At 51.9% G+C, this 525693-nt stretch overlaps 23 protein-coding genes across 31 annotated transcripts; 5 read left to right on the plus strand and 18 right to left on the minus strand.

Annotated features, from left to right (window-relative positions):
* The first annotated feature begins 6556 nt into the window (after nucleotides 1-6556).
* Nucleotides 6557-57682, plus strand: RNF123 (ring finger protein 123). The gene is made up of 39 exons (XM_054166834.1): nucleotides 6557-6580; nucleotides 8872-9065; nucleotides 10084-10168; nucleotides 12652-12731; nucleotides 13569-13666; nucleotides 15169-15223; nucleotides 15549-15634; nucleotides 16354-16440; nucleotides 16930-16997; nucleotides 17876-18001; nucleotides 18737-18851; nucleotides 20557-20661; nucleotides 20799-20924; nucleotides 22081-22173; nucleotides 22365-22438; nucleotides 22885-23002; nucleotides 23475-23574; nucleotides 24028-24089; nucleotides 24178-24249; nucleotides 24901-25021; nucleotides 25830-25931; nucleotides 27090-27196; nucleotides 28610-28808; nucleotides 29398-29543; nucleotides 29723-29806; nucleotides 30383-30490; nucleotides 32024-32201; nucleotides 33185-33259; nucleotides 33649-33736; nucleotides 33995-34082; nucleotides 34213-34297; nucleotides 41325-41464; nucleotides 42061-42249; nucleotides 43092-43167; nucleotides 44748-44832; nucleotides 56355-56497; nucleotides 56865-56959; nucleotides 57075-57160; nucleotides 57251-57682. The coding sequence occupies exons 2-39, from the start codon at nucleotides 8984-8986 to the stop codon at nucleotides 57348-57350; spliced, it is 3927 nt and encodes a 1308-aa protein (XP_054022809.1). The 5' UTR covers nucleotides 6557-6580; nucleotides 8872-8983; the 3' UTR covers nucleotides 57351-57682.
* Nucleotides 52482-57309, minus strand: AMIGO3 (adhesion molecule with Ig like domain 3). Its single transcript, XM_009907651.2, has 2 exons — nucleotides 57229-57309; nucleotides 52482-55317 (listed from the first exon to the last, which is right to left on the minus strand). The coding sequence occupies exon 2, from the start codon at nucleotides 54645-54647 to the stop codon at nucleotides 52986-52988; it is 1662 nt and encodes a 553-aa protein (XP_009905953.2). The 5' UTR covers nucleotides 54648-55317; nucleotides 57229-57309; the 3' UTR covers nucleotides 52482-52985.
* Nucleotides 57683-57764: 82 nt separating the features above from the next.
* GMPPB (GDP-mannose pyrophosphorylase B) lies at nucleotides 57765-60155 on the minus strand. Its single transcript, XM_054166787.1, has 8 exons — nucleotides 59999-60155; nucleotides 59842-59922; nucleotides 59719-59767; nucleotides 58865-59166; nucleotides 58713-58791; nucleotides 58490-58617; nucleotides 58128-58310; nucleotides 57765-57964 (listed from the first exon to the last, which is right to left on the minus strand). Exons 1-8 carry the CDS (start codon nucleotides 60125-60127, stop codon nucleotides 57833-57835), a joined length of 1083 nt encoding a protein of 360 aa, XP_054022762.1. The 5' UTR covers nucleotides 60128-60155; the 3' UTR covers nucleotides 57765-57832.
* Nucleotides 60156-60688: 533 nt separating this feature from the next.
* Nucleotides 60689-103552, minus strand: IP6K1 (inositol hexakisphosphate kinase 1). 3 transcript variants are annotated; one of them, XM_054166763.1, is made up of 7 exons: nucleotides 103443-103552; nucleotides 102796-102851; nucleotides 70700-71035; nucleotides 67731-67941; nucleotides 66963-67147; nucleotides 64484-64659; nucleotides 60689-63642 (listed from the first exon to the last, which is right to left on the minus strand). In XM_054166763.1, the coding sequence occupies exons 3-7, from the start codon at nucleotides 70920-70922 to the stop codon at nucleotides 63133-63135; spliced, it is 1305 nt and encodes a 434-aa protein (XP_054022738.1). In that variant the 5' UTR covers nucleotides 70923-71035; nucleotides 102796-102851; nucleotides 103443-103552; the 3' UTR covers nucleotides 60689-63132. The 3 variants fall into 3 exon arrangements, with proteins under 3 accessions (XP_054022738.1, XP_054022744.1, XP_054022733.1); XM_054166769.1 differs by having other exon boundaries at nucleotides 66963-67144; nucleotides 102712-102851; XM_054166758.1 differs by having other exon boundaries at nucleotides 102712-102851.
* Nucleotides 103553-105152: 1600 nt separating this feature from the next.
* Nucleotides 105153-111194, minus strand: CDHR4 (cadherin related family member 4). Its single transcript, XM_054177191.1, has 20 exons — nucleotides 111137-111194; nucleotides 110736-110756; nucleotides 110386-110582; nucleotides 110150-110312; nucleotides 109984-110069; nucleotides 109749-109844; nucleotides 109169-109272; nucleotides 108960-109096; nucleotides 108713-108878; nucleotides 108471-108621; nucleotides 108086-108188; nucleotides 107621-107836; nucleotides 107401-107540; nucleotides 107179-107314; nucleotides 106902-107104; nucleotides 106672-106811; nucleotides 106557-106592; nucleotides 105460-105526; nucleotides 105333-105363; nucleotides 105153-105208 (listed from the first exon to the last, which is right to left on the minus strand). The coding sequence occupies exons 1-20, from the start codon at nucleotides 111192-111194 to the stop codon at nucleotides 105153-105155; spliced, it is 2307 nt and encodes a 768-aa protein (XP_054033166.1).
* A 753-nt stretch (nucleotides 111195-111947) lies between these two features.
* On the plus strand, nucleotides 111948-114362 carry INKA1 (inka box actin regulator 1). The gene is made up of 2 exons (XM_054169443.1): nucleotides 111948-112082; nucleotides 113442-114362. Exons 1-2 carry the CDS (start codon nucleotides 112032-112034, stop codon nucleotides 114318-114320), a joined length of 930 nt encoding a protein of 309 aa, XP_054025418.1. The 5' UTR covers nucleotides 111948-112031; the 3' UTR covers nucleotides 114321-114362.
* Nucleotides 114363-114481: 119 nt separating this feature from the next.
* Nucleotides 114482-122736, minus strand: UBA7 (ubiquitin like modifier activating enzyme 7). Its single transcript, XM_054166866.1, has 24 exons — nucleotides 122647-122736; nucleotides 122402-122567; nucleotides 121569-121703; nucleotides 121394-121500; nucleotides 121110-121200; nucleotides 120860-121001; nucleotides 120670-120767; nucleotides 120412-120558; nucleotides 120171-120329; nucleotides 119884-119991; nucleotides 119722-119802; nucleotides 119479-119634; nucleotides 119204-119369; nucleotides 118832-119028; nucleotides 118531-118595; nucleotides 118222-118405; nucleotides 118034-118108; nucleotides 117549-117735; nucleotides 117251-117360; nucleotides 117076-117162; nucleotides 116808-116999; nucleotides 115107-115208; nucleotides 114927-115027; nucleotides 114482-114637 (listed from the first exon to the last, which is right to left on the minus strand). Exons 1-24 carry the CDS (start codon nucleotides 122685-122687, stop codon nucleotides 114517-114519), a joined length of 3018 nt encoding a protein of 1005 aa, XP_054022841.1. The 5' UTR covers nucleotides 122688-122736; the 3' UTR covers nucleotides 114482-114516.
* A 454-nt stretch (nucleotides 122737-123190) lies between these two features.
* On the plus strand, nucleotides 123191-124381 carry TCTA (T cell leukemia translocation altered). 2 transcript variants are annotated; one of them, XR_008462697.1, is made up of 2 exons: nucleotides 123191-123683; nucleotides 124270-124373. XR_008462697.1 is itself a non-coding variant. In XM_054169552.1 (2 exons), exons 1-2 carry the CDS (start codon nucleotides 123231-123233, stop codon nucleotides 124310-124312), a joined length of 369 nt encoding a protein of 122 aa, XP_054025527.1. In that variant the 5' UTR covers nucleotides 123191-123230; the 3' UTR covers nucleotides 124313-124381. The 2 variants fall into 2 exon arrangements, 1 of the variants encoding a protein (XP_054025527.1); XM_054169552.1 differs by having other exon boundaries at nucleotides 123191-123556; nucleotides 124270-124381.
* A 51-nt stretch (nucleotides 124382-124432) lies between these two features.
* On the minus strand, nucleotides 124433-126560 carry AMT (aminomethyltransferase). The gene is made up of 8 exons (XM_054169669.1): nucleotides 126291-126560; nucleotides 126118-126198; nucleotides 125868-125999; nucleotides 125644-125722; nucleotides 125331-125476; nucleotides 125057-125237; nucleotides 124772-124927; nucleotides 124433-124661 (listed from the first exon to the last, which is right to left on the minus strand). The coding sequence occupies exons 1-8, from the start codon at nucleotides 126558-126560 to the stop codon at nucleotides 124483-124485; spliced, it is 1224 nt and encodes a 407-aa protein (XP_054025644.1). The 3' UTR covers nucleotides 124433-124482.
* A 205-nt stretch (nucleotides 126561-126765) lies between these two features.
* On the minus strand, nucleotides 126766-130892 carry NICN1 (nicolin 1, tubulin polyglutamylase complex subunit). Of its 2 annotated transcripts, none has more exons than XM_054169781.1 (6): nucleotides 130739-130892; nucleotides 129915-130088; nucleotides 129488-129601; nucleotides 128903-128974; nucleotides 127387-127491; nucleotides 126766-127261 (listed from the first exon to the last, which is right to left on the minus strand). In XM_054169781.1, the coding sequence occupies exons 1-6, from the start codon at nucleotides 130883-130885 to the stop codon at nucleotides 127220-127222; spliced, it is 654 nt and encodes a 217-aa protein (XP_054025756.1). In that variant the 5' UTR covers nucleotides 130886-130892; the 3' UTR covers nucleotides 126766-127219. The 2 variants fall into 2 exon arrangements, with proteins under 2 accessions (XP_054025756.1, XP_054025824.1); XM_054169849.1 differs by lacking the exon at nucleotides 130739-130892 and adding an exon at nucleotides 130552-130704.
* Nucleotides 130893-132431: 1539 nt separating this feature from the next.
* DAG1 (dystroglycan 1) lies at nucleotides 132432-188028 on the minus strand. Of its 2 annotated transcripts, XM_054166883.1 has the most exons (4): nucleotides 187910-187982; nucleotides 163874-164006; nucleotides 148910-149318; nucleotides 132432-135129 (listed from the first exon to the last, which is right to left on the minus strand). In XM_054166883.1, exons 3-4 carry the CDS (start codon nucleotides 149189-149191, stop codon nucleotides 132721-132723), a joined length of 2691 nt encoding a protein of 896 aa, XP_054022858.1. In that variant the 5' UTR covers nucleotides 149192-149318; nucleotides 163874-164006; nucleotides 187910-187982; the 3' UTR covers nucleotides 132432-132720. The 2 variants fall into 2 exon arrangements, with proteins under 2 accessions (XP_054022858.1, XP_009905938.2); XM_009907636.2 differs by lacking the exon at nucleotides 163874-164006 and having other exon boundaries at nucleotides 187910-188028.
* A 315-nt stretch (nucleotides 188029-188343) lies between these two features.
* On the plus strand, nucleotides 188344-193169 carry MST1 (macrophage stimulating 1). Its single transcript, XM_009907637.2, has 18 exons — nucleotides 188344-188395; nucleotides 188710-188851; nucleotides 189016-189128; nucleotides 189259-189373; nucleotides 189581-189717; nucleotides 189789-189909; nucleotides 190011-190129; nucleotides 190222-190387; nucleotides 190485-190615; nucleotides 190687-190789; nucleotides 190927-191063; nucleotides 191189-191224; nucleotides 191306-191417; nucleotides 191487-191564; nucleotides 191633-191779; nucleotides 191860-191966; nucleotides 192659-192798; nucleotides 192879-193169. The coding sequence occupies exons 1-18, from the start codon at nucleotides 188344-188346 to the stop codon at nucleotides 193038-193040; spliced, it is 2118 nt and encodes a 705-aa protein (XP_009905939.1). The 3' UTR covers nucleotides 193041-193169.
* A 99-nt stretch (nucleotides 193170-193268) lies between these two features.
* On the minus strand, nucleotides 193269-199140 carry LOC104306674 (acylamino-acid-releasing enzyme). The gene is made up of 22 exons (XM_054177294.1): nucleotides 199132-199140; nucleotides 197724-197832; nucleotides 197518-197644; nucleotides 197296-197377; nucleotides 197099-197174; nucleotides 196837-196979; nucleotides 196531-196668; nucleotides 196364-196455; nucleotides 196239-196279; nucleotides 196049-196165; nucleotides 195860-195946; nucleotides 195659-195753; nucleotides 195524-195575; nucleotides 195364-195452; nucleotides 194731-194872; nucleotides 194522-194599; nucleotides 194368-194448; nucleotides 194200-194288; nucleotides 193857-194047; nucleotides 193681-193783; nucleotides 193500-193606; nucleotides 193269-193407 (listed from the first exon to the last, which is right to left on the minus strand). Exons 1-22 carry the CDS (start codon nucleotides 199138-199140, stop codon nucleotides 193269-193271), a joined length of 2187 nt encoding a protein of 728 aa, XP_054033269.1.
* An 86-nt stretch (nucleotides 199141-199226) lies between these two features.
* LOC128899120 (acylamino-acid-releasing enzyme-like) lies at nucleotides 199227-200568 on the minus strand. The gene is made up of 5 exons (XM_054177409.1): nucleotides 200407-200568; nucleotides 199853-199938; nucleotides 199682-199784; nucleotides 199502-199608; nucleotides 199227-199434 (listed from the first exon to the last, which is right to left on the minus strand). The coding sequence occupies exons 1-5, from the start codon at nucleotides 200566-200568 to the stop codon at nucleotides 199299-199301; spliced, it is 594 nt and encodes a 197-aa protein (XP_054033384.1). The 3' UTR covers nucleotides 199227-199298.
* A 5756-nt stretch (nucleotides 200569-206324) lies between these two features.
* LOC104306650 (acylamino-acid-releasing enzyme) lies at nucleotides 206325-211389 on the minus strand. The gene is made up of 22 exons (XM_054166904.1): nucleotides 211346-211389; nucleotides 210512-210641; nucleotides 210285-210411; nucleotides 210108-210204; nucleotides 209914-209989; nucleotides 209675-209838; nucleotides 209466-209603; nucleotides 209284-209375; nucleotides 208942-208982; nucleotides 208743-208864; nucleotides 208545-208605; nucleotides 208371-208468; nucleotides 208229-208280; nucleotides 208066-208154; nucleotides 207856-207994; nucleotides 207698-207781; nucleotides 207480-207560; nucleotides 207296-207384; nucleotides 207003-207193; nucleotides 206832-206934; nucleotides 206652-206758; nucleotides 206325-206584 (listed from the first exon to the last, which is right to left on the minus strand). The coding sequence occupies exons 1-22, from the start codon at nucleotides 211355-211357 to the stop codon at nucleotides 206449-206451; spliced, it is 2229 nt and encodes a 742-aa protein (XP_054022879.1). The 5' UTR covers nucleotides 211358-211389; the 3' UTR covers nucleotides 206325-206448.
* A 779-nt stretch (nucleotides 211390-212168) lies between these two features.
* BSN (bassoon presynaptic cytomatrix protein) lies at nucleotides 212169-335996 on the minus strand. 3 transcript variants are annotated; one of them, XR_008462534.1, is made up of 12 exons: nucleotides 335709-335996; nucleotides 301550-301949; nucleotides 267164-267946; nucleotides 228469-228999; nucleotides 220435-227097; nucleotides 217579-219697; nucleotides 216531-217276; nucleotides 215507-215600; nucleotides 215241-215381; nucleotides 214973-215027; nucleotides 214792-214889; nucleotides 212169-214353 (listed from the first exon to the last, which is right to left on the minus strand). XR_008462534.1 is itself a non-coding variant. In XM_054166916.1 (11 exons), exons 1-10 carry the CDS (start codon nucleotides 335888-335890, stop codon nucleotides 214987-214989), a joined length of 11703 nt encoding a protein of 3900 aa, XP_054022891.1. In that variant the 5' UTR covers nucleotides 335891-335996; the 3' UTR covers nucleotides 214360-214889; nucleotides 214973-214986. The 3 variants fall into 3 exon arrangements, 1 of the variants encoding a protein (XP_054022891.1); XR_008462533.1 differs by having other exon boundaries at nucleotides 215241-215384; XM_054166916.1 differs by lacking the exon at nucleotides 212169-214353 and having other exon boundaries at nucleotides 214360-214889; nucleotides 215241-215384.
* Nucleotides 335997-339967: 3971 nt separating this feature from the next.
* TRAIP (TRAF interacting protein) lies at nucleotides 339968-361526 on the minus strand. The gene is made up of 15 exons (XM_054166939.1): nucleotides 361429-361526; nucleotides 360088-360145; nucleotides 358728-358811; nucleotides 354168-354207; nucleotides 351451-351578; nucleotides 348674-348768; nucleotides 348128-348241; nucleotides 347106-347193; nucleotides 345462-345551; nucleotides 345141-345229; nucleotides 343794-343949; nucleotides 343551-343599; nucleotides 342888-343013; nucleotides 342336-342386; nucleotides 339968-340865 (listed from the first exon to the last, which is right to left on the minus strand). The coding sequence occupies exons 1-15, from the start codon at nucleotides 361524-361526 to the stop codon at nucleotides 340737-340739; spliced, it is 1395 nt and encodes a 464-aa protein (XP_054022914.1). The 3' UTR covers nucleotides 339968-340736.
* Nucleotides 361527-361982: 456 nt separating this feature from the next.
* On the minus strand, nucleotides 361983-369563 carry CAMKV (CaM kinase like vesicle associated). Its single transcript, XM_054166929.1, has 11 exons — nucleotides 369430-369563; nucleotides 366173-366281; nucleotides 364884-365015; nucleotides 364731-364805; nucleotides 364513-364651; nucleotides 364314-364434; nucleotides 363849-363924; nucleotides 363631-363767; nucleotides 363472-363550; nucleotides 363299-363386; nucleotides 361983-363116 (listed from the first exon to the last, which is right to left on the minus strand). Exons 2-11 carry the CDS (start codon nucleotides 366265-366267, stop codon nucleotides 362688-362690), a joined length of 1371 nt encoding a protein of 456 aa, XP_054022904.1. The 5' UTR covers nucleotides 366268-366281; nucleotides 369430-369563; the 3' UTR covers nucleotides 361983-362687.
* A 6709-nt stretch (nucleotides 369564-376272) lies between these two features.
* MST1R (macrophage stimulating 1 receptor) lies at nucleotides 376273-384357 on the minus strand. Its single transcript, XM_054166949.1, has 19 exons — nucleotides 383000-384357; nucleotides 381647-381835; nucleotides 381441-381566; nucleotides 381193-381363; nucleotides 380844-381013; nucleotides 380575-380752; nucleotides 380340-380485; nucleotides 380065-380226; nucleotides 379648-379741; nucleotides 379317-379544; nucleotides 379089-379235; nucleotides 378856-379015; nucleotides 378370-378774; nucleotides 378209-378289; nucleotides 377927-378108; nucleotides 377741-377850; nucleotides 377458-377623; nucleotides 376979-377115; nucleotides 376273-376900 (listed from the first exon to the last, which is right to left on the minus strand). The coding sequence occupies exons 1-19, from the start codon at nucleotides 384218-384220 to the stop codon at nucleotides 376627-376629; spliced, it is 4347 nt and encodes a 1448-aa protein (XP_054022924.1). The 5' UTR covers nucleotides 384221-384357; the 3' UTR covers nucleotides 376273-376626.
* A 1753-nt stretch (nucleotides 384358-386110) lies between these two features.
* Nucleotides 386111-390983, minus strand: MON1A (MON1 homolog A, secretory trafficking associated). Its single transcript, XM_054166955.1, has 6 exons — nucleotides 390812-390983; nucleotides 389684-389825; nucleotides 388938-389405; nucleotides 387959-388724; nucleotides 387700-387847; nucleotides 386111-387272 (listed from the first exon to the last, which is right to left on the minus strand). Exons 2-6 carry the CDS (start codon nucleotides 389808-389810, stop codon nucleotides 387132-387134), a joined length of 1650 nt encoding a protein of 549 aa, XP_054022930.1. The 5' UTR covers nucleotides 389811-389825; nucleotides 390812-390983; the 3' UTR covers nucleotides 386111-387131.
* A 6194-nt stretch (nucleotides 390984-397177) lies between these two features.
* On the plus strand, nucleotides 397178-454969 carry RBM6 (RNA binding motif protein 6). Of its 2 annotated transcripts, none has more exons than XM_009907642.2 (22): nucleotides 397178-397274; nucleotides 399800-401132; nucleotides 401883-401972; nucleotides 404036-404105; nucleotides 419305-419378; nucleotides 439496-439570; nucleotides 441053-441113; nucleotides 442175-442243; nucleotides 443089-443352; nucleotides 443859-444019; nucleotides 444711-444808; nucleotides 445299-445341; nucleotides 445921-445981; nucleotides 446941-447032; nucleotides 447722-447874; nucleotides 448903-448992; nucleotides 449673-449762; nucleotides 450357-450629; nucleotides 451201-451275; nucleotides 451660-451757; nucleotides 452950-453061; nucleotides 454706-454969. In XM_009907642.2, the coding sequence occupies exons 1-22, from the start codon at nucleotides 397231-397233 to the stop codon at nucleotides 454829-454831; spliced, it is 3552 nt and encodes a 1183-aa protein (XP_009905944.2). In that variant the 5' UTR covers nucleotides 397178-397230; the 3' UTR covers nucleotides 454832-454969. The 2 variants fall into 2 exon arrangements, with proteins under 2 accessions (XP_009905944.2, XP_054022938.1); XM_054166963.1 differs by having other exon boundaries at nucleotides 443092-443352.
* A 16800-nt stretch (nucleotides 454970-471769) lies between these two features.
* BRK1 (BRICK1 subunit of SCAR/WAVE actin nucleating complex) lies at nucleotides 471770-472324 on the minus strand. The gene is made up of 3 exons (XM_054169962.1): nucleotides 472166-472324; nucleotides 472000-472082; nucleotides 471770-471917 (listed from the first exon to the last, which is right to left on the minus strand). Exons 1-3 carry the CDS (start codon nucleotides 472281-472283, stop codon nucleotides 471891-471893), a joined length of 228 nt encoding a protein of 75 aa, XP_054025937.1. The 5' UTR covers nucleotides 472284-472324; the 3' UTR covers nucleotides 471770-471890.
* A 70-nt stretch (nucleotides 472325-472394) lies between these two features.
* Nucleotides 472395-524589, minus strand: FANCD2 (FA complementation group D2). Its single transcript, XM_054177513.1, has 43 exons — nucleotides 524516-524589; nucleotides 523662-523801; nucleotides 522478-522545; nucleotides 521524-521627; nucleotides 520935-520998; nucleotides 517934-517986; nucleotides 513977-514055; nucleotides 512163-512287; nucleotides 511714-511801; nucleotides 509467-509571; nucleotides 508149-508249; nucleotides 507576-507684; nucleotides 506802-506837; nucleotides 506297-506440; nucleotides 504776-504910; nucleotides 503430-503561; nucleotides 501743-501850; nucleotides 500524-500633; nucleotides 497864-497924; nucleotides 497098-497223; nucleotides 495773-495846; nucleotides 495544-495684; nucleotides 493588-493688; nucleotides 493124-493239; nucleotides 492061-492169; nucleotides 490802-490900; nucleotides 488533-488642; nucleotides 486217-486363; nucleotides 485240-485356; nucleotides 484670-484798; nucleotides 484351-484469; nucleotides 482702-482815; nucleotides 482045-482172; nucleotides 481498-481597; nucleotides 480201-480323; nucleotides 479337-479430; nucleotides 478761-478832; nucleotides 478209-478247; nucleotides 477203-477277; nucleotides 476310-476384; nucleotides 473204-473350; nucleotides 472599-472673; nucleotides 472395-472472 (listed from the first exon to the last, which is right to left on the minus strand). Exons 1-43 carry the CDS (start codon nucleotides 524587-524589, stop codon nucleotides 472395-472397), a joined length of 4344 nt encoding a protein of 1447 aa, XP_054033488.1.
* Nucleotides 524590-525693: the final 1104 nt, after the last annotated feature.

Raw genomic sequence — 525693 nt, forward strand, 5'->3', positions numbered from 1 at the left:
TTCCCTCACTTTTGCAATCCGTTTGCCTGAGTTGTTATTTCTGCCTGTGGTGGGGAGGGGGTCTGCCCCAACCCATTACAATGTGATAGATGGAGAAGAAGATGACCTTCAGGCGTGTTCTTCTCACAAAGAGCTGAGAAACGTGCATAAGGATTACATCAGAGCAGATAAGGAGCCGGTTCTAGCTTGGCTTGGTAGATGTTATGATACAGGTGCTCCAGCTCTAATGGTTGGAGACAAGTCAGCAGCTCAGCTAGGAACTCTCTCGAAGGATAATGGAATAGATAGACATCTAGGCAAGGCTCTCGGTAAGGTTAACCTGTGGATACGCCTTTTAATGGCAATTCTCCTGAGATACCCTTCCCAAGATGACCTTCCCTGGAATTCTAAGCCCTGGACTACCATAGATGAGGGAATTAAGCATCTGAGAGAATTTGCTGTTAGAGAGATACTCTATGGTGAACATGAAACTCTGAATCCTGATGATATTCCTGTGGGAACTGGTCTTGCTAAAAAGCTCATCAAACTTGCTCCTTCCAATTATGCAAGTATTTTGGCAAGCAGAATTGTAGCAAGAAATTATGGTGGAGATCCTCCTACAGTTGGCCAATTCACTGATCAACTGAGACAATTGGAGGATAGCATGGTTTCAGCCATTGAAGCACTGTCTGGTGAGATAAAGGATTGCATGAAAGAGCTGAAGGATGAAATCAAAGATTCCATATACCAATTGGCACAAAGAGATAATTCCAATTCTTCCTCCAGTGGGTGCAGGTTTCAGCTGTGAGGAATAGACGTCCTCCAAGGAGGTCATTCCAAAGCAGACCAAACCAAAACAGACCACCAAGGCAATCACGTAGGACCATTTGGATAGTTCTGCATGATCAGTTTGGTGAGAACATGAACAGATGGGATGGTCAACCGACTTCTAATCTTTTCAGGAGGCTGAGGGAACTACAAAGTGGCAGAACCCAGGGTAGCAACATCAGAAGGGTAGCTGTTGCTTCCACAGCTCCCCAGGGCAACTCTAGTAGCTCCAACAGTGGCTCCAGTTCTAACACTGCACAGTGTGCTCATTGCACATGTGGGCATGTTCCCCATAACTAGGGGTGCCCTGCCTCCCGCTGGGGGAGGAAAGGGATAATAGAGATAACAGAATCTACTGGGATGTGTACGTGGCCTGGCACTTCACACTTTCGGAAGTACAGGGCTTTGGTTGACACAGGAGCTCAGTGCACCATAATGCCATCAAATTATCAGGGATCAGAGTCTATAACTATCCTGGGAGTCACTGGTGGATCTCAAGAATTAAGTAAGGTGGAGGTTAATATAAGTCTAACTGGTGAACAGTGGAGGAAACATACAGTTGTGACCGCACCTGATGCACCTTGTATTTTGGGAATTGACTTTCTGAGAGAAGGGCATTTCAAAGACCCTAGAGGTTACAAATGGGCTTTTGTAGTAGCTTCTGTAGAAATTGAAGGACAAAAACTGAAGCTGTCTGCTAGACCTGAGCTTTCTGATGAATCTGCAGTTGTGGGACAACACAAGATTCAGGACATTAAATTGCCGGTTGCTTCTCAGACTGTGCATCACAGACAATACAGAACCAACCGTGACTCTTTGTTGCCCATTCAGAATCTGATTCGTCAGCTGGAGAGTCAGAAAGTCATCAGCAAAACTCATTCACCTTTCAACAGTCCAGTGTGGCCTGTGTGAAAGTTTGCTTTCACCTGGAGAGGAATCCAGTACACTTTCAACAGATTGCCGATGGGCTGGATCCACAGCTCAAGCATCTGTCATGCATTAATCCATGATGCTCTGGAGGAAGGTGGTGCTCCAGAACACATCCAGTTCATCGATGATATCATCGTCTGGGGTAAAACTGCCAAGGAAGTCTTTGAGAAAGGTAACAAAATCATTGACATCTTTCTGAACACAGGTTTCGCCATCAAGCGAGACAAGGTGAAAGGTCCTACCACAGAGATTCATTTTCTGGGAGTGTGGTGGCAGGATGGACACCGACACATTCCAGTGGATGTGGTAAATAGAATCTCCACCATGGCAAATCCCACGAACAAGCAAGAAACCCTACGTTTCTTGGGGATAGTGGGATTTTGGAGACTACACATTCCTGGATACAGTCAGATTGTGAAACCTCTGTATGATGTGACTCGAAAGAGAAACAAGAGGTAGTTCAAGCAGTGGGTCTGGGACCTGTCCGAGATGGTCCAGACATTAAGAACATTTTGTACACGGCTGCAGGTGACAATGGTCCAACCTGGTGCTTGTGGCAGAAAGCTCCAGGTGAGACACGTGGACGAACTCTTGGCTTCTGGAGTCGAGGTTACAGAGGTTCAGAGGCAAATTTTACTCCAACAGAGAAAGAAATTCTAGCTGCCTATGAAGGAGTAAAAGCAGCTTCTGAAGTAATTGGAACTGAATCACAACTTCTCTTAGCTCCCAGATTACCAGTTTTGAATTGGATGTTCAAAGGCAAAGGTTCCACACCACATCATGCTACAGATTCCACCTGGTCTAAGTGGATGGCTCTGATAACACAGAGAGCTCAAATGGGAAATCTTGAAAGACCTGGTCTAGTGGAGGTGATCTCAAGTTGGCCTGAAGATACCAACTGTACTAAACCTCCAGAGGAGAGAGTAACTCGTGCTGAGGAGACTCCTCCTTACAATGACCTTTCTGATGATGAAAAGAAATATGCTTTGTTCACAGATGGTTCCTGTCGTCTCGTTGGGAACAAGCGAAGGTGGAAGTCTGCAGTGTGGAGTCCAACATGCCGAGTTGCAGAGGCGAAGGATGGAGAAGGAGAATCCAGTCAGTTTGCAGAGGTAAAAGCTGTCCAGCTAGCTCTCGACGTAGCTGAACGTGAGAGATGGCCAAAGCTTTATCTCTACACCGATTCATGGATGGTAGCCAATGCTCTCTGGGGTTGGCTAAAGAACTGGAAAAAGAATGGTTGGCAGAGGAAAGGAAAACCCATCTGGGCAGCCGACCTGTGGCAAGACATTGCTGATCGAGTCAAGAGGATTCCAGTGAGAGTGAGACACATTGATGCTCACATTCCTAAGAGCAAAGCTACTGAGGAACAGCAACACAACCATCAGGCAGATTTAGCTGCAAGAGTTTCTCAAGTAGACAAGGACTCTGATCTTGATCTCGACTGGAAACACCGAGGCGAGATATTCTTAGCTCGGTGGGCTCACGATTCGTCAGGACATCAAGGCAGAGATGCAACATACCAGTGGGCTCGTGACAGATCCATAGACATTTCCATGGATGCCATCACACAAGTCATCCATGACTGTGACATTTGTGCTGCTATTAAGCAGGCAAAGCAAATTAAGCCCTTGTGGTATGGTGACAGGTGGTCCAAGTACAGGTATGGTGAAGCTTGGCAGATTGATTACATCACTCTACCACGTTCTCATTCTGGTAAGCAATACGTGCTTACTATGGTAGAGGCGAACACCGGATGGCTGGAAACTTATCCAGTTCCACATGCAACTGCATGCAACACCATTCTCGGTCTGGAAAGACAGATCCTGTGGAGACACGGAACTCCAGAGGGGATTGAGTCAGACAACGGAACCCACTTCAAGAACAACCTTGTAAAGAGCTGGGCAAAAGAGCACGGTATTGAGTGGATTTTCCATATTCCTTACTATGCACCAGCTGCAGGGAAGATTGAACGCGACAACGGTTTGTTGAAGACCACTCTCAAAGCCATGGGAGGTGGATCTTTGAAAAACTGGGAGAAACATTTAGCACAAGCAACCTGGCTGGTGAATAGTAGAGGTTCAGTGAATCGAGCTGGGCTGGCACATTCAGATCTGCTACAGAAAGTAGAAGGTGATAGAGTTCCTGTTGTTAGAGAAAAGAATCTGTTAGGTAAAACTGTTTGGGTATTTTCGCCCTCAGGAGAGGCTAAACCTGTCCGAGGGGTGGTTTCAGCTGAAGGTCCTGGTCATACTTATTGGGTAATGCGGGAGAATGGTGAAATTCAGTGTATTCCACAAAGGAATTTAACTTTAGCTGAAAGAGTTTAATTTCAGATTGTTGTACAGCTACATCGCGCCCAAAGGAAGAATCCATGAGGAATCTATGGTGCACGAACCCTGAGAACCCCGAGAGCCCTGAATCAACTGAGAGTCCCTGTATCCCTGTTTCCCTTTTCTTCACTTCATCTGTGGAGAGACAAACTGTTTTCCATTTCCTTATTTCCTGATTTTCTTGGACTTCTGAATCATCTACATCTGAGTATAGCCAGAATGGACTATGAACTTTACTCACAAACTGTAAATATTGTTTTGGATTGGATGGACAGTATGAACAGCCAATGAAATTGTTTAGAAAGGGGTGGACTGTGACCATTTGAGGCTGTGCCTTTAAGAAAGGGACAGTGCTAGGACACTATGGCTGAATGGTTTTGTAAACATTGATACTCTAAACTAATTTCATTGGTAGATTGGTAGAATGCAGCTTTAAGTTTTAGTGCAGCTGGAACTTTCCTCAGTTCGGTTCCTCTTCGCTCTCCCTTTCCAGCCTGTCTGCTTCTGGTTGTTTTGCCAGAAGGGCCGCAGATAACAGATAAGCATTAATCCAGCACTAATATTTCTTGCTACTAAAATTCTTCTTTTCTAATAACTGCCTTTTTCTCTCTCTCTAACCCTCTTTGGGAAAAAAGGGAGGTTGGGGGGGAGAGAGAGGAGGGTACAGGGGGTAACCCCCTCTGTCCAGGGGTTTTGTTCCTGTTATCCTTCTTGCCTGTATATTTCTGTATATATGTTGTAAATCTGTATATTTGTGTACATAAATTTCCTGCATCTCACATTGCTTTGTAAATACAGCATTCCCTTTTGTTTCACCGGCTGAGTTAGCTGTGGTTAATTCTTCTTAGTGGGGGAGGGAAAGCTGGGCCTTCTCTCTCAACCCACCACATTTCTTGAGTCTTGATACCATCCAATTGTTGCTTGATCACTATTTCATTGCCAATGGACTTTCATTCAATTTTGATTACCATTTGACCATCTCTTAATCATGAATAAACCCACTGAGTTAACCACATAAGGATGACTTGTCATAGAATCACCCAGGTTGGAAGGGACCTCTGAAGCTCATCTAGTCCAGCCTCCCTGCAGTGAGCAGGGACATCCTCAACTAGAGCAGGTTGCCCAGAGCCCTGTCAAGCCTTACCTTGAATATTTCCAGGGATGGGGCCTCAACCACCTCTCTGGAAAACTTGTTCCAGTGCTCAACCACCCTAATTGTAAAGAACTTTTTCCTAACATCCAATCTAAATCTACTCTAAAGCCACTGTCCCTCATCCTATCCCCACAGGCCTTTGTAAACAGTCCCTCTGCATCCTTCTTGCAGGCCCCCTTCAGGTATAGAATAGAATAGAATAGAATAGAATAGAATAGAATAGAATAGAATAGAATAGAATAGAATAGACCAGGTTGGAAGAGACCTTTGAGATCATCAAGTCCAACCTATCATCCAACACTATCTAATCAACTAAACCATGTCACTGAGTGCCCCATCCAGCCTTTTTCTAAACACCTCCAGTGATGGGGACTCCACCACCTCTCTAGGCAGCCCATTCCAATAGCCAATCTCTCTTTCTATGAAGAACTTTTTCCAAACATCCAACCTAAACCTCCCCTGGTGCAGCTTGAGACTGTGTCCTCTTGTTCTGGTGCTGCTTGCCTGGGAGAAGAGACCAGCCCACACCTGGCTACAACCTCCCTTCAGGTAGCTGTAGAGAGCAATAATGTCTCCTCTGAGCCTACTCTTCTCCAGGCTAAGCAACCACAGCTCCCTCAGCCTCTCCTCATAGGGCTTGTGCTCCAAACCCCTCCCCAACTTTGTTGCCCTTCTCTGGATACGTTCCAGCAAGTTCCTGAGGTTAGGGAAGAAGTTCTATACAGAGAGAGTGATTGTCCATTGGAATGGGCTGCCTGGGCAGGTGGTGGAGTCACCATCACTGGAGGTGTTCAGGAGGAGACTTGATGGGGTGCTTGGTGCCCAAACTCCCTATGGCCAGACGAGAAAACGCTGCAGGACCAGCCATACAGCATCCCTGAGTGATGGCCTTGATACCTCTCCACGAGTACAATAAAGTTGGTTGTTTATCTCTGCACTGGAAGATTAATTTTTCAGCTCCTAGCCCTTTGTCGGGGTGGGGTGTGGGGTGGATAGCGTTAGGGGTTGTGGTCAGAGTGTCTTCTACTCCACAGGGACTGGAGCACCGTCTCCACAATTCTCTCCTTGACAGCTGCCCTTGGCCGGCTGCCCAGCACCATGGCCGGCTGCTTCAGGCCTCGCTGGCCCCGCAGCCTGGGAAGTTCACACTCAGACTCGGACCGAGACTCCCTGTCTCTGTCCCGGGACCGCGGTGCGTCCCAGCCCGGCCTGAGCTCGGAGTCGGTCCTTCCGCGTGGTCTGCCCCGCGTCTCCGCCCGTCTCCCGGCAACGCAGGCCGCGCCCTCCAGCCTGGCATGGCCCTCGCGGCTCGCCGTAGCGCGGAGGCGGTGGCGGCGGCGGCGCAGCCGGCCCGGTGGTGAGTTCTGTGGCTGTCGGGCCTCGGCCGTCCCGGCTCCTCCGTACCCGGCCCCGGCAGTGTGGGGTCCCTGCTGGACCCAGCCCGGGGGTCGTTCCTGCTTCCGCGGTGTTGATGATCGGGTAGGGGGGCTCGGGGTTGCCGCCTGTATAGGAGAGTGTGGTACGGTTTTGGGAGGGTGTGCTTCCGCGGCTGAGGGGGCCATTTGAGTTTGGTTTTGTGGGCAGGTGTTGGGATGTCCCCGGGTTTGGGGGGGTTCTGTGAGCATGGAGGATACTGCCGGGTTGGGGAGGCTGGAGGGAGTGCTGCCCAGTCTGAAGGGTGTCGCTGGGTTTGGGGGTGTCGCTGGGGGTGGGACTTCGGACATGCCTTCGGCTTCCGAGGTGCTGCTGGTGAGGAAGTGTGCCAGGATTTGGGCAGTGCTGCCCGGTGTTTGTGGTTTGGGGGTGCTGCCAAGCTGGGGATGGCACAGAGAGACACTCTTGTGATGAAGGCAGAGCAGTTGTCCGAGCGGCATGGGGGCCTGTGCCACCTGGCTTCATCCCCGCTGCTCCGGCAAGAGCGGGAGGGCTTGGTCGGCAGCTGCCGGAGAAAGCTGTGTTTGCTGGCCCAGCTTCTCGGCCTCATTGCCTGCCTCCGGTCGGCTCGATTTAAGATCTGGCTTCCTCAGTGACGTTTATTCTGCCCTTCTGTTGGAATCTGCTTGCCAGTCCCCAGGGAAGGGAGTTTAACCCGTGGCTAGGCCCAGGGATGGGTGTTTCTGCCGGAGCTGCTGGGGACAATTTTGTGAGTGGCACATGGGAGCCGCAGCAAAGGGCAGATGCATGTCCCCTTTCTCTGACCTGTTGGAAGCAGCATCTGCTCTAGCTGAACACCCCTGCCCCCGGCACAGCAGCAGTACTAGCAGTGCATCTCCTACGGTGCCAGTGTGGCCGTGCTGCACCCTCTGCCTGGGCATTTGGGCTGTTCAGCAGCTCTGGTACCAGGCTGCCTGCCCTTGGAAAGAGATAAGGGCACTCTCTGCCACCCTCATGTGTTTTTAACTTGTCCTGACAGAGGTATTAGAGTACTTTTAGGATCGTGTTGTCTGCCCAGCTTTGGCAGTAAACAATGTGTTTCTGTAGTTTTGTTCTATTCCTTGTTTTGAGTCTCTGATGCAGATCATTCAGGGCTGTTGATCCAGGCTGGTTTTTGCTTTGTTCCTGTGGTTTTGCTCAGCAGTGCTACAGGAGGGATGCTGGGCAGTGCTGCTCCACTGCTGGATGCTGAGTTGGCCCTGACGAAAGGGGCTTTGGGAAATCCTTTCCTGAGTCCAGCTGAACCGCAAGTGATATTCTGCCAGCGGAGTTGCTATAGCAGTCGTGTCACTTGGCGGCTTCACTGACTTCTCTTGGGCTCACCTGAGTTTCTGCTTTGTATGAGGTTTTCAGAAAGCTTTTAAGTCCTGCAGCCTTTGCTCCTGTTGCACTTTCCTGTTGCTCTTTGTGTTGCAAAGTGGTTTGTCAGATGGCTGTCTAGTGAACAAGAGAGACATCCATGACAGTTGGCTGTTGGGCAATCTGAAACAGGAGAGGGGTGGAAGCTAACATTTTGAAGCTGGATGGAACTAGCAGCTTGGCTTTATTGTTTTTGTCCTGGCACGTGTCAGATCAGCTCTGATAGTATTTGCATTCTAGTGATACCAGAAAGGGTCATGAATATTTAGTCTCATTGTAGCTTTTCACCTGCAAACAATTCTGTGTACTCCTGTCTGTGTCTGCTTTTGTCCCTGTCAAACAGAGAGTAGGGTCTTTTGCTTTGTTGTCAGTGATACATTTTTGTAGTGCAGATCATTTGCATTTGTCTCATAACTTTTCCTTCTGTTTAGGATAGTGGAATAATTTAATTCCCTGACAGAAGATGAACCAGGTGCCTATTCCTCTCCTAAAGAATATAGTGAGGGAGAGAAAGGCAGGTGTCTCATCAGGACATGAGTAGAAGTGTGATATGGTTGCCAGTTGCAGTGGTGTTAGGAAGTGATGGTAACTGTGGCCCTGTGCTGCCTCAGTGCTTCTGGCTCAAACTTGGTGCAAAGGTTGTCTGTATTCCTGGCTTGGTTCTGCCTGTGCTTTTGGTTGGAGTGGGGTCTGTGTGGCTGTCTGGAGTGTGGTTTAATGCCTTGTCTGCTTCATGAAGGTTTTAAGCTGTTGGAGAAGCAGGCCTGAGAACAGAGTTGGCACTAGGTTCTTACATGATGTCATTAGTGCAAAGACTCTGGCTATTTTTCAGCTTATCCCTGTTGTTCAATCCAGGTACATCAACCTGCAAGAAAGGGAGAAGTTTAAAGGCAGCATCCTCCCCAGCAAGTTTTGTTCTAGGTGTCTGTCCATCTTATGTGCCCTCTGGAAGTGGCAGCTGTGAAGAATGACGTCGAGAGGTGCTGGGACTGCTTTCTCGAGGAAGAACTACAGGCTGAGCACTGAGCCAGAGAAGTCCAAGGTCACAGGTATGGGCCCATCATGTACCATGTAAAAGCAGGACCACTGTGGATTGGGTGTGTGCCCCTCTTGCCTCACTTGAGATCAGCTGCCTTCCAGTTGCACTTACCTTGCTGATGTGAGGTGTGGTGGGGCTGAAACTGAGTAAATCCCTGAACTGAGATGAGATTTTGGGAAGGACGTTCCTTTAGTACTAAAGACTCCAGAAGCTTATGGCTCAGTGCCCTTTCTTTGGCATGCAGCCCTGTGCCGAGCCTGGAGAATGTTCTGTTGCCTGCCTTTGTCCCACCCGATTCAGGGAGCTCTTCTTCCAGGGTGAGCAGCTTGTCAAGTTCTCAGATTAATCATTTTCTGGGAAATGGTGGTACCTGCTAGTCTGTTTTCTGTTGGACTTCTTGGTCCAGCTTATGGTGGTGCTTATGGCACCACTAATCTGGCATTTGAGGGCACTGTTGCACCCAGAAGTAAGGGATGCTGCATCAGTGTGACACTGTGGATTGTTTTGCAGAGGGAAAGCTGAAGTGAGGAGTACCTCACTGAAGAGGGCTGTGGGTTAGACAAGATGAGCTGCATCTACAAGCCTTTCTATCTTGGCATCTTGTAGTGCAGTTTAAAGATGTAGATACTTAAAATCTCCCAGTTATGAATAGGACATCACAAATTGCAGTAGCGGTAAGGTTTTGATTTTGATTTGTTGGGAATGAAATTGAATTCCTATGTCCAGCTTTTGGAGTTACTTTATCTGTAGGTAGAAGGGAGGGTTGCTGAGACCATAGTTCCACCTGTGGGGACTGAGTTTTCAGCCTCCTATTTTGCTCTTGTAGAGCGACTCAAATTGGAAAGGAGAGCCCTTCTTGTGGAGATGCACAGTAGAGCAATGAGCAACTTGATGCTGTTTCCCACCATGTTGATCTGCAAACTTCAGCATCATTTCCCCAGAGTGACCAGTTTGTTGCTTGCACGTGGCATTAATGTTTGAGTTTGCCTCCTGACTCCCCAAGCTTATTGCCTTCTGTTTTTCACAAGGGATTGTGAACAGCAGACTGCTGAATGATTACCTGCATCGTGTCTTTACCAGCGCTGATGGGAACCAGCCTGCAGCTGCTTACAGGTATTCAACTTCTCATTCACAAGTGATGCTGTGTCAGTCCCCACGTAGCGCTGTGGTGAGAGGAAGGATCTTTTAGTGCCACTCAGTGATCTTTGTTGAAAGCACAGCAGCACTGTGTTACAGAAATGGCTCTTGGGTCTTGTCCTTTGATGGCTTTTTCAAATTGCAAGGCCTGCTAGGAAGGATTCTTCAGAAGTTTTTGCATGAAAAAGCCCATGTAGAAAATCACTAGGTAATACTTCTGAAAGAAACAGGCAAGTAGGCATTCATCTTATTGTTTCTGTTCCCTCTCTACCTGTAAGGAAGTGCAAAACATGCAGGTTTTGGGTACAAGAATGAAAACAGGTAGTCGGTGTCCTGTAAACTAAAGGCGAGGCTCTTACTGGTACATGGAATAGCATGCAGTTCTCAGGCTGTGGAGCTCCTCTTTCATAATTAGGGGTCACCAGAGGAGAAGACAGACAAAATTCCTGTTCAGTGTGTTTTCTTCTATTTGTTTTCAGTACTCCTTCACCTCATAGCTTTGGATGAGAGGAATTTCCCCTGTGTTTAGCTCCTTTGCCAGAGGCAAGTCAGGCAGGTTGAGGGCAGGTGGGAGTGTGGTAGAGCAAGGCAGGCGTGTAGCTGCTGCTGGTTGGTGCTGCTGCAGTGGCTGGGGTCACGTTCCACAGGCTATACTTAGCAGTGCCAGCTCAAATGTGAGCTCAGAGCTCACTGAGCTAAAAATAGCTCTTGGCCCTCTACACTCCTGGTGAGCTAGGGTTGTGGCAGGGGGGAGACAAAGTGGGTCATGTTACTTTGCCATGAGCTCTCCTGCCCAGCATGCCTTGGAATATTCCATCTGCCTGAGCTTTTTTGTTTCCAGTATTTCTAATTTCCTTGGTGATGAATGACTTGAAATGACAGAACTGATAGTTTGTTGGACTGGCCTCTGTCTTTTTCTTCCTGCCTTCCATCCTTTTCCCTGGTCCTCGCTATTTGGTAGAATGCCCAGTAGTTGTCAAACAGGTCTTGAAAATAACATTTGCCACATGAGAGCAACTTTTATGGTATGACATCTTGTATGGTATGACATCTTGTCTTCAGAGGCCTGAATTCCTCATAGAGGAGCTCACTGCAGATGTCTCTCTGTCTCGTGCTCTTCTAACCTTCTTCCAGAACTCCTCCTCTGTGCTAGTTACTGATTAGGCTGCTTTGCTGAAGCCATCCTCTCTCATGCCAACCAAAACTGATGCTTTGATTCCACTTCTATGTATCTTTACATCCATCAGGCTTTCAAAAGGTCTGAGGGAAACCCCTAGTTCTGGAGAAGTGGGAGGCTGTTCCACAGATAGCTTTGGAAATGATAGGCAGGGATAGGAAGAAATTAGTGACTCCCACAGTAAAAGGAGATCCTGCTGGGGTGCCTCAAAGACCTGCAACACAACTTGTGTTGTTCTGTGTATCCATGGTAGACTTGGAAAGAGAGAGAGCATGAGGTGGGAAGGTTTGGTGCTGTTACAAAGCTCTTTGGAGCAATGTAAAGGTAAGGTGGCTGTGATGGTGACTGGATAGTGAAATGGTCTGTGAAACTCAGTGCAGGGAAATGCAAAGGGATGTATTGAAAGGGGAATTCTCTCAGCATCATGCATAAGATGATGGGCCCTGGGCTGATTTCTGCTGTGTAGGAATAAGATTGGAGTGGGAATACTAAGTCAGAAAAAGAAGTTAGGAACTGCTAGGGAAGTTAGGAACTGCTAGGAAAGGGATGTAGGATAAGGGAAGTCATGATGCCACTGAGTAAATTTGTGGTTTACCCTCATCTGGAGTATCATGTGGTTCTGGTCTCATCAACTTGAAAAGGGTATTTTAGAGCTGCAGAAGTTTTGAGGATGGGTAAGAGCAAGTCAGACTGGGATGACTCTTGTATAGGAAAAGAGAGAACTAGGGGAGGGCAGTATGAGATCTTGCTCTAAAATAGTGGGCCATCAGGGGGCCATGAGAAGCCTCTCTTCTCTGGTTGTTGTCAGAAAGAGGGTAATGGGCTAGCCTGACCTTTGTCTGAACTGCTACAGCTCTCTCTTCTTTTGCATTATGAAATACTTGGGGAAAAACCCAAATCCTGACTTGTGCCACGTTTGTGTGACGCTGGCTGCAGCAAAGTCGTGGTCCACAGTTACTGGTGATACAGCTGGTTTATTACTGCCACTCTACCACAGATCAGTTTTCATACTGCTACAAAATACTCCTCAGCATACTAAAGACTAAGATCCTTTATGGTCTACTTTGCTCATTGATGCTATATTTGGTCCTTGGTTCATTCATTGCACCAAACATGCTGGGCAGCAAATTCCTCAGGTTCATGACAAGAAACACAGATCAACGACTTCCTGGTTCATGCCCTACAGCACAGGACTGTACGGACACATGTGTCTGGGCTGCAACTCTTTTAAAGCTCAGAGACAGAGTTCTCTGAAGTGCTGCTGTGGATGTTTATTCCCTAGGAAGCATCTGACGTTCCAGAACCTGCAAGAGCACCTCGACCGGTTGCTGGCAGAGGAGAATGGCTCTGAAGATGGTCCAGGTAGGAGACAGTGAGCAGCTGCCCAATTTGTGCTTCTACTTGTGCTGCCCAATTGGGAGGGCATCATGAAAGGCGGTTCCCTGAGTGAGTGTTCTGCCCTGCTGTGCTCTAATTTCTTATACCTTTAAATTCTGCCTTTGAGAGGCTCATCAGCCAGCCCTGGAGCAGGTCTGCTCACTGACAGAGGAGGAATATTTCCAGGTGCAGATGCCTAGAAAAGCAGTTTTGGGGCCAATGTTGGAGGTGTTTCACTGATAATGATGTGCAGAGCCATTACTGTGACCCAGCAGTGTGCAGTGTTTTCCTTGCGGGGGGAAATGCAGAGGCTTGTTCACAATTTTTACATGCTGGTATTCACTTTGGACTCAGACTGCTGCCTGGATTCTTTCTAGCATCTGTTTCCCTGAGTGAGTCAGGATGTAGCAGGATACAACCTGGTCCTCTCCTAAAAGGAGAAATTTCTCTTGCTGTCTGCAATCAAAGGATGATATGCTGGCCAAACATTTGGCTCAGAGTTTACTTTGGTCTTTGAATTTTGCCAAAGTAAAATTTTTAGGCCTATAACCTGGAAAATTTGACCTATAACCTGGAAAATCTGACCTATAACCTGAATGCTGCATAGCTAGGGCCTTGTGTGCTGCTGTGAAAACATCATTTTCGGTCTCAGTGGTGCCTCCTTTCGTGAGGTTCTCTTGGTCTAACATGAGTAACACCGTTTTAGTCTTCCTCCACTGTGGTGGAATTCAGATGCTGTTGTCTAGCTGGAGGCATTCATCAGGTACCCTGTTAAATCCTGCACAACTTTCCCTAAGAGATTTTCTGTAACTCTTGTTTCAGATCAGGTAGCAGAGGGTCGCCTTGGCCCCTCTACTGTGGTGCTGGACCATACAAGTGGTTTTGAGGGGCTCCTGCTGGTTGATGATGACTTACTTGGGGTGAGTGTGATGCTGGGTGTAGCATAAAATGGTCTTATGGAACTAAAAGCACTTTGGGCTTCCTGATTTGTTCTTCATGACAGATCCCTGTCTCTAGCTTTGTAACATGTTGTGAAGGGAGTCTACCCAGAAAGCTGCAGGATCCTGAAGGAAATGAGCTCTCCTAAGAAAAGGTCTAGCAGTACCCCTAGGTCTCAGCAGGCTTTGAGTGGAGCTGCAAGGAAGTGAGAGAATTACCCTAGCCCAGGGGCTTACTTGAAGAGCTTGGCTAAGCAAAGACCAGGAGCCAGTCTTCCTGTCCCTCCCTCCAGCAGCCTGCCTCTTCCTTCCTTCCTTCTGCTCGTCTCTAATGGTGACAAGAGGCTGAGGCTTTCCTTTCTCCTTTGTTTTCACTAGGTCCCTGCTTGCCCCTTAGTTGATGTTCCTTACACAGAAAATCATCTGAAAGAACCCACTGGAATTTAATCCTCTCACCTCTTCACTGAGCATGCGCATCCCATCCCTCTGTACTCATTGCCTCCTTAATCCAAGTATCCTTCTTTACCTCTAGCGGAGGAGACTGCCCTGGTCTCCCCTTTCCTGTTAACCAACCCACTGCAGATAACCTCAGCTGTACTTAGAACTTACCCTGTATCAGATCAGACTGACTTGCTTGTGAATTCCTTGTGGCTGCCTTCATCTCTTCTTCATGGGATCGAGAAAGTCAGGAGTCAACAGGGTTCAGTTTCTGGGCAGCAGGTTACCTGCCAGTTACCTGGACACCTTGAATTTAAAGTTTTGTCAGTGTATCAGGCCTAACCAGGTCTTCTTTGTTAAGAAGAAGAGTGAAATGTTAAAATCTGAACCAGTAAGTTGTTTATGTTATACAGCAAAGTCGTATGGTCTTATCAGAAGGCACAGGTGTCACATCTCCGTTGGTCATTTTCTACTGGCATGCATGTAATTAAGGCCTGCAATAGGTTAAAATAACAAAACAATGTTTTAACACATCCAACCAGATTCTGCCCAGTTTCTCTCCTTCGGTGACAAGGTGTTTACAGCACCCTCGGAGTCAAAGACAAAACATAGCCCTCTCTAATTAGAGCAAAGGCAAATCTTCCCGAGAGCCTTCCAAAGCCATCTGAAAGCAACCTCTTGCCACACTATCTTGTCCAGGGTTCAGGCATCTTTCCCACTTTATACTCACTTTTGCACACTTGTCACCATTCACTGAGAGCCTGTTTGCCACCATGTTAGCCCTGTACTGTTGCCACGCTGCATGCTTCTCTGGGGTTTAGCAAGTACAGATGAGCTTTGGGAAGGACCTGGATGGTTCCCCAGGACCTGCTGGCTCCAAGTACAGCTGCTGGGATGGGGTGGATGTCCTGCCCCTTCCCTGTGCTGTGCTTGTGAATAGCTCTCTGTCTTGCTTTGCTTTGAGGGCTAGGGTGGAGGGAATGGTTAGGGCTGAGCAAACCTACCTTTCTGCCTAACTTTAAAATGTCTTCTGTTTGTTGTTCCAGGTGATTGGCCACAGTAACTTTGGGTCCATCAGGGCCACAACATGTGTGTACAAAGGTAAGGAGATATCCAGTGATGCTTTGAGAAAAGCCTGTGGGAAGGGTGTATGGAGAGCTCTACAACTAGAGAGCTCAGGAAATCTCAAGAGTGTTCCAGATCTTGAGTTCTCTCTTCCCCAGTTTGTTCACTGGCTTTTCCAGGAAGTCAGAAGGATGGAGGATTGTGTGATGTCAGAGGGAAGAGGTGGGAAGGGGACGCTGGGGCTGTCCTGAAGTTCTTTCATGTGCCACACTCCTTCCTGTGGGAGCAGTGTCAGGTTCTGCCTCTCCAGCAATGAGCCAGGCAGCAGGCACTGACTACATGGTGTCTCTTTTTCTTCTAGGGAAATGGATTTATGAGGTGCTCATCTCCTCCCAGGGACTCATGCAGATTGGCTGGTGTACTCTCAACTGCAGGTTTAATCAGGAGGTACTGTCAGTGCTGCACGTGCCACAGGGCTGCTCGTGTTCCTCCACTGCTGTTTAGGTCAGTGTGGAGCATCACATCGGTGCTGTGCTCCTGCCCTGCCAGCTTCTAGTGCCCAGCGCTAGAAATGCCAGGTCTGCTGTTTTGAAAGCCCTCCCTAGGCTGTGGTCTGTGTTCCCAGGATGGTGCACTGTGTGAAAGCCTTGCACACTGGGTGCATGGCTGTGATCTTGCTGCCACTGCTCTCTGTTGTCTTCCAGCTGATGTCTTTTGGGTGTGTGGGTCTGCAGCACTGGCAGCCTGTCTCTCTCAGCAGCTGGCACTATGGGGGCTTTTTAGCCCCGTTGAGGCAGGCCCAGACCAGCTTTTCTCAGGCACTGTGTGAGATGTTGGATGCTGGGATGTCAGCTGCAGAGCTTTGCTAACTTGACATTCTGCAACATGTGAGAGTGGAAGTGCTGAGCATCCTGGGGGGCTGCTGAGACAGAATTTGGAAGTGCAAGATGCCAGTACTCTTCTTCTGACCCAGAGATGAGTAGGGGGTGGTGAATTTCCCTTGAATCAAAGATCACAGGCTATTGAATTTGCTGCTGGAGTGAGGGCTTTTCCCAGACACAGTATGTGTGCTCTCTGCTGATCCCCCCCTTAAAACTGCTCTTGCAATGAGAAGGATCTTCTCTGCTTGGTCTGCTCTGAGTCTCCTCTTCCATACTTTGTTGCAGGAAGGAGTTGGAGACACACCGGATTCATATGCGTATGATGGCAACAGGGTGCGCAAGTGGAACGTGACTACTACCAACTATGGCAAAGTGAGTAGCTGTCCTCCCAGGAATGGGATGGAGAGTAGGGAGAAGAAAGCAGGAGGCTCCTTCTGCTTGGTGGGCCTTGTGAAATGTCCTGAAGCTGCCCTCCCTGCCTCAGCCTGCTCTTGGGGAGGCTGTGTGCCAGCAATTGTTTGTTCCTTAAGGGTGCTGGGTGTGCGATGTGTGTGCTTTGTTCAGCAGCCACAGCAGACTGATTCCCAGCATAGTGCTGCTGGTGGCCTCTTGAAGGCTCTGGTTTGCTATAGCATGAAGTAGTGTTGGGGTACTTGATCCTCTGCACCTTCTTAGTGCTGGGGAGGGGAAAAATCCCAGTCCATGGTTTATGTGCAGCATCTAGAAGAGTCTAAAAATGCTATATAAGCTGCTGTGAGGAGAAATTCTCTCTGTCTCTGAATCACAAAGAATTGTTTAGGTTGCAGACTGTTTTCTGACAGTCTGAATAGATGTTTAACCTTTTCTCTCTCTTTTCTGCAGTCCTGGGCAGCAGGAGACATTGTCAGCTGTCTGATAGACCTTGATGAGGGCACCATTGCTTTCTGCTTGTAAGTACCTTTGCTTGGTTCTCTGCTTTGTTGATGTCTGTGCGTAACACAAAGGTTTCCTCACTGCTTAGCAGGATGCTGAGCCCTATTTCTTTCCCCTCGCCTTTTAAGTTCCATGGTAGTGCCATCCTTTGCTTTTCTGCTTTGTGTTCAGAAAACATCTCTAAATGGGCTGTTTGGTCTCCTGAAGTGAGTAAAGTAAACTTGGCAGGAAGACATTCAAGCTACAAAGTCTGGGTAAAGCTTGCTGCATTTTGGAGGGGAAGGCATCTCCCATGATGCTTAATGCTACAGTTGTCTGAGCCACACTGATTGCTCAGTGGTCAGTGTGGACCTTGCCTATCCTAGATTGACAGGGAGCTTTAGAAAGGCTGATCATCCCCAGCTTCCAGCTCCCACACACAATGAACAGAGGCCAGCCTGAGTAATTGTTCCAGGCCCTAAACTACAGCCTGCAGCCAGTCAGCTGGAATTGAAAACTGTTAGATGCTTCTTGTCATCTTCTAGAGAAGAGTGGATTGAGAGCATTGTTCTTCTGTTTCCATCAACATCAAATGAATGTGGCCAGAAATGTCACCTACCTTTAAAATGCCCTGCTGGTTAGTTAACTGCTCAGGGTTAGGGTTGTCCTTAAAGTTGAATGGGCTCTGCATGTTGTGCAGACTTCTTTTGTGCCATCATATGAAAACTGGGCTGCTGCTGTGCCTTCCCTGGCTGTGACATTTGCATGTGTGCCACGTTAAGAGGACAGGAGGCATGGTTGTCTGACGTGTCTGTGTTGCAGGTTGCTGGGAGGGGAGGGCAGATACCTGGATTGCCCAGGTGACTTCAAACTGCTCGTATTGTGACTAAAATCCTCTGGCTTTTCCTTCTTTCAGGAATGGCATATCTCTGGGAACAGCTTTTGATAACATCACCAGGGGTGCTGGAATGGCTTATTTTCCTGCCATCAGCCTCTCCTTCAAAGAGTCTGTTGCTTTCAACTTTGGAAGCCGACCGCTCCGATATCCTTTAGGTGTGGTGAGAGGAGGTCTGAAGGGAGAACAGCCTGTTCTGGGACCATCTTTGGAGGCTGTAGAATATACATTCCTGACTGCCCTTCACTCTTCTCTGTTGGCACTTGTGTGCAGAGCAGGATCAAAGAGAGAAGAACCAGATACCCCCTCGACTGGAGCAGAACAGGGCACACCAACATCAGTGCTGGTCCTGGATGATTTCTGAAATGAAATTTGCTTTCAGATCTGAATCAGTAGCTACTGCTGCAGCTGAGTGCTGCCTGTTCCCAGACCCTCAGATCCTGCAGAGTTTGTCCTCTCCAAATTTTGAAACCCTAGTGCTGCTGAGCTGCTGAGCCTCTTGGCCACTGATCTCTGCTACCTCCCAGCTGTAGGGGTTCTCCAACATGGTATTGGCATTGCCTGCTGCCTTCCTGTTCAAATGCTGAAAGCTGCATCTCCTGTCAGAGCAGTCCTGGATGTGCCTGCTGATAGCTGTAGTGGGGGTTCCTGTTGGTCTTTCTGATGAGAGCAGAAATGTGGTGTGAAACACTTGCTGCCTGCAAGATTGAGGAAGTGGGAGTAAGAGCTTGTGGCTTATCATCCACTGAGAAGGCTCTGTGGTTTGAACTGTGACTGAGACCTGGGTGGGTAGAAAGTAAAGTAGAAACAGAGCCTTTTCCTTGCACAAACAAAAGAAGTCCTGGAAGGATCAGATTGCATTTCACCTTAACCCTTGCCTACTTATCCAGTGGAAGGTTACCGCCCCCTGCAAGATCCTCCAGTTGCAGACCTCGTGAAGGCTCGCAAGCTGCTGGGCTACTTGAAGAATGTGATCCACATCGGGATAGATGTGACGGTAGGGGGATGCCTCTGTGTGGGGCTGTGGGGCACCATGCTGGGAAATGTGGCTCTGTACTTCTCAGCACATGCTGGCAGCTTGGCTATGTCCGTGTACCTGAGGGGCTACATGCTCCTGTGCTTTTGTAGGGGGGTGCACGTCCCTGGAGCTCTTGGGCTTGCAAAGCGGGATTCTGGGCTTTGGTGTTCTCAGTCCTGTGAAGTTTCGTTCCCAGCACGCAGGAGGTGATGCTTGTCAGAGTTGGAACTGCTGGATTTAATTTTGCAGCTGCAAAAGTACATATCCTGAGCTTTTTACTGCTGTCCTGGTGCAGGGATGTGGTGAAATTCTGTCAGGTCTGCCTTGAGAACTGCTCTGACTGTGGCACTGTTCACTGGAAACCATTTTTTTCTGCTAGGGTAGGAGATTTGCTCATCCCCAAAGCACAGGGAATGCCATCTGCTCTGGTCTTGGCTTGAATAGAGGCCTGCTTTTCTAATTGACCTCCTCAATAGGGCTTCCCATTGACAGATTATCATGTAGACGTGAACCCTTGTGCAGAAACATTATCAGCATGTGGCTGGTAGTAACTGACATCTGGACTGCATTGCAGCTCTCCAAAGGCATGGGCCTGGCTGCTTTGCTGTCCTCTCTTCCCATAGTCAAGAGTTTTACAGCTATGAGGTGTGGGACAGCAAACAGTGGCTGCTCTAGTCCTCTGGTTCATAGAATACATAGAATACATAGAATAAACCAGGTTGGAAGAGACCTTCAAGATCATCGCGTCCAACCCATCAACCAATCCAACACCACCCAAACAACTAACCCACGGCACCAAGCACCCCATCAAGTCTCCTCCTGAAAACCTCCAGTGATGGCGACTCCACCACCTCCCCAGGCAGCCCATTCCAATGTGCAATCACTCTTTCTGTATAGAACTTTTTCCTAACATCCAGCCTGAACCTCCCCTGGCGCAGCCTGAGACTGTGTCCTCTTGTTCTGGTACTGGCCGCCTGGGAGAAGAGACTTAACATCCATCTGTCTACAACCTCCCTTCAGCTGGTTGTAGAGAGTAATAAGGTCACCCCTGAGTCTCCTCTTCTCCAGGCTAAGCAGCCCCAGCTCCCTCAGCCTCTCCTCGTAGGGCTTATGTTCCAAACCCCTCACCAACTTTGTTGCTCTTCTCTGGACACGCTCCAGCAAGTCAACCTCCTTCCTAAACTGAGGGGCCCAGAACTGGACACAGGACTCGAGGTGCGGCCTAACCAGTGCAGTGTACAGGGGCAGAATGACCTCCCTGCTCCTGCTGGCCACACGGTTCCTGATGCAGGCCAGGATGCCATTGGCCTTCTTAGCTGCCTGGGCACACTGCAGGCTCATGTTCAGTCTACCATCAACCAGCACCCCCAGGTCCCTCTCAGCCTGGCCGCTCTCCAGCCACTCTGACCCCAGCCTGTAGCTCTGCATGGGGTTGCTGTGGCCAATGTGCAGAACCCGGCACTTGGATGTGTTCAACCTCCTGCCCTTGGACTCTGCCCATCTGTCCAGCCTGTTGAGGTCCCTCTGCAGAGCCTCTCTACCCTACAGCAGATCAACTCCTGCCCCCAGCTTGGTGTCATCAGCAAATTTACTGATGATGGACTCAATGTCCTCGTCCAGATCATCAATAAAGATGGATTGGGCTGGATCCAGGATGTCTGTTTTTCTGGGTTTGTCGTTGCAGGAGGGGAAGCTGGTGGAGAAGGACACATCCATGTGGCAGCTGCAAGGAGAACCCACGGTGCTGATTACATTAGCTCACATCTTCAACTATTTCTCCCCTCTTATGGTGAGTTTTGCCTGCCCAGTGTAAGCCTCTGTTGGTGCTCATTATTGTGCTTGCACCTGTGAGGGGAGGTAAAACTCAGTTTCTGCTGGGGAGAAACTTTGCCTTGGAGGACTGTTGACTTGGCTCTCTGTCTGCAGTGCAAGGTGTACCTGGTGGAAGATGTGCTCATGACCTTCCTGTTGAGCATCCTTGAGCGTGGAGGGGCTGTGGAGGCCCACCCCCTTATTCAGCAGCTATTGGATCTCATGTGGCTTCTTATGGAGGTGAGTTGCTGGGATGCTGGTTCCTCCCCAGAGATGACATGGAAAGCCTGGGAGGTGTTAAGGACAGAAGGCTTCCCTAAAAAATGCTGGTAGTGATCAGCTTCTTTCCCTTCTTGGTGACAAGATCCCTTGTTTGTGGTAGACCACCAGTTCATCTCCCTCATGCGAGTGCTGCTTCAGAGCCAGGGAGTGAGGGCTGAATGAGAGTAAAGGGCAATGGTGATGCTGGCAATGATCTAACAAGACAAGCAGCTTCTCCTGCTGCTAAAGGAACTGGTGATGTTGAATAACTTCCTGCTTCTGGAAACATCAAATGTATCAATAAGAAATTAGTGGTCTCTTGGATCTTATTAATACTTACATGGCTCTGAAGGTCTTAAATGCCTCCCTGTGCCCCCAGAGACCAATGAGAGCATGAAGGGCTGGGGTGGAAATGGACACCTCCAGCTTCCTATGCCACTTCCTGTCCAAGCTGGATGAGGTTACTCCTTCCTGGGACACTTGCTTGAGGCAGACTTTCCTAGCCACTGGGAAGCTGGTGGTGCTGGAGAGCTAAGGTGGTTACACAGATCTAGATCTGCTTGGAGACAACATGTCTGTCCTTTGGGGTAACAATTAAGAGAGAAGGGAACTGGCCCAGTCAGCTGTCATGCAAAGTTTCATTGAAACATGTCATGACCCACTCTGAGCCATCATCTTAGAAGTGAAGCTGAACATCCTGGTTGGGCTGCTGTCCTAGTGAGAGAGTTGGCTCTTGTCCTCATGCTTGGCTGTGAGTTGCACTCAAAAAGACAAATCTTCCATTGTCACATTTACACAAGGGTAGCTTCATTCCTTTCCAGTTTGGTTCTGCTGGCTCTCTGGATTGGGTAGCTTCAGGTGGTACAAAGATGGGTGACTGAGTCCTGCTAAATACAACCAGAGACTTGGGGTTTCGTAGATGATTTTTGGGTTGGTTTTACTAGTGAAGAAACTGTGTCCCCCTGGCATAGTGATGGATGGCAACATCTTCTGCTTAGCCTTTCCTGTGGAATCAGATGAACAAATACTGTGGGTTCAGAGCAGATGCTTTTTCAGTTCAGTTCCAAGGTCACAACTCTGGGGACTATTCCTGACTCCATGCTGCTGCTGTTCACTGTGTTGCTTGTTTTCTCAGGAGTATGAAGTACATGAGTGCCTCAAGCAGCTACTGATGTCCCTGCTGCGGGCTTACAGGTTCTCTCCCATCATCCCAGACCTGGGATTGCAGGTGAGTTGCACTTCTCAATCCCCAGGAATCTGTGACTAACCAGCTTCTGATCTGTCCCCTTGTCTAGAGGTACATGATGTTTTGGATTTTACAGTTTGATCCAGAGAGGGCAGTTCTGTCACACCATACCTACTGGACAGTTGTGTCCTCTTCTGTAGATGGAGTCACTTTTGCTTCTCCTGTTTCCCTAGATTCACTACCTCCGGCTCACCATTGCAGTCCTGAAGCATGAGAAATCCAGGAAGTACCTACTCAGCAATGTTCTGTATCCTTTGTGTCTCCTCTGGGCTCAGTTCTCCCTGCCCTCAGTAACGCAGCCAGGGAGATTATTTCAAGGATCTGCATGTCCTGGGAGGCAGAAGCCACCCTGTCTTTGAGAGGTCATTTCTAATTTCTGGGGTTTGCTCTGCCTGCCTGACACCATTGTGCTCAAAGACCTACTTTGAAGAGAGAGTAGGATCATATAGTTCACATCCTACTAACAGGACTCCATTTTTACCCAGCTGACCTCTCCAGTGTCCTTAGGGCAAAGCCACATTCCGAGCAGCGCACCTTTGGGCAGCTGCTGTGGGGCTTCTCCTGGGAGAAGGGGCTCTGGATCTTGCAGAATTCGGAGCAGCTGTTTGGAAAGGGGCCTGTCAGCACAGCTCTGGAAAGCTGGCCTGTGCTTTCTCCCCACTAGCATCTGTGCTTGCTTTAACTTGGCCACAGCTTCGATGTGCTTCGTTCAGTTGTGTTCTTCTACATCAAGAGCCCTCTGCGTGTGGAGGAGGCTGGTTTGCAGGAGCTCATTCCCACCACGTGGTGGCCGAACCGCTTCACCAAAGAGGTGAGTAAGGACACATCCACTTACAGACTGAAGAAATGTTGTGGCCTGCTGTGCCCATCGTTTTCTGGAGGAGGAGATTGGATGGCCCATGTTTCCAGCTGTGTTAGCTCTGGAAACACAGCCTGCTGAGCTGTGTGAGAGCTTCAGCCTCTGCTTTGCCCTGTCATCTTTATTGTCCCCTTGGAGGGGTTGTTTGGGATGTGTTGCTCAGGACAGGATGGAGGGACAGTTTTCTGTGGCAACAGATTTGGAAGGGAACCTGACAGTGTCTAAGGAGTTACAGGTTGGCTTAGGTATCCTCAAAAAATCTCCTGCCCCTACTTGTTTGAAAGCCAGGGAAGGCCTTTTCTGGTGAGCTGCCAGCTGCAGTCACACACTGGCACGTTGCTTCAGGGAGTTCCTGCTTTCTTTTTGGGACAACATTTTGGCCTTGCAATGATATCCTGCTCACCAGTGTCTGTCCCCCAAGCAGGGCAAGGAGAGTAAGGAGGTGAAGGAGGAGAGTGCTGAGGAGAGACTGAGGCGACGAGCGTATGAAAGAGGCTGCCAGCGGCTCAAGAAACGCATCGAAGGTCTGTGAGGAAGAAGTCAGCAAGATGCTGTCCCTTTTGTGCAGCTGGCAGAGACCAGTCCCTGAGCTGTTTCCAAATCCCCTTCACCATCTGAAACCCAGCTGTGTTCCTGCCAGCACAGGCTGTGCTGCAGAGGCAGGGGCCAGACACATCATAATCTGGTGGAGGGTTATGAGTGCAGGCACCTCACTGCATAGACCCTGCAGCACCCCACCATGGGGCACAAGCAAACCAAATCTCCCCTTTAAGTGCATTGTGTGTAAATTTATTGCTAGGTGTTGGAGAAAATTCTCAGTGATGGGACTGTCTCTTTGGTGGCACCAGTTGTTCCTGGGCCCCCTCTCCTGAGGAGGCAGCCTTTCTCCATGGGATGGGGTACTTCAGCTGGGACTAATATGGGGAGCTGCTCCCCAGTGTACGACTGCTGATGCCAGCCATGTGTTTCTGTTTTAGTGGTGGAAGGTCTCCAGGTTCAGATTCTGAAGCTGTTGCTGAACAACAAAGACAGAGGAGGGGTAAGTGCTCTGTGATCTTTTGCTACAGTATCTCCACGTTCTGGGACCTGTAGTACCTAGATTTACCATCTGCCTTTCCTCTTGCCAGGGAGAGGCCTCCAGATACATCTTCCTAAACAAATTCCGCAAGTTTCTTCAGGAAAACGCTAGCAATAGAGGGGTAAGTCAGAGGGACAGCCTTCCTGCAAGCCTCCTCCTGAGAGCTCTCTGGCACCTTCAAGCTGGGAGCTCTGCTTCCAGCAGTTGATCACCTGAGGTCTAGATACAGCAGGGAGCGGGAAGGGAGTAAAGAAACCAGGCAGCATAGCCAAGTCCTCTGCAGTGATTAATAGGAAAGTGGTCCTCGGGAACAGCCTTAGGGGAGAGCTGAATGTCCTTCTACAACCTTTTGTGGAGCATGGCTGTGGAGTGCTCTGTCACAGCTGGCCTGCTGGCTTTGCCATCCTCTTCAATGCCTGGGTGAAGACTCTTCTGGCTGTAGATCAGGCTGCTGGCCTACAGATTTGTGAGGTAGGTGTCTGCTATTGCAGGGAACCTTTTCTTACCTGCGTCTCCATGTTCACAATGAACCTCATCTTTGATAGTGGAGCACATGGTATTAATCTTCCTCTGTCAGAACAACTGCTTGTTTCAGTGCCCATGATTTTAGAGGTGGAAACTGATAGTAGGCAGCAAGGCTGGGCTCTGGGCTGGAAGCTAAAGATGCTTGCAAGGCTGAGAACACAAAGTTTATGCCTGCCTGATGTGGCCCCTGGGACTAAGATACACTTGCACACCTGCTCTGATGGCTGAACTCTCATTTTTGCCCTAGAACTTGACTGTGTTGTGCCCACCAGAGTACATGGTGTGCTTCCTGCACCGGCTTATCGCTGCCCTGCGTTTCTTCTGGGATGGCCACAAGGCAAAGACCCCTGCCACACTGAGCAGTGAAGGTAAGGCTTAAAGCAGCAGCTTTGAAGTAACTTCTATGGTTAAAGCAAGGTTTACCTCTTGGCAGTGCTGTCCAGGATGCTGCAAGCTGGGTGCTTGAGCATTCTGTCACTCTGTGTCTGTAGTTCCCAGTCACCCTGGGAAATTCCTGTGTGTAGAACTAGTCCAGTGAACATCCAGACCTGAGACTTGCAGAAGGCAACCTGTACTGTTTGCTGGTTCAGTTTGCATGCTCTGGAGCAGGGTCCAGTATTGATTATGGGTCTGTAGAAAGGCAGCTCAGTGATCCCATAGTCAAAGTTTAAGGGAAGATCTTTGTCTGTTTTGTAGTTCCCAGACTCTGGGATTAAGGGGAGACCAAGTCAGTGCCAGTTGCTTTCTCACTTTCAAAGCCCTCCTTACCAGTCCTGCCATGATCTGCTTGGCATTGTCTTTTCTTACTTTAGACTGACTCTTTCTCTAGATTCAGGAAGTGCCCCTGTGGGACTGAGAGCTGGAGTAGCCAGCTGGAGAGCTGCCAAGTTTTCCCATGATCCAGTTTCCCCCAGTGGTTGTGGCTGGGAGGGAGAAAGAGCTGGGAGGCTTGTTGTCGATGGCCCTGGGCTGCTCCTGTTTCTGCCTGGATCTAACAATGCCTGCTTCATTGTGGGGGACCACCTCTGCCTTCACGGCTTGCGCATTTATGACAACAGAAGTTGCCACTGAACGCTGGCCAAGGCTGGGGCCTGGAGTTTGTCTTGGGAGGCCTTACATGACTTCATGGATCCTGTTCATGGGACTCATGGAAAAAGCGAATCTTCTCAATTTCAGAGGCATATGTCCCTCCTCAACTCTTCTATAATGGGAAGGTGGATTATTTTGACCTTCAGCGACTTGGAGGTCTCCTGTCTCATCTTAAGAAGACTTTGAAAGGTAAGTGCTCTTATTTCCAATGCCTTTCTCCAGGTCCTGCCAGGATTTCACCCATGAGACATGCTGGGGGAGTGCTGTGGGTAATGAATTGTGGTTAAATTTAAGGACAGGAGACTTGAGTTTTGATGAGATGCAAGTTATGCTGAAGAAGACACCATCCCTCTTGAGTGGGGTGTGCTTTAAGTTAACAGTTTACTGTTTATGTCCCTGGATGGGGCTTGTGGCTGGTGGAGGGGTGGGGGTAGTCTGGGAATACCTTCTGGTCTGGTGCTCTTGCTGAGCCACAGTCAAGGGCTGGGAGCTGTCACAGCACTGACCATCAGCCTGGCTCTGCTGGGTGTGAAGGATGTCCAGGATCTACTTGATGTACTGCTCCAGGCAAGCCATAGCAGCCCTCTGTGTGTACTGCAGCTGTATGTTTTATATGCAGCACTCTACCCTAGCAATAGACTTTGAAAGCCTCCCTTTTGGAAGGGTTAGAAACCCCTCACCATTGTTCTCTGATGTCTGGCTGATGTGGCACTTGTCTTTGGCTCAGATCTCTCTTCTTCCCCAGTGTGTTTGCAAGATGTGCACCATTTTTCCTGTCTGAAATTGATCCCTGGCTGTTTCAGATAACTTGAGAACCATGTAATCTCCTCTAGTCTCTTACCAAGGTCTTCCTGGATCCTTTAGAGACAGAGCTATGGACTGGAGGTTGCATTGTTCAGGCTTTGTACAGCAGAGCCATCAGCACAGCCCTCTTCTGGGCTGAAAATGGTTTCTGGTTTGAGTCTCAGTCCTAGTGACTTGGGAACATATGGGACAGTATTGAAGAGCTAGATGGTCTCAGGCCCTGAGTTTCCTTCCCTGTGCTAGTCCAGCTTGGTCCTGGTGGTTGTGTCCTGGTTCCTCAATTATTGTATTTGTAGCTGGTAGGACGAGGAACAGAAACAGGTCCTAGGAGAGCAGAAGCTATCACTGTGTAGTCTCTCTTGTGTTAGTAAGAGCAGACCTGTTCCATGTAAGTAGGCTGAGAGGAAGGTGAGCTTGTTCTGATGCAGCATCCAACTTCACTGGCTACTTCCAGAAGCAGGAAAAAGAATGAGCCTAGGGCTGCCTCATGGGAAGCAGAGGGTGACTCCCATATTCACAGCTGCTTTGGTGTACTCTGTGCAGATGACCTGGCTGCAAAAGCCAATGTCCTGATCGACCCTGCGGAGCTGCAGGCAGTGACTATGGATGATCTCGATGAAGATGAGGAATCGGCAACATCAGCAGCACAGGTGAGCCCTGTGGGGGGGGCAGCAAGCTCAACCTCTGCAACCTCTGGCTAGAAAAGCTTTGCTTTAGAAGAAGACAGTGTTTGGGCCATGACTGTAACACCAGGGGCAACCAGATAAACAGCTGCACTTGCCCGAGGGTGGAAATCAGCAAGGTCCTGGGTGCACCAGCTCTGAGCAGCAACCGCTGATCCGAGTATACTCTCTCTCCTCCTTGGCAGCTCTTGGTGCTTGAATTTGAAAGAGTGCCGGGCAACTGCAGACAGAGCAGCTTCTTGCTCTGCAGATCTGCTGATTTTATCTGGTCTGTGCTTTTAGAGGAAAGACTATCCATGTGCTAACCTGGCACCGGTGGGCCAGTGCTGTTTTGTCTATCCCAATACGGGCACCATTGAGTGACAAATGAAGGCACGAACCCTGCCGCTGTGCAGCATCAAGACTCCAGAAATGCAGAGAGCAGAGGATCTCAGAAGTCCTCCCAGAAGTCCTTTATTGCTGCATTGTAGAATCAGAGTGGCTGGTTTTTATACTCTTTGTTATAAATCCCTTGACCGGTAAAACCCGACCACATGCATAAACTGAAATCTTTTCACCGATAAGAGGTGCCAGCGTGTCCAGGAGGTGGCTTCTGCAGTGTGTTCCAATCAAAGGGTGCCAACGTGAGGATGTTGTTCTTGGCTCACATGGAATGTGGTTGTTTTGCTCAAGAAAATTGATTTGCTCAATTGGTCAGCTAGGGAATCATGCACTCTGCGTGCGTCCAGCAGCTGCCCTCAGAACAGTGGCTGCAGCAGGCCAGCCACGACAGGCAGGGTGTCTGCTCCCCTCCTTGAACAGATCTTGAACAGAAAGTAGTAAAATGTAAATAAATCACTCTTGGGTGTAAAAAGGAAAAGAAAGATAATGCTAAGCAATCCCATTGGAAGAGATAAGGGACTAAAAGTAGTTGTACCAAAACAATTTCTCTTCTCCCTTCTTCACTCTGGGAGAGATACTAACTCCTTTCTGCTTGACTTTGGCTGCATTGTTTTGGTTAAGCCTAACATCTCTCTGCTCCTTTCTCTTGTCCCTTTTGTCCAAGGGGGAGGCAAGGAGGGAGAAGCTAGTAGCTTCCCCTGGTCCTTGACCAGGGGGGGGTCCTTGTGCTTTTTACTAATTGTAAATATTGTAAATCCTGTATTTTTGGTACATGTTCATTGCATTGTAGTTTTGATTGTAGATTGTAGTTTTACTTGAAATACAGCTTTCATTTGCTTCCAGCTGTGCTGGTCTGGCAAATTTAATGTTGGGGGGTGGAAATTTCAACCCAGCACACCTTCCAGCAGCCACTGGGTGTCTATGCTAACATTCCTGCAGTGACAAGGGAGGACTAGGAGGCAGCCAAACAGCTAGAACTCTCCCTTAATTCCTTTTCAGTCTCAGCGTCCCTCTGCTGCCCTGGCCATTGGTGGAGCTCTTGCCAGGCCTGGCTGGCTCAGCTCCCCCACCCTGGGCCGTGCCAACCGCTTCCTCAGCACGGCGGCGGTCAGCCTGATGAACCCCCGGCGGCCGCTGGGCGGCCTGGAGAAGATCAAAGTGCGCACGCTGAGCGTGGAGCAGCGGACAGAGGAGGACAGTGAGTACTGCTGCTGCCTGCTAGCCTGGCCCAGGTGGGCCCTGGGAAAGTGGACTCTCCCAGTACTCTCAAGAGGAATGCAAATCTATTTATTGCCTTCACGTTCCCAGGGTCCACAGTTAACCGCTTTGCCAACCTGAACATGGCACTGATAATGCAGCCACTCTGTGTATGTAAGGTGATGCTGCCTTGGTTCCTGCAAGGGCAGCAAGACCTTGCAAGGAGGTGGTTCAGAAGTAGCTGTAGCCACGCTTGCTCTGAACACAGACCAGTCAGAGAAATGATGTTGTGCTGTAGCAGCATTGTTGCTGCTGGGTTTTGCCAGGCAGGCCTCCGAAATGTGCACAGGGCTCAAGGCTGTGGGACTTGGCATGGCCTGTGTCTGTCTGAACAGATCTGGCAGGTCAGCCTGATGCAGGCAGAGAGGTGGGAATAGAATGTTAGTATATCTGGGCAATCACATGGGCTGGGAAGGAGCACTGTATTACAGAGGCACACTAGGGTTTGGGTGCAGAGAGGTGCAGGCAGAAGCTGAGGTGCCAAAATGTCTTACTGAAAACTTCTCTCCTGTCTTGGGGGTGTGTTGCAGTTGAAGGCAGCCATGGAAATGAGGGTCTCTTACTGGGCAGACCCCCAGAGGAGCCAGACCAGCCCATCACAGAGAATTCCCTTCTGGAAATCCTGGATGGGATAGTGATGATGTACAACCTCAGTGTCCACCAGCAACTTGGGAAGGTGAGTGGCACATGCTGTGCAGGAATCCATGCCCTAAATATTCACACTTCTCCACAGACTCTTCTGTTTTCTGCTTATTTAGTGACTCTGTGTGCCCCTGGGGGCGGATCTGCTTGCATGCTTATATGTCTAGGGAAAAAATACACCCTTCTCTATTGCTGAAACTTGCTGCTTTTCAGATGGTTGGCGTGTCAGATGATGTGAATGAATATGCCATGGCACTGAAAGACACAGAGGAAAAAATCAGCCGCTGCCCAAAGAGGGTAAGAGTCTCTGGACTCACAGCTTCCTTCTCTGGTAGAGCTTCAGTATCTGACAAAGAGGGTGAAGCACAGTGGGTGATTTCTAGCCTTGGATAATAACCCATGCCTGGAGCTGCCAGCTGCATTTCATACTGTGCCAACCCATTGTACCAGTGCCTCAAGGAACAGAGGGAATGAAGCAACTGCTTCATGGCAGTTTGCAAACCTCTATGCACTGCAGACCCCTCGGAGCCAGTCTCCTGGGGTGGGGACTTTCCAGTGCTGGTCTGGGGTACACAGCTGTGCTACTACATCTGCCAGAGACTGAGTGTATCTGATGATGTATTAAAAAATACCTGACAGTAGCTGACTCTCAAGTTGGTGCCCACACTGGATCAGTGTCTGCATCAGGCCTTGTGGGCTGCAGCTGAGACTGATAAGTGCTCTTTTATAGCACTAATTCCCACTCCCCCTGCAGAGAGGCTGCTGTCTCCTGTCCCTTCTGCCAGTACTCCCTACATGGTTTTTGCTTTTGCGTTGTTTGTCCAGCTATAAATGGCAGCAACATCTACCCTCACATCTCTGCATTCTTTTCAGAGGAGAGATATCCATGAGGAACTGCTGAAGAGCCAAAAGGTCTTCTCTGAGAAGCTGAACCACCTAAGCCGCCGCCTCGCTTGGATAAACGTCACCATTTATTCAAAGGTGGGCAGGAGCATAACTTGAGCAGCTCAGAGGAGACTGAGCAAATGTGCCCCTCTGTGCTGCCTGGCTCACATGTCACAGGTGTCATTTTCCCTGGTGTGGGAGCAATGCCAATGATCTTTGGGGCTTGTTTTTCCTTCCTTGTGCATCAATGACTGCTTCCTAGGCCTGGACCCCCTCCTGTCCCAGACTTCACAGTATCACCAAGGTTGGAAGAGACCTCAAAGATCATCAAGTCCAACCTGTCACCACAGACCTCATGACTAGACCATGGCACCAAGTGCCACATCCAATCCCCTCTTGAACACCTCCAGGGATGACTTGATCCCATAGTGTTTGCCCAGGCTGTTCTGAGCTTTCTCTTGAAATATCAGGCTTCTGTACCACAGACAGAAGGTGCAGGTCAGAGGATGATTCAGTTATCAGGGCATGTCTAGAGGGTAGAGGCTACTGAGAACCATTTCCCTGATCTGTGCTATGCTACACAGGAAGGTCTCACTAGTGCTGCTCTTCCTGAAACCTGCAGGATCCAAGCCTAGAGGCTTTTTTCAGGTGTTGTCTAGCTCTTCACTTGGTTCCCATGTAGACAGAGTGCATTCTGAGTTTAGTAATGCAGTGAATTGTTATTGCACAAGTTGTTCCTTTTTCTCTGCATCATAGCAACATACTTTAGAAAAGCCACTAAGCAGCTGACTTGTCTGCACATCTGACTTTAATTTTTTTCTTAATTAGAAGTGCTACTCTTCCCCATCTATTTTAATATAAATTGCTGTTGCTTAAGATAGCTCTTGGCATTATTGCAGGATATGAAATAGTATTTCACAGAGTTGTTCAGGTTGGAAGGGACCTTTAAAGGTCATCTAGCCCAATTTCCTCTTTCTGTGGCTTTGTTGGTGCTGATTTTTATAGCTTAAAGTTCTGTAGATGCCCTTAAACGTCCTGGTTTTAATTTGGGACACCCTGAGTTTTGCTTTGAGAAGCGAGAGGCCAATGTTCCTCTAGTTGAATGGCTGGCAGAATCCAAAAGGCTGTGGCCACCTATTGCAGAGATCCAAGCTGGTATGAGCTTTCAGCCTGTTCCCATTCAGTTCTTACAGAGGAGCAGCTTTCTTTGCAGCAGATTTATACTGGGTTTGCCAGTGTCTGTTTTCCTTCAGCCCAGATAACTGGAATAAAAGCTGGCTCTCTGTTTTTGTGATCAGGCCTGTGTGGTCAGATATGCTCTGCTAAGGAGGAGTTCTTGGAGGGCTTCAAGACTCAGTGGGACAAAGCCATAGCTGATCTGATGTCACATTGGTGGTGGTTATGCTCTGAGCCTGAAGCTGGTGTAGAAATCTCTGACTGTTCTTTCCACCTGATGCTTCTCTGGCTCTATGATAAGACCAAATGGCACTGATCTGGTTAACAAACTTAGAGCAGCGTTCTGAGGACCGTCTCAGAGGTGGAGATGTTTCTAATTGTCATGATGGTTATTGTGTTTCTCCAAATTGAAGCTGGGTGAAATTGAATGGGACTTGTGTGCTCTCTGGCCAGGAGAAGATGCAGGACATATATTGGCTGCTGCGAGTGTGCATCCGCACCATCGAGCATGGCGACAGGACAGGCTCCCTCTTCGCTTTCATGCCAGAGTTCTACCTCAGTGTGGCTATGAACAGCTACAGTGCACTCAAGAACTACTTCAGCCCTGTAAACAGCATGGAGGAACTTCCAGGTAAGGGACTGGGGAAGCCTTGCTGATTCTAAAGCAAGCTACATCCTTATGATGAAGTAGCAGTAGCCTGGGCATCATCTCTCCTGTGTCCTTTGCTGGTTGTGATGTGTTACACCAGTATGTTGTCTGTGTGGCGTGGGGCAGGTGCTGAGTGCTGTCCCTTGAGCAGGTACCACTGGTGAGCCCTGGCTGTTGCTGAGCTTGGGCAGGGAGCCCAGGCCTTGCCCGAAGCTGTCACGGTGTTGGCTATAGTGAAAAGTGCTGGCAGCTATGGACTTTGTTTCCAAGAAGGTACCAGGAGTGCTGGAAGGTGTGACTGCCCCAGCAGTGTGTGCTACTTGCCTGCTGATTTCTGGGTGGAGTGAGGTGTGTCATGAATGCAGGAATTGGGACTGCTTTCGAATTCCCCTGGGATTTAGAGAGATGACTACCTGCTTGATTCCAAGAGCCTTTGTATAGATTCTCTCTGTGCACGTTCTGTGCTTCTCCTGGCTAGCTCTTAGCTAACTGAGCTCTTAGTTACGTGCTTTCCAGGGCCTGCAAAGGTAAGAAGAGCTTCTGTTCTCACCAACAAGGCACAACTAAAGTGTTCACATTTTATTAAGTGAGAGCTGTGCCTGCTGTTCAGGTAGCAGCAGAACTGAATGGGAGCAGATTTCTTCAGGAGCTGTAGGCTAGACATGGCTTTTCTGCATAGATCTAAGGTGTTATGTATGTTGCTCAGGATCTTCTGCACTAGGCATCTCTGGTTTCCTCTTTCTCTGAGTAACCCTTTCAGGCTCTGCAGACTGAGGTGGGAGGCTCTGCTGGAGGTGAATGTGCTTTCCAGCAGTCTGTTGTGACAACTAGACACACCACAAAGCTGTTGCTAGCTGTAGCAGGAAGGAATTCTATGGCCTATGCCATGTCCACAGGAATGCTGGGACCACAGGGCTGCCCATCAGGCTGTTGGCATGACCCCTGCTCCCTCCTTGTCTTTGCAGGCTATGAAGAGACTCTGATGCGCCTCGCTGCCATCCTGGCCAAACATTTTGCTGACTCAAGGATCGTGGGCACAGGTAAAGCTGCTTTGAGGTGATACTGGTGCAGGTCTGGCCAATCCCACTGCCAGTGGCTCACCACACTGCTGAATCTGTTGAGTGCTCTGTGCCTCTGCATACAGAGGAAGGCTGGGCACTGCCCTTGCCTGGTGTGTTCTGCTTATGCCAGGGCCAGATGCATGACCTAGGATACCCTTCTGAGAGCAAGACTCGCGTCCCAGCTGCTTGCACGTCCAGTCCGGGGTTATACCTTAGCTGCCTGAGCATAGGCACATTCCCCACACTGGCTGGGATAGTGTGCCTCTCTAATTGACAGTCAGACCCTGGCAGCCTCTGGTGTGCAGGTGCCCCCAGCTGTGCTGTGTGTCCTTGAGTGCCTGGCCTCGACCTTTCTCGTTCCTCCCCAGACATCCGGGACTCCCTGATGCAGGCGCTGGCCAGCTACGTCTGCTACCCGCACTCGCTGCGTGCTGTAGAGAGGATCCCAGAAGAGCAGTAAGTGCTGCCCTGCCTGTTCCCAGGGAGCTGGGGCAGGGCTGGAGTGGTGGCAAGGCTCGGTGGGCAAGCAGGTGCGGTGCCAGGCACCACTGAGGGTCCAGAAGCTGCAGCAGGGTTCTGGACTTGATTTGGGAGCTTTCTATCATCCTTATACCAGTGGCTTTGTTCTGCCTCAGCTCCATCAGTCCTGCTGTGTGTCCTATTTGATCCCCTATCCCTAAACCCTTCGGGCTGAGCCACATCCTTGTCTGGCAGGCGGATCTCCATGATGAAGAACCTCCTGGCTCCCTATGAGCAGCGACCCTGGGCACAGACCAACTGGATCCTCGTCAGGCTCTGGCGGGTGAGCATCCTGCATCCCTGCCTCTCTCAGCATCTGAGGCTGGTTGGACACTGAGCACTCCACTTTCCCATAGTAGCAAAACCCAATTGTTTTCCAGCCTCTAAGATCTTTCCTTATCTCTTTTTTCCAGGGCTGTGGCTTTGGGTACAGATACACACGGCTTCCACACCTGCTGAAAACCAAACCTGAGGATGCCAGCCTCCCCAGCCTGCAGAGTGAGTGGAGCAGGGAATGGGCACTTGGGATGATGAGGAACTACTGGCCTCTTCCCTACTAGGGGCCAGACCATCTAGTGAGATGGCTGCTGAAGTAGGGGGATCCTGGCCAAGTATCTAGACCTTATCTTTGCAGCAAACATCTCCTTTTCTGGACATCCCCAGCATCTCTGCACTGGCTGGTGACTCTCTTGGGTGCTGGGTTAGGTCCATTGAGGGGAGGGGTTCTGCCCTTCAAGGGAAAGAGGCCTGAGGCTGCATCCTTAGTCAGAGTTTCACCCCAAAATGTGAGCCTGGGAGAGGGCTCTCTGATGATGTCTGTGGTGAGCCGCTGCTGTGGGGTAGAGTTGGCAGGGGTGCCAAGCAGTAACTGCCCAGTGAGAGGGAGTGGGCACCCAAGGAGGCAGGGCACTGGAGAAGCTTGCAAGCAGAGGGTGTTTTAACCAGGCATCGCTCTTGGAGCCTGGTAGAGCCTGTCCTGCCTTTCGTTCTCGGCACTGCAATAGAACCAAGGGATTCCTCAGCTGTGTTGTGTGTGAGAAGGACATGTGGAGGACAGGTTACTTGTCTTGAGCTGAAGAATGTGTCCCCAGCTTCACCCTTGCAGAGTTTAGGTCTGTCTGAATGCAGTCCTGACCACTCTGTCCTGTGGATAAGGCTTTGTGCCAGACCTTGCTCCTGAAGAGCTGCACAGGGATGGGGACAGAGGGTGTTGCAGCCTGACATGAGCAGGCAGCATGTGGAGGTGTGCTCTGAGCCCTGACTGGTGTTGGTGTCTGTGTTAACAGCACTTTTGTTCTCTTTCTCTCTCCTGCCTGTGGGTGCCCAGGAGATCTCTCTGTTGCTAGTTTCCAGAGTAAGTTTGTTGTGTGACCCCCTCTTGTCTGGTGAAGTAGATTTAGAGAGCTCCCTCCTTCCCCTCTTCTGTCTAGAGAGACCCTTCTTTAGAGGGCAGAGGGCTTCACACAGTGATGGTTTTTTCTCAGTTACATCCCTGGGATGTAACTGTCCAGGTGAGTGCCCACATGGCAGTCGTTGAGGCTGTGCCATGGACCCACTCTTGCACCAGGTTTATCAGAGTTCCCTCTGGGTTCAGAGCTCTGCTGCAGGCTGTGCCAGCCTTGTGTTCCTCTCATCCTTGGAGGGAAATGGGGAAGCCCTGGTACACATGAAGGAGGAACCTCTCGTCCTCCTAATGCACAAACAGGCCACAGAGTGGCTACCACCAAGCACCCTGCATTCCAGGGAGCTCTGGGGCAGGAGCAGAGCTCCTCAGCTTTTGAGGCCTTTCTGTCTGCTGGTGGCTCCGCACAGTCTGAGCCTGGAGTGGGCTGGGCTGGGCTGACTGCTGGGGATTTGCTCCTGGGGTTACTATTTTAAGTTACAGCCAAATCAATAATGAATGTTGATTTAATTGAAGAGGGACAGGGGACTCAGAGGTATCCTTGAGATGCTGCCCAGGGAAGGAGGAGTAGGTGACCCTCCTGCCACCTTCCCACCCATCACTTGTCACCTTGTTGCAGTTTAAGTACTGAGAGGGACAAAGAACAAACTGCTGAGCTGAAGGAAATCCCTGTTTGTCTGGGTCTGCTTCTGCAGGCCAGTCTGAAGGGAGTGTGGTCAAAAGCCTCCTCTCTGGTGCTGCAGGCTTGTCCCTTTTTGGGAATGCACCTTGCAATAACCCATGGTAGAGCACAGACCACCTGGTCTTCTACTCTGCCTCTTTCTTGTGCTCACTGGTGGTGAGCAACAAGCTGGCTGCCTGGGTTAGCCCAGGGAGGGGAAAAGGCTCAGAAAGGCCACGTATGTTCCTGCTTGCTCCCTGAGTTGTTTCTTAGCCCTCCTGGCACCAAACAGCTCTCCAGCTTGGCTTCTGCATGCAGATGAGGGCTGTGTTCAGAGGTGGGGGCAGTTCTGGTTGGTGGCTGCTGTAGGAACTTGTTTTACTTTCATCATGGTTTGTAGGCAAGGCTGGGTGCTGTTATGGCATGCACATGGTGAGCAGCAGAAGTGGCCCTGTGCCAGGCCCAGCCTTGTCTTGCTTTTATTGAGCTGCAGGGTGGCTTCAGGTTGCAGTACAGAGCTCCACTGCCCTAGGCCTTCTGCCCACACATCCATCAAGCAGTGGTGGTTAGGTGGATGGCACCATGAGATCATCTAGCTGAGCTGTTGTGCAATGTGGGCCAGAGAATTCACCCATGGCCCCTTTCCAAATCCAGCAAATTATCTAAGCTCAAGAGGTCTTTCAGGGAGAAATCCTGTCTTGATCTGACAACACTAAAAGCATCAGCTGGTTGCAGTTGAACTGTCCAAGCCCTTCTGATGGTGGTTGCTCACCCTCAGAATTAAATCCCTCACTTTTTCTGATGGGAATGTACCTAACCTCATCTTGTGTCCTCTACTGCTGCTCTGCCTTTCTCTGCTAGGTTAAACTCTGTGCATTACAGTATTTTATTCTTCAAAAGTGCTTGTGTGCTAAAGTAAACTCACTTCTTGGTCCCTTTTAGTGGTGAAAAGAAAGAGCAGCCTCTGTATCATCCTCAAGGAGGGGGTTGCTTTTCTGTGAGTCCTGGTGTTCACCCTTCCTATGTTTTTAGCAGCTCTAGAGATGCTAGTGTCATGCTGACTGGAATGCCTCCTTCATCTGCTGACCATGGAGCCAAAACTTGCATCAGCCTCTTGGCCAGCACTTTGCTTTGGAGGGATGTGCAAGTCCCAGGCCCATACTGGGGTGTCCTGGTGCCTTGCACTCAACCTTGTTGATGTCTCATCCCCTGGATGCCTCTTCCCCCTGCCTCACCTTGCCATGTTCCCATTGGTCAAACATCTCTGAGCAGACACAGTTTGCTGGTGACATTGATCACTGCATCCCCATCTTACCTCTTTCAATGCTGTTTGATCACCACTGGGCAGCAGCTGTTGCACATCTACATGTGGATCCTCTAATGAGGTGAGTGTTGGGTGGAACCGCTTTGCTTCTCAGCCTGGTCCATTCCAGACTATCCTTCTCTGTGCTCAAGCTCTGCTGTAAAAGCTGCAGCCTCCAAAGCCCCTCTTGGGCTGCTGAACAAGAAATCTCAGAAATCACCCAGTTATAAATCTTCCTGGCTCATTAGCAGACTAGAAACTACATCATTATCTTCCAGTGAGGAAAGTACATGACCCTACTTCTGCACAATTATCTAGAGGAAACACTTACTGAAGGTGCTTCTGCTTTACAGTTATCTGGTAGGAGCACTTATTGAAGGCTTCCACGGTGTCTGCTTTATGAATTTTTAACTCCCTGTGAGTGTGCCTCTGCTGCTGTTAGACTTTGCCCCATTACTGTTTGTTTTTAATCATTACTAGAATTTTTGCTGTTGTTGAGGAAACTTGGCATGTAGCATACTCTGCCATGGGTGTTGCTTTTATGTCTCTTCCTTCTGTCACCCCTCTTCTCCTTGTTTCCACCAACCACTGCCTGTGTTTGGTTATATTCACTTTACCTTTTACATTTTAACTGAGCGTCTTCACTTCATCCTGCTCTGAGTGAACCTTTCAACCCAAGTGCTTGCTGTAGCACTGGGGCTTTCTGGCTGCCTAATAATCTTCTTAAAGGCCTCTGTGTTTTGATTCATTACTTCCCACCCACCTGGACCCACCCCTCTGACTGTTTTGCTTATGGCACGGCGGTTTCTGTTGTGGAAACATCGGATGTAGCTGTAGTTGCTTGGGGCCTTGCTCCGTTGCCCACATTAAATGTTATTGAGGTCATCATTTCTGGCCTTGGAAAACCACTGATCTCTGTTCCAATGACTGAGCTTTATCTGTCATGATGAAGGCTAAGCCAAGATTGAGTGGCTTTTGTATTAGGGAGTTACAAGTTGTAGAAGCTCTAACGACACGCTGTGCCAGGATCAAGGAAATGACCACCTCAGTGACTATTCACAGCCTCCCTGTGAAGTGAGGTCCCTGTTGGAGGTGGCAGGTATCAGGGCTGTGTTGTTAACCAGGAGGCAGGTCCCAGGGGTAACTGGGACACGAAGGAGGTGGATGGAATTGCCTCAGCAAAGGTGAATGTCTTGCAAATGAAGGTGAGCACAGCATCAGGGCTAGGTTTCTGAATACCATTAACGATTGCCCTGAGAAGAACCTCTTCTGGGAGCTCATGTAAGGGACAGAGCTGCTTTTGTTGTGTTTTAGGGCTGGTTCCTTAGGCTGTTTTCAAAATCCTCTTGGGAGCAGCAAAAGCCTATGGGGTCCTCTCTTCCCCAGGTTTAGCTTGAAAACCTCAAAAGAATGTACATAACTATGGAGAAGTTTGACCAGAGGCACCACTTTTTAATGCTTTTGTAAAGTGACACAGTCTTTGCCAGCAGCAGGGATAGCATTTAGGAACCTAGAATTGGAGGTTTGGAGCAAATTCATAGCACTTATTGGAAAAAGACCATGAGGAAGTAGTCATTGGCTACAAGTCAGGATAGAACAAGTTATTACAAGCATAAGACTATCCTTCAAACAGCCAAAGCTGCCTTCAAATGAGGGAGGCTTTGGCTGGGCAGTTCATGTTGAGATCCATCCTGACTTGAAGTGTTGGTAAAAGAGGCTTTGGCAGCAGCCCAGCAGGACAGCCCTCAGAGCTCATCCTTGCCTAGAGCTGCTTCAGAGCAAACAGGTCAGCAGTTTTAATAAAAAGCACGTTTTACACGTTGAGAGGAGGTAGTGGGGGGAGATAAGACAGAAGCTGAACCCTGTGAACAGCCCTGCCAGTTCTGAATGACTGGCAGAGAAAAGCTGGGGGGGTTGGCATTGCCAGGTGTAGAGCAGGGAATGCAAAGGGAAAATGAGATTTCAAATCAGTAGGCTGTGAGGTAAGCACGGCCTTTAGAGAGAGGATTGCAGGGTGGGCTCAGGACCTGTCTGTGCACCCTTCTGAGGAAAGAGCCCTGGTATTTCAAGTCTGACCTCCCCAGGGCCAAACAAAGGGGTGGCACCTTTCCTTGAGCTGCTGAAGACACCCTCCTACCACCACCCACCTCTCAGTTGTAGCAAGAGCTCTCACCTGTCTCCTTTTCAAGCTGGCATCCTACAAAATGCCTTTTTAGACCATTGTTTCCTATGCAGGAGTGGCATGTGGGGTTGTTCTATCCCAGATGCAGGTTTGTATCCTTCTTGTTGAGGACTGGGGAAAAAAAAATCTGATCATACTGAAGTTTCTGAGGCTGGCTCTAGCACACCAGACAAAGCCTGTTTGTTGTCATCCCCAAACTGGTAAGGGTGTGCTGTGCCCCAATGACCATTGCTGACAGAGAAGGCAGTGAGTGTGGACTCCTGGGCTTCTCCACTTGTGCCTTGCAACCAGCAAATGCACGAAGATGTTGAGCTAGAATTCCTGTAAAAGGGTTCTGCTTGAACTGTCACCCTGTTGTAATCTTCTGGCAAACACCAGCTTGGTGCCCAGTCAAAGGAACAAATTACACAGCAGCAATTATGAAGAAAGGATAACGGAACCAAACCAAACCACTTTGTGCCTCGGCGCGAATCTGCTGCACGCTTATGGTCTGGGTGCTGAGTGCGCTTCTGATTCCGCCTCTCCAAACCAAATCTGGGAGAGCTGGCAAGGCTCAGGGAGGGATGGCCAACAGGACAGAGACATGACAGTTTCTGTGTGAGAAACTGCAGAGGCTGGAGCAGTCCTCGAGCCACGTGCAGCCAAGGGCTGGGAAAGCACTTGTGGGTAGGAGTACATCATCAAAGATGTTTGCTGTGGCGAAATCCTTCCCGAAGATGTGCTTTTAGGCAGGATCAAAGCTAGCGTGCTGGCCTGCCTGGAGTGGTTATGCACTGAGACATCAGCACTCGTCCTCCAGCAGCAGATGCTCATTGTACTTGCTAGTGGGTATTTACAGAATGACTTGTCCTGTTCCCATTGGAGCTGATGGTGTCCTGCCACCCCTCTCTGGCTTTGCTCGTCCCAGCTTGCAATATGCCCGTAGTTGTGCCTCGCTCCTCAGTCCCTAGGGATGTGATGTTTCCTTTGCCCATGCTAGGCTTTCAAGCAGGCTGCCACCCCTTCTGCAAGACCTTCTGCAGTCACAGCACAGCTTGTTCCTCTGGGCACCATAGAGCTGGTGCTGACAGTTTTTGCTGGCTCCTAACAATAGCTTTCAGTAGAAGGAAATGTTCTTAGATTGTCTTTTTCCCCTGTATTGGGTAAATCTGCTCAAGTCTCTTCCTCCAAGCCCTGAATTATAGCCTGTGGTTTGAACTCTGATAGCCCTTCCATCATAGTGTGGAATGCTTTTGCAAGCCTCTCACCTAACAGTAGGTCCTTCTGCTGGTGAGAAGCATCCATGCCACTTGTGCCCCTTTCCTTTCCCTGCCTGTCCATGGGGGCTGGTGCCCCATGCAGCCTTGACTGTGTTTCCCCGCTGCTGGGTCTGCCCCCATCTGTGCTCTTGATAGTGAAAAAGATGCCACAAACCACAGGGATGTGTCTGTGCTGGGGCTGAACCTGGCCAGGGGGCACGGATGTCTCTGCCTGAGCCCGTGGGGACAAAGCCAGTCATGTCTCCATGCAGAAGCCTCTCAGGAGTGGAATTTATTAAGTACCTTCCTCCCTAGATGCAGGCAGATGGGCACAGGCAGAGGAGGCCAGGGGTGGCCGTGCTGGCTGCGGGCAGCTGCTGCCACACTGGTATCAGGAGCAGTGACTGCTGAGCTGACCCTGGGCTTCTGCAGAGCTGAGTGGGAGGGATGCAGAGCTGCAGGGCAGCGCTTCTGTGCACAGGGACAGCAGTGGGCATGCAGGGCACTTCCCTGGCTAATTCAGGCTGGCATTGCAAAGAACTGCTCGGAGGCCCAACAGGCGAGAGCGCTGCTCAGAACAGTCCTCGCACCCCGCCTCCCAGTGCCCTGCCACCACTGTTTACTGTAAGACACAAGCTAACATTTACCAAGGCCAAGATGGGGCTCCCAGCCTGCCTTTGACCCCCACCCATGGGCACTCTGAGACCAGGCCACTGAAGCTGTCACTGTCTGGTTTCAGAGCCATGTCCCTCCACCTTGCTGCAGCGGCACATGGCAGACCTGCTCCGCAGTGACCGTGACCTGGCCCCCAGCTTCCTCAACAGTGTCCTCAACCAGCTGAACTGGGCTTTCTCTGAGTTCATTGGTATGATCCAGGAGGTGAGTGTACCACCCAGGGCTGTGCCACTGGATGGATGCCCATGTCCTGCACACAGGGCTGGGTGTGCAGTGGTTCCCTGGCACGTGTTGGGGCTGAGCTGGGCTGGGAGTTGCAGCCTGCCTTTTGGGAAGGGGCAGCTTGTTTCCACTGGTGCTGCTACAGGGCCCAACAAAGACCTGGAAGGAAGGTCAGAAAAGTTGTGGGAATAGCATAGCATGGAATAGCATAGCATGGAATAGAATAGAATAGCATAGACTAGAATAGAATTAACCAGGTTGGCAAAGACCTTTGAGATCATCGAGTCCAACCTATCGAAGAGAAGAGAGGCAGTTTTAATCTTCCCTTCAAGCCTCTCAGCTGAATTACAGCCTTGGCTCAAACCCCAGAATATCTATTATTTGTTGTATATTAATCTACAGATCAAAAATCACCCACACAAATGACTGTTTAAGATTTCCCTGCAAGTTCCTCTGTATTTCTTGGTGCACGGAGTTCTTGTGCACCTCCCAACGAAGCAGAAGCACCATTTTGGTGCGTGCCTAGACTACTGTAAGGCTTAAACTCGTCCCCTCTCTCCATCTCCCTTGCCTGGCAGATCCAGCAGGCAGCAGAGCGCCTGGAGAGGAACTTCGTGGACAGCCGGCAGCTGAAGGTGTGCGCCACCTGCTTCGACCTGTCGGTGAGCTTGCTGAGGGTGCTGGAGATGACAGTCACGCTGGCACCAGAGATCTTCCTCGACTGGAGTCGCCCCTCCTCGGAGCTGCTGCTTCGGAGGCTTGCCCAGGTACCACCCCTCAGCAGGCTATGAAGCAGCATCCTCTGAAGGGCCTCTGGGGGACCCTCGGCCTGTTCCTCAGGTGTGCTCTGAAGTGGGGGATCCTGCTGCAAATCCGTAGTACTTAGGGCTCCTAGGGAGTCCTAAGGAGGGAGCTGGGGTTGCTTAGCCTGGAGAAGAGGAGGCTCAGGGCAGACCTTACTGCTGTCTACAACTACCTGAAGGGAGGTTTTAGCCAGGTGGGGGCTGGTCTCTTCTCCCAGGCAAGCAGCACCAGAACAAGAGGACACAGTCTCAAGCTGTGCCAGGGGAGGTTTAGGCTGGATGTTAGGAAAAAGTTCTTCACAGAAAGAGTGATTGACCATTGGAATGGGCTGCCCAGGGAGGTGGTGGAGTCACCATCACTGAAGGTGTTTAGGGAGAGACTGGATGGGGTGCTTGGTGCCATGGTTTAGTTGATTAGATAGTGTTGGATGATAGGTTGGACTAAGTCTCAAAGGCCTTTTCCAGTCTGTTCTGTTCTGTTCTGTTCTGTTCTGTTCTGTTCTGTTCTATTCTATTCTATTCTATTCTATTCTATTCTATTCTATTCTATTCTATTCTATTCTATTCTACTTAAAGCTTCAAAGAAGAGCAACTAATCTGGTGGAGGGCTGTGAACACAAGTCTTGTGAGGAACAGCTCAGGGAACTGGGGTTGGTTAGTCTTCAGAAGAGGAGGCTGAGGGGAGACCTCATCATCTTCTATGACTACTTGAAAGGAGGTTGGGGCAAGGTGGGGGTCAGCCTCAAGTTGTGCCAGGGGAGATTCAGGTTTGCTATTAGGAAAACCTCTCTGCATTCCCTGCACAGCTCTTGAACCAGGTGCTGAACCGGGTGACAGCTGAAAGGAACTTGTTTGACAGAGTGGTCAACCTCCGTCTGCCAGGTGAGTCCTTGCGTCAGCTCTCTGCCCCTCTCCATAGACAATGTGCTGGAGGGGAACTGTGGGGTGGCTTGTACTGAAAGTCAGCACAGAGGTGTGTGAGGTGGCACTCTGGGATATAGTTTAATGGCCATGGTGGTCTTAGGTTGAGGGTTTGGGACTCAATGACCATAGAGGTCTTTTCCAACCAAAACGCTTGTATGATCCTCTGCTCAGACCTCAGGCCTGCCAGATCCCTGCCAGGCTGCCACAACAGTGCAGTTTTCAGAAGCCATGTAAATCCTCCAGGTAGACATGAGCATTAGACATGAACCTGTAAAGAAGCTCTGTGAAAAAAAATACTTGGGGGTCCTGGTGGACAACAGGAGCCAGCAACGTGTCCTTGTGGCCAAGAAGGCCAGCGGCATCCTGGGGTGCGTCAAGAGGAGTCAAGGGAGGTTATCCTCCCCTTCTGCGTTGGCCTTATCTGGAGTATTGTGTTCATTTCTGGGCTTTCTGGTTCAAGAAGGACAAGCAATTGCTACAACAAAGGGCTACAAAGTTGATTAGGGGACTAGAACATATGGTTTTTGAAGAAAGGCTGAGGGACTTGACACTTTTAAACCTAGAGAAGAGAAAACTGAAGGGGGACATTATTACTGCTTATAAATACTTAAAGGGCCTGTGTCAGGAGGATGGGCCCAGCCCAGTGACAGAGCAAAAGGTAATGGACACAAACTTCAACACAGGAAGTTTCATCTAAGCATAAGGAGGAACTTTCAGGGTGAACTGAAAGTGCACTGAAATGTGCTTCCCAGAGAGGTGGTGGAGTCTCCGTCTCTGGAGTCATTCAAAACCAGCCTGGACACTGGCCAGGCAGCTGAAGGTGAGCCTGCTCTGTCAGGGGGGTTGGACAAGATCTCCAGAGGTCCCCTTCAAGCCCTATAAATTCTGGGATTAATGTTCTTCCTCGGCCTCTGTCTAGCCATCACCTCTTGTTCCCTCCAGGATCTCTGTCCTCATGAGGCAGCGAATGCACAGGTCTGGCTGTGTGTGGTGGAAGTGGCAGCTATGCTGTGCTTGGGTGGGGAGATGTATTTTGCTAGTTGCTTATCTGGCACAGGTAAGGTGAGAGCTGTTTGAAAGGCTCAGAGCCCTAGGCAGATTGCATTTTAGGTAGCAGGCTTTGTTGCCATACTCTGCATTGAGTGAAGGAGCACTGAACTGCTGGGGGAGCCCATTCTCAGCAACATCAGTGCCCCTCCTGGTGGAGATGACCATGGGCAGCCTGGTAGCAGAGACTGGCTCCACATGCTGTGTTAGGGACATCCTGTATTTCCCATATAGAAGCTGGATTTCCCTGCCTGCTTAGGAGGGCACAGACCACCTTCTCCTGAGGTTTAGAAGAGGCAGGGGCTGAGTCTGGGGTTCCCATTAGTGGACAAGAGTCCTCTGTCCTTAACAAAACCCAGAGACCCACTGGAGGGCCCAAGTCATGATTCCTACCTCCTGGGCTGTGCTGTCACCATGTCTGGAAGCAATGGTGCCACCCTGCTCTGCCTGTGTGGTGGCAGTGGCTCTATCTTTCTCTCTTGCCTCCACAGGGCTGGAGAGTGTGGACCATTACCCAATCCTTGTGGCTGTGACAGGCATCCTGGTCCGGCTGCTCGTGGACACTGATGTTCAGGGGTGAGTGGCTTTTGACTGTCAAAGTACAGAGCTGTTACACATGGCATTGCTTTGGCCACTGACATTGTTTAGCCAGTGCTGTGGAAGGTGTTGCAGGAGTGGTGTGAGTGTGTGGGGACCAAAGGAGGTGAGGCAGATGTGCATGGAGTAGGTTAAGAGCTAAGGAGACACATGCCTCCGCAGCAGCTTCATCCCAGTGCTACTGCAGGGTGCAGAATTCCTTCCTGTGATGCAGAAAAGTCCTGGTGAGAGGCAGCTCTAAGGTGCTGTGCTGTCAGCACATGTGAATCTTCCTCCCCAGGATGGGGTCTGGCACTCTATCTGGCAGGACAGCTGCTCTCCAAGGCGGTGAACCCCACATGTGCTGACACAGGCAAAGTGCTGTAACACACAACAGTGGATGCAAGGGAGTTTGTTAAAGCTCCTTCACTCTGGACACGTCTTGGGGAGGCATCAAAATATGTGCAGGCTGTCCAGACCTGTGGCACAGGGTTGAGACACATCCAGCCACTTAGGTGATGTTGATTTTTGGATGAAGAGCATCTCCCTGTGTTTATGGTAACCAGTTGTTGAAAGAGGCAGCACTGGGGGAATGATGTGGCTGGACAAAGCCACAGCTGATCTACTAGTTTGTCTCTCTGCTCAGACCTGCAAACAGGCTTATTCTGACATCCTCTGCAGCTCTGCCTTTGCTCTCTCCTGGTGTCATGCATAGGTGTCGCATCTGGCCACTATGCCCTGTAGGGTGCTGAGGGAGATGGAGCTCTTCTGTCTGCACTGCACATCCTGCTTGCTTTCATGTTTGGAGAACATGATAGTCTCTGGTTTTGCAGAGAGCAGAGCCCCATCTGGCCAAGCAGCTCAGCCCTGCAGCCAGTCTTTCAGCTTCTTCTTTCAAGGACTCGAGATACACACAAATACATCTAATTATATCCTGCCTCCCGTGGCTGCTGCACCAGTCTCACAGCCCTAGGTGCAACAGTGCCAGGAGCTTAGCACAAGGTCATTCATCAGTGGCCTTTCTGGACTGTGAGCAGGAGTGGATTTTACTCACCCCCAGAATTCTGCTCTGTGGAAAGGGCAAATACCATGAATTTCATGTCACAGCTAGACACTTCTTCCTGGATGGGAAATGATAAAGCAGTTCCCTGCATGCCAGGATGACGAGTCCCTCTCTGGCTCCCTGTTCCTTGAACATCTGTCCCAGGCCAGGTGACTTGTAGAGTTAAATGGGGATAAAGCTCTTTCTCTGGCCCTCAATTTAGCAAACTCTGAAGAATGTTGGGAAGATGCTGTGATAACACTCACATCCTTCCTGGCCTGCAGGGAGTCCTGGGGAGACAGAAAGCTTCCAGACTATGTCTCCTTTACCTGAAAAGCCATTTGAGCTGTGGGCTGGTGAAACCAGTGTCACAGGGGCTGTGACATTGGGGCTGTACATTACCAAGTGGCAGTGTCCCCTCTCTGCCAACACATCCTTCATGCCTTGGGCGGCAGCAGGCTGTGCAGCCTCCAACCAGAGGTGCCATATCCTGTGGTGTGTGGTTGGGAAGTGGCAAGACTCCAACTGATCTTCAAGGGCTTTGTAGTCACCTCCTTGGGCACTGGAAAGCAGAAATAAGTACAAACCAGGGGAATGATGTGAGAAAAGCCTTGTGTCCTTAGGGTGAACCTAGCTGAGCAGGAGAAGCACAAGGTGGAAGAGGAGGAAGCCCAGAGAAAAATGCCTATAAACCAAAATGCTCCAATGTGATTTTGCAAAGCCCTGCACTAAGTCTGTGGTTTGATACATCACTGATCTATAAAAGGCAAGGAAATGTTGCAAGGGAGACATTGAGGTCAATCAAGACAAAAGAGCTGAGGCTGATGACTTGGCGACCCTCTACCACCACCCAGACAGAAGGGATGGGCAGCCTGATGGTAGAGATCAGCATGGCCACAGGCAACATACTTCATGGGAAGGGAAAACCAGCCAGCCACCCTCTGAATTGAAGACCATGGTGCAGGTGTTGTACTGGCTTACAGAGTGGTTCTGCTCCCTGCAGGCTCGCTTCTAAGTAGAAAACAGGGATGGGATGGAGAGAAAGAGCGGAGCTGAGAGGGAACACAGTGGCTTTTCTGCTCCTTTCTGTTCCTCAGGGGTTCAGTTGTGGCTTGGTCCTGAGTGCAAGTTTCTTGGTGCCAAAGCTGCAGGGTGCTGAGGGTGGTAAGGCGTGGCTGAGGCAAGCAGAGCCCCATAGGGGTGTCCTCCCCACAGTCTCCCAAAACCCAGGAAGGTCAGCAACAACTGGCCCAGTGAAATCTCTCCCAGGCCCTATTTGGTAACTCCTAGATTGCCAGCAAGTGCTAACAGAGAGAGATTATCCAACCCACATTTGCACATAGGAGCTTCTCTGTGGGAATTACCTGGGACACCAACTGTTACCCAGTGAGGAGGTTCTGCCCAAGAGGATGAAGACAGGGGACAGGACCTTGGCTGAGGTTTTTCTGGTTGCCTCTAACCCAGAGAGCTGATGGTGTGCCAGGCACTTGGTTGGAAGGTGCTGCAAAGGATGGGTTCATCTGGATGTGAAGGAATGAGGTCATGAGGAATAGGGTCAAAAGGTTCTAGCTGGGAAGGGTGGGAGTAAGGAGAGTCAGGGCCCCACCGACTCATCCAGCTGTGTTATCAGGATGCAGCTGGATGCCTTGGCTGCTCCTGGCCCAGCACAGGACATTCAGCAAGTCCTCTTGCTATGGACTCCTGGCATCAGAGCCCTTAAGCACAAGAAAAGGGAACAGTGCCCAGGCTGGGATATGATGAGGCAGCTGATACGTCCTACACCTTGGTCCCTGGCTGTGCTTCTGAGAGGGAAGAAAAGCATTTCCTCATCGGGTCTGGCAGGACTGCTGGTGCTGCTGTGGTGAACCAAAGCTTCAGTGCCCACCTTGTCTGGCCTTACTGATCTCTGTAGCAGGGCCTGGGGATTTCATGGCTCAGCTCCCTCACTGCATGTAACAAACTCTGCAAATGGGTAGAGCAGAATTAGTGCAGAATGCAGATGGGGAGATGCTAGCTCAAGCTGGAGTCCTTCAGCAGAGTTCCCAGTCAGGAGTGTGGCAGTTGCCCTATTTCCCAGTACAGCAGCTGCCTGTCGCTTGAGGGCTTGCAAAGGGGGAGCTAAACTTTGTCTGCAGGCAAGGGTGGGGTGGCCTGGCTCTGGCTGTCTCACTTGGTTTAAAACTATTTTGGCCTCTGTGGTGTTTTGGGACTGCTCAGACCTCCTGACGTGATTTCCCCTCCCAGACCTCAGGTCTGACAGCAGTTGGGCAGCACCTTTGTTCAGGGAGTCTTCCCTGCAGAAAGGATGAGGAGCAGGGATGCCCATGCACTGCTTGTTTGAAGGCCCTAAGGACTGAGCCCTGGCTTTGGGAGGAGGAGAGGGAAGGCAGGATCTGACAGGCTGAGCCAGGAGTTGGGCTGAATTGCTGGGTCTGCGCCAGAGACCCTGGCTGCCTTCATCTGGTATCTTCCCCTCTTTGTCTGCTAAATAATTGAGCAGATATTCTGTTCTTTGGAGTGAGCTAATGGAGCAACGTTGGCCAGAGCTTCTGTAAGGATCCTGGCAAGAGCAAGCAGCAGGGGAAGGGGTGAGGCCCAAAGGTGAGGCTGTTGGTCCCTGGTGAGGGCATGTTGCCATTAGTACTGGACACACAGGCTGGAACAGGCTGTGGGCACAGTCAGTGGCCATCCTAGAGCTGAGATGAGCCATGTAGTGTCTCCCCTGTGCCTCATGGATGTCATGCCCTTGGAGGCAGGGGGAATGAGGTCAGGCAGTGCAATCCCCAGACCTGCCTGTGACTGATGCCTGCAGTGTGAGTCTGGAGGGTTAGGGCATGTGCAAGGAGCCAGGAAATTTGTCTGCATTGCAACTGTAGAAGAAAAGACCTAAGCAGCTTTCAAGGTTTGTCTCCCAGGGACTTCTGCCTGAAAGATGGAGAGAATGGAGGTAAGAGCACTGTGGTCAGCAGGACCGTGGTCGTAGCAGCCAGCAGAGCCAGGGTTCCTGAGCTGGAAACAACCACATTGTGCCATGGAATGCTGAGCACAACCCAGCAGGACCTGCCAGGAGGAGAAGCACTGAGCTGACATGATGTTGGGGGTAATTCTGGCTGGCTCTCCTCTGCACAGTGCAGATGGGGGCAGAGGGGTGGCCTGGCAGGAGGGAGGAAGTTCCCTGGGAGAAGTAGCACGCTGGTGAGTAGGAAGGTGAGGAAGCACGAGGCTGGGGAGCTGGGGCAGGCTAAGCAAACTCTATTCCAATTGCAAGATGGTTTGGGGCACACCTCCACTGGAGAAATCACAGAAGATCTCAGTCTGCAGATTGCTCATCAGGACCATCCATCTGCATATTTGAGTCACTGCTGGGACCCTGGGGACTTGGCTGGTCCCTGCTGGACACAGCATCTCTGCAGTCCCCTGGAACACTAATGACTGATCACTTAAACACTCAATGCTTCCTTAACACATATTGATGAATGAGCTGTCATGGACAAAGGTGCAGGAGTAGAGATTTCATGGACCACTGAGTCTCATGGAATCCTTCCTGCCTTGCTCTGAAAGCTCAGAAAATGAGTGGTGCTCAAGCCTTGCAGGCATAACGCTTTGGGATGAGCGTGAGCCAGAGCATGGGGAAATGAGTAGCTCAGACCTAGGTTTTGTAACTGCAAGCAGAGTCTGACCTTACTGATCTTTCTACAAGCTGCCAGCTCTGAGCACTGCATCCTGGGCAGGGGCACTGCCAAGGCTGGGATCTCCCAGTCCCTTGGGGCTGTCAGGCACACAGTGGGAAGCAGGAGTAGGCTTGATGCTAGGCAGCACCAGGCTTTCCTACTTCAAACTCTTTGGAAAACTGTGATCATAAGGGAAGGATCCAGGGCCAGACATGGACATTGTGTGACCAGCCCTGGTGGTAGGAGGACAGGAAGGGACTGGCATTCGGTGTGCCCATGTTATCCTGCCTAATATATGAAGTGCTGGGGAGACAGGAGTCAACACTGGAGACTGGTCCTCAAAGCTGGTCCTTATCCTGCCACGTGCAGACACAGGTCCCTATGTACCAGGGACGCCATGCTTTGTGCTGACACATTGCTTCACCCTACAGAGTCAAAGCAGGGGCTGTAATGGTGCAGATGGCAGCTGAGAGAGGACAGTGGATTCCTCAAGGACCATCCATTGTATTTCCCAACTCCTGCCTGTCAGGGAGGCTGTGCTCCTGGGTAGGTTGTTCCTTCCTGAGGAAGTTTGCTTTTCAGGCTACTTAATGAACTGCTTCAACAGTTCAGATGGCCTTGCCTTGCTTGCTGGAGCAGCACTGTCATGTGGGGTCTGTTCTGAACAGCAGAGAGGTGTGAAATACAGCAGCAGGATTTTCCTGGGTAAAGGCAGTGGGGAACCTCAGATGTGCTGTCCCTGGCATAGTGTGGCTCAGCCTTCCTGCAGGGATAGGAGAATTGCAGCCAGCCTAAAAGAGCTCTCCTGGGTTTCTCCAGGCTGGTGTGTTCCTGGAGAGGCCCTTGGGAACTTTTCTCACACTCCCAAGTTCTGAGTTTTCCCTGAGCTTCAGTCATCAGCCTCAGCTGAGGATGCTGGTTTGCAGGAGCATTAATGCATGGGAAGCCAGTGTTTGCACTGGAGAGGGTTTGTGAGGAGACCTATGAGGACAACAGCAGCAAAGCAGTGGGTGAGTAGCACCCACTCCAGGTGCTGGAGCCTGGAGCCACACTTCATCTTTCTTTCTGGGGGAAGATGTGGCACTTAGATGTGGCATGTGCTCCAGCATGGGCTCAGCACCATCTCAGCAGACTTGGGGCAATGACCTTGCCAAATCTGGGCCCTGTCAGCTGGGTCTCTTTTCTAGACAATACCAAGGCAAATTCAAACTCGGGATCCTCAGCTGCATCGCAAGGGGTAGGGTGCCACGCACCTGTCCATCCCACGCTGAAGCGCCTTGGCACTCGCCGGCAGCAGCCCGGCGCGGCCGGCTCGGCGTCCAGGGCTCGTCAGCAGCGCTGCGCTAAGGCGAGACGACAGGGCCGGCAGCGGCGGGCGCGGGCGGCCGGGGCGCATCCCGGCGGGGCCCTGTCGCTCCGCGTCCCGCCGGGGCCGGTCCCTCCTCACCCCGCCGGGGCCTGTCGCTCCTCATCCCATCTTCTGCACCCAGCGGCGGCCGCGGGCTGCGCGGCAGCAGGGCACGTACCTCATGAAGCTGTGCTCAAGGTCGGCGTCGGGAAGGGCGCTAGGAGGCTCTGCTTGTCTCAAGAGAGCTGCTCTCCCAAATGCTCTCTCCTCCTTGATTGGAGGAGGAGTTCTGACAAATATTTTGGGTAAGGTTGACACCTTGCTGGGAAAACAGCTGCTTGTTTCCTGGCTGGAAAAGTTGAAGGCTGGGTGCTAGCACTGTTCCAATGCTGCGGGGAATTTCATCTCCCTCTAGCAGGTCTTGGGGCTGGAGCACATGGCCATTGGAGGCTGCAGGTTGTGGGGAAGGTCTGTGAGGGGTCCTGGTCCCCATTGGTTCTGCTTCCGCCGTGTCTGAGCAATGTTCCTGCAAGCCCCATGGCTCTGGCATCCCCTATGCTGCAGGTGACAGCAGCATGCTGGTATCCCCTATGCTGCAGGTGACAGCAGCATGCTGGTATCCCCTATGCTGCAGGTGATGATGGCCAGCAGATGTGGGGGACACCCTGATCTCTTGGAAGCATCAGGCACAGAGGGCAGACCTACTCTCTGTGCCAGGGCAATGCAAAGCTGGGTGCTGGGGAAAGCAATGCAGATGTCCAGTGAAAAGGGGACTCTGACCACAGAGGGTGCTGGAATTCAGCCAAAGATACGGCCAGTGCCATCCTGAGTGGGTCTCCTCAGGATTCCTGTCCCACGCATCTCAATCCTGCTTGTTCCTTTTGAGCCCTGGATATGCCCTTCTGTCTGTTGGTGCTGCTCCTTCCCCGCTCCCAGGAATCACTTTGGAGACCTGCCCTCCCAGTAACAAGCCACTGGATGCTCCTCTTGCAGCAGCCCCAGGCTACCAGCTCTGTCTCAGCACATTTAACCCCCTCGCTGAGTCCACCCTCACAGTGATGAGAACAGACCCCGCGAGCCTGGTGCGAATCACCTGGCCCTGTGTGCTAGGCCAGCAGGAATTCAGGGCTCCCTCAGACCCCACCCCTGCACCCATGGGCTGCAGGGTGGCTGCACACTGCTGCCCTGCAAGGGCAAGGAGACACTCAGCCCAGCATGAGCTTAAAAAAATAGGCATTTTTTATTCCAGTGTAACTAGAGAATTACGACCCAAGAGAGGATTACTCACATTTATCGATAGGCTGTGATTAGATTACTGCCTAAATAGCTGTGCTTTAGCAACGCGTTTGTCCGCCTCAAGGAGAAGCAGCGAAGGAGGGGTGGTGCAGCCAAGCCCTCTGTGTCCTTGGTGGCACAGAGAGCTCTGAGCAATGCGGGCCAGGCGCTGTGCCATGGCACCTAGTCCTGCCTTGACTATTTACAGCTTCTTGGGGAGCAAAAGCTTGTCATGTTTATTTGGCTGCATGGCTGGTCAGGTGCTGAGCTCCATCCCTCCTGTGTGGCCTTGTTCAAGGATGGGGTATGTTCATCCCTTGCAATGGGGTCATGTTGCCCCTGCTCCCAGCCACAGCAGCACAGGTGGGAGATGGTGGCGTTGCCATCTCCGGGGGTCCTGGCAAGGGTGAAGACAGTACCCCACTTGTCACGGCTATTCTTGGCTGGGGGATCTGTTAAAGTGGCACCAGGTTGCGTCTCACAGGCCTGGTCCATGGCAGACCATTGGTCCCAGAGTCACTGTTAGGTAGTTTGGCTGCCTGAAGGAAGTGCCGGTTCCTCAGGTGTGCTGGGTTTGTCAGTGTCAGCCCTGTGCCAACGAGGCTGTTGCCAGCGGCTTATGCAAACAGCTCTTGCCAGGCACCAACTTCCCCCCTGCCAGTGGAGCTCATGGCTGAAGCAGCTGTGGGTGATGCTGATCACCCTTGTGGGTCGTGGCCAAAGCTGGGAATTCAGGGTGCCCAACAATCCTGCCTCTAGCAGCAGTGGGGGAGAGCAGCTCTCAGGAGGCTCTGGCTCTGCTCCCAGCTCTGCTCCACTATGACACAATGGGGGTGTCTGAAAAGACAGAGCTGATGGACTCCGAGTCTGACTTGAGCTGCAAGATCTTGGGGTGCTTGGGGTCAGGGAGGTCCTCTCCGAGGGCCAGGCGGACCTTGCCGTTCTGCGTCTCCCTGACAGGCTCGAGGAAGACCACGTGCTTGGCGGCGCTGGCCTTGCGGTTCGGGCCATCGGTGGCAGGGGGAGTGGTGCTGAGGATGGAGGACTGGGCGCTGCACTCCTGCGGGGGGCTGAGAGGAGCTGGCTTCTTGCAGCAGCTCAGGCAGCGGCAGGGGGTGAGGTACAAGTAGATGATCACAAGCACCAGGCTCACAATGCACCCCAGCAGCGTTGTGAGGCCGGTGCTGAAGGTCTCCCCATCCGGCTTGGGGTAGTGCACCGTCACATTGACTTCACACAGCCTGCTGAAATTGCGGGGGCTGTGGATGGCCAAGCCTACATAGACCCCTGAGTGCCAGGGCTTGGCTGCGGCGATCTTCAGGCTGCCGTTGCGGTAAACCTCCAGGGAGCGGTTGCTGTTCCCTGGGTGTTTGATCGGCTCATGGTGAGGAGAGATCCACATGTAGGTGGTGGCCAAGGCTGGCAGGCTGGTGTTGCAGGTGAGCAGGAGGGTCTGGCCCACCATCACGGGGGAGGGCACAGGGTGGGTGTCTTCAGGGCCCGCTGAGCAGTTCTCAAACATGTGGTTGTATTTGAGGAACTTGATCAAGGAGCGGGGCACGTCGTCAGACACCTTGCAGGTGTGTTCCTCAAAGAAATCCTTCACGGAGCTGAAACCTCGCTGCTTCCAGTGCTGGAGCATCAGGTAGAGCGGGCAGCTGCACCTCACAGGGTTGTTGTGCAGGTACAAGCCGTTCCTGATGTTTTCAGGCAGAGCTGCCAGCTCCTCCACGGGGATGCTGCTCAGGCTGTTGGAGGAGAGGTCCAGTGTGCGGAGGCTGTAGTTGCCCAGCCCCTGAACCGAGTGGAAGGGAAAGGTGGTCAGGTTGTTCCAGCTGAGGTAGACTTTCCGCAGGCCGCTCAGCTTGGTGAAGGCATTTTCATCCACTCGTGTGATGCGGTTGTTGTAGAGCAGCAGCTCCTCCAGGCTCACCAGCGCGTCGAAGTAGTGCGTCTCAATGGCGTGCAGGCGGTTGGAGGACATGTCGAGGTGCCGCAGGTAGGAAGCATTGTGGAAAGCCTGCGGAGAAAGGTCCTTGATCTGGTTGTGGCTGATGTGGAGGGCCTCGAGGTGTGGGAGCGCGGCCAGCCAGCGGTCGTGGAGCTGGGTGAGGGCATTGTGGCTGAGGTCCAGCGTGGTGGCAGTGGGTGGCAGCGCCCGGGGCACGCGCTGCAGCGTCTGCCGGCTGCAGCTGAGCAGGTCAGAGGTGCAGATGCAGGCGGTGGGGCAGCTGCGGGGCAGTGAGGAGGTGTGGGGAGCGTGGCCGTGGGCGCACAGCTGGAACAGCAGCAGCACCACCAGCTTCACCACCTGAGGCCAGAGCAGATCCGTGGGTGCCTGTCGGGACATTGTGCCGGGCAGGTGCCTCTTGTGCGGCTCAGCAGCACAGCCCAGCTCGACAGGATGCGAGAGGAAGCGTGCCGCGGTCCTGCCCTCTCTCCCTCTGTGCTGCCTTGGTAGGGAGGTCCTACCAAGCATGCACAGATGCCCCTTTGCACCCCGCAAAACAGGATCCCGATTCCAGCCGTGGGGCTTGAAAAGAGTTCAAGGGCAGCATCACCCTGCCCAGCTCTGCCGTGCCCCAGCGTGGCTGCTCGTACCTGTGGTCTGCTCTGGCTGCCGTGAGCTCCCCAGCACCCGAGTGCCGTGGGGTGGGAGCTGGCGTCTGCCGTCAGGGCTCTGAGGCGCTCCGGAGATGCAGGGCTGTGCTGCGGGCTCGGCGAGCGCCTTGCAGTCTTCCACTGCCGCGCGTCCCTGGAGCACGAAGTTTCTCACGGCTCAGCATCCCCATGCTCCGATCTCTGGTGAGCACCACCCGCCTCCCTCCTGGACAGCAGCATCTCCCCGGGAGCGGGGCTCGCTGCGGGAGCGCGGTCCCTCTCCTGCCCCTATTTATGACCGTGCTGGCAATGCCCAGCCTGTGGGCCGGGCAGGATCCCATTGGTCCTGGCGTGGGGAGTGGTGGCCGCGGTGGTGGCTGTGGCCGTGGTTGTCCTGTTAGTGGGCAGGGCGATGCACAGCCGGCACCAGCCTTGCGTGGTGGCTTTTCCCCAGGGATGCTCAGAACCACTTCACCAACCCTCCGACCTTACCGGTGTGCAGCTGCTGTCCCTCCCGCTGGAGAGGCACAGCCTGGAGCGGCTGGAAGCTGTAAGGCGACGGAGCAGGGCTGTGCTGGCTGCTCCACCACTGCCCAGCCTCCGGCAGGATGCTGTAATAAACCCGCCCCCTCGTCGCTTCTGGGAGCCCATCGTGGCCCATCCTGCACCCAGTCTGAGAGCAGGGATGCTCGTCATCCCCTTCCTGCCCCGGTGCTCAGCACCCAGTCACGATCCTTCACACTGCTCTCATCGTCACCAACCCCTGCATGAGATGGCAACGATCCTCTGGTTCCTCTGGCTCACCCCACGGCAGAGGGGGTGCTGCGGGGAGGGGTTGCCTCAGGATGAAGGACAGGATGCCCAGGAATGTCATTATCCAGTTAGTGGAAGTGGAAAGGCGGGCTGGGGAATTGGTTTCCATTAGGGCAGCGAAATAGCTCATTTGGCTGCTGCAGCTGCTTCGAGTCAAGGGGCTGTTAACCCCCTGCACCCCGGCCCAGGCTCAGCCTGTGCAGCCAGGTTGCTTCTCTGTTCTGCTTGCCTGAGGGCCAGCTGTGGAGCCAGCACTGTGTCTTGCTGAGTGCCACAGCGCTGGTGCCTGATGAAGATGCCTGTTAAGATGCCCTTCATCTGTCCCTGCTGCTGTTTGAAGCTAGGGACAGCCATGACTACTCCTTCCTGCCTTGTCGAGCAGACACTTGCCCTGGGGACACCCTGGGCTGTCCCTTGGTGTAGGGAGCACAGCCCCAGGCATGAGGCAACTGCTGCAGCAGCTCTCCCTTCACCTTTGTGGTGCTTTGAAGCGAGAATGGTGCTGCCTGCTTCAGCTGCCTTGCAGCTCGCTGGGCTCACCAGGCAAGGGCTGCAGCCTCAGCAAGTGCTAATGCACCGTATCGATCCCTGGAGCCGCTGAGCTGGGGGCGGCAGAGGATGGCTGCTGCCCTTCGACTGCATTTGAGCAGGTTTCCCTGGCTCCATGCTGCAAGGAGTCAGGGGACCCACCAGCTGGGGTTGCAGTGGGGTGGCCTTGTGACTGTAGGGTGGGTTTTACCCAGGGCAGAGGCCAGACTGTGTCTCTCCACAGGGCTGAGCGTGCGACAGCAGTGCTGCTGGCAGACCCCTGCTTCCAGCTGCGCTCCATCCAGTACCTGCTGGGCCATGCCGAGCCCTCAGCCCTGGCAGCTGCTGCCCCAGCTGCAGACAAGCGCCACTTCTCCCTGCACACCTGTAAGTGTTCTTGCTGCGTGGGCTGTGTCCACCATGGGGCTATGGCTGGGATTGGGGGGCTGGAGCTCCTGCCATCTGTGACCCCTACAACATATCCCAGCCCCTTAGCCTTGGGACAGGGATCCATGGCTCTCCTGCTGTCTCCCAGTGGTGGCATTTGGGATGGAGCTCTGTCTACTGCCTGCTTTTGGCAGCAGTTTTGTCCCTTTGTGGTGCCCAGTGTCCAAATTGCTGACCCCCGTTCAGGGACTCCTGTCTCCAACACCAAGCTCCCTGCCCTGGCTGGTTCCCAAGGACAGCTGCAGTTCCCCAGCACCTTGGGGGAGCCCGAGTGACATTCCCCCCACATCCACCATTTGTTTCACAGACACAGAGTACATCAGTGTTGAGGAGCTGGCAAAGGTGGAAAAGATGCTGAGCCACCTGAGTGAGGAGTCCAAGCAGGCAGCTGCCACCACATTGGTGAGTTTCCCCCCACCCACTCCCTGTGTGTGGCAGTAGCCCCAGCACCTAGCACAGCTGCTCTGGGACATGGGCTTTTTGCTGGTACTGGTAATAGCCTGATGTCTCCCAACAGCCCACCAGTGAGGAAGACCTGTGCCCAATCTGCTATGCACATCCAATCTCAGCCATCTTCAGACCCTGCTCCCACAAGTCGTGCAAGTGAGTAGCTCACATACATGACCCCCCCACCAGGATGGCCTCCCCATGCTGTGCTGGGGAGCACTCACATTCTTTCCTCCTCTGTCCCAGAGCCTGCATCAATCAGCACCTGATGAACAACAAGGACTGCTTCTTCTGCAAGGCCACCATCACAGGGGTGGATGACTTCACCAAGCCAGCCAGCTCTTAGCGCCCAGCCACACACCACAGGCTCCCCAAGCTGAGCAACTGACTTCTCTCATTGCCTGCAGGGCCAAGACCCAGCACCGGCTACAGTGCGGGGCAGGGGGCTGCCGGGAGGGACAGGATGGTAGGGGTGAGATCCAATGCCAGGCTCCGGGCCCCAGCATCCCCCTCACCCAGCACCTCTCTGTCCCACAGGCCGTTCTCAGGGAGGGGAGGCCAAGCTCTGCGGCAGCCCCAGTGCTGGGGCAGGGGGGCCAGGCTGGGCAGTTGGGCTGTTGACTTGCCCCTGGCTGGGGGCTGACTTCACGAAATGCAGCATTAAATTATTCTTCCTTATGTGGTGCCCTGAGATGTGGGGACAGGAATCCAGGCCAGCTCTGGCAAGCGCCCCAGCGGTCAGGCTGTGCTCAGACTACGCTCAGTGGTATCTGGAAATATAAATATTTAATGGAAGCAGCGCTGGGAGCGCAGGGGCACCGCAGCCTGCTACATGATGATGCGCGGCTCCGGGACGGACTCGGCGATGGACTTGTGTGGCAGCACGTTGGCCCCGTTGAGGTAGAGCTCGTCGTTGACGATGACGTCCTCGCCCAGCACAGTCACGTTCTCCATGCGCACCTGCCCCACACAGACCCCGTCACACCTGCCCCGCTTCAGGGCCCCCTGCCAAGCTCTTGCTCTTGCCCTTGCCCACCAGCGCATCCCTCCATCCCTTTGGCAGCAGCCAGGGGCGGTGGGAGGGCAAGAGCCCCAAACCCTGCAGAGGCAACCCTGTCCTCACCCACTGCCCCACGGAGCAGCTCCAGCCCACGATGCAGGACTCCAGCCAGGAGTGGGAGCGGATGCGTGCCCCCTCCAGCACGGTGCAGCGTTTGATGCGCACCCCGTCCTCCACCACCACACCGGCCCCGATCGTCACGTTGGGGCCGATAACACAGTTTGCCCCAATCTTGGCAGTGGGGTCCTGGAAGGAAGAGGGGCTGCAGCGGGGCCAGCAGGGCAGCTCTTGGCATGGCCTGTGCCGCTCAGCCAGCATGGGGACAGGAGGGCACAGCTCAAAGATGGCAGCAAGGGCAGTGGTAGGGAGACACAGAGAACCTGTGACAAGTGCCCAGGGCCAGTGTGCTGGGGGCTGGCACTTACCACCAGCACGTTCCCTACAACACCAGGCCCTGAGTGCAGCTTCTCGGGGTGCTGAGCCCGCAGCCACTGCAGGTACATGCACATGCCCGTGAGGAAGTCCTTTGGCTGCCCAATGTCCATCCAGAAGCCTGTGGGGACAAAGCCAAGGTGACAGCCCTCAGCATGGGGGTGACAGTGCAGGCAAGACCCTGCCATGCTGCATACACCACGTGCAGAGCCTTACTCTGCAGCTCCATGGCATAGAGCTGTCCCTCCTGTGCCATGGCTGGGAAGATCTCCTTCTCGATGGAGGTGGGACGCAGCTGTGGGGACAGGACACATGGCTGAGCAGTGAGCCCAGGGCCCCCAGCCCAGCCCCAGCAGCCCACCCCCTACCTGGATGCGTTGCAGGATGCCGGGGCTGAAGATGTAGAGGCCAGCATTGATCTTGTTGGACACGAAGACGCGCGGCTTCTCCACGAAGCGGCAGATGCGGCCGGTGTCAGCCTCACTCACCACCACGCCGTACTTGGCTGGTTCCTCCACGCGGGTCACCACCAGGGAGCCCTCGCCACCGTGCTGCCGGTGGAAACGTGCCAGCGCCGCGAAGGGGAACTCGCAGATCACGTCGCTGTTAAGGACAAAGAAGGGCTCCCCGCCCTCGGCCAGCAGGTCCCGCGCCAATGCCAGCGGCCCCGCTGCCCAGCCGTGAGTGACACCACAGGGCTGGGGGGAGCTGAGTGCCCAGATCCTCCTGGCCCCACCTGTGACTGTCTCAGCATCCCTGCTCCCCACTGCCCCTCTCAAGGCCCCAGTCCCTCCAGATCCTCAGCTAGGGCCCTTACCTGGTACTGCTGCCCCTGATTTTCCTCATCCTGCCTATACCCATCCTGGCACACCCAAACCTCCTGGAGTCCTCAGACGTGTCCATCCATATCCACTCTCCTGTCCATGGTGTCCTCTTTCCAGTGTGCTCTAGCCCTACCCATTCCCACCTTTGCTGAACATGGCTTTCCTTTCCCAGTTCCCCCCTGCCCATTCCCCCCATCCTCCTGCCCATGGTGTCCCCCTCCCAGTGTCCCCCAGTCCTGCCCACCCATACCCACCCTGCTCCCCATGCCCCTCAACCTGACCACGTCCACCCTGCTGCTCCTGGTGTCCCCAACGTTCCTAGCCCCACTTGTACCCATCCCAGTGTAACCCCAGCCCACCCTGCTGCTGCCGCCCCCCCGGCCCTGCCCGCTTCCTACCCGTGCCCAGCGGCTCCTTCTCGTGGGACAGAGCGATGTGGATGCCAAGCTGCGGGCACAGGGTGAGCTGCAGCTGCGGGGCGGGATTGCGGGGGAAGGCAGGGGGATGTGGGAGCCCCTTACCCGCTGCTCCTGCTCCCGCATGGCCGCCTCCAGCGCCTCCGACATGTAGCTCACGGCCAGCACCACATGGCTGACACCCGCCTGCGGGAGCAGGTACGGCTCAGCTTGTGGCGGGGCGACCCCCACGCCACCCCCCGCGCCCCGCGCCGGGCCGGACCTGTCGCAGCGCCTCCAGCTGGTGCAGCAGCAGCGCCTTGTTGCAGAACTCCACCAGCGGCTTCGGCCGGCTCAGGGTCAGCGGCCGCAGCCGCGTCCCGAAGCCGCCCACCAGGATCAGCGCCCGCATCGCCCCGCGCCCGCGACACGTCAGCGCCGCGCGCGCTGCGCGCGTCACCGCGACACGCCACGCCCCCGCGCCCGCCCCGGGTCCTAGCGCCGGCCTCGGGTCTTGCCGCCCGCCCCGGGTCTTACAGCCAACCTCGCGTTCCAGCGCTCACCCCGGGTCCTGCCCCCCGCCGCAGCTCCTAGAGCCGGTCTCGGGCCCAGCGCCCGCCCCAGATCCTGCTGCCGGCGTCCCGCATCCAGGTCCTAGCACCGGCCTCCGATCCTGCCTCTCGCCGCGGATGGGCCCCAGGTCCTAGCGCCGGCCCCCAGGCGCTGTCGGCCGCCCGGAGTCCCATCGCCCACAGAGGGATCCCGCTCGCCTCCTGCCCCACCCCGGGAGCTGCCAGGTCCAGTCACTGCTCTGCGCGGGGCTGGTGCTCCATTCCCCGGGCCGAGAATTGTTGGGAAGAAAGAAGGGGCACAGCTGCACCCTGCAGCGGGCAGCAAGGTGGGTGACATGGGTCCTGCCTGAGCCTTGCCCCCACCCCACTCCCCGGGGAAAGGCAGGCATAGCACACCACGGACAAAAACAGATCCTTTAATGGTTTTTGGTTCTCTGTGAAGCACAAACAGGGTGATTATTCATGTAAAAAGAAACTGGGGGGGAAGCAAGGCTATGTACAAGCTATGGAGTCCCACTGTGGTGGTCTAGGGGGAAGCACAGGCAATGCCCCCCCGCCTCCAGAGAAAGAGCACGAGGCAACACTGGAAAGGTGGAGGGGAGCTCCCTAGGACTCAAGGTGCTGCACCAGCCCGAGCACAGCCCGCTGGGGGCAAGGACATGCACAAGGTAGGATGCAAGGAGCCCAGAAGGGCAACAGGGCTGTTGTAGGTCTCTGAGTCACCTGCTCCACGAGCCTCGCTCCTTCCTCCTGCCCGTTCCCGGACCACCCCCGGCAGGGCAGCACCTCGCAGCTGCGATGGAGCAGGAAGCCAGTGCAAAGGGGCACCGATGGCTCTAGAACTACCCAAAGGGAGGGTGTCAGCATTTGGGTGTTGGTCTCTTCTCCCAGGTAACTACTGCTAGAACAAAAAGGAATAGCCTCAAGCTGCACCAGAGGAAGTTCTGAATACTGGGGGCAGGGGGGAGGGGGAAGGACGGAAATCACTGAAAGGGTTATCAGGCATTGGAAGAGGCTGCCCAGGGAAGCAGTGAAGTCTTCCTCCCTGGAGGTGTTTAAAAGCGGTGCTTTAGGGATATGGCTTAGTGGTGGACAGGGTAGAGGAGGGTTAATAGTTGGACTTGATGACTGTGAAGGACTTTTCCAACCTAAACATATCTATGAATGAAGTCCTTATCCAGGGAGCTGGAGGGGAGTGGTGGCTTGGGCAAGCCTTTGAAGAGCTGGGAGAGAGGCAGAGAGGTATGATGTAGGTAGAAAGCTGGCAACTGCCCCTGCACCCTTCCAGAGCCCCTGCCATAGACCTACACCTGCTGTGGCAGCTCTGGCTGGCCCCCAGCACAGCATCAACGCTTTCGAAGCAGACCGTGCACAAACCGCATCGGCACACATGCTACATGCGAGTATTCTCCAAACGAGCTTTCCTGAAGTAACAAACCAAACCAGCAACAAAAAAACCAACAAAGAAACCCCAACCCTGGCCTTGCAGGTACCCAGGCAGTTCATCAGGCAGCCAGGGAAACGGTAACGCCATGGAACAAGTCACTGACACCAGGGAGGGAGCAAGTGGAGGTGCCAGTACAGAAACACAGCGGGTGATGCAGAGCGGGGTACGGTTCAGTACCACCAGGCCACAGTATCAAACGTTAATGCCCTCATCAAGGGGAGCTGTGGGTAAAGCACCAGCTCCAGGAAGGAGCCTGGCAGCAGAGCAGGTCACAGCTGGCTGTTCATCCCCATACTGGTTATTAATTTTGGGAAAGACCAACTCTCTGCAGCAAAACTAAAGGAAACAGTCTGGTGGCGGCACTCCTCACTCAGCCAGGAGCCCCCTCCCTCAACTGGAGGCCCTCTGGGAGGAGACAAGGAGCGGGGTCAGCCCTAACCCTCAGCCTCCCCTTCCACCATCTCCACACATGGACCTGCCAGAAGAGCAGAGGGAAGAGGACAGCCTGGTGCTGGAGGGACATAGTCTCCTACAACCTGTAGGACCAACACTACAGGACAGAAGGGTTGAAATGGTCCAAAAGGCCCCGCTGCACAGCTGGGGTCACGTTAACTGCTACAGATACTATTGCTAGCCCATGAGCTGAGTTCTTGCTTGGTCAGTGGTCCAGGGCAGTGACTCTCACAGAGCCCCGTGTCTGCCTGCACACAGGTCTGCCCATGCCACACCAGTGGGGAGGGAGCAGGACCCAAGCCTGAGCACAGCTCTGGGCAGTGGCATTCCCTCCCGGCTGCAGCTCTGCCAGGGGTTGCATTTGGTCATTTTATTTCTGAGTTTGGGTTGGTTACTCACAGTGCCCAAACAACAGAAAAAGGCAGCATCAAAAGCAAAGCCCCGTTGGAAAACCCAGGGCAGAGCTCACAACACCAAGCACATAGGCCAGCACCTGTGCTGCTCACCATCAGCCCCACAGACACTGCCAACCGTCAAGTGCCCTTTCCAAATAGCTCAGGAGAATTTCAAAGGGAAGGTTCTCCTGGGGGCTCCAGAGGCAGGAGGTTCCTCACACCACAGCCCCTCAAAGAGCCCCAGAGCTCTCCTGCTTTCTCTTCCCTGTGTCCAGGTCCTGCCTTCAGAACACACATGTGACAAAGGGAGAACCAGAACACCCGGGTATCTACATAGCCTCCTCCAGAAGGCAGATCTAGTGCTGTCAGAACCATGTGGTTGGCACAAGGAGCTCTTCCATCCTGCCTCCCCTCAGCTCTCCTATCAAGTACATTTAAAAAACATGGAGCAATACAACTGTTTAAAACCAAAGTCATCTGCTTTTTCCCCATAGCAGTAGGTGGTCTTGTCTGCTCCTGCCACCAGGACAGTGAGAGCCGCAGCACAGGGCTACTGGTTCTCCTCACGCATCTGTTCCATGATGTTGATGAGGCTTTCCAGCCCGAACACGTAGCCCATGTCGGGTCCGTCGTGCACAGTGGGGTCATCGCGGAAGCCCTTGAAGGTGCTGTGTGCAAAGTCAATCATGCGCACATCCACCTTGGGCTGTGCCGAGGAGCCAGGCTCCGTGCTGCTGCCATCCTGCAGGCCCTCCGGGACAGAGCTGTCCACCCGCTTCGGGCGCGTCTCCGGCCGGCGCTCCACAAACATCCCTGCCCTGCTGTCCTTCCCGTCGTAAATGATGAGAAGGGAGCTGGAGTAGAAGCGGTAGGAGGCCTGTCTCTCCAAAACCGCCTTCAGGCTTCGCAGTTTGGCCAGGACAGGCTCAAAGAGGTCCTTGCGCAGCTCGATGCCGTTGTGGAGATACTGGTAGAGGGCGTTGCGGAAGCCCTCGATGGAAAGACCTCGTCCATAGTATTTGTTCCTGCACAAGTAATGTCCTGTGTCCAGCTGGTAGACCTAGAACACCAAAGGAAACAGGTACCAAGTGGGAGCGACAGGTTACGGCCCTGCACGGAGAGCCCTGAGCTGTCCCGCACTGACAGGGTGGAAGGAACTCGTTCCATTCCTCCCCAGAGGGAGCAGGAAAGAGTTCTGCGTGCTCCCTGAATCCTGCAGCAGCTCATGGGTGCAAACCATGGGCACAGACAGGGTACCTAAGCACTAGTTCTCTCCTAGGACACCCAAAAAGTGGCTCCTCACCTCAAGCATCCCCAGGAGGCACAGCAACCTGAGGCTTAAAAAGCAGCACCTTTTGGCAACCTGGACAATCCTCTGGTGGCAGGAGCTGCTGCCACAGGTACTGCCATTATTAGGTGATATGATTGGTGAGGGGCCCTTGTTGCTTCAGAGTCTGTGGGCAGACATCTGGATTACAAGATCCTTCCATGGGTGGGGAAAGGAGCAACTGTTGCACAACAGCAGCAAACCCTTATGTGCAGGGTGCAGCCACCAGAGGAGTGTACAATGCAGGAAGGTCAGCTGCTGCTGGGACAGAGGCACAGGTCGTGCCCTGGGCACTACGATTCCGCCCGAACACTAAGCCACAAAAATAATTGCATTAGAAAACCCTCTAATTGTCTGTGGACAAGAGAGCTCTGGATAAAGCAGGCCTTCTCAGGAGAAGCAGCTTCCTTTGTTCTGGGCTTAGAAATGAAGACAAAAAGCATGTACCATGAACACTGCTGCACCTACCTAACTGGGAGGCTTCGTGACAGTGCTCAGCACAAGACACTAACCGGGAGGTCTACTGAGGCTGTGGAACAGGCTGTGCAGCAGCTGCAGCCTGGGGGATCCCTACCTGCATCCCACAGACGCGCACGCCCAAGGTGGCAGAAGTGCTCTGTTCACACTTCTTCATCTGCCGAGCAGCCTTCTCCTCAGACGCATCATCTCCGTGCTGCCTGGTTCCCATCTTCAGATCAAGCACACAGGGAAGCTTGAAGTGATGCACCACGTTCTCCAGCAAAAGGAACTCTGGGAGACGTGTCAAGGAGAGCTCACCGGTGAGAGACACTGCTCCCTAGGGCCACCACAGACAGGGGCGTAGGCCGGCGTGAGATAGGGTTGGACAACCAGCAAACAGGAATCAGAGAACCCAGACAGGTAGAACAACCCAGGTGGAACAATTCATGTGGGGAAATGAAGAGGACAAAACCCCAACAGCAGTGCCCAGGCTTTGCTGGTTATCAGAAATCAGCCTGGAAAGTGGAATAGGCAACAGTAAGCAAGATGACTGCAGGCATACTGGAAACTCAGCAGGGGGAACAGGAGAGCAGAGTGCCAGTGTCAGGAAGGACACAGCACACCAGTGAGAACTGCTGATATGCCCAAAGAGAGCTTAGGGTCTAATCATATTAGCAATTTAACCACATGGATAAACAATGCAATCCCCATGGACTGAAAACTCAGGGGTCAATCAACAGCACAGTGCTGCTGCTACTGCCAATGCTGCCCAACACACATTGGGGAGCCAGGGAGGCTACAAAGGCAGGAAACAGAAGGGTAACAGCAGCCCTCAGGCACAGTGGGCAAACCCTCCACTAGGGCACAACTTTGAGGACAAACCCCAGACAATTGGGGCAAGAGCTTGACCCAAAGGGGAGAAAACAACACTGAAGTTTGCCCTGCAGGGCACAGCTTAACATGGAGACCGGAGCACAGCCACAGTAACCTTGCAAGGAAGTTTAATGTTTAGACAAAAAAAACCCCAAACCATCACTAGCTGTGCTTCACTTTGAAAGAGCAACTTCATAAAAATAAGGAAGTGTCATTTAAGAGGACAGGCAAAGAGAACTACTCCTCTGCAAGTCACACAGGCTAACTTACAACTAAAATCCTGGAGGCTCAGAGCACAGATTTGAGGACATGGAAAGGAAATCTGCAGAAGTAAAAGGTGCAACATACAGATACTAAAAGTAAGGTGGTTCCCATGTGAGGAAAACACTACCAAACTCCAGCAGGTGAAACAGGAAAAACAAACAGCCCCCAAGCTGGCAAGTTCAAGACAAAAACATGAGAAATCACGTGGAAGGCACATGAAGTAACAAATCCAGTTAGTCTGGAGCCAAGCCAAGTCGGTCAGACTGCCCAGAGAGTTGAAAGATGAAGTACAAGAGCAGCTAAAGGGAGCAGCAGTGGCACAGGAGTGTGCAAAGAGAGCCCCTGGAAACAGGATAGCTATTTTGCTGCTTAGTTCACTGGGAAGACCTTAAGGGATTCCCAAGCCAGAATTCCGAGTTTGGAGAATGCTCAACTGAAATGGCCAGAGAAGGGCTCGTATGTCAAACACAACCTGAGTCCTGCAACTCACATAACACCATCTGAACACCAGGAGACTGAACAGGGGCTACTGCAAACCAGCCTGACTGGTCTTGCAGCCTGGGTGGCCAGCAGGGGCTGTGTGTGGAGATCCACACCATTTAGCAAGCGATCTGGAAGAGTGAGCCAACAGGGGGGTGGCGAAGATTCCCAAAGTACTAAGCCACTCAAAGCTGCAAAAATAAGAAAGGGTTGTGAAGGACTCCAGGGATCTTATGAGACTCACTCTGCCATTAAGGACCAGGTGAGATTCACTACACACTATGCACAAAATGATAAACATAAGGAGAAAGAGACTCTTAGTGCATAAAGTAAGGGCTTTGGAGACAATTTAGCAGTCAGGAATGGGATCTGTGGGCAATGAAACAGCAGTTATAACAAGAGATTGTGCTAGGAATTATGAGGGAGAGGAAGGACAGCATTAAATACCAGAAGACACCTCCAGTTCACCTGGCATAGAATCACAGAATGGTCTGGGTTGGAAGAGACCTTAAACATCACGCATCTCCAACCCCTCTGCCACGGGCAGGGACACCTTCCACTAGATCAGGTTGCTCAAGGCTCATTCGACCTGGCCTTGAACACCTCTAGGGAGAGGGCATCCACAACCTCCCTGAGCTACCTGTTCCAGAGTCTCACCACCCTCACTGTAAATAATTTTTACCTAATATCCACTGTAAATCTGTCCTCTTCCAGCTAAAACCCCCTACAGTTCAAACCACAAGCCAGCAATGAAAGAAAACAGAGGGTGATCTAGTCAGAAACGTGGCTGCTCCAAGCATCAGCGTCACTGCACGGGAAGCAGGAAGGAACAGCAACAAGAAACACCTGACACTGCTTTGGTTGTGTGAAGGACAGGAAAGCCAAAGGAAATGGAGGGCTGCCTGCCCAAGCAGCAGGCGTGAGGCCGGGGCGGCAGCAGCAAGCTGCCACACTCGGTTCTGCTTCCCAAAGGATACTGTAGAGCTTTCGGTCCTTGGACTCGGAGCGCATGCGGCTCAGCTGCTGCTTGTGGCAGCGCAGGCTCCAGGGGTTATAGCTGATCTTCTCAGAGCTCAGACCACTGTTCCCATCCAACATCTGAAATGGAACATCTGAATGGATGTGCAGGTCCATCCTGGGACTCTTTGTTTCCTGCATGCTGCTGGTATAAAGACAGAACAAACTTGCTTGTTAGGATCCATGCATCCTCCAGACACAACTGTCCCCCTCTTCGGGACACAACCATCTCCTGCTGCACACTTCACACAATACAAAAGCTCTTAACAGCAAATCCCCACAAATACCCTGGGCTATGAAGCCATGCTCAAGGATCTGGTCTAACATCTCTGCTAGGTTGTACTGTAGGAATATTTGTTTCTCAGGCAGCTCTGGCTGGTTCAAATAGGCAGAGACTTGTATTCAAAGTAGCCTTGGAAGAAACTTCTGGGTTAATAACCAGGTGGATTGAAGTGTTTGAATCTACTGCACATGCTGTGGTTCCACATCCAATAAACTACCAAGAGTTATATCCTCTGTCAGAAGCATTTCATGTGGATGAGTTCACCCTAAACCCAGCACAACTCCTGACATCATTTGCAGCACCACAGTAGGCTGGGTCAGTAAGTATGAGACAGCCTGGCCACTGTATGGAGTGCAAAATACCCTCGATAAAAGGAGCCCCAGAGCTGAAAGGGGAAGAGACATTTGCTGCTCATCATGCTGTCACTGGGCTCCCAAAGCTTTACCTTTCAGTGCTGTCACTGGCCAGGCCAGGCTTTTCCTCCTTGTGCTCAGTGCCACTGCTTGATCTGTGAAGGCTGCGACGCGAGTGCTTGCGCCGTGGCTGGTCCCTCTCTGGCATATCATCCTGCTCCAGAGCCTCGTTCTCCACGTAGGGATAGGCCACCAGGTTAATGTAGCCATCACTGTCTCCCTCAAAACAGACAGACACCACACCTGCCAGAGAGAAGGGAAGTGTCAGTTCCGTTTCCCAAGAGAGGGAACACAACCACTAGCACCCAAACGTTCAACAGGAGAGAGGAAAATGTAGCTCCCAGAGCAGCGCATCCGGAGCCTGAAAGGTTTAAGACTACAAGAACCCAATCCTTGTCAGCACAGCAGAGGAGAAATCCCCCAAGCAGTGCTCTGTGTCTACCTGAGAGAGCAGGGGGCAGCAGCAGAGGAAGCTCAGCCACTCACAGGAAATGAAGGACAAAAGCACAGCTGCTAGGCTGAGGGGATTATTTCCTTCCCTTCAGTCTTGCAGCCAGTATCATCCAATGGGAAGCAGAGTCTCCCAAGGTGTTGAGGTGGGCAAAACACACGCAATACCTATCTAGTTCGTTTGGGTAAGCATCTATGCCCTGCAGAAGTGTTCCTGCTGTTGACAAGGACATTGCTGGCCAAGGAGGAGTGTGCTTTCTCTGCTGAAGGACATCTCCAGCACCTGAACTGTGAAGCACGAAGTGGAGGCCAAGGTGACACCTGCCACCCTTACTACAAGCCAATCAGTCTTGCAGAACAGGGATCTGCAAGGTCCTAGGGCTTCCTAGCTCTGGAAGTTGAACTACCCCAGCCAGGTGCAGGCAAGCAGGACCATTTGTATCCTCTCCAGTTTTACCTTCTGAAGGCTCCCAGAAAGCACTACAGTCCAAAGGAAGGTATAGATCTTTCACAGCACAGATTCTGAGTACCTCTAGCTGGCTAGCCACAGAACAGGACAGCTGACATCTTCATCCCTGAGACTCCTCAAGCCCTTAAAACGAAGCTGTCAGCCCATCTCCCAACTTGCAACAACAAAAATCTTTCACTAGCATTGAATAGCTGCCAGGAGCATCAGATGCTAGATGGACCAAATCAGATGATTCATCACTAACATGAAGAAGCCTCACACTGCTCAGCTGATGCAGGGTATCACATTGGTGCCCTTCCTTTTCCCTTATCTGCACATGACAGTGCTAACAAGGTTCAGACACAGCTCAACAACCTCAGGGCAGTTCAGGACTCCAGTGTGTCACTACATAAATGCCACTGCAAGTGCTGTGGCTGCCTGGACATGCTCCTTAAGACAGCCCTGTGAAAGGCCAATCCTAACAGTAACCTCAAAGTGCTGAGATAGGAAATATCATCTCAAATAATCCTCACCCTCAGATCAGCAAGCACAATTTCTATCAGGAGCCTGTATCAGGCTCAGATGAAATCTCACACTGGGGTAAAGATGCATGTCTTATGCCTTGAGGCCTCCAGGAAGCATATACCTTCAAGAAGACAGGTCTCCATCTGGACTATCATCTTCATCAGCTTTAAGTGTAACTCCCAAGGCAAGCCTGACACCATATCGATTCCAGTAAGTACCTAGGCTCCGGATGGGATTTCTGATGGGGCACCAGAACACCGTATGGCCCCAGAGTGAGCAGAGGGTACAAGAGGACCCGTCTGTTGCAGGCTGCATCTTTCATTCACAACCTGCACACAGACACAGGTAAGGTGACACTGCTCTGAGACCTTCAGGCTGTGGCCAGATCAAATGGCAAGACCCTGGACAGATGGTGGTCCCAGCTGTCTCTGAGAAGCTCTGTACCCCCCAGTGCTGCATGGAGACAAAGCAGCAGAGGCAATAGGAACACCACGTCCCCCAGAACGCTACCTACCAGCATTACTATCCTGAATACAAACACTCATGGGTTTAAAGATACTGAGCCTCTGAAAGATGCAGATGGGCTGCCAACCTCCCCCAGCGATGCAGACACTGGAAAATTCCATTCCTTTCAAGCAGCTGAGCACAAGGCTTCACCTCAGCACAGGGAAAGAAACACTTCCTGCTTCAGCGGCTTTCTGATAGGGCTCCATAAAAGAGATGGGATGAGGAAGCAATAAATTATGGGACTGGAATGTGCAAGTGCTGAGTATATGATCAAACTTCATTTGCTCAAGGTCAGGCCTGTAATTGATAATAACTTGGTAGCAAAACTATTACAGTAGTTATGGAGTTCTGTACTCCATAACTTTAAGCTTCAGACTACAAAGTGCCAGACTGCACATTCTCTGTCTAGAAAGGGGAACATGTTAAACTCTGCATGCCTACAACAAAGACTTCCTCCTTTCCAAGTGCTCCTATCCAACTGCTAGCCTGCAAAAGAGGAAGAATAAATAACAAACAGAAAAAACAAGAATCAGAAAGGGCAGAAAGTCCCCAGCAGCTGTAGGCAAATGAGGAGGGCAGGCTGTTAGAATCACAGAAATGTTAGGGTTGGAAGGGACCTCAAGGATCATCTACTTCCAACCCCCCCTGCCATGGGCAGGAACACCTCACACTAGAACAGGTTGCTCAGAGCCACATCCAGCCTGGCCTCACAAACCTCCAGCTCCCTGGGCATTCCAGTGTCTCACCATCCTCACTGGGAGGAACCTCTTCCTAACATCCAATCTGAATCTACCCATTTCTAAGTTTTTTCCAACCCCCCCCTAGCCCTTTCATTGCCTGACCTCCTAAAAAGTCCTTCACCAGCTTTCTTGTAGCCCCCTTCAGATACTGGAAGGCCACAATAAGGTCTCCTTGGAGCCTTCTCTCCAGACTGAACAGCTCCAACTCCCTCAGTCTGTCCTCACAGGAGAGGTGCTCCAGCCCTCTAACCATCCTCATGTCCCTCCTCTGGACACGCTCCAGCACGCTGTTGAAGCAGTAAGCGCATTCTGGACTGCTGGCAGGCCTCACCTTTGTACTCGGGCGTGAACTCCTTCATCTCCGGGGGCAGAGACTCGTAGAAGCGCTGCTCTCTGGTGATGAGGGGCTTGCAGACAGTGTGGTCGTCGTAGCGCATCATGCTGCTGTGGCCACCCACCTGGTGAATGAAAGGCTCCAGCAGCACTCCCCGGTCTCCAGATCGAGTGGCATTCTTGCCATACTTGCCCACTTCCATGGTTTGACAAACACACATTGCGTTGGGCACCAGTTGCACTCCTGGAGCATGGGGAGAGCCACGTGGGCTGGAGGGGTAGCTCAGCAGCAGTCAGGCAGGGGAGTCCTGGCAGTCTGCTTCCTTACAGCGATCTGGAAAAGCAAAGGAGAGCCTTGTGAATGGAGGGCCACTGGTGTTCACTCCCTGTTGGCTCAGAGAAGTTTTCAGTATTCATTTGCATCTGTAACAGTTCCTCTCCTGTTCTCTGTTCGCATCCCACATGTTCCAGCATGCTCCTCACCACCTCTTTGATCCTACAGGTAAACACACTAATTTGGGAGCAGTCTCACCTACGGTTTCTCCAACAGGGTTGACAGGGGACAGGGAAAGGAGGCAACAGGAGCATTCTGAGCCTCCCATCCTCCAGCTCCTTTTATCAGCGAGGCAGTGTGATAATGGACCACAAACCACGAGCTACAGCACAGTATAGCCAAGACCACACCTGCCTATCAGCAACAGTGACTGACACAGGCAGAACAAACCTTTCCAGAACCTGAACTCCGCTCCCAGTGCTTCTGCATTTCTAACATCTAAAGCAGTACACAATTCCCATTCAGCTCCTACTCTAGCACTGCTCCCTCCTTTACCCACTCGCTTGTCTTCAAGCAACATGAAAAGACTCTGGGGATGAGACAGTCATCATGTCACTGTGTGTATGCTTCTGCTGGATGGGTTCCACTCAGCCTCTCTCTTATTACTCTGTATCCCTCAGGAAAACAGCTATTTCCTGATGCTTTCACAGAACAGGGTCCCTGGTCTGTAGAGGTAGGCAAGAGAGATGACTAAATCCAAATGAGATTAGAAGTGCTTTGGAGAAGACAGATGCTCTTTTAATGTGTGCAGAGTGCCTGGCACAGCCACAGGATGATGGAGAAGTAAAAGCCATACAAATTCTCTCCAGATGAATTGCCCTTTCCAGCTCAGATCATAGATGCTTCTACAGCTGCAGGGGAAAACACCTGAGGATTTCCTCCTAACAAGGAGTTATGCAAAGCACCTGGTGCCAGAACCAGATAGTGACTACACTTTCTGAGTTCATCAAAATTTCCAGTTTCTTAGAACAGCTGCAGCCAAGAGCAGGAATTTAATATCTGAGGGATACTGGAACCCTGAACAAGGGACACGATTCAGGCTGTTCCTCATCTGGCCACAGGATGTCTCCATAGCTGCACAACACTGCCAGACTGGGGGAAGCTCTAGATGAAGATAGGCTCTGCTCCCTCCCCTACGATTCAGCCATCAAAGAGATTTAAAAGCAGGGTCAATACTTCAGGACGTGTTTAACTCAATCTAACACAGAAGATCCCTGCAACAGGACAAGGCTTCTCCCTCCCTGCCCACACATTCCTGCTCGCAGTGGATCTGGGGACAGTAAGAGTGCACATGCATTTGAGTTGAATCATCTCACTGATCCCAGGAAAAACATTTCCTTTTGTGGTTGCATGACCACACAGCCACGTTCAGTAAGGGGAACAAGGGGAATGTTCAGTTGGCTTTTAAGGTGGGGGGCAGAAAATAAGAGAGGAAAAAACCCAACACCACAGGTGATTTCTCTGGAGCAATTCCTATCAAAAGTCTCTTCAAAGCATCCTTCAAAGCCTCTTGTCTCTTAAACTCACTCAGAGCCTAGGTTGTATCAGAGACAAAAACATTCTGTGGATTTCTCTCCTCCCTCTTAGTTGCTTTATCAACAAGAAGAAACAGCAGCAGAGGTTTGCTTAAGTCACACGTGGTTTAGTTTGGTTTATTGATAGTTAACATCTGAGAACAAGCAAGATGCCAGCACCTGCAACAAATCAGCACCTCAGAGAGTCCAGGTGAGTGCTTTAAAGTCTTACATCTTCCCTTTGCTGATGCAGCTTGGTCTTGGAATTGGTTTATTTTGCCAGTGACTAAAGCTGAGTGTTCAGTTATTCCAAACAATACAGGGCACAAAGTTTAACTTCACATTTTCCTACAGTTCAAACTTCACCAGACAAGAGAAATAAGAGATTCATCTGTATGCCAACAGTAGCTGGCACACTCAGAAGGCATGCACATGGAGCTTGGGGCCTGCTGTTAGTCTCACTTTTCACAAAATGTCTTGGGGTCCCAGCTTTGGCACTGATGGAAGAAGTGTTACCTACGCTTTAGAGAAGTGAGGTTATCCAAGCAGACTCAATAGCCTCAGTCACCATCACTAACGTAGATGGCAATCACCAGCACCCCCCCAGACTGCTCTTGCAGTTAGGAGTGCTTCACCTATGGGCTACAGGCAGCTTATGGCCATTAGAACAAGATTTGAACCCTTTGCCTACATTCAGCAGTCGTCTTTGCCAAGGGTGTGCAACAAAGCACGTGCCACTTGAATTATCTTGAGGACAGCATCCACCAGCTAAGCAGAGTCCTTCAGGCCTTCCCCACTGCATGGCCTAGAGGTACCTGTGAGACGACAGCAGTTGTCTAAGGGCTCCTGGGCAGGTGGCAACGAAAACAGGCTGCAGCCACCAAGAAGTGCCCCTGGCTCCCTGCCAAGCACCCTGCTGCCCCCAGGAAAACCCGACGTGACAAGTTCTGGATGTGCAGGCGCACTGGGAGGGAGTGACGGCCACAAAGAAAACCTTCTGTGGTCGCGACGCAAGAGAGGGAGCCAGGCAGCAGGTGGGGAGAGTCCATACCTGGTTACAACTGCTCCACATTCATCCACGTGGCTCTAAAGAAAACTCAGAGCCTTGTTATGTTTTCCCACACACAAGTCAACCTGAGGGGAAAAAACATCTTGTGGCAAGTAGCACTTCAGAGACAACGTTTGAAAAGAGAAAGCTATCTACAGGGCTGGAAAAACAGCTGCCTTGTAGTGGTGGTTTTCATCAGACTAACTCCAAGTGTTGTTACTAAACATGGACACCATCCACAAATAAAGACAGAAGAATCCTGGCTGCTTCAAACAAGTATAAAGCAGAAAACTATTTGAAGGCCCTGAATATTACTCATCTCTCCGCCGTTAAACAACGGCGTGGATTCAACTGTTTCAGCTGGCTTACAAAATACAGACTCCTTCCAGTTATACTGTGAAATGCAGTGTACAGTCCACACAACAGCTTGAGGGTGACCAGTTCATCCAAGCAGATCCTTTGATACCTTCCAACGCCACCACTATAGCTCTAACAGCACTGAAACACTCAAGTCAGGTCAGCATTCCTCTTCCAGCAGACTCATCTACAGTTCACAAGTTAGATCACCCAGCAAGCTGGACTCATGAGTGGTGGAGGGGCAGAGGTTCAGGAGCTGACTTATGGGTGGCTACAGAAGGGCAGAGCATATCCCATAATCCATTACCCTCCAGAGCAAAAAAAAGTTGTACTGGAAAATAATTTGCTCTGCAGTATTTAAGGCTGGATGCCTGTCACTGTACCTACTCCAAATTTTAACTGCACACCCCGCTGTTCAAACACCTTTTAGCAAGATGGCTGCAAAGGAGAGTAAAAACCAGTATTTTCTTGTAGCAAGGAACAAAGTATTTCCAAACTGAAGCCAGAAAGGCTCTGCTCTTCCCACTATTTAATGTGGTAAAACCTTCCCCCAACACCAACATCACCCTCTGGCAGAGAACATGCTGCTCCACAGAAACAAACAGTGCTGTGCTCTTAAAGGCCCAGAAAGATACTCTTAAACATTACTGAACCCTGGCTGGAGGCTACTGAGGTCTACCAGACCACCACCACCATCAAGGACTTGAAGATTTTAAAGGTCTATCCCAACCAAAACAATTCTATCATTCTAAGGAGATAGAATAGAATAAACCAGGTTGGAAGAGGCCTTCAAGATCATCGAGTCCAACCTATCATCCAACACCATCTAATTAACTAAACCATGCATCCAAGCACCCCATCAAGTCTCCCCCTAAACACCTCCTCCCGCCAGTTCACAGCACCAGAGCACCACCAGCAGAGGAGGCAAGCACAGGAGCAAGGACTGGGAAGAGCAGGGGGTGTCCTCTTTGATGGTGTGACCAGAACAAGGGGACACAGTCTCAAGCTGTGCCAGGGGAGGTTTAGACTCGAGGTGAGGAAAAAGTTCTTCACCGAGCGAGTCGTTCGTCATTGGAATGTGCTGCCCAGGGAGGTGGTGGAGTCACCGTCCCTGGAGGTGTTCAAGGGGAGATTGGACGTGGCACTTGGTGCCATGGTCTAGTTGTGAGGTCTGTTGGGACAGGTTGGACTTGATGATCCTTGGGGTCTCTTCCAACCTTGGTTATACTGTGATACTGTGAAGGTGACAAACACACTAGCCTCAGAGGTCACCACACACTCGAGCAGTGGGGGTGGAGAGCTGCACTGCAATGAACGCAGGACTTCCAGCAGACTGCACCTGGGTGCTGGTGTTCCCACTCTTTACAGGCCATCTCGTACAGGAGCATGGGCTGTGCTTCATGACTCACCAGCAGAGCCATTTTCCAAAATCAAAAGGAGAACAAACATCCAAAATTGTGATGAGTTACAGCCAGGAAGCTGCCTGCACTAAGCACTGCTGATTCACACCCTCGCTGTAAGCAGCCTGCACATCTGTCTTTCCAGCAGCACTTTGCTGCAAGGGCCACAGCCAGCCCTCAGCACCCATGGTGATGAAGACTAAGGCAGATGGTCACCACTGACAATTCTGGAGCCAGGCTGCAGGCAAGGCATAAACACCTGACCTTGACAGGCTGGAGAGGTGGGCACAAGCCAACCTCATGAGGTTCAACAAGACCAAGTGCAGGGTCCTGCAGCTGGGTCGAGGCAATCCCAGGCACAAATCCAGGCTGGGCAGGGACTGGCTGGAAAGCAGCCCTGAGGAGAGAGACTTGGGGGTGCTGGGGGAGGAGAAGCTCAACAGGAGCTCTCAGTGCGCACTTGCAGCCCAGAAAGCCAACCAGATCCTGGGCTGCAGCAAGAGAAGTGTGGCCAGCAGGGCAAGGGAGGTGATTCTCCCCCTCTCCTCAGCTCTGGGGAGACCCCACCTGCAGTACTGCCTCCAGTTCTGGAGCCCCTATTACAAGAGGGATCTGGAGGTGCTGGAACATGTCCAGAGAAGGGCCACGAGGATGATCAGAGGGCTGGAGCTGCTCTGCTATGAGGACAGACTGAAGGAGTTGGGGCTGTTCAGTCTGGAGAAGAGAAGGCTCCCAGGTGACCTAATTGTGGCCTTCCAGTATCTGAAGGGGGCTACAAGAAGGCTGGGGAGGGACTTCTCAGGATATCAGGTAGTGATAGGACTAGGGGGAATGGAATGAAGCTGGAGGTGGGGAGATTCAGGCTGGAGGTGAGGAGGAAGTTCTTCCCCATGAGAGTGGTAAAGCCCTGGAATGGGTTGTCCAGGGAGGTGGTTGGGGCCCCGTCCCTAGAGGTGTTTAAGCCCAGGCTGGCTGAGGCTCTGGCCAGCCTGATCTAGTGTGGGGTGTCCCTGCCCATGGCAGGGGGGTTGGAACTAGAAGATCCTTGTGGTCCCTTCCAACCCTGACTGATTCTATGACCTCCAGGTCATGCTAACAGAAGTTGGATATTCCCTCAACAACCCCAAAGCAGTCAGGAGCAAAGCACAAGAACACAAAATAGCAGGAGAGCAGGCATCTGGATGATGGGTGTGTGGTGACTGCTGCTTGTGAGCTAGTCCTGCTAGCAGGGAAGAGAAGCAGCTAGCAGCCAGGCTGAAAAGCACCATGGTTTCTAGTCATGCTGGATTGGATGACCCAACTTCTACAGAAGAAAATCCAGTCTAAGAGAAAAAAAAAGTGTATGGCACTGTGCTATGAGATCAGCTTCCCAGCACCAAAGCTCAGCCACAGGCCTGAGAGAAGTCTGCCAGGTCAGCAGAAAATGCAGATGGCCTCTGGGACCTGACCAGAGAACAAAACTCTCTAAGAACCTTGGATATTCAGTATTCAGTATCACTAAGGTTGGAAGAGACCTCAAAGATCATCGAGTCCAACCTGTCACCACAGACCTCATGACTAGAGTAGGGAGGACACTAGTGCCCACTGCAGGCTTGAACTCACGACCTTCCCCATTAAAGGTCTTATGTGCTACCAACTGAGCCACACCAGGGGGCTAAGTCTGGTGCAAGAAATTCAAACCAGGCAGGGTTTATCCAAGGTATAACAGAGATAGCCCACACCTTTTGTTTCTCCTTGTACAAAGGACTTCATTGAGCCATGTCTAACCTGTAGCAACATACAGGATGTAACCAGAAACATTTGGCCCATGTGGCATTCAGGAAGCTACAAACCTTCCTAGGCTGCTTGAGCACACAGCTTTGAATCCTAACCCCCCCTCTCATCTTGTCCAAAGCTGGGACTGTAACCAAATGCAGCCCTTTTTGGAGACACTGCCCTCACCAAGGCTCTTCAGGCCAAGGCCAGACAGTAGAATACATCAAAAACTTATGCCAGCATCAAAAGTGAAACAGAAATCTTAGGACAGGCTGCAAGAATGCCAGCTGAGGAAGAGAATGCCAGCAGTACGGTTGGAAGAGGAAGTGCAATAAGCAAGGCCATGGAGAGGACAGTATCTCAAGTGTGCTTCACCCTATGCTCTGAGGTGAACAAAGGCACACTTCCTTCACCAAGGTTGTGCCCTCAACAACAGGGCACAAATGCACCAACCTCTGAAGCAAGCACAAGAAAAGAAAGAGCCTCATCTACTTTAACTTAAGGCTTGGCTGAACTTGGAGAAAGGGCCATGTGGAAAATTGAAGTTAAGCTTGCAATACAATTCCTTAGGCATCCCCTATGCTTCTGTCTCCTGGAGGTCTGCAGGAAGACCATTTGTGCCATGCTTCTATCACATTCATCACAAAGCCTCAGCACTTCTGCCAGCAGCCTGTAAGACCAAGAATTTTCTCCCTCTTCTCTTCCTAAGAAAGGAGCGGAAGCTGAGCCTTTTCAGCTCCTTTGAAGAAAGAGAGGCTGCACTATGCACCACTAACCATGGCTGGAAAGCTGAAACCACTGCCTAGGCCTGGGCTTAAAGGAAGCTTTTTTCTTAAGAGGCCAGATTAGCAGGAATTGCAATGGCCCTTCTGCTGGCACTTACAAAGCATGGCATGCTTACAAGGAGGGATGAGCTACCTGAAGCCCTTGCTAGGGATCAGCCCTTGCTGGGCACAGACAATACCTGTTCTCTCACCCTGGCACACTGCAGTGGAAGCTTCTCTCTGGCTTTGGGTGTTTGTGGGGGTTTTTTGTTTGGGTGGCTTTTTTGTGGTTTTCTTTTTTTAAGCCAAGCCTTAGCACACAACAGCGCACAGGGAATGTCTGTCACGTTTAGCACCATATGGAGCAGGTGTTCTGCAATGCTTTGTGAACATCTGCCATGCAGCTGTCTGCAAGTAAGGGTAACCAAAGCTGGGGCTCAAATGGCCCCTTCCAGTTTGTATCCCTGTTTGGCCTGACGCTGGAGAAGCTGGCATTACTGTGATAACATCAGGCCGGCAAGCGGCAGAGCGTTGCACATAAGCTGATTTAATTTCCTTGCTGCTTTTTACTTCAGGCCTCCCCTTCTTCTCTGGAGAAATGTAGCACACTGGCAGGAAGGCACAGGCTGCCTGGGGACCTGTCAGTCCTTGTCACTGCTCTCAGTGTCACTGCAAAGGGGAGGCTGGAGGAAGGTCCACCCCTGATCGTCATCACCACTTCTCTCTCTACTAGGCAGGGAGGATGAGTACAAGGGAGGTGAGCTGCTGAATCCTGCTGCACCTTGCCACCAGGAAAGGGCACCTTCCTCCTCTGTTCAAAAGCACTGGCTTCAGTCCAAGTCTGAGAGTTTCCATAGCAGCAGGACCTGATTGAATAGGTGCATTAACAAAAGGCTGCTTTATCAGCACCAGCCCAGAAGATTTTCTCCCGGGCCTGTGCCTAGGAGAGCAGGGTTGGCCAGTATCAGCTTTGCATTTCAGAGGAGAGATGAGAATATGGCACAAGGTTTCTAGAGATGAGCTTAGGGAAGATCAATTCTTGTGAGGCCTCATTGCTCAGCTTTCTGTGAGCTAATTTCTGGCTTCTCTTCATCTCATTTAGGAAGAGGAAAAGTCTCTGCTGGATACAGGTTATTTTTAAACCATTCCAACGCAAATGCTGCCATTCAGCACAGCTCTCAGATCCAACAGAGACAGAAGGGAATTCACTTTCAACAGCCACAAAATGTAAGGAGAATCAACCTAACCCACTAAGACATTTCTTCAATTCACACTAGTGAATGGGCTCAGGAAACTCATCAACAGGCTCTTTGGTAGCAAACTGTAGTCCTTGCATATATAGCAGGGGGGGGCGGGGAAAAGAAGGGGGAGAAGAGAAAAAAAAAGGCAAATAATCATCACATCAGGCCCATTGAAGAGGTCTGCCCCAAAGACTAACTTGGAAAGAATCTGCAGCTCATCTTACAGACTGAAGAAGTAGAGAGAAAAGGTTCACCTCCTGCCTCCAAAATCCTATGTTTCAAGTTTTAATGAAAGCTGGTAATAAAGCATAACCTGCTCTTCAGTCACAGACCTTGGCCTCTTCCCCAGCCATGAGGCTTAAATAAACCAGCCACATCCTTGAGGAAGTCCTGAAGGACTGCATAATCATCTAGGTAACTCCACCCATGCCTCTCCAGTAGAAAGATGATGGCACAACTATGCTGAGCATTCAGAAACTCTGCACTTTCATGTCAGCTGTGGGTACCAAATTCTACAACCTCAACAGCATCAGAAGGTGGGACAGACGAGCAGGTAAATGCACCAGGCTGATCTGCTGACACAGAGAGAATGAGTCAGAGCTTATGATGCTTGTGCTGAACCAGAGAACACAGCAAGCCACTGCTGGCAAAGAGGAAAGTGTGATTTTGTGCTGACATGCAGAGCTTAGCTGGATGGATAGCACTGGGGGACTGACTGCTCAGTGCCAGCAGGGCAGCCCCATAAGACAGATGAGAATCCAAGGCAATCAGCTGAGCAGCAGCCTCAGGTTTGTGTCACAACAGGGGTGAAGAGAACAACTGGCACCTCCTAAGTTCTTATTTCATCTCCTGATTAAAAATGCCCCAAAAGTCCTTGGAAGTGTCAGGGCTAGAGTCAAAGAAGTCAGTTTGGCCTGATCACCTACAGAGAAAGTGCTGGCTCCCCCAAGAAGAAAAGGCACTGTCATCCACCTGTGCAAGCACCTCAGGATCTTCAGCTCTGCTCACACCTCCACATACATTCAACAAGTAGAAATGATTATGCACCTCAGCATTGTGCCCTTCAGGCTTCTAGCCAGTACAGACACCTGGCAGGTAGGACAGGACAAGATCCTTCCATCTTGTGTAAGAGCAAGAGGAAGCCTCCAGCAAAAGCACCAAAATCCCAGAAAAAGGAAGTACAGCAATAGAATCAGTTTGCAGGCTTGAGAGGGCAGTTGAGAGGAGCTGGAAAGAACAATCAATGTGCTGCATCATACACCTGCCACACACAGAAGCACAGCACAGAGGCCACGGTGACAACTCCTCAACAAGAAGAGCTGTCAGCTCCCTTGACTCAAGAGCAAGGGCACACATATAATCCACTTTCAAGACCATATGTGGGCTGCCAAAGAGGAGAAAGGAGAGGTGTTCCCTGGCTCTCTGCCCTCCATTGTCTCACAAGGAATACTCACAAGAGAAGGGAAATACAAAAGAAAAAAAACCCACAACCAAAACCTATCTAGAAAAACAAAATACAACATTTATTTGAAATTCAAAGTGAAGCAAAAAAGTTTCATCTACCTGCACTTTGTATATTCCCCTGCTTTCAGGATGTGTAAAATCCTTGAATTGAAGAAGAAAGCCTAAGTGAACAGCTAGGTCTCCAGCTCTGTCACAGGGAAATGACAAAAAGCAAACATGAGAAGCTTGGTCTGCACAAGGGAAAAGGGCATGTTGATACTTTCTTCATCCACCATATTTTCTCTCTGCTTTAGTAGAACAGGGTGGATTTTGGGGTGGAGACAACTGCTGGTCTTGGTGGCTCTTTCAAGTAATCCTCCACAATGAAACCACTTCCAACCAAATGTCTGGCTTAAAAAATGAACAAACAAAACCACAGCCAAAATACCCACACCAGTATTATATTCAAATTTCTTCTGGCCCTGATTGAGCCAAATCAGTTTGTAATTCCCCCAATTATTTCTTCAGACCACGGTTACATGGGCAGTCCCTTGACAGCTGCACCAGCAGGAGCTGCACCCTCCCACTCAACTCTGCTGAACTGGTACAACTGTGTGCAGCCTCACCATGACTCAAATGAGAGAAGTGATCACAGTTAAAAATAAGCCAGCACTTTGTTTTGTTGTTTTTAAGGATTACTTTTCAAGCCAGGTCAGATTCCCCCTCTATTGTGCAGCTGTGCAAACAGTTGTATCAGTACGAGGTCCCTGAATTGCTGATGGTTATCCTTGTGCCTAAAGACAACGTTTGCATTCCCAGCTCACCTCCTGTTTCGTGGCTGCTGCAGAAGAGCATGACTTGCCAAACGGAACACGTTGAGTACTTCACTGCCGCAGCTTGCAACTGCGCTGAGGGTCTCTCTAATGAGACGAAATGAGGTCATGCTGATGCGTATCTTACGAGTAAGGCACGGCTGCTGAGCTCCCTTGAGCTGTTGCTTGTCCTAAATTATATGCCATTTTTGCAGCCTGCACGCTGAAGTAAATATAAACCCATGACTAACGAAGTCAGTACCGCGAAGGAACAGCTTTGGGCCAAGCTCTGAAGCAAAACGCTCCGAGAGGTTGCGTAACCGTTAACTATCTTGGTGATCTTCCATTCACAAAACCAAAGCCTACATGAGGTGCAGATTCCCACTGATCAGAGCGAGGAGGCTATCTGCAGTTTTGGCAGCTCTTCAACTGCAGCTGAATTCTGATTCTAGCAAATTCATCTAGCAAAAAAAAAAAGAGATGGAAAACCAACACAGGCACTAAGCAACGACGGCAGGCTAGCAGGCTTTAGAAACGAGTACGGGAGGTAGAGACTGGAGGCTCTTTGCCCCAGTTGCCAGCTCAAATGCTGTTTGACACAAACCCAACTGAAAACACTTCCTATTCGATGGCTGCCTGGCAACCTACTGGAAAGGACTGGGTTCTTTGTTCTCTGCTTTCAGCTGGTGACAGGTATCCACAGCAGACACACACTATTATGGAAGGCATTCTCATTGAGCACAAGGCACAAAAGATGGAATAACCATTAAGGTCTGACTTCTGGAACAGGGTAGGAAGGCTTGTTAATGACTTCAGGAAACAAGACTTCTATAGTTTCTGTTGTGCCTGCTCTAGAAAGCAAGAATCAGGCTCTAAGCTGTTCAGCAGCTTTGTTCTGTAGCTGTTGTGAAATCGATCTAAAAGGAGACACTAAACTAACAAAATCAGTATTTGGCAAATTTTACCCTTCCTTTCTTAATATGCATCTCAGGGTACAGCTCCATGACAGCTTAAACAAATCTAAGTCAGCACTCTTCAAACCCATCCTCTCTCCTGAGTCAGCACTGGCATTCACCTCATCCTGCACAGAAACTAGCCTGGCAAAAAAGTTAACCTGGAAAAAAAAAAGTTGTTTTTGCCAATGTGGCTTCCTGGACTGGTTTAGTGCCAGTGCCCAACCAAAGTAAAAGGGGAGACTCATCCAACAGGACAAGGGCAGGCAGAAAAGTAGCAGTGCCAGTTTCATTCAGCTTCAACTGTCCTGCAACGTGTGCTCGAAGAAGTCTTATGCCAGCCTTAAAGAGACACGAGGTGCTGCTCCCAGCAGAAAGATCATTCAGCTCTTTCACTCTCTTGATATCTCTCAACACCAGCACTCCTGCAGACAGGTAGATTAAGTAGCTGATCTGGTAGGAAATTAAACCAGCAATATATAAACCAAGAAGCCTTTAGCTTTCAGCTGGATCAGGCCCGTAACTTGGGCTTATAGCGACAGGACGGCAGGGAATGGATTAAAGCTGGAAGAGGGTCAATTTAAACTGGATATTACAAAGAAATTGTTGACAGTGAGGGTGGTGAGACACTGGAACAGGTAGCCCAGGGAGGCTGTGGATGCCTCCTCCCTGGAGCTGTGCAAGGCCAGGTTAGACAGGGCCACGAGCAACCTGATCTAGTGGAAGGTGTCCCTACCCATGGCAGGGGAGGTTGGAACTAGATAATCTTTAAAGGTCCTTTCCAACCCACAACATTCTATGATTCTATAACAGATCTGAGGGCCAGCAATCTGCCTAGCATCAAAAGAAGGGATAAGGTGGGAAGCTGTGACTGAAGACAAGAATCTCAAATGATTATGAATCTGCACTCTTACTTAACACAGTCCTGTTGTGATACTATGTCTGTGCAACATTTACACAAAACCACTTCTCTACAAAAGATTTAAACTGTACATTAAAATATCAGCAGATCTAAGGCTTCAAGTTTCAGTTCCCCCCAGCACATCATTAATACCAAAAATCTCCTACTTCCTCAAAAATAAACCTGTAACTTATTTATCTGCAGCAGTATTTTCAGAGGGAAAGAGCTACTGAAAATATATAGAAGCAGCCCTGTTGTGATTAACTAGGGCATGACAAACAGCAGCAGAGTGTGCAAGCAGTACCAGGGAGCAAAACCAGGAGGAACAGCAACTACAACAACATTTTACCAACAACATTGATTCACAAACAACAAAGAATTCTTAGAAACTGCTGCCTGGGTTATGTCCAAGGCTCTCTTTACCTATTAAGAAAGTCACTTCAGAAAGCTGACCACCTCTGCATTAACTAAGCTTTGCTGGAAGCAAAAGCTGATCCATCTAAAGGGCTTCATGGAGGAAAGCACCACAACAGTGACTGTGAAGTGATCCATAATCAAACTGGTATCAGCAGTCATGCACAGAACTTCAGTGCAGCTGTCAATCAATACACCAGAGCTCCCTGGGTGTTGTCACAGCCTCACCAAATATGCTGCAGTGACACTAAAGGTGACCTGAAGCTGGAACTCGCAGTTTCTCCCCTGCCTCACCAGCAAAGGGGGTTTGTGCCATCACGAGCTCCAGAAGTTGCATGTGTATAGCTCTCATGCTGGAGACCAAACGCTTCGCTATTTGTGGTGCACAGCAATACCTTAATGCTAGGGATGTTATAGGGTCTTCTCAGAAGTATTTCACTTGATCATAAGGTACAGTTCATGCTGACATCCATTTCCTCATGATCTGTTTTAGCCAGCTCTCATCACTGCTTGTAACACTAACTCTGGACACAGCACTGATCAAACATGGGATCCCTGGAAGACGTAAGTTTTGCCTCAGAGATGCAGCAAATTTGACTCCCGCTTGTTGTGTTGCTGCCACTTGGGAGACCAGCACACTCAAAACACTCTGGGGTACTTCCATAAACAATTCCCTCCTCACAAATTCAGAGTTAAAGCTGGGGCTACCTCTCAAAAAAAATCCCAAACAAAACACACCAAACCAGCAAGTTTCCAGCACTACTGTAATTGGAGAAAAATGTAAAAAGTAGATCTTTTCAAAGAAAACATCTGCTCAGGCACATGCTGTTACAACAGATCTGTTGCAACAAATCACTAGAATATCATAAATCAGAGACACAAGAAGTTTAGCTTAGTAAATTCTTGACTGCTGACACTTACTAACCAGCATTTCATTTTCAATATCACATCCGTGTATGAGAGGGTTTTGAAACATGAATAGAGTTAAAGCCATCCCTTAGGACTGCATTTAGACACTTGAATTTCACACAGCTCTCCAGGTACAACACAAAAGGCAAAGGTAAAAATGCGATGAAGCTGCAGAAGCACAAGGTCCCACTTAGATCAAAGCATGCTCTAAGTGTCTCATGAGTAACAGAGCAGGATCTGTACAGAGGAAGACTTCATAAGACTCTCACATAAAATTATCAACCCATACGCACACAGCTGTCTCCTGGCAGTTAGTCTCTTGCTCATGCAAACGTGAGGCAGTAAGAGTTTTACAGAGGTCAAGACTCTCACGGGATTCATCTAGATCTATTTTCTGCTGCTGTGAGATGAAATATGAAAAAGGGAGAGAAACTGACCACGAGCAGGGAGAGCTTCGCACAAGGATTGTTTCTCACCCCACAAAAGGTGACCTCCCAAAGCCTCTTTGACTCTCCTCTCCTTTAAGAGGATTATGAATCCTACCCTTGGGGGACCTCTGCTCAGCTACTGGCACACTGATATTGTACATTAACACTATGTCTTGTCTCCTCATTATTATCAGTGGAGAGATATTAGAAGAATTTGTAAGGTCACTGCTCCAAGATCAGGACTTTAAATGGAACCTCTAAAGCAAGCAAGGAAAGCCCCAGCCACTGGCATTAGGTGGCTTTGTGGCTGCCACATGCCCAGCTGCAGATCTGCTTAGGGCAGACCAATCCAGCTTATTTGCACATGCAGGCTACCGACTATCCTTGGAAGCAGAAATTTCACCAAGGAACAACTGAAAATGGAAGATCAGCATATGCTAAACAATCAGGACAAATCTAGGGAATCCAGTTCACAGCTCCTGCACCAAAGCAGAGCCTCAATGAACACTAAGCCCAGGTGCATTCTGAAGCGAGGAGTTGCAATGCACATGGTCACCTCAAAGGGAAAGCCAAGGAGAAGACTGCAGCAAATCCAGTGACACCAGGAGCCAAGAATCTGAGGATTCTTTTGGGTTTTTTGCACCTTCCCACGAGACACCATTTGGGCATTTCCAAAGGGAGTCTATGAAGCAAGTCCTGAGTGATCCCTAGACAATAGCAATCAGGAATCATTTCCCTTGCCGCTTAGTAGCACACAGGTTTAAAGCAATCTGTGCTGCCATGGAGGTGAACACATGCAGTTTTTCCTTCATAAAGTAATCAAAGCTACAATGTATTATGAATTCTGCAGTCATGAAAACTGTTAAGACTAGGCATGAAGAGAAGCCTCAGCAGGCAGGAACACGTTGCCAGTAAGGACATGGATGGAGGTTAATGAAGAGATTAGACAGATTCAAACTAATCCCAATGGATGTGAGTAGTCCTAATTTGGGCAGTCCCAAAATGGGACAAATGGTAAAGTGTTCTCAGAAGAAAAAAAACCAAACTAGTATGTGGCTAACACAACAGAAGTTGTTCTCAGATGCAGCTGTTTGATCGCTCCATGTTTGGGGCTGGTTTGAGGTCCTCCTGAAAATCCCTTCGTGGAGAAGCTTCTTTCCCAGCTTTAATTAAGAAAAAAAATCTAGGTGATAGAATAAGGACCCAAGATTCTTTTTTTTACCCAGTAGGATGCCAAGTTGAACAGCTCAGTGAAGCCAAGAGTGAAGAGGTTTAACCACTAACTGTACAGAGAAGCTAGGGGGTTAACCACGGAAGCACAAAAGCCGTAAGGAGCTAAAGCCATGAAGAGTTATTACAAAAGCTGCAAACACAGAGAAGCTCAAATTACAGTCCCTAAGTAGTTTTGATAAAATAAGGATGATCTACAGCTTTCCAAGAGACCACTAACCAAAAGAAAAACATCAGCAGCTTGTGGTGAACTTTTAGTATCTATTCTTAACTTTTGAATTATGATGCTTTTAAACCCGGGGGGGGGGGGGAGGGGGAAATCAGCTTTGAGTAGAATAATGTCAGTTGCTGCAGATAATTGATTTCCACTGAAAAATCCACAACTAGGACAAAGCAGAACTTCTAATTGCTATTTTTAATTCTGCAGTGACAGAAAACCTCAAGACAAACGTTATGTAAGACCATTAACCTCTTTGCTCATAACTGGCACCTTAATTTAGCACACTACCACACTAGACAGCTTAAACTGAATTCTTAATGTCAAAGCACAGCACTGGCTGCAGCAAGGCAGGAATAGCAGTAACTGAAAGGAAAGGAAAAAAATCCCAAAGCAAGCATCACATGCTGAATTTTGCAATTACAGGTCCTTGGGCACAAGTACTCCTGAGCCTGTCCAGTTCTAATAGTCTTAATTCCATATTGGTAATCCCCAAAAGATGATCAGATGTTCCCTAGTATCTTGGGAGCACTGAAAGAAATCAAAGCATACAGAGGCAGACCAACAGAAAACCTTCAGCTCACCTTCTCTACTAGAAAGTAGGTCAAACCCAAAGAGGCTGTAAACTGCTGAAAAGGAAATTACTTTGTTTTGAGGGACTGTTTTTCTTCTTCACAAACTAACCTCTCAGCATTCCACACACATCCTCCAAGGCAGATTAAGTCAGGCAGGTCTGACTAAAATCTCCCAAATTGCCTAGTACTGTACTTTGGTGTAGCCCAGTGGCTATCCCATATACACATAAGGCTAAGGGAGAAACAAAACAAGGTAATGTTGAAGAACATTCATGTCAACCTCCCTCAAGAGAAGACTAATTAATCTTTTACACTGATAATAAGCAAGCCTGATGAATTTCAACCAGACAGCCTCCCAAATACTGTCTTCCATCCATTCTTATCACATTGTGGCAAAGAATTACTTTCAGGAGGAAAAGAAAGACTGATTAAGAGCCTACTTTCAGAAGCTATCATCCAGCTGTGTGGAAAGAGCTCTCTCTATGAATCACCAGCTCATCCTCTGACTTCATTTACTCTTCAGAATTCCCTGAAGTGCTTGAATTCGTACTCCACCCATCTAGACTGTAATGTCCCAACTTGCATACAATACTGTGGGAGACAGTATCAAAACACGCAGTGAACTTAAGACAAATGGCCTCAGGTGCTCTTCCTCATCCCCAAATCCGATTACTGTATCGGAGAAGATGATGAGGTGCGTCAGGCGCAACTTACCTGCAGTAAATCCACACTGACTGCTTCCAGTCACATTCTTCTACATGCCCAGAAAGACCTGACCCATGACTATCCCCAGGACTGCAGCTGACCAGCCTGTAGGTCCCTATGTAATCATTTGGGCCTACTCTGAGACAAGTGCAACTTTTGCCTTTGTCAAGTGACCAGAGACATCCCAGCGCCTCCACGGCTGGCACCCCCATGGCACAGCCAGCTCAGCACCTTTGGGTGCGGCATATCAAGTCCTGGGGACTCACATGGCTCAGATTCTCTCAAGTAGTCCTTCCCTCTGTTTTCATTTGCTTCTGACTGCTGTTTCCTTTTTGAACTCTGCCTATAAACACAGGGCCCCAGGAGACCTTACCACTGAAGACTTAGGCATAAAAGCATTGAATCTCTGAAGCAGGACTGTGCCAACCATCGCTCATTCAGCCACCTCACTCAACAGAGCCTTTGTTCAGCTTTTTACTGCTGATGCAGAGGTGGAAGCTACCTCGCAATTACCAGGGATGTTGTAACAAGCTCTGTCCTGAGAGAAAGTAGCTGTTTCCACAATTTGAAGACAGAAATGCAGAGTAACAGAGCTGAGTTTGTCCTGTCTGTACTCCAGGTTGTCAGAGAAATCACAGGCCTCTTTGCAGGATGTAAAAACAAGTTGCTGGAGAGTTGCATGACCCCATTTCTAAAATGTTTGGCAAAAAAGCCTCCCCCTCACTGTCAGCCAGGCTGAGTGAATTTAGCAGAAAGGAAGTTGGATCTCTAAAGAACAAACCTAGGTCCTCCTGAAAATCCCCAACACAGCTTCATGGAGAAGCTTCTTTTGCAGCTTTAATAAAGAAGGAAAAATCTAGATAATAGAAAAGGGAAGCAAGATTTTTCACCTAGTTAGATGCCAACTAGCCAGACTACTTTAGGTATAGAAAAGGAGATGCTTAATGATGACTCCATGTTCTCGGGGGTTTTTATAGGCATAATATCTGAGTGTATCAGATGGGGGTGGGGGGATGGCAGGAGAAAACTCAAAGTTGATCTAATGCCTAAGTCATTGCTGCAGGCTTCTGGCATTGAGCAGGAGACTCATTGTGCCACGCTCGCGCTGCCAAAGCGGCAGCAGTGCCTGCTGCGTCTGAAAGCTAGCACAGAAGTCTAACACAAGCAAACAAAAGTATGTTTTATCAGGCTCCAGAACTTGCAAGTCTTCCCTGCCCCCTTCTGGGAACAAGGTGGATTTGAGAACTTCAGCAACTATATTCAATGATAAAATTGTTTACTTGGGCAAACAATCCAAAAAAAAAAACCAACCAAACAAACAAACAAAAAAGAGCCCAGCAACAAGAGAACACAGAGAGCTTTCGCCTCAAGCAGGAGCCCCTTAAGCAACGATATGGATGTTATTAAGATCATCTCTTTCAGCAGCAGAGAGAGTCTCAGACTGGATTTTCTTTCTCCATAGACTGAAGCCTCTGACATACTCTCACGCCTGTCAGAATATGGCCCAGAAAATTCACGACAGCTCAACTGCTATGACTAAGCCGATTCATTTCTCAGGTCACGATGCAGATGCGCAATGCAGGCTCCCTCTCCTCTACCCCAGTATCTCCACTACTTCCAAAATAAAACAAAAATAAATTTAAAAGACAGCAACTGCAGCAAAACTTGCACAGTACCTTCTCCACAAGTTGCAGAAACCACATTCTATTAAGCTGCTGACCGAGACCTGACTGAAGCAAAAATTCCTTTGCAGTGAGTTGCCACCCCATGTATTTGCGTTGAGATCTTAAACGCAAGACACAAATAGACCTCATTAGGGTCAGGGGAGGAAATGTTGCCCATCTGCCTCTTCCTACCGCCAGCAAGAAAAACACTGAGCTACTCTGTTCATTTTTTTATGCTGTGAAATGCAGAAGTGTTACACTTTCCTCTTCACCTCCACGGCACAGTCCTGCAACACTCTGCTACTCAGAAAAATTAAGCAGACATTCAAACCCTTTTCCTTTGTCTGTTTTGAACGTGGGCTACTGAGGATGAAAGTCTAAGCAAAGATCCCACATCCCACTCCCAGCTGTGCCAAGAAGGCATTTTCCAAAGGAATGGAGCATGGCTGCTGTTAAGCAGCCATTTAGGATCTGTGAAGAGAAGAGCTTCTCATTTGAAGAGACTGATCCTGCAGTAAAGATCCAAGAACTCTATCCAAAGAGCACATTGTGAGCAATGACACGTTCCATGCTCTCCCCTCCCTTTGCAAAGTCAGCTGGTAAGGAGCAGAAGCTGGCTCCAGTACTCAGGAAGCAGCACAAATGTTTTGTTTCCTAGGAATAAGGACAACATCTAGATTTAAACCTATCGTGTCTGAGAGTTATGCATCAAAGCCAAACACAAACTTGCCACAAAGAACCATCACAAGCAAGCGCTGTGTCACCCTTTAAGATCTTTCAAAACCAGCATTTAATTTGGTTCACTTTAAGCTCACTGTAAAGCAGCTTTACAATTCTTATGCCGTGGGCTGTGACACCACTCTGATCCATCTCCTCCTCAGATCTATACATTGCCCTTTCTCTGAGCAGTCTGAGAATTAATTATATGGTAACGAAGAGTGCCAGATAAAGGGATTCCAAGCAACTGGCTCTCCCAAAGGAACTGAGGGCTACAGGAGCTCTGTGTTCAAGAAATCTACAGCAATGTCCATTCAGCACAACTCATGCTGGTAGAAAGAGAATGAGCTCAAGGTCTAAACAAGCAGGTTATCAGTATTATGTCCATCTCCCCTCCTATGGCCAGAAACAAAACACACTAGCCACAGCCGGGGGTTTACCTCTGTCTCTTTCACCACTAGATCACATCAGAGAAAGCATCCTGACCAGAACTTCTGCAGGTGATACACAAACAGCAGCTCTGAACAAACAGATTAACATTTTAACATCATCTGCATAAGCTCTACCTACCCCTCCACATAAAGCAAGGCAGTAACAGTAAAAGCTTCATAGCCTCACACTATCTGGAATTTCACTACCCAAGGGGACTTCACCTCACATGTGCAGGCAGAGATATACCAGGGCATTTCAGCAATGACAAATTAATTTGAGAGTGAATGAAGGGGCACAGGAGTTCAAGTTTTCTTTTTCCTCTGTCTTACTGACTAGATAAAGCTGAACATTCTCTTTCAGTTACACTTGCCTTTTTCTGCATGGGGAAGCTGACAACACTTCCACTTGGCAGGCCCCAAATGGCATCATGCTATTTTACCAGACAGCCCAGCTTTTGTTTGAAGAGTTAAACCATTTAAAGCCAGAAGAAACACAACAATTCTTCCATTTCCGTGAAGTTTAACAGGTCAGTAAAGTGCTCCGTTGATTTGCTTAAGAGATTCTATAGAAAACCATCATCTATCTGAGGTCATCCAAGCAGAAAAGAACGAGGAACAGGCTACCAGTTCTGGTGCTTTGACTGAATGTTTCAATCATCCTGGTCAAAGAATTCAGTCCTGCTGCTCTGCAGCATTTCAGAAGGGAACAGCAGGACAGTCAAATAAACCCTCTGCATACTGCTTTGAAAAGACAGCGGTTTGAGGATTATTTTATTTACCATGATCTCTCTACACTCCATTTCTTACATGATAATGGAATTCTCAAGATTTTAAGAATGTGTCCTAGTCCATCCACAACTGAACTGAGTTGGTTAGTACAGACTCAAATTAGGACACCTCTTTCAAGTGAATGCGGTGCTGTTTGGCTGAAGAATCAAACCCTTTAGCAACTGTTCTGCTCAAATGGCAGTAACAGAAAAGGGCAACCTAGGAGCACATCGGTTCCACAGAAAGGCTTAAGAGCATAAAAAGCAAGATTATCCAAACATTCACTTCGCCCTGGTAAACAAATTCTTGTGCCAAAAGCACAAGGAGCAGCTGTTATCAAGTGGTTTCTTCTGCTAACATAGTTCCAAGATGCTGATACTAAGAAAATTTTGGGGCTTTCTAAAGCATCTGAAGAAGGTCAAGGAAGTAAAGAAATCCAAGGCAGATGTACAGTACTCCAGACTGTGTCAATGCTCAGCACACATCTTAAGTTACTGGCATGAGAAAAGGGAACTGTAGGTTGCCCTGCAATGCCAAGTGGACTCCAGTTCTGGAATCAATATAGTAAGGTTGCAGGGATAGAGAAAAATCTTTTATTAGACCATCTGATAGATGATGCTCTTCTCTCCTGTTGCAACCTCTTCTGATTTTAAACTGCTCATGAAAACATTGGTTCAGCTGGGAAAGATGTATTTTGGGGCCCTACCTCTCTACCTAATCCTTCTTTCCTTGGAAAAAGCACCGACAGTTCACGTGCTAGTTGGGATGACAAAAAAAAGCACTTGCATCATTGTCTACCTCTTCAATACCCCCAGAAAAACAAGTTGTATTTTTAAAAGTGGGTTTACCACTGTAAGATTAAGGGATTCCACTGGCAGAGCTGCACTAGTCAAGGATGAATGTGCTGATTAATGCAGCTGTCCCAAGCATTTGTAGCAGAAACGATCTTATAAGCACGTCCACCGGGAGTTAAAGTCACTTAATCACGTTGCAAATCCACGCCCCCTACTTGATATCAGTTTAATTTTCCTATGCAGATGACCCTTGAGGGTCACAGGCAAGAAAATAAGAGCCATGACTTCCCAACTTGACAACTTCATTGTGATTTTTTTTCCAAGAGAAAGCACCAAACAAAGGTATGTTCTCATACTGTACGTTCTCTTCTATGGTCAATGCACTAAAAAAAGAAACAAATGCAGAGGGAAAAAAAAGAAAGGAGAAGGAAAGAGCAAAATCTGAGCTCCATGTTAGGGAAAAAAAACACAACTCAGTGCAGGTGCTGCAAGGAAGAAAACAATGCCATGGAAATACAGGGATGAAGTGCAACATTTGGGGCTTGAGGTTTTGGATAGGCAGTAAGAGTTTCTGTCCTAACAAAGACAGTGCACTGAAGTTAACAAGACTTAAGTAAAACATGATAAAGTATCTGATAGCCCTTAAAGCTAAGGTAGCAGATTTCATTTGAAACTGGCTACAACTCAAAAGAGAATTTCATACAGGAATACTCTTGTTTCTCTCATTACATTAAAAAATCCAATATGGCAAAACACACAGGACACAGCTCAGGGTCACGGAAAGGATTTTGATCTGGGCTTTTTGCTATCTGAAAGACTCTCAGTTGCTCATACGGAGACTCTTAAAGCTGTTAAAACGCCTCAGGGGTTGTTTTGCAGCTTGCAGTGTAATTTGGAAGGTAAAGAATTAACTGAGACACCCCCAACCACTTGAGCAAAAATGAAAGGCAATCTGAACCTCAGGCGATCTTCTCAAGAACTGACATGAATTGGATGGCTACTCACAGCCTTGAGCTTGGCAAGGTGCTACGCATTCTGAAGGGCAAAATCCAAAACTTGGCACTTCAAGGTGTCTGCAAGATCATTTTACCAGCCCAGGAGCCAGCACTGCTATCCTTTGGAGATGCCTTCTAGCAGACCTCACGCTTCCAAGGGATCTAATGTAACTTTGGTTTTGCAAAAAGATATATCCAAGGAGAAGGGAGCTCGAAGATGCCAAAATAGCAGTCCCTGAAAACAGTTCACCATACTGTATTTCTTAAGCTCCTTATAAAGGAAAGGGACCTTTAATACTCAAAATCTTATTATTACTGTCCTCATATAGTGATACTGGGCAGCAGGCCTCTTGGAATATTCTACCATACCAGCCAGTTCTGTTCTGAAGGTTTTGAACACAAAACTCGTCCTTTTCAAACGAAGCAAGGAATGAGATAAACAAATCCTATATTTAACTTCCTATTCACTGCAGCCATCACAAACAAGTTCTTGTAAACACCCTACAGGTCACAAATCTCCACTATCTTATCTCAATGTTAAGCTGCTGAAGTACAGCTCAAAGCTCCTACCAACAGGCTTCCTAGAGTGCCACTTTCAACAGCTGAGGCCACTGGCTAGGTAACAAAGCTGGAAAGCAAAAGCAAAAAGAAAATGTGTTGATCTATTGTCAAATTAGCATTCATTATTAACTGCAGCATCTGCATACTTACATAAAAATAAACTCCTTTTCCCCATATGCTAAAAAAATGCAGCACACATTCATTTGGAAGACACACTGACTGTGGCAAGTTTGCTTTTAATAGCAGGTCTGTCTCAAGTGTATAAACGCTGCCTTGATTTTTCACACCTTGAAGTCCCTCTGAAGACACTGGACAACTGTGTTGCAGCTTCTACAAAACATAAGTCTGCTGTATCAGATGCATCCTCCCAGCCACCTGATTATGATGCATCATGGACCATACAGAGCTGAGGAAAGAAAATTTACTCTTTCCTTAGAATAGAATAGAATTAACCAGGTTGGAAGAGACCTTCGAGATCATCATGTCCAACCTATCATCCAACACTACCCAATCAACTAAACCATGGCACCAAGCATCCTGTCAAGCCTCGCCCTGAACACCCCCAGCGACGGCGACCCCACCACCTCCTCAGGCAGCCCATTCCAGTGGGCAATCACTCTCTCCTTGTCTTCTCCAGTTCAATACAGCCTGGTTAACAGCTGCCAGAAGAGTACCCTCTGAGACTGAAAGACACAGACTAAGAAGCCCTTACACACAGAAAATACCATGCAGTTCTCTTCTCTGGAGATCATACCAAAACTGCAAGTGATGGCAAACCTGCAACAGTAGAAAATGCCCTGCACTCACTGAAGAGTCAACCTACCAAGCTCACCACCACAAGACACTGACCTTAACAGCACTTTTAAAAGGTTTTGAATTTTCTTCTAGCTGTCACATTACAATAGCATGAAGTACAAAAAACCCTCCACAATCAAGCTTATAACCTTTAGTTGCCAGATTTTAGGATGGTATTTAAAAACAGTAGGTAGCCAGGAGGGGGTTGGTCTCTTCTCCCAGGCAACCAGCACCAGAACAAGAGGACACAGTCTCAAGCTGCACCAGGGAAAGTTTAAGCTCGAGGTGAGGAGAAATTTCTTCACTGAGAGAGTCATTCACCATTGGAATGTGCTGTGCAGGGAGGTGGTGGAGTCACCGTCCCTGGAGGTGTTCAAGAGGGGATTGGATGTGGCACTTGGTGCCATGGTTTAGTCATGAGGTCTGTGGTGACAGGCTGGACTTGATGATCTTTGAGGTCTCTTCCAACCTTGGTGATTCTGTGATAAAGAGCTTGGTTTACTTTTGGCTGGTGAATGATACAACATGCTTAACTACTCCAAGAATATTCAAGTCAAGCTGTATTTACAAATCAGAGCTGATTTTTAAGACAACAGGGTTGAACCAAGTTGTCAGTAGGTTCAGCATCTTCTCAGCTATTGAAATACATATGAGAACACCAGTCCTAAGAATGCTCCATGACTAATGAGCAGACAACAGAAATATATGTGATCTTTCTTAACTAAAGCTAAGAGTAATTAAAGAGGGAAAACAGAAACCTGGAGCGCTGCATAAATAAAACAAATCAGTGTGCACAGCACCTGAAAAAAGAGTGAAAACCATTCAGATTCTCCATGGTGCACAATAGCAGTACTCAGTCTGACTAATGGAGTTAGAGGTTTTCTGTCAGTTCTGTAAAAATAAAAGATGCATAAGACATGCCTGATGACAATCATTGGTTCATACTGAGCTTACCTTCAAATTTTAATAAGCATAGTCAGGTCAACACTTGTGATTAGAACTGCAAAATATTCAAGACCTTGATTACATAAAGATTCGTAGCCAGAGCAAATGCCACTTGCACAGCACAAGAGAAAAAACAAACACCACACTTAAAATATTTGATCCAAATGGGACATAAACCATTCCAGCATTTGCAAAAGTTACTGGACAGATGGGCAGAGTCCAATGGCATGAGACTGAATACATCCAAGTGCCGGGTTCTGCACATTGGCCACAACAACCTCATGCAGAGCTACAGGCTGGGGTCAGAGTGGCTGGAGAGCGGCCAGGTAGAGAGGGACCTGGGGGTGCTGGTTGATGGTAGGCTGAACATGAGCCTGCAGTGTGCCCAGGCAGCCAGGAGGGCCAATGGCATCCTGGCCTGCATCAGGAACAGTGTGGCCAGCAGGAGCAGGGAGGTCATTCTGCCCCTGTACACTGCACTGGTTAGGCCACACCTCGAGTCCTGTGTCCAGTTCTGGGCCCCTCAGTTTAGGAAGGAGGTTGACTTGCTGGAGCGTGTCCACAGAAGGGCAACAAAGTTGGTGGAGGGGCTTGGAGCACAGCCCTATGAGGAGAGGCTGAGGGAGCTGGGGTTGCTTAGCCTGGAGAGGAGGAGACTCAGGGGTGACCTTAATGCTGTCTACAACTACCTGAAGGGAGGTTGCAGCCAGGTGGGGGTTGGTCTCTTCTCCCAGGCAACCAGTACCAGAACAAGAGGACACAGTCTCAGGCTGCACCAGGGTAGGTTTAGGCTGGAGGTTAGGAGGAAGTTTTACACAGAGAGTGATTGCCCACTGGAATGGGCTGCCCGAGGAGGTGGTGGAGTCACCATCACTGGAGGTGTTCAGGGCGAGGCTTGACAGGATGCTTGGTTGCATGGTTTAGTTGGTTGGGTGGTGTTGGATGATAGGTTGGACATGATGATCTTGAAGGTCTCTTCCAACCTGGTTTATTCTGTTCTATTCTATTGGTACCCAGAATCATTTGGTATATGGTCACATTTAATGCAGGCCAAATCTGTGTATTAAAGATAACCTGATATGGAATTTATTGTGGGAGTGAGGGTACTTTGTTTAAGAAACTATCTAAAAAAAACCCTGCCTATGCAGTGCTTTAAGAAAAGCTGAGTTTCAGACTGCTCTTTTTGGGACAAACTCAAAAAAATTAAGTTAAATTATCCTTTTTTTTTTGCTCTCCCCACTGCATTTGTGGTATCACAGTATCCACCCCCATGAATGTAACAGACATACCTCCCTCAGAGCTTCCATGTAGTTTTACATACAGTTTGGAAAGGTAAAATACATCTTACACTAGGTAGAAAGCGTTACAAAGGCCTTCCAAAGCTTCAGGACTTCACCAGTTTTAAACTTACAATCCACAACAGCTCTCAAATCAACACAAGAGTTCAATCACAAAGCATCTTCTGCAAAAGCTCAAGCGTTTTCACTGAAGTCACTCTTTGGTTTGATCCAGCCACTAAGACACAGGGCTATGCAGCCTCCTAGGCTTCTCTCTCAAATCCTTCCTGCTTTAAATAACTCCCTGACATCTGCATTCACTGGTGCACTGATTTTGGTGCCTGAAGCTGCTTATCGCCTATAGTTAGCTGTAATGAGATCATGACTGCCTCCCCACACGTGCTTAAGCTGCTTAGACAGTACTGTCAAAGGACACAGAACAAAGAGCCAGCCCTATCTTCTTGTGCCCAAGAATCCTAGACTCACTTTTGGAGCCATACTTTGGTATCAAATGATGGACAATGCCAATCCCCATTAAAGATTACACAGTATTTTGCACAGATCCACCATAGCAGTTTTAAAAACAAGGGAAATGCAGCTCAGATAGAGCTACAGGGCAGGGGGAAAGATAGATGTCACATAAGAATATATTAGCTATGTAACAGTTCCCTTTTAGATCAGTACTTAAGTCAGCTGTGACAAAGAGGCACATCCCTTGTACAGCAGACACCACATTCTTCTCCCCCTAGCCTAGGTAGGTAGATGTGGAACTCAGCATCTTTGGTCATTACCTGTTGCACCCAAAACTAGCAAAGACCATCAGATGCACAGGTCAGAGGCCTCCCCTTCAGAGAAGCAAACTGTGGGACACAGTCACTACTGCAAAACAAGTTCTCTCAAGGAAACAAGGTCATTTGAGTCTGCTGGCAAACAAATGGGTACTACCACTGAGTCGTATCTCTGTTGATAAAGAACTGGGGGAAAAGAGGTATGCTACTTTCTTCCTAATTTAGAATAGCACAAGGTAATCCCTTTCAGCCTGGAACACTATCAAAGCAGTGTTTTAGCAAACTAACCTCAAAATAGGATAAAAAAATAGAACAAAAACCAGTTAATGACTGAGTTCTGACATCATCATAAAATCAGCCACATAAATGGCCAGAACTGCTGGAGCACAAGGTAGCCTCCAAACCTTGGAAGCTTAGCTCCTATTACAAAGGACTGACACAGACTTGGTTAAAAGTTAACAAATACACAACAGGACTCAGCTTTGCACTCTAGTTCTCCAAGTCCCAGTGCACTTACCTGGGCGTTCCTCTACTATATCCTCCAAGCGTATTTCTCACAAACCATATCTATGTATACTTACTTAAAGGCCGAAGTTGCAAGGCAAGAGGTAAAAAGCAAGCAGCTTATTTCTCTTTGCACAGTATTTAAGGTGGCTGCATACTTATTCTGGGCAAAAGAGGGAAAAAGTTACCTCAGAGATGTCACCCAAGCTCTCGCTGTCAAGCAGTCACTGGAATATGGAGCCAGCCTCTCACAATCAAGAGGGAGAAGGATGCCAGAAGCAAGTCTGCCTGGAAGATGTTGTATGGAAGCCAGTTAACAAGTGCTAAATTAGCTTTTATTTAGATCTTTATTTGCTCATTAATTTAGCATGTTTGAGGGCATGCTTTCACTGGAGTCTGGGACCAGCATTCATGGGGACCTCCTCATAGAATAGACCAGACCAGGTTGGAAGAGACCTTCAAGATCATCATGTCCAACCTATCATCCAACACCACCTAATCAACTAAACCAAGTGACCAAGCATCTTGTCAAGCCTCGCCCTGAACACCTCCAGCGATGGCGACCCCACCACCTCCTCTCTGTGTAAAACTTCCTCCTGACCTCCAGCCTAAACTTCCCCTGGCGCAGCCTGAGACTGTGTCCTCTTGTTCTGGTGCTGGTTGCCTGAACAAGAGGATGCAAATGCATCCTCTGGGCTCTGAGAGTACCACTGGGGCTGAGGGGACGAGCGTCCCCAACTGTGCCCTCGATTCCTCAGCTGAAGATTGCCAACCCGTGGGTAGAACAAAACAAGTCTGGTCTTCCTCCGACCTGGTTGACAAGACACTGACATTAAGGAAGAAAGGCTGAAGCATGGTATATTAGGCTACAGCAGCTGAACAGGAACTGCTGCAGGCCCCAATACAAGAGAGGTAGTGTTTGGCAAAGCAGCAGGACAGCTGGTGGAGGAGATAACCTTTCTAACTACAAAAGCTAAACCAAACAGCTTATCTGTCGGAGCTCTCAACCACGTGTAGCAACATCCTACTGGGATAGGCACATTACATCCCATAACCTTTCTTTACTGCTTTTATCAGATTGGGTTGACGCAGAGGATCTACTAATATACTTATGGCTGCTACACCCAGGTTATTTTTGACCAGAAACAATTGCATCCATGTGCACCACTGTGCACAGCAGCATACAGATGGAGAGGCACCTTTACTGCCAGAGAAGGGAATAAAACCATTTGTTGTGAATGAAACTGAACCAAATACTGATGGGGGTTATGCAAAGTAAAAGCTTAAAGAAGCTTGCCTTTTGTACAGTTAATGCCACTCTAAATGCAGACAAATAAGTGAAGGCAAACAACTTGCACCTTGGCATAGCTGAAGCTCGTACCCATGGGGACCACATAGGAAGCAGGGCACCCCAACATGCCAATTAAGAGAAGGGTGTCTATTAGAAAGTACATGTACCCAAAAGGCACAGTGGGAAAGCCAAAAGTAACAGCTGCTGCCACATCAGAAAGGCACAGGCACTGCGTACAGGCGATGCCTGCAAAACAAACTAAGCAGCCATGAACAAACACTTCCTCTTCCTCCCCCCGCAGCCCCAACAACAGCAGCAACCAACCTGAGACTAAGCGCTCGCCAGCGTCCTGCTCTCCGTTCCTGTCACATCAGGAGGTTAAAGGGGGGAGACTGCTAGCTGCTCCTCCATGTCTGAAGGGTTCCTTTGGTTTCAAGCAGGTAACACAAATATTCAACGTGATGCTTGCAGAGGTTGCTCTGTTTTCTTTTCTTTCATTCCATTTCTTTCATTCCTTTTCTCTAGCTCACCCATTTCAGAGCTCACTAGGGACCCCTTGCATTTACTAGGCTTGGTCTTGATAGATTCCTTCTCAAAGACTAAGAAGTCAGAAATGAAAGTAGTTCTTCGTAGAAGAGTCACATTACACAAACGAGCAAGAGCAGAGCCACAGCTCTACTGAGCTGCTTCACACAAACTCTGCAGGCCAAGCTCAAATTTAACCCTGCCCAGCACTAGGACTGATGGTGTGACACTCCTGTCCCTGAGACTACAAATCCCAGCATCAACACTCAACTTGTGACGCACATGTCTTAAACACCTTACAAGCTAATTCCTGATGGAAGATTGGGTGAATCCAATGGCACCAGGTGTTTGGGTTACCATCCAGTGTCTGAGTAATGGCCCAAACAAGGTCTCTGCCAGATCTTCTATGGCTTCGGTATCTGCACTTCAACACACCTCCTCTAGAGCAAACGTGCCAGATACGCAACTTCAGACTTACCACCTACGTTTCCTATTCCAATGAAACCCACAAGACAGTGCCAACTCCTACTCCACTGTGCCAGAACTCACCAGGTCCACAACCACCTTTAGGCACAAAGAAACCAACTGGAACCCAAAATCTAAAAAGCCAAGTGATCAAACTTTTTCACAAACAAGCAGTGATCCACTGATCACAGATAGCCAGCAAGCAGCTCCAAGCTTGTACAGGGCTTGTCATCTTGCACTGCTCAGGCTCAACAAGGTCACATTCTCAGAGTTTGATGGTTTTACTCAAAATGAGTAAGCTCCATACATGAACAAGAGAAGGACAGAAGAAACAAACCAGGCAGATCAAATGGTGCAAGAATTAGTATGCAACTGCATGGTTAAGAAGACATCATGAGGCTTATTCAGAAGGCTAATTAGCTGATAAGGGGGCAGGTACTGGGCAGCCTGGGCATTTTTTGACCTCCAAGTACTTAGTATTCTAACTTTGGCTCGTTGCTGCATGCAATGCAGTACAGAATAACTTGCAAGTCAGTTGACATACACAGCCTGCCACGATAAGGGATCCCAAAGCACATCTAACTGTACTTTTCTGTACCATGGTTGTACGGAGATGCCCAGTACTGTCATCCTCATGAAGCACTCAATGATACTATTCATAAAAGCAGTAGGAAAGAAGCATCATCACTACTGCTTCATTTAATTTTTAAATATACATAAATCTGTATTTCAGAAGTCTGGCTTTACATAGCTAAATATATAAAACCACATTGATGCACTGTTTCAGTCATGGGTGCAGCTTATCCTGAACAAGAGCAACACTCTATTCCACCAACAGCCCCATGTTCTCACCATTGCCCTCACACCAGCAGAATCATTTAAGCATCCACAAACACGGGGAGGAAACAAACAAGCCAGTTTGTCTCCAGCTGCCTCAGCTCATGTGTCAGAGAACTCTGACTCCCACCTGCACAAACACTGCAGCTGGCACCAATGACAGGGCAAGAACCTCCCATGGGCTGCCATCTATACTGACATGAGCTTAAGTGACTGTGAAAATACCTACAGAAGGAGGCACAACTAAACCTCCTGGTGACTGGAAGTGGGTCCTAGAAACTGTCTCATTTCTCCTCTTCAGCAGTGAATCGTGCCCACTTGCCCTAAGGAAAATGCAAAATTGCCACAAGGTGCCTACATGCACTGCTCCAAAGCTCCTACCAGCACACCATACTCTTTCCATCAGGGTCATCAGGGACTCCTATGGTAATGAACCTGTATACATCAAATTCCCCCTCAAGGAGCCAAGGATCACATTCCCTGCTCTTCCAGAAGTCCTTATTATACAGGAAACAAAGGCAATGCCATGAAAAGGACCCCACAGATACACCTAACGGGCTCCAACCAGGATGGCATAGACCACTCATCCATGCACCTGGAAAGAGCTGAAAAAGCTGGGGAGGCTATGAAGCACTCTCTATTGGAATAAAAATTAGCACTACAACGATTAAAAACCTCAAAAAGGCACAAGCTTCACACAGTTAAACCACTAACACAATGCTATCTTATCACATAGAGAGTTCACAATCTATTCACAACATACCACTTTCCATCCGGCTCCAGAACAAAGCACCCAGCCACCCCACAAAAAATAGCAATGATTTCTCATTCTCAAGAGCAAGGAATATTGTGCAGGATTAGAACATCCCTCATAGACCTATTTAGCATTACAGTGTCAACATCTAATAACCAATATTTCTAATTAAAATAAAAAAACCCCAACAAACACACACCAAAACCCACCCCAAAAAAACTTGCAAGCTTCTGACAGGGTGTCTGTAGAAGGGAAATTAAAGTCTTAGCTCAAAGACATATAACAAGGAGGCAGTATTTTCCTCCATCAAAAACCTGACCATAGGCACACACATCAGCTGCAGATGACAGCTCAGTGCAAAGAGACTGAGACAGGACCTTACAGCCCTATTATTCTGTGAGACAAGCTCCCAAATAAGTACACACAATTAGGTTTACTGACTATAGAAATATAAGAATGCACAGAAACAGTGCTCACACTGTTCTGGCACCATTCAATGCTTCATAAGCAAAGACCAATCCTGGAATTCGGTACTGGAAGCTCTGAATACCAAGTTAAGCCAGGTGAACCTCAAGGGAGGGAAAGCAGATGGAGCAGAAACACAGCAAGACAAGCTGAGGTGAGAAAGGCTGCACATACTAAAGCAAACTGCCGGGAAGAAAAATAGGGCCTTGCTGATTCAGGGTTTAACATGGAGGGACATGGAGCCTGGCACCAATTTACATTAACAGTAATTGAAAACTGAACAGGGGTCCGTGATCACCTCTCCTGATCCAAGTTCTACTTGAAAAACCCCAGGGAAGGTGGTCGGTTATGGTCCAGGTCTGCAGACCATGAGCACATCGGCCTCCGGGGACTGCCAGGCACCCCCTGGTAAGCAGCGGAGCAACCAGCCTTACCGGAGCCTGCCCGCACCTCTCCTCTGCAGGGCTGGCAGTACGCTGGGATGCAGGAAGGGCCCCCAACCCCACCAGCTTCCTCACCATGTTGGTTTCATGTTACCACCGTGGCTTGCCGAGTTCCTTCCTGAGAACAGCGTCTGTCGAAAGGGCACAAAGAGAGGGGACGCTAGACCTGCTTGCTGGGCAGGGCAGGGGCAGCACGGCCCTGTCCTGGCACCGTGCTGCCCACGGCCCTACCCTCACTGAGCACAGGTCTCACAGCTCTCCCCAGGCTGCGGACGGCCCTCCCGCCCCAGCTATGGTCCATACGGGCCTCGCATGGAGAGGCACCTGGGTCTCACCCCCAATACAACCCGCAAAGGCGAGGGCGGTCCCCCCGTTCCCCTCCTTAAGGGACTGTACCTAGATCCCCCCCCTACCACGGATCCGCGCCTGGCTTCTCTGCCGCGGCAGGGTGCTGGGACCCCCGACCCTTCACAGAGCTGCGCCTGCATGCCTGTATCCCGTGTCTGTCCCCCTACATGCACGGCCGCGTTAGGCTCTCCTTCCATCTCAGTCTGGCTGCACCAAGCTCTCCCTCCTCCCACCCCCTACCACGGGGCCGCGCCCGGTTCTCCCCTCACGGCACGGCTCCCCTGTCTTCCTCCCTCCCCGCCTCACGGCACCGTGACTGCCTCGGCTATTCCCGCCCCTCAGCCTGTTCCGGGCCCTTGCGCACGATGGCTCACCGGGGCCGGCCTTGCCTGCCCAGCCAGGGGCTGGCGACACCGAGCCCCCAGCACCACAGCTCCCCTCCGCCCGCTCCCTGCCGTTCGAATCAACAACAAGATGGCGGCAGCCGCGGAGGCGGGGCCCTGCTGCTGGCCGTCATAGCAACCGCGCCGTCCAAGGCCCGCCCCGCCGTCTGCTGCCGCAATCCAAAGCCGAGACCCGCCCACCGGGGTGACGTTGCAAATGTTGATAGGTTAAAATCTCCGTCACTCAAGCGCAGAGCCGCCCTGCCCCTTTCCGTGCGCGGACTGCCTCCGGACGGCCGCGCACGTTAGGTGCACGTGACGCCTCCCCTGACCCCACCTTCCCGCGGTTTACGGCGCTTCATTGGCTATTTCTGAGAGGATATTCAGCCAATGGGCATGGGCGGCGGGCCCCGCTCGTCCGGGGCGGTGTGCGGCGGGAGCGCGCAGGCGGGTGGCCGAGGTGTGGCTCCGTGGGGTTGTTGCTCAGCTTCCTCCCCCGGGGCGGAGGTGAGATACCGCGCTCGGAGAAGAGCCTGCCTCTTTAGTCCTGTGTGCCTGCCTTCCCCTAGGGCCTTGGGCGAGTGTCGCGGACCCATCGGCGTGTTCTGCGGGTTAGTCAGGCTAACGCTGGCTTCCCGCCGCCGCGGCCTGGCCTCAGGCAGCTTTTGCACTCTGGGCTGGCTCCTCTGAGCGGCGAGCAGAACGTCGTTAGATGCCGATCCGGTACAATAAAAGGTTTAAGTCCTAAATAGTCGCAGTTCCTGTGGGCTCGGGGACCCCCAGGCAGGGTCACACAAGTGACCCCTTCACTGGAAAATTTCACGCCTGGCTCCTGCCCTCTTTTTCCTCCCTCTTAGCCACCTACTCCCCAAATTAGTGCCTTCTCTCTCACCCAGCAGCGCTTCATTTCCCTGGAAGCTGCCAGAGAAACATCCTTTGAAATTCAAATAACTGCTTTCCCACCTCTGGGCGCCAAATGACTCCTTCAAAGCCCTCCCGCCTGTTCGACAGGCCCTGCTAACTCCTGCAGCTTACCTGCACCACTGCCAGTTCGATTTCCCCCTGATTAAGAAACCCAGCACCTCTGCTGACCAGCACCACTGACCAGCTGTTAAACCCACCCACACCTGGGAATGCTCGAGTAAGGGAGACCTTGAAGAGGACATGGGACACAGGGTAAAGGTTTCTCAAAACTACCTGTGATGGAGCTTTCGTGCCCCAGATCACATCTCTGCAGAGGACTACCCCAGCTGGGTCAAATCCAGAGGCTACAGAGACCTTGCTGTGACCCTGCCAAAGCCCTTAGCACATTTTTCACAGTGTCAACCAGGTCGATTGACACATGGTGTCAACAGGGCCGGTGCTGCCCTAACTACCATCCTGATCCTGGGTTGTGCCACCTACATCCGTGCCTGGAGACAGTGCTAATGACTGCCACAGCAGGCACCAGCAGGACTGTTTGACCATGGCAATCACAGCAGTGAGTGCAACCTCTGCCACTGTTTATTGAGTCTGTGCTGGCTGGGATGGTTCAGGGGCTGTCTGCACCCCTACATGGGTAGCAGGTTTGGCCACAGAGAAAGGATTTCCTCCTCCTTTCAGGCCTGAGGGGTGCATTGGATTGTCTGCCAGTGCATGCTGCTCTGCCCAGCATGATCTGCAGGGAGCTGTGAGTCAGCGAGCCACACTGAGTCGAGCTGCTCAGATCCAGCGCCGTGCCCCAGTCTTGCTGTTGAAGAGATAGTCTCTGCCAGTGCCTGAGATGAGAGACAGCATTCAGCTTTTGCCCTATGGGCACTGCCCAGGCATGGCTGCCTGGTACCTGTGTCCTGCAGACCCTGATGGCTCAAGGCTGCCAGGTCTGTGGGACAGGGCACTCACGTGGGTCTTGGGCACGACCATCGAACTGCCCCTGTGCAGAGGAGATGGGAGAGGGTACTGAGTCCCCAGGGCTTCCTCCTGCACCCCTGATGGGTTACTCACCCTCACTGCCATGGCACACACTTACTGGGCTGCTGGCATGGGGGTGGCCCTGCTTCTCCTTATCTCCTCTCTGCTCCTCTGCATCCCAGGAACTGAAGAGGGAAGAGAGGTGATGGGAGGACACACTGTCAGTAATGGACCCCTTGCCTCAATCCCAAAGAATGCAACCAGGAGTGGGTTGCCAACCAGGCTTAGCATTGCCAGCTGCACCCTATCAAGCCCATCATCTCCACCTACCTCATCATCCCCTTACCCAGCCCTTGTGTCCTATGGGCACGGAGGGAGAATACGCCAGGGGCCCAGCTCCCCCAGGCATTACCAACTTTCAGCGATAACCAGATGAGACAAGCCAGTCTGCCACCACATCCTCTGCTTTCCTCACATGCTGGTTCACACTGTTCTTGTGCTCAGAGGATGCTGTGCTGAGGGAAATGCAATCCCAGAGAGCCTCTGCTGCCAGGGCCACCTGGAGGGGATGAACCTTCTCCCTTTCATGGTCACTAGAGCCCTAGTTCCACCAAGCATGGTGTCCCCAACATCAACAGTGGATGTAAAAGCCAGACGTGCATTGCCCCAGGGCAGTTGTGCCACTGGAGGTGGCTGCTATCCTGCTCAGGGGTTTGCATGCCTTTTCCTCACCGTGCAGACGCCTGACACAGGCTGGGCTGGCTCCAGTGCCTCCTCAGGCCCTCCTCTCCACCACCTCTCAGTCCTCATTCATCCTCCCAGGGAGGCGTGTAGCCTGCTCAGCTTCTCCAGGGGAGCTTTCTCTGTCAAACTGGGGTTTCCCTGGTGAGCCACAGCAGCCCCAGCCATGGTGCTGGGACCCAGCACTGCAGCTGGCAGTGGAGCCAATGTTGATCTATTTCACTCTGCCCACTGCGGAGTTTGTCCTCCAGCCTGGCCAAGTTGTTGTCTCTGCACCCATGGCTCCCAGCAGTGCTGCACCCTCACCCTGGGGCAGAGATGGCTCCCTGGCACAGCAACTCACAGACCATATCTAAACACAGGGTATATTAAACACCCCCCACATGCTGCATCTCCCCAGCTGCAGGATCCTGTGCCAACATGCACGTCTGCACCTCGCTGCCAATGTGACCACCCTGGCTGCACATCACCCACCTCTTGTCTAGAAGCAGCTTGCCAGGGGATCGGTTTCTGTGGGCGAAGGAGAAAGCATCCATGAGCCCCTGTTCTTACTTACTGTTCCAGTCCATATTGCAAGGCTGGGGCTCACCTGCATGGCAGTCTCCAGGCCATGCAGCCCAGGGTGACCAGCAGCAGGGCACTGGAGACTGTCAGCACAGCCACAAACCAGGGTGGGGGGTGCCACACTGCCACTGTACGTGTGATGACCAGTGGCTCCTTCTGCAGCATCTGTGGAGCCAGTAGGGTGAGTGAAGAGAGTATGCAAGGACCAGGGGTCCTGGCAGACCTGGGAGCACTGCCTAGCCAATGGCTACTCACCATGTGCTGGGTGGTGGTGCTAGGTGGCACTGGGGTGCTCCAGGGGGTGACATGCACCGCCAGTGTTACAACAGTGCTGTGGTGGGGGGCACCAGAGCTGCTCCACACCTTCACTAGCAGCACATAGGTGCAGGGCTCAGACAGGCCATTGGGGAGGTAGAAGATGGTGTTCCCCTCCAGCCGAAAGCGCCCGTCCTTGTTGCCTGGACAAGAGGGTCTGCTCGGTGCCACGCTGCAGTGAGGGGCTGGGCCGTGCTGTGCCCTGCCTGCTCCTCACCTCCAGCGATGGCATATGTCAGTGCAGTATCGCCCTGGCACACCAGGTGGGTGACAGGTTGGCGGCTGCCTGGCCCAGCCACGACCCACAGCTCCTGCACCTCGGGAGTGCACACGGGCACCTGGTCCGGCACAGCCTGTCAGGAGCAGGAGCAGGGACAGGCGATATGGCACCCGTGGTGCCTGCAGCCACCGCGGCTCACCCGGCAGGCTGCACTCGCACCTGCAGGTGCACGGTCACGTCGCACAGGCAGCTCCGCCGCTTTGCTGGGTCCACATCATTCTGGGTGTCCGTCAGCCGCACGCTCAGCCTGTAGCTCCTGTGCCGCTGAGAGTCCAGGGACCCCACCACACGGATCTCGCCTGCGGGGCAGTGTGAGCTGCTGGGCACCCACAGGTGCCACAAGGTGCGGCAATGGCTAGGGAAGGGGCCAGACGTTCACCAGTCTGCGTGTCGATGGAAAAGGGCTGCGCGGGGCCGGGGCCTCCCTCCAGGCTGTACTCCAGGCTGTTTTGTGGGTAGTCACGATCTGTGCCAGTCACACGCCCCACAGTGGTTCCAAATGCTGCCATCTCCAGCACAGTGAAGGTGGCACCACTGGGGCACACCGGTGTGAATTCATTGACAGGTGTCAGAGTCAGGAACACGGGCACACGGGCTGTATGGCACACAACAGCTCAGACACACTGATGCCACCCCATTGCCTGCACCAAGCTGGGTGTGCTCTCTTCTGGACAGGCTTGGGGACAGGGGCAGTGACACCACCCCTGGGATGAGCATTTCTAGGGCAGCAGGAGAGGAACATTTCCTCTGTGAGCCGCTGTTTTGGGGGTTGGGAAAGGGCTTTTCCCACTTTCCCGGTGACCTCCCCCATTGCACTCCCACAGGGCACTCCCTGGGAACTCACTGCTCTGCGGGGGCTGCCCTCCTGCTGTCACCACGATGGTGGCTGTTAACTGAAAGCCCACAGCAGCCATATCCTCCGAGTCGTAGTCCAGAGTGGTGTTGACCTACTGAGCCAAAGCACAGGGAGTCAGGTAAATCTGAGGTGCCCTGCAAAGCCAGGGTGCCCTGCAAAGCTGGAGTGTCCCACAGTGCTGGGGTGTTCCACAAAGTCTAAGTATACTGCAAAGCTGTGATGCCATGGGAGCACAAAGAAGCCAGAGAGTGGAGAGCATAACACCTGAGGAGCCCTGGTCTAGGACCAGGCATGATAGCACATCAGAGGGTGCCCACTGTCCTGCTGGGCTTCCCCAGGTCTGGGGTTGCCATCTGCCCACGGTCCTGCTCACCTTCAGCCGTGGCCCCTCCATGTGGAAGCTGGACCGGGAGGCAGGAGGTCCCTCGAGGTCATACTGCAGCTGCCTCTCGGTGCCACTGAAGTCAGTGCACCTCAGAGTCACCAGGGTGCTGCCAGGGGACACTGTCTCAGGCTGCTGGGACCTGTTGGGGGCAGCCAGCATCTCAGCTCCTGTCCCCCCTGTCCTGGACATGGCAGAGAACCCCCTGTGCCCCACAAACCCCTGAACCATACACGAAGATGGCCGGGACACAGCTTGGTGCCTGCTGGTCTGTCCCCTGCACAGTGATGTTCACTGTGGCGGTGTCATGATCATTGGGGTGCAGCGCATTATAAGCCTGAACCAGGAGCTGTGCGTGGGCCACCTGCAGCTGGTGGGTGCTGAGGATCTCACCTGTCACTGCAGGAGAAGGCACAGCCTCGTGCTGGGCACGGGCATAGGGACAGGGTGGCCCTGGGAACCCCCCACTGCTCCACTCACCCTCATTGATGGTGAAGAGCACAGGCACTGCAGGAGCAAGGATGGCATAGCGGACATTGTCACCACTGGCACGGACCTGCGTGACCACCTCCAAGGGGCTGATGTTCTTTGTTACTGTCACAGACCACTGTGGCTCACTGCAGGCAAAGCAGGCAGTGTAATCTGGCCTGGTGCCACCAGCACCCTCCTCCTGGTCCGGCCCCACTCACCGGAAGGTGACACGGGGACGGTGCGATGGCAGCACCTCCACCCTCACAACCCCACTGCAGTTGTGCCCATGGCGGTCCATCACTTCAATCTCCAGCCTGAATGTCTGTGGGGCAGCACCAGGGCAGCTGTGGAACAGCCCCGAATAGGACCAGGGATGGGGACAGGGACAGGGGTGGAGACAGATACAGTGATAGGGATGGGGATGAGGACAGGAATAGGAATAGAGATGGAATGGGGACAGGAACAGGGACAGAGGCAGGAAAGGGGAGAAGGACAGGGACCAGAATGGAGCTTGGAGTGAGAAGTAGCAACAGGGGTGATAAGGGGGTTGGAGCTGGAGATGAGGATGAGCTGGAGACTGGGATGGGGATGGGAATATGGACAGGGGTGAGGACTGGGACAGAGGTTGAGATGCAGAAGGGAATGGAGCCAGGGAGAGGGACAGGGCACTACTGGGGCAAGGGTAAGATGGGAGCCCAATGGGAGAAGCTGCATGGAGAGCTGCAGACAGTGCTAGCAGGGGGATAAGCCGAGTTAGCTGAGAGGTGGCTGAGAGAGCCTGAGGATGCTGGTGCCCACCTGAATGTCTTGGCTGGGGTTGAAGCCGTTGGCAGGTGCCAGAACCAGGCCTCGGCGGGTAAGTGTGAGTGGCGTCTCATGGGTTCGGAGCCTGAACTGCAGAGAGATGGGTGGTGGGAGGAAAGTGGGAAGAGAGCGGACACCTCTATCCCCTCCTTCACGCCTGGGGTTCTGCTGCCCCCAAGGCTGCTCCTGTTTGTGGGGTCTGCAGGACCCCACGGCAGCCACCACTCACCATCAGCCCAGCAAGTGGCTGCGGCAACACCGCGTACAGAGGTGTCTGGGGAGCAACATCTGCCGGCACCTGCACCACATCTCCTTCTGCATCACAGTACAGCCGTGGGAGCCCAGAGCCAGCTGGCACCTGCAGCCCCCACCACCCCCTGCCCCATGCCTTCTACCTGCACTGGCAAAGGGCTTGTCACAGCGCAGCACCTGCCCTCTTGTCACTCGGACAAAGAGACGCTCTTGCACCTCCTCCTCCCCGGGACAAGTGGCCCACAGGGTGAGGAGGTACTGGTTTACTCGGTGAGCATCGAGCTCTGCACCAGCACGCAGTGTTACCTGCCAAGGAGATATGGCCCTTAGTGGGGCACCCAGAGGCGTCTACTCCACTCCCCCCATTCCCCATCCGCACCTCTGCCTGAAATGCAGTGGCATCCATGGGGTCAGCACTGATGGCAATGGGGTTGAAGGGGTGGCCAGGCTCAATGCCATACAGGGTAACATTGGGGCTGCCACTTGCGTTTCTGCAGGAGACGGTCACCTTGGCCACGCGGGTGCCTGGCATTGCATCCTCACTCAGAGTCACCACCCGTGGCAGGTCAAGCAGGGCTGGTGGGAGACCCCGGGGACAGGCCTTGCATCTGGCCAGTGCCACTGACAGCTTGGCCAGCCATGCTTAGGGAGCTCTGCTCCTGCACCTAGGCATCCATAAGGGTAGTCTCCCTTCTGGGTGCAGTGAGGCCTGGGGCACCCTGCTCTTACCTGTTGCTCTGACGAAAGACCCTGCAAAGAGGAAAACATCACTCTAGCCTGCCAAGTGTGTCCCAGCTATGCCCTGGTGAGGACCCAGAGATTAATCTATTGCTCTAGAGATGCCCCAGTAGTGCCTAGCTGTGCCCTGGTGATGCCCCCAGGATGCCCTAGTAATGTCCTGGAAGTGCCCTAAGGATGTCCGAGAAATGTTGCAATGAAACTCTGAAGACACTCCAGCAGTGCCCCCTCCCTGCCTGAACCCAGCCAGGCAGCTGCTGGCTCCTCTGCCCTTCTTGGGGTCAGAACTAGACATATGAGGGCAACAGAGGGGAGCCTGTCCCCTGTTGCCTTCCTCTTGGTCCCCCACCCAGGGTTTGGCAGCCAGGGTGCCCTCAACACTGTGAGCCTACCTGAGGCATGGAGGCTGAGGAGGAGGAGGAGAAAGGTGAAGCGTCTGTGCATGCCCATGTCTCGCTGGCTGTTTGGGACAAGCTGGAGCCCGTTGCTAAGTGTGCCAGGCACCACCCCAGCCCAGCGTCACATTGTCCATCTGTGGCTGCCAGCCCTGCCCCTGAGGCAGGGACAGGGCATGGCCCTGGTTCCCCCTCAGCCCCCTCCCACCTCCATTCCCACCCTCTTGCCATCAACTGGTGTGAGGCAGGCAGGCAGTGATGCTCCGTAGGGTTTTGCTGCCACACCACGCTGCCTCCCCACGCTTGGGACCTGGAAAAATTAGCTGGGAGGTAATTTTTGGCCAAGATCTCCTTCATTTGCAAGCCAGAGCCGCTTCTCCCAGAATTCTTATTAAACGCTATTAGCTCACAATTAATAGGCGCTGGGGAAGCACGGCCCCGTGGCCGGGGTCACCTTTCCCTCCTCCAATGCTCAGACCTCTTTTGGCAGCCCGGTAGTTCCAAGTGCCTCTGACGGGGCCCTGTAACGGGGCTACCCTTCTTCCTGCCAAGGCTTCCCGGGATCCCCTGGTGCCCGCGGGGCTGGGGTGCTGCCACCCGGGACACCGGGTCCTGTCTTGCCTAGTGGTGGCTGATCCCGCCGTGCCCGCGTAGCGCCCGCATAGTGCCCGGCGCGGGGCCCCGGGGCGACGGGGCGGGGCAGGGCGGAGCCCCGTGGCGGCGGTGCCGGTGCTCACGTTACGACGGCCCCATTGGCTGCGATGGGGCGGGGCGGTGCCGCCTAGGCAGCGCCGAGAGGTGGCGGGCACGGCCGGGCGCTCCGCTCCGCTGCTGTTCCGCCGCCGGCACCGGCGGGACTGGGAGAGGGACCCGGAGCGGGGCCGGGTCGGGCATGCACAACCCCCGCTTGGACGCCTGCCCTGGCCAGCTCGGCGCCGACCGGGTGAGTGCCACCGCGGGCACCGGAGAGGGGTCGGGAACACCCTTGCCCGCGCCCCGCCGAACCGACCGGGCATTGCCGTGATGTCAGGGTGCTAGCAGTGACATCAGCGCCGTGACATCATGTGCAGAACCAAGGGGGCGAAGGGGACGTGGGCATTTCGGGGGACGTGGGCGACCCGCTGGGACACGGGTAGCTGTGGGGGTACAAATGGCCATGGGACGCTGGTGTCCAGGGGCTGCGGTGTCCAGGGGCTGCGGTGTCCAGCCGTCAGGGTGCCAGTGGCACCGCCGCCCCGCAGCTGCCACCCTGCCGCCTTCCTGGGCTGCCCCGAGGGGACCGACGGTGACAAGGTGGCCCAGCTGGCTCCCCTGGGCCTGCCTCACGCCTACCCAGCTGCTCCCACCGCCGGTACGGGACAGCTTGAAGCGGTGACACAGCGCCAGCAAGGCCGGCTCAGAGGGTCCCAAGCAGCGGGGACCAGGACGGGGACTGGGACAGTGACAGAGGGCAGCGACAGGCAGGGCCGCCACAGGCCGGACAGCAGCTACACTGGAGCTGGCTGGGGGCGGCTGGTTAAGCAGGACGGGGAAGCGATCCCTCCCGCTCGCTGGCTTCTCGCAGCTTCAGCGCGGAAAGGAAAGCGGACGTAACACCCTGCTTTTGGGGTCAGACAATAGGAATTCAAGAGCGAGGAGCGGCCCGGCTGCAAGGAGCCAGCCGCCCCTTCCCCGCCTGCCCGGCCACACTCTTCCTTCTCAGCTGCTCCAGATAGAGCTCTTTGGGGGGCCCTGGGCTCAGGCCTCGTTGCACCCTGACGTCACCTGGGGTGTCCCCAGCTGGAAGGCACAGGGTGGGTGGGGTAGCCCTGCCAACACACGGGAAGGGAGAACCCCACCCCACCACCCGCGGGTGCCCTCGGGCTGCAGCTGGCCCTGTGCCACCGAGCAGGGTCCTGCCTCTAGGTTATCCTGGCTACCACCCCACTGATACTGGGGGGAACTGAGAGGCCGGCGGAGGCGGGGGCGGACAGTGGGGCGCCCAGCTCCTACGTGCTGTGGCCCTGTGTCATTTCCCGCAGGCACGGCCGGGGCTGGGTGCCTGCTTGCTCACCCGACATGCCGCTGCACGCCGGCCAGCTCCACGCAGGAGCCGCAGGAAAGCGGGGCCCGGGGCTGCGGGCAAGCTGGGACCTGTGCCCTGTTCCCCGCACCCCGCTGCATGCCAGGCTTCGCCAGCAAAGCCGCCCCCACCCCGAACTGGGGCTGGGGGCGCAGGGTGTCGGAGGAGTAGGATGTGGGTTCGTGGTGCCGACAGGGGAGAGTGGGGATGACAGCACTGACCTGCTTCTTTTCCCCGCAGCGGTGTCGGCGAGAGACGGGGGTGACACCGCGGGCACACATGCCTGGCACACGGCAGGCGTCGCACCACACCGGAGGGGCACAGGGGCCGGGCAGCCGCCCTTCATGTCCCTCACGCCCCAGCTCAGCAGCGGACTCAGCCTGCAGCCTGGAGCCAGGAGGTGAGGAGGAAACAGGGGGAGGCCCGGCCACCCGCTCCCCCCCGGCCAGCGAACGCAGCCTGGAGTTTGACTCGGGGTACTCGGAGGCATCAGGGAGCACTTGGAGGGAGGAGGAGGTGCCCGTGCGGCGCCGGCACCCACCGCCCTGCCAGCGGGCACACCGTCTCTCCGCCGGCCTCGCTGCCCCACCGCCCGTCCCTGCTCGCCGCACTCGCCCGAAATCCACCTCGGACGCTTGTTTGGAGCAGTGGCGGGTGCTGGAGCCAGCTGACACACAAGACTGGACTGTGGCACTGCTGTCGCAGAGCCGGAACCGGCAGCCTTTGGTGCTGGGCGACAACTGCTTTGCCGACCTGGTGGAGAACTGGATGGACCTGCCTGAGGTGGGCGCTGAACCCCGGCGCCGAACTTCTGCTGAACCCTCCCGGCGGCTGGCCAAGCCCCCAGCCTTCCTGCTCAGCCTCTCGGGCAACGTTCGCCGCAAGCTGGCCAACATGGCCCGTCCACGGGGAGCTGATGGTGGCCGGCCGGGGGCCCGGGAAACCACCAAGCGTTTCTCCTGCCCACTGGGGCTGGGGGGACAGCCCAAAGGTGCCTGCTTCCACCAGTCCCACAGCAACATTGCCCAGTTGGCCACGGACTTCCACCGCTTCACTGCCCTTATGAACAGCCGCAGCCGGCAGCCCATCATCTGCAACGACGTTATCGGCTACATTTAGCCCTGCCCGCCGCCGCCCACACCCTCCTCCGCTGTAAATAAACCCCGGTTTTGTACGGTATGGGTAGAGAGACCTTTTTTGTGGGGCACTGCCTGCACCCTGGCTGCGGGCAGGGGCAGGCAGGGTGTTTTTTTCAGAGAGTTCAAATGCAAAATGCAGCTTTTATTGCTTGGATTAAGGAGTGCCAGCCCTCCACTCAGGGTAGGGAGCAGAGGAGAGGGGGACGCCTATTACTGGCCCCAGCATCCTCTCCCTCACACACATACAGCAATTCCAGTTGCTGCGTCTCCCTGGAGTCCTTCAGGTTCTCTGATAACCTGAAGTAAGGAAAAGGGGTTTTGGGGCTGTTGACTTGTCCCCCATGGCTGGCCAGGTGCACCAGGGGGCCCTTAGGTCCCTCTGGGGCTCCCAGACAGGCTGGGAGATGTGGGGGGCAAGCAGCAAGGGGCCGGGCAGGGGTCTTGCCACGGGAAGTGCTGCCGGCAGGATGTTTATCCAGCATCTGGCTGGGAGCTGTGCTGCAGCTGGAGCAGCTCAGGATAGAGGGAGAGGGGTCTGGTAGCCCCCGCCCCGGGGCAGGATTGGGTCCCAGAGCCAGGGATCTACCTCTGTGCCTGTTGTCGGGCCTGTATCTCTTCATCCTCCTCCTTGTCATAGATCACAGTATAGCCGTGCAGGAGCATGGTCACGGTCCAGCCGTATGTCCTCTGCAAGAGGCGGGCGTCAGAATCCAGCCCTGCAACCCCCAGGGTGACATGCTCCCCGTCACTGCCATGACAAGCTCACCTGCAGCCAGTCCAGCACCTCCTGCACCGTCATCTCCTGCCCATCTGCAGTGACTGCCTGCATCTCCAGACGGTCCCAGCAGCTCCACTCCCTCCCGCCGTACTGCAAGGGACAGGCACTAGCACCCTACACCCTGGCTGCAAGCCCCAAGGGCCAGGGACTGGTGGGGCAGGAGAGCTGGGGTAGAGTAGGGCAGGCAAAGGGAACCGTCTAGGGGCAGGGGGATGGGGCCACTGGGGAGCACAGCCATTCCCCCAGCACCACAGGGGCCAGGGTTGATGTGGGGCTGGTGCTGCCCCCAGCCCCGGGCTAGGAAGGATGCACAAAGGGCCATTGAAGCGCTGCCCAGCCCTGCACAATCAGCTTTTCTCACACCCGAAGCCCTGCGACCCCGGCTCTGGCCCGAGGGGACCAGCAAGGCGCCAACCTCGGGCCCAAGTGCTGAATGTGGCCCTGTACTGTCTGGCATGACTGCCCTGCCATCTGCCCTCGCCTCAGGCAGTGTCAGCCCCTGCCCGGTGCTGGCCCTGGCCCCACTCAGGAAGGGGCATTTGCACCTGGCCATTCTCCCCTCCTGCCTTCTGCTGCTTCTCACCTCCTGCCGTCTGCTGCCTGCACTCATCACACCAGGGTGGAAAGTGCTTAACCCCATCCTCACTATGTTGTTGACTACCCAGTACAGTGGGACTGCCACTGCCCTGTCCCAGTACCCTGGAAAGCGCATCCCTCTGGCATCCCAAGGTGGGCTCCCCAGGTCCCTGTGGGACCACAGGTCATGCCAAGCAGGCCTGGGGAACATGTGCTCCCACCCTGGCCAAGCAGCCAGGCATGAAATGTTGCACTGGGCATCCTAGTTGTGGGACATGAAGGTGCTGGCCACTGTGGCAGATACCCAAGGGCACAGCCAGCCCAAACAGCATACTCCACCCAAAGATGGTGCCAACCCAGGGGACATAGCATGCTGGCAGGCAGAAGGCTGGGCAGCCTGCAGGGCGCAATGGGGTGGCTGGGCAGCCTGAAGTGTTGGAGCTGGCCAAGGCGGTGGAAATGCCTCCTCCCCCTCTTCCTGCCCCCGGCCCTGGGCCCCCCGGGCCAATCTGGTTCCAATCGGTGCTTCCTGCCGAGCCGGAAGGGCTGCCTCGCACGCCATAAACCCCCAGACAAAGGGGCCTCTATCGCCCAGACGGTCCCAATCTGGGCTGGCCCCCACCCCCGCTCTCGCTCCTTGGCAGAGTGGTTGCGGCTTGGCCCCCCATCACCGGGACCCCCAGCCCAGCTCCCCCCAAGCGGCCCTTCCCGGCCCAGTGCCAGCTGCTCTTTGGCTGCTGCAGCTGGTTTCCATAAGCCAGATGTGCGTGGCTGCCGTGGCCTCCCATTCCCTGGCTGCAGGGCTCACCGTGGGGCCCGCTGTGGGGCAGCAGGACTGCCGCAGCCCCACGGGCTCCCCAGAGCACCCAGGTTTGCCTAGAAGCTGGGGTGAGTGGGAGGGTGGTGGTGGCAAGGGGCCAGGTGGGTGGCTGCAGGAAAGAGTCAGTTCCTCACTGCCTGGAGTGCCATTGCCAGGGCTGCCCCTCCTGCATGGCCACCTCCTTGCTCCTTGGTTCCTCTGGCATGGCCTCACACTGGCTGTCACCAAGATCTGGGGTTACCCAAGACCCCTGGGCATCTCCCACCTGCCCTGCCCCACAGAGAAAGTCCTACCCAGTAGGTGGTGGGTGGCAGGGGCTGAATGCGGAGCAGCAGGCAGTCAGACAGCCAGAGGTTGCTGTTGCGGTAGCACTTGAGGTCCTGGCACCCCCAGACCAGCTTGTAGACCTCCAGACATGCCAGCCCAGCCACGGCTGCTGTGGTGGTGATGATGGCAGGCACAATCCGCCCAGCAATCCTTTTGCTCTGAGGACAGGAGGGATGTCTGTGGCTGCACCACACAGGACAGGGACCCCCTGATCCCACAGGCTGCCCCTCTCACCATCAGCCAGTCAGCAGGGGGGATGCCATAGTTCTCTGCACGCAGGTTGGATGCTGCTGTGATGAAGTCCACGTGGATGTCATTGTCCTGTGGAGAAGAGCATGGAGACATCAGCATCTCATGGGGACATCAATCCTCTCAAGCTCAGTGGGGCTGCCTGCCTGGCCTGTGGTACCTTCTCAAAGTAGATGGGCTCCATCAGAGGCACTTGCAACTCCTCACCCTGTAGCAGCTCTTGTCTTTTCTGAACCAGATCCTGTGTGAGCTTCACCAGTCGCCCGTGATCTGAGGGCACAGTGACCCCAGGGGTTGTACCCCTTCACCATGGCACTGTGAGGAGCACGGCACGGTGCCCCTCCTCGTTTCAGGTCCTTCCAGGTGCTGGGGCAGCGATGAGCAGCAATGCTGCCCCATGGCTACCAGGCTGGACCTGAGGACGTGTGCTGGGAAACCATGGGTGTAGGGAGTCTCACCCTCAGGCGCCTGCACCTCCTCCTGCTCCTCAGCAAGAGGGATGTTGAGCTCCTCCTGGGGTTGCAAGGGTGGCAGGACCGTGCTGCGGAGGATGGTCTGGGCGGCTGCCTGGTCACTGCATGGACGCACCTTGTGGGCTTGGGCAAAGAGGTGGGCAGTGGCCAGGATGTACTGCAGGTGGGTGTTCTGTGGGGAAGAACAGGGGCTGTGGGGTGCCTTGCGAGGGTGGTCCACAAGTGCACACAATCAAAGGCTGCCTTGTGCAGTCATGAGTGGGCAGAGCAGCATGGCTTTGCCCTGAGGTGGAGATGGAGGTGCCTCTCCTTCTCCAGCCACAGAAGATAAGTAGTTGTCCCCAGCAAAGCTCCTGCTGACTGGGGACAGGGACAGACCCAGCACAGGACATGGCAACCCCAGATGGGCTGTGGCAGATGGCTCATGACTACAGTTTGGCATACCCCGTTCAGCTCTTCCCTGCACTCACGTTATCAGGGTCAAATGTCAGTGGATGGGGACAGATCCTGTCTCCTGTCCAGAAGGGGACACCTGGGCTGGATTCCTGGCACAAGGAGGGCAGAGTCAGGCCCAGGGACATGTCCCCCTGGCTGCAGCAGGACAACTGAAGGAGGAGAGAAGGTGCAGGTGCACCAGCCCCACGGGCCCTGGGCTCACATGCTCTGAGGGAAAGGTGTGCAGCAGCTGGGCGATGGCATTATGGTAACAGCTCTGCCAGTGCCGGTGGGCCCAGTGCACGCAGTCCTGCCAGTTCTGTGGCCGCTCCTGAAGGCTCTTCTGCACTTGCTCCAGGACCTCCAGGGCCTTCCCTGCTGACAGCTGTTCCAGGAAAGCTGGGTCTCTGCAAAACCAGGCACTGCTGCTGCTGACCCAGGAGGAACCCCATGGGACACCCCAGGTGGGGTACAGCCCTCCATCCCCCTCTCCAGAACCCTGGCAGTGATGGGCAGCGCCTAAGCCACTCACTTCATGAAGCGGTTGACGTGCTCTGCAGGCAGCTGGAAGAGCCCCTCGAACTCATCACGAGCCCACTGCAGAGGGGTAGCAGAGGTTGAGTACTTGGGCCCCCAAGAGCTCTCAGCCCAGGGGGAAGGAGAGGCCATGGTGGGGCTACCGGCAGAGCTTGGACTACCAGCAGGAAGCAGCTGGGGCTGTATCCTGCCCATATCCCATTTCTGGACCAGGGCCAGAGAAGGAAATGGGAAAGGAAGACAAAGGCCGTGGTGCCTCCTCGCTGGGGGCCAGGGGCTGGCACGGCACAGACTACCTGCAGCGTGTGCTGGATGGTGCGGGGGAAGTACCGCAGGGTGCAGAAGGGGACGGTGCCATCCCTGGGGACACCAGGTGGCTCCAGTGGTTTGGTCAGGAAGGGCACCATGGCCAGGACATTCCCCCGTGGGCCCTCAGTGCCTGAATCCAGCAGTGGTGTGAGGCAATGTAGGCAGCGTTTCTCCAAGTAGGCACCTGTGGGTAGGCAGGAGTGCTGGAGAGCTAGGGAGCATGTCCAGGGACTCAGCCTTTTTCCCCTCCCCAGCATAAGCAGCATTTCTCCAAGCAGGCACCTGTGGGTAGGCAGGAGTGCTGGAGAGCTAGGGAGCATGTCCAGGGACTCAGCCTTTTTCCCCTCCCCAGCACTCACGAGCCTCCAGCGAGTCCAAGGCACTGGTGACACCGTTCAGGCGCTGGAAGAAGTCATCCCCATAGACTGACTCAGTGGCAGGTCCCACCTGGTTCTGGTGAGCTGTCACCCTGACATCGGGGTTCATGCGCTGCATCGCTGCTGCGGCCACCACTGACTTCGGCTTCTACCAAAGCAGAGACAGGGTGGGCAGCTCTCTCCTGCCCCATGAGCCTTTGGGACAGCCAAGGTGCCCTTCGCAGGGGGACCTTGGCCACCACCTCATGGCCTCTTACTGATACATCTGATGAGCGGTACAGGAGCTGCCGATGGAGGTTGGAGAGAGCAACAGTGTCCATGTCGGTGACAGTGAGGTCCCCACCTGGTCCTGCTGCCAGCCCCATCATGGCAAAGTTCTTCAGCAGCTCACAGCCAATGGCACCGGCTCCCACCTGCCAGGGCAGAGCTGCTGCAGCTCAGCATACGCTGGCTGCCTGCTCTGCAGCCTCTCCGGTACCGTGGCAGCCACCCCAACTCACCACCAAGTACTTCTGGTGGCCCAGCTGCTCCTGGAAGGCGGCCCCGAAGACAGCGATCTGGCCATCATAGCGAGTGCCCCTCTAGTGGGACAGAGGAGCTGTGTGAGCGTGGGTGGCCATGGCACCCCTAGTGCTTGGGAGCTTCTTGGCACACACTCTCACCGGAGCACAATCCTCTTCTGTCAGCTGCATGGCCCCCTCCAGCTCCAGGCACTCCAGGGCATCAAAGTACAACCACTGGTCCAGGGGCAGGAACTTCCTAGTGATAGCCTGGGGTGAACAGGGCCCCGCTGGCTCAGTGGCCAGTGCAGTTCCTCCATCCCCCACCCCAGCCCTGCTGCTTTTCCCAGGGCTGGCAGCAAGTGCCCTCTCGTGGTCACCAAACACCGGCAAAAACGCTCCAGCACGACCAGCTGCACCTCAGGGCCCAGAACCCCCACACTGCTCACTTTCAGTGCCTCCTGAGCTGCCATGGCCCCAACAACGGCAACCATGGGGCACAGGTCCCCTGCGCTCACGCTGGCAAAGGCTCGCACAACGTTCTCATCCAGGACACCCTGCTGCACCCTCAGGCTCCGTGCCAGTTCCAGCACCCGCTCAGCATCGGCCTGCAGGTAGAGGAGCAAGGCCAGTCCCAGGCAGTGTTGGGGAGAGCCAGGGGTGCCAGGCAGGGGCAGGGTGGGGACTCACTTGTGCTCTGGGGCGGGGCAGGTGGCCCTGCTCCCTGCAGAAAGCATGCAGGGCCTGGAAGGCGGCGTGCAGGCTGTGGCTGCGCAGTAGCTCCTCGGTACTTGCCACTTGGATCTTGGGCTCTGCCAGTGCCTGACGCAGGGGCTTCTGCTGGCACAAATGCCAGAGACCTGGATAGTACTTCCCCACGGCCAGGGCAGGGCACAGCACGGCAGTGCCATAGTCCCAGAAGCACCCAGGATCCAAGGAGGTACTTACATAGGAGTGCACCTGGGGCAGCCGCTCCTGCAGGACCAGGCCCCCAAGGCGGTAGGGTGAGAAGGAGCTGGTGTCCCCAATCTCCAGCCTGAAAGCATCTGGGGGCAAGAGGATGCCACATTCACTGCCAAGGACCTGGAAAGCTCCCAGACCCTGGGCCAAGGCAGTTGTGGACCCTTGGGCAGCTCACCCAGCACGTGCACAGGGATGGGCTTCTGGTCATTCAGCTCTGTCATCCCCTCCACGCCAGAAAATGTCACCAGATCACCCTCACAGAAGGGGTGGCCACGGCTGTCTTCTGTCCCCATGCATGTCACCACACCTGGGTTGCCCTGAGAAAGGGAATGGACGTGAAGGTTGGGGACCAGACTGGGTGGCATAAAGTCACCTGAGGAGGCAGTGGGCTTTAGAGGGAGCTCCTCCTGAGGCCGCCCTCCTACCTGGGAGATGTGTTGCACGGCGGCACACACCGGGTCCCCCTCTGCTGGGTCCTCAACAATGAAGTGCTCCCCAAAGTCACAGAACAGCTGCCTGGAGAAGAGCAATGGGGGTTTGCTGCAAAAGCTGCCTTGTTAAGCTGCCTGAGCACTGCCCAAGGTTCTGCCCAAGCTAAAAAAGCCACGGCAGTGGGACAGGGACATGGGCTACAGAGCAGGGCTGGGGACTCTGATGACAAGGTGACCTGGAAGCAGTGGCAGAACCCTGCATCAAAAAGACCCCTTACCCTGCCAGCCCCTTGGTGTCAGCCACAATGAAGCAGATGCCCTGGGCATGGCAGAAGTCCCCAATGCAGAGCTGCTCCTCCAGTGGGGATTCAGTCAGCACCACCACCTGTTCCGGGACTGTAAGTGGGTGCCACTATGCCAGAGGGACCCCAGGGCACAGAGGTGTGGGCTTACCTGGAAGGAAGCAAGGAAGGCTTCCGACAACTCCCCAGTATGAGTTGCCACCACTACATGAGGATTCAGTTCAGCCAGGGCCTGCTGGGACACTTCAGCACGGTTCTGGCCTACATCGTTCTCCCTCAGGAGGAACTGTGGGGTAGGCACATTGCAGGGCACCCCTTGGGTTTGGGGTGCTGCAATGGGTCCTGTCAGCACTGCTGTGGGGCCCTCTACTGAGGGCCATACCCATGATATGGGACACCCCATGGGCCTTAACCAAGACAATGTCACCCTGGGCCATTACCATTACAGGGACATTCCATTCCACACTGCTTACCAAGACCCCCAACCTGTACCTGTTACTGGGAGGCCCCCACCTTGTACCCATGCCTGTAAAAGGGATCCCCTAGTTGCACCCACACCCATTGTTGTGACCTCTACCCACACTTCTACCCAGTACTGGCACTCCCACCTGTTCTGTACCCATACCCACTATGGGGAGCCCCAGCCACACCTGTGCCCATTACTTGGAACCCCATCTGCACCCATACCCATTACCAGGACCTCTGCTCATACCCATAGCCCATAACTGAGACCCCTACCCATACTTCTGTACGTGTTACTGGTATCTCTGTCTATACCTACATTTGTCACTGGCACCTTTATCTGTACCCACATGCACTATGGGGACCTCCACCATTACCTGTACCCGCTACCAGGACTCCACCCCATATCTGTACCTGCTACCGGCAACCCCACTCGTGTCTATTGCCAAGACTCTTACCTCTACCTGCACCCGTTATGGGGAGCCCTGCCCATACCCGTGCCGGTAGCCGGACCCTCTGTACCTGGTGGGCAAGGTCGGCGGTGCGGGCAGCTTCGCTGTCGTGCAGGACGACACGCCCGGTTCCTGCCAGCACCAGCGCCGCCGCCACCTGAGCTCCGGTCCCGCGCAGCCCCGACACCAGCACCGACGCTTCTGCCAGCCGCCGCGCCCCGCCGCCCAGCACGTACCTGAGAGGCAGTGACCGTCAGTGGGACCGGGAGCCCCGATCCCGCTCGCCGCTCCGCTGTCCCCGGTCCCGTCACTCACAGCTGCCGCGAGTACAGCCCCTCCTCGCCGCTGCCCGCCATGGCACCGCGGCCGCCACGCCCCGGGACGGACCCTGGCCAATGCCGGCACCGTCACCCCACTTCCAGCCCCGCCTCCCGAGAGAGGCCCCGCCTCCCGAGAGAGGCCCCGCCTCCCGAGAGAGGCCCCGCCTCCCGAGAGAGGCCCCGCCTCCCGAGAGAGGCCCCGCCTCCCGAGAGGGGCCCCGCCTCCCGAGAGGGGCCCCGCCTCCCGAGAGGGGCCCCGCCTCCCGAGAGGGGCCCCGCCTCCCGAGAGAGGCCCCGCCCTGGCCGTAGGGAAACCCACGTCCGCGTGGCCCTGCTCAGGAACTGTTCCCAGCCCCGCCTCACCCCGGTCTCTGTAAGTTCCGACCCATAGCCACACCTCCCAAGAAAAACGGCCCTCGCCGGATGTCCCGCCCCCCAACCAGGCCCCGCCCCCCGAACGACCCCTCCTCTGCAAGCACATTTCCCCCCTCCCCCCCCCCCCTTATCGCGTAACCGCGCCCCCGGAATAGGCCTATTCGCGGAGGCTCCGCCCCCCCCGGAAGGCCCGGCGGCGAAGCCATGGCGGCGGTGGCGGCCGGCTGGCAATTGCCGTGGCGGGGGCTTGTCGCGCTGGGCCGGGAGCTGGCGGCCGAATGGGCAGCGCAGGACGTGCGGGCTGCGCTGTGCCAGCTGCTGCTGGTCTGGCTGAGCCTCAATCTGCTGGGCATCCACCTGGCCTGGCGCGTTTACGGCGAGGAGGTGGCCACGCTCTGCTACCGGACCGGGCCCGCCGGCCGCCGGTCCCCCGGTACCGGCCCCGGGCCAGCCCGGCCGCGCGCGCACTCCCTGTCCCCAGCCAGCCCCGCCCGACGCAACGGCGCCGCCGAGCGGCACTGCCCGCCCCGGTGAGTCCCGACCGCTACCGGACCTGAGCCGCTGCACCCTGCCTGCTCTGCTGCGACCCCTGCTACAGCCTGGCCTGACTAGCGCCTTCCCGGCTGCACACTTGGCCCGCTACACCGCTCTAGACCAGTACGTCCCCGCAAGCACCCCCTGACTCTGCCTCTGGCCCCGTGCATGCTAGCGAGTGTCCCCCAAGCTGTGCCCCCAAAGCAGTGCACCCCAGCATATTCCCTTCAAGACCAGTAACCCCCAGTGAGTGCCTTCCCATTTGCAACCAGACCGGTAGAGCTTAGTAAGCACCCTTCCAGCTATCCGGGCAAAACAGTGCACACCAGTGAGTACCCACCCCAGCCTGGTATGCCCCAGCAAGCGTTCTGCTTGCACATCTAGACCAGTACAGCTCAGTGAGTGCCTTCCCAGCTGCACACCCAAATTAGTGCACCCCAATGAGTGGCCCCTCAGCCTTGCATGCCTCACTGAGGTCCTGGTTGCACTCCCAGACCAGTACAGCCCAGTGAACACCCTTCCATCTGTGCCTCGAAATCAGTGCACCCTAGCATGTGCCCTCCTAGCTGTTCCCTTAGACCAGTATGCTCCAGTAAGTGCAGCTCCAGCACTGCCCAGCCCACACAGGTAAACAGGCACCCTCCCCATGTACTGGGGAGCCATTCTGGGGTGCCACCCCAGTCCCACTCACCCTGCTTGTCTTTTGCAGGGAGGGCTCAACAGCGGAGCTAGCAAAGACGCACCGGGAGTGAGGAGCACCGGGAGTGAGGAGCACCGGGCCCATCGGGCACTGCCTGCACCATTAAAGCACTGTGCCCCACCTGCTGCCCCTTGCTTTGGCCATCACTTGGGAAAAGGCTGGGAGAGTGGGATAGGGGTGTTTATTTGGGCTGGAGTGCCATGCCTGCAGCAGGCACTGGCCTCAGTTGGCCATGTAGTACTGGGTGGGCACAAAAGGCATCTTGGTGACAAGGGCTGGGTGCTGCTTCTTCCGCACTTCAACAGTGAGCGCAGTGCCGGTCCGGCTGTGTGCCGTCTCCACGTAGCCCATGGCAATGTTCTTGCCAAGGGAGGGTGAGGGGCAGCCGCTGGTCACTGTACCTGGGGATGTGGAGACATACAGAGGTGAATGAAGATTGGCAGCCCAGCCCCTTCCCCTGCCATGGGCACAGCTCAGCTGTGCCCACTGCAGCCCTGCTGCCCCCACTTACCCACAGGCGTGCCCTCAGGGCCCAGGATGGCTGTGTGGGGACGGATGGGGGGTCCCACTGATGTCAGCCCCACACGCTTGCGCTTTGGCTTCTCTTTCACTTGTGCCATGATGATGGCTGCGCCAGGGAAGTCCATGGCCGCACGACGGCGTTTCCCTGTGGTGCGGATGGGCAAGGGTTGGTGATGTCCACCTTGTCCACTTATGCTGCACTGGGAGCACGGGGACACCTTACCCCTCTGCCTGCTCTGAGGAGGAGGTGAGGCTGATTGTGGTCATAACCTACCTAAGGTCCACATCAGCCCAGCCTCGGCAGGTGTGGTGGTCTCGTCGATGTCATTGCCATAAAGGCAGAGCCCAGCTTCCAAGCGCAGGCTGTCCCTGGCTGCCAGCCCTGCTGGCCACACCTCAGGAACACCCAGCAGCTGCTCAGCCAGCTCCACTGCCTGCCCCACAGGCACTGAGATCTGCAGGAGACATGGGGGGCAGGGTCAGTGGGGCAGGATGTTACTCTTGGTACCACCACAGTGCAGGGTGGGCCGGTATGGCTCCTGGGGTACCTCCACACCATCCTCGCCAGTGTAGCCACAGCGTGTGACCCGGCAGCCTGGCACACTGAAGACTCTCGTGGTGATGCTGCTCATGAAGGACAGCTTGGCCAGGTCATCTGACAGCCCTGCCTGCAGCACCTGTGCCATGGAGGGACCTGAGGAGACAGGTGGCTCTAGAGGACAGCAGTGTCTGGGGAAGGGGGGCACCTGGGGAGGGCTCCCATCAGGCAAGGACCCGGAGGAAAATGCAGTGTAGCACCCACTGAGGGCGAGACTCCTACACGATGACACTTTGTGACAGCTCACTCAGGACCCTCTGTACCTTGCAGAGCCAGAAGCGCATTGTCTGACACCTCCAGGTGAACGTCACTGCCGGCAGCCTGCAGCTCCGTTGCTCTGCTCTGCCAGGGTGACAACGTGTTGCTAGCCAGGGGGCCAGGCTAGTGCCATCCCCACACATGGCCATAGCCACAGAGCTCACTGAAGGGTGGTAGGACTCGTTCCCACCACACATCCAACCTCCCGCAGGGCTCGAGCAGCCCGTACCCTCATGATGGCCAAGTCCTTGTCGGCACAGCCGGCGTTGGACACCACGTAGAGGTGATCTTCTGACGTGTTGGTGACAATAAGGTCATCCTCAATCCCGCCCTTCTCGTTGGTGAGTAGCGTCAGGGTGCCCTGCAGGACACAGCTCCCGAGAGCACGGGCAGGCTGCCCGTCCTCCGCCCAGGGTGCTCCCGGGATCCTCTGACACCGCCAGACACCCGGTGGTCTCCCCACTCCCAGTGCCCCATACCTGTCCCGGCTTCAGCTCGGCTATGTCCCCCACCACCAGGCTCTCCATGAACTTGATGCGGTCCCGGCCGTACACCCGGATCTGGAAGGTTGCCGGAGTCAGGTATGAGGCTTGCTGTGTGCAGCCCCCTCCTCCTCAGACCCCCTCCCGCCCCCTCCTCCCGCCCCGACGACCTGCAGCATGTGGGAGACGTCGAAGAGGGAGCAGCGGCGGCGAGTGTGCAGGTGGGACTGGAGGTGGCCCTGCTCGTAGTGCAGCGGCAGGCTCCAGCCCGCGAACGGCACCATCCTCCCTCCGCGGGACCGGTGCAGGGCGTCCAGCGGCGTCCGCTTCAGCCCATCCCCGGTCTCGGCCCCTCCAGGCCGTTGTCCGCCAGCCGCGCTCAACGGCGCGGAGCCCAGGAGACGGCCGGACAGCGCGGCGCGGTAGCCCGCCCGCAGCATCCTTTCTTCCCTCCCTCCCTGGCACGACACGGCCCGGTCCGGCCTCGGGGCTCCTGGGACATGGAGTCCGCTCGGCCCCCGCCCCGCTCCCGCCCCCCGGCACCGCCTCCCCGCCGCCGGCGAAGGGGGATGCTGGGTGCGGGTCCTGTCCGGACACGGCCATTACCCACCCCGCGAGAAAGAGACAAGGCAGGCACAGGCAGAAACAAGGTAGCAGCTTTTAGTCGTGACCGAGATGCTCCCCGCCGCCCCCCGGCTCCTCCTCGGCCCCTAGGCGCGGTGGGCGCCAGCGCCAGCACTCTCCTGCCCAAGGAGCCTGCAGGGGCTTGCAGCAGTGCAGGCAGGACCCAGGGCCGCTCCCCAGGACAGAAGCTGGGGACAGAGGGGTGATTGGGTGCTGCCCGTGGCAGCGAGCAAGCAGCACGGGACACGCTAAGAGCAGAACCACTGCTGGAGGGCAACCAGCCCGGGAGAGGCTCCAGGGCAGCAGCACCGCCCACCACTGCCAGCCAACACTGGAGGAAATAGGGAAGGGGCACCGGAAGGGTGTAGAACCCCCCCGGGACTGCAGGGACAAAGGTCAATGCAGGAGAGATGGAGTCCACTCGGGCCCTGGGAGTGTGGGGGAGCCATCTCCCTCCCACCAGTACCCACAGGGCTCAGGTGTAGGAAAGGAGGTTGATATCGTAGCAGCCATCCACCTGCAAAAGAAAGCAACCATTGTTCCTGGCACCAAAGCTCTGCTGGGACACCCCATCCCATCCTGAAAGGGCTCCCCTGTGATGCAGCAATGCCAGAGCCCCCTGGGCAGGGTGGTAGGACTCACGTCGAAGCGCCCGATGCGGGCAGCTGTCTGGCGAGCCCGGATCACCTCTGTCAGCACCCACATTTGCTGCACCTCTGTGGACACCTTCTCGGGGTCAGGGAGCTCCTAGAAAGAAATGAGTACAAGGCTGTGGAGCAGGGAGTGGCCCAGATCAGCCTGGGCTTAGGCAGTGGTGTGGAGGTATGACTGTGGTTTCCAGGGAGCTGCGATCACAGGAGGTTCGTGACAGTGCCCACATTCCTGACCTGCTGGTGGTTCCCCAGTGCAGGGTGAGCAGAGCCCTGCTCTAGGAAAACATGCAGCTGGGAAAACAGGTGACCCTGAGCCTTGGGTGCCATGGAGCTGGCACAGCCCATCTCTGCTGGCAGCTGTCCAGGGTGATGACAGAAAGCAGACCGCTGGCTAATGATTAAAATCGTAATTGCACAGTTCAGAGTCCTCCCATGGCACTCCCTGGGCCCCTTGCGAGCGCTGGTTCATGCAGGAACCTTTAGCTGGGCAAGACTCACAGACTCAGCAGCAGCTCCCCAGTCTGGAGAAAAGCTCCATGCTGCTTCTCCCCTGCCCATGGCATCAGGCTGCTGGTGGGTACCTCGGGGTGACGCTGGGAACAGCCATGCCCAGAGTAACCCCAGCACCTCCCCCGGACCACCCCTTGCCAAGGGGGAGGCGATTCATGCAATTGGCAAGGGACCAGCGAGCTCGCTCTGGCCTGTCAGCCAGCCAGGCAGCGACCAGAGCTCCCTGACCTTCTAGGCTTGGCAGAAGCCTTGCCACCAACATGGCGTAAACTCAGCAGCACCAAAAGCCCAGTAGGAGAACTGTTCCAGAAGTGCTGGGGTGTGCCAGGGGCTGATTCAGCAGGTTGCCATAGGCAAGCCAGCTGCCAGTCCCTGCCCTTCTCTGCCTGGACTTTGCTCACTGAAGGCCACCAGCCAGGCAGATGTGGCTTGCAAGCTGTGAACGTGTGCCACAGCTGTGACATCCCTCTGCCCTCGTGCCACGTAATTCCCAAGGTGCACTCTCTGCAAAGTGCTGGGGACCAACCAGGACACCCTGTCCTCACCCACCCACCCACCGGCTGAGTGATGCTTGTGCTGCCTTCACTCCCACGGGGACACTGCTGTCCACAGACTAGAGGGCAGGTAGTTTGAAGTGTCACCTCAGAGAGCACATCATTGTGGAGGTATTTTTCTTCTGAATGCTGCAAACTACTTCCAGCACAAGGCAGATTACTTCATGGAATCACAGAATGGCTTGGGTTGGAAGTGGCTTTAAAAATCATCTAGTTCCAACCCTCTGTCATAGGCAGGGACACATCCTACTAGATCAAGTTGCTCAAAGCCCCATCTAACCTAGTTCTCTATTTCAGGGCTTCAAAAGCTACTCCTGATGGGGATCTGGAGCCAACAGGACAAGGATGGGGCAAGTAGGGTCACAAGGGATGCTTGCACCCACTGGAACCCCCCCATGCAGGTCCCTCCTTCCTCTTGAGACTTTAGTGGGGATCACTCACCTCATGCAGGCTGGCTGGCTGCTCTGGAGGGGTCAGCTGGGAGAGCCAAGAGGGAAAATCCTTCTGTGGGCTCTGAAACAGATCGAGAGGGTCACACAAGGGTGTCCCCAGTCCCACCTCCATCCCTCATGCTATGAAGCATGCTACATTGATGTGGTTTGAGTCCATGATGTCCTGAGTCCATGCTGCTGTGGTCTGGAGCCCACCTGTATTTATATTGCTATGGATGTTAAGTGTCACATTACTGTTTTTGAAGGGAATGTTGTCTTTTGAGTGGTTGTTTGCAACTAATAATTTGCTGCAGCAACTTCCAGCTCCATCTCACTACTCAGGCAAATATTTACCTCTGGAACAGGCAGGGCTGGGCCTGGCTGGAGCAGTCCCTCCCCAGTCCTCAGCACACAGGGGACCCCAAGTGCCTCAGCAAATGACAAGGACTTGGACCCACACTCCTGTGTCCTCTGGTAGGAGTCTGAAGCCCCTGAACCTGTGCCAGGTGCAGGGCTAGGGATGGTGGCCTGTCCTGGCCACTCTGCACATAACTGAGAGGGACAGGCTCTGGGACAGGCACTGGGACAGGCTCACCTTCTGTCCAGGGGGGAAAATCTGCACCTCCTCAATGGTGAAGTGGAGCCAGACTGGAGAAGGCTGCCGCAGGATGAACCGCACTGCCATCACTTGGTCCATGTCACACAGCATCTGCTGGGACAAGGACAAGGAGGGGGCTGTTGCCACAGGGCCTGGTGCTGCTCTGGGGCAGCTTTGGGTATTTCCTCAAAAAAAGTCCCATCCCAGATGGAAGAAGCCTGAGGGGAATGTCACTTCATGGTAGGTGGCTGGGCAGAGCGGGGCATGGGCTGGACCAGCATGGAGAGGGGCTGGCAGGGGTAGGGGAGGCATAGCAGGGCAAGGTTATCAGCACAGGGACCTGGGAACCGGGAATTGTCTTAGGGTTCAGGCAAAGAAGGGTGAGACCCGGGAGCATGGATGATGAAGCCCCGGCTGTGCTGACCTGGTGGCGGTGGAGGGAGAAGTAGTCCTGAGAGCCCTCCTCGGTGTGTGGACAGGGCATCAGGCAGTGGTCCTTCAGGCAGGTCACCCAGCGGCAAGACCCACTGGGGCCGGGCCGCTGCACCCGCACGCTCAGGAACGCCGTGTAGAAGTTCCTGAAGACGATCTCCTGCACCTGCGGTACCGGCGGCCTCAGCCCCAGCACTGGCACTCCCCCGCCGGTGCCAGCACAGGTATCTTTCATAGAGGTATCGGCATCATCCCCCAAACCGGGAACGGCACTGGCATCCCACAGCTCGTACTGGCACTGACATACATCCCGCACCACCACACCCCACCCATACCGGCACTGGTACCGGCAACTCCCCAAATACTGGGACCGGGACAGGCACCGGCATCCCTCCTTCCCACACCGGGACGGGCAGCGGAATCGCCCCCGCCCCGAACCGGTACTGCTACGGCATCACCCCCTATACCAGTATCAGCATCCGTCCCCACCCCTACTAGGCCGGGCACCAGTATCCCTCCCGCGCACACTGGGATGCAGATGGCGCCCAGCATCCCGCCCAACACCGGTACTCGTGCTGCCCTCGGCAATAGCCCGGCACCGGTATCCTCTCTCCCGCCCCAGTACAAACCCGATACGGGATCGTCGCCGCCCCTGGTGGCACCCCTCTGGCATCAGGACTAGCAGCGGTGTCACCACCGCACAGAGGGACAGCCCCCGGCATCGCTCTTGGCACCCCGTCGGGACCACCCCCAGCACAGCATCTCCATACCAGTACCGCTCCCGGCACCGCCCGCCCAGCGCCGGGCCGCACTCACATCGGCGGGGGCGCCGCGGGGGAAGCGGAGGTCGATGACGGCCACGCCGGGCCGTGCCGCCTCGGCCCCCCCGCTCAGCTGGAGCGCGACGGCGGGGCGGGGGGTGCAGAGCAGCGGGGAACGTCCCGGCCCCGCCGCTCCCGACATGGCGGCGCGGCGCACCGCCCCGACGCCGCCCCTCCTGGGCGGGGTCGTGTGCGCGGTGACGCCACGCAGCGCATCGACCGGAAGCCGCTCCCGCCCGCAGGGGGCGCCGCGCTCCCGGGGCCGGAGCCTGCCCGAAGCCCACCCCGGTCCCGTCCCGCGGTGGCGGCAGAGGCAGGGCTGTAGTAAAGCACACGGTTTATTGACTCCATACGTTTACACAACGCAGAAACCACCCCCGCGACGCCGAAATCAAAGCATGAGGTGAGGGGTAGGGGGGCGAGCACCCCCTGGCTCCCTCCCGGGCCCCTCGCCTCCTTCCCGGCTAGCCCGGAGGGGCCGGGGCCCCACACAAGCAGAGGCAGCGGGGGCCTTGCTGACTCAGCCGCTCACCGGGCTGCGGTGACGCGCGATCCTCGCAGGGACGAGTGGGTATGGCTTTGTGTGCGCTGGGACGCCCCGGCGCACAGGGACGGGTTGTCCCCGTGTCGGGGACCGCTCCGGGGAAACACCAACAACTCCATGCTTCGGATGAGTCGAAAGAGAAAAAAAGAACAGCAACAACGTGAAGGAAGAGGCGGCCAGGGGGTTCCGCGGCCCGGCCCGAGCAGGGCGGTGGGTCCCGGGCAAGCTACGCTGGTACAAACTGCTGCTAGCGGTACACCGGTGTTGAAGTCTTTTTTAATAAAGCAATTGGAGGCTGTATCAAAAATTTAGTAAAAAAAATTAGATTTGAGAGTTCGCTGATTTTTTTCTTTTCTCTAGCTATTAAGTATTCTTGGCACTTTTTTGTTTTTCCTTTTCCCCCTCTTTTATAACTTTTGCATCTTTCCCCACAGCGTCCCGGCGTGGAGCAGCTGGGAAGAGGCGTGTGGCCCCGAGGCCATTCCAGCACCGTTCTGACGGAGGAGTCAAGGCAAAGAGGCCCCACGGAGCAAACACCCCTCGCCAGGAAGAAGTTTTGCTAAAAACGTGCCCCCTGTGCCCAGTGCTTGCTGTGGAGTGGGGCCTGGTGGACTCCCCCTGCCCTGCACACCAAGGTGTGGGGCAGCTGCCCTCTGCTTAGCCATAAGTAACCCCCAACGCCAGTCTGACTCAACTGATGCCTGTTTTATGATGTGTGAGAAAAATAGGATTTCTTTGATTAAAAAAAAACCCATAAAACGAATCAAAACCCCGAACCAAGAAGCTGATGCCCCTGAGGAGGAAGGTGGCTGGCTGTGAGGGCATCCCCTGAATTGCCCCTGGAGCTCGCCTGCAGCGCAGCACTGCCCTCCCCTCCCCAAAACTACACATCCCAAGTTTAGGTAAAACAGCAGATTAAATGTAAAAACTTAAAACATCGACTTCAGAAAGTCCCTTGAATTTAATTATTTTTAGGCTACCTTTCATGTTACGTCCTGTAGCTAGACACACGTGAATAGAAAAAACAGTACAGTTAGTGTTAAAGGCAAACAGCGGAGACCCAGAGTGCTACCCCAGTGCTGCCTGCTCCTCCCGCCCCGGCCCATCCCGGCCCCTTCCCCCCTCCCTGCCCGCCCCCCCGGCCCCGGCCAGAGGCCCAGCCGCCGGGAAGGTGTTTCAGCCGAGAAACTTTTTTTTTTTTTCCTTTTTTTTTCTATGAATAAAATAAACCCAAAGCTTGTTAGGCAAAAATAAAACAAGTGTCCCCCCCCCAAAGTCCCGTGAGCGCTCCGGAGCGGCAGGCGCAGCCGGGGAGGGCCTGCTGGGCAGTGGGCTGGGGCTTGGGGTTCCTGGCTGGCGAGGGGGCTGCCGGTCCACAAACAGCACTGGCGTGGAGCTGGAGGCCCCTTCTCCCCCCGAGAGCCTCCCGTTCGTTAAGGAGGGACGTAGGGCGGCGGGGACCTGTATGGGGTCATGTTCTTCGGGCGGGAGCCTTTCCCCTCCATGGGTGCCGTGAAGGGAGGGGGAGGCTGGTAGGGTGGTGCATTGGGGTCCTCGTCCCGCAGTGGCGTGTACTCCCCGATGGTGTCCTGGTTGAGCGGTGTGGTTTCTGGCATGCTCTGGTTGGGGTACTCTGGTGGGGGCAGTGGGGCTTTCTCCTCCTGGAGGATGAGGGGCATGCTGGAGGACGGTGGAGGCTTGGAGTCATCCAGCTCGTCGGCGAAGATGATGGGTACACCTTTCTTGATGAAGGTGGCCTGATCTTCGATGGTCAGCTTCCCTTTCCTCTTTTTGCGGTAGCAGATCATGGCAATGATGCCAGCCACAAGGAGGATGGCGGCCACCACCACGGCGGGGATGACAGTGTGCAGGTATACATCGTCCTCGCTGCTCTTCTCGGGATCTTTGCCTGCTGCCACGGTTGGTGTGGCCTCCGACATCACCCTGTCGTCTTTAGTCACAGGGATGAACTGGATGTGCCTACAGCTGCCGGAGCCGACCACCGACACATTCAGAGGCTTGAACTCAGGCTGCAGGACATTGGAGAAAGCTGGGCTCGGCCCGCCGGAGTCATCTGCAATTTTTTTGCTCAAAGTCCGTATCTGCTCCCGGGGGCAGGGCTCCAGGGGCAGTGTGTTGTTTGTCCACTCCACGATGATGGAACCTCTGGCGATGTTCTGCACCGTGATGGTGCTGCTGTTCCTGTCGCCGAAGGCCAGAGCCAGCTTCTTCACCAGCATGATCTTCTTATTGATGTCATTCACCACCGCATCATGGTCCCCTTCCAGCTTCGCCTTGAACTTCACCGGAGACTTGTCCCCGTGTGGGCGTTTGTGGACGTGGATCTCGAAAGCATCCACGGCGAAGAGCCCCCCCTTGTCGGTGGCGTACATGAAGTACTCATGCTTCCCGATGTGGTTGTGGTCCGGCATGCCGTACATCAGCTGGCTGGTGCTATTGAACTGCACCCACGAGTTCTCCTCGATCATCTGCTGCTCCTTCAGCTTCAAAGTCAGCTGCAGCTTATCTGTGGTGGTATCCTCCTTGTCGTAGAAGGTATCTGATGGTATCTTCACCTCAAAGTAGGTGCCCTCCCACGCGTCAACCCTGTCGATGTGGTTCGTCAGCTTGGGTGGCTCGTTTGGCTCCCAGGGCCGAGGAAGCCCACTGGCTGTGGTGCGTACACGGCCCGGAGGGGAGGCTGTGGTCAGCTTGGAGATGGGGGATCTGGTGGTGCTGGGAGGCTTCGTTGGACGGGGTGTTTTGGGTCTTCGAGTAGGCCTTCGTGTTGTTGCTGTGGAAGAATCTGTTGTGGATGGTGTGGCTGGCTTCAGCGTGGAGACTCTGGGTTTCTTGGTGGTAGTTGTGGGTGGTGTGATCACTGCGGTGGGCTCCAAGTACCCGGGCATGGTGGGGCGAATGGGCACAGAGGCTGTACCGGTGCCTTCTGCTACCTTGGTTGGCTGGATTGGTCCCAGTGTGGGGGTCTGGATGATGGGGCCTCTCGTTCTGATGGTGACTGTTGGCTTCCTGGGCAGCGGTATGGGCTCCCGGACAGGGGGTGCTGTTGTCTCTGTGGGAGGTGCGATGGCAGGTGACGTAGGGGTAGGGACAATCCTGGTTGGCGGTTCCTGTGCTGCAGTGGTGGGCGGCCCGATGGCCGTCAAAGGAGTTGGGGTGGCATTGATCTGCCGCCGCATCCTCTTTGGGAGGTGAGGTTTCTTGTTAGCAATGTGCCAGCCAACAACAGGGTAGCCAAGGCGGGCAGACATGGTTCCTTCCTTAGCTGGAGCCTCCACCTTGCTGATGTTGGGGACACTGTTCTGGCTCAGGGAGCATCCCAGTTTCCACGAGAGTAAGGCCCCGTTTTCCACCACCTTCTTTGCGTTTCCCGGTCCAGCCATGAAGGCTGACATGTCAAAGAGTCTGTTATTTACAACAGGAACCAACTTCATGTTATGAAGTTCCACCTCTGAGAAACTTCTCATTCTGTTCAAGAGTTCAATCCTCTGCTTTGGTGTCATTTTCGTTAGGTCAGCATCCAAAATGACAGTCAGGATGGTGACCGGCTCTTCCGAGCCACACACGAAGGGCGCTGCGTCGCCTGTGTCCTGGGCGGCCGCTCGCACCGACTGAGGCTCGTTGTGATCTTCTTGGTGGACCTCAACAGAGAAGACATTTGCGGTCTGTGGCACATAGCTCCCATTTGGGAAGGGCTGCAGCGTGGTCACCGAGATGTAGTGGACGCCCTTGTCTGTGTCAAGGGGCAGCCCTTCCAGGGAGCTGCTCTCCACGTTCCAGTGCAACCAAGAAGGCAAAGAGTCCTTCCCAGCTTCAGAGATCTACCAAAGAAGAAGAAAAAAATAAAATCAAAAAGGTGGTGGTGCTTTTAGAAGTAGAGGACTAGGACAGGTTCTAACAGCAATAATGCTTCGTTTAAAGCATTAAAGACAAAAATCCAAAGCGTAACAACCGGGGAAGGAACTTCCTGGCCAGTGCAGTGTCTTCTCCGCCTGGTGGCAAAGACAAGCTCTGAAGTGTTCACTGGTCCCAAAGGACTTTAGGAACCATGGGAGGTCACAGAGTCCTGCAAAGGTCCCTCACCTGCTGGCACCATCTCTCTACCACTTGGCGTGCAACTACTAAGTACAAATGATTCATCTTCTCCAAGGGCAGAAGGGGAGCTGAAGTCATGTGGACAGCTACAAAGCTGAGGGTGAAGTTAGGCCATACAGCAGAGCTGATTCATTAACTGCCCTCTTCCCATTCCTTCCTCTCCCAGCCCTGCTGTCTCGCTTCCTCCCTCATTTGCTCACACCTTGCAAGCCTATTGCTCCAGCAGCTCAGCAGAGCACACATTTTCTCTGTTAATTTTCAGCTCTGTCCCATGGCCCCCAGCATTCAGGCTGAGCCAGAGGGGCCAGAAGCTGCCAAATTGTGGGTCAGAGTCCCCAGCCTGGTTGGAGGACAGCAGCAAATCCTGAGAGCTACATGGCATGTCCACCTGCACTGCCAGACACATGGCAGGCTGGGGATGAAGGGGGAGTGCAAACCCAACATCTGGTCACTCAAGCACTGCAATGGCCCCTGGGGCAGGCAGGGGCACAGCTCCCAGGCAGTGGCACTTCTGGACATCAGACAGGGTGGCGTGCCAGCCTGGCTTTGCACCCAGAGTGATTTAACTTTCATATCAGAACTTGCTTCTGCAGACTACAAGCAGTGGGTGGCTTTGGCTCAGACTGCAGGCACCTCAGGACTCCAGCGCTGTATTTGCTACCTCTTCTAAGTCAATGGCAATACACTTGTGCAGCCCAGCAGCAGGGGCAATGCACACAGCCATGGCATTTACACATACTCCAGTGGAGGGAGCCAGCAGTAACTCACAGGCTGCTGCTTCTCCCCAGCTTACCCATTCATGCTTGCTGAGCCTGCCCTCTTTTTCCAACTAGGTCTCCCTCCTAGTCAGCCCAGGTGCAGACCCCGCAGGTCTCCTGGCCGTTTTGCTCTTGTGGAAAAGACTCCAGTTTTCTCTGAAATGTCACCAGCATGGCTGACCCCCTGCAAGCTGCTCCCCAACCCACGTACAGGAGAGCCCAGGGGACTCCCACCTCCTGCCCTGGCTGTAGCTGAGGGTGGATGCAAACCCCAACACCTCTCCAGTGCTTGGTGTCCATCCACCTGCAGTACAGCCATTTGTTACAGCTGCTTTCCAGTCACGAGGCACAGCAGAGCCACTCAGGCTGCACAGTGGAAGGGATGCCACTGCCAGTTCAGTGGGCTGTGACATTTCCCAGAGCTGTAGGTACCCCAGGACAAGTAACTTGAGCTTTGCCACCTCCCTGGGTCGGAGGCATTTGGAAAGTGCTCTAGCCGGGCTTCCCAGAGCTCACCACAAGGCATCTTCCCCCACACTCAGAGGAAACTGTATGCTTAGGGGCCCATGGAGATGCATTTAGCAACCTGGTTGAGGCTCTGGGCTCACAGCAGTCCAACATGGAGCTGTGCTCCAGCTCTCCTGAAAGAATGCTTTGGTTACTCTGCAGTTCTGTAAAGCTCCTATGTATCTCATAATTCATCCAAACACAGAGCTGGGCAGGAAGCTTCACAAAGAAACCTGCTGGGCATGAGTGTCCTCATGTCTGGCAGTGGGTACAGAGATGGGGCTGGACTCACCAGACCTCCCCAGCCATAGGCCCTGATGGGGAAAGACCCCTGGAATGGACAAGAGCAAAGCCTGGCGCTGCAGGGCTCGACAGAAGAATCTTGGGCACCTCTCCCACCCTCCCAGCTGCAGGCAGGATTCAGACAGCACACGGAAGGGCCAGGCGGAGGGCGGGGGGCGCTCAGACTCCTTGCTACTGAAGGGTCTGGATAACATAAGGTAGGACCCCAAAGTCCTTTGGGAAGAGCAGCTTTTGTGCAAGAGCTGCAGAGGTTTTGGTCATGATCACGCAGGCAACACCCTCATTCCTCTCCTCTGCTTTTGGCCAGCCTGGACAAGCTAGAGAGCACATCATGAGACACACTCTGGGTACAGTTTATAGAGCAGAGTTTAAAGTTGTTAGCACAGCTTTTGGTTAACTCCTCAGCAGCAACATCCCAGAGCAGTGGATTCAGACTCCTGCGTACACAGGCCAGAGAAAGCCACTCCGTGGCCCCTACGCCGTGGATGTACCCCACACTAACTGAGGCATGGCGATAGGAACACCCTTCCACTCAGCCTTGCTGCTTACCCACATGCCTGGCAGAACACAGTGGGTTTTGGCAGAGCTGCTCCATGCACTGCAGCAAGAACAGGAGCTGCTTTGACCCCAGCCAGCCTGAAGGAACAGCAGCCCTTCACCTGCGACGAGCACCGGGAACCAAGCCTCCCTCCTGCAGGAACAAAGGACCAAACTGTCCTTCCTTGGCATCTCTCCTGCCAAGAGAGAAGAAAGGCTGGGTCTGGCTCCTGCCCAGCCAGAAGGGCTGACCTGCACTTGTGCTCCTTTAAAAAAGGGTGATTTCATCACACCTGCTAAAAACCGAGCTGCCAGGAGAGTGCCCTGTGCAAACCAGCACTTAACATCAGCAGGAGCCGAACGGTGCCACTCCTTATGCCCTTGTGCCAAAATTAGCCACTGACTGCCCACTGGGGAGGAGGCAGGGCAGGGCTGGGCACACATTAGGAACAGAAACACAAGGAGGCGGGACACAGACACAGTGTTACTGAGGCTTTCACCATCAAGAAGAACAAGAACTTGAGTAGTGAGTGGTGAAACGCATGCTGAACACGGAAGTTCAGGCCACACTTGTAACAAATCTCCCCCTTCCGTGGACTCCATGAAAGCCCTGAATCAGAGGATCACAGACTCCATGCAGAGCTTTCCTGCCAGCCGGGGTTTTCTGGCACTCCCTCCCCCTCCCTGGGCACGGCACATGATTTGGAGATGTGCGAGCTCACTTTCAATCTCGCGTCACGAGGTGGTTCTCTTCTATCATTTGTGCTCCTGTGTTTGCAAGCCCAAACTCACTCAGGAGGGCGAGTGCAAAAGGCAGTGAGGGAAGCACTGGCCAGCCTGAGTATCTATGCTTGAAAACTCCTTCTTAACCTACAGTTTCCATATGAGCTCATGTTCCTAAGGGCCCACAACTGGAAAATGTAACTCCAGCTAGACAGATTCACATTCAAAACTAGGCTCTCCTGAAAAACAAAACATAACAAAATCAGGCCAGGCAATCACCTACTGGGACAACTTGTTCCAGCAGGGATGTGATGGCTGCAAAACATCTATAAACTCACTCAAAGTTGATTTAAGGAGCTGAGCTGGTTCAGCTGTATGCAACCCACAATGAGATGTGGACTGCTTCTAAGGGTTCTGCAAGAGGTGATTAAGAAAATCAAATTGATGTGAATTATGCCTATGAAGAGGCCTGTGCCATGAAGTCACAAGCACTTGATGCCACTGCCCTGGCAGCACACAGGATCAGAGGATATTAGGGGTTGGAAGGAACCTCCAGAGATCGAGTCCACCCCCCCCTGCCAGAGCAGGATCATAGAATCTAGCACAGGTCACACAGGAACACATCCAGATGGGTCTTGAAAGTCTCCAGAGAAGGAGACTCCACAACCCCTCTAGGGAACCTGTTCCAGTGCTCTGTGACCCTCACAGTGAAGAAGTTCCTCTTCATGTTGAGGTGGAACCTCCTGTGCTGTAGTTTATATCCATTGCCCCTTGTCCTATCACAGGGTGCAACTGAGAAGAGCCTGTCCCCTCCCTCTTGACACCCAGCCCTGAGCTATTCATAAACATTTATTAAATCCCCTCTCAGTCTTCTCCAGACTAAACAGCCCCAGGTCTCTCAGCCTGTCCTCAAAGGGCAGTGCTCCAGTTCCTTCATCATCCTTGTAGCTCTCTGTTGGACTCCTTCGAGTCGATTCCTGTCCCTCCTGAACTGGGGAGCCCAAAACTGGATGCAATATCCATCTGTGTAGCAAAGGAAGAGCCCAGCAAGATTAGAGCAGATGAAATAGATGTTGGGCTGAATAAAACCACTTGTTCCTAAATGAATGCTCCCCAGCTGAGCCCTTGGCATGGGTCTGTCCTGCTCATGGTCACTGTGCTGTTCATGGTGGTGGGGAGCCCTGGACTCTCTTCTAGCAAAGCTTCCTCCAAATATTGCTTCAAAGGCTATTTGTTAAAGCTACACAAAGTTAATGATTTGGGATCTGTAGTTTTCAAGTGAAAAAAACCAACTCCCTGTTTTCTGTGTAGGCAGTAAATATGAGCTTTAGGCTCTGCCATTTCCCTCAAGGGGTCTGGCTTCCAAATAACTCTGCCACTGCTCAAGGGGAAAAAAAAAAAGGCTATCTTTGTTCTCTCATTATTTGAGATAATTGTAAATGAATGCTTATCAGCTGCAGATTATACACAAGCCAAGCAGGGTACTGAAGACCATTAAAAAATTAGCCATGTTTGTGAGTTTAAATACGTACAAAGGCCTGGCTGGGTTTGAAGACCTTGTTCACAAAGTCCTTTCAGATATACATGGCCTGTTATTTTTAGGCTGGCCAAGAGCAGTCAGCTTATGAAAGAAGATAGCTCAGTTTGAGTTGCCCTTTTTTTTTTTTTCTCTCCTTCCAAACTTAGCTCTTAAAGCCCTGTAGCCAACAGACAACGACAGGCAAAGGAGCAGTGAGCAAAACTGCTGCCTCTCAGGGAATTCGGGCAAAACCCATGTTCCTGCCTGCAAGAGCGGCCTCTAATCCTCCAGGTATTTAGTCCTTCTCCCAATGAATCCTCCAAAGAGGAGGCAGCAAATCCTTTGTTAGGAGGCAGGTACTGTAGAGTCCTTTTGGCACACCACTATGAAATCCTCCCGGATAGCTAGAGTTATCTGGTGGCATCTTCACAGTCTGTGATGCCAGATCTTCCCATGGGTAGCAGCAGCTGGGGCCTCAGCTCCTTCCTGCATCTTTTCAAATCAGTCCCAGTTCAAAACATCCCTGACTGCTTTTGGACAGGGGTGAGCAAGGATAATCCTGCAGCCCTGCCAGAACCCCCACAGCCCCTTCCCCTCCCCCATGTCCAGCTGTTGCCGAGAGACAGACTCTGTGCCAGGGATTTCTTCTGGAATATAATCACCAAATACAATTTACTGTACAACAGACTCCCCTTAAGGAGTTGCTCCTTCAGCACTGCCCTAACACACATGACCAGCAGTGAAGAATACCCTGGCAGAGCCCTCTCTGCATCTGAACAGAAGGCAAGCTGAACTGTGCTCAGCCACCTGACCTAACCGCTGCTAAACTCGGTCTGCAGCACCCAGGCTTCAGAAAGCAATTAACCAGGGGGCAGTGGAAGGAAAATGGAAATCCAGATGCAATTCAAATGCAAATATAACTGCAGAGTCAAACCTGAGCTGTTTGCCTAAGACCCAAGCTTATCTTAACCCCCTCCTACAGGCAGTAGCACTGGGCAGTTTTGTCAGCAGAGCAACAGGCGGTCTGAGCCTCCAACACAATGCGTGGGCAGGAAGATTTTGGGATGCCTTGTCCCACATGGGCTGAACAAGTGGTGATAGACACTGGTTTCAGATCTGCCCTAGAGCTGTGGTGATTTGCAGTGCTGGTAACAGTTGATAGGGAAGCTAGAGAAATGATGAGCACATGGGGGTTGCAGGCTCCAAGTCTGAGGATGGAATCCTCATTCTGGGATTCCCTCTGCCCATGGGTGTACACAAAGATGGAGCCAGTGACTGCGGGCATGTACATACGGTCAAGCTGTCCAGGTACTACTGACCTGGGCAGCTCCTGCTGCAGCAGAGGTGCTGCACTGGGTGAGAGAACACAAGGCAGGAGCTGGACAACCCTCAGAACACAATGGCTGCAAGTCTTCAGCTCCAGGGAACAGCCCTGACAGTGAGGCAACCACATGATGACAAAAAGAGCATCCACTCTTACTCCCCACCCTCCTATTCTCAAATACATTAGAACTGCAAACTAGGACTGTTGAGGAATGGCTTGAATCTAAGGGACGTGGGTCTACGGAACAACTATCTGAGCAGAATGTGTAGGCCATACTCCCATCTTGTTGTTTACTGCTCACAGTTAGCCGATGTGCTGATGCAGCAAGGTCACCATAGCCTTGTGGCTGTGCTTGCAGCTGCGTTAGAAGATAACAGCATGTGAAACAAAGTATATGTGAAACAAAGAACTAGTTAGAAAGGAGCTTGTGAAGTTGCACGTAGTCCTAACTGCCAGGAGGCTGGATATTATAATGTAAGCCTGGACTAACAGCCAATGGAATAATGGCATTTGTGCATATTTAGCTGAGATGCTTTATAAGCCGTGCGTTTGAACAACAAAGTTGAGCTTGCTTATCAATCATATTGATTGGCCGCGAGTCTTCCTCGCCGTCGTCCCGACAAGAGTCGTCCTGACAGCTCCCGACATAGGACATCAGATAGGCCTTTCCTAGAAACACAAGGCCCAAGAAACAGTGGTGAAAGGAGGGTGAGCATTTCTTGGTGCCTTCTGCTCACCAGGCACAGCCTTGGTGCCACTGCACAGTGCTGTGCTATGGGAAAGCTTGGCCTGAAGGAAGGGAAGTTGTGCTTCCCTGGCACAGCAAGGAGGGAGACCATCACCGCACATGGTTCCCTACAGAGGGGCTACAATACCTGCCAAAGCTTTTGGGCATCCTCAGCAGACAGTGCTCTTTTGAGCTGCTGCATGCCTTGGATGGAAGGCACAGGAACTCACAGACAAAACCAAGCTGCTCCAGGACATTTCATGCAGGCACATCTGCCCCTGGAAGTCTAAAAACAGCCCAGAGACTTCAGCAGCTCTCAGAAATACGTCAGCCCCAGTGACCCGAGTCTTCATTACCAGCAGGAGCTCACCACTTCTGTGCAGAGACCGAGAGCTATACGGGAACAGCCAGCAACTGGCGCTTCCTTTGTGCACAGGGTAGGTCAGGACGGTTAAACTAACTCTGCCTTTCGGCTGGTCCTAGCTAAAGCTCTGCAAAGCTCCTGCTGCACGTCTCCGTGCACTGAAGCTGCTGCCTTAGGAAAACCAAACCTTTCAGCCTCAGAACGTGAAGCTAAGGGATGGCAAGGCTACACAGGTCCTGGTCCTCAACCCCAAAATTCAGTCCCTGCAAGAGAAATGCAGAAAAGCCGCCTGAAGTAGCTGCTGTACTTTCATGTGCCCATGAAAAGGAGAGGTTTCAAGCACAGGGCTGTGGTCTGTGGACACAGCCTGCCCGAGGAGCAGTGGCTTTGTCTCACCAACTTCTCCCTGACCAGTAAAATGGCTCCGCAGCAGCACGGGCTGAGCGGCTACGCCCAGCTCATGCCAACCTCGCATACTCCTACCGTGACAGCTCCTTTTCCAGATGCGCCTCTGTGTTTGCTATAAGGGCACTATTCAGCGTCCCACTCTGCCTGGGCAAGGGAACACAACAGCTGTTTCACTGGGAGGTCACTACAAAACATTGAGTGTCCCAAGAAATCCTCCTTTCATCGGTCCATGCAAGCAGCTTGGAAGGATTTGTTTAGCCTTATTGTTGGAGCGGGAAGGCACAGCCCGCCCGCGCCAGGGCTGGGGTCAGCATGGGCTGCCCACACCCCACTCTCTGCCTTGTTTGGGGGGTGAGCACAGGGCAGGAAAAGCCTCAAACAGCTTAGGAAATAAAAGTTCATTGGGCTGCTCCGTCAGTGCGACTTTTTGTAAGCGAAAGGCCAAAGGGAAGCAAAAATACCACACAGCAGGGATGCCAAGTGCTGGGGGTTTAGTGCTGCCGCCACGCAGCTAACCAGCCTGGCAATGTATCCCTGCCATCAGCAGATTGCTGGAAAGCTGGCACTAGAGCAGGGCAAGGAAAGGCGAGCCAGGTCCCACAATCTCAGGTCAGTTCCTTTGCAGGATTCTCCTTACTGCTGCATTTCTCAGGTTCCCCGGACGCCCAGAGCAACGATCCCTAGGAACAGGACAAAACAAGGACCTTCCCATCCCGTCTGAAAAGGCAGTTTATAATTAGATTGAGTCACATTTTCCACTCCTCCAAATTCAGAGCTTGTTACTAAGCGTGTGCTGAAAATGCCAAGTTCCCCCCAAGTCTGGCTTGCTGCAGGAAAAAGATAAGCAGCCCCCCCCCCCCCCCCCCCCCCCCCCCCCCCAGTAGAAATCTTATCAGCTCATCTTATCACTAAGATTGCAGCATGGCAGTTAAGCAAAGCCTTGCCCAAGTCGTCCTTTGCCTGGACCTGTTCCAGGCACTGCCATTTATCCCTGCACGGTCTCCCGCAAATAGCAGCTGTTGCTTTGCCTCCTGGTTGGTCTAAGACAACCAAGGACCCCAGGGATGAGGCAAAGATTGAATGCACTGACACAGAGTCTCTTAAGATACCCAACTTGATGACCCAGGCCTTCAGGAGTGCTCTTTGCTGGTCTTCCTCCTCTGAGAAATGCTGCTTTAATAAAACTCTCATGCAGTTAAAAAGTTTTGTGGTAAGGATCCTTGCAAGAGGAAAAGAAATTAGTAAAATAAGTGCCGTATTTTGAGCTCTTCTTCCCTAAAACAGAGTTTGTGCTGGCACTGTGGGCTGGCTGCTGACATCCACTCCTTTGTTTTGGGGTCAGAGCAGGGTGGAAACATGAGGCACGGCCCTGGCAGCAGGTACTCGATGTCAGGACTCTTTCAACCTGCTCTCTGCTGATCCTACTTATAAAACATAGTCCCTGAAGTCCGAGGAGAGCAAAGGTGTTCAATAAAAGCCACTTCAACTGGCAGCAAGTAGAACAACCATTGGAAAATCAGGCTACTGCTTGGAAAGCAGGACTCCCTTTTTGCCCAGATGAATATCCAGTGTTCTGATAACCCCCAGACCTCCACCTATGAGAATTCATTCAGTTTTCTAATCACTTGGCCACCAGCTATGTTTGCATACTGCAACAGCTTCTTGGAACCCCTGCAACATGTTTTATCTGTCTTCCCAGCAAAGCCCTCGTGAGACTGTGCACTTCAACCAAAAAGCAATCAGGAGCCAAGGTGCAGGCAAGAACTGTCAGGCTTGGCTGTGCTCACCTGAAAGCTTCCCCGTCGCACTGGCTAACGAACCTGTGGGAGATCTGCTCCACGGGATCCATCCCATACCTAATATCACAAAGGCAGGTCAGCAGCTTCACATTACCTTCAAGGAAGACACAGCAAATCACCTGCTTGTGCAAGGTTGTGCCTTGACATCGCACATCTTTGTGTCCTATGGCCATATGCGTTCAGAATGTTGACTGTGCAAGGGCACCAGATTCATCTCTGCAGCCCAGGGGACACTATCATAGCAATACAACTTTATGGCTGTATTTAAGACTCAGACCCAAGTGCAGTGCCTGGTGCTTCTGGAGAGGCATTTCCAGCCCACATGCCCACTCTTCACTGCCTCCAGCCTGGAGAAACGCTGTCACAGCCTCCAGCCCACAGCTGACAGTCAGAAAGTCCTACTCTCTGCCTTGAAGGGGCCACATGCTTTCTACAACAGTTTCTGCACCAAGTCAGCTCAACATCCTGCACACAGGAGGGAGGTCGTTATCGTGTGACTGCCTTAATTTGTGTGGTGATTCTTTTATGGGCCAGGGCCATAAATTTTCCCAGTTTCTGGCAGGTTTTCATTGCTGGTGGGATGGGTGGAGAGCCACTTAGTGCAGCAGCCACCATCCCAAACGCTGCCAGAGGTGCTGTCAGTGTTAGCACCACTGTCCTCCCCTGATTACTTGTGTCCTTACCTGGACAGGCAATAGGAGGGCTTAGGTTTTCACACGAGAAAAATGAGACAGCCTTAGAGACAAGACTAGCAGACCTCCTGGAGACCCAGTATCAGCACTGCAAAAATCAACCATGATGCACCTTGCCTAACATCCTCTTCTGGGACCTCAACAAATTGGAAGCAGAGGAAAAAAAACAACTACTGGGTATTTCAGCCGACGGCAAAGATGTCTGAGCCAAAGTAAGGCAGACATGGAAAAGCAAACAATTGTATCAAGAAAGGTTATTTATAGCAGAGAAAAGGAAGTTTTGATGCCTTTATAGGAGGCTCTGGTAAAATTTCATCTAGAGCATTTTGTATCACTGTGGTCATGCAAGCGTAAGAAAAACAAACTCAAGCTGGAAGAGGTGCAGAATGCAGCTGCAAAGATGAGCAGAGGGGGGGAAAGAAAGTTTATTTTATGAGAAAGACTAAAGAGGCTGGCTTGCTTAACCTAATAAAATCAAGTCAGAGGAATATGCCTGTCACTTATAAATACATAAAGGAAGTAAATATTATGAAGGTAAAATTGATTTAAAGCTAAAGGGCAGCACATATAAATATTTCTACTCATCTCTAAATTTAGGCTAGAAGCTGCATTTTTAATCAGAGCAGCCAAGTTCTGGAGCAGCTTCAAATAGAAGTGGCAGGAACAGGAAATCCACCTGGTCTTTGGCCCCTGCATAATCTGTTCCTCAACAACAGGACACAGCTGGGAGGTAAGGGGTCAGACTCCACAGTCTTCAGTGGACATAGGGCAAGGAGATCACGAGGCTCGTGGTGAGGCTACCTGCACTCATGCCCAACTGTTACACTGCTCCCAGTCTGCCTCTGACAGGAGCTGGTGGGCACCTGCAGGCCCTCACACTACCTGTTGTATAATATGCAGAGACTGGGTTTTTTTACCCCACTCTTGTAAAATCACCAAGGTGTCAAATGTGGCAAGCAGCTGACGTTAACCCTTTGGGGAAGTTTTCATTTCCAAGACACCTTCAGAGCCCAGAAGAGCAATCTTGCAGTGAGGAGCCTTGCTGTAGTGAGGAAGCTAGAGGTCAGCATCTGAACTGAACTGCCTCCAAATTCAACATGTGGAATACCTACAGGCTGCAGCTACCCTTCAGAGGGCATGTTAATGCCTGACCAAGGCCTTTGCTCAGCAAGACAAGGCACAGGGGATGGGAGTTTCTGATTGCCAGGCATCAGCTACGACAGTCACAAAGCCGCGCTAGCAGCTGGCTCTGAGCAACGTGGAAACAAGAGGGAGGATTTTTAATGCTTTTCTGTTATGTCCTCCTTGGCAGCTTGAGAACAAACCTGCTTCTGTACGTGACCAGAAGCTCTCTCACCTGTTGTGAAGCAGCATGGGGGTGCTCACAGGAGCACATACCTGCTGACGCACACAGCACGCATATCGGTGCGGGAGCACACGCCTGCCAGGAACTCCTCTGCCATGCTGCAGATGCCTGGCATTGTTTCCATCCCACAACCTAGTTTGCAGTGAAAACTATTTTGTCTACAGCTGGCTGGAATCTGCTAGCAAGCAGGGAGAGGACCTGAGCAGCGGCTTCGTGGCCGTCCTCCACCACAATACAACCCAAGCCTAGAAATAATCAGCAGGAATTATCTAGAAATGAAGCAGTAACACCTTCCCCAGGCTCCAGATGGGAAGCTCTTGGGAGTTTGGAGACATCAGCTGTCAGCTTTGATAAAAAAAATAACGAAATTACAGTCCATTTCTTTGAAACTGAAGGGAACTAAGCATAGGCAATCACATCTCATCATAAACTCTGACCCACTCTTTCATCTCACGGGGCACAGCCCTTATTCTTTCTCATTAAGGTTTAAGTACACCAGTTAGCAAGATCCAGAAGGATTAGGCTTCTCCAGCTCCACCTGAGAAATGCAAGAGGGAAAAAAAAAAAAGGCAAAAAGCTGAGCAACTTGCCCTGAAACTTTCTGGTAAGAGAAAAATGAACCGCAGCACCCAGAAGTGCCTACGCAGTTCCCAGCAGCCAGGAATGAGATCCCCGTAGCAAAGATCAGCTGTGCTCAGCAGCCGACACGTTTCCTCTGCCAGGGAGAGACCTTCTAGAGACATCAGGCTGCTAACAGTACCCTAGAGCCCAGTGCACTCCTCAAATCAATTTCAAGGTGAACAGATGCAACATGCACTTGGGCAAGCCCACGGACCAGCATGCAAATCGCTCCCAGCATTTCCTGAACTACACACAACCAGTAAATGTTTGGTCCTGCTCCAGCCCAGTTCATTTGGGGCTCTTCAGGCACCTGCTGCTGTTAGCAGACACCTCCACACCGAGGTGGCAGAGGTATTGTTCAGAGCTAGCAGGTGAGGTGGAAATAATCTATCGATCAGGATTTTCCTGCAGCTACTGTGGCTATCGCAGATGACTTTGGTGCCAGGATAAGGAGACAGAGGAAGCTGTGGTGTTACACAAACACTAAAATGCTTCCTGATGTTGATGCAGCTATTAGACAGCACCAGAACAAGCCACTATGATGCAAAGTTCCAAACCAAAGATAGAATTTCCCAAACAGGAGATCTTGGGCTCTCTGTGCCCATCTGGACTCTTGAAGCCCAGTGCTCTACAGGTGCTGCACACTCAGAGAAGAGGCCGTGAGTAAAACTGGGCAGGCACCATGGCCTCCCATTTGGCCCAGTCCCCTTGGCTACAGGCAGTTAAGTGTCACAGTCTTTGCTCTCAAACCAGCCCATCCTCTTCTTCAACTCCTCACCAGGGGCTCACCCACCACCTTCCTCCTCCCCATCTGACTGTCCATAACAGATGCATTCCTCAGATTTTCTGCCTATCACTGGCACACCACGGGCCCAGCACCCTCGCTGGAGCCAGCAAGATCATGTATCTGGACTGAGATAGTTGTGTGACAGTAGGCAGGGCTAAATTAAATCTGCCTTCAGGAGAAGCAGAGACGTCAGACTCTTTCCCGACTTGTTCCCCATCTCCCTCTAATCTTCTGAGACATACCAGAAGGTGGTTGTGTTTGTTGGTGGTGGTTTTGTTTGTTTTTTTTTTACCATTTTCTAAAACTGGATTTTTATAACTATTTTCCAGTTTTCCCCTCTGAAAGAAAATAAATCTAAGATTGGAAGGTAAGTCTGTTTTAAAACCACAGTTTTCTGAACTCTATGCGATCCAAGCAAGGACAATGTCTCAGCACCTTCCCAGAAAGGATGAGCAAGCCTGTGTTCAGCAGTGTCTCTACTCTCCTCTGAGCTACTCTGATGCTTTCTTGCCCTCAGGACCAATTCCACAACTCAGTTTTGAGGCATCTGCAGTGCCAGCAGCATGAGAGTAAATAAGTCAAAGAGAAAGGCTCCAATCCTACCCAAGAGGTCTTTGGGATGAGGTCAGGAGAGACTGTGTCAAAGGCAGCCCCCAAGCCTGGCAGGCAGAACAAGGCCTATTTGTCTAGCAATGCTTTGTTACCACAGCAGAGCAAACTCCCTGAGCCTCAGGGCAGCAGCTCCAGGGAATCTGTGGCTCCTCAGATCCTGAGGCAACATTTCCTCATGAACGTGCCCATCAGCGGAGGGCCCAGCATTGCACAGCTTACATAAACCCAGCAAGCCTGATCAGTCATCCCCCAGAAGTCTCCTCTCTTTGTTATGTGAGACAGGAACTTTGCAACAAGATGAGAACTTCCATTATTTATTTTCAGAGCAATCCTTCCCCTCTAGTCCTACAGAGCGGTAAGGCTGCTTCGCAGCAGCCCCTCACGCCCCAGCCCATTGGTGGGGCTGGACTCCTGCAAGGATGTAACTGAAAATGAGCCTCAGGGAATGGCATTTCTCACCTGGACGAGTTCACCATTGGAAGCAATTAAGTCCGTGGGGATGGAGACTCTGAAGAAGCGCCCCACGACGGCGGAGCTGTCCGGAATGCCCACCACGGCCGGCAGGGGCTCCCGCAGCTCCGACAACACCGAGTGCATGGAGGCCTCCAGCTGGTTTTCCCAGTCCCGAACCACTTCTGCTGGCTCGCTGGGCCAGTGGCAGTGAGCAGAGGCTGCCAGAAGCAGCATGGGGAGCCAAGTCCTCCCCAGGAAAGGGGGCTGCAGGAGGCATCCAACAGTCATTCTTCCTGGCAGCCTCACGACAGTGTTTCAGCAGGAAAGGGGGCGGCAGGCGGTCTGCAGGCACCACGGCACAGGCAGGGGATCCAGCAGTCCTTCACAGCAGCCTCATCCTAGGAGTCCTGGGAACCTGGTTAAACATAGGAAACCCAATCAGCACGTTAATTACAACACCCAAGTCAAGCCTCCCTGCAATGGGCTACCCTCTTCCTTTCAGTTTTCTGATTTAGCTGCAAGAGTTACCTCCATTAAAGAGAGTAAGAGCTTCTCAGCTCCTCCTCTGACATACAGCATCTAGAGATACAAAACTCTCCTGCTTTTCCATGTGCACCACCACAGTTCTGCAGCTCTGGAGCCACATCATCCTAAGATAGCCACAAGCAGGGAGACAGGACAGATACAACCAAAGCCAAGACAGAGCACAACAGTAACAGGTGACCTTCCAAGGCAAGCTGAAGTCAAGCTGGGACATCAGGGGATGCCAGTTAACCAGTATGAAGGTCCTGAGAAACCTTCAGCATTCCAAAGCTGCTATCTTGACAGCTTGATGCACAACAGATGCTTCTGCTCCCCTGACCCATGAACCTGGCTCCTCTCAGTTCCAACTTTTGGTACTGGTGTGCTCAGACTTGATTTAGGGGCCAGCAATACACATCCCAAAAATCAGAGTGGAGTAAGCTACGCACACACACACACTGCTTCCTCTTGTCCCACTCCCTCCTGCTTGCACAGCTCAGCTGTCCCCACACTCTGTCAAGAAACATCTCCATCTCTCCCTCCCTTTACTGTTCTCTTCTTTCACTTGATTCCTCCCCACCCCAACCAGTCTGCTCCCATGGATCACAGCTCTCCTCCCCCTCCTTTGCTCTTTGGGGGCATTTTTCCTTTCACTTCCCCAGACATTTTTCCCTCCAGACTGCATTCAGTCATGTATCTGTACACACCCCATGTTCCTCTTCACAGCCTGTTCAAAGGAGAGCAGGTGGAAGAGGACAGAGCCATGTGGACCCTAGGTGAAGCTGTACTGCCCACTCTGGTATCTCAGCATGCAGCTAGCACAGTCCTCTATAATTGATCTGGGGTAAGGAGGGGGCAGTGGGTTATGCAGGACTGGAAGACAAAAACATGGACCTAACAAGGGATGCTTAGTCTCCAGGAGCACAGAAGACTTAAACCAACTCCTTTTTCCCAAGCTGAGAGAGAATTGACTGCAAATTCCCACAGCAATCCCAGCCCAACTTCTAAGCAATGGCTCCCAGTCCTTTGAGCACAGCTCCATTTTAGCTTGTTCCAGCTGCATGCAGCTGTTCCTATGATGCACATCAGGCCATCCCAAGAGACCCTGGAGCCAGACTGTGTGGGAAGGGAAATCCCCACTGCTTCTTGCCTTTGCAGAGCTTCCAGGACAGCACAACAGCAGCAGCAGCTGACCTGCTGTGCTGCAGCCAGGAAAGTCTGTATTGCCCACCATGGGCTTGCAGACGTGGGCAGAGGGCCTGTCCATGCAGGCAACCAAGCCCAAGGTTTAGAGATTTGGTTGCTCACCCTCAAACCTGCAGTCTAGAGAAGCTGAGAGGCAGTGCTCAAGGACTAGCACATCCTCATCCCTTTCCACAACAAACCACTGATGCAGAAGAGCTGACACCTCCCATGCTGAGGCACCGGACCGTGGGGAGCAGACATTATGAGCTGAGTACAATCACCTCTGGCTATAGAGCATCCAGGAGGCAGATGCCTGATCTGACCACTGTCAGTTGCAGACAACTTATCTCAAGTGAAAGGCAAAAGAGACAGCAGCAGCAGAACACTGCTGGAAACCACAGGACAGATGGGAGGCTGGTTGGTGTGAGATGCCAGCGCCAGAAGAAAGCCTATTCCCCTGCTGCTCATGTCCTTCCCACTGCCTGACCTGACTGGGACAGCAACACACCAGACAAAACAAGAGGGAAGCTAAGGCTTCCCAAAAACAACTGAGCACATGGTGGTCTTCTCACGGAATGAGGTGCCTGAGCCACTTCTCCAGAGGTTATCATCGCAAGAGATGAAGTGGCTGGGTAGGTAACGACGAGTCACACTTCCTACACATCTCTCCTACCAGCTCAGGCATGGTCAGAGGATCTGACACACACCAATTGATTTTGAATGAGCCTAGAATCAGGTCAGCAAGCAGATTACTACCACAGTAGATGGCTGGTGGAGAATATCCAACAGGCTGCGTGAGTGAGCTACAGAGATGGAGCAGAGACCTGCAGGAGTTCCTGAGGAGGCCATCGACCATCACAGCAGGAAATGGGGGGGGACTCTCATCCCCACACAGTGCCTGAAGAAAAGCACAAAGAACCAACTTCACACTCCATGTAGCCTGGGGTATGGACACTGCAGAGGTGATGCCTTACCTGTGAGCTGCTACTCCTCCTGAAGCCTCCTCACTGGAAAGCCCTGCTGCATGAGGGACTAGAAATCAACCCACACAGCAAGTATAGGCAGGATGGGAGACTTCAGCCAGGGGAGGAATGCAGCAGCAGAACCCAGTACTGCCACAGCTGCTATGGGGCTGAGATGCTATCAGCATGGAAACACAGCTGCCTCCTGCAGCTGCACTGAGCCTCCACATGCCAGCAGAGAAGAAATGCCCAGGACAACCCAGCATACAACTGCACAGAGCTAGAGAAGTTTGGCACTGCATCTTCAGGCCAGCCTTGCCCCTGGCCTGTCAGGGCTGCAGTGGAGCATAGCTCTGTGCTGCTCAGCCAAATGACATGATCTGGCCTGGGGTGTTTTTGTTGGAGGGGAGTATTTAGGCAGAAAGGAGCTGGTTCTTGGTATCTGTGGTGAGCAGGAGATGAAGTCATTGCCCATTTCAGAAACAATTATCAGAGCAGGTGACAAACACTGGCTGGCTGATACATACGTGCCTCTCAGCCCAGAACCTCGCACAGTGGCCATTAAAATCTAGTGTGACACTTGCAGGTCACACAAATCCAGAATTTCATTTTAGAGGAACCACAGAACAACAGCCTGAGCACATAAAAGTGGAGCACACAGGAGGAATTCAGTAGCTGATAATGAAACCCAAACAACAGGAGAGCTGAGAACAAACTCGCACCACCAAAATACCTCTCCAAACACAGCTCCACCTCACCAAACAATTGACAGAGGCTGAAACAGTGCCAGCTTCTCACAGTGTGCTAAGGAGGAAAGGCAGGGTGGCACAGCTCTGCAGACAGCTGGAACAAGGCACTGCCCCAAAGTGCTGAGCTCTGCATGGACTCTTGCCTCAAGGCAGAACACTTTTTGAGATAGAAGGTCCTCTGCCTACAATCCACTAGTCCTGCTCAGCAAGCCCATTGACCTCCAGCACTGATGGTCCTATGCAGCTATAGAAGAGAGCAAACATTTCCTGCAGCAAGGCTGGAAGAAGCACTGGGGACTTGTGTGGTTCCTCGATCAAGTTCAAGATAGGGCACTACTATGGGCAAAACCCAGACTTGCTTATTTGAGACACCATCCCAGCTGGATGCAGAAGACATCAGTGTTCTGGATTGCTGTCCATGGCCAGTGAGTGGCACAGAGCTGCAGCTCTCTGGGAGCAGAAATCTCAATGCTTCAGCTGCCCACAAGCTCAAAACAGGACCAAACCCCAAACAGCACTCTGCAGGTGGTCTGCTGATCTCTGGGAAGGATCAGGCCACAGGGCTGAGTGGCTTAGCATTCTGAGGTCGTGAGGGAAGGCTAGACCACCCCAGCTTCTCTACGTGGCACAGTGCTCCTTCCTCCAGCAGGATCTGTACTGCCCAGTTTTGCAGAACAAACACAAAGATTCAGGTTAGTCCTGAATTTCAGGATGTTTCCTTCTGTCTGATCTTCTGAAAGAACTTTCTCTTTATCCTCCTGCTTCTGAGAGAGCTCTTTTGGTCTCAATTTTGGATGAAACATCAAAGCCAGTATCAACATCTGCTTCAGTCCTAGCACATGGTGCACGTGCCAATGTTGACTTCTGATCTCCAGTGCCAATCTCCCCCCCATCTCAGAGACACAGAACTGGGCCTGCTTGATGAAGTTATGCTGATATGATGCTGCAATTTGATATGATGCTAACTTGTCAAGACAGTGCTGGAGCTTGCTCCTTCTCCATGCATCTACAAGGCCCCACTGACACGTTAAAGACACGCTCAACCTTCATTATCCAGGAACACAAAGCAGTGCAGACAGAAGATGAGACTGTAAGGAAGGACGGAAAGCAGGACAAAGTAGCTACTGCCAGCCATGCACCTTCCCAGAGATCTTTCCTTCAGCCCAGTGCAGAGTGAGGAGCGTAGGGAAGCATCCCAGCAGCAGGAGCATGGCTGTCCTGGCAATCCCTCTTCCTCTCTGGCCGACTCTTCAGCAAGAAGCAGGGAAAGTGAAGCCTCCGTCCAGCTGCATCTAATCCAATTGCCCAAGCACAATCACATCCCTGGGCTGCGGTAATTAATCACTGCCAGCACCTTAACGCCGCTGAGCCCAGCGAGCAGCCAGCTCAGGTAACTGCCATGCAATTCTCTGCTCCAGATAAGAAGGTATTTAGGAGAGTTAGGAAGGATCCCACTTACCTGATTGCTTATTTAACGATATCCTAATTAAAGGCAGCGTTAATCGAGTGGCCCTTCTCTAAGGAAGCAAGCTCAGACTCGGCTGAGGAGGGCCAGAGCAACTTTCCAGCCCAGAGCTGTTGTCTCTGCAGAGATCTGCCCTGCGTGTTTCCACAGGAGGATCTCTGGGCAAGTCCTGTCAGCTACGGCGCATCTGCGTGTCAAGGCAGCAGGCAGGAGGAGTGATGAAACCCAGCACCACCAGCCAGGCACACAGAGATGGTACTCTGCCGCCCCTGCTCCAGCACAGGACAGCGGGCACAGGCAGGGGTAGCTGGGCTTCGGTGCGTGTCTGTACTGTGCCAAAGGAGCCTCAGCGGGGAGGCAGGAGGGAGCCTCAGGGGCAGCTCTGAGCACAGCAGCCCATCACTAAGATACAATCTCCTGAAGGCCAAAAGCATACCAGTCTGCAAACCTGCTGTACACACACAGCACTCCACAGCATGAAACTGAGGAAATAGAAGTTTCTGCACTTGCCCAGCTCCAGAGGTACCCTGGAGGAAAGGCAGCAGCCCCTCCAACAGCCTAAACTATAGGCAAACAACTGTGGGGTTATTCCCAACCTCAAAGGCTTCAGCCACTTATGTTTGCAGAAAATGGCCCAGGCCCCAGACATTGCTGTGCCGAGGATGAGTTATGGGATGGGACATAGAGGAGGTGACTGCACCGGGATGCACTTGTCCCATGCAGAAGCTGCAAAGGAACAGGCTCCATGCTTCACTGTGCTCAGGCTGACCACACCCTGTCCCCCACGGCAGTAGCCAGGCACCTGCAGGCACAGTGGCTTTACACTAAGACTAAATAGATGTCTCTCCACCAGACAAGCTCATTCACAAACTTTTGGCTGAAGGCTGCAATTGCAGCTGCCTGCTTATAGCCAAGCATACATCAAAACCAAAGGAGCAGGCAGCTTGGCACCACAGACTGGACTGCAAGAGAAAGCTGTCTTAAAGACTCCAGATCAGTGCTCCTGAAGCCCTGGGAGCACCTTCCACTGTGCCCTCTCAGCCACTTGACAAGATTGCCACCATTAGTTGGTCACCCCAGACACCATTAGCCCAGGAGGTACAAACCAAGCTGGACTTGATTCTTAGTCCTAAACTTGCATCTTACCACACTCTTGTGCTGCTGTGCCCACCTGGTATTGTCACCAAGTCAAATGCCCAACAGGACACCTAGCTCAAAGGACAGATGCACAGAAGATGCCTTTTCAGTCTCATCCCTTCTTGTATTTCTGCATTGCTCATTTCCAGCACATCTGGTGTCAGTCACAGGAAACCCTGACACCGAAAAACAATCTAAGGGGGGGTGAGAAGGGGGGTGGAGAAAGAAAACAAAACTAAACAAACCAGAAACAGCAGTGCTAAAAATGCATGTTGGGCACTCTGCTGCTGCTGGGGAACTCAGCTGGGAACTGTCACTGGCTGGTGGCTTCAAGTCACAAGCCGCTTTGCAGAGCTTGTACGGGAAGTGGTCAAAGCAATCGACAGCTCACGGTGGTTTTCAATGCCGTGGTGCCTGCTCTGGCAGAGTGAACTTCCCTGTAGCTGAGAAGGAACTTTTTACTGCCTTCCAGCACATCTTGCTTGAAAACTGCAGTTTTGTGCCACCAAAAAGGGATGAAGCTGTCCCACAGCCCTCTCCTTTGCATCTTTTATCTCTCTCCCCTTGGCCAACAAAGCCTGCTCGTGGTTCTCCCCCAGCCTGGGACCAGAGGCTCTGACTGATGCCTCTGCTCTGACCAACAGACAGCAGAGTGCTCAGTGAGCAGCTAGTGGAAGCTGGGCTGCTCAAGGGACTGCACAAGCTTTGTATTCATCTCCAGCACTACCTGCAAAGGGGACACAGAGGCAGCTCCAAGACAGATAGAAAGGATGCAAATAGCTGAATTTCCCTTTTCCCCCCATGTTGCATCTGCCTGCTCAGAAGCTGGAACACTATACTGCATTTCCCATCTGGGATCTCTGGTCCAGGGAAGACTCCTTGCCCTAGTAAGACATGGAGGATAGGTTCCTGGTAGCCCTTCTTCCAACAAGGGGACCCCAATGTCCCCTGGAACCCTCAGCCAGGGGCAATCCTGCAGAGGTGTGAACACAGAGAGCTGCAGAGCTGCAGCAGAAGCACACAAGACACCAGAGCCCTCCTGCCAGCTGGACACAGAGCGTGTTTTTCTTTCCCTGCAGAGTACATTTCCCCTGCAAGGTGTGGTAGTAAGCCTTCTGGAGGCAAGGACCTTCCCCAGCCTACTGCAACCCTGGGGAGGCAGGAGGGGCTGAGTACGCTGACCTGACACAGTTGCTGGCAGATCCATATGGATGTCCTCATGCTTGTCAGCCCTGCCCAAGTGGCCCCTTGCAGCCCGTGTGTGCTACACGTCCTACACTCCAGCCATGCCTTGAATGGCTGCTGCTGGGATCAGCAGCTGCAGATTTTGGCTAGGCAAGACTTCTGCCTCTTTGATGAAAAGTTTCAGCAACCACAATCAATCCCTTCCTCCCACTTTGTTATTCCCAGACAGCCAACTCAGATCGTATCTCCAAGTGCATTCAGTTGAAAGGAAATTCAGATATTATCTTCCCAAGTATTTAGAAGGCCTCAGAGATCATTTTTTCCCCTGTAATTACAAACATAGCAGCCAGGTAGAACTGCCATTTTCCTGGCTCCTGGCAGCAAGCAAATGAGGAAATCAACACCCACCAAGCAGCCAGAACAAGGGAACAGCTTCACCAGTGCCACCCCACACTGCCTGCATCCTGCAAGCAAGTCCCACCTTGAGGGAAGCCTGCCAGAGAAAAGTGGTGGAGAGTAAAAGTACAAAATGGATACTTCCTCAAGGAAGCCAGGAAAAAAGTGGGATGCACTGAGGCATGAAGATGATGCAGAACAAAAGCCCATGCTCTCTTCTAATAAAAGGACCAAAAGCCAGACTAACCAGAATTGGGCTCAGACCCAAACAAAATGGGAGTTTCCCCAAGGACCCAATGAGGTTGTGAACAGGAATGTTACAACTTCATGTGGGCTCAGGGAAAAAAAAAACAACAAACCACAAAAACCCCCAACAAACAGGGTGGGATGGGACAAGTTTCTAGAAGGCAGAGTTACCAAGGCAGCATTTCTGGCTCAGGCAGCACTTCGTGACAGGCAGCAGGATCCTGGGACAGCATTCAGGGAAGTGATGACTCGCATTCCTCTGCAGGCATCCCCTCCTGGCTGCTACTTGAAAGGGCATATAGGCTAAATATACAGCTGCAGCAGGGCAGAGCAAGGGTCTGCCTGCCCAAGGGCACGCAGCTAACCTGGCTTTGCCTTCACTTGGGTTGCCAGTGCGCAGCCAGCCCCTCAAAACTCTACTTGCTGCTCCTGGGTTTGTCTGGAAGCACAGTACGAGTGTGGAAATCCTCACAGTTTAGGATGATCAATGGGGCCATGTCCCAGTGGAGGCCAGTGACCCTCAGGGGTCAGTCCTCGAACCAGGCTTGTTCAACATCTTTGTGGGTGCCATGGACAGTGGCATTGAGTGCACCCTCAGCAGGTTTGCTGATGACACCAAGCTGTGTGGTGCAGCAGACAGCTGGAGGGAAGGGATGCCATCCAGAGGGACCTTGACAGGCTGGAGAGGTGGGCACAAGCCAACCTCATGAGGTTCAACAAGACCAAGTGCAGGGTCCTGCAGCTGGGTCAAGGCAATCCCAGGCACAAATCCAGGCTGGGCAGTGACTGGCTGGAAAGCAGCCCTGAGGAGAGAGACTTGGAGGTGCTGGGGGAGGAGGAGCTCAACAGGAGCTCTCAGTGTGCACTTGCAGCCCAGAAAGCAAATCAGATCCTGGGCTGCAGCAAGAGAAGTGTGGCCAGCAGGTCAGGTCAAGGCAGGTGATTCTCCCCCTATACTCAGCTCTGCTGAGACCCCACCTGGAGTACTGCCTCCAGTTCTGGAGCCCCTATTACAAGAGGGATCTGGAGGTGCTGGAGCGTGTCCAGAGAAGGGCCACGAGGATGATCAGAGGGCTGGAGCACCTCTCCTGTGAGGACAGACTGAAGGAGTTGGGGCTGTTCAGTCTGGAGAAGAGAAGGCTCCCAGGTGACCTAATTGTGGCCTTCCAGTATCTGAAGGGGGCTACAAGAAGGCTGGGGAGGGACTGCTCAGGATATCAGGTAGTGACAGGACTAGGGGGAAATGGAATGAAGCTGGAGGTGGGGAGATTCAGGCTGGATGTGAGGAGGAAGTTCTTCCCCATGAGAGTGGTGAAGCCCTGGAATGTGTTGTCCAGGGAGGTGGTTGGGGCCCTGTCCCTGGAGGTGTTTAAGCCCAGGCTGGCTGAGGCTCCGGCCAGCCTGATCTAGTGTGGGGTGTCCCTGCCCATGGCAGGGGGGTTGGAACTAGATGATCCTTGTGGTCCCTTCCAACCCTGACTGATACTATGATACTATGGATATACACATGCACACAAACACTGGAGCAGTTTCCAGAGCTCAAGGTACCTTGCTGAATTTGTTTGACGTCGATTCTCAAGTGAAGACCACAGTGCTACAGAACAGCACTTCAGCTGAAGCCACCCCACGTGAAAGCCTGGGACAGAGGACACCTGGGCAGGCAGTGGAGAGGAGTCCACAGAAATGAGATCAAAGCACCACAATGGAAAATTAGAGCAATTTTTGATCTGGACCACAAGTAAGTTCTCAGTGATTACCGCATATAAGGCAGCAGAGCAGTCCCCATGGTACTTGGGTTTGAAGGACAACAATCGCTAGAAATGTTGGAAGTAGAAGAGGAATTTCCTAGTCCTCTGTGGCTCACCATGCCACAGCAACTTGTGTTCACCAAAGTCTGATTCTGCACTGCCTAGAAACAATTTAGAATACATAGAATACATAGAATAAACCAGGTTGGAAGAGACCTTCAAGATCATCGCGTCCAACCCATCAACCAATCCAACACCACCCAAACAACTAACCCACGGCACCAAGCACCCCGTCAAGTCTTCTCCTAAAAACCTCCAGTGATGGCGACTCCACCACCTCCCCAGGCAGCCCATTCTAATGTGCAATCACTCTTTCTGTATAGAACTTTTTTCTAACATCCAGCCTGAATCTCCCCTGGCGCAGCCTGAGACTGTGTCCTCTTGTTCTGGTACTGCTTGCCTGGGAGAAGAGACCAACATCCGTCTGTCTACAACCTCCCTTCAGGTAGTTGTAGAGAGTAATAAGGTCACCCCTGAGTCTCCTCTTCTCCAGGCTAAGCAACCCCAGCTCCCTCAGCCTCTCCTCGTAGGGCTTATGTTCCAAACCCCTCACCAACTTTGTTGCTCTTCTCTGGACTCGTTCCAGCAAGTCAACCTCCTTCCTAAACTGAGGGGCCCAGAACTGGACACAGGACTCGAGGTGCGGCCTAACCAGTGCAGTGTACAGGGGCAGAATGACCTCCCTGCTCCTGCTGGCCACACTGTTCCTGATGCAGGCCAGGATGCCATTGGCCCTCTTAGCTGCCTGGGCACACTGCAGGCTCATGTTCAGTCTACCGTCGACCAGCACCCCCAGGTCCCTCTCAGCCTGACTGCTCTCCAGCCACTCTGACCCCAGCCTGTAGCTCTGCATGGGGTTGCTGTGGCCAATTTACATGGGGCTCCAACTGGTTTACAAGGGAGTCTGCAGGGAACAAAGCTGAGGTTTATGTTGGATTAAAACTGAAGTGGATTTTTGTCCCAAATGCAGGTATACAAAGATGAGCCCAGCCTGTGTCTTGGCCATCACTATCCATGAAAGGCACAAATGTTGATTTCCAAAAGCTAAACAATCTTTGTTTAAAAGGAGATATCTAGAGGACCCCTCAGCAGCTCTGGTCAGAGTACAGTTGAGGCACCCCACAGGATGACAAGAAATAAAATGAAAACAAGAAGCAGGATACAAAGACAGCACTTCTGAAACATGGGGAATACATCAGAACCCAATGCCATGTGTCTCAACAGGCAGGTCCTTCCCCAGCTAGTGCCAAAGGACATGTGCAAGAGCAGCTGTCATACAGTCACCACTTCATGTCCTCTCCTCTGGTGTCACTCACCATCCACCAGCTGTTTCAAGTCTAATTCATACCAGCTAATGACCTCTGATAGAAGTCACCCGGCTGGAAGACAAGTTTCTGTCCAAGCTGCTGCTTTGGAAATAGATATAAACCAAGACACCAACAGCTGACCACAGCCCTTCCTCTACCCTACGCTCCAACAGGGACAAAAGCATCCCTAAGCTTCCAACACCACCTGAAATTTCAGCTGAAGCCTGGAAAGTGCAGTCCCCTGTTGCACTATGCAGGAAACGTTCTCTTCAGATGTAGTAATGAGCACTGAAACCAATGAGGCTAAAAAGATTTACATCTCTTGCTTGATTTCTTAATTGAATTAAGGGCTGAACAAAACTCCTTATGAGGCTTCAGAGAATCCACATGGAAGAGAAATGACAAATACCCTAATCAGAGAGGAAGCTTCCACTGGGCAACGAGGCTGGTGAGAGGCCTTGAGCACAAGCCCTATGAGGAGAGGCTGAGGGAGCTGGGGTTGTTTAGGGAGACCTTATTGCCATCTACGACTACCTGAAGGGTGGTTGTGGCCAGGAGGGGGTTGGGGGTCTTCTCCCAGGCAACCAGCCCCAGAACAAGAGGACACAGTGCCAGGGGAAGTTTAGGCTGGAGATGAGGAGGAAGTTCTTCACAGAGAGAGTCGTTAGCCATTGGAATGTGCTGCCCAGGGAGGTGGAGTCACCATCCCTGGAGGTGTTCAAGGGGACTGGACATGGCACTTGGTGCCATGGTTTAGTACTCATGAGGGTGACAGGTTGGACTTTATGATCTTTGAGGTCTCTTCCAACCTTGCTGAGTCTATGATTCTATGACACTTTGCCTTATGAAGTACTAAAGAGCCCCCACAAAAAGAGAAGGATCTTGAGGAATAAACTCCTGTGTCTGGCAAGGCAAGAAACGTTGCTGCAGTTTTGGAGTACAGTACATGAGTAACGACGAGGAGTGTGAGGAGAGTGGTGAGCTTTGGTGTGTCCTTTTAGCCAACATTCTTCCACCTACCTGGTTGTTACTTCTAATTTATTTATTTATTTTTAAATATAAAGGTATAAAGCTCTTTATGACAGATTATCAAGCAGAAGCTGTCAGAGGAATGACAGACTGATGGGCAGAGCAGTCCAGCAAATCCCTGGTTTAGGAAACCTGACCATACTTCCAAACCCTGTTCTGAAGGAAACCCTCCTAAGAATCTAGTTCTGGTGGTATTTCTGTGCCTGCCTATAGAGCTTGCAGCAGGACCCTTGCCCACATTGTGGCCATGCAATGGCAGAATAGTTTTTCTATCCCCAGAACAGCCTTGTGCACTAGGAACAGCATCCAAGCTTCCCTAGGACACACCAGCACCGCACCCACCAGGCAAGTGTTGGCTTTGCTAATGGTTCCAAAGCAAATGGGAAAGGGTAGGAGTGCCTGAGAGTGGGCAGCTGGAACAAACAGCCTGAGGGCTGTGGGCACCAAACACAAACCTGAAAATAAGAAAACCTTGATGGAGGTTTCATACTCGAGAGTCACCTCAAAATGCTGCTTGGCTGGACTGCTTTGTGGAAAAGCAGCTGCATTCCAAGGGTTTGTAATCACCCTCTGGGCATTCCACAAAATTCCTCAGATAATGAAGTATTTCAAGCAGGTCCTTGAAAGTGTTTAAGCACCCTAATTTCCTATAGGCTGATGTCACAGTGCCAGGGCTTCACTAAGCACAGGACTGGAAGACAAGGCTCCAAGACTGATCCCTTACCTGCCAGGTACCTGACTGCCAGGCAGAAGATCTCCTGCTGCTGCTGCTACCACCAAGGGGAAGCACAGCACAAACAGCTGACATTAAGAGGACCCAGGGAACAAGGCAGGCAACACCAACAAAAAGCCATTTCCAGCACTTCAGTTACGTATGCAGCATGATTTATATTCTTTGTGGCAGCGTAACTAAGGGCAGGCACATTCTGTTTAGAAACATCCTGCTGTTCCATCAGCTTTACCACCCCACCCTACAACTCCAAGCCAAGGCATTAAGATTCAGCTTTATGGAGCTGCTCAGCCCCAATTTATTACTCAGCTAGCAAGACTGCCATAGCTCTTCATTTAAATATATTTACCACCCAGTGATTTATGCAGAGCAGCCAGGGCATCAGCTGTGGACCTGCAACTTGCAATGCTTCTCATGAAAACTATTCTAAACACTTCTTGGCAGAATGAGATATAAATGTTCCAACTTTAACCATCCAGCATAAAATGGAAAGCTGCAAAATGAAGCAGCATTGCTCCCATGCCACAGAGGCACAGAAAGCTTCTGGAGGAGGAATTACCTCCCTGAAGATCAGCAGCTTCCAGCTGAGTAGCACATTCCCTTAAACCCACAGAAATTCAGGAGGCACCAAAACCCACCACACTGATAACCTCTTCCTGCACATTTTTTTAAGGTGCCTTCTTCCCCTGCTAGAGACCAGGCAGCAAAGGGCTGGACTGCTTTGGTAAAGCTAGTGAGGGACTTTTTAGGATGTTGGGTAGTGATAGGACTAGGGGGAAGGGAGCAAAAGTGGAAGTGGGAAGACTCAGATTGGATGTTAGGAAGAAATTCTTCGCCATGAGGGTGGCGAGACACTGGCACAGGTTGCCCAGGGAGGTGGTAAAAGTCCTATCCCTGGAAGATTTTAAGACCAGGCTGGATGTGGCTGTGGGCAACCTGATCTAGTGTGAGGTGTCCCTGCCCACGGCAGGGAGATTGGAACTGGATGATCCTTGAGGTCCCTTCCAACCCTGACAATTCTGTGATTCTATGAAAACTGTCTGCTCCTCACAGTAACCCCTGGCCCAAGCCAGCCAGCCCTTCCTCCACACAGTAAGTCCAAAAGCAACACATCACCCATGGCACAAATTTACTGAGGCAGAAGGACAGTGCATAGCTTCACAGGTCCATCTGCTTCCCAACTGCAAGAAGATTGATTTATACAAAAAAGGTAAAGACAAGCACCTTAAGAGACAAGGCAAGAGAGCCTGTGTGGCACTCCTGCAGCATTAAGTTTACTGCATTATTTTTCCAGTTAAATTATCTTGTTTACTTGCACTGCCTAATTAAAAAATAACTCTCATCTGGTTTTGGCCATAACCTTTATGGCTTCAGCCAGGAGCAGGGAAGGCTGGAGCTGCTCATCACAGGTCCACCAACACAGAGAGAGCTGCACCCTGCTCTGGTATTGAGAAATAAGGAGACAAGTTGAATTATTTCAAGGTGAGACCAAACTGCTTCACTGTAAGAAGTATCAGTGAGAATTAGGCTTTTTAAGACATTAATATTCTGCTGTATCTACATGGATACAGGACCCACTAAGTCACAGTGCTCAAGCTCATTCCTTACACCAGGTACCAGGCATTCAGTTTGACCAAAGCAAGCCTGAGGAAACAACCCTGACACACAAAGCCAGCACTAAATACATTGCAAGGCAACTGCCCTTCTCTGCAATCAGCACAGCGCTGCACCCACAATGGTAATGAAGTTGGGAGGGCTGCTCCAAATAATCCCCCTGCAGCAATTCCAACACAAACATCCTGCCATTCCCAGTAGCCAAATTCCACGAACAAGAAAGTGCAAAAAGACTTAAAAATAGGATCAAATTGTCCTGCTCAGCCACCAGATGAGTTATTTAAAACTGGGACCCAAGGACAAACTGGGTAAAGGCAGAGTGTGCACAGGAAAAGGGGAAGGCAGGGAAATAGCCAGGCCAATACAAGGAAAACTGATGGCTGTCTTCCACAGAGCATGCATAGTGCAACACTTCACTAGCTGGCATCAGTCCTCAAAAAATGGTCCCAAAGTTTTGCCACAGCAGAGAAATCCACTAATTTCTCCCTTCCTCACAGGACCTCTGCCTGGCCCAGGTCACACTGGTTGAAGACCTGTGCCTGTTTCTGAGGGAAAGCCCCCCACCTAGTTACAGTGCCCTCCATTCTGACTTTCCATAGCAATTTTCACACAGAAGATGAAGAACTATGCCTTACCTTCCCAGCACACCAACAGTGTCCCACTGCTTCCCAGAGGACAGTCCAGACAGCTGCAAGGGGACAGCAGCATGGGCTCACAGCTGGACACAGACAGGGAAGATGACAACAGTTGTGTCCCTCCTCCTCCTGACTAGTGTGGGCAGATTAAAACATGAGTTTAAGTTGCAAAGAGAAAAATATGGAATAAGAAGATGTGATAGATCCTGTACCAACTTCCTTCCCAGTGCAAAGTAACACAGCAAAGCCTGTGATGACTAACAACTCCCTCGGCAAGAATCCCAGGAATGGGGGCAAAGTCATCACAGCTCCAATGTATGTCCCAGGAAAACAGAGTCAGATGCCATTCTGAGACAACAACAACAAGGAAACTCTTGCCCTGATTTCAGCCCAGGGCTCTCTAACCTTCATTATTAACGTGTTGCCCAAATCCCAGTAATTAGTTTAAAAGGGCATCCCGTTACCAGCTCCCGCTGGCCTCTCCTCACTGCTCACACAGTCACATTGCCATGGCTATTGATGCATCTGAGTACATCTGAAGCACTTCCCAGGGAAGCCTGGCAGCTCATTGCCTTCAAACGGCACAGGAGAACATTGCCAGTTTAGCAAGAGCACACGGGGCTGTGTGAGGAGAGATGCTCCAGCACCACAGGAAAAAAAGCAGTCTTGGAGTAGCAGGGAGGCCGTTAAGCTGAGCTCTGAAGGTGTGCTCAGCTTGCTTTACAGTGCTGCTGCAGATGTGGGGAAACAATTAAAACTGCTTATGGCAGTATGTCCCATTCAGCCTGCCGAGCGGGAGAGCGATTCCCATCCCCAGGTGGCAAGCACAGCCACTCGGTACCCAATTCCCTGCACCAAAGCCTCTCCTCACTGTTTTCAGCAGTTATAGGCATTTCCTTACTGTTGTTAAAAAGATGGTACGTTTGGGGATGAACTGAGGTCCCAGTTAAGATAGGTCACTTCCACAGGACCTAGCTGCACTTTGTTATACAGCATTTGGAGGATGCAGGCCAGTTCAGACATGGGCAGGTGGCTTCCAAGTCATTCAGCAGAGCCAGCTGCAAAGCCTGGTCACAACCACCCTTTCCTCACCTGCAGGAATCAGACTTAACACTTAAAAATAACCAAAGCAGTTACACCACAACCAGGATCAGTCTCCAGCTCCACAACAGCCCTGCTCCCTGAAGACAGGCTCTGGATTGGTGCTTGAGCCTCTTCTGGACTTAATAATGGGTTGTGGAGGGAAAACGTGGGTTTAGCAGCTCAGTCCATCCCTCAAAGCAGATGCTATGCCAAAAATAACCTGGCTTACTAGTTACAGTCCCCCAGCACTCACTTAGGAGATCTCTGCTCCGGGACCACAATGCTCTGTGTGCACCACAGCCATCACCATCATCACCAGCTCGGCGCTGGGCAGGAGAGGACATCCTCCCCAACGCCACCAACGGGGTTTCACCCAGAGCAGTTAGTGGTTTGTAACACAGCAGATAGCCAGGACTCATTCACCAGCCTTCCCAGAGGAAGCATTTTCTTCTAGCTCAGACAAGGTCTCTGCTGCAGCTCTGCTGCATCTTCAGCCTTCCTGCTGGAGAGGTTGGACTCCTCAGGCAGTTTGTACCTGGCACTTCCCAGAGTCATGTACTACAACAGCTGGTCAGCAGCTGTAGTGAGAGGCACACTCCAATAAACAAAAACAATGCAGTTTGGGAACTTTTCATATATATTCATAAGTTCAGTGCTGTCCCCTGCAAACCCTTTGGCCACCCTACTGCAGTAATGCCTAGAGCAAACAAAACCAGGTTACAGAACTTCCACAAAATACAGCAGGGGGAAAAAGCTGTCAAAGATAACAGCAGTGCCTCCCACTGCAGGGCAGCAATGGCAAACTGCCTGCCTCTCATTTACTCCTCAAGACCTTATGCCAGCCAGGAGCTTTGCTCACTGCTGTAGGCTGAGCCTAAATCCCCTCCTCTCCCAACAGCAGCTGCTGCCCCAGGTAACACAGACAATACCTGAACATCAAGGTTGCAAATAACGAGTTTGAAAAATGAGAATACCTGAGAATGGAGGCTGTCCAGGAGCTGGTCACAGCAAGCACAATTCACCCCTATTCTCCACCCCTCTTCCAGCTTTTTGTTCTCTTTCCCTCTGAGCCAGGCAAACCCTTCCCCATCCACGGGTGTCACAGCAAGCAGCCCAGGAGAGGCAGGACCTTGTTCCCAGTGCGGGGATGTGGCAGCACCTCCCTCCCACCCCCAGCAAGCATTCAGCCTCTCCAGCCCCGGGCTGGATTCAGCCCTGTCTGGACAAGAGCTTTGAAAACCTTACCTTGGCAGATCAAGTCTACAAAGCCCTGGTGAACTGGGAGCCTTTCAGATGCCCATAACCTGATAAGATACAGAAGATACGGGGCACTTTTGCTGGGAGAGGAGATGGCACATCCTTTGCAACCAGACCCGTGGCTGCCAGCCCCCCAGCCACTGGGCCAGACTAAGCACCTCTCAATGCAAGCAGTTAGGGTCTGTTTGGGGTTTTAAATACTAACAACCTAAAGCCTTTTTTTTCTCCCTTTTTTTTTTTCCTCCTTCCCTCCTCCTCCCCCCCCCCCCCATCCTTTCACTCTTGGAAATGGCTGAATGGCTTTGGCTGAAAACCTGAAACAAAGCCTGAGGCAGGGACACAGCATGGGAAATTCCAGTGCCAGCAATTAAGTTCAAGAGTTAAAAGCATCTCCCATCTCAGACAGTCTCTGCAGCAGGGTGTGACCAGTGTCACCACCGCTCCTCCATGCAGGCTTGCAGAGCTCAGTCTGCCACAGCAGCTAAGGCAAGCTACCCCCACACCCAGAGATCTGGATTGAACCCACTCCAAAGGGTAATTCATTTGGGCAAGCCCTGCAAGAGGCAGCTCTGGCCACATCACGGCAACTGGGAAGGAACTTCTGGAGAACACGCTACAGGGCTGACAGCCTCGGGATGTGTGCTCCGTGGTTACTGCTGCTACGCTCTGCTCCGAATTCCCCATGGAGGCAGCTCCCTAGGGACATTTGTCACCGGCTGATGCCACCTCCAGCAGGCAGAACTGTGCAGCTTCAGCGGGAGCAGGTGGCAGGGTGCTGCCCTCCAAATGAATCCATGGGTGAGGTACTAGGAGAACTCAGGCAGCCGTGCAAACGGCATCGTTGCTTCAACTGCTGCCTCCACTCCAGACTCTAAACTGGTTTGAAACCTGCAGGAAGCACCTCCTAAATACAAGCCTTTTTTAGGCAAGGGGGTGCTGCCTGAGCAGAGTTTGAAAATACCATTTCACTGCTGCAAGAAGTTATCTTCCTGAGGTCTTTATCCCGTGCTGGAGCACTGCTTGCTCCTTTCTCACTGCTTTTCTTCCCGGGGAAAGCCATTGCGCTTTCTTACACTGCTCTTTCACAAAAGCAAGAAAACAATCTGAAGAAAAACTGATAAGAGGACCCAGGGGCAGCTGCGTTGTCATTTAAAGGAGAAAAAAAAATAGACATCAACTATCTACATCAGCAGTGTCCCCGGGAAGGCAAATCGCTGGAGATGGGTGCCCTGAAGCACTGCAGGCAACAGCATTATCCAGAGCGACTGAAGCAGCCCAGCAGAACACCCCGCCAGGCACTGAAGGAGAGGTCTGATCACATCACCTGCAAGTCTGTCTCTTATTCTGGATTTTGCAAGGACCAGCAGACAGAACTGGAGTGAATGTGAAGCACTGTGATAACTCATACACCGACACAAGCACATCAGCCAAAGTGAGAGCTCAGAGGCTGGGGAAAAAACACCCATAATGTCATTTGTGACAGCAGGTTTGCTGTGCTTGTAACATACACTGCCAACACAGCCGGGAAAGCTGCTTGGAGATCAACAGATAAAGGCTTCTCACCACTCAGCCTGTTATTTCATGTAAATTGGGTTCTCTTGCTACAAAAAGGCATCTCCATATGAAGTGCAAGGTGCTCCAAAAAAAAAGGAAAAAAAAAAGATAAAAAATCAGGAGCAGCTACAGCAAAAAAACAAGTTCCAAACAGTGCTCACACCATGGCTGGAGCCCTTCACACCCCAGAGGGTCCTGCTCCCCGCTTCCTAAAGCAGCAGCTCTGCAGACTGGAGCTACACAGTATCCTCACTTGTCAATGCAGGTGATCTCCTCAAAGTATCACCGCCTTAAAATAGGGGTTTGTCCACAGAAATAACTTCAGACTCCTCAGGGATATGAAGTCATGTTTGGGAAAGCAACACTGCAGCAAATTCATCAAGTAATCAACTCTGCTTTCTACGTGGGCAACGTGGAAGGAAGATTTCCCCCCCAGGACAGAGCATCTTAACCGCCAGGTATGCTGCTGCAACCTTCCAGCGTGGATCTGTCTCTACCAGCCCCTTCTGCAGGCCTCCTGATGCAGGGAATCCTGCATGGAGCATGCCATGCCCCAGGAAAGAAAACAGAAAAAAGGGAGAACTACCCTGCTCTTATCTTGAACCCTGGCAGAGGCTGGAGGGGCTTGGAGAGGACACGTGCAAACCAAGCCAGAGGCAAACAGTAGCTCTTTAGAGGAATAAACCACTCGTCAGGCTGTCGTGATTGATAAGTACATCTGCCAGTCCCCACCTGCTGTTCACATTCCTGGCATTTCTTTCTGCAGCATTTTCTCCCTGAGAAGGGACCGGTTGCTTATCAACTGCTGCAGAGGGGATTTAAAGGAAGGGAAACAGGCCCCAGCTTAAAACAAAATTAAGAGATTTCAGGCCCTAAGCACAGCAAAGACAGTTTTCTTGCATCAGATTGGGGAACTTGCTGAAGGGGTTTGTTCCAAGGGGTGATGGGCTTAAACTGAAAGAGGGCAGATTTCAGGCTAGATGCAAAGAAGTAGTTTTTCATAATGAGGGTGGTGAAACACTGGCCCAGGTAGCCCAGAGCAGTGGTAGATGCCCCATCCCTGGAAACACTCCAGGTCAGGTTGGACAGGGCTCTCAGCAATCTGATCTAGTTGAAGATGTTCATGCTTGCCGCAAGGGGGTTGGACTAGGTGACCTTTAAAGGTCCCTTCCAACCCAAACCATTCTATGATTAAACATTCCAGGCGCTCTTGCAGGTTCAGAATCTCATAATGGGTGTTAAGTGCTCCCCTTTGCTCATTCCTGCCACTGTACTTCTATTAATTCCTAGCAGATAAAGCAGAGGGCTTCAGAAAGGTCTCTGTAGCCTCCAGCCACTCATGACAAAATCATTTTCTGCACCAGTCAACCACCCCCTGGAACAAAAGAGAGATATGGGTGAAAACATGCCAGCCTCTCCAAAAGGGTGAAGGCTTCACTGCCCTCTCTGCAGAACTGATGAGCACAGACAGCTGGGGCAGGACAGCTGCTGGGGGCAGCAGCAGATACTTCTGGGAGCAAAGGGCAGGAGCTCAGTTCTGGTTTTCAGCCCTGGACACGGGCTGGAAATTCCTCGCTTCCTTCAAGTTAGTTTTAACATGGCAAGAAGGTGAAGGAAAATAAATGACAGCAGAGCATCAAAGTAGAGGGGTGGAACAAGAGCCTGCTTGTTATCAGAAGGGGGAAAAGAGCGCTGAGCAGCTCCCAAGAGCTCAGTGTCCTTAAGATCCCAAGCTCTCTGTCAAAGTAAATCAAAATTACCCATTAGGATCAAATTTATCAGGAATTCAGTACAGGCAGATGCTCTATCAGCCCAGTTGCTGCAAGGAGCCCAGGCAAAGCAGGGTTTCTGGATTTTGGGTGCCCCAGCACCCACCCAAAAGCAATTTCCTTTCACCCAAAGGTGAACACACACAACTGCAAACAAGTACACGAATTGTGGCTTATTTGCAGTCTTTGGGGAAAGAGGGAAGATACAGCAGGAAATAAATTCAGCTTTCCCCATGCCTGGAAGAGGAGTGAAAGGCAAACCAGGATTTTATTTCAGCCTGGGGTAGCTATTTCCATCAACAGGCAATACCACTCCTGGAGGCAGATGGTGCAGCCATGCCTTTAGAAACCAGGCTGAATGCAGTCCAAAGCCTTGACTTACCCTAGAGATGCTCCCAGAAAGGGCCCAAGCCCCAAGAGCTGGGGCTCAGCAAGCAGGACACCTCAAACACCACAAGCCATCCCCCTTGCAGAGCATTTTCCTGACCAGTTTGTGAGGGTATTCCCCCAAAGCTGCCTTGCTCTCTCTTAGGAAGGAGCCAAAGGTTAGCAGTGGGGAGAGAAAGGGGAGGGCAAGCCAGGTGTGAGCAGCACTGGATTAGCTGGCTAATGGGTGCAGCTGTCCTCCGGTTTTACGGCTCTTGGAGGAAATTTAAACAGGAACTTTCTATAAATTAACTGCCCATAAAACGAGCCTATTTTCTCAGCACACCAGAAGGTCGGGAGAGGTCTGCTCAGCCCCTGTTCCCAGGACACGGCAAGCAGCCTCCGCAGTTGTTGTTTTGCCTTCGGAAGCAGGAGGACGCGGATCCAGCCCGCGCAGGAGTGAGCTGCCGAAAGCACGCTCGACAGGCAATCAAAGTCATTCTCCATTCACAGCAAACTCATAATTTATGTTTCCCCTCAAAATCCCCAACACAATCCAGATGTCTAAGTAGCCTTTGTCCCAGAAAGCAAACTACATGATGGCCTCCCAAAGACAGCCACGGCTCCCCTTGCCAAAGTCCTGGGCGGCTGTTTGCTCTGCGGGAGCAACGGACACACTGATTTCAACTCCTCCCAAATCTGGAGGTGATAAGGTGGTTATAGACCCTGTCCCCAACACTCCTGGCTTCCTCCTAAGGATTGCTCAAGAGGTCAGAGTTGCCTGGTAGTGATATTAGGTTGATAAAATGCACCTGACAGGGTGGTGGTTCTGGAGGAAGCAGGAGAGGAGAAGCCAGTGTGATGCCAGAGCAGCAAGCATGGGAAAGAGAAGAAATAAAACTAATTGCTTAGGTTGCATTAAGAGGACCAATGCATGTGCTCATTCCCTGTTGTCACCCCAAGCCACAGGAGCAGTCCCTGCCAGCAAGGCCCCCAGGAGGGCTGTTTCACCAGGGGACAAGCTGCCTAGTCTGAAGAAAGGAGAGCAAGTCGCTTGGCTGAAGGGCTGAATTCCTCTGGCAACACAAAAAGGCAAGTCCACAGCTGCACCTGTCTTGAGATATGGGACCCATTCCAGCCAGGGAAGAGGCTCACAGTCCTCCAAGCACCCTGTTGTAGGATTGCTGGGCATGAGCAACAGGTTCCCTGTGCTGGGGGAGGCTCAGTACACAGCCCTCCAGGCACCTTGGCCTGGCGGGTCAGGGAAAAGCTGTCTGAAAGACCTATGGAAATGTGTGGAACAGCTGAAATTAAGAGTTTGGGAAACAAACACTGCCCAGCCATACAACTGTTCCAGGGACATTTTAAGCATTAGTAGAGTTGTGTTCCAGTCCTGGAGTATATTTGCTATAAATAAGCATTTTAAGGCACCCTGTTTCAAAACTTATTAGTCAAGAGCAGTGCAATGCTTCGAATCTTAGACCTGCAGGCTGCCAGCCAAAATTACTTGCCAGCTTTTAAATCTGTGCCATGGTACCCAGGGTACAGCACAGGATCATCCCTGGGCCTTTCTCAGGTGCTTTTCTACAAAGACATTTATTCTGTGTTACAATATTAGGTCTCTGCCAACACACCAAGCTCTGTGGATTAACACATCTTTATTCACAGGCCCACGGCAGTGAGTTTATTTTCACATCTATGTTTTTGTTTCTTTTTCCTTGTTTGTTGGTGGTGCTGGTTTGCAGGCCAATAACCAAGAGAAAAGACAGCAATAATTCTGCATGCAAAGTGACTCTCTGGAGCTAGGTATTTTTGTCACTGACAAAGCCACAGTACATACAACTGGCAGCGATTTCTGGGAGCCCCACTGGAGCAGGCACAATGCTGCCAGGACACAAGGGCTGCATGTAACAAGCCAACTGCACTGCAGACATGCCAAGGCTCCCCAAAGGCCCTTCTCCAACGACATGGCAAAGCAGCCTGCACAGGGAGAACGGGCTGTCCTGCGTCCTACCCTGGGCACTCTGCCTGCAAAGAGGTCCAGACCCACACACTCCTCCAACCCAAACACACAGCATTCACAGCAGGATCTTACCCTCCTGCCTGGCAGGAGAAAAGGGAAAACCCAGGCACAGTGCTTGTGGTTTGGGAAGCTCCAAGCAGCTGTTTAGCTGAGTATGGCTGAGGGCAGATCCTGCACCCCAGTGCTGCTGACAGCTCTGCCACTCCAAGCTCCCATCCCATGAGGGATGTGGGTTCTTGTGCACCAGAGACAGACACACCGTGGCTTACCCTTCAGAGCACACATTTCCACCGGCACTTTACAGTACACAAATGTTAATACTCACAGATAAAGCCAGGTCTGCTTAATCCAAAACACATAAGGCTGTGGCCAAGCAAGTGTTTTCTTTGGAGAACAGACCAGGCACTCCAAGCATGGTTGCCTTACCTATTTTCCAAAGCTAGATTCAAGTCAACCCAACAGATAACAACCAGGCTGAAACAACAACCCTCGCCACAAAACCTCCTGCTCTTCCAAGCTCTTGGTTGCTATTGAAAAGGGGAAAACACCCTCAAGGTATGGCAGCCATCCCTCCCTGCCCCACCAGGGAGATGGGGAGAGGACATGCCTGCTGGGTCAGGTACGTGGGGCAGGCAGCTGCCTGCTAGTGTTCCTCATGAGTTATCAGCTCAATCAAGTTAGAGATAGTCTGTGACCACTCAGCAGGAGCAGGGCTAGATGACCTCTCTATCTACATTCCCATCCTTACAGCCCAGGCTGTAAATTCTTTGGGGGCAGCTGCAAGCAGGACGTCCTGGCACAGCAGTGCTGGCCACAGATAGCTGGGAGCACCAGAAGGAGCCACAGCGAGTTCCAGCACCTCCAGAGGAAGGATGCTGGGTGAACCTAAAAACTGTGAGAAGTGTTTGTTTGTTGCATTGATGTGCAGACTACACCTGAAAAAACTGCTGAACTGGACACAAGTAGAGGAACTGAGTCTAAGGTGGAGTGATTTGTCTTGGGAGCATTTGCCTTGGGTGTGCCACATAATTAATAGGGAGCTTTGGGGTGTGAGGATTTGCAAGGCTATTTGCACTGAGGGGACCACAGCAGTGATACAGGCATGTCAGCTTGAGATTGCCTAAGTAAATGGAACACCAGATTTGAGTATGGATGTAGCAGAGTCAAAACTGATGAGCAAAAAGCAATAAGGGTCTGGGAAGAAAACAGAAGAGACAGAGGCAATGAAAAGAAGGGTCCTGAAACAGAGGAAAAAGTGGAGAGTAACATGTAACGTGAAGGACAAAGGAGGGTTGATTTCCTGTGGCAGAAGCAAAGACACCTAGGGACAGCCAGGACCTGAGTGTGCAGACTGAAACCCATCAGGATGCTGGGGAACCCCCGTGGACAACCTGCTGGATTCTCCACCCAACGTGTGTCCAGGAGACTTGCTGTGAGGGGACAAACTGGGGATGGGCTCTCACACTAATGTGAAGGGGCATGGGAGGGAAGGGTGACAGGTTTGCAATTCAGCAGCAGAGCAATGTGTCAGATCTAGCAGCAATGAGGGCTGGGGCTTTGGAGTTCTAAGCCTCCAAAATGCTCTAACTGTAAATTACTGTCAGTGGTGTTTATTAGTGAATGAATTCAATAGTCAATAACTCAGCTAGCTCCTCAGTGAAGTACTGCTTCACCACACACATTGCAGGCTCTCAGATCAGCTGCACCTCCAGCCTGCACTTGACAGGGCTGGACCAGCCCAGGGGCTCAGCCAGGACCTCCCTAGCTGATAGCTGCTGTCTGGGTATCCCAGTTCAGAAAAGGAGCTTGGTTAAGCCTGCGTGGGCAGATACCATCTGAGCTGCTTGGGTTACATGTCTGTACAATGCCTGACCTGAAGAGCTCGTGACCCACCACTGAAAATCATGTGTGCCACCACCATGGTGTGAGCACACACACTGGCCACAATTTGAATACCTTCTAATAATAAACTGGGACAAAGAGCTTGAAAGTTTGAACAGCCTGTGTAAAGCACACCTGCAATTAAGGGGACACTCCTCAACCCCACCACATCAGCCAGACCAGAGAGCCAGCCAAGTGGGGCTGGGGACAGGGTCCTCCCTGCTCTTTGAGCGGGACTGACCTAAATCCTCCCTCTTTCAAACTCTAGTGGCAGGAGGAGATCGAGCCAGTCTCATTAATTTCACCACCTGCTGCCTGGTGAACTTCTCAGCAGAAAAAAAAAATTAATAAAATAATTCAAAGCTATGCTGGTGAGCTGGCAGCTCAAACCTTCTCTGGAGCAGGAGCTGCAGCACTGCTAACGGCCAAGCTCTGCACCCACAGCTTCTCCAGTTATACAGCTGGGGACTCTTAAAACTGAGTTAGGACCCCAGCAAGGCAACCACTCTTCTGTTTATGCACTGGAAGGGCACGCAGCCCATCGCCAGCTGGGAGTTCAGCAAAGGCTCCTCTGATGCGCAGGAGACCTTGAGACCAGCTCGCTGCATGACACAGGAGATGCCACCAGCTCCTCCCTGCAGCTTCCTCCGAGCCAAGTACACCGGGACACCCTGTTTTCCTGTGATTTCCACAGTTCAAGTTTATTTTTCACTTTGACAGTAACAGTAGAAGACTCTTAAAGAACCCCACACTGGCCTGAGCGGCTCCAGAGTCTAAAATAAACATGCCAAGCCCTATTTGTGATGGAGTAAAAATAGCTTGTTCCTTATCCCTTCCCAGGACCTCTGCTTCGTACACAAAAGCTTCACAGGTTAACTGTAAAAACACCAGGAATGTCTTTATTTGAGCTTTGCACTCTTTGGAGAACTTCAGAAACCCACCTCAGCCTGCAGTGAAGGGACAAACCCTCAGTGCTCTTCTTCCACCCAGGGCTAAAGGCCAGGCACTGCCAATTCCCTTTAATAGAAACTACAGTTCTTCTGGAAAAAAACAAAGCAACCAAAGCAACAAAACCATCAACCAACAAACCTTCACTGGAATTACATCTTGTGCTGTTCCCTGGTTGGATACTTTTTAAACTACACTTACTCCAAAGAGCATTAACTATAAACCTGGTGCAAAGCTGCGTGGCAGCCAGGATGGACTCCCTGGGAAGCGGAGTGAGGACAATCAGTGTCTGCATCAAAAGCAGGAGAGAGACTGGGGCCAGTATGGCTCGCTGTAAGAAACATCACTTCACAGCAAGTTCTGCTAAATTAACTTTTTTTTTTCCCCCCAGAGTCTAAATGTATTTCACATAGCACCTGCAATGCTCAGGCCTGAAGAGAACAGGGGAAAAAAACCAGCCCTGGAAGAGCAGCTCTGCAGGAAAGTCGTCACCAAGCTGAGTTTAATCATTACATCACTTCTAATGACAGACCAGCCAGACCCACAACCTATTTATGACTCAGGCTTAAAAAAAAGCACCAGGGGAGAATCTGCAATGCATTTGAGACCTGCTGGTACTTATACAGGCACTGAAAGGTGCCAGGGGAAATGCCAGGCGTAGGCGTCCCCAGCCCCACAGGCAAAGCTGGCCGGAGCCACCAGCCCCAGGAGCCCTCCCAGCAATGGCACATCTCCCTACAAGGCAGTCCTCACAGTGGCACAGGCAGCCCTCCATCTGCTGCCATGCTGTCCTGCTCACCTCTGCCTGAGAGCACGCACCAGGCTGTGACTCATGGCGGGCACCAGGTTTGGGGCACCCCTAAACCCCACCTTTCCCCCACCTGCAAGCACCCTGTGTCAGCGCTGGCTCAGCACTCGCCATTAGAATTCATCTCCACAAACCTGGGCTCCAACTGAGGCGGCATAAATTAAGCAGCAATTTGGGGCCCTGGGTGAGAACACAGCAACGTCTCAGAAGAGCTCTTAGCACAGCCACACTCATTTTAAGTGACAGGGACTGGAAAAACAAATTTGCTTGCTAAATACACATCTCGCTCAGCTGGTCGTGTTGAGAAGCGCAACGCTTGCATTTTAGATGATGTTCTGAAACGTGCCCACATCACACTGAGGGCCAGAGTCTGGCCAGATCCCTTACACAGGTCCCTGAAGTTCCCACCTCTTGATCAAAGTCAGCCTTGTACATTGTCTTGAGCCACAGGCTTCAAGAGACGGAAAGCCGTAGTCTCCCCTCAGCTACTCCTTCCCATTATTAAGCACCCTAGTAAAAAAACCAAGAAGTGCTCCTTTTCCAGGTTTCACTTTGACTGCCTTCCTCCTCCTCTTGGTATACACAGACTTTCATGATTCATGGTCAAAACTGCTCCAGAAGACAAGGAGAGAGATCTGGAACTTTTCATCTCTCTTGTCCCACCTGCCTACACACTGTCTCTGAGGAGTCAGCTCACCAGATGCTTCAAGGTAAAAATCACAGCTTGTCTTATTTACACTAATATTTTGTGTTAGCTGTTACATAAATACTGCTGCTCCTTAAGGAGGCTTCTCTCAAGTACCCTGGCTCTCCTCACCTGCCATTCTTTCAGCTTATTCTGCAAGGGCAGGACTCCTGGAAATTAGTTTTCCCTCTTACCTGCTAGGCACTGCTGTAACAGCTCAGCCACCAAACAAGCACCAACCAGCCAACACACCAATAATCTCAGCCTGTACATGCAAAGCCAGGACTCCAGCTCAGGCTTCACCTCCCCAGCGCACGCGCTACAAGGATGCTCCCATCCCTGACGCAAGGTGCTGCAGTACATCATGCTTCCTTCCTACTCTGGTGCACTCTTCCTCCTATTCAATGGCCCACAGAGATCTCAAGAGCTTAGCATGCATCACAGGGCCCACAAGCTGCACGCCTCCTCCCGCAGAGGCAAAGGCTTGCAAACTCCTAAGAAGGAAGGGCTGACCCTTTCCCCTGACTCTTCCTCACAAGGCAGATGTGCCCTGACCTGCCTGAAGATCCACAGCAGCACCATGGCCAGCTTCATGGTCATGTTAAGCTGGAGGCATTTCCACCTCTCCCATCTCCCTTTGTCATGGTGTGTTACAGCCACATGCAAAAGTGGATGTGGGAATTGTTTGCCAAGAGACAAACAAGAAGCCACTTTCCATCTGGCTCAGTTTCTTGGGTGGATTCAAGGTCTGCAAGACCATTTCTTTTTTCCTCTTGTATCAGTACAAGTGGACCACCTCTTCCAGCAGCTCCAGCTCAAACCAAATCAACCAAAAAGCTGAACATGCCAGCTTTGGAGCCTGTGAAAAAACTGTGCTGTGCAAGAGTCACCAAAGAAAACCCAAACAGTTCCAAAAGATAAAGGGAAAAATAAATTAAACTCCCTTCAGCTGGACATCTCCCATTCATTTCCCACTATTGTCCCAGCTAGCATCCAAGCAGCACATACTGACAGAGAGGGTCACCTCCCACAGCCAGCTGCATCCTGGTAGCAGGCAGTGCAATTTTCTTACAGCAAAACTCCCAACTGGATGCATTCCACATTAATAGTCTGCTTGAGCACTTCTGGGCAAGCTGCAGCAAGCAGCCGAGTGACCTGACGCAGGTTTCTTTTCAGCCACTAAGCCACTTTAAAAGACATCTAAAAATACATTAAATGCTTTTCTCATGTGACTTTTCTAAGCAAGGGACTGCTCTAAAGCCTGCCAACAGCAAATGGAACAAGACACTGCTGCAAGACCTCTTTCCTGTACCAACAGCCTCGACATCATCAACTTCTTTGAGTCTAGGAGACCAGCCTAAAATAAAACCCTGCAAGATCCACTCTGCTCCTGATGTAGCAGCATTCTCCCCCAAAAGGGCTGTGCTTCTGTTCAGGATCACCACCCAGACAGGCAGCTGCAATGCTCTGCCTTCTTTTTGCTCCAGAAGGATCTTTAACTAGTTACACCCAGAAGAGCTCAAATATCCACGCCTCCCAACCAAGCCTGAAGAAGAAAAATAACTTCCCAGCTCTGCTGACACAGGTAATTCCTCTCCACCGAGGAGAGGCGAGGTAAATAGGACAACTGTTTGTCTTGCAAAGTGCTTCACCAATCAGCTCAGCTGGCTGCCACCACAAAGCCCAAGCAGGAGGACACTGGTCACTTCAATTACTCCAGCTGATCCTCAAGCCCATCTCCCTAGAGTAGATTTACATCACCAATGTTCCCACCAAGACCATTCCTCTACTCCCAGTGGGGAGCAAACAGCTTCTCTGCTCTGCGGAGATGCAGACCTGTGTGCTTACAAGCTTCTGTGCGTGCCGGGGTCTGCCTTCCACTGGAGCAGACACTGACACACGAGGAAATGAACGGTGTCTGCTCACAAGATCAGCTCAGGCTGCAGAGCAGAGCCATCTGCTTCTACCAATACTGAGGGCGGCTCTTCCTCGCTCCAAACCAGGCACCTAGCTGTGTGCTCAGGCAGCTCCCAGCTTCAGCTGACCTTTTCCAGTTGGCACAGCCTACGAGTGCTGGTCCCAAACAGGGCTTCGAGTCAGCTGAGCAGAATTCACTAAGAATCATCTTAAGTCACTGCTTAAAGAAGAATCCTATCCCTAAACACTTGCACAGGCTTAGCCAGCCTGAATGCCATATATGACCAGAAAACAGGACCTAAGCAACGCAGCACTCTTTCCCGGGCTCCCAGCCGGAGTGACCAAGCCACACACAACACCAGCCCAAAAGACACTCAGAGGGAAGAGCTCTGCACCCAACCTTGCTCTCCATCATCTCACTCATGCTGCTGGTGGGCTGCTTTTCCAGCAGGATCTGAGAAGAGCAACCCCTCACAAAACACAGGTATGTGCTGCCAAGGCACAAAAGGCAGAACTGCCCCTACCTGCAGGACCTTGATTTCATCTTAAACTTCAAGAAAAAAATGATCCTAAATCTCACCACCTCCTCTGTTCACTGCTTTTCTTTATAGAGCAGGGAAGAAGTTGCCTCAAATAATCTCCTGAAGCATCATATCAAGGCAATGGTTTTCAACTAGCATATGAACAGACTATAAGAAATCCATAAAAGGTGTGAAAAGCCTTACCTGAAGTCAGCAGGATGAAGTTCTCTATACAAAGTTATGCCCCTCTAGAGGAAGCTTTAGGAGCCTGCAAATGATGGATGAGAAAACAGGCTGGAGGCTGCTGCAATGGGTCACACTGAAGTGAAGCACCAAGCACCAGGACAGAGTGTGGAGGTCTGCAGGAAACAGCTTCTTCCTGTGATGACAGGACTACAGCATTGCTCCCCTGGGACACCCATGGCCAGGCACAATCTGCTTTCCTGCCAAACTGGGCTGAGCACACAGAACCACATTGAGTTTGCAAATGAAAAGTCATCAAGGAGTGGTGCATGGGCCATGGTTGGTCTCTTCTCCCAGGCAACCAGCACCAGAACAAGAGGACACAGTCTCAAGCTGCACCAGGGGATGTTTAGGCTGGAGGTTAGGAAGAAGTTCTACAGAGAGAGAGTGATTGCCCATTGGAATGGGCTGCCTGGGGAGGTGGTGGGGTCACCATCATTAGAGGTGTTCAGGAGGAGGCTTGATGGGGTGCTTGGTGCCATGGGTTAGTTGATTAGGTGGTGTTGGATGATAGGTTGGACTCCATGATCTTGAATGTCTCTTCCAACCTGGTTTATCCTATTCTGTTCTATTCTACCTGTCCCAGCATGTCCTGCTTCAGCTTGGGGCGAAAGCAGGAGGCAGAGGCCAGCAGCACTTGCACCATTTCCATCTGACCCAACAACTAGGGTGTTTTGGGAGCATGGCAGTCTTTGGAGTGGCAGCACAGAACCAGCATGCCAGGGAGAAGAAGAGTTAGAATCCACTCACCAGGACTAAAGGGTGTGCAGGACTATGGTACCAGCATTTGGACACTGGCTTGAGGGGGAAGGTGGTGCCTGAACCACAGAGGTCTGTAGTACTGCTTCTAGACTCCAGAAGCTTGTCCTGCTTCTGAAGGGACCTTTCAAGCAAAGCCTCTCATGCCCAAATTAGCCATGGCAATCACGGAGTACTTTGCTCTGCCACCTTCAGCAAACAGAACTACACACAACTTTTATCCCTGCTTATCACCACCACCATGTGGGGGAACACTGCTGCCTCATTAATGCTTTATTGCCAGTAGCAAATTAAGACCTTTTTCCTACATTACCTTTGATTACAAAGTTTTCACGAGTCTACAAAGCCCTGTTCTTGTACTTTTCTTACCAGCAGTTTATTGCCAAGGGTTGGTGGGGCTGTGCACGTGGTACAGTTACAACATGTTGCTTCAGCTTCCTCTGTACATCTCTGAAGATTCTTATTCATTCTCAGCAATCATTATTCTCAGATCAAATTTCTTACCTCCCTGACCCCTGATACTCAAACAAAATTTCATTCTGAGACATGATAAAGCATTTCCTGAAAGAGCAACCAGCACAAGGCTGCTGGCATACAGATTAACATAAAGCTCTGGCTTCACAAACACTGCTGGAAGCGCAAAATTCCCCATGCACAGGACACACAGCTTTACATTTTGGCCGAACAGCTCGCTCTGGAGAATGAAATGGATAGTGTGTGAACGTGTACAGCACCGTGGCACACGGCTTCGTGTTGGATTACACCAGATCATTGGTCTGAATCACTTCATCATTACTGCCACAAACATCAGTGCCCAGCCTGGAAAAACACCTGATCTGACCTGGACACCAATTAAAATAAGGCTCACTGCCCTGTTTCTGTTGCTTTATTCCACACAGGATGGACAGATATGCACTGTGACCACAATCCCAAACCCACAGGCCCACCTACACACCCCATACAACAGCTATGCTGTGCAAAACCACACGGTAGAGGCTTGCAACGAACCCACAGCAAGAGCTAACAAAGTCAATGATACAAGTTGGTTGTGTCTATCAAATACAGTTATTGCCAGTGTTACTGAAGTTACACTTTCCAACGTGTCTTAACTATACAGGTTGCAAGAGAAAGGAAAAACACTGAGGATTTTGAGAGTAGACAAGCTCTCCCTTTCAACTGGCACAGTTCCACCCTCATCCACAACCAGTCTTGATCCTGTGTCTAATCCTTAAAGAAGGAGGCACAGCTACACTGATTCTGTCCGTCTTCCCCAACAGGATCCTGCAAAGCTGAATTCAGAGGAGGTTTTAGAATAACCACCTTTGATGCTCCAATGCTGGCCTCAGGCAGTTACTATAGAAATTCCACTGGAAATGCTTCCTTTGGGATGGGAAAGCACCGTGCAGGAGTTGGGTCCCACAGCACAGAGAGCTCAGAGCTCGCCAGAAAGTCTAAGGGACACAAAGAGGTAATCAACACAACCCCATATATTCATACCAATACAATCCCACCATCAGAATCATCCTGTCAGATTTTCCACTGGCATCAAACTGTGCTTGTTGATGGCTGCCAGACCATCTTATTAGAAAAATCCCTTACTTTGGGAAAAACAAAGTGTTCCTCTTAAGAGAAAGCAGATCTTGAAGAAAGGTCTTTTCCTCAGAGTAAAAAGAGAGCCCCAAAGTGTTCAGTATCAGCACATATTCAGATCTTCTGCCTCCTCACTCCAAACACCTCTTGGTACCCATCAAGAAGCTGACACCAGTGCAAGTCCTTCCTGTAGGATCCCAGCAGCTACAACGGAAAGGAAAGATCTCACCTTACACATGATTTCAGCAACATCTAGAGAGGTCCTGATGAAACTTTTCCTTGCTGCAGAAGAAACTCGGTTGAAGAACAGCACTGAAGAGTTGCTGCAGAGAACAAGTTTACCGCAGAGGCACTGAAGCCACACTGGAAAAACCCAGCAACTATTTCCATTGCGATTAAAGAGCTATCTCAACAGCATCCTGACTGCTGAATAAGCAACCGCCAGAGACAGGTTCAGTTTTGTCTACCACCCTTGGTCTCTCTCCCCTGTAACTGACAAGTCCCAAAGACACACAGAAGGAAATCTGGGAGCTCTAGGAAGAGATGTTTTCCTAAGAGGCTGGAAGAATCCCTTAAGGGACTGACATACGAGAAAGAGGCAAGAAGTCTACACGGCAAGAAGCAAGCAGTGCCACTCCTGCAAGGGACTGACAGCACAGACGGCCCCCCGGTCACGATTTGGAGTTGTGACAGTGGCATGAGGTTTTCATGTCACCTGTTGCAGCTCCACACTTGAGTGGAAAGCTGCTGGTTCAAACTATCACCCAGCTGCTTCTTACTCAAGCTCATCCAAAAATCAAGCCTGAGCTGCCATGGGTTAGTTGCTTGGGCGGAGTTGGATTGGTTGATGGGTTGGACGCGATGATCTTGAAGGTCTCTTCCAACCTGGTTTATTCTATGTATTCTCTTGGGACCGATACAAAACGATCAGTGTTTGCTACTGGAAACTCTCACCAAAATTTACTAAATGCTAATCCCCACCCTTAAGGAACACACTTACACAAGATGAAGCTTTCTGAGGCCTGAATGTACAAACCAGTTCAAAACAAGACTCAGTGTGAACCCATTGCCCGCACGCGTTCGGCACTCGCGTGACCTGTAGCCATGCTAGAGCAAACAAACCTCCCCCCTAATCGCTTCTCAGCCCCCAAAGAGGGAGAGGAGGAATGTTGCCTGTCAGGTCCTTACCAGGGAGCATGTGAAACACCAAGTATTGCAGGAAGAAATATCTTAGCCAATTGGTTGGAAAGATCCGAAAAGCCAGGATCCAAAATATTCCTGTGGTTGCTCTATGAATTGAGCCCTTCCTAGAAGGTACGGTAGAAGACGCACACCACTCTCTTACTTGGGGTTGCAGTGATGGCAAATGGCATAGCTGAGCACTACGGTGAGACCCCAGAAAAGGGTAAGAAAGGAGAACTCTTCAATGGAAACCTCAATTCAAATTTGTCTTTACAGGTCAGATGAGGCTAGGAGCCTGTTTTTCCAAGTGAAAATCCAAAACAAAGCTAAGCGCTGCACATCAGCAGGGTTGGGAAAACTTCTGCTGTTACCAAATCTCACTCTCTGCATGTGGAAGTCTGACAGAGTATCTGCTTTGAGTTCCACTAAGAATTATGCTCCAGGCCTAGAGAATACTTGCAGGAGAGTGAGACAACTCAACCCTGAAGAAGAAGAAAACATCCTTTAGTGCTGAGAGCTCTGCTGACACAACAGCACTGACTCAAGCATGGCCTGACTCCTCTCCTGACCCCTTTGCTAAGGGAGTGAAGAAAGGATCCAGCTGAAAAAAAGAACAATTTTACACCAAGTTAGCAGGATCAGTTGATCAGCGCATCAGCTCAGCAACGCAGCTGGCACGTGGGAGGAGGCAAAAGGGCACAGCTGAAAGCAGGGAAAGAGAAGGCCCTTTTTAAGAGCATCAAACCATGAGGCTGGCAGAGATAACCACTTGTCCTGAGCCAACCCACCACCTTTCAGCACAAGGCCCATGCCCACCTCTTCCTTCTCCAGGCAGGGCCCTACTTCCTCTCCACCTGCTGGAGAGGAAGCACTGCTGGGGTGCTGACAAGCTCCTTCTGTCTGGGTCATTTACAAATTCCTTCCATGGACAATGCAGGTTACTAATTTCCACAAAATTAACTCAGGCCAGGGTGGGGGAATAAAACATAACCAGCTCAGCAAGACAAGTGCTAGCACCACAAACACAGCAGTGTGTCCAGAGGCCAGACCTCTCCTCTCTCAAAGCTTTACACCAGCTCAACCCTCCCACACTTCACTCTTGGCTGCTCACTGTGCCTCACCCCAGGACAATTGTGGCGGCACTGGGACTGCTATGGCCTGGCAGTGACACAGCTCAGGAGTCACATGGCAGAACACCAGTGGTGTTAAGGTCTGGGGGGCCATTGCGAGCTCTCTATAGTTAGACATGGGTGAGGAGCCATGGGAGCCCCCTCCAGGTGCCAGCACACTACCCAGGGATGTGGAAGAGCTGCAAGGCTGCACTGTTGCCATTGGCAGCGATTCTGAGGAATTTCCTAGCATGCATCAAGCCTGGCTCCCAGAAACCAGCACTGCAGGGCTGAGGTGACCTTGAGTGGGATACAACACTTGGGAAAACAGGGTGCATTCCTAGGGTGCCTTGCATCCTGTGTACCCTAGCTAATAACTTCGGCAGAAGCTACCACAAGAGGCTCCAGCTTTAATTCAGGTTGTGGTTTCAAGCTACATCTGCCCATCTGAGCAGGTTACTTCCAACAGAAGAGGGAAGCCCCCATTGCCTCCCCACACCCCAAACAAAGCCACACTGTTCACCTTGCCCAAACAGTTCACAAACCACACAAGAGCCAGAGAGCTTTTCTACTGGTCCACAGGTGACCAGCTCAAGAGACACTTGCAAAGCATTGAGTCTGCCCAGATGGAGGACCTGAACCATCTCCTTTGGACAGCATTGCACCAGCAGATCAGCTTGGATGCTCATGTAAAGTGCACTAAAAGTTGTAACATCAAACCTATACAACCATCTTTCCCAGGGGCAAGATAGACTTCTATCCCAGAAAAGCTGAACCAGAGATGGTTTAAGCCAATGGATAATTGCAGGCAGAAACATGGATAAAAGAAGTCATCCGACTGGGAACTTAGAATAGAATAAACCAGGTTGGAAGAGACCTTCAAGATCATCGTGTCTGACCTATTATCCAACCCACCTAATCAACTAAACCATGCAACCAAGCACCCTATCAAGTCTCCTCCTGAACACCTCCAGTGATGGTGACTCCACCACCTCCCTGGGCAGCACATTCCAAGGGGCAATCACTCTCTCTGTGTAAAACTTCCTCCTAACCTCCAGCCTAAACCTCCCCTGGCGCAACTTGAGACTGTGCCATCTTGTTCTGGAAGTGCACCTACCTAGCATACCCACAGGTTTCCATCCAGCAGCACCTTAAGTAGTTTTCTCCAATTTATTCAATCTCCCAGAACAAGCCCTAACAGCACAGGCCCTTCGGGTTGATCTTTTCTTTTTCACAGCTTAAACACGGTCACAGTCCTCTGCAAATTGGCTTTAAGATACGGACCTCTCCAGACTGCACAAACATCCTAAGAACAAACATTTTCAGCATACCAAGAGCTCAGATACACTAAGTCAATCCAACTCTGTTTATTTGTATTTCACCCAAATCGCTGCCGAAGTACTCGGAGCTCAAGGAGCGACAGCCTCCCACTGATTCCGCAAGAGACCAGAAGTAATTGGTAGACAGTCTGCAAGCACCACAAAGAATGCCAGAGGCATTTATTTACATGACCCCTTGTTTGCCCAAGGAGAATTCAGAGTTTGCAGTTTCCTCAACTCAAATTAATCATTACCGGAATTAAATCCTTCATACTATTCCTCACTTAACAGAAATAAAAGGCCCCAAAACCATCCCCACGCTGGAACTTTTCAGACAGCTGTCACTGCAGAAAGGAGACAGACGGGTTTAGTCCTGTCAGCTGGAGCTCTCCCCAGCCTGGCAGAGCACCCTGGTATCTCTCCAGGACAATCTCTCGTTATCTCTCCAAGGGACATGGAAAAGGCAAGGAGACACCATTCCCACTGTTGAACAGCACCACTCCTGCCAGGGCAGAACCATCGCACCCTCTTTGCCAGGCTGGCAACATGCCATGTCTCACACCTGTGCCACAGACTAGAGCAGGAAAATTCCCACAGCACCTTGTGGTGGCAACTGCACAGTCCTGTTCTCTGTCAGACCAAAGCAGCACCACTGGCCTTTAGTAGAAAGCACCTTCCAGGCTTGTGAGCAGGCAAGCTTGCATGAGCCAGAGCGCAGTAGCGCTCCCTCCAACATTAGTCCCTTGCTGCTAGAGTGCAGCTCTGCCAGCAAGAGACGCGCAGGAATTCCTCCGGACCAGCCGTCTGTGGAAGACAAGCAGCAGTCAGAACTCAGAGCCAGCTTTACCCACGCACTTTGCAGCTGAAGCTGGCAAAAGGTCTCACCTTACCTGTCACACATTCTCCTTCCTTGGAGCAGCTGAGCCCAGCACACAGGGCAGTGAGAGAGGAGGAAAGTGGATTAGCGGCGCTTGAACTAGCAGAGAGCACCAGCCATTTCTAAAAGCAGAGAGGTGCTCAGGGTTAACAAACCCTACACAAAATCTATGCAGCAAGGCATGGAACACCTGCTCTGATATCAGCCCCACAGCTCTAGCCAGTTCCAAGTCCAATACCAGCAGTGAAGCAGAATTAACTACTCTGTTAGAGAAAAGGGTATTTCTAGGCTGGCATGTGCCGTCAGCAACATCTTCCAGCTATTCAAGGCTTCATGCCAGCTCCCAAAGAAGTGAGCACAAACTCCTGCAGCAAGAAGACGGCACGACCTGGAATCAGCCAGGCTTTGCTGATTACTCCTCTGAGTAAACAGTGGTGTTCCCAGCACTTCAGCCTGCTCTCGAGCCTCTCCCATTGGCATACTACCCTATATTTAGGATAGAAGAGCGCAATGACAAGCATCAGGAAGAATGAATAAGTGCTTTAGGGTGCTTGGAATAGCGGCAGGGACAGTGCAAAGAAACCTATGCCGAATTAGAAACACTTAAAGTGAGGAAAGGAGTCTGCAAAGATAAAGTTGGGAAGTGAGCCTTCCATATATAAAGTCAAACAACAAATTTTCTTAAGGACAGCACTCCCAAGGCGAGAGATTCTGGCAGTCCATCCTGCAGCAGGGCTGCAACTGCCTGGGGGGTGCTGGGAGAAACTAGGTGAATACTTGGTCTTATGATACAAAAAATGGATTTTCATCTCATTTTGGACAGGTGACTGATGTCAGTGCTATTCTAAAGGCTATAAGCCCAAAGCTCCAGGACCAAGGCAGACACAGCACCCCAGGGTATGACTACGAACCCATCACCTCCCGTGTCCTCCTGCCTGCACTTCCTTGCTCCCCTTGCCACCACCTTCCCACCTGCAAGCAGCAGAGACCACATTAAGCTCCAAAAACATATGAGGAATTTGTGACCTGCAAACCTGTGCCAAAACTTGCCAGATTCATACCCCCTGACTTGATGGGCACTGAAGATTCTGCAGCCTGTTGCTTCTGTGGAGCCAGGAAGGCTGCAAGGAACATTCTGCATTCGTATCCCTTTGCGCAGCAGAACTTGTACTTATTTGCCCGCACTGCTGACTGCAGATAAAACTTTGACTGTGGGCCTGTTAAGCAGAGAAGAGTTGGTCGCACTCACAGCAGAAAGACCCAAGGTCAGCACACGGTGCCCTGCAGACCCTCTGCGAGGTCGGTCTGTCCCGCAGCAGAGCCGGGAGCCGAGTGCTGCCCTGCCGCCCCTGCAGGGGCTCCGGAAGGAGCGCACCCCAGGAGATACTGAACACCGGACACGTGGCAACCCACCTGTGTTCTCGTGGAACCGAGGCAGGCCCGGTGAGCCCGCAGAGCCGCCGGATGCCAATACAGCCTGCCCTGGGCCGGCCCGAGAAGCTCGCATGAGCTCGGGCACAGCCCGCCGGGCTCACGGCACATCCCGGCACCAGTTGCCACCACCTCCAGCACCCAGACCACTCCCACTGCCCCCGCCGGCGCCTGCAGCGAAGCCTTACACCTCGTCCGGTACAGCCCAACCCCGGCCCAACAGCTCGCTGCTCCGGGCCGGGCCCGCTCCGCCTCCCGACCAGGCAGGGCCGGACCGCCGGGCAGCAGTGGGCGCGGCGCCCACCCAGACTCCAGGGTGCCCCGAACGACACCCGAACGGCAGCCCCGGCGAGGGTGGGTACGGGACGGCGGGAAAACAACGAGACGAAGGGAAGCGCGGCAGGACAGGAGCAGAGGCGCCGGACCCCGTCGCCAGCCGGGGCGGGCGCCTGCACCCGGCCCCGACAGGCCGCGGAAGGAGCGCGGGGGATGAGATAGCACAAGGCCACCCACATCGGGCCAGGCTGGCCGTCCCACTGCCCGCGCACCCGGAGGCCCGGACCCCGCCGTGTCTCTGCCCAGGCCGCGCCGCCGCTCCCAGCTCCGCTCCCAGCCCGCCCGGTAGGCCAAGGACAGGGCGGCCCGGCAGGTGCCGCCACAGCCCCGCCAGGCGGAGGCCGAGGCCCGCTCCCCCACGTCCCCGCAGCCCCTCACCGTGCGACGGCCGGGCCCGGAGGCCGCTCCCCGCCGGCTCTCGCCGCCAGCGGCCCCGACGCACGGAGCGGGCGGCGCGGCGCGGCGCGAGCGCGACCCCGCGCGGGCACGTACCTAGGGGCGGAGCGCACGGCGCCTAGCAACCGGCGGCACGAGAGTGCCGCGGCCAATCAACGCCCGATGCCCGCCTCCCGCCCCGCCCCACCTGGCCGCCCGCGGGCTCCGCCTCCTCCGTCCTCACGGCCTGCGGCCCCGCCCCCCGCGTCGCCGCAGCCACTCCCTTCTGGCCTCGCTCCAAGCACCGCCCCCCGGTAGGCCACGCCCCTCGCCCCACGTGCGGCCCCGCCGCGACGTGACCCCAGTCCCTGCGGGCAAATATTTGCTTGGGGTCGGCGTGGCGGATCCAGCAGCCCGGTGACGCGGGGGCCACCGCTATGCAGCCCGTGCTGGGGGTCCTGCTCGCCCTGGCTGCGGCCCTGGGCTCAGGTAGGGCCATGGCCAGGCCGTGGGGCTGCCGTGGGGCTGGAGGACGTGGGGCAGTGTGGGTTTAAGAGGACAGGACAGGAGTTTGTAGGTCACTGTTCTGTCCTTCAGCAGAGAGGGGAAACAGGAACTACAGAGCTGCAATGGGTGCTGAGTACACTGTGTGTCAGGGACACCGTTGTTCCATAAGACACGAGTCTGGTTGTCCATGGGGAAGGGATTCCATGCTCCACAGGACAGAAATCCCCTGCTCCAGGGAACCTGGATCCTACGCTCTGTGGGGCAGGGACCTTAGGCTGAGCTACTTTACTCCCCAGGCCACCGCTCACCCCTCAATGACTTCCAGCGCCTGCGAGCCACTGAGCTGCTGGCTGTACCCACAGACCCACCACCACCACCGCCAGAGCAGGGCTCTGCAGAGCAGTGTGCCCAGCGCTGTGCCACCAGCCTGGCTTGCCGGTGAGTGGGACATGGTGCCATCAACGGCCAAGTGGGAGTAAAGAGGACCCATGATGCCAGGGTCACTCTGTACACATGGATGCTGGGTGCCCATGTGTGTGCCCCTGGTCCCAAGGGTTCTGGCCCTGCATGGTGTCATGCCAGGCTCTTGCTGTGCTTCCTAGGGCTTTCCACCACAACCGGCAGAACCAGCTGTGCCAGCTGCTGCCCTGGACCCAGCACTCATCCAATGTCCAGCTGCAGAAAAACATCCACTACGATCTGTATCAGAAGAAAGGTGGGCTGGTGCCACAGATGGGCATGGGGACACTACAGACCAGGCACAGGCCATTCTGAGCTGGGCTCCCCACTGCCCATGTGCTGTGGCTCAGCCCTGGGGCTCTGACACAGTGCCCCACTCATCTCAGACTACCTGCGGGACTGCATCATGGCTGATAGCTCCAACTACCGTGGCACACGAGCCACAACAGAGAAGGGTCTGCGCTGCCAGCACTGGCGAGCCACCACACCACACGACCACAGGTGCCCTTATGTCCCCATCTGCCCCATGGCATCCACTAGTGGCCTTGGGTAGTGTGAGACAATGGGAAATGGGCTGGGGTCAGTCTGAGGGCAGTGGGGACAGCATGGGGGCAATGGCACCAACAAAAGATGGCACAGCATTGTGGCTGTGCTCACCTCCAGGTGAGGGGCTCCTGGCAGCCCTCCTACCCACTCTGCTGCCATCAGGTTCCTGCCATCCCCCCGCAATGGGCTGGAGGAGAATTACTGCCGAAACCCTGACCGGGACAAGCGGGGCCCATGGTGTTACACTGTTGACCCCAACGTCCGGCACCAGAGCTGCGGCATCAAGAAGTGCGCAGATGGTGAGTGCTGCAGCCCAGGCACACGCTGTGCCATATGTCACACCTCCACTGAAGCCCTTGGCTGTTGGCAGCTGTCTGCATGACCTGCAACGGGGAGGAATACCGTGGGGCTGTGGACCACACTGAATCGGGGACTGAGTGCCAGCGCTGGGACCTGCAGCACCCACACAAGCACCCTTACCACCCTGACAAGTACTGGCCCCCAGCCCTGGGCAGCACATGGCCACCCTGGCTCTCCCATGTGCTAGGATGAGGATGCCACCCCTAACTGCTGCCCCCTGTCTCCGTCCCAGGTACCCTGACAAGGGACTGGACGACAACTACTGCCGCAACCCCGACAGCTCCGAGCGGCCCTGGTGCTACACCACTGACCCCAAGCGGGAGCGGGAGTATTGCCGCATCCGCATCTGCAGTAAGTCCCTGCCGGGGTCACCCTGCAGCTGGGGTAAGGGGTCCTGGTTGCCACACTAACCCTGCCACTCTGGCCCTCTCTGGTCATGCAAGCAGAGAAACAACCACGAACCCACAACGTCACCACTGGCTGCTTCAGGGGCAGGGGCGAAAGCTACCGGGGTCGGGTGAACGTCACCGTGTCAGGCATACCCTGCCAGCGCTGGGATGCCCAGGCCCCCCACCAGCACCACTTTGTCCCTGAGAAGTATCCATGCAAGTAAGGGGGTTGGAGGGGATGTACCGGGGGAGGGGGGCAGTGGGCAGTACTCATGGGTGTAGGCTGGTTGGGGGCACCCACACAGCACTCCCATCAGGGACCTGCAGGAGAACTACTGCCGCAACCCTGATGGCTCAGAGGCACCATGGTGCTTCACCACCCGCCCCACTGTCCGCATTGCCTTCTGCTTCCACATCCGCCGCTGCCCCGATGAGCTGAGTGCCCAAGGTGAGCTGCCCTCAGACAGCCCTGCCTCGGGCTGCCTGATGGGGGTGCCAGCCCTCCCTGTCTGTCCCCAGAGTGCTACCATGGCCATGGCGAACACTACCGTGGTCACGTCAGCAAGACACGCAAAGGCATCACCTGCCAGCCGTGGGCTGCCCAGACACCCCATGTGCCCCAGTGAGTGTGCAAAGGAGCTTGCCGGCGGGCTGGAGATGGATTTGAGGATTGGCCTGAGGGTGGAGGGGAGATGGTGATGGGGAGGAGGATAAGGATGGAGACAGATGGTGACAATGATGGTGACTTCTTCCTGGCAGGATCTCACCTGTCACCCACCCCAAGGCACACCTGGAGGAGAACTACTGCCGCAACCCTGATAATGACAATCATGGCCCCTGGTGCTACACCATGGACCCCCGCACCCCCTTTGACTACTGCGCCATCAAGCCCTGCTGTAAGCCCCTACCTGCAGCCCTGCAGAGCTGGGATGGGGTTCCCTAGCTACCCGCTGGGGTTGTTATGGTCCTCCCAGGGTGGCTGGATCCTGTCCTGGTACCACCCTCTGCTTTGTTTCTGTAGCTGGCAATGCAGTTCCCTCCATCTTGGACAATGCAGGTGAGGGTCTATGGATGCTGGGTGGGTGCCATGGGGCAGTGCCAGTGGTGTGGCCCTGGCTGATGCCCCACCTGCCTGCAGACGTGGTGACATTCGAGCAGTGTGGCCAGCGGGATGAGAGGCTGCAGCAGAAAGGGCGCATTGTTGGTGGCCAGCCTGGCAACTCACCCTGGACTGTCAGCATCCGCAACCGGTGAGCGGGCACCCTGTTGGCACACGTGCAGGCAGTGTACCCCTGGGAACTCACCACTCATCCCTGCAGGGCTGGTGTGCACTTCTGCGGGGGGTCCCTAGTGAAGCAGCAGTGGGTGATCAGCACACGCCAGTGCTTCTCCTCCTGGTAAGGCCAGGGCTGGGGTGTGGGGGGCTGGGCCAACCCCTCTGTGCTCTCACGTCCCTATCCCACAGTGGTGCCGACCTGACGGGCTATGAGGTGCAGCTGGGGACACTCTTCAAGGACCCTGGCCCTGGGGACCCTGACAAGCAGACTATCCCCATTGCACGGATTGTCTGTGGCCCTTCCGAGTCTCAGCTGGTGATGCTGAAGCTGGCAAGGTGAGAGGCCAGGCTGGGCCCTCGCCATGCTCTGCTGCCAGCTGGGCTCGCACCACATCCCATCACCCCTCTTGACACAGGCCAGCCACTCTGAACAGTCGTGTGGCCCTGATCTGCCTGCCACCTGAGCGCTACGTGGTGCCTGCAGGCACTGTCTGCGAGATTGCTGGCTGGGGGGAAACCAGAGGTACATGCTGTGGGCAGCCCTGCAACAGCATCCCATGCCCAACACATACCTTGCCTTTGCCATTTCACTGCAATGGCATCCCCCTGCCCATCTTCATATTCATGGCATCCTCCTGTCTGCAGCATCTCCTGCCCCTTTTTGTAATGTTGCCAAGTTCATAGTGTCTGCTTGCCCACAGCACCCACAGGTCCATGGCATCTCCCTGCCCACAGAATTCCCCTTCCATGCCGTTCCCCTGCCCATTCCATCCCTCTGCCCATGACATTTCCCTTCCACAGCATTCCTCTGTCCGTGACATCCCCCTGCCACAACATCTTCCTGCCCATGCCATTCCCCAGCAACAGCATTCCCTGCTCACTGCATGACCTGTTCATGATATCCTCTGCCTGCAGCAGTCCCCTGTCTATGGCATCCCTCTTCCATGGCATGCCCCCACCCCTGACATCCTTCTGCCTATGACCTCTTCCTGCATGTGCCTGCATCTGCCTGCCCACAACATCTCCTGCCATGATATCCCCTGGCTGCCATACCCTCTTTGATGACAGTCTCCCTTCAAAGGCATCTCCATGCATGCAATGCCTCCCCATGGCATCCAGTCACTCACGGCACCTCCTGCCTGTGCCATGTCCCTACCATGACATCCTCTATCTGTACACCCCATGCCTGATGCCCCATGCCCTCACTGCCCACAGGCACGGCGGATGGCAGCGTGCTGAATGTGGCACAGCTGCCTGTACTGGCCCACGGTGAGTGCCATGCAGCGCTGCGTGGGCGCCTGAAGGAGAGCGAGCTGTGCACAGCGCCGCTGCGCGCCGGTGTGGGTGCCTGTGAGGTGAGCCGCAGCGGGCGCTGCTGCCTCGGGGGGACCAGAGGTATCAGTGCTGGCGTGACTTCCCTTTCTGGATGCCACAGGGAGATTATGGAGGGCCACTGGCCTGCCTCACTGCTGACTGCTGGGTGCTGGAGGGGGTGATCACCCCCTCCCGCGTCTGCGCCCGCACTGACCAGCCTGCACTCTTCATCCGCATCTCCCTCTATGTCGACTGGATCCACAAGGTGATGAAGATGGGCTGAGCCGGCTCAGCCCCAGCCTGGCACACCTGCCACCACACAATAAAGAATTGGCTGTGGCCACCAGGGTTTGCACTGCACAGGGTCTCACACATTTATTTCACATCGACTTTAAAACACGTTGTCTTGTGTCCTGCTGCTGGCTACGCTCATCCATCTTCTGACCCTGGTGTGGTCCCTAGGGCCAGTGGTTACCCCAGGGCTGGCACAGCCACAGGGCCACAGCGGGTTCTAGGAGCTGTGCTGGCCTGTTCCATCCTGCGGGGGCTGCCCCAGATACTGTAGGAACCAATGGGCACAGTTCCCAAAGACGTCGGCCTCCGTGTCCACACCAGCCAGCGCATGGCCGCCCTCTGGGTACCACAGCAGCCTGTGGGACAGGATGGGATGGGTAGAAAGATACTTAGCCACCACTCCGGGGTTCCCTCCCTGCTCCTGTCCCACTGCCCCCGCCCCCCTCACCGTGTTGGCACCCTCCTGGCCCGCAGCACCCGGTACAGTTCCAGTGCCTGCATGGGACTCACACGCCGGTCCCGGGCCCCCACGCACAGCAGCACCGGCGTCCGCACCTGTGGCACAGCCAGCAGTGGGTGCCTGGCATCCTGCACCAAACGGCCCACACCCGTCCCCGCCCCTGCCTTACCCGGGCTGCCCGGGCAATGGGTGAGCGTAGCAGCATGGTGGCCACATCTTCAGCACTCGGCACCCGCTCAAAGGAGTAGGGCAGCCCCAGGGAGGTGTAGCGCCTGCAGCATGGAGGTGCTGGTTGGTGGCACGAAGCTATGGCATGGCACAGCACGGAACGGGGGCGGCACTCACCAGTCGGGGATGTCGGACGTGCCCAACAGCGCGGGCAGGTTGGAGACAGGGCTGCGCAGGGCACAGGCTTGGTAGCGCTCAGGCTCGTTGGCAAGGAGGTGGAGGGCAATGAAGGCTCCGTGGGAACCGGCCAGCAGGGCCAGGCGGTGCGGGTCCAGGGGCTCGGTGCTCAGCGCCTGGTCCACTGCCAGCTGCACCCGTGGGGCACCCACCATCAGCACCCTCCCAGCAGATCCCACCAGCAGCACCCAGACATCAGCAGCACCCTCCCATCATCATCCTCCCAACAGATTCCACCATCACTATCCACCTGGCAGCACCTCCCCAGCCCAGTGACCCTCACCTGGGTGTCTGCCACGTCCTGTTCACCCACACGGGAGAGCAGGGAGCTGATGCTGGCCTGACCGAAGCCCAGGGAGCCACGGTAGTTCACTGGGGAGATGAGGGCTGTGGGTGCTGCGTTCCCAGTGAGGCACAGGGGCCACACGTCCTTGGGCTCCCTGGTACTCACCCAGAAGCACAGCAAAACCCAGACAGCACAGTGCGGCCATGCTTGGGCGCCAGCGGGCATCAAAGACAGCATGGGGACCACCTGGGACCAGGAGAGATGTCACCTGGGGTGCCACCAAGTGCTTCCAGGATGTCCCTGCTGTCCCCTCACTCACCATGGGGGCACACGATGAGGGGGTGTGGTACCATGCTGTCCGTCGGGCTCAGCAGCAGGGCTTCAAAAGCCTGGGTGCCTGCACCAGGTATGGGATCCTACTCAGCACTCACCACTCTGGGCACCCCTCACCCTGCCCACCCCCCAACACCCAAGGGTCCCCGTCACCCAGGCAGCATTCGGGTGCAGCAGGGACCCCTGGGTGCTCACCATGCATGGTGGGGCTCTGCCTGCTTTGGGGTGGCTGGATTTGTAGAGTCTTCCAGGTGACACCAGGCACTGTTGGGCTGTTCTTCACTGGCACCCAGTGGATCGGCAGCTCTTGGCCCGCTGGTGGCAGCACCGCCACCACCTGGAGATGGGCAGCAGGTGACACCAGGGCACCCTTGCCCCAGGGCAGCTGGCCCCAGCTGGGGTGTCAGTACACCAGCTCAATGCTCAGGTGCTCTGGGGTGCCGTCCTGTGTCATACCTGGAGGTGTGATGCTGTGCCATGCTCTGCTTCACCATGCTACATTGTACCCGGCCCTTCCACGCTGTGCCTTGACACGTTGTGCTGTGACTGGCCATGCCAGGCTCTGCTGAGCCTTGCCACTCTGTGCCATGCAATGCCATGCTGGATCTAGCTATGCCACACCATGCTGGGCTGTTCATGGCCACGCCTGGCTGCATCATGTCATGCCAACCAGGCAACAACATGCTTCACTGTGCCATTCTGTGCCTAGCCACAGTGTGCCTGGCTGCACCTTGCCTCACCATGCCCATACCTTGTTGTGCCTGGTCATGCCATGCCCAGTGCCATGCCATATCATGCTGTGCCGTGTGGTGCCAGGACTCTGCTCACCAGGCTTGGGGGCTGGTGTGGGGCTGAACAGGTGGCCACCAACAGGTCCCACTGGAGGGTAAGCAGCTCCCAGCACCCTTCAGGTGACCCTGGGGACAGAGAGCACACTGGCATTCTTGGATGCTTACCAGGGCCCCATGGGTGGCTCGACACCACATACCTGCTGTGAGGTTGGTGATGATGGCTGTTTCCGTGTCCACAAGCAGCAGGTCCTGCAAGGGGGCAGAGCCCAGGCAGCCACATCACTGTTCAGCATGGGGGCCATGGTCCCTGTCCCCCTGTCCCCAGGACTCACTGTGCGGCTTCGCTGTGGAGTGCCCAGCACTGCTCGACGGCTGTCGGCTGCCCAGCACCGTGGTGGCAGTGCCTCCACATAGAGCCCAGCAAAGGCTGAGAGCAGGGCAGAGCAGTGGTGAGGTGGGGTCATGGCCATCTGGCATGGGGGGTGTTCTGGCCTCTTGGTAGTGTTCAGCACTGCCCATCATGCCAGCCTCACCCTCTGTAGGCTCGTGCACCACGTCGAGAACAGTTACTGCCTGCCCTGTCTGCCAGGTGATCTGGGGACAGTTTGCAGTAGGGGGATCTGAGGCAGGGGGACTACAGGCCAAAACCACCTCCTGCCCTGTCCAGGCACCATGAGGTGGCACAGCTGTTCCCACTGTCCACAGGGCCTCTCTCACCATGCACAATCGCAGGCACTGCCGGTGGGGCCCCCCTAGGTCCCCTTCCAGGTAGAGTAGGCGCTGACCATTGGGGCTCAGCCGGGGGGAGCAAGCAGCAGCATGCTCAGCCGACAGCAGCTCTGCAGGTGGCAGAGGGTCAGCACCCTGGAGACTCTGGGGACCCTTGGCACCCTCCTTGTCCTCAGTGCTCACCACAGTGCCCACTGTCCAGGTCCAAGTGAAAAATTCCTGACCTAGTTGGGGAGACCGAGGTCAGGCTGGAGCCTCGCAGCTGTGCTGGCATGGGGCAGGTGTCCTGGGTGCCTGAGGAGACCTACCTCCTGTTGGAGCAGGCGCTCAGCCCCAGGCGAAAGGGCTCATTCCACCATCCCACAAACACCACACCATGGTCATCTGGAGACCACAGGGCCTGTGTGACAGCAGAACTCAGTCTCACAGCCCCAGGCTGGCCTCTGCTGGGAATCCCTCTGCACCCCATCCTGACCTGTCCAGGGCAGAGGTGCTCTGGGATGCCCTCCAGCACAGAGAGGCTGCTGCTCTCCAGATCCAGGGCACAGAGGACAGGCATGCTGCGGGTGCTCAGTGCCTCCCCCCAGTCCTCGTGGTACACAAACCGTTGGTCCTGTGTCACAGTCCTGTTAGCCCCCTAGGCTGGCAGCCCCAGGCATGGGCTTTGTGCGTGGCATGCTCATTGGGAACATGGTACACTTATGGGGCATGTGCCATGCTCACAGGGTGCACAGCACACTCATGGAGCACACAGCATACTCACAGGGTGCATGGTACCCACCTGCTCATCTCTGTGCTCCTCTGCTGGCCTGTCTGCTCCTGGTGCATCCCAGGGGCAGGGGGGCTGTGGTTTGGGCCGGCTCTTCTCAGCCACGTAGAGTAGTCGTGTCTCCGAGTGGGACCAGGCCAGACAGGCAAAGGGCCCTGGCATAGTAAGAGAGTGCCAAAGCCCAGCCTGGCACAGGAAGAGCCAGGCACTGGGGCCACTGGCTGTGCTGCCCTCACCTGTGTTGTGGGCAGGAGCCACAAGGCATAGGACCTACCCTCTGTGTAGACCTCCCCATGTTTCCCCAGTGCTGTGAGGTCCACACTGTGACTGCGCCCACTGCTGCCCCACACCTGGGGGGGACAGGGGTCAGCACCAGCACACCATGGCTGTGGTGCACGCTGCCTGGTGCTGGCACTCCCAGCCACCGTGGGTGAGCCCCAAGGGTGCTGTGAAGAGGGCAGTCCATGTTACCTCCAGCAGCTCGTGGCCCAGCCCCGGGCAGCGGCTGAGCACGGCACGGCGCTGTCCCGTGGGCGAGTCCTGGCTGAGAAGCCTGTGGGTGGGAGGGAAACTGTGGTGGGTGGCACACTATGGGCACCAGCCATGCTGCGGGCGTTGGCCACGCCGTGGGTGTCAGCCACGCTGCGGGCACCAGCCGTGCCATGGACACCAGCAACACTGTCTGTGCCGTACTGGTTGTGAATCTCGGCGCTGAGCGCTGCCGGGCTGGCGGTGATGCTGCGACTGCCCGTACGCTGCAGGCTGTAGTGGCGACTGAAGCGCAGCAGCCGGCGCCGGGACAGGTCGGGGCGGCTGCACTCTGCGGGGGGCAGGATCAGCACTCACGGGCACCGGCCCTGTGAGCCAAAAGCAGCAGTGCGGCCGAGCCTGCAACTCACCGGTGTAGAGCAGGAAGGTCTGGCCCCCCGTGGCGGCCCCAACGGCGGCACGGGTGACGGCAGGGAAGCGACACAGCTCCCGGTAGCAGGCAGCAGGGCCTCTGGCTGCCTGGGTGGTGCAAGAGGCACTCTGGTGAGGAATGAGCTCACCCTCTGCCTCTGCCTATCCCCCCAAAACTGGGCTGTGTCCACCCACGTAGACCCCTGGAACCCTTGCCCACCTTTGTGCCCCACTTAGTCTCTGAAGCCATGGGGCCTTGCTCCGCCGCACTGGGCTGCTGGCGCCTGCCCGTTGGCAGCAGGCACGGTGCCAAGGCATGCGCAAGCAGCCGGTGTGAGGGGCCTCATTGGTGCCAGCCTTCCAGCTGCCCCTCTCTGCCCATTACGCCCAGGGCGGCTGGGCAGGGCTCCCCCTTTGCTGTGGCACACTGCACCCCCGATGGCACAAATGCCAAGCTGTGTTGGAGAGGGTCAAATGACCACAAGCTCCTGGGTTATCGGGAGCGGAGGTGACGCTGTGTTGTGGTCTATAAAAAGGATATACTAATGTTCAATAAGCGGAGCGATCAGTAAAAATAATAATGATGTTATTAATCACAAAAACCCCGCAAAAAACACTAATTAAAACCTATGTACAGGCTCGAGGTGTTTGGGTGTGGAACAGGTACCTCCCCAGCAGGAACAAGTAACAATTTAGACAATATGCACAAAAATCCAGAACCAACAAACAGCACTTGAAACTGTGCAGCAAAGGAACCTCGGCAATGAAGCCGGCGATTGCCCACAGCGGGGTGGGGGGAACTCCAGAACTCCCTAAGGCCACAGACCTTCAAGAGATGCTTGTAAAACTCAGATACTGTAATTCCTCACTGATCCTGATACCTCGTGGCACAAACCAAAATGGTGTCGACCACGTGGAAGCTGCAGGAGCACCGTTTCACTTTCTGTTGGTGTCTGCAGCTTATTACCGAGGCAGGATTTGTTCCCAAAGGATTTGTAGCTGAAAGCTTTGTAGAGAGGAGGTTTCTCGGCTGTAATGCTTTTGTAGCAGCGCTCGATCCTTTCTCCAGTCAAATGAAGCTGTCCTGGGGACTCAGCTCCTCTGGGGTTTCGCCTCTCGGCCCGGCAAGACACGTGTCTGTCCTCTGGGCTTTACAACGCTGACAATAGCGAGGGATCTTTGCTGTCTTGTCTGGGTAATCTGAAACACAGTTCGGCTTCCAAGCGAAGCTTGTGGTTCCTTCCAGAGCGTGGACAATTGCAAGACAACGTTCTGGCTCTTTGGGCTGATACTTAACAGATTTCCCGAGGCAATAATGGCCAGTAGCAACCCAGATCTAGGGATAAAACCCTGGCATTGCAACCTATAGAAAGCCTTCTTTCCAAACGTGGCCCAAAGCACACCCACCTGGCTCATTCTGGCTCTGAAACATGTTCAGGCAAGCCTAAAGAACCATATTTACTAACTTCTGCCTCATTGTCTGATTCAGAGCAATTTTGAGGCTTTTTTGTCCATTGAGGACACACTGGTGGCAGCACAACCATCAGAGACACTGGGGTGCTGAACTACATCATTCATTGGAGGGTGGCAGCAGTGCTGGGCTGCTGGCACCGCAAATGCTCCAGCAGCCACAGCACCATGTTCATGAAACCGTCAGCTTCGGCCTCGACTCCAGTCAGAGCGTGGTTGTTCCCTGGGTACCAGAGCAGCCTGGAGGGGAGAATGGGGTTAATGCCATGCCCACATCCCCAGCCTCAGCACTCGGCACCTCACTCACCGTGTGGGGACCCCTCGGGCCTTGAGGGCACGGTAATACTCCAGCCCCTGCTTGGGGGGGACACGACGGTCATCCTCCCCCAGCATCAGCAGCACGGGCGCACGGACCTGTGGGAGCAGCACAGCCTCAGTGCCAGCACTGCCAGCGGGGACAAGGACAGGGATGGGGACATGGAGGTACCTGGTTGACATAGCGCATAGGTGACTTGTTCAGCATCTCTGCCCACTGCGCTGGGTCTGGCAGGGCATCAGGCATGTAGGGCAGCCCTGTCTCTGTCAGGCACCTGCGAGCGAGAGGCTGGGCTCACATGCAGGGTCGGGGAGGCAGGAGACCAGGGGCAATGATACTTACCAGTCAGGAATGTCAGTGGTGGTCACCATGGAAGCGATGTTCACCAGGGGGTTGTGGACCACACAGGCATGGTAGGTGCCAGGGAACTGGCCAAGGAGGTGGCATGCCAAGAAGCCCCCGTGAGAGACACCCACCAGTGCCACCCAGCAGATCTAGTGATTCCTCCTGTAGCACCCGCTCCACACAGAACTGCCACCACAAAGGACACCCATTAAGGCAGGCAGCCCTTTCCCTCCGTGGGGGTGATATGGAGATCAGGAGGGCACTGGGGAGGGCAATTTACTGAGCTACATGAGGAGACAGGGGAGTACAGGGGCAGTTACTAGGGCACTGGGTGCAGTACAGGGAGCAATGCTGGGGGTGCAGAGCTGAGGCAGTTACTGCAGTGGAAGGGGGTCCAGAGGTGTATGGGCAGGCACTGGGGAACTGGGCACAGTATTAGGGGTGCAGGGGGGTCATGAGAGTAGCAGGGCAGTTACTGGTGTCCCGGGGGCAGTGTCTGGGCTGCAGAGCTGGGGCAGTGACTAGCGGGGCAGGGGCAGTCACTCGGGTACGGGGAGTGCAGCCGGCGGAGCACCGGAGACAGGCGGTTGCCGGAGGCGGGGGGGAGACTGCCCTGGGTGGGGCTCCCGGGGGTTGCGATGCTGAGGGGCCAGGGCAGCAGGTCCCCGAGGGCTCCCGGGGGCGAGGGGGGGCTCCCGGGACAGTGACGTCATAACCCCCCTCCCCGCAACCCCTCACCGACGGCTCCATGTCGCGACAGCGCGGCGGGGGCGGGACCGGGACCAGCGCCACCACTTCCGGGGCGGAGGGGGTTGGATGGCGGCGACCGGCATCTCCCATTGGTTGCGGCGCTTGGGGCCGCGGGCGCGTTGCGGCGCCTCCTGGTGGGGGCGGGCGGCAGCGCTGCGGGGTGTCCGGCGCTTCGTGTCCACGCTTCTGCCCGCCTGGTCCTGCCCTCCCTCGGCTCCAGCCCGGAGGCGCCGGTTGAGGCGCCGGTTCATCAGCCGGGCCCGATGTGAAAGCCGTCCCTGGTTTGAAAGCCATACCCAGGGGCGAGGACATGGCCCCGCCGCCTCCGGGCTATGCCGGCACGTTGCCTCGGCAGGTTTCCCCGGCAGATGGCTGCAGCACAGGGGCTTTCTGGGTGAGCCGAGGGGAGTCCGGCCGTGGGGGCCTTTCAGGGACCCCCAGCCCAGCAGGCCACCAGGGGGAATCTGTCCCTTTGGGGGCCATGGGGGCCTCCTGACCAGCACCCAGCCAATGTTGGAATCTGGCTCTTGGGAGCCTACAGGGACCCCTGGTCTAGCAGCCAACCCAGTGGGGAGCAGGCCTTTGAGGTCCTACAGGGATACCAGGACACCTCTAGCCCAGCAGCCTGGGCAGTTGGATGTTGGGCTCTTGGAGGCACGCAGGTGTGAGGAACAAACTCGCTGCAGTTTATAACCAATTTATTATAAAATAAAGGCAACACAGCGCTGGGTGCATAGCGAATCTGCTAGAGGCGCACCGTAACAACACGAGTTGAACTTACATAGACAGCAAACATATGCATTCATTTATATATTCCCCAGCACACTCCCACTCCTCTCCATCAGGACTGAGACAAAACCTGCACTTTTGACCTGGCCAGTCTTTAGACATGTTGGTGCCTCACCTTTCTCTCCCAATAGACAAGAATGAACCCCACACAATACAGACCATAACCAACCAATCAGCCCAACAATTGAACCCCATGGTCCCCAGTAATTCCCCTTGTGAAAGCCAAATATTAAAAACAGTTTCTCACAATCCCTCCCCTTCTTTCTACTTCATTTGGCTTGAGCCATAATAACCTAACTGGGCAACAGTTCTAGAACAAGCAACAAAATACCCCAATTTCAACTTCCTGGTAGAAAGAGTGGGTTAACAACTGATGTTCCTTGCCTGAGAATATTTCGTCTTCTACTTTACTAGGTACCATACACAGGGAGTGGGTATGGTATATACACCAAGGTCTGGGTCCTTCCTCTTAGTGGTTAATCCTGGGAATTAGGAGTCTGGTTTGACTTGCAATTCCACTCACATGGCCTATGGAGTTGCTGCCCACAGCCATGGTTCTAGATCTTCGTGGCAATTACAGAGGTCTACCCAGTCTTGCCTCCTTCAATCCCGCCAATGCTCTGCTTGGATTATATCCCCTTGTCCAGGGAGGTTTTATGTTTTCAGGCAAGGACCATTACCACTCCTGCTCTGACACTGGAACTCGTCTGATGACCATCCTTAGGTCCTCCATTTGGGTTACCACAGTCCATTCGGCGGGTGGATCCACTGGTCCTTTAACTCTGGTTGCGTGTGTCCATCCTTTCTCGGCCGTCTGTATTGCAGTCTCAGTGGTCCCACTAGCTGAACACAGTTTTTGGTGCTTTAACATGAAGAACACAGATGAATTAAAAAAAAACCCAACCTGGAGAGAAAACTACAAAAAGGGAGTTCCTAATTAGATCATAACCGGATTCCTCTGTCCTAATCACTTCAAATTATAACCATCTATTTGCAACTTATTAACACCAAACAACAGTTACAGAAATTGGTATAGATCAATGTTACAATTATTCCAGCAAGCCAATTTACATTTGATAATCAAGAAGTTAAAGTTCTTAAACCCTCAGGAAAACCTAATTACATAACTACAATAGCATACACTTATAACCACACACACTCTCAGCACATGAGAAATCTAAAGCTAACTCATTTTGAGTGAATAGTTGTCATGCTTCTGTCACACCTATGCTTACATTCATTATAATCTAGCAAAAATATACAGCAGAAAATCATAGTGCAGCAGAAAAAATTTGCCATCGCTTTCCTACTTTTTAGTAGGCCTAATTACTAATTCAGCCTGTTTACCATTACTAGTGTTGGAGGAGAGTTTATCCACACCTGGGGACATGGTCTTAGATTTTGATTGGACTCCTCATAGGAAAATAGGGTTAGGATCAAGATTAGGCTCCACCAGTATATGTTAACTCTGCCTCCTCAGCCTACTGGGTTGCAACCAGCAGCTGCTTGGCAGCAGTTACATTCTTCAGGAACCCTCCAGATCCCTTTAAGATTTTAGATTCCAGTTAGAGTCTCTTCCCAGCAGTCAGGATAAAATACTCCTTGATTATAACAAATACCTTTTCTTACAACATTTCTTACAACACTCTAAAATAATTTACACATTACCCATCCCCAATGACATCAAGTCCCAGGATGTTTTATACACAGAATGATGAAATGGGGGCTTTCCTTGACGTTTTCTTTGCAATGCAGATTTGATGTCACACAATGTCAGGTATTTCAAAAGGTGGGTTTGTCTCGTGAGCTCCAGAGCCTTCAGCCTGAGGTGTTACAGGTGTTACAGGTTCAGAGGCACATTCCTGAAGTGGTCCTTTTGCCCACGAAACATGTGTCCATCCCTTTTCCGCAGTACGGACAGCTGTATCTGTTGTGTACAAAACCAAGAACAGATCCTTCCCAGGGGGAAATGAGTGACTCTCCTTTCCAAGTTTTTATTAACACTTTACCCCCAGCTTTAATTTTATATATCAGGAATCCCAAAGGTGGGATCTGAGACAAGAACAAAGTAAAAAGTCACTTTCTGGGCCACCTCTACTAATAGGGCCGCTGCTACTAAAGCTAATAAACAAATTGGCCCTCACCTACTTACAGAATCTAGTAACTTGGAACAATGCCCAACAGATTTTTACTTCCAGCCCAGTCCTGGGTCAACACCCCATATGCTGTTTGGTTAGATGTACTTACAAAAAGATCAAATGGTTTGTCCATGTCAGGCAAATTTAAAACAGGGCATTAATCAACATTATTTTATCCAATCACTCATCATCTTCTGGACTCCATTCAGTATTACTATTGAGGGCTAATTTCTCATATAAGAATTTTACCTTTTCTTACCTCTCTATCCTTAATCAACAGTACCCCAGAAATCCAAGCAGCTGCCTGATTTCTGACTTTCCCTTACAGCAGTTACCAGCATTCTAGCTTTTTCCTTCTCTCTTCATCCCTCCTTACGAACACCTTCTGAGCTTCACATAGTAATTCCTCTAAACCTCTGTCATGCCAATCCTCGGTCTTTTCCAACTTCTTTCTAATATCTGCCCATGATTTTGCCACAAACTGCATCCTGAGAAGTGTCACTCCAGCTGCAGAATTGGGATCTATTCCAGAATACATCTGCAAGCTTCTCTTTAATCTTACCATCCATTCCATAGGAGGCTTCCTCTGATGCTCACTAGAGGCTTTATCAAAATTCCTGGGCACAGCTTCTTTAATTCCTTGTATTACCTCCCATGTTCTGTCTCCCTTGAAGCTGTTGATGGTCCCACTGAGGATCTTGATTAGGCCACTTCTGATTTCCTGATGCCCCCCCCCGATTCTGCCTCTCCCATATTCTCATGCCAGCCTGTCTGCCTTTTCCTTGTCATTGTCCTTATTCTCAGTTGTTAATGTAAATATGGGAACAGGGGTAGGGCGTGCAGCCCTAATCCAGACAGCAGCATATTCAGCTTCTTCCCTACCAAAACACTTTTTAGAATTCACATGATGGTTCAAAGCTTGGCAAATCCAATCATCAAAAGATCCAAGTATGGGCCAAAACACGTAAGGTCTTAACGTTTTGGGTGGTTTTTTTGGCCATACTTCCATACAGTAGTAAACCATTTTTTTCCCTTTGATTTCCCTTTTCTCAACTCATCATCATCCCAGTACTGTAACATGATCCCTAACGCCCTCTCTGGGATGGGAATGGGAGGGAGTTTGGATTACTTGCTTTCTTTTTGTCCCATTCTCCTGATCACTAATCACTGACCGGGGATCAAAACCGAGTGGCGGCAGTTGGAAGCGCCGACTCCGAGCCACTAGACGCTTAACCACCAGGATCTCCTGGCTACCACAATACAAATGCTACGTTCTTTCGCAGCGCCGCTCCCTGCGAACGACCGACCCCTCACTGTGCCGATCCCTTGCAAAGTCAAACCGCAGGGAAAAAACCTCCCCCGCCGCAGCCCAGGTCCCCACCCTCTTGCGGAAGCTTGAAACCACGGAAAAAACCCTCCCGAACCAGGTCCTTCAAACCGAGGTCCCCCCTAGAAACCGGGACGTCAAACCTGCCAGCGTAACCGCGCCACGGGCCCCCACAGTTCAAGTCCCCCAAGGAACCGACCGCAGGATACTAAAAACTCCCGAACCGGGTCCCCCACCACCGGGACACCGGGACGCAGCACTGGTCGCCCGATCCCTATGGATGACCAGTCTCCACAGCCCCTAGACTGTAGAAACAACGCTGCCCCTCACAGCCCCAATTCTCCAGGGCTGTGAAGACCACCTGACTACCACCCAGAATCCTGGAATCCCCACCCACAGTGAAATTCCAGGACCCCGCAGCCAGGACCCCTACTCAGGCAAAACTCACCAGATGGCCTGAATCCTGTGCATAGGGCCTCACAGGAGTAACACTGCCAATTGGACTATGACAATAAAGAGGAGTAAGAAGGAAAAGAAAAACAGGGAAAAAAGAAAATAAAACATTCCCTTGCTTGCTCGTATTTGAGTTCGGAAAGCGCTGCCTCCTGCTCTCCCCAGTCACCAGTGAAGCCACCAAATGGTGGGGGCCCTCTTCACTGGGGTTTGGAGAACAGAAGGTCAAGCGAGGTTTCCTGGCCAATGCACCAAACTGTTACAAATGGGCTGCACCAGAAAATTTCCAAGTTTCTTGTGAGAGTTGTTCATTAAAAAAGAAGTGAGCAAGCAGCAGGGAAAAACAGAGAGAAACAGCGCGCTGGGCCGCAGAGACTTCCCCCCACAGATACCACCAGTCTCTGCCAAAAAGCACCTTACAAACCCTGACCTTTCTTTATGTAGCTACACCACCTACATATGCATGTTTATGCTTAATAGAAGGCAGGGATATGATAATGAGCTCTAGAAAATTCTTGGGCTTCTTGAGCATGCGTCTTCTTTGTGGTAGGGGTCGCAGATGAGGCAGGGGAGGTCTTTCTGCTTTGTTCTTTGCAGAACCACATCTTCTCATGCAAGTACAGCTGCAGCTCAGGACTTATCTGAGGCAAACATTCTATGGCTCCTGAGAAAGTTGGCATGAGGTTCCTGTCTGAAGCCAACACAATCTGAACATTTACCCTCTGTTCTCAGAACAAACCAACTGCCACTACCCCCCCGAATACTGGGTTCTGCAACACAAATCACAAACCACTATGGCATTTATAACAGTCTCTGAAGCCATGGGGCCTTGCTCCGCCGCACTGGGCTGCTGGCGCCTGCCCGTTGGCAGCAGGCACGCTGCCAAGGCATGCGCAAGCAGCCGGTGTGAGGGGCCTCATTGGTGCCAGCCTTCCAGCTGCCCCTCTCTGCCCATTACACCCAGGGCTGCTGGGCAGGATTCCCCCTCTGCTGTGGCACACTGCACCCCCGATGGCACAAATGCCAAGCTGTGTTGGAGAGGGTCAAATGACCACAAGCTCCTGGGTTATCAGGAGCGGAGGTGACGCTGGTGGCAGCACAACCATCAGAGACACTGGGGTGCTGAACTACATCATTTATTGGAGGGTGGCAGCAGTGCTGGGCTGCTGGCACCGCAAATGCTCCAGCAGCCACAGCACCATGTTCATGAAACCGTCAGCTTCGGCCTCGACTCCAGTCAGAGCGTGGTTGTTCCCTGGGTACCAGAGCAGCCTGGAGGGGAGAATGGGGTTAATGCCATGCCCACATCCCCAGCCTCAGCACTCGGCACCTCACTCACCGTGTGGGGACCCCTCGGGCCTTGAGGGCACGGTAATACTCCAGCCCCTGCTTGGGGGGGACACGACGGTCATCCTCCCCCAGCATCAGCAGCACGGGCGCACGGACCTGTGGGAGCAGCACAGCCTCAGTGCCAGCACTGCCAGCGGGGACAAGGACAGGGATGGGGACATGGAGGTACCTGGTTGACATAGCGCATAGGTGACTTGTTCAGCATCTCTGCCCACTGCGCTGGGTCTGGCAGGGCATCAGGCATGTAGGGCAGCCCTGTCTCTGTCAGGCACCTGCAAGCGAGAGGCTGGGGTCACATGCAGGGTCGGGGAGGCAGGAGACCAGGGGCAATGATACTTACCAGTCAGGAATGTCAGTGGTGGTCACCATGGAGGCGATGTTCACCACGGGGTTGCGGACCACACAGGCATGGTAGGTGCCAGGGAACTGGCCAAGGAGGTGGCATGCCAAGAAGCCCCCGTGAGAGCCACCCACCAGTGCCACCCGGCCAGCATCCAATGATTCCTCCTGTAGCACCTGCTCCACACAGAACTGCCACCACAAAGGACACCCATTAAGGTAGGCAGCCCTTTCCCTCTGTGGGGGTACCCACAGGAGTACATGGTGCCCCAGGATGATGTGCAGGGGACGTACCTGCACATCACGCACGTCCTGTGTACCCACGTTGCCTGGCAAAGAGGCCACGTTGTCCTGGCCAAAGCCCAGTGAGCCACGGTAATTCACTGTGGGGAGGAACATCAGAGCCCTTCTTTCCTCTGTCCTGGCCCCACTGCTGCCACTGTGCCACCCAGCAGCCCTAGCCCCTGGCACCACTCACCCAACAGCACTGCGAAGCCAGTGCGGCAGAGTGCAGCTGGGTACAGCATCCACCTGGCTATGAAGACAGAGTGGGGACCTCCTGTGAAAGTGAAAGGCAAAAAGGAGTGAATCTGCCCAAACAGGGCCACCAAGAGGTGCTGGAACATGGTCAGGACAGGGAGGCAGCTGGGGATGGGTGATCAGACTTGCAGGTGTGACCCCCTCACCGGCTCTTACCATGGGGCATCACAACTAAGGGGTGCTTCTGGGTGGCAGGGCTCTCACTTGGGAGCAGCAGGATGGCATCAAAGTCCAGACCCACTGTGGAAGTTAAGTGGGATAGTCAGAGCTCAGAGTGAGTAGTGGAGCCAGGCCCAGCATCCTGGGGCACTCACCATACTGGGGGTGCTCCTGCTCTGGTGGGGGCTGCAGCGTGCGGATGCCCCAGCTGATGCCAGGCACAGGGGGTGCATCCTGAAGGCAGATCCAGTGCACCTCTGCCTCCCGGCCAGCCTCGGGCAGAACGGCCACTTTCTGCACAGGGAGAAGGGTTTGTGAGGATGCCAAGGGGACAGTGGGTGCTGGGAAGAGGGGCACCATCTTACCAGCGTTGGGGGACAGCTAGGAGTGGAGAACCTGGCCACTAAGAGGTCCCGGTCGATGGTGAGGACAGACCAGCTTCCCTGGGGGGCATCTGGGGTGGAGGGGAGGAGTCATAAACTGCAGGCATGACTGCCTCCCCAGACCCGTCACCGGCCTGGCACTCACCAGCTGTCAGCGAGGTTGTGGTGCCCGTCACCGTGTCCACCACGAACACATCCTAGGGGCAGAAGGGCAGAGTCCAGCAGAGCACTGACCTAGCCTGCCCCCTCCCCGTGCCTCCATGCTGTCCTGGCACAGCAGCCCTCACCTGCTGGCTGCGCTGGGCTGTATCCAGCACCAGCCTGCGGCTGTCAGCTGCCCAGCACAGCCGTGGCAGAGCACCACAATAGACGCCTGGGAAAGCACCTGTGACGACAGTAGTAGAATGGTGGTGCTCAGCACCCCTCTGTGTCCCTGGGGTTGCCTCCAGGGCCGTACTCACCCCTCGTCTGCCGTGGCACAACCTCCAGCACGGTGCTGGTTTGCTTGGTGTACCAGTCGTACTGCAGGACACATAGGACAGGAAAGATTTTGCTTGGTCTCAGCCTGCCCAGCGCTGCTGCATCCCAGGGAAGGGCATAACTACCCCTCTTGCCAGTCCTGGCATGGGTGCCCTGCTGATCTCCCTGGTGCTGCTCACCATGCGGAGGCAGCTGCACTGCTGATGGGGGCCCAAGGCATCGTTCTCCAGGTAGACAATGCGGCAGCGGTCGGGGCTGAGCCGCGGGGACCACACAGCCTTGGTGTCCCCAGAGAGCAGCTCTGCATGGGCACAAGGGCACAGTGAGGGGGCTGCATGGAGTGAGGGCACCAGCGAGGCTGGGGTGTGCCCTGCTTACCGCATCTCCCACCCGTCAGGTCCATGTAGAAGAGTGCTGACCTGCAGCAGAGACAGGTGTCACTGGGGGACTGGGAGACTTCAGGAACAAGTTCTGTACTATGAGGGTGGTGGATCACTGGAACGGGTTGCCCAGGGAGGTGGTTGAGGCCCCTTCCCTGGAGATCCGAGGTGAGGCTTGATGAGGACAACCCTGGGCAACCTGGTCTAGTTGAGGATGTCTCTGCTGACTGTGGGGAGGTTGTGCTGGATGACCTCTGGAGGTCCCTTCCAGCCCTATGGTCCCTAGGATTCTGTGACTGGGGGTCCTAGCTGCAGGGCAGGGCGGCCCATGGAGACTCACCGCCGGTTGGTGCAGTGCAGCAGCCCCAGGCGGAAGGGCTCGTGCCACCAGCCCACGAACACCACACCCACGTCATCAGGGGACCAGAAAGCCTGCAGGGAGAGTGGGGCAGTGAGTGACTCAACCTCTTGCTACACCCCAACACCACCCTTCTCTGCTTCTCTCGAGCTCCCCATACTGACCTGGCCAGGAGAGAGGTGCTCTGGGACACCCTCCAGCACTGAGATGCTGCTGCTTTCAATATCAAGGATGCAGAGGACGGGCACGCTGCGAGTAGTCAGCCCCTCCCCCCAGTCCTCATGGTACACAAACTGCTCGCCCTGTGAAACAGCCCAGTCAGCCTCATGGCTGCCCCTCAGGCCTCACCCGCCTCAGGGTGGAGGAACCCCACCTTGAGGGGTGCATCCTCTTTCTCTGGGCCTCCTGTGTCCTCGTCGGAGATGCCCAGCTCAGTGTCTTTGCTCTGAAAGAAGGACTTGGCCTTGGGACGCTTCTTCTCCGCCACATAGAGCAGGTGGGTCTCCGAGTGCGACCAGGCCAGGCAGCCAAACTGGTCTGCAGGAGTGGGTTAGGCACTGGCTACCCCACTCCCTCAGAACCCCACATGCCCCCCTGTCTCTGGCCCCTCACCATTGTCATAGACGCTGCCATGCTTCTTCAGTGCTGTAAGGTCGATGCTCTTCACCTTGCAGTTCTGATCCCAGACCTGCAGGCAGACATGCCAGGGCAGCCCCAAGCCTCAGTGTGGATCTGGACCCAAACCCCAGTCTGGACTCAGCCCCAAGCCCCAGAGCTGATCTGTCTCTCTCAGGCCCCCTCCTCACCTCCAGGAATTGCTTCTCCTTCTCATTCTCCTTGCCAGGAGGGACCTTGCGCAGAACAGCCTTCAGTGCCCCACTGGGGGACTCCTGGCTCAGGATCCTGCAGATGAGTGGACGCCCATCAGCGTTTGCCATCGGCATTCTGAGGGGATGCTGGTGCTGGGGACAGGATGGACTCACTCATCCTTGATCTCACAGCAGGTGCCAGAAGGTCCCGAGTAGACAACAGAGGCCCCATCATGGAAGATCAGGTACTGGCGGCAGAACTTGACGTTCTTGGCCCGTGCCAGGTCCCGCTGCGTCCACTCTGTGAGGAGCAGGGTGAGGATGTGTGCCGTGCCCCTGTCAGGCAGGCCAAGACCCCCTGGACAACCCCAGGCTGCCCAGGGGCCACCCTGTCCCCATACCGGTGTAAAGGTTGCAGTATTTGCCCCCGTACTGGGTGGTGACGTCGGGACCAAGGCAGGCAGTGCTGAGCTCTGGGTGCCTGCTCAGCTCCTGGTACAGCTCCACCATCTCCTCTGTGCTCAACAGCACCTGCGGGAGACAGTGGTGTGCCAGGGGGCTACGAGGCCATGCCAGAGTTGGGGAGGAGGGGCAAGAATCAGGATGTGGTGGGGCAGAAAGGTCAGTTACTGGGACACCAAGGCAGACGGAAGGGATTGGGAGCATACTGGGGGTGGTTACTGGGGTGCCGAGGGCACTGCTTGGGGGTGCAGTGCTGGAGCGGTTAGTGGGGGATATGGAGATCAGGAGGGCACTGGGGAGGGCAATTTACTGAGCTACATGAAGAGACAGGGGAGTACAGGGGCAGTTACTAGGGCACTGGGTGCAGTACAGGGGGCAATGCTGGGGGTGCAGAGCTGAGGCAGTCACTGCAGTGGAAGGGGGTCCAGAGGTGTATGGGCAGGCACTGGGGAACTGGGCACAGTATTAGGGGTGCAGGGGGGTCATGAGAGTAGCAGGGCAGTTACTGGTGTCCCGGGGGCAGTGTCTGGGCTGCAGAGCTGGGGCAGTGACTAGCGGGGCAGGGGCAGTCACTCGGGTACGGGGAGTGCAGCCGGCGGAGCACCGGAGACAGGCGGTTGCCGGAGGCGGGGGGGAGACTGCCCTGGGTGGGGCTCCCGGGGGTTGCGATGCTGAGGGGCCAGGGCAGCAGGTCCCCGAGGGCTCCCGGGGACGAGGGGGGGCTCCCGGGACAGTGACGTCATAACCCTCCTCCCCTCCCCGCAACCCCTCACCGACGGCTCCATGTCGCGACAGCGCGGCGGGGGCGGGACCGGGACCAGCGCCACCACTTCCGGGGCGGAGGGGGTTGGATGGCGGCGAGCGGCATCTCCCATTGGTTGCGGCGCTTGGGGCCGCGGGCGCGTTGCGGCGCCTCCTGGTGGGGGCGGGCGGCAGCGCTGCGGGGTGTCCGGCGCTTCGTGTGCACGCTTCTGCCCGCCTGGTCCTGCCCTCCCTCGGCTCCAGCCCGGAGGCGCCGGTTGAGGCGCCGGTTCATCAGCCGGGCCCGATGTGAAAGCCGTCCCTGGTTTGAAAGCCATACCCAGGGGCGAGGACATGGCCCCGCCGCCTCCGGGCTATGCCGGCACGTTGCCTCGGCAGGTTTCCCCGGCAGATGGCTGCAGCACAGGGGCTTTCTGGATGAGCCGAGGGGAGTCCGGCCGTGGGGGCCTTTCAGGGACCCCCAGCCCAGCAGGCCACCAGGGGGAATCTGTCCCTTTGGGGGCCATGGGGGCTTCCAGACCAGCACCCAGCCAATGTTGGAATCTGGCTCTTGGGAGCCTACAGGTACCCCTGGTCTAGCAGCCAACCCAGTGGGGAGCAGGCCTTTGAGGTCCTACAGGGATACCAGGACACCTCTAGCCCAGCAGCCTGTGCAGTTGGATGTTAGGCTCTTGGAGGCACGCAGGGACACCCCTGTCTGGCAGCCCTGGGTGTGAGCTGCAGAACTTTCCGGTGCTTGGTGCCAACCAGGTCCCTCTACCCCTCCATGCCAGGGTTCCAGACACCCTACTTCTCCTCACCACAAGCAGTCAGGACAATAGTCCAACGGTTTGTGTCAAGTCCTTTTTATTCTGTTCCCACAGAAACACCTGGTGAGGGGGCAGCTTCTGGGAGGGAGTCACGACACAGCGGCAGGGGTGGTACGGCACGGTACGGCACAGTACGGCACAGTACAGGGTCACTACAGGTGGCACAGAGCACAGCAGACACGCACACCGTCACAATGTTCAGAGGGAGCGCACCCGGCATCGCACTTACCACTGGAAACAGCGCCCAGCCATGTGCAGCCCTTTGCCTTCGCACCCTCTGCGCCCCGCTGCCCCGGACAGCAGACCGCCTTGATCTGGGCTGAGGGCCTGGCCTGGCGGGGTGGGCGACAGGCCTCTGGTCCCAGTGGGTGCGAAGGCAAGGTGGCAGATGTGCTTGGGCAGCGAGCTGGGCCCCGGCGGGGGTCTTGGTCCCGCGTGCAATTTACACACTGTACAAGTATTTACAGCGCGAGGAGCGGCGGGGGCCCGGGGGAGGCACACTCAGGCTATGCACTTGTCACGGGTGGGGAGGGCCGGCGGGTGTGCGCAGAGTCAGGGCTCTCTTCTGTGGGGCTGTCCTGCGGAAGCGCCGTGCTCCCCCCTGTCCCATGGCCACTGGCCTGTCCCCTAGCCTTGGGCACAGGCAGAGCCTCTCGTGAGGAACCTGCTGGAGAGCGTGGGCTCCCGACGGCAGCCGGGTCCTCAAGAACAAGTGCATCAATCTGCTAAGGGCTTTCAGTACAGCGATGGACTGATGGAAAAGAAAAAATAACAGAAAAAGTCCAGGCAAAGAACAGCAAGCACTGAAAGGCAGGTGGAACCGTGCAGAGAAGTAGCAAGCCATGCTCTACGACGGGACAGACGGTCATGGGCACTAGGGCTGCCCTTTGGCAAAGTGGCCCTCCGTGGGTCGAACATGCCACGAATTCATACGCACGGGTGGTTGATAGAGAGTAGTTGTCGGGTCGCTCGGCAGCACGCTTTGCGATGGAACCCTTAGGCGCCACATTGAACTGATTAGCTATTCACAGGTCTTGTTCTGGAGTCGTGTTATTTCGTTGCATAGAACATCGGGCGGGTGAGCGGGCGGCTGCCACCCGCCGTGGAGGGCACTGGGGGGGATGCCGCCAGTGCAGGGAAGTGGCGGGGTGCAGGTGGCACGCGGCTGTACGCTGACGAGCCCCCTCCTCGGGCTGCCTTCGCCCCCCCCCATCCCGGCGAATCCCCTCCGAGCAGGGCGAGTGGGCTTAGGCCTCCAGCTACCATGCTGGCCGTCCCCATGTCCCCACGAAATGGCTTGAGAAGGACTTGGATTGCACAGTAAGAGGAAGGATACTGCTGGAGGCAAAGCTCTCCTGATCTTGTTCCACGGGATTTGTGCTCTTTTGTAGCCTCCTGCACTCTATTGCTTCTACAGACGACAGCCCGTGTGTGCTAACTCATCGCACAAAGCAAAGAGGGAAGAGGATTTGGTATAAAGTTTAGAAAAAAAAAAAAGAAATCCCAAAACCAAAATAAAATGAATCCAAAGAAACCAAGAAAAAAGGACCCCCCCCCCGACGACGCCCCGTGCCCCCCCCAGTGCGGATGAGGTATACACAGAAATCAAAGTGGGATGATTAAGGCTGTTCTTGAAAGAAAAGGGGTGCCTGGCGGCTGCACGGCGAGGGCAGGCGCGGCCCTTTCAATACTTCCAATGGCTTTGGGATGCGCACCCAGCCGGCAAAGCGTCGACAAAGGCCGGCCGCGCCGCCTGTCAGAGTCCTATGGCCTCGTATTTCGGTAGTGAAACAGTGTTAGGTCCTAGCTGACACGCTCCGGGGGCTCCCCGGCAGGGCCGGGAGCGGGCTGCGGTGTAGAGGGCACGGGGATGGCCCTGGCAGGGCAGATGGGATTGGGAAGGAGGAAAGGCGCCCGCGGCGCCCAGCCCTCAGCTCACAGCAGGGGGGAAAAACCTATGAAGAGGCAAGAGCTGGGGTTCGGAGGGAGCAACTCTGCGTATAATCTTGAGAAAGGGCCATGGCCCGCCTACAGGGCCTGACCCAACGGTCCGGATCAGGCCTGTTCCCTCGGGGTGGCTGCTGGGGCTCGCCGTGTGCCACAACGGAGCTGCTTGCCAGGCATGGGGGGCACCTGCCCCGGGGCGTCCGCCGGGCCCCTGCTTGACCGCCATTTGGTCCAACATCCGGGGATCGCCCTGCTTTCAAAAGCTTGTGAGAGACAAAGAGAGAGGAGTTAGCCTGAGTGGTGGTGCCCCTGTGGAGGGGATCCCACCCAGCAGCAGCACCAGCACCAGCCTGAGCGAATGGGCAGTGGTGAGCCAAGAGGTTCTGCTAACAGAGCAACTGCTGCCACCCCCGTGCTGGATGGATTCCCAGAGCAGAGCTTGGGCTGCCCAAACCTTCCCTGCAAGCCTGAGGGTCTGCACCAGCATCTGCATGGCATCGGCCCATGCGGCACTGCTGAGACCAGGGAATGAGGCCAAGACCCATGTCTTGGCTTGGGGCAGGTGCTTGGAGCTGAGGTTGGGGCGGGAGCTGCGCTTGTCCTTCTCAGCCTGGAGATCCGGAGTGTGGCTGGGCAAGGCTGAGTGGATGCCAGGGGTGACAGCAGAGCCCTGAGAATGGCATGGTGGAGGTGTAACTCACTGTTATACTCAGAGTCTGGTGCTGCATGCTGAATTCACTGGCTTCTTCATAGGTTTTTCCACTGCAACGACTCGATCTCCAACTCACTTCCCAAACTCCTGCAGTGAGAGGGAGCAGGAGGGCATCAGGCACAGCTGGGCTAGGGAGAGCCTATAGTGAAACACCCAGCACTTGCACTCACCTTGTGCTGTTCTCTCACCAGAACGAAGTGAACTTCTTGCCGAAAGCTGACACCGCTGCGGGGAAGCCGGGAGAGGAGTCAGTATGGTGCAGGCACCCTGGTCTCCCACCTCCCTGGTCCCTCACCTCCCTAGACCCCCCCCCATCTTCCCTGGCACCCCATCTCCCTGAGCCCCACAGGCTGCACCCAGTCACTCCCATGGCCCCTAACCCTGTCTTGGTGCCAAAGAGCATCGTGGCCCTGTCTCCACCCCGGGAGCAGCTCTCACCTTCAGTCAGTTTGCCTGCTTGTTCCGCTGCCCCTCCCGGCAGGATTTTGGAGAAGACACTCTCTCCTTCTGCCCCAGGCTGCCCTGTGGCCATGCTGGCTGGACCACGTGGCCCGGCCACTCTTGGACCAGCTTTGCTGTCTGCTGGAGAACAAATTAAGCCACTGTTGGCTGATGATAGTCACAGCCCAGGGAGCTCAGCCAAGCCCTTGGGCTGCTGGGCAGCTGGCAGAGGGGGGTGGCATTGTGCTGCTGGGCCCACTGACCTGCTGCTCCCAGAGGCTGTGCTGTGGGTGCTCTCCCTGGCTGCTGTGGCACTTTAGCTGCAGGTTTGGATGTGTCCATCTGCTCTGCTTTTGGCTGGAATGAGAAAACAGCTCTCAGAGCTCGCCCTGCTGGCAAAACATCCATCAGGGATGGCCTGGGCTGGGAGGTGACACCGAAACCCCCAGAGGCTACTCCACAGACCTGAAAAAGGCTGCTAAGGATCCAGAGCATGGGAACAGAACCATAGAATTGTTGAGGTTGGAAAAGACCTTTGAGATCACCGACTCCAGCCGTTAACCCAACACTCCCAGGTCACCACTAAATCGTGCCTCTCAGCACCACATCTACACAGCTTTTAAACCCCTCCAGGGATGGGGACTCCATCACTGCCTTGGGCAGCATGTTCCAGGGCTTGACAACCCTTTCAGGGAAGAACTTTTTGCTAATATCCAACCTAAACCTCTCCTTGAACAACTTGAGGCTATTTTCTCTTCTTCGATCCCTTGTTACTTGTGAGAATATAGTCCCTTCCAGGGTCCCCTTGAAGGGATGGCTGTTCCTATGACACGCAGGGGTGGCTGTGATGGGCACACGAGTAAGATACACATTGCCCCATGGCTCCCGTCAGCAACCTTTCACCTGCCAACACCTAGGCATGGCTGAACAGGCTGGTCTCAGGCAGAATCAACCAGGTTGGAAGAGACCTCCGAGATCATCAAGTGCAACCAATCACCCAACACTATCTTATCAACTAGACCAAGTGCCTCATCCAGTCTCATCCAGCATCACCTCCAAGGATGCTGACCCCACCACCTCCCTGGGCAGCCTATTCCAATGGCCAATCTCTGTTTCTGGGAAGAACTTCTTTCTAAGATCAAGCCTAAACTTCCCCCTGCACAGCTTGAGACTGTGTCCTCTTGTTCCATTGCTGGTTGCCTGGGAGAAGAGCCATGGGGCAGGGAGGCATGGGGCCATGGAGCTATGGGGCAGGGAGGCAGCTGAACCAGCCAAGCTCGTACTTACTGCTGGCGATGGATGTCCCGCTGGCTGTGCATGGTGCGTGGCCGGTGCCTTCCCTGCTGCCTGGGCTGGCCCTGGCTGCTGCTGCTGCGGTGGTCGAGATGACGGAGGTCCCTGTGTCCTGCCCCTGGCCTCAGGCTGTGCCGAGCCCGCTGGCTGGGCAGGCTGCCGTGCCGCCGGCTGCTGCCGTGCCGCCTGCTGCCCCGCCTGCTGCTGCCTGGCCGCTGGCTGCTGTGGGTGTGCAAGGGGCTCTGGCTTCGGTGCTGGGGTAGCCGCCCCATGCGGCTGGGAAGGCTTCTGTGTCTTGGGGGCCTCAGCACCGTGGTGGTGAGCACCGGTGCGGGCTGGTGGGCCATACTCGGCAGAGCTGGGGCCATAGGGGGCAGGTGCACGGGACTCAGGCTGCTGTGCCTTCTTGGGGGCAGAGCGGGGCTCATGGCCTCGGGGTTCGTGGCGGCCAGGCTCTCGCGAGTGCTGCTTGGCCGAGCGGCGTGGGGGCTCGTCGCTGGCATGCCGGGAGCTGCCGGTGTGGCGCCCATACTCCCCGTGGTGGCGGTGCTCACGGTGCTGGGGGTAGTCATCGTGCTGCCACGTGTCCTCGTCGGGGGGCTCGTCGTAGTCATGGTAGGTGTGCTTAACCGGGGGTCTCTTCTGCGAGGAAGAGTGGCCACTGTAGTGCCTGACCCTCTCCGCCCGTGCCTCTCTGGGCTTATCAAACCAGTCTGTCTCCTCCTGACCCAAATGATAGGCTTCGGAAACCAAAAACAAACCACAGTCAATCTCTCGCTCGAGGCTGCACGGGAGGAAGCCATGCAATGAGGCGGGAGAGGCAAGCGGCGGGCATGCGCACGAGGGACAGCCTGTGCCGGCAGGGATGTGACACAGCACGGCAAGGCACCGCACAGGACTGGTGAACACCGAACACCCGGGGAGGGGGGAGGAAGGCACATGTCAAGCAAACTGAGGCAGTGAGAGTGTCTCTGTATACGAACGGATGGCATGCCCCGGGGAAGTGCCATGCTCTGGGGTCGTCACCATGGGGAGCCGTTACCTTCACTGTCCGAGACAACGCAATGGGCATCGTCCATGCCGTAGCCCTCCTCGTGCTTGTACGAGTGACTCCTTGGCACGTCTTTGATGTGCTTTTGCACATCAGGCAACGAGTGGCTGGAGCAGAATGGGGAGCAGGGATCCCCCGCTGATTGGGGGCCCGGTCCCCCTGCAGTGCGTGACCCACCCACTGACTTCCCCAGGGGGCTGACAGGGCTCTCCTCCTCCGAGTGCTGTGTGCGGATGGGTGGTCGCCCGCGGCTCTGGCTCATGCTGAGGGATGAGGGCTTGGAGCTGCCTTTCTGGGAGCGCTCCATACCCTCCCGCTCGTAGGACTTGCTCCTGCTGCCCACCTCCCTGCTGGAGGATTTCTCCACCCCATAGCCAGAGGAGCGGGTTCTGCTGCTGGCAGAGTAGACCCGCTCCTCCTCGTCCACCAGATCCCGGCTGGAGACACCATAGTACTTCTGCTGCTCATAGACATTCTTCTTCAGGCCATAGGTGATCTCGTCCTGCATCTTCTTGGCCCTGGAGGCCACGTTGCTGCTTCCAACTGAGGTTGTCACTGCGTAGGAGGCCAAGTCTGATTCCACATCTTTGGCTTCTTCAATGGGGGAGAACTTGGAGATCTTCTGCTCCATGCCCTGCTTCCTGTGCTTGCTGCGCTTTGAGGAGACAACAGCAGGGGCCAGGTTCTTGGATGAATGCTTTGGTAGTGGTGCACCAGGGCCATGCTTGTCCACCCGTGAGGAGTGCCGGTACTCACTGTCCCCATAGTAGTAGGATGAGCTGGTGGAGCTCCCTGACACTCTGCCATTGCTCTCCATGCCCCTGTGGTAGCTGTTCTTCCCTCTATAGTCGGAGCCATGGTGATCATAGATGTCCTCCTCAGACTCCTCCTCAGCTTTGGTGTAGCAGCAGGGCCGGCTGGAGCTCTCAGCATCCCCCAGCTCAGTCTTCTCCCTGCCATGGCGGCTGTCAGCACCTGTGCCCACTGGCTCCCCTTTCTGCCCCTCCACTGCTGGGCTCTCCTTGGTGAGCTCACTGATATCTTCTATCATCACGTAGTTACGAGGGATGTTCTGCTCCAGGCTGGTGTAGAGGGACTCAGAAGGGAAGCTGGCCGAGGGGCCCTGCACCAAGCTGGCCCTCTCACCTGGCCGGGCTTCAGGTGCTTTGTACTGCTCGTAGCTGCCACTCACCGGTGCGGTGCTGAAGGTGACATCGGGAACAGCAGAGGTGCTGGTAGCTGCGCCAATCACCTCATAGTTAGTGGGGATCTTCTGCTCCAGGTCAGCCAGGGATGTCTGCCGTGGCTTCTGGTGCCCACCAGCTATGTCTGCAGGGCTCTGGTAGAGGGTCGGCTGCGCTGCCGGTGCAGTGGCTGCCCCAGAAAAGGCGCTCGGGGCTTGGTAGGAGTTTTGGGGCCGGAAGCCTGGCTGGCCTGGGGTGCCCAGCTCTGAGTATGCAGTGCCGGGGGCCGGGAAGGCGGCGGGTGAGGCAAAGGTGGGCATTGGGGTTGCCTGCAATTCATCCTGTGTGGTGCTGGCTGTGGGGTACTGGGGAGGCTGCAGACGCGCCTGTGGGAAGCCAGCAGGGCCCTGTGGAGTGGGGTATGGGTAGGCATTGTACGAGGCAGGGGTGGAGGCAAAGTCAGGGTACTGCCCAGCGGGTGTGGGGCGCAGGCCAGTGCTGTCATAGGTGGCGAGACGCAGGCTGTGCAGCTCGCTGTCGGACAGGTAGTCGCGGCGGTCCCCAGGGAAGTGCAGGTAAGGGTGGTCCCGTGGACCACCCCGATCCTTCAGCAGTGACTCCTTGCGCTGGGTGATGCCCAGCTCCAGGTACTTCAGCTTTGCATCTATCTCCTTCTCTTCCTCGTCCAGCTCCGCCTGCTTCTTCCGCAGCTTGGTGGCCTCGTGCTCCACCAGCCTCAGGTCACGGTCTAGCTCCTTCAGCAGGCTGGCCTTGGTGACTGGTGCAGTGGCCTTGGTGGCCAGGCTGCTCAGGTAGAGCTGGGAGGTGGCTGGGCTGGCCAGGGGAACATGGGGCTCCTCGGGTGGCGGGCTGGGCAGCGTCCGCTTCACCTTGCGTGCTAGTGGGCTTGACTGCAGCCCCGCCACCTGCAGAGGCAAGGAACACCTGGTCAGGGGTTTTCAAGTAGGCATCCCTGCATATTCCCCCACCCTGAGCATCATGGAGCTCCTGCTGTGCCCTGGGGCTGTGGCAAGGCTGCTGCTGTGCACGTGCTCCCCCACGCACTGAGGAAGCGGCGTTTATGTAAAAGCACAATAAATAGGATGGAAGTAACAGGCAGGGCGCTTTCCATGAGTAATTACCAGGGGTGGCAGCCGGCCAAGCGCCAAGCCGGCCGTGTGCAACCGCCGCCTGCCACAAAAACTGCCTTTCGTGCTCAGGCACTCAGCAGCGGGGCCTGAGAGAGCAGCCAGAGCCTGCTGCTGCCCTGGGAATTACCCCAGGGCTCTTTGCTGGGCACTCAGCAGCCCAAGACAACCTTGGCGTGTGGGGAAAAAGGTGGGAACGGGAGCTGCCACAACCCAAAATGGAGCCGTGCTTAGTGACTGCTCCTCAGGAGAGGAGGGGGACCTGGCTGGGGCAGGGCACAGCCCTGATCCTTCCACCAGCTCCTGCTTGCTGACGGTCTCCCACAGCCAGTGGAGCTCTAAGGCCTCCCTCTGTCTCTTGGCATTGGTATATATATCTATGCCCACCTGCTGCCATCAGCTGCCACGGGAAGCCAGCCCTTTAAAATATTAATTGCTGCAGTGCTAATGAAACTGAAATGTCTTGAGGTGCCTCCTGAGGCTGTTCCCTGAGGGAAAGGTCATTCCCCACATACCTGGGTGCCAGGGAGCAGCGAGTGCTGGTAGAGGGAGAATCTGTCCTTGCTGGCCTCCTCGGCAGTGGGGCTGATGGGCTTGGGGTCGGAGAGGGAGCGCTGCATGGTCTTGATGGGGCGTGGCAGCGTCTGCTGGCGTTGGGCCGAGTCAGCAGTGAAGTGCTTCTGTGGGGGAACGTGAGCCTTGTTCAGCCGTTCACTGGTGGCAAAAGAGGACTCGAGGAGGCGGTGAGGGGACAGCGGGGAGACAGGTGAGTAGAGCACCTGGGGAGAGCGGGGTGGCTGGCGGGTCACCAGCTGGGAGAGGGACTCAGCAGGCAAATGGGACTGGTAGCCAATTTCCAGGGGATCTGGTTTCTTCTTCTCAAACTTGCCCAGAGTCTGCTGCCGGACAGTGTGAGGGTCCAAGGGGCCAGTGCTCACCATCTGGATGTTGGTGGAATAGGGTGGGATGGTGGTGGGGACTGTCAGCTGGGGGACCACAACGCCAGGCTGGGGAGCTGGCTCTGGCTCTGTCTGGCAGGCCAGGCTCTCGCCACGCTGTGTTTTTTCTGGGGCCGAGATGTACTTCACGATCTCCACCCGGGGATCATGGGTGGTGATGTGGATGGAGGGGGAGACACGGAGGAGCTGGTCAGGCTCTGTCTGCACTGAGCAGTCACTGATGGTCTGAATGCCCACACTGGCTGTGCCACGGGCCGCTCCCTCTGCCTTGCTCTCGGTGCCAGAGTCAGCATGCCTTGAGGCCCGGGATCGCCGTCGGCGCACAGGCTGCTCCCACTCTCCGCTGTCCTCCTCGTCCGTCTGCACACTGCAGTCTGTGCTGCGCCGTGCCCGCCGCCGCCGTGACAGCAGGTACCGCTCCTCCCCATCCTCCTCATCTGTCTGCACACTGCTGTCCGCTGTCTTCCTTGCTGCAAAGGCCTCTCGTGTTGCTTCTTTCTCGTAGGCATCCCGCAGCCGTGGCATTGAGTTCCTCTTCTTGATGCCCCGACCAGGCTCCCAGGACTCCTCAACTTGCAGTGACATGTCCGAGGCTGAGCTGCTGAGTGGCCGCTGCGGCATGGGGTAGCGAGGGCCAGCTGGCCCCTCTGGGGGCACCTGGCTTGGTGGCGGCCATGCCTGCCCATTGTGTGGCACGCCCCGTGGCACCTCAGCAGGACCCTCGGGCAGGCGGGTGGTGGGCTCAGCTGGCACAGGGAAGATGTTTTTCTGCCGCTTTTGCTCCTCCAGCTGCTGCTGCAGTTGGTGCTGGAGCTGGTGGATGTGCTCGAGTTGGAGGCGCTGCTGGGCGAGCTGCTCCCGCTGCAGGGCCAGCTGCGCATGCCGTTCCTCTTGCTGCTGCTGCAGCACCTGCTGCTTGATGCACTGCAGCTCCTGCAGCTCCCGCTGCACCAACAGCTGCTCCTTCTCCCGATGCCGCTGCAGCTCCGCGCGCTCCCGTTCCAGCTCCTCCTGGAGCCGCATTTGCCGCAGCTTCTCTAGCTCCACGCGCTCCCGCTCCAGCTGCAGCACATGCTCCTGCTGCTTGCGCTGCCGTTCCTCTTCCCTCTCCCGCTCCTCCCTCTGAGTCCCTTCCAGTGATGCCTTGGGCACCGTGGCTGCTTGCCCACCCTCCTTGCTGGCCACTGCAGGTGCTGCTGATGCCACCGTCCCCTCAGCACGAGGACCAGCTCCTGCTGGTTCTGCTCTCTGCAAGCCACTGGTGGGTGCAGTGGGGGCTTTGGGAGCAGGGACAGCACCCGCGGCTCCTGCTGCAGTGCTGACAGGCTTGCCAAGGTAGACAGGTGTCTCCATCAAAGAGGCTGCTGGGGCTGGCCGGCTGGGGGCTGGGTAGCGGTAGAGGCCCTGTGCCGCCAGCGGGACACGTGGGGTGACAACTGGCAGCCTGGTCAAGCTGGCCAGTGGGACGGCTGCCACGCCACCAGGGCCATAGGGTCTGTAGAGACCACGCAGCATGGGCCGCAGAACTGAGGCTGGCTGGGTGGTGATGGGCAGCGTGGAGGCGATGGGTGTGTTGATGGTGGAGTAGATCATGCCATCGGCGGCTCGCACGGTGGCGGTGGAAGGGAACATCTGCCGGACGGTGCCTAGGCGAACACCAGGGACGTTGTACTGTGCCAGGCTGCCAAAGCCCTGCCGTGGCTCGGGGAAGGTTGGGTTGTACATACCGCTGGGTTTGGGGGGTGTAGGACCCTGCTGCTGAGCTGCCAGCCCTCCTGTGCCCCCTGGCCCAGCACCGGGGCCATAGGGCAGCATGTCAGGGCCATTGGTGTGCCGGCCCCCATACTGGTCCATGGAGTTGAGAGCAGCACACATGCGACTGATCTCGCGTGCCGTGGTGGCACTGTAGTGGGCCAGGCTGGACTCCTGGAAGCTGGCCAGATCCCCCCGGGGTGAGAAGCGGTAGTCAGAGTAAATGTTGGAGACTGAGCTGTACCTCCGCATGGGAAGTGGGTGGCCCAGCATGTCTGCTGGCTGACGAAGGTCAGAGAAGGAGCCATACTGCAGCCCCTGGCCCAGGTAACCCCCCTCAGCGAAACCCACACTGTAGGAGTGCTTCATGGTGCTGAGGTCCACAGCAGCATCACCTGCCGGGGAGTGGAAGGGCTGATCCACCTTCATGGGGTAGTAGCTCATCCCAATTTCAGAGAGGTTTGTGTCTGACATAGAGGAGTAGAGGCGCCCAAAGTTGCCAGTTGGGTAAAACTTCTGTTCCTCATAGAGTGGAGGTGCTGGGGCTGGCTGCTCCCGGTAAGGGAAAGCGTCTGGCAGCTCTGGTTCTCTGCTGCCATAGAGGGGGGCACTGGCTTTCCGGACAGGGGCCACTGCCTCCCCAGCTTTCTTCTCTGGCATCTTGGAAGTGGGGTTGAAAGCACCAGTGCAGCTGCCGCCAAAGGGGAACTTGTAGACCATGTCACAACAGGCCACCTGGCTCTCTGGCTTCACGCCGGTGAGGTCCAGCACGTTGGCTGGTGGCTCTTCCTTCAGCACTTTGGTCACTGGACCAGCTGCCTCCTCCTCCATCTGCACCATCATCACCTGGGACTTCTTGCCTCCCAGGGCGAGGAGAGGGCTCTGGCTCTTCAGCTCCACTGGCACTGCCCGGTACAACTCTGGGGCAGGCTCCGGTGGGAAGGTCTGCGGGAGGCCGCCGATGTTTTGCGTCCCACCGGCCTGTGCCATGAGCACATCCTTCTTCACCATCTGCCCTGGCATGCTGTACCTCGCGAACTTGCTCTGAGGGGCTGCAGTGGGCTCAGGCTTGCTGCCAGCTGCCCCACTGGCTCTGACAGCAGCTGTCTGGACACCCTGCTCCACCTGCTTCACCTGCGCCAAGCACACGGGGCTCCCGGTCCCCTGCCCAAAGTCCATCCGGCTCTGGAAAGGGTCTCCATAGACCACAGGCTGCTTGGACTGTGAGAGGATCATGGGAGAGGCTATGGCCAGGCCAGCAGTGCTGGCTGCAGCGATGATGGCATGGGGCTGCTCTTGGGCGTTGAGGTTGATGATCAAGGGCTGGATGGCTGTGGATTGCCGACTTGGGATGTGGTCCAAGGTCAGGCAGTACTTCCTGGCCTCAGTGGCCAAGGAGGTGAGATCCATGCCTTGGTCTGTTATGATGATGGGGGCAGACTTCAGTGCAGTCCGTAAGTCCACAGCATTAGTGCTTGGCACCTTGGGCCCCGGCTCGACCCGAGATGTGCCAGGGATAGAGGAGATGCGGCAGAGGGAGATGTTTTCCGCAGGGAGTGCTCCCCAGCTATACAGCCCTGCGATGCCATCGGCAGCAGAAGTCACAGCAGGTGCCTTCTGGGCATGCTCCTTCACTGACTGTGCCCTGATGTAGGCACTTGGTGGCTGCTCCTGCTCTGGTGTCTGGCTGTAGCTGTGTCCTGGCAGCTGCCGGCTCGGCCTGGTGGGGGACGAGGTGGGGGATGTCAGGGAGCCAGAGCTGACTGGTTTGGTCTGACTGGCCGCATCGGCTGCCAGAGTGATCACCATGAAGGGGTGATCCTGCGAGGAGGCCTGTCGAGTCAGACGTGGTGAGCCTGACCGGTGTGGTGTCTGCGTTCCCTGTGCCACCATGGGGGAAGAGGTGGCAGGGCTGGTAGTGGCAGCAGAGAGACCTTCATAGGGAAGAAGGGGACTCTGTGTCTGTGTGGAAAACTCTGCGGTGGCCTTTAAGGCTCGGGTGGGACTCTGCGTGGGGGAGGTGGGGGAGAGCGGAGGGCTGGAGCTCTTGAAGAAGGAGTATGTCCTGGGTGCTGGGGGCTTGCTGTCACTCGCTGCTGGGAGCTTCTCCCTGGCTGTCTGCACACTGATCTCTGCAACCGCCTTGCTTCTGCTGGTGTCCTCTGTCTGAGAGCCATAGCTGACAGTGCTCTTCACTGGAGTGTAGCTTCTGCTGGCTACTGATGTGGCCTCTGGAACTGGGGAGCTGTAGCTCCGTGGCACACTCCCAGGGCCACTTGCTGCTGTTGTCACTGTGCTGGTACCTTTGCTGTAGGTGTAAGGAGTGGTGGCAGCCTTGGACACTGGGCTGGGCGTGGCCGGCGTGCTCTGGGGCTTGGCTAGGTCTTGCCCTTCTTTTGCAAAATGCTGTGTGACCCGGACATCAGGAATGGCCTTGGCTGTGCTGCTGTCAGAGGTGGAAAAGGAGACAGGAGCGGAGAGCTGTGTAGGGCTGGTGCCAGGGGTGAGGGGACCACCGTTCTGCTTCATCAGGTCAGCATAGGCGCTCTCGGTGTTGAGGAAGTGCTTCTCCGGGTACGCCTCCTCCTGCCCCTTCGCCTTCTCGCCCTGTTCAAGGGCCAGGTCAAAGGAGGAGGATTGGTGCATCCTGGAGATGCTCTGCGAGGTCTGCAGAATCTCCTCATACACCGCCCCCACCTTTGGCAGAGCGCTGGGATAGCTGGGCTGGGAGGGGCGTGAGGAGCCGCCGCCATACTGGTACTCCTCTGCATACTGGTACTCAAAGCCATTCTGGCCCCCGGTGCCACGGTAGCCGACCTGCTGGTAGGTGCTGCTGTAGGAAACAGCTGGCTGGGCCTGCTGGACCTGCTGCTTCTGCATCATCTCTGCCTTCCTCATCATCTCTTCGTAAGCTTCCTCAGCACTCTTGAGGGGCTTGCTGGCAGGCTGGCTGGGGCTGCTTTCTGCCTTCTCTGTTGGGGAGTACAGTGACATGAAGGTGGGCAGGTTGTACTCGCTGCCTGATTTGTACAGCTTGGAGGTCACGGCGTCAAAGCTCTCAGCTTCTGAGTCGATGGAGGGTGAGTATTCAGAGCAGGATGAGCGGTGCAGCTCCTCCATCTCTGCTGCCTGCCGCAGCTCCTCAGTAGGGGAGGCGTCCTCAATGGGGGAGAGGTTGCTGGGGGGGGTTTTGGAGCGCTCCCTCCTCCGCTGAGCTCTCAGCTCCTCCTTGTCACGCTTGGTCTTGCGTGCTGTACTCCGGATGCGCTGCTGCTCTACCTCCCGCATCTTCTCCTGCTCCCGCAGCAGCTCCTCTTCCTCCCGCAGCTCCTCCTCCTCAGACGAGTCCTCAATAGTGGGCAGCAAGGGGCCATGTGAGCGGTGGCGAGCCTTCCTCTGCTGCTTCACCTCCTCTAGCCGCTGCCGGCGGCTGGGACTGCTGTCGCTGTCCTCCTCCAGGGAGGAGATGGATGTGGGCGAGGTGCCTGAGGTGTAGCTGGGTGTTGTGGCCGGCAGAGTGGAGGAGTACTCGCCCCGGGAGCGCTCCTCTGGAGAACCTGTCAGGCTCTCCATCTCCAACTCGGGCTCCCGGTCCATGCTGGTGTCTGCCTCCTGGCCCACCTCCATCTCTCGGCCATAGCCAGTTGTGCTGTTCAGCTCAATGGTCTTGAAGCGCCGTAGACCACCCTGGGCTGTGCTCAAGTCATCGCCCTCTGCCGCCTCCACCTCCTTCCTCTCCTCCGTGTACATGCTGCTGGCACCATGTGGCAGGCGCCGCTTGGCCGATGCCGGCTCTTTGCCCTTCTCTGCCTCAGCCTTCTGCCCAGTTTTGGGGATGCTGTACTTGGCACGCCCGTACCCTTCCTCCTCCTCCTCCAGGTTGTCTTCCTCCGCGCTCATCTCCAGGATCTGCCTCCGCATGAACTCCTCATCGCTCACCTCCACCTCCCGGCCCTTGGGCCGCGGGGGCACCGGCGAGAAGCCTCCCTCACTGCTGTCCTCCACGTAGTCGTGCCGCAGCTTGCTGCCAAACTCGTCCGAGGACTCTGCGCTCTCCCGCCGCTCCCGCCGGCTCTCCCAATCCATCGAGTCCTCATCCTCCTCCAGGATGTCCTCTAGCTCCTCATCAGAGTCAAAGGCATCGGGGGCGATGGAGAGGTACCGGGGCCGCTGCCTTTGCCGCTGCTCCTCCCGCGGCTCTGTGGAGCCTTTGCCACGCTCAGTGGGCTCTGGTGGGGTCCCCCGGCCTTCTAGAAGGGGCCGCATGCTGCTTTCCAGCTTGGTCAGCTCGGAGGGGCTGGGGGGGCTCTGCCCGGCCAACCCAGTGCCGCTCAGCTTCTCTTCCTCCTGCTGCACCAGGCCGGTGATCTCGCTCTGCGAGCTGGAAATGCCGTCAGAAGAGTAGCCAGTGTCACTCAGGCTCTGGGGGCTGCGGGACAGGTCCGGGGGGTAAGGCTTGCTCCCATCCTGTGAGTGAGGGAGAGCACAGCATCAGACCTGAGTGGCTCCAGAGTTGCTCCCCCTGCTTCCCCCCACGCTCTTGTCTGGGGAACACGGAGACAGTCTGGGCAGCATTGGGGGCTGTCAGCAATTTGTGTGCTTGCTAATAAAGGCAGGGGACCAGGGGAAGGGTGTGCTGCAAGCAGGGGACAGCACAGCAAATATCTCTGGGGGAAGTGGCATCATGGGACTCAAATATGTGTAAGAAACTGAACCCCAACAGCGTTACCTTCCCAGTAACTAACCCAAGAACCTGTCCTATAACAACATTGATTGTTTTGCTGCCCACCACTTAGAAAGCCAGCGATGGCATTCTAAGCCTTGGGGTACTTATGGACACATGCCCTTTCCTGGGGGGAGGGATGTGAGGGCAGAGCTGCCTGTGAGGGGAGACGTGCAAGCACTGGTATTTGGGACAGGGGTCTGCGGTGGCACCAAGAGGGCAGGAGCTTTGCTGGGGGCAGCCACCTTTTAATGAATGTTAATGTCCCTGACTGACAGCCCTGCAAAGCAGTCTTCAGAAGCAGGGTGGCCCTCAGGGCCCTCATTAGATGCCAGCAGAAATAAACAGGCCTTTTTAATTGATGTTACAATTAGGTAGCATGGACACAAACCTCTGAGCTGCGAGGAAAGTGCCCTCACTTCTGGCCCCAGTGCTACCAGCAAGGCCTGTCACTACGGCTGAAGGACCATGGACCTTACTAGATTTTGGAAGTGCCAGCAGACAGGGATGCAAGGAGTGTCTTTCCTGGGGGTGGCTGTCCATTCCTGGCTGGTGGAGACCTCCCTCCATATTCCCTTCCTGCAGGGGACTGTGCCAGCTGCTGCCAGGATGGTTGCATCTCAGCGCAGCCAGGTGTTTGCCCAAACTGCACTGAATTTGTAACAAGGTGGGATGAGGAGCTTGAGCAATGCCCACTGCTGCAGTGTGCAATGTCATGGAAGGAATTTTCCATTTAACAACAAATTCAATTGTGCTTACATCCTTTTAAAACAACTCCAAAGGCCAAAGCTGACCTGAACTACCACATTATGCCCAAACTGATCGAGCCATAGTAAAGAGAAGGCAAATATCAGCAAGCTGCTATGGAGCCTGCCAAGTTCCTGGGCAGTTTGGAAGTGCTGAGACAACGAGAGTGCAGTGTTCTGAGGTCACCCTTATCCAAAAGGCCATTTCCCCATGCAAATGGCCTCAAGAACTTGGTTTCTGCCCCAGCTTGGAATAAATTCCCATTTCTGGGCACAACCACTGGCGGAGGCACGCTCAGCGCCATGCCAGCCCTGGGTGGGATGCAGCAGCCAGGGATGCTCAGAGCAGGACACACCCCAAGAGCTCACCTCCTGCTCCTTGGCCCGTGGTGCCTCGTGGAGAGCCCGACTCTCCTTGCTCTCCACCTCTGGTTTGGGAGTTATGCTCTTCCCCTTTGATGCAGTGCTCTCAGGAGCTTGGGAAGGCTCCAGAACAGCTTTGGGCAGTGGCTTTTCCTCAGCTGGCAGTGGGGGCTTCTTCTCGGCTGACAATGGGGGCTTCTTCTCGGCTGGCGGCGGGGGTTTCTTCTCGGCTGGCGGTGGGGGCTTCTTCTCGGCTGGTGCGGGGGGCTTCTTCTCGGCTGGGGCAGGGCTTGGGGTCCTGCTCTGCTCAGCAGCCCGCAGGGTCTTTGCAGGTGAGGGCTGCCGCTCGGGGGGTGCCGTCGGCTCGGCGGCTGCCGGCGCAGGTGCTCTCTGCTGCGGGCCAGCGGCTGGCGGCCGGTGCTGCGGGGAGCTGGTGGGCGTTTGCTTTGGGGTAGGCATCGGCATCGGGGCAGGGTCACCGAGGCTGCCTTCAAGCAGGCGCTGAGTTTGGCAGTTCAAGCACAGCCATTCGTTCTTCTGTAAAACAGAGACAGGAAGAGTTCTGTTCAAGCTTTGTCCCAACAGGGTCCTCACTGAGAAGTTGAGCTGATGGGAGACACAGGGATGGTGCAAAGGACTCAGCCCATCCCAACCACGTAACTGGCTTTGGGGAGGCCAGGTGGTGGTCAGGCCTGCATCAAAATACCAGCACAGACTGCAGAGGGGTGTGCAGTGCTGGAGCCATACCCTGCAGACCAGTGAGGAGCCCAACCATCCATCCTAAATCTTTTCCCTACCCGTGTCTAGACTTCAGTGATGTTCAGCCAGAGGGACCATGGCTATGACACAGGGCTTGCATACTCTCCCCCACGACACCTCAGCATCACCAGCTCTTTTCAACTCCAGTCTTGCTGGCCTTTCACTTTTAAGCAAAATTAAACAACTAAGGCAGATTACTACCACAGCTCAACATTTCTCAGACTCCATGCAGCTTCTCTCTCACCCTGATTTGTTCTCCTTGATACAATAAAGGTTTAACAGCATCATCACCATCACACTCAAAGATCTTTTCTCTAGGTTCTCAGAAAATACTGGGTACACAAGCATGGACAAATTTGCCAAAGATATTACCCAAAGTACATGCTGTGCAGGCAAGGAACACAGCAATCTCCTCTAGTGAAATTCTCAGCAAGAGCCATCGTGTTATGGCCTGCAAAAAGCAGCCTGCAAGCAGGGCTGTGAGTGGCACAGAGCCCACGGGGCTACAGCAGGGGCTCTGCATTAAGACATCAGAAGCACTTCCCCCCCGGGTCATCCAAGGGCTATTTTTACCCACTCAAGAATGTCCAGGAATAGGGGCTTGACATTTCTTTCCCTTTTGATGTTTCATCATCATAAATGTTTCTGGGTTTGCTGCTAACAGCCTGATAGGCTCCAAGTTCTTTTCCCCGGACTGCTCCCAAAGCTTGGGGTGGTGAACCTCCAGGGGCAGCTGGCCCCAGAGGAGCTGTCATGCTGTCAGAATCGTGGTCATATGCTTCAGCTGGGCCAGCTTGGGACTGGGCTGTAAGATGCCTGCATTTCCTGGGGCCACAAAGGCCATGGTCTCCATGCAGAAGATGAGGTGAACCAAAATAGCTTCCAAAATAGCCTTGAGGAAGCAGCCTCAAGTTGCACCAGGGGAGGTTTAGGTTGGACATCAGCAAACGTTTCTACCCCAAAAGGGTTGTCAAGCCCTGGAACAGGCTGCCCAGGGCAGGAGTAGAGTCACTATCCTTGGAGGGATTTAAAAGACTTGTAGGGTGTTTTCCAACCTAAGTGATTCTATGGTTCTGTTCTATGACTCCAAACCCCACACACATGGGATGGCAGCACCATAATGGACTTGGCACCTGAATCCCACACCCAGGAGTCCCCACAGTTCAGTAAGACATAATGGTTGGACTCAAAGACCTCAAAAGTCTTCTCCAACCTGAACAATTCTATGATTCTTTGATGCCAAGATGCTGGAGATGCTTCTGAGCTGGTGGTGGCTGGGAGTAGAGGGCTTCCCCACAGCCACTTTTTGGCTCCTAGAGCAACCCAGACTAGGAGCAGCCATCCAGCCCCTGCTCTCCAGGGAGCAGAGGGGCAGGAGGGCTGCTTCTGCAGCGATGGGGTAGATGGGCAACATCCTCCCTCCCACCTTCACTGCCCCACAGCAGCCCCTGCTTGTCACACAAACATCTTAAGAATACATTAGGGCTTCAGAGGGCCACAAAAAAAAATCTCTTTCAGCACGGTAATATTTAATTACTGCTTAATCAAAGAGAAAGTCTAATTAAGGGGCAAGTGCAGCCTATTGTATCTTAATGACTGCATTTGTCTTCTTTTATTTCAGAACTTGCTCTCCTCCCTGTGCCTCTGAATCAGATCTCCTCACCCCGCTCGGCTCTGTAATTATTTCAGACTGCAGAAGGAAATGTGATTGTGTGACACAAATTGAATCCTCGCCTCATGGAGATACGTGGCCTTTCATTTCCCTTTCAGAAATCCCATTTGCCTTCACCACACCTCCCTCCCCAGTGCCAGCAGTGCCAGCAGTGCTGACTGCCAGGGCAGAGCTCGGCTCCTGCTCGTCCCTTTCTGCCACACCATTGTGCCAGCTCACAGCTTGGTCCTGCAGGGACCAGGGATGATCAGCCTGCCTTGAACTACCCACCCTGCCCAGCCTGGGTTCTTACTTAATTCCTGGATGGGGCATTGCCCTTGCACCCTGACAGATCATGGTGGCTGAAGAGCTCTGGAGAAGGGAATGGACACAACTGCTTTTGCCCTTTCAGTGCAAAATTCAAGCCAAGGATGACCATGGAAGGCAAATGCTGGTCCCCAAGAGCCAACTGCAGATACTGAGAGCCTATCAGGACCCATCTGAGAAGGTGGCTCTTGTGCTTGTGGAGAGGCAGGAGTCACACACACTCTGGCCCCTGCTGGGGCCATCACCACACCCAGCCAGCAGCACACCCTTTGAGCAGCACAGCCTCTCAGCTGAGTACACCCTTTTGTCTGGCTTTGCCTGGCCACAGATGGAAGTGGTTTGCAAGAAGAGGGGTTCAGGGTGGACTTTAGGAAAAGCCTCTTTGCTGAGGCAGTGGTGCAGCCTGAGGCAGTTACTGTTTGCTGAGGCAGTGGTGCAGCCTGAGACAGTTACTGTGGGATCTCCATCCTTGGAGAGGGTTGAAGAATTTCCCAGAGAAAGTCCCTTGTGCTGGTGGCTGCCCAGATCTGTGTGGGAGGCTGGCCTGAAGGTCCCACACTCTCACCAGCACCTCTCCAAGTTCCTGCAAGCAAGGGACACCACCATGGTGCAAGGGAGGCATCAACTGAGAGGACCTGCTGGTGTCCTCTCATCAGAATGAGGCTTAGGGGTCTGCCCCTAAGCACAGGACTGATGTGTGCCATGGGGACCTGATGGCTCTGCAGGTTGGTATGAGCACCCTCACTTAAGTTCTTCTCAGCCATGGCTCCATTTCTCCTGGCAGTTAGCCCTGTTTGAGTAGCTCACCCTGCCAGATGTGACAGCACCTGGAAGTGGATAAGGGAATAATCTTTGGTAAAGACAGACCTGCCAAAACTATTGTGGAGCTCCACTCTGGAAAGCCCCTCAGCTTTCACAGCAGGCAGAAGGACAGGGGTAGAGGGAGGGTAGAAATCAGAGAAGGTCACAGCTGGAGCTGCCTCTTAGCTATCAGCCATGAGAGATTCCAGGCAAGCCCCAGAAGGCACCAAAGACAAAAGGCCACCTTATTCTGAGTTTCCATTTTCTCTTCCTGGCTTTTCCTTCAGCACCCCATGGGGCTTTCATACCAGGAAGACTCTGCTGCCAGTCCAGCACCTTGTGCTGGAGTCTGAATCCCCTGCAAAGTTCCTATGTGGGTACAGCCTTGGATGGCAGAAAACCAGGGAAGGGACAACTGAACTTTTCTGAGCCTTGGGAGAGGCCTTGGCCTTGCTAGTAGCCTGTGCTATGTGGAACCAGTGCTGCCAATGCTGACTGTGCCACAGCAGCCAGCGTGGCATTTCCCATTACATCATAGACTCATAAAATGGTTTCACCTGGAAGGGACCTTAAAGATCATCTAGTTCCAACCCCTTGCCATGGGCAGAGACACCTTCCACTAGACCAGATTGCTTCAAGGCTTTGTCCAACCTGGCCTTGCACACCTCCAGGGCATCCACAGACTCCCTGGGCAACCTGTTCCAGTATCTCACCACGCTCACTCTAAAGAATTTCTTCCTAATATCCAGTCTAAATCTGCCTTCCTCAAGCCTCAATCCACTCCTTCTCATCCTATTACAACAAGCCCTTGTAAAAAGCCTCTCTCCAGGGGATATCTTGGGATTGGCTTCAGTGAATTCCTCCAGCAGCAGGAGCTAACAGCTGCCTGGCTCCTCCAGGGTTCAAGAAGTCCTGTCTGTGGCAGCTGCAGGGAGGTGAAGGTGAACAAGGCCACCTGTACCCAGTGAGAATATCTCTGGCAAACTTCTCTAAGCTCTTAGTCCCCATGCTCAGTGCTGACCACCCCATCATAGAATCATTTCAGTTGGAAAAGACCTCTAAGACCACTGAGTCCAACTGTCAACCTAATACCACCATGGCCATTAAACCAAGCCCTGCAGTGCCATGGCTACACAGTTTTTGAACACCTCCAGGGACAGCGACTCCACCACTTCCCTGGGCAGCCTGTTCCAATGCCTGAGCACTCTTGCAGGAAAGACATTTCCCTAATACCCAATCTAAACCTCTCCTGCTGCAATTTCAGGCCATTTCTTGTCTTCCTATCACCTGATACCTGGGAGAAGAGACAGACCCCCACCTCGTTACAACCTCTTTTCTGGGAGTTATAGAGAGCAATGAGATCTCCCCTCAGCCTCCTCTTCTCCAGACCAATCAATCACAGTTTCACAGAATCATTGAATAGTCCAGGCTGAAAGAGACCCCCAAAGGCCATCCAGTATGACCTCCCCACAGTCAGCAGGGACATCCCCAACTAAATCAGGTTGCCCAGGGCCTCATCGAGCCTCACCTTGAATATCTCCATGGAGGGGCCCTGACCACCACCCTGGGCAACCTGTTCCAGTGTTCCACCACCCTCACAGTGAAGAACTTCCCCCTGATACCAAATCTAAATGTGCCCTTCTCTAGTTTGAAGCCATTGCCCCTCATCCTGTAACCACAGGCCCTTTCAAACTAAACAGTCTCCCCATCCTTCCTGTTGCCCCCTTCAGGTACTGGAAGGTTGCTATTAGGTCTCCCCAGAGCCCCCTCTTCTCCAGGCTGAACAACCTCAGCTCCCTCAGCCTGTCCTCGTAGCAGAGGTGGTCTAACCCCAGCTGCTGTTTCCTCAGCTGCTGAATGCTAAAAATCCATGGGCTCAGTGAAGATGCTGCATCTGAGGCATCTCATCCCCACACCATCACCCCGTGCTGTGTCAGTGTCATGCCCCATCCCACTGCAGCCTTGCTGGCTGGGTGTTTGGTTATCCCACAGCACTTCTGCTCCCTCTCAGAGGGCTGGGCTTTGGAGCAGCTCCTCTGTACACAGAGCTTGGCTTTGGAGCAGCTCCTCTGCACACAGAGCTTGGCTGTGGGCATCTCCCAGCTGACGTGGCCAATGGGCTTATTCTGCCCCTGAGAAAAACGCGAACGCTGCACGACCAGCTGTTTGCTAACAGCTTGTAAATCCTCACCCAGATTAACCAGATCCCATGAAGATAATAATAATTAGGCTGTATTTACTGCTTTGCATGTTCACACCATGGCATGCCCAGGAAGTCAGGGTGCCCCTCATCAGGCCAGGAGGCAGGTAAGGAGCTTATGGCAAAAGCACAGCAGTGCCTGTCTGAGGCTGCATTCTTGGAGACTCTGGAAGCCTTGGCCTGACCAGAGTGGGGACAGAGGCTTCTCAATGCCAGGGGTGCTGCCCCAGAAGTTGGTACCATGGCAGTGGGCAAGGGGGGTTTAACCATGCAGAGGGCAGGCAATGGAGTGCAGGTGAAGATATGTGAAGGTGCTGGGTTAGAGGTGCTGGCAGGGCAGGGAGCACTGGCAATTGGCCAGCCAGGCAGGGGAATGAGGATGGCTGCCCAGCCCAACTGAGTCATCAGCTGACACCCTGGGAGGGTTACTGCATTGACCCTTTGGGCTTCCAGTCATCTTCACTCCAAAGCCACTGGGATTTGCAGAGGAGTTACAGAAAATGTAGGTTTCTGGAGAGAGAAAGGGAGATCTTGTGGTCAGCAGGATGGAGCCCTGGGTGCAGGGCAGCCCTGGCCAGCGACCGAGGACAGGTGGCTTCGTTCAGTGTGTCACAGCTGAGCAGTAATGACTACCCCAGCTTCCAATTCTGCACCACGTGAGCGGCATTGGGGGATGCAGGATGTGGCCACAGTCCCTCTGGAGACTTTCAAGACCCATCTGGATGCATTTCTGTGTGACCTGGGGTAGATTCTATGGTCCTGCTCTGGCAGGGGGGTTGGTCTCAATGATCTCTGGAGGTCCCTTCCAACCCCTAACATCCTCTGATCCTGTGATCCCCACGGGCTCTGCTGCAGGGGCAGTGATTGCCGGGCAGCGGCTGGCTGTGCTCCCTCCTGGGGGACCAGGGGGCACCTGCAGCAGCCCTGCTCACAGAGGACCCCCTGGGGCTGCTGTCCCCACAATGCCCCAGGGCAATCCGTGGGGTCAGTGTGCATCAGGGATCTGTACGCACAGGGGGTGAGGCCCCCAGGCTCTGGCATCCGCTGGCAGGTGGCCGCAGCCGCGCTCGCCAGCCTCCGCCGGGCTTTACCCTGCAATTGTTTTAATTTACTAATGGGCATCAAGAAGGCTGTAATTAACTCCAAGAGAAGCCTGCCCGCCCCATCCTGGTCAGCGGTACCGCTTGGCGAGTTAATTAAATGCTGATTCCCCCAGCACCACTGGCTTGTTTTTCCACTGGTGGAGGCAGAGAGCTTCAGCATCCCGGTTGCATGTGAATGCCCTGCTCAGCAACTCAGAGGTTCCAGAGCCTTGGTGGGAGCCAGTGGTGACAGAGGCTTCCCAAGAGGTTTCCCAGTTTAGTGTCTGGCTGCCAGTCCCACCCTTCTCATCAGCTCTGAGACCCTCCCTGCAACCTCTCTGGCTTCTAGGAGGTGCATGGCTGTGGTCTTCATCCCAGTGCAAACTGCTCCCTACCATCCCCATCACTCAAGACCTCCCTGCAATCTCTGTGACTCCTGGGAGATAAATGGCCACAGCCTTCATCCTGGCACTCACCCATCCCCTGCAGTATCATTCCTAGGACCTTGCCTGGTTATTTCTGCTCTTGGGTATTATTTGACACAATCAGAACAGTATCTATTAAAATACCAGGCCAAAAATCAGTACACAATAAGATAAGCAGTATGAGGTATAAGTATCTCGTGAGCCAGATCTCATCTCCCAGCATTAAATGCAGTGAATCTCACAAGAGTATTTCATTTATTTGCTGACAAGAACTGTGCAGGGCTCATCACTGTGACAGATGGGTGCCTGGAAAATATGGAAAACACTTCTGCTATCTGAATCAAGATCCAAATTAACAAGAACCTCATAAAAATCACTTCTTGAGCATTCCTCTCAGTCCTGCTTTGCAGGAAAGCTCCTGTTTAGGTCTCCTGACATCCAGACACCTTCTACACAACTTCCTGCAGCAGAAATGGGGACACCTCACTGTATGATCCCATCTCCCAAGCGCTCCTCGTGCTGAGAACCTCACAGCTTTGTTCATACTGTGGATGGGTTTCAGAGGAAAGAGAGTGAGTCATGCTTGATCATTGGATGCCAGGGCTGTTTGAGACCCCTCTCAGGCAGTGTCTGGGGCCTGGCTGGCAGGTTCTCCACCCTCTAAGCACTTCTGTGCTCTTCCCTCTCCTTGGTGAAGATGCTGTCACTGCCAGCAGCCTCCTCAGCCAGACCCCAGTGCTCATTTGTTTGGGATGCTGCTGCCCAAGCGCTGGCTTGCTCCCCACTCAGTTTTAGCACAGCTCCCCTAAGCCCCTCCAAATCACCTCCCCGTGACTGGAGGCACCACACACCTCTGACAAACCCCTTCCATGAAGCTGCTGCAGTTTTAGTAGGCAAAAGGGTGGGAGCCAACCCATCCCAGCACTTCTCTGGGATGCTTGCCCGTGTATGGGAGGATACACATCACAGCCCTGACCGCTGTATGTTCATGCACAGCTCTTTTAACCGTGTGTGTGATCAGCAAATAACCACAGGCCTGGTTTTACTTCCACCCCAGCCCTTATCTCTCCTAGGAGGCTGAGGCAGTGATGGGATTTGAAACGAGGGCGAGGAAATGCGTGGCAGCGGCAGAAGCGCCGGAGATCAGGAGGCGAGCTGGAACAAACACAGGAGAGGCGTCAGAGCTCTGCCTGTCCTGGGAAGAGACTGAGGAGGATTCAGGTGGCCTTGGTGCCAGGATGGGACTGAGACCAAGGGGGTCTATTGCACTGATTGTGCACTTTTTCCCTCTAAAAAGACCCTCAAAGTGCCTCTCAAGCAAGATGCAGAGCTGCCTGCCTCTGTGCTGGTGAACTGCATCCACACTGGCATAGGTGTGTGCTGCTGAGTCTGTGCTTACAGGCAAATAGACAGATGTGCATGAGGGGTACTGGGATGGGGAACTGGGACTGTTTAGCCTGGAGAAAAAAAGAGGCTGAGGGAGACCTCACCCTCCACAATTTCCTGAACAGAGGCTGGAGCAAGGTGGGCATTGGTCTCCTCTCCCAAGAGTAAACAGCCTCAGGTTGCTCCAGGGGAGGTTTAGGTTGGATATTAGGAAACATTTCTTCACCAAAAGGAGAAGGTGTCAAGAGCTGGAACAGGCTGCCCAGGGCAGTGGTGGAGTCACCATCCACACGGGGATTTAAAAGATACGTAGATGTGGTGCTGAGGGACATGGGTTAGTGGTGATCTGGCAGTACTGGTTTAACAGACTTGGTGATCTAACTGATCCGAAAATGGTTCCAACCAAAATGATTCTGTGATTCTATATCTACACAAAATCTCTGAATAAAAAAGGAGTGCTAAATGCATCTCTAAATGCCATTCAGTGGGTTGTGTTTCTAGAGCTGGCCACACAGCAGTGCCTGTCCAGCTCAGGGAGCCAGCGGGCTCCCTGAGGAGCTGCTGTGCATCTCTGGGCTGCCCATGGGAGGCTGTTGCAACAAAGAGCCAGCAATTCCCCAGCGTAAAGCCACAGGGTCCCGGGGCCATCCACAGGGAAAGGCAGCAAGGGGACTGCACACACCTCCCACAGCCAAGGTTCCCTGGCAGCCAACTGCTCCACACTAATTGACTTCATTACCATTAACTGGGCAAGTATTAAAGCAACCAGGGTTCACAGATTAGCCTCTCTGCAAACCACCACAGTTATTTTAATCCCTTGCTAAACATAGCATTTGACTAAGCAACCCATGGATGTGTTTTCCAGCATCAGCCTATTCTTATCTGTTCCCGTGGCCGCTCTCAAGCTGATGGAGCTGACACTCCCTCCCCAGCTCTATTTCAGATGTGTATGATGGACCAGCGGCCTTCACACTGCAATAATGTGATTAAAAGCAGTGCAGGGCAACGAGCTCGCCAGCATGAGCTTTGCCTTGCAGGTCTCGTTCCCTGTTCCCATCTGCTCCGCTCCATCCCTTTTCCTTTTGCCTTCTGGGACCTCTCCTGGTTGGAAAAAAGACATAGAAGGTGGGAGAAGCTGCACATGATGGCTGAGCACTGGATCTGCCATGTCAGGTGCATGGACAGTGCCAATGCTGTGTCTCTCACCAGCCCTCCCTGCCCTCACCAACTCTGCCCACAGCAGGAATAGCAGTGTCTGCTCTACCACCTGTCCCCTTTACTGATATCACGGGGAAATGAAGACAGAGGCAGGGAGTGAAAAAACAGCCAGATGCCAAAGGGGCCATCACAGTCCTGTGGTGCCCAGGAACATCCTTCACCCTTGGCTCTTCCTTCTCCTTCCACCTGCACATACCTCACACATGGGATTGTTCCCTCTCCTGCTCCCAGCCACAGCAGGGATGCACCAGCCCTGCAGCACATAGCCCAGAGGTCAGAGCAACAGCCCCTGAGGCATTTTCAGCCTCCCACCCTGTGAGCTGCTGCTCTGCAGAGCCAGCAGAGGATTATTCCAGCGGAAAGTCTTGGGCTGATGAGTAATAGCAATGCTCCCCTCCGCTCGCCTTCGAGGAATAGCTGTGCTCCTGCCAAGTCCAGCTTATGCCACTGCAGCAGCTGACGGCCGGGCAGCCAGCGCTGCTGTGCTGAGGGGAAAGCAGCACAGCCTCTGCGGCTGTGGGAGAGGTGTGAAGGTGGTTCCCACCAGCACAGCCAGCCTGGACCATCTGTGGCTTCTTGCCCAGCTGCAAACCCCAGTGGCCATGCCTCTGGGTCAGGGCGCTGCCATCCAGGGCAGAGGTGGAGATCTGCCAGTGGGCTTTCTAGGGCACTGACCTGTGGATACAGGTATATGCTGCTCTGCTGTCTCCTGAGCTGTCCCACCAAGAGTCCTTCCCACATTTGGCTTGGCAGAGGCTAGAGGAAAAGGCCACCAACTCTTCCAGGTCATTAGGAATGGTGGTGCTAGAATCAAGCTTGGACTGCTTTTCAATATTGTTATTTCACTGTTGGGTCCCAACAATTTTATTCCATAGAGCTGGGAAAAAAGCTTATCTTGACTGACTCAAATGCCAAGGGGCTAGTTGGACAAGCAGTTCAGATCATCCAGCTACCCCAGAACAAATTCCCCCTGGCTATGGCATCCACGGGCAGTGGCTGCCAGCAGAGCCCAGCTCTGGAGCGTCTCCGCATCCGCATCCTTGTGCAGCCATAGCCATAAGCCCCCTCCAGCTCATCCCTGCCTATTTTCCACCACCCCCAAAATCAGGGCAGCTGCTGTGGCAGGAAGCACCTTCTGTATTTTTGGAGCTTAAAAAAAAAAAAAAACAACAAAACAACAAACCAAAAAAAACCTTTTCCAGCAGCAAGAATGTTTCTAAGTCAAAGGACTGAAACTGTTTTGCAATCAAGGAAGCGTATTTCCAAACCAGCCGGATTGTGAGAGCCTGGGTGCTGTGTGGGCTGTGTGAAGGGGCTGCTAAAAAAGGGTACACAGCTGTCCAAAATTTGGAAACCGGCGCTGTGGCAGAGTATATATAGATATCCCTCCCCACTCAACATATTTCCTTCCAGTTCATTAGATAAATAACTAAATAAATCAGTAGGATCCTAAGGAGAGCAAAGGATGTTTTTGGCTCGTCTGAAAGCCGTGGGACCAGTTTCCCAGGGCTGGGGCTGAGCATCTGTCACCCTGGGAATGGCCTGCTGAGCACTGGTGTCACTGCCAGGCTTCTGCAAGAACACAGACATCCAGCCAGAAACCAGCTGCCACCGGGAATGGGAGGCAGAGATGCCAGCTCCCAGCATGGCAGTGGTTGCGGAGATGAACGCAAGCTGGTTTGCCTGGAGATCGTGAGGAGGTGAGAAATGCAGGCCAGCCAGCCCTATGTGGGCACAGGCCATCCTCTGTGTTACTAGTTGAAGAACAGAATGCCCATCTTCACTCAGACCAAACAAGTTCACCTACCACCAGGTCACCCCTGGTTCAGCTAAAACACACCCTTGATTTCACATGGTTGCCACTGCTGGGCAGCAGCTTTGATACTCTTTTGTCACAGAATCACAGAAACATTCAGGTTGGAAAAGACTCTCAGGATCACCAAGTCCAACCATTAACCCTACTCTACCAGGCTCACCCCTAAACCATATCCCCAAGCACCACATCCAAGTGACCTTTAAACACATCCAGGGTTGGTGACTCTACCACCTCCCTGGGCAGCACGTTCCAATGCCTGATCACTCTTTCTGTGAAAAAGTTTTCCTGATGTCCAGTCTAAACCTACCCAGTTGCAGCTTGAGGCCATACCCTCTTGTACTATCACTAATTACCTGTGAGAAAAGACCAACACCAGCCTCTCCACAATGTCTTTCAGGTAGTTGTAGAGGGCGATGAGGTGTCCTCTCAGCCTCCTCTTTCTCAAACTAAGCAGTCCCAGCTCCTTCAGTCACTCTTCACAAGATTTATTCTCCAGGCCCTTCCCCAGCTTTGTTGCCCTCCTCTGCACTGGCTCCAGCACCTCCACATCTCTATTGTATTGAGGTACCCAAAACTGGGCACATTATCCCCATTGTTACCTCCAATTTGGATGGGCTCACTCTTTTCCTGGCCATTCCCTACAATCTTCTACCATCTTAACCATTACCCAGTCTCCCCTTCTGCAGTGAGCAGGTGGGGATGGAGGTGGAATGTGTCCAGAGAAGGGCCACGAGGATGAGCAGAGGGCTGGAGCTCCTCTCCTGTGAGGACAGACTGAAGGAGTTGGGGCTGTTCAGTCTGGAGAAGAGAAGGCTCCAAGGTGACCTAATTGTGGCCTTCCAGTATCTGAAGGGGGCCTACAAGAAGGCTGGGGAGGGACTTCTCAGGATCTCAGGTAGTGATAGGACTAGGGGGAATGGAATGAAGCTGGAGGTGGGGAGATTCAGGCTGGATGTGAGGAGGAAGTTCTTCCCCATGAGAGTGGTGAAGCCCTGGAATGGGTTGTCCAGGGAGGTGGTTGGGGCCCCGTCCCTGGAGGTGTTTAAGCCCAGGCTGGCTGAGGCTCTGGCCAGCCTGATCTAGTGTGGGGTGTCCCTGCCCATGGCAGGGGGCTTGGAACTAGATGATCCTTGTGGTCCCTTCCAACCCTGACTGATACTATGATACTATGAGATAAAGCTGCCCCTGGCCCTGGCCAGACTCAAGATGGAACACCTGTTTCAAATACCTGCGAGAAACAGCACACCCAGGCTGGGGACCCAAGTGTGCCATCACAGGGGGAAACACAGGAGCATGGTGCTGCCTGGTTAAGAAAAAGGGAAATCACAAAGAGTAAGAAAAATGGCAGGAAGGAGAGAGCAAGTCTCAGGCACTGAAAGGGCTTTTCGTTTTCCTTTTCACTGAGCCTCACTATTTCTCTCTGTTTTATCTTGGAGAAAGAGCTAAATTAACTACCAGCTCAGTTCCGAGAGACTGGATCCAAATGGATGAAGAATTAAGAAGATTTTCTGCTCACAATAAAATCCAGCCAAAGGTATTACAGCAGCAGGTTTGGTCTGGTTTTGAAAGATTAGCTATGGCTGTCCCAAGGAGGACAAGCTCTAATTTTCCCTTTTTTGCTCCAAGGTGATGTTTATAAAGCTGTCTGGATCATTTACAGTTGTTACAGACCAGACTGTAATGACCATCATTTAACCACGCAGGAGAGAGATGTGGCTCTTGCCCTCCACCATGTCACAGCGTCGCAGAATGCATCGGGTTGGAAGGGACTCTCGAAGGTCATCCTATCCAACCCCCCACTGCAGTAAGCAAGGACACAGAATCACAGAATGATTTGGGTTGGAAGGAGCCTTAAAGGTCATCTAGTTCCCAAATCTCCAACTAGATCAGGGTGCTCAGGGCCCTGTCGAGTTTGACCTTGAATGTCTTCAGGGATGGGGTCTCAACCACATCTCTGGGCAATGTGTTCCACTATTTCCCCACTCTCATTGTGAAGAACTGGCTCCCCATCCCCCTTAAACCAGTTTCTCCCAGTGCTCTTACCCCAAGGACCCTGCTGACTTCCTGCTTTGGCGCTACCAGGGATGAACCCACTGAGAAACCACATCTCCTCAGCAAGCCCCACTGCTAACATCACAGCTCAGCACCACATCCAGCACTACTCCCCCCCAGCACAGGGGCAAGAGCCTCTTCTTCCCCTGCTGAAGAAGCAGTAATATATTGTTCATTTTCCTCTGAATCGATCCGGCCATGCATTGTAATTTACTCTCTGATGTAGCACTCCTTAACACGATCTATCAGCCTGCCAGCCAGCCTTATCTTTAACAGTCCCCATTATCAGGCTGTATTTCTCAGCCAAGGTTAACAGCAGCAGGAGGATCTCCAAACGCTGGCTGCATGACAATAATCCTGCAGTAACACCCAGGAGACCGTACGTCAGGTCCAGTGGAGCCCACACCTCATCGCCACGGATCCCAACTCCCTTTGGTGTGCTGGCATGGTGCAGGTGCAAGGTGTTTCTGATGGCCACACTGCTCTTGCTGCCATAACCAGGTCTCTTCAGGAGTCATTTGGACCTATATGTGGAAGACTTTGTGTTTGCAGCAAAGTGCTGCTCGCGCAGAGAAACCCGGCCAGACCGTGCAGAAAACAAACAGAATGTTCCACTTGTTCCCAGCAGAATGGAAGACAGTCCAAGGAAAGCTAAGTTTATCAGAGAAGTCTTATTTAATCAAACTCTTGGTTTTTCATAGGCACCAGTGTTGACTAAAATATCCAGCCACCCAGCTCGGAATTTTCTGCATCTGATCAAAGCAGATCCAAGTTGTCTGATTGCTCTCTTTTAAATTGCAAAGAGCCCCAAGTGTCTATCAGGCAGCAGCCACTCGTTTCCAAACCAGAAGCAAATTTGTGTCTTCAAGAGTTTCAGCTTCCTTCCACAGATTGGTAGGGTTTAGAAGGGACCTCTGAAGATGATCTAGTCCAACCCCTTTGCAGCAAAGACATTTTCAACTAGATCAGGTTGCTCAGAGCCCACTCCAACCTGACTTTGAATGTTTCTAGGGATGCAGCATCTACAGCCTCTCTGGTGCTACCTACCACCTCCATCCAGTTTTGCTCCCCATCATGAGCTGTTCAGTTCCCAGTCCCCTCACCCTCAAACCGGTCTAGGAGTAGCAAATGGGATTTCATTTTGTGGTCACAATGGGTTGTTTTCAAAGCCATCAGTTGTATGGCTTGGAAGCTAAAGCCATGACATCCTGTGGCAGCCACACAGTCACATAATGCTTTTAAAGTTTTTAAATAATGAGAAATTTTCTCAGGAGACAACCCTAGGCTGGCAGAAACTGAAAACCCCACGTGGAGGTGGCTGAGGGTACTCAGGGCTCCACCACTGAAACCCACCAAACCAACCTTCCCATGCGACTTGCATGGTGGGTAAAGGCACCACCAGATAAGACATCTGGTAACAGTTGTCCTCAGCTTCCCCAGGCCCTGCCACAGATTGGGAGTTCACCTCTGGGATCCCTGGCTGGTTAGCACTTGGAAAATAGGGCACCAAAGGCCAAGGACTTCACCTTTGGGTGTAAAGCAGCCAGCACTGTGCAGGCACAGGCAGACATTAGAACAACAGAACAGAACAGAACAGAACAGAACAGAATAGAATAGAATAGAATAGAATAGAATTAACCAGGTTGGAAAAGACCTCTGAGATCATCAAGTCCAACCTATCATCCAACACCACCCAACCAACTAAACCATGGCACCAAACACCCCATCCAGTCTCTTCCTAAACACCTCCAGGGATGGGGACTCGTCCACCTCCCTGGGCAGCACATTCCAATGGCCAATCACTCTTTCTGGGAAGAACTTCTTCCTAACAGCCAGCCTAAACCTCCCCTGGCGCAGCTTGAGACCGTGTCCTCTTGTTCTGGTGCTGTTTGCCTGGGAGAAGAGGCCAACCCCCATCTCAAGTAACCCATGACCCTCCAATTTCAGCCCTTTGCCTTCCTCTCTGTCTCCATAGAATAGTTTGGGTGGTTAAGAGCCTCTAAAGGTTGTGCAATCCAATGCCCTCGCAGCAAGCAGGAACATCTTCAACTAGATCAGGCTGCTCAGGGCCTCATCCAGCTTGACCTTGAATGTTTCCAGGGATGCAGCATCTACCACATCTCTGGTGTGGATGGGGCATCTACCACCTCCATCCTGTTCTACTTCACTTTCTATGGCCCACACCAGGGGTTTTGCCTGAAACAGGGGTGCTCCCAGAGAACTGGAAGCTGTGGGCAGTGCTGTTTGACCCCATGAAATAAATGCTGCTTCAAAAGAAAAAGCCCTGTTCCAGGCTTCAAGATGGTGAGTCCTGATTGCAGCAGCAGAAACATTTTAATTAAATGAACTACCTTTATGGAATAAACCAAGTGATAAGCTTGAAAAATTAACTCTCATAATCTTACATGCTTCTGTGCAGGTCAATAAACTATTGCAGCAAAAGGCTGGGAAATGTTCTAGAAACACGGGTTGTAACAATGGATATGGATGAGCCATCTTACTCCTCAAATTACAGTCAGCAGCATCTTTCCATGCACATCCTCTCCCATCCCCTTGACTGCTGCCCAGGGCAAAGCTGGAAGAGCACAGACAGTATGTGGCCAAGAAGGCCAATGGCATCCTGGCCTGCATCAAGAATAGTGTGGCCAGCAGGAGCAGGGAAGTCATTCTGCCCCTGTACTCAGCACTGGTTAGGCCACACCTTGAGTCCTGTGTCCAGTTTTGGGCCCCTCACAGTTTAAGAAGGACATTGAGACTCTTGAATGTGTCCAGAGAAGGGCAACAAAGCTGGGGAGGGGTCTGGAGCACAGCCCTGTGAGGAGAGGCTGAGGGAGCTGGGGTTGTTTAGCCTGGAGAAGAGGAGGCTCAGGGGTGACCTTATTGCTGTCTACAACTACCTGAAAGGGGGTTGTAGCCAGAAGGGGGTTGGTCTCTTCTCCAAGGCAACCAGCACCAGAACAAGAGGACACAGACTCAAGCTGTGCCAGGGGAAGTTTAGGCTGGAGGTGAGGAGAAAGTTCTTCACAGAGAGAGTTGTTAGCCATTGGAATGTGCTGTCCAGGGAGGTGGTGGAGTCACCATCCCTGGAGGCGTTCAAGAGGGGATTGGACATGGCACTTGGTGCCATGGTCTAGTCATGAGGTCTGTGGTGACGGGTTGGACTCGATGATCTTTGAGGTCTCTTCCAGCCTTGGTGATTCTGTGATTCTACCCACTCAGGTCCAGCTCCCAGCCCTTCTCACCAAAGTCTGTCTCTCTGTATTCTGGCACTCTTTCCATTTCCCAAAGTGGATGGTGACTCCACCACCTCCCTAGGCAGCCTGCTCCAATGCCTGACCACTCTTTCAGTAAAGAAATTTTTCCTGATATCCAACCTAAATCTCCCCTGGTGCAGCCTGAGGCCATTTCCTGTCTTCCCATCACTAGTTATGAGGGAGAAGAGACGAACCCACACTTTTACTACAACCTCCTTGCAGGTAGTTGTAGAGAGCAATAAGGCTCTCCACTTAGGGAACCCTCAAGTTGCCTGCAGAGAGGTTATGTGTCTTGGTGGGTCCAATATCATTTTCATCACCTTCAAGACTTATTTTAAAACTTAAGATTATTTTCAACCCCCCCTTATTTCCACTTAAACTTACTTCAAAAACAGCTGATAGCACCACCCCCCCACTCCCACCCCCCCAAGTGCCATGTGGTGGTCTGATGGCAAGCCTGACCCGGATGGATAGTCCCACCAGCAGCGTCAGGTCTCTCTGCAAACAGTGGGTAGAAACTGGCTACGAACACCTGGGTGGAAAGGCTGAGATATTCCATCTCAAAGAGTAAATGCAGCAAGAATGAAGCTAAGAAGCCAAACCAAAAATGAAACAGTGAAGTCTACTTAAAATGATTGCTTAAACCCCCACCCCCCATGAATGTTTACTCGGTTTAACATGCATCTTTGAAGGCATTTCCTTCCACAGCCGCCCTTTCTGCAAAGGCAGACAGATGCCTGTGGGACCTCTTGGCTCCCTGAAGTCACAGAAGGAAGCACCTCATGTAAACCCTTTAAGTAATTTAAGAAGCTCCACTTTTAAGAGTAGTTTGGGGACACTGCAGAAGCCTGCTCCTCTGAAGGCTGGCAACGCTCCTCTGACTTCCAGCCTAAATCAAACCCCGGCTCTGTTAAAAATATTGCTGCCTAGCTCTAGTTCGCTCTTCTCCCGATGTCCTCTTTGCTCTCGGCAAACAGATGACTGTTGGTCATACTTAACAGCTCCCAGTAAATCAGGGAGTTATGTAAAGCTGGGAATTTCACAGCTCCCCGGCAGTTGGCGAGGCCTCTCGGAGCAGCGCGGGGGCTGGTTCCCGGCAGCCAGCAGGATCTGCCGCCGCAGCCCCCTCGCCCGAGCGGGCCAAAGCCAGGGAGTGCCAGGCTGGCGCTCGGCCACGCTCAGCCCGGTCTGTCCAGTTCCAGAGCCTGGCTGAGGGCCTGGCTGGGACACAACCCAAGCCTGCAGAGCCATGGGCAAACCCACAGCGTCGGTCCTATCCTTACACCCATGGTCATTTCTTTACCAAACCAGAAGGGCTTTTTGAGAATATTTGTTCTCTGAGTCAACCAAGATAGTCAAGAGAAGGGGAAAGAGCCTCAAGTTGCACCAGGGGAGGTGTGGGTTCGATATGACGAACGATTTCTTCCCTGAAAGGGTTGTCAAGCCCTTTAAATCCCTGGAGGGATTTAAAAGGTATGCAGATGTGGTAGTGAGGGACATGGATTAGTGGTGACCTTAACAGTTGGACTAGATACTCTTAAAGGTTTCTTCCAACCAAAGCAGTTCTTTGGCTCTCTGATTCGATGAAATCAATGATCTTAGAGGTTTCTTCCAACCCAAACAGTTCTTTGGTTCTCTGATTCTACGAAATCAATAATCTTAAAGGTTTCTTCCAACCAAAGCAGCTCTTTGGCTCTCTGATTCTATGAAATCAATGCTTTTTTCCTTCAACAGACTCGGGAGCCAGGTGTTCTTTGACCTTCAGACAATGGAAAATGTCCTAATCAAAACCCAACACAACCTACACTCGCATCATGGATCAGAGACTGCCTGCTAGTTATCTCCCAGTCACAGCACAAATAAGGGCCAAAAGTTCCTAGCTATAGCATGGGAAAATGCAAAGCATTCAGAGATGCAATCTGAAGATGCCAGAGCAGCTCTCTAATTAAAAAAAGTCTTCTTATCACTCCCAAATGTATCTCCATTTCCCCCAAATCTTCCCTCTGGGTTTCAGCATTTCGTTATACTCTTCGCTTGAAGTAACTCAGGACAACTAAGCTAACTCTGCAAAATATCTTCTCCCTGCTTCATATCCTCACCTTACTGGTTTTAGTATCATGAGAAATGTCAAAGCCAATACAGGATCTTGCTCTGCTCTGCCACTTCTGCTGCAGGACACCAAATCGCTCCCATCCCACCCCGTCCTGGGCATTTGCTTTGTTGGGTGCAAAGTGGCTCTCAGAAAAATCTCTCTGAGATGATTTATCATGCCAAGGAACATGGTGGTGAAGGTGTTCCAGGGTTCATTCCCCTGTGGTCACTCTTCTGCAAAGAGACCCTCAAGGGGCAAAAAAGGCATGAAGGGCATTAAGGCCTTTCAAGGTTCCTTTCCTGTAACTGTTAAATATTTGGGCAGCTGCCCCCAGCCAGTCCTCATCTGCCCCAGGTGCAAAGCAAAGAATCTCCCAAAAGAGAAGCCAAGCCCCTTGTGACAAGCCACACTTGCTGGGTACCACTCTCTCCATCAGCACGGAGAGATAAACCTGAAATTGGAAGGGGAAAATGCTACCCTCTGTGGCAGCAGCTTTCCCTAGGCCACAGCAAAAGATGCCCAGTGGAAGGTCCCCGTGAGCTGAGCCGGTGGGCAGGGTGGCACAGGGCTTCCCGAGCACAGCACACCTCACCCGCAGCATGCTGCCTTATTTTAGCAGGCAGAGCAGATGGCAGTGGGAAGAGAAGGAGGCAAAGCAGAAGCTTTTGAAATAAAGCCCTGTGCTCTGCTGAGGGGGTTTGGTGCATTTTGACAGTCGTAGCCAGGATGAGCTTTGAAGCAGCTCAGAGGTTCACTGGTGGGGGACCTACAGCCACAGAAAGCAGAGATAGGGGAGAAACCTGCCCTGATTCCCAAATACCACTTGGCAGGGACAGCTGGCACTGGCTCAGAACTGAAATAACCCTTAGCAAAGGGAGGCAGAGCACTCACAGAAGCTTTCAGCCCTGGCAAGAAGGTGCCTTGGCTCCACTACCTCATGCCCGCAGGGCTGTGGGGAGCTGGGACCTCTTCCTTCCCCGATGCTGCTGTTGCTTTGTGCACTGCTGAGCCTGAACACCTCCCAGAGTCTTCCCTACCTGAAGAGACCACCCTGAGTCTTCCTCCTCTCTGAGCCCCTGCAGGGCTAGGGACCGTGACAGTAGATATGCAGGATTTGCGCCAGCAGTAGCAGTGCTGAGCTGGAGCTCTAGGCAACATTGAGAGGATGGTTTATCCCCGACCTGCTTTGTGCAGCCCTATGCTGGACAACAGCACAGCTCCCTTGCACCCAAGAGACCATAACCCACCAGCCCAGCTACCAGGATGCTCTGGAGATGGTGCCAAAGGCTTTGCAAGCAGATTCCACCCATGTGCAACCTAAGGAGAGCCAGGAAGCCCGAGCTTCCTTGCTGTCCCTTTAGCCTGGTTCCATGTTCACTGTGACCAGCTGGAAAGCGCTACACGGCCGAGCAGGGGAGCCTGCAGTAACCACAGCCGCCTCCTTCTCGATCTTTGTCTCAACATCCATGACAGAAAACACAGCCCCAGCAGCTGTGCCTTTAAAAGTGTTTCTCTTCCAAGTGCCCTGGAAAGTTGTTTAAGTTGCAAAGCATTACCTGGGGCTTTCGCATCAGGTTCTTAATTAGCTGAAACGATTTGCTTTGTCGGGGAATGGTTTCCAGGAGCTCCTAAACAGCTTTTAATGCCAGCTCTAGGAGCAGTCTCAGAAGGAAAAAGCTTTTCTTCTGGGCTACACCTTAGCCCACCCCCGGCAATTTTCTCTCCATCACAAAACGAAGCCAGGCAATTTTTAACAAGCTTCATATTCCCTCCCGCTGGTGCAGGCTGAGCTGTGCAGGCTGCTCTTTCCCTGGGTGCCTGCAGTGCTGGCAGGGGCACATTGTGCTCTCAGCTCCTTGGCATCACCCTGGCTGGGAACTCCAGCTCCCGACTGGTGCTCACAGGGGAAGAGTGCCCAGGTTTGGCTGGGACAGCACCAGAAAGAGCAGGAGGCTTCAGATCACACCGGGGGTTAAAACCATCACCACTTGATTTGCAAACTACCCTTCAACCACCCAGAATCATAGAATGGCTTCAGTTGGAAGGGACCTTAAAGGTCATCTAGTTCCAAGCCCCTGCCATGGGCAGGGACACCTTCCACTAGACCAGGTTGCTCAGAGCCTCATCCAGCCTGGTCTTAAACACTTGCAGGGATGAGGAGGCCTGTGTGATGCAGTGACAATTCTCCCTTTAATGGGTTGCTTACCCAAAATTGCTCCTTCTGCGTCTTTTCCAGACCTCACTCCTCTAGGTGCCATTTCCAGCACCATATTTAGAAACTCTTGGCAAAGTACAAAGTACCAAATAATTTTGGATGTCCTTTTCCGAGGGGGAGGGCTTCACTGGAGCGAAGCAGTCTCCTGAGGGCATGGCAAAGCTGTGGCTGCCCTCTCTCTTGAAACTTTCACTCTGTCCCATTTCTCACCCAGTTCCTTATGCCTGGCTGGGACTGCCTTTAAAATTTGGGGGGTTTAAATTGGAATTAATTGGGTGGCAGAGCAGCCACACCAATGCCAGCTGCAGGCAGCATTCCCCATTGTCATTTTCTCATACTGGAGGTGACCAGGAAGGGGTATTGGATAGAGAAAGGTGCTGGAATCCCCTCCCTGTCCATGCTAGGAGATGGAGACTTTTCCCAGCTACAGCTAGATCAAGCTGGATTAGGGAGAAAAGGATAATGGGGTGAAAAGAAGGAACTCCAAAAACATCATCCTAGCCAATTACCAAATGAATCTACAGAATTTGGATGTGCCAAGACCATGAATCTGCTGTTTCACCCACAAACAGGCTGTGGTGCCCCAAAGGAGGTGGGTACCCAGATGGACCCACGTTGGCAGGTGACACAGCTACTAAGAGGGCCAAACAGGATGGCAGACACTGTCCCCAGGGTGGTTACTGGCTACCTTTTGGTGCTTGTGCTTGCACCACAGGCAAACTTCTCAGAGCAATACAGTTTCTATGAGAGCAATCAATATCCTCAGACAGCAGGCAAGCCTCTGGAAGCACAGGAGCCCTCCCCAGCCCAGCCCCTTGCCTCTCCTATGTTTTGTGAGCTTCTAAAGGAATGGTTCCTAAAAAATCTCCATTTTTTTCAGGGAATTATGGCACAATGGATGGAACCTTTTATCCCCCAGGGCTTCTAAAGCTTGCCTATGCCATCAGACCTTTCTCCAGCACATTCTGGGTTAGCATCATTCAGGGCCATGAAAATGTTCAGAGGGCTGGAACCTTCTGCTTTGAGGACAGGCTGAGAGAGTTGGGGCTGTTCAGCCTGGAGAAGAGATGACCCTGGGGAGACTTTACTGTGGCCTTTCAGTAGTTAAAGAGGCTGATAAGAAAGATGGGGACAGACTTTTTAGTAGGAGCTGTTGCAACAGGACAAGGGGTGATGGGTTCAAACTAAAAGAGGGAGATCAGATAACAGGAAGAAAATTTTTGTGATGAAGGTGGGGACATGGGCACAGGTTGCCCAACCCTAGAAACATTCCAGGTCAGGTTGTTTGAGGATCTGAGGATCCTTCTCTAGTTGAAGATGTCTCTGCTCTCTGCAGGAGAGTTGGACTAGATGACCTCTAAAGGTGCCTTTCAACCCAAACCAGTTTGTGATTCTATGATCATTTATTTATAGTTAAGGCCAGATCAGAGGCAGGGTGAGTGGGTGGGGAGGAAAAGCAGTGACACATCCCTGCAGAGCCACGTTCCAGCCCTGGGGGAAGTGAGATGCGCCCCTTGGCCTGGGAGCAGTCATGCCCATGAGCCCATTGCAGGTTCCAACAGCATGGCAGTGCACTCAGCCCAGCTCCTAGCAGGGCGTTCTGAGCTCCAGCGTGGCCATGCCTGGAGGAGCCAAGGAGCACCTGACATGCTGCATGTGTGAAACCCCCTTGCCCAAACACCACCATCTTGGGGGGCAGATTTTGTGGTGCCAGAAATCAGAAGTGGCAAAGGCAGTGGCAAGAGGAGAGATGGAGACTCCCCTGGCCCCAAACATGGGTGCTGGATTGCAAGTCAGCAAGCACTTCAAGATGCAGGAGCCCAAGCACTAGCCAAAGCTTTCCACCCTCTCATGGGAGCAGAAACAGGATTAAAATCAAAGATGGAAAAGATTGTGCTCACTGCAGGATCAAGCATGAGCATCTACATTAGTGCCTTGGCTTATAATTACAACCACTTACGTTAATAACTGCACCTCCTCACCAACCCCTCCTACGCTTCCCATTATTGGACAAGAGCTGGTTTGCAGCCTTACATGAAGAACCAGAGTGTGGAAGCAGCAGGCTTCGTAGGAACTCCTGTGCCAGCAGGAAGCTGTGCCAGGAGGAAGCTGCATCGTGGCTTTAGTCTGCCCAACAGAGCAGCTGCTGCCAGCTGGGTGCATTTTATAGCCAAAAAGTAAGAGGCAGGTAGGAAACTGAAGTGGCTCCGGTGTAAATGGCAGGGACAGAGATGATGTTCCCCAGAAGCTGGGAAATGAATGATGAGTGGAAATGCAGGGATGAGTCTTTCCCTCTTCTGCTCTGTGAATGGAACACATGTGGAGGAAGCCAGGGTCTGTGAGATTGAGGAGCCCTGAACAACAAGCATGAAGAGCTTTTAGGCAGATGAAGAGGTAGAGGAACCCCTGGAGGGTCAAAGTTCCCATAAAGGTTTGGTAACCAACTTGCATGCCAAGATGCGAGTCTCCACAAGCCATTCCAACAATTTCCTTTGGGAGAGTGGAAAATAAGTATAAATAAATAAAATAATAACATGAAAATAATAACATTTCTAGCACCTGGGGCTGTGCCAGCCAGACCCTGCCCTGGGGGTACCATGTGGGCACAGCTTCTGCAAAGATCTCACACCTCCAGAAATGAAACCATCCCTGTGAAACATCTGCCTTTCAACTACAGAGCAAAAGTCGAGCAAAAAGGTGCTTAGTCCTGTGGTTCCAGACAATTCCTGACCCCCACATCTGAAAAATTACTCAAAAGGTGGCTTCATTCCCCTGCAACTCAGCCACCTGTTTGTTAAGAGATTATTTCTGCCCTAAGAGGACAGCTGAGGTTCAGAGGGCTGGGGGGTGGCTGTGGGCCACGCTAATAGGTGCACCGCCGAGCCCGAACTTCAGCCCAGATCATGTAAGAATGAAACATTGCTCAGGATCTGCACTGAGAGACCTGCATGGGCTCAGAGGCCTGGTGTGCTTCAAAGAGAGACCTTCCTTTCATTTTCTATCTCATTTTTGGATTTCTTTTTGGTGCAGGCTGGTACCATTCACCTTCCCCAGCTCATCAGCCCAGCAACCAGGCCAAAGGAGAAGAAGGAAGCAGCCAGCATCTTGCTGCACCTTCTGGCCCATTCAGCTCTTTTGGCTTTTAACATGCTGTGAGGTTTGAGGTTTTTAAATAAAGGGCTGAAGTGTCCCAGCTCATGTTCCTTGATCCCTGCTGCCACCCACAACTCCTGGCATGAGTGTGCAAGGAACATGGCACCAGAGCTCTGCTGAATCCTGGGCACCAGGACAGTGCAGGATCCCAATTCCTCAACAGTATTCATGACAGAAGGCTTCCCTTCCAACAGGAGGAGAGAGGCCCTGTTTCCAGGGAGACCAAAGCTTATGCTGCCATGTGGGGAGACTCCATGAGAGGGACAGCAATGGTGAGGGCTCAGCTCTCCATCCTGCACCTCCTGGCAGTACCACCACTCCGATGGGACAAGGCTGTGTCCCTTTAGCAAAGCTCCACTGCCATTCATAAAACCATAGAATCCTTTTGGTTGGAAAAGACCTCTAAGATCCTCAAGTCCAACTGCTGACCTAACACCACCGTGCCCTCTAAACCACGTGCCAGAGTGCCATGTCTACATATCTTCTGAACACCTCCAGGGACAGTGACTCCCTGGGCAGCCTGTTGCAATGCCTGACCACTCTTGCAGGAATGACATTTTTCCTAATATCCAACCTAAACCTTCCCTGGTGCATCTTGAGGCCATCTCCTCTTGTTCTATGACTCTAGACTAGGGAGAAGAGACCAACACCCACCATGCTACAACCTCCTTTCAGGAACTTGTAGAGAGTCAGAAGGTCTCCCCTAAGTCTCCTCTTCTCCAGAGTAAATAATCCTAGTTCACAGAACCATAGAATTAACCAGGTTGGAAAAGACATTTGAGATCATCACCCACCACTATCTAATCAACTAAACCATGGCACTAAGTGCCTCATCCAGGCTCTTTTTAAACACATCCAGGGATGGTGACTCCACCACCTCCCCAGGCAGCACAACCCAATGGCCAATCTCTCTTGCTGGCAAGAATTTCTTCCTAACATGCAGCCTGAACCTCCCCTGGCGCAGCTTGAGACTGTGTCCTCTCATTCTGTCCCTGTTCCCTCAGCCACTCCCCATAAAATCTCTTCTCTACACCCTTCACCAGCTTCGTTGCCCTTCTCTAGATGTGTTCCAGCAACTCAGTGGTCTTCTTGGAGTGAAGGGCCCAAAACTGAACTCAGTATTCAAAGTGTGGCCCCACCAGTGCTGAGTACAGGGGCACAATCGCTGTCCTGGTCCTGCCGGTCACACTGTTCTTGATAGAGGCCAGAATCATAGAACAGTTAGGGTTGGAAAGGACCTCAAGGATCATCTAGTTCCAAACCCCCTGCCATGGGCAGAGGCACCTCACATTAGATCAGACTGCTCAGAGCAGGATACTCAGGATGCATCAATGGAGAAAGAAAAGGAACCCCCAGCTGGCTGGGTCCTGAGCCCTCATTTGTGATGACTCTGTTAATGCCTTTTCTTTGTGTAGGTTTTCTCACCTTGCCCAGCAGCCTTTTCTCCAACACTCAATGTACTTCTCAGGAGACAGGATTTTATAGTCCTCACCTCACATGGCTCTCTCCACACATGTGCTGTCAGGAAAACAGGGCTGAGTGCTGAACTACATGGCACATGAAATGCCAGTGAAACAGGGTGAAACCTTGCCATGGTTTGAGTTGTAGATACCATAGGTGTATCTTTCAAGTCCCGTTGGCCCTTGGAAAAGGACACAACTTCACTGACAAGCACATGGCTGGTGAAGGCTTGGGCTTTCTTCAGCAATATGATATCAGCATGCCTCCAGTGCTACCCCGTGGGCTTGTCCTGCCCTTGGTCTTTGCCAGCAACAGCTTTGATATGGGAGGAAGGGAACTGCCACAAGCCTGGCCTGAGCTAGCAATGCCCATCTCCAACACGTGCATGTGCAGCTGGTCATCCCATCATCAGCATCACTGTTGGCTTATAGAACCACAGAATCACTGGAGTTGGAAAAGACCTTTAAGATCATGGAGTCCACCTCTGCAGTCCCAGCACTGCCAAGTCCACCACTGAACCATGTCCCTAAGCACCACATTTAAATGTCTTTTAAATACCTCCAGGGATGGTGACTCAGCTCATCCCACTTCCCTGGGCAGCCTGTTCCAGTGCTTATCAATTCTCCCAGTGAAATTTTTCCTAATGTGATGGACTTCTTCCCCAGCATGCCCACACACTTGTCAGCAGCCCCTCTCCTTGTCTTTGCTGTGGGGACCTTTACAGATGCTGAAGACTGCAGATACGGCTGGAAGATGCCACTGGGTTCACCAGGAGCAACGCCGCTTTGGAAAGCCGATCAACACCCAAAAAATCAGTCCAGGATGCTCCCATCACAGCTGGAAAACCATCTCCACTGCAGCCCAGCCCTAAAGCTGCCTCCCCCTCAGCCCACTCCGAAAGGCAGTGTTACGAAGCCAATTAAACGCTCGATTAAGTGTCCCGACATGTTCCCAAATAAAGCACTACCATGGCATGCTGGAAAGAACAAACACGGAGAGCAGCAAGCTCCATGGCCTGTGAGCACATCAGGATAATCTGTGCCTGCTCCCAGGGGTAGAAATGGCAGCTGAAGAGCCAAATCCTCTCACCATCTCTGACAAAAGCAACTCTCTGCTCACTGCACCTTCAGACCGAGACTCTGATGGTGTGGTTCCACCAGCCCTGCGGTCTTGCTGCTGGTACCTGCTCAGGGACCACATGCCTCCAGCATTAGTCCCCATGGTGCTGCTCACCAGAGGAGAGGTCCCGTGCACACAGGAGCCCACACACCTGTGATGGGTCAACGCCCATCCTGGAAGCAGGGTGGGGAGGGCTTGTGGGTGCTTTGCCCTCCCTGCAGGGTGTTCTCCCCCTGGGAAACTGAGTCTGCTCCACTCCCCCTCCCTGCCCAGCTAGGACTATATAAAAGGGAGGACATTACAGCCATTAGCTCTTCTTGGCTTCTGCCTTTCTTGGACAAGAGCTACTGCAGCTGCCTTCCTGCTTCTTTGCCATGTGGTCAGGCCTGATCCTTCTCCCTGCTGCCTCTGCGTCTCTTCAGAGAGACTGGTTCTGTATTCCTGTTTTGTTTTCCCTCCCATCCATCCTTGTTCCTTGCCCTTGTGAACCTTACCTGTTATTGTTTTATATATCTATATCTCTATATATAGAGATATATCTGTCTCACAGTATCACCAAGGTTGGAAGAGACCTCAAAGATCATCAAGTCCAACCTGTCCCCCCAGACCTCATGACTAAACCATGGCACCAAGTGCCACATCCAATCCCTTCCTGAACACCTCCAGGGATGGTGACTCCACATATATATATGTATTGTTTAAAGAAAACTTTACCTCCCTACTTCCAAGCCGACTCCAAATTATTTCTTGGTGGATTTGCTCCTTCCCTTCCTTTTTTTTCCCCTCCTCTCTGTTGGGAGGGAGAAAGGGGGAGCGGGGGAGGGATTCTCAGCCTTGCCCCCATCTGAGCTCTTAAGTGCCAGTTAAGGCTCAAACCACCACAACACCCCACAGAGCAGCCTGGATTCAAGAGGTGGTGCTGCCACATCCTGCTGGCCCCCAGTGAGTCATCCCACCAAGCTAAGCATCAGGGACTTGATCCAAGCAACACTATCCCTAAAGCAGAAATCTGTAATCCAGTGTGGCACATTTGCAGGCCACCAAGCATCCCCAGCCCACTCTGAACCCACCACTACCTCTCCCAGGGCAGAGATGGTGATAACCTACTGATGCTGGGTGCTGGTCCTTGCACTGGGGACTGCTCCGGAGCTCCACTGTTCAACACCAGACACAGCAGGAGCAGGAATGTGGGTCCAGAACGTGGCTCCCTATCTCCTTGAGAGCTCCCATGCCTCCCCAGTAACCTCACACTTCTCTTCTCCAGCTTTCCTGCTCTTCACTGCATCTGGCACCATGGGAACCTCTCACTTTGCCCCTATGTCAGCTGTGTGCCTGAACAAGCTGTCCACTGAGAATGGTTCCCTGCAAGTGGGGCTCATCTGATAAGTTATGAGGACATCTCTGAGGGTTGGTCCTGCAGTGGACATCAGTGACACAGCAGAGGCATGAGGCCCCAGGTGTGATCTGAAGAGCAAAGGCAGGTACACCTGAACTTTGTGAATGAACCAGGGGTGTTTTGCTCTTCAGCACTTACTTATAAAAAGCTTTATGATAAAATACTGTGGCAGCTTTAGCTCAGCCTGCTTCCCCTCTCTGCTTTGCCTATTTTTGCTGCCTTCAACCTTTCATGTGCACAACAGTGACTCTTTTCAAAGCTTCTCAAGGTCAAGAAAGTCCCTAACAAGGCGTGCTAGGGCAGTTATTGATCTCCTCTCTGTCTTTCCCAGAGTGTCCCTGAACTGTGAAACCTCAGCCAGGAGATGGAAAGTTACTCAGGCCCTTCCCAGGTTGGTGAATGTTAATATTCATGGCACCCGACTCAAGAGAATATCAAATCCTCCCTCACTGATAGCCTGGCACGTCTGGCTCCACGTCCCTGCTGCAAGGTCACAGCTCCTTCCATCCACTCGAGGATGGCTTCAGCAGGTTTCTGAAGGATAAGTCTGTGTCTGTTTCGTGGACAGAAAACCATCACCCCTCAGAAGCAGATTTGCAACACCTACCAAAATAAATGTCTGCAGGACAAAACCATCCAGAGATAGATGGGAGGTGGCGTGAAGATCCACGTTCCATGGGCCAGAAGTGCTTCCCTAAACAACTCCTCGGCACTGTAGGGAACACCACAATCAATACCACACAGATGGAGTGTCACCATCACTCACAGCAGAACCAAATACACACTGACTGCCTAATGGGGCAACACCAGTCACCCTTTGCATGCCCAGCCTGAACAGCAATGGAAGCAGGGCAGCAGAGCCAGAGCAGCTCCCCCTGCTCCCCAGGGCTTGCAGCTGTGGCAGTTTCGGGCTGCGCCTAGAAAAATTTCCCCAGACCTTGAACAGGAAGTGGCAGAATGTAAATAAATCACCACTGGCTGTATAAAAGGAAAACAATGATAAGGTCTAAACAATCCCATTGGCCTGACCACCAACATAAAGTTAGATCTGTAAACTAACTTGCTCTCTTTTCAGCTCCCTTTGCTCTGGCAGATCCTAGCTGGCTTTTGCTTAGCTGTTGCTGACCTCGGCTGCGTTGCTTTGTTTTTGTTAAGTTCTACCAAACCACTCTCTGCTCTTTCTCTTGTCCCCTGTACAGGGGGAGGGAAGGGAGCAGGGAGGGGGGAAGCTGTTGGTGGCCCCCTGGTTTTGTCCAGGGGGGGTTCTTGTGTTTATAAATGGTACATATATGTAAAGATTGTGTATTTTGTACATATTCATTGCATTTCATCTTTTAGATTGTAGTTTTGCTTGTAAATGCAGCTTCTTTTGCTTCCACTGAGCTGGTCTGGCAATTTTTTGTTGGGGGCAATTTTCAACCCACCACACCACCTCATGACCTCCCACCCACATGGCCACTGTTGGTGGGAGCAATGGGTGGTGGTTGGCTGCTCACAGCAGCCAGCAAGGCTGCTACAGTTCAAGACTTTGGGTCTTGCAGCTTTGCCTGCAGCACCCTCTTGGAGAACATTGGCCAGTGGGTCTTGTACACCCCAGGTGGTTGTTGGGGGCAGGTAGACATGCCTGGGCTGTGGCTGGGACATGTGGAGGCCGTGGGACCAAGGCAGCAGTGTGGGCAGCCACTGACCCCAGTGGTGGTGGTGGCTATGAGAGCTGGCATGGAAGCTGCCTGAAATTTTACAGACTTTCAAGAAGGATATCTATGGTGGAGGCTCAGCTATCATGCCTGCCCTGGTACCCACCTGACCTCCAGCACCATGGGCTGGCCCACAGCAGCAATACTGGTGCCCCAAAAGCCTTTGTTTTAAGGCCAAATCTTTGCAGTGCCTGCTCCATGGTGACTACCCTGGCTTTGCAGGCCTTCCCAGCAAGTCAGCTCAGAAAGACACCTTGGCACTGTCTGCCCAGGCAGCTTGCTAGCCCAGGAGCACAGCAATACAACAGGCAGAGGCTCCAAGTCCTAGGGCACAGCAAATATGTTCTGGGAATCCAGCCTGGCATTGGGAAAGCATCATTCACTTCAGCTACATCTTCATTTAGCAGCAAGGCAGGCAGAAATCCCTTGCCTGACTGTCACCCCTCTGAATTTATCACTTGGTTTTATTAGCCATGGAAAACAATCTGCAGGCAGGGGCAGAGCTTCCTCCAGAGCATCCATCAGCAGGGGGCACGGCTGGCCGGCATCGGTCCGTTAAGAATATAACTGTGTCTGCAGGAGGAAAGGAGTCTGGAGTCCTGGGCTTCCTTCTGATTACAGAAAGGAACAGCAGTGCTTTGGATCCTTTTCCAAGAGGCCAGAAGCTGAGAGCAGGTTCAGCAAGGCAAAGCCCAGCAACTGGAGTGGTCCCAGAACCTTCGAAGACACAAGCAGCAGCAGAGTCCACAGCAGAGGTAACACAGAATCATGAAATTGTTTAGGTTGGAGAAGACCTTTCAGGTCACTTGATCCAACCACTAACCTAACACTGCCAAAGCACCACAAACCTACATCCCTCAGCACCACACCTACACACCTTTTCAATACCTCCAGGGATGGTGACTCCACCACTTTCCTGGGCAGCCTGTTCTGGCACTTGACAACCCCTCCAGCAAAGAAAATTCTCCTGATATCCAACCTGACCCTCCCTAGCACAAGCTGAGGCTGTACCTCTTGTTCTATTGCTTGTTACCTGGGAGATGAGACTGATACCCACCTCACTACAACCTCCTTCCAGGTAGTTGCAGAAAATGAGAAGGTCTCCCCTCAGTCTTTTTCTCCAGGCTGAACAGCCCCAGTTTCCTCAGCTGCTTCTCAAAAGACCTGTGCTCTAGAGCCTTCACCAGCTTTGTTGCCCTTCTCTGGACATGCTCCAGCACCTCAGAGTCCTTTTTGAAGTGAGGGACCCAAAACTGAGCCATTATTCGAGGTGTGGCCTCACCAGTGCTGAGTGCAGGGGCACTGCCCTGGTCCTGCTGGCCACAACATTTCTGATCCCAGACAGGATGCTCCTGGCCTTCTTGGCCACCTGAGCACACTGACTTGTATTCAGCCAGCTGCCAACCAACAAATCTAATGAAGAGAAGGCTGAGAGGGGATTTTATTAATATCTGAGGTGCCAGTCTCTTTGTGGTGGTGCCCAAGTGCTAGGACAAGGAACAATGAGCGTAGGCTAGAACCCAGGAGGTTCCACCTCAACATGAGGAGAAACTTCTTGACTGCGAGGGTGATGGAGCACTGGAGCAGGCTGCCCAGAGAGGTTGTGGACTCTCTCTCTCTCTCTGGACACTTTAAAACACCACCTCGATGTGTTCCTGTGTGGTGTGCCCTAGGTGATCCTGCTTTGGCAGGGGGGATGGTCTTGATGATCTCTAGATCCCTTCCAATCCCTAATATTCTATGGATTCTATGATTCTAATGGGCTTCTGCAGACAAAACCAGCAGTGGGGTCCACAAGGGCCACAGAAACATGGACTGCACAAGTGGGACATCCATGTACACTGTGCCTCACCTGTCCGGCAGGACTCCACTCTCAAGTCAGCCCAGTCTGCCACCACTGTCCCCCAACCCCACTTCAGCCCCCAGTGCTTGAGGGAGGAGCCAGCAGAGAGCTCAGCATGGCCCAGCCTGGCAGCAGGAGGCAGCTTAATTACAGTGGGTTAATCAGAGAGAAAACTCCTGAGTCACAGCGAGCTGTTAATTACCAATCCGTAAAGGGATTGCAGGGCTGGCCCCGGCGCAGCCAACCTCATCTGGTGCTGGCCTGTGCAGCGCCCTCGGCCTGACAAATGTGTGTGCCTGACCTGGCTGTTTATACCCCTAGGGCTGGGGAATTGCTCAAAAATCATGAGTTTCTAAACAAATATTCAGGAGAAACCCAGCAGGTGCTGCACTCCGTGGCCCACAGCTCTGGTTATCCCTTCCTCCTGCAGGCAACTCCAGGGTCTAAGTCCCTGCCCACCCTCCAGCGTGGCACCACCTCGCTCCTCCTCCTGTCCCCAGAGAGGGGACTCAGCTGTTGTCTCAGTGTCCAGCTGAGCCTCGGGGATCCTGCCAAGCTGTCAGCATAGGATGCCCCATTTCAGGGGAAACAGTCTCAAAAGGGTGACTGACAACAGCTGCTCCCTGCTGCATCAGGGGGATGTCTATTGGTACCCTTCAGCTCTCTGAGCCCAGCAGCAATAACCAGCCCTGGATTCACATGGAAACTTTAAGTACCTGTCCCTGCTTATTGCCCACCTGTCCCATCACCACGTGTGGCCAAGCAGCTCTTCAGGAAGGGGTTCATGCCCCTGCTGAAGAGGTACAGCATTGCACGTAGGAAGAGGATGAGGCTCTTCAGGATGGTGAGCTGCAGACCCCCACCATGGGCAGTGCCTGTGCTCCAGAGGGCAGGAGGCATGTACTTCTCAAGGCACCTCTATCCTGCTTTTCCCCCTGGAAGGAGCTGGTGAGGCTGCCCAGGAGACACATGTGGCCCCAGACCAGGGCTGGGATTTCCACGCTAGGACAGTGCTGAGCTGGAGGAACTCTCTTAACCCAGCTAATCCTCTTTGCCTGGGAGCTGCCAGCTAATTACATTCCCAGCGAGAGCAAGGACCCTTGGGAAGGGGGCAGGGAGGCAAGGCACACCAGGACCAAGCATGGGCTCATGGCTGCTGGCTCCCACCTGCAGCTAGGGCAGGTGAGCCAGGAGTTTGCCGTTCCTCCCTGCTTGCTTTTCCGCTTCTATGAAATTTCTGTGCTGACCAAACCAATTTTGCCACAAAAGCTTTCCCCTTGCCCCTCCCCTTCTCTAAGCCATCCTCTGGCTGCCGGCAGTGACACCCTGCTCTGCACAAGGGCTGATCTTGCAGAGTCTTTTCCATCTAATTGAACTCCCTTTCTCACAGGTGTTCCTCCCTGCAGCCAAGTGCAGGAGCTGCTGCAGTGGCTTCTGCAAGTAGGGCAGCTTGGCCCCACCCTCAGCATCAGCATCTTCAAACCACAGCATCATGCCCTGGGGAGCCTTTCTGCTAGGGGTCCAAGTTTCCCAGTGGGAGGTCTTGGAGCATGATGGAAAGAAAGGCTCAGGGCTTTCTGGGAAGCATCTGATATGGTGACTCAAGCTCTTTGCAAGAAAGCCATCTGTGGTTACCAGGCTGCAGGTACAAGGAGAGCAGCAGAACATGTCCCATGAAGGACTTAAGTGAACTCTGCTCCTGCATATTGTTGAGTTGTGATAGCACATGTAGGATAAACTCTGAATCCCAGCGTGGTGGGGATTCATCTAGTCCACCCCTCCTGATAAAGTAGGGGCACCCACAGCAGGCTGCCCAAGATCACAACATCCAGGTGGATTTGGAATCTCTTGAGAGAAGGAGACTCCAGAACCTCGCTGGGCAGCCTGCTTCAGCACTCCTCAGTATAGATATGATATATGGATGTGATAAGCAGGTTGGATATGATATATAATGAGGAACCTAACGGCACTGCCTGGTGAGACCAGAGAGGAAGATGCAGCAGCATGCCCATGACCACACAAGTGTTATAGAAAAGGCTGATTTTCATAATGCATGGGGAAGGCAAGGAAACAAATACAATTTCAGGACCTGGATGTGGGCTGGTGAGTACCACAGAGCATAAGAGGACTCCTCCTGAGGGTAAAGCACCTGTTGAAGGTCCTGGCCTGGCACCCAGGGATCAGCAGCATTCTTCAAGGGAAGTTGTCACCACTCCTGTTTCAGGCTGGTTAATTAGGCAGAGGGGCATCCTGCCATGTTTATTTAGTGGCACGACATGCATAGTTCATTTGCTGCTTAACACAAAACCCCTGGAGTCAATTGGGGTCAAGCAGGGTTACCAGGAGAGCATCATGCAAGTGCAGGGCAATCAGGGTATGAGTCAGCTCTTGCCAGATCAGCTGGTCCCTTAGCAGACTGCCATAAACAGGCCTGACTCCTCAGAATCCCAGAGAAATAGCCCAGCACTCACTTCTGCAACACTGCTGCCTGCATGGCACAAGGCTGAGGCTGTAGGGAATTTGGGAGAGTCCCAGAGCGCCAGCTCTGACTTGGTGGGAACAGCTAGCTCATGGTGCTGTTGCCAGGAGCCAGCTCCTGGAGGAGGTGTGATGAGGTGGGAGGAAGCTCCAGGCACCTGTACTTCTGCTAATTCGTGTAAACAACTTATTTAAAGCTGGGTAATGTGTTACTGTGGCGAGTGAGCAGAAGCGGAGGACAGGCACAATTCTGGTGTCTGCTGGTCCCCCATAGCTGCCAGAGCCATGGGCCACCACGGCCCACATGCTTCCCCTGAGATGTGCTGCTGGAATGCCATGCTTGTGTCACAGAATCACAGAATCATTGAGGCTGGGAAAGACCTCTGAGGTCATACACTCCAGCCTATGACCCAACAGCACAACATCAGCTAAACCATGCCACTAAGTGCCACATACAATCGTTTCTTAAAGACCTCCAGTGATGGCAACTCCAGCAGCTCCCTGGGCAGTCCATCCCAGTGGGCTGCCCAGCCTTTCTGTGAGGAAGTGCCTCCTAACATCCAACCTAAACCTCCCCTGGTGCAGCTTCATACCATGCCCTCTTGTCCTGGTTGCCTGGGAGAAGAGAGTGACCCCCACCTGACTACAACTTCCTCTTAAGTAGTTGTAGAGAGTAGTAAGGTCCCCTCTAGGTCTCCACGTCTCCAGGCTAAACCACCCCAGCCTCCTCAGCCTTTCCTCATATGACTTCCCCTCCAGCCCCCTCACCACTCTGGTCACTGTACCTGAACTCTTCAAGTGCCCCAGGTACCCAGTCCTCCCCATCATCTTCTGACCATAATCACTATGACCCAGAGCCAAAGGAATGTCAGGCTTGCTGGTGGAGCTCTCTTGTGCAACCTCTGAGAGCTTGGAGGCACTACCCAGCTTCTCATGGACAGGATGCTCTTGGAGCAACCTTCTCCTGCAACAGACTACATGAGCACTATCCAGGATGCTCTTGGAGCAACCTTCTCCTGCAACAGACTATATGAGCACTCAGCCCACAGCAGAGCAAAGGCACCAAGGGACGTGCAAGTCACCTTTTCTTTTTGTGGCTTGGCACCCAGGCATCTCAGCCAGTGAGTCCACAGAAAAAGCAGCACCTTCAGTCTTCTCTTTTGCTGGGTTTGAGTGCACTTGGCTGAATGAAGTGCAGGGGAGGAGGCAGCTCCTTGGATACCTCCCCAGGCGGCTGCAGAAGGTGGGAGGGGATGACAGAGACCTGGAGCCTCCAGCTCCATCTTTAGCTCAGGAGTGGGACGGGGATGAAAATACCATGGGTAAATAAAAATGCATCTTTCCAGGGAAATCAGAAGGTTTAGGGCACTGCAGATAGGGGCAAAAGCCATCCCTGTTTTCTGCACTTCTCTTTTGATTTTTTTCTCCCCATTTCATAATGGCAATGGTCAGACAGAAGCACCTCCTGCACCCCCACCACTACTGAGAGCAGCCCAGAGGTTGGACCAGGTGTCCCTCCTGTGTTTTCAGCTAATTGGGACCTGTTACATCCTGCTGGTTGCCCATCCACACAGCAGAAACACACACAGACATGCAGCAGGAGGTCTGCTTCCAGCTGCATGAAACAGCTTAACAATCTCACCTCTGTGACAGGCTAGTACAGCTCATGGGGTCTCTCTGCATGCAGCTCCTCCACCCCCTTCTTAAAGATCTACTCTGACCACATGCTCCCTTAATCCCCACCTCAGACACTTGTGGGGGCTATGCCTCAACAGATGTGATGAATTTGGAAGTCAGCACATGCTGAAGCACTTGGGTTAGTAAGTGTTAGGAAGCTCTTTGCCTTCAGCATTATGTGTGATACCACCATGGAGCCAGGGTCCTCAGCAAAGCAGTGCTGCCAGGGTGCTCTCCAGTTCCCCTTGTACCACTGGGGTCATCCAGCCCCACAACAACCTGTGCTCCAGACCTCTCACCAGCTTTGCCCAGGCTGAGCGTGCTGCCCATCTCACCTCACGCTCCTCTGCACATACTAGACTCAAATGCCAATCTCCTTGTTAGCTTCCACACAACTTCCAAGGGCAGCTTACAGTCAAGGTCCTAATTCATAAAGCAGTTAATGGATCAAGCCTCACTACTTCAAAGAGCGAGTTCTGCTATTTGTGCAAATCTCAGGGCTTGGGACAAGCTCATGTGAGCTGCAGGCAAAAAGAGGATCAGACCACAGAGAGATTTTCTCAGAAGATCAAGCAAACCTAAAGCCCAGCTGCATGAACAGATCTTGTAACGTTTCCCTCTCCTCAGAAAGTTTTTGTTAAGAGCATCTGCAGCTCAAGTGCTGCATTTCTTCTTCACCTCTTAAAAAGAGTAAATTCCCTAAACCAGCCCAGCTATTTTCAGCTAGATAATCATCCTGTGCAAGGGGAAGCAAAAGTGAAGGCATCACAAAGCCCAGGTGGGCCCTTGCTGTGGGTCTTCACTCTGTGTGAGGGGACTCTGTGCGGATATGGCAGTGATGAGCAGCAGCAGGAAGCCCTCAGATGCACGTATGTGCAAGAGTGAGTTTGCCAAAGGTACCTGAAGATGTTTACGCAAGAGCTGAGGTCCAGCCTTCAAAATGTGAAATTTAATCCCTGGTGTTAGCTAGTGACCCTGGAGACAAGCACTGGAGAGAGGTCACCTTTCTGTGATACCTGCAGAAAGCACCATGTTATCAGCTACAATCTAACCCCAAATTAATTCTCTAATTAATTAGTTAACAGGTGGGTGCCAAGAGGAGAACATTAAAGCCATTTCACCAACCTGAGCGCTTTCTGAAGCCTGCAAACACATCATTGCCCACGCCAACACGGGGCTCCAGCCCTGCTCAAGGGACTCAGCATCTGCACACCACCTTCTCACCCAAGCCCTTCGGGGAGGAAGGAAGTGGTGGTAGGAACAATGAGCAGAGTGTTTCCCCTGAGGCAGCATCATGCACAAGTAAGTGGCCATCTGAGGAGCTTACACCTCCACCTGCACACTGCACCAGGAGAGCAGCCCTCCTCCACCAGAAATGTGACCATGAGCAGCAGCAGCAGCTTCAGGAAGAGAAGAAAATGACTGTGTGTAATTGAAACTGCAGGGAGGAGCTAGGGACATAAAATGCAATTATCTGCCACGGAGCGGAGCCAAGATCGGCAGTCCTGCTCCTGGTCATTTAAAGTTCCCATTAGCTTTTCCATGTGCTGATGATATTGGTTTTGTGTCTTACTGGCTGCCAGATGCAGCACTTCCAGAAGAAAGCCCTGGACCGCCTCTCCTAAGTGTCTTGAATCACCTGTGGAGGAGGGGATGAGGGTCTAGACTTTAACAAAAGACTTCTTGAAGGGTCTGGAAGATCTTCCCTAGCTACCAGGGTGGAAGGAGTAGGAGGATGCTCCAGCTGAGTTCCAGTTTCACCACACTCCTCTCCAGGTGTCAGTGGCTACAGCTGGCTAAGATGCTTTTTGGTGCTTGGGACAATGCTTTGGGTGGGCATCACAACAATTCTGGGACCTCCTTGACTACAGCTGGTAAGACCATGTGGACCTTGGCTGACCTCAACCTCACTGAAGTCCTCTCCTTGCACTCCATCTCAGCAGCCTGCAGGGGACCCAGCCAATTCACATCCAAACAGCATTGTGGATGTCTCCGCATCCATTCCATGCTCAGCCCATTCCCCAGGCATAACAGAGTGAGGCCTTTGCCTCCTGAAGAGGGCAACAAGTGCCAGTGGGCCACTGAGTGCTCTGAGCTGATTTGAAATACTCTTGCTGACATCCTACCACTGTCTCCTCTATACCATTTTCCTTGAGACCTCACCATCTGAGGATGTAGGAGTTACAGAATTTCCTTCAACAGCTTCATCACAAACTTGGTCAAGGCATCCAACCACAGCACCAGGAGGGGGATGCTTGCTGGAGACTGGAACCTGCACCACCTCTTTCTACTTTCTCACCACTGGAGACCTTTGAGGAGCAATGGGCACTGCTCAGGGCTGCCTCAAACAACAGCCACCCCTTCCTCTGCTTCCTGCATGAAACCAGCACGAAGTTGGTGTACACATATGAAGTCTGTGTCTTTGTCAAGAGGTGGAAGACCATGGCCTCCAGCCCTGGGGCTTCCCCTGGGAGGAACTTTGCTTCAGCAGCCTCTTAAAGGCTTTTTTAAACCCTTGAAGGAAACCGCACCATCTTTTCTCCATTTTAAGCTCCAACCCTCGGATCAGAAGACGCCCACCCCCAGCAGCCCCTCTTACCTCCACCAGGTGAGGTGTGGGGTTGAAGCCACACATGTTGCAGACCTGCTGCCGGCAGGTTGTGCAGGTGTTGTAGTTGGGGGGCTCTCCGGAGCCCACGTTGATCTCCGCTTTGCAGAGGGGGCACGAGACCTTTGCTTTCGGCACTTCCTTTGGCTTGCCGCCCTGCTCCGGCTTGCCCGGCTTCGCCGCCGGCGTGGCACCAGCCCGGCCCTGTGCCCCCGGGGCTTTGGGGCCAGCTTCTTTGCTGGCATCACTGAACACGATCTTTGGAGGCACTTTGCCAGGAGACGGCTGGCTTGGAGGGGGTGCTTCTGGCTGGACGGACATGAGCGTGCTCGCCTGGGTCAGGAGGGACGCCCCAAAGCCAAAGAGCTTCCCTGTGAGCCCCTCCTGGGGCTGCTCTGGTGCTCCAGCCCCAGGGCCTGGGGCGGCTGGCTTTGCCCCCACATCTCCTGCCATCTTTCTCTGCTCAGAGGAGGAAGGCTTGGCTTGCTGATGCTGCGGAGAGGACCTGGCCGCCTCCTGAGGTTTTGGCTGGCCTGGGCCGTGCGGTTCCCTCTGCGGGGTAGTGGGTTGAGGTTTGGGTGGCTCGGGCGGCAGGGTGCGGGTGGCTGATGGGGACTTATCCACAGCTGAGGGCGTTGGGTGCTTGGCTGGGGAGTGGGAGGGGGATGGTGAAGGAGAGTGAAGCTGTTGCTGGCTCTTGGAGCGAGGAGCGGTGGTCATGTCCATCCCCAGAGCCCGCTGCATCTGGCAGTTCAAGCACAACCATTCCTTCACCTGTGAGACAAGGAGAAGACAAAGGCAGTGAGCAGTGGGCAGGAAGCCCTAGTGCACCCTGAACAAAGCCTGTGCAGGTATAGGAACAAGAATCAACCTCTGAAAAACATTTTGGTGCCACACTGTGCACAGGAAGTCTCTCGCAGCCAGGGGTGGACAGAGCCCACCTGTCACGGGTACCCACGTCCTGGCATGGCGGCACCAACACCAGCTACACTTAAGTCTTGGCTTGCTTCCAAGGCTTCTGTTGTAAAGCTCCTACTAGCCACGAGGCTCTGCCTGCAGGCAGCTTATTTTATGCCCCTCCCAGGGGAGAGGAGTCTTTCTGAGGGCTCGTAGCCCCATCACCTCCCTGCAACAAAACCAGTGAAGGGTTTAGAGAACAAGACTTATGAGGAGAGGGAACTGGGGTGTTTAGTGTGGAGAAGAGGAGGCTGAGGGAAGACTTCTCCACAACTACCTGAAATGAGGCTGTAGTGAAGTGGGTGTTGGCCTCTTCTCCCTAGTATCAAGTGACAGAATGAGAGGAAATGGCCTGAAATTGTGCCAGGGGGTGTTTAGATTGGATATTAGGAAAACCTTTTTTACTGCAAGAGTGGTCAGGCATTGGAACACTCTGCCCAGGGAGGTGGAGGAGTCATTGTCCCTGGGGATGTTCAAGAAATGTGTGAACGTGGCACTTAAGGACATAGCTTAATGGCCATAGTGGTGTTAGGCTGACAGTTGGACTCAGTGTCCCCAGGTACCACCATGACATGCCTGAGGCTTTCCCAGGGCCAGCAGACATTGCTTTTCTGTAATCAGTGGGGTGGTTGTGATATATCCCCCCAAAACTGGCCACTGCAGGCTGTAAGGGACAGCAGGGAGCAGGTCCTTCTTGCCTGATGCACCTGCATTGCTGAGAGGGCAAAACCTTATCTGGGGAGTCAGTGGTTAATTGTCACTCTCGTCATGAACTTTTGGATGCAAATGGAAAATATAATGCTCCCTGGCTAAGTGGTGATAAATGAAAGACTTCTTCCCTTGAGAGACATTCCCTGTGACACATTAATGTCTGAATTAAGTTAATTAAAGAGGCTTTGTGAAAGCTGTGAGCTTTTCTGTACCAGGAATCCCCAGGATGCTTGAATGGTAACGTATAGCACAGTCAGCAGGACAGCCAGGCCTGCCTCCAAAAGATTTCTCTAAGACCAGCAACTAAAGTGGCAAAAGGGCCACAAGTATTGCCAAAAACCAGAGCAGCATGCAAGACAAGCAGATGCAGAGCCTGGCATGAACTGCAGCACTCAACAGCTCCCAGTCCCTGCACTCTTCTGGGGCTACATATTCCAGAGCCCAGTATATGCCACAGGAGCTGTGGATTTTCCTGCCTTTCAACTTCAAGGAGCTGTTTCCCCATCCCAGTGTTATGGATATAGAATCACAGAATGCATTGGGTTGAAAGGGTCCCTCGAAGGTCATCTTGTCCAACCCCCCTGCAGTGAGCAGGGGCATCTTTAACTAGATCAGGTTGGTCAGGGTCCCATCAATTTTGGTCTTGAATGTCTCCAGGGCTGGGGCCTCCACCACATCTCTGGACAACCTGTTCTAGTATTTCACTACCCTCACTGTGAATATCCAACCTAAATCTACCCATTCTAGGGTAGGTTCCTTTCAGATGCTGAAGCACAGCTAGAAAGTCTCACCAGAGCAGAGTGGCAGAATCCCCTCTCTTGATCTGCTGGCCACACTTCTTTCCACGCAGCTCAGGATTGTGATTTGCCTTCCAGGCTGTGAATGCCTACTGCTGGCTCATGTCCAACTTCCTGTCCACCAGCACCCCCAAATCCTTTTCTGCAGCGCTGCTCTCGATCTCATCATCCCCCAGCCTGTATTGATATCAAGGACTGCCAGGTGCAGGACCGTGGATGTCGCCTTATTGAACCTCAGGAGGTTCTCCTGAGCCCTCTTCTCTAGCCTGTCTAGGTCCCTCTAAGGCTTGGCTTAATCCTTGCCACAGAGACAGTAATGGCCCCATTGCCTTGCCCAACCCCATGTCTCCAGGCCTGTGTGGCCATCTCGTCATGAAGCTGGAGGCATGGATGCTGCACAACAGACTCATAACCCAGCAACAGGACTTCTGCCCCCTGCACTCCAACCACAGGCATGTTTTGGCCATGTGCTGCATCAGAGATGCAGTCAAGCATTTCAGCAGGTCCTAAGCAGGACACCATGGCGAGTTCCTCAGAGGGGATGCAGATACACCCTGAACCCCTCTTTACAGGTCCTCTCATCAGAGGAACTCTCAGAAAGCCTGGCCTACAAATAATAAATTTTTTTTAAATAGAGAAAATTCATATAAATGATTCAAAATGGACAAAAATCAAAGGGGAGGTGCGTGATGAAGTCTCCACCTGCCTGCTGTGTCCCTTCCACTCTCTGCCCAGCACCCAGCTGGCTCACTGGGCTGCTATGAGCTCTGCATTGTCTCTCCGTCTCCAGCAAAGCTCTTCCCATCACCACACAAGCCTGGTTGTGCACCAGCTCTGTGCTCTTCTCAGTCTTCACTGTGCTTGCTGAGCTCCCATGACACCATCCCCACCAGCTTCTGCTCAAGGATTTCACTTGGAGCTGAGTGAAGAGCAGCCCCAGCTTGTCCTCAGCAATTCTGCCTTCCACCATTTTTGCTCCAAGCTGTTCCAAAAGACCCCCATTATACCTAGGTCCTGAAAGCACTGCTTTAATGTTGGTAATTTCCTATGGTCTCTCTTCTAACATACAGAACTCCTCACACCATTTTTGCTCTCACCCTCTCTGGAATTTCTTCCCACTATTCCATTTTAGGAGAGCGTCTCCCAAAATCCCATCAGCTTTGCCCGCCACCCCCATCAGCTCTGATTAAGGGAGAACCAATCCTTTCTGTTCAAGTTCTCTCTCCCTGCAAAGTTCCCAGTATCTGAGGAATGCAAATATTCCCTCTCCACATAATCTCCTTACTCACACTTAAAGACCTTCCAGCAAGGTGGAAAGTGGGAGGAGAGATGAGATCTCTGTGTGCAGCTAGGTTTTAAGGAACCATGACCAGCAGGTCTGCAGGAAAGGACACCCTCCACATCCCTGGGTTTGTGTAGTCTGTCATTTGCTGTAGTCTGGCACAAAAAATGATTAAGGAAGTGGAACTTCTTCCTTACGAGGAGAGACTGAGGGAGCTGGGGCTCTTTAGTTTGGAGGAGACTAAGGGGTGACCTTATTCATGTTTATAACTATGTAAAGGATGAGTGCCAAGAGGATGGAGCCAGGCTCTGCTTGGTGATGCCCAATGACAGCACAAGGGGCAATAAGTGGAAGTTGAGGCATAGGAAGTTCCATGGAAACATGAGGAAAACTTTTTTCACTGTGGAGGTGACAGAGCACTGGAATAGGCTGCCCAGGGGGGTTGTGGAGTCACCCTCTCTGGGGACATTCAAGACCCACCTCGATGTGTTCCTGTGTGATCTGCTCCAGGTGACCCTGCTCTGGCAGGGGGGTTGGACTGGATGATCTTTCAAGGTCCCTTCCAACCCCTAACATTCTGTGATTTTGTGACTCTGGCACAAGATTTAGTTTACTTTCTGGAACAGGAAAACCACTTTGTCACTCTCCTCCATAAACTTCCAGACAATCAAACAAAATATTGAGGGAACTCAATTGCCTGCTCCCAACCGTCTGCCAGCTTCCATGAGAAATGCACACTCCTGGTGAATACTGAACAGGTCCAACTGTGTTGCTTCACCTCCTGCCTGCAGTGTTGCTGCAGTTTGAGCTGGGTGCCCCTTGGTGTGTTCACTTCCTGTGTCCAGAAGTCCAGCCCAGAGGGGTGGACACAGGAAATTGTGTGTATTTCCTACCATGATTCTGCGCACCACTATAAGATCCAGTGCGGGGTCTAGCGCTCGCTCTCTTTTCTTCCTCCTCCGCCAGCCGGTAACTGGGGGAGATGTCTGCTGGCCCAAAGCCACGGGGGGATGGGCAGTCTCAGACCTGACCAGCTGAGACTAGCCCAGCAGAGGGAGGGGGAAGAAGGAGCCCTGGGGGCCTTGGGTGGTGGGAATGGGATGCCTCTGGGTTTGCTTTGGGATCTCTCTTTGTCACTGCGCTTTGGGTTGTCTGTAAACATTCACTGCTTTCTATTTAAACTTTCATCACTTTTGCAATCCGTTTGTCCTGAGTGTTGATTCCTGCCCGTGGTGGGGGGAGGGGGCTGCCTCAACCCAGCACAAGTGTGCATGGTGCCCACTTTGCCCTGGCCAAGGTTTGTGTAGAACCTGGGCACAAGGAGGTGCCATTCCCAGGTCCCACAGCCATGTAAGATGCAAGTGGCTCACGGATAAGCTCACTAAGATCTTTCTGAGCTCAGAGCTAGGGAATAACATGATTATCTGACCTTTTGTCAGTGTCCAAAATGAACCTGGTTTATACAAACAAGACAGAAAAAAATCCAGGGGCCTTTGAGATGGGGTAGGAACCATCAAACTGCTCTTGGTGACTTGGTGAGCAACTGCTGAGGAATATTTGTCCTGAGGAGCAGAAAAAGGCTGCAGGGAATGCAGTGGGACTACATGCTCCCAGAGCAAGCACTGGAAATGTAAATTCAGTTGGGATTATCACAAACTGCCTGACCAGCCTCTATTGATGCAGCTGATGATACAATGTGTGGATTATACAGATCAAAGACATCTTAAAGTACTCTGGAGGGAAGATAGCAAAGAGGAAGGGCCCATCATCTTGCCAAAGATCTTCCCCCAAGAGAGAGAAAGGAGGACAGAAAAGCCTGGGTGTAAATCTTTACTAATCTAATCCCTGAAAGTTTTGATTCAGTGGAGAATAGGGCAAATAAGACACAGAAACAGGTCAAACAATGGACTATGTAGTTGGCTTGCATCACCATCCTCTAAATGTTTCTCTTCTTGCCTGAAGACTCATCATGTGGGGGAAGACGCCCAGAAAACAGCAGAGAAATAAGGGGCAAGAATATGGAAACAATTTATCTTACTACTTCTTCATCACTGCTGGGTAACTAGCAGGATGAAATGTCTATCAGTGAGAGGAGAGACATCCAACATTACTGAGACCTCACCTTCTGGGAGTGCTGAAATCACTGCTCTAGCCCAAAATAAGGGGAGGTAAAACTGTGCTCTCTTGAACAGCGTGAGACTGGCCACACCAACGTCTTTCACCCCAGGAAATCTGACTGGGGGGAACTACTGAAAAATACAAAGAAAATGGGGATGTGGATGACAGCTCTGAAACCAAGCTGATGCCTTGCTGAAGAGCAAATGAGGCCAGCTAAAAGTGAAGGTGGCTGCTGTGCAAAACTGAGAGCATCAGCAAATGTCAGAGCTCAGCACTCCAGCGTCAGCTGAGAAGCTGTGAAGTGCTTAAACCTTCTGAAAACAAAAGAGCTTCGGGAAGAAGTCTCTTGAGGAGCTGAAGGAAGGATTGATGGAGGGTGGTAAGGACAAAGGCCATCCTAGAAAGGACGAGGGTCCGTCACTGGGTGGAGATAGTAAAGGTGCTAATGAGACAGATAGGAGGGATGTGCTGTAATTACTGTCACTGAACATTTGGGGAGAAGCAGGATAACACTCATTACCAGGATGAAGCATTTCCAACTTATTAGCAATCGAGAAGAAGAACATTCAACAGCATCTCCCAGCACCAGAAGATATTTAAATTTGGCAGGTCTGAATAATGTTGCATCCAAGAGATCTAGGAGAGCTAAGAAAACTGCTGCATGCTGATGTTCATTTTCAAGAGGCAGTATTAGAAGACTGGAATAGTCTTCTGCTTGAACACCTCAGGCTGGTAAAATTATGGCCTGATGGTGACAGCTAGCCAGACAGCTGTCCAGGACAGAAAGACAGCACTGGATTCAGGCAGCAGAGTACTGAAGGGCATGTAAATGTGGGTTTAGGAAAAATAGGTCACAGCAAGCAAACCTGATTTTATTCCCTGCACATTTGATACTAGTAATGCACAGAAGCAATATCCTTGATGTCCAAAAGGTGTCTTGACTTAGTAATGCCTGACATGCTGACAAAAAACCCCACAAGGAAAACCACTGGACAATAGGAGTGGTGAATGCGCTGGGTGGATTTTGGACTAGTTACCTGGTTGACCTGGCAGACAAGAAGCATTGAGCAGTGCTTAGTTATCTCTCTCCATAGTGAGGCCTTCACCTCACCAGGGCAGCACCACTCCCACACGGCAGAGTCTGGTACCATGCTCAATACTGCTGAAGGTGAAGCTCTGCTGCTGCAGAACCTGTGCGAGCTGCAGGGAGGAGTGGGGAGGTGGCTCAGCCTCCTCTGCCAGCCCCAAGGGACTCTTCCCAGGGCCCTCAACCGTTCCACAGCGACATTAGTACAACACTGTGGGAGCTATGGACCGGATCTGTAAGAGGGAGCCTGGGGATGCAGAAAATGCCTGAAAGGAGAGAATTACAGAGGTTGATCTTTTTCCTTTATCAAAGAGAAGATTAAGAAGTGACTTGATTACGATATAGCAGCACATTGAGGGGAAACAATATCAGGTACTAAAAGGTTCTTAATTAGGCAGAAAAAGGCATAAAAAGAACTAATGACTGGAAATGGGAGCCAAATATACTAAGCATCACTTTTAACAGCAGATGTTTCTAACCATTAAAGCAAATTATACACATGCTGTTGGGCTCGGCAGAAGACTCAGGGAGATAAAGCTTGCAGGCCTTTAATCTACAGGGTGTTTTATACCTGTACTGATCTCCAAAGCTCTGCAAGTTTGAACCATCTCATCTGTACTGACATTGGGCGTGCCAGGAGCCAACACCTGACCAGTCCCAGCCCTGCAAATGGCACCCAAGACACCCACAACCACCAGCTTCACTCTTCCCACCAGAGACCCCTGTGACATCCCAGATTGTCCCTCTAGACCACCCCTCAAAGCCTGCTGTTCCCCAGTGTTTGGACAGGTCTGCAACTGATGGTGCTTGCAGAGTCACTGCTGCCAGATGTGCCTCCCCCTTTTCAATGCCATCCTGCAGCTGCAAGCATCAACCATCTGCAAATCCCATTAGGAATTAAAACTTTCCTATCAGCATTTCCTTCCAAACATTGGAGCAGGAACACACACAGCACATTCTGGCCCTGCCCAGGGCAGATTTAAACACCAACAGGAATCACAGAATTGGTTTGGTTGGAAATAACCTTTAAGATCATCAAGACCAACGATTCTCTAATTGTACTGAGGCTGGTGCTTACACAAGTCCCTCAGCACCCCATCTTGGAGTCTTTTAAACACCTTCTGGGATGGGGACTCGACCACCTCTCTGGGGAGCCAGAGTTACAGATGGATGGGCACAAGCATGGTGGGCTAGATGCTGACCCTCCGCAGAGGGGTGCAGTGGTACAGATATCCTGGGCTGCATCAAAAGATGTGTTGCCAGCAGGTCCAGAGAGGTGATTCTGCCACTTTGCTCTGGTGAGACCTCACCTGGAGTACTCTGTACAGGTTTGGAGCCCTTAATATAGGAAGGACATGGACCTGATGGAGCAGGTCCAGAGGAGGGCCATGAGAATGTTCTGCGGGTTGGAACACTTCTGCTATGAAGACAGGCTGAGGGAGCTGGGGTTGTTCAAGCCTGGAGAAGAGAAGGCTCCAGGGAGACCTAATAGCAGCCTTCCAGTGCCTGAAGGGGGCCTGCAAGAAGGATGCAGAGGGACTGTTTACAAAGACCTGTGGGGACAGGACAAGAGGCAATGGCTTCAAACTGAAGAAGAGCAGATTTAGATTGGATGTTAGGAACAAGTTCTTTACTATGAGGGTGGTAGAACACTGGAACACTTGCCCATGGAGGTGGTTGAAGCCCTTTCTCTGGAGGCATTCAGAGTGAGGCTCCAGAGGGCTCTGGGCAGCCTGATCTAGTTGAGGATGTCCCTGCTGACTGCAGAGGGGATTGGACTAGATGACCTTTGGAGGTCCCTTTCAACCCAGGCCGTTCTATGATTCTATGTGGGACCATAAAAGCATCCCTGTGTGCTGCAGCTTACTGGGTCCTCTAGAAAATACCAAGCAAAGCACCCAGTTAAAAGTGATCTGAAACAATAGCGACAGCTTGAGTTTATAAAGCTTCTAAAGTTATTCCAACACCACCTATTTTAGGAAACTAGGTGGAAACAGCTTGTCCCCTAGATATGTTACCAGGAGATGCAAGGGAGCGCTGGTAATGTGCAGGTTGTTTTGTTCTCCTGAGGTAAGACAATCCAGGTCTAAAAGTATCTCAAGTATAGAATTCAGCCTATGCAGTAGGCAGCAGAAGCTTTAAAATCAGCTATAAGCAGAAAAAAACCAACTTCTTAAATGAGCATCCAAGACTGCTTCAAGCCAAAATTTGGGATTACAATGAAGAATAATTCCGTCTTTGGTTATTTGGGACCATTTGAAGGTCACCCAGGACGCTATCCATGAAGATAACAAACCCCAGAAGCACAGAAGAGCGTTAGATAACCATATTTAAGACTTTGGAGACTTGTGGTTGAACGACTTCTTACCAGCTCTACTCATTTGCAACACCTCACTGTGGCTAAAGCCATCTGACCTTGTTACCTTGTACAGTCCTGTATCAGAGGAGGACATTTAGGCACTTCAGGAGCACGGTCACAGAATCACTGAATCAAGGTTGGAAGAGACCTCAAAGATCATCAAGTCCAACCTGTCACCACAGACCTCATGACTAAACCATGGCACTAAGTGCCATGTTCAATCCTCTCTTGAACACCCCCAGGGATGGTGACTCCACCACCTCCCTGGGCAGCACATTCCAATGGCTAACAACTCCCTCTATGAAGAACTTTCTCCTCACCTCCAGCCTAAACTTCCCCTGGCACAGCTTGAGACTGTGTCCTCTTGTTCTGGTGCTGGTTGCTAGAGAGAAGAGACCAACCCCTTCCTGGCTACAACCACCTTTCAAGTAGTTGTAGAGGGCAATGAGGTCTCCCCTGAGCCTCCTCTTCTCCAGGCTAAACAACCCCAGCTCCCTCAGCCTCTCCTCACAGGGCTGTGCTCAAGGCCTCTCCCCAGCCTCATTGCCCTTCTCTGGACACGTTCAAGTGTCTCAATGTCCTTCTTAAACTGAGGGGCCCAGAACTGGACACAGGACTCAAGGTGTGGCCTAACCAGTGCTGAATATAGGGGCACAATGATTTCCCTGCTCCTGCTGGCCACACTATTCTTGACCATCTGACTTGTTTTAGATGATTCTTCGAGGCTGGGAAGAACAGCTCCCAAGTCATCTCAAATCAAGCATGGTCAGTCCCAGCCAAGGTGGATCACTTTGAACAGGATGGAGCAAAGGAGCTTTGCTCAGCAGAAGATAAACCCCATCCTCCTCCTCTGGCACGAGACAACAAGGTACACAAGTGGCTGAAAAATAAGAAGTTACATTCATGGGAAATCAGAGGAGAAAAGGAGCGTGGGTTTCCTCCAAGTTGCCCAAAATATGTGTATTTAGTATTCTACAAAGCTGGAAACCCTGAAATAAAACTCCACGTTTGGCATGTTCCGGAAGAGCAAGACAAGGAGCCCTCAGCAGGAGCTCTTCAGCTCTGAGAGCCTGCAGCAGGCACCTGCCTCAGAGCCACCGCTCTCAAAGCCAGCTTCCGGCAGATGAGCCTCAGGACCGGGGTCAGAGCTCCCTCCTCTGCCTTCTGCAGCCACCAGTGCAGCCAGAAGTAGATGAGTACAAAAATAGCCAAAGCTGGAACTGGGTAACGAAGGTACTGTGTTAATCAGGCTATTAGGGAGGCTCAACACCAAGGATCACTGAGTGGATGAAAGCCTTCATGAATGGGTGCTACTGGCTTATCCTGGAGAAACACCACAACACCCTGGCCTCTCCCAAGAGCTGTGAGAGCTACCAGTGACCTGCCTGAGAGCATCCTTACATGCCTTTGACCCGCCAGCTCTGCCTGCAGAGGAAGGACTGCCGTGTCTCATGGAATCAGCCAGTCAGCGAAACGTCCCTTCCCCTCCATGCCTCCTGGATCTGCTCTGGAGGAGCTCTCCAGGGGGCATGTCTTGTGTCTTACACTGCCATGCTCAAATCTGCCAAAGCCACGTACCCTGCAATTAAAGCAACATCCAGATCCAAGAGAAGAGGCAGAGCTAGAAGGCAGCCCTCGGCTAGAGAACAGAGAGAAGAGCAAAGCTGTGGTGGGTAGCTGGGATGCTGCTGGGAAGGCAGGAGGTGGGAATGGTTGTAGGTGAGCAGGGAAAGCTCAGCAAATCTTGGAAGAGCTGCTGATGCATGGAAAAAGCTAAGAAGTACTGCATGGAGAAGGCTTCCCACACCATGTCAGACTGGCTGGTGGAGCCTACGACAAATACAAACTCGTGTCTTACTGTGAAGTTTTGAGATGGTTTTTTTAAAGCAGAACTCTTGCTGATTTCTCCTACAGCAAGGAAGGAGACAGCTTGCCACAGAGCTCACGCTGGGGGTAGGAAAAGCAGTCCCTGTTGTTTGGATCAGCACACAGCCTGCGTGCAAATGAAATGAGAAGCCTGCAAAGCATCCCGTGGGAGGCTGCAATGTGGTGTAGCAGCCAGGGTCTGATCTGGGGGATGGGGGAGAAAGGGTAACATCAGGAGATGAAGTCTCCTGAAGAGGCTCTAGAGGACCATGAGTGGCCCAGGGTTCAGGAGCTCTCCCGTGTCCGAGGCCACGCTGCAGGTCAAGACCACCAAAACTGAGGCGTGAATCCAGGTGGAGAGGAGGAGGATGCAAACACACAGGCAGTGTGGGCTGAAGTTTCCTGGTCCAAATCTAAAGCACAGTTTGAGGAGAATCCAGGGCTCCAGAGCAACTGTGCAATTAAGAGTGTTTTGGCACTTAATTGACAGGGGAGCTGGTCACTGAGGCACTTCTGGAAAAGGCCACCTTATGCTCGTCTTTATCTTCAAACATCTCAACACAAATAAATTGTCCTCCTCAGCACTTCTGCCCAGAAGAGGAAGCCACCAAAGCCATCAGTAATCATCCTGCTAATGCCTGCCAGAAAATCATCAACTTGCTGGGTGGCTGACAAGTGGAAGGAACCAGCCCCCAGACTCATCTCCTGCACCGCAAATAACAGATGGGAACCCGCGCTGGTCCTGAGGGGCGAGCTGTCAACCAGGCACTGCCATTTCAGCCCATGAGTCACTTCTCTCCACTTAGCACTCCCTGAGCCAACCCAGGGCAGCTAGAGCAAGGCTTCTCCTCTCCCCAGAGGGCCTCGGGAGGCACGATCCCACACAAGGCCCTTCCACAGACCGTCTGGGTTTGAAGGGCAACCTCCAGCTGTTCAGACAACCGTTACCCACGCCACGCAGCCACCAACACAAAGGTGAATCCAACGCTCAGGGAAGGTAACTGCCTGCTGCAGAGCTTTGTGACTAACCTTGATCTGCCATCACTGGCAGGACGCTGCTCCCCCAGTAGGATCCCCCACGGCTAAGGCGCCAATCGAACTGCTATCCCCTCGGTGAGCTCAAGCATCCCCTTCTGCACTGCTCGCCCTTGCCGGTGGAGAGAAGCAGACAGGCAGGAGGAAAGCTTCCCAGTGTCAGACCCAGCGCTGCTCCTCTGCTCCTCTCTGGAGCACAGGTCCCCCCTCCAAAGCAAGGCACTGCCTAGCTAAGCACGCCGGCAGTGCCACCACCGCAGGCGAAGGGACAAGTCCTTCCAGTTCATTAGGGAAGGTTTCTTGTGCAATTTGCTGCCTCACTAGCTCCTGTTTAGACAGCCTTTGTTCCCTGTTCCATGAAAGGTTTGGACGTCTGTACGTGCTCAGAGGATGCTGTCCCCCGGGCTTGGTCGGGGAGGATGGTAAAACCCCAGGTTTTAACCTCTTGAGCTCTGCATGCCAGTGTGCTCTAAGTGCAGCCCCAGGTCCCCTCCTGCCCCATGATGTGGGACTTCCACACGAGCCCTCTCACTTGAGGGAAGCCTACTGGCTTGTTTTGCCTTTTCCTGCTGCTGCTCCCGTACTCTGCCGCCAGCCAAAAGGACGGACAGACATCCAGAGTAACAGGAGCCTCTGGTCCTGCTCACTTATTGTCTTCTGCAGAACTAAAATAGCAGCCTGGGAGGCAGCAGAGAAGCTCAAAACTTTCCATTCACTGGAACCTCCTGCCCAAAGCAGAGAAATCCATCAGGCCATGGGGTTTCTCTGGGTGCAAAGTGGTTACCACGCGCAGCAGCGACGCAACTCACAGCTAAAAGGCTTCAAGGAGCACAGGCTGCTCTCCATGCACAGATTAATTGAAAAGCAGAACAGTTTCCTGTCAGCAGCACAGAACAAAATCATCATTCATTTACTGCATGACTCCACATTTATTTGTTTACTGCATAGCTCCATGTTTATTCGGTGATGAGTGATCCCTCCTGCAGTCCTGCCCAGGAGTTTGTGCTTCCTTTGGGGATCCTCCTGGACAATTGCAGCAATAGGAGACAATGGCTGTAGCTCAGGGACTAAACTAAACAACACCTGAATATCTGAAGGTCCTTTTCTGCCTCAAACCTAGAATAGAATAGAATAGACCAGACCAGGTTGGAAGAGACCTTCAAGACCTTCAAAATCATCGAGTCCAACCTATCATCCAACACCATCTAATCAACTAAACCATGGCACCAAGCACCCCATCCAGTCTCTTCCTAAACATCTCCAATGATGGCAACTCCACCACCTCCCTGGGCAGCCCATTCCAATGGGCAATCACTCTCTCTATGAAGAATTTCTTCCTAACATCCAGCCTAAACCTCCCCTGGTGCAGCTTGGGACTGTGTCCTCTTGTTCTGGTGCTGCTTGCCTGGGAGAAGAGACCAACCCCCACCTGGCTACAACCTCCGTGCAGGTAGTTACAGAGAGCAATAAGGTCTCCCCTGAGGCTCCTCTTCTCCAGGCTAAGCAACCCCAGCTCCCTCAGCCTCTTCTCAGAGGGCTTGTGCATTACCTTGGCAGCATCAACATCTGAGCACAGCACAGCAGCAGGCAGGGCTGAGAAGATTGTGATCCTTTCACCCAGTCAAAGGCATCTGGGACAGAAGGTTTTAACTATCAAGACAACCCTGGTGCTAACATAAATAGCCCAAAGTATTTTCAGAGACAAGAGTGGCAGGTGTCACAGCCTCACATTTTCTCCAGACTGAAGGAGCCAAGTTAGGACTCATTTATCCTGGGCCAATCTGTATTTATGGAGTGAAGAAGCTCTGCAAATGAAGACATGGCAGTGGATCGATGCATCAAAGCAGAATGTATTTTCTGCCTTTTTTTCCCCTTCTTAGTATTAATTATTATTCTGAATTAAATATGTAATAAAGGCTCATGCAGAATGCAAGGCTTGCAGATAGACAAACCATCACACAATCTTTTTACATACCTAAACAGGTTTAATTGCTCAATTATTCCAGATAAACACGATAAGTTCCTTGCCATGAATCATTTATAACCCAGCTAGCCACACAATCTATGAAACACAAACCCATGGCTGCAGCCAAGGCAAAACAAGCATGCTCCTGAGACTCCTCAGCTCATTACTTCACCAAAGTAACTCTAGTGTAGGCCACCCAGGGCAGGTCAAAGCTTGCCTGAAATCAGCCCATACCTTCAACTGGGTTACTGCAGTGCTCACAGGATGTAAATATTGACCAAATTAAATAGGCACAAAGTTCAGATGTGCACCTGGGTGGAGACAGCCACAGCACATCCCCCTTTCTGTTGGCTGCCTGGACATTGCTGGGTGCCCCACACAGCCCTCTTCAGGAACTGGCTGTACTGGTTTCCCCAGGAATTTCATTAGGTGATCATGAGGGAGCTGAAGAGCTGCAGTGAAGTCCAGCAGGAGAAAGTGCACTGGAGGATGGAGGTCTGACAGGGCTATCATGAAGGACAGCACTCAGGACCCTGGGGTGGGGGCAGGGGAAAGAAATGTGCCACCCACCCATGGGACAGATAGGATAAATCTGAGAGAGGGGTCTGAAAGATACCCAGAAGGAGGGTTAATCCTCAATCCATGCCAAAGCCATTCCAGGCAGCTCCCTTTCAATGGCAGAGGGGTAAAGAACCTTGTCCTGGGAACTCTCTTGTACCAACCACACATTAATGGCTAGGAAGGGCAGATACCACCTCCAGGCTTCAGTGACCCCAGACTAGCGCAGAAGGTTCTCCTGTGGAGCTCAGGGCCCTGCCATAAATCTTAAGCATCTTTGTGACTCTCTGAGAAGCAGACAAGAGGTGCCGGTGGGTCTCCTCAAGCACTGTCTTTCCCTCCCTGCTCCCCACTTTTTCCCCACAGATGATCTTGCATCTGAATTTCGTTTACACTGCTGCTTCCTTCCACAAAATCCACGTTACAGGCTTCAGCATTTCACCCTAGTGCTCAGCTGCAGCAAGAAGAGAGGGCTGTAAGGACCTCTGAGAGATTTTGGCTGTATCTTCATCCCCAGGCAGGATCAAACCACTCTGCACCACTGCCAACAGATGCTTATCTAGTTTGGTCTGTGACACTTCCCATTGCTGGTGGATTTCCTGGGTGGGCAGCAAAGGCAGGAATAAAGGAGATTTGGCTTAACCATCCTCACTGCTACAAAACCTTCCCCAAACATGAACCTAAATCTTCCTTGTGGTCCTGCAGACCACAAACAGTGAACAGCAGCTATTTTATTCAGTAAAAACAGTCTGCCAACAGCTGAAGGCATCAATTGCCCAGGTGGCCAAGAGGGCCAATGGCATCCTGGCCTGTATTAGGAATGGTGTGGCCAGCAGGAGCAGGGAGGTCATTGTGCCCCTGTACTTTGCATTGGCTAGGCCACACCTTGAGTACTGTGTCCAGTTCTGGGCCCCTCAGTTTAAGAAGGACATCGGGGCACTTGAACGTGTCCAGAGAAGGGCAACAAGGCTGGGGAGAGGCCTTGAGCACAGCCCTGTGAGGAGAGGCTGAGGGAGCTGGGGTTGTTTAGCCTGGAGAAGAGAAGGATCAGGGGTGACCTCATTGCCCTCTACAACTACTTGAAAGGTGGTTGTAGACAGGAAGGGGTTGGTCTCTTCTCCCAGGCAACCAGCACCAGAACAAGGGGACACAGTCTCAAGCTGTGCCAGGGGAGGTTTAGCCTCGAGGTGAGGAGAAAGTTCTTCACCGAGGGAGTCGTTCGTCATTGGAATGTGCTGCCCAGGGAGGTGGTGGAGTCACCGTCCCTGGAGGTGTTCAAGGGGAGATTGGACGTGGCACTTGGTGCCATGGTCTAGTTGTGAGGTCTGTTGGGACAGGTTGGACTTGATCATCCTTGGGGTCTCTTCCAACATTGGTTATACTGTGATACTGTGTGATACTGTGATTAGAGGAAGAACACCTTGCATTGAGGCCACCAGCTACAAAACTCTTGGTCTGGATCTCTCTTGGGCTTCACAGCACCTCCACGGCCTTCAGACCATGGAAGGAGCTCAGCTTTGCATTTTCCCATCAGAGCAGCCTACAGACCACCTGCCCCCAGCCCCATCTCCTGTCTCACCTTCTTCTGGAGAGACCCACTTGGATAGCCCTGGTCCCTGCAACAGGCTTCAAAGCAGAGCCAGAAACACCAGGAACAGCTTGTCCAGCCACCAGATGCCTACTTTACTAAATTAGGATAGACTCTCTGTGTTGGAAGTCCAGTCCTCCTCCAAATGTACCCAGACCCAGCTCATAAGTCATGATCTTGTAAGTAAAATACTCCAACTGTATCAAAAAAACAAAACCAAAAACCAACCCCTGCAAACAATTGGAATTTGAAGAGATACCTGTAAAGCCACATCACTGTTAATTGGGCTTTTATAGCCATTATACAGCCACTAAGCAGGAGATACTTAATTGCAAGTCAGTCTACAGTAACAATCCCTCTTCTTCTTAAAAAAAAAAAATAATAATAAGGCAGTTGAAAAGCAAGACTAAAATTGGTCCTTCAGATCTTGACTTTTTTTTGCTTGCTGGTCTAAAGTCATTATTGCCATGGAGATCTAACCCGATACATCCTGGAAAGGTGAATCAACTCTTAACCAGAAAGAATCCTGCTGTTTGAAAGGCTGCATCTTCTATCATCACCCAAGCCAAAAGATGAAGTCACCCAATTTGGGGAGCATTCTGCTGCCCTCCTGATGTGGGGCTCAAAGGATCACCGTAGAGCAACCCTGCCTGGGATCCCTCGAGCCCAGCTGAAACCCCGTGGCAAGCTTACAATGACAGCCAGCTTCATTCTGCTCAAATGAGGGAAGGGAACAAGTGCTTGATTACAAAACTAGAAACTGTTTCAAAAGAGAGAGAGGAAAAAAAATTCAAACAGAAATTTTGCAGTTAAAAAAATTAATTATATGCATATATATATATCTCTATACATCCCAGCAGCAAACCTCCCTTCCATATTTTTGGCCTTCTTAGCTTTTCTCTGCAAGATCTCCGCACATCAGCAGCTTTGGGTCAACATCAAAAAAACCCTCCAAACAATGAAACCACCCCAAAGAAACAGCAGAAACCTCCCAAGCCCAGCATAGAAGAATTCTCTCACGAGCACCCTTTTTGGGCAAACACACCACTGCCAGCTGCTATTTTAAGGCTGCCTTTGTCCCTCAATGCCTACACAGCCGCCTATCGCATCCCGTGGTGCGCGGGGAGCATCCAAGAGCAGCCCCCTTGCCAAGACACTGCTCCCGCTGCTGAGCTGCAGCAGCACTTCTAGCACCAGTGGCTGCAAAGAGAAGATGGACACTGATGCAGGCAGCCCAAGCTACAAATACCAGAGGAATAACTCAGGTTGCTCATGTGAACTGTTTTCAGCAAAGCTGAACGTGTGCAGCCCTGAGAAAAGAGGCTCAGAGGACATCATCACCACTCTCTGGTATTTGAAGAGTGGCTACAAAGAAGATGGAGACTGCCTTTTCACAAGGAGTCTCATGGAAATTACGAGGGCTAATGGGTACAAATTACTCCTGGGGACATTCCAGTTGGGCACAAGAGGAACACTTTGCACAATGAATCACAGAATCATGGAATGGTCTGCTTTGGAAGGGACTTCCAAAGGTCATCGTGAGAACAATCAGCCATTGGAGTAATGGAACCAGTAAGACTGGAAAAGACCTCTAACATCATCAAGTCCAACCATCAACCCAACACCACCATGTCCACCAAACTATGTCCCAAAGTGCCATGTCTACACATGTTTTGAACTCTTGCAGAGATGGTGACTCCACCCCTTCCCTGGGCAGCCTGTAATTCTTGCTATAAAGAAGTAGTAATCTCCCCAGGGAAGTGATAAGGGAACAAGGCTGGTGAGGTGTTTGGAGCACAAGCCCTACAAGGAGAGGCTGAGGGAGCTGGGGTTGCTTAGCCTGGAGAAGAGGAGGCTCAGGGGAGACCTTATTGAAATCTACAACTATCTGAAGGGAGGTTGTTGCCAGGTGGGGGTTGGTCTCTTCTCCCCGGCAACCTGTGACAGAACGAGAGGACACAGTCTCAAGCTGCACCAGGGGAGGTTTAGGCTGGATGTTAGGAAGAAAGTCTTCACACAAAGAGAGATTGGCCATTGGAATGTGCTGCCCAGGGAGGTGGTGGAGTCACCATCACAGGAAGTGTTTAAAAAGAGACTGGACGGGGTGCTTGGTGCCATGGTTTAGTTGATTAGATGGTGTTGGGTGATAGGCTGGACTTGATCTCAAAGGTCTTTTCCAACCTGGGTAATTCTGTATTCTGGTGGAGTCCCCAGCATTGGACACTTTTAAGATTCAGCTGTACAGGCTGCTGGGCATCTTGTCTAGACAGTGCTTTTGTCGAGGAAGGCTGGAACAGATGATCTGTAAGGTCCTTTCCAACCTGGGATTCTGTGGTTCTATGAAAGTATTTAAGAGCTTCTCAATGAGGGCATCCATCCACACCATGGCAGCTGACAACTCAGTCTGCTGGAGCAGGCCAGTGTTTAATGAAATCTCAAATTAACTTGTCAGGCAAAGGGAAAAAAAACAAAACAAAAAAAGGCAAGCTTCTCCTCCTTGTAAACAGTGATGAAAGCACCACAGCTCTGACAGACAGCAATCTCCAGCAGCAGCCCTATGCCTCTGGCAGGACCCTGCTCAAAAGGTGCAGCTTCTATAGAAGCATCTCTTAGCCAAGCCTCACAGCTCAAGGCATAGAATCACTAAGCTGGAAATGACCTTTATGATCATTGAGTCCCACTGTAACCCAGCTACCATGACCACTAAACCACATCCTGAAGTGCCACATCTACACACTCCTGGAACACCTCCAGGGATGGCGACTCCACCACCTCTCTGGGCAGCCTGTTGCAATGCCTCACCACTCTCTCAGTAAAGACATTTTTTTTCCTAATCTCCAATCTAAACCTCCCCTGGCACAACTTGAGCTGATTTCCTCTTGTGCTATCTAGTTACTTGGGAGAAGAGACCAACAGCATCCTCACTCCAAACTCCTTTCAGGTAGCTGTAGAGAGTAATAAGATCTATCCCTAGTCTTCTCCAGACTAAACAACCCCAGCTCCCTCAGCTGCTCCTCATATGACCTGCCCTCCAAATCACTCATCAGCCTCATTGTTCTTCTCTGGCCATGCTCCGGGACCTCAACGTCTTTCCTGTACTGTGGTGTCCAGAATTGAACACAGTACTCAAGCAGCAGCCTCACCAGGGCCAGTTTAGACTATTTAGTCTTGAGAAGAGAAGACTGAGAGGGGATCTCATCAGTGTGTATAAATATCTGAGGGGTGGGTGCAAAGTGGAAGGGGCCAAGCTCTTTTTGATGGTGCACAGTAATAAGACAAGGAACAACAGGTTCAAACTTGAACATAGAAGATTTCACCTCAACATGAGGAGAAACTTCTTTACAGTGAGGGTGATGGAGCACTGGAGCAGGCTGCCCAGAGAGGTTGTGGAGTCTCCTCCAGAGACTTTCAAAACCCACCTGGATACATTCCTGTGTGGACTACCCTAAGGGATCCTGCTTTGGCAGTGGGGTTGGACCCAATAATCTCTTGAGGTCCCTTCCAACTTCTGACATACTGTGATACTATGAAGTATAGGGGCACAATCACTGCCCTACTGTGGCCACACTGGTTCTGATACAGGCCAGGATGCCATTTGCTTTCTTGGCCACCTGGGCACACTGCTGCCTCATGTTCAACTGGCTGTTCACCAGCACCCCCATCTCCTTTTCCACTGGGCAGCTTTCCACTGTTCCCCAAGCCTGTAGCATTGCTTGGGGTTGCTGTGACCAAAGTGCAAGACCTGGCACTTGGTCTTGTTAATCCTCATCATCTGCAGGTTGCTGAACATGCCCAGCCCCTTCATGCCAGGTGATGCTGCCAGTGCAGCCAAGGAGAATACAGGCAATGCAGGCTGCAGCACCCCAGGAACAGCAATACTCTGTGTCCATCCAGGCAGAAAAGAGGAGCAAACTGCACAGTTCAAGCTGGTTTCATCCCTCTTTGATTTGCTCCAATGCCAATTAGAAACTGCTTTTGGAGAGAAACAATCAATCTTTTCCCCATGCCCCGGCCTCAGACCCGGGAGACCTGAGCGTAATTGCCACAGGACTGCCTCTGATCTACAGCACACTTCTTACAGCTGAGAGCCAGAGGGATTGCTGCTCCCTCCATCTCTGGGTGTTCTGCTGGAGAGGTCTCACTTCTGATTTTCAAGTGCTGTGCATCAGAACCTCCAGCTGAACAGTGGGAGTCATGCCGACCATGAGCAATCAGAACCAAACTGCCTTAAATTGGGCAGAGAAGAGATGGATTGGCTGGCAAGAAGGAAGCAGCAGGAGCTGTGCACCAGGGGGGAAAAAAACATTTTACATCCCAGCAAATACCACCTCCCCACAAGTTTTTCATCTGCCCACAGCCTCGTCTGTTGGTGTTAACCCCCCACCTAGCTGGGCTGGCTTCTGGCACTGTGAAGAGAAAGGGAGGAGAAGCAGGTGTGAACCACAGCATGCATCAGACCCTGGATGCAAGATGCACAACCAACATCACCTGGGGTGATGCTGCACGTTGGTGCACAGCAGCCCACTCACTCAGGGAGAGGGTCTTGCAACGATGAGACCTTTGCTTCCCAGTGGGATGCAGGCTGGGTGGCATGGGGCAAGCGCCTGCACCTAGAGGACATATTAAAAGGGGTTGGCTGGAGAAGAAGAGGGATTTGGGACAACAGCCTGACCCAGGCAAAATCACCAGGAGAAGCAATGAAGTCCTCACTTTTGACAAAAAAGGTAATGTAGCACCCAAGGTTGGGGTGGCATGGCATTGAGATCACTTAATGCAGTGGTGCTAGAGCTGTTCAGAGCTCTCCAAATGAAGTGTCCTTTAAAACCACCACATCATGGCACTTTCCTACTATAAATTTTACACCCAGGACCTGCATACAGTATTATCTCAACATGCCCCCTGGGGCTCCAAAGGAATTTAGCACCTGGAATTAGCTATGGAAAGCAGCATTTCAGAAGTCACTGGATATTTTTTTTCCCCCCTCCTAATTCAATAAAGCAATAATGATTGTCTGCTGAGAGCAAGTAATGGGATCCCAGAAGCCACTCAAAGACAGATGGCAGTGGCAGCATGCCTGTTTGGGGACATTTCTCAAAGTACTCTCCAATTTGAAAGCCACAATCATATCATCTGGAAAATTAATATGGCAGGTCAGAACATAAGGCAGAGTATGTAGAAGACTCATTTCAGGGCATTAGCTGGCCTGGCCAGCATCTTGCTACTGACTTGGGACTCCAAAAAAGGTCAGGATGCACGCCCTGGTCTGCCAAAGGTCCCTTGGGCAGGTTGCTCAGGACTAGATGCAAGCAGCACATCTGGGTACGAGAGCCCAGTTTAACTGGGCTTCACATTTGGAGGGGGGGGGGGCCCTCCTTTGCCCCAGCTCCATGGCCTTACCCCATGCTCCACCAAACACCAAGGGTACTTCTCTTAAAGCTTGAAAGGTTTTGCAATATGTAGAGCATGACCTGTCCATCCTGAGCAGAATGGAGGAAGATGTGCTCAAGGACAAGCCTCTCCCTGCAAAAAGTATGTTCACTATTTCTAAGGAATCCAGAAATTCAGGTGACTCAGCTCTACCTCAGGGGCTCAGGTTTACCACAGATCACTCATTTTTAGCCAGACCTTCCCACTAGACCTGGTATTTTATCTACTGGGCATCATAGTCTGTACACAGGGGAAGGAGCAGCAAGCAACATCTTCCAGGAGATCAGGAGAAATGTGGGATGTCTCCTGGGGAAGGAAGAAGAGGTGATAACTCTGAGAGTACAAGAGAGGCTGAGCAGAACCAGTGTGCAGCCCAGGGCCATGACAAAGCAGGCTTTGGAGGAATCCCACACCCAAGCCATTGCAGGGACATGGCCTTTCCAGCTTCCTCCCCGCCTACACCTTCAAGCACTGGGGTACCCTGCAATGAGGAGAGAGTGGATGTGGTGGGTTGAAAATTCCCCCCAACCTGAAATTGCCAGACTAGCTCAGCTGGAAGCAAATGAAGCTGCATTTACAAGCAAAACTACACTCTAAAATGAAATGCAATGAATATGTACAAAATACACAATATCCACAGGTATTTACAATATATAAACAGCACCAGAACCCCCCTGGACAAAAGCAGGGGAGCTAATAGCTTCCCCTTTCCCTGCTCCCTACCTCCATCCCTGCACACGCTAGGGGAGAGAGAAGAGCAGAGAATTGTTTGTTAGACTACTCAGCCACAACAAAACACAGACAAGGTCAGCAAAGCCAAGCAGAAGCACAAGTTAGTGTCTCCCAGAGGGAGGAAGCCGAAAAAAGAGAGGTTAGTCTACACACCCAGCTTATATTGGTAATTTGTCCAATGGGATTGTTTACAACTTATCATTATTTTCCTTTTTACACCCAGTGGTGATTTATTTACCGTCTACCACTTTCTGTTCAAGACCTGTGGAAAAATTTTCTAGGCACAGCCTGAAACTACCACAGCGGGGGGAAAAATAAAAACCCCAAAACTACGATCCCAAGGGGACTTCCCATGCCTAGAGCCAAGCCCAGCAGTGGCCCCGCTCCAAGCAGCCCAGCTGCTTGCTACGCGGTGCGCACAGCCCAGGCTTTGAGCAGGGAGCGCCGCTGAGGCTGCGCTGCTGAGGCTGCGCTTCCTGCGGAGCCGAGCGGCGCACGGTGACAAGCTCCTGTGCTCCTGGGCACAGGGCTTCAAAGAGCTGCTGGCTCCTGGCAATCAAAGCGGGCAGAGCGCTGCACTGCCTCTGCCAGCCCGTGCTGTGACTGATGCAAGCGCCGTCTGCGGAGCTCTGATAAGGGCTTGGGTGATTCAGAGTAATCTGGGCTCTGCCGAGCAGCTGAGGCCCAGCCCTCGTGCTTCTGCCTCCGTCTAAAGGCAGCGCTGGGTCGTGCTTGCTAGCAGCGGGAGAGGGAGGCTGGAGGTAGGTGGGCACCAAGACTGCCTCTCTGTATGACTGACGGCACATCTGTCCTGCCCACCATTCAGGTCTCTTCCATGGAGATCTCCCAGCTCAAGGGGCTAAGCTGGTCTAACCCCGTGGCTCAGGCACAGCAAGAGGGTGGCAGAGCAGGTGGGGAGGATGCTAAAAGTCAATGTTAAGGCTTCCCATTTTGTTTTTTTCTTTCTTCCCATGAGCTATGACCCCGCAGCAGGGCTGCTGCACAAGTAGTTTGGGTTCACTTAAGATGCAGGAGATGGGCATAAAAGTGGGCAAGCAGGCCAGGCAAGAGGAGGCAGGACACAGGGAAAAAGCGGAGGGACACACTGGCCCTTCAGTCTTCAAAACTGACTTCCAACTGGTTTAGTGCCACGTTCTGGACATGCTTTAATCCATTTTGACAAACCCTTAATCCCACAGACCTGCTGCATTGTTCACTTCTGTCCCATCAAGAACACACCTCACTCCTTGGGTTTCCCTGCTGAGCCACCTCAGCAGCCTGGCTTTGATTTCACTGGGAGCAGAAAGCCAAGCCAGAGGCACAGCCCATTTACAACATGAACCAAATCCAGCACTGAAACATCCCACCCTTCGGCTGTCCTTGATCAAAAGGTTCATGTCCTAGATGAAACAGCCTTTCAGTCAGTTAAAATAACCACCTTTCATGGTCCAATTAGCACCAGACCCCCTCAGATAAGGGCTGCCCAGGAGTGCAGCTGTGTACTGCGTCTCTGAGATGAGAAGCTGGGCATGGCAGGAAGGTGAGGTCTGGGAGCAAGGCTGTACAACCATGAGCCAGGGAAGTGAGGAACATCTGTGCAAGCAGGAACTGCTGTCCCACAAACACCTTACTGTATTCACAGGACTGCTTTCAGAAATCTCTGGTACTTCTCAGTCTGCCACACTATGCAAAACCCTTTGTAAGAATAGAATAGAATAGAATAGAATAGAATAGAATAGAATAGAATAGAATAGAATAGAATAGAATAGAATAGAATAGAATAGAATAGAATAGAATAGAATAGAATAGAATAGAATAGAATAGAATAGAATAGGACCAGACCAGACCAGACCAGACCAGAAAGGACCTCTGAGATCATTGAGTCCAACCTATCATCCAGCACTATCTAATCAACTAAACCATGGCACCAAGCACCCAGAATCACAGAATCACCAAGGTTGGAAGAGACCTCAAAGATCATCAAGTCCAACCTGTCACCACAGACCCCATGATGTGACCATGGCCAAGAGACAGAAAAGACACAGGGTTCGGAAGATGGTTTCTGGTGATAGGAGCCCACCCAGCTCTATATATAGCAATGGTGATTGGCTAAAATTTACATCAAAAGAGACACTGCTGAGATATCACCACCTCTGCCAAGCATCACTGTCTTTAAGGACCAGATGGACCTTGTATGTCATTACCATCCAGGATGGGGAGAGCTACCTCATGGCATCTCCTCCTGTACCAGGGCTCTCTCACCACGCACCCCCCTGCCACACTAGTTTCAGCACTGCAAGGGTATAAAGCAGGGGCTACCAGGGGGCATTTGACACTCCTGTTGTAACTGCCCTGCTCACTGCTGCTGGCAGAGTCAATAGGAACTAATTTGGCTAGGGTTCACCCAATCCCCAGGGAGCACCTGAAGGTTCTTCCCAAGCACACCAGGAGGGCAGTGCAGCCATTTACCATCCATCACACACTGCAAACAGGAGTGAACCAGTGAGGGCTATAAAGGCCCCTGCAGCTGCTGCTTTCTGGGATACTCTGTGTGTGCTGAGTGGGATGCAGAGGGACACTCAATCATGTATGAGATTTCACCTGCTCAGCTCGTAGGAAAACCTTGAGCAATATCTGCATGAAGGAAATAGCTCTATTCACCAACCTCACTGCAAATGATCTTATTCCTCTGCCCATGGATGTCCAGGGTAGGGAACAGAAAGCAAGCAGACACAGTGAAGCTTTCAAAAACACGGGGAGCCTCTGACATGGCACCCAGCTCTGCTTTGGAGAGCTTGACAGCTGCTTCCAATTCTCAGCTTGCTTTTCTTTTTACTGATAAAGAGATATGTGAGCTGAAAGCTGGAGGAGAATCACATCCAAGCAAACAGCTTGCTGCAGCTTAATGTACTGAGGGGAAGAGCAGGGCAGTGGTGGCTCAGCTCGTGCAGCTTGCTGGGCTTGGTATTTATCAAGTAGCAGAAGATACCAAGAAGAACACAGGCCCCTTCTCATCTCTCAGGAGTACTTATCTTTACTTGCAGTTGTTTTTATTACCCTTGTCCACTGCAGCATAGCCCTGGTGTGCAGGAAGCCACACTCTGCCATCCCTTCCAAACAATTGAAGGTGGCACCCTGGACCCTTCTGCGTCCCTGCAGGTGGTCCCTGCTGCCGTGGCTCACCAGAGCCAGCCCTCAGCAGAGGGGAGCCGCCGTGAGCGACATCAGCCCCATTAGTCACTGGGGACTGCTTAGCCAAGATAGTTTTTGACATTTCCCACAAGTGATTTTTTGCATTATCTGAATCATCCACAGCGAGCACAGCGGAAGGTGGCATATTGGGAGGAACAGCCAGGATTACTCATGAGCTGCTGCTTTTTTTGTTGGCTCCAACTTAACCTGCAATCTGTTGAACAGACAAGTCCCACGTCGCTGCTCAGGGTGCAGCAGGGGCTGAAAAGGCAAAGGAGTCATTCCATAGAACCAGAGAACGGTGCAGGTTGGAAGGGGCCCCTGGACATCATCTAGTCCAACCTCCCTGCTCATGCAGGTATGCCTAGTTCAGTTTGCACAGGAACACATCCAGGTGGGTTTTGAATGTCTCCAAAGAAGATTCCACAACTTCTCTGGGCAGCCTCCTCCAGTGCCCTCATGGTAATTTCTGGCCACCACTGCAAAGAGCCCAGCCCCATCCTCACGACCTCCACCCTTTACATATTTATATGCATTTATAAGATCCCCTCTCAGTCTTTTTTCCAGGCTAAGAAACCCCAGGTCTCTCAGCTCTCCTCATGAGAATGAAGCCCCAGTCTCCTAATCATCCTTGTAGCCCTCCATTGATCTCTCTCTCCAGTAGTTCCCTGTCCCTCTTGAACTGTGGAGCCCAGAACTAGACGCAGTACTGCAGGTACAGCCTCACCAGGACAGAATAGAGGGTCACAAAAACCTCTCTTGACCTTCTGACCACACTGTTCTTAATGCACCCTTGGCGACCACTGACCATTCCTGGCTCATGGCAAACTTCTCCACCAGCACATCCAGGTCCTTCCCTGCAGAACTGCTTTCCTCACCTGTACTGGTGCAGTGGCTATTCCTGCCTAGGAGTTTAGATGTAGAAACCCTCAGTGAGCACAACTATGCTACTCTCCAGCTTTCTATTAGTTTGCTTATTCAGTGCTTAATCACCTCATCAGAAAGAGAGAGAGCAGAGCTACATAAACAAACAAACAAATAAATAAAAACCCATCCAAGAGCTAACAGAAGCATCCTTCACTGCAACATGGCAGATAAAGGATGAAATGAGGGCTGGAACACCTTGTGTAGGGATAAAGGGATTAAGAGGTGAAGGACAGTGGTGAGGAAGCAGTAAAATATGGCAAGTACACAACACACATGCAACCTGTTGGTCCATGGTCATAAATTCAAGGATCTTATCAATATTTTCTCACTATAAAAACCACACAGAATATCCACTGTGATCCCATGGAGCATATTTTTATTGCCTGGCTCATGAGGTGCTCTTGAAGAGAGCTGTAAGGCTTACTCTGGTGTGCCCATTCCTGGCAAGTACTGGTTCTGGCCAGCCCACACTGCGAGCCCTGAGCACCAGGGCTGGGAGATGCCCCATGGCAAGAGAGCCAGCCAAGCATCCCTGTCCAGGTGGGTGCTTAGGCCTCACCTTGAGTACTGTGTCCAGTTCTGGGCCCCTCAATTTAGGAAGGACATTGAAACTCTTGAACATGTCCAGAGAAGGGCATGGAGGCTGGGGAGAGGCCTCGAGCACAAGCCCTATGAGAAGAGGCTGAGGGAGCTGGGGTTGTTTAGCCTGAAGAAGAGGAGGCTCAGGGGAGACCTTATTGCTGTCTACAACTACCTGAAGGGTGGCTGTAGCCAGGTGGGGGTTGGTCTCTTCTCCCAGGCAACCAGCACCAGAACAAGAGGACACAGTCTCAAGCTGTGCCAGGGGAAGTTTAGGCTGGAGGTGAGGAGAAAGTTCTTCACAGAGAGAGTTGTTAGCTATTGGAATGTGCTGCCCAGGGAGGTGGTGGAGTCACCATCCCTGGAGGTGTTCAAGAGGGGATTGGACGTGGCACCTGGTGCCATGGTCTAGTCGTGAGGTGTTGGGTGACAGGTTGGACTTGATGATCTTTGAGGTCTTTTCCAACCTTGTTGATTCTATGATTCTATGTGTTCCTAGGGCAGGTGCAGCCCAGATTGGTGCATCCTTATGAGAAGGCAGCAGCCATGATGAGCTCCAGCCATGATGAGCTCCAGCCATTAGCACCACAGGCTGCACAGAGAGGTCACTGCTGGCCGGAGCTCTGCTAAAAGCCAACACCACACCGGACTTCACCTCCTGTTTCTTTCCTATTGCACAGCCTGACCCAACGGAAAAATTTCTCCTGGATCTGCGATGTAACACTAACAGCAGATTTATTTTTACAGCTCTCCCATGAAGAAGGATGATCTCAAAAGAGAAATCATCCTAAAATGGGCAACTTGACTCAGCAGCTCAGTGGGCTTGATGGATGCAGGGTGCAACGTTGCCACACACAGACGCAAAGGGCTGTCTCACACCACAGCAGCACACAAATCTTGCCTGCCTGAAGGCATCCTGAGCTTTGACCTGATCTCAGGAATTAAAAAAACCATACTCCTAAAACTGCTGAAGAGTGCATGGAAGGGAGGACTGCTGCTTACTGAGCCAGCCTTATACCCCTACCTCCCCCAGCTACCCACTCCTCTACCACAGCCACCAGGAGTGTTTGTGAAATCCCCCTGGGGAATGCAAGCCAGGAACACTTATTGTTAAATACTAGCCCACTACAGCATCTGCTTTTTGAGTTCCAGCAGTTTTCAGACCACTCTTCAAGGGGAGTGAGAGCCATCATCTCTAAATACAGTCTTGTGCTTCGGCACGAGCGCAGTAACAGCCCCTGGAGACGCAGTGCTGCACGCATGCCAATGGCTGAGGTTGCTCCACAGCCAGCAAAATGAATAGCCAGTGAGGTCCCAAGGGCAGGAGAAAACCTTGTTGGCTTTGCAGTTCAGTAAGAGAACAGAATGTGTAAATGTAATCTGCCGGCTCCTCCTCTGCCGTCACTCCCGTGGCAAAGAGCTAAATCAAACACGGAGCTGACGCACCCAGAGAGAACTTGGAAATCGAGGAGTTGCCACGTCAGCACCACCCCACAGCTCCTCAGGGAAGAGCCAAGAAGGAGAAGGACCACTTTGGTTGTTTGAAAAGGCAGAGAGAAACAGGAGAGATTAGAACTCTCATTAAAAGTGTGTTTAATTATCAACCAGTAAGTAGATACCTTCTCTGATCCAACCCTCCAGTGCTCACTCCTTGGTGCCATCTGACCTCTCTGGACGCAGCCAGAGTCCTAGAAACCGCTACATTAACACCCAGGAGTGATGGGGCAGAGTGTCAGAGCAGAACACATTGTAAAACATGGCTTGAAGCTATATCAATTACAGAAACATAAATCACAGTTGTGCTCCAAGGACTTCAGGGCTACTCAGACCACAGGGGACCGGCACCCAGTGACTCCCCACCAAATTGTTTCAGCATCTGTAATTTCAGTAAAACCACTGATGCCAACAGAGGTTTCTCCCATGCTTACACAGCAGGCATCAGAGACCTATAAATGTTTGGGTGTTCAGGGAATGACAAGCAGGAGATAAGATACATGAGAGGAAAAGATCTGGGATTTACTACAGTTAATAATGGCCATTGTTTTAATGTAGAACTAATGACCCCCCTGAGCACAGCCCTTTGCTGGTGGAGCTGCTGGATCAGGGACCTCCAGCCAAGCCATTGCCTCCTGAAGCATAGAAACTTCAGACTGGACCCTTAACTCAGCAAACCAGCAGCATTTACTGAACATGGGACACTAACATGCTGCAAAGTATGAAATTGACACAATGAACCAGATGAGAAATGGGCTCTTAGGAAAAGCAGCATATGAATTCCTTCACAGTTTCTCTGACATTTGGTCTTTATTGTTTGGGGGTTTCTTGCCTCTTTGTTTGTTTTTGAAGTAATTTGCTAAATGAATGAGGCAATGCTGTGGGCAGGCACTGCAACTACTGGTGGAACTGGGGTGGAGAAGGCTTTGGGCCATCCCAAGGCCATCCCTCCAGCACTGATAAGCCCTGCTACTACTGCCAGAGATGCTCTGCTGAGCATTTCAGCATTCTTCTGCTTCCCCTAACCCCTTTGTTTCACTTTACCCTCATTTTCTTACGTCAGTGAACAGAAAACCATCAACTGTTACGCTATGATAACTACAGCCCTACACCGTACGTTCCTACTTACTGTTTCATTCTCATCTCCTCAGCTGATGGCCTATTCTCCCTTAATACAGTTGAAACACTTATCTAAAAACTGCAAATTACTTTTGTGGCTATCTCCTCCCACCTCAGATAACTCAAGAGCTCGGGAGGGGTGGTTGTTTCCTGGCAAATGACCCTGACCAGCGTCGGGAAACCACTCAGCAAGTTCTTAATCCTTCCTGAGACTCTTTACGCTTCATTTGCTGAAGGTCCGTGATCAAAGGTCGGTGATGATCTTACGTGGCACAGAGCACATAGGGAACAGATTTATTCTCAAGTATTTTCAGTATTTCATATCACATTCTACTCAACATAAAAAGTACAGAGAGTCTCTTCAATCTCCCTAAGCAGAGCTAAAAACATGGGCCAGAACTGAAGCATCACTATGGCCTGCAGTCACAAACACAGCAAACACGTTCAAACTAGCTTGAGGACAAAAACCACGGGCTTCAAAAAGAAAGAGGTTTGGAGAGGAACATACATGTATAAATATGCTCCTTTTAGCCATGGTGGGGGAGGAAAAAGAATACTTATTATGTACATCTGAATGTTTATGAAACTGCCTCTGAGGAACACCCTTTCAAATGGAAAGGAAAAGCACAACAGAAGAGCAAAGCTTTGCTCTAATCCCAAACAGTTCCAAGCAAACCCATTAGGCAGCCAAACATTTTGAGTCTCATTTCAGCACTGACTGAAGCACACATTTCAACGCTGCGCTGCTGCTCTTGATTAAAATCAAACCCAAGTCCTAGATGATTTTTGTTTTTTGGTTTAGCACTTAGGATGGGGAGGAAGTGACTCAAAAGAACTCCAACTAATTTTAAGAGAACACCGAAGAAGAAATTAATTTATCACATTAGCAATGTGCAGCGGCACTTCAAAACCCCAGAGAAACGGAAAGGATGCCTGCAGGTTACTCCTTATGATACCAAACAGAGCAAATCCAATCAGATGAACATGCTGCAGGATCAGTCAGGCGAAAGCCACAGGAGCAGCATTACAAAGTGAAAGATGTATAAAAAGAGGATTTTCTAAACCTATTGTACTGGTTTGAAATGGAGCTGTTCGCCCCTGGAGGAGATGACAGCATTGCCGGCATGGTCCTGCAGAACAAGCCGTCCAAAAAAAAACACCCCATACCCCTCAAAGATGGCACAGAGAAACACCAGAAGAAAGTTTGAATGAGACATTAAAAAACCCTCCTAGAGTGTCAGAGCTGCAATCCTGCATTTAAAATAACACCTCTCCATTCCAAAACCTATTTCCTACACACGAACGTCAGCAAACTGTGACTTTCTACCATGCTATTTCAGAACTTCTTGTCATTAATGGTGCCATCGTAGCTGCCTGCTTCACATTTCCTCTTGCTTAAAATAACAGGCTATGGGAAGAGCACTGACCTGCAGGACTAAGTGAATGAACAAGAAAAGTGGCACGCAGGCACATGACCAAATTGAGAGCGGCGACAGCAGCCTCTGCAGAGCGCGGAGATGAGCAGAGGGAAGGATGTGATTATCTGCATGTAAGATACTGAGTGACACCCACAGTGGAGAGGAATTTCTGTTTGCCCAGCCTTGTGAAACAAGAGCGAGCTGGTGCCCAAAGACATAAAAAAAGAGCAGCAAATAAAATAAAGTAAAACCAAAGCACAAAGGTATTTGTGTTCCTCTGCTCAGCAAGCGATCAGCTCGAGACGCCAGAGGCCAACCGTTTCATCATGATGGAAATTCCTTGCTTGCCTTGAAGACAAACTGACCATCAAACCACAGGAAAAGGAACAAAATGTAAAAAGATAAAGGGGGAAAACGACATTTCAAAGGAATGTGCATGCTTCTGAGCAGAAGGTATCATCTGAGCAGCAAGTCACGGTGCTTTGCTGAGTAGCAAGTCATGGTACAGTTAACCCTCCACTGATAAATTTGCTCCTGGTATTTGTCAGTGGCAGGACAGAGTGTGATGGGCTACAGCTCATGCACTAAGGCTATGCTTTTATTTATATGTAGATATAGAAAACCTATTTTATATCATATCACAGAATCACAGAATTATTGAGGCTGGAAAAGACCTCTGAGACCATCAAATCCAGCCTATGACCTAACACCATGACATCCACTAAACCATGCCACCAAGTGTCATGCCCAATCTTTATATATATATAAAATCTTATTTTATATATATATAATCTTTTTTTATATCTACATATATATATGGCACATCAAGCTTACATAAACCCTGTGTTTTCAAAACCAGGTTCTCAAAACAGCTTCAGAAATCCTCACGTCAAACAAGTATTGGAGCTCCCACCTCACCACACCAGCAGTCTCTGCCAGCCCCACAGGCTGTGCAGGAGAGGATGCACCAAGGAAAACACAATTTGGGTTCCCATAGGCTGAGCTTTCTTAGAAAATGTGATCATTTTGACAATTTAATCCTCCTAGAGAGCCTTGAAAGCAGAAAGGGAAGTTACAAATCCCCTTCTACTGCAGCGCAAAGTAGAAACATCAACTAATGACATGAAAATATATTCATAAGAAATGCAAATGGCAATCACAACCCCTCAAATCACCTCATCAGCAATCCTGAGCAGCCAACCTGCAGCTCCAGCTGGATATGAGGGACCAGCCTGGATGGACGTTTTTCCCTGTGAGGACAGTCAGGCAGTGGAGCAGGAGGGACATCCGTTCCTGGGAGCTTCTGAAACCCAACTAGATTAAGCCCAGATCTCCCTCACCTGATCTCTGCACTGAGTGGAGGATGGATCAGGTGATCTCTTAGGAGGTCCTTTTTCAACCCAGCTCCTACCATCAAGAAAGGGCAACCTCCAAGTTGCCCCCTGCTATCCCTTTTTAACACCATCAGACTGCTTCAGACACCTTTCTATGGGACTCTGCAAAAGAAGCACAAGTGATTGTGCTGAGAAAAAGTGAGTCACACTTCAAGCACCACAGCTCCCCCAGCCAGCCCATCACACAGGCTGCCAACACAAGCTGCAAACACTTCTCTTGGGCAACTGTTCTCATCACCCAGCTCCCTCAGCGACCTACTTACAAGTCCTAGGGTTGCTTGCTGTTGAAATGCGTATTAAACTCAGAACAAACAAATAACCACATCTCCTTTTTTTCATCCTGAGTCCAATTCTTTTTTGTATTTGATGTTTAAAAAGGCTCACCAGTCAATCATATTTCAGAGGGCACAGAGACCTAGAGATGCTAAGAGATGGCCTTGAGAGGCTATGCAGAAGCTCCACACACGCAGAGGCATTTTAATGTAGGCTTCTTGCACAAAAGACTTGGGGAAGAGCTCACTGTGAGAAAGCTCTTGGGGCAAGGCAGAGGAGACAAAGTCCAGGCCAAGCAGAAACTGAGCAACTAGTGCATTCTTGTTTGTTTCTTTGCTGGTTAACTGATACTATTCAGAGCAGTTGGTCAACTTTCAAAGCAATGCTTGGACAATAAAATAAATGTTTAGCAATTCTGTTCAAAAGTGAAACAGAAAAGTGGGCCACAGGCATTTCTTTGCAGAAGCCTGCATTTCCTCCCCGGGGCCCTTTATGAAGATCTGAGACTTTACACTGACCTTCACAGGGGTAAATACCTCCATACAGGGGTACAAAACCAATAGTCAGCTAATTACATCTCACTACACCAGGGGTAGCACCTACCCCAACTCTCCTTCCACAGGATAAGGATTGGAAGGCAGGAGTCTCTCAAATGATGGTGTTTACAAACTGCTATGCCTGGTGTCAGAAACCAACATCAGATGTTTACCAGAAAGAGCTACAGGCCATAAAATGTGGGTACTCAGGGGACTGCTTGAATCCCGTTTCCTCACACACTGGAGTGGAACAGTGGCTGTCTAAGGTTTCTGTTATTAAGCCTGAGAGCAGGTTTCCCTCTTCACAGCTGCAAAAAGCATCCAAATTATTTCCCACCCTGCCATGGAGGTCTCTGACCTGACAGATTGGCAACAGAAGCCCCATGCCCCAGCCAACCTCAGCACTCCCACTCACTGCCACTGCTTGGATCCCCCCCTGGAACCCTGCACATCCATTTCACATCCTACACAGTGCTCCCCCAGCAGGGCATCATCTCACATAGGACTCTTCACACCTCTCTCCTCCCACCATGCATGAGGCTGTCTGAAACCCATCCACCTTCAAAACATCCTCACCTGGGATGAGTCAGGGTCTCAGATGCTCAACACCTTGGGGGTTGCCAGCAACCCCTCTGCTCCCCTCCTGCTGTTGAGTCCTTTGGCCTCAGGACAACTGTGCACAGGTAGATCTCACCTCAGCAAAACATTCTGGAGTCTCAGCAATAGAGACTGAACCTCTCTGGTGGGCTGCCACTTCCCTTTAACCAATTTACCTGCCCCATGGTATTGCAATTATTCCAATTAACCATCAGAGCCCTTGTTGCTTACTGCTTCGCAGCTGCCAAAAGCAAAGGTGCAACTTTTATGCTTGGGGAAAGCAAGACCCTTTCCTTGCGATCCTTGGCATCCCGCTAGCCACCAGCACTGGCTGAGAAGGCTGCCTGAGGAAGAGAAAGCATTACCTGGGTGAGATGCGGATTGGGGTTGAAGCCACACTGATTGCAGACTTTGCTGTGACACTGGGTGCAGGCATTGAAGTTGGGCTGGCCGGGGGATGAGGTGAGCTCCGTGGTCTTGCAAATGGGGCACAGCGTGCTGCTGGGGAGCGGCGCGATCTGTGGGACCGAGTAGGGAGAGGTGGGAGTGCTGCCCCGGTCTGGTGACACTGACGGGGACCTCCCCGAGCCTTGGCTCCTGGCGTCTACCTGCAGCATCTTCCGTGGTCCCTCTGCTGGTGGCCCGGGCTGGCCGCGGCCCCTCATCTCCCGCGGGCTCTGGGAGCTGGGTGCAGTCTGGGAGAGGGAGGGGGACGCTGAGCGCTGTCCCGCAGCCTGATCCAGCTGCTCCGGTCTCCTGGGCGTGCTGAAACACCATTAAAAATACACAGAATAAGGCCAGGTTTAGCACATTGCAGAGATGCCAATCACCGTGGAAAACATCTAAAAAGCACACTCTGCCCCTGAAGCCCCCAGCTAGCCAGAGAGGCACAGTAAGACCATTCTGCAGAGCAGGGAAATTGTTCAGCTCAGCAGAAGGATGAAGGATCCACTTTACCTTAGGAAATGAGGCACAATTTCGGCTTTCTCTTACATAACCCAGCAGCAGAGATGTAATTGAATTATTCGGTGTATTCCGAGCTGAACCTTAGTCAGAAAGTTGCACACACAAAGTGAATGAGAAGTTTGGGGCAGCTCAGCCTCCTGCCAGCCAAGGGCTGCCCTTCAGCACTTCTCCAGCACGAAGTGGTGCTAGAGGAGGCAGCAGCAGTGCCGGTTTGCAGACTGTGAGGCCTCTCTGCAGAAGGCGGCCAACGCACACCAAACCATCTTCTCACAACCTACTTTTATGAGCTGCTCTGAAACCAGGAGGCTGCAAAAAGCCCTATTGATAAAAAGAGAACCCCTCCAAAGGAGGAAGGAGAACTACTTGTTTTTTCTCTTTCTGGACTGTGGAGCTGCCCCTGTGCAAAGAAACTGAGGGCTTGTTTCTCTGGGGCCACAGGTGTGGTAAATTAAGAGAGAGGGCATCAGCTCTGCTTTGGTAATCATTACTAGAGTGAAAAGCTTTAGGAACAGGGGCTGGCCACCCCCACAGCTGAACCCTCTTCTGGGTCATCCCAGTCTTGGCTAGGCAGAAAACCTACTGGGATGTATTGGGTCACCAGCACAGGGCTATGAAACCTCCCTGTGAACCCCCAGCCACCCAGAAGGAGCAGTCCTACAGTCAGCGTTGCACCCATTAATTGTCAGGCAGCAGACCCACTAGCCTGTGTGGAATGCTCAGCACCCTGCAGCATGTGCTCTCTGCCACCCCAGAGCTCGAGGAGAAGGTCCAGCAGCCCTGGGAAGCTCTGGAGCAGCTTCAGAGCTTTGAGTCCTTGTGTTGGAGAACATGGCAGGAGATCCCAGGCTGCTTCGGTGCAGGTATCTTGTAACACGCCGCTGAGAGACTGCGAGTGCATGAGAATGAGCCTGTGATGGAAGATGTTTATCTAATTGCAGAATAATTTGGTGCTTATCAGCAATCCCCACAAATATTTCTCAAGGAGGCAGGAGCCCTCATGCCCTCACTACCTGAGATCTACAGCTGTTTAAGGAAAAACATTACTCACAATCTCAAATTTAATAAATAGTTGATTTACCCAAGCAGGGTCTGACCTTATAAAGGTTTGAAAAGGGAACTTAAATGCATAAAACTAATGAAATTCAAAGTGCATGTTGCCACAGTAATAGGGAGTCAGATGAAAATAAATATTAAAATAGCACTTTGGGAATACTTTTCAGCTGCAGATTGAAATCCACTTCTGTGAAGGAGGAATCATGCAATAATAATAAAGCAAAGCAATATGGGAGATCTGCTCCAGACTAAAGAGCAAACCACACCTGGCCCTGCAGCCAGACACCTGCAGAAGTGTTGTCTGCTTCACAGCGCTCCTCCATTAACGGGGTGGGAGCTCAGAGCTGGGCTTCACCTCCTGATGCTGAGGGCTGCAGAACAGCTGCCTCATAAGACAAGCAGGCATGTGTAGGTGGTGGTGATAGGAGAGCTTGGCCCCAAACCCTGGGAGAGGCTCATGGGAAGCACCTCTCCCTCCATTTAACTCTTATAAAGCCAGCATTTGTGTATTAAAACACCTGCTGCTCCAGTGGTGTACCCAGCAGCACTGAGGTAACATTCATTGAAAAGTTTAATGAGTATCAAATCACAGAACTTTTCAGTTGGAAAAGACCTCTAAGATCATCAAGGCCAGTTGCTGACCTAACACCACCATGTCCTCTAAGCCATGTTAGTGCCATGGTTATATGTTTCTTGAGCATCCCTAGAGATGGTGACTCTACCACCTCCCTGGGCAGCTTGGTCCAATGCCTGGCAACCCTTCCAGTAAAGAAATTGTTCCTAATATCCAAACTAAACCACCCCTGGTGCAGTTTGAGGCCATTTCCTCTCTTTCTATTACCTGACACTTGGGAGAAAAGAGTGGTGGTGAATGGTGCCACATCCAGCTGGCAGCCAGTCACCAGTGGTGTGCCCCAGGGATCAGTGCTGAGCCCCATGCTCTTTAACATCTTTATTGATGATCTGGATGAGGGCATCGAGTCCATCATCAGTAAATTTGCTGACGACACCAAGCTGGGGGCAGGAGTTGATCTGCTGGAGGGTAGAGAGGCTCTGCAGAGGGACCTCGACAGGCTGGGCAGATGGGCAGAGTCCAAGGGCAGGAGATTGAACACATCCAAGTGCCGGGTTCTGCACATTGGCCACAGCAACCCCATGCAGTGCTACAGGCTGGGGTCAGAGTGGCTGGAGAGCAGTCAGGCAGAGAGGGACCTGGGGGTGCTGGTTGATGGTAGACTGAACATGAGCCTGCAGTGTGCCCAGGCAGCTAAGAGGGCCAATGGCATCCTGGCCTGCATCAGGAACAGTGTGGCCAGCAGGAGCAGGGAGGTCATTCTGCCCCTGTACACTGCACTGGTTAGGCCACACCTCGAGTCCTGTGTCCAGTTCTGGGCCCCTCAGTTTAGGAAGGAGGTTGACTTGCTGGAACGAGTCCAGAGAAGGGCAACAAAGTTGGTGAGGGGTTTGGAACACAGCCCTGTGAGGAGAGGCTGAGGGAGCTGGGGTTGCTTAGCCTGGAGAAGAGGAGACTCAGGGGTGACCTTATTACTCTCTACAACTACCTGAAGGGAGGTTGTAGACAGACGGATGTTGGTCTCTTTTCCCAGGCGGCCAGTACCAGAACAAGAGGACACAGTCTCAGGCTGCGCCAGGGGAGGTTCAGGCTGGATGTTAGGAAGAAGTTCTATACAGAGAGAGTGATTGGCCATTGGAATGGGCTGCCTGGGGAGGTGGTGGAGTCGCCATCACTGGAGGTGTTCAGGAGGAGACTTGATGGGGTGCTTGGTGCCGTGGGTTAGTTGTTTGGGTGGTGTTGGATTGGTTGATGGGTTGGACGCGATGATCTTGAAGGTCTCTTCCAACCTGGTTTATTCTGTGTATTCTATGTATCAACACTTGCCTCACTACAGCCTCCTTTCAGAGAGCTGTAGAGAGCAGTGAGGCCTCCCCTCAGTCTCCTCCAGACTAAACAACCCCAGGTCCCTTAGCTGCTCCTCATAAGACTTGTTCTCCAGCATACATGTTCTCTGTATTCTCTACTATATAGTCAACTAACTGTTCCTTGGAACAGCAGAACAATTATTCTGCTGCAAATTTCAAAATTAAAATGTCTTTTTTTTTTTTTTCAATTTGATATGAAAAAAAAAAAAGTTTGTCCCCAGTGGGAATTCTGAATAGGCTGAACATGAGCCTGCAGTGTGCCCAGGTGGCCAAGAAGGCCTTGTATCAGGAACAGTGTGGCCAGCAGGAGCAGGGAGGTCATTCTGCCCCTGTACACTGCACTGGTTAGGCCACACCTTGAGTCCTGTATCCAGTTCTGGGCCCCTCAGTTTAGGAAGGAGGTTGACTTGCTGGAAGGTGTCCAGAGAAGGGCAACAAAGCTGGGGAGGGGTTTGGAGCACAGCCCTATGAGGAGAGGCTGAGGGAGCTGGGGTTGCTTAGCCTGGAGAAGAGGAGGCTCAGGGGAGACCTTATTGCTCTCTATGACTACCTGAAGGGAGGTTGTAGCCAGGTGGGGGTTGGTCTCTTCTCCCAGGCAACCATCACCAGAACAAGAGGACACAGTCTCAAGTTGCACCAGGGGAGGTTTAGACTGGATGTTAGGAAGAAATTCTTCAGAGAGAGAGTGATTGCCCATTGGAATGTGCTGCCCAGGGAGGTGGTAGAGTCACCATCACTGGAGGTGTTTAGGAGGAGACTTGATGGGGTGCTTGGTGCCATAGTTTAGTTGATTAGGTGGTGTTGGATGATAGGTTGGATGCAATGATCTCAAAGGTCTCTTCCAACCTGGCCTATTCTATTCTATTCTATTCTATTCTGAAATCAATCCAGCTCTAACCACAGAATTTCCATTCAACCACTGCTTCATTTCCCAGCTCAGTGAGAACTGGAAAAAACCAAGAGCAGCTGCCCACTGCTGAAGTGTTTAGCCATGTATCAGTAGGTACCCCTATGTCTGCAGCTGGTGTTAGCAGTACTGGCAGCCTGCCTGACTTATTTCAAGCACCTTTCTTCAGCTAAAGAGTGAATCTTTTTGCTTAGTGAGCTGTTTGCAGCACATCAGGAGTGCCGTGCCACCAAAGCTGTGCTCCATCAAGAGGAGCTGGCACACAAGGCACACACCAGTTCACCACATTTCCTAATCCAAAACAGAGTCTGTGGCTCTCTTGAAAAAGCAAAACTCCATGAGAAAAAAAAAAACACACAAGGTGCTATTATTTTGCCTGGAGCCATCATTCCTGGCACAGAAGTGGGAGGAGAGCAGCTGGGTACTGGTGGAACAGTGCTACTCTGAGAAGATGATCTCCCAGTCTAGGATGGAGCTCCCTCCCAGCTCCTTCCTCCTTTTCAGGTGTAGAGAAGTGCTGTGCACCATCTCCATCCCACTCACAGTGGTTTCCCTCTGTGCACTTCTATTATCACTGCATTTATTTATAATTACCCAAGGTGCTTCAGCCACCTCATGACACAAGCTGGGATGTCTCCCACTTGCACCAGCTGAACATGTCCATCAAATTTTAAGACCAGAAGGAATCATCTGGCCTGCCAAACACAGTAAATACAGGAGAGATGCCCCAGGAAAGAACATGAGAACAGTCATATGGAATCAGAGGCAGGCCCACACTCATTGCATCTTTTGCTAGGATGCTCCTGTGCACATCCCATGCCCATCTATGAACCATTTGCTGTTGTTACACAAGTCCAAACTGCAGCTCATCCACCTCCCCCCCCCCCCCATACAGCTCTTTTCATAATCAATAAAAATATTAACTGGCTTTGGCTGCTAAATAGTTCCAAAGGAATTTCCCCCCCAGTACCACTGGATGTTCATTAACAATTAGATTGAGATGTCCTAATGAGGCAGGATTGCACCCGCTGGGCGGGGGCTGCATTGATTTTGCACTGCCCTAATGGCTGATTAGAAACATTGGGTAATGCTCAGGCAGACAGCTCCACAGGGCCCAAATCCAGCAGCTCTCAGTTACCAACAGAGTGAGAATTTTGCCCCAGTAAAGAACATCAGCTGTGTTTGACTAAGCTTATTAACAGTTAGACCATCGAGGCTTCCCTTTAATGTATTCTGTCTATTAATGCTTTATCAAGAGAAGGTCAGGCAGGCAGCTCTGTTAATGTGCCCACAGTCCCTGGCAGGTTGGGCAGCTGGGAAGATGCCATTTTCTTCCTTGTTGTTAGGGTTGGAAGGGCCCTCCAGGATCATCTAGTTCCAACCCCCCTGCCATGGGCAGGGACACCTCACACTAGATCAGGTTGCTCAGAGCCCCATCCAGCCTGGCCTTAAAAACCTCCAGGGATGAGGCTTCTACCACCTCCCTGGGCAACCTCTTCCAGTGTCTCACCACCCTCATGGAGAAGAATTTCTTCCTTACATCCAATCTGAATCTACCCATTTCTAGTTTTGTCCCATTCCCCCTTGTTCTGTCATTACCTGACACCCTAAAAAGCCCCTCCCCTCTTGTAGGCCCCCTTCAGATACTGGAAGGCCACAATAAGGTCTCCTTCCAACCCTAACAATTCTCTGATTCTGTGATTCTGCAGATAGAAATAGACCATTTCACTGCCCAGAAATCCTGGGTCCACAACATCAGAGCTTCACTCCCAGCTCTGCCACCTGCCTCACCTTCCCTAGGCAGTGAAAGAAGCACCCTCCTGATGCAAAGCATTGCAAAGCACCCACAAAAATTAACCCCCAGCTCTGTGCAAGAGAGGAGGCTAAACTGCAAGGCTGCTTCCCACGTAGCCCAGAGCTACATCACCCTGAGAGATTAATCTGTAGCCAGGTTTGCTTTGCTGTCAGATTATTCTCCTGATGGAAAAAAAAAAGGTGCAGAAGTTTCCTTACTCCACTCAGAAACAGGCACAGAGAGGAAACCAGCCTTTCTATTTAGGGCTGGTGCAAACCTGTCAGGCTGGGAGGAGGTGGAGAAGGACTAGGAGGGAAGAGCTGACTGAGAAGATCAGAAGCACGAACAGCATCATGAAAAGTAACAGTCAAAGCCATTCTCCACAAAATCAAGCTCTGTGGTGTAAGATGTCACAACCCCCTCAGACTTTTTTTATGCCCAATTCTTTCCCTCCCACAAAAATGATGGATTTGTCACTGAAATAAGAAGAACTGGGAAGGCCTTAAAAACTAACTCCTGTTTGCAGCCAGAACAAATGTTGGTCTGTTTGCTGATTAATGTTTGATTTCAGCAAGAAATGATTTGGTGGAAAGCTAAACTCTTGATGGCATGGCAGCACCGGGGAAAAGATGTCAGCAGCTTTAGGAAAGATGAAAGCAGCACAGTGACACAGCATCCCTCTACAACCCTGTTCCACTGAGGTGGCACAGCCTTCTATTGGGGAATTCCTAGGTAACTTCAGGGCCTGCAGAAAGAAATTGCTCTAATTTAGCTCAAGTTCATGCCATTAAGTTATACAGATGAGACCCAAGCTTGGACCAAATACCTCAATAGCTGTCACTGGGTTCTTTTTAACACAAGATGCTAACCTGGAGCAACAACCACCACAAGGTAAATGCCAACATTCTTGATGTTTTTGCTCTAAAATCAAGTGATAATCATATGCACACATGGCTGCTAACTTGGTCTTCTTAGAACCATAGAAATGTTGAAGTTGCAAGAGACCTTTGAAGTCATCAAGTCCAACTGCTCACCTACTGCTAAGCCACTACCACTAAACCATGTCCCTAAGCACCACATCCATGTGTCTTTTAAACACCTCCAGGAATGGTGACTCTGCCACTTCCCAGGCAGGGTGTGTGGAAAAGTTCAAAAGAGAACATGTACATTGGTTTTCCCCTAATTCATTTGTTCTCTCCCAGTTTCATGTTGTCACCTTACACATACCAGCCCCATCCATTTGTTTAGCCTGGAGAAGAGGAGGCTCAGGGGTGACCTTATTACTCTCTACAACTACCTGAAGGGTGGTTGTAGACAGACGGATGTTGGTCTCTTCTCCCAGGCAGCCAGTACCAGAACAAGAGGACACAGTCTCAGGCTGTGCCAGGGGAGGTTCAGGCTGGATGTTAGGAAAAAGTTCTCTACAGAGAGAGTGATTGCACATTGGAATGGGCTGCCTGGGGAGGTGGTGGAGTCGCCATCACTGGAGGTTTTCAGGAGAAGACTTGATGGGGTGCTTGGTGCCGTGGGTTAGTTGTTTGGGTGGTGTTGGATTGGTTGATGGGTTGGATGCGATGATCTTGAAGGTCTCTTCCAACCTGGTTTATTCTATGTATTCTATGTATTCAGCTGCCACCAAACCCCAGCAGGGTTTGGCATGGAATAGGCTGCCCAGGGTGGTGGTGGTGGTCGACGTCCCTGGAGGTGTTTAAGAAAAGACTGAATGAGGCACTTAGTGCCGTTGTCTGGTTGATTAGTTAGGGCTGGGTGATTGGTTGGACTTGATGATCTTGGAGGTCTCTTCCAACCTGTTGATCCTCTGATTCTGTGGGAGCTGTGCTCTGCTTCCTTATTTTTGGTCCAAGTAGATCATTTGGGAGCTGCAGCCCTTTTATGCAAGTGAAAAACACGGATTGCATCCTTTTCCCTGCCTGGTGCTGACTGAAATGGGTCCCTGCTCACTGGGCAACAGATCTAACCACTGCATAACACAAAAACAGGAACAGGTTGCCCAGGGAGGTGGTGGAAGCCTCATCACTGGAGGTTTTTAAGGCCAGGCTGGATGTGGCTCTGAGCAACCTGATCTAGTGTGAGAGGTCCCTGCCCATGGCAGGGGGGTTGGAACTGAATGATCCTTGAGGTCCCTTCCAACACTAATGATTCTATGATTTTATGATTCCATAAATGGCACCATTGCCATCATTTCCCAAAGAGCCCACATTGCTTGGGGGTTTCACAGAAGAGCTGGGTTTGTCCAGGGAAGGTACCTCCTAGCTTCACAGCCATAGCAAAATCAAGCAAAATGGGGACAGCAAGTCTTTTCCATCACTGGAAGAGGGAAAACAAATGGCAGCTTCCCTGCAGTAAGAGCAAGTGTATGAGCAGCAGACAACCAAGATAAAGCATGAGAAGCAAGAAGCATAAATGCTCACACCCAAAAGAGGGAGGCTGGGTTAATGAAGAAGAATTAGAGCTGCTCAGCTACGAGCAGAGATTTGACCTAGTTGGTTTGACTGAAACCTGATGTGAACATCCACATGACTGATTTTAAGAATCACTGAATATAACCTATTTAGGGGGGGGGGAAATTAAAAGAGGTAGCTAAGCAAAAGGAGACTTGCACTCTAGGTCCAAAAGGCACTGGGTTTGACTCAGAAAAACATAATTCCTAATGTTTATAGGAACTGCATGGGATAATATCAAATATTAGCTGGTAGATACTGCCTGTCAGCAAGGCAGACTAGAAAATAGGACATGCAACCTTTTAATAAATAAACAGAAAAAGAGGTGTCTGATGTGCAGGGCCTCCACTTCCAGCTCCATGCACTGAAAATGTCCCACTAGTGATGCTAAAGCATCCACCAGTCTTGGGGGTTTTACTGGTGGCAGCTTTAGAGCTCTGGAAGTGCTACATCCACACAGGGGATCACAGAATCACAGAATGTTAGGGGCTGGAAGGGACCTCCAAAGATAGAATAGAATAGAATAGAATAGAATAGAATAGAATAGAATAGAATAGAATAGAATAGAATAGAATAGAATAGAATAGAATAGAATAGAATAGAATAGAATAGAAATAACCTTTGAGGTCATCAAGTCCAACCTATCACCCAACATCATCTAATCTAATTAAATCTAACTAATCTAACCACTAATCTAACTAAACCATGGCACCAAGTGCCTCATCCAGTTTCTTCTTAAACACCTCCAGGGATGGTGACTCCACCACCTCCCTGGGCAGCACATTCCAATGGGCAATCACTCTCTCTATGAAGAGTTTCTTCCTAACATCCAGTCTGAACCTCCCCTGGCACAGCTTGAGACTGTGTCCTCTTGTTCTGGTGATGGTTGCCTGGGAGAAGAGACCAACCCCCACCTGGCTACAACCTCCCTTCAGGTAGTCATAGAGAGCAATAAGGTCTCCCCTGAGCCTCCACTTCTGCAGGCTAAGCAACCCCAGCTCCCTCAGCCTCTCCTCACAGGGCTGTGCTCCAAACCCCTCCCCAGCTTTGCTGCCCTTCTCTGGACACCTTCCAGCATCTCAACATCTTTCCTAAACTGAGGGGCCCAGAACTGGACACAGGACTCAAGATGTGGCCTAACCAGTGCTGAGTACAGCTCATCCAGTCCAACCCCCCTGCCAGAGCAGCATCACCTAGTGCAGATCACACAGGAATGCATCCTGGCAGGTTTTGAATCCCTCCAGAGAGGCAGACCTCACAACCCCCCTGGGCAGCCTGTTCCAGTGTTCTGTCACCCTACAGTGAAAAAAAATTTCCCTTATGTTTCCATGGAACTTCCTATGCCTCAGCCTCCACCCATTGCCCCTTGTGCTGTCATGGGGATCCTGTATCAGATTCTGCTTTGACCAAGAGAGAAAAAAAAAAGCAGCAGTTCTAGAATTCAAAATCAGCACCTGCTTAAATCCACTTAATGACATTTTTGTCCAGGCAGGAAGAAGCCTGTGCTGGAACTGTATGTACTGGGTGGTTTAAAACCAGCGAGTGCCACACAGCTGAGATGGAAACAGAAAACATGAAATGGTGACTAGGAACTGTCAGGGGCTATTTTATTAGATGGCAAGACAGGCACTCTCGTGAAAGGCCACGCTGCCTAATGACTTGCTTTTGTGAGCAGGGGAAAAACCCTGTTCTCCTGCAGCTTTTGTGCTCCAGGGCTGCCTCATCCCCATCAAACAAGATGCAGCCTCTGTCAGGCGTTTTCCCCATGACTGAGGCATCCCTAATGCACATCTCCTGATGCTGAGCAGTAAATATGTGAGCTTCTGCTCAAGGCTTTCACCCCCACCTGGGCAATCACTCGGGTCCCAAACCTCCACACGTATACCTGTTCTCATAAATATAGAGAACCATGATGGCCTCACAGAGTCACCAAGGTTGGAAGAGACCTCAAAGATCAAGTCCAACCTGTCACCACAGACCTCATGACTAAACCATGGCACTTAGCCTGGAGAAGGATCAGGGGTGACCTCATTGCCCTCTACAACTACCTGAAAGGTGGTTGCAGACAGGAAGGGGTTGGTCTCTTCTCCCAGGCAACCAGCACCAGAACAAGGGGACACAGTCTCAAGCTGTGCCAGGGGAGGTTTAGACTCGAAGTGAGGAAAAAGTTCTTCACTGAGCGAGTCGTTCGTCATTGGGATGTGCTGCCCAGGGAGGTGGTGGAGTCACCGTCCCTGGAGGTGTTCAAGGGGAGATTGGACGTGGCACTTGGTGCCATGGTCTAGTCGTGAGGTCTGTTGGGACAGTGTAATGGGTTGGGGCAGATCCCCTCCCCACCACAGGCAGAAATAACGACTCAGACAAACTGATTGCAAAAGTAGTGGAGAGTTTACATCGAGAACAGTGAGTGTGCACAAAAGGAAACATAGTGACAAGAAAGGAACCAAAGTAAACCCAGAAAGACCCCAAACCCCACCTGAGGGTGCATCCAAAACCCCCAGGGCTCCTTCTTCCCCCTCCCTCTGCTGGGCTAGTCTCAGCTGGCCAGGCCTGAGACTGCCCATCCCCCTGTGGCCTTGGCCCAGGCCCATGGCCGGGAGATCTCTCCCCCAGTTACCAAGTCTCGGAGAGGGAAGGAAAGAGCAAGTGCCAGACCCCACCGCAAAATTTATAGTGGTGCAAGGGATTATGGTAGAAATACCTAATTTCCTGAGTCCACCCACTGGGATGGACTTCTGGACACAGGAAACACCCCTGTAGCAGAGGGCACCCAGCCCAAACTACGACAGACAGGTTGGACTTGATGATCCTTGGGGTCTCTTCCAACCTTAGTTATACTGTGATACTGTGATACTGTCCAATCCCCTCTTGAACACTTCCAGGGATGGTGACTCCACCACCTCCCTGGGCAGCCCATTCCAACAGCGGACGACTCTCTCAGCCTCAAGGCCTCTGCCTCCCTGCTAAGCCCCACTGGGCTCAAGGAGGGGCTGCCAGGCAGGCAGTGGTGTAACCCACTTGCACTTAATGCACCAGACTAATGGCCTTCCCCAGAGGAGCCACATTTCTGTGTGATGGTGCTATGGGGCTATCAGCACCACAATGCACAGCGTGCCACCTCACTCCTCCGGCCCCTGCTTTTGCAGAAGGTAACACGCAGCACGTTGCCAGCTTTTCCCTTAGCTTAAAATGCAGAGGTTGTACAATCCATGGAAAGGTAGAAAAAAACCCAGAAGTTTTCCAATTTACATCCACATTTAGAATAACAGAATCATAGAATGGCCTGGGTTGGAAGGGACCTCCAAAGGTCATCTAGTCCAATCCCCTCTGCAGTCAGCAGGGACATCCTCAACTAGATCAGGCTGCCCAGAGCCCTTTGGAGCCTCACTCTGAATACCTCCAGGGAAAGGGCTTCAACCACCTCCATGGGCAAGTGTTCCAGTGTTCCAACACCCTCATAGTAAAGAACTTGTTCCTAACATCCAATCTAAATCTGCTCTTCTCCAGTTTTGAAGCCATTGCCTCTTGTCCTATCCCCACAGGTCTTTGTAAACAGTCTCTCTCTTCATCCTTCTTGCAGGCCCCCTTCAGGTACTGGAAGGCTGCTATTAGGTCTCCCTGGAGCCTTCTCTTCTCCAGGCTGAACTCCCCCAGCTCCCTGAGCCTGTCTTCATAGCAGAGGTACTCCAAACCCCTGATTATTCTCATGGCCCTTTCCTTGGCCTGCTCCATCAGGTCCATGTCCTTCCTATATTGAGGGCTCTAGACCTGTACACAGTACTCCAGGTGAGGTCTTCCAAGAGCAGAGTAAAGTGGCAGAATCACCTCTCTGGACCTGCTAGCAACACATCTTTTGATGCTGCCCAGGATGTGACTGATCTTCTGGGCTGCAAGCTCACACTGTCTGCTCATGTCCAGCTTCTCATCCATCAGCATCCCCAAGTCCTTTTCCACAGGGCTGCTTTCTAACGACTCATCCCCCAGTCTGTATTGATAGTGAGGATTGTTCCAGCCCAGGTGCAGAACCCTGCACTTGCTCTTGTTGAACCTCATGAGGTTCACCTCATTTTCATTTCATTTGAGGTGCATGGCTTGGTATACTGCAAAGGCAAGATTAGGAAAAGCCTCAGATCACCAGCCACCATCTTATTACCATCACATCTAGTTCAACCAGGAATCAGCAACAGGCTAACACATTAGTGTCACCCACAGCTGTTGAGAAGCATCTACTGTCTTATTACCTGAATCCTATGGACCAAAAGTGGGGTTTAGGACAGATTAAAACATTTACTTGCTGATTTTCATTCCCATGCCCTGTCTTGCAGTTGGACTAGATGACAGTTGCAGGTCCCTTCATACTCAAGTTTCTCCCTCTCCTCTCTTTATTTTGCCAGGGGCCAAATAAGCACTTGATTTGCACCTCACTTGGCCCTCTTTGAGGTACAGGCAATTTCCTTTAGGGCACTTTGCAAGATAAAATCAGAGCAAGGGTTGCTTGTACACACCAACCTGGCATCCCCAAACTTCTCTCCAGAGAACCCCAAGATCTGATGTCTGCTAGCCAGCCCATGCAGACCATCTGCAAACTGAATGCAAGGCAAGTGATCCCCCTAGAGTCCACAGCAGCCTTTATGAACCCCAAGATCTGAACTGGAGTCAGGGGAGACTTCTGCATACCTCCAATGAGCCTTCATGAGCCAGAATATCACCAAGTGACCTGCAGACCCCCATGTGCTACTCCTTCAGCTGCTGATCCCTGAAATGTGCAGCCACCCCTGTCAGGATCTTGATCAAGCCCTTCAGGGATGTCACCAGCTAGCATGACAGAAGAGCCTGTAGGTAATGATCTCAGACCAATATATATCAAAGAGACTTTTTGTGAGATAGCTTTACAGGAGTGGGCACACTGAAGGGTGAAAGGTTTAAGCAGGTCTCCTTTTCAAGTGATATAACTGTTGCTAAGAACATTTAAGATCTTGAACTTCAAAGCATTAAAATCTCTCGGGGATAAGTGGGGTGTCCAACATCCATTCTGCCTCAGCATCAGGGAAAATCTGCTCCCTCTGTGATAGCAGAAAACTACATGTAAATGTCTCAGAGACAGAGCAGAAGCCACTTCTTGATCATGATGCAGTGAGCTGCACAGTAAGAGGAGCAGTATACAGCTAGCTGCTGGGAGCCAGGGCAGCCCAGATGCAAAGCAGGAGCCCTGGGTCGGCTGTGCATGCACAGAAATGTCGTCCCTGGGGTCAATGTAGACCTATTAGAAAGGTCCATGGCATGTCTGATTCACCACCTGCACCTCTCTGGGCGCTTAAGAAGTACCTGGAAGGTATAAAGCAAGGAGGAATGGTAGCTCTTCCAGTCAACGAGTGCAGCTGGTAGGTCAGCTTTCAACCACAGGCGCAGGTGAAGAACAGCCTTGTAGCCATCAGGCAGGACTGGAGGGAGAGGAGGCAGTGGGCACCCCAGCTGCTGACCCAGGGATGTTGCTGAAGGGGAGGATGCTCAGCACATCTGCCTGACGTGTGAAGTCTCACCAGACTGAGCACATCAAACTCCATATTCATTCAAGGGAGCACTGGGGGTGGCCATGCTCCAGGGCTGCTGCAGGCTCCTCTCCACTCCTCTTTACTACAGGATTTGGAAGGTCTGCAAGAAATGACAAAAAGCCCTACCACAGGGATATGACCCTACAACCAACACCAGGGAGCACGCAGAGAAAGGGCAGTGGGGATAAATGCCCCCAAAGCCACAGTGAGGTGCAGGCTGGAGCTGTCTCTTCAATCTGATTTTCACCTAGTGTGGCCTCCATATCTTTCCGCACTCCAGCTGTGTGAGCAAATCATTGATGCATGTTACAAATCACACCATTCATAAAGGGTCATCATAGTATCATAGTCTCAGTCAGGGTTGGAAAGGACCACAAGGATCATCTAATTCCAACCCCCCTGCCATGGGCAGGGACACCCCACACTAGATCAGCCTGGCCAGAGCCTCATCCAGCCTGGGCTTAAACACTTCCAGGGATGGCGCCTCAACCACCTCCCTGGACAACCCATTCCAGGGCTTCACCACTCTCATGGGGAAGAACTTCCTCCTCACATCCAGCCTGAATCTCCCCACCTCCAGCTTCATTCCATTCCCTCTAGTCCTATCACTACCTGACATGTCATGACAATGCTGAAAACACTGTGGGCACCAGAAAGGAGAAGGATGACAGGTAGATTGCCCCAGCCCAGGGGCAGCTGCTCCCTCTGCCTCCATCTGCTGACACCTTACAAGCAAACCCCAGCAATGAAGCAGTGGAAGCCGAGTGCCACGCTCATGTTTAACTGAAGACCTTTGTCCCAGTAAAGCCATCAGCATGAATTACTCTGCTGTGTTTATGAAATTCCAGCAAAGCCAAAAGATAAACCATGGCATGAAGCTGAAGAATTTTTATGGCACACAGCTCAGGAAAGCTTATCTTGTAAATCTATGATTATAACCCCCCCCCCCCCTTGAGAGCCTCACTGGCTTTAATTGGCACCGTTTTTTTGCTGAGGTTGTTAACTACTGCTAAAGCAACACAGAACAGAGCTGCCTTGCTCTTGCCTCACTCCTGTAACACGCTTTGAGATACCAAAAACCGATGACAGAAACATTCAGAAACAGCGACCGTAAGAGACTCAGCTTAGAACCTTCCAATCATAGAGGTTGGAAAAGACCAGTAAGATCACCAAGGCCAACCATCAACCCAACACCACCAGGCCCAGGTTCTGAAGCACCATGGCTGCACAGTTGTTAAACACCTCCAGGGATGGTGACTCCACCACCTCCCTGGGCAGCCTGTTCCGACGCCTGAGCACTCTTCTAGTAGAGACAATTTTTCTAGTATCCAGTCTAAACCTTCCCTGGTTTAGTCCCTGAGGCCATTTCCTCTTGTCCTATCACTTGTTACTTGGGAGAAGAGACCAACACCCACCCCTCTACAGCCTCCTTGCAAGGACCTGTGGAGAGCAATAAGATCCCCCGTCAGCCTCCTCCAGCCTAGACAACCCCAGTTCCCTCAGCTGGTCCTCCTAAGACTTGTTCTCCAGACCCCTCACCAGCTTTGTTGCTGGACTGAAAAAAGCACACACACACACACACACTACTACTACTACTATACTACCAGAACATTCAGATTTAGATGGGGGAGAAAATAATAATTCAAAAATGTGAGGAAGTTTGTTAAAAGCAGAGTAAAAGCAGCACAAAAGCAGCAGGTGGGAAGGTATGAAAGGGAAGTTTCCATGGTACCTGTTAGCAGATTACAGCCTCAGGCAAAACACACACTGTCTAAAAAAAAAAAGAGTTTAATACATGGCCATAACGTGGCAACATAATTAAGGAGTGGTGGAAGTAAGGCTGCAGGAGTAAGAAGAAGTCCTTCAAAGAGGAAATACTGTATCTAGATAAGGAAAAAACCAAAACAACCAACAAACTTCTGTCAAATTAAGTTTATTAGCTTTTTCAAGCATGCCAAAGATTTCCCTGAAGGAACAACTTGTAAACTGGGAGGGGGGGGGGGGGGGGGGGGGAAGAAATATTTTCCAAAGCTTTAGAAGCAGGAAATCTGCCAAAGAATCTGAAAAACTGAGAGAAGATTGAAATGCACAGAAATATTTATGGAATGAAAGACTGTGAAAGAGAAGATAAATGCAACCTTTGCCATGCTAAGGAGAAATTTATGAAGGTTCCCACACCAGAGCAGTTTCATTTGCAGGACTAGCCTGCAAAATCAGCTCAGTAGGAGAAATGGCAGGAGAAAAATCTAGAAAGAAGGGGGGAAAAAAACAAGTGAGAGATGGCAAAATAAAGAGAATCCTTCTTCCAGGTTAATAATTGATTACATTTTAGGAGGCCAAGGAGAGAGGTAGACAGTCAGGTTTTTACCAGTAGAGTTGCAGGACCCTGCCATGGGATAAATGGCATGGGAAGGAGGGGCACAATGAAGGGACAAGTTTGCTGAGCCATACAGATCTACTCAGAGCATTCAAAGGTAAACCTGCATGCAAAACCCTTTAGAAGGCTCTCCTGAAATGGGTGTCTCAAAATGCCAAGGCAGCTGAAACCCAAGGTCAGGGAACACAGAGTAACGCACAGCAGATGAGACAGCCATGGCCACATGTAGTGATGGGCTCTAAATGAGATACTGCTGCTCAGCAAAGAGTTCTTCAAGCCATTTTGGACAGTTCTCAGAAAATGTCAATGCAATGCTCATCCACAAATATAGAACAATCCACCAAAAAAAAAAGGACAATTAAGTTATTTTGGGAAAAAGGCCTTCTGGAAAGCAATTCAGAGAGCAGAGCAGCCCATTCCCTTGACTTGCTGCTGGCTTTATTCCCTGTCAGAGCATGGCATGAAGGTCTGGTTTTGCAAGGCTCCCTTTTGAGTCTCAGGCTTGATTCAGTCCAGGAGCTGGAGGGATTCCTGCAGCTGTAGGCAAGGGTTCCAACATGAGAGCAATTTACTGCTGGTGGGTAATGAGGGGTCAATGCCAGTGGTTCGGTTCCACCCATTGTCCTGTCCACACCACCCATCTGTCCTTGTGCTTCTACAAAACCTTCAGCAGCATGAAGTTGGTGTTTGACCATTAAGAAGCTGGGAAGACTGCATGGCCCTTTTTTTCAGATGAGTTCCACTCATCCTGGCCTGCATCAGGAACAGTGTGGCCAGCAGGAGCAGGGAGGTCATTCTCCCCCTGTACACTGCACTGGTTAGGCCACACCTTGAGTACTGTGTCCAGTTCTGGGCCCCTCAGTTTAGGAAGGAGGTTGAGTTGCTGGAAGGTGTCCAGAGAAGGGCAACAAAGTTGGGGAGGGGTTTGGAACACAAGCCCTATGAGGAGAGACTGAGGGAGCTGGGGTTGCTTAGCCTGGAGGAGTCTCAGGGGTGACCTCTACAACTACCTGAAGGGAGGTTGTAGCCAGGTGGGGGTTGGTCTCTTCTCCCAGGCAAGCAGCACCAGAACAAGAGGACACAGTCTCAAGCTGCACCAGGGGAGATTTAGGCTGGATGTTAGGAAGAAGTTCTACATAGAGTGACTGCCCATTGGAATGGGCTGCCCAGGGAGGTGGTGGAGTCACCATCATTGGAGGAGACTGGACGGGGTGCTTGGTGCCATGGTTTAGTTGATTAGGAGGTGTTGGATGGTAGGTTGGATGCGATGATCTTGAAGGTCTCTTCCAACCTGGTCTATTCTATTCTATTCTATTCTATTCTAATTCTATTCATGCCCCAAAATTAAAAGCTGATGCAAAAAAAAAAAATATGTATCATTATGCATCTCCTTGACAGCTTGAATCAACTGAACTCAGCCCAGAACAAGGAACAACACTCAATCCAGGCAGGAAAAAAAAAATAGGAAGATCCATCAGAAAGAGAAGTGCTGTTAAAAAGGAGGTGGTAATGACACACCAGAAAGAACCCAGCTTGTATTTTTAGAAAAAGGAAAGAAAAGCCCAGTTAAAGCAGCAATTTCCAGAAGAGGAAGTCAGACTACTGTGCTGCAGAGAGACAAGCAGCTCCTGGGGACTGCAGTGAGCTGCAGCTTAAAAATTCTGCCTTTGCACCCCTATGTGTTTGAGCCTGGCCAAACCAAACACAAGATTTCAATTTTCTGTTTGTCTGTGTGAGAGAAATCGTAGTGTTCTTATCCATCCTGCAATTGTGTCTTTGCACCTCACAGCCTCCTGACCATCTCATAATTGTCTCTCTAAATCTTCTCCAGGCCTTCTCTTAAGTCCTTCATTTTATTTTTGTCATTGGTGCCTCAGGTTACCAGGAAAGCTGCCATCTAAGGTGGAGAAGAGCAATGAAAATCATAGAATCATAGAATCACAGAATGGTTCAGGCCAGAAGGGACCTCCAAGGGTCATCTAGTTCAACCTCCCTGCAGTCAGCAGGGACATCCCCAACTAGATCAGGTTGCCTAGGGCCTCGTTAAGTCTTCCCTTGAATATCTCCAGGGAAGGGGCCTCAACCACCTTCCTGGGCAACCTGTTCCAGTGTTCCACCACCCTCTTAGTGAAGAGCTTCTTCCTGATATCCAATCTAAATCTGCCCTTCTCTAGTTTGAAGCCATTGCCCCTTGTCCTGTCACTGCAGGCCTTTGCAAACTGTGTCTCTCCATCCTTCCTGTAGGCCCCCTTCAGGTACTGGAAGGCTGCTAGCAGGTCTCCCCAGAGCCTCCTCCTCTCCAGGCTGAACACCCCAGCTCCATGGAAATGATGATAAGATGGTTTGGACAGTATCTCTCTGGAGAGACTCAAAACCCACCTGGGTACGTTCCTGTGTGATCTGCTCTAGGTGATCCTGCTCTGGCAAGGGGGTTGGACTGGATGATCTTTCAAGGTCCATTCCAACCCCTGACATTCTGTGATTCTGTAAAACAGGGATCAGCTCATGTCCTACCTGAAGAGCTCCAAGTACTGCCCATGTTGAAGGGTACAACTGACAAGCCCATGCTTTCCTGCAAGGAGATCTTCATGTCCAGCACAACCAGATACCATTTAACAAGAGAGAGTTTGTCAGAACCCCCTTCTCAGCTGCAGATGTTTCTCCATTCTTGTTCTCCACACCACCCACCACATGTGGTCCAATAATGTCAGCTGTTGGACACAAGACTATGATTCCAAGTGCCTGCTGGGGACACTGCCCTGGGATCACCAGTCAGCTGCAGGATGGGCTCAATACAGCTGTTATTATGGCTTGGAGTTGCACTTTCTGGTTTTCAGAGATTTGAACTGCAGGCTCCAATGTGAATGGCAAACCAAACTCTAAATCAATTACACTGTGCTGTGTTAAACTTGTTATTCACAACAGGAAAGATAAAGCAAACTCAAAGAACAATATATTACCAATACTGTCAGAGACACCATCCATTTCAGTATTTCAAGCTGTTCAGTTTAAATGTACTTTTGAAACAGGAGAGTCTGAAATTCCCCTGCCAAATTCTTTATAGGATCAAAGGAAAACTCTTCTCCAGTGTCTGCAGTTCTTTGAGGCACCGTGTTCCCTCGTGCATTTCCCTCAGAGCAGAACATTTGTCCCAAGAGAGACTGACACACCTGCACATTTGAGGTATTTGTCCTCACATTCCCATTGAAAGGCTAAACTTGGCAGGAAAAATTTAAGGCTGAGTAGTTCAGTTGATAAGTGAACCAGATGTTCCATACCTTGATAAGCAGAAGGCATGTTACTGCTACCCAAAGCATCTAGCTGATATTGTTTGCCTAGGGCCACAAAAATGATCAGGGGGTTGAAGCACCTCTGCTATGAGGACAGGCTGAGGTTGTTCAGCCTGAAGAAGAGAAGGCTCCAGGGAAACCTAATAGCAGCCTTCCAGTACCCAAAGGGGGCCTGCAAGAAGGATGCAGAGGGACTCTTTACAAAGGCCTGTGGGGATAGGACAAGAGGCAATGGCTTCAAACTGAAGAAGAGCAGGTTTAGATTGGATGTTAGGAACAAGTTCTTTACCATGAGGGTGGTGGAACACTGGAACAGGTTGCCCAGGGAGGTGGCTGAGGCTCGAGAGGGCTCTGGGCAGCCTGATCTAGTTGAGGATGTCCCTGCTGACTACAGAGGGGGTTGGACTAGATGACCTTTGGAGATCCCTTCCAATCCAGACCATTCTATGATTCTATGATACTATTTCAAAGAAAAAAAATAAAGTCATGAAAATTCATTAATTCAGAGTGCTCAGGAGTGCTTCAGTTAATAATAACTCAAAATGAAATTGGTAATTATCAACATGAGTTGGATGAAACCCAGTTGTGTAGCCATCAGGAGTTCTATCCCAACCAGTGCAGCTGGGAGGCAATTCAAAATGAGCAAGGAGAGAGATACAGTACAAAGGGGACACCTAAGGAGTTTTCTCCCCGAGTGATGATTTCTGCACAACCTTTTTTCTGGGATAAGGTAATCAGTGGCATATGATGTAGTAACAGGGACCATCTTCTCCACTCAAACAGGAACTGATGTTCTGTCATAAATGGATTGGAACCAGACAACCCCCAGACTAATAAAACGGAAAATGAGCTTTCCGTGCTCTGACAGTCACCACCACGAAAGGTTCAAAGGACAGAAAGGAGCACACACTCCCTCTGGCTGCTGAGCCCAAGGTGGCAGGATCTCACCCAGGCCGGAGGTGCTCCTCCAGGACCAGCAGACCCGAAGATCTCGACTCTGTATAAATGGAAACCACTTCTTTTCCTTGTGTGCTCCCCAGCTCAGGATTCCCGAACAAAACATCCACTTGCAAAGAGGAGGGAAAAGGACAAAGCTTGGAAATTTCCATTCCTGGGACTGCAGAGGCGCCCTGAAGACAAAGGGGCAGGCGGGGCAGATGCTGAGCAGCACAGCCCCATTCAGAGCCCAGCGTCACCTCCTCACGTACGCCGGCGTCAGGAGCATTCACGGCAAGCTGCCGGTGCCGCCCGGCCGCGACACGATGTGCTCCAGCGCTATCTGCTGCAGACATCTCCCGAGCTCCTATCGCAGCAGACAGCACACGGATGTGTTTTGGGAGCAGCCTGACCGTGCTTGCCACACCCTCCTCAGAGCCATCCCCAGCAGAATGGAGAGGACAGCAAGGGCAGCAGTCCAAAGGATTGCTACCGAGACTTGCCCACTTCTTGCCGAGATCATAGAATTGTAGAATGGTTTGGGCTGTAAGGGGACCTTTAAAGGTCATCCAGTTCAACCCTCCCTGCTGCAAGCAGGGACTCCTTCAACTACATCAGATTGCTCAGAGCTACATCCAACCTGACTTGGAATGTGTCTGAGGATGGGGCATCTTCCACTTCTCAGGGTAACCTGTGCCAGAGTCTAATCATCCTCACTGTAAAAGAATTCTTCTTGATATCTAAGCTGAACCTCCCTCCATAAGTTTAAAACCATCATTCCTTGCTGTGTCACAACAGACTCTGCTAAATGGATTATCCCTGTCTCTCTTATTGGCCCTTTTAAGCACTGGACGGCCACAAGAACGTCTCTCCAGAGCTTTCTCTTCTCCAGGACGAACAATCCCAACTCTCTCAGCCTGCCCTCACAGCAGAGGGGTTCCAGTCCTCTAATCATTTTTGTGGCCTCATCTGGACCCACTCCCAACAGGTCTGTGTCTTTCTTGCGCTGAGGACTCCAGGCCCAGACACAGCACTCAGTGATGATGATCATGTAGGAATCTTGCTGTAAACAGGTGAGAAGAAACCCAAACTACAGCAGATTACCATGGGTGAGCAGAAGATGCAGTTCAGAGGAGATGCAGGAAAGATCTCTGTACTTCAGGGATGACACATGGCTCACCACAACCTATCGCTGGTCCTACAAATACCACATTAATGGGTCCCAAACTTGGAACCTCACAGCGAAACCTCAAACTTGGAGTCAACAACACAACAAAAGTTACCCTTAGACAAGGTACTGGATAAGCATATTGTAAAATCATAGAGTCATAGAACTGTTTAGGTCGGGAAAGTCCTTTAAGATCATCGAGTCCAACTGTTAATCTACCACTGCCAAGTCCACCACGAAACCATGTCCCTCAGTGACACATCTATGTGTCTTTTAGATACCTCCAGGGATGGTGACTCCACTACTTCTCTGAAGAGCCTGGAAAATTATTACTCCATCCTGCAGGCTTGAAGGTTATTGCCAAGCATGACAAGCACAGTTTAGGCTGCAACTACCTCGGGTGCTTAAGCGAAATAGATCAAACCCAGCCTGGCCAGGCCAACACGTGCTGGCATCACATTGTCCAACTGCAGTGCAGAAATACCTGGAAAGGCTTCAAGGCATCAGTGTTTACTGGCTGCTAACTGGGAGTTTAGTGTTTGGGGAGGGGGGGAAATAAATAAATGAAAGAAAGCAAGAAAAAAACCCAACCAAACAACAATTTGTCTCCCTAAGAAGATTAATAGGTGCATTTAAAGAAATCAGTCTGTAGGCTTAATGAGAAAGAGGCAGCAAAATCCTGAATGTGAGACCTCCTACAGTTTTTCAGTCCAGCTGTACAGTCAAATAATAGTTTATGTAACTAGGATTGGAACAAAATAAATTAAAAGTAATTTCATGTTTCATCAAAGGGGGGGGGGAAAAAAGTACAGTTTGGAGTCAACGTGGCAAGAGATCCAGTTCAGCACTGCATTTTCTCCCAGCCTTTCATAAGCTCCACACCATCAGCTGCTTTGGTGTTTTCACAAGAGGAAGGCAAATTACCAAGTCCCTTAAGAACTTATTATACATTTCCAAATCTCAACTGTTCCTATTTTGTAACTCATCACTTCACATCTCTGTAACTGAAATGTTTTCTTTAGGAGATGGGAAAAAAAAAGAAAAAAGAAAAAAGAAAAGAAAAAAAAAAAGAAAGTAGCTGTTTTTCCTAGGCTGCAATCTGGTTTTTCTGGTTAAAAAAACCCCAAGTGGTTAACAGCTACAACATGTCAGTCTTGGAAAGTAATTCCCACACACAGCTTCATCCTTTTGCAGACATTAAATATGGCAAAATCTCTCCATACTTTTCATGTCTAGACTGATGAAGGAAGGATGTGAGCCACAGGCTCTTCCTCATACCCATGAGCCCACAGCAGATCCAGCTGGGTCTCAGGTGGGCTTACAAGAGGGACAGGACCCCTCTGAGTCCATTTAATAACAGAAGAAGACATTTCTGACACTGACTTCATTCTTGCGTATGACTTCCAAGGACAGAGCGCCCTGAGAAGCAGCTTGAGACCGTGTCAGGAGGGGTCACGTATTCCAAGCATCTCCTAACAGTGCTCAAAATCCATGATTAAAGTCCAGTTCCAAAATAAATCCCCACATGCACAAGACTACAATCCTCAGGAGAGCACTGGTCCTGTAAAGGGATGTCCACTGGGGCCAGGCTCCGAGCTTGGCATCAGCCTCGTATCCCTCTCAGCTATCAGAGAAGCTAGCAAGCCTCCACTGCCAGTAAAGTTTCAAAACAGGCTAAAAGGCAATATTCTACTGGCAGGGAAGGAAAAAAAAAAGATAAATGGTTGAAAGGCTGCTCTCAGTTATTGACATCTGGCCTCTGAAAGTCTCCCTGCCCTGTAGTACCTACACAGACGTCTGTGCCTCCAGCACAGGAGGCTGGATGGAGCAGGACGTGTCAACCTCAGACTTGAAACACTGGATTTTATCACACCTGCACCAGGCAATGCTTTGGTCCAAGGTGAATTTTTCCTTCTGTGGCCCTCAGAAGAGCTGTCAAGTCCTCATCTGAAAACTGTTCAGTGTGGGAAACTGCTTTGTCACATCTGAGAAACTGTGGTCCCCAGCAGGTCCCAGAGCCAAGTGACGAACAGTTAGTCACCCTGCTCAGAGAAACCCAAAATTCAGGCAGGGTGGATGGATTTTCCAGAGAGCAGCTGCTTGCTCTAGGTTGTGTTATAACTCAGAAAAGGGGGAAACCCTCTGACAGGAGATGCTCTTCCTCTGGAGAGGAGCTAAGCATGCTCAGGTAGCAGAGGTTCAGATGACTGCAGGTGGGACAGGCAGCAAGTCACAGGCAGGAGATAGGTTGGGAAAGGCCTTTCATATCATCAGGTCCAACCATTAACCCAGGACTGCTAAGTCCACCATTAAAACATGCCCCTAAGTGCCACATCTGCATATCTCTCTAATACATCTGGGGATGGTAATTCAACCACTTCCCTGCACTGCCTGCACCTTACACAGGAGTTCAGAAGCTGCAGGACATTCTGGGCAGAAGTCACAGGACAGCACTGAAGCCTGAGAATGAGAAAACACTGAGAATGACAGAAACACAGAGAATGAGAAAACACTGAGAAACACAGGGACAGCCACGACAGTCTCCAGGGAGGAGAGAAAGAGCATCTCATGAGTCACAGGAGCCTGTGCAGAGCTTGCTGCCACTCAAGAAAGTCCCTCTGTAACTGCCATGCAGCTAGAAAACTCAGTGTCCATTACATGTCCCTTCCTTACGTCCTGCTGCCTGGCTGTGAGCACAGAGGAGAGGGCCATGGCAGATAAGGGTAGGACCATCACATCCTCTTCAAAGGGTCAGCTTTGAGTCCTGACCCACGTGTCAAGGGTTGCCCCTGCTGTGTCCCAGCCATGCAACATGAATCATCAGGCGGCTGCAGCACAAGAAATGGCTGAGTGCCCCACTGAAGATCAGTTCTTACTAAGAAACCAGCTGTCCAGGATGGCCCAAGCCTGAGTCCTTGAACACCTGAGCTTGTAGGTGCTGTTATCCCTCAGGGAAGCATATGGAAGTTAAACTACATCTGCATGTCTCAAACACATGGACTACTACAGGCAAATCTATGGCTGCCTCTTGGCTTTGCAAAGCAAAGTCTCCCACTGAAGATCTCAGTCGTTACTGTGTCAGTCTGTATGATGGGGTGTCTAATGGTGTCTACCAGTGCGTAATGGCCCTGAGGTCTTCTCTGGATGTGTGCTCTTACCTTTGCCCACCAGTACCTTACATATCCTGTCACAGTCACTTAGCTCTTGGACAACTGCACCCAGCATGAGCAAGCACTAATGGTCTCTGAGTGGTGATGTTCATCTTGGCTCTTTCCAGGTTGCTCCCAACATCAGGAAGCGAGAGGAGGACAAGGGCAAGCTGCTGAGGTGACCTGTGAGCAATGGATTTCAAGGTCTGCTGCTGCAGGAGACACCAAGGACAGGAGAAAGGTCTGGGGACAGACTGGGCAGAAGAGGTTGTTTCTTTTTTTTTTTTGCTGTTGCTCTTCTTAGAAGATGCCTAAGACACTTCACCACATTAAACACACACACATTTTTCTTCTATAGACAATGACCTAGAAACACAACTAAATCATTTTTGACAACAGAGAATGCACCAAACTATTTAATCACATCTTCAGGGGGAATAAAGCCAGAACAAGCAGCTAATCTGCTGCACATCACAGAAACCATAGTTCTGGGCTGAGGGAGTCTGCATCTCTTAGGTGGGGAAGCTTTGATTCAAGCCTTTAGTGATCATACTTCCCATTGCACCCCGTGGTACACTACTCCTACACTTATTTGTGCTCACTGTTTACATACATCTCATTACTGTTCAGCTAGCTTGGAGCTCTGACTCTAGATTCTGTTTTGCCTTTCTTAGCCATCGTAGCAATCTTTACCACCCAGGGGCAGAAGTCAGGCTGGATGGCAGAGCATCACTTTTCATCTCCAGCCAAACTGTGACACTGAAAAAACCAACAAAAACAAGGAAAAAAAAATGAACAGAATAAAAAGTGCATTCAGTTGTGGCCTGTATTGCCCTGGTAGATGATGTTCCTCTGCCTCTGACGAGCTCAGCATGGGCAGGGACCTGCTGCCTCCTACCCCATCAACCCCCTGTCCCCAGTCTGTTAACGGGGCCAAGGTCTATCTTTGATATCAAACAGACTTTTTGTAAGGGCATGTGGTAATAGGACACTGGGCAATGGTTTTAAAACAGAGCAGGATAGATTCAGATTGGACATTATGAAGAAGTTCTTTACTACCTGGATAGTGAGATACTGGAACAAGTTGGCCAGAGAAGCTGTGGACACCTCATCCCTGGAAGTCTTTAAGACCAGCTGGCTGAGGCTTTGAGCAAGCTGGTCTAGTGGGAGGTGTCCCTGCCTATGGCAGGAGAGTTGGAACAAGATGAGGTCCCTTCCAACTCAAGCCATTCAATGATTCACAGACTGGTAAGCTCTAAAGAGAGCAGGAGTCAGCAAGGTGCCATCACCAGTGCAGTTAAGTTATCTTTGACATTAAACATGAGCAAAGCCTGGGTAAGGAGCCCCCCAGGAACATGCCCTCCAGCCTCACTGCAAAGCACAGGGCAGCATTCACAGGATGCAGTGCTGCTGCTCTCTCTTGCAGGCTCCTCAGTATCTCATTGGAGGTGCTGGATGTGCTCAGCAAGGAGCCAGCTCATTGTACTTATAAAAACTTCTCAGCATCAGTGACATGAGAAGCAGTACAGCAAGCCCAGTCCTGACTGACAGGCTCCACAGCAGTGCTTCAGGGTCACCAAGGAGCCCTGTTTGTAAGAACGGTCATGTCCACAGATCGATGCAAAAATAACAAACCTGTCACTCAGAGGGACGTTCGGAAAGGCAGCAATGGCTCAGCTGCAACAATCTCCACCTCAAGAAACCACGTGCACCACCCATAACAGCTCACAACGTGTGGGCCCAGGATGACCACAAGCACTTGCTGCCAGTCACCAGCAGAAAAAGGTCTGGGCAGCATCCAGAGCAGCAGCGTTCATCAGCAAAGCCAACGTGATAACCTTACCTCCACATTTAGTGACAAGCCAGAAAGCCTTTGCCCTGGAGCCTATCCACCCAACCTCCTTTAGGAAATGCTGTGTGCACCCCAACTCCCTGTCACAGCCTTCTGGAAGTGCATCCCCCTCACTGGGAAATGAGGATTGCTGGAACAACACCCCTGGCCAGCCCAGACAGGGAATGGGGGACAAAGGCTTGCACAGGGGCTGGGTGTGCTTCCCTGGCAGGAGGGTGCTCAGATGCATAGTGAGTTTTCCCCAGCCAGCATAAACTCCAGGAATATGCCACAGCACTGAATACCTGTTTGCCCTGAACTGGAAACATGATGGGAAGCATCAAGTCTGTGCTCAACTCACACAGCAAAGGAAAGAATCCGTTTGGTTCAGCTGCACTGGAGAAGCAGAAGCCAGCCCATCACACTGCTTGGCACAACCCTCAGTAAGGAGGGACCCACAGGTCCCAGTGGATGTGGACACTCAAGCTGCAGCACCACTGAGCATCAGCAGAAGAGGCTGACCACCAGTGTTCCAAATTTTGGGGCACAGAAAGCAGCTCTGAAACAGCTGCAGGCTGCGTGAGAAGGAGCCAAAGCCCTCTCCTGCTCCTCAGCCAGCGTGAGCCAAGAGAGCAAAGGAACTGGAGCCCTCCTGCTCTCTGAGCAGAAGTGCATGCTGTAGGGGCATCCTGGAGCCCCTCACTCAGCAGAAGGGAAGGGCACAGAGGCATGATGCCTCCAGCAGAACAGTCAGGCCGGTTGCAGCAACCCCAACCTGCAAAGCAGATTGCAAATCTGTGTATTTGTTTTGAAAGAAAGGCATTAATATTTGATGCCAAACACTTTGAATATTGATGAGCACGTTCACAGGCGAGGTTTTGGAGTTACTTAAGCACCCAGAATTGTGCCATCTACGTTCAGGGGCCTAACAGCTGCTGTCAGAGCTATCAGAAGGATGTAAAACACCATTTGCTAAAGGGGAGACACACTGCAGCTGACACCACCCCCACCCCCCATCACGGGAGAGGAAGAGAATCCCAGCAGGATATTTAACACAGGAAATATTTTGACTTGCTCCATCAAGTAAGCCATTTGGTACTCCTTTTACCTTCTCTTTTGCTCACACAAGGTTACTGAGATCAAAATGTTGCCTATCTGTTCTTTCCCTGCTTGCTTAAACTCAGCCTGAGCTCCATCCTGACTCTCCAGGTGTTTTGCACCAAATAACAAGCCAGCAGTGTGCTCAGGTGGCCAAGGCCAACAGCTTCCCAGCCTGTATCAGCAATACTGTGGCCAGCAGGAGTTAGGGAAGCGATCACACCCTGTACTTGGCACTGGTGAAGCCACACCTCAAACACTGGGTTCAGTTTTGGGCCCCTCACTAAAGCAGCAGTGAGGGATGTGGGAGCATGTCCAGAGAAGGGAAATGAAGCTGGTGAGAGGTCTGGAGAAGAGTGGCTGAGGGAACTGGGATTGTTTAGTCTAGAGAAGAAGAGGCTGAGGGGAGACCTCACACTCTAAAACTACCCAAAATGAGGCTGCAGTGAGGTGGGTGTTGGCCTCTTCTCCCTAGTATAAAATGACAGAAAGGAAATGGCCTGAAATTGTGCCAGGGGAGGTTTAAGCTGGGTAGTAGGTAAAACAGTCTTACTGAAAGAATGGTCAGCCATTAGAACAGGCAGCCCAGGGAGATGGTGGAGTCACCATCCCTGGAGATACTCAAGAATCATGTCACCATGGCACTCAGGGCTGTGGTTTAATGGCCGTGGTGGTGCCATGCTGATGGTTAGACCTCATCTTAGAGGTCTTTTCCAACCAAAACAATTCTATGAATCTATAAATTAACACTTACTAGGCATGATCAAGTGGAAGGATTTTCCAGAGCACCAGACTGCAGTCCTGCAAAGGGCCAGGAGAAAGCTACTTCAGCATTTGATACCTCTGATGGGGATGTCTCTGCATGGTCCTGCTCAGGGCTCAGCTTTTCTTGGGGACAGCAGCACAGGGAAGCAGACACGGGGCTGGCTGCCCAGCCAAGCGCAAGCCCTGGCCACAGCCTGGTTTTCTATCACATCACATCACACAGCTTTGTTTCATTTCCAGCACAGTCACATGGAAATGGACATCAACTGCTCATTTCTGCAAGCTTGTGGAAAGTGGCCATTTAAAAAGAATCAGGTAAACTTAGCCCTTTTTTTTTTCTTTAAATTGCTTTTATGTATAGACTTATTAACTATTACTGCTGTGATATACTTATGCAAGAAAATAAAGCAAGTATCCAGTTGCCCCTATTACAAGAAGGATATGGACATGCTGGAACATGTCCAGAGAAGGGCCATGAGGATGATCAGAGGGCTGGAGCACCTCTCCTGTGAGGACAGACTGAGAAAGTTGGGGCTATTCAGTCTGGAGAGGAGAAGGCTTAGAGAAGACCTTATCATGGCCTTCCAGTATCTGAAGGGGGCTCCAAGAAAGCTGGGGAGGGACTGTTTAGGGTGTCAGGTAGTGGCAGCACTTGGGGGGATGGAGCAAAACTAGAAATGGGTAGATTCAGGGTGGATGTAAGAAAGAAATTCTTCTCCATGAGGGTGGTGAGACACTGGAAGAGGTTGCCCAGGGATGTGGTAGAAGCCTCATCCCTGGAGGTTTTTAAGGCCAGGCTGGATGGGGCACTGAGCAACCTGATCTAGTGCAAGGTGTCCCTGCCCATGGCAGGGGGGTTGGAACTAGATGATCCTGGAGGGCCCTTCTAACTCTAACAATTCTGTGAATTTATGATTCTAAATGCAAGGGAGCTACCAAAAGGGCAGGCAGAGCATCTTTTTCCTTGAGCTACTTTCTCTAACTGGGAAGGTTGCTTCTTTCAGTCCTGTTCTGACTATATTCTTTCCAGTCACCTGATTTTTCCTTTCAAGCCTCACCACCAGACAAACAGACTGACACTAAATGCACAGTAGGGTGAACAGTGTCAATGCTTGACTTGCTGTTCCAAGCCAAGCTTTAGGAGAACGCTTACAGCACACACAAGAGGTGCTACTACTTAGTACCAGAAACTTCTCTTCTTGGTCACTTCAAGACTTTCAACTTGTAGCAAGCCTACCTGAAGACTTGAACAATTCTGTGGTATTCAATTGAGCAGCTTCTTTATCAGCAAAAGCAAAGGCCCCACTGGTCTCTGCTGTGGGAGAAAGCTTCCCCCTGGCCTCAAAGCCCAGCCTGGCTGTTTGCAACACGCATTTCCCAGCTCCAGAGGAGCAGTGATGCTAAAAGCACCACTACTCCCACTGAGCATATGTATTTATGGCTAGTCCTCAATGCTTCCCAGGAGACCAACCCTCTTCCCCTCTCCCATCCTTCAGCCTTAGCTCATATATCCAGGCATCAAAAAGCCTTTTACATGCTCCATATCCAAGCAGCAGATAGACCAAAAACCTGAATGATTTTGGCATAAATCAGGCACAGACAAATATGATCAGAAGCAGCAATAAAATCTCTCTTCAGGATACCAGGAAAAGCAGCCATCTAAAACGCTATGCCCCAAGCCACATTTCCACCTTCGGGACCACCACTGCTCTGCCATCATCAATCCAACCTTCTCATCAATCCATCAACAGCGCTGCAGAATGAGCTTGTCCCTTCTGCCTAGGGGGTCTCTTTGGAGGAGCAGACCAAGACTCCATTGCCAGGCAGCTGGCAAGTTTTCAGTCCATACACGTCTGCAACCAATTTGTGTTCCTTTGATCCTACGGCTTAATAATGCTCCATCTTTTCATCTCCTTTCGGGCCACAGAGGCTCTGTTTGTCTAGGCAGACCAGCAGCATCTCTTCCCTTCCTCCTCCAACTCAGCACCACCCTGCCCAAGCACCAGAGCTGGGCACAACCCCCCTTGCTGAGACTCCAGCAGTCTTGCACAGGGGTGAGGTCTGCTAATGCATGCCGAGAACACCTTGCCTGATGCAATCCTGCACCGTGTTGGCCTCTTTCAGAGCTGGCAGAGCCTGGCACCTCACAGAGAGTGCTGTGCCCATCTCCCCTTCACCCTCTGGCTCTGCTGTGCCCCACCCAAACTGCACAGCCAGAAACCCGGAGTTTACAAGTCACAGTAGATGCTGCAACCCAGTGAGATGTTACTTCCATAGGATGTTCTCTACTCTCTGAAGTCTCTCTTTAGTGCACAGTGTCTTGAAAACAGCCATTACAAATTGAAACACAAGCTCCCCCTCCCCCCCCCCCAGATCCAGCCTACCCCAGACGAGGGGCTCAGGCTATTTCCCTGCATAACACAAAGCAAGAAGGATTGTGAAGACTTACACAAAGTAGCACCACTATGGCTCTTGTTGGCTCCTGTACAGATTTAGGTTACTCAGCTCCAATAAAAAATAAAAATAATAAAAATAATTGCCCAGATATTAAGAGCAATTCACTTTCTTTCCCCCTGCCATTTGGGATCTCTGGAGCAGCAGTGTTTGCACCGCTGCTCAGTCAGCACGAGCTGGGCTTTGCTAAACCTTTTACAACATCTGCTCTACCTCACCTGCCCACTCCTGCATCTCACAAAGATGACTTTCTCCTCGAGGTCTATTTTTCCCTTCATTTCCTCTTTGTTACCTTGAATTAAAATCCCTCAGTGTTATCTCAGCTCCTCGCACCCCTCCCACGCTCAGTTCTTAAACACCAATACAGAGCAGCATCTTCCCCATCCCAACGCCGCTCCACAGCATCCTTCACCACCAGCCTGCGGAGTCCTGCGTGGCCCACCTCTTTAATTGCATTAATTAATTGCGAGGGAGGGCAGCTCCCCAGCAGCAGCTCCCCAGGAGAGGCAGGAGCAGCAGCTCAGCATACGAGGGCTTGAGCATGGCTGGCAAAAACAACTCGGAGTGTCTGGCAGTAGAGGAGCGAGAATGGTCAGTGTTGCAGGACTGGGCTCCTCCACCCCGCCAGCCCCATGGGCTCTGGGACCCTCAAAGCCATCAGGACTGTGGAGACTTTTAAAACCTGCCTGAATATTGTGATCCTGGGCAAGCTGCTCTGTATGCTCCCGCTTTGGTTGGACTAGATGGTCCCCAGAGGCCCCTTCCGCCCCCCGACATGCTGTGATTCTGCGACCCCAGCCCTAGTCCAGCAACGAGCACAGACCCTGGGCAGCAATGGGGGAGACTGGCAAGCAGTGCCAAAACCAGAGAGAGACGGCACAGTCCGCACAGCTCCCTCAGCCGATCCTCTAATGCCAACACAAATGGCCCTGCAGGTATTTTAAATTGTCATGAGCAAGCTATGAACAACTTCTGGCCAGCAGAGTGTGAAGCAGAGGGGTTGGCGACTCTTCAGGGAGGCGAACTGGAAAAAATGCAAAGGGAAACAGGCAAGATTTCACTCAGGGGTGTATTTTCCACAGTCTTTGTGTAAAAGTTAGGAGAGATTTTTGCCAAGCAAAGCCTGCCCGCAGCCCAGCCGCCCTGGAGGATCCCTGAATCCCATCTGGATATGACAGTGCAGCCTGCATCAGTGATTGCAGCCCGCTGGCTGGGAGCGAGAGGAAAGCGTCGCCAGGCGAGACCGCAACCTCCCATTTGAGCTCCCACTTGCATTTCCCCCTTCTAAGGAACACAACTGGCAACAGCAGCAGAGCTCATCGCTGCACGGGTGAGGCAGCGAGCCCCAAACACTGCCACCTCGCCACGCGCTGTGGGCAAGCCGCCCGCAGAGTCCCCCGCATCCCTCTGTGAAACTTTCTGCTCCCTGCGTTTTTTTCACCAGAGAGGATGGTATTTTAGGACTGGTTTGGGGTTTTTTTTCAGAGGAATATCTCCAATCCCACGCCCATTTCCAAAGCATCTCCCTCCTGACTGGCACTGCCTGGCACTGCCTGGCAGAGAGAGCAGCTTGGTGCTGTTCCCTGCGAGGTTTTGCACCGATGACTCCTGGCAGGGCTGCACGTCCCTCCTGTTACATAATGACCTTTCCTCTTTGGAGCCAGCTCCATTTGGGATGGCTGTGTTTGGGGTGGCTGTGTTCAGGGCACTCACACACCCTGCTGCTGAGAGCTGCGTGCTGCCAGGCACCATCGCCCAACCTTGTCTGAATCCCCCAGTCCACGCTTCCCAAACCCAAAACGTGTCCCTCCCTCCTCCTAACCCCACTGCCCCTGCAACTGCCCTGGCCCTTGCTGATGGGCCTCTGCCCACCTGGCAGCACCCACCTTTCTCCTGCCCCTCAAAACCCTCCACTTCTTATTGAGGGCATGTCATCCCTCTCCTGTACCCAGCCTTAAACCACACCCTTAGCACCCAGGAACATCCCCAAGCTGCCAGCTCTCCTGGGGCTACCTCTTCCAGCAGTGACCTACCTTACCTGCCTCTATCTGCTTCCCAAGCCCCACTCTTCCTCCCTTGCCTGCCCACACCCCCTGCTTTCTGCCTGCTGGCCCACCTGCCTACACCTCTCCAGACTCTGGTTTTCCATCAGTTCCTGTCCCTTGCCCTCTCGTACCCTTACCTGCCTGTATTTACCTGTAAGCACCTGAGACACCTGCTCCCAAGTGGCACCTCCTTCTCTCATGCCCCACAGCACCCCAAACTGCACACAAACAGCATCTCCTGTCTGCATGCCCCCAGCCACCTCCTGAATACCAGCCTGCACCCAAGCAGCATCTCCCCCCTCTGTGACCAACTCGCATTCCAACTCGCACCCCAAAACCCTGCATCAAACTGGCACGTCCTGTCTGTGCACCCTCCAGCACCCCAAACTGCACACCATAAACCTGCACCCAAGTGGCACCTCCTGTCTCTGCGCCCCCCAGGACACCAATCTACACGTAAGCAGCATCTCCTGTTTGCACGTTGCCAGCCACCTCCTGCACCCCAACGTGCACCCCACAGACCTGAAACCGAGCAACACCTCCTGCTTGTGTGCCCCCAGCACGCCTTGGGCACTCAGGTCCCCGTCCCTGCGCCCCACGACCCCGCACCCTGCCGGCACCCAGAGCCCACCCACGCCCCTACAGCCCATCTACTCCGGCACCCACGGCCCCCCACAACTACCCCCTCCTTCTCCGCCGCCCGCCCGGCCCTGGCCGCGCCCCCCGCGGTCTGACCTGGGCCCGGGCCCGGCAGCGCTGCCCGGGAGCTGTCCGCCGCCGCCTGGTGCTGAAGGCGGCTTGGAGAAGGCGGCGGCGGCTGCTGCTGCTGGCGGCGGCGGGGCCCCGGCGGCGGCGGCGGCGGCGGGCGGGAGCTGCCCGTCCTCGCCGCCGCCCTCCAGGCTGGCCTCGTTGCCCATGGCGGGCCGGGCGGGACCGCTCCCTCAGCGCAGCGCCGCCTCCGCCGCCGCCATCAGCCCCGCGCCGCCATCGCCGCCTGGACCCACCGCCCCGCGCATGCGCCGACCACCCGCAGCCTGCCCGCCCGCTCGCGCCGCGGGCACGCGCGTCTCCCCGGCCAATCGTCGCGCGGCGACCCTCCTCCTCTCCCCACCTCCCGCCCCTCCCGCCGGCACGTGCCCCCCGCCCCGCGGGCCTGCGCTCGGGCAGCCAATGACGGCGTGAGGCCGCGGAGGGCGCGCGGGGGCGCCCCGCCCCGCCCAAACCACCAGCCAATGGGCGCTCCACAACGCAGCGCCCGCCAGGCGGCGCCCCGGCAGCTCGCACCCCAGCGGCCAATGAGCAGTCTGTCTCCCATGAGGTCATACCCCGACAGCCAATGAGCATGCAGCCTCCTCTGAGGTCACAACCCAACAGCCAACTTCCAGACTCCATGAGGTCACACCTCAATGACCCATGAGTGTTCACGCTTACATGAGGTCACACCCTGACAGCCCGTGAGCACCCCCGTGCCCATGAGGCCACAAGGTCCTGCAGGGTGGCACCTACCAACCGTTGAGGCTCCCCTTCACCTCTGAGTTCATGTGCTGCCCCAGGAGAGCAGATCCTGACAGCCAATAGGCTTTCCACACCCTTGAGGAATCACTGTCTGCCAGCCAATGAGCACTCTCCCTGCCCCTGAGGTCACAGGCTGCCTGAGGATGTCAAACTCCGCCAGCAAATGAGTATCCTGCACCCTTGTGAGGTGCCTTATGGTATTGTCATTGTCCTGTTCTCTGTAAGGCAGCAGGCAGCCCTAGAGTGTCACACACTCCCGGCCAGCCAACAACTTGCGACCTGATGTGCTGAGAGGTTGGCTCAGGAGATCACTCAGTGCCTGTGAGGTCACCAACACTCCACTGTTGTCATGCAGTGCCTAAGGGGTATGCAGACTGGTGCTGCTTTGAGGCTTTAAGCTCTGAGGAGGTGATAGAGCACTCTGCCAACCCCCACCCCGACCCCATAAGGTCACAAAATGTCCAGCACCTGCTCACAGTTGCTTGTTGGATGTCATCACAGGGCCTGACCAATAAGCTCTCCCTGAATCAACCTGGGTGCAAGAGACCTCCAAGATCATCAAGTCCAAACAACTCGTTGAATCTTTGCTGTTGAATCCATTAGGGTTTTTATTTGCTGGTGGATGGAACTAGATTTGTCAGTAAGATTCCTACAACACATCCCATCAAAAGCTTCACACCCATGACCATGGACTAGTAACAAGAAATCTATGGCAGCCCTATTTTGCAAAGTAGCATGTCTAATAGATTGACGTTCAGGAGCTAAATCACTTAGTATTTCTGATGTGATATTGTTTTGTTTTGCTAACCAACAGCTCATTCTATTTAACTGTGTAACTGTTAGTTAATCAACCAGACCATGTCACTAAGTGCCTCAGTCAGTCTTTTCTTAATGACCTCCAGGTACATTGACCCCCACCACCACCCTGGGCAGCCCATCCCAATGGGCAATCTCTCTGTGAAGAATTTCTAACATCAAGCCTAAACTTCCCCTGGCACAGCTTGAGACTGTGTCCTCTTGTTCTGGTGATGGTTGCCTGGGAGAAGAGACCAACCCCCACCTGGCTACAACCTCCCTTCAGGTAGTTGCAGACGGCAATAAGGTCTCCCCTGAGGCTCCTCTTCTCCAGGCTAAGCAACCCCAGCTCCCTCAGTCTCTCCTCACAGGGCTTGCGCTCCAAGGCCCCTCACCAGCTTTGTTGCCCATGGGAGACTGGGGGATTCCATAGTTCCCCCCAGTCCACCAAGCTGGCCCCTGCAGCCACCCTTTAACCCACTGTTCTTATATATGATCAGGGTCAGTTGAGGTGAGCAGATGGGGGGGATGCCTGTGGATCCCCAGGTGTGGCTCCTCCAGCCCTAGCCATGGGCCCCACAGGAGGCATGGTGCTGCTCCTACCACCTACCACCAGCAGCTGCTTTTTATGGGCTGTGACTCAACACCCACACTACACTAAATCCTAAAATAAATGTGAAACCAGGTCCTTTCTCACCTCCTGTTCCACAGAAATGGAAACTGGCTCCCATGGGCCCCAAGGAGACAGAGCCTCAGCCCCTTCTCTGTCATGCCCCCTGCATGTCTCCAGCCCTGGGACCACCCATGCCCATGGTTGTGGCTCATCACTGTCCTGCTTGGAGCCAGCTGTGTCACACAAGGAAGTTTTGAGGAGCTGAAATCATCACCAAGCAGGAGTCAAAAGGCTCCAGGCCTGGTGGGGACAATGCATGTGGTAAAGCAGAATAAAAACACACCAGAAGCAACTTCCCAAAGGAGCAAAAGCAGGTGAAAAGGGATCAGGACTGACAACATGGCCAGAAGAGGGAAAACCAAACAGAAATACAACCAACAAATGCACACCACCAAGAAAAAAACCCCACTGTTCTGTTTTGGGGGGTTTGTTAAGTTTTTCTCCCAGACACAGAAGACTTAGAACATCCATGTTAACCTCAGCAGAGGTCTGAGCAGCCTAATAGCAGCTCCAGTTTAGGCTTTGCCCAGCCAAGACACTCCAGCCCTGACTGAAATCATCTTTGATGCTCAAACCCAGACAACAGCAGCTTAGGAGATAGTGAGAGAAAACATCACCCACCAAGTGACACTGCAATGACAGAATCACAGAATATATCTGGTTGGAAGAGACCTCAAAGACTATCCAGTGCAACCCTTGTCCCTAAGCACCAGGCCCACATGCTGCTTGAACACCCCAGGGATGGTGACTTCATCACCAACCTGCTGAAGGTGCTTTGTTCACTGCCATCTGAGCAGAAGCTTCTGGCCCAGGATAGAGTTTATCTTCAAATAGAAATTAATGGGGGCAACAGACCCAGCAGAAGGAGAACATAAGATGCCAACTCACAAACTCTGCTGTCCCTGCTGGAGGGGACACTGGGCCACAGCTGTAGTGCTGTTTTGGGCAGAGTGGTCCTAGAGACAGTCACTGAGCAGAGGACAGGGCTGGCTCGATCAGGTGCAAATACAGATCCCCAAACAAGGGCTAAAGCAACAGCTCTGAGAGCCCTTCTTCATACCTCCACTACAGGCTGGGACCAGCTGTCCCTTCACCAGCTCTCCAACACCCCCACATGGAAGCCTACATCCCTCACCAGATACAGACCCAGACCTTCACTGCTGCCTTCTTGGAAGGGTCTCCCTGACCTTGCTTCAGGCCAGAGAGCTCAAGGTAGATCTGTCACTTTTTAATGCATGCAGGTACCTACCTCAAAGAGATGAGTGCACCATGTAAGAGAGTCAAGTAAAAGGCTTCCTGCAGACCCTCTCCCAAGCTTCTCTTCTCCAGAATTAGCTATGCTTAAGTCCCCCTCCCTTCCTCTCATACTTGTTTCCTAGCGCTCTGAATCCTTGTGCCAATCCAGGCTCTCCACCATCCCATGTCATTCAGCAGTCAGCCCCAAGTGATGTAGGCAAGACCCAGCTCAAGGTCTACAGATATTTGCCCTGGGATTCACACCACTTAAACCACAGCTTCACCCCACTATGGCCCTCCCTGTAGCAGAGGGCTCTTTTGGGAGCTGGCATCAGAGGTTTCAGAAGGGTTAGGCACATCCTGGGGCAATCCCCACGCTCAGCACCCGAGCTGAAGTGGAAGGAGACCACTCAGAAGCCCATTGTGTTAACATGTCTACACAGCAGTACATTTTATTCCCTATAGACACATTTTTTTAGCCAGCCCAGGTACTTGGGTTTCCAGCCTGCAACAGCTGGAAGTGGAAAACGTCACAGTTTTTGTACAGCACAGAACTCTGTAGCAAGATATCTCACCAAGTCAATTGGCCTTGGGAGACATGGAATCTCTTGTCCCATGTTTGCAAGTTGAAGAATCCCAGACAGGTTCAGCCCCTTCAGTCTCCCTCTCCCCTGAAGGCAGCCATTCTCCAGCACTTCCAAACTCTCAAGACACTAGGCAGACCACTTACAAACCAACAACCCCCCTACAATCTCATTAAAAAAATAGTAACTAGAAATTCATACAATCAAGTCTCACAACACATGCTCAGAACAGAGGTCACACCAGCACATTCATCTCCCACTTTACAGGCAGCACAGGGGGTGACCCTCCACATCCTCCTCACATCAGTGATTTCAGTGCCAAGCCTGTGAAAAAATGCAGTGGACTTCATGGGCCACACCAGGGAAAGGCAGAACATCTCCCAGGCTTGTCTGTGAGTCTCCCCAAGCCTGCAGCAGAAGGAAGATGTTTTATTTGATGAACAGCCACCCTCTAGCAATGCTGGGCATGGACGCCCTTGGGCATGCTGCTTCCTCCAGGAAACTCTTGGAACTATCTACAGCAGGCATAGAGCCAGTTCAGGTCTCTATTCCCTGCTCTCACTCCAGACCGACATCCCAGATGCCCTTCCTATACCTCGAGCTTGCAGCTGCATCCAAGAAGTGCAGTTCCACCTGGTGTCAGAGAGCCCAACTGCAGAGCTCTGGGATGGCCAGAAGATGAGAAAAGTGTTAAAACTGCATGAAAACAGGAGGAAGAAGTAGTAAAACAAAGGGAGTAAATCACTCCAAGCACTAGCCAGAGGCTTGGTCTCCTGCTGGCTTGCTGCAAGGCCAGGATTCTCTCTGAGGCAGCTCATCTCACCCCAGCACAGCGTCAATGCTTTGCAAATAGTCCCCCACATAGTGGTGGTTGTATGTTGCTTTGTGCCAGGCTCTGGGCAACTGCACTCTGCCATGCAGCTGCCTTGCCCAGCAGTGCCCTGGGAAGGGAAGGGGCTCTCACTGCAGGAAACTGTCTAGTCTGGCTTGGCTGCTGCTGGCAGAAGATGTGGAAGGAGCTGTAGATGCTGGCCTGGAGACCTTCTTTTTGGTCCTCCCTGCTAATGGACGGATTTCTGCCAGGTTTGTCTGGAGGTAAAACTGTCAAGGAACACACAGACCAAGGTCCTGGGGACACAAGTGACCCAATACCTACTGCAAACCAGCCCTGGGGGCTAGCCATCCATTTGCACCCAAATTAAAACTCCCCTAACTCACAGCAGCAGAGCTGGGGCATGCTCCTGTCCCACGAGTTCCAAATGCTTCCCACTCCTGTGCTAGCCTCTGGCACACAGTCAGCATCCATCAGAGCTTCAAGTTCTACTCTGCATGCCAGGGCCAGGACACCGTGTGGGAAAAGGCACAGCAGCCACAGCCTGCAGCCTTCCAAGGCAGAGCCACCCCAAGGGAAGAGTCCTTGGAGCAGCAGGTCCCTTTTAATTCACATGGCATCATACAAATCTTCAGAGACACTGAAGTGGCAGAAACTAAACACCACTGATTGTAAAGGTCTTGCCCAGCCCCTTGCTGTGGACTGGAGAGCAGGTGGAGGCTGTGCTAGCAGAGCTGCAGGGTTACAGACCAGCCTGCAGCACCTGGGCTCAGAGAAAGGAGCTGCTCCTCCATCAGCCACATGCAAGAGGCAGCACTGGGACAACTGCCCACCTTCTCCATTCACCTCAGACTGACAGCACAGAAACACCTGTCCCCAGAGACCTGCCATTGTGTACCTCCACCAATGCCAGAGTAAGGCCACAGGAGGTTTTCCATCAGGTCACACCTTCTAGCCTCCTGCTTTTCTACAAGGAGCAAAACCCTTTCAAAACCAGCACCAGGAGCTAGAGCAGTGTCAGAACCATCAGTTCAGGCTTTACCCTCTGCAAGCACTGTCTGGGGGAGGCAAGAGAGGGGCAGCCTATCGGCAGGGTGGGAGCTCAGCCCAGCCCAGCCACTCCTCAGAATCATTTAGGTTGGAAGAGACCCTTAAGATCATCAAGTCCAGTTGTTAACCCAGCACTGCCAGATTACCAGTAAACCATGTCCCTCAGCACATCTTTTAAACCCCTCCAGGAGTGGCAACCTCACTTCCCTGGGCATCCTGTTCCAGGGCTTGACAACCCTTTCAGTGAAGAAATCAAGGTCCCTCACTCGCTGCAGGGCTGCCCACTGGGACAGGCACATCACAGCAGCAGTGTCCCAGAGGAATGAAGGCTTTGGCTGCATGGGCTGGCAGGCATGCAGCCAAGAAGAGGCTGTGCTACACTGCTGTCAGAGATCCCAAGGGCAGAGGAAGCCCCTGCAGATTGCACAGGTTTGTGGTTGATGCACTTCTCTGAGTAAGTCACCTCTGATAATGCTCGCAGCAAATTCAGGTCCTGCATGCCTTTGTGGAACTCAGACTGTTCAGAGTCAGACAAATCTGACAGGCTGGGATCCTGGAGGAACTCCTTTTTGTTGACTGTGGACATGACACCCCAAGATGGTCAAAACTGAAGAGAAGGAAGAGACAGGAGGTGTGTATTGCATCACTACTGCCACATAAGCTGCAGGAAAGGATACAGGTTGTATGAACTTTGTTCTGCCTCCCATGCCATCATATCCCATCCTCACCTAGGAGAGAGAAAGAAATGAGCCTGGAGCCTTGGCTACCTCACCCCACATTGGTTATGGGGAAGGGGGAGCCTTGCAGGCCACAGTTTCTGGAGAGGGATTCCAAGCACCTGGAAACACTCAATACAACAGATTGAAGGGTATTAGTAAAGTTTAGTTATCTTGGGCACTTTGTGAAGTAAGCTGAGCCTTTGAAGCAGGAGGGAGGCTTAGGATTTTGTCACTGTGACTGAGAAATACAAGGAAAGCACCCAAATTCTGTGAAAGCTCCAAGAAGGTGGAAGAACGGATACAGAGGGCTGCCAGGAAAGGCATGAGCATCTGTCATCCCTGGAGCAGTGCAGGACTGGGAAGTAGCCAGGTCATGCTCCAAGATTTGTTTTCCACACACTGAATGTGGCAACATAAAGCCTCATTTGCTTCCTCCTGTAGGGTCACTTCAGGACAGAGGTGTGCAGTGCCAGCCCTCAACATCATCACCAACTGGACAGTCATACTCACAGTGCCGGTGTTCTTGTGGGGACCCAGGAAGCTACCCGAAGATGGCTTCTTGGAGAGAACAGAGTTCCTGATGAATGCTGGCAAGAGTCCTTGAAGAGCATCATCCTCCAGATCATCTGCCCAGTTCTGCCCCACAAAATGAGAAAAGCCCTTAAATTCAGCAGATTCAGTGCAGGTTAAGCCCACAGAACGATACTAACGCTAACAATGAGGACAGCTACCAGGACAGTGGTTACTGCTGTACCACACAGCAGGCCAAAGAACAGCAGCTTCAAGCCTCCTGCCAGGGCCCATGTGGAACAGCACACTGCACCCAGCAAGACTGGGAGGACAGCCCCCTCAGCTGACTCCACTGCCCTCATGGTCAGCCCCACGCTGTGCTTGCCAAGCACATCTGCTGCAGGGAACTCGGCAAGAAGCATGTGAGCCTCCATCCTCCCTCTCCTACCCAATTCCAGGAGGCCTGAGGCAGCAATCAGCATTTCTAGGAGACTGTCAAGCAAAGTACTTTGAAGCATTTACTGTGGTTCTATAGAGGGGCTGGTCTATGGTCACAGTGTCTCCTACATGGAGAAAATGGGTCCTTTATCCCAAGCTTATTAACAGCAGAATCAAAGGCATACAGAAAAGGGAAAAAATAAAATTCAAGACTAGTTCTTTTACCTCCACTTTTTCCTTCAGAACTTTCTTTGCCAGATTTACCACCGGAGGCCTGTAAGAAGCCCAAGGAGCAAATCAGCAGAGATTTATTCAAGTGGAGCTGGCAAGGACAGACAAGGCCAAACAAATGACAACGGCACTTGCAGCACGACATCAGGCAGCTGGAGAGCTATCTGATCTCACACAGCAGCTTACAAAGAGAGACTTTGATCTCTCTGAGAAGCAGAAAGAGGAGAGAAAACTCACAGCTTTTTATCCATCTTCCTCCTTTTTGCAGGTCTCAAGGGAGACCTGCAGGGCTCATGTTCAGGAGTGTCCACATCAAAGGTAGCGTCTAGATCGATCTCATCGCTGTTGGTTGGGTGGTGGAGCTTCGGGGGCTGCAGTCCCATGGGAGCAGGGCTGCAAGGCAATGCAAAGTGGTATCACCAGGAGGTCACTGCCTGCCACCCAGCAGACCAGACAGAGCTGCACAATGCACAACTGAGTTGCAAGGCAGCTGTGAAAACAGGATCAGAGCCCTCATTGTGCTTAGAAGTCACAGAAAGGACAATCTGAATCCCAGAGTTTATAGTCAATGTCCCAGTCACAGAATGGTTTGGGTTGGAAGGGACCTTAAAGATCATCCATTTCCAGCCCCTCCAGGGACACCTTCCACCTGGCCTTGAACACCTTCAGGGAGGGGGCATCCACAACCTCCATGGGCAACCTGTTCCAGCGTCTCACCACCCTCATTGTAAAGAATTTCTTCCTAATCTCCACTCACTCTCCCCTCTTCCAGCTCAAAGCCATTACCCCTTGTCTTATTACTACAAGCTCTAGTAAAAAGTCCCTCCCCAGCTCTCTTGTAGGCCCCCTTCAGGTACCAAAAGGCCACTATAACAGCTTACTGGAGCCCTGTCCAGGCTGAACAACCCCAACTCAGCCTGGCCTCACAATGGAGGTGCTCCAGCCCTCTGATCATCTTCTGGACCTGCTTTAGCATTTCGATGTCCTCCTCATGTTGTGGGCACCAGAACTGGGCACAGTAGCCCAAGTGGGGTCTCACAAGAGCAGAGTAGAGGGAAAGAACTCCTGTTCACCCTCAGATGGTCTGTGTTGTAACAATAGTACCCAGAACACAGGGGGACTGGCACCCTGCTGTTCTGTCTACACAGCTTACTCTGCTGGGGTAACAGCACAGACCTCTCACTAGAAAAGGCTTGACAAAATTGTGAAAGATGCCAATTCTCAAGGCCAGGCTCCTCTGCCTGCCTAAGATCTCTGGTCTCCTATAAAGCTAAATCTGAGGCAGCCAGAAGAGCAAATTTAGGGATACTCCCCTAGCAGGACACAGGGAACAAAAGTTTGTCATACCCTAGCCTGTTCTTTCATCCTGCCCTGAGCCAAACCCTCCAAAACACCCACCTTTTCCAGGCACACCAAACACCACCTTGTCAGCACCAAGAAAAACAATACAATATGGGATACAAGCAGCACAACAACCATGCTACTGCAATCCCTGGCAGGTGAGCATGTCTCTGCTTCCCCAGCTCCTACTTTGGACTTGCCATCTCCATCCTTGGCCCAAACCCAAGCATGGGCTTCACTAACCTTTCAAAGACTAGTCGACTGAGTGTCTCACTGGTTACAGATGGGACCTTCAGACTATCCTGCAAGATGTCTATCTTCTTCTTCAAACTCTGAGGGGAAAGGGAAAGCAGACAGGGTGATAAGGGAAGATTCAGTAGCAGATGTTTTGCCCTTTTTCCATAAATTAGTAACAGGTGGAGCTCAGAGGTGAGGCAGATAAGAAAGGTAAGGTGGACTGGGTAACCTAGTCACTGAGCAAGAGCCAGCCTGGAACTCCTGGCTTTGCAGCTGCAGGCCATGGCTAGTTGCCAGTTACTGCAGACTGAGGAATTATATTCTCACCAAGATCTCCTTGTCTGCATTCTTCAGATCCTTCTGGGTGCTTTTCAACTCCTCCTCTGTCTTCTTCAACTCCGAAACTGTTTTCTGCAGCTGCAGAACAAACCCCCCCCCAAACAGCAGAATGCTGGTTACCACACCAGGGAGACTGCAGAGCTGCAGTGCCAGTGGTATGCTCTGCAGCACAGGCTACTTTCCCCTCTTTCAGGGCTCAGTTTTCCTCTCTGACCAATCTCTCCTGTATCAGAGCAGCTGAATGCATGCCCATTTCTTCAAGCTGCCTGCAGAGGGATCTCCAGGGCTGCTTGGCCAACAAGAACCTTCCCAGTGCACTTCCTGAGCATTTCTGGTTGATAGCTTTTCCCTGCTCTAACACTTGGTGGCTGCATTCTGAATTTCTGCAGGACCTCGAACACAGCAGAGCACAGGAATTACAAACCACAGGCTGGAGGAGGGCTGTGCATCAGCAGTCCTGGCACATGGACAAGCCTGATTCAACACGGAAGGCTGCCAGGAGCAGGGGTCAGGAAGTGGACTGCTACCACATCAGAGACTTTGGTGAGCTCAGGAGCCTGGGCCAGCTCCCACAGTGCTGGTGCAGCCAGCTCTCTGGATCCTCAAGAGCACTGACTCGTATCCTCCTGACGCAAGCCGGCAATTGGGGCTCGGCACGAACTCAGCCAGCAGCAGCCCGATTCCAGCAGCACCTTTCACAGGGGTTAACTCCCTTGAGGAGCAGCACAGCAAACTGAGAACCTCCTTCTCCATTTGAGGGGACAACAGCAGCTATGTCTGAGTAACAAAAATAGACCAAGTCCACCCACAGTCTCTCACTTTGTGAGCTCGGACGTGGGGATGTCCCAGGGAACACCTGCGCCTTGGAGAGCAGGGCCACACACACGCCTACCAAGGGCACCTGGCACCAGAAGTGACAGAAAGACTCCTGACCTGAGCTAACACAGCCCAGCCAGGCCTGGAGCATGGGGAGCACAGCAATGGAGGCATATCAACAGCTCCACAGTCTGCCAGGTCAGGACTGTCCCTGGCAGGCTCCAAGAAGAGCTACCTTGTATGTCCTCACCACTCTCTGGAAACCTCTCCTGCCTGCGTGCAGCATCATGCAGGGCTCCTGGCCCAGTTCAGCTGTCTGAAGGCACAAAGTTGAGTGTGACTGTGGTTGTGCCAAGCCAGGGTTAAGCCCTCCTAACTGATGCCAGCTCAAATCCCCACTCCCACCTTTCCTAGAGGCCCAGTTCTGCAGGAGGAGAGGCCTGCAGCTGAGCTAGTTCATGCTCAGCAGCGTGGCAAGATGAAGGCAGCGTTGCTTCCAGAATTCAGTAGAAGCAGCAAAGCACCTGTGTGATGCTGCCTTCCAGTCCAGGCTCCCTGCAAAACTCTGGCCAGCTCTGCACATGCTGCCACACTTGTGTTCCCTGAGACTGAACTCCTGACAATCACCCATGAGCTGCTCACTCACTGCAGCATCACTCCCTAACCAAGAAACCCCAGCCTGACACTTCCATGTGACCCATACCCCTGCAGAGGTATTGTGTGTGGGAGGAGGTCATAGCAGAGGGCTTAGGCCACAGTTATGGACAGAGATCTATAGACCAGATGTCACCCTGGTGACTCAGACACTCCCTTTACCTTGTTATTGACAGAAAGAAGCTCCTTCTTCAGCTTCTCTGTCATCTCACCAGACATCTTCCGAGCCTCCTTCAAGTTCTCATATTCCCTGCAAAGAGACCAGGAAAGTCATGCTGTTTGTGAGAGGATTGAACTAGAACTAATCAGAGACAAGCCAAGGTCCTTAATTTGAAGCTCTGCAACTGCAGAGCCACCAAAGAAAACCCATGAAACATAAAACCCTTTAGGAAACAGAGTGGAGAGTGCACCAACACCGACCAACAGCACATCGAGTGCACCACTGTCCCAGAGGGAATAAAACCTGCATGGGATACCATGCCTGAGAACAGGGCCTGAACAGATCCTGCCAGCACAAGGGAAACCAGATCCAGAGATATTTCAGTTGCCAGTGCAAAAGCAAAACAGAGCAGCCTTCATGCTGGCAGCAAAGAAGGGACTTTGCTCTAAGTGACTTTCAGAGACTTCTCACTCTTGGCTATGGCACATTCATTCCCAATTACACCACAGGGACACTTGCCTCATTACAGCTTTGTATCAAAGCTACAATTATTCAACTGCCATCAGAACAGACAAAAAAAACAGCTGTGGTTTTGCCCAGCAGGACCAGATGGATTTCCAGGTAGGGGAGAGGAGTGCTGCAGATTGGCCTGGCCACAGAGCACTGGGAGGCCACAGCTGCACCATGCCCTGCTGCAGAGGCACGACCTGGAGCTCCCATCCACTGGCTTCCACCCAGGTGCAGGAAGGGAGCAGGAAATAATCATCATCACCTCATAGGTGCACTGACAACTCTGGAGACAGTTCCCATGGTGACACACATGTCACTACAGTGACAACAGGAACACTTCAGTGTGACAACCTCCAATCTACATCCCGGGGATTTGTCAGTCAAAACCCACTGGAGGCTCAAAAAGGCAGTGGGAGCTCCGCAGAGCCCATGTGCCTGCTGGTACTCAGCAGAGGTTCTCCCTGGGCACACCCAGGACAGAAGGAGCCAGCTGTGCCAAGCCCACAGCGCCTACTTTTTCAGTGAGACACAGTAGACTGCAAGCTGCTCCACCGCTGCCTGCCCGACTCCCATCTCTCTGATCATCTCCTCTGCTTCGGGGCGCTGACTCTGAAGCAACAGCTCAATCCTGCACCAAAGACAAAAACATACTCTGAGCTCATGAGTCACAAACAGAACTGCAGCTGCACACACACACCGTGCACGAGACTGACATCCCAGCTCCTGGGCCCTGTGGCTGACTGCATTCTGGGCTGGGATTCTGCCCCAGTGTCCTCTGACTGCAGAAGGGCAAACAGCCATGCTGGGAGCACTGAAGTCAAGGCCGGCCAGCACACAGCATTGTGCCCTGCTGCTCTCCACAGGGAGAGCAACCACCTGGAAACACTGCAGGGGCAGGAGCATAGGCAGGCGAGGGCCAGTGTGCTAATGCAGCAGTTTCCAAGCCTGTAAAGGTAAGAAAACGCAGCATGTGGAGGTGGACATTAGAGCAGGCACAGGAGGATCCTTCCCCTGCAAGGACAGAGGCGTGCAGCCCGGCCTGCAAGGCCCAGGGTCTCACCGCTCCATGGTTCTCAGCTTGTTCCGCAGGCGGCGGGCCTCCTCCTTTGAGCTTCTGTTATCCTCCTGCTGCTGCTCCAGGAATTTCATCTGCTTCTGCAGGGAAGCAAGCACACACAGACCGGTAGGAAGGCTCCGGGGATTGTCAGAGAAGCATCCTGGCTTATGCGCACTGCGGGCAGCTGGGAGCATGCCTTGGCTCTTAATGCTATCACCACCTCAGCAGCCCAGGATTAGGAGAGTTTAGCTCCCTCCCTGCTGCACCCTGAGCTCTGCCCCTCACAAGCGCAGCAGGGGCTCAGCACTCATCACAAGATGGGTCTGGCACTGAAGCTATGCCAGAGCCTCCTCTCTGCTGGGAGCGCTTTTGGGGCTGAGCAGTGCCCTGTCTGCAGCCACAATTAGTGTTTAAAAAGCAAAGGAGTCCACAGCAAGCAAACCTTGCTATCGCCTTCTCCTCCCTGCACAGCTCATCCCTCTGCTCTCACCTCCCAATTCTCCTTGCTGTTAGCTGCTTAGAGCATAAATAGGATTGCTAAGTGGGGCTCTTTGGAGTGACCTCAGCCGAAGCAGATACCCACCCAGCCAACTCTCTCACCTGCCTGGAGAGACTGCAAGCCTCTGGCAGCCATCAGCTTGCCAAGCTCTCCAGTAGCAGGCAGCAGTAACAGCCTCAGCTGAGCCAGAAAAGCACAGACCTGCAGTCTGACAGAAGAAAGCTGGCCTGAATTAGCACTGTTTCAAAGCATCTACATGGTTTAGGTTTGAGTGCACCTGAGCACCTCACACAGCATCTTCCAAATGCTCTGGGTCTGGGTTCAGCACAGGGGTGACTCTGGGGAGAGGTCTAGCCAGAGAAAATTACCTCATAAAGCTCCATTCCACAGAGATGTGAAAGGAATTTAGCTGCTTCCTGCCACAGAGACCAAACAGCTGTGAAACTGCAGGGACTTTGCAGAGGAGATAGTGTTGCAGTCTCATGTGTTGTTCCTGTTTAAGCAGAACCCATCTTTGGCTCTTCCTAAGCACAGCGCTCTATACTTCAGTTCCCCAAAGCAGTGTTTTGTGCCAGGTTGGAGCAGACTCCCTACCTCAGACAGCCTCAAACAACAGCAAACTCTCACACAGAGGTTCAGCAGCAGCTGAGAGTGCTAGGAGAAGAGAGGGATGGCTTGCAGCTTGTGGGCTTGACCTGCGTCAGAGCTAGTTAAGCCTCTATTTTCACTGCAGAAGTTTAGTGCTTTAATCTTTAATGATGCAGTATAAGACAGTGCTTGGCACTCAGCTGGGAAACCCTGTACACCACAGAAAAGATACCTCCAGGTCCCTAATCCTGCCTTGTCCAGCTTTCATTAAAAGGACTTAAGCATATACAGAAATCTTTGCAATAGGCAAGATAACCAGAGTCTCCTCCTGAAGTACCAAAGCAGGAAAGCCAAGCACAGAGATGCTGAGCAGCAAGCACTAGCTCCCACCATCACAGTTGTTTCTGTAGGAGTAGGAACTATCAGAAGTACCTCGCCACTGGTACACCCAAGATCCCATGGCACACATGGGCATGGCACAGGCCCAGGCTACCTTTACACCCAAGCAGATTGGCTATAATCCCATGATCAGACAAAAGAAGTTGTGCTGTCTTACAGCAAGGTTTGTCTCACATTAATTCCTTCTGTATCTCCTGCCCTACGACAACGCCATGGTGCTAGTGTCAGGCAGACCTCTGGGACTGGGTCCTCGAAGGAAAAGCTCAGCTGCATATAGCAGACAACCTCATGACCCACACACAAGCTCTACCTGGGCCATTTGGCTTTGCAGGTCAAGGAACATGCTACAGCTTAGGCTACCAAATCAGACTCGTAGCCCAGGGAGAAGGGATCCTGGGGAGCAATTGACCCCTACCCTACCTTTCAGCCTGCAGCTCATAAACCCACACGCTTGAACCCCACCTTCTTGTGACAGGCAGAAAATGCCCAGCCCACCACCAAGGCAGAGTCATTCCTCTCACTATAAGACAGCCCAACAAAGCAGCTCCTGCTCTTAGCCTTTTCCACTTGTTGTTTATGCACAGTACATGACTACAGCTTGAGTCACTGCATGCTGAAACAAGGGGAATATTTGATCCCTGGACTTCACACATTACTAACCTCACCAAAGGAAAGCCCTGGCAACAGCACAGAGACAGGAGAGTTAGCTGGATCAAATCCCACTCAGCTGAAGCTTGCAACTCCCCCTCCATATATTTCAGTTTGATTTCTCCTCCAGACAAACTAAGAAACTAATTTTCCTTGAATCCCGCCTGGCCTGAGCCCATTTCAGAAGAACATTCTGCCGCAGGGAGCCGGTGCTCGGCAATGGGGCGCTGGGGCCAGCTCTCGCACTCTGCTCATGCTGCTACCTTTATGATCAGCACTGCCACTTCATTAGCAAGGCTCAGCCAGAGTCTCCCAGGCTAGGCTGGCATCTCTTGCCCACCACAGCCACCTCTGCCTTGAGCAGGCAGCCACAGGCCTGGCTTTTACACCTCTGAATCACTCCCGACTGGAATGCAGGCAGGACCTCAGGACTAGTGACATCACTCACTTTGGATTAATAAAAGTGAAATGAGCACCCAGCTCCACTGCCCTTGTGTCATTCAGAGATCAAGGAGCCTTGAGGCATTAGATTCAAAAGTCTCACCAGCACAATCTTTGTTGAAGATCTCCACAGGCCCCGCTAGTAAAACTAACACCAACAGCACGGTAGTTAGTGCCCAAGTCCTGCTGGGGACAGGAAAGGTACCTTGAGAGAGGAGCACAGCATCTCTGTCTCTCCCAGCACCTTCTGGAGCGACTCTATCGTGGCATTGCGCAGATCCAGAGTGTCCCTCAGCTCATCCACAAGAGCCTGGCACTCCCGCTTCTCTTTCTCTGGAAAAAAGGAAAACAGAGAAAGGTCACAGCCCAGCAACCCTGACTTTATCTGCCCCACAGCAGCAGGAGCACAGCAAACAGGAACCGCTTGCAGTCTCGGGCTCCAGGCTGCTCAGAGTCAGCCATTCCCACAGAGCGCCATTTCCCTAAGTGCTGTCTGCAGCAGGGTCTGTACTGAGCAATTGCTTCTCCCAGTGCCAGCAGGCTTCAGGATTTTCTTTACTAAAGATAACAAGTTCCCTTTAATAGCTTTCCAGTGCCAGCCTTGCTAGCATTAAGCTGATGTATCTTGCACACGCTCGCAGGCAGGCTTGCACAGGGGAAACTCTTCTAGTCACACCAAGTTGTGGCAGAGCTGGCGAGCTGAGCCCCAAGCCTGTCCTTTCCACATGGAGCCTAATGTACAGAGCAGCCCTGTGGAGCCCTGGGACAGCTGTGTGCAGTGCCCCACCCTGCTGCGGCATCACCCTGCTGCTGCATCACAGCCCTCACCATGGCTCCAGCGTCAAAGGGTGAGAGGCAGAGAAGCAGAGCTCTGCTGGGCAGGGTCCCCAAAGCACCCACTTTTTGCAGGTCATGAACCTTCAAGTCCTGCTGTCCCTCCCCAGGTAGGCAATCCAGTAACAAATCATATGCCTCTGACTACCAGAGAGGTGGTAGAAAACACCAGAGCACAATCTGTGTTGTAGAGACAAAGGACAACAGCTCAGGAAGCAACAATCACCATGAGGAACTGACAGACCCCAGCAGGGAACAGCCAGCATCACTAGAAAGCTCAAAGCAGTTGGGTAATGAGGGAAAGCAACAACTCTGTCTAACCCTGCTGAGAGCAGGGTAAAGTCTTCAGCTCAGCATCTCCTGTCTTTGCTAAAATCACCCATGGCTCCAGTCTGACCATAGTGGAGAGCCAATCAGTGCCTTTCCAAAACATGGTTTCTCCTTGCAAGCAATCCAGCTCCAAATTGTGCCACTACATCCTATAGCAGCGTGACCTGCAGCCCAGCTTCACTGCTCAATCAGACAGCAGAAGAGCCACGTGGGGCTGGGGAAGAGAGGAACACATCCCAGCAGAAGCACCCAGGTGAGTTGTGAAACATTTCTTAGCAAAGCATTTTTTTCTCCACTGATCTGAAAAACCCTTCCCCACCAGAGGCAGCACAGCCTTGAGATGCTCCCCTGCATTTGCAGGGACTCCCCAATCACCAAAAGAGTTAGGGCTTCCCCCTCCTCCATTCCCAGCTGCCCAAAGGCAGATGGCAGGAGTCAAACCTCCCTGTGCTACAGGAATGAGTGTTCAGCTCATTCACTGTGCCTCCCACAGCGCCTGCTGGGTCTACTGGGAGCTCAGCGCCTCTAGAGCCATTTGCAAGCTGATCAGAGACTGGCAATTGCACAGCCCTTCTCCAGCATAGAGCACATCCTTTTAACTGAAGAATTTATACACAAGAACCACCAGAGAGCAGAGTGCCCACAGCAAAAGAGGCAGGAGGTGGGAAGGAGCTTCTCGTTTCCAATATGAAAAGAGAATGGGACAGGGAATGTCAAGCCCAACCTCTACTCACCAGAAGCCGAGAAGATGAGCAGGCCTTCGAGCAGTGTTTCTTGGAGAACATCCTAGCAAGAATCCCAGCCACCTTCCCCAGAAGATCTGGCTCTCTACCAAGTCACTAAACTCAACCAAGCTGGCAAGAGAACAGACCTCAGAATAGCAGAACCGCATGGTCTGCACAGCTCTCTGAGGCTAGGGACTGAATCCTCAACCTCCTGGCTATTCATGTCTGTCTCGTGCATGCAGTCAAGGCAGAGGGAAGACTCTCAGGGTGTGGGTGAGCCCCCAGCATTCTTTAAAGACTTTTTTCCCCCCCTCTCTTCTGCTACTGTGTCTTCGGATTTCTGTCACTCAGAGTGACATTTTCCTTTCGCTGCTCATGACTCATGTTCTGATGACAGGCTGCCTACAGACGACGCTTAAAACCCATCGACAAGTCTCCAGGGCTTTTGCTCTTCCTCCCTCCCTCAAACATCCTCTAAAATTAAAGATGGGAAAATGGAAGCGCACACACACTGAACTCCGTCTGCTCTTCACACGACACATGTGGCACTGCAACAGCCAAACAAATCCCACTGCTGCCTGGGCACTCTCCTTACCCCCTCAGCTGTTAGAGCCCTTGCCATATGCAGCTGTTGAGTTCTCAGGGAGCAAACCAAGGGGTTTGCTTCCAACGAGCCTGCTCCAGATATAGCTCTGCTGCACTTCTGGTGGCTTGTGACTAAGGAGAGGGGCAGAAAAATACAAATTGTCTGTGTCTCCAAACTTGCAGAGAGCTTCTCAGTTACAGCAGAGCTGGGCAGGCTGCAGGCTCTGTGTCATACAAGCTTTGTACAGCTTTAGGTGGCCTCGCCTCAGATAAACCTCTGAAGAAGCTGCTCCAGCAAAACAGTTTGCAGCCTGCACCACGCCCTTGGCTTCAGAGAGAGGTGGGCTCTGCACGGGGGCTCCTCAGGCCTGGGCAAGGCACCTCACACAGAGCAAGCCCAGGACACAGACTACGAGCTACTCATCACCCACAGGCAGCCGAAACTCACCTTTCATGGAGAGCTGAGCCTTCACCTTGTCCAGTTCATTCTGAAACACAACACACACAAACAGATTAGGAAACTCCCTGCAGAGGAGCTTCCACTAGATCTTAAGAGGACTCAGGAGGTTTCTCAGCAGGACATTAGCACCAGTCAGCAGCTAAGAAGGGCACAAGGTAACAGCAAGCACCGTGTAATATCACAAGGAATGCAAAGAGCACCTCCAACTGGCATTCTTCAGGGACAGAGAAGAAGATCCCAGTTTCATCTTAGCCTTGTCAACCTTGTGTTTCTCACACTGTCAGTCATCTTGTTTTAGCTGAATAATTTTGGAAGGCTCTCAGGGAAACACAGAAAAAAAAAATCAGACAGGAACAATTTTTATAGTGTTTTACCTAAACAAGGCAATAAGGCTGGGATGTTGCCAGACTAACTGGATTGAGAGCTGCTTTGAACTGAAGTGAACTTTAATCGGGTGCAGGTGGGAGACAGGAGGGCACATCCAACTGTCTGAGAAGGTAACCAAGCATACCATCCAACAGCAGCAGCTAGCATTCTGACTGACACTAAGGCACTGCAGATCTGGATGCTGATAGGAGCTAACAGCTCAGCCCAACAGCCATAAACAGATCACCACTAAACCACTCCACAACACACTGAGGGCCTGCAAGACCTCCTGGGTGCTGTGAGGGTCTGGGGAAGGTCAAATGTTTCTAACACCTTCACTAAGGATCAGAAAGAGAGAGCAAATGCCCCATAGCTTAAATTACACATAAAGAAGTGATAGGAGTTACAAACACTGGCAAATAGCCAAAGGAAGTGCAAAGAGGTTACAAAGAGAGGCTATCTATAAATAATGCTGCCCTTTTTTTTTTTTCAAGTGAGAGAGAAATATATACAGGAAAGAGTCAACAGAATATGACTTTAAAAGCTGTGTTAGAGAACTGCAGAGGAAGAAGTCAGGCAGGAACTGCAGTGGAATAAAACCATAATAAAATGCCAAAACAGTACTGAAGCAGAGCACACAAATCTGTGCAACCTGGAACACCACATGCAAATCTGAGCTGAGAATAGCACTGCCAGTGACCACGGACCTGATGGGACCAGAGCAAAGCTCTGCTAGTGACAGCAAAAGCAGGAGATATGGGCTGTAAAGCCGGGTAAGCAGAAGGGACTCAGTGCAAAGCCTAGCAGAGCTGACTTGGACTTGCCCCTGGGGGCACAACAGCCCGAGGGCTGACACGGAGTTAACTCTGCTGCAGGAACTATTCTGGAGTAGCTTCCTCAGAGTCCTATTCAGGAACGATTAGTGAGCTCACAAGATGTGCTAATTAGCCTGATAGCAAAGAAGTCTCAGGCTGCTGCGGGCAGCTATGTAACATTACCTCATTCATCAACTTAATCTGAAATCCCTCATCCTCCACCACAGCTCCTAAAGGCTGCTCCAAATTTTCACTCCGCTGACAGAAGCTCTCCTCTCTCTGCCAGCATGAGTTACAAGACCACAATTTCCTAAGATCAAATGAGTTTATCCTGACCACAAATAGACAGCTGTCCTCACAGGTTCCCACCCTCCCCAGAAGGTTTACAGGCAGGAATCTTCCTCCTCCTCCGCCTGCCTCCTTTTCACCAAGCTGAACCAGCCAAAGTCTCCTGGTCTCCTCTGGAAGAAAGGGCTCAGCTACCCAGATCAGGGTAGTGAAGTGCCAGGTTCCAGGCTGTTACACTGAGGTGTAACACCCCAAAACTCACACTTCTGCTCTGTGAACAGCCACATGAAGATTGCTCTGATCACCAAGGACCACCTTTAAGAGCAACACAGGATAAATCCAGACTCAGCACCCAGAAATGCTTGGACACATTGCAGCATTCAGCCTGTGGTCTGCAGCGACTCCACGGAAGCAAGTTTCAGCTGAAGCTAACGACCAGTGGTGGGAAACAAACCAAGCCCACCACTGCCCTTTGGCTGTAAACATTTCAGAGCAGAAGCAAGAGTGAGGAAAAGCACCAAAGACAATTATCATCCAAAAGATAACATGGACAGTTCTGCAGCAAGAGGAAGAGGTTTCAGATTATGAAGGGGCTCTTCCAACCACTTATAAGTGGGTGCATAAGGCTGGTTCTCAGGAAAGTGTCCTGTTGGTCTCCCCCAGACAAGTGCACCACAGCGAGGCACTCTGCTTTCTAGCACACTGAAGCACACTCCCTTGCCCCAGTCCAATCCTTTCAAGGCTGGAAGCCAAATGCTCATTTCAGGACATCTGCAGGCTGCACAGATACAGCTCCAGTTGATTATGGAGCTAAGTACCACTCTATAGCCAGGCTCTTACAGGAACAGGCAGTGGTCAGCAACAAATCCTGGCTTTGGAGGCTTTTCCAGGTGAAATTGCTTCTGGTTGAGGAGGTCTCCAATACTTTCCTCAGCTTTAAAGAGTCTGGGGATGGCCCACCATGTGTTTGCTTTGCTAAACTGCTGCCCAGGCCAGAATCGGATACCCCATGGCAGAGTAAACTTCTATCTCGATGGACATTAAATCCCACCCAGGAAGACCACCCATGTTCTTCACACACTCCAAGTCCTCCAGAAACAAGACAATGCACAACATGGAGCCAATAACAAACCAGCATCAGCCCAGCAGCAAGAGGGATCATAGAACCAATAAGGTTGGAAAAGACTTCAAAGAACATCAAGTCCAACCTGCCACCCAAGACCTCATGACTACTAAACCATGGCACCAAGTGCTATGTCCAATCCCCTCTTGAACACATTGTATGGGACAGTAAACACCCACACAAACCAACTCACTAATCCACACAGAAAATAGCTGGCTCTTTCCTTCACCTCTCATTAGGAAAGCTACACACTCAGGGCTAGATGTTGCTCTAACAGCCACACAAGAGGCTTTGTAGAAGCAAGACGAGTTACCATCAAACTTGTTGTGCAGAGAACAGCTCTGCTATCCTACCCTTGAGCAAAGGAGCAGATCTTCAGCACAGCCTGCCTGGAGGAACCCATCTTAGATCCCAAACTGGGGGTGAGAGGGAACAGAAAGCTTTTTCTAGGGCAATTTTCTGCCGTCAACCTATTTCCAAGTCCCTCACTCGTGTATTTACACTTGCGAGAACAGATAGGAGGATGTGACTCGAGGCAATGTTTATCTGCCCCCAGCCATCGCTCTGCTGCTGGGGCACACGGCTCCAAAAGCCCCAGAGATGCTTTTTCATTTTCTCAGCACAAATAACTTTGGCCTTCAGCTGCTTTATTAGCCATCTTGGAGGATGAGGGTGCTACTGACATTACAGTCTGGCTGGCTTTCTTTTAAAAACATGGGATATACATACAGCATTGTCATGGCAACTGCTAATTATGGTAATTGCTGCACATGCTGATTCTAAACACAAGAGGGTACAAGCGTCCCATTATACCAAGGTCAACCAACTACTTTTTTGTTGTTGTTGTTGTTTTGGCACAGATAACTCCAAGACATAAGGAGCCATGCTTCATCCAGACTAGACGAAGGAGGAGAACACGGAACAGCCACTCTGTGTTCATCCCTCCTCACTCACGGCTCCAACACACCTACAGGTGGCACTTGGCAGGAGCTGAGGTGCTGGGTGAAGTTCTCCAAGTTACCCCCCAGGACCCAGCCTCAGCACTGCCCACCACTGCTGGTGCAGCTTTAGGCAGTCCCTTTCCTAATGTATCTTAGGGAACCCCAACTTAACCTGATTTAACCTGCTCTAGATGAAGATGTCTCTGCTCACTGCAGAGGGGTTGGACTAGACAACCTTTACAGGTCCCTTCCAACCCAATCCAGTCTATGATTTTATCAGCATCCTTCCCCACTTCCTTACAGTCTGTTCAAACCCACCTGCAGAAAAGTGAGGAAATGGCACTTTCTCCAGCAGCCCCTTCTCTCCAGAGGTGTTAGCAGGGCTTAAATGCAACTGAGCCAGATACCACCAGTAGTTCATAGAATTTAGTATTTTCCTTCTCCTGCCTTTTGTAAAAGCTCCAAAGCCTCCTCCCCAAGGCTTTGAGACCCAAGGGAGAAGCAGCAGTTGGATGTTTATTTGATAGTGCTTCAAGTCTCCAGGTAAGGTGAGAATGAGAGGGAACAGCAGTGAAGTAGAGGAGGCTTCTTGAGTTACCACATGAGATTCGGTCAGGAGGAACACTGGAACAGGCTCCCCAGAGAGGTTGTGGAGTCTCCTTCTCTGAAGACTTTTAAGACCCATCTGGATGCATTCCTGTGTGACCTGCACTAGATTATATGGTTATGTGGTCCTGCTCCGGCAGGGGGTTTGGACTCCGTGATCCCCAGAGGTCCCTTCCAACCCCTAACATCCTGTGACCCTGTGAACTCTAACCTGCCATACAGAGACCTCCTTACAACACAGGCAAGACTGGGCAAGGACCAAGAGGGAGGGCAGACAGGCAAGAAACACTGATGTGCTTCAGGTCTGAAACACAGCACAGAGAGCACAAGCTCAGGAAGCAGCTCTTGGCAGAGGACCACACATCCAAGACTCTGAAGCATCAGACCACAGAAGAACCACCCAAATTACCTGCAAGGTCTCTGCATCCGGTGCTGTCTGCTCCTCCAGGACAACATCAAAAAATAGCTTATTGATGATGTGTCTTTTGCTGACCTAAACACAGGAGACAGAAGAGGTTGATGGGCACAGATACGGACACACAACACGCTGACAGGCAGACAGAGGGGGAGAAGGTACTACGTGGTCACAAGGCCATGAAAAGCAAGTCAGATCACGTGCTTGATGCCATTGGTGAGGACGCTCTGCTTTGGCTCATCAGCACAGCAGCAGACCCCCCACACACACTCAGTTTTGGAAGCGCGACTCCAGCCAAGCTCCCGAGCCGTGGCAGAAAGATTCAGGCACTTCTGAATCAAGCGCAGTCTGTTCTCTGGCAGCTAAGGCCCAAGCAGCTGACGCTGAGCTAACATGATGCCAAATCCTAAGACAGAAGTACGTGCTGCTTTCTGCAGGCAGAAGGTGCTGTAATTGAATTTGATAGCTCTCCACACCTCCCCCATGCAGTTACAGCTTTGTGTTTTAAGTATTATATACAGTCATGACACCAGCTAATTGCATAGTTACTGCTACATAAGATGTTATTTCGCGATAACTCCATGGTAACCCAGAGATGTAAGAGGCAGTGAAGAACAGAGGGAATCAACAAGTCAGCGAAGGAACAAGGGCCAAGACCTTGAGAGGAAGAAAGAAGCACGAACACGGAACAAGCCCTAGCTGCAGCTGGCTAAAATCCTATGTCTGAGTTTGAGGCAACACCTCCTGCAGCCACTACAGACTGAGATATACTGGCAGCACTAAGGCTGGTGACAAGTGACTTCAAAGAAGTTCAGGTCCCAGCTAAGCTACTGGATCCCCAAACCTTGGCTGCCCATCTCAGGAGCACAGCACATCCTTCCTTCCCTCCCCAGCCTTGGCTTTACTCAACAAAGGGCCAAGTGGTGCAGAGTGAGGGCTGGATTATAATGGCCATGCACAGCAGAATGAGCTGCTTACCCAATGGAAGCGGCAGGGCACCCTATAAATGTAACTCTGATGTCCTTATTGAACCCTTCTTGCCCTCTCTATCATCGTGCCAATACTTACATGGCCTAAATAAAAGCCACAAAACCCCAGAAACCCTTCCTAGAGAAGCTGTAGTCAGGACAACAGCAGAGCACCCCCAGACCATCCTTCTAATCAGAAGGGTGGCTGAGTGGGGGGGGGACTCGCTAAGCCTTTGGGGGATGTTTTAGGGGATGACAGTTCCCACTACTTCACACCGTGACCCCTTCCCCCCATACACCACAGGCTCAGACCAGGACTCCACGGTGCCATTGAGCAGAGCACTGTGCCACAGGAATACTAAGGTGTACAGAGGTGATGGTTTTACCTGGATTCTGCACTGCGGGCATGTCCGGCTTGGTGCTGTGTCAAACCACTGTGTGAGACTGAGAAAGAACAAGAAAACACACAGTAAATCCTTAAAATCCAGAAGCACTGCTCCTAGGGGTCACCCCTCAATTCCCAGGAGACTGCAGGATGCAATTCCTTTCACCAAACCAGAAGCACAAGCGTTTAGTCCAGAGGGGCAGCTAACGGGGACGCAGTGTTCCAGCACGTGCACTCTCCTTTTACCTCTGAGACAATTTCCAGCTGAATTTAGCATGTGAGCTTATCTTTACCAGGGAAGTCTTTACAGAGCTTGCATCTCCCTGGGAGAGAGCCTTTGAACAACTGTAGCTTCACAGCAGCAAACGGATCCACACGCAGAGCGACACAAGAGCTGCTATATCAGGATACAACGGCTGAGACATCTCCAGTTTGGTCAGCTCCAAAGGGTGCCGCTGACACCAAACATGCATCTGCAGAGCGATGGAGACTGGGCTGGTCTCTGCTCCAAGATGGTGAACACAAACCTGTTGGGCTCCCCAGAAGAGCTACAAATGCATTTTGCAACCAAGGCATCGGATCACACTCGGAACAGTTTATTTTTGGAGCAGTGTAACAATCTGGAGCTGGCAAGCTACTGTTGGAAGCTGTTAGAGGAGAGCAAGCCCGAGCTGTGCTGCTGGTTGAGAAGTGACCACTGCACCTGCCAGCGGTGGTGTCTCTCCAAGTCTGTTAGCCAAAAAAGCAAATGCCTGCTCCCTCCACAAACACACAGAATTTATTTTCTCAGAAGCAACATTTCCTTCCAAGACAAACACTTGCAAAACAGTTACTGTAAAAGCATGAAATTGCCTGGAAGGCTTCTCTTATAATCTAACACCGCTCCTTTCCCATGAACACCCTGTGTAGGAGCAATCTGCTGGCACTGGCCCTGCCAGAGCGGGGAGGCCACAGGCGGGAGAGACAGCACAGCCGAGGATCCTGCGGCAGCTTCATCAGCTCCTCTAAACCACTGAAAAACGGAACTACTGCCTTTAAAGCTGCCAAAGCGGCCGGGGCTTGTGCAGGTTAGAACCAAGGCAGCAGGCAGCTGAGGACGAGCGGAGGGGCACATCAGGTACCAGCCGCGTAGCGCACCAAGAGCCCCGCGGAGCAGGCTGAGCCGTATCTCTGCAGGAAGGGGCTTCAAGGACAAACAGCTGCAGACCTGTCCACCAACTCGCTCCAGCTAGAGGAACCCGCAGCCCTACGGGACTGACACCGCATACCTACCCACCCGCCCGCCCCGCTCCCCGCGGACGGCCGCAGCCCGGCAGCCAGCGGGGTGGGGCGCGGCGCTCACCAGGCGTGGTGGAAGGTATGCCCGCAGGGCACGGCAGCCACATCCCGCTGGTTGTCGAAGAAGTCGGAACAGATGGTGCAGTGGGCACGGATAGGCATGGCGAGAGCTCGGCAGGGCCGGGCCGCGGCCCCCAGAACCGGAAGAGGCGCGCGGCGCCACGCGATTCAAATCCGGCCGCGCGCCCGCCACTTCCGGCCCGGCGCGGAAGTGACCTCACGGGGCCCGCACGGGCCTGAGGCCGGGGCGGGCCGTGAAGGGGGCGTGTCTCGGGGGGGCGTGTCTCGTGGGCGGGGCGTGGGCGCGGCTCCGCGCCTCCCTGGCCCTGTGGGCGTGTGTCTTGAAGCCTGGCAACGGCAGCTGGGTCGCGAAGCTCCGGCCCAGGGGCTGGCCGGGACGAGGTGCCGCACCGCTCCGCCGCCCTTACTGCCAGAGCAGCAGTGTCGCCTCGAGCCTTCCCGGGCAGCCGCGCCTCACTCAGCCCCGGCAGCCGCGCCATGTGTCCCCAGTATGGGAGGCAGATACCGGCACCCGGGGCCCCACAGAGAGACAGGGCAGGCGGCGCTGGTGCTGTCTCAGTTTGTCCTCAGCGGGGTCTTTATTTGCCAGAGATACAGTGTGGAGGGGGCGCGGGCTTACGGGGTGCCGGCGGCAGCCTCAGGCAGAGCCGGCCCTGCAGGCATGCAGCTGCGAGGGAGGGAAGCGGGGACCACAAAGGGTAGGCACCGGGGGGACACTACATTTGGGATCCTCCAGACATGAGGCATTGGGGGGGCTGTGTGGCTACCCCCGGGAGGGGGGGCCCCGTTGCACCCTCCCCCCCTCCCTCCAACGTGCATCCCCCCGGGGCCCCGGGTCGGAGAAGGGTGTCGGGGACCCCCACCGCCCCGCGCAGACCCCACCTGCAGTCCCGCACATGCACGCGTGTCCCAGGGGACCTCGCACGACACCCCCCAAGCCCTGCGGGGTGTGGCCGGGGGGAACTGCCCCGTATCTCTGGGCATCCCCAGGGGTAGGGACAGTGGCAAGGGACAGACTGAGAGAGCAGCAGGGGTGCGGGGGGCAGACCGACCGGCAAAGCCACCGAGGGAGCCGGGTGAGGGCCGGGGGGTGCCGGGGAGGACGGGCTCCATGCAGGGCTCTGCCCCGCGGCCGGCTCTCCGTCGGGGCACGTAGAAAAGGGGATGCAGGCGGGGGTGCGGGGCGGGGGGAAACCATGCCGGGGGCTATGTACAGAGAGGGGGCGCAAGGACCACCACCGCTCAGCCGGTCTGCTCGCCAGGGGCCTCGGTGGGGGCGGCAGCCGCGGTGGTGGCAGCCCCGTCCCCGTTACACGTGGTGGCAGGAGGCGTGGCGGGGGCCGGGGTCTGCGCGGCGGCGGGCGGAGTGCTCGAGGCCGCGGGGGCCGCAGTGTCCGTGGCGGCGGTGGCTTCGGTGGCGGCGGCGGCGGTGGCAGCGTTGGAAGCGGCGGTGGCAGCGTTGGAAGCAGCGGTGACGGCGGTGGTAGCGGTGGTGGCAGTGGTAGCGGCCGGGGCCGGGGCCGGGGCCGAGGCCGGGGCCGGGGCCGAGGCCGAGGCCGAGGCCGGGGCCGGGGCCGAGGCCGGGGCCGAGGCCGGGGCCGGGGCAGAGGCCGTCTCCGTCTGCTCGGGCGCCCGAAGGCGCTTCATGAGCGTGGTCACTCGCACGGCTTTCTGTTGGGAGAGGCGGCGGCCGCGGGGTGTGGGCACTCTGCTGACCTGGGCCCCTCACAGGGGCATCGGGTCCCCCACCGGGAACTCCTGTTGGGGGCTAGCAGGGACTGGCAGCCCCCACCGTGATGGGGGAATGGGCTCAGCTGAGAGGGAAAACTGAGGCACAGGGGCCCCACACCCACCTTCCACTTGGCTCGGGCAAAGTTCTTCTCGATCTGTGCACAGACACCATCCTTGATGTTCTTGTCAGAGGCAGCATTGCCAGAGATCCTGGGGAAAAGAGGGTTGAGGACCACCCACGAGCTTCCCCCCCACCCTGCCCCCCAGCCCCACTCCCACCACCTCCACCCCTCACCACTCGTGGGAGATGGCCTCTTCCGCCGTGATTCTCTGGTCCTGCTCCACCTCCATCAGGCGTGTCACCAGCTCCTTGGCTGGGGTACAGGGTGGAGAAGTCAGCACCAGGGGGGAACAACATGGGACCCCGTGTGTGTCCCCCCGGCATGGGGCTCACCCGCCTGTGAGATGTCATCCCAGTATGGTGGGTCAAACTCATAGTCTCCTGCCAGGATTTTGCGGAAGAGGTTCTTGTCATGGTTCTCATAGTCATCCTCATCTGCCTCCTCGTAGAAGGGGGGATTCCCTGAGAGGCTGGGGGACAGGGCAGGGGACTCAGCCTGGCCCTCAGCCCCCAGCCTGCTGTGGCCACCCTGTCCCTTGTCCCACACTCACAGGATGTACATGATGACACCAATGGCCCAGCAGTCCACTGGCCGCCCGTACCGCTGCCGTCCCACCACCTCCGGAGCTGTGGGTGACAGGAGAGCAGCCCTGCTCCGGGATCTCCACCCCCCCCAGCCCCTCACCCTCACAGTGATGAGGAGTTAGAGGGACCCACTGGGAGCACCCAGGATAAGCCTTAGGGTGAGGGGGAGTGAGAGGGACCCACCAGGAACACCTGGGATCAGCCCCTGGGGTGATTTGGAATGGGAGGAACCCGCTGGGAAGACCCAGGGTCAACCCTGGAGCAACGCGGAGCATGGCAGACCCAGCAGGAGCACCCATGACCATCAGGAGGGACCGAATGGGAATCCCCAGGACCAGTTCCCAGGGTGGTGGGGAGCATCAGGAGGGACATGCTGGGATTTCAGCAGCGCCACCCACCCTTGCATGCAGGCCCAGATGGCTCTCACCCACCCAGGTACTCAGGGGTGCCACAGGGCTCTTTGATAAGTCCGTTCTCCAACTTGGCCAGGTGGAAATCACTGATAACGATCTTGGAGTTCTTCAGACGGTTATAGTACACCAGATTCTCCAGCTGACAGCACGAGGGTCATGAGTGCCAGGGGGCAGGGCACGCAGCACCCATGGGTGGTCCCACCCCACCACCACCCACCTTGAGGTTCCTGTGGACAATCTTGAGTGAGTGCAGGTAAGCAACGGCCTCCAGCACTTGCCGGATGACGTTGCTAGTGTCCTTCTCTGAATAGTAGCCCTGGTCCAGGATCCAGTCAAAGACCTCCCGGCCAGTGGCCCTGCCAACAGCAGCTTTGCTGAGACACCCCCACAGCAGGGGTGCCCTCAGCCAGCCCCCCCTGCAAACCCCAAACTTACAGCTCCAGGAAGATGAAATATTCCTTGCGGGTGATGTAGACGTCCACCAGCTGCAGGATGTTGGGGTGCTTCACCCTATGGAGAGACAGGGTCATGGGCAGGGGTCTCCATTTTGCTTGGCAGCACAGGAGCCCCTCCAGCCCTGGCACTCACATTTTGAGGATGATGATCTCGTTTTTGGCTGCCTTCCGCACTTTCCGCCCGTCCCGCTTCAGAAACTTCTTGCAGGTGTACAGCTTCCCTGTCGTCTTCTCCTTGGCCCGGAAGATTTCACAGAACTCCTCCCTGCAAGGGTGCCTACAGCTGTCACCCCACCAGGGACTGCCAAATTCAGGGCACTCAGGTGGTCCCCAGGCTCACCAGAACCCCCCCTTCAACCCAGGAGAGATGCGATGGGGTGGACAGAAGCTGTGGCCAGAAGTATCTCCATATCTCCATGGCGGGGGGGGGGGAAGGCAGTGAGAAGGAATAGATATGGAATAAAGTAACTGATAAGAAAGGGAGGGAAACGTGCTGACTAAAAAGTCCTCTTCCCATGGCAGGTAGGGTAGGACCCATCAATGAAGCTGCTTGTGCTGAGGCAGAGCAATGGTACACCCTCACTTCAGTGTGAGTGCTATGGTTGGGAAGAAAGAAGGGGGGATGGTTGCTGTAATATTTCTGTTCTATTATTAATGGAGTTTGAGCCCATTGGCCAGGCTGGAACTGCATGGGAGCCCCAGGACCAGTCCAGCAGAGCCTTTGGCTTCCCAATCCCCCGGCTGAGCTGAAATCCTCATGGCCGCTGCCCCCGATGCAGGGGAGCTGCTCTGCATGGAAAGCAGAACAAAGCTCTGAGAGCACCCAAAAGGTCCCCACCACTATCCACTATGACCCTACCATGCCTACTATGCCTACTGTAGGCATAACCTACAGTCAAGTGGTTCCAGATGTTCTGGAGGCCAACAGAAAAATTTCTGGAGCATATTTTTTTTGGGCCAAACCACTCTTAGTTGGTCTGAGGGCTTCATTTTGCAGAGTGCTTCCTAATGGTTTCCCCAACACAGTGATGGAAGTTGAGGGGAAGCAGCATTGCTCTGCTCCCCTCCAAATGACAAGTGCCCTTTCCTTTGCTGGGGCAGAGCCTTCCTGCTTCCCAGGGGAGCTGGGACTGTGTGAAACTGCTGTAAGACCACGGATCTTGGGGGAAGAAGGAAGGGACACAGGGAGCTGCCAAGAAACCTTGCTGCCCGCCTCTGCCCCAGTATTGAATACCCCCCAGTACCCACCTATGGGAGGGAATAATTAGAGGACAGTCACTCCAAAATGCACCCTGCCTGTCCCAGCTGGGGACTGACACCCTGAAAGCCCCTGCAGGCAGCATGGTGCCACCCCCCAGCCTGGTGCATGCAAGCGGTTAGGGTGCTTGGGGCACCCCCAGAGCCAGAGAGGGACTAACTCACGTTTTGATGACCTGGCCCAGGTCATATCTGTCGGTCACCTCGGACGGCTGGTTATAATCTTTCTTGTCTCCCAGTGTCACACAACCAAACGGCATCGCAGGGCCCGGTGCTGGCAGGGCAGGGAGAGGCAGTGAGCACCCCAGAGCCTCGTCAGCACATCCCCCCCCTTCACAATCCTCTCCCTCCCTCCCCCTCCGCCCCAAGCCGCCCTAATTAACGTAAACCCTGACGAAGCGCAACGGCTGCTCCTGCTCCCCGGCTGCCGCAAGTCACCATGTGCCCAGCCCCACCGACGTGCGGCCATCCCCGTGGCGCACAGTCGCTCTGCCTGGGCTCGGGTCACCAGCGTGATGCAAACCAGCCCCTCCAGCCCTCTTTTGTGTATCATTAATGCTTTATGAAGTTGCCAGGGCTAGCGCAGAGCCCAGAGCACGCGCTGCAGAGGCAAACAAATGTGGATGGACCCTTTCCTGTTTCTCAGCCCAGTTTGGACACGTAGTGACATTTCTGTAGCTGAGGTTTGCCCGGATGAGGAGTCGCCACACCCCATCATACATGCAGTGAGTGACACCAGCCTCAGCTCCCTATCCCCTACCAGGCTGGACAGTCCCACCACAGCACTGGGCATGTGGGCACTGCGGTTTGGCAGTACAAGGGAGATGGACACTGCAGTTTGGTGGTGCTGGCCCTTCTGTCACCAACAGCAGGTAAGATACTGGCCCCAGCATGCATCAGCTCCTCCAGCCTTTTAGGAATTGTTTTGCCTCTTGCTTTCCCACCGGGAACCCTTTGAAACCTGAGCCTGCTCACAAGCTTCCCACCAAGAACTTGGTTCCATTAAGTGATTTTTTCTCTTTCCCACCCCATTACTGGGAGGAAGTTTCAACTAACATTATTTTGTGGTGGCTCAGAGGGAGAAAGAGCTGCCTGAGCCCTGCCAGCCCTCTCAGACAGGCCTGAGCAGGACTCAATGCCGGAATGCTGGCACAATGCTGCAGGCACCCCCTGCCCACTGCTAAGGCTCCTGAAACACCATGCTGCACTGTGCCATGCCATACTGTGCCAGTAGTGCTCAGGGCCCAGCAGCACGGGCTGCGGGCAGGATGGCAGCACGGGATGCGGGAGCCGGCATCGCGGGTACCCAAGCTCCGAGCCTGTTGCTATGGCAATGGGAGCTGGAGATGCAGAAAGCGGCACATCCTTCAGAGGGGGCAGGGACAGGCAGGGACCGGCAGCATCCGACCCACCTGCGGGTGCATGGTGCTGGCTCTGCTGCACGGGACCCAGGACGATGCTGGTCATCCCTGAAGCACCCAAGGCAGGCACCTAAGTGTTCCCTGGGGTCCTTGACCCTAAATCTGTGTGGAATGTGGGTGCAGCGAGCCAAAGAATGGGGGGGGGGTGCTCCTTCCTGCCCCTATCCCTTAGACTTGATTTGCCTCCATATCTGCCAGAATGATGCCCACAGGGTGGATGTGCCCAGCTCATGTGACACCTGGGCACCCTCCTGCCAGGAAAGCCCACATCGGACAAGAGCATCCATCCCCATCCCACTCACGGTGCACCCACTCCCGAAAGAGAAGCAGAGCACTCATGGGATTCCCTTCCCTGTACCACAGACCAAGAGAAGCTTGCCAGCCCACATTCAGCTCATCCCAACAGCTTCCCAGGCAAAGCTGCCCTGCCTGTCACCTCTGTGTCCCTGTGCCACACGATGCTGGATCTCACATGTCACAGTGCCCAAGCAGAGGGGGTCAAGGGCTGTCCTGACAGCCACCGGCATGGTGGCAGGCTTGGTGTCACAGGCCAGCAAAGGCAGGGCTGGCCTGCAGGCAGGTGGGCAGGCTGCCAGCGCCAGCGGCGTGATGCCAGCATTAGCCGGGAAGGGGACCTGGGTGGGATGATATATTGGGATTTTATTGCTGCCTCTGTGAGCGCTCAGCTAATCTGCACTCATAAAATCAGTCCCCGTTGGTTTAGCAGGCACCCATCATACCAGAGCTGAGTACCAGCATCCTCCCCTGCCCCAGGCTGGTCAGCGTACCTGGGGTACCCCACAAGGCAGCCTGGAATCAAGCCCCACATTAGTGCCAGCACCTGCACCCCAAAGGTGAGAACAGCCCTACTGTGGCAGGGGCACCCAGGTAAACAGTGAGTGAAGGGTGAGTGCTGACTCGCTGGGGTGCCAGGGAGGGGAGGTTGGATGCTGTGCTGGCACCCACACTCAATCAGTGCGTTCCCCCCCAAAGCAGCTAATTTGGGAGCAGAAGCAACAGCGGGTGTAAGACAATAGCGGGGAAGTGGGTGGCAGGGTGCGGACAGCACGGAGGGATGACGCAGCGGTGCATCCCTCCCCGGCGGGGCCCCCCGGCACCCCGAACTCTGGCTCTGCCCCATGGTGTGGGGTGCCACCAGTCAGTGCTCCATCACCTGCCCCGCTTTCACCTGCAGCCGCCTGGACGTATCTTGTGCAGGGGGAGCCCGCTGCCATCCCGCCCCCCACATCCCGGGGGAAGGATGTAGCGGGGAGGGGCACAACGCAGCGGGGCCGGGATGGACAGGAATACGGATGGTGCGGGCAGCGGACAGGCAGCGAGCAGGCAGCGGGCAGGCAGCGGGAGGCGGAGGAGGCTGCGCCAGCCCCACGCTGCCCGTAGGAGCCCTTTGGCTGGGGCTGGGGCAGAGGCAAGACTGGGGGAGCCCTGGTGGGAGGGGGTGCAGCCCCGGGCCGGGCACCGCAGGGGACGGCTCGGCCGGGGCCGGCCCGGAGCGATGCGGCAGCGGGACTGCGGGAGAGCGGGGCAGGGGCCCGGGAGGGGATGCTTGGCGGGGCGAAGGTCCCCGGCAGCCCCCGCCACGGGGGCCAACCAGGTTCTTCAGGCTCCGCGTTGGTGGCGGGGGCGGCCCCGGGGGGGAGCGAGAGAGGAGGTGCGGGGGGGAACCGGGCTCCGGCAGCTCGTCGGTGCCCGTCGGGGCTCGGGATCTGCGGGTCGCGGAATGCCGGTGGGGACGGGGAGGTAGAGGGCAGCCGTCGGGGAGGACACGGCCCCGGTCACAGCCCCGCCGTAGTGTCCCAGGCCACCAGGATGGGGAAGGTGTTGGGGGAAGAGTAGGGGGGCAGTCCCGGCCCAAGAAGTGCCAAATCCCAGCAGCCCCCCCACCCCGGGCGCGGCCTCCCCTTGCCCACAGCACGGCACGGCACGACTCGGCTCGGCTCGTTCCGGCTCGGGGCAGTCCCGGCGCGGTGCCGCGCTCACCTGCACGCCTCTCCGACCGCAAAGGGGGGCCGCGGCCCGGGGCCGCCACTCGGAGGGGGCCGCACGCCCCTCCGTCTCTCCCTCCCGCGCGAGGCCGGTGCGGTGAGGAGCGGAGCCGAGCCGAGCCGAGCCGAACCGTCGGTCCGTCGCGGCGCGGCCCCGCGCGCCCGGCGCGGCAAGTTGGGGGGGGGGGGGGGGAGGGCGGGACCGCAGGGCCCAGCCCCCATCCAGCCCCGCCTCGTCCCTAACGTCACCACCGAACTTCGAGCCCCGCCCGTCGGGGCACCGGTGGGGACGGGGTGGCCGGGACGTGACCCCGGGGTGGGGATGTCACCGAAACCGGGCTGGGACACTGCCGCGACACGGGGACCGGGTCGGGTGGGATGAGATGAGATGGAGTAGGGTTTATGGGACGGGACGGAATGGGATGGGATGGGATGAGTGTGAGGGGACGGATAGGATGGCATGGCATGGCATAGCATGGCATGGCATGGAGTGAGTGCAAGGGGATGGATAGGATGGGATGGGATGGCATGGGATGTGGTGGGGTGGCATAGTATCAGAGAGTGGTATGGAGTGGAGGGGATAGGATGAAACAGAATAGTATAAAATGGGATGGGATTGGATGAGATGAGATGGAATAGGGTGGAGTAGGGTGGAGTGGATGCGCTGCGATGAGAGGGGTGAGTTAGGATGGGACAGAATGGGGTGGGATGAGAACAGGTTATTAGCAGTGCCAAGTGTGGACTCAGTGTCAGGTGTCTGTCTCCTCAGGACACTAAAGGATGCCAAGAAGATGTAGGTGGACACATGGCCCAGCCTCTGCACTGTGATCCTGTGGGAACCAGGCAACTTCCCTTGTCCTTCCAAAGCTTCAGGGCCAAAGGCCCTTCTCACTCCCACAGGGACTCTCTGTGCCCCATGACTCAGGCCAAGAGGCAAGAAAAGGGCAAGATATTTGCCACCTTCATACCCTTAGTACTGGCTGCAGTCCAGGGTGGGCAGCAGAGCCCTGGAAGCACAGCAGAGTCCCCGGCCCCTTTGCCAAGCCCCGGAGCACCTTGCTCCTCATGCAACGCAGCCACGTGTGCAGAACCTCCCAACGGCTGCGCGCTGGCATTTGCAGTCCATATGGTGCTGCTTCCGAGCTGCAAACCTCTCCCCTCCCACCCCTGCACCCACTAAACTCCAGCTCCCCAAAGCCATCCCGCCTGCCTTGTCCTGAGCTGCCAGAGGAATGTGGTCCTCCTCTCCTGTGACCCACAGCCCCCTGAGCCAAGGTAGGGCAAGCCCATGGAAAGCGGACACCAGGGTCCCATGCCCTAAACCAGCATCTCCTCTCTTGACAGCCAGCACCCCAAAGCAGAGGCAGCTTGGGGCACTCCCTCCATCCATCTCTTGCGTGGCACAGAGCCCTGCAAACCCCAAGCCCACTGCCACCCGCACTGGGTAATTAACGGTGTTTAGAGCCGGGGAATTAGCAGGACACTGGAGCTGGAGCTTCTAATCAAGAGTTTAATCATAGCAGCTGGCAGCAGCATGGCACAGTTATTAATCTTTGCACCTCGCGGGAACCTGGACCGTAACTCACAATTACCCAGCAGGCACCCAGCATGGCCTGGGACTGCCTGAGGGATGGGCAGTGCTCCTCTAGTGCCCCTCAGCCTGGCCTGTGCTCATCACCCCCTGGCACCAGCCTCCAGCCCCAGCAGAACCGTCCCAGGATCCTGCCACTGTCCACTCAGCCCTCTCCTGGCCTTGGCTTTGGTTCAGATCTTGAGCCATTTTGTGTCCCGTTTTGGGGTTTTGGTTCCACTGAGCTCAATGCCATTTGTTCTATATGCCCTGCCCCACTCCATCCTGTGCACCCACCACTCTGTGCACCCACCACCCTGTACTTGCTTCCCTCTGCACCCACTGCCCCAGTGCATGCACCGCTCCATGCACCCACTGCTCCATGCACTTCCATACACATCACTATTCCCACTGCCCCACAGTCAGCCCAGAGCTGGGAGCAAGGTGACATGGCTGATTTAGGTTGACGTTTTCCACAGGACCCCTGCAGGGAGCAGGCCTGGGCTGCCTGAAGCGGGGCTGCTAGAAACAGGGCACCCAGCTGGCACCTCTCTGCCTGGGGTAGGGCACCTGACTGTACCCCTTTGCCTATGGCAGGAGAACATGGGGTAGGGGACACCTGGCCCTCCCCCTCTGTCCCAGGCAGAAGCAGGGGGTCTGGGGCCAGCCCAGCCTGGCAAAACTAGTGATGGGGTAGACGTGGGGGGGTGTGGTGGGGTGCAGGGGGGGCGCAGCGTGTCCGTGACTCAAGCACCACGTGGCACTGCATCCCTGCGTGCTCACCATCGCCATGGCAACCGCCAGGCAATCAGAGATAATTGTGCGTCGGCCTGGCAACGGGGCCAAATAAACCCCAGCCCCCCTTTCGGGGGGCTTCAGGGAGGGGAGAGCACAATGAAAGGGATTGCAGCCACCCACCACCACTGCTGGCCCTTCACTGGGGTCAGCAGCAGCAGGGTGGCACGATGTTGGGGCCACACTCTCCATGGGCATTCTGTGGCACCCGTGTGCCCTGTCAGGTGTCAAGGGAGGTGGCCACATCCAGGCAGAAGGTAGTATGGGACAGTGTGTAGACTCCCCACAATCTCACTGCACAGGACATGCTGCAGTGTACCCACCACACTGGCAGTGTGGCTGTAGGAGTAGGCAGCAAGCAGGGCAGCACTAGCATGGCTGGCATCACAGAGCCCTCCAAGAGCAGCTTGGCCACCTTTTCCAGGTTGGCAGTGGGAAAAAGTGGGGCATCTGCAGCCAGCACTGTCCCTTCATTGGGGCAGACATCCAGCTCCCAGTGGAAGATGTGCCTGGTAGAAGCTCCTCCAGCCTGTCCCAGTTGGTGACCAAGCTGTGGGTGAGGGTGGGACCACCCTCCATCTAGCTGGGCACCACTGCCTGCCCCTGGTGTGATTTCTCCCTGTGTTGATGATGATGATGGGACATTAACACAAAACACAAAGCTGTGTACCTCTGCCCCTTGGCCTCCCGACAGTCTCCCTGGGACAGTACCCGAAGCTGTGGGGACCAGGGCACAGGGAGGCTGCTTAGGACAAGGAGTTTCACATGCAGATGGAGTGGGGATCCTTGCCAGGAGGGAATCAGCCCCCAGGAAAATGCCAGGGATGTGGCTGGCACAAGTCCTGACCAGGTGCTGAGATGGGGCAAGCCTCCTAGACCAAGGGCAGCAGCTATTTCAGGGTCAGAAAAAGCTGTGTCTTTGAGGCTGGAAGGCTTTAGCTTAAATGAAGACTCCTTAGGGGCCATCAGAGCTGCTTGAGGGCCAGCAGAACTCCCGAAGGACCACCAAGGCTCCACAGGGGCTGTCAAAGATCCCTAAGGGCTACCAAAGCTCCCCAAGAATCCCACTAAAGCTCCACAGGGGCCAATGGAGTTCCCCAGGATCCCACAGAGGTCCAATGGGGCTACCAAATCTCCACAAGGGCCCCATCAGAGCTCCCCAGTGGCTACTAAATCTGGCCATCAGCTCCCCAGGGGTCAGCACAGCCCCAGACAGGTGTCAGGGTACCCTGGGCTGTGCACCACCCAGATGTGGGTGCCAGAATCATGTGGAGAGGACAGGGCTGGCGGCTGGGGTGTGGGGTGACAGGGTGCAGGCAGCCCCTCCCCCGCCACTTGCTGGCATCATTAGCAAAACTTGCTGGTTTCTAAAACTGGCACGGCCGCCGCTCTTCACGCCCGCTCCCCGCCGCGCCGGCAGCCGCTAAAAACAGCTCGGTGCTGCCGGCTGCCTCCTGCCACCTCTTACCGGGCCGGCTGGCGCCGGGGACCACCGCTCTACTCAGACGCTGGTTTGGCCCAGTTTTGTCTGTCTCCAGTGCAGCCCCCAGCCCGGCTGCCCAGGGTCTGCAGCGGAGGCAACAGGACAGGTTGCCCGCCTGGGCGGCATGCCCTGCCCGCACCCAGCCTCTGCATTCTCTTTGCTGCAAGGAGCCCCAAACCTCCAGTGGTGCCAGGTGTCGTTGCGGCGGCACTGGGAAAGGCTCTTGCAGCATGTCCCCAGGCGCCGCCAGCAGCAGGACCGTGGACGGTTCTGCCTGTGTGCCCGCAGCCCCACGCATGGCCACTCATGTTTTATAGATGGCTGTGATTTTAATAATTAATCCCTGCTAACGACAGCACTTTCCCCAAATAAAACATTTAAAGTGCTGTGTGTGCAAGGTGCCGTTGTGGAGTGGGATGCTGGCTGCTCTGCTGCAGCCAGGGTGGGTGGGCATGGCACGGCACAACATGGCACAGCATGGCATGCCATGGCATGGCCGCATATGCTCACAGCTCCACCAACCACACCCAGCCATGCAGCACCCTCAGATGCCACTTACCTGGTGCCCAACCTTGGGTGCACACCTGGACAGCACCTCTGAGACACCTCCCAGTTGGGGCAGGGGAGGCGAGTGTTGTGTGAGATGCCACCCTGTGAGGTCACCCTGCCCTTCCCCTGTGCCATGGTAGTGTGTGCAGCACCAGTGCCCATCCTGGCTGGCAGGGGTGGGCAGGAGCATGCAGGGGTGGGCATTTGCCAGCCCACAGTGTTGAAGGCTGGGCGCTCACTCCTCACCTCCTGCAGCGTAATTAGGGCAGGATAAAATCGTATTAGCATGAAATCTGTCATCTCTGCAAGCACATTTGTGGCGGGGGGAGCAGTCAAAGGCAAGGGCCCTCATTACGCACCATAACCACACAAGCCTCCTCAGCTAACAAGTAGTTGGCTGTGCCACCGCACTGTGGGGCACTGGCAGCCCCACTCCCATGGTGTGCCCCTGAGACCACCCCTCATGTCACAGGACAGGAGGCTTGCCACACAGCCACTACCCAAGTACAGCCCCTGGCAGTCACCCTGCCCTGTGCTGAGGAGGGCAACAACCAGAGTGCCTGTCTGTCCGTCCATCCATCCATCCATCCATCCATCCATCCATCCATCCATCCATCCTTCCCTCCCTCCCTGCATCCTGGCTGCTGGTGGTTCCCTAGCTGGACATCTTGGCTGTACTCCCAGCACCCAGCATCCCCCAGCACCTCCAGTTTCTGACCCAGCCCTAACCACACAGTGTCAGGCCCTTCCTGTTACCACAGCAACTCGGCAGCATAGCTGAAGTGGCATCAATTGGCCTCACACTGGCAGGGCCGGGACCCACACTGGGCGCCCCAAAACCCCATCCAGGGGACTGGTGTGGTCCCACCATGGAGAAACAGAGGCGTGGTCCTGGCATCTCCCTCTGACTATGGGATGCCAGGACCTAGGCATGCTAAAAATACCCTGTCGGGCACGGCGGCAGAGCAGTGTAGGTGCGAGGCGCCGTCGGAGACGGACAGCTTGGCTGATGGGAGCTGACGCGGCCCCGGGCCCCGGCACTGCTTAATGAGCAGCCGAGGTGGTTTTATTTAAAGCCAGTGCCGTGCGGCTGGCCCCGGACTGCGGAGTGAAACTGACCATGGCCGCGGGGCCAGAACAGGTTTCGACATCCCTAGATGTACCGTGAGAATCCCCTGCCCACCCATCTGCAAAACCTGCCCTCATCCTGAGCTCTGGCTGTGTAACCAGGGCAGTGATGCCCATCATCCATCCCCTCCTCTTTCCCAGCATGTCATTCTAGGGCAGTTTTGCCCCAAAACTGGGGTGGAAGCGTCCTCCTCATCGGGATTAGCTACTCACAGGTGTGAGAAAGGCAATAGGAACAGAGAAAGCCAGCTCATGTGGGGGGCAAAGCAAGCATTGGGTGGTGGGGTGGCCAGCAACTCTTCCCACTCCTGGGCAGACCTAATGCCATCTTCTGGTCATGCCCCGGGGCTGCTCTGACAGCCGCACTGCTCCCTGCACTGGCAGCAGCTGAAGCAATTAGGGTGTAATTAAGAGAGGTTGGTAATGACACTGTGCAGCCAGGTAGCCAGGCAGCACAGAGGGGTAAGATGAGCTAGGTGCCACCACGTCTGCCACTGTGATCACATGGCCTGGGTGCCATTGTCCCATGGGCAACTCAGTGCCAGGGATACTGTAATCCCATGCTCTGCACTCCATTACAGCAGCAGCACTGTGATCCCATGCCCAGAAACCCATCACCTCAGGGGCACCATGATCTCAGGGGCACTGTAATCCCATGCCCTGTGCACTCATCCTGCTCTGGTACCAGGGGCACCATGACCCACACTCCCAGCAGGGGGGTCCCAGGGGCACCATCACACCCTGCCCAAGAGCACACTGCTCACCATGCCTTCTCATGCACCACAGTCCACTGTAGCTTTGCAGTGGGATGTGTGCCTTGAGCCCACCTCAGCTGGCAGAGCTGCTGGCAGAACCACTGGGGCTGTATTTAGCCACAGCTCAGAGAGGGAGGGGGATTTTTAGGAAAAATATTTGGTGCCAGCATCACCTCCTGGGCACCTGGGTCCCCCTCCAAGTGAAGGGGACCGAGGGTGCAAAGGACAGCCCGGGCGTGGTGGACACCGGGGGCTGGCGCCCAGGGTGGCCATGCCAGCACCGGTGTGAAGGTGCCCTCCCGTGGCTGGCATGGGAATGGTGGGTGCACCCTCACCCACATGCCCCCGGGGCAGTGGGGAGGAGCTGGGGCAGGGACTTCCACACACAGGGACAGGGGTACTGCCAACACAGGGCACAGCATCCCCAAAAGACACAGCCTCAGCCTCGGAAAAAAATATAATTAGGTTTTAATGAGCAGCCGAAGGGCTCAAAACCCCATGGGGTCCCTGGGTGGGATGGGCTACCCCATGGCACCCACTGGGGCTCAACTGGGGCCCCACATCACTGCAAAGCCGTGTGGGGCTGAGCCTGAGGTCCTCAGCACCCAGCTGCTGTGGGACTGAGCTGCAGACCCCATGGCACAGCTTCACCTGTGAGGCTGAACTTCCCAGTGTCCAGCCAGTTCAGAACAGAGCCCCACAGCACCTCATGGTGTGGGACAAATCCTGGGGAGCACCAAGCATGGTCCAGATGAACCGTGGGAGAGTACCCCACAGCACCCAGCTGCCTCCCAGCACCCATCACATAGGAAAGGCGTCCCATAGCACCTGGCTGCACACTGCATCCCTCCTAGAGGAGGCATGCCCACGGTTTATGGGGGTCCAGGAGTCTCCAGTGTGCTGGACACCCCATCAGCACACAGCTGTGTCTTCCTCCTCTACTTCCTCCTGTTCCTCTTCTTTCTCCTGCTCCTCCTCGTTGTCCTCATCCTTATCATCAGGCAACTGCCCTGGGGGGGCAGGAGGGAAGGGGGTGCCACGCTCCAGGTTGACATAGGTGACAGCCAGGTTGACGTAGTGCTTGCCCTCCAGTGTGGCCAGGACACGCTCCAGCTCGCCCACCAGCCCCGTGAAGGAAGGCCTCTCCTCAGGCGCCGGTGCCCAGCAGCTCAGCATCACTGCATACCTGCCCCAACATGCCAGTCAGCACCAGCAACCCCCTGGGACAACCCACCCCACCCTGCCACCACCCAGCCCCACTCACAGCGTGTTGGGGCAGTGGGCAGGCTGTGGCAGGCGTCTCCCCTGAAGCAGGTAGCGTGCCATGTCATAGGGATCCACCCCGGGGTACGGCGATGCCCCCCGTGTCAGCAGCTCCCACATCAGCACTCCGAAGGACCACTGCGGAGCAGAGAGGTGGGCGGGGGGGAGGGATCACAGGATCAGCCAGGTTGGAAAATCCCTTTGAGATCATCCAGTCCAATCTATCACCCACCACTATCTACTCAACTAAACCATGGCACTAAGTGCCTCATCCAGTCTCTTTTTAAACACTACCAGTGATGCTGACCCCACCACCTCCCTGGGCAGCACATTCCAATGGCCAATCTCTCTTTCTGGGAAGAGCTTTCTCCTCACCTCCAGCCTAAACCTCCCCCGGCACAGCTTGAGACTGTGTCCTCTCGTTCTGTTACTGGTTGCCTGGATTGAGGGTCAGGGGATGGGGATGGAGGTTGTGCCTACCACATCTGACTTGGTGGTGAATTTTTGAGTCTGGAGGCTCTCCAGTGCCATCCACTTGACTGGCAGCTTGGCGTGGCGGTGCTGCTGGATGCTGTAGTACTCCTTGCCAAAGACATCCCGTGCCAGCCCAAAGTCAGCCACCTTCACCGTCAGCGTCTCGTCCAGCCTGCGGAACACCGTTTTGGGGAGGATTGGAAGACAAACAGGCAGCACCCCCCATGCTCATCCCTAGGCATATGGGGAGACCTCCTGGTGGAGGTCTGGTGGGCACGGCCACACTTACATGCAGTTCCTGGCTGCCAGGTCCCGATGCACAAACTTCTTCTGGGCCAGGTACTCCATTCCCAGGGCCACCTGCAGCCCAAAGCCAATAAGGTCCTTCACCGTGGGACTCTGCAGGACAGAGTTGTGAACAGAGTGACCTTGGCCCTCCACTGCCCCCACCCCTTGCTCCAGGATACCTCCCTACCCGTTCCTTGGCACGGATGAAGTGGCGCAGGTCCCCGTGGCGCATGTACGGCAGGACGACGAGGGGCAGCCCACGGCGGGGCAGGCACACCCCCAGCAGCGAGAGCACCTGGGGGTGGTGGAAGCTCTTCATGAGGATGCCCTCACGCAGGAACTCCTCCACCTCCTCCACGTCCGTGATGCCTGCCAAGAGCAGTACCATGGGGCACCCTGCCACCATGCTGTGGGACCACACAGCGAGACCATGCCACAGGACTGTGCCACGGGAGCTGGTGCTACTCACGGTGCAGGGACTTGACAGCACAGTGGATGTCCCCCAGCAGTGGGTCCATGTAGGTGCCATGATAGACACTACCAAAGTGCCCTGTGGAGACAGGTGGCATGAAGCTGGCACTGCATGTGGTAAATGGGTGATACCACAGCCAGATTTGTGTGTGGTGTCACCTTTGCCGATGACCTGGTGGCGGTGGGTGATGAGCCTCTCCTCAGGGATGAGGATGTCCTTCACCTCCTCCAGCAGCTCTGCCCGCAGATCCTCCAGGCAGCAGGATGTGGTCCTGAGCAGTGGTATGGGGGAGCCACCACCCGCCACACCAGCGCCAGCACTGGCACTGGCACCAGCACCAATGAATCGTGCCCGAGGTCCCGCTGGGCTGGGGCTGACTGCCACGGGCAGCACTGCAGGGACAGGCAGAGGCAGGGTGAGGGCTGGGCAGGCATCCAGCAACCCACCACCCACTGATGACAACCACTTACCTGGCACCTCCCTATAATCAACGCCGGCACGTTGGGTGGTGACAGGGGGGTTGCTGCGGCCAGGCTGTGCCAGCAGTTCCAGGTTCTCTGTCCCTGCAGACAGAGGTGGGGTGGGTGGGTGATGTGGCAGGGGGGTTGGGGGGCAGTGGGGTGGCTGATGAGCATGGCACTCACCCTTCTTCTTCCTCCAGTGCCAGCGGAGCAGTGTGGCAGCCAGGATGCAGCAGACCAGGAATGTGACCCCGATGCCCAGGGCCAGGCTGGTGGCCAGGTCCAACGAGGTGGCAGCTGGCAGCACCCAGCCCAGCGCCTTGCAGACACCATTCACACAGATCTGGGGAGCAGGGACTCAGTGGGAATAGGACGGGGGACACCAGGGTGAGTCACCAAACCTGAGGGGTGCCTACCTCCACGGGAGCCCCAGCCGAGGGCAGGCGCAGCTTGCGGGGCAGACGACACGTCACCTCGTTCTTCAGCACGTTGGGGTGGCAGTCCTGGCCTCCCACTGTCATGGTGATGTTCATGCACGTGGCCACAGCATCCAGCCCCAGTTGCTGCCCAGACACAGCACCCTGAACCCGGGAGTCCCACGGGTGGGACCCCCCAGGCCAGGCTCACCCTGCTGCCCCACGTACATGCACCTCAATCTCATTGTCACCGGGTTTGAGGCGGAGGCGCCCACCCTCCTGATCCAAGGGGAACACCTTGGGCTGGGGGTAGTAGCGGAGGCGGAAGAGCCAGCGGTCGGTGGCACCGTCCATCAGCACGCTCAGGTTCCCTGGTGCTGTCTCCACGTTGCTCTCGAAGGGGAAGGGTGGGCTGTGGCACAGCAGCTGCCCTGCTGCTCGCAGGTCCTCGCACTCCTGTGGGCAAGGCGATGCTGGGCACTGGCATAGCACGGTGCCCAGGGAACAGGGGTGGGCAGGGCAGGGCCAAGAGGCAGCAGTCTCCTGCCCTGGTGCTTACTGCAGCTTCGGTCCTCACATCACCGGCTTCAAAGCGGATCTTGGCACGATATACTGAGTCCAGGTGGGTGCCAGTGATGGTGACAATTGAGCCCCTATGGAGGGCAGGGATCAGGGCCCCAGGGTGCGCATGACCCCCAGGATGCATGTGGTCCCTGAGGTGCATGCAGTCCCCAGGGTGCATGCAGTCCCCAAGGGTCACACAGTCCTTGAGGTGTACATGGTCACTGGGGTGCATGTGGTCTCCATGGTGCACATGGCCTCTGGGGCACATGTGGCCCGCAAGGTCATCACAGCCCTTGGTGTGCACATGGTCCCTGGGGTGCATGCAGTGCCCAGCACCTCATCCAGGCCAGCTGGGGTGGTGGGGAGGCCAGGGCTGTTTTCCCCCCCAGAAGAAGAGAGCCCATGCACTCACTCATAGCTGCAGCTCGGGACAATGGCTGAAACGAAGGGATCAGGGCGGTACTGGAAGGTCATGGGGGCCAGAAATTCCTCCCCATCAATCCACAGGGCCACCTTGGTTGTCCCCAGGCCACCAGCAGCAGGTGTTGTGCATTGGATCACTCTGTCGCCCTGCCTGGGGGTACAGTAGCAGTGGCTGAAGAGAACACTGGGACCACAAGAAAACTTCCACAACTGACCTTGTGCCAGGGACCCCACATGACTGGCAGGGGCAGGACAGGGGTGTACCTGGGCTGCACAGTCAGGGGGCACTCAGAAGTGTTGACCATCACCCGCCAGCTGCTCCCTGCTGAGAGGTGGGTGCCATGGAGCAAGAGGTGGGTGCCACCACCCCGGGGGCCAAACGGAGGGTGCAGGGCGCTGACACGAGGGTCCTGGGTAGAGATGGGGTCAGTGGGGTGCGTGGGTGAGCCAAGCCCACCCTTCATCCCTGCCACAAGTGACCACCAGTGCGGGGCCTTACCACAAAGAAGAAGCCAGGGAGGGTGGCTGAGCCATGGACGCGGAAGCCAGAGGGTCTGGCGGGTTCCTCCACAGTGAGCACCACGTCGGCTGAGCCCACTGCTGCCATTGGGCCCTCTGGCTCCAGCTCGCACACCAGCTCATCCACAAAGTCCTTGTGGCGAGAGGTGGGCAGGGCTCTGTGGGGTGGTGACAGTGCTCAGCCCCAGAGACCAGGGCACGGCCAGACCCCTCTCTGCTGCTGTAATCCCGCCCAGCGCCACCACACACCTGTGGCTCTTGCTCTCCGCTGGCAGCACGGTGCAGCCTCGCTGTCCCACCAACACCCGGTATGCCCCCGCCGGTCTGCGGCTCGGGTCAGGGTCCAGGTGCGAGCGGAAGGTCATTCCGCAGAGCGTCAGCCGCGTCCGGCCCCGCAGCGGGGCAGTCCGAGGGTGGAACTGTGGGAGAGGAGCCGACGTCAGCCTGAGCCCCAAAAGCCTGGCAGTCACGGGTCCAGAAAGCCCCTTCTCTGGGGTCTCTGGGTGGTGCAAAGGCCCCACCATCCATCTGCCACCTGCCTCCCCGCCTGAGCACCCAGGAGATGTGGGGAGCAGGGGGGAAGGTGGCGCAGACCTACGTCGGTGAGGACGGGCGGGCAGCTGTCCTGGACCCAGGGGCCAACGCACTCGTGCTGGCGTCTGCACCCATCCCCGCACCAGCCGCAGCCCATGAAGCGCTCAGCTCGTAGGCAGCGCTGGCACGTGGAGAAGTGGCGGCAGCCAGGGCCGGTGACATTCAGACGCCACACCTGGGGACAGAGAGTGGACATAAGCAGGGAATATGGGGCTCAGTGCCCACCCTGTGCCACCCAGACTCCCCACTCACCTTGGTACTGGCTGCAAAGAACACTGAGTGGCTCTGCAGCCCCATGGCACCATGCACTGGCGCTGGCTCCCCCAGGGAGAAGTTGGCCAAGGTGAGAAGGTAGGAGCTGGAGCGCTGGAGCACCATCTGCCGTGGGGCAGAGCAGGTGTTGAGCACACCCCATGTGCCACAGTGAGCACCCCACCCTACCCAGACCCCCATCCCACCTGCAAGACGCGTCCCTCCACTGTGCCCAAGTGGGCCACGGTGACATCCCCCAGGGCGGTGACGAAGATGGAGGTGAGTAGGACACCGGCCAGTTGCCTGTTGAACAGGTCCACCTTATGGGAGGCAGCAGGAATGAGGGTGGGCTGGTCCCAGCAGCTGGTGTTGGCCACTGGGGCTGAGAGGTTCACCTGCAGCCAAGTGTGGGGTGAGTGCCTTGAAGCTGGCCCTAGCACCCCAACCCTCCCATACCCTTGTGGGTGGGTGCCAGCTCCAGGCACAAGGTATTCTGGGGAGCACTGAATTGCACAAGCTTCGTCTCCAAGCTGGAAAAATTTGGGGGGAAGAGCACATCCACAGCCCCTCCCACAGGCCCTGTGTACACAGCGTCAGATCCTGGCCTCCCACCCCACTCCATCTGGATGTGGTTATCTGTGCCAGCACCACAGGGTGGGGAATCCCAAAGCCAGCCCTAACCAGCATTTGAAGCTCAGCAGGGGGCTCGGGTTGAAGTGGGACCCCAGGAGCCAGGACATGCCCACCAGGACCCCATCAGAGCTCAGGGCTGATGGTTCCCTCCCAGCTGCCTGTGCCAGTGGTGTGCGTCAGCAGCAGTGAGCTGCTTGTTCCAGATGGGAAGAGGAGGGGATTTGGCTGCACCTTGCCCCACTTCTGGCTGAGAACACTCGAGTTCATGTCACAGTTGCTTGTTGGGACCCTGCCTGCAGAGGGGACCCTGCCCAGGCACTCGCTCGTCCCCATCCCAGCCATGCCTGGGCTTGTTTCTGGGACACGGTGTTCCTGCCCCGTGGCTTCAGCAGACGGAACCCCAGTGACTAAACCACACTTCCGCCTGTGGTTTATTTGCCCAGAGAAGGCGTCGGCTCTGGGGGGCAAGGTGGGAGTGGCTGTGCACCCCAAGTACCCTGGGCACTGAGGCCCTGAGTCTTCCCTGTCCCCCACAACTGGAAAAGGTGGCCATCAAAACCCTGGTGCTGGGGACAGCCACAGTGGAGGCAGCCACACTGAGGACTTCTGGCCCAATGCACGGCAAGCAGCAGTGTGCTGGGATGTGAGTCTGAGGCACCCAGCTCTGGTGAGAACAGGGTGGGGAGAACAACCATATCCCCACCAGCACACTGACACCTCAGTGTGGCCAGAGCTGGTGAAACAGAGTGGGCAGTGATGGGCAGGTGGTGGGGCTGACTCACACCTGGGCAGTGCCACTCTCCCCACGCTTAACCCACCCTCCTGTCAATCCTGCTTTACCAGCACTTCCCAGCATCCCAGATCCACCTAACCACGTCCCAGCCAATTCCCAAGCTCCCAGGGATGGCGCAGGGTGGAGGACTCACATTTTGTGGGCAGTATTCCACCGGCTGGAAGAAGCTGAGCCCCCGCAGCAGAGGCTGGTGCCCAGTGCCACAGCACTTCTCCATGCCCTCCTCTATGGCCTGGTTGATGAGGCGGAGGGGGAAGGCACAGACAGCCGAGTCCTCTCGTGGCACCCGGCTCTCTGGATGGCTCTCAGCGAAGGCACCGAAGAGCACCATGTCAGTGTCATTGATACCGAGGTCGCGAGCCAGGCGGGCACCAGGGCGGGCAGCGTGGGCTGCTTGCAGCACATTGTAGGTGACATCCCTTTCATAGTCCTCCTCACCACTCCGCCGCCGCCGCCGCCGCTTGGACTCAAAGCGGCAGTCGAGGACAAGCTCTCGGTAGTGGCGGAGGTCACGCTCATGGGTGCTGAGCCGCACCAGACGTGTGTGGTATGCTGCCGAGCCCGGACGGTCCGGCTGCACCGTCAGAAAGTAGATGTGGTCCTCATCAGCGAAGGAGTGCACGTAGTGGATGGTGTAGTTGTCCTGGTATTGGGGCAGTACCGTTAGCCACTGGAAGTCATCTGAAAAGCCATCCAAGGTGCCCTTCAGCCTGCGAATGGACACTGACTGTGGGCTGTACCGTGCTGCCACACTGCTGTTGATGGTGGAACCGAGGTAGAAGAAAGAGGCATAGGAAGTGGCCACCACAGTGGCGCTGGTCCCCAAGGGGCTGGCCATGCAGTCGGGGCAGTATGCAGGGCTGTTGCCTCTGGCTGAATACAGGCAGTGAGTGGCCGTGATGGCCACCATGCCATCCTGCACCTCCAGCTGGTGCTGGTAGCAAAGCCCATGCTGTGTCGTGCCACAACTGTATAGCCATGGCTCCAGCGGGTCCAGCAGTAGCAGGACGTTGTCTGTGTCCTTGGGCCCATCCACAGGGGCTGGGCACAAGTGGCAGATCTCACACTGGGCACTGCCTACTGGGCCGGTGACAAGGACGGAGAGCAGGCGCAGCTCGGGACTTGCTAGCAGGATGCGGTTGCGGACAGCCACAAAGACGGCGACCGGGCCAGTGGCGTCAGTGAAGATGGCTACGTTCTGCACGGGGCTGCCGGTGTCGAGGCTGGGCAGGGTATAGGGAACAGAGAAGTTCCTGGTGGAGCTGTAGGGAATGCGAGGGCACTGCCAGGCGCTGGTGTGCAGTGGGGCCAGGGCAAATGCCAGCAAGAGGCACACACGGCATGACAGGTCCATGCTGCACGGTGCCACCAGGGTGTGGCTATCACCGGTGCTCAGCACCGAGCAGGGCTGGGACACATGGTAGAAGGGTCACCATCACATCTGCCAAAATAAAGTAGAGAGAGAGGTTTACTCACTGTGGTTAGGCAAGGACTGGGCTGCATATGACGCAGGAGGTGCCAGAGCCCCCTGAAGCCAGGCGATGGTGGGTGCTGCCAGAGGAAGGATGGCCTCCACCAAACCTCTTCCCCAGTACTACAGGCAGAGGTGAAGCCAAGCCCTGTGTGGCTGTCCCCCAGAGGAATCTTTGTCCTGCAAGACCCCCGCTCCTGGGGACTGGAATGGAGGCTCCTGCAAATCCCTCCGGAAACAAGGATCCCGAAGACCCCCTGGCGGTGGGGACCCCTGCCAGTCCCCAGGACAGCAATGGGGACAGGGGATCCCCAAGGGACCGGGACAAGTCGTCTGCCAGCCTCTCCGGGGGCAAGAACCCCGACGTACCCACAGATCTGCCTCCTCTTCCCCCCCGCCCCCGCCGTCCCAGCTCACCGCGGCCGGGAGCGGTCCCCAGCTGGAGTTCCCGCTGGATCCGGCTGCCGCCATCCACCTCTCCCCGGAGCCACTCGATCCGGTGCCAAGCGGAGCCGGGCGGCGGGGAGCTCACCTGGGCGCTGCCGGGCTCCGCCGTTTCGTGCCAGGGAGGAGCGGGGCCAGGACGGCACAGAGCAGGCGGGACGGGACGGGGTGGGACAGGACGGGGTGGGACGGGGAGGGCCCAGGCGGGACGGGCGGGCCCTGCAGCCGGGCCCCGCGCGAATTCTCCGAGGCCCGCATTGGCACACGCAGCCCCGCAGGGGAGCATCGTTCCGAGGTGCTCGGAGGATCGCTGGGCACCCCGGGGGCACGAGCATGCGTGCGCATAGTGCCCCGGAGAGACACGACCGGGAGCCAGGGTCCAGAGAGGGTACGGGGTGCGGGGCTGGCACAATGCCTCGGGTGCCCGCTACAGCCCAGCACTAACTGGGTGGCCATCAGAGGATCCCCGTGGCTGGGAGGTGGCTGCCAGCACCCCGGGGTGGGGGCAGGATCTGGGCACGTTGGCTCTTCTGCTGCAGCCCCCTGCCCCGCTGTTATGGATGGCACAGGGACTGTTGCCACCCTGATATATGAAATTGCCACTTCCCTGAAGCCACCCGCATTGGCATCACACTTGCCCCTCACCTCCAAGCCTCACTTCCAAACAGGCTCAGCACGGGGGTTTCCAGCGGAGGGGCAAAACCAGGGCCAGGACAGCCACAGCTTTAAGAGGGGAGCTGTGGGGTCAGTGCTATTGTGACCATTCTTTGTCCCATGACCCTCACCCCCCGCCATCAAGGGCTGCCTGCAGAGGTGGGAGGTGCCAGCGCTGCCGGGACTCAAGCCGTTCCCAGAGATAAAGCAAGATGCCTAAGAGCCTGCTGCCTTCAGACGGCAGGGCTGAGTCCCAGCTGCACCCACGGACTTTCCTCCGTCCAGACAGGGCGCTCTCCGGGGAACTTTGGTCGCAGGAAGGGCTGGACAGATAGCAAACAGGCTTCCCTGCCTCAGCACCTGGCCGACCTCAGCCCTGCCAGGCTCCCGCCCAGCGTTGTGCAAGGCGTGGCAGCCCTGTGCCTTACCCAACCGCTCCTTCCTCTAGCGCCTCCCGCTCGGTTTCGACATTAGCTGGTGCTGACCAGCTCGGCCCAGGGGTTTCACCATTCTTACCCTCCGGCAGCACAACCCCAGCTGCCTGGCACTGCTCCCTGGCAGTTTTCCTGTCCACCAGTGGATTCCTGGGGTTGGACTCAGACCAAATGTCCACCCCAGCTTGGCCCCTGCTAAGTGGACACCCACGAACGTGACAAGACTTGACACAGATTCCAGATAATGTTTATGAGCAAAACCAAGCAGTTACACTCTGGCAGGAGCACAGATTCAGGAGCCAAGTCCCTGTGCTAGCCCTGCCAGGTCCCTCCCAGCTCCCTCAGCATCTGGGCGCCACCTAAGTGGCTCTGCCCCTCCTTGAACACCCCCTCTCGGGGCTCAGCAGACAGGCCCAAAATGCAGGGTCAGGTCCTGCCTGGCATTCATAGGTGCTCAGCCCCCACCAGTGCCTGGGGACAGCTAGGGAGGAGATGGTCCTCACATAGCAAGCTCAGCATAGCTGCCTGAGGGGCTTATGGGGGGGTGGGGGGCAGGTGACCCTGTGCCAAGGGGAAGATCCTCCTTAGGCTGGGGGCATACCAGGGCCCCATGCCAGCAGGGTCTCCTAGGGGCTAAACCCTTTAGGGCCCACAACCCAGGAGCCAGCTCCATAATCCCACAAGCACCCCAGTGGGCACCCCAGTAGCCCAAGCATCTCTGGGGTAATTCTGTTCCCTATGGGAAGGTGGGCAGGATCCTGCTGTCCCAGCTGGGGGCAGGTTGACCTGCCACCTTGCCTACATGTCCGCACAGACATCCTTCTGTCCACGGTGGTAGCCTGAGTGCTGCCATATATCCCCTGGGGACCCCCACCCTTGGCATAGCCACAGGATGGCAGTGAAAGAAGAGTGCTGGGCACAGGCAGAAGAGCCCAGGGCCTCAATTTCCTACCAGTGATCTGGGTTACTGGTAGCCCCTCTCCAACATGCCCATAAAAGGGATGGAGCTGGGGACCACAGAGGAAGGGCAGCTCCCCAGCTGGGGGTATTGCCTGCAGATGAAACTCCTGTTCACACCTTCCTCTGGCAGCTGTGCACCCCATCTCTATCACTCAGGTTGGACAGTCCCACAGATGGGTTTTCCCGTGCTTTGAGGTCCCACCATACCCTCTCCCGGGATACATGACCCAGGTTTCCTCTGGGGACAGGCTCCCCAGCACAGCGGGGACTCTCAGCTGGCACCACGCCCTGGCTGATGCATGTCAGTATGTCTGGGGCGTGAGGATGAAGAGTCGGTCTTCCTCCTTACGGATCCACTTCATGAGCTTGTTGACAGCACTGATGGCACCAGCCTTGGTCCCCAGGGGACTGTAGCATATGTAGAGCTCAAAGGCGCTGGTTACCTGGGCAGAGGAAAAGGGACACTCTAGGAACACATCTGCATCCTTCCTGGGGCTGACACTGCATCTTCCCACCATGGACTACTGGGAATAGGCACAGGGGCTCCAGTGTAGGGGCATGAGGTGGCAATGGGGTGCCCTAAATCCATGCCACCTGTTCTGCTCAGAATTGGAAGGATCAAACTCCAGGGTTTGCTCCCAGACTGGCACTGGGGAGTTCACCACAGCGCATGACACAGCTCTTGGTGCTGGAGCTCACCAGTCCCTGCTGCCTCTCCCTGGCACAGGGGTGAACAGAGACAGGTTAACTGTAAAAGGACAGTTCACAGACTGGGAGCCATTCTGAGGACCAGAGCTGGTGCTGTGTTGTGCCACCACCCTGCAGGACCAGAGAATATGAGCACACTTGAACCCTGCAGACAGCCCTTACCCAAGCCAGGAGGTTCTCATGGGGGCCCGTGAAGTAGATGTTCTTCAGGGGTCGCGAAGAGTTGTGAGCCCGGCTGTGGAGGTACTGGTAGAGCCCCAAGAGCCTCTCCTTCTCCTCCTCCCGCACGTAGGGTGCCTCAATCTCGGGGCTGCAGAAACACAGCATCCTGTGAACCTCTCTAGGAAAGGGCATTCACGGAGAAGGCTTGACCCATGCCCCACACTAGGGCCTTGGCCTGACGGTTCCCTGGGGGCCTCACCTGGTGAAGAGTCCAGAGCTCTTAGACTTGTAGATGAAGTGCCGGAGGTCAGGGATGCCCACCTGGGCAACGCTGTAGAAGGGGGTGCGCAGGGCCTCCTGCAGAGCATGGTGCACCCCTCGCCGCCGCAGGCGCTCCTGGAAGCGCCGCTTGCAGTCAGAGACAGTGAAGAAGTCCTCGCGGTCGGTGGAGACCAACAGGAGGCACAGGTCCATCTCTTGCTCCAGGTAGGAGATGTGGGCATGGAAGAAGCCGCTGGAATTGAATTTGGGGAGGCAAATGGGAGTCCAGGCTTCACCCTCCCGGAAGGAGGAAGAAGAGCTGATGAGGTTGAAGAGCAGATGGAGGTCAATGGGGTGGAGGAACTGATCTTTCTTCCTCACAAGAGACACCAGTTGGTTCCCTGACAGGAGAATGGAGAAGACCAGGCTTTTGGCCTTGGCCTGCTGCAGGCTGGTGCTGACGGCATCCCGGACGCTGGCGGCCAGAGGCAGGCAGCGCACGGCACCCATAAGGAAGCTGGGGTCATGGGCCATGAGGTCCAGCAGGTTGTCAGTGATGCGCTCAGAGCCAGCCAGGAGCCTGCGCAAGTCATAGTTCTGCTTCTGCTGGAAGATGTGATTGAGCTGGGTCCAGGTGAGCAGGCTCAGGATCTGGTAGTAGATGTAGAGCAGCTCATGGGCAATCTCCTGCTCTGACTGCTGGGTCCGTGCCACTGCCACCAGTACCAGCGGGCTCCTCCGCACAAAGACAACTTTGTAGCCATCTGCTTGAGAGGGAGTCCCCAGGGGTCCGGGGACAGATCTGTAAGCCTGGCTCCTCAGGGCTGCAAGGAGGAGACAGGCTACAGCGTCTACACCACCTCCCCCCACCCTTCCCTTCATCCTTCCCCTACAGACACCCAATGTGGCCCACAGTGGCAAATGCACAGGCAGGCAGAGTGTGACATATCCCTGTCACACTTCCCCCCAGGCAGTACCTGCATGGATAGACCGGATGGCATTTTTCTCAGCCTCCAGGAAAGACACTAGGGCCATCATGACACCCATGGTGCTGGAGAGGGCCTCCTCGGAGCCATAGCGGGAGTACACGGGCTTGCCAGCCTCGCTGAGCACAAAGACGTGCTTCCGGTGCATGCGCCAGGCGTCCATCGTCACATCCTCCTCCTCCTTGCCCGACAGCACTGAGTCGCGGCGGGTGGTCTGCGGAGAGGCTTCCAGCTTCCCCTCTTTTCCCTGCCTCATCTCTTCCTCCAAGTCGAGGGCCATGCCCGTGAGCTGCGTGCTCAGCTCGCTGAAGTCCTTGCTGATCTGCTCCATGCTGGTCAGCTCCGCCGGCTCACCCTGCCTCTCCTCCGGGCTCCGCACCACAGCCGCCCCGTCCTCAGGACTGGTCAGGTCCTCGTAGGAGCGGGTGTGCACGAACATGGCTCCCTCCTGGCCCGCCCCTGGGAACAACACCCATGCAGCGTCTGTCCACCGGTGCCCCATGCTGAGGCAGCAGGTGAATGGAGAGTGCATAAGGGTCAGGGGTTTGCAGGGAAGGACCTGCCCTCCTCTCCCCATCCCATGGCACCCAGGGGAGCAGGTCCTGCTGGTGGAGACTCAACCAGTGGGCCTGTTTCCCCATGCTCATGGGGCTGTGGGGAGCTCAGCCTGCATAACAAGGTGTTTTTTCCCCTTGCTTACCCATACCTGAGTGTTTTTTCCCAGCTCTGCCCCATACCTGGCTCCGTCCCCTGCGCCAGCCCTGGTGTAGGGCTCTCGGACCGCTCTGCGTGCTGCCCATCTCCTGGTGCCAGGGACCCGTTGGGCACTTCCCAGCCTTTCTTCTTGTGGACATCTGCAGCCATTCCTCGGGGCAGGACCTGCATGTGACCCACACTGTCACTTTTATGTTCCCTCATCTGCAAAATGGGTCTTGAAACACTGCTCTCAAGCAAGGCCATGACAGTATCCTCAGCCCAATCCTGCTGGCTCAGCAAGCAGCATCTAGCCCTGGTGAGATGTCAGGAAAGCTATGATAATCCAGCAGGATTTCCTCCCTCCTGTGGCCCCAGCACCTTTCATCCAGGCTTGGCCTTGATTTCCCTCTGAGTGCTGAGAAAGCTGCTCAGGCTTTTTCTGCCTTGTCCTGGTAGCAATGAGGAAGGGAAATGGGCCTGGATGGGGTTGGTCCCAAACACTGATGATCCCAGTGGCCTCATGTTTGCAAAGGGTGGGTTTTACAGCTCTTGGCCTGGATTAGGTGGCTGAGATGAGAACAGGGTGGTGATACTCCTCTTGAGGTCATGGCCGCAGAGGTGGCATAACCCTCTGTGAGCAGGGTGCCTTCTCCAGCCCCTGCCCGGAGGGTCAACCCTCCTGGGAACAGCCTGGCCCAGAAGCAAATACACACACACACAAACACAGACGCAAACAAAAGCAACAGGGTGCAGGCAGGCTGGCCTGGGCCCCTGGGCATCCCAACCCTACTGCTGGGGAGGTTCACAGCGCCCCAGCTTTACTCCGTGCTTCATGACACCTCCTGTATCCCGGGCACCCAGCCCCACCCCCAGCAGGTAACACTGCACCGGGGGGGACTGGACCTCGACCCCAAAAGCCCTTTACGGTGCTGGGCTGCGTATTAGACCTCCGTCCTTGCCTGTCCCTTCTCTTCCTTGCTGCACCGGTGTCAGCCTGCTGCCCTTCCCCGGAGCCCCTCGCGGGGAAGGGGCTCCCCGGGCTATCCACTACGCAGGGCGGGGCCTTTTCTGGTCACCCTGCACGAGGCGTCACCACTCCCGGAGCACCGACGTGCCCCGGGAAATCACCAGGCCCGGGACGTCCCGAAGGACAACGCGCAAGGACCGACCTTCGAGATTCCTCCCGTCGGCGCCGAAGGCCCGGGCGAGCAGCGCGGCAGGCGCAGCAACGGCGGAGGCTGCCCCGCAGCCCCCGGCACGGCCTAGGCAGGGCGGGGGAAAAGACACCGGAGACAACCACCCACCTCCTGCCCTGCCCTGGGCCCTAACCGCCGCCGCCGCCGCGGCGGCCCCGGCATCGCGGCACCCCGCCCCGGCGAGACCCACCCCCACGACCCGGTCGGACCCGGCCGCCTCACCACCCCAAGGTCGAGCGCCGGGCCCGGGGAAGTCATGGGAGTTGTAGGCAACTCCCGCTGCCCGCCGCCGGCACATGGCCCGTTCCCGACTACAATTCCCGGCATGCACGACGGGAAGCGGGGTCCCTCGGCCGCGTGCCGGCGCGGGGCATGTCGGGAGCGGTAGTGCGGAGGCTGGCGGGGTGGGACTCCGCTTCCCTGAGTGCCGTGCGCGTCGGGCGCAGGCGAGCGGAACTTCCGGTTCCTCGCCGTGGTGGCGCTGGGCCTGGCTCGGCGGGAGCGGCATAGAAGGTGAGAGGCGGCCCTACCGCGCCGGCCCGGCCGCGGCTCCTCTTGAGGGGGTCTGCACGGTGTGGCGGGGGCCGCCGGGTGTGACGGGAACCAGGCAGGACTCGCGGGTTTTGCCCGGGGAGGGGTGCGCCTGTGCGGGGTCTGACGTGCGGCCGCCGGGACGGCGGGGCTGGGGCGGCTCCCCGAGGGCCGCTGGGGTACAGGAGCGGAGCTCCAGTGTCAGCCACTGAAGGGGCAGAGTGTTCCGTACGGGTGCCCGTGTCAGGGAAGCGGCGAGGCGGTGTTTCTCGAGTGTCCCTTGGGCTAAAGGGGGCCCTCTCCTAGTGTGGAGAGTGGAGAGCGGGGTAGAGGTCTCCTGAGGGGCTTCCGGTATGGAGTCTTCCCTTGGAGCTGTTCGGAGTACGTGGAGGGTTCTATCCTAGGGGCCACCTGCCGTAGGAAAGCAGGGGCTTCCTCCTGGAGACCCCATCAGGCTGGGGGGGAAGTGTCTCTTTTTGGGTCATCCGTGACGCGGGCGTTGTCTGAGGGTGGGGGCCATGAGGAAGCAGCTCCCATCTCTGTACCCCGGGCTGGCCCTGTGGTTGGCCGTGTGCTCAAGGCTCCTCCTGCGAGCCCCGCGTCCCAGTGGGACGGAAACCGTGGGTTTGGGCAGCTCCTTCCCGGTATGAGAGTAGCACGAAGTGTTCTGCACGGCTCTGCTGAGTCTTAGGGCCTGCCGTCTGTGTCGTTGTGGGTGGTTGTGGTGTTGCTGGGTATCTCTGTTACTCCGAGACCCTGACAAAAATTATGTCTTTGTTCACAATGTGTTATAATATGTGTTTCCATGAAGAGTGTCTCAGAATGCTTGTGTTTTAAAAGGGATGGACTAAAAGTGGGCTGGGTTCACCCTGGGAAGCAGAGGATGGTGATGGGGGCTGTCACTGGGAGTGTGTTAGCTGATAGTAGTCCCCAGTGATGGCCTAAATGAGAGTTTGGGACTGTAAATAAAGGCCTAGGTGGAGGAGGGGTCTGAGACCCTGGAGGCCCTGGATGTGTTGGAGGCTGGTGAAGGCCAGGTAACACAGTGGCCATAAGCTACTGGGAGTAATGATGGTGAGTACTCACAGTTTGTTTGGCATCACAAGAGTTTGACAGTGTTGCTGATGTGTGGTATTCATTTTGGGAATGCTGCTGCAAGTGGAATCCACTTGGCTGTTCCTGCAGATTGTTAGTGGTCTGAAAGCCTCACAACACTACCTCACTGGGAATGTGCTTGTGAAGTCCTTTGGGAAATCAGAGGCAGCACAGTATTGGGGAGGTTTTAGACATTCACCTAGTTGTTTCTAATGCATGTTTTCAAAAGTGTCATAGAGCTGAAAAGCAAACACACATCCCTTTTGAAGTGAAAACCTCCAGCTTGACACCTGGAAGAGCCAAGCTGCTGCTGTCTTCGCTTTCACACTTCAGCAACATAATTTTGATTCTTCTTTACTTCTGGATTAGACATCTGTAACATTAACATTGGAAATAACAGGCTGCCATGGCTACTTCCAGTTTCTGTAGCTCAGGGAAATGCTTTCTGTTTTGCCTCTGTAGTACTCCTATTTCACAGAGCCTTTTTCATTTCTTCAGCCTTAAAAAAACTTCAGTGGGCACAGAAAGTTGTTCCATGGCAAACTACTTCTGTTCTTTGAGCGTAGCCTCGTGTGCAGTGCGTGTTTGGGTTCCTCCTGCTCTATAAATACCAAGCCTGGCAGCCTTGGCAAAATCTGTTTGGAGAGAAGTTGAGAGTGTCAGAGTATTTTTCTGAAAATAGCATCTCTTTGAAACTTCACCTTGCCTAATCCATCACCAGTATCATCTCTGTCCCCCCAGACTTGGGAAACCCCCACCCAAAGTTGGGTGTAAGTTGCTGAGGAGATGCTGGAGGACTGTGCTGGCATCCCTCGCTCTGCCCCTTGCCAGAACTCTTTAATTATTCCTTCAGGCTGGCTTCTTGGTCTGGCTCAGCTGCATGATCCTGATGTATAATGCTATTATTTTGTTATAGTATGATGTAAATTGACATAAAAGAGTCTCCCATCGGGCTTGGCTTGTGCAGCTTGGGAAACAGAACTGGGAATGTCCCTGGGGGCTGTGTGTGGGTGCACTGGGGAGGGCAGGGGTAATGTCCTGAGCAAGTCCTTGGGTGTTATGGCCAGGGAGCATCCAGAGAGCTGTGGGACTACTGGTCATTGAAGGGACTAAGACCGCAAAAGAGCTTCCTCTCTTTTGACACTCACCTTCTGTATCTTCCCTGGAGCTGAGGATTTGCCACCGGGAGACAGAGCCAACTGGGGAAGGAGGAGGGAAACAAACCACATACTTTTAGGATGTATATCTTCCTTCCTGAATATTCACTATAACAGCTAATTATTGTCTCAAAAGAGCTCTAAGTCCAGGCACTGTGATTAACTGGACCACATTGTGTTTTGTGTGGCTGTGTTACTGTGTCACTCTGAAACATACTCTGTCCCACGGGTGATTGTGACTGAACTGTGGCAAAATTAATTGATCCCTAGCACTTGAGGATGAATTTTTGCCATGCTGCTGGTCCCAGCCTCAGGCTCTGTTGGGTGTCTTTGGCAAACAGTCTTGCCCACACTGACCAGTCTCCTAGCATCTGCCTGTAATTAGTAGGGTAGGAGCTGAGCTGGCTGTTCTGTGAAGAGTGAATTCTGTTGGTGTCCCATCACAGTGTCTTTTGGAGCAGTGTGCACCTTCAGGAGATCTTGGTGTTGATGGAGGCCAGTTTAAGAAGTTTCTGTCCCTGTCGTGCTGCTTGCTGTTGCCTTGTTTTGTGGGGCTGAGTAGTAAGCGATCACTGAAATGATCTGGGTTAAATATAACTCTTTTCAGAGGGTCATCTGTGGTGCAGCCCCAGAAAAGCAGTAGCTGGCACAACTAACATACTGCCTGTGGCTAGAGGCGTGGCAGAGGCTGCAAATCAGGCTGACCAGGCAACTGTTGGAGGCAGTGCTGCTGCCTCTGTTATTGAACTATTACCTCATACTCACGGATGTTGCTGCATGGCTCAGCTGATCTATGCCAGGCCTGGTATCAGCCCAGTGGTGTTTTTTTTCCTCTGTCAGACAACTCAAATATTATGTCTGAAGAGCTCCCAGTTGGCAAGGGATTTTTTTGTTGAAGCATCAGTAAGCTTGTTGACTTAATGAGGACTGGAGTAGAGGAGGAAATCCAGAAGGGAGGAACAAGAAACGCCAGGTCTGCAGATGTCTGCAGGCTGTGAAAGATGGTAGATAAAAGGACAGGCTGATGACAGGCACCTGTAATGATGACTGCTGTAACCATCTCCATTCACCTGTTCTCTCCGTGGAGGGTGCAGCCTCAGTTTTCTTAATCACCTCTCAGGAAGGAAAAATGATAGAGCTTGTGGAGGAAATCCTGGGGACCAGGGAGGTGCTTGTTTCTTCAAGAGCCATGCAAAACGTGGGCAGACCAGTGCTCTTGGGCTTGAGTGGCCAGTTGAGTGAAGGTATTTCTTTAGAGATGGCATCAGTAGTGCTTGTACCCATTGCCTTCATCAGCTGTCACAGCTTTGCATCCTGAGGTGTGTCAGGCCCTGCCATCCTGACTCCCGTGGTGGACTGGTGCTGGGCCCCGCCAGGAGTGGGTACTCTCTTTGGCAGGACAGCTCCCTTTAGCTCCTTGGCACAGGCAGCTGCTGGCAGTGGCACCTGAATCACTCACTGTTCTAACATCTGTCAGAACCTGCTCTGTTGACCTGCCACCCATATGGCAGCACTGACCTTTGGAATTGAGAAGAAACAGGATCTTGTGTGCTTTTCTTCAACAGGAGCGGCTCTAGCCAGGCCTGGCAGGGACTGTGCTGTCTGTGCTGTGTTCTGTTTCACCTGAACACAGCAGTTTGGCGAATCCTGCTTGTAGAATTGGACAATCGCAGAATGTTTAGGTTGGAAAAGACCTCTAAGAGCAAGTGGCCTTCCAGTATCTGAAGGGGGCCTACAAGAAAGCTGGGGAGGGACTTTTTAGGGTGTCAGGTAGTGATAGGACTGGGGGAATGGATAAAAAATAGAAATGGGTAGATTTAAATGGGATGTTAGGAAGAAGCTCTTCACCATGAGGGTGGTGAGACACTGGAACAGGTTGCCCAGGGAGGTTGTAGAAGCCCCATCCCTGGAGGTTTTTAAGGCCAGGCTGGATGGGGCTCTGAGCAACCTGATCTAGTGTGAGGTGTCCCTGCCCATGGCAGGGAGGGGTTGGAACTGGATGATCCTTGAGGTCCCTTCCAACACTAACAATTGTGTGATTCTAAGTCCAACCATTAACCCAGCACTGCCAGGTTATCACTAAACCATTTTCCTAAGCAAAACTTCTATGTGTCTTTTAAGTACCTCCCTGGTTGGTGACTCCACCACTTCCCTGGGCAGCTTGTTCCAGGGCTTGACAACACTTTTGGGGAAGAAATTTTTCATAGTACCCAGCCTAAACCTTCCCTGGTGCAACCTGTCATATCACTTGTTACTTGGGAGAAAAGACTGACCCCCACCTGGCTCCAGCCTCCTTTTGGGAGTTGTAAGAGAGCGAGAAGGTCTCCCCTGAGCCACCTCTTCCCCAGGCTAAACAACCCCAGTTCCCTCAGCCATTCCTCAGAAGACTTGTCCTCTAGGTCCTTCAACTCTTTGGATGTGCTTCAGCACTGCAATGTTCATCCTGTAGTGAGTGGCCTAAAAAGTTGCTTTGTAGCAGCATGCAAGCCCCAGGTCCCCTAATGCTGGTCTGGCGGCACAACAGCCAAGCTGAACCACCGTGTCTGTATTACCCAGAGCAGGTTTGAGAGCATCAGGTTGCTGCCTGCCCCATTTTTCTCTATGCTCTGCTGCAACCATATTTTTTTCAGGGTGGAGGGAAAGATGGAAGTATTTCTCCTTTTGAATCTTGGCTTTGCCAGTCACCAGGAAATCCTCACCTTCCCTGCTGGTGGGAGGAAGAGGATGAAATTTTAGATCTCTGTTGAGGCAAGTGTTGTTTGCAGCCCTCCGCTTGATTGAGGGCAGCGTTGGAGAACAGCGCCTGGAACGATTTATTGGCAAAGCCTGCTTTGTTATCTGCATACTTTTGATGGCAGAGTAAGCATAGCAGACCAATAGTGGTGATTGTTTCCTTGAACAGCAGAGAGCTTTTGGCAGAAATACTTTGGATTAAAGATTAATTGCAAACTGTTGTTCAGCGAAAGTCCGTGATGTTTCTAGATGGTGGCGTTATCACGTTCCTAGCTGCACTTCAAATAGTGTCAGACAGCACAGTATGTTGGAGAGCTCTGTGTTAATCAAAGCAGATATCATATTGTTTGCCCACCCATATTGACAGTTTGATATCAGGAGTCAATTGGCGCCTGTGAAACGTGGAGAGATACCATAAGGAAATCCATTCGTGGCTCCTTGTGGTCTTGCATCTTTGTGGAGCCTGCTTGGAGGTTCCACACATCTCTTCTCCTAATCAGTGGTGGGCATTTTGCTAGAGAGGCTGTGCCAGGGGAGGTTTAGGCTGGATGTTAGGAAGAAGTTCTTCACAGAAAGAGTGATGTGCCATTGGAATGGGTTGCCCAGGGAGGTAGCGGAGTCACCATCACTGGAGGTGTTTGGGAAGAGATGGGGTGCTTGGTGCCATGGTTTAGTTGATTAGATGGTGTTGGATGATAGGTTGGACTCGATCTCAGAGGTCTTTTCCAGCCTGGTTCATGCCATGCCATGCCATGCCATGCCATGCCATTCTTTGCCTTGTGACTTACTGTCCTGTTATTTATTCAACAGGCTGTGCTGTCTCGGTGCCCTCAGAGTGACTTGTCCTTTTCTGGCAATCCAGGAAGCACAGTCGGAATGTGGGGAGACCATCGACAAGGCAACAGGATGGGGTCTTTTCGGTAAGCATTTGAACAGACTGCTTGTTTCAGCCATCTTCTTAAATACAGCAAGCCACAGAGCATTCTGTTTGTCAGTATTTCTACACATCCTCCCATAAGGAGACTAGTTTGCTTAAAAGCTCCAAGCTCCTTTTGGAGCTGGATGTGATTCCCAAAGAACAGGCAAGTTAAGGAACAGTGGAACTTTTACATTTTTATGACATTTTTTAACTGCCTTTTTCTTGTTTGTTTGTTTGTTTGTTTTCTTCTTTAGCAACAACTGTTCCTTCTCCACACCACCTTTTCTGGTGATAATTAGTTCAGCTCTTATAAGCTAAGGTGGTGATAGACCATATGGATTGTGGTCATGTTAAGAAGGGAAGCACCTGATAGTGTGATGTTGATTCTTTTCAGCCATGGTGCTTGCTTTAAGCTCAGAAGTGGGCATTTCATTTCAGTGCACACAGGATTTTGTGAAAACTTTGAGAGTTTAGCTCTCTCCATGAGGTTAAAGCAGACTGTATATCCCCATGGAGTCCCCAGGACAAGGAAGTCATGGATCTGGTGGAGTGGCCAGAGGAGGCCACAACAAAGATGCGAGTGTTTGAACCTCTCTGCTATGAGGCCAGGCTAAGAGACTTGGGGCTGTTCACCCTGGAGAAGAGAAGGCTCTGGAGAGGCCTTCTTGTGGCCTTTCAGTACTTAAAGGAGCCAATAAGAAGGATGGGGACAATCTTTTTAGCAGGGCCTGTAGCGGCAGGACAAGAGGGAGATCTAAGCTACAAAGAAGGAAGAAATTTTTTGCAATGAGGATGGTGAAACACAGGCACAGATTGTCCAGGGAAGTGGCAGATGCACCATCCTTGGAAACATTCAAGGCCAAGTTGGACAGGGCTCTGAGCAACCAGCACCAGTTGAAGATGTCACTGCTCACTGCAGGGTAATTGATCTAGATGACCTTTAGATGTCCCCTCCAACCCAAACCATTCTGTTCTATTTTCTTGACCATGCTCCTTCATAAGACATTTTTAAATGTCATTGGAACTGTTTTCAAGATTCCTGTACAACTGGACCTGCTCAGCATCAGATTTTTATGGTTTATGTTCCTCTGGTTGGTACTAGGCTCTGTTTCCAAGAGGGCCCTGGCTGTAAAGAAAACCACAACAAAACAACAAACAAAATGGAGGCACCAAGTACTGCTGTGCATAATTCCTTCATCCTTTACTCACGTGTCTACCTCAGTTACTTGAATATCAGCATGATAAAGGCACTTCCTCATGTCATACCTCAGGTTTCTGCAATAAGAATACTTGACAGAAGTGTCCAGCGGTGATGTGTTGAGAAAGCTGATGACATTTGGGCTGCAAAAGCTAGAATGTGTCTTAACAGTATTGCTAGGAGCGTGATTGTGTTTTGTGATGGGATCAGTAGTGCTGTTGTGCTGATTTTTCAAGTGGGTTTTATTGGCATCCTGGTTTAGTGGGTGGGGAATTCTAGCTTTGAACAAAGTTTAAATTAACTGCTCTGTAGGGTGGTGAAGCAGGGGCATGTAGCTGAGGAAATGTGTGTTGGGTTTGATTAACTCTGCAGACGTCCCCTTGTGTTCTGCTGGTGAGTGATTCTGTCGAGAAACTCTTGAGAAGAATGTGACTTGCTGTAGTTGCTAAGGAGTTGCCCACTGATTTGGGCAGCATTCAGTGTTATTTTAAAATGTGGTGTTACTCTGTTTTGTTTCCTTTTTTAATGTATTTGAGCCTCACCATCAGGTAGCTCTACCTCAAAATAAAACCAGAAAAAACCCAACAACCAAAACAACTCACTAAGTTTTGGAAGACTGTCTTAACAGGAAACCTCTTCCTGCATGGTTGTATGCAGGTGTCAGGAGAGCTCCTGGCTGTGGTGCTGTAAACTTGGTGTAAGACAGCCAGTCTGGAGGCACGAGCACAGGATCATCCTGAGCCGTGATTGTTGGCATATTCCTGTGGGGCATGTTCCTGTGGGGCATCCTCAAAGCCTGAACTGACAGCTTTCAGCATTTTACCAGTTTAGACTCCAGCACAAGGAAGCAAAACCCAAGTCTCTGAAGTATGTTAATAGAGCATGTTTGGTAACCTGTACTATTATGTGCCTCAGGATGACGTGTTCAGTTAGCAGTTTGTCATACTGCCTGGAGAGCTTAAGCTCAAGTGGTTCCTCGCAGACGTGTGCTGGTGATGCTAATGAACAAACACACCAGCTGCTGGAACCTGGAGCAGCTGCTGAGCTGTGTGCAGTGCAGGATGCTGTGGATTGCTGCCATCTTTAACCCATTAATATTGCAGGTATTCCCTGTTGAGTGCTTCTGGAAATTGTGCTGAAATGGGAGCACCCAAGTTTACTTTCTCACACCTGTCGTATGCTGCCTCATCTTAAACTGCCACACATCAATATCTTCTGCGGATCTTAGACTGTTACACAGCTCTAGAACAGTTTAGAGAAGAGTGTGCTGCTGTGTAGATTTCAGACTCTTAAGCACGTTATGAATAATACTGTCTTTATTTCTACAGTGGGAGCCAAGAAGAAAGGTTTGCTCCCGGGTGGAACAGGGAATATCCTCCTTCCCTTGATAGTCTTGGTCAAGAAAGACACTCTGGCAACTTCTCTGGCAGAGAATCACTTCCTTTTGATATCCAGGCACTCACAGGCCTCCTCAATCCTCAGTTTGCCAACAGAGAGGAACCTTCTTTCAGCTTTGGAGCTAGAGATGGACCACGTAGTGACTTCAGAGGTGGGGAGGGGCACCATGATTTCAGGGGCAGAGATTTTCCCCCATCTGACTTCCAGGGCAGAGGAGAGTCTCAGATGGATTTCAGAGGCAGGGAGCCACCCTCTTCTGAGTATAGGAGCAGGGATATGTACTCTGGGGACTTCCAGGAGAGAGAGGGGCCACCTATGGACTTCAGAGGCGGGGACATGCCCTCAGTGGATTACAGGAACAGGGACACGTTCCGTATGAACTACAGGGATAGGGAAGCACATAATATGGATTACAGGGGCAGAGATGAACCGCCATCAGACTTCAGGGGAAGGGGGTCTTTTGATCTCGACTTCAGAGGTCGAGATGGATCTCATTCAGACTTTAGGGCAAGAGATGTGCCTGAGTTAGACTACAGGGGCAGAGAGCATTCCTATTCAGACTTCAGAAACAGGGATGTACCTGATCTGGACTTCAGGGGTGTGGGCACCTCTGATTTGGACTTCAGAAACAGAAATGCACCATCGTCAGACTTCAGAAGTAGGCACAGGTCCCGGTCTGATCAGGATTTTAGGAGCAGAGATGTGCCTCCTCCTATGGACTTTTCAGATAGGGAGATGCCTCCTGTGGATCAAAGCCTTGTAGATTTTAGGCGTAACCAATCTACTGCACCTTTAGCAGAAAGAGAGGGCTCTGGTTTAAGTACCAGCAAGAGAGAGGAGTCTGCACTTGGTCTAGATAGGACTCCCTTTGGTAGCCAAAAAGGAGACTTTCAACATTCAGAAACATCAGCCAGAGAAGAGGAGTCCCTTGGACTGGGCCTTGAAGACGACTCTTCACACAATTTCCAAAATAGCCGTGGACCTCTTCCTACTCTTCAGGACCAAGAGGAGCAGCCTGAGACCTTTGCTAACAAGCAGCAACAGCTTTCTGGGGGGGAGCAGCAAGGATCCGATTCTGATCTTGGGTTAAAGGGTGACGGTGACCTGGATTTCCTTGGAAGGCAAGATACTGACTACCGGAACATTGAGTATCGCGACGTGGATCACCGGCTGCCAGGGCACCAGATGTTTGACTATGAGCATGGCAAGTCCTTTTCAGAAGGAAAACCCAGCAAAGATTCTAGGCCCTATAAGAGCCTTCAGGTAGGTGGTTTTTGTCAAGTGATGTTTCTGTTAAATATGTGTGGGCCAGAGAATGGAAGGAGCTGGGAAGAAGCCTCCTATTCATAACACATTAGTTCTATCCCGATTCACCATCCTTCTCTAAGACCATCCTCGTGCTCCAGGTTGTTTTAATGGGCACCCTTTCTGTCTCAGAAATACTTCCCTCTCAAGAGAAATGCAGTTTAGCAAGATTTGGTTCAGAAAGCTCCTAAAGTCAAAAGGACCAGACAGAGGGAGTGTGCTGGGGGAAGGAAGTACATAGAAGAACTTACTTTGTTATTTTTGTTATATTGCTTATGAGCACCACAAGAGAAGCTACAGGCTTGGGTGGACCTGTTAGGATGGTACAGCTGTTCTCCTGCATGCTTTGCTTTCCTTCAGTGTCAGCTGCGAAAGCTGAAGGTAATAGTAACTACTAAGATAGTAACTCCTCTGGAATTTTCATCTCCCACTGCTGGAAAGCAGAGAGAGGTGACATGCCTGGTTTGTTTTCCTGGACCTGGATCTCATTGTCCAGCTTGGTGAGCATATGAGGCTAGCAACACATTTGGAGTTCTAATCCTCCACAGCTCTCTGAATTTTTCACAGTGCTGTGGGTAAAGATTTGAGGCAGGCTGCTTATGAGCCTCTGCTTGTGAATGACACCTTTCTTGGTTTTGTTACTGCTTGTGTATCTTGTGAGCTACCATCACTCATTTGTCAAAACCATCTTGATTGTGTGAACTCAAGGACCAAGACTACCGGACCTGTCCCAAGTATGTGAAGCCAAGCAAGCTCATTCGGCTTGGAGGAGTGCCCGAGACTGCCACAAAGGATGATGTAAGTGGGAGGGTTTTCATCCACAAACTTCTGTCAGGGGGTTCTAAAAGTACCATTTGGAAGCTTGGTTAATGTAGTTCAGGTGGTCTCATTTTCCCTTGGGAGAAGCTGGATATAGAAGTCATTGCAGGGCTGTCAGCCCATGGCTTGGACAGCAGCACTCTGCACTGGGTTAGGAACTGGCTGGAGGGCCGAGCCGAGAGAGTGGTGGTGAATGGTGCCACATCCAGCTGGCAGCCAGTCACTAGTGGTGTGCCCCAGGGATCAGTGCTGGGCCCCATCCTATTCAATATCTTTATTGATGATCTGGATGAGGGGATTGAGTCCACCAGTAGTAAGTTTGCAGATGACAGCAAGTTGGGAGCAGATGTTGATCTGTTAGAGGGCAGAAGAGCTCTGCAGAGCGACCTTGACAGGCTGGACAGATGGGCAGAGTCCAACATGATGTCATTTAACAAGTCCAAGTGCTGGGTGCTGCACTTTGGTCACAAAAACCCCATGCAGCACTACAGGCTGGGGTCAGAGTGGCTGGAGAGTGGCCAGGCAGAAAGGGACCTGGGGGTACTGGTTGACAGCCAGCTGAACATGAACCAGCAGTGTGCCTAGTTGGCCAAGGCAGCCAATGGCATCCTGGCCTGCATTGGAAGTAGTGTGGCCAGCAGAAGCAGGGAAGTCATTGTGCCCCTGTACTCAGCACCGGTTGGGCCACACCTTGAGTCCTGTGTCCAGTTCTGGGCCCCTTAATTTAAGGACATGGAGACACTTGAACATGTCCAGAGAAGGGCAACAAGGCTGGTGAGAGGCCTTGAGCACAAGCCCTATGAGGAGAGGCTGAGGGAGCTGGGGTTGTTTAGCCTGGAGAAGAGGAGATCAGGGGAGATCTTACTGCTCTCTACAGCTACCTGAAGAGAGGTTGTAGCCAGGAGGGGGTTGGTCTCTTCTCCCAGGCAACCAGCACCAGAACAAGAGGACACAGTCTCAAGCTGTACCAGGGGAGGTTTAGGCTTGAGGTGAGAAGAAAGTTCTTCACAGAGAGAGTTATTTGCTGTTGGAATGGGCTGCCCAGGGAGGTGGTGGAGTCACCATCCCTGGAGGTGTTCAATATTGGATGTGGCACCTGAAGCCATGGTTTAGTTACTCATGAGGTGTTGGGTGATAGGTTGGGCTTGATGATCTCTGAGGTCTTTTCCAGCCTTATTGATTCTATGATTTATCTGAGTTTTCTGGTTTTGAGGGAGTCTGGAAGTTAGAGTTTTTTCTTTTGCAGTCACCTGTGGGATGTTGGTGGCCAAAAGCCTTGATCCAGTCTCTTTTGAACGTGCCTTACTTCCACCATTGCTTCATACGTACCAAATACCGTGATTACTTTGTTGCTGTATTTTGGGCTCTGGAGACATGTAGTGTCTGGGTGAACTTGCTCATTTATGATTACTTGAAATTACTTAAATGAGATCTTAGAAGGATAGAAAAGACGTCAGCTGCTGCTGCTAATTTTAGTGGAAAACCCAAAAATATAACCCAGGCCAGAAGGTGAAAGAAGCTCCTTTTCCACACCTTCCACTTTGAATTGGGATATTTATCTGGTGGCAGTTCCAGACATGAGAACCCCGGCATGCAACAGTTTTTTTGCTAGGGTTAAGCTGTGATGCTCAGAGCTCCGAGGCTTGGTACTGGAGACCTCATGGCAGAAACTTTGTTCATCAGAGGGTAATACTCAGAACAGTCTGCCCATGGCTCTGGAGTTTCTTAAAGGCAGTAAGACATCTTTGACCTTAAATAACTCTCAGAGGCGAACTGCCTGGCCAAAACCAGCATAAAGACCTTCTGTACAGTGAAATTGTGGTGTAAATTATGCTCACTCATTTAAACAAACCCCAAAAATATTGCCCCAAACTCAATAAGCAGTTCTCAGGTTCCTCTGAAACTTGACCAGGAAAAGGTGTCAGTTTGTAACAGAGTTAACCTCAAGAGAAAACTCCTGGGGACAGAGATGTGGGTTAGCAAGTGCTTTGCTTTCTGAGGTTTGGTTTTGGAGACTCAGATGAATCTTGGTTTTCCTGCAGATTCTCAATGCTTTCCGAGGGCCTGATGGGACACCTGTGAAGGACTTGAGGCTGAAGGATTACAGTTCAGGTGAGAATGCTTTGCCAGTGCTTCTGGGTTCAAGTTTTCAAAAGGCTGTTTTTCACTCAGGCAGTTTGGTTCAAGCCTTTGCTGCCATAATCCAGATGTTTTCAAATGAAAACACCCACTGAGTAGTTTGTTTTCTTGTCTTCAACACTGATGGCTGTGCTGGCTGCTACTTCAGAGGTGAAGCATGGGTCCTTGCTGCCTCTAGAGAGACGCAGGAGCAGCAGGAGAAAGTGAGGCTGTTCTAACAGCCATCAAGAGTAAAGCCAATGCTGACATGGGACAGCAGGTTAATTCCTTAGTAGTTTGTTGTGTTTTTTAAAGTTATTATTAAATCCTGTTGGATCACTCTACATCTTGTTTCTGAGATGGTCTTACTGTGGAACGTGTCCCGCACAAGGTTCCCCAGGAAGCCTCATACATTCTAATGTTTCTCCTTCAGTAACAGGAAACTGTTACCCTTCTTAGACATGAAGACAGGTTTTGGTTTGTTTTTTTTAACAAAAAGAAAGAAAAAGTAAGTTTTATCAGCACATATTCAAATACTGGGTCTGGATGCTCTTCCTCCTTCGAAGAATAAAGTTTTGCTGTTACTTCTGATCAGTGCGTAGGATTCTGAAGAAGGAAAGCTTTTACAAGGCTGCTTTGTGAGAAAGGTGTACTGGAGCAAAGATGTGCGATGGTAGGAAATGCAGGGTGAGTCCTGGGGATTGGTCTGGATAATACTGGTAGGAAATAACCTGGAAACCAGTACTTTTTAATCAATTCCTTGTAATTAAACCTGGGAAAGCAGGGGCTTCTACTTTCATCAGTGCTTTTTCTTGTTTACCGGCCTGGGTTGCGCTTGAGTTGGCTGAAATTCTTGGTGTCGATACATTATATAAAGGCTTCCTATGTGTTTAGTAACAGGGGAGAGGAACTGGGGCAGTTGGGTATTTCTCAAGTATATTTTTGTTTCTGGAAGCTGTCAAAGGAGATTTCACAACCTTCCTGTGAACCTTTGAACTGAAGAACACCCCTGTGTCACGTAATCTGGTCTGGCCCAACAAGCAGAGCTTAAGGGGCATGGTCAGGCTTTCTTGCTTCCTTTCCTCTTCTCTAAGCATAGCACAGCGTGGCTGTTGTCACCCAGTGACTGAACCCAGTAGTTGTGACACGTTCACTTTCTGCTTGTGCTGATGTGATTGGTCAGGTGTTTTCCTGAAACACATCACTTCTCAGTAATAAATCAACTTGAACAGAGAGTCTCTTCTTAATTATCTTCTTGTGTATGTTATTAGGACTTACTGCCCTCATTAGAGAACCGTTCTCTCCTTCCATTCCCCGTTTCAAAGGCTACTCAGGATGAGACAAGTGTCTGAAGTTACCTGCAGAAGCTCTGGTATCTGCTGGTGGTCACATGAAACATGGGGGTTGCAGTTTTCTGTTGTCTGTTTCAGTCTGTCTCCTCAGCTGCAAAATTGTTGTTTTGATGTTTTGTTTTTGGGGGTTTTTTTAAGGTTTTTCTGGCAATTGTGAGGAGGGAAGGAATGAAGTTAAAATTAGCTGATAATTTATGGGCTATTTAAAGCTGTTGTTTAACCCTGTCCCGTCAACGTCAGTAATTTAAGTAGTGTAGCAGGTTTCATGGGTGATCCAGAGACTTTGTTTTGCAGTATGTCCTGAGGCTGCAAATGCAGCTGCTGATTTAAACAGCTTCTGGTCCTTCTTACGCAAGATGGATCTGTCTAGGACAATAAAAGCCTTCCTGAATTGTGAAAACAACTTCCTGAAGCCGGCTGACTAGAAGCTGTGGTAAATTTAGTCCAGCTTTTCACATTAGGTCATCCTGTAGAGAAGTGTGTGAAGTTGAATTTGTGTTAACTTGTGCAAAATGAAGCCTGTTTGAAACTAGAGGCCACTTATGGGCTAAACAATGCTTTGAGGATGGGGTGCATGTGGAAGTACTTACAGGAGTTAATCCATAGGCTGGACTGATGGTCTCTCTCCGATCCCGCTGGGCCCGCTGGCTCGGTTGCTCTGTCAGCTCTAGGGGACAACAGCAGCCTGACCCAGAAGTCATGCTAAGCTTGTCTGGATGGGTTGTGTATTTCTGAGTGCTGTCCAGAAATGTTAAAAATAACATTAATCATGAGTCTGCATGTTGAGTGTGTTTAAGAGGAGAATGCCTGCAGCTGCTGTGGAACAATGACCAACGTAACAAATAACAACGCAATTAACTCAAAATAAGTGAGGTTCAGCTCAGTTTCACAAAAAGATAACGCTTCTCATAAAGCTTAGCTCAGCAGCTTCAGCATGATGATTCCACTCTATGATCTTTCACAAGACTCCTTCTGTTTTTTTTTTGGGGGGGGGGGGGAAATATGTGGTTGATTTCCTTGGAAAAAGCAGTTCAACTTCTTTTTAAAGCCCTTTCTTTTTCCATACTGCATATGTGCTAAGGGAAGCATATTTTCACTGAAGGTTGTGCTGAGCATGGAACGCTGTTCTTAATATACCTGGTGTGATTTTGGTATGTGTTCAAGCTGTTTATTCTTTAGATTTTTTTTTCATCTCAAGCCCACAGACTGAAATGGTAGCTAGATTTTAAACAAGACGGTGAAAAGAGAGACCTTCAAATGTGGCATAGTGATTCTATTTAAATCAAAAAGGCAGATATTTACAGACAGTGACAAAATATCACAGTCAGACTTCATAGTATTACCTTAGACAACATTAACTTGTAATTTTCATCAGTTAGATTTTTGAATTGGTGCCTGTATGTTCAGACTGAAAGTATCAGATCCATTTGTGAAGGGAGGAGGACTTCTTCCAACGCAAGCTGTAAGCCTTGGCAGAAATAACTGTCCTAGGTTGGCTTATCTTTCAGCTTGTCTTTTCAAGTGTGTTTGGACATGCCTGTGCAGTTAATCATTACAAAGGATAAACCCTGAGGTGACAGTGGAATCTGCTCAAAGACCATCAGCTAGCTGCTGTAGTCTGCAGTATCTCTGGTGCCTCTTGCTGCCTGTTGCGGATGTTGTGCTGCTTAGACACTAGCAGTGATGAGTTGCCAGCAGCTCCCTGCGAAGGGGTTGTCAGTAATGGCTTGTGAGCTCCCCCTGTCCTGTCTGGAGGCTCTTGCCGCTGCTTTCACATAGCTTTGCAGTGTGGGCCTCCCTCTGTGGAGCCATCAGCACAGTGTGTAAGAGCACCAGGCTACTGGTGACACAGTGTCTGTCATTCTCTTGTTACTATCCATGCGCTGGCACTGGTGATGACTGCTGGGAACTTGAAACCGATACCTTTTGACCTTTGAGTAGTCAGTAACATGGACACACCTTGTCTTGGGTTTGATTTCGATCATGTCTTAAGCTTATTTCCTGCCTGATTCACATCCAGCTTTATTTCTCTTTTCCTGACTAATGTCAGACATAAGCAAAGTCCGAGATAGCATCTCGAGTGTCTGCTGTGCACAGAACTCTTTGGCTGAACACGCACGAACGCCCTGGAGAAGAGAGCACATGGAGCTATCTTTATCTTAAAGGGTTGCTTATGATGAGTACTTTGCCCTTAAAAGATGCTGCAGAGATATCCAAGTAGTAAGTGAAAACATGAAGTGTACTCTGAGCCTTCTGTTCAGTTTGTTCTCCTGGACGCAGTCTGTGGTGGGACAAGATTGGAACATGTGTTTTCCAACCAGGATTCATGTTAGGGTTGGTACCAGCAGTTGGGAAATGCTATTCAGGGAAAGTGAGCCTGAGAAATTGCTGGCAGCCCATGAAGCTTTTCTAGCTTACTCTACAAGCCTTTCTGGGGAACTGTTTTTGCTGAGCTGAGAGAACATGGTGGAGAATGGACACTGACCAAGATGGAGAGCAGCATGTGCGGAGAGGAGCTCTGTGAAGTGGACCTGGAGGGACAAGGTGAGCTGGATTACAGTCTGAAGGAGGAGTGAGGTCTATCCCAGTCCCTTTAGGTACCCTCTATATTAGTCCAGGATTTGGTTTTGTTAACCCTTTTCTGACCCTTCTGAGGGTTCACTTTTGAGCCCTGGGTGGGGATGTGGGAACGCAGTTCTCCACCCCTGAGGAGCAAAGCAAGCATGGAAGTGGTTAGCTGGGGCAGAGAGGAATTTTCTGAAAAGCAGTGTTGTGTGGAGCCAGAGAGATGTCCACATGGATATGAGGGCTTATGCTAAAGGACAGGCATCCTCCTGAGGTGGAGATACCTTCAGGAAATGTTGTATAACTGAAAATGTGACTGACCAGCAGCTATTCAATGGCAGCTGCCTGCTCCATTTTGGAAAGCAAATGTACTTTACTGCTTGCTTAGCTGCCGCCTTGCACTGGCTTTTATTTGTTGTTTCATTTCTGCCTGGCCCTTACCTGGTGCTTGGAACCGCCCCCCTCATCCCACTCGTTGTTAAGCTGCCTTGGCCAAGTCCTAGAAGAAACTGGATTATCTTGATTGTTCTCACTAAGCTCTGCTGCATTGGTGCCCTGTTAAATATTAATAAGCCCCTTAGATAAATTTGTAAAAGGTGCCTTTCCCCCCCCCCCCCCTTTCCCCCCCAGTGCAGTCTTGTACATCAGAGCAGTGAGTCATTGGTTTCAGGAATATTTCAGGAAGCCCCTGAAATGTAAAATTATGCTCTTTAGTGTTGCATATTGCTAAAATAATCTAAGGGCCAGAAGTTTAAACTTCATAATGGAAGAATTGGTAGGTATTTTTGAGTGGTTCACCTTGCTGTATCTATGTTCCCTTTTTTTCTGTGGCTGGAGTGCAGCCTAAGGCAGTGAGATTTCCTCCCCCTTGCAGCAGAGCTCTTGTGCTGGCTGGCATGGCTGTGCCCTTGTCTGGCCTGTTTGTAGCTCCCTCACTGTGGCTGTGTGTGTATGGGCTTTTGGCTCTTGAAGGTCAGAAGTGCTGGTGAAGTACCAGCTCCTGCACACCACAGGTGCCTGGGTAGGGTTGGAGAGCTGAGCTGCTGCTCTGCATGGGGATGTTTCTAGAAGTGTGCAGCAGGTCTGTGCTAAACTGGTACCTTTTGTTTTCTTTCAGGAGTGATGCAGTGCCCTTGGGGAAAACCCTTTGCAGGGTGGATTTGTGACCACCTAGTGACTTCTGCATGATGAGGGCTTGGTACCAGCCCTGTGGGATTTGGTTAGGAGTAGATCTGACAAGAGCTTAGGTCCTTTGGTTTGGTGCAAAGAACATGCTGTGAGTTGATGTCAGATGTCTCTAACACACACAGAGGTGCGTCTTGGCTGTTGTGCTGATGGTACAGAAGACAACTTGACTCATCATCAAGGCTGGTGCTAGTGCACCACAGGAAGCCTTAATCTCCTGTTGCTGTCTTTAGTGAATGTGTTTAGTACAGTGAGGATGGTGTGGTTCATGTGGCACACTCTACTGTGTCAGCCATGAATAAAGGCACACAAGTCTCAGGCATTTGCTGAGAGCAGGAGGACTGTGACCTCACATGATGCTGTAGAATATACAGAGTTTCCTCCCGAGGCATGACTAGATCAGCTGAGTTCATCAGTCTAGAAGGGCTCACCTTTTGCAAGCTGGGGAAATATCTTCAGTGCTGATCTACATGAAGTAATTGATTTTTGTTTGTAGCCAGAATAGCCTGGTGAGGAGTGAAAAAGCACTTAGCTGGAATTAGTTCATGGTCGTCAATGCCAGTCCTAGCCAGTTTTCCCAGCTGTGTGGGCAGTAGGCTTTTGGCTAGTCTTGCTTGATTTCAGGGCAGCAGTGGAAGGAAGTGTCTTGGAAGCAGAAGGCATTCTTGCCTGCCTTTCCTCATCTGTGATGTGGTGGCTTAGGAAATACGAAGTACAAATCTGCTACCACAATACAAGTCAGTATTTGTGGTGGCAATCAGCCTTGGTTCAGGGTTACAAGGCTGTTCAGTAGGAAAGGCAGCGCACACTGATCCATAAAACATGCTCACAGCCTTTTTGATGTGCAGCATCCTCTCTGTAAGCATTTTTACAAACCTGCTCACCCTTTCTGCACAAAACTCCCAAGGCTTTTTGCAGCGTGCTGACACGATTGCATTGATTGCTTTCCTGAGTCATTTGTGCTAAATGGCAGATCATGTATCCTGGAGAGCAGGGTTCATGTTAGCAGCACTTTAAAAGCAAGATCCTGTCAGTGACACATTCCCAGGTGTGCAGCTTCCAGTTCTCTCCTGGGAGTTTTTCACCAGCCTTCCCATGTCCCTGTACAAATGTAATACCTCGTCTTTAATAAAGCTGCAGTGAATACAGTCTGGGTGTGGTGGATTTTTCCCTCCTCTCCTCAGTGCTGGTGTACAAGTTGCACCTCTGGGGCAAGGTTTGACAGCCATTTGGGCTTCTGACTGTTGGTAGTTCCTGCTGTTGTGTGGGGCTGCCTGTGTCTGCCTTTGAGGGCATCTCAGGCAGAGGTCCTTCCTGCATCTTGTCCTCCTGGGTGGAGGGAGGAGAATGGACCTTTCTAAATAGAGCTGCGTTTTATATCCTGTGCTTTCAGTGCTGTTCTCTTGTGCAGTGCTGTTGTGAGTGAGTGTAGGAGCATACTTTTTTATGCAGAAGGCCAGCATGAAGGCCTTTTCCAGCAGCCAGGTGTGGCTTGTCAATACTCAGCCTTTGAAAGGAACTGGGGATACAGCTTGTTGCAGATTGTCCTGTTTAGTATTCAACAGCAAGCTTTTCTGGTACAGCTCTTCAGCTTTAGGAGCTCTGAAGACCAATTTATCTGTGCAGTAAAGAGATCTGACAAATTTATGGATGCTCAGAATCCTCCAGCTGGTACTGAGAGAGCTCTCAGCTTTGGCTTCTGAGCCTGTGTTAGCATGGATAGATTGCTGCCGTTCCCTGCCGTGCCGCGGGGTGCCCTCCAAGTTTTCAGGCTGTGTGGACAGCTTTTATTTTCTCTGTTTACCATGGAAGGCACTGTGCTGTTGCCCATCCTCCCTCTGATGGCAGGACTTGCTGCATAACACAGATACAGCTACTACTGTGCATGTTCAGGAGCTCCTGGCTTCTTGGAAGTATCAAGTGTATCATGCCTGCTAAGAATAGCACACAATAATGGTGTAGTGATAGAGCCCTGTATTTTCACACAGCACTTAGAGGATGGCCAAGGGATCAGGCCCAGCCAGCATGGGTTTAGGAAGGGCAGGTCCTGCCTGACCAACCTGATCTCCTTCTGTGATCAGGTGACCCACCTGGTGGATGTGGGGAGGCCTGTGGATGTAGTCTACCTGGACCTCAGCAAGGCCTTCGACACCGTCCCCCACAGCAAACTCCTGGCCAAGCTGTCAGCCCATGGCTTGGATGGGAGCACACTGCGATGGGTTAGGAACTGGCTGGAGGGCCGAGCCCAGAGAGTGGTGGTGAATGGTGCCACATCCAGCTGGCAGCCAGGCACCAGTGGTGTGCCCCAGGGATCAGTGCTGGGCCCCATGCTCTTTAACATCTTCATTGATGATCTGGATGAGGGCATCGAGTCCATCATCAGTAAATTTGCTGATGACACCAAGCTGGGGGCAGGAGTTGATCTGCTGGAGGATAGAGAGGCTCTGCAGAGGGACCTGGACAGGCTGGGCAGATGGGCAGAGTCCAAGGGCAGGAGATTGAACACATCCAAGTGTCAGGCTCTGCACATTGGCCACAGCAACCCCAGGCAGAGCTACAGGCTGGGGTCAGAGTGGCTGGAGAGCAGTCAGGCAGAGAGGGACCTGGGGGTGCTGGTTGACAGTAGACTGAACATGAGCCTGCAGTGTGCCCAGGCAGCTAAGAGGGCCAATGGCATCCTGGCCTGCATCAGGAACAGTGTGGCCAGCAGGAGCAGGGAGTCCTGTGTCCAGTTCTGGGCCCCTCAGTTTAGGAAGGAGGTTGACTTGCTGGAACGAGTCCAGAGAAGAGCAACAAAGTTGGTGAGGGGTTTGGAACATAAGCCCTACGAGGAGAGGCTGAGGGAGCTGGGGTTGCTTAGCCTGGAGAAGAGGAGACTCAGGGGTGACCTTATTACTCTCTACAACTGCCTGAAGGGAGGTTGTAGACAGACGGATGTTGGTCTCTTCTCCCAGGCGGCCAGTACCAGAACAAGAGGACACAGTCTCAGGCTGCGCCAGGGGAGGTTCAGGCTGGATGTTAGGAAAAAGTTCTCTACAGAGAGAGTGATTGCCCATTGGAATGGGCTGCCTGGGGAGGTGGTGGAGTCGCCATCACTGGAGGTGTTCAGGAGAAGACTTGATGGGGTGCTTGGTGCCGTGGGTTAGTTGTTTGGGTGGTGTTGGATTGGTTGATGGGTTGGATGTGATGATCTTGAAGGTCTCTTCCAACCTGGTTTATTCTATGTATGTATATTCTTGTGCTGAGGTATTCACTCTTTAGTATGGATGACCTACATCTGCATCTTTATCTTTCCTTGGGGGACACAGGAAAACTTGTGCATAGGGTTATGGGCCTGTTGCCAAAATCTCCCTCAGGTGAGGTAGCTCTTCCTCTTGACCAAGCAAGAGCAGGTTCTCAGAGGACAGCATGCAAAATCCTGCCTCCACTACCAGAGCTGTGCAAAGGTCAGTGCCTGAGACTGCAGATTCCTTCAGGGCATGTATAAGTCCTTCATGGTTGCTCCTTACTTTGTGCTGTAGTTGCCAGTGAAGCAACAGAGTGGCCTTCTCTAACGTGGATGAGACTCTGCAGAGGATTTCCTCACCTGCACTCTGCCACGCTCTCTGGAGAGAGCATGCAGCAAGATTGTCCTTGCTTCAGCAGGCTGGCCACGGCTCTGCTTTAATGTGCTGTGTTTCCTAGAAGTGCTGCAAACTGCAAATGCTCTTCTGTGCTAGTTGTGTTTTATCCTACTACAAAACACACAAGTGGAGTCTTGGGGTGGTTGAGAAGCTTTCTGCCCATGGAAACTCCAGCATTGTCATCTTCAGCTGCTTAGGCTGCTGGCCCCATCCAACTGATGCAGAGACCTCCACCACATTTAGAATAGGATAGAACAAACCAGGTTGGAAGAGACCTTCAAGATCAAGTTCAACCTGTCATCCAACACTATCTAATCAACTAAACCATGGCACCAAGCACCCCATCAAGTCTCTTCTTAAACACCTCCAGTGATGGCAACTCTACCACCTCCCTGGGCAGCACATTCCAATGGCCAATCACTCTCTCTATGAAGAATTTCTTCCTAACATCCAGCCTAAACCTCCCCTGGTACAGCTTGGGACTGTGTCCTCTTGTTCTGGTGCTGGTTGCCTGGGAGAAGAGACCAACCCCCACCTGGCTACAACCTCCCTTCAGGTAGCTGTAGACAGCAATAAGGTCTCCGCTGAGACTCCTCCAGGCTAAGCAACCCCATCTCCCTCAGCCTCTCCTCATAGGGCTTTGCTCCAAACCCCTCCCCAGCTTTGTTGCCCTTCTCTGGACACGTTCCAGCAAGTCAATATCTTTCCTAAATTGAGGGGCCCAAAACTGGACACAGGACTCATGGTGTGGCCTAACCACTGCAGTGTACAGGGGGCAGAATGACCTCAGTTTAGGAAAGATGTTGAGATGCTGGAATGTGTCCAGAGAAGGGCAACAAGGCTGGTGAGGGGTTTGGAGCACAGCCCTGTGAGGAGAGGCTGAGGGAGCTGGGGTTGCTTGAAGAAGAGGAGGCTCAGGGCAGACCTTCTTGCTGTCTACAGCTACCCGAAGGGAGGTTGTAGACAGGCAGAGGTTGGTCTCTTCTCCCAGGCATCCAGCACCAGAACAAGAGGACACAGTCTCAAGCTGTGGCAGGGGAGGTTTAGGCTGGATGTTAGGAAGAAATTCTTCACAGAGAGTGAGATTGGCCGTTGGAATGGGCTGCCCAGGGAGGTGGTGGAGTCACCATCATTGGAGGTGTTTAGGGAGAGACTGGATGGGGTGCTTGGTGCCATGGTTTAGTTGATCAGATGGTGTTGGATGATGGGTTGGATGTGATGATCTTGAAGAGCTCTTCCAACCTGGCTTATTCTGTAAATTCTAAATGTGTCAGTTGTTCAGTAGAAGCTATGTGCATGTAGAAGCAAGCCTTGTTTTAAATTCCAAGACTTTGATGATTTTATCTGAAGCTGAAGAACAGTAATTTTAAGTCAGGCTTTCAGGATTTTTCAGCCAAACCACGGCATGCTCACAGGGACCTGCTCTTTGTTGTCAAATTTCACTTCACTGAAACACATCTGTTCCAGAGGTAAAATGTTCCTTCTTCAAATGTTTCCTGAAGCTCTAAATGTGTTCTTAGTCCTGAGTATTAAGCAATTGTTTCCATTTTCAGTGCAGAGAACAGCTGAGCTTGAGGTGGGAACGTCCATAAAGGATGGGTCAAGGCAATCCCAGGCACAAATCCAGGCTGGGCAGTGAGTGGCTGGAAAGCAGCCCTGAGGAGAGAGATTTGGGGGTGCTGGTGGATGAGAAGCTCAACAGGAGCTCTCAATGTGCGCTTGCAGCCAGGAAAGCCAATCAGGTGCTGGGCTGCATCAAGAGAAGTGTGGCCAGCAGGGCAAGGGAGGGGATTCTCCCCCTCTACACACAGTATCACAGTATAACCAAGGTTGGAAGAGACCTCGAGGATCATCGAGACCAGCCTGTCTCCACAGACCTCATGACTAGACCATGGCACCAAGTGCCACGTCCAATCCCCTCTTGAACACCTCCAGGGACGGTGACTCCACCACCTCCCTGGGCAGCACATCCCAATGACGAACGACTCGTTCGGTGAAGAACTTTCTCCTCACCTCGAGTCTAAACCTCCCCTGGCACAGCTTGAGACTGTGTCCCCTGCTCAGCTCTGGTTGAGACCCCACCTGGAGTACTGCATCCAGTTCTGGAGCCCCTATTACAAGAGGGATATGGAGGTGCTGGAGCGTGTCCAGAGAAGGGCCAGGAGGATGAGCAGAGGGCTGGAGCTCCTCTCCTGTGAGGACAGACTGAAGGAGTTGGGGCTGTTCAGTCTGGAGAAGAGAAGGCTCCGAGGTGACCTAATTGTGGCCTTCCAGTATCTGAAGGGGACCTACAAGAAGGCTGGGGAGGGACTTCTCAGGATCTCAGGTAGTGATAGGACTAGGGGAATGGAATGAAGCTGGAGGTGGGGAGGTTCAGGCTGGATGTGAGGAAGAGGTTCTTCCCCATGAGAGTGGTGAAGCCCTGGAATGGGTTGTCCAGGGAGGTGGTTGAGGCCCCATCCCTGGAAGTGTTTGAGCCCAGGCTGGATGAGGCTTTGGCCAGCCTGATCTAGTGTGGGGTGTCCCTGCCCATGGCAGGGGGGTTGGAACTAGATGACCCTTGTGGTCCCTTCCAACCCTGACTGATACTATGATTCTATGGTTGTGTGTGTGCAAGTGTTGCAGGACTGTTTTTGCTGGAAAGTTCACTTTGCCTCTTCCCTGGAGGTGTTCAAGGCCAGGTGGGACAAGGCCTTGAGCAGCCTGGTCTAGTGGAAGGTGCCCTTGCTCATGGTGGCGGGGTTGGAGCTAGATGGATCTTTAAGGTCTCTTCCAACCCAAACCATTCTAAGAGTCTATGATACACTTGAACAGTGCAGCTCTGCTGCAGCAGGTTCAGAGGTTGCCTGGGGGAAAATATTGATTTTCTTTTTTTCCCTTTTTGGCAGTCTGTGTTGGCTACATACAATATCCTTCTCTGAAAACACAAAGCACTTTTTGCTCTCTTCTGCTGTTTCTTCTTTTTCTGAACTCTGAAACAATAGTATCATACTAATCAGTAAAGGAAAGATCAACTTAGGAAGATACTAGGATTTATCTTTTCCTGTGAAACCTTGCATGTGAATCTAGGCCACCTTATGCAAACAACCCCCCACCAAACTGCACTGTGGTCTTCAGCGGTGATTTTGCTTTGCTGTTTCAATCACTGTGGTTTTACTGTTACGGCCTGAAGAGTACCTGTGGCTCACATGGGAGGATAGCTTACCTTGGACTGCCTGTTGTACCAGTTCTTGCTGTTAGGTGCCTGGCCTTACCCTTCTGTCAAAATCCCCTGCCCTGCTTCTGGTAACGGCAGCCGATCGCTGCATTCTGACAGGCAAACACCGGAGGCTTCATAAACACAAATATGCTAAGTTGGCAGACGTTGCACAGAGCTGAACCAGCCCTGTGGGGGGGAGTCAGGAGAGAGGCACGACACTCGGTAGCAATAGCCTCTGTAGCTGCTTCTCCTTAAGAGCCAGCCTCAGGGTCACTCAGTGTTGTTTCAAGTGTTGTGCTCTGGGTAACGTGATTAATCCCGATCATGCAAGCGCTGCATTTGGAAGGCACTCTGTAGCAGCAGCCTTGTTCCTCAGGCCTCCATTTCAGTGGCCTTTCCATCGTGATCTAAAATGCAAGGTTGCCCTGGAGGAGCTGGGGGCAGGACAGGGATGCAGTGCTATCAGAATACAGAGTTAACAAGGTTGGAAAAGACCTGTGAGATCACCGAGTCCAACCTATCACCCAACACCACCTAATAAACTAAACCATGGCACTAAGTGCCTCATCCAGTCTGAGGCTGATGTTACTCTGTAGTTCTCACATACTGAGCCTGCTTATATCTATGCAAAGGGCTGGATCCTGGGGGTGGGGGAATGTGTCAGGCCCCCGCAAATCTTCCCTCGGTGGTTTGGAGTGGAGGAGCAGCTCCAGCATGCTGTCCTCTTACGTCACTGCTTCACTGCTCTCTCTGCAAGGACAGCCTGCAGTCGATTACAGAACACTGTGTCCCTCTGCAACTTGACCACAAGAGCTGAACAAGTGGCCTGAAGCTGCTTTTTGGCAGGATATGGGGCCACAGTTTCTGCTTTTGGTTCTCACTGTACATGTTGCTGCAGCTATGCTTGTTAGGGAGGGGCTGATTTTGATGGAGGAGGGCAGAAGTAACAAAGTGCACAAGGAGAGATCTTCTCCTTAAGTCTGTGGGGGTTGGAATGAATGTGTTGAATGTTTACATCTCCATGTAATGCTTGGAAAGGTCCTCTAGTACATTCCTTCAACTGTCTCAGCTTCTGTACCTACGTGTAACATTTGGGGTTTCACTCTCAGTTGTGTCATATTGGATTCAGTCCATGTCTGAACCATTCACTCACTTCACCAGGAGCAGGATGTAAACTGCCTCTCATCATAGAGCAAACAGAGTGGAAACTTCTACATTCTTGCTTTCAATTTGTCAGGAGACCCCTGACTTCCCATGCACATGGAAATAAGATAGCACTCTGATCCTGGCTTGCTGATTACAGCAGCTTTCAAAAATCCTCTCTGTGAAGGCAAATCAGGAGCCTTATAGGCTGAACAAATATCATTCATGCAGCCCCTTTCTAAAGAGGAGGGAAGGAAGTGACCCTGGGGTTCTAGGTTTGAATAAGCCTTGCAAATGCACTGTGCGAGCCTGCATCCTGCGTCGTGAAGTGGCAGGGGTGTCTGCCCAGAATGCAAAACAGACTCCCAGCAAGGGGCAGCACTGCTCCTGGAGAGCAGCTCTCTGCTGAGGAGAGAACTGCTTCATTCTCACAGTGTGATTGAGTGTGGCTGGATCTGCAGAGCAGGATGGGGAACTGCTACAGCGGTAGCTGGGGGAAATTGGTTCTGTTGATGCTGCCAGCTCAAACTACCTCTAGTTGCAGGTGCCCACTTCATGTAAGAATATCAGGTGGCTTTAGCTGCATTCCAGCACAGATGGTGTGCGGCTGGCCTGCACCTTTCAGTGAGCTGAAAAGCACCCAGATTGATGAATTTCCCTCTGGTCTAATTGTATTGACTAAAATAACACAGGCAAGGGGAATAAATTCCTGTGTGAGGTAGAGGAGGAGCTAGGTTCAAACTGGAGTCTCATTATAAAGGCAAATGTGCAGAGTCAGGATCACGGTGTTAGAACAGTGTGCAAAGAGCTCCCAGAGTGAAAAGAAAATCAATAGGATTGGATGATGAAACAGTTTTGTATGACCTTGTCTCTGATGTGGTTAAGTGCAAAGATGGTAAATAAAAAAACCAGCAAAGGGAAAATTGGAGAGCACAGGAAATGTTCTCTGTTGTAATCTTGGGGGAGATGAGGGCTGTTTTCCAGCCTTGCCTGAAAGAAGCGTGTGTGAAGTTAACTTCCCATGGAAGGTGAGGGGCTGAAGCAGTAGGAACCAGGTACATACCTGGTTTGAAGATACCAGTGTAAGATGTGCATCTTTAGGAGAGGTACAGTCCCCACGCAGACTGGCTTTCCTCTCTCTGCCCTCACTCGCCAGGCAACGGAGCAGCAGGAGGAGGGAGCCAAGCCTTTCCTCTTGCTGTTTGTCCACGTATAAGTATCTCAACCCATGATCATGTGGAAAGCACTGGAGTGAGGTGGCCTTGGCATGTCAAGGGTGAGGTTATGACTTTAGGTTGTTCCACAGTGCTCCAGTTCCTGGAGTTAGTTTCAACATCAAGGATGGCTCTTGGGATGGTCTTAGCTTCTGCACTTTGCTGTGGGACATAACATTTCAGCACAGGTAACTGGAAGACACAGTTGAATCAGCGGGTCCTTTCTGCTGCTGACTGAGATAACAGCTTTCCAAGGAGTGAGAAGAGTAAAGGCTCTCTAGTTTCTTGCATCCGGACATAAGCTCCCACTCTCTCTTGTTAAATGTGCAATAACATCTAGACCAAAATGAGAAAGTTGGTGTTCTCATTCCTGCCCTGCTGCAATTTTTCATAATTCAAGGGATTGGACTTCAAAAGTAAGCAGGCATCGAAGGGAAAATAGCAAAGGCAAAGGACTCCTGTCAGTTCTTTCTGATACATTGCCCAGTTGAAGTGCTGGCTGTTTGTGTGAAATACGTTTGCAGCAAGGTACTTGGAAATGACTTACCAACACTTGCTTTGGAGAGCATGGCCTCCAAGGTAGCACAAGATGTGAAACTAGCAATGGAAAATCACTATGCTTTAAAAAAAAACAACCAACAAAGCAATTATTCCTTGCCCTGAGGAAGGGTGTGCCTGGCACTGGGTTGTGTAAGGGGAAGTGGGAACACTGCACGATTAACATTCATGATAAACTGCACAGTTAATCATCATCCAGCTAGTCCCTGACTTCTCTCCTTTTCATTCTGCTGTAGAGGGGTGGTGGTTAGAGGGTGTGTCATTGGAGGGAAAGGGAAATTGAATATTGAATGTGGCTTTCTTTATGACAAGGCACTAACATGACTCCCGTCTGTATTTAAATGCTGTCCCCAGGTTACGACTATGGCTATGTCTGCGTGGAGTTTTCACTCTTGGAAGAGGCCATCGGATGCATGGAAGCCAACCAGGTTGCTTTACACTTCGGTCAATGCTGCTAGAAGATTTTTTTGTTTTAACTATTTTTTTGGTGGGGTGGTGGAAAGCCCATGAGGTTATTTTGGTTTTGATCCATTCAAAGGAAGATCTGTTCTTGTCTGATATGCAACACTGCGGTTTAAATGTCGTTTCCAGAAGCTGGTCAAAGGCTTAGAAATGTCAGTATGAAGCAGCTGCCGGACACCAAGTGGTCTGCCTCCTCCCTTGTGTGTGTCAGCGCACCGGCAGAGTCAGAGCCTGGTGGCTGGCAGTCTCCTAACGCAGGTTTTGGCCCTGCTGCTTTTGTACTCACACTGAACTGCAGTGGGGAGGAGCTCTGCTGGCACCGAACTTCCCAGCGCACACTCGGCTGTGGCTGGAGGGGAGGCCTCTGCTGTGCAGCTCTGAGTCAGCTCTGACTTGCACGCTCTGCTTTTCCATTTGCCTTGTGTGGGAGAGAGCCCTCATTGTGTGTCTCCCTCGTATCTATCCTGTCCTTTGGCAAGCTGGAGCTGCAAACGTGAGGCCTACCCTATGTGCAGTTGCACCTGGTAAATCTGAACATTTCCAGCCCTTCAAAGTGCAAAATGGCTCAAGTCCCCAGCAAGTACCCAAGGCAAGCCTTTACTCTGGCCTGGTGTTTGAGGCTTGAGCTGTTGTCCACCATACATGAGGGAGATGCATAAAATTTCTTAGATCAGACATAGATTCCCAGGTCACATCACCCTCCCTGTGTCTTAGAACTGCAGGTGATGGATCACTCATGAAAAACCACTAAAATGATTGATTTCCCCCATCCTTCACTACCTCCCTTAAGTCTCCTTTCTGCTGCCTTTTTCCTCCTGATCTGCTCGAGTAAGAATCCATACCAATTATCTGAAGCCTTTTTACCTGAATCCCCAGTCTCACTGTCATGGGAGGAGAGCCATGAGTCAGATTCAGAGCTGTGTATCTGCAAAAATGTGCTTACAGCTAATGAGTCTTCACAGCTGGGGTTTCAAAGGTCCCACTAAGCGCTCACATTTGCCTCTATTTTCAGTTACAGAGGTATTGCAACTTACAAAAATGTTCTGCAGAAATGATTCTGTTGCTGGGAAAGAGCCTGGCACATTCCCACTGGGGTGGTGGCAGTGAGCACAGAGAGAGAGAAGGCTCCAGAATTAATTACTTTTGCCATCAGTGACAACTTCTATTTCCCCTTCAGTCTAGCTACAGTTGTCAATTTATTTTGTTGTCACTGGGGAGTCTGCAATTATGTATGGCACGCCTTTCCACCAAATGCCTCTCCATATTCTCTCCACAATTCTGCTCACATGCAAGGATGTCTCCCTATGTGGGAGCAATTCCCAAATACCTGGGAATTTGGGAATTCCTCTTTTCCTGTTGTCGATGCCTGCTCTTCCCCTTCTTCTATCTGGAGCATCTTTACATACTTGGAAAGGTGTTTGACTTGATCAGACTTGGCTCATTGCTACAGCAAAAAGCCTCTAAGCACCAGTCCTTAAACTGCACTGAGGGCCCAGAGCTGCCTAGCAGATCAGATGCACATGAGGAGATTGTGGCTGGTGTTCAACTGCAGCTGACATTAACTTCCCCAGCAACAGCTACATCTCCAGCCTGATAATTTTTGACTGTGTTTCCCTTCCAGTGCTCAATCAGGGTGCTGCCAGTGGGGCTAATGGTCCCAGCTGTGCACCCTACCCAGGCCACATTAAAACCATTTAGGGGATGAAGTTTTCCACTTTCCCTTCCTGCTATACGTGGCTGTGCATGTGTGCAGAGGAAACCTGGTCGATGGAGTGGTTGGAGGGGGCCATCTCCAAAGCCTGCATGTGCCAGTCTTCACTGTGTTTTAACAGAACTACAGTAGTTTGTAATTAGTGAAGCAATGAATCTGCTTTTTGGGGTGACCCAAGCTATATGAATTTGTTCAGGTGGGTTGCAACCTCTCGATTGCCCTACATAGGTTAAATTCCCTAATTTGATCTTGATTGAAGGGGGGGAGGGAAACCAACCCCACAACCCTTCTCATTATTTAAATTAATTAAAAGAAAAGTGACATCTGTATCTGATCTGCTGCAAGGGAGGGAGCTGACTTTCATGTTCCCAGTGAAAGCCAAATAGAGATATTCCGAAAGGGAGTTATGCAATTCACTTGTTCTTTGACAATCAATACCCCACTTTAATTTCTTCCAGGCTGGAGCTCTAAGATCATTCTGCTTTGATTGAGAATCTGCATTTTCATTTTTTGCAAGCTGCAACCCCCCCAAATCTGTGTTAGCTCAGAGGTGGATTCTTTGGTGGTTCAGTTATTTTCAGAAGGTTATCAGCTATCCCTGTCAATTCAAGTTGCTTGTGAGAGCATAAATAGCAAAACAGTGTCAGCCCACAGTGACATCCTAGTCCTTCGCTAGTCAGCCTGCCTCTTTCTCAGTCATCTGTAGGCTGGGAATAAGTAGCTCTTGCAGAGACAGCGTTTTTTGACGCTCTTTAATGCCCCTTTTTAACTGCCCCTGCCTAAAGAATGATTTGCTGCACCCCTGTATGGTATAATTCCTACACTGTGAAATCCTTGTGTTTGATTCAGCACCGAGCAGCAGCCGCTCAAGATCATTCCCAAATTTGTGAACTACAGATTTACCAGGTCCAACTCCCTCCGTGCAGTGAGACTAACAAGTGTATGTGACCTCTGAGAGCTGAGGGGGCTTTTTCTGTTCAGTCCATTGTGGTAAGGGCACATCCATCCTCTGTGTCGCCCTCATTGTGCAGGAGAGTTGCTTTCTGCTTGTGTTAATTGCCGCAGCTGAATAGCAAAAATGCTTCCCCTTATTAATTGCTCTGCCTTGCCTGTGTTGCATAGGCAACTCAGCACAGCTCAGGGGTCCCATCTAACATATGTGGGACATGATGGATGGCCCTTGTGGCTAGTTCAGAGGTTGGGCTGTGCTGGGCACCAGCTGCTCACTCTCCTGCCGTCTTTGGGAGGCTCTTTGCCTCCAGACGGGCTGAGGAGCTGTTTTCAGAACCTGGGTGCAGCCCTGGTTGCACCCTGCTGGTTGGTGATGCTCCTGTTGGTCTTTTGCTACAAGCTGGCTGTTGTTTGATGAAAGGAGCCCCGTTTTCTGTCTGTGGTGGGCTGCTATTCTGCTGGGGAGAGACAGGTTTTTGAATGGAAAATGGGGTTTCTGCCTACTAAGTCACGTGGCTTCTCCTACGTAATCTTCCCCTCCTTTATTCTCACTCTGGGAAGGTTGGAGTGTGGTGTGGCGTTTGTCTTGCCGCGTTTGCTTTGCCTTCAGGCTTGATGTAGCCCCTAGTGTTGTAGTGCTCTGTCTGCGGGCACCAGATTGGCTTCTTGGAGGCAACTTTGGGAATAAAGCCCATGCCTTTTGTTCTCCAAGAGGGATGTTGGTATCTCTTTGAACTCAGGTAATAAGCTTGTTATTGGATGTGAGGAAATGAAGTACCCTCTGTGGTGCTGACACCCGTCATCAATGCAGGTGAAGGAGGAGATGTGGAGAGAGCCTGTCTCTGCTGCCTAGATGTTTCACTGCTTTCACTGAGGTAGAGCTGGTTGTTACACATATGGAAGCAGAAGGGGGTTTTAGCTTAGGAGCAAATAATTAGTCTTGTCTGACTGTGTAGTATTGTCTGCAAATCCTCACAGGCCCCAAGATTAGCAGCACTGGCAGCACGAATATTTCCTGCCTTTTGTAGCTAGTAACTAACATCTTCATAATCCTTTCCTCCTGATTCTTCAAAAAGTGGGCAAAAATGGGAGAGCTATAGCATGAACTTTTAAAAGTACATTATGGTGGAGGTCTCCAGGCGTGTGCTGGAGCAGTTATTCCAAGACTTGCTCTTGAGCCTTCCTGCACTACGGCCAGCACAATTTAGAGGGCGGTTTCCCCTCAGTACTGTGTGGTCCTAACTCAGCTTGCTGAAGTGATCCCTCCCTTCCTGGCTTGTTTCTTGCTGGAGAGGGTAAGGATTCTTACTGGTTTTTGTGGGTGCTCACTTTACTTGAGCACATCCCACCACTGTGCAACTGGAAGCATCAGGTGTGTATTTCTCCTGCCCTGAGCCTGTCCCCTTTTATCCATTCACAGCCCTGCTTTTCTGCATTTAGTGTGAACAGAGCTTCTCATACAGATCAGACTTCACAAGCTTTTTGCTGTAGCTGTTGGTGTTAAAATCCACAAGATGTTATGACAAGTAAGCAAAGCTGAGGACTTTCTGTCCTGAAAAGATCTGCAGTAACCAGTCACAACTCAGTGGCTTACCAATCAAATACAGCAGCAGCTCGCAGTTGCCCTGAAGATGGTGACCTGTAGCTTTGGGGTAGTTACTGAAGCCCATGGCGCAAAGGGTGTGTTGCAATGTTGAAGAGAAGGTGTGTGTCTGAGCATCACAAATGGTGGTTTTCCTTTTGGTAGGGTATGCTGAGGTGTGGAGTCTGGCATGTTTTTTCCTTCACTCTGTTGGATGTCCCCTCTGATAGAGAGATGACACTGCTTCAAGTGTGTTTTCATGGGCTGTTTGGTATCCTTCATTCACTCGCTTGGCAACCTCACTTCATCTCTTCAGCTTTAGCCTGCAGCTGAGGGTGGTGGGGACAATTGAAATCCATTTGTATGTTAGGCTTAGAGGGCTGGAGGTGGCCTTGCTTTTGGTATGTCCTCCTAGAATTATCAGCTGATGTTATCTTCTGCTTCTTTTGTGGTATATTAGGTGTGTGGATTTTGCTCAGATTGTATCATTAGGACACATCTTTTTTGCCTCTGTTAATTAACTCCGCTGTGCTTTATCTGTGGGTTTCTAGGATTACCTTTTGGAGTCTTCCACTTTGAGTGAGAGAATGGAAAGAAGAGAAACTTGTAAAACTAGGAATGGAGAGAAGAGAAACTTGTAAAACTAGGCAGTGTATGTTCTGTAAGCATTCCCAGTGGGAAACACGCGCATTGTGGAGTCATTTTAATGATCCGAGTGACCTATGGAAAGTTCCCTCCATGGGCTGCCATGCAATCATATGAGTGGATTCCCAGGCAGCAGAGCTGATTCGGTGGGGGTTTTTGTGTGTCTGATTCAGTGTGTGACCATGTCACGAGCTTACCCTGGTCTTACATCACTGAGGCTTGACAGGTTGAGTCAATCACTTGTTCATTCCCTCTGGTGTCCCACTAATGGCTGCATCATACCGCAATGGAATTGGAGTTGTGAGCCTCTGAGATCAGGACGGAAGTGTGCAGTGGGAGGCTCCCAGTGCTGGGCAGACTCTTGCTGTGAATAGCAGTGGGATCTGCTGCACTGACCTGTGACCAGGCTGCTGTGTGGGTGTGTGTGTGTGTATCCTGCAGTGATGTGCTGGTAAGTGCTCTGTCTGCTTCTCTGCTCAGAAGCACTGACTGGATCTGTGTGTGCTACAGAGGCCTTCCTGGAGCAGAGAAGGATGTCTTTTGCTGTAAAGTGTAACTGTCAAAAAATTGTGGTACCAAAAATACTTCTCTGGACCTTCTGTCATCTCAGCATCTTCTGTCATCTCAACTGTTCAAGCCATATGAATCCTCTTAGTCTCCCTTCTTTTGGCACAGGAGGTTAAGAGAGATCTTCCGTCAAAGACTTCACACACTCTTCCTTCAGCCATTGGTAGCTGCCCATCAACATGGTTTTTCTAGCCCATCCCAGATAAACCTACAACCTTCTGTCCTGCCTTGCCTCAGGAAGCAAACCATGCTAACCAGCATGTTTTAAAGCAAGTGTGCCTTTAACTCTGAGAGCTGTGAAGCTGCATCTTCTTGCTCTGCTTCACACTTCTACTTGTGTGATCCCAGCTTGCTATGTCCCTTTACCTCTGCTTTTATTTCAAATCCTGTTCTTGTTTCCTCCCTTCATTTTCCCTTCAGCCTCACCTTACCTGTGTGATGAGGATTTTATGTGTTTGCTGCTCTGTGAGGTGATTGTCCCAGAGGAGAGGAGATATGAGAGCAGGTCTTCCTTAGTGTCTGTGGTTGTGCTGGGGACACATAGCCCCGCAGGGTCATCTCAGGGCTCAGATATCACTGTATATTACAGAACTGTCTTTTCTATGTGCTGAAGTTTACTTGGGCTGCTGTATAAGTCAGTTGTTTTACATAAAGCATCCCTCCCTGCCCTTTTCTCAAATGAAACTGCTCTCCCCCTGGCCCCCGGGCTTTTATGTTCTGGTTATGGATTTGCTGGGATTTTGTGCCGGTTGACATTAACCAAGCTGTGCAATGATGTGTCTGAAATACCCATTCTTTCCCTGTAGATCTCAAATGCCTTGTTAATTAAGTTTCGTACTGTTGGGATAGATGTTCTGTTTAAAATGCCACAAGCTTGAGCTGGCAAATGGTAGGGAATAATTGTGAGTTCCTCAGCTGTGTTTAAAAAAGTTGATCCGTGGATGACTGCCAAGGTAAGCGTCCAGTCCTCCCTGGCTGTGTGATACACCAGGGCTTGCAGTGTGCTCACTCCAGTTCGGTGTCACGTGCAGCTGCTGCAGCATCCAGAGGTGCTGGGGGTGGACACTCCCTATGCTGGTGCCTCACAGTGAGAAACTGCTGTTGGGCAGCTGGGCCTTTGGTCATGGCCAGTGTGGCTGTTGTGAAAATAAGGGCACCGGGAGACTTTTTCTGATGCATGAGTGCAGCCTGTACCGCAGATAGTCAGCTCTCTGCTGCTTCCATTGCAGCAGAGTTGTGTTGTAGAGCGCTCGTTGGCAGAGCAACACCCTAGAAATAGCTTCCTTTCAGTCATTGTCAACATGTGAAACGTTTTCTTGAGTGACATCTGGCACACTCATCCTTTGAATTCATTTATAGGTGAGATTTTGCCTTCAGCTGGAAGGGGTTTGAAGTAGTCCTTGGATGCAGGATACAGATGCTACCCTGCCTGTGTAGTTATCAGGCCCTTTTCTAATGTGTCAATGGAACAATTGTGTGACGGTGAGGACATCTTAGTCACAGGTGCAATGTGTAGGTGTGATTTCACCTTAAAGACCAAGGTTGTACTGCTGGCTGCTCCAACAGATTTTATTGTTTTGTTGTGGTTTTACCTTCATGATGGTTGACTTTCTCTGAAGATCTGTAGAAACTCCTAAATATATTCTTGTGTAACCATTTGGAAGGTGTTTATCATTGCAACATCAAAGCCTTTCAAAGGGGCACAATAAATCAGCTGTAGGACAGGCAGCATCTTGCCACAATTGGTAGGTTGTGTACGTGGCCAGATAGTGATTTTGGATTAAGATGCAAATTCCCTTGATCAGGCTCCTGTATGAAAGTTAGCAGGACTCATGCCACTAATTTGCTTTGATGCTTTTGAAGTCCTCCTGTAAGTAAAGTGGTGACTAACAGAACCACAGATGCACGATCAGAAATTCCCTCTGTACTCCTTGAAGTGGATGGTGCTGATGGTACGACTGAAGCTACTTAAAGGAGACGCAGGGACAGTGAGAGAGAAATGTCTATATGGGGTCAGTTTACATGGGTAAAGGCACCTGGGTGAGCACACCACAGCTTTCCTTTCCAGAGCAATAATGCCTTCCTGCTCTGAACAAGCCCTGGCGTTGTGAACGAGGCAGCAATCCTTCTCAGCCCCATCCCAGCAGCATCGAGGGGAACACCAGATATGTTTCACAAACATATGAGCCAGATTCTAGTGCTAAGGCTCCATCTGGACTGTTTTGATAAGTGGGAGCACACCAGAATGTTGTTGCCATTTTCACTTGATGAGTTGTTTTTGTTCGCTTCAGCATCAGAACTTTCCCTTCAAGCTTTTGTGCTATCTCAGCAGCGGTTGCTTTTCCAGTCCTTGGTGCACTGGATTGCTGAACAGGAAGGGAACAGGTTGAGTCTAGTGGCTGAAAAAAACATCCAACTGCACATTCCGTGGGGCTCAGGCAGGCAGAAGCACTGTTTTCTTCTCTTAGAAGAATGATACTCTACCTGCTTTGCTGCAGAACTCTGTAGTTTTTTTGCATACCTATGCTTATGATAGAGGGAGGTGGAATTCCCTTCAAATGTGGGTTTTAGTCTTGCTTTCTTCCCAGCAGAGTTTCTGTTGGACCTTTTCAGTGTGAATTACAGAAGCTGGGCTGCCTGGAGTAGATTCAAAAAGAGTACCTTGGATTTTGCCATTTTCTGCCTAAGCTGCAAGGCTTGCACAAAGTGAAATTCTGATGTTTCAAGTTTGAAGATGCAAGATCAAAGCCATGGCAGTCAGCAACTTTTATTTGTGAATTTCTGTTTCCATTTGACTGTAACTGGGTTATTAATGTTCTTGACTAGAAATGAAGCATGATTACCGTGGAAAATGGGGGCTGGCACACATGGGAGGGCTATTGTGTCATTATCCATCAATCACAGGCAACAAGGAAACAGGTATTTAACACAGAAGGACACACAGTTATTATCCACCCCATTCCCCGGCAAGCCACAGGGCACCTTCAGGACTCTTATTAAAGCTTTAATACCTACAGAGATCACAGGAAACTCTGTATGCTGCTGGATCAGAGATCAGGAGCATTGCTGTCATTCTGCAGCCATGCAGGACAAGAAAACATGTTGGGTGGAAGAGGTCTGAGAGTGCTGACAGACAACAGCCCTCTGTGTTTCTGAAGAAAGGCAAAGACATCCCCTGATCCTTTCTTGTCTCGGAGGGGGAGAATTTCTTCTTGTCTTACCTGGTGACCTGTGTGGGAATGGGACAGCAGCTGCGAGGTCCTCAGCTCCACTGTGTGACCAACTTGCTGAATCTTTGGCTGTGATTGCTCCTGGGAGAGGGCAATGTAGAAAAATTCTGAAGCCTTTTTGTACAAGGAGACACAGGAGGGAGGTGGAAAGTTCTTCCCTGGCTTCTGCAGCAGCAGAAGCTGTAGACTGGGCAGCTGACTTGTTGCAGTGAAGTGTCTGATGTAAAGCAGCATTCAGCCTTCAGGTTTGATTTGCTCTGCTATTTCACTCTGTGTGTGCATTGACAACTACTAGATGTTGCATCCAAATGTCCTTCTGCATCTCCTTCACGTCAGGCCACCTCTTAAGTTCAGTGAGTTATGTCTTCCTCAGTGGTGAACAAACGGCTTCCAGAAGTAGATTCCCCAAAGGGCAGGGGTCTAAAATCAAATGTGTCTTGTAATGAATTACGTTTTTAATGAGGGCCAAGGCTACAAAGCTGTAAACATGAGATTTCAGTATTTAAATCTCCAAAACTTGTCTTCTTCAGAACAAGAAGATGAAAGTAGTTCTCTCTTGTTTTCATCGACAGCAGGGGAAATCTTAGGTTTTGTGATGTGCAGTCCATGTCTTAGCAGGAAATTAGCAATATTCAAATGTGCTTCGTGTACCAGATTTGAGCCAGGATGGCAGTAAAAGCCCAAGCAAGCATTTGATGTACTTTTCCATCAGGGATCTCAAGAGCAGAGTTAAGAGAAAGTAATTTTTAAGTCCTCAGAATCCCAAGATGTATTTTCATACGCATAAAATCGGGTTGAGAAGTCTCAGTTAAGAAGCTGTCTCACGGTGCAAAGCTGTACATTAATGATATGATGACTCAGGTGTGTTACTGTTTATAGACCTAGGTTTTTGAAGGCTTGATTGAGCCTTCCCACCTTGTGATATCCACTGGAGAAGAGAGCTAGGTGGTTTGGTTTCTTTTTTTTCCCTGAGAAGACATTCCTCTGAGCCCAGTCCATGTGAGAGCAGTGTTTGCCCTCCAGCGTTACCTGCTTCTCTGCCCATTGCACTAACTTTGCTGGTCTGTTTTTCTTCCAGTGTGTATTGGGCCCATCAATAAATGTAAGAAGTGAACTCCAGAATGCTTAATAGACCCATCTTGGTGACAGGCAAATGATTGATCCATGTGATTTGAAGTCTATTAGAGTCACACAGGAGGTTCAGGTGTGAATGCCTGAGCCACCTGCTGCTCTGCTGCTTATCCAACAGTTCAAAGAGATGTCTGTGAATGCTGTTTCCCCTTCCCAGTCCCTTAGGAATTCAGCCAAGCTGGAGCACTTCTGATACAACAGTGAATCATGCTCTTTTCCTTCCTTGCTGTCAGGGTTATCCTCTCCTGCATGCTCACCTCTTTGTTAGACTCCCCTGAAGAGCTGAGGTCAGCTGTCAGAGCCTCAAGGCCTGTGTGTTTGCATGGGAGAGTCACTTCATCTGCTGCCTGCACCCTGACAAGGCATTTAGTTCCTTCCATCAGCAGTTCTGGGAAGTGGCTGGGAAGGAGAGACCTGTATGTACCTCTGGATGTTGTTCAGTGCAGTTGCCTGGATGAACCTCTTAAACCTCAGTGCCCCTGTCAAGGAGGAGCTGCTGGGAGTCCCATGGGGAGCTGTGACACTCAATAGTGTTACGTTGCTCTCAAGCTGGTCTGGCAGAAGAAACTCATTTCCTTCTGAAGGGTTCAGATAGCTGCTCTCTCACAGTGCCAGGTTTCCTGGGCAAATACTGACCAAAGAGGTTAAAGCAGCTGTTCCCAAACTGGCTCCTAAGAAGAGCTCTTTAGGAGGCAGTGCCTGCTCAGATGTAGAGATCAGGACTGGTGCCACCCTGAAGATGTGCCAGCTGCCTTGTGGTTCTGCCCAGGGGTGACTAGTAAGAATCTGGATTTAGCATTTGGATTTGCCACGTCAAAGTCCCAGTGACGTGGGAATCATCATTGAGACAGCACAGGTAAGTCTTGCTCTGCTGGTGCATTTGCCCTGGCAGCAGGTAGGGTTCTTGCTCTTTCCCTTTTGGGATCAGTGTCAGACCCCACTTTTGCCATTAAATGGGAGTCTGGAGACGTTGAAAAATGATGTCAGCAAGGACAAAAGCCTCTTTTAATACAGAGCTGCTCCCTCTTCCCATAGTTTTTGGATGTTTTCCTTTCAGCAGAGAGGCTGTCCTGGAGGGAGCTTGCCCTATGACTGGCTGCAGAGAGAGCACTGCCAGTGAAGGCTCCCAAGTGCTTAATGCCTTGAGCGCCAAAGTGAGTTTGGAGGCATCTATGAGGGAGCTTTTGCACTGCTCTCTTTGCCATTTAGGGTTGGCACAGTCTTAGTGAACATAAGGAAAAAATTCTTGGCTACAAGGTTGCTGGAGCACTGAAGCAGACTGCCCAGAGAGGTTGTGGAGTCTTCTTCTCTGGAGAGAGTCCAAATCTGCATGCTCACAGTGCTGTGCAACTTGCTCTGGATTACCCTGCGTTAGCAGGGTAGTTGGACTTCAGTGATCCCCAGAAGTGCCATCCAGCCCCTACCATTCTGTGATTCTGTTTGCTGCTGTGCAAAACATATGATCCTTGATAGAATAGAATTAACCAGATTGGAAAAGACCTCAGAGATCATCGAGTCCAACCTATCATCCAACACTATCTAACCAACTAAACCATGGCACCAAGCACCCCATCCAGTCTCTTTCTAAGCACCTCCAGTGATGGTGACTCCACCACCTCCCTGGGCAGCACATTCCAATGGCCAATCTCTCTTTCTGTGTAGAACTTCTTCCTAACATTCAGCTTAAACTTCCTCTGGCACAGCTTGAAACTGTGTCCTCTTGTTCTGGTGATGGTTGCCTGGGAGGAGAGACCAACCCCCACCTGGCTACAACCTCCCTTCAGGTAGTTGTAGACAGCAATAAGGTCTGCCCTGAGCCTCCTCTTCTCCAGGCTAAGCAACCCCATCTCCCTCAGCCTCTCCTCACAGGGCTTGTTCACCATTCAGGTCAAGCTGTATTGGAATTGGGGGGTAAATTGCATGGTTGTATGCTCCAGCAAAAGGAAACATTTTTTGTTTGAGTGCAGGGTTTTTAAATGCTTCATCAAATATTCAGAGTTGTCTAGGAATGAGCTTTCCAGCATCATTTTGCATTGAGTTTGCTCTTGAGCAATTTGATCTTGTGCTCCAAATCTACGAGAGAGGAGCTGGACCTTTCCTTATTGTTCTCCCAGCTTCCTTATGGCAGTTGCTAATTGTAAGGTGCCCCTGAGGGAGATGAACAGGAAGGTCCTGGGGTGGATTAGTGCATTGTGCTAATGGGCTTAATACTGATATTGTTTAACAGTGTTGTGGGATGAGGTGAGCTCTGAGGAAGAAGGTGGCCATATAACAAAGTATTGAGACATATGTCCAGCCACTGGAGCAGCATTTTGGAGGGAGAAGATAAATCCTTGTGTTGGAGACAAAAAGGGAGTCTTTGAAGCAGCAGTTGTTCAAACACAGAGCCCAGGCAGTGGACCATGATGAATCATTAGAGGAATACAGATGAGGCAGAGCTGTGTGGAACCTTCCCTAGAGCCATCTATGTGTAATGATTCTCAATATTTAAATACTCTGAAGTTGTGATAGTTTTAAGCATACTTTTCAAATAGAGGATTCAACTTAGAGCCATTGAATCATTTTTGTTGGAAAAGACCTTCAAGATCATCAAGGCCAACCATTCTCTAACACTACCAAGTCTGGTGCTAACCCATGTCCCTCAGCACCACATCTCTGCATCTTTTAAACACCTCCAGGGATGGGGATTCAACCACCTCCCTAGGGAGCCTATTCCAGTGTTTGGGAACCCTTTTAAGAGAAGAAGTTTCTCCTCATGCCCAGCCTGAACCTCTCCTGGTGCAACCTGAGGCCATTTGATTAATTCACTCAATTCATTCTGTCTTGGGTATGGGAACAAGTGTTTGATACAGAATCACAGAATCATTTATGGTGAGGAAGACCTTTAAGATGAAGTACAACCATTAAAGGTCATTCCAACCATTAAAGAAGGTCATGCACCTGACCATCTTCACTTACCCTGTAATAAATCCTTAACCATCCACACTTCTCTTTAGTTGTGGCATGGAAGTGCAGCCCGGAACACCAGAGTGCCAAATTTGTCTCCCTTGGAGCTGTGTTTCGATGCCCCCAGACCCTCACACTCCAAACTCTGGAAATCCTCTTTGACTCCTTTGTACTGTATAGGGAAGGCCTCCATTAAATAATGTCCACATTTGTCCAGTGATCCTGTCATGCTGACCTGCCAAAGGTGTTCTCTTCTTAGAGGGGTGAGGGAAGCTGGAGGTGAGAATTAGCTGGACAGGGAGAGGTTTGTGCTTTCTGTGGTAGGTAGAAGATCCACTGCGCATCAAAAACCTAAACTTGTTGAAATCTCCTTAAAGGGTAAGAGGCAGAAGCCATTCCTATCACTGACCACCCAGAGCTGATCATGGAGCACGTGAAGCCTTAGGTGGGCTCTGTGTTTTCTCAAGCTGCTCCACATCACTGGTGCGCTCCCAGGAGCCGTAACTGGGAGCCTGTCTGTACTGACTGCTTTGGTGGCATTCTCAGAGAAGAACTGAGTGTGCTGACAAGTGAGGCAAATGTTGCATTTCAAAGATAAGCACTTGGAGACTCCTAACTTGGAAGCGAACTGGAGTTCAAAATGTAGGCAATAAAATGAGAGCTGGCACTGTCTGAAAGGTAATTTGTGTGCAAATGTGCAGAGAGGATGTTGGTGGGGGGAGAGGAGCTGAAGAAAGATACTGAGGCTTGCTTAAAAAGGGTATGGCTGGTGTCCAGGGAACTTAGAAATCGTAGGAAGCAACCTGGAGGTGTCTCAGCAGGCTCTTTGGGGTGTCTGTGGAAATAGGGTGTTTAAAGGATGCAGACTGACACCACCTGCTAGAGGACAAGCAGGCAGGAAGGGAGGCTTGAGGAGTGCAAGCGGAAACAGCGCTCAGGTGTCCCAGTGGGTGGTCCCAGTGCAAGGAGGTAATGGGGTTTGAAGGAAAGGAGTTTGAAAAAGAGGCACTCAGCGCTATCTGGGATAAAATAATCCTTACATGGCATCTTGATCTGTTATAATTAGCTACTACATCTTTAGGACTCTCCAAGTTATCTTCCCAAGGCTTCAGTTCTGTGTTAGTGCCAATTTTATTGCTCGTACCTGTCAGTGATATGCCTGAGGTTGTGTTCTGTTAACTCAGGACTGATGATGGCATCTTTGGGCTCTCAGTCTCAGGCTTTCTCTGACCTTGAAGACCATGAGCCCTGAGCATGCCATGCTGGTTCGCATCAGGTCACAGGTGAAACAAAAGCCTTACTGCTGAACGGTTCAAAGTGATGCCCACATGCTCCTCAGCTCCATAGCATCACAGATGCCCAGGAGCCAAACATTCTCCTTTCCAGGTGACCACCAGCACATTTCTGTAAGTTTCATCTTGATACAGACCTGTAATAGTAATACATAGCAAGGTTGTTTGGATCAGCTTGGTGATGTAGCCATTCCTCAGGGATCCATTTGTCAGATCATCCTTTTCCTCTGCATCTTGAGTCTTCTGCCTTGACTGTTGGCTACTGGACACAGATAGACCAGGCCAATAGAAAGAAGCCCCAGAACTGTGAGTGGTTAAGAAGCTGTAGAAAGGTGGCTGAGAGCCTTGGGCAAAGTCCTACCGCACTAGGAATTTGCTTGCTGTGGCTGTTCCCATAGGAAATGCCAGATTGCTGCAATGCCCTGCAGCAGGCTGGGTTGCTCTCCTTTCTTCGTCTCTGTGTCACCCTCTGTTTTCTAAATGTTTAATTACAGATGGATTGTGTTTTGTGGCTTCACAGCTTTTCTCATCTGCTTTTTGTCAAAGGTAAGCAGATGCACTGCCTGTTGCTCTGTCAAGTCCCTTGTACAGCAGCTGCCAAGGAGCTCAGAGACATAAACGTCAGCATATGGAGGAGAGAGGATGGGAAGCCAGTTTCTGTGGCTGAGATGATCTTGTTTTGAAATACATCCAGCTGGATCCCAGGTGTTTTGGTGTTGGCCCCTCTGCTCCATCCCCAGAAGCTGCTGCCTGCTGGAGTTCAGGAGCAGCTGGCTGTGTGTGGGTTAGAGGGACCTTTGGTATTTGACCCTGCCTGCCTGCTTTATCCAGCCTCGTGCTCTCCCCTGCCAGCTTCTCTCCAGCCGCTCTACAGGGCTGAGAACGTGCCAGTGAAACAGGCTGCGGTTATGTCATTTACGCCGTGTCGTGGTTGGGGTTGGTACATTTGCATTTATAATCCATAGTGAAACAGGAGGAAATGCTGCAAGCAGTCTGACTGGGGCTTACACTTGGGTAACCCGACTTGTGTTGCGCCATCCAGTGCATTTGGAGGCCAGGCCTGGAAGGATACCCTGTGGATGGTGAGAGCTTGCTGTTCCAGGGGTGCTGCTGGGGCCCTGGGCTCCCTCTGCATTCCCAAGGCAGCAAACATTAGTGATTAACCAGTTTAAATCATTTTTAAATGATGGATGCATAACAGTTTTTGAGTGACCAACCTAATTATAGTAAATCTGCATAAGAGGGACGAATTAACATCACGTAAAGGAGGTCAGTTCTGATGTGAGTACTTTGCTGTGCTGCCTGTAAGCATTCTTCTGTCATAATCTTTATTTGCAATATTTTTATCTCTTTGCAAATGATATTTTCAGCAAGGAGGATATCAGAACCTTTTGGTTCATGACTTGGATGTTTTCCATTTAATCAAACTCTGAACAATACAAGGAAATAATTAGCTGAAGTGGTGTTTGGGTTTGTGCATGAGCCAGTTGAGGGAGGAGAGCAGAATACGGTTCGCTTGTGGTGCAGGCACCTCCTGCGCTCCTTTGGTCGCTGCCCTGGAGTTGCATCCAAGGAGAAAACTTTGGCTTATTAATCCTTGTGGATTTTGGACTCCAGAGCCTTGGTTCTGACCCAAAGTGACCTGCACCACTCCAGGTGTGTCACATGTAGGGCTGAGACTGACAATTGCTGTTCCACTGAGTCAGGTACCCCGTAGCCTTTCGTGTGACAAGAGCTGGAGCACACTTTCTCCACAGCCATCCTCAGTAGGGCTGGTTGCTACAGCCATGTCACTGTGCAGTGTGGCAGCCCCCGTGGCAGCTGCCGAAGTGTGACCCATGGGGTGGAATACTTGGAGAGCTGTCAGCTCATTGTAAGAGGCTCTGAAGTGAGATTTTGCTGAAGGTTTTAATGTTTGGCCAAACTCAGTTAAAGTGGAAGCCTGGTTTGACGTGAGGGAGTGTGCTGTGCTCTGAAAGCTCTCCACATTTCAGATTTTCTAGGTCATTCGTGGATGCTCTAATTTTTTTTCCGTCAGAGAAACAGCGAAAACTTTTGACACTGATGATTTGTATTCTTCTGTCAGCTCACTCTTGGAGAGCACAGAGATACTTGTTTGGCAAGTTCTGCCCCTCCTCAGCCCCCAGCCATCATCATTAGGAGGCTGTCAACAAGCATCAAGAATACTGGCATGCCAACTGGAAATGCTAATTGGCAGCTAAGCAGCCGAGGTGGGGAACTGGTGCTGTGCCTGGCCTGCACCAGGCTGTCTCCTGGCCCCCATCAGTCGCTGCGCCACTTCCCTGGGAAGCGTGATCAGAGCAATCCCTGCCCGTGTCCCTGCACAGTTTCTCCTGCCCCTGGGAGTTAGCTGGCTCCTCTTGGGGCAGGTAGGCTCTTTCCTGGCTAAAGTGGTATGAATACGAAGAGGTTAAGCTAGAGATGCGTTCAAACCAAGCTCACGAGCGAGCACTCCGTGTGCTAGGAGTGTGGTCTGGGTTTTGTTGTACTCTTAGGCTTACCTTCACCATTTAGATCTTATTGATACTCTTTTAATGCTTCTGATTTCACTGCCTTGGGGGGACAAAGAGCTTGGAAACTGCTCTAGCAAAACTGGAGGGTTTCTGCCAAAGCCTTGTGTCCAGCTGACATGCAATCTCCAAAGTGTTTATGAAATTCACTTGTGGATAATCATGGGTAAAAGATTTCCCCTTTTTCTTTCCCTCTCTTGAAGCAACCTGTTCTTGTGGGGTCTATCCCTGCTCAGTGAGGGGCTCTAAGACATTGCTGCTTTCAGACAGGCTGTATGGTTTCATGGCATCACTCTCCAGCACCACTTCACAATGGGATTACTCTGTTGATCTGAGCCTGCTGACAGTGATATTTACATCCTAGCCCACTGGCTCTTGTTCCACATGATGCAGAATTTTAGTGGCTTTGGCTGAAATGGCTTGTACTGAATTGTGTCACTTAGACTGGAATCCAGCATTGCATCTCCAACACACCTCAAAGCAAATAAAACATCTCTGACTGTGTTTGAAAGATACTGAACAGCAGCATAAATCATTGCTCCCAGCAGCAAAGTCCTGCTGCTCTGTTTGGATGAATTTAGCAGTTCAGAAAGAACAGCAGAATCTGCTTGTGCCTGTGGAAATCTGGGCATTTCCATGGCTCAGAGCTGAGTGTTCTAGTACTGCAGAGCTCTGATGCCTTTTAAACCCTTCACTGGTGAGTCAACTGTGTGTTTACTGCTAGTTTTGAGGGGGAGGTTCCTGATGGGGTGGACCAGAGAGACATTTCTGTAGGATACTTATTTAGAAAGAGAAGGCCAAGATGTTCAGAAGGACAGGATGTTGAAATCCACAAGGAGAATCAACAGGCATAGTGCAGGTGAGTCAGTGAGAAGAGGTCCAGGATGAAATGCCTGAATATGGAAGAGGTTCTCACAGTTTGGGAAGCAGGCAGTACACGTGGCATACCTTGAGCTTAGCTTTTTTATTTGCCCTAGCACTGTTCCCTGCAGTTCTCAGAAAATCTTTGTGATTTCACAAAGATCTGCTCAACTGAAAGTGATGAACTGAAAACTAGAGTGCTATCTGAAACACTTTGCAGAGAAAGGGGAGAAGATCTATATGAAAAAGAATAAGCAATGACAGGGTCTCGGGGAAATAAAGGTTCTGAAAATATTTGTTATGGAAACTAGTCACAAAATGAGGGAATGAGGAATTTAAAGTCACTGGATCCTGACAATATGTGTCCTAAATGAAGGACTCATTTTGGAGTGTTAAATGATAATTGCAACCTTGGAAATTACTTTATCAAGAAGAAATCAGTAAGAGAGAGCTTGTGGAAAAAGTGAGCAGGCAATCAGCAGGGTGTTAAGGAAATTAGGGAGTAATTATGCAAGTGACACTTTTTGCAGCCTCCAAGAACTGAATTTGCAGTAGAGACCAGCACCACATGCACTTAGAAAGCATTTTCCATAAAACCCAAAAAAAGGGTCTCTGGCAAGTTTTATCCTCAGTGGCTGGTAGAAGGATGGAGCTGTGTGATGGGTTGGCCTGCCAGAGGAAGTGTCCTCAAGTCTAGATGTCCTTGTCTCCCAAGCTCACAGGCAGGGCTGCCGCTGCCTGCTGAGTTGCTGCTGCTCCTGAGGACTTTCCTGGGCTCACGGAGTGGCCGCAGCTCTGCTCGTGAGGATGTGCACCCTGCCTTCTCTCCCTGCCTGGGCTCAGGGCGTCCTGGGGCAGAGGCAGGTGATTCTAGCCTGCTTTCCTGGCACTGCCTGTCTCCAGAGTGTGTGATGTGACACAGTGGGTGCCCTGCCTGGAAGAGGAAGCCTTCATCTCAAAGGGACCAACAGTCCCAGTGGGACAGCCTGGATTTCTACGTTTCTGTCTTTCTCACTTGTGTTTCCTCAAGTGCTTTAAGGAGGGTGCAAACTTCCTCCTAGGCATGTAAAACAGGCTGGGCAGCACTTGGGTTGTGAATAGACCCCAAGGCAATTGCTCCTGTCTGAAGTTACAGCACTGTGCTCTGGGTGTCTGTGCCAGCCCTCAGCAAGGGTTCAGCTCTTGGTGAGGCAAAGACAAATCCATGCTGGAGAGCAGTGCTTGAATGGCTGGACAGCAGAAAGTGTTCAATGCATACAGCCTTGGTAGGAAAGGGTGGCTGTGGTCTATAAAAGGCAGGCTGTGGAAAGGGAAGGTGGTGGAACCCAACCTTAAAGGGCAATGTCTCCAAATTTCTCTGTTGCACTTTTTGTAGGGGTCAAAGGATTGTTGTAGTGCTGCTGAGTGATTCCCTCCCATGAACTTTTCTCTCCTACTTTACGTATTCTCTAGCATCTCCCTTATGCTCTGCACAGCAGTTTATACATGGGTACATCATGACCTCTGACTCTGGGAACTTGATTTCCCATGTTCATGGCTTGCTCTGGGGAATCTTCTGTGACTAGCCTACTGGGTCAGAGCACCTGGGAAACTTCTGACTCACCAGGGGTCCCCAAAATAGCTCAGGGCCATTGACAGCTCCCTGATATCTCTTTGTACCATCCAGTAACGGACCAGAAGAGCAGCTGCTCTCCTGGGGCTTGGGAGACCTGGGTCTGAGTCTCTTTAACTGTCACTGAGTGTCTTATTGTGGTGTTGGGAAAAGCAGACTGTGTGGTCTGCCAGTGCTTGCAGTGACAGGAGATGTCTGATAGCTTGGCCTGCATTCTGCATGCCCAGGCAGGTTGTGTTGTCTGTGGCAGATGAGAGCCATCAGGAGTCCTGGCTGCTCACTGCTTTTAAGGGCTGCTCCAGGCAGGAGCTGGGGGACTTGTACCTATGAGCTCATTTCACCCTTAAACCATCAGTATTTCAGGAAAGCTTGTGGATTTGTTGGGCTCCTGACTTCTCTCCAAAGTATCACACGTGGAACTAAAGGCAGAGTGCCTTTGTAGGCAGTGGAGCTCCTCTGCTGCTGCCACACAGGTGCTTGAGGCCATCCCCACGAAGGACTGGCTGCAGAGCAGTAGCTGCTGGCTGCTGAGGCGCTGGCCTTGCCATGTGCTGGCACACTTCTCCGAAGGAAAGCCAGGGTTTCATGAGTGACATGAAGATTCTCTCACCTTGGTGGCATTTTACCTTGTATTCCTCTTCAAGTAGCTGCCTTGAGGCCAGCCTGGTGGTGGCTGGTGTGGAGGAAGCTGTCCAGCTGCCCCTTTCCAGCATGTGGACAGAAGCAGAGTGAAGCACATTCCCTCCCATGCTTTGGGTACTCTGTCTCTGCTCTTCCTGGGAGGTGGCAAAGCCCAGTTCCTCTGGAGCTAACGCAGCTTTGTAGCCTCGGGCTAGAGCAGGACACAGGCAGTTTCCCTTCTGCTGCCATGGCAAAGCTCCAGCTAACTGAGGCAGGAGACTTTCTCCCCCTTTCACCCTGTTTCACTTGCGAAACCTTTAGGAACCAGAGGCTTAAGCCCTTCCTTGCCTCAGCACTCTGCGTGTGCTGGGCACGCTCGTCACTTCCCCCCTTGTCTCAACAGGGAACTCTTACCATCGGTGGCAAAGAAGTGACCCTTGAGTACACTCCGTGCCCGGAGTTCTGGCGCTGCAAACGCGTAAGTATGCGAGCAGAGAGCTGTGTTGTGCTTCCCCTGCTGGCTCTCCTGGCACTGGCACCAGAGAGGAGCCTTAGATATTTGCTCAGTGGCTGATGATATTGTCCTGTCCTGAAGCTCTTGCCTCTTCTGAGGTTCTGTGCTTATCCCTGCCTCGTTTTTGGTGGCACCCCTGAGTGCTCTGGTACGGGTAGCCAGCGGTTTGTGCACAGAGCAGGTTCATCCCTGTGCAGCAGCTCCCTTTTAACATATGGGGGAAATAGTCTATGGGTCCTTTCTCCTTACAAACCAAAATCAGACAGCAGTTCTGACAACTGGCTGTCATTGTGAAACTGCAAGTGTCTTCACTGCCCAGAACTGTCACCAGCCTAACACTGCACACCACCCCTCTGTCCCATGCAGGAACCTGAGTGCAGTAAGTGCAGAAGGGAAGGGAGCATGTGAACAAGTCCAAGTGCAGGCAGCAGTTAATGCAGACTGCAGCTGGCCCATTTCTGGAGAGACACACTTGCCCAAGGGTCAGTTTTGATCCCATGCCCTTCCTGTGTCTGCCACAGACACTTGTGGCTGGGGAGGAATGCTGGGGCAAAGGGCTGCTCCCTGCCTCTCCACTGTCTGTACACCAAGGCATCAGTGCTGGTCAGACTCCTACCTTGACCACTGGATCACACTGGACAACAAAGACCTCCATCCAGGCTAACTGGATGTTGCTTGGCACCTCATCTGTGCTCGCAGTGCTCCAGGGACAAGTAGAAACAGCACCTTCAGGTAGGGGTTTCACAGCAGCCCTCAGTGCAACAAGAAGTAGCTGGAGTGTATGTCCCTACTCTTGCTGTGCACAAGCATGGCCTGAAAGAGTATCCTTATGCCCCAGAGTATTTGCAGGGCTTCAGTTAGAGGGAAAACCAGTGGTATGAAAGAGAAGCAATTTACAAAGAGTTTGAAGAGGAGGTTAGAAATGCTGTGTTTGGGGAGAGCTGTGAGGATGGGGCACTTGGCTCTTCCCACAGTGGCTCTGGGCAGGATAACCATCTGAGCCTCTACTTCTCTACCTCTTGATTAGCAGACACCTCTTCATTGACTCTTCCTGTGCAGAAAATGGCATCAGTATCTGCAGTTTAGCTTGGATGAGTACTTTGTCACTGCTCTAGGAGGGAGCTGAGATTAGGGGATAGAGAGATACCTTTGGATCCTTTGAAACAACAGGGTGGCTAGCAGTGTGATGTCTGGCATGGGGCCTTTAGGGACTAGTTGAGCACCTCTAGGGTTCCCAAGGCAATCCCAGTTTCAAGTCATGCCAGCATTTCCCTTCCATTCCAGTCAAGGCTCCTGCTGCCATTACCCATCCTGCCTCAAGCTCTCACTGTAACTTTCCCATGGCTGTTACTTTCTGAAAGCACTGCAGAGTCTGGCCTTCTGGAGTAGGTTGTATCCAGTGCCTCCAAAACATGACTTCCTCATGCTGTCCACCTTCCATTGCAGTGTAAGGTGTGTACTGTGGGCTACAGATCTTCCTGCTCCTATTGCAAGCTCCCAAGAGATGGTGAGTATATGGGGTCCCCTCTGCTTGGGTGGCTAAGTTTCATCTGCCCTGACAAGTAAGTTTCTCTTCTGGCTTCCTCTTGGTGGACTAGCTGAGCACTGTGTAGGAGGATTATTAGTTTTGCTTCATTCAGACCCTTTTCCTGTCTACACTAAAGACACTACTTATGGCTGTGTGGCCACCAGGTTCTCTCTTCTTGTGAGGCTTAGCATAGAGTTGTCTTACTGCACAAAGCCTTTCCTTCCTATTGCTCTGGCATTGTCCTGCACTCACAGAGTGGCAGGTTGTGTGTCCTCCAGGACTGAGCTAGTCCTGCTGTGACCATAGGTCAGGTGGCTTCCCCTCCACCCATTTTCCTAGGGAGATGCAGCTGTATGTTTTTAGTGTTATTCTTTTGAGGCTGTCAGAGACAAATCCAGAATTTGAATTGCTGAGCTCACTTTGCACAGAAAGGAGTTCTATTCCTCCAGGAGCTTCTCCTCACCCCACCAGCACCTCTGCTTCTTGGGGTGGGAGAGCACAAGAGCAAAAATGCTCCCTTGAGGGGCTGTGTTCTGTGGGACGAGCAGGTGTGCCAGGCACCGAGTGAGCTTTGACTCTGTGTCTTTGAGCAGACATCTAATGATTTACATTTCTTACCTTCATACCCCAGGCAGAAGGGCAGTAAAATCACTGCTGATGCAGAGCCCTGTAGTTACTGAAGCACCATCCCCATGGTTGTGCTTTCCTTGCATTGTGGCCCTTCCATCAGTGTTCTGAAGGCAATATTCTCATAGCTGGCCCAGCACAGCTGTGAGCTGTCATAAAACAGCTGAGGAGCAAATTAAGCAGAGCCTGTGAGATGCTGTGAAGACAGACTGTGGTGCATGCTTCTCACTGACCTGCTTCTGTTGATTGTGAAAACATACCTAATGAGGTAACCTCTTTATGACTGGCCTTTAATTGCTGGGTGAAACAGAGCAGCTCTAGGCATACACAGTGGTTACTGCAGCTTTGCATGAGTTCTTGTGTGCTTTGTGACTGATGGACTTGAAATGGACTTTAATACACCTCTCTTACAGGGAACAGAGCTGGCCCAGAGTCCAGAGGTGGTTCTGAGGGCGAGGACGTGTCAGCTGAGCAAGAATTCAGTAAGACAACTGCACCATCTGTGGGGTTGTGTGATTTGCATGGGCAGCTGTCACAGCTGCATGTGCAGGCCGGTTTCATGTGCAGCTTTTACATGAGGTTCTGCTCGTGAAGTGTAGCCAAAGCTCTGCAGGCTGCAGACAAATTAGTACAGAACTGTCCAACATGAGCTGTGCTGGGAGCCAAGGGAGTCAGTGTGCAGCTTTCCCAAGGTTTACATGCAAAATGGTTGTGTCTTCTGCCACACTGCCCAAACAGAACAAGTGCAGGGAGGTGCACTGGGGGACGTGGAAGAGGGAAGCTTCCCTGTGCCAAAGCCTGCATTCTCATTTCTTTCTCTTTGTGGGAAGAGGCTTTAGTAGCAGGTACAGGGCTGGCAGTGTTTGACTTTGCAGCCCTACAGCTTTGGCTTCTCTTTCCAACAGCTTTAGAAGCTTAGGTAGGGATCTCTTTTGAAGTGAAGCTAGATGCCTCAGAGGCTTTCAAGCACAGGGACTTGATAGGATTTATCTTGCATAGGTAGGCTGGGGGCAGGATGTTTCCACTATCTGCCTCATCTGTGGTAAGTAGGTGCCTGATAAAATCAGTGACTGTATTATGATGCCTCTTGTCTCTGACAGAGGTCAGGTACAGGAGCCCAGTATGACACAAGGCGGTGGAAGGATGAGCAGCCTCTATTTTGTCCTTTACACAACATGTGTCTTCAGAGAGTTAAGACACAGGATATGAGAGTTAGGACGCAGGGTTAACCTTTTATAAGCTTCCTGCAGTGGCCAGGAAACAGGAGAAGAAATATACATGTTGAAGCACTGTGTGTGGAACCAGTCTGTTTCTCCTCTCTTAATAGCAGATACAAAGCTTGAAAAACCTGAACAAGAGTTGTCAGGACAACCAGGATCTCCAAAGCAGCCTCTCCAGCCCTCGGTTCCTGCCCCACAGCAGGAGTGTCAGCCTCAGGAAGAAGAGCCAAGGAAGAGAGATGAAGGGAGAGAGCGGCGTCCCTCGCAGGAGAAGAGAAGGGACATGGGAAGAGACATGGACCAGCACCAGGAGCTGCCTTCTCAGAGAGAAGCAGAGGAAGCCACACCACAGGATGGTGGTGGAAGCAGGAGTGAGTGACACAGGGCCCAGTATTTAATTCCTCTTGCTTGCGTTCCGTGAGGTCCTCTGCAGAAAGGGCAGCGTTTGACTGAAACTTTGGGAGGCTGTTTATACATTGTGCAGCTCCTGGCATCAGGATCACGGAGGTTCAGCTCCAAAGGTGCTGCGGAATGGCCTTTAGGAAGATGAATGCAGGGCAAACTGGCTTCAGGGTGACGTAGTTAATTTGGCAGAGCAGCGAAAGTGTCTTTGGCCGGAAGTTGTCCTGGCCTGAGGTCCTCTGAGGAGGAGTCTGCTTTCTGCTCTCTTTCTGGGGAGGAAAGTTTAGCAATTGGAGGGGGTTCTCCTGCACAGCAGAGAGAAAAAGCCCGATGGCTTCCAGCCTCAACACGTTGGCTTAAGTGGGTTTGCTTTCACCTCCTCTGTCACAATAAACTTAGATCTGAATGACCTTATTTTTTTTTTCTCCCCCCACTACTCTCTCTTTCCTGGCCTCCTCCCTCCTTGTGCTCCCAGCCATTATGCTGAAGCGCATCACTCGATTCACCCCCCCAGAAGTGATCGTGGGGCTGCTGGCCCCCTACGTGCGGCTCTCCACCTCCAGCGTGCGCATCATGAAGAACAAGGCTGGCCGGATGGGGCAGACCTATGGCTTCATTGAACTGGAGTCCCATGCTGTAAGTACTTTCTTGCTTTCTCATGCTCCCCCTGTTGGTGTCTGGAGAAGCAGAGAAACCACAGAAATGTAAGAAATAGCTGTATTTGGGAGGCAGCTGCCCTGGAAGGAGTCTTCTCTCTGGATGGGTACAGGGAGTATCTGCTGCTCTCTGGCTTTAGGAGCCAAAGATCCTCTCTTGTCACAAGCTGTGATGCTGAGTGAGGGTTTTTTCCTCAATGCCTTTCTTTGTTGACCCTCTAAACTTGAACACCTCTTGCACAGATGTTTTGTTTGTAGTGAACTTGAATTCAGTGGTTTCTGTCTGCAGAAGGCAAGAGTCTTAACAGGTAATCCCACACTGGAGGGTTCACATCTTCTGCTTCTGGTGATTCCTAACTCCACAGTTGTGTTCACCTAAACTCTTTGGAGCATGAGCAGCCAATGTGCTGCATTGTCTGGCAGCCCTAGAAAAATACAGTCCCTAGCTGGCTGCTGAAAATGGGTGTAGGGCAAGCAGAGAGCCTAACAATGCATTTACTCGGGTTGTTGCATCCTAAATAGCTTTCAGCAGTATTTAGGCAAGAGTGTTGTGTTTCCTGTCCCTGCTGTGGTCATCGTGGAAGCACAGAGCTTTTCTTTCAGGCAGCCTGGCTTTGGGAAATGGACTTGTTTCTTTTTTAGGGATGTGACATTCTCCTTGCCTTTTACAGGAGGCTCTGAGGTTGCTGAAGATACTGCAGAACCTGGATCCCCCTATCTGCATTGATGGACGTACAGTGGAAGTGAACCTTGCTACGGGGAGGAGAAGGTACAGACAGATGAGGCAGAAGGGCTGTTCTTTGTATGTTGTGCTGCAAGGCTGGAGCTGTGTTGTCACACCTTAAGGTCTGCTTAAAGATTGGCACATGACTTAGCAAAGATATTCCTACAACCTAATGTCTTTGAGAGGTGAAGGCATCAGAGCTAGAAGAAGCTTCAGTGATTGAGCAGTATGGGATAAATCAATATGTTGCATGGCCTCTTCTTGTTGTCCAATCATCAGATCCCATTGTGAGGGAATTAATGGGTTCAGCTTCCTAAAATGCAGTTGGAGAGGTTCATCTCTGTGGACACTGCAGAGAGCATGGTCATAACTCTGGTGGAGAGAGCAATCTGCACAGTCTCTCTGTCTCATGGGATGGATGCAGTCCAGCACACAGCCAGTGGACATGGTCTTCCTGCCTGTACTGGTCCTGCTGATCATTTAGAGCATACTGAGAAGCCAGCCTAACATTAACCTGCAACCTTTATCTCCACAGAAATGACTATGGGGAGCACGGTGACAATTCCTACTATGGCCAGGTAGGTCTGCACAGCTTCCCTGCAGGTCCCCAGAAAGACAGGGAGTGGTGGGGGTTATAGGCCTGACTCTGTTAGGCTTTTTGCCTTTGGGCTGCTGAAAGGTCAGCATGTTTGAAGTCGGGATGGTAGTGCTCAAGTGTGCTCTTCACTGCAGCACAGCCCCTACGCTGTGTTTGTCATGTGCAGAGAAATGCAAGTCAGGGAGCAGATGCTGTTTGAGGGAGTTCTGAGCTGGATTACTCTGTACCACGCTTTTACAGTGACTTAATTGATGACTGATCTCAGTTCCCAGAGTGAATGTCTGTTCTCAAGTGCTTGTTACTAGACTGCAGGGTACTTCCCATCCTGAATGGGCTGGAGGCTTTGCTACAGATTGCCATGAGCACCTCATTTAAAGATTCACGGAAGCTGCATAGGTCTTGTGCCTTGCAACACTGTTGCTGTGTAGATGAAAAGCTACTTGTGCTCTATAGCTGAATGAGCTGGTTTTCCTGAACTTCGGGGCTGTGAGAGGGAAGAAAAGAAATATGATGTTTGTCAAAGAGTCTCTGATCTGTTTGTGTTGTTCACTTACTCCAGGGCAGAAGGGGCATGAGAGACAGGCGGGGCGGCGAATCACAGAGACGCACCAGAGCCCAGTGTAAGTGAAGCTCTGCCTCACTCCTCCCGTGGAGACTTTTCTTCCTTAAAAGGGCACTGACATGTAGAAATCAGCCCAGAAATATTTTTAAAGGCTAAGAGTAGGTTTGTTTGCTACACCCACTTCTGAGTTCCTTTGCCAACTTTGTTTAGTCACATTTTCCTATCTGATGATGTGTTTCTCTCTACTCTTACTGTGCAAAACTACAGGCAGATAAAAGAAAGTTGCTGCTTGCTTTTCCTTGTTGTGTCAAACTGCTGGGATAAAATCAGCCTGGCAGTTACCAGTTGAGATGGAAGAAAATAGACTTTATGCAGCAGAGCCAGCAGCTGGGAGAACACTCCTGATTGTTTTACTGACTTCCATGTAGTATCATTGAGCTCTGGCTAATTGCTTTTTGGAAATGAGCAGCATTCCTCCCATCATAGGCCTACCCCTGAGGCTTTGGCTTTTCCTGTAGAAACAGTTTGCTCCCCTTTCTTGTCAGGAGCTTTCATGTGCCCACGGGTGGAAGGGATGTGGGGAGTGTCATCACTTTAAACTGGAGACTGTTTGAAAGAGTACAGATCTTCCTTGTTCACAGGGGTGGGTGGATGCAGTGCCTGGTACTCATTACTCCATTCTTAGGGAAATTACTGAATTTCATTTCTTTGTGAGGTCAAGTGTTGTGGTCTGGTGATCTCAGCACAGCCCCTGTAAGCTTGTTTTGATGTGGAAGTTTTGGCAGTGTCCTAAACCAGAAGATTGTGAAAACCTGTCTTCCCTTCTTACCCGCTTAAACAAAAGAAGATGTGGGTGAAGTGATGGGAAGATGTTCATAACTTTCTTGCCAGGAGAGAAGTCTTCTTTCCCACTCTTGATCCTTTCACCAGTGTAATATTTGCTCATACTTTTGTCTTTGTAAAAGGCAGCCTCTGTCTTTGGAAGATGATGCTGTTAACTCTTGTCTCTCTGTTCAGCACCATCAGATGTGTCTACATACATTTATGATCCTGAAACTGGGAATTACTACGACCCCATAGCTGGTACATACTATGACCCCAGGACTCAGGTGAGTGCGTGGACAGGAAGCTTTGCACACAGTATGTTCTTACTAACTGCCCTTCTCCAGAGACATTGACAGCTAGATCCTGGAGACAGGCCAGCCTTGAATAGTACAGAGGCAGCTTTGTTTCTCTCACTCAGTCCTCTGACCTGTGTAAAAGGAACACGTGTTCCATTAGTGATTCTGTGTGATTAGCTGTGTGTTGAACCAGTTACTGTAGCTGCCTTTGTCCTCTGAAACTCCTCGTGCCTTGGGAGGGTTTTTGGCCTTCTCTTCATTGGGTAGGCTTACGGGCAGAACTTGCTTGCTAGATTTTGCTGAAGACCTGTGGTGTGCCTGTGTATTAAAAGAGGGACAGGAGAGTGCTGTTTTCACCTGTGGTCTGCTCCCCAGCCAGTAGTAGTCACAAGGATGCCAAAAGAGAGAGGGCCATCAACAGAGGTTCTCTGGGACTGTCATCATGTGTTTGTGATGCTGGAGATGTCTGTGCTGTGGGCAAGCAGGGTAGTGCTCAGATGACCTGACTGTGGTAGACTGTCTTCTGCCCCAGCAAAGTTCTGAAGCTTTTCCTCTCAGTTGTCTGAGGCTCTGCAGTCCCTTCTTACCCTGCTGGTCTCTCCAGCCCAATCAGGACAGTAAGCCCAACAAGAAGACTGCAGGGGTTTGGCTGAGCCTATTCCAAATGCCTCTTGCAGAGAGAAGTCACAATAGACCGAGAGGCCTGCTCCTCACCTCCGGAGAGCAGGAGGCGGCGGCACGGGAGCCAGGAATGGACAAATGAAAGGAAGGAGCCATACAGCCGGGACAACAGGGACAGAAAGGAGAAAGGGAAAAGTACTTCTGCTAAGGTAAGTCCCTCCAGGTGTCAGAATGATCAGAGATCTGAGACCAAAAGGCTGAGGTAAGAGAGCTTAGAGAATAGAGAGTGATTTAGAGAGCGCTCAAAAAAGGAGAGACAGTGAGAGAAAATGAGTAAATACCTGGGGTCAGCAGCAGGCCAGGTTGTTGTCTGGCCAGGTGGGAATTTCCTCAACTTCCCTGAAATTTTTCTCTGGTGACATTAAGTCAAGGCTTTTCATCCCTTCCTTGTGGTAAAGGACTCAGAGACATCCAGGTAACTGAGATGATGCATTTCACTCACAGCTGCTGTAACAGAGCTAACAGAAAAGCAGCAGAGGTGGTCAAATACACAAATCAGATAAAAAAGGAGACTCAAATCTCCCCTGCCTGCAGTTCCTGTCCCCTCCAAACACCATGCACAGGCAGGAGGATGAGGCAGGTGGTGCTGGTGGACTGCAAAGGTGAACTGAGATTGAATGCAGATACACCCTGTACAACTGCTCCCAGAGCCTCAGTCCTGGGGAGGTGCTCTTCAGTGCTGCTCCCAGTGAGCAAATGCAGTCTGCTCAGTGTGGGAAGCTGCTGGTTCAGAGTAGCTGCCCAATGTGCTCTTTGAGCACAGACCAGTGCTGTGATACTTGACTGGGCCTGAGGAATGCCAGGAGAGTGGTAGAATGATTTCATCATGAATACAGAAACTCGGTTCTCCTCCTTGCCCATTGGTCTGGATATGTTCTCTGTGGCACAACCAGTCTTGGGCAGCTGGAACCCGTGGGGTAGAGATGTCCCTGAGGCTGGTACCAAGCCAGCCAAGGAATCTCCTGTTGTATGGAGGATGCCTGCTGTCAAGGGCACTGACCTAGAAGAAACATGATCTTGGCTGACTAGAGGGTGAAAGCATCTCCAGTAGAAATCCTCACATCATTTTTCATGGTTGCCTATTTTCTGTGGATGCTCAGAGCTGGCTTCCTGGCTGCTGTGTGCACTCTGACCCCTGTAGTAATGATGGCCTGATGCTAAATCTTGGGTTTTTCAGAATGAGCCTGGAGAGGAGAGATGCTTTGTAGAAGATGTCTTCAAAAAGCCATTGCCTCCCTCTGTGAAAAAGGACGAGAGTACAGGCCTGGTAAGGTGTTGTGTAGCACTTGTGTTCTGCAGTTAAGTGTGAGTGGCTAATGAACTGCTAGACTGGAGCATGGCCAAGGCTCTGTAAAGCATGTAGGTGTGAAGCTTCACCCCAGCCTAATGCTTGTGCTGTGGAATGCACACAGTAAGCATCACAGGCTCAGCGTATTGCAGTGCTGGGTGACTGCAGCCTCTGGTGTTCTCTGTCCAGTGCAAGGAAGATCCTGAAAACACCACCACACAGGCAAGCAGGACTGTAACTCTTCCTGGAGTGGCAGGTTGCTCTTCTGCCATGCTGGCTAGCTGTGGAGGTGACTTGGCACCTGGTCTTCGTGTCCTTTGTGTGCATGCAGAGGTGTGCAATGTGAGCTGACCCTGTCCCAGCTTCCTCACTGGTCTGAGGCACAGCTGGGGCTGCTGTCAGCACCACAGTCCAGCACAGCGAGAGTGGGGCAGGCTGGGACAGTCTGGTGAATTGCTGCAGCTGTCCCTGAAACCAAGGGCACAGCTCCAGGAGAGCTGTGGATTCCTCAGAGTGGGAATGTCTCCCACCAAAAAGCACCGCCTCACTTGCGCCAGCCGCCTGGTTTCCTTGGAGGCCTGTTTGAATGGCTGCTTAGCTGTTCTGTGCAATGAGTCTATGCTGTGGTGGTCTTTAACACCTCATCTTGACTGTTCCAGAATGAGACTGGAGAAGAGAAGTTCTCTGCAGAAGATGTCTTTAAAAAACCATTACCTCCCTCTGTGAAAAAGGATGAGAGCACAGCCCCGGTGAGTGGCTCCACGGGATTGGAGTTTGCCTTGTTTGAGCCTGGGCACAGGGCTAGAGAGGCTCACTCAAGCCTGCCTGTGACCCTGAGTGACAGAGTTGCCAGCTCCTCATCCCAGAGGAGGGGACACTGGAGGTGGAATGGCAAAGGCAGTTTGTTTTATAACTCTGAGCTTGTTTGTGGGCTTCTTGCCTGGGGAAATTTAACACTGGCATTTAAGCAGGGTCTCCTCACTCCAGCAGTCCTCAGGCAGAAAACTTCCAGCTGCCTCTGGGCTGAGGAGAGCCAAACCTCACTGATCTTCATCCCTAGAGAAAGTGACTGACAGCAACCTCCTGTCAAACATCTGCTGCTTTGGTCAGCTTCTGCTTTGTGTGAGACTAGAAAAGCCTGGCACCAAAGCACAGCCTGTCAAGAGAAGGGCTTCTACCTCATGGTGTTTGAATGCTGGCCATGCAGCTTCCTTCTATTCCCTGCCTGGGATGCTGCTTTCTGGCTTTTGGGCTGGAATGGAGACACAAGTGGTGGGGAGGTTGGTTTGGAAAGCAGATCCCTGCACGGCTACAAATAGTCACTTCTCTGCCTCTTGCCTCAGCCCAAGGTGGTGAACCCTCTGATAGGACTTCTGGGAGAGTATGGAGGAGACAGTGACAATGAGGAGGAGGAGGAAGAGGAAGAGCAGCCACAGGCACAGTGGCTGCCACAACCTCCCCACCCCTCAGCACAGCGCGAGGAGCAGCCGCGGAAGGCCAAGGCCAGTGACGAGAAGCTGACGGACTGGAACAAGCTGGCCTGCCTGCTCTGCAGGAGGCAGTTTCCCAACAAGGAAGTGCTCATCAAGCACCAGCAGCTCTCCAACCTGCACAAGGTGGGGGGAGCTGCTGCATGGGGGGCTGCTGTGTGCCGCAAGCTGCCCTGGGCTCCGCAGCTTTGAAATCTGCAGGGAACGACATGGTGGTTGGGTGGGAAGAGCTGAGTTTGACACAGCAGCAGGCAAGGTTCCCATCAAAGTGGTGTTCAAAGCATTGTGTGAGCTGCTGCTTCCTGCCACAGCAGTGCTGTGTAAAGCCAAGGTGTGACTTTTGAAGCTGTAGCAAGAGAGCTCAGGCTTGGGGAGAGCGTGGTGCTGGCACACTGCAGTGTGATGGCAGTGAGAACTTAGCACATGCCTCCCCATGTTCTGTGCTGCCTTTGAGCTCTTGCTTCCTGGAGGGCCAGACTGCATGCAGGTTGAAACAGGTCTGGTTGCCTTTCCTGTGGGGAGGAAGAGCTCCTGGCCTCTGTGGGGAGTGGGTTGTCTGGGCTGCAAGAGAAGTTGCTACATCTAGTATAGTGGGTGGAAGAGCAAGGTCCTTCACCTGTGCTCCTTACGGGTGGAGCAGATGACCCTGACAGCTTGTATCCTTTGCTGACACTGCCTTCTGTTCTCCTGCTTCCAGCAAAACCTGGAGATACATATGAAGATCAAACGCTCTGAGCAGGAACTGGCCTATTTGGAGAAGAGAGAGCGAGAGGTGGGTCTCCCTCCTCCCAGGAGGGGCTGAGTGGGCTTCAGTTGCCCTACAAACCAGAGCTGCACTCTGGCATCCAGAGTTCCATCTAAAACTGGTGCATTGTATGGGCTGGTGCTGCCTGGCCAGTACTGGGAGAGCTGGAACTCTTGGAACTGTTGTTCCAAAAGTAGTAGAGCTGCTCCTGCTCCTTTCAGCTGAGAGGCTGAAAACACAGTCCTGGGTCAGCCTGACAGATGCCATCTGGCGGAGTAAGTGGGTTGTTCATCCCCGGGACAGGTTTCCAGCCAGCTGAGGGTGAAACAGGACCTGGCTGCAGAGCAGTCTCCTGTGGAATGTTGAATACTTCATATCTCCCACACCTCCTTTGTTCTTTCTGTTATGAAGGGGAGATACAAAGACAAAGGAAATGACCGGAGAGAGAAGTTCCAGCAGATGGATTCCCCAGAGAGGAAGAGGCTCCGATACGACCGCGACTCGGAGAGGTAAAGCTGCTCATGGGTAAATCTCTGAGGCTGGCTGGCACCTGTGCTGCTGGCACACCAAGAGCAGAAGTTGGCCAGTGAGGGAGATCTGGGAGAGTCATAGCCAGCTGGGCTGTGATTCTCGTGGATAGAGTTCTCCAAAGTGGAGTCTGTTGTGCTGCAGAACTTCTCAGGTGGCAGGAGGGGGCCAGGGGGGTGTAGTTCACAAGCAAGGGTTTAGGGTGAAGCAGAGACAAGCTGGAGGGGTAAGATGAGGGGTTTGAGTGTGCCTGGCCAGGCACAGGATGCAGAACATAGCCTGTTCTCATCCACCTCATCCTTGCTGTGCTTGCTGTCCTCCTGTCCTGGCGTCCAGCCACTGACAGAAAGAGCAAAGCTGTGTTTCATCTGTTCCACTGACTCAGAGGAAGGCTGGGAGCTGTCTCCCATCTCGCTCAGAGTAGGTGGAGGAAGCAGGAGTGTGCTGTGTGGAGCTCTCAGAAGGCCTGCCCGCTGTGAGCTCGCATGTTCCAGCAGACTGAGGGCTTGCTAGGCACGTGCTGGAGGCAGTGCTGGAGATGTACCTATTCCCTTCTGGTACAACACCTCAGGAGACCTTTTCTTCATGTCTCGGTTCAAAAATCCACATCTTCTCTTTCCTCTGTTTTCCTGGAGTAGCTGTAGGTAAACTAAAGCACTTTGTGTGCAAACAGAAAGCAGAACTTGCCTGAGGGAAGCTATTTTTGGTTCATGGCCTGGGAGGAACAGTGACCAGGTGGGAGAAACAGTGTCCAAATCAACGTTGCATCATAGAGCTCAGTGACCACAACACTAGAGTAAAGAAAGATCCACCAGGGCAGCAGGGGTTAGACTTCACTTTCTAGCTATTTCTAAAGCTCACATTAAGGAACACAATCATGGAATGCCCCTGGCTGGCTTGTACTGTAAATATTTTGGAGGCTGAGCTCATTTCCTGTGCCTTGTGTGTTTTTCCCTGAGGTGAGACAAGGAGTTACGTGGTCAAAGGTGCTTGTGTCCTGCACACAGAATCCACCATATTGGTTTCCTTGGGTGGTGTGCTTCTTGTAAGTGGCTTGAATATCCCTTGGGAGAGGCTGGAATGTCCATGAAGGTGCTGTTAGCAGAGCTAAAAATCCCTGGCATGTACTCAAAGCATTTCGAGACTGAACAATTGATTCTGCCTCTGTTGCAGTGACTATGACTCGAGGATGGACAGTAACAGCAAAGGGAATCGAGTGTTGCAGTCCCCAGCGTGGAAGAAAGGCTTCAGCCACAACCAACAGGGCACAACATCACCAATGGAGGTGAGCCTTCCCTTCCTCCCAGAGCACATCCCTGTCCTGCAGCTGGGAATGTCTCCCAAGACAGCTGGAGGGAGTTCCCAGCCTGAACAAGAGTCAGGCTGAATTTATATGGATCTGGAGGGATTGAGAATAGAGTACTAGTTGAGCAGGGAGGATGTGAGCATCTGACTAATCTGCCCAAAGCCAGGCTGGGGCATGAGCAGCTACCAGCTCAGTGGTCTTCAGCCACCTGAGCTGGAGGAGAAGGTGAACCTCTGGGGAAGTGTGAGCACAGCCAAAGCCACAGGGCATGTGATGCTGTTTGGCTGCTCTGTGAGGCTCTTGCTGCCATTCTGGACTTGGGAAGGGAATATCAGGGTACGTTGTCTGCTGAGGAGTCCCATCAGCAAAGAGCTTTAAGGCTAGTCAGGGCTGGGAGATCCTGCCTTCTGGAGCAGGCTGCTCTCTCAGCAGTCCTTAGTTTGCTGCAGGTTTATCTGCAGAGCAGCCTGCGGCAGGGTCTGCTGTCCCTTGCCCAGGGACACGTCAGCAGCACCATGCCCCTGTGGCTGCTGTCACTTGTGGCAGGAGGTCTGGCTGAGCTGCCTGGCTGCTGTGGCATTGGTGCTTCAGCAGGGGACAGGCAGCTTGCAGCACTGCTCCCGCTTGCAGTCGAGTGTGTCGTTAAAGGCAAAGAGCTGAGGCTTTGTGACACGCGTTTGCTTCAGCCCACACGCAGGAGGCAAAGGTCCCCCATCAGTGCAGACAGCAGGAACCAGCCCAGCTGTTGCTCAGGCCTCATGGAGACTTTCCTGTGGCCATAAACTGGGCTTTGTCACAGAGCCAGTTCCAGCAATGCTCTCTGGGAGGTCTGACCTCCAACCAGTGCTCACTGGTCCAAGCAGGGGGCTGAGTGCAAAGCACAGCCCTCAGACCATTCCCATGAAGTCCTCCCAAGAGAGCCTGAGAGATGTGTTTTCTTCCCACTCCCAAGCCATGCAGGGCAAAGCCATGTGCCCTCTTCAGCCCCACAGAACTTTGATCTCTTGGCCTAATTGATCACATCACTGATATTCAGAGAAGTTGGACTTAAAAGCAAAGAGAAACTTTCAGCCTTGGGCCTGCTCTCCTGGGCTAACTCTAGGCAGGTATTAATGAATAATTCAGGGGCTGGCTGCAAAAGCCAGTCGTTAAAAACTGGTTGAAATTCAAAGCCAGCTAGAGGAGCCCATGGGAGCTCTATTAGAGCAGAGAACAGCTGAGCTTGTGCAAATGCAGGCTGGCTGCAAACAGCTCCCCGGGAGCCCAGCTCTCTCCCTGCCACTTCCTTTGCTCTGGTTCCATCTTCGCTCACGGGCGGCCGCGGGCACTGCCTGCTTTGGCTGCCCGCTCCTGCCCCTCTGTGTGCTCCTGTTGGTCTCCACAGCCCACCCCTGGGGACTGCTTCTCACCTGGCAATTTGCTGGATGTGTTTTTGTTACTGCAAAGGGCCCCTGGTGTCTCCCAAACAGCTTTTGGAGGAACATGGTGCACTTGCTGTGCTCCTCCTCTCCCAGATCCACACAAGAGCAGTCAGCTGTTTTGAAGCAGCCCAGGGGGAGGCTTTTCTTCCCAGGCAGCTGGGGAAGGGGAGAAGTCACTAACACAAGCTGTGTCTGTTTACAGGCAGACAACAGGAAGAAGGGCCCTGGCCTGGGGGCGCAAGGGAAGCCCCCCAAGAGGCAGTCCAATGAGACCTACCGTGACGCCGTCAGGAGGGTGATGTTTGCCCGCTACAAGGAACTCGAGTGAATGGTGGAGAAAAGCCCAAGCCTGTCTCTCTCCAGCTCCATCTGTTTCTGTCTCTGTGTCCTGTTCTTTTCAGGGGTTGGTTTTTTGGGGTTTTTTTTGAATTGTTACAGGTTTTGCTGCTAGAATTTTTTTAATAAAACTGAAAATTTGTCAGTGCTTGTCTCCTGCCCAAGACGCTGTGGCTTTAAACACGAGTCCCATCGTGTGTCCTCTCTGCTCCTACGGTGTCTGGGAGCTGCAGCCAAGTCAGTGGGGCTGGGACAGGTTTGGTCACCCGGTGGCCCTACCAGCAGTGCCACTGTCCTGACAGCTCAGGAACAGCTGCTTCTGCTGCTGTGTGCTCATGGGTCAGGATGTGAGCTGGGAGCCAAGGGATAAGCCCCCCAAGGCCTGGGAGGAGTTAGAATAGAACAAACCAGGTTGGAAGAGACCTTCAAGACCATCGTGTCCAGCCTATCAGTAGTGCTGTATTGTATAAAACAGCTGTGTCTGCCAGAAACCGGTGCAATGTCAGTAGTCTGTGACAAACCACTGGTGTCCTTGTGGTGCCACTCTCAGCTGGAGAAACAAGGGAAGCATTCCCAGCTATTTAACAGGTGCTAATTCTGACCATGCTGTTTTACAGACAAAGGACTTAATACCAAGGTACTGAGATACCTCATTAGGCGCTTCATACGCAGCAGTAAAATCTTCAGGTATCTGAATTCCCACAAGCAGGTGGACAAGGCCTGATAAGAGGCTTGTGGAAGAGCTGGGAACTTACTACTGGTCTCCTACAAGCAAGGAGACGGATGAAGCATGTTTTCAGAGGAAGCAAGTGTCACTGACTCATGACCATTCCAGCATACCCTCTCGAGCAGTGTGAATGAGACAAAGCTTTGGTCTGTGTCTGTGATCCTTACCTTGCTGTTCTTCAGTAAGATCTGGGAATAGGACATTCAAGTTCTCCATTGTGGTGCCTGTTCAAAAGGAAAGCAAAAGCATACTTGGAAACAGCTCAGTCTGACTTTCTCTGGTTTTCAGGCTTGTGCTTGATTCTGTGCAAACATGGCACTTCGGTTTTGAAATCACTTCTCTGTTGCAATGGGAGTTTCACCTCATGATTCATTTACCCTCACAGGACCCATTCTCACCTCCTCTGAGCAAGTCCTGCTGGGCTGGCCTTTGGTTATTAAGAAAGAACAAAAGTCTGATCAGCATGAGTAAAATGAAAAGAAGTCCTACTTGACCATTCACATTGCTGGGTTTTATCGCTACCAAGGTGTGTGATCCTTTACCAGAGCTGTGAGTAACTTAATAGGTCATCTTCCATTCACAAAACACCTCTGACATCCTTATACTTAAAATACACCAGGTGGGGAGAACAGGTGAAAGAGATTCAGAAGATTTGGAATTCTTGTCTCACAGAAGACTGACACCTCACTGTCTGCCCTTCCCAAGTTGTCATGAAAAGGAAATTTCCACTAACTTCATGTTTCTAAGTTAAAACCTTTCCAGTGCTGAGCCCAGATTTCTTACTAGCATTTGCCAGGGAAACAAAACTGTCTGCCATGCCCAGACTCCGATTCCTTTCGTTCTGCTAAAGTCCCCCCAGAAATGTTGCTGTGAGGCTGTTTTGTTCTGACCATGCATATTTTGTGGTGATTCTGCCTTCTCCTGCTGTGGTCCGAGCATTCTCCACTGACTGCATCTCCCCTCAGGCAGGAGTTGATCTGCTGGAGGGTAGAGAGGCTCTGCAGAGGGACCTCGACAGGCTGGGCAGATGGGCAGAGTCCAAGGGCAGGAGATTGAACACATCCAAGTGCCGGGTTCTGCACATTGGCCACAGCAACCCCATGCAGTGCTACAGGCTGGGGTCAGAGTGGCTGGAGAGCAGTCAGGTGGAAAGGGACCTGGGGGTGCTGGTTGATGGTAGGCTGAACATGAGCCTGCAGTGTGCCCAGGCAGCCAGGAGGGCCAATGGCATCCTGGCCTGCATCAGGAACAGTGTGGCCAGCAGGAGCAGGGAGGTCATTCTGCCCCTGTACAATGCACTGGTTAGGCCACACCTCGAGTCCTGTGTCCAGTTCTGGGCCCCTCAGTTTAGGAAGGAGGTTGACTTGCTGGAGCGTGTCCAGAGAAGGGCAACAAGGTTGGTGAGGGGCTTGGAGCACAGCACTGTGAGGAGAGATTGAGGGAGCTGGGGTTGCTTAGTCTGGAGAGAAGGAGACTCAGGAGTGACCTTATTGCTGTCTACAACTACCTGAAGCGGGGTTGTAGTGAGGCAGAGGTTGGTCTCTTCTCCCAGGCAACCAGTACTAGAACAAGAGGACACAGTCTCAGGCTGCATCAGGGGAGGTTTAGGCTGGAGGTTAGGAGGAAGTTTTACACAGAGAGAGTGATTGCCCACTGGAATGGGCTGCCTGAGGAGGTGGTGGGGTCGTCGTCGCTGGGGGTGTTCAGGACGAGGCTTGACAGGATGCTTGGTTGCATGGTTTAGTTGATTAGGTGGTGTTGGATGATAGGTTGGACATGATGATCTCGAAGGTCTCTTCCAACCTGGTTAATTCTATTCTATTCTATTCTATTCTATTCTATTCTATTCTATTCTATTCTATTTCAGCTCAAACACTATTGTATGAGAGATGCAAAAGAAGATTTATGGGGACCCCAGCCTGAGGTACAGGTTCCACTATGCAGAGTGGAAGAGGAAAGCAGTTTATACACCCACACTTTTTCTTACTATATGACTTTTGGGTCCATTCAACAACGTATTCCCAATCTAGCAGCTGGAAAACTGAGTATTTCCTTTACATTTTCCAGATGGAAAACTCTTTCTTTTCCTACTGGCACTTTCAGTTCTCTAGAGAGCAGCGTATCAGAAAAATTTTCCAAGACAAACCCCAGAGCACAGCCAGTTGCTGCCTTCAGAAGGGTAGTAGAACACACCAGCAGAACCATCCTCATTCTCACAGCGCTCGTGTGTGTCAGCTCTTAAGGAAATCAGACACAGGCTCCAAAGTACCTGCAAAACCCATCCCTCTTGTGAAGCAGGGTCAAGGTCCCTTGGTGTTAGTATGTTGGTCATTCTGGGGGGCTTAGTTTGAAACTCTCTTAGCCATTGGTTTGCTTTTTGCTTCTGGGAAGGTCACATTATCTCTTTAACCCTATTTAAAGGCTAAACCCAGAAAACTGCTTACCCACCTCCTGGATGCGGTAGTTCAGTATCATAAGAACACTTTGAAATGATTCCTGATGAGGAGTTCTTGCAAGATACCTACAACAGCAGCTAAGAGCTCTTATTGGACCACCTGATACACCTGGAAGAACTGACAAATTTTTGGACAAACAAGCTTTGGGCTCTACCAGTCCAATAGAAGGTTTCACCTCTCCCACCACCTTTCCCTGTGTTACAGTCTGCTGCTGCAGCTGTGGCAGCAGCACTGTGGCAGCTGTTGGCAACGTCAGGCTGTGAGCACCCATCAGGGAATGCAGGAAGCACATCTGTCCTCTGCCTGGGCAAAGAGCAGCTGATGTTGAAATACAGGAACCCAGCACACCACACCCTGGATAAACTCGTTCTCAGCCACACAACAAGGACTCTCATTTCTGTGCAGTTATGGATCTCAAGCTGTGGTTTTCAGCCTTTTCCAGCATCTTCCTTGCCTTCCTATTTACTCAGCTTAAACCTTGCAGGAGTGTTTGCTTTTGTAAATTAAATCCTTTAGACCTCTTTGTGGCACAGGTAAAATACTTGGCCTAAAGGAGCAAAATTTCTTGAAGTATAAATATTTCTTGTGGCACTGATTAATTCCATTTCATAGAAACCTTTGCAGATGTTACTGTTGAGTGAAATTCAGGAGGCTTCACTTTGGGGCTCCTGGTATCTAGTAAAGGCCACTTGCACTGGCACATTCAAGGCATGTTGCTCTTCCTGGGACAAGAACTTGTCACAGTAGCTGCCTTATGCCAGCTCGGCGCCATGGCACAGACACAGCAAGCAGGTAGGCAGCAGTGCATCTCCCACCACACTTAAAGGAAGACCAATACTGAAGGCAGACACTGTCCACCTCTTTTGCTGTCAGACTCATTGACTTTAAAATTGTTCAGGTGCTGGCCCAAATGACCACATTGCTTAGCTCTACTTATGCATCCCACTAAGATAAGATCTGGGTGCCACAGGAGGCATCTAGGAGCCACCAGCATCCACTCCTGTCTGCGTTTCTGTGCCTCCAGCACAGTTAAGCACAGTCAGCCACACAAAGCTTTGCATAACTGAGGAAGTTTGGTACCTAATTTCTGCGTGGACAATTAACTCCCCTGTGGCTCTTCTGGAAAGAAAATCAGATCTAAACAAAGGCTAAGTATAGGCATTTAATTATTGTCTATTTCAAAAGTGATTTAGTTGATTATACCTCACAATGAGGGTAGGGTGATGATATACTGGCTTCAACAGGGCCATGAGCTCACTGAGGAATGACATGAACAACAGACCTCATCTTGCTTTCCCCACAGTAAATCAGGACATAATTAAAGTGAGGTCTTTTTAGCATGTTAGAACAAAATTTGTGTGCAGTCAGACTTCCAGTTGTTTAGACAGTGAGGCTAATAACTGCCACACATGACTGCTGAAGGCTGCTGAAATGTGTCTGGGTGATACTGTTCGGTGAGATAGTAAAAAATGTAAATAAAGGTTGGTTCAACTTCATGACAAAACACAGGCAAACCTGAACCTCTTCCCTTTGGAACTACTTGTACTGTTCAAGTTAGAGGCTGACACCAAATCCTGCTAAATTTTGTTTTAAGTCGCTCCCTGCCCTTCTTTCAGACCAAACCAAACAAGATTCTTAAAACACACCTGCAAGGCTTAAGCAGGCCCTAGCAGCTTGTTCCACAGGAAGATGTCCTGGAGGCCTATGGCCATGGCAAAAACTGGCAGCTTCTTCCAGTGAGACAACAAAGACTGAGTCACACCAGCTCAGTTTGAAACCATTCCTACTCTGATTTCCTCAGGCAATGCCACCAGTGCTATCTGCTTGCCTTCCGGTTGTCAAATATAGTTGAAATGCAACAGAGGAGTAGCAAAACTCCAAGACTTTTCACTTTTTATAGTGTCCTTGAACAGAGGCATGTGGAGAGGTCTAGTGAGTGTGTGTTGCTGAGAGAAGAGCAGCTCCCCAGGCTCGTTGTCACCATCCCTTTGTGCGTAGGCAGGGAGCAGGTGCGGCTCATCCACCCCTGGCCACTGGCGCTTCCTTGCTCTCCGCTCTCGCAGCAAGCCCGGACGCGGCGGCCGTGCTGCTGCCAGCCCTACACCTGCAAGCCTGCTGTTTTCCAGGTACCACAGTGGCAGTGCTCCCATGCTCATTTACACCAGCTGAAGTCACCTGCTTTGTGTTTCGCCTTACGTGCTGCGCACTCCTCTCCGTGGTTGCTGGAAAGCTCTGAAGGGAAGACAATGAGCTCATCAGAAGCCAGAGCTCACATTTGTAGTCTGAGTAAAGGGAAGGCAAACAGATCTTCCACTGCATATAAAGGATAGGGCTTGCCACGAGGATTTTGTGGAGGAAAAGGGAAAAAAAAAGGGGAAGTTCAGTCAAGAAGATGCAGAGGTTACAGGGAAGTCCTGTGACCTGCCACCACAGCAAGACCCCTTAATACAGTGTCACAGCGCCTTGTGGAGGAGCAAACCATCACCCATGTACCAAGAGCTGCAACACAACCCCAAAACACCCTCAGTCCTGGCCACAAGAAGCTCCCAAAGTCCTCCCCAGCACTCACCTGCAGGGCTGTGTGGTGGTTTGGGATCCTGGGGCAGGGTGTGTGTAGTGCTAGCCACAGCTCACGACGGTGGGTGAGTGGGTGGGAAGGCGTCAGGGCTGGCGCTGGGGCCTCACGTGGCCTGTCCTGACTCACAGCAGGAGCAGCAGTGGCTCCCTGTCATCCTCTGCGGTTGTGCTCCAGGCATGGTGGGAGGAACTGGGTATTTTCCATATCCCCAAGCTCTAGAGAAGGTGGCTGAGGGCCAGTTCCCCACAGTGTGGGGACAGGAGCTGTGTGGCCCCCAGTCTGGCTCAGGCACCAATGGGCCTCAGTGGCCCTGATGAGCCAGAACCCCCAACCCCTGCCAGTGGCAGCACCAGGGCAGCCTCTGTTGAGGCTGGAGGCCAAAGCCTGTATGTTTGAGTTACGAGGGAGTGTTTGGGGGTGCCAGGATCCTTCTCTGAGGGGAAAGGCCCTGGAATCCCATAAAGGCAATCAAGGACCTCATGACGGCAGTTTGAGGGCCCAGGCACAATGCCCTCTTGCCCCAAACACCTCTGGGCTCAGGAGGAAGGCACAGAGGGAATGCCCCTGCAGGGAGCAAGGGGATGGGTGGCTTTTTTACCACAGCAGTGGGACATTGTCAGCAGAGGTCAGGTCCTGCCTTCTCCCTCCCCCACCCCCCACTGTCCTTGAGGCAGGTGCACTGCCCATACCCCTGTGCCCCAGGGCTGCAGTGGTCTCTGGGGAGCAGCTGAGTTGATGACAGGGAAGGAAACATGCCCTCCATCTCGCTTGTCTCTAGCAACCAGAGTGGGTGCTGAAAACAGAGCCAGAGCCACCTCTGGATTACAGATGTGCCCACCAAGGAATAACAGACTGTGAACCACGTTCAAAACCTTCTGCTGTTTGCTCTGTACATAGTCAGCAAGGGCTCCTCTGTGGGTAAGAGGCACAGCTACCGTACTAGGGAAAAGGACTTTACACCACTATGACCAGGCAATAGGCTTGGCCTCAGCATGAGCTGCTGCTGTGTTTGCAGGTGCTTGGGGTATAAATGAGGGGGAGCAGCCTGTACTGCTTGCCAGGAGACACCTGGGTTGTGAGAAGCAATGCTGGCCAGGTCTGTCCACTCTGCTCAATTCCCCTGAAGCCCCACCAAGCCTATCTGCTTAGTATCAGACAGAAATCCCATTAGCTAAGTCAGCTGAGGCAAAGAAAATACTAATAGTTCCCAAGTGAACCTTCCCAGCCAAGCAGTTACTTTCACTGTGGCAAGGGGTTGTGGTGAAGAGGTTATTAAAGTTATGAATATGAATTATGAATTATGAAAATATTATTTTATTATCAAACTATTAATAACTAATTATAATTAATAATAATTATAATTAATAATGAATCACCAACTTATATACATGTTCTAGTGCACGTTCGTGAAATACATTCCACAAGTGGCTTAATGTTATGATTAGAACTCAATTGAACTATCTACAGACCATTTCTGTATTTGTATAACGGAGGGTGCAGTTCCGCCGCTTGGCCACTAGATGGCGACTCGGCGGGACGCGGGCGGCTTCTGGCTACACACAGCGATGTTATAATCTTTCCATGCGTCATTGATTACTCTGCTAGAGGCGGATACTTTGAACTGAGTGCTAGTGGATGAAAAGCACGTGGGAGATACTCTGTAGCTGTCCTTTGTAGCAAGGCGTAGGTCCGGCAGGCCACTGTCGCTGGACTGGTTCCTAGTCGAGTTGGACGGCGGCGTTGGGTTACTGTCTCCTCTCTCGGCGGTAGCGGAGAGGGAATAATGGGACCTGGGCTTAGCTCAGAAGCAGGTTCCCTTCAGGACTCAGTCGATTCCCTCCAGGCAGTAGGATCGGTCCTGGTCGGGGTCGGCCCGTGGGGACGGCCCTCGGGGGTCGGTTCACACGACAGGGTGGGGTGACGGTTGCCGGTAGGCGGGCTCGGAGGACACGGCAGCAGGCAAAGCTGCGGGGTCGGCCCAGATACGGCGATTCTCGGGACTGATGTACACGGCCTCGGGGAGAGAATGCGGCTGCGTTAAGCGGCGGCTTATCGTTTACTGAGCTTAAAGGAACAGCAGGACGCACGGAGCGGTCCCGGGTTTGGTGCAGTAGAAGCACGAACAATGCTTTGGTGTTCCCTGAGGTTCACAGGGCTCAGAGCGGCACACGTGGCGGCTCCTCTCCCGCTACGGCGGGGCTAGGCGTATGTGGACTCGGTTTCGATCAAGTCCTTTCTCCCCGGCAACTGGGCAGATCTTACCCTCGGGGGCTGGTCCAGTCCTCCGGTGGCACGGTGGGCTCTCCCGGTCGGTACGACTGGCTGTAGCGACGCTGGGCTCCTCGGGCTCAGCGAAGGTCCTCCCTCTGATGATCCTCACGATTGCTTCTCAGGATGCAGAGGCTTTCAGCATGCGTGCAGGTATGACAGAAGCTAACAACAATCAGCTCCACGGCAGAGGCTGTGGCTCGAGAGTTGCTCTCTCCAGCAAGCACAGAGACAAAGTGAAAGAGGGGGCGACTTGTTTACCAACTGGGGTGATGCTTATAGATTCCTCGAGGCTGGGTTTGACCAGTGGGCACTCTCATAAACAACTGGCTCCAGCCTATAGAAAGCGTGAAGCTAGAATTATGCCATACTTGGTGTCTGCACGAGCACTGCATGTGCTGGGTGCCTGCTGGCCTGGCCAATGTGTGGTGGTTTGGCTTTTGTCTTCCTCCTGAAGGAGGGGGAGCGTGTCCACACGCTGGGACAAGATCCGATATCTGGGCAAAAATGTGCCTTCACCACAGGGGTCTCTCAGGTCTTGCCATGCGTTCTGTGGTAGTCTTCCACCTGAACCTCTGTCAGGGACAAAGTTCTCTGGATCTAGTAGCTGGAAGTTAGACTTGTCTCAGATTTGGTGTGCTTTTCCAGCAACACAGTAAATGAGTGGGTACAAATCCTCAATTTGTTATATAGTCAGGCATCATTCACAGTGTGCAGTCTGCTTGCTCTTAGAGAGCAAGGGGGAACAGCCCAGGCTGGATCCAGCCTCCAGCCCCCATTTAGCCTGGGGGAATGGTGGCAAAGAGTGTTTCTCTTTGCCCTTTCACAGCACTCTCTCTTACTCTCATGTAACTTCTGCACAGCATTCAATGAAGCCACCCCTCGTCTGTTTTCTCTTTAGGTGAGCTGCTCCTCTGCTAGCAGATGATGGTTTCTGACCCAGCCAGCCTTCAGCAGAGAAAACAAGAGCAGGAAAGGCAGACCTCTCCCCTATACCAGAGCAGAAAGAAGCAGCCCAGCTCAGCACCAAACGTACACCAGCTGCACTGAAGTGCCTGCATTTTCACTTCGGCGTTTCCCACTGCAACTGCCCCAGGGTAGCTAATTAAGCCCTTCTTGGGCCAGCCTCTCACCTCTGGCTCGGGGTACTCTCACATCAGGAAGTACTCCAGTTCCTGTGGCCTTGCTGCTTCTAGGCTCACTCAGAGGTAACTCTGACCATCCCGCTGCTGGACTAAACCACAGTTCTGCATTGGCTCCATCCAAGCACAAAGCTTAACAAGTGTGAAGAGGATAGCTGGTGTCGTGGGAGACTACTGAGACATTCCAAGAGCATTGTGTCTATTGATTGTATGAGGTGTGGCCACATAAAGCCATTTGGCAAATTAAGCTAACAGTTTCACTTTGGTACAGTTGCTTTCTGAGGAGAGGGCTGCAGGGGAGTTTGTGTACCCTCCCTCTGCACTCTTCTTCAGCTGCTGATGCTTCTGGAGAGATCAGGCCACAGAGAAATGTATAGTGCCTGTAGCAGGTGTGCATTGCTTTCTTCCTTTCCAGTTGTTTTTGGTTGAGTTTTATTTCTTGGGGTTGGTTGGGTTGTAAGCAGGCTGTTGCACCAGCTTTCCACAAGTGCCTGTGCAAGTGCCTTGTCTCACCTGCCCTGATGTATTTAAGCCCATGGAACACTTTAAACAGACGATACTCTGCCTCTACTTCTGCTGGGAGAACATTCTCTAATCATTAGAATGCTTCACCATGTACATGTGCTTATTTTGCCCTCTCTCTGAGAGAGAAAAATGGTCTTTGTATGCTGGGGAAACTGCTTCCAGGAGAGACTGAGAGGCATGAGACAGATGCTGAGCAGCTCTTGTGCTTGACACTAACTGTGTATAGTGTGCATGTGTGCAGATTTGTCACCCAGGCAAGTAGCACCAGCGATGTAGAAACACTCCTAGGTGTGCAGGAGGGGCCCGGCCATGGTATACTCAGAGCAGTAATTGTTCACTTTGTCATCACATTTCTGACAGGTTAAAACACTCCCAGGGCACCTCGTGCCCTACCCTGACTTGTATCCAGAAGGTTGGTTAAATTAGTTCCTTCTGTTGGTAACTTAGTTGTTACTTTTCCCTTGGAATAAAGCCACATCCCAGCAGAGGCTGTGGAGCAGACTCACTGAGCGAGAGAGATGCTTCGCCTCAGCTGCATTCCACAGGCTACAGCTAGTGCAGGTGGCTTTCTGTTCTTAACTCCAAACACTTGTGAGAGGGGGGAGAAAAGCAACAAGTGGCAAGTACAACCCACTGCCAGAACTCTCCAGGCTACCACTGGACTAGTACCACCCCAATAAGAAAGCTGAGAGGACATCTGAGCTTGAGCCATGGACGTTGCAGAGTCACGGGGCAAGGGCTCAGGCACCTTCTGCAGATTTTCCCTCGTTCACTTCCCTTCTGTGGAGTTATTCTCCATAACCAATTCATGATATGAATATTTCAAACACAGTAACATTTTTGCTCAAGCCTGTTAAATGAAGAATTAGTCCAAATTTCATTGTTTATAAACAGGATTTTCTTGTTCTGTACAGACCGCTTAGCTTGTCTCCTAAGCCCCACCAGGCCCCAAGCAGAGCACTGTGCTCACCCCTCCTCCTGCTTTCTGTTATTGCTTCTTCAAACTTTTACTTCTGGTCAAAATTACACTCTCTTCAAATTACATAGAATATACATAGAATAGACCAGGTTGGACGAGACCTCCAAGATCATCACGTCCAACCCATCAACCAATCCAACACCACCTAAACAACTAACCCACGGCACCAAGCACCCCGTCAAGTCTCCTCCTGAACACCTCCAATGATGGTGACTCCACCACCTCCCCAGGCAGCCCATTCCAATGGGCAATCACTCTCTCTGTAGAGAACTTCTTCCTAACATCCAACCTAAACCTCCCCTGGTGCAGCCTGAGACTGTGTCCTCTTGTTCTGGTACTGGCCGCCTGGGAGAAGAGACCAACCTCTGCCTCACTACAACCTCCCTTCAGGTAGTTGTAGAGAGTAATAAGGTCACCCCTGAGTCTCCTCTTCTCCAGGCTAAGCAACCCCAGCTCCCTCAGTCTCTCCTCACAGGGCTGTGTTCCAAACCCCTCACCAACTTCGTTGCCCTTCTCTGGACACCTTCCAGCAAGTCAACCTCCTTCCTAAACTGAGGGGCCCAGAACTGGACACAGGACTCGAGGTGCGGCCTAACCAGTGCAGTGTACAGGGGCAGAATGACCTCCCTGCTCCTGCTGGCCACACGGTTCCTGATGCAGGCCAGGATGCCACTGGCCCTCTTGGCTGCCTGGGCACACTGCAGGCTCATGTTCAGCCTGCCATCTACCAGCACCCCCAGTTTCATTGGAAACTTTGGAATGTGCTGTGTTGTAGAGAGGAGAATGAGGTGCTATTGCTATGGTTTATTATTTGCATTAATAGAATCTCTGGTTTCTAATGCTTACTGGGCCAGTGGCAAGAGAGGCTGAAGATGCACAAAATGGAATTAGAGGCTGTTGCAGACCCTCCTGACAGACACCAGAGAAATGTTGTTTCCCCTTCTTTCCAGGGATACTATTGCTAATAGCAGGCTGCCTTGCACATTCTTCAGTCTCATAGGTTTGGGTTGGGTTTTTTGGTCTGGGTATTATGGAGGCATTAAGCAGCTGTCCTTAGCCAGCACCAGAACAAGAAGACACAGTCTCAGGCTGTGCCAGGGGAGGTTTAGGCTGGATGTTAGGAAGAAGTTCTACACAGAAAGCGTGATTGCCCATTGGAATGGGCTGCCTGGGGAGGTGGTGGAGTCACCATCACTGGAGGTGTTCAGGAGGAGACTTGATGGGGTTTAGTTGATTAGGTAGTGTTGGAGTGGTTGATAGGTTGGACACGATGATCTTGAAGGTCTCTTTCAACCTGGTCTGCTCTACTCTACACTTGCTGACAGGCTGAGTCTGTACAGACCTTGACACAAAGCATCAGATTTTGCTACAGCAGGGCTGTAACTGCTCTGGAGCAGCTCCTGAGCCACCAGCAGCTGTGTTACAGCAGAGCCTGCATTGCTTGGGTGTGCCACAGGCACACAGACACAGTCCTTAACACTCTGTGCCTCTCAGAAGGTTGCTGTAGCTGCTCCTGCAAATACAGGCCCCGGTTTGGCAAAGGAAAACGCTACCATTTTCTGCAACCTTCCGGAAGGAATTCCTCCCCAGCATCAAGTGATCAGCATTTCAACAGCCACTCTCTTGTGAGACCAGAAGCTAGAGAAAAAAGTCCCTCACACTGATGAACTCCCAGAAGCTCCTTCAGTGCATGCTGAAGCCTTTGCGTGCAGAAAGGCTGCCATCGTGTGGCCTCATCCCCAGCCCGGGGACAGGGTGCAGGAGGCCCGTCCTTGCAGCCTTGCTCCCACCCTGCCCTCCATACCTCTCCAAAGGGTGTTCTTTCAGTTTTACTTAGCTCTGCTGACATTCACCTCCACAGGATTGGGGTCCACAGCCTGCCTCCTGGGGCACAGCAGGGGCTGTGGCTGCTGTGATAAAACGAGGAGCTCGGCACAGTGAGAACGGAACAGAAGTGAAGGCCAGTTCAGCCTACTGCCCTGCAAAGCAAAAATGTCATTTCATAGCTCAAACTTCTCTTTGAAACCTGCCAGGGTTCTGCATGGCAACACAGCAGCTTAAATGGCAAGTGTCTCTTGCAGGCTGGAGATGCAAAGGTGGAAGCACTAACCTGAATGTCACAGCACCTCCAGTGTCACAAACCCCAGGCAGTTGAGGCAGACTGGAATTTATGCTGCTTTTATACTCAAAGCATTTGTCTGAAATGCAAACCCAGTGTGGTTTGGAAAGGAGGGAAAGTGGACCTAGTCTGGCACTTTTCTCTGTGAGCTCTTTCTTTCCCTGACCAGTCTGTAAAACAAAGCCTTTGTTTTTGAGCCTGGGGCTTGGTTGGGATTCTGGCTCAAGAGATGGGCTAAGATTTGTATGCGACAGGAAAGGAGTAACTGTTGTAGCAAAGCAGATTCATAGACTGTTTAATCTGTTTTGCCCAACAGTCTGTTAATTAACTGCTGTTCAAAGGCACACACAGCACTCACAGACAGCCAAGGTGCAATCCTTATTCCCACAGACACACAGAGTGATCCACACCTTCAGAGTTTTTCCTAGCTAAAGGATGGGTGGCACTAGGGTAGGCTGGGCAGAGGATAGCTGGGCTCTTCCAGTTGTTCCTGCAGTCACCACTAAATACAGAGCTACTGAAGAGAACTGTGTGGGGAGAACACTTTCCAAATCCTAAGCAGAAACAGGCCAGTTTGTATTCAGCTTCACCTGCAGTTATCACATTCCTACTGGTAAATGTGAAGAATGTGTGTTTCATCACATCTACAGTCACATCATCAGTGCAGTTCCTTTGTTGCTAAATACAGAAGTATTTGCCCTGCTCCCAAATGGCTGTGAAGGAGCAAAGGGACAGCTTGGAGTGCTGAGAACGGGACTAGAGCAACGGGGAGCAGTGAACTGCACCCAGCTGCTGGCCTGGCTAGGCCCACAAATCCTGCTGCAAGCACAGAGGATCAGCATGAGGTCTGAGGGCACTCTCCCACCCACCAACCTGACCAGCTTTCCAAAAGCAACCTGCAACAAAAGGGGATCAGAATCACCTCTCCAGCCTCTCAGTTCCACAGGGTCCCTTCCCACCTCCATTCTTCTGCTCTTGCCTAGGGCTGGGAGTGCCTCATGGAAGCAGGAAGCACAGGAAGCTTGAGGGGCCATACCCTGCTCCAGCTGATCCTCCCTGCCACACATCCAACTCTATTCAGCAGGACTCTCAGTTTGGGCTATCCATTGTTTCCCCAAGATCTTATTCACAACCTTTTGCTTCAGGATGTACCCAACAAGAACCCTGCCCCAAGAAGACAGCTGTCAGCTACTGGCTTTGTGTGTCTGTGCCCTAAAGTGAAAATGCAGAAGACTGTGTCAGACTGCAAAGGAAAGAGGGGGATGATGAGGGGCAAGGAAAGCTGACAGTGTGTACACCCAAAAGCTTTCAAGTGTACTGGGACCAAGCCCCAGGCCCTTGTGCTTTGCAGAGGCCAGAATACTACTGCTGGAAATGGGACACAAAAATCTCAGTGACTCTGGAGACCTTCCACACCCCTATGACTTGTCCCTGACACCGGCCTGGTGTGATCAGCAGGCACGGGCAGCCAGGGCCAATCTTACTACACAAGGTGACTTCCACTGCTGTGAATACCTTGGCACCAGGATGCTAGATGACATCAGCTTCTGGGATCGTTGTAGAAAAGCCCAGCTCTCCCTCAACAACTCAGCTATGATCTAACATCCTCATGTGACTGCCTCAGGTCACAGAATTTTTATCAGGTTCAATCACCTGCAGCATAGAGCAGATGGAGGTACACTTGACTTTACAAGCTTTCTCCTAGAATCCAGGCTCTGCTAGCAGTAGGTTCCATAGAGAGCCCAAAGGTCATTTACTAGAAGCTGTAATTATTTGAGAAATCTGATCCAACCCCTTCACTTCATATATGTGCTTTGGATCAAACACTGTAACTTTCATGGGGCATGCCAAGCTTGAATTTAAACTCTGTCTCTCTCTTCTGCCCAAGGTGCAGTGCTAACACTCATTCCCAAACCCTGGAACTGTTAACTCAAATGAAGACTGCATGAGATCAGACCACCCAGCAGGCAGCCAGCACCCAAAGCACACTGTCACTACTGGAGACTGCAAACCCTTCTCAAGCTACAGATGTGGCTCAGGCTCTGATGGAACTACTCCATTCTGACCTCTTCCTAAGAGGCTTCACAGCAGTCTGTTCTTCAGGTCAGATGCTGGGAACAGGTCTCAGACCACTGAAAGGTCTCAACTACCACTAGCCAGAGCTGCAAGGGTGCCAAAGAACCCAGCTCTCCCCAGACAGGTGGAAAGTGTGCTTTAAGACACAGAGCACACTATCATCTCCTGCTACCTTAAACTTGCAGTGAATAGCACCATTAACAGTGCACATAAATCAGTCTCCTGATTTAGAATGCACAAAATCCACTCCAGAAAAGCTTCATGCAGGTTCCCAGGGCATCATATTCTGAAAATAAGACACAGTACCAGGGAAAAAGCCAAGTAGAATCCCCCCAGTCTTTAAAACAATCAAATCTATCAAAGCTCTATCTACTACATGGCTGCACACCACAGCACCTGCTGAAAGCAGCAGCTCAAGCCTGGGACCAGAAGGCTTCTCCACCTCCCAGAGAGGGTCTGCAGTAAGCAGTACCCAAAGGAGAGCCTGGGGGGGAACTACTGAAACTCCCTGAGTGGGAAACCAAAAGCACCGAATTACATACAGCCATGAGCTGATTGGCAGCCCTGCTGAAGGCTGATCCTACAGTGCTCAGCCTCTGAAAGTGTCCTGGGAGGAGCAGTACCTTCCAGAACACACTACACCAAAACTGCTTTGGCCATACTATATGCATGGCAACAGTCCTGTAAGAAGCCCTGGGGTCAGAGGAAAAAGCAAGAACTATTACAACAGCCTGTTGGGAGACCAGGAAAGAATCCAAGGAACACAGCACACTGTTGGCTGGGAACAGGAACAGGCAATGGATCTCAGGTGGTCAGCCCAGCACCACCCATGCTCCAGGGATCTCCATGGCACCCTCGTCTCCCATTCAGTCTTTGAGTGAAGAATATTAGGATAATTTGAGCAAGGACTTCTGGTGGTCTCCAGCTCACCCAACACATGCTCATTCAGAGCACAGCTAACCTCAAAGTCAGGTGAAGCTGTTCAGGGCCGTGTCCAGGCACGTACTGGTTTTTCTCCAAGGACAGAGGTCTCAGGACTTTACTTCAGCACATCAAGAACAAGGAGGTAGATGGGCCAGAGAGTAACTGCCTCTGAGAAAAGAGGTAGGTGCTTTCTCTCTACCTATCAATCTTGTATGACACTGACCCTGAGCAAAAGTGCAATGATTCATAGCTGTTCAGGTTCTGCAGGGCTTCTCTGAACCACTTATTTCCACCAGAAGCAGACAAACCTCCCAGATGTGCAGCCCAACCTGACACTACAGCATAATTGCCTAGGTGAGCTAAGGCAAAGGCTGGAGAATCACTCAAACAACAGAAAACAAATTATGTTCTCTCCCTAAGAAAAACAAAACTGTGAGCTTGAGTAAGGACCTATGTTGAGGAGCAGCCAGCTGGTGTCACTCCTGCCTGTCTAAAAAAACATGACTAACACTAAGCTGTCCAGTAAAGACTGCAGACATCACATTGCCATAATCCAGTTGGAGAATGATATACCAAGACATTTAAAGCCTGCTGGGAAGCATAAAGATCTTTACTGACACAAACTCCATGGGCTCAACATCAAATATGAACAGTGTGTCTGCAACTTTAGATGCCTGCTGAAAATCTGAGATACAGAGGAATAGTGGGAAGGGGAGAGAAATTTCCTTCTTTTTGCCACCTGCCTCCCTAGCGAGGAGGACAAGCACCTCGTCCTAGGTGCCAGCAAAGACACTCTCCTGTGGCACAAACACCATCCAGGTGAGCCTGCTGTCCCCACCTAGCCTTGACAGCATGCACAGGTGCAGGCTGAGACACCCTCCAAACCATCGGGATCACCAGATGCTCAGCTCTGACCCCAGGAGCACAAAGCACCTCAAAGGCAAGTCAAGTGACTCCTGGAGCTGACAGCAGCCAGGTCTGCGGCCCGCGGAGCACGTCCCCTCCCATCACAGCCCCCGTGTGCGGGGCGGCACACAGGCCTGACCCCGTGGGGCAGGCTCTGGACATCCACGCCGGCGGCAGGGAGCTGGGCGTCCCGCGGCCCGGCCCGGGCAGGCAGGCAGAGAGCAGGCGGGGCAGGAGCACAGCGGTTTATTGGCAACACAAGCAGAGGCGGCGGTGGCGGCGGCGGCAGGCCCCGAGCGGGGCGGGGGCGGCGGTGCTCCGGCGAGGAAGGGGCCCGGGGCAGCCCCGGGCCTACGTCAGCGTCTCGCCCTTGGTGACCTGCCGGGAAAAGGAAAGGCTTCAGCTGGGGCCGGCCTCGGGCCTCAGTTCCCTCCCCCGCCGCCGCCGCCCCGCTGCTCACCCGGGCCTCGATGTACTCGATCCTGCGCTCCAGCGCCGTCAGCTTCTCGTTGAGGGTGGCCAGCCGGGACCGGCACGACATGTCTGCGGGGAGGCGGCAGTGAGAGACCGCGGGCGCCCGCCCAGCCCGCCGCCATCCCCCCCCGCCGCCGCCCCAGCGCTCTCACCGAACGAGTTGAGGAAGTCCGCGATCTTTTTGATGGAGCTGGTGATCACCTCGATGTACTCGCGGTTGGCCCAGTCCTGATGGATCTCCCGCTGCACCGGGTCCTCCTGCACCGACATGGCCGCCGCCGCCGCCCCGCCGCGCCTGCGCGCGCCCCGCACCCTCCCACACGCCCCCCGCGCGCCTGTGCCGAGCCGCCGCCGCCACAGGCCCCGCCCGCCGCCGCCGCCTCACAGGGAGCGACCGGGGCCCGACCTCGCCGCGTCGTCCTCGTCGCTGCTGTCCGCAATGCTCCCGCTGGCCTCCTCCTGCAGGGGACGCGGCCATCAATTGGCGCTGCCCCGGCCCCGGCCCCGGCCCGCCCCGCCCCACCCGCCGTCCGGGCCCCGCAAGCACGGCTCCGAGCCGCGGCAGTGTCCCTTGTGCAGAGGTACCTCAGCAGAGCTTTCCGCGGAGCCATCCTCATCGGAGTCCCTCGCTTCAGAGGCTTGAGACAAAATTTCTTCTCCCTAAGTGGAAGGCAAAAGACCTGTACTGAGGCATGCAAAGCAGCCAAAGCCTGGCAGGGCAGAACAGGAGAAAGCAGCATCTCGTTGCCATCGTAAAAAGAAAGCTTTTCAGTAAAAAGCAGGCTTTGACTGCCCTGCTTCTGCAGTGAAGGATGCACAGTGAAGAAAATGGCCAGGACAGGCTTCTGTTAAAAGCCACACAAGAAAGTATGTGGAGAGGTGTTCAGGCGACCTTCGCTTCTTCCCTTCTTTGCATATGGTCCTTACCACTGCACAGAGGAAGGGATCCCTCGGACTCATTCATTACAAACAACAACAGCTGGCCACTTAAGAATGATAGCCCTCACAGGTGCCATTAATCTTGAAATAAAACCTTCCTTTCTGCTACACTAGACACGACTCTACTGGCACAACGTAGGGCACACTGAAGTTGGCCTTTTAGCTCTACCTGCACACAAGAATCGTCCAGGCAAGGTCAGCATTGTCCTTTCCCAGGTTTTAATTGCCGCAGGCAGGACCGTGATTCTCACCTGAAGATCTCGGTTTTTGAGGATGCCCACCCAGAAGGCCTCCTGGCAGTGGTTGAACGCCAGCATTGCCTTCACTCGGTACACAAACTGTTCCAGTGACTTCTTCAGCAAAGGCACATGGTTGGTCAGTCCGATGTCTTGGCGAATCTGAACATGAAACAGTACAGCATGACTAGGGCTGATTCCCTCCTGACCATTCTGGCTATTTAAAAAGCCACTGGATACACAGATATGCATTTTGTCTAGGGCACCAGAAGATCCTTTGCAACATTCCCAACAGCCATATCCACTCTGGATAACCACAGGAGCCTCAGCTTTTCTCAGGAACCCCCTCTACACACGTCAGATGAATTCTGCTGACCCATAGGAAGTTGTTTTATAATGAATATGCTTTTTATTTGCTCCATCATCTCAGAAAGAGATTGGTGCCACCTGCTCTGTTCTCCAGGAACAAAGCATAGCTTTTCATGCACACATCTCACACAGCTGCCATCGTGCTCATGGCAGTGACAGTTTGCTTGCATACAAATGTCTGGAAGCTGCATCACTGCTGGTGCATTTGAATAAGCCTGGAAGTCTTGGAAAGTGTCCCTGCCCATGGCAGGGGGGTTGAAACTAGATGATCTTTAGGGTCCCTTCCAACCCAAACCTCTCTGTGACTCTGAAGTCTGACTCACCAGGTTATTTCTGGTAAAAGAGCAGTGATCTATGGAGGCTAACAATGGACAATCACATTGTTCCAGTCCAAAGCAAAAAGCACTGCTACAAGTGGCCGAATTGCAGAACTGCCAGCCTAGGCTGGGAGATAGGGGAGATTGTTCCAGGGGAGATTGGACATGGCACTTGGTGCCATGGTCTAGTCGTGAGGTCTGTTGGGACAGGTTGGACTTGATGATCCTTGGGGTCTCTTCCAACCTTAGTGATACTGTGATAGCTACCTGCTGTGAGCCACAAGCTGCAAACTAGTGCTGCAGGGAGCTTCATGTAAGAGATTCCTGAATCCCCAAGCACAAAGAAGAATGAGAAAGGGTTGAATAAGCCACAGCAATGACAACTTTTCTTGCTCCATGTCTGATGCAGTTCCTTTACACTAGTTACATGGAATGTGTGTCCACTATAAACTCCAAAGCCAGCTTGTCCAGACAAAAGCAGCACTGTCTTTGGAGAACTAGGACAGAAGGCAACAGGTGGAGCAAGCAAAAACCAGCTGAGGAAGGGCAGGTATGTCAAGTATTTTGTGAGATTTAGCTCTAGGTGAGCATCTCCTCCTGCCAGCGTTGGATCTGCAGTACAGAATGGAGACAACTGCTAAACCAGCAAACCTCCCAGGAGCCATAAACAATTACTTTGTGCAGAAGTATTTTCCTCTCTTGTGAGAGTATTTTGTAACCTTCTTGCTTTAAGATGTTGTCATTAGCTATTCTCTGAAATCAGACCAGCTGCACTTCTTGGAAGAGTCCAGCATGCCTGGGAAGAGGGATGCCACTTTGCTTCATGCTCTGCCAACAGGAGTGGGTAACTGAGTACCAACAGCAATCTGTTCTCCAGCCCCCAGCTAGGTCCCTAGGTAGAACCTAGCAATCATCAGCACTAATCAGAAGCAAATCAGGGAGAACATTGCTGATGACACACTCGGCCACCGCAGTGCTGCCAGGTCTTGGAACCCACCCAACTCTCTGCAGGCAGTTTGGAGACCCAGAGTTCCATGGCATTTGCAAAAAGTCTGTCTCCAGAAATTGTCCTTATGTCCAGCATTAGATATGCAACCAGAAGAGAGGCTTAGAGTAAATGACAAGTACTTAGGAAATTAGAGGTGAAGCTGATTGCTGCTGTCTACTGTGTGCTGCTCTTCAGAGACACCCAGAGCGAGGGAGAGCAGCAAATCTCAGGTAATACTGCACAGGTTGCTTGGTATGACAATGAAATCAAGACAGATTCAACAAATGTGGGTGTCAGCTGCTCTTCAAGCAGGTACAGGGCTTTCATTGCATATACTTATTTGCCTAGATTCAGCTGCTGTCCTCTCATTCTTTAAAAAAAAGAATAAAAATTTGGCACAGAGACCTAATGAGGTTGCAGCAGATACAAGCGTGGCAGTGAGACACAGGTGCAGTTATATGCTCACAGTAAAACACTAACCGCAGCTATATGCTCACAGGAGCTGTGGGGTATGGGTCTTGGAAATGTTAGTCAAGAGCAAAGACAAGCTGCAGTCATGTTATCCTGCTTTACAAGGTGAATTGTCACTTGAAAGCAGGCATAAGGATTTCACTTTCAAACAGTGGATGAACATTTTAGCATCTCCAGGGTTTGTGCCAGCTTCCAATTCTCCCGTGTGCCAGCAGCAACAATGGCCGTTCTGATCTCCAGCTAGACACTCATGCTCCTGATACCAGCTCTGGACTAAATCAGTAGCAAATCTAGTTTAGGGAGCCATGCTAATAGCTGGCTTTCTCTCTTCAACTCCTTTGGCAAAGATCCCTTGTTAGACATGATTTCTTGAACCTCTTAAGAGTCAAAGTAGCACACACGAAGTTCTTTCTAGTTGCCTTCTAATCCTCTCCTTCCTACCTGCCCCAAGTCTCCTACAGCAAGATTGGCAGACTGTTACCACCTTCCTCCACTCCCTTTGCCCTCTTTTCTTGTATTAATGTAACATGCCAAAAAAGGCACCTCAAGAGGACATTGGGTAAGGTTTTCCCCTCATCTACCTCCTGTTGTGGATTCTTCTGACTTGCAAGCATCTTTGCCCAAGCATTTCTCCCACATTAGCCATCCAGCATCTGTACTTTATGCAAGGTCTCTAAGGTCTTAGCCTCAGAACATCCTCTTATAGATGCCAATAACAAAGATGTCAGAAACCTCTGTCTAAAAAAACCAAAAAAGTATGTTAACCTGATCTGACATCCCAGTCAGACACTTCCACATCAATTACTTCAACTTTTGGACCATTAACTAAGGCTGTTTCTCCTCCTCTCAGAGCTTTTTGCTTGTACCAACACTGCTGGAAGCCTGCAAGAACCTGCCTATGCTCTGGAAAAGCAGGGGGAGCGAAGTAAATAATTCTTAGGACAGGAGTTTGAGCTGCAATCAGAACTTATCTTACCTTGGAGTGGCCACACATGTGATGAAGTTGTCTGGTACTCAGCTGCAAGGTTTTCAGCAAACTCTGCACATCATCCTGCAATAAAGTGGACCAGCAAATCATTCTCAAAGGAGTTTTCCATAAGGGGAAACAAGAATAATGAAAGAGTATTAGCCCTAGCAATCCTTTCAAAGGGTTATGGGATACATATGCATGACACATCAGATGAACAGGGTGAAGCCACAGGAGACTTCTACTGTGCATTTAAGTCAAGTAACTGGTAATGAGAGTATGACCACATGTTGTAAGGCCAAACACTTGGAACTGAAATGGATTTTGAATCAGAGTGTTAAAATCAAGATGACTTTGTCGCATCTTGCCGTGAGTGCAACCTTCTGAAACAGGGGAAAAACACAAAACAGTTGTGAAGGCTAAGCCAAAGAATGAGTCTTGCTGGTAAAGCTGGATTGGTTGCAACAAAGCAGGGGGAAGAAAAGAACTGTTCCTGCTTGTCATGTGGTGCACTCATGCATGTTGTCCTGCCCAAAGCTCCAAGAACTAATGCAAAGACACCAATATCCATCTGGGCGGCAAGCCCCCACCAACCTGACTGCTCACATGAGCATCCTATGATGTGAGTGACACTTTTGGGGTAACAATTTTTGAAGGAGGTGGAGGTTGAAATGGCTTCCTTTGCCAACAGTGAAGTCATCCAATCAGCAAATGATGGGCAAGTTGGGAAACAAGTGACCTGTTTGCTGAGAGTACTGGATGGGCAGGTAAACAGGGCTGAGCACAGCTGGAGATGTTAAATGTGTTTGTCGTGAAGCATTATGCCAATGTGACAAGAGACAGCAAGCATCAGCCATGCTTCCCAACATGGTTCCAGATAGTTCTGTCTCCAAAAGGCTTACCCTGTGCTTTTTAAAGCTGTAGTCCAGGAGAGGCATGGCAAGCTTCAGGAAGGCTTCTACAAAGAGCCGGCCGTACTGCAAAAGAACAATAAATAGATCAGAAGGCAAATTTAAATTCCTTTGCAAAGAACCATCATACAGTCAGGTAAGATAATGATACATTCTTTCAAGCTACCCCAGAGACTATTCTCACTTAGAAAAAGCCTGTATTCCTGTGGAGGCTGTTCTGGAATATACAGGATCAGTAAAGGGTCTCACTTTAATCACTGCAAAGAGAGACTAGAAGGACAAGGTCTCACCATTGTACACATCCCTTGCTTTATTCACTAGAAAACAGGGAATAAAGCTCAACTAAACACAAAATGTTAGAATCATTATACACATGTATGAGTCCTAGCTAGAAAAGGCAGAACTGCAGAGGAACTTGTGATCTTTCTGGGCTCCAAGGGAGACCTGTCTGCTGTAAAGGCTCTCATTTGGAGTATGACAGAAAAAGGAGACAGGAGAAAGGGTCTAAAGTCAGTAATGCTAACTGCAGTAAGTTTGTGTGGTTGAGCCATGCTGTGAGGATTAGTGGAAGACAAACTGTAAGAAACAGCGTCTGCTTCTACTACAGAATTCAGCAACCACTCCACTAGAAGCAATGATTAAAGGAAATTGGTACTTAAACTGCTGTCTTCATTTCACAGAATGTTAGGGGTTGGAAGGGACCTCCAGAGATCATCAAGTCCAACCTCCCTTCCAAAGAAGGATCACCTAGGGCAGGTCACACAGGAATACATCCAGGCAGGTTTTGAAAGTCTCCAGAGAAGGAGACTCCACAACCTCTCTGGGCAGCCTGCTCCAATGTTCTGTCACCCTCACTGTAAAGAAGTGTCTCCTCATGTTGAGGTGGAACCTCCTGTGTTCTAGCTTGTACCCACAGTTCCTCATCCTGTCACTGGGCACCAATGAAAAGAGACTGGCACCTTCATCTTGACACCAGTTACTTTGACCTTTTGCTTACCTTCAGGCAGATGCTGAGGACAAGCCTGCTGTCAAATACCTGCTTGGGCACATGGTGGAAGGGGAAAAAAAACCCAAAGAAAGAGCCAGATCAGTCCACAATTCTAAAGAAAACAGCCTATTACAGTGAACCCTTCATTACATATCCTTTATCAGTGTGAAACCTGCTCTAAGGCAACATCCATTCTCCAGTTTCAACAGGGAACACCACATCTGCCTCCTCAGCAGCTGGTAATGGTAACTATCAGACACAAAACACTGTACTACAGAATCAGGGTGTTCTGGACTTCCTTACATCATCCTGTCCTTGTGGAGCCTTATTTGTGTGAGAACTGTGTTAGTAAGATGTGCAGGCTGTAAGAATTAAGTAGCATTGAAGTGAAGGCTAAATGGAAACCCCTGCACACAAATGATAATCTGCTTTATTTACTACCTCCAGGTTGTTCCACTAGTCAGCCTTACCTCCTGGTTTTCCCCTATGCTCATGGCCCTGGGGACACTGGGCTTTCCTGGGAATCTGAAGGTAAAGCCAGAAAAACAACCAGAACCTCACCTTGACTAAGTTAATGAGGACATGGAAATTCCGCACAGCAATGTTCCACCGCAGCAGCTTCTCCAGTTGCACCTAACAGGATGCAAGGGGACAAATAACCCAAGGCAGTAAATTCTCTCTCACCTTTCTGGATGCTCTCTCAGCACTTTTTGTATTTGCTGTTGCAGATAGGCACCACAGACAGAACGACGTAATAGCAATTCCAGCCTCATCAGTGCCTACATGACTTAACCTGCTAAGAGCTAACACACTTTGTGTTCTCATAGCAGCTCTTGGTTGCAAAATAATTCTGTGCTCCCACACAAGTGTGCAGAACAACTGCACAGCTTAGTATTTTGCTGATTATCACCTGTTTCCTGATTACAGCTTCTGCCAGATTTGCTGGACTTTTGACATGGTACAAACCAGGAAAAAAAAAGGATGCTACCTGCGTGTTACCCTGTGAGGTCTGGCTGATGACTGCATTTCCTGGACAAAGTTTGGAAGTAGATTTCTTTGCAGTTTTTCTAATCATTGTACTGTACAGTTTAGCTTTAGTCTTCTTTCCCTCAGAGTCCAGTGCATTTATTTTCCTACCTCACTTGAGTCTGATGGTTTCCCAGCTGGGATGCTTCTCACTGAGCTCTCTAGCTGAGCCATCATTACTCTGAAGAAGACTGGGAATGTCTGCCTATGGAGAAAGTGAGATCAAAACTAAAAGCCAGCTCTGTTCTGGGGGTAAGAAATCTGTCTGGATGTTCAGTGTGAAAAATTTGAAGGTTACCCAGCTGGGCACTCAATAGGAAATCACAGCAGACTGACCCTTGGACTCATAAGCACACCTACTCCAGCATCATTGCCCAGACAGACAGAGAATCCTGGAAAGTCACTACCACTTCCCCAGTATGGACCACAGACAGACACCCCCCACCCACTTCTTTGTAGCTCTGGGGGTACACAGTGAAAGGTTTGTGGCTGTAAGCATAAGATAATTTTGGTAGCTCCATATGCAGCAATGTTGGCCATCCTTGCATAAACCATGCTTCCAAATTCCTGTGGTAGGAGCAGAAACATCCCAAGTGTGTTTCTGCACACTGCATACCAACCCAGCATTGCCTACAGCCACCCCAGGCCTCTGAGGCTGACTTGAGAGTGCTTCAATCCACCAAGTAGCACAGGAAGAGGCAACAGACCTGACAAGAGGCAGCAGTTCATACTCTTGACTGGCTAACAAGCAATAAACTCAACATAGTTGTTACCACACAAGGTTGTTCCACCATAGCATAAAGCTCACCGTGCGCTACCCTATTGCATACTGCCCAAACAATGTTGATAAGTGCCCAAGTAGCCCACAGCAGTACTAGCATGAAAACAGAGCACAAAGTAAGAAATCAAATATTAAAAACCAGAAATGGCAGTTGTGCATCTCATGAAATCCCAAGTCTCTGCTGAGATAATTACCTGCTTAGGGTAGGATAAGTAGAAGAACAACCATCTTTAGCAGAACTGATCAGTTCAGGAACACCAACGCTGGAAATTTCTTCTATAGCTTTCAAGATGTTATCTGTGTGCTCCAGGTAGACACTAAATCCAAAAGCAGCTTAGTTAATCAGTAAATATTATGCAGGATAACACAGCAAGTTCTTGAACACTGCCATAACTGCAACAGGTGGCTCAAAATGGTCACGGATATTCTTATGCCAAAGACAATCAATCAAATGCAGGAAATCTGAAGCAGTACTTTCAACTGTCACAGCAACCATGATCTGAAACAAACCTGGATTTAATATTTTTTCATTCTTGTATTTAGGAAAGACAGGGTGAGGAGGAGAGGAATTGCCCTTTATGTGAGAGAACAGCTGGAATGCCTGGAGGTCCACCTGAGGAGGATCAACCAAGAGCTTACGGGTAAGGATGAAGGAGCCAACCAATATAGGTGGCACTGTAGTAGGTGTCTCCTACAGGCTACCTGGATCAGGAACAAGAAGTACAGAAGTGACAGAGCAGTTGATGAGAAATACTCTGCTGGACTTTAAAAAAAAGGAGGGCTTCATGGGGATAGGAGGGTCAAAGGCAGCCTTGGCTGCAGTGACCATAAGATGGTGGAGTTCAGGATCCTGAAAAGAGGGAGCAGGACAAACAGAAGATCGTAACCCTGGACTTAAGGAGGGCAGAGTTTGGCGTCTCTGTGGATCTTCTTGCCATGTGAGAGGGGGGCCTAGAGGGAAGAAGGGTCCAGTAAAGCTGATTGATATTCAAGGATCAACTCCTCCAAGCTCCAAGTTAGGAAAGCCAAAGCCCTCCTAAAGTTGAATCTGTCAACTGTGGCAGGGCAATAAGGGCTTCTCCAGCAAGTGGAAGACTAGGGAAAATGTGGATCCACTGCTGAATGGGGCAGGGGCTTGCTGATAAAGGACATGGAGAAGGCTGAGGTACATGTTGAAGGACTGAAGGCCTTCATCACCTCTGTCTTTACTAGCAAAACTGGCCTCAAGGAATCCCATGCCTCAGAGGAGAGCAAGTAGAGAGCAAGGAGGACTGTGGAAGAGGATCAGGTTAGGGAATAGCTAAGCAAACTGGACATACATAAGTCCCAAGGCCCTGAGTACTGAGGGAGATGACTGATGTCATTGTGAGGCTACTCTCAGTTATGGGAGTGATCAGGGTAACTGGGCAAAGTGCCTGAGGGCTGGAAGAAAACAAATGCCACTCCTATCATGAGGAGTGTCCAGGCTGGAGACAATGTTTTGAGCCTCACCAGAGCAGTGAGTGCAGTGCACTGTTGAACTGGCTGCCCTTCTCTCGGTCTCCACTGGGCTTCACCCATGACTGGCAGAGGAACTGCTTTGCTAGCAAAGCTGTAAAAGATAAAGGATAACTTACTGAAGGAACAATCCAAGACAATTTCCTTCTTCCATATAAAGGCAGTGACTCCAAATGGCCTTTTGAAGGTCTACAATATTGCTACCCCCTCAGTTTGCCTGAACTCTCCCAAGTCAAAATGCACTTCCCCTAAAAAGCAGAAAGGCCACAGGGACATCTATCATGATGATAAAATATATGCACATCCAGCACATTCCTGGTCTGGAATATCTGTTCTCATCAGAACTGTGATCTATCTCTGGTAATTTCTTCCTGACAAATTTATGCTAAGCATTGTTTGTTTGATAGGTTCCACAGTGTGCCAGCTATCTGTTTTTAACTAGGGCAATATGCCACCCTTGGGATATCCATTTCTACAAACAGAATTCCAATAACAAATGACATAAAATCCAGCCTGAGATTAGAGGTTCTTCACACCTTACCCATTTTCTCTTTCTTCCAGCCAGTCATTGGTTTCTCAGCAACGGCAATCAGGAGCTGACTGAGGATGAATGCACATTGGAAACTGGGAACGCTCTGCTGGAAATTCAGCAGGTACTGAAAACTTTCACTGGGGATGACAGGAAAGGGGAAAACACTGTAAATTGGGTAATCTCTTAGAAAGACATAAATAAGAAGGAAGTAGACCAGCTCAGATCCAAGGTCTCACTAGCCCAGTATTTTGTCTATGGCAGACCACCCCTTCTTCAGAGGGGGCTCTAGTGAGCCACTAGCAGATAAGAATTCAGTCACCAAGAAACTCTCAAGCCCCAGTCATTCTAAGATACTTATATATTGTTTTTGCCTAGTCTTCCTACCAGAACAAATTGATTTCTTCTTTGAATGCTGCCTACTAATCTCCTAGTCTCAGACAGCATCCAAACAAATGAGATCCATAGACCAATGCATATTTGATAGTCCAGTAGGACCTGTTCATTAGATTTGACTGCATTGCCATTCAATCAAACACAAAGCTCCCTGGATATAGTATGGTCTCTCTGAGAGCTTGCAAACACCCACTTACCCGTAATGCCCACATAAACTAGGGGAAACTGCTTGAAATTCTTCCTTTTCAGAGCTTGGGGAAATAATGATTTTACCTTATCAGCTCCTCAAGAGGAAGAAACTCTGTCTCTCCTGGCTTTAGCCTGTCTGCAAGCACCTGGAGAGCTGACCTTAGCAAGTCATTATTTTCATGCTGAGAAAAACCATTCCTGAGAGGGAAGGAATTAAAAAAAAATAAGTAAAACAACAGACCAGAAGGAAGAGCAATATCAGATGCAAAAGCACATCTAGGCACATTTTTGCAACAAGAAGAAAAGAAGGTGGATATGCAAGAACAGCCCTTCAATATGAAAGTTATAAGGGGACACAAAAACCTGATTTTGACAGCAAATTTAGTTCATATACATTTCATCTTTTCCAGGGAACAGAAAACCTTGTGCAGGCACAATGCTAACTTTTCAGTTAGACTGAAGACCTGGCTACAAGGGGACTGGACATTTCACTTAGGTGGAGATCCTGATATTCTAAACCAATGCTATGCAGACCTGAACAAATGAGGATGTCTAATGACAGTTGCTGTGCAAGTGCAGTGATAGTGGCTGGTCACCTCTTTCAACTACCAGTGTCCATGAAATCACTCTCAGGATCCTGAGTTCTGGAAAGGCTCAAATGAACCCACTTTCTAAATACATAGACTGAACACCTGGACTTGATAATGGTAATGCTCAAATGCATCTTTAACAGACAAGTCAATTAACAATCAGTAATGTAAGAGGGCTTGATTAAATGAATGTAAAAGGAGTTGTAATATGGCTGCTGGATTTAAGTGGCTGGACAGCTAGCCCAAATACATGGTTGCCTGATTTACAGAATCATGTTACTCTCTATCCAAACTAAACAGCAGAACAGATTGTGAACTGCCTCTGGTTACAAAACGGGTCAGGTTCTCTGCTTTACCAAGTGGGTACACTCAGGAACAACCAGCATTCATACTGACTGATAAGAAAATGACCAGTCTGGCAGCAGGAATGGATCAGAGTCCCTTAGGCTCCAGTAATGGCCAACAGGAGAAGCAGACCTCAGACCTAATTTTTTACACAGTTATTACTGTTGGGTTTTTTTAAGTACAAAGGTAAACCAGTTTCTGTACATAGACCTAAATTAGGGTTCAGAAAAAAACTTCTATGGTGCTATCCTGGATTACATTAGTAGATGCAGAGGTCAAATCCAGGCTGCACAAGCATTGTGGAGTTTGGCATTTATGAATCCAGTTCAAGTGCATCAGCAGCACAGGCTTTTTGTGAATGAAGTACACATTCATCCCTTCCCACTGGCAAAAGAAACTCTTTCATTGCTCAGGATTTAGGCAGTGACAGTTTCACAAAGGATGAGGAGACTTACTGTGTAAAGAAATTCCAAGATCCCTAGGCAGAATGAGAGCTGCACAACTAGATGTGCCAGTATGCCACTTATGCTGGTCTTGATCCAAAACCACAAAGAATTCTAGCCAGTTCAGTCACTCATTGTGCTTTCATTGCTCATCACCTACAGTTTATTTAGCTCAGGATCAGGCAATGAAGTTTGATATAACTATGAAGTGCTGAAGTCTCCAGCCACTACAGTGTGTTGCTCTGCATGGCTGCCAGGCCATTTGCTGGGTACAAACACTTTGAAGAAAAGGAACAGGAAGCAACAACAGACTATGCTCATTTGGGTGGCTGAGCATTCTTTTGTTTGAACTCACCAAGCAAATAGGGAGCGAAAAGTTAGTAACAGCTGCTGGTAACAAGAGGACATCAGCTGGCGTTCCTGGATGTTCACTCCTGGGTTGTCTTCCACACCCTGACTTTGTGCTGCAACTGCCTTTAATATATTACAAATTCATTCATTAAATGCTGTTTCCAAGGAAAGATAATGGCATACAAATCCAGCTCTGTAAATTCCATGTTTACAAAACCTGAAGAAACAAAGCCACTGTCTTTTCCCCCACAAACAAAACCAAAAATACTTCCAGAAGTACCAAAGCTTGGCAGTTTTTTGAGTCAAAATTGTTGCCCATTTACCTGGAAGTAGTTGTGCATGTTCTCCATGTGATTACACAGTGGCTTTAGTAAGTTGACTGTGCAAACAACAACCTCCTTGGGGGTTCTCTGACACAGGCGGGAAAAGCCAGTATCCTTGTAGCCTCTTTCCTGCAGCAAGCAAAAAAGATTGAAGTCACTCTAAGAGCCTTACCTGAGAATAGCTTCACATCAAGTGCTACCTCTTAGACTGCTTCTGAGTAGTGCAATTCCTGGTGTCATACTCTGCCAGGAAAGGCCACAGAGTAGGAAAGCTGGCTTCTGCTGAACAACCAGCACCAACTCAGACAAGTGGATAACATTTGATGAAAAGAATAAAATTGATGTTACATGTAGCTCCTTTATGGAATCATAGAATTATTTAGGTTAGAAAAGACATTTAAGATCATAGACTCCAGCATTTTACTCAAGCACTATAAGAAGGCAGTCTCCACACATGCAAATTAATCTAGGCAGAAACTGTGAGAAACACTTTGCTGGGAAAAGGCCTGGAGGCCACTGACCTGCTCTGTCTCAGCCCAGGCCTAGACCCTTGGCTGCTGCTGTACTTGCCTTTGGAAAGGGCACTCTCCTTGTGGAGCCCGGGGTCAGTGCATGTGCCAACTTCCAGCAGAGGTCATCCAGAAGAAAGCAAAGTTCAGCAGGCCCCAGCTGCACAACTTCACGAGCCTGCAATTACAAGAACACCAGTGCCAGGACCCAGACACCACTGTAGTGCCTCGAAGCTCAAGCTTACCCTTCATTTCCAGTTATGACTCCTGGTTTAGTTAACTTTAGCCAGGGAGCTCTTTGGTAGATGATAGTGTTTTATGTCTCCTCCATTATGGTATGGAACATTGGCTCTGGATACTCAAAGTTACTCAGAGCTCTGAACATAGCTGAGGCAATGTCAGTAACTACAGCTGAGAAATAAGCTCCCACAGATAAAGAGAGGTTTAAGCCCAGTCACAATGCACCAGCTAACAGTCAAGAAGTCACGTGAAACAGCAGCACATGGCCCAAGAGTCTTGTCAAACAGTCTTCCAGTTGGCCTGTGACTGGCATGCACAGAGACTGCTGTCCTTGGAGCAGGCCAGGCTGTACTTCAGCCTTCCACAGCCTTTTCACATTTTATGAATCTTACTGTGGCCTAACAAAGTTAGACTCCAGATGGGCTTAGCCTACAAAGAGGGTAACAAAATTCAGCACTTCTGCTTTTCACACCCAGAGTGCAATACTGGAGCCCCTTTCTTTGAACGAGGCCTGCACATGTTATGCTAGATCTTTTTTCCTTTTATGCTACATTTATATTACTTTGGTTTTAATGTTGCTACACTACATGTCTGCTGTTTTGAGGAAAGTCCTCTTTTTTCAGTGCCAGGAAACACTTTGGTTTCTTTGGGGGCAAATTCTCTCCCGGTACCTTACTTGCAGTCCTACACCAACACAACATCAATCTATCCATTTTAATGGAACAGAAAGGACTGAGGACCCTGAGAGAGGCAGCTACACAAAGCCTTGTCAGTATGGTTTTACACTGTTCTGTTCACCTCTGTATGCATCTCTGTGTCCAAGATAGACTTTGTCAGCAGCCCACAGTGGAGTACAGTGAACACCTCGAGTTCCAGCTCTCGGAAGTACGAGCGATAGCTCTGCAGCTGTGTCAGAGGATTTCCTGCTTCTCTCTCAGCAGCACTCTGAAAAGTAAACGGCAGAATTAATGTTGCAATCTGCAAGACTAAGACTTTCCAGCTCAAATAAAGGGTGTGGGTTTTTTTCCACAGAGATTTGTGCATTTTGTGCAAGGTGGATTAATCTTTGTTACCTCTTTTTTGCGAATCAGTGGCCACTGTGGAACCCATTCTGGATTTGCACCAGGAGAACCCATAAGCACCATGAGAGATGAAAGCAAATCTTTGATAAACACTAGGGTGTTTTGATAAACACTATAGGATGCTCTGCTGCCTCTGGCTGACAATCTGTATGTGCTTAGAGACTCACTCCACACAGCCCCATTGTGGGAGCCAATGTGTGTTACATGTGGCTTTACAACAGGATTTCTGTAATATCACAGTATCACAGTATAACTAAGGTTGGAAGAGACCCCAAGGATCAAGTCCAACCTGTCTCAACAGACCTCACAACTAGACCATGGCACCAAGTGCCACGTCCAATCTCCCCTTGAACACCTCCAGGGACGGTGACTCCACCACCTCCCTGGGCAGCACATCCCAATGACGAACGACTCGCTCAGTGAAGAACTTTCTCCTCACCTTGAGTCTAAACCTCCCCTGGCACAGCTTGAGACTGTGTCCCCTTGTTCTGGTGCTGGTTGCCTGGGAGAAGAGACCAACCCCTTCCTGTTTACAACCACCTTTCAGGTAGTTGTAGAGGGCAATGAGGTCACCCCTGATCCTTCTCTTCTCCAGGCTAAACAACCCCAGCTCCCTCAGCCTCTCCTCACAGGGCTGTGCTCAAGGCCTCTCCCCAGCCTTGTTGCCCTTCTCTGGACACCTTCAAGTGTCTCGATGTCCTTCTTAAACTGAGGGGCCCAGAACTGGACACAGTACTCAAGGTGTGGCCTAACCAATGCAGAGTACAGGGGCACAATGACTTCCCTGCTCCTGCTAGCCACACTATTCCTAATACAGGCCAGGATGCCATTGGCCCTCTTGGCCACCTGGGCACACTGCTGGCTCATGTTTAGGCAGGTGTCAATCAGCACCCCCAGGTCCCTCTCTGTCTGGCAGCTCTCCAGCCACTCTGACCCCAGCCTGTAGCTCTGCATGGGGTTGCCGTGGCCAAAGTGCAGCACCTGGCACTTGGACTTGTTAAATGCCATCCCACTGGACTCTGCCCATCTGTCCAGTCGGTCGAGGTCCCTCTGCAGAGCCTTTCTACCCTCTAACTGACTAACATCTGTTCCCAACTTGGTGTCATCTGCAAATTTGCTGATGACTGACTCAACCCCCTCATCCATATCATCAATGAAGATGTTAAAGAGGATGGGGCCCAGCACTGATCCCTGGGGGACGCCACTGGTGCCTGGCCGCCAGCCGGATGTGGCACCATTCACCACCACTCTCTGGGCTCGGCCCTCCAGCCAGTTCCTAACCCAGCACAGAGTGCTGCTGTCCAAGCCACGAGCTGACAGCTTAGCCAGCAGTTTACTGTGGGGAACGGTGTCAAAGGCCTTGCTGAAGTCCAGGTAGACCACACCCACAGGCCCCCCCACATCCACCAGACGGGTCACCTGATCATAGAAGGAGATCAGGTTGGAGAGGCAGGACCTGCCCTTCCTGAATCCATGTTGGCTGGACCTGAGCCCTTGGCCATCCTTCAGGTGCGCAGTTATTGCCTCCATCACTTTCCCTGGCACTGAGGTCAGGCTGACTGGCCTGCAGTTTATGGGTTCCTCCATCCAACCCTTCTTGTGGATGGGGACCACATTGGCCAGTTTCCAGTCATCTGGGACCTCTCCAGTGAGCCAGGGCTGGAGGAAAATGATGGAGAGCGGCTTGGCAGCTCATCTGCCAGCTCTCTCAGCACCCTAGGATGGATCCCATCCGGTCCCATGGACTTGTGGGTGTCCAAGTGGCTCAGCAGGTCCCGAACCAATTCCTCATGGATTTCCAGGGCATCACACTGCTCAATATGTAGTCCTGGGCAGGGCATGGCATCTAAGGACTGGTCTGGGACCAGCACTTTAGTTCAATATGAAAACTATTCCCTAACTATTTGAGACTTTGCTTACTCCCTGTAACTTCAGTGACTTTGTTGTCATATCTGACTCAGTTATCATATCTCTACAACAGCAGGAAAATAGAAGCATATTTGCCTGGCTGAAACTCATAGAGTAGATCTACCTTCTCCAGCTCAGAGAGCTCAGTATCAGGCTGGTTTCCTTCAGAACTGTCATCTGCTTGAGAACGATCTGTTGAGTCAGCTTTGCTGCCATCAGCCTTTTTTTTTCTTCCTTAAAGAGAAGAGCAATTCAGAAATGAAGGCTATACTTCTCAACACTAGAGAGCACTTGCAGGCAGGGAAACAGCACAGGTTACACTTTTATCAGGCATAAGAAATTACAGAGCAGGGACTACTTGCATGTCAATCTGTTTTAGTCAACTTCATAAGCAAGCTAGAGAAGGGAATGTTCAGGGAAATCCCCAAGGAGTGCAAAGTCTGGCATACAACTTCAGCTGCCATTTTATAACTGCTGTGCTGATCAGCATCAAAGACTTATGCTTTTATGTCTCCGTGATCCTTTCTGGGGGCCAGGCCATAGATGAAGTGAAACTATATCAATGAGTCTTCATCTTTCATTGCATTATCTTTGAAAAGGCAAATCAGACAGGAGAAGGTCCTTCCATGTCATGATAAAGCCTCTGAATCAGACTGGAAAGTGAATTTGATACTTTATGTCACTCACAAGAAGCTCCTTGTTCTCTTTCTACTGAGGAATAGAATAGAATAAACCAGGTTGGAAGAGACCTTCCAGATCATTGCATCCAACCCATCATCCAACACCACCTAATCAACTAAACCATGCAACCAAGCACCCTATCAAGTCTCCTCCTAAACACCTCCAATGATGGTGACTCCACCACCTCCCTGGACAGCCCATTCCAATGGGCAATCAATCTCTCTCTGTAGAATTTCTTCCTAACATCCAGTCTGAACCTCCCCTGGTGCAGCTTGAGACTGTGTCTTCTTGTTCTGGTGCTGGTTGCCTGGGAGAAGAGACCAGCCCACACCTCTCTACAACCTCCCTTCAGGTAGTTGTAGACAGCAATAAGGTCTCCCCTGAGTCTCCTCTTCTCCAGGCTAGGCAGCCCCAGCTCCCTCAGCCTCTCCTCATAGGGCTTGTGTTCCAAACCCTTCACCAACTTTGTTGCCCTTCTCTGGACACGTTCTTAGGCTAGATTTTATGACAGTGCTTGAGCTGATCTAATGGCTCAAGAGTAGTCATGCTCCTTTTTCTCCTTCTTTCTCCTGTTCTCAGCCACAAATGGCTGACACTTTCCTTGCACTGACTCAGGAAACCTGACCATTAGTTAAGCAGTCAGCTTGTTTGAATAGCAAAAACCTAAACTAGCAATAAATAAATAGCCAAAATAGCTCCCACAGGACCAGGAAATCATGCAGCTGAGAGAGCAGGTGTGAGGTGGACAGAGAAGCCCTCCTCTCTTTGCTGGCAGTAAGCTATTTAATTTAGCTCAGCTACAGTGAGATGCTGCACACCCAAAGGAGGAGGAACAAGGCTGGTGTCAAAACCATACACTCTCACATATGGTCACAGCACTCGTTGATTTTTTTACAAGACAACACAAACCAAGCCCAGGAGTCTCCTGGTGTGTCTTGGGCTCACTAATCTGAGCACTTCTGCTCCTTCAAAACAAAGGAGCTCCTTGACTGCAGAAGAGCCATAACTTCCCTTCTGCTTACTTAGTCACTCTTATGTGACAAGTCCAGTCCCTGTAGAACGGGTTTGGCACAGGACAACAGGGCTCTTTAATCTGTGACCTCCTCCTCTTGTTTTCACTGAATGGAATGTGAATTTGTGCCCAGTTTGGCTTGAAGGCAGACATGTTCTCAGGAAGTGTTAATCTAAACTAGAACAGAACTAGAGACAGAGCAAAGTACATCTACGTCAGCTTGAACAACTGAAAGGGAAGTTCTGTTTCTTCTCTGTGAGAGTCAGCAATGGGAAAGAATAAAGATAGTGTTTCCTTGTGCAGTAGAGCCTTGACAAGGCCCTTAAGACATCAGTTAGGCACAACCTAAAGGACAGGAACTTGCGAGGCAGATGGACCTGGGTTCACTACCAGACAACTGCACAAACCCACTAAAGGCAGAACAACTTCCTGCTGCAGAAAACACTTTGGCAGGTGAAAAGTCAATGAAAGCCTTGGATTTTTAGTTGTTTAATATGAGCTTTCCCAAAGAGACAGACTATCCAACACCCAGTTGGAGTAGGATATTTTTACATCTCCACTTAAGCTGCCACAGGAGTTGATCAGGAAAGCTTTCAAGCTAGACAGACGTTGTCAGGAATCCCGTGCTTTATGCACACACAGACACCATGGCTGCAGTGCATTTTGCCTCTGTTTTCTTAAACCTTTTAAGCTTTCTTACCATTCCTTTTCCTTGCTGGACCAGCAGCATTAACGGATGGTACAGCCTCCACAGCTTCAGAATCAAAAGTGGCTGGTGGTGGGACATAACCAGGGGTTACTGGAAGAGGCAAAATGTGGAAATGGGGTTAGTTCAGCTCCTGAATGACATACAAGCATGGTACTATCTAGAGGAAGCATTGTACCTTTCACCATCCTGGTGAACACCCTTCTGCTCTTATGCTTAGGTGCATTTAGCTCCAATTAGCCTTCTCATGTGTCTGCACTGCAATGGAATTGCATCTCTTTGCATTCCTCCAGCAAGGAAGGGTAAGAAGTGCTGAGCTGTCCTTGGACATCTGTCCATGTTGGAGAAGTTTAAAGAGCTGTTCTACGCATCTGAGCCCCTTTCTGCCCTGGCCTTGTGCTCTTAGAGCAGCTCCAGTAGCACTGAGGTTGCACTTCAGGTGAAGCTGGTCTGTTGGTTTACAAACAGCTCTCAATGGATAGCTTGTGGAAGGTGGCAGTGTACTCTCAGGTGAAGCTGGTCTGTTGGTTTACAAACAGCTCTCAATGGATAGCTTGTGGAAGGTGGCAGTGTACTCTCAGGTGAAGCTGGTCTGTTGGTTTACAAACAGCTCTCAATGGATAGCTTGTGGAAGGTGGCAGTGTACTCTTCATTATATTTAGCTTATGGAAGACCTTCTCATTGTGGAAAGTGATAATAATTATAAGAGGAAACCATAAACAATGACAAGCACAAACCAGGCAGACAAGGGATCATGGAGCCAATGCCCAAGACAAAAAAAGTCTCCATTTTAAAAACTCCAAGCACAGCTTTGGAAATGGACACCTGGACTTGTGAAGTGGGAGGAAAAAGAGGCTCTTGAAGATTTGGGGTATTCTGATGGGGAAGAAGGGTAGAACTATGCAAATGAATGACACAACCAGCAGAGAAGTGAAACTTGTTACAAGGTGAAAACTGGAGAAACACACTGGTTTTTGTAGAATAGAGGCTGGTTTACTCCACTATCCACCACATACAGGTTGACTCTGCCAAGTCTGCCTGGGAAGAGTCAAAGAGATGCCACTGAGGAGGGCATTGGGAAGGGCAGTTTGGATGCAGACACACTGAGAACAACAGCTGCCCATGCATGATCTCTTAGGGCACTGTAAAAATGCAGTATGTGTTACCAGAGATTTTCTCCCCTGATGTTTAAGCCAATTGCTTTCACTTCACAGCTGGTTCAGGCCCAGAATGTACACATGTTTCATACTCACCTGCCAAGCATTTTCCCAGCACAGTCTGCAGCTCTGTGATGTTCTGTAATCGGATCAGAACTTTCCCCTTCATCTCAGCGTCCTGTTGCTGGCAGAAGGCATTCACAACCTAAAGACACAAACCAGGCTTAGGCAGATTTGTACCCACGTTGACTACTTTTTCCTTTTCTGAGTAACAGCCTCAAGTCCTGAATAAGCAAACAGCTCAGCACAAGTGGCCTGTGTGACCAGATCAAAACTGCAAGAACAAAGAACACAGCCATAACTGGTGCAATCTATGAAAAGCAACAGAGCAACACCTACAGATCAGGTATTAACTGGAGAAGAGGAATTAGCACCTTTTAGTGCTGCCTGTGGCTCTGAAGACCACTTCATGCTTCCAAGGTCTGCCAGGAAAGAGGCAGTCCTGGGAGAAGAGCAGGGAGAGGGTGGACTGGGGGTGCAGAATTGCACCAACTCTGACATATCTCATGTTATCAGAGTAATCCCAAAAGGGAACACTCCCACTGACCATCAGTGTTAGCAAACAAATGGTTTAAATGTGCTTGAAGGCACTGCATTTCACCCTTCCAAAAGCTCAGAGAGGTACAGAACAAAGCACAGGCACTAAAAAAAATTGTAAGGGACCTGTGGAAGCCTCTGGTCCAACACCATGTTCAAAATAGTGTTAACTGAACAGGTTGCCTTTTCCAGAGCCTTTTTTAAACAGAGCACTGAACATCTCCAAGCAAGGTGATCCCACAGCATCTCTGGAAATGGAGCTCAACCTTTGTTTTAAGTAATAGAAGACCATAGTAAAAGGCTACAACATGCCCTTATACCAAAGCATGCTGGTGTAGACTGCAGCTGAGTGGCAATTAGAAAATTCACACCAGCAAGGCAGCCCTTAGAGCTTCTGTGCAAGAAAGTAAAGTTGGAGAAATCATCAGGACCTTGCTGGAGAGGGCTTCCAAGTGGGAAGACACTTCTTCAGCAACAATTGCACCCCTGAAGACTAGGGTTAGTGTTTATAAGTGTTGCTCCTCAGTGCCACTCCAGCATCAGCAGACAAGGTTTTGCTCACCTCACGAAACCAGTTGAGAGCATAGAACAGGAGCGAGCACAGGAATTCCCGCTCCTGCTTGGACAGTGAGTCCAGCTTCCCTTCAACCTCCAGGTCAGTCAGGTACAGGGGGCAACCTGAGACAGAGCAGGAAAAGAGCCTGTTGGACTGGGTTCTCTACCCAGTTGCACTTCAGGTGAAGCTGGTCTGTTGGTTTACAAACAGCTCTCAATGGATAGCTTGTGGAAGGTGGCTTTGCATGGGCAAAGTCTCTCACCAAAGCCTGTATCCATTCCAACAGCTATTTGAAGTAAGCACGTCAGCTATTCCATCCCCAGACAAAGAAACTGTCTCCCCTCCCTCCCTTCCACTTTGTGGGCAACAGAGCATTGCAGCACAACTCTTCCCACAGCTGCAGGAAGTCTTTGCAGACCTCAGACAGTCTGTCTGTCAGACAGACTCTAAATCAGGTTTGTTTCCCATACCTAATAAGGCATCGATCTTCTCCAGGCTTCCACTGTTTTGCTCTCCAGTGTAGAGCCTCAGCAATCGGAAACAGGGCAACAGACACATCGGTGACACTGCTCTGGGGGAAAATAAGAAACAGAGTGGCTCCTATGCCTCACATATCTCCAGAATGCCCAGCACTTTTCCATTACATCCTATGTCCTCCCCAGGCCACTGTGCCTTTGCCTTCTATTTTGCTTCCTGCAAGTCCCAGAAACACAGAGAAGAATCACATCATATGGTCTGGGGTCAGAGTGGCTGGAGAGCAGTCAGGCTGAGAGGGACCTGGGGGTGCTGGTCGACGGTAGACTGAACATGAGCCTGCAGTGTGCCCAGGCAGCTAAGAGGGCCAATGGCATCCTGGCCTGCATCAGGAACAGTGTGGCCAGCAGGAGCAGGGAGGTCATTCTGCCCCTGTACACTGCACTGGTTAGGCCGCACCTCGAGTACTGTGTCCAGTTCTGGGCCCCTCAGTTTAGGAAGGAGGTTGACTTGCTGGAACGAGTCCAGAGGAGAGCAACAAAGTTGGTGAGGGGTTTGGAACATAAGCCCTACGAGGAGAGGCTGAGGGAGCTGGGGTTGCTTAGCCTGGAGAAGAGGAGACTCAGGGGTGACCTTATTACTCTCTACAACTACCTGAAGGGAGGTTGTAGACAGACGGATGTTGGTCTCTTCTCCCAGGCAGCCAGTACCAGAACAAGAGGACACAGTCTCAGGCTGCACCAGGGGAGGTTCAGGCTGGATGTTAGAAAAAAGTTCTATACAGAAAGAGTGATTGCACATTGGAATGGGCTGCCTGGGGAGGTGGTGGAGTCGCCATCACTGGAGGTTTTTAGGAGAAGACTTGACGGGGTACTTGGTGCTGTGGGTTAGTTGCTTGGGTGGTGTTGGATTGGTTGATGGGTTGGACGTGATGATCTTGAAGGTCTCTTCCAACCTGGTTTATTCTATGTATTCTATGTATTCTAAAAACCCCTAAATATTTTAAAACTGGTAATGGCCAGTATTCTGGAAAAGCAGAGGATGGAAACTCTGCTGCAATGGACAAAAAAATGGGATCAGATTTATTTCTGGTAAAAAGCAAAGTTGAATTCAGAAGGAATTATAAGAAATTGTGCAAGAGAGCTGGGAGTAGTGGAGAGATCCCTTTAAATGTTTTGTAGCATGCTACTGCTCACATTCTGAGTGAGGAAAACTAATCTTTTTTCCACAGAATCATGTGGTTCAAGTGACCATGTCCTTTTGTAAGCACAACTGGAATCTCAACAAAGTCTTATGACAATAAATTATGCAGGATATGAAGGTGCCAGGGTTTGGGGGTTTTTTAAGCCTTTTCTAACTTGGATGCCCTGCTGTTTAATTGGATGGTTTTATTTCTTACATGCTTCCTGTTCCATTCTCCAAAGAAAAAGCCCATATTTCTCAGCCAAATGTCCCTTGTAGCTGCATGTTTGTGGTTTTGCTCTGGAGTACAAGTCTATGTTGTCTAAGTACAGCTGAAGGTGAGAACAAATTGTGTACTGTTGACGCACTAAGTCCTTGATGACTCTATTTGAGAGCCCTCACTCAAAGTAGTATTTTTTGTCACCTCAGAGTCACCTGTTTATCTCAATATGGCATTTAACAATGTCATAACCCTGGAACAAAGAGCTACTGTTCTCATATCACAGGTGGGAAACAAAGCAGATGCATCATGACTTGCTGCAAGATCACCTAACCAGCCTGAGCCAGAACAGTCTGCCAGTTGCCATCCAGCTCAAGCCTGTAGACCTACCTGAATATGTCTAGCAGCAAGAGAAGAACACTGGAAACAAATTAACTCTCTGTCCCGCTCTTTAACAGGCAGGCAGGGAGTGCTGACAAGCCGAGAAGTGCCACAAATGAAAACAATTCCTTTAACTTTGCAGCCACCTCACAGTTAAGTCTGAAAGTACCTTTTACTCTCGTTACTCATTTCAGCAGCGGCCCTTCCTGGCTCGCTCTGTGCCACCAATGGCAAGAGGTTAATAGCAATTGCTTCCTGACTCTCCTCTTCATCCAGATTATACAAGGACTTCACTGGGAACAAGAATGAACTGCAAGGAAAAGGAGACAAGCTCTTGGTGACAACCTGCTTTCCCAGTGACAGGAACATTACAAATACTTAGTCTGTGATTAGTATACCCTTCCACTGTGGGGCTGAGATCCACCACGAAGTCATTGGGAAAGTTCTCCACCAAACTCTTCCCAAAGTCCTCCTGTAAAGAAAGGGGGAAAAAAAACCTGCTCAGTAAAGGGGCTCATTGAAGAAAGATTCAACAGTAGCAGTGGAAAATGCAGAAGATAAGGTCAAGCAAAAGTATCCTGGAACAGTCACAGCAATGAAGTCCCACTGCCTGCAAGAGCCTTCAGAGAAAATCAGGAAACATTGCTAAGCATGCACAACCAGTTTCTTTTCCAGTCTTTGGATGCAGGCATGTCTGGGAGTTCTGCAGTGCTGTAAAGAGGTGGAGGAGCTGGCTGGGACACAAAAGCAGCCATGGGAAGTTCTCTGTCCTAAGAGCGAGCTGCTCATCATAAAGAGCTGGCTATGAAGTGCTGGCAAAGCTTTATTTCACACAACATGTCCCACCCATTTCACGTGCTTACATTGTTAAAAATTAAAGTAATAACTATGACAGAGCCTGGATAAACAGCCAATGAAATGACCCAAAAAACATTCTGGAGAAGAACTTGAACTTGCTTTGACATTTCAGTCTTGCAAGAAAAAAAAGGAGAACCGCTCCTACTTTGCTTCTCCTCTTTGGAGCACTCAGCTAGACCTCAGGAGACTGGCATTTCTAGCCCTGGGCACAGAGCTGTTTAGACTGCCAGCACTTCACAGCTCCCTGACAGCCTTCCCGCCCTCCAACACGCAGTATTCTCCACTCAACCAGCAGGTGCAAAGAGCACTTACACCACAGTGATCAATTCCACAGCAGCCCTTGATGTTTTCCTGGGCTTGCCACCCTCCTAGTAGCTACAGCACACATGCAAAGGAAGCCCCCAGCAAGACGGAAGAACTGTCCAGTGCCCTTCACAAGCCTCTTCCTAGTACCATAAATACGGTTTATTTGTTACCATAAATGACTGTGGCTCTTCCAAGTACCTAGGCATCAGGCAGCCTTAATAGTCTGACCAGAAGCCAATTTCAATACCAAGTTCTTTCAGATTCTTTCATTTATTAATCTTAAAAGTATGTTCTGAAATCTTGTCTTGGAAAAGCTCATATAAATGAAACTGCTAAAAGCACAGTGAGGAATCTGCCACAACCACAAAAGAGCAGAGAGAGCTGCAAGAGGATGTTTGTGTCTGATCAATCTGTTAGGGGACCTTAAACACGCTTGGGGCAAGAGTTTTCAAACTGGACTGAAATCCCCAAATCAACTCTGTCCTGCCAATACCTGAGAAACATCATGTGTCTGAAAAATTCATTTAAGTGAGTAAGTTCAAACTTCTGTGCAACGTACCAGGAGCTCCAAGTCCAAATTCCCCTTCTGCTTCTCAATCAAACTGGCAAGCTCATCATAGTAGAGAGCCAAGAGCTCTGGTGCTTGCTCACAGCAGAAGCCCACAAGGTCCATCAAGGTTGAAAGCTAAAAGGAGAAAGAGCAGTCTTCAGAAATGGGTGTCTTTTACACTAATTCATTCTGAGGCATATCCAAAGCTTTGTGTCTATAGGGTAACAGCCTATGGTGACTCGTCTTGCAAAGGTCAAATTTGAAGGAGGAATATGGATGTTCCAAGGCCTTGGCCCAGCTCCACCAAAAAAACCCAAACAACCAACAAACACAAACCTCTCCCACCCAGAACTACCCTTAAACAGTGTCAGCCTAGAAGGCGGCTCTTCAGTGGGAACTAAGGGAAAAAGCCAAGGCTACAACGGAAGTACTTTCTCTGGATAGCCTAAAAAATGCTGCTGCCAAGCTGGAAGGAAGGCAAAGATTGCCTTTGGCTCACTGAAGCAGATTGGCCTGTTTCTTTCCATTGTGTTTGAAATAACATCTGGATAAAAGACGTTCACTAGGTGGCTGCTGTACTGCTTGTCCTGGACTAGCTGCAGGCAAGACCAGCAGGTGCTGTCTTAGTAGACACCTTGGTTTCCCCAAACCCAGCAGATTCTTGGCTCAGTAAAGCTAACTCCCACATATAACTACCACTTCAGTGTTTCTAGTCGCACCTCCTTGCTGACCACATCCTCCTCCTTTCCCACACCGCTCCAGTCTTGGTACTCACCTGCCCATCGTGCTCACTGTTCAGCTGCGGTCTCTCCAATGAGCTACCATCTCCTTCATTTCTGAAAGCAATGGATAATCCTGCTGTTAGTGCCCAAAACTTCAGACACATCAAAATCCATCACACACATGAAGTTCTCTCTCCAGAAATTGAAGAATCATGCATGAAAGAGATGTCCTTTGGAACACTAATAAATAAAGACCTGCTGCTGTTTGGGAACTTCAGGACAGCCCTCCAGTTGTCCTCTCTTCTGAAAACCATGGAGACTGACTTTACCATAAGGTTAATATCTGTAGTTGTACACTAGAAGAACTACTCAAAAATCCTGCTGCTTACTTGCAGGGCTCAGAAAAGAACTTTTTCCTCTGATACATTAGCTTTCAAGTCTGTCTCATTTACTGGCATCCTGTCTGATTTTTCTCAGTAAAAGATTAAAGTACACAACCATTTATCGTGATGCAAAGATCTTTCTCAAGTGCAGGCAGATCTTCCCCATGCATTTGGGTCAGACTTGAGTGGGAAGGAATTTCTCCACAGGTTAAACTTTCCCTGGGGATCTACTTTCAAAGGCATGGAACACGCTCCATTTGCTGGGATCCTCTGTGTGCACTTTACTAGGTAAGGTTCCTGCCATCAAAGGTGATGCACTGATGATCCCATAGGTACTTTTGTTTTGTTGCTTGGTCTTTGGTTTTTTTTCCCCCTTAATTCTTATTTTACAATTTGCTAAATCTCATTTTGAAATAACTCTATTAGCAAACCCTGCTTAGACTTGAACCTGTGCCTTTAAATTAGTGAGTCTGAAGTCAGTGCTACGGGAGCAACCACGAAGAAGTATACTGACTCAGGGCCCAGAACTAAAATGGGTTTTGCTCTTCATGTAATAAACACCCAAAGTATTTATTAAGCAGTACAAATATCAATGAGCTAGATAATGCTTCCCAGCACCAGTCAAATCCTTATTTTTCAAGCACTTTAATCTTTGCCACAGCTCTTACCAGGGCTCTGCCCAGTTTCCAAATGCTGTTTATACATATTTATGCAGTACACTGGAAATTGCCATGTCAGTGCCCAGCATAGCAGTAACAACCTCCCTCCTTACTTCCCTTTGAGATTTCCTTGCTTGGTAAATGACCTTCCATCCCGAGAGCTGTTTACAGATGCCTTGGCTACAAAACTAGGCAAGGTGATGTGAATTGCCAGCTGTGAACTTGAGTGGGTGAGAAAAAGTGCAATTTATACATTTGAGAACTCTATGATTGTAAAGCGAAGAGCAAAATGCGGCCCTGTGACTACAATGGTATTTAGTGATGCAGTGTTCCCAGTGCTTCAGTGTAAAGAGCTGCTTTCAGCTGAAGTACTGCAATGTTGCAGTTGTTTATGAACCCCTAGAAAACTTGTGGCTGTCTTTTTTCTTTTAATTTTTTACATATGCTGTAGAGGTGCTCCAGTGCAGAACAATGTAATTAAAGCATCCAGGAACCTCTAAAAGTTTGCTTCTGTGTTGAAGTCTCAGTATATTGAGGGAGACTAACATCCCAAACACATGAAATAATCAATGACCTGCTATCTCTGTAAATGTACATCCTGTTTTGGTTTTGCATGGTACAGGCTAGAAGTTGAGAGTGTATTTGAGACCTGGGGGTGCTGGTCAATGGTAGGCTGAACACGAGCCAGCAGTGTGCCCAGGCAGCCAAGAGGGCCAATGGCATCCTGGCCTGCATCAGGAACAGTGTGGCCAGCAGGAGCAGGGAGGTCATTGTGCCCCTGTACGCTGCACTGGTTAGGCCACACCTCGAGTCCTGTGTCCAGTTCTGGGCCCCTCAGTTTAGGAAGGAGGTTGACTTGCTGGAACGAGTCCAGAGAAGGGCAACAAAGTTGGTGAGGGGTTTGGAGCACAGCCCTATGAGGAGAGACTGAGGGAGCTGGGGTTGCTTAGCCTGGAGAAGAGGAGACTCAGGGGTGACCTTATTACTCTCTACAACTACCTGAAGGGAGGTTGTAGACAGGAAGAGGTTGGTCTCTTCTCCCAGGCAGCCAGTACCAGAACAAGAGGACACAGTCTCAGGCTGCGCCAGGGGAGGTTTAGGTTGGATGTTAGGAAGAAGTTCTATACAGAGAGAGTGATTGCCCATTGGAATGGGCTGCCTGGGGAGGTGGTGGAGTCACCGTCATTGGGGGTGTTCAGGAGGAGACTTGATGGGGTGCTTGGTGCCGTGGGTTAGTTGTTTGGGTGGTGTTGGATTGGTTGATGGGTTGGACGTGATGATCTTGAAGGTCTCTTCCAACCTGGTTTACTCTATGTATTCTCTCTATGTATTCCCTGTATCCAAACACAGGGCACATGAAGTTATTCAGCCAGCTGACAGAACCTGAGCAGCAGTCACTATACTGGTGTTCACACTTTCTTCCAAACAACAGATCCTGCTGGTGCTAGTCAAGGCATTCACGGAGAACAAGAAATTTGGGATGCCTTTGAGATTTAACAGCAGGTGAGCAGCACTGAGCCAGCGGTGACACCTAACACTCTGCTCTGCAGAAGAGTTTGAAGTTCCTGCATTTGACCAAGACATGCAGGAGCTGAAAGGCAATGCCCTCTTTCCTTTGTTCCAGTCCAGCTCTGGTCTGTACTGAGACTATGTTAAATTAATCTCTCTTACCTTTTTAATGCCATGATGCCTATCATGGTCACAGCACCAATAATCGCCATCTGTTTGTGGTTGGGAACTGTACTGGAGAGCCACTTCCTGATCACCATGTGCATGTCATCCTAAAGGAAAGATGCAGACCGTGTCACCACAGAGGTACTTCTGTGCACCACTCACAATTTTATTGGCATCCTCACTTAATGTTATCACTAGAGGTCTCTGGGGGATGGTTTACTATAAAAATCCCAATCACAGCACTGGGTGAGGCTGCAAACAGCATGAAAAGTGGTTCACTTTGACTTTGCTGCAATTGCTACACCGAACATGTAGCTGGTCCAGGTTTCATCTATAATTGAAGAATATATTAAAAGCAAAAAGAGTCATGAGGCTCCTGTACAAAATGAATATGCATTTAGACCAGGTTTGACAGCTTCCTGTGTTTAAACTAGAGGCACAAAAGGTACGAAGTCCACCACTTCACAGCAGAGTCCTCTATCCTGTGTAGCTCAGTTTTTTCTAACATGAATGTCTTTGATGTCTCTGGTGTATAAACCTTAAGCAGACAAATCAAGATGAACATTGTGGAGAAGAAGCCAAATTATACTTTCTGAACGCTTCCAAGTGAAGGAAAAACAAACCTTCACAAGGAGGTTTTTGAATTTACACTTCCCCAAGTCTTCAAGGCTCAGCTAAACAAAGCCACAGCCAACCTGATATCATATTGGTGATGATCCCACACCAAATGAGAAGTTAGAGGCTGTTATTGGTCCCCTTCCACAAACATTTCTATCAACTCTACCAGGTTGTTCCAGGGGGGTGGTTGAGGCCCCTTCCCTGGAGACATTCAAGGTAAGACTTGACAAGGCCCTGGGCAGCCTGGCCTAGTTGGGGATGTCACTGCTGACTGCAGGGAGGTCGGACAAGATGACTTTTGGAGGTCCCTTCCAACCTGGACCAATCTATGGTTCTAGGATTACATGTGCAAGAGAGGAGGACCATTCTGAGAAAGATGTGAGGTATGCAGTCACTGTAATGAACCTTTGCTATAGGGGGTGGAAAATCTGGAGCCGCACGCTCACTTGCAACCACTTGGGAAGAAGAGAATTTTAAGCTGAAGGACATCCTGATATCAATCACTGCCCATAGATGAGGCCACTATTGGCACAACACAAACTCTGGATGTTAACCTAGCAAAAAAGGGCCAACTGCTTTCTGTTGTGTCCCTGCTCACCTGGATATAGGTGCCTTCTTGCCTCTGGGTGAATGCCAGTGTGCTGAGAATGGAGAACAGCTTCCGGATCTGGCATGGATTCAGTTTCTGTGTAGAGTCTAAAATGGTCTGCAAGAGAGAAACCACAAACTAGCTCAGCTGTATCAAGAGTCCCTTCCCATGTTTGAAATAATACACTAAGTGTCAATTGCAAGGAAGAACAATTCACTGTAGCTTCTCTGTACATGCATGAAAACCCTACATTCAAATTAAATAAACCTAAATATGGAACTATTTTTTTGGCCCGAATTACTCTCCTTTGGAATGAGGCATTGAGTTTGACAGGATGAGAACCACTTTTGCAACCTTCCAGAAAATTCTCCCAGTTTGAAGATTAAAAATAGCTGTTTGGGGAGATGATGTGTGCTAAGATCTGCATGTTCTCTCTGTGCTGGAAAGGCTCCAGCTCAGTGTCAAACACACCGGGCATCTGTGGCTCTGCAGATCTTTTCACAGCTCACTGGCTAGTGTCTCAACCACCTCTGAGAGGCATGCCAAACACACTGCCCTGCCAGACCTTGAGGTGTGGCCAGAGCATTGATTAATGTGTTTCACATGCAAGCTTTGGTAAAGCATCAAAGGCTGGTCCATGGAAACCATAAGCAGTGAGTGATCTGCCAGCACAAGAACACACAGACAAGGTCAGGAGGAAGGTCAGCAGTCTCAGACTGCTGTGTGCAAATAGTCCCCACTGCACCTCTGACAATGCATTCAATTGTGAGCAAGAGTTTTAGGTCAACTCTTTCAAGGACTGCTTTCAAGCCTGAGTCCTTATAACATCCTCCCTCTGCCAGGAGGCAAGCAAGACCCATTTATTCCTGCTACACCCATCAAATGTCTGACAGATTGCATTGCAAACTCTTATGGCAGATCTTAATGCCATATTTTAAGCAAGGAACTTACATTTAATAGAAAACTATAGAATCATCAGCACCAAGTGGAAATCAGAAGTTAGAGGGGTGGTGAAATACCCATATTCTTCAAGGGCTCTGAAATACAGGGTGTCTTTAAGCTACAAATCACCACAGATGGAGGACTGTTCAAGGAAAGCATTGCTATGTGTTTGCGTTGTTGGTTTGCTCTTCCCTTAATCTCCATTTTTGCTACTGTTAGAAACAGGCAACTGACTGACCCTTGCTTGTCACTCTTGGGAGTTAAGGACCCTTTTTATTTTTCCTCCCCATTGAAGACTTTTGCTTTTTAATACATTTAGGACACAAGTCTTCTCCCATCCCTGCCAGGAGTTTTGCTCTAGGATTCAAATACTGGCTGAAGCACTGCCAGTCTTTCCATGTGGTAGAACAGGCAGTCCACAAAGGGAGCGGGTTTTGGCAAAGGACTTGAAATAGCTGATGTTAACAAAGACAGCATTTTCCTTCCATCACAGGTGCCATTCCATGCCTGAAAGTTAAGCATTGTCCAGCTAAAGGGAAGGGTAGATTTTTCCTTTGATCACCTCATCCTGTCAAAATACCATTTATGCTGTCTTACAGCTCATGCTTTCACAGCAGGTACTTTTCACTTCTGACCACTGCATTTCTCAACACAGATAGCTTTGCAAATACCAATTGTTCCAGTACTCTACATCTGAAAAGTACCAATCTGTTCTGGTGTAAGGTCCTGAAATATAGCATTGCCCCACACATACCTTCACAAAGGTGGCATAGCGCATCAGCAGGGATGTGTGCAGTGTCACCAAATCCGTCAGCACATCCAGAGAAACGTCCACTTCTGTCTCGCTCCCACTGCACACATGAGTCACCAAAGCAGTCACTACCTCCTGAGGAAAAAGCCCCAGAGAAGCCACAGTGAAATATCAACAGAAAAACATCTGCCCTGTTCTGCTGATATAGAACACGTTGCTCAGGAGCAGAAAATCATCCTGAAACTCAACCATGGTGTTCTGAGTCAGTTTGCTCTCTAGTTTCTGATATCTACAATGACTTTCTCCTTGAGCCTGAATTTTATTCATTTCTAAAAGCTCCCACAATTCCACAAAGCAGCTCTTTACCAGTCTTTTCCTGCTAATACTACTGCAGCTTCTGTTCTTTGCTAGCAACACACAGACTGATAAAAAAACCACCCTGTTTTCTTAGGTGCAACAGAACGCTGCACCACGCTCAGCAGGACATCCCCTCTAACCTCAGCAGTTCCTGTGTCTCAACAACCTTTCTCACCAGCAGTTCAAAATCTACATTCTTGTTTCAAAAAAAGCTTTTTATGGCCACATGCCTTCACATCTCAGGGTTTTCCCAGTTACTTTTTTGTTTGTCTGCCTGTTACATTTGCTGTAATAAACCACACAGACACTGTGCTGGAGACATACTTAAACATCCTGTGCCTGCAAACCTGTGAATACACTCAAAAGCTTATGCAGAGCTGTCTTCAGTGCCCACATTTTTTATGTCAGCATGTCTGCAGGGACTCAGAGTTTGAAGTCTAGTCTGTGACTATTTCAGAGCACGTGGCAAGAGCCCAAGTTGGTCAGAGCTCCAAGGGAAATCTGTGTAAACTTTTTCATCACATTAAGTTATCCAAGGAAAAGGGGAAAAAAGTTTGTATTGAGACTACTACAATGGCCTTTTAAAGCAGAGGATGCTCCAAGTGACTAGGTAAGACACAACAGGATTTATGAACAAATCTGCTCTGTGTCCCTGGGGGCCAGGCCTGATTTCTCAGTCAATTTGCTTGCTTTCCAAATTGCAGCAAACCTAGCACAGTCTCCTCTGCTCCCTAAGTATTTTTCACACACTGTCACTTCTGAGGCCTGCTTGTTTGCTCCCTGCCCCTCCCAGTAGTCACTGTGTTTCAATCACTTGCTACCAGAGTCATCTTGTGACCGTTTCCCATGTTCTGCCTGGCCTACTCTAAAGCACAGACCTCTCTCCAAAGGCTTCCAACTGCCTCAAATCCTCTCCCCCTAAAGGATCATGACATACAATCTAGAACAAAGTGCTAACACAAATTTAACAGATGCCATCCATCACACTATACCTGCTGGCAGTAAGAGTCAAAGGCTGCAAAAGCTTGTTTGTACATGCGGCTACCAAAGGAGACTATGGCCGGGTGTGCAGAGCGCAGAAACACCTGAGCAAGTGCTAGGATTGAAGGGAAGAAGTCTTTGATAACCTGAAATGCAGAAAGCATGGAAGAAGAGATTATTGCTGCTTGTTTTAAACACTCAGCTCCCTAGAGTGCACTATACCTCATCCTGAAAGCTTTGTCTAGTTTAGGAGGTGCTTTCCTGCCTTCTCGGACTGTCCTCTCTTGCACAAATGGGTAAGAACAGCCAAGGCACACAAGAATTGGGCTCTACAACCCTCCTCAAACAAAGGATTTAGACTGCTTAGGAAGTCAAGTTACATAGCTACAGAGCTTGAAGCAGCACACCCATTATGGGCGACACCAGGGAAGTCGCATTGCAGAACATACCACTAAATACAAGCCTCAGGACAGACACGCTTCTGGCTTTACTTTAACAGAAGGGCTCCACTGCATCAAGATACTCAGAAAAAGCTAAATTTTCTTTCAAAGTTAGCTTAAACACACTGAGGTCCTTTGAAGAACAAGCTCTTATTAAGATGTAAAGTGGCTTAATTTATCTTAACTTATTCTGAGAGGGAGTTAAACTAAAACTGAATTAAGCCCTTTATATTCAGCACAAACTGTGCCTACATAAGGCACTATTATAGTTCAATTAATTAATTTTACCTCCATAACTCAAGTGTTTCTCATCTGCCCTCTACCTCCAGCAAGCAGTACTGTGTCATTTTTACACACACATTTAGGCCTAGAAACCATTGTGCTGAACAACAGCACCAAACAACAGCAGAGGTTTCACACCAAAATCAAAGACCCTTCTAATTCTGAGGAAAGGTCCTCTCTAAAAACCCATGTGACAGTTACAACAGAGGACATGTTCCTTGGGAGACTGATCTGGGACTTAATAAATAAATAAATAAATAAAAACAGAAGAGGACAGAACAGGAATTGTAGAATTAATGCAGCACAGGGTTAAGTTGTCATCTGACGGGGCCATGGAGATGATTAGAGGGCTGAAGTACCTCCCCTATGGGAACACAGCTGGGGCTGTTCAGCCTGGAGGAAAGAAGGCTGTGGGCAGACATTACAGCAGCCATCCAGTACTTAAAAGGTGCCCATAGGAAAGCTGGGGAAGCACATTTTACAAGGGCTTGTAGTGATAGGATGAGAGGGAATGGATTGAAGCCTGAGGAGGGCAGATTTAGACTGGATATTAGAAAGAAATTCTTTACAGTGAGGGTGGTGAGACACTGGCGCAGGCTGCCCAGGGAAGTCATGGATGCCCCCTCCCTGGAGACATTCAAGGCCAAGTTGGACAAGCCCTTGAACAACCTGGTCTGGTGGAAAGTGTCCCTGCCCATGTCAGGGGGGTTGAAACTAGATGATCTCCAAGGACCCTTCCAAACCAAACCATTCTATGATCTTTGAGAGATCTAGGAAAAGAGGAAGTCCCAAAGCAGAGTGAGCACTGACCACTGAATGATTTTGGAAGGCATTCTGCATCAGCTGTTCTGGTATGCAGCCCAGTCGAATTTTGGTCCTCAATACTCTCTCAGTGTGCTTCCTGTTCTTGGTGTTTGTAGAATGGATTAGCAGCAAAACTATTAGATCCAGAACCTTTTTGAGGAAATAACCACCATCATTACACTGAAAAGGTACTAAACAGTCCAGACAACTACATACTTTGAAATCAAAGCTGAGAAGAAACTCCTGATGGCCACAACAGTAGAAAAATCTCATCAGTCCAAGAGGACAGAATTAAAGCAGGGTAATGTCCCATGATGTTTAGAAGGGATGCACTAAGTGTTACACTAGTGTCATACTAGGAAGAAGTCAAATATACCAACAGAACTTCCCAAGCAACATCACTGTCACTTTCTGCTCCAGAATCTCTTAGTCTACAGGCATGAATAAAGCACTTGAGAACACCAGCAGAAGAGGACACTCCCAGAGACAAGTGCAGAGTCAGAAGTATTACCTTATGGTCAGATACAGATGTGCTTTTCTCAATAGCCTAAAAGAAAAAGGTCCCAAAAAACAAAGATGTTATGCTGCAGTTCAATTCTCTAGTCCAAAACCAAACCAAAAAACACAGACACCAAACTGTTCAGATTTCTCTCCTCTACAACAGGAGAGCTATCAAAGCCAGCAAACTGGATCTTGCCAACAGCAGGGAATCCAGAAGGCACTCCAAACCATCACAAAAAAGAATAAAAAGATCAGTTTCACTAAGAACATTCTCAAATAAGATCAGGCTTGAGAAAGGAGCTAAGGTACTGAGCACTGAAAGGCCAAGAACAGATAACCCCCTTATTTACACTGAAATGCAGTTTTAAATTGAATTTAGCCCAATAACAGTAAATATTTATTTCCTGCTGGACATTTTCAAGAGCCTTAAGGTTACAGACAGGTTAGTCTCAGAATATGGGTATATATTTTTGCTCTCCTGCAGGAAGGAATAAGCTAAGATTATTTTCCCTAAAACTCTCTTGTCAACATTCAGAACCAGATTTATCTGGCATTTCACACAGCAGAGCCCAGGGGGCCATCTTGCAAGCACTGTGAAATCAGTAACTGAGGAAGAAAAGAGACTCCTGAAAAGGAACTGCCAATTTGGAACACAGAATGAAATCAGCATCAGCAAAATAAAAAGCTAACATTTGTCTTTTGTTATCACATTTGATTGCAAGAAATGCATAGGCTCAACCAAGGACTCCAATTAAATAAGGCAACAAGGGCTGAAGCAGCTTACCTTAATCCAAGCTTCTGAGATATCTTTCTGAAATCTCACAGATAACTTGATGACATCAAAGATTAGCTTCACACAGTTTTGGCTGGTGGTTACTTGGCTCATGGAAGTGCTGTAAATGATCAGAAAGGAGGAGACTCGGTTATTGCAAGTAGAGTAGTAAAAGGACCAAGGCAGCCTAGCAGTCCCAGCACTTACTTAAAGCAGCCATTCTCTAGAGGGAATGATCTGGCAAGGATAGGGAATTTCAGAAGAGGGTAGAAGCAGAGGTTGCAGAATCAGACATACTGGAGGGAAAAATGAAACAGATGAACTAGCAGCAGCATTATTATAACTGGAGTTGCATACCCCATGCAGACATGGATACAGATGGCTCAGGAGGAACTACCTGAATGGCAAGGGAAGCCAGCTCTACAAGGATTGACAAATGTGTTATATTAGCAGCAAGTGGGAAGGAATAAAAGTGTTGACACATTCACTTGGGATAACTTAGGCTCATGTATGTAAAGAGACAAGATTAAGTAGTGCTGAAGTTCTGTCCTACCCTTGGAGGATCATGTCAATCAGTTCACGTACCTGGCCTGGGCTTGGCTCTTAAGCTTCTTCTGGGAACTCAGGATCTGCAGGGGCAGAACACATGACGACAGATCCAAGTTCTTGCGAAGGTCAGAAATCACCTGTAAAGCACAAATCACTAGGAGCTTTTAGGGGGGAAAATGGCTAAGGAAAAGACGACACAATCTGACAAAATAACCTGGGAATTACAAATAAAAAGCATTTCTAAGACTCTGCATTTGTAAAGACTTAGAAGCATTTGATCATACTCAAACGCTGGGTTGGGGCTCTTCTACATACTTAAAGGAACCAGCCACACTTCACTCTTCACTGTCATGCACATGCATGCAGAAAGCAGCAGAGGATTTCTTAAGAGTTACTCTATGAAACTCCAACCTGCATCTGCTGTATGCTGCTGTGAACTAGTTTTATCCTGCTTACCAGCAGAGCAAAATAAATGACAGTCACAGGAATTCTAGGGCACGTGAATTTACCAATGTAACTGCTGTGAAATTGCAGTGGATCATCACAGAATGGACTGCACATTACACACATGCTGTTCTCACCTTGGTCTCCCTGAAAAGACCTGGGCAAATGGCAATCCACATCTGGCTAAAACTGAGGCTTTCTCCAAGTATAAAAGAAAGCATGCTCAATAGTTCAGCAAGGTTGGCTCAACAAAACATCTAGTTCGTTTAAAAACATCCTGAGTATGTTTCCTTAGATAAAGCAACTTCAAAAAAGCCAAGGAATCTTACAACTCAGAACAAGAATGACCCTCCAAAAGGAGAACCACCCTTGTAGGGATGTTTCCAAAACATGACTTAGAACAGAACTCCATGTGGAAAACAAGAATTACCAAGTTGTAGACCCAGGTCTGTTAGATCTTTCTGGAATTTAAAACCCCAGGAGGTCTGCACAATGCAAAATTCTTAGCTAAAATTCAAAGCCTTAAAGGTGGCACCTTTTCAGCCTAAGGTGGCAGCTTTTCAGCCTAAGGATTTAAATCAAGCCAATTTGACTGCTTTCAGTTCCTTAAACTGTTTACACAGAAAAAAGAAACCAAACCAACAATAAACCAAACATTCTAAGAGTAAATGAGAAAAGTCTGCAATAGCCAGGAGAAAGGAGGAGTTTTCAGCCCTCATGGCTGAAAGCAAAACCCAATCCATTTCAAAGGAAAGCTACTCTCTACATGTGCTCTGACCTTTGGCAAACTTAAATATTTTACTTGAAAACATTAAAGCAAACAGCTCTGTGCATGAAGCAACTGCCCACTGTTAAAACATGTGTTGGATCAGGCAATCTACTGGTCTTCAGTAGAGAGAAAATACTGTACCTCTACTGCATCTGCTGCTTTGACGCTATGGAGGATGAATTTTACCACTACAGGCAAATCTTCCAGCTTTACAGAAGGCACAATGGTCATGGCAGACTGCCGCACCTGGGAAGAAAGCAACACAGGGTCAGAAGGGACACTGGGGTTTGCAGAAAGTTCCATCAGTGGGAAGGAATCTTTGGAGAATACATAGAATACATAGAATAAACCAGGTTGGAAGAGACCTTCAAGATCACCGCGTCCAACCCATCAACAAATCCAGCACCACCCAAGCAACTAACCCACGGCACCAAGCACCCCATCAAGTCTCCTCCTAAAAACCTCCAGTGATGGCGACTCCACCACCTCCCCAGGCAGCCCATTCCAATGGGCAATCACTCTCTCTGTGTAGAACTTTTTTCTAACATCCAGCCTGAACCTCCCCTGGCGCAGCCTGAGACTGTGTCCTCTTGTTCTGGTACTGGCCGCCTGGGAAAAGAGACCAACATCCGTCTGTCTACAACCTCCCTTCAGGTAGTTGTAGAGAGTAATAAGGTCACCCCTGAGTCTCCTCTTCTCCAGGCTAAGCAACCCCAGCTCCCTCAGCCTCTCCTTGTAGGGCTTATGTTCCAAACCCCTCACCAACTTTGTTGCTCTTCTCTGGACTCGTTCCAGCAAGTCAACCTCCTTCCTAAACTGAGGGGCCCAGAACTGGATACAGGACTCGAGGTGCGGCCTAACCAGTGCAGTGTACAGGGGCAGAATGACCTCCCTGCTCCTGCTGGCCACACTGTTCCTGATGCAGGCCAGGATGCCATTGGCCCTCTTAGCTGCCTGGGCACACTGCAGGCTCATGTTCAGTCTACTGTCGACCAGCACCCCCAGGTCCCTCTCAGCCTGACTGCTCTCCAGCCACTCTGACCCCAGCTTACAGCCCAGCCTGCTCTGCTCAATGTACCTTGAGTACTGTGTCCGGTTCTGGGCCCCTCCGTTTAGGAAGGACATCGAGACACTTGAATGTGTCCAGAGAAGGGCAATGAGGCTGGGGAGAGGCCTTGAGCACAGCCCTATGAGGAGAGGCTGAGGGAGCTGGGGTTGTTTAGCCTGGAGAAGAGGAGGCTCAGGGGAGACCTCATTGCTGTCTACAACTACCTGGAGGGAGATTGTAGCCAGGAGGGAGTTGGTCTCTTCTCCCAAGCAACCAGCACCAGAACAAGAGGACACAGTCTCAAGCTGCGCCAGGGGAAGTTTAGGCTGGAGGTGAGGAGAAAGTTCTTCAGGAGAGAGTCATTCATCATTGGAATGTGCTGCCCAGGGAGGTGGTGGAGTCACCGTCCCTGGAGGTGTTCAAGAGGGGATTGGACGTGGCACTTGGTGCCATGGTCTAGTCATGAGGTCTGTGGTCACAGGTTGGACTCGATGATCCTCAAGGTCTCTTCCAACCTTGGTGATACTCTGATACTGTGGTCAGCACTATATCAGACTGGCCTTGGCTTTGCTAACGGAGCCTTGAAGATAGCCAAGGATGGAAGAAACCCTCCAAGCCCTGCCACCTCTTTGATAATTTACATGTCCAATTTGAGCCTCCTAGGCTGTAAATTTGTGGCCATTGGTCTCTATCACACCAGCAGGCTCCATTATTTTTTAACTGGTTTTCAGAAGGAAAAAGCATGGGAATGTGCAGCCTGGCATGCAGCACTGGCCCCGGGGGACTATGTAAAATATATGTAATATATTCAAATGAACCAATTCTATTCTATCCATAATACGCCTAACTGCAAGAAATGTACCATTCCACCATCTCCAGAGACCCAAGGCACATTATCTCACCTCATTTATTGTTATTCTGTAGAGAAAAACAATGCAATGATTCAATCACTAATCTGTCCTTTCTTACAATATAGCAGTCCAGCCGGGTCACTAGACCTCAAAAAATATTAGAGACAAGAAGCAGATGTAAGACAGGCAGTAAACATTTACTGCAACAGGAAAGAGTGTTTTTGCATTTGCTAAGAGGGCTGTGTTAGTAATTTTTGAATGCAGACTGTAAGTCAGAAAACTTCTCTCTGCTCCTTATTGAACCGCCCTTGCGAGTTTCCGTAACAGTTTTAGTTTCTCTGACACCTTTCCAATTTGTTCGATTCCAGGACATTTGAAGGCCTAATAAAATCAGGTTTATCAAAACACTTTGAATGACCAAACAGCTCCAGCTTTTGTGAGTCTAAGCAGGGACTGGGTTCTGGTTGGCTGCTCAGTAAGAGCTCTTACCTCATCCAGAAGGCCTGCATCGAGATCCAGACGAGAAAGGGCATCCAGGATTGGAACCGTCAGTCGTCTGCCCTGCTTTAGTAAGCAGCTGATACACAAACAAATGGGGGGGGGGGAAATGATCCTCTTAACAGAGCCATGGTTGTACCTTTAGCAAATTGGATGGTTCCAGCAGGTTTTTTTGGCCACTGCAAAAGAATCTCTGAAACTGGCAACAACATATCCCACTGGCATTATGGAAAACTTCCTTTAATTACAACTCCTCTCTGAACACACAGAATTGTGATTCTGTGCTTGCTAATTAGAAACAGGTATGAAGAATCAACCTGTATCAACCTTTTTCAAACCTCATAAAAACAGGGAGCATGGACAAAGACCTGATACAAACCTCAAGCAAGAGCTTGAGAACTGGGTGCAGGGAACAAAGCAGCTAACAGAATCATCTGTACCTGAGCTCTCTAGCAACCTCGCTTTGCTGGGAATCCTCCAGGATCTCAGGTAAACTGGTTATAATATCATGCTGGATTGGTACTGGAGAGACACTAACCATCTGCATCAACTTCTTGACAAGGTCCTGCAGACAAGAGGAACACTTGAAAAAAAATGCAAGAGTCTCACCCTGAGCAAGCAGTTCATTAGCATGGCAACAATATTCTGCATGTAAGGTCACTCAGAAAGTCATCTGTCTGGATTTATGCCAACTGTCCCTTGCTCATCCTGCTGAAGTCATGAGGGATAGCAAATACTTTTATGGAATGATGGTATTTTACAGGTAGGATATAACACTAATGGTGAGACAAAGAAATTGGGAAACCCACCAGCAAGCTTCTCAGTATTAGTATGTCTTCATGATTTGGTTAATTCTGAGACTCACCCAAAGCAGCCCTCCAGTACAAAGTAGAATAGAATAGAATAGAATAGAATAGAATAGAATAGAATAGAATAGAATAGAATAGAATAGAATAAACCAGGTTGGAAGAGACCTTCGAGATCATCATGTCCAACCTATCATCCAACACCACCTAATTAACTAAACCATGGCACCAAGCATCCTGTCAAGCCTCGCCCTGAACACCCCCAGCGACGGCGACCCCACCACCTCCCCAGGCAGCCCATTCCAGTGGGCAATCACTCTCTCTGTGTAAAACTTCCTCCTAACCTCCAGCCTAAACCTCCCCTGATGCAGCCTGAGACTGTGCTCTCTTGTTCTGGTACTGGTTGCCTGGGAGAAGAGACCAACCTCCGCCTCACTACAACCCCCCTTCAGGTAGTTGTAGAGAGCACCCCTGAGTCTCCTCCTCTCCAGACTAAGCAGCCCCAGCTCCCTCAGCCTCTCCTCATAGGGCTTGTGCTCTAAGCCCCTCACCAACCTTGTTGCCCTTCTCTGGACATGCACCAGCAAGTCAACCTCCTTCCTAAACTGAGGGGCCCAGAACTGGACACAGGACTCAAGGTGCGGCCTAACCAGTGCAGTGTACAGGGGCAGAATGACCTCCCTGCTCCTGCTGGCCACACTGTTCCTGATGCAGGCCAGGATGCCATTGGCCCTCCTGGCTGCCTGGGCACACTGCAGGCTCATGTTCAGTCTACCATCAACCAGCACCCCCAGGTCCCTTTCCACCTGGCTGCTCTCCAGCCACTCTGACCCCAGCCTGTAGCTCTGCATGGGGTTGCTGTGGCCAATGTGCAGAACCCGGCACTTGGATGTGTTCAGTCTCATGCCCTTGGACTCTGCCCATCTGTCCAGCCTGTTGAGGTCCCTCTGCAGAGCCTCTCTACCCTCCAGCAGATCAACTCCTGCCCCCAGCTTGGTGTCGTCAGCAAATTTACTGATGATGGACTCGATGCCCCACAGACAGGGACTGATTTAGGGACAGAAGGAAAACAACCAAAGCAGTAACAGAGAATTGATCTCCAGATGCTTGCAAGCATCCAATCTCTTTGTTAAAATTAAACAAGAGGGGATTGTAACATCCTGCCAGCAAGAGTTCAAAATGGGGGTACCCATGTGGAAACATACCTACAGATACAAATTTATTAAAAAGGAGACTTAGAGCAAGGGAAGAAGAAAATTGTAAAAGGGGACATCCAGAAGTCACTGAAGGCAATCACAATACACCAGAAAGAATTAAATCTCTCCTTCAGCTTACAAGTATGAAAACAACATCAGTTCTCATTAGCTTCTCATGGACCTCACGCCATCTGAGAGGCATCCAAAGTCAACTGAACAAACCATACATGTGATTGCAGCACCAGTACCCACCTGGCTGTCAAGAAGCTTGTCAAGCCATTTAAATTGATTGACGATGAGCTGGGGAAAATTTGTCCCAAAGGTGCCAACGCTAGAACAGCAGAAAGTGAAAGACAGGTTAGTCAGACCTACAGACTCAAAAGCTTTGCTGCTGCTCAGCAAGACCCTGAGAAGCAAATCAAATGAGCCACCTATCAAAATCTCATTAAGAAAATAACATTTACACCCCTAGATTTTAGCACCATCTAGGAAGAATCCTACTTCGTACTTGCTACGCACACAAAGCAGAGATAGAATAGAATAGAATAAACCAGGTTGGAAGAGACCTTCCAGATCATTGCATCCAACCCATCATCCAACACCACCTAATCAACTAAACCATGCAACCAAACACCCTATCAAGTCTCCTCCTAAACACCTCCAATGATGGTGACTCCACCACCTCCCTGGACAGCCCATTCCAATGGGCAATCAATCTCTCTCTGTAGAATTTCTTCCTAACATGCAGTCTGAACCTCCCCTGGTGCAGCTTGAGACTGTGTCTTCTTGTTCTGGTGCTGGTTGCCTGGAAGAAGAGACCAGCCCACACCTGTCTACAACCTCCCTTCAGGTAGTTGTAGACAGCAATAAGGTCTCCCCTGAGTCTCCTCCAGGCTAGGCAGCCCCAGCTCCCTCAGCCTCTCCTCATAGGGCTGTGCTCCAAACCCTTCACCAACTTTGTTGCCCTTCTCTGGACACGTTCTTAGGCTAGATACTGCCAGGGTGCTTCAATACACAAAGAACAACATCCTAAGTCATAGCACCACAATCAAAGCACAGGTATGACTTAAGTTAAGATCTCCTGTGCTACCCTGGGAGGCTACACTAGCTTAGGCTAAGTCCCCTTTGAGCTCAGCATCCCTAGCTGTACTCTTAGATGCTTTTGGTTAAGTTTTGGGTAACAGGGCATTCACAAAACAATTTTTTCACAGTTTCCACTCAGTCTCCAACAATAAAGCAGTGTAGCAAATCTCTAAGTCAGAAACTGGTACCCAGTTCCCTGCCTCTGCTATCCAGCAGTACACTTATCCTACATTAAATTCCCTAAGACATTTTTATAAAGAAAAAGCCCTACAGCCTTGTGTAATTTGTGACCTCTACATTCTGCAATACTTAATTTGGCAGGGTAATTATGTGTAATCTGAAAAAGTACTTCTGCTTTTTTTGTTTGCTGCCTTTCATAGGCAGAAACAGTGGGTGAACCTTCCTCAATTACCTTTTCTAAAGCTCTCTTGGTTTTACAGACAATTATCATCTCTCTGCCACTCATCTCTTTTGAAGGCAGACAGAACTCTATTCTCTTCAGAAAATTTTCCCCTACTTACATAAAAACTGTTCCACTCTCTTTTCATGACAGCCTGACCAGAAGTGCATGTTAACATTCAAAATGTGACTGTACCACACACTTACAGTGACATGATGATTTCCATTTTGTTCTCAATTCCTTCCCTAGCATTCTGTTTGCTGCTTTGACTACTACTAAGCATGGAACCAATGCTACAAAGAAGAAACAAAAAGAAGCACCCGCAAAAGATGCCTTTCCTCAGTGCAAACACTGATTTTGTCACTGTATTTGTAGAATAGAATAGGATAGAATACATAGAATAGAATAAACCAGGTTGGAAGAGACCTTCAAGATCATCGCCTCCAACCCATCAACCAATCCAACTCCGCCCAAACAACTAACCCACGGCACCAAGCACCCCATCAAGCCTTCTCCTGAACACCTCCAGTGATGGCGACTCCACCACCTCCCTGGGCAGCACATTCCAATGGGCAATCACTCTCTCTGTATAGAACTTCTTCCTAACATCCAACCTGAACCTCCCCTGGCGCAGCCTGAGACTGTGTCCTCTTGTTCTGGTACTGGCCGCCTGGGAGAAGAGACCAACATCCATCTGTCTACAACCTCCCTTCAGGCAGTTGTAGAGAGTAATAAGGTCTCCCCTGAGTCTCCTCTTCTCCAGGCTAAGCAACCCCAGCTCCCTCAGCCTCTCCTCACAGGGCTTATGTTCCAAACCCCTCACCAACTTTGTTGCCCTTCTCTGGACTCGTTCCAGCAAGTCAACCTCCTTCCTAAACTGAGGGGCCCAGAACTGGACACAGGACTCGAGGTGTGGCCTAACCAGTGCAGTGTACAGGGGCAGAATGACCTCCCTGCTCCTGCTGGCCACACTGTTCCTGATGCAGGCCAGGATGCCATTGGCCCTCTTAGCTGCCTGGGCACACTGCAGGCTCATGTTCAGTCTACCGTCAACCAGCACCCCCAGGTCCCTCTCAGCCTGACTGCTCTCAGCCACTCTGACCCCAGCCTGTAGCACTGCATGGGGTTGCTGTGGCCAATGTGCAGAACCCGGCACTTGGATGTGTTCAATCTCCTGCCCTTGGCCTCTGCCCATCTGTTCAGCCTGTCGAGGTCCCTCTGCAGAGCCTCTCTACCCTCCAGCAGATCAACTCCTGCCCCCAGCTTGGTGTCATCAGCAAATTTACTGATGATGGACTCAGTGCCCTCATCCAGATCATCAATAAAGATGTTAAAGAGCATGGGGCCCAGCACTGATCCCTGGGGCACACCACTGGTGACTGGCTGCCAGCTGGATGTGGCACCATTCACCACCACTCTCTGGGCTCAGCCTCCAGCCAGTTCCTAACCCATTGCAGTGTGCTCCCATCCAAGCCACGGGCTGACAGCTTGGCCAGGAGTTTGTACACCAAAGGTTATTTTTAGCCTGACTTTTGAAGAAAACACTGTTTCTGCAGCTGTGCTGTCTAAGATGCCCTCCCTCTGCTGTATCTGCTGGTTCACAGGGGTCTATGAGCACATATGCATAAATAAGCTGGCTGTGGCCAAATCACTGAGTCTTCCCCACCCTTCCACAAAAAACAGTGGAAAGTCCTGTGGGAAAAAAAAACCTCTTCTGTTGTTCACAATTAGTTTTACATTAGATTACTCTGGAAATTATCACTTTTAATATGGTTTTTTCCCATTTACAAACATGCTGAACAACCCAGGTCTCCAAGGGACCACTCTCCTTCTAATCCAAAATGGGTAACTTAAATCTTTCCTGCCAATCCTCCCCCACCATTTTAATTGGTCATTGATACATAGGAAAAAAATCCACTACTCTTGCAGTTTGCTAGGAGACAAGTGTAGCAATACCCAGTTTTAAGACTTTCCAAAGGGTTCACAGCACAATAAACAGCTTATTACTTTTGTATCCTTTAAAATTCTGGGGTGGAAACAGTTCAATCCTTCTGACTGTGTTAAAGCCTCCTCTAGCAAGATTTCAGCCTGAGACAATTTCTTTAGACTCAGCCTCTGTGCAGGATTTGTATCCTGCTTGATACCTGGCACTGCAACAAAGACTGTATTAGGGACAGCCTCAGCTTCTTTCTACCCCTGGACCTGCATCACTAACTCTGCAATGAGCATTCAGGTCACTGCAAAAAGAGCTGAGGCATTCAAGTCTTGCCTGTGCTGCGCCTCAAGATCTCTCACTCTGCTATGGTGTTCTACATCCAAAAAACAGAAGTGTTTTCTCTTTGCCTTGTTTGAATGCACTCTACATCTTTTAAAAGGAGGTCTGTTTGTATCTAGCAGCCTCCAAAAACTCTGCCAGCCCCTTATATCCTTTTTATCAAAAGAGGAGACCTGCTGTAGTCCCTGAAACACCTGCAAAGCTTGTGCCAACAGCTACGAGAAGCAGAATGAACCATGAGGTATGTCTGCATTTCAGCTTCTATACACTTGTTTTATGCACCCACGAGTCTCAAGCCATGGCACCTCACAGCCAAATTCACACATGAAGAAAACACCTGTGCAAACATCCATTCAGGTAGGTCTGAATTAACAGTTAAAGCAAAACAGCTGGTGATTGCCCAGAAGATGGCATTTTGTTTTAAGGCAGAAAGGAGACAGCCTATACTCACACATCAAAAAAGAATTCAGGGATCTTTTCCAGCAACAGTGTTATAACAGCAGGCTAGAAAAAAGGCAAAAAGGCAGTGTTAGCATGATGACTTACTGCTTGTGCTGTGGCATTGCCACCAAAACTGACCTTTCACAGCAGATGAAAGATGCACAGAGAACAAGACTCGAAAGGACAAACAAAAATACTTTCTGTGTAAGAAATCTCCTCTCTAATAGGTGAAAGGAGGCAGGCAGCCTGCTGGCTGAAACCCACAAACACCAAGTGTGGTATAAACTGTCCAGGCCTCTAAGGTCTCTTTCTCAAACCCAGTTGAGTTGCTTTTCACCACACAGGCATCTAAAGCATTGACTTTAGGTAAATTTGCAAACAGCACCCACACAGTATCACAGTATCACAGTATAACCAAGGTTGGAAGAGACCCCAAGGATCATCAAGTCCAACCTGTCCCAACAGACCTCACGACTAGACCATGGCACCAAGTGCCACGTCCAATCTCCCCGTGAACACCTCCAGGGATGGTGAAGAACCTCCTCCTCACCTCGAGTCTAAACCTCCCCTGGCACAGCTTGAGACTGTGTGCCATCCCCTTTGCAGGTCTAATTCTTCCCCCTTAACCCTGACCCAGATGCAATTCCAAAAATGTGTTTAATACAGAAACTTAAAAAATATTTTCATTGTAAGACAACTTAAATCCACAGTTCTCTGGTTTCCCACGCTTTGGTGAGGCTCCTACCATCTTCAACTCCATACCCATCTTACTGCAATTTGTATACAGTGTAATGGAACTTGCTCTTGCCAGCGGGCTGCTCAGTGCCTTGCCCACTCCCACCTCTGAGATTCAAATTTCTCCTGTAACACAGGTTCCATCACCTCCCCAGCCTACAGTTGTAGCACTCAAGGAAAACATTCTCCACGATGGAAGTGGTTATATCTTATCAGAAAGGAAACTGGTGAAATGGTCACAAGTGATGAGGAAAAGGCTGAAGTACTCAGTAACTTCTTTACTACAGTCTTCACTGCAAGGGCCTCTAGCCACACTCCTGATGTCATGGAAGACAATGCCAGGGATGGGGAGGAAGAACTGCCCATGGTAAGTGAAGATCAGGTTGGTGATCACCTGAAGAACCTGAAAGTGTTCAAGCCCATGGGACCCCACGGGATACACCCACAGGTACTGAGAGAACTGGCTGATGAGGCTGCTGAACCCCTCTCTATTCTATTCCAAAAGTCCTGGCAGTCTGGGGCAGTCCCCACAGACTGGAAAAGGGGAAACATTACCCCCATTTTCAAAAAGGGTAAGAAGGAGGAACCAGGGAACTCCAGGCCAGTCAGTCTCACCTCTGTGCCCGGAAAGATCATGGAGCAGATCCTCCTGGAGGCACTACTGACTCAGAAGAATAGTGAAGAGGTGACTGGGAACAGTCAGCATGGCTTTGCCAAGGGCAAATCCTGCCTGACCAACCTGGTGGCCTTCTCTGAACAGCTGACAACATCAATAGATGAGGGGCAGCAGCTGATGTCGTTTACCTGGCCCTGAGCAAAGCCTTCAACACTGTCCCACACCACATCCTGGTCTCCAAGCTGGTGACACAGGGGTTTGATGGGTGGACTGCTAGATGGATACAGAACTGGCTTGATGGCTGCACCCAAAGAGTGGCTGTCAATGGGTCCATGTCCCAGTGGAGGCCAGGGACAAGCAGAGTCCCTCAGGGATCAGTCCTGGGACCCAGCTTGTTCAACATCTTTGTGGGTGCCATGGACAGTGGCATTGAGTGCACCCTCAGCAGGTTTGCTGATGACACCAAGCTGTGTGGTGCAGCAGACACGCTGGAGGGAAGGGATGCCATCCAGAGGGACCTTGACAGGCTGGAGAGGTGGGCACAAGCCAACCTCATGAGGTTCAACAAGACCAAGTGCAGGGTCCTGCAGCTGGGTTGAGGAAATCCCAGGCACAAATCCAGGCTGGGCAGTGACTGGCTGGAAAGCAGCCCTGAGGAGAGAGACTTGGGGGTGCTGGGGGAGGAGAAGCTCAACAGGAGCTCTCAGTGTGCACTTGCAGCCCAGAAAGCCAATCAGAGCCTGGGCTGCAGCAAGAGAAGTGTGGCCAGCGGGTCAAGGGAGGTGATTCTCCCCCTCTACCCAGCTCTGGTGAGACCCCACCTGAAGTACTGCCTCCAGTTCTGGAGCCCCTATTACAAGAGGGATATGGAGGTGCTGGAATGTGTCCAGAGAAGAGCCACAAGGATGATCAGAGGGCTGGAGCACCTCTCCTGTGAGGACAGACTGAAGGAGTTGGGGCTGTTCAGTCTGGAGAAGAGAAGGCTCCCAGGTGACCTAATTGTGGCTTTCCAGTATCTGAAGGGGGCCTACAAGAAGGCTGGGGAGGGACTGCTCAGGATCTCAGGTAGTGATAGGACTAGGGGGAATGGATTGAAGCTGGAGGTGGGGAGATTCAGGCTGGAGGTGAGGAGGAAGTTCTTCACCATGAGAATGGTGAAGCCCTGGAATGGGTTGTCCAAGGAGGTGGTTGGGGCCCTGTCCCTGGAGGTGTTTAAGCCCAGGCTGGACGAGGCTCTGGCCAGCCTGATCTAGTGTGGGGTGTCCCTGCCCATGGCAGGGGGGTTGGAACTAGATGATCCTTGTGGTCCCTTCCAACCCTGACTGATACTATGATACTAACTTCCCATGGTGGACCTGGGCCATCATGTCTTATCCTGTCCCTGTTCACCTTTGAGGAGAGTCTGCTTGTTTTCTCTACAGCATGCAACTCCCTTAATCTTCTCTTAAGACTGAACAAGCCCCATTCTCTTTCTTCTTGTATGCCATGTGCTCCATGCCCTGAGCATCTTAGTGTCCCTAAAGAAACAAGAAATTGGATACAATTCCAGATGCAGCTTCATCTGCCTCACAACCAGTTGCATCAATCCTCTACTTACTACAGCAAAAGGATCCATAAATAAATCAACACTACTATAAAGGGCAAACAGAAGTACCCATACCTGCAAGATCTTAATTCCAAGCAGCAGTTTAATGAGGCTTTCACAATAAGAGTGCACCAGAGCCCTGCAGGATACAAGATTGCAACACAGTTGTAATAAAAACATGTCAGGAGAACAGGCTGTAACTCTTTACATAACTGTTTGTTGAGGTTTTTATTAAAATCACTTACAACAACTTATGCTAATCATAGACACAGACCCAAAAAAATTAAAAGCTGCATTTAGGAGCTGAACAACCCACTCTACAAGACTGGTGTGAGCTGGAAATGCCAAAGGCTCTGTGGTTCAACTATACCTCCTGAACAGACTTGTCAAGGATGGGTTGACCTTCACCAGCCTTGTCAATTTCACTTTTTTCCCCCCCCAGGTATTTGGCTCTGGCCATAAAATGCCTTGTGCCCAATGCATGCCACAGGCAGCTGCCAAATTCCATGACCTGCCACTCTGAACTTAACTGCTATTAAATAACATATTACACCAGCCATTTCTGAATAATAAGTAAATCTTGGTGTGTATCAGCTGGAGCTACAGCCTTTCCCTCCACTCTCTTCAATGTGATGTGACTTTTCACTAGAATCTGGCTTCTGACCTTGACCCCTCAGTCCGTACAGGAGTGCATGGCAAGAGACAGTTCTTGAACTGGTTTCTGTCCTTGATATGAGATTCCAAGCCGCTGATAAATTGCTTCACAACCTGCAGAGCAGAGGGAAGTTATCCACTCCCTGAAACAGACACCCCAACCAATGCTGTGTTTTAAGATGCTCTTTGTGAGCAAGTGATAAGGACAGGGAAGAACTAGCCTGGTAAATACAGATGGACAGAAACTGTGATGGAATGAAAGCTGGATAATAAATGAACTCTAGTCTAAACCACTTCCAATAGGAAACATTGATTGGTCTGCAAAATAACTGCAAAGCAAGAGTCACACTTTTGATTTAGAAGAGCTTGGTTTTCTGTTCAGCTGAGACAACAACATCTAATGTGACAAGACCTGCACCCAAAAAAACATTTCCAGGATACAAATCACAGGTCTCGTTACTTTCACACTAGGCTTCTTGACTGGAGAGGAGCACCACATTATGGCAGTTTTAATGCTGCTAGCTCCTAGCCAACACAAACCCAAACACAGCTTCCACTACAAAGTTAAGAAAGTGATTTTTCTCCTTCTCTTTGTCAATTGAATAACATTGCCAATTAATTTCTTCGACAGGGCAAGGTGGTGGAAGTGCAGCACTTTTGCTTGGAACGATGCAAAACCAAACTTGGAGCACATGCACCAAACCTAGTTTAACAGAGGGACGTGCTGGTAATGTCTGACTGTTCAGTTGTAGCAGCTTAAAAGTGACAGAAACAGCAGAAGGACAATGTGACCAAAAGGCTGGACAGCAGCACTGAGAACCTGGAGCACAGAAATCCAGGATAAACCACCATATTCCAAACTTTTGTATGGGACTAGCAGGGACAGGCATCTACATTTGCACCCTTTGTTACACAGCAAGCAATATTAAAGCTGGCTCCTGACAAAGCATAGTCAGTTACTTACACCTGGGTAAGTAGGATGTTTCTCCAGGGCCAGGCAGAGCTTCTCCTGGAAAGCTATTTGATTTACAGCTAAGGAGAAAGTTTAAAAAGAAAATAAAGAACCAGAGATATTATCCATACAACATCATAAACAGTTACACCAGGTACAAGCTCACAGGCCCATCCACCTATACTTCTGTGTTTGGTCTATTGAGGAGTCTGGTTAGCAAAAGTGTTATCACCACTTGTGCATTCTCCAGTCTGGGCTGGCAGTAGACAATGGCATTAAAAACACTTAATATAAGAATTTATGAAGGTGTTGCTGGGCTGAAAGGCAGCATAACATGTTTGTTTTCCTGTTTCAGAGCTTCTGCCTCTGTAGCTCAACCCTGTAATCACAGATGCAGTCTAATCTTACTCCCCAAACCTCTAATAATGTTTCAGAAGTCTTTTGACTTAGCATGCATACACCCAAAAAGCTAGTATAATGAGTTTAGGTGACGCACAGAATTCATCAGGAGCTGTGCAACTCAGGACATCCATAAGAAGCAGCCAGATAAAGGTTTGCCTGAACTTTGGAGCAAGCCAGCTCAAGAAGGGGGAAAGGGGAAAAGGGGGAAAGGGGGAAAGGGGGAAAAGGGGGAAAGGGGGAAAGGGGGAAAGGGGGAAAGGGGGAAAGGGGGAAAGGGGGAAAGGGGGAAAGGGGGAAAGGGGGAAAGGGGGAAAGGGGGAAAGGGGGAAAGGGGGAAAGGGGGAAAGGGGGAAAGGGGGAAAGGGGGAAAGGGGGAAAGGGGGAAAGGGGGAAAGGGGGGAAAGGGGGAAAGGGGGAAAGGGGGAAAGGGGGAAAGGGGGAAAGGGGGAAAGGGGGAAAGGGGGAAAGGGGGAAAGGGGGAAAGGGGGAAAGGGGGAAAGGGGGAAAGGGGGAAAGGGGGAAAGGACCAGGTTGGGGGAAAGGGGGAAAGGGGGAAAGGACCAGGTTGGAAGAGACCTTCAAGATCATCACATCCAACCTATCATCCAACACCACCTAATCAACTAAACCATGGCACCAAGCACCCTATCAAGTCTCCTCCTGAACACCTCCAGTGATGGTGACTCCACCACCTCCTCAGGCAGCCCATTCCAATGGGCAATCACTCTCTCTGTGTAGAACTTCCTCCTAACCTCCAGCCTAATACAAGCAGAGAAAAAGTGTTAAACCCATACCTATTTCATTCTGTCCCTCTCCAACTTTCAGAATAATTCCTGACATCATAAGGAGCTCTTCAAAGACTCCTTCATTCTCCACTCCACCATGGGCAGAGGCCTTTTCCACATCAGAAATTCGTGACTTCTTTGTTTCTGAGAAAACGAGACATGCTACATCAAATATACTCTACAATAAAAATAGTGAAGATCCTTCATAGGAACAACTAATTCATAATTAACCTTCAAATGAGGAATTGGAGGGACACAGGATACACTTATGGGACCAGACCAACAAACAGTACCGCTGTTTAACCCCAGTCATTAGCCGACTCTGATGCCAACACCCAGATCCTGTAACAGGCACCCCTGCAGGGATCATTTCTTGCTCATCCCTTTTAGTGATCCATAACCAGACAGTTAAGATACACTTTCAGTGGCTTTACTCCCATGGGAGACACACCCACTAACAGATCACGAGCAAGGCTAGAGCACATACTTCCCTCTGCCCTGAAAAGCACAAGTTTAATATAGGTTCCCTTCGCCAGACATGTCTCTTAGGTATCCACCCATCTACTAAAGCCCAAAATAACCAGCTTCCCTCCAGCTACACAGATTGTTTTGGTTTGATACACAGATATCATGATCAATCTGCAGACACTAAAAGCAGCAAAGCTCCAGGTGATAAACTCTGACCAAAGAACAGAAGTACTAAGAAAAGATACAGCACTGCTATTAGCGTTGTTGATTTATTAGGCTTATTGGAAGTGTTTAAAGACCATCAGTGTCACTAAGCACTAGCCAAACTCTCTCTTTGGCCTTCTCCCTCCCTGGGAGCTGCTGCCTCTACCACTCCCCCAAAGATTACTCCTGAGCACCTACTTGGCAGGTCTGTCTTGCATTTCTCTCCAAAGGCATCAGTTTTTGACAACTTCCTTTTTGGAATCATGGTAACAAAATCTTTGTTGTTGCCCTATTAAGTGGAGGAAAAAGGCAAGTGAGCAAAGGAGAGGTGACCTCATATTTTTTAAAGCAAATCATGAATGCATTGGTGAAACAGCAAAGGGAAACACTCCGGAAACTGGAACTGCTCAAAGCAAGGCGGATTGCCTGGTTACCCCGTATCACACCACGTTTTTCTGCTGTGCAGTTGGAGATTGCAGAGCTTGCCATACTTAAATAGTGTATTATTTCGCTTTCCCTAAAATTCAGTTCCTCATAAAAGAAGGCTTAGCTTTCCTGTCAGACACCAGGCAAATTAAAGGGGAAGTTAAACACCAACTAAGAGGTCCTGGATGGCATCCTTTGATCTAAACTTGTGATCCTCTCCCCATGATCAAGGGAAAGTATCAAGGATTAGCAATGTAGCATTTGCAAGCCCAGCCAGGTTAGCAGGCCCTGCTCACGTTCCCAATCCAGCAGACTGTAAGAGTTCTGTCAGCACACACCTCCCCCTGACTCATCCTCTTTCGGTGAGTGGCAGTGATTAAAAGGATAAATCTTGGCTCGCCTTGGAAACCTTAAAAAAAAACACTTTTAAAATATGCTTAATCATCTCGAGATCAATTTCAGCTGTTTGGCCGAGGCTAGTAAGATGAGCTATATAAAATATCAAAGTGGAAAGGGAACAATTGGGAAAAAAAAACCCACCAAACCAAAACAAAAAAGCGTGAGGAGCCTTTAGCAGCTCCCCTGGCCCCAACTGACAGGCCAGAGAAGCCACCTCCTCCCAGACAGTCCTCTCGTCATTGTACCTGTTCCCAAACGCTTGGAAGTTTCTGCGCTGCCATCCGACCTCACCTGAGCGTTCACAAGGCAATATGGGGTACTGAAAAGCTTTGTCACCTTTAAGCTTAGCTCTGTCAGTTCCCGCAGCCAGAAGAGGCCGGCGGGATCCCGAGAACAGGCTGGCGCTCGGGACGGCAGCTTAATGTTAAAGCCAGTTCTATGCTCTTAATAAGTGAAGGGCCACCCAAGTGTGGTTCGGAGCAGGCGTCCCGCAGTACACCGGTCCCGGAGAGCCTCGCCAAGAAGGCCGGCGCCGCTCGGGGGG

Source organism: Dryobates pubescens, chromosome 1 (assembly GCF_014839835.1).
Source record: "Dryobates pubescens isolate bDryPub1 chromosome 1, bDryPub1.pri, whole genome shotgun sequence".
Taxonomy (NCBI): Eukaryota; Metazoa; Chordata; class Aves; order Piciformes; family Picidae; genus Dryobates; species Dryobates pubescens.

What these genes read in the sequence shown, in the direction of transcription:
- CDHR4 (XM_054177191.1), bottom strand. Translation starts at nt 111,194, where the DNA reads ATGGGCATGCACAGACGCTTCACCTTTCTCCTCCTCCTCCTCAGCCTC. An exon ending in GACATATGCCATCGCTGGAG is followed by an intron (nt 107,105 to 107,178) that starts GTGAGGAGCAGG and finishes CCTCTTGTCCAG; the next exon opens with GCAACAAGGACGGGCGCTTT. An exon ending in ACCCCCATGCCAGCAGCCCA is followed by an intron (nt 105,364 to 105,459) that starts GTAAGTGTGTGC and finishes TCCTCTGCACAG; the next exon opens with GGGCAGTTCGATGGTCGTGC.
- MON1A (XM_054166955.1), bottom strand. Translation starts at nt 389,810, where the DNA reads ATGGCTGCAGATGTCCACAAGAAGAAAGGCTGGGAAGTGCCCAACGGG. An exon ending in CATCCGGTCTATCCATGCAG is followed by an intron (nt 388,725 to 388,937) that starts GTACTGCCTGGG and finishes CCTCTCAAGCAG; the next exon opens with ATGGCTACAAAGTTGTCTTT. An exon ending in AGCTCTGGACTCTTCACCAG is followed by an intron (nt 387,848 to 387,958) that starts GTGAGGCCCCCA and finishes GTGTTTCTGCAG; the next exon opens with CCCCGAGATTGAGGCACCCT.
- TRAIP (XM_054166939.1), bottom strand. Translation starts at nt 361,526, where the DNA reads ATGCCTATCCGTGCCCACTGCACCATCTGTTCCGACTTCTTCGACAAC. An exon ending in TTCTTTCTGTCAATAACAAG is followed by an intron (nt 345,552 to 347,105) that starts GTAAAGGGAGTG and finishes TTTGTTCTGCAG; the next exon opens with CTGCAGAAAACAGTTTCGGA. An exon ending in AGTCGACTAGTCTTTGAAAG is followed by an intron (nt 343,950 to 345,140) that starts GTTAGTGAAGCC and finishes ATTGCCTTGCAG; the next exon opens with CCCTGCTCCCATGGGACTGC.
- AMIGO3 (XM_009907651.2), bottom strand. Translation starts at nt 54,647, where the DNA reads ATGCTTGGTAGGACCTCCCTACCAAGGCAGCACAGAGGGAGAGAGGGC.
- LOC104306650 (XM_054166904.1), bottom strand. An exon ending in TGGCAGCGTCTATGACAATG is followed by an intron (nt 209,839 to 209,913) that starts GTGAGGGGCCAG and finishes CCACTCCTGCAG; the next exon opens with ACCAGTTTGGCTGCCTGGCC. An exon ending in AGTGCAGCTGCCTCCGCATG is followed by an intron (nt 208,606 to 208,742) that starts GTGAGCAGCACC and finishes TGTGTCCTGCAG; the next exon opens with TACGACTGGTACACCAAGCA.
- BSN (XM_054166916.1), bottom strand. Translation starts at nt 335,890, where the DNA reads ATGGGCAACGAGGCCAGCCTGGAGGGCGGCGGCGAGGACGGGCAGCTC. An exon ending in CGTTGTCTCGGACAGTGAAG is followed by an intron (nt 217,277 to 217,578) that starts GTAACGGCTCCC and finishes TGGTTTCCGAAG; the next exon opens with CCTATCATTTGGGTCAGGAG. An exon ending in CGGGACATCCATCGCCAGCA is followed by an intron (nt 215,601 to 216,530) that starts GTAAGTACGAGC and finishes TTCTCATTCCAG; the next exon opens with CCAAAAGCAGAGCAGATGGA.
- NICN1 (XM_054169781.1), bottom strand. Translation starts at nt 130,885, where the DNA reads ATGTCGGGAGCGGCGGGGCCGGGACGTTCCCCGCTGCTCTGCACCCCC. An exon ending in TCTCCCTCCACCGCCACCAG is followed by an intron (nt 129,602 to 129,914) that starts GTCAGCACAGCC and finishes TTGTCCCAGCAG; the next exon opens with ATGCTGTGTGACATGGACCA. An exon ending in CCCGCATCGGGCGCTTCGAC is followed by an intron (nt 127,262 to 127,386) that starts GTGAGTCCTACC and finishes TTTCTTTTGCAG; the next exon opens with GTGGATGGCTGCTACGATAT.
- BRK1 (XM_054169962.1), bottom strand. Translation starts at nt 472,283, where the DNA reads ATGTCGGTGCAGGAGGACCCGGTGCAGCGGGAGATCCATCAGGACTGG. An exon ending in GGACTTCCTCAACTCGTTCG is followed by an intron (nt 472,083 to 472,165) that starts GTGAGAGCGCTG and finishes GCCTCCCCGCAG; the next exon opens with ACATGTCGTGCCGGTCCCGG. An exon ending in TCGAGTACATCGAGGCCCGG is followed by an intron (nt 471,918 to 471,999) that starts GTGAGCAGCGGG and finishes TTTTCCCGGCAG; the next exon opens with GTCACCAAGGGCGAGACGCT.
- LOC128899120 (XM_054177409.1), bottom strand. Translation starts at nt 200,568, where the DNA reads ATGACGTCACTGTCCCGGGAGCCCCCCCTCGCCCCCGGGAGCCCTCGG. An exon ending in CTCCGCCGGCTGCACTCCCC is followed by an intron (nt 199,939 to 200,406) that starts GTACCCGAGTGA and finishes CTCCTTGGCCAG; the next exon opens with TTCCCTGGCACCTACCATGC. An exon ending in GCCCGAGGGGTCCCCACACG is followed by an intron (nt 199,435 to 199,501) that starts GTGAGTGAGGTG and finishes TCTCCCCTCCAG; the next exon opens with GCTGCTCTGGTACCCAGGGA.
- RBM6 (XM_009907642.2), top strand. Translation starts at nt 397,231, where the DNA reads ATGTGGGGAGACCATCGACAAGGCAACAGGATGGGGTCTTTTCG. An exon ending in TTGCAAGCTCCCAAGAGATG is followed by an intron (nt 441,114 to 442,174) that starts GTGAGTATATGG and finishes CCTCTCTTACAG; the next exon opens with GGAACAGAGCTGGCCCAGAG. An exon ending in TGGAGAAGAGAGAGCGAGAG is followed by an intron (nt 451,276 to 451,659) that starts GTGGGTCTCCCT and finishes TCTGTTATGAAG; the next exon opens with GGGAGATACAAAGACAAAGG.
- LOC104306674 (XM_054177294.1), bottom strand. An exon ending in GACCTTCCTGCTCTACACCG is followed by an intron (nt 197,645 to 197,723) that starts GTGAGTTGCAGG and finishes TGCCCCCCGCAG; the next exon opens with AGTGCAGCCGCCCCGACCTG. An exon ending in GCCAGGAGGGTGCCAACACG is followed by an intron (nt 193,408 to 193,499) that starts GTGAGGGGGGCG and finishes CCTGTCCCACAG; the next exon opens with GCTGCTGTGGTACCCAGAGG.
- UBA7 (XM_054166866.1), bottom strand. Translation starts at nt 122,687, where the DNA reads ATGGCGGGCAGCGGCGAGGAGGGGCTGTACTCGCGGCAGCT. An exon ending in CCATCCAGCACACGCTGCAG is followed by an intron (nt 118,596 to 118,831) that starts GTAGTCTGTGCC and finishes ACCCCTCTGCAG; the next exon opens with TGGGCTCGTGATGAGTTCGA. An exon ending in CACGTCAACCGCTTCATGAA is followed by an intron (nt 118,406 to 118,530) that starts GTGAGTGGCTTA and finishes CTGGTTTTGCAG; the next exon opens with AGACCCAGCTTTCCTGGAAC.
- FANCD2 (XM_054177513.1), bottom strand. Translation starts at nt 524,589, where the DNA reads ATGATTCCAAAAAGGAAGTTGTCAAAAACTGATGCCTTTGGAGAGAAA. An exon ending in TCTCAGAAGCTTGGATTAAG is followed by an intron (nt 506,838 to 507,575) that starts GTAAGCTGCTTC and finishes TTTTTCTTTTAG; the next exon opens with GCTATTGAGAAAAGCACATC. An exon ending in ACAGTGAGCACGATGGGCAG is followed by an intron (nt 497,224 to 497,863) that starts GTGAGTACCAAG and finishes TTCTCCTTTTAG; the next exon opens with CTTTCAACCTTGATGGACCT.
- IP6K1 (XM_054166763.1), bottom strand. Translation starts at nt 70,922, where the DNA reads ATGTGTGTTTGTCAAACCATGGAAGTGGGCAAGTATGGCAAGAATGCC. An exon ending in GCCAGTGACAGCACTGAAAG is followed by an intron (nt 67,148 to 67,730) that starts GTAAAGCTTTGG and finishes TCTTTATACCAG; the next exon opens with CAGCATGCAGGAAACAAAGA. An exon ending in CAAGGACCGAAAGCTCTACA is followed by an intron (nt 64,660 to 66,962) that starts GTATCCTTTGGG and finishes CACGTCTCCCAG; the next exon opens with AGTTCCTTTTGCTGGAGAAC.
- DAG1 (XM_009907636.2), bottom strand. Translation starts at nt 149,191, where the DNA reads ATGACTGTTGGATGCCTCCTGCAGCCCCCTTTCCTGGGGAGGACTTGG. An exon ending in CCAATGGTGAACTCGTCCAG is followed by an intron (nt 135,130 to 148,909) that starts GTGAGAAATGCC and finishes CTTCTTTGGTAG; the next exon opens with ATCTCTGAAGCTGGGAAGGA.
- MST1R (XM_054166949.1), bottom strand. Translation starts at nt 384,220, where the DNA reads ATGGACCTGTCATGCCGTGTGTGCCTCTTGCTGGCATTTGCCCTGGCC. An exon ending in TGGAATACTGCCCACAAAAT is followed by an intron (nt 381,836 to 382,999) that starts GTGAGTCCTCCA and finishes ACTTGGCTGCAG; the next exon opens with GTGAACCTCTCAGCCCCAGT. An exon ending in TCATCCGTGCCAAGGAACGG is followed by an intron (nt 377,851 to 377,926) that starts GTAGGGAGGTAT and finishes TCTGTCCTGCAG; the next exon opens with AGTCCCACGGTGAAGGACCT.
- RNF123 (XM_054166834.1), top strand. Translation starts at nt 8,984, where the DNA reads ATGACGTCGAGAGGTGCTGGGACTGCTTTCTCGAGGAAGAACTACAGG. An exon ending in TCATGTGGCTTCTTATGGAG is followed by an intron (nt 20,925 to 22,080) that starts GTGAGTTGCTGG and finishes TTGTTTTCTCAG; the next exon opens with GAGTATGAAGTACATGAGTG. An exon ending in GGTCAACCTCCGTCTGCCAG is followed by an intron (nt 43,168 to 44,747) that starts GTGAGTCCTTGC and finishes TTGCCTCCACAG; the next exon opens with GGCTGGAGAGTGTGGACCAT.
- TCTA (XM_054169552.1), top strand. Translation starts at nt 123,231, where the DNA reads ATGGCGGCGGTGGCGGCCGGCTGGCAATTGCCGTGGCGGGGGCTTGTC. An exon ending in GAGCGGCACTGCCCGCCCCG is followed by an intron (nt 123,557 to 124,269) that starts GTGAGTCCCGAC and finishes TGTCTTTTGCAG; the next exon opens with GGAGGGCTCAACAGCGGAGC.
- GMPPB (XM_054166787.1), bottom strand. Translation starts at nt 60,127, where the DNA reads ATGCGGGCGCTGATCCTGGTGGGCGGCTTCGGGACGCGGCTGCGGCCG. An exon ending in TGCGGGAGCAGGAGCAGCGG is followed by an intron (nt 59,768 to 59,841) that starts GTAAGGGGCTCC and finishes CTGTGCCCGCAG; the next exon opens with CTTGGCATCCACATCGCTCT. An exon ending in CTATGCCATGGAGCTGCAGA is followed by an intron (nt 58,618 to 58,712) that starts GTAAGGCTCTGC and finishes TTGTCCCCACAG; the next exon opens with GCTTCTGGATGGACATTGGG.
- MST1 (XM_009907637.2), top strand. Translation starts at nt 188,344, where the DNA reads ATGCAGCCCGTGCTGGGGGTCCTGCTCGCCCTGGCTGCGGCCCTGGGC. An exon ending in CATCAAGAAGTGCGCAGATG is followed by an intron (nt 189,718 to 189,788) that starts GTGAGTGCTGCA and finishes GGCTGTTGGCAG; the next exon opens with CTGTCTGCATGACCTGCAAC. An exon ending in CCTGAGAAGTATCCATGCAA is followed by an intron (nt 190,388 to 190,484) that starts GTAAGGGGGTTG and finishes CACTCCCATCAG; the next exon opens with GGACCTGCAGGAGAACTACT.
- INKA1 (XM_054169443.1), top strand. Translation starts at nt 112,032, where the DNA reads ATGCACAACCCCCGCTTGGACGCCTGCCCTGGCCAGCTCGGCGCCGAC. An exon ending in GCCAGCTCGGCGCCGACCGG is followed by an intron (nt 112,083 to 113,441) that starts GTGAGTGCCACC and finishes TTTTCCCCGCAG; the next exon opens with CGGTGTCGGCGAGAGACGGG.
- CAMKV (XM_054166929.1), bottom strand. Translation starts at nt 366,267, where the DNA reads ATGCCGTTTGGTTGTGTGACACTGGGAGACAAGAAAGATTATAACCAG. An exon ending in GGTGTCATCATGTACATCCT is followed by an intron (nt 363,768 to 363,848) that starts GTGAGTGTGGGA and finishes CCTGTCCCCCAG; the next exon opens with CCTCTCAGGGAATCCCCCCT. An exon ending in GAGGCCATCTCCCACGAGTG is followed by an intron (nt 363,387 to 363,471) that starts GTGAGGGGTGGA and finishes TCTTTTCCCCAG; the next exon opens with GATCTCTGGCAATGCTGCCT.
- AMT (XM_054169669.1), bottom strand. Translation starts at nt 126,560, where the DNA reads ATGCTGCGGGCGGGCTACCGCGCCGCGCTGTCCGGCCGTCTCCTGGGC. An exon ending in CTGGCGAGGATGGTGTGGAG is followed by an intron (nt 125,238 to 125,330) that starts GTACCCCAGGAG and finishes TGTCTCCTGCAG; the next exon opens with ATCTCAGTGCCTGTGGGGCA. An exon ending in CCCTGAGGGCACGCCTGTGG is followed by an intron (nt 124,662 to 124,771) that starts GTAAGTGGGGGC and finishes CCACATCCCCAG; the next exon opens with GTACAGTGACCAGCGGCTGC.